At 45.1% G+C, this 576,716-nt stretch overlaps 1 protein-coding gene across 1 annotated transcript; it reads right to left on the bottom strand.

Moving 5' to 3' along the window:
• Positions 1-235,045: 235,045 nt before the first annotated feature.
• On the bottom strand, positions 235,046-519,961 carry LOC146829121 (protocadherin-20-like). The gene is made up of 4 exons (XM_085606656.1): positions 519,868-519,961; positions 478,880-479,085; positions 477,629-477,715; positions 235,046-237,727 (listed from the first exon to the last, which is right to left on the bottom strand). The coding sequence occupies exons 3-4, from the start codon at positions 477,695-477,697 to the stop codon at positions 235,142-235,144; spliced, it is 2,655 nt and encodes an 884-aa protein (XP_085462782.1). The 5' UTR covers positions 477,698-477,715; positions 478,880-479,085; positions 519,868-519,961; the 3' UTR covers positions 235,046-235,141.
• Positions 519,962-576,716: the final 56,755 nt, after the last annotated feature.

Below are 576,716 nucleotides of genomic sequence, written 5' to 3'. Positions count from 1 at the left end.
AGTCATGTAATATCTGACGTTTTAACAGGGAAACTGACAAAGGCTAGGGGGTCAGGAACTCTCTACCCTGCCCCCTTTTCACGTTCGCCACCTTCCTTTTTCACTCTTACACTGAAAACAAACAAAATGGCGGCCGACACTTCCTGATTTCGACCGATTCGAACATTGACTAACATGTAACCACCAATCAGAATTACGATCGCACATGTTAGGGTGCTCGCACGGTGCGCGCACGGTGCGCGCGTATAGATATTGATAAGCTTTTAAATGCTATTTTCTCAGGAAATACTGAACAGATTTACACCAGACCTGCAAAAGGCACTCCCTTGACCTTATGGGGAAAACGTGTTTTGGGACCCCCCCTTTTTCTCGGCCCCCGCTTGATGAATCACCCCGAGACTTTCAGCATACGAGCGGAGCGGAGCGCCCCATTAATTTTGAAAATTTCGTGAGGATTCGTCAACCGGCGCCAAAGTTATTCAAAATAGAATTTTGAGATTTCATATGGAAACTCGGTCCTAACTATAACTATCTACTGGCGACCGCCAGTAGATTATATATATATATATATATATATATATATATATATATATATATTTATATATATATATCAACAGCGTACTTTCCCTGTTAAATCATTAACTGAGCTTCCAGGCATGGACCTCTTTAAATCACCAAAGGAAATCCAGACAACATGAAATATTGCAATGAGCAGTGCAAAGTTTATTTTCCTTTTCCAATTACATCCAGGAATGATCGAGCATAGTGCCCGCCATTTTATATATATATATGTTCACTGAAAAAACCATAGGTTTCAGAGATGTTATAGTTAGAAATGAGCATTTAAAAAAGCTTTGAAATTCACTGAAAAAAACATAGGTTTCAGGGGTGTTATAGTTAGCTGGACATTTCACTCGTACAAAACCATAGAAATTCCTCCGTTATAGTTAGTTCTGCTAACTATAACTCACACGCCCGCAATGCACTGCTGATGATGTCACATATTACATCATTCATGCATGGTCAGTGACATCACTGATGACATCTCAAATGACATCACTGATGACATCATCCAGTGATTGTGGTTTAGTTTGAAATTTAAATATGTGTTATATATATACCAATCTGTATTGAAGATTGAGTGGATATGTAACTGTCTGGATGGAGGATTTAGTAGCTGTCTGACTGTCTGTTTAAGTGAGTAATTAAAAGTGTCTCACTTAATACATGGATTAGTAACTAAACTATGTTAATGTGTGCATCACTGTCTCTGTTGTTGTATAACATGCTGCATCAGTTGGTCACTAACTACATGATTGTGTATATTAGTTATTGATTAGTTGGGTGAGTATTTGTATGGGACACTGAGTTTGTGTGTGGTTGGATGAGGTGTGTGTAACTCTATGCATAGATGTATGAATGGTTGATTGACTAAGTGTATAGGTTTAACAGTGCATGTGGAAACAGTTGTTTGGGTGACTGAGTGTATATATTTGTGTGTTGGTGAGCGAATATATGTTTTAGTTGTACATCTTCAACAAAGCAAACAAATAAAAGGCATTGTATGTGAGAGTTGGTGTATATAAATAAGTATATATAAGAGCCAGTGATTGTGAGAGTAACTATATGAATGAGTGTATAATTGTAATGGTGATTTTAAACATATTAACTATGAGTTACTATGTGTTTGAATAAATGAGGTGTTGTGTGTATAATTGTGTAAGTGAGTAAATGTAAGCGTGATACATTTTTTTCATGAGTGAGTAGGATGACTGCATAACCGACTAAGATAACTGCTGAACTGTCAATGTCTATATATGTGTATAAGTGCATTTGATAGTGTTCTATTAATTAGTGACTGCATGTATAAGTGATTCTGTTGTTGAATAGGTAGTTGTGTGTGTAGACTTAGGAATCAGTGAGGGGGTATGTAGGAACTGGTATTGGTGTGTCAATGGTTTCAAATATGGTACTCGGTATTTTACAGTGAGTGAGGAAAGGTTATACTAGTGTATGATGAGGTGTATCAGATTGTCACATGGATGATGTCATCAGTGATATCATTTGAGATGTCATCAGTGATGTCATCACTGATGTCTCTGACCATGTCATGAAGGATGTAATATGTGACATCATCAGCAGTGCATTGCGGGCACGTGAGTTATAGTTAGCAGAACTAACTATAACGGAGGAATTTCGATGGTTTTGTACGAGTGAAATGTCCAGCTAACTATAACACCCCTGAAACCTATGGTTTTTTCTGTGAATTTCTAAGGTTTTTTAAATGCTAATTTCTAACTATAAAGTCTCTGAAACCTATGGTTTTTTCAGTGAATTTCAAAGGTTTTTTAAATGCAAATTTTTAAGTATAAGAGTAGTTATACCTATTTTTTTTGTTCTGATTTTCTACAGTTTTTTAACTGTTTATTTATAAATATTTGATTCATTAAATAACATTATATATTTTTCTGAAAATTGTAAAAAATATTTTTTTATGAATTAAAACTGAAATATTGTTAAAACTTTTTATTTTTTATTTTAATATATATATATATTATTTTCTTTTTTTAAAAAAATTCCAATTTTTTTCAGAGTCGCGCACCCAAAGCGTACACATCACGGTGGGTGCGTGGATTCTAGCCACCATTTTATAAACGTCGTGAAGGATCCGCGTACAGTGTGCGATGGCTGCATGTTTTTCAGTTACATCATATACATTTAATATTATGTGATGTGTGCGATTTTTATGCGACCAGTCCGCGATTCCTGCTCCCGCGCATTCGCAACACATGCGCATTACGGTACGCAACGCTTGCACGGTGACGGGTCCCGCATGACGTCATACACGTGCTGGGGCACACTGGGTGCGCGACTCCCGCAAAAATGTGTTATGTTCTAAAATGATATGTATGTCTGTTTAATATACATATAAGGGCAAGAGGCTATCTAAGATATTCATAAAAATAATATATTTGTACTTATAATAAACTTATAATTTTTTAAAATATATTTTTGTGAAGTCGCGTCAGGTGCGTGCTTCATTAGCTTAGAGTGCACAGATGCCATGTGACCTAAAAAAAAAGATTTAATTGTTTCATAACATTTCCCACTGTAACTATTGAAGTACCCCACCCATTTTAATCATTCTTGTTGGAGCATCTTTAGAGAGACATCTCTTTTCCTACAAGAACACTTTTTGCTTGTTTTTTTTGGTGTTTTTCAAAAAATATCAAACAAAATGGCATCTGGACAGCAGCAGGAGGAAGTATCTTCTGAAGAAGAATTCTTGCAGGAGGCACCACGTCCATAGAGGCCGGAATCTGTCGTGTGGACATTCTTCACTTTTCCACCTGGAGAGAAGACAGTAAATGCGAGAAAGGTGACGTGCAAAATTTGTGACCGAGTCCTGTCAAGAGGCAGTGAAAAAAATACTCTTGTGGCACTGCTTCTATGTACAAGCATCTCCGTACCACACATCCTCTCAATCTTGCTCAGGAGGAAATGAGGCGAGCTGCTTTGAATCCCTCACCTGCTGTGGCAAGTACATCTGGAGCATCCTCAGGAACATGTGCAATGCACATTAGGCCAGAATTCGCCTTTCTCAAGCAACACTGCGTGAAGTGTAAGAAACGTATATGCTTCGGTGAGCAGTCGGTGAATGCAGTTTGTGCTGTGCAACGCAACCATCGTTGGTAATTTTTTTGTTTTTGGAATGATAAGTAATTCCAAATGTTTCCTGTTTTATGTGTTCTTTTTTTTGTTCACTTGTTGAAATAAAACCAACAAAATACAAAATTGTTCCAAAAAATAAAAAAAATACAAAAGGAAAAAGACAAAAAAAAAGTTCTTGTCAGAACTACCTTATCTGGTTAAAGAAAGAACTATAATTGCAAGGCAATGTGTGAAAGTTTGGTTGAATACATGTATACAGCATGATTGACTGAAAGAATGCATTAGTAGTGTAAGGTGAATTTATTGGTGAAGATTTATGAAGTACTGCAGCGTGACACTGCAAGCTCTTTAGCTGCACTGTACTGTGGCACTTGCAAAGCACAGGGATGTGACATATGTACATGAATATGTTGCAACTCTGTGCTTCCCTCTGCACTGCTGCACAAACTGCAGCCCTGCGGTGACACAGACACCCTTGCACCATGGTGCAAGGATGTCCGTGTCGTGTGGAGATTGTTTTTGTACAGGAAGGGACACCTTCCTGCACAAAAACAATCAGTAAAGGCATTTTCCTCTTTCAATGTATGCTGTGGAATGTAGCATGCATTGAAAGAGGAAAAAATGAGGAGAAATTAAAACAATTCTCCTCGTTGCACTTTGCTACACCAACTCTAGGATGGTGCAGCATTCACACACATCTCTAGTTTTACGATATTTCATAAATCTGGAGATGTGTCTTGTTCTATGGGTGATGCGTGGGAACACCCACAGCAACACCTATGGGACGCCCCTTCAACGCAAAGTTCTGTGTATGAAGGGGTCGTATTTACAAGGAGAGGAAAAACCATGCAGGGTGGCTTTTCCTCTCCTTATAAATATGAAGGAGTGCCTGGCGCCATCACTACGTTACAAAAAGTGACGTACTGGTGGCGCAGGGTGCTTGTAAATCTGCCCCATAAGTGCTTAGGTATTGGCAGACTGATACAATAAAAACATAGTGCTGGATGGGTGATTGAAGAATTGCATGAGACTGACAGGAGGTATCCTACGCTGCATGGGTACTACTTTAGTATTTAATGAAGTGGACCAATAGTATGCATTTGCTCAGAGATTTGTAGGGATTATGCACAGAATATTTTATGTGTACTTGTGTTGGTGCCTAGGTCATTTTATAAGAATACCACTAGTAACTGGAATGATGACAGTGCTGCAAACAGTGAACACTTAATTTATAAGTGCTTACGTATTGGTGGAGTGATAGGATAAGTAGATAGTGGTAGATAAGTGATTAAAGAAGTGCATGGGACAGACTGGACGATTCCTACACTGCATGAGTACTAACTGGGTATTTAGAAGAGTGTATCAATAGTATGTAGCTAGTTAGATGTCTGCTCGGATAGTGCACAAAATATTATAGATGTACTTGTGTTAGTAGCTAGCCATTCCATAAGTTCATGACTAGTAACTAGAATAATTACAGTATTACAAACAGAGTGTATAGTGAATTTATAAGTGATTAGGTATTGGTGGAGTAATAGGATAAGTAGATAGTGCTGGATGGGTGATTGGAGAAATGCATGGGACAGACAGGAGGATTCCAACACTGTGTGGCTGCCTTTCCATATAATGAAAAGGTCATCTATATATCTGAGCCAGAGTTCGATCTTGTCAAGGTTCTTAATGGTATTCACCCCAGAGAATAGTTCTTCTTCCCAGAGGCCCATGAACAGATTCGCAAAACTGGGAGCCAGACATGAACCCATCGCAGTACCGACCAGCTGTTTGTAAAGAGTGCCATTAAATACAAAGATGTTATTCTTGAGACAGAATTCCGTCATTTCAATAATCATGAGATTATGGTCCCAATATTTTATATTTCTCGGTTTGAGAAAATGAGTACAGGCAGCCAAGCCTTGCTGATGGTCAATGATCGTATACAGTGACTGTACATCCAATGTTATAAGTAGACAGCCACTTGCCCAATTAATATCTCGCAATTTACTGAGGAAATCTTTGGAGTCTCTTACGTAGCTCGGGAGTTTGGTGACATATTCCCTAAGAAAGAAATCCACATATTTAGAAATGTGTTCGGCCACACTTCCTATGGAAGACACAATTGGCCGGCCAGGTGGTATTTCCGCATTCTTATGAACCTTGGGTAACAAGTAAAGTACCGGTAACTTCGGGAAATCTTTTTTAAGATAGCAGTACTCCTCCCACTCCAGGATACCCTTGTCTCTCCAAATAGCAAGTTTGTCCCATATGGTGATGATACTGTCATTGTATGGTTCTTTGGTGATCTGCATATAGGATGCACCATCATCCAGTTGTCTAAGGGCCTCTTTAATGTACTGTTCCCTATCTTGGATGACTATGTTACCACCCAATATCGGAGCGCGGCAGCAATGTTCACAGCGCAGCTGCGCTGATTTTAAATGTTTCCGCCCTGTGGGCGTGGGCAGCAGGTGCATGATGGTACCTGGAGTTCTTTTTTAGTAATGTTGCCGTGAATCTCCGTAATTTATTAAAATTCCACAGTGGGTAGTTAATACTGGCACCCCATTCACAGCCCTGAAATTTCCAAGCTCCAACTGGACACGGAGTTCCTGCAACGTCTCTTCTTCTTTTACGTTGCGGACCGGCTCTTCCGCCGCGGGGCACCTCTCGGTCCGAGCAAGACCGATTTATATCCAAAAACAAAGCTGCTCCCAGCATTGAGGCGCCACACACTTCATGTTTGAATATCCTTTATTGGAGCTTTCACAGGGATGGAGCAGCGTGCAGCAAAACTTCTTCTTCAGCCTTTTAATCCATACGCGTTTCGGGAGCCATCTCCCTTGGTCACTGGCACAGGCAATATCGGAGCGCGGCAGCAATGTTCACAGCGCAGCTGCGCTGATTTTAAATGTTTCCGCCCTGTGGGCGTGGGCAGCAGGTGCATGATGGTACCTGGAGTTCTTTTTAAGTAATGTTGCCGTGAATCTCCGTAATTTACCCCATTCACAGCCCTGAAATTTCCAAGCTCCAACTGGACACGGAGTTCCTGCAACGTCTCTTCTTCTTTTACGTTGCGGACCGGCTCTTCCGCCGCGGGGCACCTCTCGGTCCGAGCAAGACCGATTTATATCCAAAAACAAAGCTGCTCCCAGCATTGAGGCGCCATATATATATATATATCACCCAAAGATTGCCCTGCAAATGAGCCCGCACTCCACAACAGGTAAATTGGAACACCAATATTTATTCAAAGCAAAGCAGGCTTTTCAGTCCGAGGCTTTTTCCAGTTCACTGCTAGTCTCTTGCCTGACGTGTTTCAGAGAACATTTCTCCGTTTTCAAAGGCATGTGAAGTTTCAGCATTCAAAGCACCACAGTTACCTTCCTGCTTTTATTCAATTAATGAGCCTCTGGTGTGCTGCTGCCTCCGGTGTGCTTTTTTCTAAGGCATTTTGGTCTCTGTAGTGCTTGCAAAATTGTCACCCTCCAATGGGTTGCTGTATTATTTGTGAATTTTAAACAGGGAAACACAGACTGAAAGTCCTGCTTTCACTTTACTTTTGAATTACCTGCTCGTCGTTTTCTCCTGGCATAATTCCAAGACAAGATCCCTCTCTCTTTTCAGGGAGGTGCGTCGGCCCCACGGCTGGACCTGCCGTGTATAAATCACCCAAAGATTGCCCTGCAAATGAGCCCGCACTCCACAACAGGTAAATTGGAACACCAATATTTATTCAAAGCAAAGCAGGCTTTTCAGTCCGAGGCTTTTTCCAGTTCACTGCTAGTCTCTTGCCTGACGCGTTTCAGAGAAAATTTCTCTGTTTTCAAAGGCATGTGAAGTTTCAGCATTCAAAGCACCACCGTTACCTTCCTGCTTTTAATCAATTAATGAGCCTCTGGTGTGCTGCTGCCTCCGGTGTGCTTTTTTCTAAGGCATTTTGGTCTCTGTAGTGCTTGCAAAATTGTCACCCTCCAATGGGTTGCTGTATTATTTGTAAATTTTAAACAGGGAAACACAGACTGAAAGTCCTGCTTTCACTTTACTTTTGAATTACCTGCTCGTCGTTTTCTCCTGGCATAATTCCAAGACAAGATCCCTCTCTCTTTTCAGGGAGGTGCGTCGGCCCCACGGCTGGACCTGCCGTGTATAAATCACCAAAAGATTGCCCTGCAAATGAGCCCGCACTCCACAACAGGTAAATTGGAACACCAATATTTATTCAAAGCAAAGCAGGCTTTTCAGTCCGAGGCTTTTTCCAGTTCACTGCTAGTCTCTTGCCTGACGCGTTTCAGAGAACATTTCTCCGTTTTCAAAGGCATGTGAAGTTTCAGCATTCAAAGCACCACCGTTACCTTCCTGCTTTTATTCAATTAATGAGCCTCTGGTGTGCTGCTGCCTCCGGTGTGCTTTTTTCTAAGGCATTTTGGTCTCTGTAGTGCTTGCAAAATTGTCACCCTCCAATGGGTTGCTGTATTATTTGTGAATTTTAAACAGGGAAACACAGACTGAAAGTCCTGCTTTCACTTTACTTTTGAATTACCTGCTCGTCGTTTTCTCCTGGCATAATTCCAAGACAAGATCCCTCTCTCTTTTCAGGGAGGTGCGTCGGCCCCACGGCTGGACCTGCCGTGTATAAATCACCCAAAGATTGCCCTGCAAATGAGCCCGCACTCCACAACAGGTAAATTGGAACACCAATATTTATTCAAAGCAAAGCAGGCTTTTCAGTCCGAGGCTTTTTCCAGTTCACTGCTAGTCTCTTGCCTGACGCGTTTCAGAGAACATTTCTCCGTTTTCAAAGGCATGTGAAGTTTCAGCATTCAAAGCACCACAGTTACCTTCCTGCTTTTATTCAATTAATGAGCCTCTGGTGTGCTGCTGCCTCCGGTGTGCTTTTTTCTAAGGCATTTTGGTCTCTGTAGTGCTTGCAAAATTGTCACCCTCCAATGGGTTGCTGTATTATTTGTGAATTTTAAACAGGGAAACACAGACTGAAAGTCCTGCTTTCACTTTACTTTTGAATTACCTGCTCGTCGTTTTCTCCTGGCATAATTCCAAGACAAGATCCCTCTCTCTTTTCAGGGAGGTGCGTCGGCCCCACGGCTGGACCTGCCGTGTATAAATCACCCAAAGATTGCCCTGCAAATGAGCCCGCACTCCACAACAGGTAAATTGGAACACCAATATTTATTCAAAGCAAAGCAGGCTTTTCAGTCCGAGGCTTTTTCCAGTTCACTGCTAGTCTCTTGCCTGACGTGTTTCAGAGAACATTTCTCCGTTTTCAAAGGCATGTGAAGTTTCAGCATTCAAAGCACCACAGTTACCTTCCTGCTTTTATTCAATTAATGAGCCTCTGGTGTGCTGCTGCCTCCGGTGTGCTTTTTTCTAAGGCATTTTGGTCTCTGTAGTGCTTGCAAAATTGTCACCCTCAATGGGTTGCTGTATTATTTGTGAATTTTAAACAGGGAAACACAGACAGCGAAAGAAGTATAAAACCCAAGCCGGATGGCTAAAGCATCTCCTGTGTCGGTGTCCGATTTTATTTTAGATTGCTGGAATAGTGGCAGAACCGACGCGACCTCGATCTGGCGTTTCCCCGATTTTCTGGTGATTTTTGGTGTAGAGTGTTGTGCGACACTACGAGGAAGCCCCCCCAATGCCGTTCCTTTGAATTTGTGACCGGTATGCCGAGTGACGACTACTGATGCTGCGAGCCTCTTTGGAAGCGGAGCACTGAAGTAAGACTCCACGGAAGTAACGGTCAGTAATTACAGGCAGTGGGGAGAGGAGCCAGGGTATCAAAAACCCGGCGGTGTATGCTGAGCAGGCAAAGGGTGTATTCAGCGAGAATATATATGTAAAAAGCAGTCGCTTTTGTGAAAAACAAGTGTTTTGTAATGGATACCTTAATTCAGCAACGTGAAGAGACCGCCAACTCCGTATTCAGTGAAAGGAGTGATACTGCGGCTGATCCAAAACATGGAGTGGATTCAGCAGTGAAGGAGTCAAATGACGATGTACATGCGCTAAAGAGAAAGATTGAGAAATTACACCGCAACGAAATTTCTAAATGGTGGGAAGTGAAGTCACTAAGCAGATACCTGGATGTGGGGAGGGTTCCTCGAGGACTGCGAGTGTTGACTGCCCCCACGTATGAAAATCCTGACCCTGAGATGCTCAAGGAGTGGGCAGCGAACAATGCGCATGCGTCTGAGAACATGATGAAAATCCTGATAAAATATGCTGTAAAAGATCGTGAGAAGATACTGGCAGAAATTACAACATTAGAAGCGGATTTACTAAAGTGCTTGGGAGAGGAGGTGATGAATAAATTCAAGCTGGATCTCAATATCCGCCTCAAGAAATATGAGCAAACAATAACTGAACGAAAAGCCACTAAATTTCAACGCGATAGGCAAGATTATATGCGGGGCCAGATCTATACATTCGCACGCCGTTTTGACACTATCCAAAAACACAGGCTTTTAAAGGTGAGCGGAACAAAAAGCAAACAAGCAATGAGCAGTATGTCCATAAATGACCAAGGCGAAGTATCCGATCTCAGCTCAAGGGCAAGTTCAGATATTGACTCACTTTCAGAAGATGGAACATCGCAACCAATTGCAATAACAAACCCCCCGTCCATAATTGAAGAGTTCGGTTTTTTATATCAGGACCGGACTCAAAATTCACGACCAGCGTTTCAAAATGAAAGAAAAGAAGACTACGGAAACGGAAAAACAGACGGGGCAGGTATGGAATTGCGATCAGGGAAAAAGAAGAAGGAGCAGTATCAGCGCAAGGGTTGGAAGAAGTAGCAGCAACTGTAATGAATTTAACGGATTTGGTCCTAACAGATGAGGGAACAAAAATCTTGTCACTAGGACTCTGTTTTTGCAAGCGCACAAATTTTAACTATACGCAAACACGCATTGACTTTTTCAAATTTATACGGAAACTGAAACTTAAAAAATTCTTTGACATGAAAATCACCAATCAAAAGGAAAACAGAATGGTGATAAGTGAAGATACAGGAAATCTAGAAGTTAGTGATATGCAGGTACTATTTGATTGTCAACAGCTGATGAGAGAGGGTGAAGGCGCCAATGTGGTAGAACATATCAGCCAGACGGATGAGTTATTTTGTTTAGATGTATTTGATAGCTCAGTTACCACGTTTAGATCGAAATCTACCTTTACACCCAACACTCCAAAAGATGCGATAGATATGTTTTCTGATCTGGTGATTAAGGATCTGAAGGAGATATCTTTAACCTCTAGTAAAGATTTTCTGAAAAATGAAACAGCTTTTGGCAAAAAATATCAATCTGTGATGATTAAGGTTCAAAACAGACATGATATAGTAGTAAGGCAGGCAGATAAAGGGGGTAACCTTGTTTTGTGGTCTCTGGAAGCTTATAATTGTGAGGCAGCCGCGCAATTGAGAGACAAAGAGTGTTACTTATTGGTTCCACAAAGTAATTTGGTTGAAATTAAACTCAAATATGAAAAGGACCTTGCAAGATGGCGGGGTCTTGGTCTGATTAACCAATCAGAATATTCTTTTCTGAAAGTGGATAAACCAGTGGTGCCTATACTGTATTTGATACCAAAAATTCACAAGCATAAAGAGCAACCACCAGGGCGGCCTATTATTTCCGCCATAGGTAGTCTCTTTGAACCGACTTCTAGATACCTTGATTCATTTCTACAAATGTATGTGAGAGCTCTACCAGCATATATTCAGGACTCTAGAGATTTTTTAATAAAATAGAAGATGTAAGAGGGGAAGATTCTTATCTCCTCATAACACTTGATGTTGTGAGCCTGTATACAAGCATTGCCCACGAGGATGGGCTGAGGGCAATGAGGCACTTCCTAAATTTGAGACCAATTAACCTATACCAACATACTAATATGCTGTTGGAGATGTGCAGGTTGTGTCTCAACAACAAGAATTTTTTATTTGGAGGTGATACCTACAAACAATTGAAGGGCACGGCGATGGGCACCTGCTTCGCCCCCAGCTATGCTAATTTGCATATGGGCTGGTGGGAGGAGCAGGTGCTCAGAGTCGACTACACTAGTGAATGGAGGGATCATGTTATCAAATGGATCAGATTCATTGATGATCTTTTCATCATATGGAAAGGATCTAGAGAATCAGCTCAGAAGTTCATTGACAGCATTAATGTAAACAATCTTAATTTAAAATTCACTGAGCACATAAGTACAGATAGTGTGACATACCTGGATCTGGAGGTATATATTGCACAAAAATCAATACAAACGCGTACATCCAGGAAACCTACCGCTGGCAACTCAATTTTGCACGCGGCTAGTTTCCATCCAACCAAATTAAAAATGAGTATCCCATATGCGGAAAATCTAAGAATGAAACAAAACTGTAGTGAAGTAGACACTCTGGGTCAAGCCCAGGGTGCTTTCACTCACAGATTTCTACAAAGAGGGTATAATTTGGAAACATTAAATCAAGCAAAATCAAAAGTAGATCGTTTGGAGAGAAGTGCACTATTAAAACCAGATACAAAAAAAGTTGAGGAAAAGAAAAAACACACTCAGGGTGAGATTCGTATGATAACAGGTTTCAGTGCATACCAGACTAAGGTGAGAGATAGCCTGAGTAGACACTGGCACCTTGTTAAACAGAATCCAATATTGCAAGGGACGGTCTCAAGAAGGCCGATGGTGACATTTAATCGGGCCAAATCAATGAAAGATGATTTGTTCAAAACTAATCTAGAAACTAGGAAAGGAGGTGGTTGGCTAAAAGTTAGCCCGGGCTTTTACAAATGTTTTAAATGTAAGGCCTGTAGATATGGCAAGAACACACAACAAGTCACTTCCCCTCTCCTCAGTAGCCCTTGGAAATTAAGAAAACCATTGAATTGCAAAAGTGATTTTGTTGTTTACATTCTGAGATGCTCTTGCCGAAAGATGTATATAGGTAGTACCATTCATATGGTTCACGTACGCATCCTACAACATCTTAGGGCAATTAGTTGTAACGATAAGAACTATGTAGTGGCACGTCACATGAACGAAATACACAAAGGCAATACCAATGAACTAGTATATTTTGCTATTGATCAAATCCCCAAGGATCAAAGAGGGGGTGACAGAGAGAAAAAATTACGCAAACTGGAGTCAAAATATATACTGATGTTTAATACAAAAAGTCCACATGGTTTGAACGTTGAGGAAGACTTACATGTGCATTTGGCATAGTTTGGTATCCATTATGAACATTTTAGCTTTTTTAAGCTTTTTTAATATATTTTAATTCCCAGAAGTCACAAATGAACAGATAGTCTCCTCTATACCTATATTTGAAAAGTCACTGTCGGAATGAGATCCCTTGTCTGTTTTATTAGTGGAGACGTGATAGGTCATAAAAAACAATTTCAATAAACTATTTTAGCTTTTCTAAGATAAAGTACTGTGATGCACTTGCACCTTGTTAGAAATTGCGGTTTTTGCACATAAGAAGGCACTAGCACTTTATTGAGCAATGTTTGCACTTCATGTGTTGTGATTATTGCACTGAATAAAGCACTAGCACTTTATGTTAGCGAGATTTGCACATTGTTAAGCAGGATAAAGATTGACTGTTTTAATAAGCATATGACCTATTAAGATTTTAATACATGTCTCTCCTTTCTGATTTTTTTGACAAGGGTCTAATGGCGGATTGACAGGATATAGTCTCTGTAATGTGCCCGATTGAAACAAAGATAAATAAGTAATTGGACTCGTGAAAGGGGCACTTGCCCAGGAGACTAGTAAGGAAGTACAATTTGTGTGATAAATATAAACATGGAATGTATAAATATTGTATTGCTGTACAAACATTTTTAATGCACTTGTGTTTGAAATAGTGTCTTTTCTCTCTCTCTCTTTTATTATTTTTAGCACCGCTGCGGCAATTAAGCAGACTGTTGGAGCCTGATCACAGACTTCGTGAAAACAGGGAGATGAGTGCCAAACATTTTACTAGCAGAGTAACCGGAGGCTCTGGGAGAGCCGTGAACAGAATTGGTACTCGGCAGAACCCATCAAGGGTAATATTTCAACGCTGAACTACGAGTCCCAGAAGGCTGAGAATATCAGGAGCCCATTGAAGGGGATTAAAAGCAAAGAGGGACTCCACGCCAGCGTATCTGCCAGCATCAACAGACCCGTGACCAAGGAGCATGGGAGCTCCGAAACGCGTAGGGTCTAACAAAAATGAAATGCCTGGAAGCGCTGCTGGTTTGAACAATAAAGAGCCTTGCTGATGAAGCCTGGTCCGCCTGTCTCCGTGTGCGCCTTTGCTGAGGGCAACTTTTTGGATGAATATTTACCGGCCGGTCCCGGTCGGAAAGGCAGCACCGCTGCGGCAATTAAGCAGACTGTTGGAGCCTGATCACAGACTTCGTGAAAACAGGGAGATGAGTGTCAAACATTTTACTAGCAGAGTAACCGGAGGCTCTGGGAGAGCCGTGAACAGAATTGGTACTAGGCAGAACCCATCAAGGGTAATATTTTAACGCTGAACTACGAGTCCCAGAAGGCTGAGAATATCAGGAGCCCATTGAAGGGGATTAAAAGCAAAGAGGGACTCCACGCCAGCGTATCTGCCAGCATCAACCGACCCGTGACCAAGGAGCATGGGAGCTCCGAAATGCGTAGGGTCTAACAAAAATGAAATACCTGGAAGCGCTGCTGGTTTGAACAATAAAGAGCCTTGCTGATGAAGCCTGGTCCGCCTGTCTCCGTGTGCGCCTTTGCTGAGGGCAACTTTTTGGATGAATATATATATATATATATATATATATATATATATATATATATATATATCAAAGCTCACATCCAAAGGACAATCACACTCACGGGGTTAGTGGCATTATTTTGTTTATTGCGAGGACGCATTTTGGCGCTTAGCCTTCTTCCAGCTCGCTTCATGAAAATGTGACACAGCCAACGTTACACTTTTTAAATTGGAAAAGTTTGCCTCATTGAATATGAGGATTGATGGCAAAGAGAGAGAACTGCTGCTATTGGGTGCTGGACCGATGTCCAGCCTCCCCCTGTCCGATGTATCCAAACCTAACTTTAGCACAGCGGGGCACAGCGATGTTTCAATCCCCGTCTGTGTATCAGGCTCTCACACCCGCTGCGGCGTACTCGCCTTCGATGTTCCTTGGATGGGTAAGTCCGTGCAGTTCCCCCTCATAATCCAAAGGTGCCCTTTGCTTCTGGTTGAAGTGTCCCATATTGCCGCCCCTACCCAAACCACGGCAGCTTTCTAATTCCAACCGCAGGAGTCAGTCATATGGTACTGCTCCAACAATTACGATGATTACCGATAATTTTCGACGGTGGGGTTTTCTTTCTGCCGTGGCGGTGCAATTAGCTATTTTAAATTACTGCTCCTCGTTCCACCATCGACTGCTTCTGCACTCTTTTCGGTAGGTGCAATTTGACATGGTGGTGGGTCCATGTAAAATCAAAGCTCACATCCAAAGATAATCACACTCACGGGGTTAGTGGCATAATTTTGTTTATTGCGAGGACGCATTTGGGCACTTAGCCTTCTTCCAGCTCACTTAATTGAAATGTGACTCAGCCAACGTTACACTTTTCAAATTGGAAAAGTTTGCCTCGTTGAATATGAGGATTGATGGCAAAGAGAGGGAACTGCTGCTATTGGGTGCTAGACCGATGTCCAGCCTCCCCCTGTTTGATGTATCCAAACCTAACTTTAGCACAGCGGGGCACAGCAATGTTTCAATCCCCATCTGTGTATCAGTTCTCACACCCGCTGCGGCGTACTCACCTTCGATGTTTCCTGGATGGGTAAGTCTGTACAGTTCCCCCTCATAATCCAAAGATGCCCATTGCTTCTGGTTGAAGTGTCCCATATTGCCGTCCCTTGCCAAACCATGGCAGCTTTCTAACTCCAACTCCAGGGTACATCGAAGGCGAGTACCAAATGACAAATATTCACAATACAGTAATACAAATATGACTTTCAGATGGTAGAAATAGTTCCGGTCAAAGCAAATTGCAGATGCAACACTTTTCTTACAAAGTACCTGGGATGCATCACAAAAAAAAAAAAAATGGGACGCAGGAAAGGTGATGCGTCGGTTCTTTACACTCAGGGAAGATGATGCATCGGTTCCTTGCTCCGGTGGAGGTATTTGTCGATTCCTTACTACAGTGCAGGGGATGTGATGCGTTGGATCATTACCGTAGAAGAGAGGATGTGATGCGCCGGTTTCTTACTGTGTGGGGAGGTGATATGTGTTGGTTTCTTACTGCATCCCCCAATGAGGCGACAACTTGGCCCCTCGATGCAATGTGATGATCCGGAATGATGCATGAACTCTTGCAGCTGCACAGCAGGCCGTGCGTCAAAATCGTTTTGGTGACCTCAGACGTCGGAGATCAATGAACTCGATATATTAGTTTGGCAATTTCTCGAGCAGTTGCAGGCGCTGCAACATTTTTTTGGCAATGCGTCAGAAACAGGTGCGGATGCTTCTCGCTTCTTTGTAGTTGCTTTGATTTTCCAGCTACCAGTGGAAAACAGTTCTCTAGAGGTCCAAAACAACAGCAGGAACCTCTTTGCAGGTCAGAACTCAAAGCAAGGCAGTTCAGGGGAGCAGGTGGTGAAGTCTTTGTGTTCAGACTTCAGAACAGGAAGTGAGCTCAGTTTCAAGCCCTTGGAGAACTTTTCCTCAAGCAGGTGACACAGCAAACAGCAGAGTCCTTTTTTTCTTTCCTTGGCAGCAAGTAGCCGCTGCAGGCCAATCCCAGACAGCAAACAGCACAGGGGCCGTATTCCTCTTCAGCTTCACTGACTCTTCTCCTTGGCAAAGGTTCCTCTTGATTTCCCAGAAGTGATCTAAAAGTCTGGGCCAATCTTTTTATACAGTAAATATCTTTGCTCTCTGTGGCAGCGAATTCTTTGCCCAGTCAAAACCAGTTTTGTCCTCTCTGGTGCAGCTTCCTGGCAGGAGGTGAAGACAGCATTGTCCTTGGCAGACCAGGCCCATTCAGGTGTGAAAGAAATCTCCTCCCCCTACTCTGAATTCAGCCCAGGTTTATTCAGCCCAGGCCTGACTCACCCTGGAAAGGAATGACACATCTAAACCCCCTAAGTGGCTGTCTGAACAGAATGCACATCCCCAGCCCCTGTCACTCCAAAGCCAGACAGTTAATAAACAATCTAGCAAAGACACACAAGAAGGTTAGGCAAGAAAATACCTACTTTCTAAAAGTGGTCTTTTCAAACCCAGAATGTAAAATCACCCTTACTAAATGATGCATCTTTACATTCTGAGTTCAAGCATATCAAACTTTATTTTCCTGTAGTGTTCCCACGGTCAGTTATGCTTATAAGATGTTATAGGCAAACTCCCTATTATATTCTATGGGGACAGATAGCCTTACAATCGTGAACAAGCATTTGCAATGCAATAGGTATCACATTCACACAAGTTTGAGCTATTTGCATTGTGAAGGTGGTGGTGGCGGTATTGGTGGTGGCGGTATTGGTGGTGGTATTGGTGGTGGTGATATTGGTGGTGGTGATGGTATTGGTGGTGGTGTTGGTAGTTGTATTGGTGGTGTTGGTATTAGTGGTGGTGGTGGTATTGGTGGTGGTGGTATTTGTGGCATTGGTGGTGGTATTGGTGGTGGTGGCAATAGTGGCGGTGGTATTAGTGGTGGTATTGGTGATGGTGGTATTGGTGGTGGTGGTATTGGTATTGGTGGTGGTATTGGTATTGGTAGTGGTGGTATTGGTGGTGGTGGTAGTGGTATTGGTGGAGGTGGTATTGGTGGGGGTGGTGGTATTGGAGGAGGTGATATTCATATTCACCAGGTTTTGCCCCGGCCGCTCCTTTACGGAGAGATGAGGTCTGCATTAAACATCTCTGCTTAATGCTGAATACAAGATCGGTAGGGAAGCACGCCTTGGAGATCTTTGATCTCCTTGTTAGAGAGAATCCACTCTGTCTCCTGCTGACAGAAACTTGGTTGGGGGAGACGTCCAATCCGGATATTAGGGCGGCTTTTCCTCCTCATTATACAATCTTTCGTCAGGACAGAGTGAAAGGCAGGGAAGGAGGGGTGGCGGTAGTAGTGAAAAAGTCAGCTACCTGCTCTATCGCTTCTTTGAACACCATTGCAGGAGCGGAATCCCTTGCCTTCACTATCAGATTAACCCCTCATCAAGCTCTGAAAGGGCTACTGGTATATAGATCTCCTGGACCAGTGGGCTCTTTTTTTGATGATCTTCAGGGGGCCGTATCTGGTATGGCATTAAGTACGGAGCATTGTCTTCTGGCAGGAGATTTTAATTTTCATATGGACGATGACAATGATCCGGATGCTAAAAAACTGCTCGATATTACGGCTCCTCTCGGTCTTGTCCCTTTTTTGGTTGGTTCCACACACGACAAGGGTCATACTTTAGATCAGGTTTTCTCCTCGGTTCCTCTTGTTGATGTGGAACTTCTTCCGGTGCTCTGGACCGACCATAGATTGGCCAGATTTGGTGTATTGGGTGGCAAAAAAGTATTCAGCAGCGCCCCCAGACAGCATGGCACTGTTCAAAGGGCTCTGCATAGAGTCACACCCGAGCTGCTGGCTCAGGCTGCTATAGACCATCCCTGCCCTCTTACAGGGGATTTAGAGCAGGATGTGGAGTCCTTGCAGGGACGGCTGTTGGAGAGGCTGAACGATCTGGCCCCCGCAATGGCCCCTCGGGATAGGGCTAAGAGGGTCTCAGCCCCATGGTTCACGAAGGCATTGTGTGCTACTCGTGTGCAGTGTAAGGTCGCCGAGAGGGCATGGCGCCTTCGCTATGACCCGGAAGCTAGATCGGCTTATAGGATAATGATTAAATCCTATCATCAGGATATTCTCCGGGAGAAAAAGGAATATCTGGCCAGGAGGATTGAGACTGCCTCCAACTCTTGTAAAGAGATCTTTACTGTGGTAAGGGAGTTTACGGCGCCTAGATCCTACGTGGCCCACAGTGTTCCATTGGAGCGCTGGGTCTGCGATCTGGCCAAATTTTTCACGGATAAAATAAAATCTATCCAGGACTCTTTCCCAGTGAGGTCTGTGGAGGTGTGTTCCAGTCCGATGGCCGGATTGTCCTTCCCGCCCGCGCAGGGTGCGGTTTTTGCTGAGTTTCCTCCTGTCTCGGCCGATGCTTCTCTTGCTCTACTGGCCAACCTTAAATCGGGCTCACCATTGGATTCTTGTCTTGCCAAATTTTTGGCCAAGATGGCGGCCGTGGTTAACCCACTAGTCAACCCTTTGGTGAATCTTTCCCTGAGGGAGGGGAGGGTTCCAGTGCCATGGAAAAGAGCTATGGTGATCCCCCTCCTCAAAAAGCCTGGGTTGGACTCGGAGGTCTTGGCCAATTATAGGCCGATTTCCCTTTTGCCGGCCTTGGCTAAGATCACAGAGAAGCATGTACATGGTGTTCTCTCCAGCTTTCTCGAATCCAATGATTTGTTCCATCCATCGCAGTCCGGTTTCCGTCCTAATTTAAGCACGGAGACGGCACTGCTGGAAGTGTCGGAAATCATCAGGGAGACACTGGATTCTGGAGGAAGGGTCATGCTCGTCATGCTGGATTTGTCGGCGGCCTTTGACACCGTCCCCCATGAGGTGCTCCTCTCCAGACTTTATGACATCGGTCTGAGGGGGACGGTGTTCAATTGGTTTACATCTTTTCTTGAAGGCCGCCGACAAACGGTCTGGGCCTCTCCGAGCTCCGCCGAGATGTCGCCATTGGGAGTCGGTGTTCCACAGGGTTCTGTGTTGAGCCCGACTCTCTTTAACATCTTTATGACACCTTTGGCGGCACTGGTGGAGTCCTCTGGGGCCCGGATCGTATCCTACGCTGATGACACTCAACTGCTTTTCACGTGTGGGAAAGGCCAGGCTTTTGATGGAGAGAACCTCCGGGGTTGCTTGGAGTTGGTCTTTGGCTGGTTCCAGCAAAACGGCCTTAAGGCAAACTCCAGTAAATCGGAGGTGCTGTTCTTCGGCTGCTCTCTGGACCCTGATTGGCAGGCCTGGTGGCCATTAGGTATGGATTGCCCTGTCCAGGCATCGCTTGTGGCTAAGAATCTGGGAGTGAAGGTTGACAATAATTTGTCACTGAGCTCACATACTTCTGGCCTGGTGGGTACCTGCTTTGGTATGCTTAAGATGCTCCGGAAGTTCCTGCCTTTACTCTCAGAAGAGCACAGAAAGATCACTGTGCAAGCCTTGATAGGCTCGAGATTGGACTATGCGAACGTCCTTTATGTAGGTCTTCCGGAATATCTGGTTCAGCGGCTGCAGGTTGTGCAGAACTCCGTGGCCCGGGCCACCTTTGGCCTTCATAGGCGAGCGAGAGCTTCGGGTCTGGTGCGATCGCTTCATTGGTTACCTATCCGGAAGCGGATTATGTTTAAAGCACTGACCCTGGCGCATAAAGCGCTATTTGGCACCGGAGCGAGGTATCTACAGCAGAGATTGTCTTTCTATCGCCCAGTTAGATCTCTGCGGTCGGAACCTTTGTTTCTCGCGGTGGTTCCTCGGGTGAGGAAGGCCCGCACTGGGGGTCACTCTTTTAGTTTGAGGGCCCCTCAGTTGTGGAACTCTCTGCCTTTGGACCTACGGTCCTCTTCTTCTCTCCTTCTGTTTAGGAAGAGCCTCAAGACGTGGCTTTTTAACCTGTAGGGTGTCTTTGTCTTTTTTAGTCTTTTTTTCTTTAGTCTGTTTTTATGTTTTCGGTTTTACTGAGCTGCCTCGATAAAGCGCCGGGACACTCCACGGAGTAGCCGTGCGCTATAGAAATAAAAGTTTAACATAACATAAGATAACATATTGGTGTTGGTGGTGGTATTGGCGGTAGTGGTGGTGGTGATATTCGTATTGATGGTGGTGATATTGGTGGTGGTGGTATTGTTGTTAATAAAACAGACTTTTGAAAACAACCCATCAGGTGGCTTTAGTACAGATGGCATGTAACAAAGATGTGCTGTTGTCAGCTTCAGCCCATTAGCACAGGATTATGTGCTACCTGGAATTCACATGACTTAATTCGCTAATCATTTCTACATCTATTTTACTTGGGGGGGGGGTTAAAACAGATACAAGATAATGCCGGGTTAAAGTTATTGAAAGCAGGCATCCGTGTTACGTGGGCAGCCGTGCTGCTTTAAAAAACACAAGCGATTTCATCTGAACAGCGCATATCCGGCCTGAAGTAAGAGAAGCTGAATGTAAATAGTGCTTACAGACTAAATAACAGGTCCTGTGTAACAACTGAAGTAAAAGGGCAAATCGCCATGGGAGGGTACAAATGAACACAAGCATTTACAGAGGACAATGACACAAGCGAATGAAAAATATGGGAGAAGAGTGGGCGAAGCTCCTCTCCCATACTCTACTACAGCAGTCTCTCGGAGCGAACAGCGAATGCGTGCTGCCACTAGGCTCTACCTAAAAACTAGATTGGCAATATTTCACTATCAGGACTTGGCAAACATATCCGGGCAAGTCCTTCACATACACTGCACCCTGCCCACAGGGGTACCTTGGACCTACCATAGGGGTGATATAAGAAAGGGGAAGGTTAGGGCCTGGCAAGTGGGTTTCACTTGCCAGGTTGACATGGCAGTACTAGATTGCACACAGGCACCACAATGTCAGAACTGAGACTGTGTTGCAAGACTGCTTGTGTAGGTGGCACAATCAGTGCTGCAAGCCTACTAGCAGCATTTGGTTTACAGGCCCTGGGCATACACAGTGCACTGTACAAGGGACTTAACAGTAAACCAAATAAACCAATCATGGAAACATCAATCCATAACAGCAATTTATAAAGGAAGCACTTTCACTCGGGCACTGAACAGTGGCAAAGTGCCTAAAGCATCTAGACCAGCAAACAAACTCCAACAGAAAGCAAAATAACAGGAGGCAAAGGTAAAAATATAGGGGAAACCCATGCCATTGATGCTAGATCTAACTGTCCCACGCAGGGAGTTTGCGTAGAGGTTTTCTGTGGAAACGCCCCCTTTCTCCACCACTTTTCAAATATGCCTCCTGGCACACTACTAGTTGGCAAATAGAGTCCCCTTGGCTCTTGTGGGTCCTTCAGGGCTAACTACCCCTCCTGTTACCTCCAGTAAGACCCACATAACTGGATTGCTAAGAGGTCATCAGAGGCCACACACCCTTTCTCCACCATTCTGCAAATGTGCCTCCTAGCACACAACTGGCTAGGGGCAGAAGTCCACTTTAGTCCTGAGGCCCTCCAGGGTAATGTAATTCATTCCCCAAACAGCAGTGTGCAAGGATGTGTATTTGCAAAGTGGTGGAGAAAGGGTGTGTGGCCTCAAAGTCCTCTCAGCAATCCTGTTATCTGGGACTTACTGGAGTTAACAGGAGGGCTTTTTGGACCCAAAGACCCGCAACATTCAAGAGGACATCATACCCTGACCACCACTTCACCAGGAGGTGCGTTTGCAGAGTGGTGATGAAGGAGTTGTGGCCTCCGTAGATTTGTCGGAATTTGTATTTTTTATTTGATTTTTTTTGTTAGGGAAGGGGGCTACCTAACCCCTCTTCCCTCTGTTGATTATGACCCCAGGGAACCTCTCAGCTGGTGCACGGCTTTTTTTAAAATATTTGTTTTGTAATTAAGTTAAGGGGGGTGCTTGGCCCCCCTTCCATGTGCTGATTTGGGCCTTGAGGACACATCATTTGGGGCTTGCCTATTTTTTATTTTTTTAACTCAAAAAAAAGGGAAGGAGGGCCTGCGGTCCCCCTCCCGGGCCAAATGCTAACATGACGCTCCCTGTGTGTAAAAGCAATTCTGCTCCACTTCCAGTAAGCAAGAGCATTTTATGCTCTTGCTTACTAAAAGTGAGTAGTGTTTGCTACGGCTTGGTGGGACCAGTGCTCCTGCCAAGCCATAGCGAACTGCAATGTCTGGGGTTGGGCACCCAGGGCAACTCCCGCAATATGTGAAATTAAAGCCTCGGGTAGGTGGCACCCCCCAGGCCTGCGGGGGATTCTGTGTACTGCCCCAGAATTATCTCTGATAAAAGCCCCAAGAGGTGGCAGTCCCCAGGGCTGTGGAGGGTCCGCACTGCCCCCCGTATTATTTCCAAGTCAAGCCTCAGGGAGGCTGTGGTCTCTGGGGCTGGGGGTCCAAGAGCCCCCCCATTTACATAACTATAAGCCCAGGGGAGATGGTGGTCGCCGAGGCAGTGGGGGAGGCCATATGGCATCCCCATCATTTACTTGTATTGAAGCCCGGGGGAGGTGGTGGTCCCTGGGGCAATAACAAGCCCCAAGACGGGGGAGGCATGTGCCCTCCCTCCTATAGCTGCTTAATGCCCCCGGCACCTAGCCCAACCAGGGGCCAATAATGAACAAAGTGCTTTCTCTTTTCTTTTACATTTTTGGACGGATCCGTGGCTCCTGCCAAAATGTTTTTTTCACAAATGCTTTTTTTGGCACTGTGTGGTCCCAGTGGGACTCCCACGCGAGGCCCAGGGGATCAGAGATTTTCTACCCTGCCCCCTTTTCTATTTACACTTTTTGTGGGACTCGGTTCAACTGAGTCCCAAGATGGTTGTCAACACTTCCTGGTTCAAGTGTTGGCAGCCAGTCAAATTTCAGCAGGGTTTCAGTAGGCTGTTGTGCTCCCAGATATCTATATTTTTTTAACTTAAATATCTCTGAAACTACTGAACGAATTTACACCAAATTATAAAAAGCACGTTTTCTGGACTAACATCTAGTTTTCTGTCAAATTTGGTGTCGTTTCGTTCAGCGGGTTGAGCTGTAGTTGTGTTAAAAAAACGAAAAATCCCCATGAACATAGCTTAGGAAAAACATATTTTGAAACTCCCCCTTTTTTCTTGCCCCCCACTTGATGGTTCACTCCAAAACTTTCAACCCAGCAGCAGAACCAAAAAGGGGAAGTTTTTTTTAAATAGTCATGAATATTCGTGCAAGGTTCACCAAAGTTATTGACAAGACAAAAAATGTTTTTTTGCCAGTAGATTTTATGTATATATACATATATATTTCCATCTGTTCTCCTGATTTGAAGATGCACTCAACAATGGACATTTAATCTGATACTTTATTTTCAAACCGACTTTTGAATTCCAATTATTTTCCTGACCTGGCATGTTTCAGAACCCCTGCTTTTTCATCAGAGGCTTGCCAACAGCCAACATTAGCAGCATGTGTGATGCATCCTGCATCACACATAGAAAGAGCAAATCGCCATTATTGATTGTTTATGTACAGGAAGGTGTACCTTACTGCACATAAACAATAGCCCCTGCCGCGCAGGCATCCTTGCAACATGGTGCAAAGGTGCCTGCCCTGGCGCTAGGCAGCATTTTTAGCACCATCACTAGGGGAAACACATGCTTATGCCATATTTGTGTAAATATGATGCATCCCTGCATTTTGAAAATGTCAGAGTGCGGCATTGCCAAATTGGCCGCAACACTGTGCTCCGGCATTTTCTTGTAAATATCACTATTAGTTATATATTGACCCAAGGTATACTGTGGTAACTTTGTGGTATACCGTGGCAAGCCAGTATATCAATGGCTGGACACAGCCAAACTGTGGATAAAACAACATACCTGCCTTTTACTTTTGTAAAGGCAGCCATTATCCAGTCATTTACTGGCTTGCCATGTACCGTGAAATACCGTGGTATTTTTGCGGTATTTCACAAACGTTTGCAGTATTTCACAGCCTCAGATACCAGTAAGTTTAAAGCCCTTATAACTTTAAAATTATTTACCCTACTGAGCAGTACTAACAAAAAGGATAATCTATGCACCATAATCTGCAATTCTGCCACATTTCATGACAATTTATCTAATACAAACGACTATGAAAAATGTTTTGGAAGAAAAACGTATTTTGGGATCCCTCCCTTTTTAGACCGAGCCTACAGCACTTGCACTGTCAGGCGATCTGTGGCATGTACTTTGTGGGGTCTGACTCCTTCCACGGCTTTTGATTGGCTTTTGTCTGTGTAATTAAAAAATGGTAGCTTGCTAATGGTTTTGTCTCAAGTTAACTCCCATGGAGTATTGCCGCTGAAACGAGCAGTGATGCTTGCGTGGCTTATTTTCTAATGTAACCTATTCATCTGACATTGGCTGGCATCAGTGCTGACATTAGGAGCAAAACATATAGGCAAAGCTATCCACACAGTTCTACGCAGCACAATTAAACTCCGAACATTTCAAATTCACACCACATAATTCAACACCAAACCAGATAATTCAACTCGACAACCAAATTGCACAACATACCACATTCATCCTACTGAAACAACAGAACTCCACTTCATGCCACAAAATTCAACAGCACATCATAGAATTAAACTCCACTACATACCACTCCACAACACAAAATACCATTCTGTAGTAAGGAGGTCCACGCAGTAAGGTTGAAGAATAAGTTGATTTATTGAAGATAGTTACATGAAGGAGACATCCAGTACAGCAGGTAGTTAAGTTCTGTAGAGCAGCCCCACCAGGAGAAGCCTGTATGCTGCTCAGCCCATTCTCAACTGTCACTTCTAACCTCTCAGGTACCCAACATTCCAATTGCATCATCACTCCAACATTCCATGAGGACACACACAAACACACTGGCTGAGCAGGAGATGTAAAAGGCACAACAAGAACATGAGTAGGATACTACATATTCCACATAATTATACTCCATAACACACAATCCCACTCCACATACTTTCAGTACACTGAACACCACATATTTCTATCCACATAATTCCGTTGCACACCATGCCACACACTTCCACTGCACAAATCTACTCCACACTACACAATTCAATGCCACACAATTCCACAACTAACAATTCCAATCCAATCCACATAATTCCACTCTATACCACATACACTCCATAAACATAGATAACAGACATTGCCATTTACAATGCCAATAGCTCTAACTTAAACAAATGAGAGACCTATTGCAATTCCAATGCTTGTTTCTTCGTGCCCCCTTGAGAAATCCCCAGACAAACTTTCCATCGTCCTCCAAAGTAGATAAAGATATAGTTCTGGAAAGTTTCGTGGAGATTTGTCAAATGGGGGTAAAGTTATTAGCAAGCAAAAGTCAGAGAATATCCTACCTCTGGGAATGATGATTTCCAGATTTACATGACAACAGAATCAGGCTTTCATTACAGACTCGGAGGCTAACATTATGCACAATCTTTTATTGCCACTCCTGACAGCAGCACCTTCAAAGAATCTTCCAACCAAGCAACAATCCAGAACTGGAATTTTAATTAACACTAAAAGTCTCTAACATGTAACTCTCGGCCTCTTTTAAAAGCAAAACTGCGAAGATATAGATCCTTTCTCCTCCATCCGACATCTCCAAGACTTCTTCACCTTACAATTGAGCATCTGTAATCAAAGAACAAAATGCAACTCTTTGTTCTCAAAAAGACAAAAATCCACACAAAAATTCCTGAAACTTTCAAATGTGATATACTTTTCATCTCTCAAAATCTCCCCCTTTTTCTTATTTATACTCGTTTAAATTATTATTATATATTTTATTTTTTTAATTCAAACTCCTAGGGAGAGACGGAAGGGATAATGTTAGCCTCAGTGTCTTTAGTGAACTCCTGATTCTCTTGTCATGCAAATCTGAGAATTGTCATTTCATTACAAGACCAGAGGCTACCATTATGTATGTTGAAAGCCCTTCAACACTAACTCTGACATGTGCTCAATTGGTCTAAAATAATGTTTTGCAAAAGTATCCATGTTTGACCAATCAGCTGCATTCAAGATGTTTTCTAAACTTACACCAGACCAACAAGCTTCACTTGCCATTGCACCCTGTGAGAGGCTGGCTCAGTATATGATGTACATTTTTATAAGTGGACACCTTGCACTGATCCAGGCAACCCTTATGGTGATTTTAGTTGTCTTAGACAACCTTAGACAGCTCTCTAAGTGGTAGCTGTAGAGAGCAGCCTTCGGGCTTAGTCCAAAAGGAGTGTAAAGCAGCTTGTTTTACCAGAACACAATCTTATAGGTATAGATTAAGTGAAAAGAGAAACACACAGTGTATTTATTAAAATATTCATTATAAGACACTCACTAACACATACAGATATCTCCTTGCTAGAGATATACATAATGCACACAATACTTTGCAATAGAAAAAGGTAAGTAGCATAGAATACGCAATGGTCACCAGGGGGGGACCAAACCATGTACTAAAATAATTGTATGCGAACCACAACTCGAGTCAAGACAATAGTCAGAGGACGTTGAAGTGCTGGGGACCCAAGGAACCACCCAAGGTGAGTATCTAGAAGTCCCACGCAGGTTGTGTGCAGTGTGGGAACACAACCACTTTCTCTGAACAAATCAATGTGTAAGTCACAGTTGCAATTTTAAAGAAGAAGAAGTGGACCCTGAAGAAACCCGGTGCAATAAAGAAGGTTGGAGAGCCACCCCACCTGTGGATACCTTAGGAACTAGGATACTTGCCCAAGGGGAGCCGGGTGCATAGGGGTGAAGTGGCGTTGGAGACCGCAGTCAAACCCATTGGAGGACTTCAGGAATATGCAGCTGCTGGGAAGGTGAAAGTGTTCAGTGGAACACAAAGGTGGATTCAAGATGAAAAGTACCTCAAAGGAGAGGGGACAGAGACTATGCCACTTGGAAGTGACCAGGAGGCCCTGAAGATGAATGCCCACCAATGTCAGGAGTTGTAAGAGAGTTGACGGTGCCCTTGGAACTGCAACTGTGAGGACCAGGCAATGCTGTGGAACACCAGGAACCATTCACAAGCTGTCCCATGTCGGATGCCGGATTTGAGGGGTTGGTGGAGCATCAACAAGTTTCGGCAACTACAAACAATGTAGAAGTAAAAGAAGGTGCAATGTCGCGACCAGCAAGGTCCGGGAGACTAACCATAAGCAGAGAAGTCAGGGCAGATCTGGAGCAATCAGAGAAGCCCAAAGGAATTCAAAGTGACCCTCAAGCGGAACCACAGGCTGAAGGCACTGCAGTCACGGAGGACCTCGAGCAACTCACCAAAGATGCAGGCTCACGGTGCAAGTGACGTGGTGAGGATGAAGATCTTGGTCACTGGAGATGCTTGAGGTTGGGGCTACTTAGAGCCCAAGGATCTTGTTGAAGGAAGCCAATAAGGTTTTTGAAACTGCAAGTCGACTCTGTGCACAGGGTTTCAGTTCCTGCGGCTTTGACGAGGGATACTGGACTCAAACTTGGTGAGGGGACAGGGCAGGCCTCGAGGGATGTGGAGAACCCCCACCTGTGTTGCTGAGCCTTTCGGTGTCTGCCCAAGATCACCAGACTGGTCAGCTTGTTTGCGGTGCCTGCAGATGCAGGGAAGTGACTTCTTCACTTCAAGGGAGATAGGGAGATTCCTTGGGTGTCTTAGATGTTCACAGGCCCTGGATGGGCCCTGGATGGGCCTCTTGAACTGGAAGCTGACTATCCTCTTCCTCTAATACTATTCCTTGCTCAGCCAAACCGTCCTTATTGAAGAGGGAATCCAGAGAATCCCTGAAAACCTCTTTCTGTTCCCCTGTACAAGAAGTTGTATTGGGAGCTTTGAAAACCCCAGCCAGCATATGATCCCCATCTGCTGGCCCTTCCAAAAACTCCTCCAATCACTTTCCTCATATTATTTTGAGCTTTACATAATGCGGTATAAGTGGCCACATGCTTCCCTAAACCTTTCACCATTCCTTCTCCAAAGAGCAACTTTTTCGCATAACTACGCGTCTCCTTGTCTGGCAGCTCACCCAACTTAGGTTTTATTTTCATCAATACAGATTTCCTGTGCTCTGCCAATAACCCTGAATTTGCATTCATTAGAAACACCATTGCCCTTGGGCTCCAACCTCGTAAAAAATTTCCACATCCACCTGCTCCTCATTCAAGTGGGATTACTCCGCCATATCCATTATTTTCGCCAGTGGACCAAATTCATGGTCAAGGTTAGGCATCTAACAAACCTTGGGGCATATTATCAACGTGGCAATAAAAAATTATCGCCGTTTTTGCGTCCGTTTTCGGATGAAAAGCGGCGATAATTTTAACGCCCTATTAGCAAGGACACACTAACGCGTGAATCCATGCTTCTTCGCCTTTTCCCTTTGCATTGCTAATGAGATGCAAAGTGGGCGTTCCTCACAAGAATAACGGGAGAAATGTAGCTAAGCGACATTTCTCCTATTATGAAGCATCACGCTAAGAAGCATAGCGGCAAGAAAAGTAGAGATAACCTCTTTTATCGCTACTTTCTTTACACCTGCTTTACACCTGCTTTGAAACTGACTTAGCCATGATATCCTATGGAAGGTGGATATCATGGCTAAGTATGTGTAGCCCTATCAGCAAGCTATCGCCAACAGTTGTGCGATTCTCGCTGCACTTCCAGCGATAATCGCACAGTTGGCAGCTTGCTCTCTGAATTTTATCGCTTTGGAGATAAGCGTTGCAGATAGCACGCTAACTCCGCGATAAAATTCAGAGGTGGCCGGCGATAATTATCCTTGCGCTAAGTGCGCTTAGCGATAATTATCGCCGGCCCTTGCTGATATGCTCCCTTATTCTCTGTCTGTAGCCTCAAACACTTAGCCTTTAAAACATTTCTAACCTCAATCCATTTCATTATAAACTTGCTAACATGGTCCAATGGCCACTAATCCATGCTTCTTGGGTGCCTCAACTTGTAAGGACTGATCCTCTCTTCTCCTAATAGATCCTTTATGACTGTCTTACTTGACGTTGCTACGTCATGTTCTAAATCATCATTCAATTCGTCATCCTGGTCCACATCATAAATATACTCATCATAGACTTTTCCTGACCCTTCTAAAACTGTGTCCTTGGTTTCCATTAAACAATCTTCATCTATTATATTTTGTGTGCCGCCAAGGATACCTTTTCTCTGCATGCTGCTATGGACACCAACTCTAGTGATGAGGTTAAAACCATCCTTGCTTCTTTTGTCCATGTATTTTTTTTTCCTTTGTTTGGTCCTATTCTACTGAATAGGACCAAAAATCTTCCTTAGATCTACAATCCTTCCTTTTCTTTTCTAAAACAATCTCCAATACTTCTCTGACTGACGCTTTCACCTCACTCTGTATTAGTCTCCTGAAAAAATCTTCACTAACTCTCCCATCAACTGCCTGAGCCTGATTAACACTATCCTCAGTGGATATCTTGTATTTTTCCTTTCCTTCCAAATAAGCTCACAAACCAAAGAAATGCAAAATTATTCTCTACCTTATTATTTGATTAAACCTTATCCAAATCTCTTACTACCAGCAACTCAATCTGATTACAGTTAAACTGATCCCTTCTGATGTAGTTGATTGCCTAGCAACAACGCACTCTTCTTCTTTCCTCTATTACGCCAGCTTGTTTCCCATTTTAAAAAACCTCCCTAAGGCAAGATGGCCGCCGTGATATTGTACGATCATGACGAGCCAATAATGCTATTCCTTCACTCCATTGCACCACGTGTCACTTATTTTATTTATTTTTATAATCTTGACATGCTACCTGATCTAGAACAGAAGCGTGAGCTCTGGGACACGCTCCACTCTACCAAGATCGCGCTGCTTTAGGCGCTTGCCCAACGGTAAGCGATTTTCCCGAATCCTTCCAAAAGGTTTATTAAATTGAAAAACTAACTCCCGTACATTGCCTAAAACAATTAAAGGTTTCATAATAACATTGGGGCAGATTTACAAACCCCTTGCAACACTTTTGCGCCACGTTGCGTCCCTTTTGTGACGCAGCAGCGGCAAAAAAAATTAGGCCAATTTACAACGTGATGCATCTAGAGAGATACGTCACATTGTAAAGCCCTGCATCACATTATACCTGCGTCAGGTATAATATATGCAGGGAGGGCAATCCCACGCAGGAAAGCCTCTTAAAAGTGATGCGGTGAAATCTGTAAGATTTCACTGCGTCACTTCTAGGACGCCACTGCGTGTAAACCTTATGCCTACTTGAAGCAGGCATAAGGAGTGATGCAGTGTAGTGGGAATAGGCCTCAAAATGCATTGCTGGAGTTGCATCGTGCTTGAGATACGACTCCAGCAATGCCTGACTTTTCCCTCAAAATGTTTGACGCACCTGTCAATCCTTGAGCCATGATATGACGTATCCATGGTGGCGCAAGGGTTTCTCAGGGTGACGCAGGGAAAGTGACGCATCTCTACAGATGAGTCACTGTCTTGTAAATCTGACCCTTTCTATTTAAAAATATTCAAACTATGGGGCTCATTATGATGGCGGGCGGTACTGACAGTGGCGGAAAATGGTATTTCCCGCATGCCAGCAGCGGTCCTCATGTCCGCCATATTACAATGGGCAAAGATAGCCCATTTCCAGTCCGCCGAGGTGCGACGTGAACCGTCTTAAAAATGCGCCTGCCACCGCGGTGATGGGAGCCAATAGAGACCCACCAGCATGCGGAATGAGGTCCCAACCGCCGTACAAATCACGATGCCGCAAACAGCTCATCACACCGCAGCAGAGAAACAACCCAACCAGAGACGGCTGAAGCACAACAGCGGAGCGCAAAATCAGAGTGCCATACCCAACCACCCGGTCCCGACCACAATGGATCCAGCATTACACGTTTTTCTGGTGCTGTACCTGATCTACCAGCAAGTAATGCACCGTCATGGACAATGTCGCAGGTACGCAATCACACAACTCCACACACAACCACAACACACAACACACAACACATGGACTGAAATATGGTTCCTGTCCACACCAGACACACTGGTGGGGACAAGAACACATCCTCAAGTGTACCCAGACATGTCCTGCCTGTCATAAAATAACCCCTCCGCATCGAGGTCACCCATCAACCACGAATTCACAGCAATCTCCCAGTCACGTCACCGCAGCGGTGCAGACGCGGGAAAACATGTGCTCAATGTAGTAGGCAGGGCCAGGACCAGGCATGGGCAATCCACAAAGATCATAGAGCCACCCCTCCACCCTTCACACACTAGGCCCCCAACACCAATTAGGGGATATGCTGTGTGTCCTTCCTGTGCCCCCCTGCACAATTAACCAGCCAGGTGTACCCAGCCACTGCACCACACACACCAAACAACCATGGAGCCTGTCTCAGAAGGTGGAGCTGAAGAGGAACACCCTGCACAGAAGCTCAGGGCCAGGGCAACCCTCCTCCCCACACCTACCCTCCACTCAAGTCAAGTAAACTGAGTCCAACCACAAAATGAACACTCACACTGCATACGAACAGCCACTGAACTGTCAACACTAGTGTTAAACACACAGAATGGTGCAAATAATGTCCTGGGAGTACACTGACAAACAATCACACTCCCTGGGTTGCATCCACATCACACACACATTCAGGGATGCCTGGACCAATACAGGCACAAAACCTATAGCCAAACACAAACCTCACAAACAACATACACAGATGTCCAACAAGCCCACATATGGCCAGCCAAACAGTGGAAAGGCAATGGGACCCCAGACAGTACAGGAGTACAAAACATTGTCACTCAGGATCAATGCACAGACACCATACCCCAACACAAACAAGAAGTGCATCACCTCAAAACAATCATGGACACAAACTGGGATCAATGAGACAATAAGCTAACACAGACAGACATACCACACCACCCATCAAGTCAACATGGTGTCATAGTGTACCACATGCATGCACATGCACAATCCTGACAAGTGACAGGACAAAAATAGGAGGACAAACCACCAAGGTGCAATCACAACAACCTCAGGAACAAGAATCGTCCCAACTGCATGTGACAGACACACAAGTAACGCACACTACACTTGCAACACACATCTGAATATATCACAATGCACAAACAACTCACCCCCAATGACATGCAAATAGAACATCACACACAAAGCATCTGCCAGCTGAAAGAGCCATCACAGACCAAACACTGCACACATCCACATCAAATACACAACAGATGCAGATGCCAATCCCTCACAATGCAAACACAGCTGGACATCAGGGGATGCACACCAGGCAAGTACAAGGCAACATACACTCACAGCACTGCATGCACAACAAGCAGTGTGTATACACCAACCAACCCAGTAGCACACATATCTCAATGTCACACCTTGAACCCCCACAACACAAATCAGCATAGCACACAGACAACATCACACTCAGGAAGGGAAGCAGTACCTCAGCAAAAACACATCCAGCTAACCCAACACCCACAGATGCACAACTCGGGGACACCCAGGTGCAAACAACATGACCAGAGGACTGTGCAGCACAAACAGTACACTGTATATGAGCAACATTGACTGCAAACAAGTACAAGAAAATCACACATAACTATTTGGGAAACTGTCCTTAGTGGCACATTGGTCCTGTGCACAGATCAGCATCACAAAGCATAGTGTAAGAAGTTAAGTGGTGGGGAGGCACACACACTGGCAAACCAAGGGGATAGGTGACATAGAGTGAAGTGGTGTGCACGTCAGCAGTGGACAGGTCAGGAGTGTACTATACACAAATACATGGAGGAGTCACTCACAATGGGTAGGGATCAGAAGCAAAGCTGGGGATGGTATGACTCCATATCCCACATACCATACTGGGGCCAAAAGCGGCTTAAGTGACAGCAATGCATGAGAAAACACACCCACTATGACAGTGTGGCTGAGCAGTTCTGCACAGTGAGCACAAACAGTAACAAGGCACATGGCTGATCAACAAAACACAACACAGACTTGCCTGTTACACACTCTGCATACTTACAACTGGCAGCAACAACAAGTAGGTGTACCCCAGGAGTGTGAGAACACACCAACACTAAGGGTGGGTGCAACGCTCCGCTCCGCTCGCTGAGTGTGCATAGTGCTGCCTACTTCGCGCTTAGCAGGCGTAGCAGGGGCAGACTACGCACACGCCGCAGCGGAGCAGAGTTGCCCACCACCGACCTCCCTCCCACCCTCATTTTACAATTACTTAGAACCTTACATATAAAAAAAATTACTTACCTGACCTGCCGCGTCCCGGGGCTCCATCTTCCTACTTCCTGGCTAGCTTCTTCCTCACGAATGCGCATATGCGGGCGCCAGCGCATTTCTCCCGAGACATGCACATGCGTGGGCGCCCGCGCATGCGCATTCATGAGGAAGAAGCTAGCCAGGAGCATACAGACATGAATGACGTGTACAACTTAGCAAACCTGAACATAGAATGATCAGGATAACAGTAGGTCATCACAAACAACCATCATTGCACCCCAAGCCTCAGAGTCAAGAAGAACTGAAGTGCCTGTCACCTCTGCAGAACCCAGAAAACGTGAAACAAGCCATTCCCAATGTTAAAGTGGCATAAAGAGCATGTGTCTCATTAAACCATACCCACACAGATAACCCTTTATTTAGCAAGGACACTGACAAAGCAGACAACAGGAGTAACTGTCTTTATGACATATTACACAGATCGCGTTACAACAAACAAATGATGGACGGAATGCTGACAATGCAGACATTCTCCCCCAGTCAAGAGATCTGGGTTAAATCCATTGTTCTTTTGCCCACTACGCCACCCCAGTTTAGACATGGCCACATGCAAATCAGTCTTGACCCTGTGCCTCATGGGAACAGTCCAGCCCAAACTGCCAAGCCATGTCTTCCCCGGACCGGAATCAAGCATCCTAGGACCGGTTTCTGGCTATCAGCCGTCATCAGCCAGGATAGCTTGACTCCAGTGGCGTAGTGAGCACGGGTCCCACGTCTGGGAATACCCATTCCACTTAGGGCGAAAAGCGTTACAACAAACAAATGATGGACGGAATGCTGACAATGCAGACATTCTCCCCCAGTCAAGAGATCTGGGTTAAATCCATTGTTCTTTTGCCCACTACGCCACCCCAGTTTAGACATGGCCACATGCAAATCAGTCTTGACCCTGTGCCTCATGGGAACAGTCCAGCCCGAACTGCCAAGCCATGTCTTCCCTGGACCGGAATCAAGCATCCTAGGACCGGTTGCTGGCTATCAGCCGACATCAGCCAGGATAGCTTGACTCCAGTGGCGTAGTAAGCACGGGTCCCACGTCTGGGAATACCCATCCCACTTAGGGCGAAAAGCGTTACAACAAACAAATGATGGACGGAATGCAGACAATGCAGACATTCTCCCCCAGTCAAGAGATCTGGGTTAAATCCATGATTCTTTTGCCCACTACGCCACCCCAGTTTAGACATGGCCACATGCAAATCAGTCTTGACCCTGTGCCTCATGGGAACAGTCCAGCCCGAACTGCCAAGCCATGTCTTCCCTGGACCGGAATCAAGCATCCTAGGACCGGTTTCTGGCTATCAGCCGTCATCAGCCAGGATAGCTTGACTCCAGTGGCATAGTGAGCACGGGTCCCACGTCTGGGAACACCCATCCCACTTAGGGCGAAAAGCGTTACAACAAACAAATGATGGACGGAATGCTGACAATGCAGACATTCTCCCCCAGTCAAGAGATCTGGGTTAAATCCATCGTTCTTTTGCCCACTACGCCACCCCAGTTTAGACATGGCCACATGCAAATCAGTCTTGACCCTGTGCCTCATGGGAACAGTCCAGCCGAACTGCCAAGCCATGTCTTCCCTGGAGCAGAATCAAGCATCCTAGGACCGGTTTCTGGCTATCAGCCGTCATCAGCCAGGATAGCTTGACTCCAGTGGCGTAGTGAGCACGGGTCCCACGTCTGGGAATACCCATCCCACTTAGGGCGAAAAGCGTTACAACAAACAAATGATGGACGGAATGCTGACAATGCAGACATTCTCCCCCAGTCAAGAGATCTGGGTTAAATCCATCGTTCTTTTGCCCACTATGCCACCCCAGTTTAGACATGGCCACATGCAAATCAGTCTTGACCCTGTGCCTCATGGGAACAGTCCAGCCCGAACTGCCAAGCCATGTCTTCCCTGGACCGGAATCAAGCATCCTAGGACCGGTTTCTGGCTATCAGCTGTCATCAGCCAGGATAGCTTGACTCCAGTGGCGTAGTGAGCACGGGTCCCACGTCTGGGAATACCCATCCCACTTAGGGCGAAAAGCGTTACAACAAACAAATGATGGACGGAATGCTGACAATGCAGACATTCTCCCACAGTCAAGAGACCTGGGTTAAATCCATCGTTCTTTTGCCCACTACGCCACCCCAGTTTAGACATGGCCACATGCAAATCAGTCTTGACCCTGTGCCTCATGGGAACATTCCAGCCCGAACTGCCAAGCCATGTCTTCCCTGGACCGGAATCAAGCATCCTAGGACCGGTTTCTGGCTATCAGCCGTCATCAGCCAGGATAGCTTGACTCCAGTGGCGTAGTGAGCACGGGTCCCACGTCTGGGAATACCCATCCCACTTAGGGCGAAAAGCGTTACAACAAACAAATGATGGACGGAATGCTGACAATGCAGACATTCTCCCCCGTCAAGAGATCTGGGTTAAATCCATCGTTCTTTTGCCCACTACGCCACCCCAGTTTAGACATGGCCACATGCAAATCAGTCTTGACCCTGTGCCTCATGGGAACAGTCCAGCCCGAACTGCCAAGCCATGTCTTCCCTGGACCGGAATCAAGCATCCTAGGACCGGTTTCTGTCTATCAGCCGTCATCAGCCAGGATAGCTTGACTCCAGTGGCGTAGTGAGCACGGGTCCCACGTCTGGGAATACCCATCCCACTTAGGGCAAAAAGCGTTACAACAAACAAATTATGGACGGAATGCTGACAATGCAGACATTCTCCCCCGTCAAGAGATCTGGGTTAAATCCATCGTTCTTTTGCCCACTATGCCACCCCAGTTTAGACATGGCCACATGCAAATCAGTCTTGACCCTGTGCCTCATGGGAACAGTCCAGCCCGAACTGCCAAGCCATGTCTTCCCTGGACCGGAATCAAGCATCCTAGGACCGGTTTCTGGCTATCAGCTGTCATCAGCCAGGATAGCTTGACTCCAGTGGCGTAGTGAGCACGGGTCCCACGTCTGGGAATACCCATCCCACTTAGGGCGAAAAGCGTTACAACAAACAAATGATGGACGGAATGCTGACAATGCAGACATTCTCCCCCAGTCAAGAGATCTGGGTTAAATCCATCGTTCTTTTGCCCACTATGCCACCCCAGTTTAGACATGGCCACATGCAAATCAGTCTTGACCCTGTGCCTCATGGGAACAGTCCAGCCCGAACTGCCAAGCCATGTCTTCCCTGGACCGGAATCAAGCATCCTAGGACCGGTTTCTGGCTATCAGCTGTCATCAGCCAGGATAGCTTGACTCCAGTGGCGTAGTGAGCACGGGTCCCACGTCTGGGAATACCCATCCCACTTAGGGCGAAAAGCGTTACAACAAACAAATGATGGACGGAATGCTGACAATGCAGACATTCTCCCACAGTCAAGAGACCTGGGTTAAATCCATCGTTCTTTTGCCCACTACGCCACCCCAGTTTAGACATGGCCACATGCAAATCAGTCTTGACCCTGTGCCTCATGGGAACATTCCAGCCCGAACTGCCAAGCCATGTCTTCCCTGGACCGGAATCAAGCATCCTAGGACCGGTTTCTGGCTATCAGCCGTCATCAGCCAGGATAGCTTGACTCCAGTGGCGTAGTGAGCACGGGTCCCACGTCTGGGAATACCCATCCCACTTAGGGCGAAAAGCGTTACAACAAACAAATGATGGACGGAATGCTGACAATGCAGACATTCTCCCCCGTCAAGAGATCTGGGTTAAATCCATCGTTCTTTTGCCCACTACGCCACCCCAGTTTAGACATGGCCACATGCAAATCAGTCTTGACCCTGTGCCTCATGGGAACAGTCCAGCCCGAACTGCCAAGCCATGTCTTCCCTGGACCGGAATCAAGCATCCTAGGACCGGTTTCTGGCTATCAGCCGTCATCAGCCAGGATAGCTTGACTCCAGTGGCGTAGTGAGCACGGGTCCCACGTCTGGGAATACCCATCCCACTTAGGGCGAAAAGCGTTACAACAAACAAATGATGGACGGAATGCTGACAATGCAGACATTCTCCCCCAGTCAAGAGATCTGGGTTAAATCCATCGTTATTTTGCCCACTACGCCACCCCAGTTTAGACATGGCCACATGCAAATCAGTCTTGACCCTGTGCCTCATGGGAACAGTCCAGCCCGAACTGCCAAGCCATGTCTTCCCTGGACCGGAATCAAGCATCCTAGGACCGGTTTCTGTCTATCAGCCGTCATCAGCCAGGATAGCTTGACTCCAGTGGCGTAGTGAGCACGGGTCCCACGTCTGGGAATACCCATCCCACTTAGGGCAAAAAGCGTTACAACAAACAAATTATGGACGGAATGCTGACAATGCAGACATTCTCCCCCGTCAAGAGATCTGGGTTAAATCCATCGTTCTTTTGCCCACTATGCCACCCCAGTTTAGACATGGCCACATGCAAATCAGTCTTGACCCTGTGCCTCATGGGAACAGTCCAGCCCGAACTGCCAAGCCATGTCTTCCCTGGACCGGAATCAAGCATCCTAGGACCGGTTTCTGGCTATCAGCTGTCATCAGCCAGGATAGCTTGACTCCAGTGGCGTAGTGAGCACGGGTCCCACGTCTGGGAATACCCATCCCACTTAGGGCGAAAAGCGTTACAACAAACAAATGATGGACGGAATGCTGACAATGCAGACATTCTCCCACAGTCAAGAGACCTGGGTTAAATCCATCGTTCTTTTGCCCACTACGCCACCCCAGTTTAGACATGGCCACATGCAAATCAGTCTTGACCCTGTGCCTCATGGGAACAGTCCAGCCGAACTGCCAAGCCATGTCTTCCCTGGAGCAGAATCAAGCATCCTAGGACCGGTTTCTGGCTATCAGCCGTCATCAGCCAGGATAGCTTGACTCCAGTGGCGTAGTGAGCACGGGTCCCACGTCTGGGAATACCCATCCCACTTAGGGCGAAAAGCGTTACAACAAACAAATGATGGACGGAATGCTGACAATGCAGACATTCTCCCCCAGTCAAGAGATCTGGGTTAAATCCATCGTTCTTTTGCCCACTATGCCACCCCAGTTTAGACATGGCCACATGCAAATCAGTCTTGACCCTGTGCCTCATGGGAACAGTCCAGCCCGAACTGCCAAGCCATGTCTTCCCTGGACCGGAATCAAGCATCCTAGGACCGGTTTCTGGCTATCAGCTGTCATCAGCCAGGATAGCTTGACTCCAGTGGCGTAGTGAGCACGGGTCCCACGTCTGGGAATACCCATCCCACTTAGGGCGAAAAGCGTTACAACAAACAAATGATGGACGGAATGCTGACAATGCAGACATTCTCCCACAGTCAAGAGACCTGGGTTAAATCCATCGTTCTTTTGCCCACTACGCCACCCCAGTTTAGACATGGCCACATGCAAATCAGTCTTGACCCTGTGCCTCATGGGAACATTCCAGCCCGAACTGCCAAGCCATGTCTTCCCTGGACCGGAATCAAGCATCCTAGGACCGGTTTCTGGCTATCAGCCGTCATCAGCCAGGATAGCTTGACTCCAGTGGCGTAGTGAGCACGGGTCCCACGTCTGGGAATACCCATCCCACTTAGGGCGAAAAGCGTTACAACAAACAAATGATGGACGGAATGCTGACAATGCAGACATTCTCCCCCGTCAAGAGATCTGGGTTAAATCCATCGTTCTTTTGCCCACTACGCCACCCCAGTTTAGACATGGCCACATGCAAATCAGTCTTGACCCTGTGCCTCATGGGAACAGTCCAGCCCGAACTGCCAAGCCATGTCTTCCCTGGACCGGAATCAAGCATCCTAGGACCGGTTTCTGGCTATCAGCCGTCATCAGCCAGGATAGCTTGACTCCAGTGGCGTAGTGAGCACGGGTCCCACGTCTGGGAATACCCATCCCACTTAGGGCGAAAAGCGTTACAACAAACAAATGATGGACGGAATGCTGACAATGCAGACATTCTCCCCCAGTCAAGAGATCTGGGTTAAATCCATTGTTATTTTGCCCACTACGCCACCCCAGTTTAGACATGGCCACATGCAAATCAGTCTTGACCCTGTGCCTCATGGGAACAGTCCAGCCCGAACTGCCAAGCCATGTCTTCCCTGGACCGGAATCAAGCATCCTAGGACCGGTTTCTGTCTATCAGCCGTCATCAGCCAGGATAGCTTGACTCCAGTGGCGTAGTGAGCACGGGTCCCACGTCTGGGAATACCCATCCCACTTAGGGCAAAAAGCGTTACAACAAACAAATTATGGACGGAATGCTGACAATGCAGACATTCTCCCCCGTCAAGAGATCTGGGTTAAATCCATCGTTCTTTTGCCCACTATGCCACCCCAGTTTAGACATGGCCACATGCAAATCAGTCTTGACCCTGTGCCTCATGGGAACAGTCCAGCCCGAACTGCCAAGCCATGTCTTCCCTGGACCGGAATCAAGCATCCTAGGACCGGTTTCTGGCTATCAGCTGTCATCAGCCAGGATAGCTTGACTCCAGTGGCGTAGTGAGCACGGGTCCCACGTCTGGGAATACCCATCCCACTTAGGGCGAAAAGCGTTACAACAAACAGGGCCAATATGAGAGGGCAAACAGTGCCTACACATATGAGTCAGTACACATATTGATGAAAATGGAAGGGTGAAGTTTCAACAGTGCAACAATCTGCTGTGTCATAGGTGAATTACCACCAAGAGTGTCACCCTCTGGCATTTCACTCTTGTGCCTAATGGTGAGATATCCATGCTAGCAATATTAAGTCAGACACACTTCCATCAGCACCCTCTGGACGGAAACTCTTGATAATGTAACAGATGAGCCTGTGAATAACCTCATGGACCCACACATCCATTAGCACAGGCTATTTCTGTCCTGACTCCAGCTTACCAAATATGCTGTGTCACTGTATGGCAGCAACAACAATGCATGTCCCTCCCATCTTGATATATACCCAGGGAGGTGTGTAAAGCCACACTCTCAGGCACATACTGCAGCAGATCAACTTCATGTGTGCAGTCCCTGCACTCTCACTTCCACTCTGAAACACTTACCATGACATCTGGAGCACCATATAGCCTTCCATACTGTGTGAGCACCTCGTCCACCAGGACCTCCAACTCCTCTATGGTGAAGGGATGGGCCCTGATGTTCTCAGTCCTCACCATCACTGGGTCCAGGAGACAGGAGCAGCAGCAGTTGCTGGTGAGGAGTGTCAGGCAGCAGTTTCTGGAGACAGGAGACAGGAGCAGCAGCAGTTGGTGGTGAGGAGTTTCAGGCAGCAGTGTCTGGAGACAGGAGACAGGAGCAGCAGCAGTTGGTGGTGAGGAGTGTCAGGCAGCAGTATCTGGAAGCAGTGGAAATGTGAGGGTCTCTCCCACACATATATAGCCCCCTGAGGTAGTTTCAGTGGTTCTAAGCTGCTGCGATTGGTATTCCAGGTCCGCTTTCTTCAAATGCATCCAATGCCTACAGCGATTTTCAAAAATTCATTTGCTTTCCGCGATTGCGGTTCCCATTGGCTGTAAGGGCATGGGCATTGGGGTTGACACACCGCAGGGGCCAGGCGGTCTCTACCGCGGTAATGCATCTTTCAATTGCATCCAATGCCGGCCCTGTGGTGGTGGAGCACGCCTACCGTGATTTTTTAAAATTGCCTTAGATTTCTGTGATTGTGGTTCCCATTGGCTGTAAGGGCATGGGCATTGGCAGTGACACACCGCAGGGGCCAGGCAGTCGCAACCGCGATATGGCTGCTATACATTGCAGGAAATGGCTGTGATTTGGGTGGCGGAGCATGCCAACTGCCATTTCACAATGTGTATATCACTACCGCCAGTGCCGTGGGCATTGGCGGTAACACGCCGCAGGTGCCAGGCGGTCGCTATCGCGATATGGCTGTTATACATTGCTGACAATGACCGTAATTTGGGTGCCAGAGCACGTTGACAGCATCTATGGACACATCATGCTGTGGCAATGACAATGGCCAATTCTCCACAGTGCACAGTCAACACCTGATTCATGGCACAAGATTGTGCACACAATGCCAATGTGACTTTTAGCCCACTTATGCCCACACATGCCATGTTGGTGCATATGATTGGAAACATTGGTATGTACTCCCTCACATGTCACTTGTGATATTGCTGTGCATGTACACAGATCAGTGTTATGATGGAATCTCCAATGGGTACACATGTCAATGTGTGATGTGGCTAAGCAGAGCACAGTGATGAATATCTGACTGCATATTGTGCATATTTCACTGACTAGTTTCCTTGGCTCATGCACATACTTCATCTTAAGGCACATACTGTGTTCAATTGTTGAATGATGTGTGCCCGGTTCGACTTATGCAAGAAGGTGTGGCTGGTACAGCAGCTAGGTAGGAGCCAGTAGTGTTGCTGTTTCACACATATGCTGTATGAACTACTGTCAGTGCTTGTTCTGCAAGATGTGGACATATACCTTTGGGCATTCACATAGTCAGATTTTAACTGCAGGTATTCACTGTGTGAACAGTGGACAAGTTTACGACTAGTGTAGCTGAAGGTGTCCCTATATGTAAGTTGTGATGTAAGCTGAACAGTGTTGCCGGTCATTGTTAGTGTTGTGTCATTCAAAATGTAAGATGTCAGACACATCTCATAGGGGGATTCAATTGACATTTGTCCCCTTTTATCTCACCTAGGAGTCGACCAAATGTGCATCATCCCTTCACAGTGCTGGTGTACATGGAGGATGAGGACGTCATACAGAAATTCCATCTGGATCGGCCCACCCTACAAGACCTATGTGATCTGTTGGAGCCCCACCTGCGGCCTCGCAGAACGGATCCGACTGCTTTGACACCAACGTGTAAGGTGATGACGGCCCTGCATTTCTTTGCTACTGGTTCATTCCAGTACAGGGTGTCCGCCGCAGGTGGGATGTCACAACCTATGTTCAGCATGGTGCTACATGATGTCCTGTCCGCTATGATGAGCTACAAGGACAGGTATATCCATTTCCCCCGATGCATAAATTGGTGGCTGTGAAGGGTGATTTTTATGCCTTTGGCCACATCCCTAATGTTGCTGGTGCCATTGACTGCACACATGTTGGCCTGGTTCCACCACAGGCACGTGAGTAACCCTGGGCATAGTTCGCGAATTAGCACTTCGCGAAGCTACTCAAAGTGTAGTTCGCACTACGCGAGCTACGCGTAGCACTTCGCGAACTGCGTAGTACCTTGTTCGCACTGTGCCAGATGTCATTTTCAATGATTGCACAGTGCGGACAAGCAACCAGCACTGTGCAATCATTGAAAATGGCATCTTGCACAGTGCGAGCTGTAGTTTTCTGATGCTCGAGTAGATTTTTACTCGAGCGGCAGCTTTCTCAACGCGAACTGGTAGTTTCTCATCGCGAGCCGTCACGAGCATACGCGACCACTCGCAATGAGAAACCTGACCTCCTCGCGTTGGGTATCTCGCCGGGAGGTTTATTTTCCATGCTCGCGATCGCCAACTTGATGTTGCTGATCGCGAACAAGGAAAAAGTCTCGCCGGGATGTCATTTTGCTTGTTCTCGGTCGCCAGCTTGACGTTGAGGACCGCGAGCAAGCAAAAAATGACCGCAACACTACGCAACACTACGCTACGCGTGTTCGCACTGTGCTACGTGCAGTTCGCGTAGTGCGAAGGAGCGCGAACTTCGCAAACTACGCGAGCATAGCGTAGTGCTTTGCCCAGGCTTACACATGAGCACATCTACAGGAACAGGAAATATTTCCATTCCATCAATGTGCAAGTGGTGTGCCAGGTGGATATGATCATCTCACATGTCTGTGCCAAATTTCCTGGCTCGGTTTATGACTCGTGCAACAGCTGATGGCAAATCTGCTTCAGGAGCGTGCATGGATTGTGGGTGAGTACACAGAGTCAAGTAGCGTGCTGTATGTGTGACATGCTGTCCTCTGCCACAGTTATTTTACAAGATCAGTATGTGTATCTCACAACTAGGTGACTCTGCATATCTCAACCGGCCATGGTTGCTGAGCATACTGCGTAATCCCACGACCCAGGCTGAAGTCCGCTACAATGATGCCCGTGGGAGGACACGTTGTATGGTGGAGTGTACTTTTGGACTCCTGAAGTCACGATTTCGCTGCCTGGACAAGACCGGAGGTGCACTGAAGTACTCGCCCAAAAAGGTGTGTCAGATTGTAGTTGCATGCTGCATGCTCCACAGTCTGGCCTTGTGCAAGGAAATCCTCCTGCTCCTGGATGCTGATGAGAAGCCGAGGTCCACACATGTCCAGTGATGAGGATAGTGGAGAAGAGGAAGGTGTCAACCTGCATCAACAGCTCATCAATCGCTACTTCCCTAGAAGGTGAGTGAAAACGTACAACGGGGCCATTGTCTGCTGATGTTGGTGAAAAGGCCTAGGATAGCTTTGTGACTGCTGCTTGTTGTTGGCTCTGTGCTTGCTGCTAATGTTTCTGGGACAGTGTAGTTATGCACAGCTACATGATGTCTATGTCGGTACTGTTGCTCATTGCAATGTGTACAGATTGGAGTACCTTGATGACAAGTGTTGTGTAATGGCAGTAATGCCACCACCTGAAAAGTGAATATTTTTTCCTTTTGTTTTCCTAGGTCACTTCAGCCTCTCATTGCCTGCAAACAATCAGTGCTCCTGGTACATTATAATCATGGTCAACATTGTACATCCTGTGATAAACATGGAGCAGACACGACTACATAGGTGTGTAAGGAGTGTTCATTTACAATGGGTATATGTGACAGGGAAGTGAATATTTACAAAAAGGTGAATAGGGAATCAATGACTTGTCAGTGATGAGACAATCGAGTAGTCACCACATTGATGTGGTGACCCAGTCCAACTGACGCATGCCATTAACATGGCAGTGTGGGGAAGGACAGTCAACAAAGTCAATGCAATGGTGAAGAGGGGTGCCATCATGGTTGGCTCCTTGCCTGGTGTTTGGCAGGTGCTTTGCCACGGGATCCTCCCTTGGATTTCTTTGGACGGCCCCTTGGTCGTTTGGCAGGGGGGCCCTCTGCTGCGGGGCCAGTGGGTTCTGAGGACTCTCTCCTCTCTGTGGCCGCAGGGGAGGATGTGGAAATGTCATCCTGCAGGCCACCAGAGGGAGGTGAAGATGTTGTTTGTGCCACAGGCCTGTCCCCCAGAACCGCCACTAGCTGGAACCGCCACTAGTTGGCCCAAGAGGTCCACGATTTGGCCCATGCGGGTGTCTATGGACCTCAGCAGCAGGCGATGCTCACGGAAATCTTCCTGAACCCGGCCTGTTTGTCCCTGGGCTTGTTCATAGGCCCCAAGGTGATGTTGACCAGGGCTTCGGTCCCAGTGTCCGGTTGTCTTTTACTTCCACTTGCCCTGCTGTCATGGACCTATTGTCTCACCACTGTACACACCAGCCTACTCTCCCTGGCCTCCTCAGTTGGTTGGGTGGGGTGGCCATCCTCTGGGGCAGGGAGAGTGTTGTAGGCAGCACTGGTGGTGGTGGTGGAGGCCGCACAGGTCGTAACAGCAGGAGTCAGCGTTGTTGTTGTTGCTGATGTGGTGGCGGGAGGGACAGTTGGGTCCTGGGACCTGTTGCGCCCTGGCCTGCCAGATAGGCTGGCTTCTTGCTCCGCATCCTCGAAATCCAGGGAGTCATCATCAGAGAGTCCATGTTTAGGGGGAGGAGACTGGCACTGCTGGTTGGTGTTGTCATCCTCTGCAGTCAGTTCTTGGTCACCTGTGGGATAGAGGGTAATTGGTCATTGACGTGCACCCCTCAAGCTTGGTGATCGATGTATCTTATTTACAGGTTATGCACCAATCAGTTCACTAGTTCTCATATTGTATGGCTGCACAGTAGTGTGCTTCATGACATGTTGTGGCGATACATACATTACTTGTCCATGGTGTGACATGTCAATGGATACCATGCGCCACGTACAGATGTTGTGATTACGAGTACATGTTGTCATCTAATGACTAGCGGCACAATGACTTGATGTGAAGCTTCTTTGCTGATTACTCTGCCTGGCAGGCGTTACATCTGAGCATGAACTAGCCATTGTCATATCATGCATACCTTTGTCATGTCATGTGCTTTGGTTTATTTGTTCTACAGACCATGCTTGCTTTGTTTTCATATGGTCCTTCAAGCTCTGCCCCATGGAACTTACAGATAGCATTTGGTGCTGTGCATGATTGTGCCCTGAATTTCTTCAACATGTGATTTTTTGAGTCAAACTTTTATTGCTGTGACAGTTACATACGCTTAGCTGTCTGCACACTGTGAGTGGCTATTGTATCTGTGTCAATTGTGGTGGGATGTGACTGCTGGTGTTGACATATGGCTCCATGCGTTTTGAGAGGAATGTTGGTGTGCATGCACTATCTACTTATCAGTTCTGTTGCCACATTGGGGTGGAATTTCTGACACATCTCTCTGGGTGTGTGTTTGAGTCCTCCATCCTGCTCAGGGGGGCTTGTGGGAGTATTGGTGCTGGCTTCCCAACCCCAAACACCCCTCCCTGTGAAGATGGCTATCTACCTGTAAGTTTGGTTGTTGTAATACAATGGTTGCCACATGCTTCTAGCAGGGGGGGAGTGCTCCATCCTGCTCAGGGGTGGGTACCTGGTGGGAGTTGTGGTGCAGGCCTCCCACCACCAAACAGCCCTCCCTGTGAAGATGGCTACCTACCTGTAAGTTTGGTTGGTGAGATACAGTGGCTTGGCTGCCACATGCTTCTGGCTGGGGGAGTGTTCCATGTTGCTGAACTGTGGGACATGGGGGCCTGTTGGGATTTGTAGTGCTGGCCTCCCACCAACAGACACCCCTCCCTGTTAAGATGGCTACCTACTTGTTAGTTTGATGAGGGTAATTTAATGGCTGCCATATGCTTCAAGGTGGGGTGGGATGGGTGCCCCACCTTGCTGAACTGTGGGACATGGTGCCTGTTGGGAGTTGTGGTGCTGGCTTCCCACCCACAAACACCCCTCCCTCTGAAGATGGCTACCTACCTGAAAGTTTGTTTGTTGTAATACAATGGTTGCCATATGCTTCTGGCTGAGGGGGAGTGTTCCATGTTACTGAACTGTGGGACATGGGGGCCTGTTGGGAGTTGCAGTGTGGGCCTCTCACCCACAGACACCCCTCCCTGTTAAGCTGGCTACCTACCTGTTAGTTTGATGAGGGTAATGTAATGGCTGACACATGCTTCTGGGTGGGGTGGGGTGGGTTCTCCACCTTGCTGAACTGTGGGATATGGGGGCCTGGTGGGAGTTATAGTGCAGGCCTCCCACCCACAGACACCCCTCCCTGTGAAGATGGCTACCTACCTGTAAGTTTGGTTGTTGTAATCCAATGGCTTCCACATGCTTCTGTGGGGGGGGTGTAGTGCTGCATCCTGCTCATGGATGGGACAGGGGGCCTGGCGGAAGTTGTAGTGCAGGTCTCCCATCCACAAACAGCCCTCCCTGTGAAGATGGCTACCTACCTGTAAGTTTGTTTGTTGTAATACAATGGCTGCCACATGCTTCTGAGGGGTGTAGTACTACATCCTGCTCATAGGTGGGACAGGGGGCCTGGTGGTAGTTGTAGTGAAGGCCTCCCACCCCCAAACCCTCCTCTCTGTGAAGATGCCTACCTACCTGTTAGTTTGAAGTGAGCAATGCAGAGTCTGACACATGGTTCTGGGTGGGGGAATGCTCCATCTTACTGAGCGGTGTAACAAGGAGGCCAGGTAGTAGTTGTGGTGCTAGCTGCCCGTACACATTCAACCCTGGGAATGTTGCTGGCTCCCTTTGGGGTGATTCAGATGGAGTGTATGTAACATCTGTGAGACCTGTGTTGGGTATTGTGGTGTTGATGAATGTAATTGGGCCTAGGAGGTGTAGGTTTGTAGTTGTGCAAGTCAGTACATAGCAGTGTAATGGTATACATTTGTTTGTACTTACCAGCCTGCACTCCCCCGGCTATTTCTGTGAGACTCTCTGGATGCAGTATGGCAAGCAAATTCTCCTCTCATTCAGTGAATGTTCTTGGTGGAATGGGAGGGCCACCGCCAGTCATCTGAGCCAGCTGACTGTTCATGTTGTTTTTCGCTTTCACTGTCCACTTCAGGTCATGCCACCGCTTCTAGATTTCCTGCTTGCTGTGCGGGGTGTTTCTTACTGCATTGACCTTGTCGACTATTCTTACCCCCATTTGTGCTCTAGTGGCTAATGGTGTCTGTTGGACCAGGGTACCAAACAATTGTGGTTCTACTCTGATTATCTCATCTGCCATGAATGACAATTCACTCTCAGTGAATTTTGCCATTTTAATTTGTGCCATGGTGTGTGATGTGCAAATGGTTTGAGGTGAAGTTGTGAGGGTGGTGGGGGTGGTGTGTGTGTGTGTTGTTGTGCTGGTGAGATGTGTGGTGTATTGCCTATCCAATGTGCTGCAGGGTTTAGTACCTTCAGGGCTGGAGTCGTGCAAAGGATTCTGGTCAGGGAAGGGGCTGGTTTTATACTCAGCTATGTGGGTGTGTCAAAATGGAGAATTGCTGTCAAGTGTGTTGTGTGGGTTGTCCTGGGATTTGTATTTTTTAAGTTGCTATGGGGGTGTGTCATTGGGGTGTGTTAGGTGTTTTTGGGGGCTGAGCTAGTTTGATGTGGGCACTTGGTGGCCTTGTTGTGTGTTTTTTTTTTGTTGAAAGCCATATTTGTCATGGAGCATCTGCGGCGGTGGCTATGCAACAGCCCTTTCGCCGGCTCACCCATTCATCACTGTTTGCGATCATAGCGGTCAGAAACAGCGGATCGTCCCGCTGTCACCTCAATGGAATCCTAATTTGACGTGTGGTCACTCCGCTGGCCCCATGGCAGTTTTGTGTTTTTCCTCCGCGTATCTGACCGCAGCGGACGGATTTTCACCAGCTCTGCCCACTACCAGCAGTCTTTCGTGGCATCGTTCTGCCGCGATCGGGAATTTTTGGTGAATGATCCTAATCGGACCACGCAGTACCAGCGGACGGTTGATTTCCGATTACATGGCAGTCGGGATGGTTTTCCAACCGCCATCCTAATAGGCCCCTATGTATTCAAGAAGCCCTCCTTCTCCTACTAACATATACTCTGCACATACAAAATATAGTATTCATTCAAAATCACACTGCTTCTGAAAATTAGAAGCTTCCAAACAACTCCAAATAATTTCACATTACCTTATAAAAAGTACCATAGACACAGAACAAAAGGTACTTTTCTGGTCAGGAGCAGCATTTAAAATAGGTTGAGAGTTCCATGCTAGAGAATTTTAAGGGCAGATTTACAAGGACTGGCGCATCCCTGCATATTAGCAGGGATGCGCCAGTAGGATGCAACACGCAGGAATACCCTTGCGCCACCACAGATGCGTTGCATTTAAAATGCGACACACTGTGGCACAAGGATAGTCAGATGCGTGTCACATCTTCTGGATAAGGGCAGCGCATTGCTGGAATCATGTCGCAAGTGCGATGCAACTCCAGCAATGGTCAGGTGTGCCCTATACCTAACATGCTGCGTCACTCCTTGCGCCTGCTTCAAGCAGGCGTAAGGTTTTGACGCAGCATGGACGTAAAAGTGACTCAGTGAAATCTTGTTGATTTCACTGCATCAATTTTACGGGGCTTCCTTGCGACAGAATGCCCACCCTGCATACATTATACCTGACACAGGTATAATGTAGTGCAGGGCTGTATCGCTACTTTCCTTACGCCTGCTTCTGGACTGACTTAGCTATGATATCCTATAGAAGGTGGATATCATGGCTAAGTTTGTGAGGCCCTATCAACAAGCTAACACCACATTTCATGAGATTATCGCTGGGTTTTTATCGCTTTTGAGATAAGCGTTGCTAATAGCACGCTATCTCAGCGATAAAAATCCATGTTAACCGGTGATAATTATCCTAGCGCTAAGTGCGCTTAGCAATAATTATTGCCGGTTGTTGCTGATATGCCCCTATTTGCTGAATATAAATCCTTATATTTTCTATTATTCTCATCTTATTCGTATTTTACTCCAACAGAAGCATTTTGATCAAATAAACGCTACAAGTGAAACTCAGTAGTACATAGTTGCCAGTGCTCTTCATCGACCTAACTGTTCTCTTACCAGCATGTTTACTATAACTGCTCTTGTTCACTTTTTGAGAAACCTAGCAATTATTAATTTGTATTCTGAACACGTTCGCAACTTCAATAGAAGTGAGTCAGCTGGAGAAAAAACGTATTGAACCAAATTCTATCAGAGGGAAACAAGTTAAAATATATATTTTTTCCGATATTGACACTATTCTTTTTCAGAACAAAAAACTATTGTATAGTTCCAAGGGCAAATAAAAACAATTCGAGGGTTTTAGACCCCGTTATAAGATACAGCAGCGAATTATCCCTTTGAATGGAATGGAGATCTCTATTTTGCCTTGTTTCTGCTTGAAAAATATAAGTTCTGGATGGTTCACGGTTATGGCATACTTTGTTACTGCAGGTAGCATGCTGCATGTGCTAATAACAATGTTAGGGAAAGAACAAAATGTGGAAGCTGCAGGGGAGGGACACAAATGCTCAGATAGCAGCATGTGGCAAATAAACATGCAGAAAGATATTTTTCTCTATGCGTCTCATTCGTCTTCTCATGCTCATTTTAATGTTCCAAATAAACTATTCCCAAATGAGGATCAAGATTATTAATCAGTTGAACAACCCCGTGCCCTCGTATTTTATAACTCTGCCACTTCGTCCATTACCAAATACTCAGCAATTTGGAAAAGAGCTGCATTTTTCCTGCATTGCCACAAGATGGGGCCAGAGCAGTATAAATCCAATTAATTCATTATTTCGAGCTTTGCACTGAAAAATAAATCAGTGTTGTCGGTGGGGATTTCTTGATTGCTGTTGATTTAAACCCAAAAAACGGAATATCACATTTTCTATGAACAAACCTGTTGAAAATGACCTTGTTGCATGGTGTACCCCCAGATTTGTGCATTGACTGTTTTCTGCTGGCTGTAGAAAGCTGTGCACCTTACCCCTGCTAACCAGTGATTTATTTATTTAGGAGCTTATAAAGCGCACTAATACCCGAGGGTGTCCTGGCGCTGTCATGCTGAGCATCCCTGGAGAACGAGGGTCTAATCCCTGAACAGCCAAGTCTTCAGCCCCCTCCTAAAAGACATAAGTTCCTCCTCTCTCCTAAGATGTGCTGGAAGGCAATTCCATGCGGAGGCCGAGGCAAATGAAAACATCTTTCCACCCCAGCTAGCCTTTTTTATCCTGGGAACAACCACAAGGTTGTTCTCAGCAGAGCGCAGTGCCCTCCCCGGCACATACCGCCTAAAACAATCCCTCATGAACTCTGGGCCAGTGCATGTCAAGGCCTTGAAAATCGTACAAATGGCCTTAAATTGAGAGCGTCTGTGAATCGGAAGACAATGGAGTTTCCTTATTCCTTCTCGAACTGAAACATACTTAGGAGCACCAGTCAATAGTCTCGCTGCCGCGTTTTGAACCACCTGCAGTCTGTCCAGATGTTTTTTTTTCAGATTAAGGTAGAAACTATTGCAGTAGTCGAGGCGCGACAGGATCAAAGCTGAGACTGCTAACCGGAAACCATCCTTGGGCAGGAATGTTTTTACCTTCCTTAGTATCCTGATAATGTGAAAGCATGAAGAAACCACTCCGCTGACCTGACCTCCAAAGTCCAATTTCTGGTCCATAATGACACCCAGATTCCTAGCTTTTGGGGTAGGCACTGGCTGCTTCCCTAGGGTCTTGGGCCACATGGCTGGCGACCAGGTATTTGGATTATTTCCAAATATCATTACCTTAGTCTTGCCGGCATTCAGTTTGAGGCAATTTGCAGCCATCCAGTTTGCGATATCTTTAAGACAATCATGACACCTAGTTGTCATATCCACTTTAGACTCTCTTTGTATCGATAGCACAATTTGCGTGTCATCTGCGTACGAAGTAAGTTGGAGGCCATGGGATCTAATCAAGGCTCCCAACGGACTAACGTAAATGTTAAAAAGAGTGGGGCTCAGGGAAGACCCTTGCGGAACCCCGCACGGGAGGGCAAATGGTTTGGACACCTCGGCACCCAGCTCTCACCTCCTCCGTCGCCTTAATCAGGGCCAGTTCCGTGCTACGTCCTGCACGAAACCCGAATTGCGTGGAATCCAGGGCCTTCGTTCTCTCCAAGAAAAGGCTAAGTTGCCTATTTATGGCCTTCTCAAATAATTTTGCAGGCAATGGGAGCCGCGAAATTGGTCTATTGCTGGTAGGGTCACTTTTTTCTAGATTTGGTTTTTTAATTAGAGGTAGGATAGAAGCAACTTTCCATCTCCTAGGATAAATACCTGACTCAATGATAGCGTTGAACAGAGGGGTCAACGTGGTGGCAATTACTTCTGGGCAGTTTTTAACCCCTTCGCTGCCAGGCCTTTTCCCCCTCCTGTGCCAAGCCTTTTTTTGGCTATTTGGGGTAGTGCACGCTTAGGCCCCTGTAACTTTTTGACCACATAAGGTATCCACGCCAAATTTGCGTCCTTTTCTTCCAACATCATGGGGATTCTAAAGGTACTCAGGGTTTGTGGATTCTCCTAGAGGGGTCACAGAAATGAGCCAAAATACAGCAAAAGGTTTTTTTTTCGGAAAAATGGGATTAACGGGCTGCAAATGAAAGCATCTGGGTTTTTCCCTGTAAATGTTATCAAAAAAGGGTTTATGGGGTTGAAATCACCATTTTCCCAGCTTTTCGGGGATACCAGACTTTTGTCAGAAACCCAACATTTTTTACACAGTGTTGGCATTTTTCTGGGACATAGCCAATTTTTGCTATTTTTTGTGCTTTTGACCTCTTTCCAGTTAATGGCAGAAATGGGTAGAAAAGCAATAATGGATCCTGGAAAGCTATACATTTTCGAGAAGAAGACAAAATTCTGAATTCAGCAAGGGGTCATTTGTTTAGATCCATCAAGGGTTATTTATAGAAACAAACAGTTAAACATAGGTTAAATTGAAAATTAGTTGAAAAAAACAGCCTTTTGTGTCAACGTTTTCACCTGTAACTTCTTCTAATTATGACAGCTCTTTGAAAGCAATATACCGTTGCATCCGCTGGACATTACTGGTTGTGAGGATATATAGGACTTGTAGGTTCACCAAGAACCCGACGAACCCAGAGCCAAAAACTGAGCAGCAACTTGCAATGGTTTTTTATTATGTACCAGGTATATAGTAATTATTCTGTAAAAATGTGTACATGGAAAAATCGGTATGAAAGACACCTATGTATTTCTGAAATGGGAACAAAATATAGAGTTTAGAAACAGTAGATATTTGCACATTTCTGAAATTCGGAATACTCATTCTAGCATGAGAATTATCAGTCATTTTTTAAAATGACTTATTTTTTACACAATATCTTTCATTTGGAAGGCAGAAATGCATCGAAATTCAATAGATAATAACAGTTCCTTTACAAATCTGAATTACCCTAAGTCTCTCGATAAAAATGGTACCTCACTTGTGGGGGTAGGCATAGTGCCCACGACAGGAAACGGCGCAAAACACAACGTGCTCACAACTAAATATCGCAGTGAAAATTTACCCTTTTTTTGCAAAGTGCCTAGCTCTAGTTTTTGAACCCTAGCTCTGCGGGCACCTTGGTAAACTTAGCAAACCTATACATTTTTGAAAACTAGACACCCAGGGGAATCCAGGATGGGGTGACTTGACTGCCTCCCACCAGGGTCTGTTACCCAGAATCCCTTGCAAACCTAAAAAATTGTCAAAAAAACACATTTTCCCCACATTTCTGTCGTGGAAAGTTCCGGAATGTGCGTGGATCCACAAATTTCCACCCACCCCGCGTTCCTCAAAGTGTTATGAGAAAAACGGTACCTCACTTGTGTGGGTCGGCCTAGTGCCCGCGACAGGAAACGGCGCAAAACGCAACGTGGTCACACCTCAATTTCGCATTGAAAAATTACCCTTTTTTGGCAAAATGACTAGCTGTAGTTTTTTATCTTTAGCTCTGCGGGCACCTTGGGAAACCTAGCTCGTGAGCTGTAAAGCCACGACAAGGCACCAACCTCTTTACAGGCCATTCGTACACCTTTCATACGTGTGAGACATACAAAACCATTCACACCGCCAGCCGCGGGCCCATCACATAACAAAACTCACACCAGCACACAGTGCCATTCAAGGGCCCATCACTTTCACACGCCCACATTCCTGACACAGCAACTACACAAGCTGATGGATTGCGTGGAGTGGCACTCAGCTAGCAGTGTGTGTAGTGACCAGCAGCAAGTCACTACTCACACACAGCCAGCCGAGCGCCAGTCCACGCACACCGCTAGCCGAGCGCCAGTCCACGCACACCGCTAGCTAAACACCAGTCCACGCACACCGCTAGTCAAGCGCCAGTCCAGGCACACCGCCAGCCAATCGCCAGTCCAGGCACACCGGCAGCCGAGTACCAGTCCACGCACACCGCCAACCAAGTGCCAGTCCACAAACACCGCCAACACATTTAGGATTTTTTTTAGACAAAAATAAAAACACAAGCAAATCGCAAATAGATACAAATCTACAAACACAAAATCAGAAACTAAACACATTGCACTAACGCCAACCTTGAAACAGAATCAAATTTTTCAAAGAATACAGACCAGGCAGTTAACTTTACCACTCATGAATGCTCCCAAAAATTATTTTGCGTGTGGTACGCTCTAAAACAAGCAGGGACACACAGACCAGGTTTAGATGGACAGTCGGGGCAGTACATACGAATCTCCTTCCGCGTACCTCTTCGCCAACAGACTCTGCATCTCCTAGTGGGAAAATCTTTTGCCGGTGTGGGAGGGATGAAATCAGGAAAGTGGCGATCTTTCAATCAAACCACATCCTCCACCACTCCAAATCTAGGAACACTTGCCTGTTCCACAACAACAAGGCTAGGTATCACAGAGTGCTGAAACTGAAGAAATGTCAACTTTGACGCAGGAGAACACTCCTTGAACACAATAAAAGCATTGAAAATTGCTAAATCGAAGAAATGGATGGCCAACTTCTTATACCAAACATAAGCCTTCTACTCTGTCAACACCACCCATGTGCTTATTGTAGTCTAGAATGCACACAGGTTTGCGCACTTCAGCAACCTGACCCCAAACAGCCACAGGTGAAGTACTCTCAACATGGATGGTAGTCAGCATGTACACACCCCTCCTGCCCACAAATTTTACAGCTAGTAGTTCATCACTACGCAAGGAACTGCACTGCCCCCTCTGAAGTTTTTTGCAAACAAGCTCTTTCGGATAACCTTTACAGTTAGAGCGGATTGTGCCACATGCAAAAGTGTCCACTTTATACAATTCCTTAAATAATTGCACAGCAGTATAGAAGTTATCAAGGTACAAATGGTGGCCTCTGTTAAACAGTCTTCTAGCAAGATCCCACACAATTTTCTCTGAAACTCCAAAAGTGGACGGACAACCTGGGGGGTCAATAGTAGAATCTCTACCAGTGTACAAACGAAGATTATCAACATATCCTGTGCTACTCTCAGACAACATATACAGCTTAATTCCATAGCGTGCCCTCTGGCTAGGGATGTACTGCCTAAAAACCAAACGGCCCTTGAAGAAGACCAAAGACTCATCAATAGATATTTCTTTCCCTGGAGTATAGATCTCAGAAAATCGATCTACAAAGTGATCAAGAACGGGCCGAATCTTAAAAAGACGGTCACAGTCAGGGTGATCTCGTGGCAACGCCATAGAATTATCAACAAAATGCAGCATACGTAGCAAAAGTAAATACCGATTATGAGTCATAGCTGCAGGAAATATGGCAGTTGCCAACAAGGGGCTAGTAGACCAAAATGAAGCCAAGGTTCGCTTCCTTACCACACCCATCAATAAAGTCAAACCCAAAAACTTCTTAATCTCTTCCAGATATGTGGGAGTCCACGGGTAGCTCTAGACTGGGGCCTAAGTTTGTCGCTGTTGTCCCTCAAAAACTGTTCAGCATACAAATTCGTCTTCTCAACAATCTCACCCAAAAATACATCATCCATAAACAACTGAAAAAACTGTATAGGCAAAAAGTTTTCACAATCCACTGTACACCCTGCATCACCGCTAAAGGCAGGCAACACCGGCTGCACCATGTTTGGATCAACCCAAAGTCCAGCACTTCCAGTAGGAAGCCTAACAGCCTCAGACTGCAATCCAGATGCCTCTTGCACCATCGGCACAGCAGTTTCCTCCTCTAAGACAGGCACTTCATCCGCACTGAGAGTTGCTTCATCCACACCAAGAGTACCTTCATCTGCACTGAGAGTACCTTCATCATCCGATGATTCCATGTTGAGTGAAAACTCACTGCCAGAATCTTCCCCTCCCTCCTCTCCCTCAGACGCACTGTCAGTCTCATAATCATGCTCAGAGGAAGATTCAAGAAGCATACCGACCACCTGTTGAGCAGTCATTCTACGGCTAGCCATATTGCTTACTAATAAAGGTAACTTGTCAAACAAGTCAACAACAACAAACACTTTGTAAAATAAGTAATAAACAAAAAGCACCTTTATCAAAAACTCATATATTCTCCAAAACAATACCACTCACTTGCCAGAGGCAGCTAAACTACTCACCACCACCTACTCTGTACAGACACAGTATGGATCAACAATATCCCACTAAAAAAGAAAGAGAAAAGCAATTACACATAAGACTGCAAAACACATCGCAAAGAATTTCATGCTCAAACCACTAACTAAATATGCCGCCATTATGACATCACTTACAAACAAAATTCATTCAGACATTATAATATTACTCATTTGGAGTAAATACAACAAAAAAAAAATTCTTACCAAAACAATGCTACTACACAAAACTGCAGAACAACCACTGTCGAAAAGCTTTAGACTAGAATGAAAAGGAGAAAAAAACTTTATTGTCACATATGCATATAATGCTCTAGACCATCACGTACTGAGCAAAATGTATTACTAGAACCTCCCACTTTCAAGAAGGAAAGATTGATGGCCCAATCCTTTACAAGCAACGCGGCGAGAATCTGGAACTGAGCCTCAGCTCTGGACCACCCCCTCCCTCTTCCCAGTCCTTCAAAACTGACCTCAAAGTTCTCCTCCTGCAAAGACACTTCCAAACTTAATTCACACCCTCTCTATTGTCTGAAGGAAGTCTTTACATTATAGGAAATTCTGTTCTCCATGCCCGTAGAAGTGCCTTCCCAGTGTGTTCCTGTGTTTTGCGTGTCTGCCATTTATTGCACTTTTATACCTCTACTTGTACTTTGTACTCTTTTGCAACTTGCACACATGTCACTTTTCCTCTTATAACGTATTGTTTGCTACCTCTTGTATTTTGTTTGCTTTTGATACATGCACAATTACCACCATTGCCTCATGTAACATAACGTTTGCTCTTGTTTTCAGAGTGTCTGCCATTTATTGCAGTATTTTACCTCATGTGACATCCATCAGAGAGCTGCGTGAATAATTACCTGGTAATCCCCTCATCACAATGCAAACACCCACCCGAAATAGGTACCCAGTGAGGTCACACCGTTCGCATCGCCCTAACCTGCTCAAGGTTCATGTGACCTCAGTGACAGTCACAGCGACTGGATCACTGTTGCTCTAGGGTGTGCTGCTTCGTAGGCCTGCCCGCAACACTGGAGATGAAATTCAGTATGGATTGTGGTGGACAGGCCTTCAAGGATAACCCACAATTGACACCACTACAGTACACCTGCTTGTGCTAAGACATCAAGCCTTCTAAGGTCTAGTGGGGCCTTCTACGGTCTAGCATGGGAATGTGCTCCCTCAGTACAGTGGTGTGGTGGACTGGTCATGAATGCTGAACCCGGTTCCCCAGTTCCAAATTCGACAGCTCTGGCCATAGTGCCACATCTAGAAATACAAAGGTATGCTGTTCCTCAAAGAGTGATGCAAAAAAAGGCTTATAATGATATTTGAGAAATATGAGTCGGTAAAGTCAGGAGGAGTTACCTCCTTTGGGAAAAAGACTAGCTGTCATGCTTCGTCAACATATAGCCCGGATGTCATGTTTCATCATCAGGTCTGCTCCGAATCGGGGCGGCGCTGCAATCCCCGATCGGCAACCTTTGTGGCGCCTTTTAATGGAGATCTTTATTCCTTAATCTGCCGGTTGGTGTAGTGCGGGTGAGGGACCTAAAGTAAAGTGTGTGTTGAAAAAAGTGTGTTTAAAATAAGTAGTGGAGATCCTAAATAACTAAGTTTAATAGAAGAGGTCCCACTCTTAATTAAAAACAAAAAGGTGCGTAATCCTACAGTAAAGGTGTCTGGTTTACGCTATAATGGTCAATGGTCAACATGTTTCTTGCATAGGCTGATATTAACCGCAATTCATCAGGACCAGGAATAGACAAAAAATGTTCACACACTTATTGGTAGTGGTAGCAACTGTTAAAGCACTTACCACTAATACAGCACCCTAATAAGTGGTTACTTATGTGGATAAGGTTAAAAACGCCTGTAAGAGAAATACAAGGGGACAAACATACAATTCAAAATCATATTACTAATACAATCTTAGTAAACAGCCTTAGTAAACAGTCTTATCTGCTGCAAGGAATTGGTGTCATGCAGCAATCGTAACGTAGTGATAATCAATAGTATGTCGTACGTGTGACACACATACTTGTCAGTGGCTAATAAGAAAATCATCCCCATAGTACAACAAATACCGCTCCAGAAACCACTTGTGTTCTATTATTCAAGGAACATCGTGACTCATAAAACTGGAAAAAAGAACAAGAAAGAAAGAAAGAAAAGGGGTGGGGGGAGAGAGTTGCTCGAGGGTGGCACACGATAAGTACACAGTCGTCATATTGACTCAGTTCACTATTCGACTCACCCTAAAGTGCAATGTTACAGGTTCCAACGAGATGGCGCTGGATTCCGACACTGAATAGTGCAGTGTCCTGTTATGGAGAAATAAGGGGAAGGCAAGTTCACTAGCATTGGTCTCGTGAACAAAAATACGAGGTCGTAAAGGACCGTCAGGTATTAAAACGCAGCAGCTGTCACGAACAGTTTGCCAAAATAAGTTGAGGTCTTAATCCTGTTAATGAAAGAAACATGTTGACCATTGACCATTATAGCGTAAACCAGACACCTTTACTGTAGGATTACGCACCTTTTTGTTTTTAATTAAGAGTGGGACCTCTTCTATTAAACCTAGTTATTTAGGACCTCCACTACTTATTTTAAACACACTTTTTTCAACACACACTTTACTTTAGGGCCCTCACCCGCACTACACCAACCGGCAGATTAAGGAATAAAGATCTCCATTAAAAGGCGCCACAAAGGTCACCGATCGGGGATTGCAGCGCCGCGCCGATTCGGAGCAGACCTGATGATGAAACATGACATCCGGGCTATATGTTGACGAAGCATGACAGCTAGTCTGCTGGATGTTTGAGGGTCTTTTTCCTAAAGGAGGTAACTCCTCCTGACTTTACCGACTCATATTTCTCAAATATCATTATAAGCCTTTTTTTACATCACTCTTTGAGGAACAGCATACCTTTGTATTTCTAGACTTGTGACTGGGCTACGTATGCTGGACCTGTCCAAAATAGCCCTTTGTTCCTTCCTGTTTTGTAACATAGTGCCACATCCCCACTGAATGCCATACTTGCCCACTGAGAGAAACTCGCACTGTCTTCAGCTATAACCTAATTGTGCCCGCTATAAACACTTGGATGTGGCTCAATTCAAATTATGCACTTGATAAGAGTAATAAGCTGCCTAAAAAAAAAAAAAAAAGCAACCACTCATAGGGAATGCAAATCATGTGAAATGTAAGCAGAAACAACATGGTTACCTAAACGATCTCTCCCTAACTATTCAGAAATCAGCGAGTGGTTTCACCTGAAAAGTTATGGACATGACTAGAGGGCCCTGAAGGGAACCGTTTCACTGTCCATTGCTTACATCCTTACAAAACATAAGCAGTATGGTAGACCACATCCATAAACACAGAGCCATGGTGCACATTGTGTTTTCCAATTCACCCATCAACCAGGTATTACAGTACCTCCAGGAATGGTACACTCTCACACCCTGGAAACAACAATGCTGTTCAAAGGAAGACGAGAAAACGAAAGTAGCACTTCACTGGCAAACTCTGTGATTCTGGTGTATTTGGATGTAAAAAAAAACAATCTGGCCACTTTGCAACCCCTCTGTCTTACTTTATTTCGCCCCCCCCGGAACAACAATGCTGTTCAAAGAAAGAAGAGAAAACGAAAGTAGCGCTTCACTGGCAAACTCTGTGATGCTGGTGTATTTGGATGTAAATAAAATCAATCTGGCCACTTTGCAACCCCTCTGTCTTACTTTATTTCGCCCCCCTGGGAACAACAATGCTGTTCAAAGGAAGACGAGAAAACGAAAGTAGCACTTCACTGGCAAACTCTGTGATGCTGGTGTATTTGGATGCAAATAAAATCAATCTGGCCACTTTACAACCCCTCTGTCTTACTTTATTTCGCCCCTCCTGGGAACAACAATGCTGTTCAAAGGAAGACGAGAAAACGAAAGTAGCACTTCACTGGCAAACTCTGTGATGCTGGTGTATTTGGATGCAAATAAAATCAATCTGGCCACTTTGCAACCCCTCTGTCTTACTTTATTTTGCGCCCCACCCCCCCACCTCCCTTTCCCACGCTAGCAGCACCCCTCAGAGAGAAAACGAGAGAAAAAGGGCATCTCTCGAAAGCGTGGGTTTTTTTTGGATCCATTTCACATGCAAGTAACTGCAATTAGGATGAACCAAGCGCACGAACAAAGCGGAGCCTAAAATAAAACATTTCTACTCCCCCCAACATTGTGCCCCCACCCTACCTAACCCACCGAATGCGAAAATCCCCCCTCCCCAGCCCCAAAACTCACCTTTACTCTACGACGCGCAGGAAGCAAATGGCTTCCTGCGCCTAGGAGAACAAAGGGGAAACCTCCAATGACGTCAGCGCGGCTCGCGCACTGACGTCATTGATGACGCGGGGGAGGGGGGTGGGGGGAGGCAGGGGAAGGTCTTCCCCTGCCTTCCCAGTAAAAAAAAAAAAGATCGACCACTCACGGGGGGAGCGCCAGCGCTTCCCCAGTGGGTGGGTGCCATGACGAGCTGGACTCGTCATGGGCACAGCGCGACTGTGCTCCATGACGAGTCCAGCTCGTCATGGGCACAGAACGGGTTAAGGACTGCCACCGGACACGATCACTAGGGGCTCCCGAACGTGCAGCCAGCAACAGACCAGTGACCTCCTCCAATTGTAATGGGCTAAAGCCCCTTAATCTATCCTGCGGCCAAACTGACCCGGCATCCGCCCTTTGTGCTGCAGTTCCACCCTCTCCATAAACTTCAGCAAATGAGGAGAAGATCCTCGCCACTTTAGTCTGGAAAAAGGTGGCCAAGGTCTCACACATATCAGCACTGGTTGCTGAGATCGGTTCTGCTGGAGTCGTAAGTTTGGTTATGGTCTTAAACAAATCTCTAGAGGAAGAACTAGCCCTCTCTATTTGCTCCGTGAAGTAAGTTTTTTTGGCTTCATTTATTAGATTTTTATAAATAGAGAGGCTCCTTTTGTAACTTTCTTTATTAGTTGGACTGTACCCGTTCCGCCATTTTCTCTCCAATTTCTTACAAACCGTTTTGGCAGTCTGCAGAGATTCCAAGAACCACGGCACCGAGGCCAACGCCCTTCTGGGTGTGAAAGCTTTTTCTGGCACAAAAATATCGCAGGCCCTCTCAACTGACTTGGAGTATGAGTCGACCGCTTTATTTACGTCCGACGGGATACAGGGGGCATTGAGCCTTAAGTACTCCCCCATTTCTACCCTATCTATGTTTTTCCAAGGCCGGCTCACAATCTTAACCCTTGGCTTGGAGCTTGACTCTATCTGGGACCCAGAGGAAAGTGTAAAAATTATAGCCGCATGATCGGACCAAGGGAGTGGCAGAATATCTACGATATCCAGGTCAGGATTGTTAGTAAAAATGCCATCCAGATTGTGCCCTGCAGTATGCGAAGGTCCTGCCACCCTCTGTTCCAATCCTCCTGCAGCCATCAATTCCGTAAGTTGCATAGTGTCTGGATCTGACGGTGAACGAGTGGGCACAAAGTCCATCCTCTACCAAAGTACCAAGTGCCTCCAAAAACGTGCATCTGGGACCAGGGGGACGGTAGATCAGAAGTGCTTTAAACGTATTATGGGGATTATGGGGAGAAAGGCGAGCGATGATAGATAGGGCCTCACACGCATTGTTGGAGGCTATGGAAAATAAGAGATCCAGGCTGTTGTGATAGATCACCGCAAGCCCACCCCACCTTCCTGACGGTCGGTCCAACGTGAAGCAGAGGAAATTTACCGGGAGGGCCTTCACAATATCGGGGCCTGAGGAGTTGTTTGTCCAGGCCTCAGTAATAAAGGCAAGTTTGATCTGGTGCTGTTCCATGAACAGACTGCATTCCAGACTATGCTTGACCAGAGACCTAGCATTTACTAACAGGCATTTCCATGGTTGGGCTCTATTCTCTCGAACATGCGGGCCATTCCTCTCTCTACTCCCTAAACAACCCTGGGCTGAAAAGATATCTCGCAGAGGGTACTGACAGCACCTACAATTGGCCCCAGATTCGTTAAGAGTCATCTCAGGACGGAGCCTAGGGTAATCAGACTTTCCACCTTCAGGATTCAAACCTCTGAGTTGGTCAGATGAGTATCTGAGAACCTCTGATGCACCTGACCCAGGATAACGCACCCTGAGCCCTGGCCGAGCGCGGATGGGCGTATACGGGCTTGCCTTTGGCGCGCCGGCAGCGCGCCCACTGTGCGGTCGCGGCATGCTGTGAATTTAGCTCTCCAGCCCGCCCCAGCGCCCAATCAGAGCCCCGTTCCCACCTCCCTGATTCAACCAATGAGCCGCCTCTTACTCGGCGTCACCGGGAACGTCGGGAGAATGAGCCGCTGGCAGCCCAGCAACCGGGTGAGTGTGTGCAAACAATGCCTGAAATAGCAGCCTAAGTTGTGTAAAACCAACGAATAGCAGCAAGGAATGGCACGTTTAAAAAAACATGTAAAAGCAGCAAAAAACGAGTAAAAAAGCATTAGCTAATTTAAAGGAAAGGAGCTTCACCTGGCGGGTATTGAAAACAACCGGAGCTGCAGGGATCAGCCCTGCGCATAGAGTCAGCTGTGAATTTAGCTCTCCAGCCCGCTCCAGCGCCCAATCAGTGTTAAGATGCCTGGACTCCCCTTCTAAACATGATGAAATTCTCATACCCTAACTGGCATATTCAACTTACCTATAAGTCCCTAGTATATATTGTACCCATGGCCACCACTACAGTGACTGTGTAAAAATGCCAGACTGCCTGCTTTGTGTAACCTGGGTATGCAGGTTTAAGTCTTCAAATTTGACTTGTCAAAATACCCCTTTTGACAGGCCTAAAACCTTCTTTTTACATATTAACAAATCACCCTTACATAGGCTCTACAGCCCATAAGGCAAGGAGCAGTGTACTTAAAAAGAAGGACATGTGAAAGTTTAATGTTAGACATGCCCTCACAGTGAAAAGGCCCTAAAAACTATCTTTACCGGAGCATCATTGGCTGTTCCATAGGAAAGCACTGGAATCAAATATTAAATATAAAATTGCTGTCTTCAGCTAGAAACAACAACAAACTTCCTTTCTCGACTTTTTGAAATATTCATTGCAAGCCCAGTCCATTGGTGAAGCTGGATTGGAAAGAAATGTTTTGAAAAAGGTACTTTTAGAAGGGCCATTCGCATGAGCTTCCAACTGTCACATAGAACCTGAATAGCCCCCTTGATGAGGGGTGAACTTTCTCCCAGAGCTGTCACAAAGGCTGTGGATGTAGAGTGGTGTTCTGTTGCTCTGGCAGCATGAACATCTGGGCTGTGTCCATGAACTTAATTATATTCTTAGAGGCATACCCTGTCACAGAAGGGTTTTGGACTGCCCCCTCTTTTATCCTGTTACCCAGACAGGCACCAATCCCAGTTTGAGAGGAGCTGCCCTCAGAAGAGGTTTTGAGTGATCACAGATGAAGGAGTTGCCCACATTCCTAGTCACACTTCTAGGGTGGGCACAGGAGCTCTGGACAGGGGAAGAAAGACTCTGCCATCTTGGTTTAGGTAGAGAGCGGCAGTGTGCGATTGCAGTAGGGCACATAGGAATTGCAGCAAAAGTGCGTAAGGTTACCCCTGGGAACTTTTCCCCTATTGGTTGGTGTGTGAAATCAGGACCTGTTTGCAGTGCCCCCCACTTTGTGCCCCATTTTAACTACTAGGTGCTGGTTTTCTGATTCTGATTGTGCCATGGGCTCTGCTAACCAGACCAAGGCCTGTTCTCTGGTTAAAAGTACATAGTTTGGTATAAATATGATTTGCAATGAGAGACCCCTGTAAGTCCCTTCTATATAATAAAGCAAGGGGGATTCAAACTACCTATACATCCTTAGTATATAATAGAGTGGGGAGGTTTAGAAGCCCAGTAGACTTCCTGCACTAGAGTGTACACATCTGTGTTGCCTGCTGTCATTTTAAAAGCCAGCCCTGTCTTGCAGGCTGCTTTTAAATTGTAATTATATGCAAATTCGACTTTGGGATTAAAGGTACTTCCAAAGTAGTAATCTACTTTTCTTTTACACATAAGTCACCCCTCCCCTAAGTGTCCCAGAGGTAGGGTGCTTTGCACTTATAAGCACAGACATTATACAATATTTTTTATATGCCCTGGTAAGGGAAAAACTGCCAATTCCGTTTTCTCTATTGTAGTGAATGGCTCCATAGGCTAACTTTGAGATACTGTATTTAAGTATACATATTGACAGGAACCATCTAAAATATATGTCAAGGTATCTAATTAATGCTTAAGATAAATCCAACAATTTGCCACTGTTAGATTTATAAAAACTATGACAGAAAATAAGTTATTAAGCTATTGTTACTGTGAACCAAAATCAAGCCTTTTAGTTGCTCTCTCTTGAATGGTCAGCTTCTGCCCAGGCTGATCAGCCTGCACTAATGACGTGAGGAAAACCCTGCTAGAGAGACCATTGGTTTCCTGTGGGCATAGAAGTACATGCTGTAGCGCACATGGCAAAGAAGGGTGTGAGGTGTGGTCAAACTGATCTTCAAAGGAAGAATGTCAATTTGGGACAGCACAGGCTGAACCCACATCCTGCCACCTCTGCCACATCGGAGCCCCTGCAATAGATTAAGGAGAGGGCTGGAAAGAGAGTGTTTAAGAGAATTAACCACACAAGTAGATTGTGTTAGCCTAATCCAGCTCCTCTGGAGAGATTATGCCACAATTTGAAGGAAGTGGTCATATGCCTGGGTAGCACCCTGCATCCCATTGGTAAGGGGTGCCCCCCTGCTTGATGCCCAGTAACACTGGATTAATATGGGACAGCTGTATTGCTCCTTAGATCTGCTGATTAAAACTACAAGGAGTAGAAAGACTTCCCTACTGGAATCTGGATCTGCACCCAAAGGGCTACACTCTGAAGGAGTCCAGTACAACAACCACAAGTACTTTGCCTTGCTTCAAGGATTAAGGAGTGGACTCCCTACAAGCTACAGGATAACAGAGCCACTTGCATCATCTCCACTTATTCTGGAGTGTGTTTAGTGGACTTTTAAGGATTTGGCCAGGTGCATTGTGGGCATTGTAGTCCTGACATCCCAAGGACTATCTAGGAGACTTTAGACCCTTGGATTTGTGTTTTGGACACTTTGAACCTTCAAGAGGAACTTCAGGAAGAAGTTTCAGAAGTTTGGTGAATATTTGGGACTTTTTGTCAAAAAGCTCCATAAGGTGACTGACTCAACATAGAGAGTCAACCCGGCTACCTTCAACCACAACCTGGCCTGGATTTCAGGTTTGTCCCACTGAAAGATCTGGAGCTCCAGTCTTCCAGGATTTGACTGAGGCCTCACAGAGAAGCAATCCAATTATATTGCATCAACACCGGCGAGTAGTCTCTCCCCTGGATCCGACGGCCTTACCGGGGATTTTTATACAGCATACCAAGATATACTTGCCCAAAGCCTGCTCGAGGTATATGCTGAGGCTATAGAGAGCGGCTCCCTGTCACCGACCATGCGAGAGGCCATCATAACATTGTTACTTAAACTGGGTAAGCCCCCCACTCAGTGCCAGTCATATCGACCGTTGTCACTCCTTAACCATGACTATAAAATCCTGGCCAAAAGACTGGCCACCCGTTTAGTGCTGCTCGTTGACACTACGCTATGTCCATATCAGTCGGGGTTCGTACCCAGCCGATCAACTGCACTCAATTTGGGTATGGTGTTTTCAGTGTTGAATCAGATGGAACCGTCATTTCCAGCGGCGCCTGTTTTGCTAAATGCCGAGAAGGCATTCAATTAGTTGGAGTGGTCTTTCTTGTAGGCAGTGATGCACAAACTGGGACTACCCATCGGATATTTATCGTGGATCCAACTGCTCTATTCTCAACCCATTGCCCGACTCCGAGTAAATGGGACAGTCACAACACACTTTCCACTCACCTGAGGCACTCTGCAGGGGTGCCCACTATCCCCCCTATTGTTTATTGTCGAAATGGATCCCCTCGCTTGCCATATTCAGGAGCTTCATCTCCGTAGGGGGTTGCAACTCCACACAGGACCGCTTGCTGCCTCCTTCTATGCAGACGATATCATGCTGTTTGTTTGACACCCGGCTGAGAACTTACCCCCGCTTTTGAGGGAGGTGGTCCACTTTGGGGTACACTCAGGATTGGTCATAAACTGGGCAAAGTCAGAAATATTTCCACTTACCTCTGTCACTACTCATGTGCACATAGAATTCCCACTGAAATGGTGCTCAGACCCTCCGAAATATTTGGGCATCTATCTACATTACAGTGCTGAAGAGGTTATTCACCTTAAGTACGGTCCTGTAATGAACCGGTTAACGGACCAGATTGATAGATGGATCAAACTCCCGGTCTCTATAGCTAGGATTATCACTATCATTAAAATGGTAATTTTACCACGGTTGCTATATTTATTTCTAAAAATTCCAATTGCCTTGACCACGTCTTTTTTTGATACACTTCGCTCCCTGCTGACTCGACTGATTTGGGCGGGTAAACAACCACGTATAGGTCTCGCTACTCTGACATTACCATTTGAACTGGGAGGGTTTGATGTCCCCAACTTTTATTTATACTATCTTGTGGCGCAGACATATTTCACTTACTTTTGGTACCACCCAGACGCCCGTATACAATACCTTAGACCCAAGCGCTCCCAGATATATCCACGCTCACTCCAAACGGTCCTGCCATTAGGCATCCCTTGCCACCCCGGTGAGACAGAAACAATGGCAAGGACATGCTGGGCATGGGCTAAATTGCGACGTTACTTGCGCTGTAACATCCTAAACTCCCCCACGTACCATTAGTTGACAACCTATGGCTACCTCCCACCACTGAGGCACACACCAAAAATGTTGGACAGACATATACTGTGCACTGTTGGGGATTTGTTCTGTGGCTCTCACCCGCGTACGATTGCTGAATTGACATCGGGGGTGGGCACGACATATATGGATAGTTTCCTTCTCCATAGAGTATGAGGTGCCCTATTGAGCACCTTGCCAGAAACGGCTCCTGAACCAGAGGAATATCCTCCTCTCACTTTGGTAATTAACTCCCCAGACTGCACTCAACTGGTTTCACAACTATAGCACTTATCGTGGACATTGAGGCCTGTAGTGGGCCTTAAAGCCAGAGCAGCTTGGAAACAGGATCTGGGGGTTCCACTGACGGATGTAGTTCGGACATATTGCTGCTCACAGACGCGATATATATTGTCCAACTATAGGCACAAACTACTACATTATAAATACCGCCATAGAATATACATCACCCCAAAATTAATATCCAGGATGAACCCCGATACTTCTAGTGCATGTGCCAAATGCGCAATGCTGGATGCTGACTTTGGACATCTAACATGGAATTGGATAAACATTCGGGCATATTGGGGAGAGGTATTTCAACACCTGTCACTCATGGTCAAGCAAGCACTGTCCCCCTCACCGCTTCTGGCATTGTTGGGATATGTCAAACTTATTAAAAGGTGCATCAGACGGTTCACTGCCATAGCCCTGCTCTTAGCTAAGCGTCAAGTTTCCTTGCACTGGGGTAGAGCACACTCTCTGACAATAAAGGCATGGCTTCTAGATCTCATATATTGTAACGCAACAAGCAATGATTATGCCACACTGCTGCCTCTGACCTCTAGGCCTCGGGACATAAGGCAGCCGCTTAAAGATTACCGACAGCTTCATCCATTTGTTGAGACGCCGGAGTGAACCGCATGCAAACTAATGTAAATAACATGCCCGATGTGCTTTCTGTCTTGGACAAATGCTATTATTAGATAGTTCCTGGATGATGTACACTATGCAATGAACATTTATTGCCCTATTGCTGACACTTCACACACTACTTGATCATACATGTACTGTGATTTTTACTGAATGATTAATCTGTTATGCTCCTATGTTGTTGATATTTTGTTACTGGTATGCAACTACTGCTTATTCCAGCAATTGGGCCATTCTTATGCAGCGTGTTTGTCGAATATTGTATTGCAGACACGATTGGTTGTTGGTTATATACAATAAAAATACATTTATTTAAAAAAAATATTGCATCAAAATCACCTAGCTGGACGGGACCGATCAGTGTCAAGAGAAAATGCTCCAGAAACATTTCTAAGCATAAAGGTAAAGTTTTGACCGAGGTCTCCCACTTAGTGCATTCGACCAGGGCCCCATCGTGGTAGGCCTCAAACTTTTCTTTGTCCAGGTCAAGTGCGACCAGATGTCCTAAAGTGGTGCTGTATATGTTTGAGCACTAGCAAGTGTCTATTTTAAAAAAAAAACAATTTTTGTAATTTTTCTGTCTATTTGTTCATAAAAATATTATCAATTTTTGTAAAATTGTAGTTTTATTTTTATTGTGTTGTCTTACTTATTTAATGTGTCAGAATTTTTAAATGCTTTACACACCTGTCGCGTAAGTTACGCCTGCCTGCCTGAGCAACAGAATAATTTATTGAGACCTTGACTGACCCATTTATTGGGGTCAATTCCGATGTCGATCAGAAGAGCTCCAATCGGATTCGGGTCTGCCAGTTCCCAAGTCCGAATGACCAAGCACAGTGCCTGACCAAATCGGTTCCAAAAGGCATTCGGATAGGTTGGGCCTTCCCGGAGCTGATTCGTACAGCTCTACGGACTTGGTTTCCGAACAAGCGAGTACGATGACTGATTCGGCAGCCTTTCCGAATCGGTTTGTCCAGAACAAAAGGGCTGCCAGAATTGGTATCTGGGGGCCCGTAGCACGCCCTCTTCACCTGGGCCCTCCGAATCGGGCCTGTGGGGGTACCCATGGGTCCCCACTTTCCAGCCATGCACAGTGTGGCAGGCACCATTTGGTGCCCGCCACATGATGCAAGGTTTTCCCCATCCACCCCTTTCTTCAATGGGAGCCTGTGTTCACATTCGGACAACAGGCTCCCATTGAAGTCAATAGGAGTCAGACTGAATCATAACCAAATGCATACGGATGGATCGTACAGTTAGGGGGCAGAGAGTCGTCACCCCCATCCACAGGGCTGTGCTGAGAATAAATGTGCCACCACTGGCCACACTCTTCAGAGCACTACTAGACCTGTGGAATAGAGAACAAGGACTGCACCTGCTTTTGAGGTCTAAGATGAAAATGTAAGTGCTGGCCCTGCTCTAACTTTTACTGAGGATATAAAATTGTATCCAAGGGATCAGTTGGCTAATCTCCTTTAAGCCACTGTGATACAAAATTTGCAAGAAGCCCACTTTCCTGGAGGAACCCAGCTAACCAGTTTCAACCGGATTTTCCCTGTACCCTGCTGGTAGATTCTGCGAATTGAGACCTGACCCCCAAGAGCTATTTTCTGAGGTCCTAAAGCCCTTGGCTTGTGTCAGAATGTACTCCTCCTGTCTAAACCTAAAAACCTGAGGCGTAGAAATGTTTTGCTAATGTTTTGCCTGGAGATCTGTCATGGGCCCGGGACCAACCTGGCAGCTGGTCTGTCCAGGGGGCATCACCAGTGGGCCAGCTCTTGCTATGCTCTACTCCACAGCAGTAAACACGATTCAGTGTATCTTACTCCAACCGGCAATCAGCAAAGTTGAAAACTCTTCAGCTACAACCTGCAACCTTGCCTCATTGAAGAAATCCAACTTACAGAAAATCATCTAAGTCTGAGGGTAGAAATCTTCACTGGAACTGATGCTGAGCAGCATCTGATTGACACTGGTAACTTTCTGGGTACACATTGTGGTCTTTCCCACTCTGAGCTTTTCCCACCTTCATCAACGGCTTCAAATAGTGCTTTTCCTTCTTAAACACGGTGTCTATGAGCCCAGCTCCAGATCCAACCTGCAGCTTGCCCTGCTAAGGGCTCTAGCATCTTGAAAATGTTCTAATTATGAACTTAATTTTTTAGCTGGGACCAACATGGTCCTAATATATGACAAGCTCTCCATGGCGGTCGGCCTCAAACTATAGCCTTGTCCAAGTCTAGCGCAACTTACTGCATGCAGTTAAGGCTTTGTACTTTTTGGTGCTATTTTTAATTAAACCTTTAAAAATGTATATCTCCGGTTACCCTTATCGCATTTTTATCACTTTGGTATCATTTTTTAAAATTAAAATATTCTCCATTTTATATATTGGAGTGGGATTTTATTGTGTTGTGTTTTCAACTTTTTACTACTTCTAAAATGCTTTACACACATTATGAAGGTAAGCCTATCTGCTTTGTGCCACACCTACCAGGGGTTTAGTTCAGTTTTTAATTATTAAAACGTTTACTAGACTTAACAAGAATAGTGGCATTATTGTGGGGGATTACTATCCACCTCAACTAAGAATTCACTTTCTAACATGGTTTAGATGTGATTAAGAGATGGAAAGTGCAACGAAGCACTGGTCAGGAAAGAGGCTGACAGTAGCTAAGTATATCTCCCGGATTGTAGCATGTTTAACCTTATCACTCAGTCTCTCCAGATGATTTAGCATTTAAGGGAATCTGCAGAATGTCTGCCAGCTCATGTGTGTGCACAATTTGTAAAATGGAAGCATGATATATATGGAGTTTGCATGTCTCTAAAGTTCCAATAGTAAAACTTGTATTTTATTATGTAGGCCAGGGCATCATTTCTCAGTTGTATAAGTAATTTTTGGGTTCTGTTATACATTAATGAATTGCCTTAAGAAAAGACTAGTGAAATCATCCTCACAGAATTGTCATGGTTATCAAAAATCGAATTCAATTGAGGGCATGCTTTTTGTTAAATATGCCTCAAACATGGGTTTTATAAGAGTTCTAACCTTTGTATGAGCTGTGGATAATACCAGGCTGGTTTTGTCAGACACCCACTACCCACCCCTAGTACAGAAACTAAATTACCCTAGCTCATCTCAGTGTTGTGAAATGGATTCTAACTATGAAACTATTAGGAACAGTTTGCCTACTCACAGATTGCTGGCAAAAAGGCACCAGAAGGCAAATTCCTGGAATATTCACTCATACGTATCTAGAATTGGGAGAGAAGGGGAGAGCAGAGATGACTAAAAGAGGACAAGCAGAAACAAGTTTAGAGTTACCAGGGTAGTTTTGAGCTTGAAAATGACTGTCTACATTGCCAGACAGTCTTCTTTTATGCCAAGAGGTATTCTGGCAACAGAATAGATCTGAAGTGGATTCTTGTTCAGAGGAAGGAGACATTTTATTTTAATAAGCCCTACAAAGAGGGATGATTGTACTGGAAATGGCGCCTCTGGAGTTTTCAATCTTGGAAATGCTCTCAATAATGCCTTCTTTGATGGCTTTGTGAGAAATTAATAAAAGTGGGTGAATATTTTTGTGTAGAATTAGGCACTGTCATACATTACTTTCAGTCTTCCACTCCAGAGACTAACTGGACATGAATAAGAACAAAAGATGAAGAGCATGCTTTTTGTGTCTACTTCAAAAAAGGTGTGAGGCTTTGCAATCTCATTGGTCAAACCTGCTGACTTCTGGGTGGAACATGAGCATAATACACATGAAAAGCACCTCGCCTGTCATGAACCGGATAGCAAGTTATGTGGGAAGGTTGAGAAGCTCAGATATTTATAGTCTTGCTCTACCAAAGGTAAGTGTGACCCCTTCCACTATGCATGATCTGCTTACACATTAAAGCACTGCAGCAGATGGCGCCTTTCATAAAGAGCCCCAGATGGAGAAAATAGCCAGAAAGCAAAAAAGCCTCCAAGTTCACAGCAAGGCTCCAGGTAAGAGTAAAAACCCAAGAACAGGAGGCTGAACTCCAAGGAGCAGGAGATTTCAGGAACTACAGTAATGCCAGGAGCTGTAACTATACGGTGAAGGACCAGGAAATTTTAAAACTCATCAGAGGTGAGGAAACGCACAAACATGGAGCAAAAAGTGTTGCAATGCAATGAATTGCAATTCAGATGGCTTGTATGCATTAAAGAAAGGTAAAATCCATACAGGAAGAGAGCTTAGGTATATTGAATTGAGAATCTCTTCATAACTCCTAGTGGTAAAGTGGTCATCTTGTAAAGGGCAAGACATTTTCCTGAAATATTTGCTAGAGGTTTCTGGGAAAGATAAGGTAAGGCAGTATGGAGACTCTAAAGGCATCTTCCACCAAGGTCTCCCCCAGTAAAAAGAGGACAGGAAATCATAGAAGCGAGTCAACCACGTGTGGCATCCTGCCAGTGGCAACCTGGTCTGAAATGCTCTTGTGAAGTGGCGTGTCCTTCTCACGAAAGGTCAACTCGGGAGCTGTCATCAGGTGGGACATCAGTGCAACATCACCCAAATAAACAGTTGGTTAATGGACCAGAATTGGGCTGTGCTCTGGCTAAGCATGCCTCTCTCTGCTGCCTCGGCCATGATATCATCAAGGCTGTACCTTGGAGCAGGGAGTAACTAGAAGCAAATATCTTTAGCAAAGAAAGAGGTTGGGATATGGAAATTTTAAACCTCCAGAAAACTAGGATGATGTGCAGTGGCCACCTCCACATGATGCAAACTGAGCAGACTAGAGTTCCTGTTTCGTCCCACCGTTATACGGCAAGGTTTGATGCCTCATCAAGAGCATGGACTCCTATCTAGGACCCTTCAGAGCATAGGCCTGTCCCACTGGAAGATTTTAAGTTTTAATTCAATGGCAAAGTCTCAAATATGCCTAAGCAGTCAAAGGCTTCAAAGTTATTGAGTGAAAACTTTAGTCACTAGAAGTTCTAGTTTTGTTCTAGGCAGAGTGTTTGGAATCAAAAGAAAAGTATTCACTAAGTCTGCAAAAAAGATGTAGCAAGCCTCATAGAAATGTTGCTGTCTACATAGTCCCACTTTGCCCCAACCAGGCAATTTGAGCTAGTGAAGTAAGACTCAGTGGACTGGAATAAAGCACACCAGTTTGCAATATTGCTAGGCGAGTACTTGTGAAAATTAGAAATCCTCATCTGCCTGTAGGGGATCACTTTGATGAAAGTCCTTAGTAGGTTACCACTTTCTGTGGCCTCTTGGCATTATATTTTAGATAGAGAACCCCCCGCCAAACTGAATGTGTTATTCTAAAAAGTAAAATACTAATAATCATGATACTCAAGACATTTTCATCCTACGCGATTGTTTGCTTTTAGTGGTACTGGTCCTTTCTTAGACAGAACTGGGTTATTTACAACCTGATAGTCCTGAGGGTGATTTGTCACTGTGTCAAGTGTCAATAGTTTCAGATAGTGAAGCCAGATAAGTCTCTTCCAATAAAATCCCTAGTTGATACATGTTTAAGTATTTCTATTTATGAATCTATTTTTAGTTCAGCAGCTCTGAATTTTATTATATGATATTATAGTATTGCCCTTATTACTTTTCATTGCGGAGATATCATATAGTTTTGTAGGTGCTGTATAGTATTTTATTGAAGTTCTTATTTTTAATATTAGAATGTTTATCTTTACTCATATTGTGTTTTATAGATTAATGGTAGTACCTTTTTGGAACTCTTTTGTGTATGTCATTTATTATCAAAATTCTAATAAAATATTTTGAACATAGAATTTAATAACAAAACTTTTAGTAGAGATGTTTTTTAAATTGTGTGTATGAAAATACCACTTTTAGAAAGTAGGCATTTTCCTGTCAAACCATTCTGTGTGCCTCTGTCTCTTTCTAGATTGACTGCCTGGTTTTAGAGTGACAGGGCCTGGGGATGTGCATTCACTGTAGACAGCCACTGGGAGGGGTTGAGGTATGTCTGGCCCTTCCTGGATGACTCAGAGCTGAAATGAATGGGGCTTGGATGCATTTACAGTAGTGGGAGGAGATTTCCTTGCACCTGAATAGGTCCTGTCTTCCTTGCACAATGCTCTCTTCACCCCCTATGGTCATACTGCACCAATGAGGACAGAACTGGTTTGGACTGGGTGTCAGAGATCCTTGCAAAAAAAGAACAAAGACAAAATTACATTTAAGTAGTAGACTTAAACCCCAGACCTTTAGATCACTTCTGGACTCAAGAGGAACCTTTGCCAAGGAGAAGAGCTGTGAGGAGGAGTACTGCCCCTTTCCTGTGTGCTGGGTGGAGTTGGCCTGCAGTTGCTGTTTCTGCCAAGGAAAGGACAAAGAATGGAACTTTGCTGTGAACCTGCTTGAAGAAAATATTCAAGGGCCTTTGTGTGCTGGCCTCCTGTTCTGAAGTCTCAGAGAGACAAAGACTTCACCCCCAGCTCCCCTGAACTCTATTGCTGAGAGTTCTGACCTGGCAGGAGGGGCCTATTACAGTTTTGGACCTCCATGACGCTGTGCATAGTTATAGACTTCGTTTCCAAGGTACTGTTTGTTTGGGGGTCTTCGTGCCTAATGCCGCACAACTTGCAATGCCACAATAGGCAAAGTGGAGCTATTTGATTTCTACAAGCTATAGTTTTGCAATAACTGTTCTAAAGTCATATTTCATTACCTGTATGTTGGGTTTTTTGTAGTTTTGCTCTTGTTGAGTTTAGATAAAGATACTTTATTTTTCTCAACTGGTGTGGTATCCATTTTTGATGTTATCACTGTATTATTGTGTTTTTTTAGTACAAATACTTTACACATTGCCTTTGGGAAAAGCCTGTATGCTCGTGCCAAGCTACCAAGGGGGTGAGCAGGGGTTATCTAAAGTGATTATCTCCCTTATCCTGACTAGAAGCAAGGGTCCCTATTCGGACAAAGGTACCTATCTCTGCCAATTAGAGACCCCCATTTTTAACAAACTGGGACAAACGTGCAGCAGAACGCACCAATCTTGATGCACACCCCTCCCTCCTTTGCAGTCAATAAGTCCAACACATATTGATGTTGCATCATCATTACGCATAAGGCAATCAGTTCTTCCTTCATCGAATTAAGGCTGAGGTCAGTGCTGGTCATCATGTTGAACATTTCCCACTTGTTTATCGTTAACCAGCGAGTTTTCACTTTCGCTTGCACAGTGAAGATAGGAATGCACCCTACTGCATTGATTTGTGTGTGAGAAAAAAGTTTGAATTTGTCTGGAATGTATTTGTACTGAGCACTGCCAAAATATTAAGCAGTTATTTTCTCTCAAGCCTGATGCAACAGAGTTCTCTTCTTCCTTAGCAGGTGTTGGTGCAACTCCAACAGATATTCCCTGTAAATGACCAGGGTTGGTTGTGTATGGTGATGAGGGAGTTGAGGCCATGCCATCTGGGGATGAGCTGAGTGTAAGCAAACTCACCACACTACCAGTAGGTATCCATCAGCGTTGAGGTGCCCCATTGCATGTCCAGAATGTGCAGCACTGTACCACAGTTCTCATTCATCCCCAGTGAAATGGTTCCTTTTCCTCTGAAACACAACAAATACAGTGTCAGCTTGTAAGCTGCTTTAACGGCAGTGAGTGAGTGGCCAGGTTGTATTTTGCGGCCTCTTCTTTTAGTGGCCAAGGCCCTGAGGAGAGTGCACTTGCAGGCAGTAAGTTCCTTTGTGTGGGTAGGGGCAAATGTTAAAGTAAAGACACACCTTCTCGGGCATTTCCGTTGTCCATTACCCAAGGCCTGTGGAGATCTTCTACATGTTTCTTTCAGTGTCCCAGCAGAGATGTTGTGCTAGGTGGCTTGATGTCCTACTTTTTATCCCCAATCCAGGCTAGATGTTTATCTCCAAGATCCTCTGACCATTTAATTCCACGTTGGACCTTATAAGTCTCTTCCCCAGTTGGTTCCCCAATCGATGATAGTGATAGCGAGTCCTTAGAAACTAATTGCATGATTGCATGCAAGGATCTATGGGCACTTTCGTCTCTGTCATCGACTTTGAAGTCTTGGAGCCTAGATGCCATCACTTCGCTGACGAAGATGTAATCAATGGTGGATTTGTACCTAAAGGTAGGGTTTGAGCGCCAGCAAGCAGAACAAGCTTCTTTAAGAATTTGAGCAAAGGTTTTTGGGTGATTGTGAAAAAGACCGTACAGGGTTGCAACATCGCTTGTCTAGTTGAGGGAGTTCAAAATCATGGCCAATGCCCTTGTATTAAAGTCCCCAACTATGATTACCTGATGGGAGTCATATTCATTCAGCAGCTCATCAATCATATTTACTAAGGAGTCCAGAGCCTCTTTCTTCTGGTACTGAGCGGGGTTGAGGTATCAGTTAATTAGCAGCAGCCGTAGGTCTTGGGAACTTAACTTTAAGCCTTTGATGAGCAGGGCTTGAACAGCGTACAAATTGCTGGGTATTTTCGTGGCCACTATATTTTGGGCGTGCTTGATAAAAATGGAGAGACTGCCAGACAGGCAGACAAATATGTTGTGCTTTGTAGCACTGCGAGGAAATTCATAAAATCCTGTGAGTGGCATGGGTGCTGCGGCCCAATTCTCCTGTAGGCATAATGTTTCTCCATTAAGGAGGTAGTTGAGGGCTTAGTTTTCCTCTGAGAGTTACTTGTGGCCTGCAACATTCCAGGAGATGATTGTCAATTGTTGGCTGAGGCCTTCCTCCCTGGTGAGTTTCCTTTGCATCTGTCTTGAGCTGGGGTTAGGGATGTCAGGTGGAGGAAATTTGGCCTGCTGTAGTGTTTCCAATAGGGGGGGGGGCGGGGGTGCACTGCTCTTTGGTCATTTGTGCATGTTATTTTGAAAGCCTTGAAAATCTTGGGACAGGTTTGGGGACTTCTGTTGTTGGTTGTACCACTCAGGTTGGAATGTGCCGCTTTCCTCAGAGGAGAGGCTGTGTGGATATTTCGCAAAGTGAGGGAGTGTGATGTCTTTTCCCCATTCTGCCAGGTGGGGCACTTCCTTGAGCGCTGCAACTTGCTGTTGTTGGTGTCCGACTCAAATGAGTTAATTCTCCATGGGTGTCCCCAGGGAGATTTTGGAATTTGACCCTGGCAAGGTCTTTTGATTTGATGGGTACCAACAATGGCATGTGTTTAAATAAACAAAGTGTGTTGCCCCTATTTAAGATGTCATACAATCCTTTCATGCAGCATCTGGGAGTTTACACTGCCTCGTGGGATTGCAGATCCTCCTTTATGGCTTTGGGAACTGCTATTTCCAATCTTTGTGCTTGAGTTGAGCTTGGTGGGCTGGAGCCCAACCGCTCTGTTGTGGAATGTTCATTTATGGTGGTGCCCAAGCTTGCAGGGGCGTGGGGCTGAATGCAAGACAGTAGGAGGAAATTTGATGGGGCCCATGCTGTGTGCTTGCTAGGCGCTCTGCTTGTAACATTGGCAGGGGCCAGTGCTGGCATCCACCCTCTTCCTCTTGTTTGATAGTACATGTGTGAACCCAGGGCTGGACTTGCCATGCCTGAGGGCAGGACTTCTGATGAGTTCCTGTAGGAGAGTAGTCTTTGGATCATGTGCTGAATCCTTGGTTGTCATCTTTTTTTTAGCCCAGTTTGGAGGTGAAGATTGGGTATAGTGGTGCTGCGGCGACTCTGCAAATACTCAGAAATATGAGCAGGATTATAGGACCTTGGTGTATAGTAACCATGCCTTCCTACCACCTTAGTGCCCACAAGCCCAGGACCGACTAGCTATAGTGTCTCACTAGCTATCCTACACAGTCACGGAGAAGCAAATGATAAGACACCCCAGAACACAACACTCCCGGATCTCTCAGGAATTGCGTTAACAAGACACACCTTTTCGATCACACTCTCATACCTGTCCACAATAAAATCTGACTGTATAAGAGTATAGTTTAACATGTTTCTTTTAACTATCATGCTCTAACATGCAGTATACATGCCACAACAATTAGAAAAATGCATAACACAAATATGGTTAGCATTGCAGCTGGGCCATACATCATAAAGGGAGGTGTCATCATATAAAGACAATGGAGAAAGGACTATAGTGCCTCACCTCCCTCCCCTTGGTAAAAAGAAGTATTATTATATAATAGAAGATCTCTTGGCTTTGCCAGCAGACCCCATACCTTAGACCATAGATGGTATTTCTACACCGTAGGTGCATGTTGCTCTTCTCCATGTAAAGGTCCATCTCCTAGTGTGTGTCAACTAAACATGTATCCCCGTAATATCAAAGTACGAGCTTCCAGCAGCAGCTGTGTTAGTGTGTTTTGTCTAGGTGCTCGGGCCTGACCGGAACAGAATAACAAGGGGCATTGTTTATCGACCTTGCTCACAATGTTCAGACTAAACTCCAGGAACAGGCACAGTCTTAAAATTAAGATTTTTCTCAGTTTAGTAGTAGTATAGTTAGGACTCCTAACTTTAGGACTCCTAAATGCCTTCTGTGAATACCGAAAGTCTTAAAATTAGGATTTTTCTCAATTTAGTAGTCCTAAGTTTAGGACTCCTAACTTTAGGACTCCTAAATGCCTTCTGTGAATACCGAAAGCCTTGGAATTTTTCTCAATTTAGTAGTCCTAAATTTAGACTTAGGACTACTAAATTGAGAAAAATCCTAATTTTAAGACTTTCGGTATTCACAGAAGGCATTTAGGAGTCCTAAAGTTAGGAGTCCTAACTATACTACTACTAAACTGAGAAAAATCCTAATTTTAAGACTTTCGGTATTCACAGAAGGCATTTAGGAGTCCTAAAGTTAGGACTCCTAACTTCTGTGAATACCGAAATGAGTAAGTGCCTTCTGTGAATACCAAAATGAGTAAGTGCCTTCTGTGAATACCAAAATGGTAGTAAGTTTAGGATTTTGTCTTAAGTTAGTTCTGTGAATCGGGCCCCTGGAGTATTAATATATCATGCCCAGCCAGGTACCCATTCGATCCTAGGGCATTAATGAAACCTTCGCTTCACAGTTGAAGCAGTGGTTAAAATGTAATTTTATTTATTTATTATTAAACAATTAATATTTATGTATCCCTGTGTTAGATTTTTTCCATGTATATGTCATTTTAAAGATAGAAATAGTCTCTATATTTATAAATCAGTGTTGAGTTTTTATTGTGTTGTGTTCTACTTATTTACTGTTTTGGTGCCACCACATTCCAATGCACTACCCTATTTTTCACCCTATACTGCTCTCAATATATCCTCTACCTCCACTATCTGACTCATCCCAAACACCATTCTAATACTGTGACCCCCAAATTGACCCTTTCTAGACTCTTCCCTCTTCTACCCCTCCTTGCATCATCTCAAACCTCTTTTACTATTCAGGTTTCCCAAACAAGCCTTTCTAAACCCTATGACTCTTCCCCCCCACCTACTCTTTACCAGTCACGGTTGGTAGTGGGAGTACCTGCGGGGCGGTGGTGTGGGGAGGGGGAGGGGAAGTGTGGGGGGTAGTAAACTATGGATTACAGAGGGTTACAGGTAAGTAAACATATAAATAGATAAAACGAATTTCGGTGCACGCACTGCATCGCATTTGGGGATGCAGTGCACGCAACAAAATTTGTTTTATTTATTTATATGTTTACTTACCTGTAAACCTCCATAATCAATAGTTTACTACCCCCCCACCCTGCCCCTCCCCCTCCCCACGTCACCGCCCCACTGGTACTCCCACTACCAACCACGGCTGCTCTTTACTCATACAAACATCCTCCCACTGCTGTGTTCTCCAAAACACAGACCCTTCAATCTTCTGTCCCTGCACTATCCTTTTCAATCCAACTAACAGACTCACATGTGCACCGCTCAAATTAATTTCATATTTCCCTATACTTATTCCCCACTAATCCTGTTTGGGTTCCGGAGAAGCATGCTACCCGACCAAAAAGCACTTTGATGCCTTGCTAGGGGTAGTAAGGGCTATATTACAATTAAATACTTTGCACATGCTGGTCTCCTAAGTTAAGCTTGACTGCTTATTTGCCAAGCTTCAGAGGGATGAGCAAGGATTTATTTAGACTTGACTATACCTATAAGTGATTGTGGTATTATTACTAGCTGAAGGTGGATAACCCCACCTACTAATAATCCACTTTCCTATAGTCAGTGTTACCATATACTGCATTTCCCACAATGCATCTGGGTTAATTGTGTGCTGGTATTCCAGGCAGTGTGCTCCCTTTCCCTTTGTGATCACTCCTTGTTGAGTTGTTGGGCTGACAAGTTCTGGCATGCACTTGCGCTTTGGGAGTGGTACAGAAACCTGTAAAGATTGGGAGTAGAGTGCCAGAACTAATTTGTACCTGTTATTCTCTACTGAAGAAGGACCGCACTGACCTGCACCAACAATGGTGAATACTAATGACTTTCAACTAAAGCCATTGTTATCATGCACTTAATTTACTTCCATGCATCTGGATTACTTGCGTGCTGGTATGCCAGGCAGTGTGCTCTTCTGGCACTTTTGCTAATTTAAAAATGCATTGTGCTATTTTTAATTGCATACATAAAGTATAACGTATTTTGTGTTTAGCTAAAGTATATTTTGATACATGAAGTACATTTATTTTCGTAAAGATAGAATAGGAATATGTTATCTTATCCTATGTATTAGCTCTTATATTTTCCACTTGGGAAGACCTTGTAAACCAGTGTAAGCTTCTCTGGTGTAAAATCAGTTTCTTCGTGTTTAGTGTTTGACCCCTGCTTTGGGTTGACGCTTGGCAAAAAGAACTTAACCATTGAATGTGTGCACATATTTGTCATTCTATTGACTACCAGTGCAGTCCTACAGAGAAGCAGGGTAATAAAGTGACAAACAGCAAGGAGATTGAACGAATGTTTTAATTAATATCAGGCAGTCTCATCCAATGACTGGTTTCTGCCCAAAGTGGCAGAGTGGGGGAAAATCGATGGACTGGGATGCTGCATGGGCATTTTCTAACTTCAAGCATTCCATACATTACCTTGTTCGTTGCTGAAGCTGGCAAATAGGCTGATATTGAGAGTTTGTAAGTTAACATTAGCAGTAGATAGTTCTATGCAGCTACGTATTTGTCTAGTCCGTGAATAGTATCAAGCAGAAAGATGTAGGTGTGATCTTGAATGTCACAATGCATGCTGATGGAGGCATGCTGGCCAGTTTCTCCCAGTCGCGCGCTATCATAGTTCCCAGTTCTAACCTGTGATGTGAACCCAGGAGCCTAATGTGGCAAAATGTACATACTGGAGCCGAGGCTGAGGGAGGTGTGAGACCGATACATGCTTCTGGTCTTGGCAGCTGCATCTGACTTCAGTGTGGCGTCCAACAGGCAAAAATTCTATCAGCAGGAACAGATATTAATCACTGACCAGGTACTACTCTTTGGTGCGCAACAATCCCAGCCCTCTGAGGGGTGCCTTCAGAAGTGCACTGGAAGCACAGTGCATGCAGACTCCTTCCCCTAGGTTAAAGAGCTGTTGACATAGGAGCTGATGAGTCTTTCCTAATCCCGTGGGGTCCAGAGCCTGGATTCCTCATTACAAGTGAGCCTCTCCCTTCTGAGCCTACATGAAGAGGAGACAGCTATCCAGGGTGGGCATAAGGGATATTGCCATTCTGGCAAGGCATCCCCAAAGGACAAACCTCATTTGAATACACCTTGCTGTGCCCGCATAGCCTCTGACACACATGGCTATGGACACAGGTGGGCACACGTCCCATTATACACCTTGTAGGTGTTCTGTTCTTTTAAGTTGAAAACACACACCTGGCTTATATGGCCCTTGACCTTGCCACTCTTCTCTATTAGCAGCTACATTCCTGCACTGGATGCCCAACCCACTGCTGCATACCCTCCAGAGGAGACCTCAAAAGCAGAATGTGCATTCAAATCAACACTGGGTGCACTTGGAAATAACCCTATGGTGGTAGTTGTCACCTGCAGTATAGCACGACCCTCAAGGGCATGCCTCACAGCATTACATGAAACCTCACTGCTGATCCAGTCATGGAATGCCCCACCCAATGCTTCTCCTTCTTGAAGTACTGGGTATTTTAGACCCAGCGGTGCAGGGGCACACACCCTATGACTTCTGGGTTCACCCTGTTCCGGACCTACAGAAACACAGAGTCTTCTGGGTGAAGTCAAAGAATCGTTTATTGGCTGCAGACCAATGACAGGTATCCTAGAAGTACAACAGCGTGTATGTTCTCAGGAGACTGCTGCAAATCATAGGAACGGACTTCTCCTTAAGTACAAAATATCATGCTCCAGGCACACATTCCTTGGTTTACGATATGGCCATATAAAGGTATACATTACAAACGAAAAAGCAGAGTCATGATGACCATCCCACATTCCAGTTCGGCCAGCCCACAATGATTTACACAGTAAGGTTCAGATCCCACGTTTGATGTAAAGAGACCCCCCAATAAACATGAGCATCTCCTGTTTTGGGAAACAAGTCATAAAGCAGGAACAAGCAGGTGTAGAAGAGATTAGCCGGGGGATTGTGTAGAATGAAAGGGTTTTATGACGGGTCAAGCCCTGATGCTAATCACAGGTGGACGGAGGAAGGAGAGCTCGTGAGACCGGTTTGACCCAGGGCAGCAGAGCCAGCTGCCCAGGTCACAGAGAAGTCAGAGGGAAAGCCCATGTACTGTGAGGCCCGTATTAACTCCATTATAGCCTATGTGAGGGCAATGACAAGATGGCCACTGCTTCCAAAATGGAACCCGCGTAGTGTAGCAGAATAACGTGTACACAGTGCATTCATAGCTAGAACGGTATATAAAGCACTCGTACATGCCGCATTTACCATTTGCGGTTCGCTAATACCAAGATAGACAGGGGTAGGGCCCTGTCCCCTACGCGGTCCCGAATATTAAAGTACGACAGACCCTCCTTTTGCCCTTACATAGGCAATTACTATATTCATCTTAATCCGAGTCTAGGTCAATGTCCGCAAAGTCATGGAGATGTTGCTGTAGCATCATCCTATTACTTAGCTCGTCCCTCGATACAGGTTTCCTTACACATAAGGTAGCACAGAGGCCACATATCGCAGGAGCACACTGTATGCACAGACAGAACAGGAAAAGAATGGCTAAGATCATTCCAATGACCATCAGAACTTTCCAACCCCAGGCAGATATCAATTCCCAGAACCACCCCACCAGTGACCAATCTCCCTTATCCACGTGTATGGCTTCAGATATTTTATGGAGTTTGGAGATGGCTTGATACACTGTTGGAGCATTATCTGGTATGAAAATGCAGCAACTGGATTGGATGACCTTGCATACCCCACCGCGGTCTGCAAGAATAACGTCTAGAACCATGCGGTTCTGCAGAGTCATAAGGCGATCCGCTTGGAGCTCAGCTGTCAGATTACTAAGGGCACCAGCCGTGACATTGACAGTGGATTCAACCACACGTGTCAGCTGTCTCAGGTTCCTACTATTGACCATAGGTCCCCAAAACGGCAGGAAACCCAAGAAGAAGTCTCCTGCTTCCTGACCGGCAGTATCTTCCTTACTAATCACACCTCTCACAACTCTGGTCTTGTGATAGTCAGAGGCGGCAGTAAATGTCGGCGGTAGCAAGTTCGCAATATAACATGTGCCCGAGAAATCAGGGGGCAGCCATGTATATGCTCGGTCATTACAGATGAAATATGTGCCCTTGGCAGCTAGAAACGCAGGGGAAAACTGTGACGGGAAAGTGTACGTTTCAGTACAGTCACTTCTTCCCAGTTGAGCTCTAGGATTCTGACCATTACCCTGTAAGCAGAACCGACCCATGTGGGGTACGACCCAGATTGGAGATGAGATTTTTCGCTGTCTTTCACCCAGACTAATACTATACCCCGTCGCGTTCCATCCTACATAAGGTCTCAGCTCTTCTTTGGGAATAGATGAGTATGCATTGATATCCCTACTCATATCGGCAACTCCTTTCATCAAAGCCTTATTATTGGTGATAGGTCTGATGGAACGCGGTTGGCGAGGGGAGTATGTATCTAGGGCATAGAGAAACATGGTTTGGAATGCCCATGACGATCCATTGTAACTGTACGGTAGCACCAGGTAGGGAATACCTTTGTTAATGGTATGTGGCATTAACCCACACACCCAGCAATTGGTCGTATTCATTACCAGTTGGTGCTGGTGCAAGAGTTGGATAAACGAGTTATTTACAAACTCTGATCGTCTGGTCTGTTCGTGCTCAGGCAAAGGGTGAAAAGAGTGAGAGGAGGCAGTAGAAAGAGATATAGGCTGTTGAGTGGGTTCAATGGGCTTTTGAGCGGAGAAGAACACAAATCCTACAATAAACATTATGATACTACACAGTGTAAAAAGGCACAAAAAGACAAAACATTTACTTTTCACAATTCTACACATTCTTGCGTTAAAGTTCATTTCCTCAATCGGTCTCTCCATCTTAAAAAACTCCATCCTCTACTCGGGCCGCTCGCGGCGGATGAGTTTCTTCTGCTAAGGAGTACGCCTGTCAGTCCAGGGAAACGCCCTAGACCAACCAGAACCGTCGACCTAGCGTCTTCGGCCTGTACCCCAAAGTCTTGGCACCGCGACCCTGCGGCAGAACCCGGATGGTGGTTCGAAAAACAAAAATCAAGAAAGTCCTTCAGATGGGAGAGCAAAAAATGTCAAAAGGGAAATAGTGAGGAAAATCTTTATTTGTCCATGGGCCTTGGTCTCAAATTATAGCGAAGGCGGCCAGGTGCTGTTTGGTCTTGAAACAAAAGTTCAGGCTCAGTGGTGTGCAGTCGACTTGATGGTGGCACAGCTTCCTGCAGAATATTGTCACTCTCTTGGTCTGAAACTGTGCCTCTTAAGCGTGCGTCACTGAATGGTACAAAGCGAGGTACAATGTCTGTCTCAGAGTCGGCGATACCCTCCTTGACCCACTGGTCATATGGCAGAGGCAAGGGGACTATTTTGCAGTGGGTACCATGGATCCAGTGTTTCCTCCCTTTTACTCGTACCGCTGATCTCGTCGACAGGAGAACAAGATGAGGGCCGATCCAGCGAGGCTCGTCGTTGCCCTTACGCTGGAAATTCCGGACCAGGACCCACGAGCCAGGGTTGATAGGGTGTCCAGGAGGTTCAGAGGCTTGGGGAAGAGTATCATGTACCTGTTGGTGCAAAACACGCAGTTTAACAGTCAAATCATACAGGTAATCGAGCAGTACTGGATGCTCTATTTCGCTAAATTTCGCCGGTCTTGGCACGCCCCATACATTAGCCGGGCGGCCAAAGACGACCTCATAAGGGCTAAGTCCCACTCGTGAGTGTATGGTCATTCTGGTGGACAGGAGTGCTAAGGGCAGAGCGTCAGGCCATTTAAGACCGGTGCTCGCCTGAATTTTGGCCAGCTTGAGCTTTAAGGCTCCATTGTAGCGTTCTACTAATCCAGCTGATTGAGGGTGATTTGCAGCGTGGAACTTCTGCTTTATCCCTAGCCCTTCACATACATTCTTCATCACTTTACCCACAAACTCACTTCCGTTATCACACCACACCATTCTTGGCATCCCAAACCTAGGGAAAAACTCCTTCACAAGGGCTTTGGCTGTGGATAGGGCAGTGTTATCCTTCAGAGGATAAGCCTCTATCCATTTTGAGAAAGCACAAACAACCACCAGTACATATTTCAGGTTGTTGCATCTTTCCATGTGAATAAAGTCCAGCTGCAAAACTTCGAATGGACATGATGGGGGTGCAAAGTGACCAGCTGGAGTTGGGGTTCCCCTACCAGGGTTGTACTTCAAGCATACTATGCAATTCTTGACCACATTCTCTGCACACTTGGGAATCCCAGCATTCTGCCATACTGGAGCCAACAACTTGCATATACCTTTCGTACTGATATGTGCCATTCCATGTGCCATAGTAACCACTGGAGGCACATATGCATCAGGCAACAACCATCGCCTATGTTCTGTCAGATCAGTCCAACAACCATTCTCATCCAACTTACCCATACTTTCTCTCCACTTGCTTAACTCTTCCTCGGTGGCTTCAGCCTGAAGCGACTTCACACTCTCTATTGTGTTCTCACACATCCCAACATTATTAACCCATCTTGCGGGGCCTACAACATACATTCTAGTCTTCACATTCTGTGCCGTTTCTTTCGCAGTCTCATCAGCAAACGCATTCCCACGTCCAACATCATCTGTGACTTTCCTGTGCGCACTGCATTTCATGATCGCAACTTGCAACGGTAGGGTCAGTGACTCAAGGAGATCATTCACCAACTTGCCATTCTGAATTTTAGCTCCATGCGACGTCAGGAACCCACGCTCTTTCCACAAACGCCCAAAATTATGAGCCACGCCAAAGGCGTACTGGCTATCTGTGTATATGTTCACTCTCATTCCTTCAGACAACACACATGCTCTCGTGAGGGCGATTAATTCTGCTGCTTGGGCCGAATTATGTGGTACCCGTGCAGTTTCCACGACCGTGTGCAAAGTCGTGATAGCATATGCAGCAGTTCTGTCACCATTAGGGAGCTTAAAACAGGACCCATCTACCCATAAAGTGCCATCACACTCAGTCAGGGGAGTATCTTTCAGATCTACTCTCCCTTTCGTCTCTTCTTCCGTTCTGAACAGACACTCATGCTGTTCAATCTCATCTGAGTCTGCTGGAATTGGCAACAATGTAGCTGGATTCAGCGTATTGCATCTTTTTATGTGTATGTGATTAGCTAACAATGTAAGTTCATAACCTGATAATCGCGCACTAGTCAAGTGTTGTGTCTTAGTCCTATTTAATAATGTGTCTACAGCATGTGGAACCATAACAATCAATGTATTGTCCATTACCAAACCAGCAGATTGTCGGATAGACATCGCTGCAGCAGCTGTCGCTCTCAGACAGCTTGGCAATGCCCTCGCTACAGGGTCCAAGGTGGATGAAAAATATGCGCATGGGCGCGGTCTGTCGCCAAAAGGCTGTGTTAACACTGATAATGCACATCCATCTTTCTCGTGAACATACAATGTAAAAGGCTTACTGTAGTCAGGGGTACCCAACACAGGTGCTGAACATAATGCATTACGCAATTCCACAAAACTTTTCTGGCACTCTTCAGACCATGGGATAGGATTTGGCGTGTCTTTGCATGTTAAGGCTAATAAAGGTTTTGCCAACAAAGAAAAACTAGGGATCCAATGCCTACAGTATGAAGTGATGCCCAAGAAAGCACGCACTTCTCTCTGTGTCTTTGGCACACTCAACTGTGCAATGGCTTGAATTCTTTCTGGGGTCAGTTTCCTTCCCTCCTTCGATAAGAGATGACCTAAGTAGGTCACTTCTTGTCGACAATATTGCAGCTTAGAGAGAGACACTTTGTGATGGTAAGCGGATAAATGGCGCAACAGTGACAATGTGGCTTCTTTACAGATCTTCTCAGTATCCGCAGCGATCAGTAAATCGTCCACGTACTGAATCAGGATAGCGCCACTGGGTAGAACAAGTGCATCAAGCTGCGCTTTCAAAGCTTGACTGTATATGGATGGACTCTCACAGTAGCCCTGGGGAACGCGTTTGAAGCGGAAGCTTCGGCCTCCCAGACTAAAACCAAAAATGTCTCTGCTCTCTTCTGCAATTGGGATGCTAAAGAAAGCATTCTTTAAATCGATCACTGAAAACCATACAGCAGAGGCTGGAATCATCGTTAACAAGGCAGTTATATCAGGGACAACTGGAAACTGTGGCACAACAATCTTATTAACCTCTCTAAGATCAATCACAAATCTGTAAACAGGTGGCTGTGAAGGATCCGTTCGTTTTAAGACAGGTAAAATCGGACTATTGCAAACGTTGCCTCTTGTCTCTTCAATCACACCTTTATTAATCAGGTCGCTGACAATGTCTAACAATGCTTTCTGGCCTTCATTAGAGATTTTGTACTGGGGAATACGTGGCAGTCTGACATTAGCCTTTAAAGTCACCACATATAGCGGTATCTCCAAGAGGCCCACATCATTGGGACCAGTAGCCCAAAGGGCATCCGGAAGGGATGACAATTCAGGCGGCATTGTATTTTTAGACAAGTACATCGGGGAAATCACTTTCTTGCCTAATGTAAGTTGTACTCCTGAAGGAGAACAATACAGTGTAGCGTGCAATCTTTTCAACAAATCTAATCCCAGCAAATTCTCACCACAACCCTTTGTTAGGATCAGGGGTGCTTTCAGCTTGCAAGGTCCAACAGAAAGTGACATGGGACTAGAAATCGGGTTCCTAACTGGGGCGCCAGAAAAACCTACTGAAACATTTATCTCGCCAGACAAAGGTGCGCCAGGGAGTTTTGAATGCATGATTGAACTCTTTGCAGCACCAGTGTCTAGCAGAAAAGGCTCCGTTACATTTGCTGTAGTCACCTCAACATACGGTCCACTCTGATCCACTGGCACTGAAACAACTCCCTCTCTCTGTCTATGGCTGTCCTAGTAATCATTATTCTCTGCATCACCGTCCTCTGCATAATAATCATTATTATAATACTGGGCCGTATTACTAGTCGCGTTAGCTTGCTGATCAAAACTATTGATGGTATTTTGAGGCGGCAGAGGACGCGCGTTCTGGGGAGCATTTCCACGCCCTCTGCCTCTAGGAGCTTGCTGACCACCCCTACCTCTTGCGCCATACGCATTACCGTTCCGCTGCATTAATTTAGGGCAACTATATTTATAATGACCTTCCTCTTTGCAGTATGAACATTGGTTGGGACCTACAGGGACACGTGGTTGATAATACCCATTCATTTGCTGATTGTTCTGAAACTGTTGGGGTTGGTGATAGACACCTTGGGGTTGCCTATAATTATTCTGACCTCCACGTGGCGGATAGGCCTGCTCTAAAAGGACCTTTGTCTTTAATTCCTTCGTTTTCTTTTCTGTTCTATCTTTCTCGTCCTTATCTCTATTTTCATAATACTGTGCAGTAGCCAGTATTTGCGCTGAAGAAGAAACAGCCCAGGAACTCTCTGAATCTTTTAACTTTTTACACAGGTCAGGAAGTAGATTCTGCACAAACTTATCCACAAATAACCGTTGGCCACCCTCAGTACTCATGTCCTGCCCACTGTGGTCAATAAACGTTTCTTCAAACCTAGTAAAGAAGTCTGACACTGTCTCATCTTTCTTCTGCTTGCATGCAGATAACTTGTCCCAATTTACGCGCATCGCAGGCATTATTGTCTTCATATACGTGATGATTCTACCAGGCAATTCAGCTACTAAAGGTTCTGGTTTCGCACCACCAGTTTGTCTAGCATCAGCAGCAACAATGTTGGCCCATGTATCCCCTAGTTCTGCATTGTGATCTACATTACGAATTGATCCCCATAGAGGCTGTGGAACAACATTACCAAACAACATGTCTATATCGGCCAGATTCATAACGCATGACCCTGCCGTCTGTGACAACTCTTTATAATAACCTGCTGGGTTCTTACGGGGATCAGGCAAGGACTGCTTAAGTGCTAACACCTCAGAGCGCTTCCATGGAACATGCACCCAAACACGCTGGAAATGCGCTGCCACAGCGGGGTTACCACCGACAGCTGCAACCGCTTCCTTCCATACCGGGGGAACTTCTCTCATAGGGTATTGTCGCGCTTTTGCCTTTTTCCCCACAAGGACCTCTTGTTCAAACAATGACTGTTGGCAATCGTCATTCCTAAGTGACAATACAACCGCAACTGCTTTATCTACTTCGCGGTCCACAATTATACCAGTTCCAAAATCGAACCTCACTCTACACAACTCCTGCGGGTTCGGATTTTTACCACTATCCTCCAATTCTTCACAGAGAATTTCGCACATTTTCTCAAACACATATCTCTGTTTAGGGGCATCCCATTGATGGAAAGTGTTGACAACTGATTCCACATCATAAAGTGAAGGAAAAACGATCCATCTACGCGCCATGTGATCTATTACCTTTTTCTCATCGGGGTTAGGCAATTGGCTGCGCAACTGCTTACGCTGTACACCAGGAGTTGCACCAGATGACCCAAAGAGAGGAGACATTAATGTAGTAACCACATTAGCTAAGCGCTGTCGCGCTGAAGGAGAAGCTGAGGCGAGAACAGGGGGAAAAACAGAGGGAAGAAAAGAGGATGTAGAGACAGGTACTGGAGTGGTGGAAGGAAGAGTGTTAGGGGAGGCAGTTACTGGATTAGGCAAAGTCGCAGGAAGTGCGGGGGCAGTTGGAAGCACAACTGGCGGCGCTTGAGAGGGCTGCGCTACAGGAATAGGAACTGGCTGCAAAGCAACTGGCGGTTGCGGCAAGGCTTGCAGTATATGCACTGGAGGCGGCATATTTACAAGCTGGGGAGGCGCCGTGGCAGTTTGAGCATACGGGGGTGGCGAACTCAACAAATGTGACATCAAGGGATCTTTCTCCTTTTCTTCTGACTCATCCTGCTTAGAATGTGGCAAAGCTGGGTAACATTTGTCAATCCCTAACTTACGCTGCCTGTGCAATTGCTCATTCATTTGCTCCTCTTCATTGTCTTTAAATTGTACAGCTGCTTGCATTACTGACATACCTCTCTCTCTTTTATTCTTTTTCGCTAACTTAATTTCCTTCTGTTTGGCTTCCTTTCGCCATAAGCGGAAAGAGTCAAACATCGCCGGCCGGGCTTTCTTCTTAAACAATTTAATTTCCAGATTATCTAAAATATCGGTATCAAAACTACCATTTTGGGGCCATTTTAAAACACCATCTTTCCTGGTGTAGTGGATCCACACTTCGTTATATGCAATGGGGCCTACGCCATGTTTCACATAGAGCTCATAAGTTGGAGTTCCAACCGGAGGAACCGGACATGATTCCTCCAGCTGGAAATCTTTTCCACAACCCAAACAGAATAATCTACCAAATAATCCAGAACCAGGCATCTTCGCTCACTAGTCTAGATCCAAACGTCAAAGGATTATCAATTACGATAGCCTCGTGAATACACGAGTCCTCTGGTTTTGGCGTTTGCAAACTCCAAAGTACCAATTCAAATGATCCCGAAGGATACCAAAACAAATGGGAGACGCTCCACTTATACTTAACTGAATATTGCTGATCAATGGCGTCACCAGAAGACTCTCTCGATTGTTTCGCTCTCTCAAAACTCGTCAAGGGTCCAAAACAGGTCGATTAATCAGGGCAGCAGTCCTTCGTAGCCGTCGGGACGCGGAGAACCTCGCAGAAAAGACTTTCGGACCACGTCGACATGCAGGGGTCGATGAAGTGGCGGCCTTCCTCCGGAATTTCCACACAAAGCTCCTCACGAACCTCTGGCTTGGACTGGTACCGCTGAAATCGTCCCGAGTTGGGCGCCAAACTGAAGTACTGGGTATTTTAGACCCAGCGGTGCAGGGGCACACACCCTATGACTTCTGGGTTCACCCTGTTCCGGACCTACAGAAACACAGAGTCTTCTGGGTGAAGTCAAAGAATCGTTTATTGGCTGCAGACCAATGACAGGTATCCTAGAAGTACAACAGCGTGTATGTTCTCAGGAGACTGCTGCAAATCATAGGAACGGACTTCTCCTTAAGTACAAAATATCATGCTCCAGGCACACATTCCTTGGTTTACGATATGGCCATATAAAGGTATACATTACAAACGAAAAAGCAGAGTCATGATGACCATCCCACATTCCAGTTCGGCCAGCCCACAATGATTTACACAGTAAGGTTCAGATCCCACGTTTGATGTAAAGAGACCCCCCGATAAACATGAGCATCTCCTGTTTTGGGAAACAAGTCATAAAGCAGGAACAAGCAGGTGTAGAAGAGATTAGCCGGGGGATTGTGTAGAATGAAAGGGTTTTATGACGGGTCAAGCCCTGATGCTAATCACAGGTGGACGGAGGAAGGAGAGCTCGTGAGACCGGTTTGACCCAGGGCAGCAGAGCCAGCTGCCCAGGTCACAGAGAAGTCAGAGGGAAAGCCCATGTACTGTGAGGCCCGTATTAACTCCATTATAGCCTATGTGAGGGCAATGACAAGATGGCCACTGCTTCCAAAATGGAACCCGCGTAGTGTAGCAGAATAACGTGTACACAGTGCATTCATAGCTAGAACGGTATATAAAGCACTCGTACATGCCGCATTTACCATTTGCGGTTCGCTAATACCAAGATAGACAGGGGTAGGGCCCTGTCCCCTACGCGGTCCCGAATATTAAAGTACGACATTCTCATCAAGCCATAGATGCCCCATCATGCCAACACTTTTTTCCCTTCTTTGGCTTACTGTCTGGCAGCAATACACAAAGAAGCCAAAAGAGGTACGGTGTTCATGGGTGGCAAGTTGGCCACCTGCTGAGTACTCAGAGTGGTGGTAGGTGGGAAATACCTCCTTTCGGAACTAGGACCCTCACACACCCAGCAAGCTAGGTGTCATGCTTCATCATATGGGTCTGCTCCTCATCGAGCCGGCGCTGCAATGCTCGACGGGCACCCATAAAGGGCTCGTTATCGGAGATCTTTTGTTCCTTGCCATATAGGTGCCGTGGGTGTGAGGGGCCTGGTAAGATGCAGATGTGGTGTGTGGGTTAAAACAGGTAAAGGAATCCTCTATAATTATTTTTATTCTGGAGAGGTTACAACCTGATTAAAAAGTAAAAAGAAGAAGGAGGGCGACTATTTTGTTTTAATCTGACAAAAAAGATGCTCTACCCCTTAGTGATCAACATGTTTCTCGCCTATAAAATGTCTCTAATAGATCAGTTGGCGATTCCTCAGGACCTAGTGACTAAATGAAAACTATCCACAGTGTGTGGTGTGGTTCTACATACCACTTCTTCTCTTGATAGGATGTTCCCCCGGAGAAAAGCAGCCAACCTAGAGTACAAACATAAAGGATCAAAAACCTAATGGAGATATTGGTACATGGTCCTATTAATTCCAGTGGGTGTACTTCACATAACACAACCTCTTTGAATCTATACAAGTGATAAAAACAACGTGATATCATGCATATCACATTCTAAGTGTGCCTTCATTTGTATTCAGAATATAAAAACCTCAGTGTAACCAGTTAGAGTAATTGAACATCATGGTGAGTGTGTATCAGCTCACCTCTTAAGGATTCAAGTACGGCTTCATCAGACTGCAGCGGAGTATATGGACACTCAATGTAGTGTCGTTATTTCTCAGTGTAGCAGGATGATAGCTGCTGTACAGTAGCAAGCTGTTTCTGTCGGTAGGCTTTTTGTATAGGGATGTCGACACTGACAAATAACCTTCCCTTCAGCCAATTTCTAAGAATTAGAAGAAATTGTAGTTCCATAGAGGACTACAAAATTGAAGCAAAGATACTGGCTGACAATCTGTTGAAGGGACAATACCCTAAGAAACAGGTTCATTCTTGCATGAAACGAGCAAGAAACAATAATCGTGAAAGCCTCCTAGAGGTACATGAGAAAGAACCCACTGACATTTTGACCTGTGTGACCACGTACACACCTAGATCCAATCAAATAAAGAAGGCAGTGAACAAACACTGGGCAATTCTGAACACGGGTACACTGTAAATACCCAAACCAAAGTTTGCGTTTAAACGTACCAACAATTTGAAAGATATGTTGGTGCACACTAGACCCAAGAAGAGCAACATCCCTAACCAGAGGCAACTGTGGTATCTCCCACCCATGACAGGACACTATCCCTGCGGCTCTTGTACCGTGTGCCCACAGACCAGACACACCAAACAATTGGTTCTATCATACATATTTACATGGACGCTAATCAAACACACTAACTGTAATACCCCACGTTGTGTGTACATGCTGACCTGCCCTTGTGACAAGAGGTATGTTGGCATGACCATGAGGCCCGTTAAGGTCAGAATCACTGAGCACAAGAGTAAAAATGTTTGCCATAAAACTACCACCAAACTATACACCCACTTCTCTGAACTCGGACACCCCCCAGAGAGTCTACGCTGGGTCATCCTAGAATCCCACCAACAAATAACACAGACTGCTTTGTTCTGGATTGAACAAAGGAGGGTGTTCCATCTTGACTTAGCAAATGACGGCCTGAATGACGCCATACCCTGGAGCACCATTAATTAATCTGATATATACAACCATTGTCAGCAACTTTAACGAATGAGTAAATCAGCTTAGGACTCCACGCTAGTCTCTCACCTCTTAATACATCTCTGCCACATGATATCGACATCAGGCTAGTCAGATATGGAGATTAGGCTATGTTAGGACAATATATCTAATACCTAACAATAGAGTACAATACTACACTCTAAGATTGCCGACATACGAATCACCCAATCGCCAGTCGCCAGCAACTTATGCATGAATTTAGCGCAGTGACACGAGTGCTTTTGCACTGTATATATTCTTGTTCACATTGTTGACAAAACCACGCCACTCAATGCCAAATTTGAAGCCCTTGATGCGCATCCACAGCAAGGTAATAGCCAGAACTATAGACTTTCACCACATTCAAATATGGCCTCCATGGTTACACTGTAGATGATGTCATGCCAACACCATAACACCACACACCAGGTGCGGCTAATTTACCATGCTTAACGGCACCAGGAGAGGGTATTTAAGACAGGAACCGGCAACCTGTCTTTTCCTTCCTGATGCAGCGGAGCGGGTAGGTGAGCCGGACTGCTCTGAGTGGGAGCAGGTGAATATGGATTACGCGTTGAGACTATGCCTGGTCAGAAGCTTTTAAGAGAGTTAAGAGGTGCTGGGAATTGCTGACACGTTACCGCTTGTCTTTGGGAAGGGTACTCTGACTTTGATGTTCTGTAGAGCTCTGCACTAAGACATAGCTTGGGTGTTGTAGGTGCTCTTAACACACCGCACAATTGGCATAATGTCGGAGCGCATGGTGAAGGCGCCAGCAGCTATGCAGGCAGGTGTGGGGCACTTTTGAGTCTGTTGAATAACCTTGTCAATGATACCAATTTCACGACTATGGGCTTACTTTAACCTGAACCATGCCCACTTTCACTTTTAATGCAGTAGAGTCATGGCCTAGCATTGTGCCTACAAGCCCACACCCAACATACTTGTTGTTTGTTTTTTCCTTTTAATAAACAGCGACACTACGTTGAGTGTTCATATACTCCGCTGCAGTCTGATGAAGCCGTACTTGAATCCTTAAGAGGTGAGCTGATACACACTCACCATGATGTTCAACTACTCTAACTGGTTACACAGAGGTTTTTATATTCTAAATACAAATGAAGGCACACTTAGAATGTGATATGCATGAAATCACGTTGTTTTTATCACTTGTATAGATTCAAAGAGGTTGTGTACGGTGAAATACACCCACTGGAATTAATAGGACCATGTACCAATATCTCCATTTGGTTTTTTGATCCTTTATGTTTGTACTCTAGGTTGGCTGCTTTTCTCCGGGGGAACATCCTACCGAGAGAAGAAGTGGTATGTAGAACCACACCACACACTGTAGATAGTTTTCATTTAGTCACTAGGTCCTGAGGAATCGCCAACTGATCTATCAGAGACACTTTATAGGCGAGAAACATGTTGACCACTAAGCGTACTTTTTGTCAGATTAAAAGAAAATAGTCGCCCTCCTTCTTCTTTTTACTTTTTAAGCAGGTTGTGACCTCTCCAGAATAAAACTAATTATAGAGGATTCCCTTACCTGTTTTAACCCACACACCACATCTACATCTTACCAGGCCCCTCACACCCACGGCAACTATACGGCAAGGAACAAAAGATCTCCGATAAAGAGCCCTTTATGGGTGCCCGTCGAGCATTGCAGCGCTGGCTCGACGAGGAGCAGACCCATATGATGAAGCATGCTGGGTGTGTGAGCGTCCTAGTTCCGAAAGGAGGTATTTCCCACCTCCCCACCAATCTGAGTACTCACCAGGTGGCCAACTTGCCACCCAGGAACACCGTACTTCTTTTGTCTTCTAGTTCTACCCAGGGCAAGTACAGTGGACCTTTATCAAGCCCTTATTGTCCCCCTTGTTGTTTACCAAGCAATACACAAAGACCAACTTCTGGCTACACCTACTCATGTGACCCAGGCCACTGGAACCAAATGGCTGGGAAAAAATAATGCCAACTTGCTAAAAATTACATTTTGGGAATTGTAACTTAAAATCCGACTTTACCATTCAATTACAATTCTTGAAACACTAAACTGAATATTCCTACCTGTTCCCAATTAAAAGTTATCACTTAAAAAATGTAATAAGATAACCTGATGCAGTCCTAGAGGAGAGGTAGACCTTACAGTAAGGAAAACGAATTTAGGAGTTTTTCACTACCAAGACATGTAAAACATAAAAGTACATGTCCAACTTTTTAAATGTACTGCGCCCTTCTCTCTGGGCTGTTTAGAGCCTACCCTAGAGGTGATTTATATGTATTATAAATTATGGTTTAGGCCTTACAAAAGGGTTATTTTACCAGGTTGAAGTGACAGTAAACTGCACACACAGGCTGCAGTGGCAGGACAGGGACAGGTTTAAAAAGGCTACTTCGGTGGTTGGCACAAGCAGTGCAGCAGGCCCACTGGCAGCATTAGATTTACAGGCCCTGGGTACTTGAAGTGCCATTTTACTAGGGACTTACATGTAAATTAAATGTGCCAACTGGGTGGGAGCCAGTTTTACCTTGTTTAAAGTAGAAAGCACAAGCACTTTAGCTCTGGTTAGCAGTGATAAAATACACAGAGTCCTAAATGAAACAGGAGGGTGAAGGACAAATGCTTGGGGGTGAGCTGTAAAAAGGGCCAAGATGAACATCCACCTTCTCTGATGGTCAGGTCTGCATTTATTATTATGGGACGGATGCAGACAAATAAGATGCAAAGTTTTCCTGAAAATCGCAAACGTGCCAGAAAGGAAATAGTCTCAATGATTAAAAGGTTCATGTGGGGCTTGGCAAGTTGTGCACAATACATGCAACCACAGCTTATACGGTCTTCAATTACTGCACATCAGACCCTATATCCTGGCTCACTAACTGGCACACTTTGCCGGCTGCTGGACACCTGTCAGAATAAGCACTTTTGTGTTTAGTTGAGAGCTCTTTCCTGATCTCAGGAAACGAGCTAAACTTAATCTATTAAAGTGCACTCAAGAATGCTGAGGATTGTAATTCTATCATACATGCTCGGATGGCACTGGCCCTCACACAAATTACATTTGGCCAATATGTGTTCGAACTAGACCTGCTGGGTAGGTTGTTTTTGACCTCGCACATTATGGGTCATGGATCGCTCCTACTGCTCACCTCCCAGTGATGACCTGTATGATCCTTGCAAGTAGCACTCTCTACATCAATATTCTAGCATGCAACCCAGTTTAAATTAAGTTCCAAACTTATAACTATTTTGAAGCAGGAATGTTTGTTGAAGTTGTTTTTTAATATCTGTTTTATATTTAAAGTTTAATATACAGAAGACGTTTTACCCCATCATGAAAGAATTCACTAACAATGTCTTCTCCTTGACTGAAGAAGAATTTAAACAGCCTATGCTAATAGCCCTGCTCGAACGTATGACAGCGCCCAAGTTCAGAGGGTTCCTGGACAAAGAACAGGCTTAGGAGGAAAATACTTTTTTGGTGTCATTTGACGGAGGAATATGTCGAGATATTCCCCTTTTTCTACCGCTATTCGGAGGAAGCGCTGCATCACTGTGGCTTGAACAGAAGACTTTTTGCCAAATGAAATTGACTTTGCCAATTTAAAATAATGAAGCAGGTACTTTCCTTTCTAACAGGTTTGTGGCTGGACGTCATATTCTTTAGGCTTGCTTGGTTGCTTTCCGAAGTGACTTTAGAAAGTTTCAAAAGGTGTTATAATGATGTCTGGTGTAGACACAGTCTCCAAATATTTAGTAGTCATTATAATTTTCTAGTTTGTCCCACTATGAGCATTTTGACTTGGATGTTTGGGTTTAGCAGATTATTCCGTCAATACCTATTCAAACATCCTGGAGTCCATCTTGGACAAAGCTTCGAAGCAGATAGCGCTGGGTAGGTTTATTTGCTCCATCAACATTACGGATTATTTTTAAATTCGCCAGTTGGCCACTACTGTGCCTGCTCAAATGTCTTAATTCTCGTGAAGTCTATATCAAATTAGCACACAATTGTAGTAATTACTTTATATGACAATAAATGGGTATATAAAACTCTGCTTTCAAGAAAGGTATTGCAGATTATAAATCACCAACATACTATTTGTGAGCACTGTCAATGCAGACATTGTTATGTCTGACAAGTGTGCCACTGTCATCATCATTATCATTATCATCAGAAGAGTGTAGATCCATCCAGACATTCTGGGTAAGCAACATGCATTTAGAAAAAGAGAAAACACGAGAAAGGAAAGAGATACAGGTAAATCAATTGTCTTGGACACCTAGGCTGACATACAAAATGATTTAAATCATAACGTGATATGTTTGGCTTTTATATGCAGACAATTTCATGCGAAATGTGTCAATCTGTCATTGCCGTTCGAGAGATCCTTTGTTGGTTTTGTAGTTTTGGTCATAGCATGTGTATTTGTCATTACTCTCTCCCTTCCAGATACATTTTAGTGTATTTCTTAATCAGTGCTCTTTTTTCTGTTGGCACTGCTGCCTGAAACTTGATGTATAGTAAGTATGGGGAAACAACCTTTACAACGCAGTCATTACATTGCACTACATTTACAACGCATTCATTACATCGCAACATCCTTTACAACGCATGTCACTACAACGCAGCCATTACATTGCATGTCACTACAATGCATGACACTACAACGCATGTCACTACAACGCAGGCATTACATCGCATGTAATTACAACGCATACCATTACAACGCATTTTATCCCTACACTAACCAACACTTACCCTACTATTGCACCCCCTGGAGTTAGAATAGAAAGTTTTACCCCTACACTATCCAACACTAACCCTACTGTTGCACCCCCTGGAGTTAGAATTGTAATTGTTACCCCTACACTATCCAACACTTACCCTACTGTTGCACACCCTGGAGTTAGAATAGTAATTGTTACCCCTACACTATCCAACACTTACCTTAAATGCAATGTAATGGTATGCGTTGTAATGGTATGCATTGTAAAGGAATGATGTGATGTAATGGAATGCGTTGTAAGTGTAGTTTAAAAAAAATTGTTGTAGTGGCATGCGATGTAAATGTGTGCATTGTAAAGGATGTTGCCATGTAAAAACTGTGTTGTAAAGGCATACGTTGTAAATGTATGCATTATAACTAAGGCTCCCGGTTTTCCGTTTTTACAGATTTTTACAGATTAATACAGACATAAAACAATGTGTTTTCTGTCTCCATTTATTTTTAAAAGTGGGTAAATACAGATAATTGGGCTTCTTTTAAGTCACTATGTACTGCCTTTCATGAACTATATGCCAACACCTGAGCAGATGGAGAGCACAGGAAATCAAAAAAAAGATGCAATTTCATTAAATAATGCCATGTGTCAACATACATTGTGGTATAATGCAAATATTTACCAGTGTATGTTTTGTTATATAATATGTGGCAGTTGAAATAGCTAAACAAGACAGACATCAAAGTATGAGTATGCGTCTATCAGTTAAATAAATATGGAAATGTACAGTTTTACCACTTCATTTATCCGCAAAACACAAAAAAAATATGGATAAATACAGATAAAGTGGGCAGAAAATAAATATGAATAAATACAGACGGAAATGCTAAAAAATAAAATACCATATAACCGGGAGCGCTAATTATAACGTAATACATTTGTGAGTATGCACCTTTCATTATTCAAGTCTGTGTAATCAGATAATGCATCACAACAAATGTATGGTCTCTTCTGATTCACTGAATATTTGCAGTATTTGTTTGAAATCTAATTGTGTTTAAAATATCTTTCACTGTGCTGTACTTTAACTACCTTTACAGTGACAATCCAGCGGTTTGATGATTGCTATTGGTAATGTATATTCAGTTCTTTTAGTGACAATTGTGCGCGCCGTGAGGGGAAATTCCGTTTCACTCAGCTGCAATAACAGCTGGCCACTCCTGCTCAGCAACCTACTCTGGCCAGAACACTTCTAGCCGCTGCTTTAAACTTCCTGCGTCTCACTCATCCACTATTCTGGCTACCTAGTCCCACTGAACTATCAAGACAGCACACTGTTTCCTAATGAACAATGCTTCGCACTAGTCTGCCAATCTGCAACCACAGCGGGTATGTCATTGTTATGTAATACACAAATGGATTTCAACAAAACATTATCAAATAAACTCTTTTCATGGCTCTGATTGTATTGACTTAATGATTTGTGAATTGCAGTGTGAAACATCTATCGATCTGTCGTTGTATAATAAAAGTGTGTGCATTTTATTTGGCCTCGCCATTTTGAAAATTGTCAATCAGGTCTCCGCACCGCCCTCTTCATTATGTCTGCACCCTTACCACTGTAACCGCTGCATTCTGCCGGCAGCCATGTGCCGTCTTCTTTTGCTGCTCAGTTGCGTGAGCGGCTCGGGCTCACACCACAGGCACATCCCGAGTCACTCATCACGTATTCGAGGTTTGATTTATAGGCGGAAACGCACCTGCTGGGACAGAAGACATTAATCCTTCATTGTGCACCCAATATTCATGCCCTCATTATTGGTAGTTACCGTGTGATAGATTGCGGCCCTGACACTTGGCGGCGACGTGTTAGAGTCAAGTCTCGCTGAGCTGTGTTCGGGCGATTGTTCTTAAAGGAATGTGCAAATTCATGGACCAATAAACCCACGCGTTCTGGTATTCAGCCCTGTTTGCAATCCGTGTCTGCATATTTATTCTTCCACAAAAGCTTAGTCTCTAGTAAATAATGCCGCGCCTGATGATCGAATTGCTTGTTCAGCACCGAAAAGGGGGTCATTTATCTAAGTTGGCAGTTCTACTGATATGTACAAATAGCAGTTTGTGCCGATCTTCAGATTCCAGGGGGGCTACGCTTTCTATATAGTTAACTTTTCGAACCCTTTAATACTCGATTCTCTCTAAATCTGTTAAAAAGGCTAAGTCGAGCATGCCCTGCTCCCTACATCCAAAACGTCCTTTTCTTAGGTTTTTCATATTAATAGGGATGGGTGGCTGGCCAGAAAAGAGAGGGTGCATGGACAATGTCCACACAATCAATGGCATTGCAAACAGGGACACAGTAGGGGAATTAAAGGACACCAGGATGTGCAGTCACGATGATAGTGCAGAAAGCAAGAAGCCAAGTTCTGGAGCCCGAAAAGAGGTGGACAGATGACTAACTAGAGCAGCAGTCTTCAAACTGGGGGGCAGGACCCCTAAGGGGGACCTTAACTGTAGGGGGGGGGCTCTGGTCAAAAGAAGCATCATGATGATAGCAGTGCTTTGTTTTAAGCTGAAAACAAATGCTTAGCAGTCAGCAAATATGTAATGGGCCATTTTTAAAAGGTTTAACATGACTCTAATGTTTAATATGAACAACTAAGTAAGGCTAACACCGTTATCGGTAGGTGCTCATTTGAATTGAATAGTGAACTTGAAGTGAATCTGAACTGTGTCATTTTAATTCGACCTATGCCCTCATCGCAGCCACTGACGACATCCGAACCCTGCTCGACAACGGGGAAACAGCGGCCCTCATCCTCCTGGACCTCTCCGCAGCGTTCAATACTGTCTGCCACCGCACCCTAGTGCAGCGCCTCAGCAACATCGGAATCCAAGAGAAGGCACTGGAGTGGATCATCTCGTTCCTCACCGGAAGAACCCAGAGAGTCCGCCTCCCCCCGTTCAGGTCCGAGGCCACCGAAGTCATATGCGGCGTACCACAAGGATCATGACTCAGCCCCACTCTCTTCAACATCTACATGAGCCCCCTCGCGGCCATCGCACGCCAACACAACCTCAACATCATCTCCTACGCCGATGACACCCAGCTGATCCTCTCCCTCACCAACGACCCCGCCACCGCCAGAACCAACCTACACGAAGGGATGAAAGACGTAGCCGAGTGGATGATGAACAGCCGCCTAAAACTGAATTCAGACAAGACGGAAGTCCTCATCCTTGGATCATCACCCTCTGCCTGGGACGACTCCTGGTGGCCCCCTGCCCTGGGCAGCGCACCCAAACCAATGGACCACGCACGCAACCTGGGATTCATCCTGGACTCCTCCCTCTCGATGACCAGACAAGTCAACGCCGTCTCATCGTCATGTTTCAACATCCTATGCATGCTCCGAAAGATCTTCCGATGGATCCCCACTGAAACCAGGAAGACAGTCACCCAGGCACTCGTCACCAGCCGACTGGACTACGGAAACACCCTCTACACCGGAACCACAGCCAAACTACAGAAAAGACTCCAACGCATCCAGAACGCCTCCGCATGACTCATCCTGAACATCCCCCGACACAGCCACATCTCCGGACACCTGAGAGACCTGCACTGGCTCCCCGTCAGCAAGAAAATCATGTTCCGACTCCTCACCCATGCACACAAGGCCCTCCACGACCTGGGCCCCAGGTACCTCAATGACCGCCTGACCTTCTACACTCCCACCCGCCAGCTACGATCGACCAGCCACGCCTTCGCCGCCGTTCCACGCATCCGAAGAGCCACCATGGGAGGAAGATCCTTCTCCTACCTGGCAGCCAAGACTTGGAACTCCCTCCCCATCCACCTCCGTCTGACCCAAGACCACCTCTCCTTCAGGAAGCAACTCAAGACCTGGCTGTTCGAGCAGTAGCAGACCCCCCTCCCCCAAGCGCCTTGAGACCCTCCGGGTGAGTAGCGCGCTATACAAATTTCTTGATTGATTGATTGATTGATTGAGGTGGCACTTTTAAATAGTTGTTTTAAAACTGTATTTAGGACTTCAAATCTGAACTGTGTAATTTGAATGTGACCTATGTATTTGAGGGAGCACTTTTAAATAGTTATTTTTAAATCTGTATTTAGTATTTTGGTCATTTTTAATCTAATTTGTTACTGGGGGCTGATAAACAGAGTTAACAGCTCACGCATCACTTTCTGGCCAAGAGCGGCACCCGTATCTCAGCGGAGCCGCCCACACACCCACGGCGTCAATTAGCATCACTCATACGCTAGTTAATAGCAAGCTGGAGCGTACGCATGTGCAGTGGGCGCGCCACCGGTGCGCCAAAGGCAGGCCCGTCTGAGCCCGTCCGCTCCGGACGCACTCAGCACCAGCCATACTGCCAGATCTGGCCACATTCCACAGAATAGACTCTGTTACACGGGCAAGGAATTAATGCTGATTGGTAAGCAACCTACTGTAAGGCTAGATACTACACCTATTGAGATTCGAAAGGATAAACATATCCAAATAATAGATTGACCTGTGGTCTGTTGAATGCTAGATCTCTCACTAAACATGCAGAAGAAATCTATATATTGCTGGATACTGGGAAATTAGATGTATTGTTTATAACAGAAACTTGGTCTATGGAGGACTCTCTCTCTGCCCATGACAGGGCATGTCCAGATGGTTTTTAGAGGATTCCACAAGCCCCGAGTGGGTAAAACAGGGGGTGATTTAGGCATCCTCCACAGAGATAGGTGGGATTTCAACATTTTCCCCACAGACGAAGTAGAGGGGATAGAAACATTAGGATTCCAGTTAAAGGATCAACAAATAAACTTAGCAACAGGGATTCTTTGTTATAGACCGCCCACTACTGTAATTCGACCCATGTCCACCTTTTTAGAGAATATCTCCAATGTATGGATCACGCATAACAACTTCTGACTTTGGCAGAAGAAGGCCTATCAGCAGCATATACGGAACTGCGTAGCACTTGCGAGACAATAGGTCTCCAGCAGCAGGTCCTTGGCCCCACCCACATAGCTGGCCGCACCTTGAACTTTATCTTTTCCCCAGAAAATCTGACTTCGGTAGAGGAAATATCTCCTCTCTCCTGGACTGACCATTTTTTGATCACTTTTCACCTAATTTTGGCTAAGAGCCGTTCCCCTGTCAAACTAGCAGCCCACTCAGCAGTTAGCAGAGGTAGAGCGTGGAATAAGCTCTCCGAAGCTAAAACCAAACCTTTCATCAATAATACATATTTTTCTCCAGCAGACTCTGCGGAGGTGAATTATAACAGATTCGAAAGAGAAATGTAAAAAACTTTAGACTAAATTATACCCCTGACTTCCATAAAGAATCGGAAAAAAGTCTCATCTCCCTGGTACGATCTTACACTGAGAGATGCCAAATTAAAATGCAGGCAATTGGAGAGGAAAAAGAGGCTTCACTATCTTGAAGTAGATAAGCTTCATTTAAAAAACGTGTTACGTGATTATAAAAATAAAAGGAAAAAGGAAAATGAGAGCTAACAACTATTATGAACAAATCATTGCAGCTCCCAACAAAGCAAGGAAAACATTTGAAATTCTTACAGAATTTACTGACCCATCTCGCCTCAGGCGAGAGATTGAACCATCACAGACACTATGTGATAATCTATCAGAATATTTTGAGAATAAAATTAAAACTATTCTGGAGGGAATTGACAAACCTACTGTAGGTAAACATTCTATTACACATTCCCCTAGTCCAGCTCAACTTGGATTGTCTCCTCTTTTAAATCTTTCCCCATCAGATCCACCCTCTGTGACACTCACTAGGCTGGATCCCATCTCTGGCGAGATCTTTAAATCCTTGAATAGGACTATAAAATCAGGGTCACCGATGGACCCTCTGCCACCAAAGCAATGGCAAATATGGAAAGACGAGCTCGCTGGCCCTCTCCTACAACTCTGTAACCACTCTTTAAAAACGGGGAAGGGACCTTACTGTTGGATGAATGCTATAGTTAAACCACTGCTAAAAAAAGCCTTAGTCGACCCTTCTGACTTAGCCAACTTTAGGCCGACTTCTCTTCTTGCCTTTCCTGTAAAAATTCTAGAATGCCACATAAGTGCATTACTCTCACATAATCTAGAGGATGCCGCACAACTTGAAAAAGAGCAATTCGGATTCCATCCTGGTCATGTAACTGAGACAGCCCTAATCTGTGCCACCAATGAAATGCGGAGGACCACAGACAATGGACAATCAGTTGTACTTGTCCTCTTAGATCTATCGGTGGCATTTGATACGGTGGACCATCACGCCCTCCTGCCCAGACTTATGGAAGTGGGTGTGGGGGGACAGATGTTGAACTGGCTAGAATCCTACCTGTCAGGGAGTTGCCAAGCCGTATCTCTTCCCCCTTTTTCATCCAAATTTAGAAAGACAACAAATGGTGTTCCTCAGAGCTTCTCCCTGAGCCCCATCTTGTTCAACATTTATATCAAACCTCTCATATCACTTATAAAAACTCATAATATTAAGTTAATTAACTACGCAGACGACACACAATTGATTCTGTCATTAAATAATAATCAGGAGGACACCATTAGCAATTTTCAAGCTTGTATTCTGGACATCTTTAATTGGATGAACATAAATTCTCTGAAGATGAACGGAAATCAAAAGGAACTCCTCTGCTGCCCTTCTAATGAAATTCCGGAACCTTTACCATCCCTTTTCTGTCCGCTACCGATGGAAACCCCACTGGGTAACCCCATAGCTGTACGAAACCTGGGTGTGATAATTAGGCCTGGGCTAAATTTCCGTTCCGCTCGCGGAAATTGCGATAATTTGACATTTTCGCGTTCCGCGGAGAGCGCGAAAATGTCAAAATTTCCGCATTCCGCAGCTTAGCGATAATTTGGTTCTTGCTCGCGCTGTAAAATAATACATTCTCGCGCGCGCGATCGCCTTACCTGAATCCCCGCGTTCGCCGACAAGTTTTCACGATCCGGTCGCGTTCTCCACGAGATGTTGGATTGTTGGTAGCCATTTGCGCTGTCTCGCGACAGTTCACGCCTGCAGTAACGTCATGCGTCGCGCGATCACGTCTTTCTTCTCGCGATCATGCACCGCGAGAAGAGTGAAAACAAGATGGCCGCGCCCGCAAGCAACCGCATGGGTAAATTGGCGAGCCGCGAACACGCAGAAAATACCGTGAACGGGCGGGAAAAAAACTTCCGCATCTTCGCGATATTTCCACGTGTTTGCGGAGATTTTAAACATTTTCGCAATAATTTGCGAAAGTCGCTTTCGCAATTTCCGCCCACCCCTAGTGATAATCGACCAAGGCCTCACTCTGGAAAATCAAGTCAATGGGCTTACCAGGACCTGTTTTGCACTGATTCGGGCCCTTAGGAAGTTATATCCATTGCTTGATCAACCAGCTAGAGCATTAATCTCGAAAGGGGTAATATTAAGCAGGCTGGACTATTGGAATGCCCTGCTGCTAGGAGCCCCTAACTACCTGTTAAAAAAACTAGAACGTATTCAGACAATCACTGTCAAACTCACGCTGAAAAAACCTCGCTACTCATCTGCTACAGAAGGGGAGCTCCACTGGTTGCCTATCAAACAGAGAATAATCTTCAAATCGCTCTGCGTTGTGCATAAGGCACTACAAAAAAAAGGACCTATACTCCTACAAAAATGTTTAAAAATACACGCCTGGTAGAAATCTCCGATCCACTACAGGCAATTATGTTCATGAACCGAGATTTTAAAAAGTCAGAAAAGGAGGACGCACCTTTATTGTTAACGCAGCCCCTATATGGAAGAAACTACCAGCTCCCCTACGAGCTCACTCCAACTTAATAAAATTTAGGAAGGCACTGAAAACCTGGCTATTCCCTCATTAGCGAACTGCTTCTCAGCTTTTTGATCTGCTGTCTCCTTATTTAGTGGCTCTTAGCGCCAGGATACCATTTCTGGTCAAAGTGCGCTCTACAAATAATAAGTACATACATACAATTACATACAAATAAGTTTAGATATACTTAATAATCGCAAATTAAATAGAATTGTGAAAAATTCTGAGGGGGGCCCAATGATAAATTTTTTTATACTGGGCGATACGTCATTATAACGTTTGAAGACCACAGAACTAGAGAGATCGGAGGCTCTGAATTTATTGTTCTGTCATAAGGAATGCCAGAGGCCATTTGATGTACAGTGTTTGAGAGGGCAGAAGCATTTAAAAACACAAAGAAGCTATGCACTATAGTCAGTCAAGTGATTGTGAAAAAGATTTTTAAATCCTTCAGCTACATACAAAGGTCAAGGTCAAGGAGGTCAGAGGCTCGTATTTGGAAGTGAAGTAACAGAAAAGAAAAGGTGATGTCAGGCCCTCTGACCAATCAAGCCAATCCATTTACCTATTGAGGCATTTAGAAATCCTACTTAGTCTCTCACTTAGAGATAGGGGTGCGAGGGGTCGCACGGGGAGGGGGTCGAGCAGGGAGGGGGTTAATTTAAAAAATGAAACTTACCTTCGCCTTCCGTCCCGCGTAGTGTCACCTCTCTCTGCTTCTCACAGGAAGCAGGCAGCCTCCCTCTCCTCCCCTAAGCCAATCACAATACTGCAATGGCAGTGTTGTGATTGGCTGGGACGCCGACCACACAGGCATCTATGGGGAGGTCGTTTTCTCCATGCAGGCTGCATGCAGCCTACATGGAGAAAGCGTGAGAGTACGTATGACTGTTTTGGTTGGCCTTGGGGCCGACCAAACAGTCAGTGCCCACAATAGTAGGCAAGCCACTCCTGCCCTGCCTGGAGCAGGTCTGCTCACTCTCCCTCCCCCAACCAAACCCTTCTGCTTTCTCGCAGTGCGAGAAGCAGAAACATGCATTGGTATTCATAATACCATTTTATGTTTCTGCTTCTCGTACTGAGAGAAAGCAGTGGGGTGACCTGCTTCTGGCCACGTGGAAGAGCCGCCCCTGGTAGATTTCTTTGAGCGACAGTTTCGAGATCCTTGTGCACTTACTTTGAAGTCACCCCTACATCAAAGGTATTTTTGGGTCTCAGTATTGGGTCTCTGACCACATAAAATCAGACATTTCTGGATCTTGAACTGAACCTCTGTCAGAAGGACTTCTGTGCTGCTTGAAGGACTTAAGTGGACTGCTTTTCTGGAAGGACTGCTTTTCTGCTTGTTGCTCTGTTGTCTGCGGCTCCCTGACTATGGTGAAAGGTGAGTTGGACTATGCGTTCCCACCAAGTGATCTCCAAGGGCTTCTTGGCTTGCCTCCTGTTTTCTGAAATCTCAGGGACACAAAAGACTTCCTGCAATTCTGCTGGTGCTGCTGGACTCTTCCTTCAGTGAGTCCTACACTTAACTTAGGTGCCCTCTCCAAGTTCTGGGCCTGAGAAGTGGTATCTGCAGTTGTTTTCTACAAAACCGATGCATTGTTACCACTGGTCCGACGCATCGCCCTTTGACTCCGACGTAGAGGGTTTTCGATGACAGCGGTTCTGCAGGTTGTGCGACAAAGACGCTCTTCGCAGCTTGACAATGATGCCACCCATTTAGGGTGACAAATGCAAAAAGAACAAATATTGGACAGAATGCTGGTCAATGTCAAACACTCACCCCTAGCAGAGATCTGGGCCTAAATCCATAGGTTTTTTGCTCACCGCGCCATTCCAGTTTGGACCTAGCTACTTGCAAGTCAGTCTTGACCCTGCTCCCCATGGGAACAGTCCCGCCCAAACTGCCAGGCCAGGTCCTCCCTGAACCAGAAACAAGAATCCTAGGACCAAGGGACGCTAGGTGGCGCGCTAGCGCATGGTTGCCTCTGAGTAAGGCTCCTGCAGTCCGGTGTCATTTATCCGCCTGAATTATCTTTTAACGGTGGCTGGGAGGGCTGAAATTGCACACAGCGGTCGCCTGGGAGGTCTGCTGATGGCGGGCGAAGTTTGAAGGAAATCGGTGCATCGCTTGAGTCGGTAGCAGCCCCGGAAGGTCCGACGGACTGAGCAGCTGGGGACTGTGGAGCATATCGCCGGCGGAGAATCCTGGGACAGAGCGTGGCCGCGATAACGGCTGTAGGCCTCAAGAGCGCGGACGGAGAAAGCCAAGCCCGGGGACGAGACGCATGAGTGGCGGACGCTGCGAGCCCACTTGAGCGGAGATACTGCGGGACACGAGAGGCGGAGGAGCCTTCCCCCCCCCCCATCGTGAGGTCTGCGGTGATCGAATCGGCTGGCGCTGCAGCGGAAAGGGTCTTGACTGCCCGGGTGCTGCCGTGCTCTGACTGCTGCTAGGAGAGAGTGCGGGGAGCCACCGGGGGACGTGATGTGGTGAGCTGGAACTTCCCCTAATACCCATTGATTGTGGCCCTGGAGTGGCGCGGTGGGGCCCCTGGGTGCTGGAGACGCGTGGGTGACACCTACATTCGACGGGGGAGCCGGAATCGGACTGGGTTGTGGAGGCACTGGTGGACGGGGGGTTGAGAGACCCAAACGGCACACAAGGGATTGGCGTGGCCCATTCTGGATCCTTGATAGCTGCCGGAGCTGAGTGTAGGGCTGTGCCGGGCAGGGCGCCTGCGGCCTTGGGCCCTGAGCATGCCGATGGGTGCTGAGGACCCGCGGCCAGGTCATTGAAGCCCAGTGGGAACCATACATGGATCCTTCCTATCGGTGGCGCACGCTGGATAACGGGCGCTGTGCATTGGCGGTGAGTGGTTGCTCCTGGTGAATTTGGGCGGCCTTTCCCTGTTGAGCACCAGGCGCGCCTCCTCAGAGGAGTTGGAGGGTAGTGAAAACATACACTGGTTCTGGCAACAACGCTACTGGCTGCACAGGAGGCCTAAGGACTGTCGGTGGGACTGTACTGGCTGGAGCAGTTGGGGTGACGGTGCTTGAAGTGCGGCTGACACTGCTGGCTTGAGTATTGCGGCGCGGTCCCGCAAACGGTGAGAAATATTGCATAGACACCAGACAGCCATGGGTAAGACGGATACGCGACAAGCTAAGCTCACGTTTGAATCTGGAAAGAAGGCCACTAAGACTGGGGAAGTGGGGCACAGCCCGGATGTAACGGAAGGAGGTGCGGGGAATTCGGCGGCTACAGCGGCCAGTCTCCACGAGGTGCTGCAAGAGATGCGCCAAGGGTTTGCGACGATTGCTGACAAAGTGGACCGAATATCGTCGCGTATGGATGCAGTGGTGCATAAATTGGATGCGCATGAGGAGCGCCTTAAAGGGGCGGAACAACGGATATCGGATCCAGAAGACACGGCAACACACCATACTTCGCAGCTCTCTAGAATGGACAACCAGCTGCGAGTGATAGCATCCAAAAACGAGGATTTAGAAGCGAGAAGCCGGCGCAATAATGTCCGCATCGTAGGCATTCCGGAGACGACCAATACAGGCAAAATGGAGGACTATGTGGAAAGGATGCTACTGGCGGCGATTGGGTCGGACGCGTTTTCTCCCCACTTTATCGTAGAACGGGCACATCATGCTCTGGGCCCTAGACCGAAGCCGGGTGCGACCCCCAGGCCCATCATTGCCCGGTTGCTGAACTATCGGGATCGTGATGCGGCTCTCAGAGCGGCGCGCGGCACGCGCTCCTTATGTTAGGAAGGTAATTCCTTCCCAATGTTCCCGGATTTCACGCCAATGGTCCAGGAGGAACGCAGGAAATTTCTAGCTGTGAAGGCCAAACTACGGAACTTGCAATTGGACTATGCATTGCTCTATCCAGCTCGGCTGCGAGTCACGTGACTCACGTACCAGGGCAAACAACAGTTGTTCACGACCCCTCAACAAGTGGAGGATTTCCTCAAGCACTACAGATGAGCTACCAAGTCCGGGGCTGCGGCAGAGGCAGGACAGGCACCACAGCACGAGGAGGGGATGGACGGTGGACAGTGAGTGGGGTTGATAATGATTGTGCACTGGCAACATGGGGATGAACGAACACTTGGTGAGAGCACTTTAATGGGGGAACTTGACAGCCACAGAAGGTACCTTGGTCTAAGCACGATGCATAATCCTTACATGCCGATGCGTAAAGAGACATGGGGAGGAGCGATGAGCAAACTGTGGGGTTGGCTATGGCTCAGTGAGTACGAGAGCTGCTTAGTTTCTATAGGTTATATATGGTGTTGTGTGTTAGTGAAGACTCTCAGTTGCTGCTGGATATAACGCCGGACACCCCCTCTGGGTCATCGAGCCAGACTACAAGTTTCTTGTGAGTCTGGAATAGATGAGGGGGAAATAGTGGTGCCACCTAGACATAATCCCTGAAGGGAAATACCCTAGAGTATATGGGGTGGTTTGGAGGTGCGACTAACCTTTGTTCTTGGGGCGATTGCGGGAGGGGCGGGGGGGATCCTTGGCTGGCAAGTTGGGGTGTGCTTCAGTGGGAGGGGGGAGGATGGGGGGCGTTATGGTGTGGTTGGGGGAGCGGAGTTTGGGGATGGGGGATGGGGTATTGGGATGGGGTTGGGTGTTAGTCTCAAGCAAAAAGTGGGGATTATGGGTTATGGGGCGTTTGTACTGCTTATTCAGGGAGGTCCGAGGCTGTGGTTGCTGAGGCATATATTGATCAATGCGCTGCTGCATATGCAAAGAATAGTGCCGGATGACATATGGTTGCTAGGAGTTAGGGGACTTGATGAGAAATGGCTGAATTGAGGAGGAAGGCAAGGCTCACAGTCCTTTCATGGAATGTTCGTGGATTAAATGATGCTTGAAAATGCAGACAGGTGATGGCTTATTTAGAGCAGCATCAGGTACACATTGCATTATTACAGGAAACACACCTTAGTCCCAGACCACATTACACACCGGCGGGTAAGTGGGCGGCAGTACGCAGCTTTTCGTCGTATTCAGGGTATGCTAGGGGAGTTGCGATTTTATTCAAAAAGACGTGAAGCTGGGGGAACATGCGGATGCTGAGGGGAGATTTGTGGTGTTATGGGGTAGGCTGGGCACCGACACAGTCACTGTAGTAAACTGTTATGGTCCTCATGTGGATTCGCCAGCCTTCTTCACACACTTATGGGGAAAGATACTAGACACTGGCTCCATGCATATCTTATGGGGTGGAGATTTCAATGTAGCGCTGGTCCCCGGAATGGACAGGTCAGACAACAGTCCTCAATATAACAAAAAGGCACGGGATGCTCTAGCGGGTATAGTGGAGGAAGGGGGATTGATAGATAGCTGGAGATTTGTACATGATGGACTTCGAGAAGGTACGCACTATACAGCGTATGCTAACACATGGGCTCGACTGGACTACTGTTTTTTGTCTCGGGTATAGCGTCAGATTTAGGAAGGGTTGCGCACTTGCCGCGGTCATATTCGGATCATTGCCCGGTTCTGGTTCAGATAGCGGTCCCGGGATGCGGGAGCGCTGGTGCACGGTGGAGAATGCAACCCACGGCCCTTTTGGATGCTTTGTTTAAGACAGAGTTGGGAGAGGAGATAGCAGAGTTCTTTCCCCGCAATAAGGGATCGGTAGATAGTGTGGACACCATCTGGGAGGCATTTAAGGTAACGGTTAGGGGATACTACATATCAAAGAGCTTCGGGGTCCTAAAGGACATAAGAGGGACACTAGCTAAGTTAGAAGGAGAACTTAAGGACCTAGAGTCTAGGATGAACAGAGAACCGATGGGCCCCATTCAGAAAGAATTCAGAGAACGGCTCACGCAGTTTGAAAAAGAAGCGGACAGGGAGGCTAACTTCCAGGGTAAATACTGGCAGGCCCGAAGGTATTGTGAGGGTGAGAGGCTGGGACGTGCTTTGGCAGAGGTTACGCGACCGCCACGGTGTATGACGCATATATTGGAACTGCGCACACCGGAAGGGGTCACACAGCGAGATACGACAGGTATTTTGGAACTTTTCACTCAGCACTATACTGAGCTGTATACTGCCCACAATGTGGGGGAGGTTGCATGGGGGGATTTTCTGGATGATGTGGCGCTCTGTTGGCTGAGCGACGACCACAGGCAGTTCCTTGATGCGCCGTTTGAATTAGATGAAATCCGGGAAGCGATTATGTCCCTTGCCAATGGAAAGGCGACGGGCTTGGATGGGCTGCCGGCGGAATTTTACAAATGTTACATTGACATAATGGCCCCAGTACTCAAGGAGGTATATGAGGAGTCTTTGGAGGTGGGCGTGTTGCCGAGATCGATGAGGGAGGTGTTGATTACCTCGCTGTTGAAGCCGGGCAAGGATCCTGCTGACTGTGATGCATATAGGCCGCTCTCTTTAATTAATTGTGACGCTAAGATCTTGGCGAAGGTGCTAGCCAATAGGCTGTCGTTGTTAATGACTAAGATAGCCCTTCCGGACCAGTCCGGGTTTGTGCCTGGGAGATCCACTGCTAACAATCTGCGTACCCTTTTCTCTCTGATGCATACCATAGCGCCGGAAAAGCCAGTGGCTGCTATATTTCTTGATGCCACTAAAGCATTCGACTCGGTTGAGTGGAACTATCTGTTTGCTATCTTGTATAGGATGGGGTTTCCCAAGATATTTGTTGCGTGGGTACGGTTGCTGTATACTGATCCGAAGGCGAAGGTCCTGATCAATGGTGAGATGTCGAGCCTGATTTCATTGAGCAGAGGTACTAGACAGGGTTGCCCATTGTCTCCATTGTTATTTGCTATCGCAATTGAGCCATTGGCATGTCGTATCCGGCAGGTACACAAGCGCAGCGCCTTTCAGTGTATTCAGCGTCAAATAGATGTGTCACTATATGCAGATGATTTAACGTTATACGTGGTGGACCCACAGTCCAATCTTAATCCGCTACTGAGGGACTTTTTGGGTGTTTGGCCGGTTGTCTGGTATACAAATTAATTGGAAGAAGTCGCAGTTCTTCCCTCTGACTCCTGCGGTGACCCGGTTCGCATTGGACTATCCAATTGAATGGTGTGATTCGGACCTTCATTATTTAGGGATCCAGATATCAAAGCTTAAGGAGGAGACGGTGCGACTAAATTACGGAACTCCCATTACCAAATTAACTGATGATGTGACAAGATGGATTTCTCTACCCTTTACTATGGCTGGAAGGGCCTCACTGATTAAAATGGTGGTGCTGCCCCGTTTTCTTTATCTGTTCCAAAATGTCCCGTACTATCCAGGTGCTTATTTTTTCCGGACGCTCCGCTCAGAGTTAATAAGACTGTTCTGGGCCGGGAGGCAGCCTAGACTGGCGTGGTCGATTATAACTCAGCCTTATGGTAGAGGTGGCTTTGATGTCCCCGATTTTTTAACCTATTACTTGAGTGCTCAAGCTCAGTTTGTGTACCACTGGTTTGTGCCAACGCCATTCATGCCACAGGTGGCTGTGGAGGACTGGATAGTTAGACCGCTGCCACTGCGCGGCATTATTCAAGGCCCAGTTAGTGCGATTGAGACGCCAGCTGCTACAGTGACTTGCACGATAGATGCGTGGCAGCGGATTCTTCGTAAGGTAGCACTTCAGTTCTTATATGCACCGACCTTGCCACTAGTTTACTACCCGGGGTTGTCATTATTGCAAGAAGGAGGGTTCCAGGGGATGTGCGCTAGGCGGCGGATCTGCAGCTGGGGCGATTTATTCCTGAATGGGCGGTTCAAAACGAAAGAACAGTGGTTTCAGGGGGGTCAGCCTACTCCGCTAGAGGTCTTTTATTATCTTCGGTTGAGGCAGGGGCTCAGAGCTATCATACCACAGTTCCCAGAGGAACCTGGTGTAGTACAGCCTCTGCGAGTCTTACTTACGTCTGCGGACGGCAGACACCTAGTATCGCACTTGTATCGTAGCATTAGAGAGCAAAGTGGGAGTGGAGCATGCAGAGCGCTTGGGCAGTGGAGTGAGGACCTGGGAAGAGACATAACGGAGGCGCAGTGGGCGTATTGTTGTGATCAGACCTCGCAGATATCGGCCAGCTGCAGACTACGTATTATTCACTATAAGTTTTTGCAGCGTTTATACTGCACACCCGTGCGGAAGTTGCGATTTCGCCTGGCGGATAATGACAGGTGTGAGCGGTGTCGCTCGGAAGGAGCTGGGTTTTTACACCTGGCATGGTTATGTCCGGTTGTGTCTGATTACTGGGCGCAGGTGCACACTGCGCTGGTGGCTATGCTGGGCGCCACGATTGACTGTGATCCACTAGTGATGCTCCTGGGGTACACTATGGGAATAGCCAAGGTACATCGGAAATTTGGGAATATTGCTCTTTTGATGGCGAAAAGGAGGGTGGCATGTAGGTGGGGGAGGGGCCGTGCGCCGAAATTTAAGGAGTAGATAGCGGACTTATTATATTGTCAGGAACAGAACACAATATACGCAGACACACAACCATTGGGTAGTAGAGCCAATGATATATGGGACCCGTTTAGAGCATACTTGGCAGCGCAGGCAGTGACAGAGGGAGACGGAACTCTTGAGGCAAGTGGTGCGGGTTCCACAGCTGCACCGGGCAGTTCGGAACAGTAGGCTGGGGATATGCTGTACTGATATGTGTAACTGGATGATGCTATAGGAAATGGTAAGAGTTGCGGTAATCGCAAGAGGTGTTATAGCCGTGAAAGAGAGAATGAATGAGACTGTTTTTTGCTGGTGTTAGAGGGTTGGGCACTCATTCCACAAGTTTGACTTTGTAGAAGTTGCACACTGTAGCAGCGTGGCAGAGAATGCAGCATAGCTATGGGGACCTTGAACTGATAGGAAACATGCAATGATAATATGTGAAATCGAATGCAATGCATCGCCTCCGGACCTCCGTGTTGTCGGGCAAATGGCTGTGTCTATACATATTGGTAACAAGTAGGTGGGGTAGATGATAGCCGGCCCGAGAGGTTGTAGGCGTGATGGTGTACAATTGTTTTGAGATGGTAATAAAGGTTTTTGAAAAACAAAAAAACAAAACAAAAAAAAAAAAAAAAAAGAATCCTAGGACCAATTTTGAGATATCACCCCTCATCTGCCCAGATAGCTTGAGTCCGGTGGCATGAATGTTTGACATTGTTCAGCATTTCCTCCATCAATTGTTCTTTTGCAGTAGGTTTCCAGAGGCAATCCGTCTAAGAATCATGACTGCAGCTGCAGTGGCAAAGGCACTCATGAGTATTTAAACCCGAGCTTAGTTTCCCTAAGAAAATTGTGTCTGACGGGTGCACAAACGTCAAGGTTGCATATATACAGTCAATGTGGAAGGAGGGTGAAGTTGCTCACACATTCTCTACCCCTAACTGTGAGAAGGTGGCCTGATATATGCTGTCCACTAGTTCTAGTGGGCACCTTGTATCAGTCCAAACAACCCCTTCTGGTGAATGGTTAAAGACAACCTTATTTGAAAGCTATCCTAGTGGTAGCTATGGAGAGCTGCCTTCAGGCTAGGTCTTGAAGGAATATAAAGCACCTTGGTTTACCAGTCTATAATCTCTTGAATGATCACATGAAAGGACAACCACACCAGGTATATATTCAAAATATATGTATTTAGGTTAACACACACCCCTCTAGTTTCTTTATGAGACTGGAGTTCGAAGTACTTTAGTTACAAGTGATCAGGCATCAGTAAAAGCACAAATACACGTTTTGGGCCCTAGGGGCATACCAAACCATATACCACAAAAGTGGTATAAGAACCACGACTGGAATAGGCACTAGACCTATTGCCTCTAGAATCGCCGGGACCCCAAGGAACCACCCAAGGTAGTGACACAGGGGGACCCCTGGGAGCTGTATGCAGTGTGGAAACACAACCGCGGGTTCCCATTATCTTCTATGGGCAATGTCACGGTTGTAAATTTAAAGATTAGGGACACTTCTAATCGAGTCTGGACCAAACCCTTTTGGACTTAAGAAGTTCTAGGGCTAGCACCCATGAGAGCACCAGAGTACTCAAGTTACCTCACCCAGGGAAGCCGGGTGCACAGGTTTCTGGTCGTGTCGTCGATTTCAATGGAAGCCTGCAAAGAACTGCTGCTGCTGGGAAGAGGAGAAGTGTCCAAAGAGATCAAAGCCTGGATCTAGGATGTAAGGGCAGGATGGACCAATGCCCACAGATGTCGGGTGCTTCAGGTAAGTTGATGGGTGTTTTGACTCTTCAGCCACGAGGTCCAGGAGGTGTCAACGAAGTCCACAAGCCGGATTTGAGCTGTCCTACAAAGTCTGTCGAGTGCTGCATTGTCGGCGACCAGAAAGGACCCAACAAGCCTTTGCAACGGCAAGTCACTGGTAATCATAGAAAGGACTGCGGTGCAGACCAGCAAGGTCTGAGGGACTCACCCAGCAAGGGTAAGTCAGGGCACTTCTGGAGCAAACAGGGAAGCCCAATCAGAAAAGGAGTCACCTTCGTGGGGACCTGCTAGCCAATGGGCTAGTGATCGCAAAGGAGCCTCAAGAGTTCGCACTTGAAGCTGGCCCACGGGTCACTCGTGGAGTGGAGGCCAACAATCTTCAGTGCAGGAGGTGCTCAAGGCTGGGGCTACTCGGAGCCCAAAACACGACTTCAAGGAGGACCAGGAAGATAGTGTTGCTGCAAAAGTTCACGGTTTCCAGGGGTCACGGTTCCACATCACCCACGATAGCCACGGGCCTCAGCTTTGCTGTGGACTCATGGTATCCTCAGGGAAGTCTGGAAATCCACCTCTGGGCATGCAGAGAATTTGGGGTCCAGCTGGAGTTTAAGAATTGCAGACCGGTCAGTTGCTTCTTTAGTGCCTGCCAAGCGGGGAAGTCACTCCTTGACCCCAAGGGAGATGTCTTCAGTCTTCTAGTCAGGATAGAACATCGAAGGTCCAGGATGTACATTGCAGAGTTTCGTCCAGGGTAATCTAAAGTCCTAGGGACTGGATTCCTATACTTATACTAAGTTTAGTGGATGGACTAACTCTAAGGCCCCACCTATGGGTGGGCCAGGAAAGAGCGGTGGTTACACCCATTTCCTTTGTCCAGTTTCATGCCAGAGCAGGGGCAGGTAGCCCCTGCAACCGGTTTGAACTGGGGAGTATGTATAGGGACACCAAGTGTGCCCCCAGTGCAGGACTTCAAAGCGCAAGAGAGTGCTCCCCCCAGCTCCAATACACATCAGCCTGTCTGGGGAGGTGGGGACACCTCCCCTCGACAGGAAACCTATTGTCCAGGCCTCCCCTGCTGGAGTTTTGGTCAGCAGCAGGAGGCCAGACCCGTTTCCATTTTGTGATGCCAGGGCTCAGGAAAGTCCTAACGGGTTTATCCAGTGTGAACATGTCTCTCCCTCTAGAAGGGTGGAATGCTACCCCCGCCACCAGAATTGGCGGGGGGGGGGTAGGATTCCAAAGCATTTGACACCAAACACGACATGTTTTGATGCAGCCATCCCAAAGTTATAAGAGTATATGGTATGGCTGTATCACAGAACAGCCATAAGGAAGTATTTCCGAAAGCTGTAGAGGGGCTCAGCTCATGCTTGGGCACCCTCTCACATAAAACCAAGCACTCTGCCTTCAGGATTGTCAAGGCCTGCCATAGGAGTGGCTTATAGGTTTATATGTGTCTGTATAAGGTAGTGATATAGGTAGCCTATACCACAGTAAGGGGTGCGACACACCCGTACCCAGGCTGCAGTAGCAGACCTGTGGTGTCATTTTGGAGTGCTTCCCAGGGGTGGCATAATACATGCTGCAGCCCCTGGTAGGCGTCTGAGGTACCTATGCCCTAGGTACATAGTATACCATATACTAGGGGCTTATAAGGCACACCAGAATCCAATTAGATATGTACCTAATGTACATGGAAACCATTTTAGAGAGGAAGCAGCTAGGCTGTGGTCCTAATTAGCAGGGCCACAGCCAGACTAAGGTCGAAAGACAGTGAAACACTAGCAAAAAGTGGGGGTTCCCATGTGAAGCAGATCCAACTCTCCTACGCTTACCATCCACACAAAAATTGGCTTGTTTAGAGGTTCAACAAGACCATTAAAGGCATGATTAGAAGCCTGCGTACAGCCTTGAGGAAAATTAGGTTATCCTCTTGCCATGCTAGTTGTTTGCCTACATAGAGGTACCACAAAAGGGAGTAGGGTTTAGCTCATATAAACCTCTATTTGGGCACTCTATTAGAGGACCCCTGAGTTTGGTCAAGGAAGGCTGGTAGAAATCTCCTAGGTAATCTCCCCAGAATGTAGTCAGCTACATGCTATCCTTCATGAGCTATATGTCTCAATTGTGAAAGTTAGCCTCCAACAATGAAGAAGCCATCCAAGCTGTCATGAAGGAGTATCATGACAAACATTCTACCACTCTGGATTTCAGGCTAGTCAGAAAGTATAGGTAATGCACCCAGTGGAGCCCAGAGCTTATCAGGACCACTGGACTGGCCCATATTAGGTGATTGTGAGAAAGGCTGCGATCGCCTAAATTGTGGATCTCAAGACCCAGAGGCTACCCTGCCGGGTGCTGCATGTTAATCACCTCAATTCCAACTTTGGGTCTGCGATCACCATGCTGCTGGTGACAAATGGCAAGGGGGAAGAGAAAATTGAACCTCTCCCTGACCTCTTGGCCTGCAAGGAGAAAGATGGGTCTGTGGAGGGGGCAATCCTTTCCCCCACTGTAACGCCTGAACAACAGAGAGACTGCCACCTAGTGTTGGGGCAGTACTCCTCTCAGTTTTCCCTTATCCCTGGGACTACCCACCTGTGTACACATGATGTGGACACAGCTGACAACCTCTCTGTTAAGAATAAGTCTTAGAGGTTGTCAGATAAGGTGATGTCCAGCATTAAGCCTGGAGTGTCCAAAATGCTCAAGTTGGGGGTGATAGAACCCTCCAGTAGTTGGGGTTGATGGAACCCTCCAGTATCCCCTGGTTCAGTCCTGTGGTATGAGTACCAAATGCTGAGGTTCTGTGTGAATTATGGAGGGCAAAGTTCTGTGACTAAGACTGATGCTCACCCCATCCCCAGGCTGATGAGCTGATTGATCGGTTAGGGACTACCCATAACCTTCCATCTTAAATCAGGATACTGGCAGATCACCCTAACAGAGGAAGCAAAGGAAAGGTGAGCCTTCTCCATTCCAGAGGACCACTACCAGTTTAGAGTGATACTGTATGGATTAAAGAAGGCCCCTGCCACCTTCTAGAGGTCAGTGAATCAGGTCCTTACTAGTTTGGAAGCACTCTCTGCTACTTATCTGTATGACATAGCTGTCTTCAGTACAGTTTGAAGGGCATCATCTTTCGCCTCCAGGAAGTGCTTCAGTCTCTGCAACAAGCTGGCCTGACTATCAAGTAAGTGCCAGATAGTGTAAATAAATTAACAGTTTTCATAGGGATCTATGCATATAGTTCCCCATGAAACCTGTTTCTTTATTTATATTGACTTGGCTGTGCACCAGTCTAGTAGGTTGAGCTTGCATCAGGTCTGCAGAATTTGTGTTTATCATTAAGTATCAGGTAGGGCAGGGGTCTGTGGTGTACTTGGGACACCAGGGGTACAAGGGAAAGGTGAAACCCCTTCAGGCCAAGATACAGATCATCATGGTCTGGCTGCCCCACAAAACCCAAACTGAGGTCAGAGGATTTGTGGGCCTCACAGGGGATGAAAGGAGATTTGACATGAGCCATGGCACCATTGTGGCTGAGCTAACTTCCAAAAAGCAACCCAGGAATGTAAATTGGATAGAGGCATGCCAAGTTGCATCTGATTCTCTGAAGCAAACCATGTGCACAGCTCCTGTGCTCAGGGCTCCTGACTTATCCAATGTGTTTATTTTTCAGACAGATGCCTCAGAGCATAGCACAGGGGCAGTATTACCTCAACTTAATTAGGAGGGCCAACCTATCGCCTTCCTCTCCAGGAGGTTACTCCTTAGGGAACAAAGGTGGAGTGCTATAGAAAGAGAAGCTTTTGCTGTGGTTTGGGCACTGAAGATGATGAGGCCATACTTGATTGGCACTCACTTCCTCATTCAGACTGACCACAGACCTCGCAGGTGGCTCACGCAAATGAGGGATGAGAATCCAAAACTGTTCAGGTTGTCCATTTTCCTACAGGGTCTGGACTTCTGGGTGGAACACAGACCAGGGGTAGACCACTCCATTGATGATGGTCTATCCAGGTGTTCCTACCTTCACAAAGAGAACTCCCTATAGACTGGGTAGCTCTTCCCACTTTCAGCAGGGGGGGTTACGTGTTAGAGCTGTAAGCCTTGGTTGGTTTTCCCCATTCTTTTTGCTTTTTCATTTTTGTCTTTCCTAACCGATCCAGTATTGATTTATGAACTAATTGCCAGGGGTGCAGCTTTTATTTATGGGAGTGTAATGCAGCTAAAACAAAATATTAATACTCCAAACACTTGAATTCCTCCACCAGACAACGGACAACCTGTTCCCTCAAGAACTAAACTTCAAGCACAGACATAGCACCATCTTTCATCTCTAAGAGGTAATCCAAAATAATGAACAGAGATTAGCAGAGAACCTCAATGGAAGATTCTGATGAACTCCAAAACCAATACAGATCATGACCACTTTTTCATCGATAATTAGGTGGGTTTTGCTAGCTCCCAAGTTACATGGAAATTCTGCGGACAAGGTTTACATGCTCTAAGAATGTTTGACCCTTGCATCGAGCATCACCTGCTCTGAGAGTGGATTGGTCTATAGAAAGTGAGAGATTCTGAATTTGTCTATCGACTGGTGTCATATTTATGAAACTATGGCACAGCGCAGTGCATCAAGTCATCTTGCTGCACTCTGCCATAGAAAAGGTGCAGGAATACACTGTATGTAAGGGATTATGGTGCAATCCTGCATTTTTCCCTGCACATGTGCAGTTTAGGCAGCATAGCGCCAATAAAGGCACCATTGCACCAGGGTGCAAGGGTGCTTGTGTTGTAGGAATGATTATTTTTGTGTATGAAGGGATACCTTCCTGCACAAAATAGAAAGAGTAATTTCCGAGGAGAAATACAGGAATTTCCCTTCGCTACATCTCCCCTTGTGAAGGCGTACAATTTTGGCACATTCACAGGTTTACAAGTTCTTGTAAATCTGGGAATGCATTAGTATCCATGGAAATTTTTATAGAATCACCCACTGCAATGCCCATGGAATGCCTACCCACGTAGGAGTAACACAAAGCAGCAATTTGCACTGTGTTGTGCTACTACAGATTTATTAAGCCACTCATAGCCACACAAAGTGGCTTTGCATGGCTTCATAAATCTGTCTTAGAGGTTTGTGTCATACAATATGCGCCTGATCTATATTTCATAATCATTTGTATGGCATGCATGTCCTAATTTCAGTAAATAAGAAGATCCAGATCCCACAAGGGTAGAAGATGGTGGTGGCCATGTTGGACAATCAAATATAATGTCCTCATGCTTCCCTGCATTCGTACTTGGCCTGGGCTAAATTTCCATTCCGCTCGCGGAAATTGCGATAATTTGACATTTTCGCGTTCCACGGAGAGCGCGAAAATGTCCAAATTTCCGCATTCCGCAGCTTAGCGATAATTTGTTTCTTGCTCGCGCTGTAAAATAATACATTCTCGCGCGCGCTATTGCCTTACCTGAAACCCCGCGATCGCCGACAAGTATTCCCGATCCGGTCGCGTTCTCCACGAGATGTTGGATTGTTGGTAGCCATTTGCGTTGTCTCGCGACAGTTCGCGCCCGCAGTAATGTCATTGGTCGCGCGATCACGTCTTTCTTCTCGCGATCATGCACCGCGAGAAGAGTGAAAACAAGATGGCCGCGCCCGCGAGCAACCGCATGGGTAAGTTGGCGAGCCGCGACCACGCAGAAAATACCGCGAACGGGCGGGAAAAAAACTTCCGCATCTTCGCGATATTTCCGCGTGTTTGCAGAGATTTTTAACATTTTCGCGATAATTTGCGAAAGTCACTTCCGCAAATTCCGCCCACCCCTAATTCGTACTAGGGAACTGAGCGGTAAAGTTGCTGCAGCCAAGACCTATCTTAATAATTTTTGCATTTGCTGAAAAACATTCTGGGCTTAGGAATCAAAGACTTTAAGACTATTTTCTTTTTTGGGGAACTTTAAACTCTTAGTGAAGTAGCTGACAGAATTCTATCACTGAGGGGTCGATTCTGATCCTGGGTCGGCCAGCTCTCTGAGAGCTGTCCGTAGCCTAACCGTGCGACTGACACGTACCCGTAGCCGGTCCATCCTGTAGAGGAAGTACGATGTGCATAACTGCCAAAAACACAACCGACACGTAGGCTGTGATTCAAGCTCCATTCTCCGTCCGAGCCGTAACTCCTAACGCTGAACTGAGTCGCCCGGAAGCAGTATCTATAGAAATTTCCGGCCTGACAAGTACGATGCGTACTTCCTATGCGCTGGACGGGTCACGCCGTACGGCACGTCACAGCATCCGGAAAACAAGCATATCAGCTACGATTCGCGCCACAACTCAATCCACGGCTACGAGATGGACCAGCTTGCAGTGGGTACAAGGCGGAGCAACAAGCAGCGTGTACGACACAAACACATCATGAATCCCATCGCGCAGGTCATACCAGTACTCTACATCTATGACGGATCAGGAACCGATGCAGACGGCGCAGGCGGTAAGTCAGACACCTACCACACAAACAAACGACACGTACCCGCAAAATGGCACACACAAACAGGGAATCCACATCCTGGCCACTAACAACAGGCCACCATAGGGGTTGTATGGCCAGCAGCACTACCACCCGCACCCATAGGGCTTATGTTCCCCAGCACACCTGCCACCCCCAGCCATAGCGCATATGTTGCCCATCACCCCTGCCACCCCCACTCATAGGGGACCTGGTGCCCATCACCACTGCCACCCTCAGCCATAAGGGACCTGTTGCCCATCACCCCTGCCACCCCCACTCATAGGGGACCTGGTGCCCATCACTACTGCCACACCCAGCCATGGGTGACCTGTTGCCCATCACCCGAGCCACCCCCAGCCATAGGGGACCTGTTGCCCATCACTACTGCGACCCCCACTCATAGGGCTTATGTTTCCCATCACCCCTGCCACCCCCAGCCATAGGGCATATGTTGCCCATCACTAGTGCCACCCCGACCCATAGTGGACCTGTTGCCCATCACCCCTGCCACCCCAACTCATAGGTGACCTGTTGCCCATCACCCCTGCCACCCCCACTCATAGGGGACCTGGTGCCCATCACTACTGCCACCCCCAGCAATAGGGGACCTGTTGCCCATCACCCCTGCAACCCCACTCATAGGTGACCTGTTGCCCATCACCCCTGCCACCCCCACTCATAGGGGACCTGGTGCCCATCACTACTGCCACACCCAGCCATAGGGGACCTGTTGCCCATCACTACTGCCACCCCCACTCATAGGGGACCTGTTTCCCATCACCCCTGCCACCCCCACTCATAGGGGACCTGGTGCCCATCACTACTGCCACTCCCAGCCATAGGGGACCTGTTGCCCAGCACTACTGCCACCCCCACTCATAGGGTTTATGTTGCCCATCACCCCTGCCACCCCCAGCCATAGGGGACATGTTGCCCCTCACTACTGCCAACCCCACTCATAGGGCTTATGTTGCCCATCACCCCTGCCACCCCCAGCCATAGGGCATATGTTGCCCATCACTACTGCCACCCCCACCCATAGGGGACCTGTTGCCCATCACCCCTGCCACCCCCCCTCATCGGGGACCTGGTGCCCATCACTTCTGCCACGCCCAGCCATAGGTGACCTGTTGCTCATCACTACTGCCACCCCCACTCATAGGATGGGTGATGCGCCACACATCCATCATACTCCAAAATTAGGTATGTCAGCAAAATACATCCCCCTAACATCATGACAACAGTGTGTAGTCTGTGACAAATGCCCACAACAGTGATTATGACTTCAAACATACAATGTAACTAACAGCACATGTGTGACCAACAAATGAGTGTGGCCTACACAAGGCAAGCATCACCATAGCACTGTGTCAATGTAAAAAGAACAATCCCTCACTGAGTAGAGCAAAAGTTAAGTGTGGGCTTCCAAACTGCAGCAGATGTTGAGCATTGTGGTGATGGGGTCTAAACCCCCCTTCATCACAGTGACCAAAAGGTAAGTGTCATCATGGTCAAAGCTGCAAATAACAAACAGCATGTATGATCCCTGCTCCCAACGCATTAAACACTTCCGGGGCGAAGTAGTGGTTGTGTACCATTCCCACAGAGATGTGGTGAGGCTAACAGTGCTGTGAAAACATAACACACTCTTGGCCATGTGCAGACAGGCACCACACATGGGGGCTGACAATGCATACAGTGTACAATGACAAAAGAGCAGAAGTGACCATCACAAAGCATACACACATCTCGAAAATAGACACACTAATCAAAACAACCTGTGTAGACTGTAGGTGTCAGCTCACAAACTCCCATTCCGTGCCAGCATTGGCATCTAACAACCAGGATGAATGTGCACAATGATGTGATATGACTCACAGGGACAGCAGGGAAAATCACAGAAACAGCATCTAGACAATGGCCCACAACAGCAATACCAATGCACTGATGCAGATGCACAATCACGAACAGGCAACCTCACACTGCACATCTGATACAACATGTGTGTGTGTGTGTGTGTGTCTCAGTATCCCCAGGCAACTACACAACACATGAGGGGGTTGAACCACAGTGATACAGATATGGACACAGTGCCATACAAAAGTAAACCATCATTGGGACACCCTTAGTGGACAATCAGGCATTGTGAGATGAGAGGGAGCAAAACAGACACATGTGACACAAACTGGAATGAACACCAACTAACACAGCAAGAGACTGACACACAACAGCACTACCCCCAGTGACCAGACATTGGGGTGACACAAATATGCATGACACCTCCACTGTGATGACAAAGGCAGATGTCATACAAACTGGGAAACCCAGACATGTGTCCTGTTCCACAAACGTACATCACACATACACAAACACAAATCACTCAGCATGGCCACTCATCCATGGACAAACGGGAGCTAGGGGACCATCCATGCAAACATTTACATTAGTCCACCCTCAACACCACACACCCTGAACTGCAACAATGTGCATCTGTGAAACCCACATGGACAGGTGACATTGCACATGCACCCATGACAAACACAGGAATGTTGGGAGGAACTAAGGTGCACAGACTCATCACACAAGGACAGTGTACAACCCTGGGGAATAACAGACATACTGCACAATATGCGGTACATGGCCATGATGTCAAAGCTCATGTAACCTTCAGAATACCTGCCACAGTCCCAGGACAATGCAGAAGCCAAGGAGAACCACAAGGCACACATGCTGACACTTGCCAACATTGCAGCCCTGAACCCGACAAGTGGGAGCAATCACACACACATACACATGTCTCAATCACTGAAAGGTACCACCGAGGGACAACTACATGATATTGCAAATAAACAAGTGCCTTGGGGAACCCTGACTGTGTCCCATCTGTGTCTGACAACATCATCACCACTCAGAACTGACAAATCCCAATGATGGGACACCAATTAACAGTAGTGTGTCATGCACCCACACATCTGGTAGCCCATGGCAAAGTAGTGGGATGAACCCAGTACCACTCAGCAAGCATCAACAACAGGAACATATCAAGGGGACATTGCCTGTGTATGAAAAGGGATGTGGACACACACACATGCTCATACAACACACACCATGGGCCCAGGCTATGTCACGGGACAAAACACTTATTTGAGGGGACCCAACTCCTGTGGAAGCCCAGCTGTGCCAAACATATTCACAGCACATCTCACTCATGTCAGCAGAACACTTGGTCAGTCAGCCATCAGTTACAAAACAATGAAGGCTCTGGTCACAACAGCCTGGGTACGTGAGTCTCCACTAAGTCATCTTTACATACTCAATACATATGTACAGCAAGTTGCACAGAGGACCCAGTTGCTCCTATACCAATGATGCCTACACCTGTAGGTCCAGTGGTGATGTGCACAAAGTCTGTGAAATTGACAAATTGGACAATGGGAAATATATCATATGTGCATGGGTGCAAGCCAGATATGTGACCATGCAAATTAAATGTTCACAGAGATGTCCACAAATAGTTGCTCATGACACACCCAGGTAGCTGCAACGGATGACATGGATACCCACCAGAATAGGATACATATCGCATGGACCACATGGAGTATCTCACATCAACACATCAGTATTATACAATGAAAACCAAGCATTACAGGTGCAAGGGCATGTTAAACATCATCAACATAATGTACAGCTAAATCAAGTTCACAGGGATAAAGAAAACAGCTTTATTCAGCATATTAAAAGTTAAACGTCCGTTCAAACAAAAGGCCAATGGCCAGTCCATGTCCAAATGCCAAGGAGTGAACTAGAGTGACAACTGTCACACGTTGCTTGCCTGCACTGCTAAGGACTAGGGTCATCCCCTCGGAGGGGCATACATGGGGGCAGGCCAGGCACCGCAGGGACAGGATCAGGGCACAGCAGAAGGAGGCAGTGAAGAGGTGGTGGATGCAGGCGAGACACTTGCAACTGCAGTGGAGCTGACTGAAGTGGTGGGTGCAGTCACAACTGTGGGGCACTAGTCAGATGGGGTGGGTGCCGGCAAAACTCCAGTGGGCAGGTCAGATGGATTGGATTGGGTCCCCACTGCAGTGCCCAAGTAAGACGGGGTGGTCATGGACTCCACTGCAGTGCCTACATCCATGTGAGCGGAATGGGGTGCAGGTGAGGTCAGCAGGACGGGGGGACACAGTCCCCACATCAATGGCACTAACCGTCTGACCAGGTGTGGAGGAGCAGGGGGTAGGGGGGAGGGCCTCAGCATTTTTGGTATGGTGTATCTGTGGGTGGGGGAACCTGGGGCAGGGAGTGGCAGGGGAACCTCTGCAGTGGTGGCCTGGGGGATGGAGGATGGAAACTATGCCTTGGAGCTGCGTGGTGATGGGGGGTCTTGCTCTTCCGGCTTCACGGGGACTTGCGGGTGGGGATCTCAGTCTGACTGTGCCTGGGGGAGGGTGTCTGGGTGTGAGGGGCACTCCCCTCTGTGTGTGGGGACTTCCTCTTCCCCTTGTAAACAGGATCTGCTGGGTCGGTGGGGAAGAGGCCAAGGTCACAGAGGAAAAGCTTCTGGGGAGATGGGGTTGCAGGTGAGGCAAGGGAAGGGGGCTGGGAGGGAGAGCTTTCGGAGGACTAAGGAGTGGTTGTGGATGACTCTGTGTGTGTCTGCAAACCAGCCCCTGTGAGTGTGGTATCAGTCCCCTGCGCTTGCTTGTGTGCACGTCTAGACCTTGGTTTGGGTGTTTGTGTGCTGCCCGTGTCTGTGGCTCTGTGAGAATGTGCAGGTGTTTGTATGCTTGGGACAGGTAGGCTGCTAGGAATCGCAGGTGGTGCAGGGGTAGGAGGGGTGTGGGACTGTTGGAGGAGGGACATTGCTGTCATCAGGGAGGAGGCCATGGACTGATTGGTCCTCTGTAGGGCAAACATGCCCGATGAAATACCCTCCATGAACGACACCAGTTGTGTCAACAGACTTGTGTGTGCATGGAGAACCTTCAGCATCGACGTCTGCCCTACATGGATCTGTCTAAGTAAGTCCACAGACTCTTCAATCAGGGCAGGAGGAGACACAGGGGCAGGGGGTGCGGTGCCTGGCACAAAGGAGACATGCTTACAAACACGTGAGCCTACACCAACCTCTGGGATGGGAGCCGATGGGAGGGTGGTGATGGCGGGGACAGCCTCACTAGCTGGGGTTTGGTGGCTGCTGACACCCGCCTCCACAAGGGAGTCATCCACAGAGCTGCTGTGGCCCTCAGCTGGGGGATGGTGCTGACGACTCCTCTGTGTGGCTCCACTCGCCCTCTGTGCCACTGGGTCCCCCCCGACTCCTCTCCTTCTGTCCCTGTCAGGCTCTGTAACTCCTCCTGGTCTGTGGAGCTGTCCCCTCCTGTGGCCGTGGATGTTTCTAGATAGGAATAGGAAGTAAGAGAACAACATCAGTCACCTGCTCCGACTGCAAACATCACATCACAGGGCAAGCCCTGGCATCATCAGATGAACACAGCTCAAAGTGCCAACACTGTTTAGAATAAGGCAATTGTCATTCTCAACATCAACCATGGCACACATATCCCTCCTTGACTTGCACACATATGTCTGTTGCATGTTAGATGCTAATACCCCACTATACCGACATGCACCACCCACACATTATTTGGACATGCAAGTGAACATGTAGGAGTACGTCACTATACACACAGAACATCTCTTGCTACTGACTCAGTACAGGTGTCCGGAGGAAGGGATGGGCAGAGACTCATTTCACATGTTTGTGATGCATGCCAGCAACACACACTATGGTGTTCTCATGTCCTGATGGGTAATGCCACAATGGGGTGCATGGTGCACACTTGAACACAATGCAGGATCACTCATAGCAAGTTAAATGGCATGGCACTGGGATGCCCTGAAAGTCAGTCAACACTGTCTCCTGTCACAGTGGCAGGGCATCCAGACAACAACAATATGCACTGACTCACAATCCTAGCTCAGGGGTAAAGCTAACTCTGCAGATGACCGGTGCACTTGCCCATCCCCTGCAAATAACATATACAGGACCCAGAAGGCCCCACATCATGCAAATCAGACATATAAGTCTCTGCAAACACAACTCCCTGTACATTAGCACATCACAGTCTGCCATGCATGTAACCCAGCTGCATGAAGGACACAGTTGCATACACCATTGTGCGCTGTCAGATGATCATACACCTATATGTCACACAGGTCTTGTCTCTCACAGTCACATCTCAGATGTCCTGCTGACCCTCTGAATCATGGACACCCCAGTTGTACGTAACAACAAGCCACACCCTAATGACACAGAGGCAGACACCCGAGGGCACATGTCACTAAGCACAACCTGTAATTTAATACACAGGAGTGGGATTACAGAGTGTTTCTAAATGCCCTTGAGGAGGCATGACTGCCCAGGTCTCCATGAAACAGTGTTTGGCCCTGGACAGTTGTCAGGTGGCTAAGCAAGTGTGACATACTTGATATGCATACTCCTGAGGCTCCAAAGTTGGAGTCCCCTGCTGCATGGGTTTGTTTGGAATACCCCAGCCACATGTGGCGAGTCAGACCAACAATTGGAACACATCTCAAGGGCACACACAGATCACATGTCAGATCTCAGGCATTGGGCAAACAATTGCCCCACCCATGAAACACACAACAGAGTCACGGGAACAGATGCTGTCCGGTAGATGAAGCATAGCTGACTGCAGGGACACAGTGCCCTAGTAACACAAGCAACAGACTGTAGGGGCCACACCTGTGGAACAGATGAGGAGGGTGCATCACAGAACTGAGGGACCTGAGTATTGGACTACAAGACCTACGCAATGTGGAAGTGTGACCAGGCCAAAAGACTGCAATTAGCATGTCAGGCATAGTACACAGATTAGGCATGGACTTACCCCCTTCCTGCTGCTATCTGGCCTTCAGCTGCCTATCCAGGTCTGGGAAGACCACCAGCAGTATATGGAGCATGTGGGGGGTCAGGGTCCGGTGTCCGCCCCTCCTGCGCTGAGGTGACAGCTTCAACTGGACTCTAGCTATCCTCCGGGTCCAGCCCCGAAGGTCCTGCCACCTCTTCTGGCAGTTGCGGATCCGGCGAATGTAGACCCCCACCGAACGAACAGCCCGGGCAATGGTCAGCCATATCTCCTGCTTCTGGTGGGCATCAACCTGTGAGGATGACAAAGTTAAAAGTACATTAACACACATGCCCCAGATTTGTGCTGCACACATTTGGATATACATGTCATCATCACAAAGGGAAATGAGTTACACAGGTAGTGCAACCATGGGGAAGGACAAATCACCTGCATGTCTGACATGTTAACAATGCCTGGATAGTTTAAGCTTGCACTAATGCACTTTAGCAGCAGGACACCTGTTCATTACATGTACCTACACACTTTGGGGGATGAAAGTAGTCAGTGAGAATGCTTGCCACTGGTGTACACACTGCTAGTACTGCTAGTCAGACAACATGCATAATTAGGAAGGCAGTGGACTGCACACTCACCTGCTACCCTGGTTTCCCATAGAGCTTGCTGTACTGTGGAAGGAGCCCGTCCAGCAGGGCCTGGTTCTCCTCCTCAGTGAAGGCTGGCACCCTCTACAGAGTACGTGCCATAGCAGGAGCCAGAGGATGCAGAGACAGCAGCAGTGGTAGCAGGGATGTGGTCTAGTAGCATGTACTGCAGGCAAGTGAGCTCCCTGGGGTCCAGCCAGCCTCATATCTGTGCTGCAGAGGCAGAATCTGTGCCATGTGTCCCAAGTGATAGGTCCAACACGGTTGCATTCTATGAATCTGGCCAATCCATGGAATTGTATGACTCGTACACGCCTTCCACATCACTCAAATTATCACCTTCATGAAACACTTGAAATTGCAACATTGTTTTAGGCATCCAAATGATATTCCAGTGCACAACTCGTACAAGTTTTGAATCCGCATCCTTCTCCATGACAGTCCAGAGCCAATGGGTGCGCCCGGCTCGGTCAACAGACAGTATAACGCGTATTTTGAAAATACACATGCACCCGTCTCCATACGATTCAATGGCCAAGGCGTACGCCTGTCTTGGACCATGCCTGCCCGACGCGTATGCATGGTAGTCACCCGCATCGGTCCTCATTGCAGTCAATGGCAAAGCGTACGCATGACCCGGTCATGACCGTGCAATGCGTACGCATTGTCAGCCGAGTCGGACCTCATTGCATTCAATGGCAAAGCGTACGCACGGCTCGGTCATGAACCGTGCAATGCAAATGCATTGTCACCCGCCTCGGACCTCATTGCATTCAATGGCAAAGCGTGCGCACGGCTCTGTCATGAACCGTGCAATGCGTACGCATTGTCACCCGCGTCGCACCTCATTGCATTCAATGGCAAAGCATACGCACGGCTCGGTCATGAACCGTGCAATGCGTACACATTGTCACCCGCGTCGGACCTCATTGCAGTCAATGGCAAAGCGTACGCACGGCTCGGTCATGAACCGTGCAATGCGTACGCATTGTCACCCGCATCGCACCTCATTGCATTCAATGGCAAAGCATACGCACGGCTCGGTCATGAACCGTGCAATGCGTACACATTGTCACCCGCGTCGGACCTCATTGCAGTCAATGGCAAAGCGTACGCACGGCTCGGTCATGAACCGTGCAATGCGTACGCATTGTCACCCGCGTCAGACCTCATTGCATTCAATGGCAAAGCATATGCACGGCTCGGTCATGAACCGTGCAATGCGTACGCATTGTCACCTGCGTTGGACCGCATTGCAGTCAATGGCAAAGCGTACACACGGCTCAGTCATAAACCGTGCAATGCGTATGCATTGTCACCCACGTCAGACCTCAATGGTATGACTATTCGACGGATTCAACACACAATTACTTGCCAGGGACACCTGTGCACACCTACCACACTACAGCATTGGCCACACAGTGTCCCATGGCATGTAAGTCTGCATTCCCTGGGTGTTTGGGGGGCACATTTGGTTTGTTGGGTGGCACTTTTGTGCAGCCACTCCAAGGCTGTGCACGTGTACATGGGGGCAGAATACTTTGTGTGTCGTGCACATTACCACTGTGGTGTGCAATTGTACAGTAATGGGCATGAGTCACGGACACAGTTTCATGTTGGATATGTTTGGAGCATGTCACATACACCCTGAGTCCAGGGGGTGATGGCATGTAGGTCACAGTGAGACCTGTAGCCACAATACTCATGAGCACCCACAGTCTGTGTGCATGTTGTGTCTCAGATGTGTCTCATCAAATGTGCCCAATGGGTGACAGTCTCCATATCCATGTGGTATATGCATCAACCTTGATGGTGTGTGTGTGCCTAAGAGGCGTACATGTAGGGCCTGTGGGAACAACAGTGGCCATGACCTGTGGGACTTACACTTGCCTTGTTATGTGTACGTTATACGCTATGTCCATGCCAGTGTCGATGTGGTAATACAGGGACCCTGGGTTTCTGCATGGCAAAGATCTGTGATGCCTTGGAGACTTCAGGCCTCACTTGTCACTGTGGTGTGTGTTTGGAACGTCACAGCAGTACATAGGTTGGGTGACACAGCCAGATGATTGGCCATTGCACTACATGGGACTCATGTGGACATGTGGAATTGAGATGTGAGGTGATGGTCATGTAGGTGACATATGTGTCCATGCCCAACATTACACACCTCAGTACATTGTGTAATGTCATGATCTATCATGTGATATTGAGCCTGGTCATGGCCACATGGGTGGATAAACTGACAATCTTCCTTTGTGCATCTCTGTACTGCAGGGCACCAGCTGTCCATAGACCATTCCCAGACCTTGTGACCATGCAGGAACGCGCCTGCATCAGACGGTAACACTTCACTAGGCCACTGATTGAGGAGTTGGTTGAGCAGTTGGCGCCACATCTGCTACCTGGCCGGACATACCCTACAGCACTGACCCCAGAGGTGAAGGTGATGGCAGCCCTGCACTTCTTTGCTACTGGTACCTTCCAGTACACTGTGGCTACTGCTGGTGGTATGTCGCAAACAATGTTTTGTCGGGTGCTGCGCGATGTCTTGGAGGGGATGTTGCATTACCTAGACCTGTACATCAAGTTCCCTAGCCCAGCTGAACTCCCTGAAATAAAGGATGCCTTTTATACACTGGGGAGGATGCCGAACGTCATCGGATCTATTGATGGGACACATGTGGTCCTGTTACCACCACAGGCACATGAGCAGGCATACAGGAACAGGAAGCATTACCACTCCATCAATGCTCTGGTGGTATGTCTTGCTGACATGTCTATCACACATGTGTGTGCACGGTTCCCTGGTTTGGCACACGATGCCTACATAATGAGGAGTAGTCGCATTGCAACGCTGATGTCACAGATGCCAGCTCAGCATGCCTGGCTTGTCAGTGGGCACTGACTGTTTCTCATTGTGTGTGTTTGTCAATGTTGTATTCCGCACTCCTACAAAACTCAGCTACTTGTTCATTTTGTGTAGGTGACTCTGGATACCCCAACATGCCGTGGTTGCTGACACCCCTCCGGAACCCTGTGACACCAGCCGAGATGCGCTACAATGAGGCACATGATCGGAGCAGGAGGGTCATTGAGCAGACATTCGGCCTCCTGAAAAGCCGCTTTCGCTGCCTGGACAAGACCGGAGGGGCCCTCCCATATGAGCCTGCAAAGGTGTGCAAAATAATCCTTGTATGCTGCATGTTACACAACATGGCAGTGCGGAAGGAGGTGCCTCTCATCCAGGATGACTATGACGATGACCAACCTCCGGCACCTGTGGAGGATCCCGGCCTGGGCCAAGATGCCAGTGATGATGAGGATGAGGGTGACGTCCGCTAACAGCTCATCAACAACTTCTTCACCTGAATGTGAATTTCCAGGGTTATGTCAATGTATGGAGGTAGCCTGGAATGTGTTGTGGCTGCTCTGTTGCTGTCTGAGTGTGTCTGTGAGCCACTTGACTGGATGCGTGCAGTGATGTGTCCATTCAGGTGGTGTGTACTCCACAATAGGGTAGTACTGCTAACTTGTTTTTGTGTAGGTTTCTTGTGACATGTTTTGTGCATGTGTATTGCATTTCTCTCCTGTTCTGCTGTGCTGTTGACTGTGTCTTGTCTCTGTCCTTCCCAGGGTACTTTGCCTGTTGTTTGGTCAACACTGACCCCCAACACCCAGAATCCAACACCAGTGTGGAAGTTGTCAATTCCCATCAACTGATGTACCACACATCCCTGGACTTCAATTCTCCAACACTTTGTGAGTGTGTGTCCACTGTTACGTAGAATTACCGTGCAACTATTGTGGAATAAACATGTTGCTGATGTGTAATGAACCTGTGCTATGCTTTGTTATGTGTGTTATCTGTCTTCCCACATCTTACTGACATCTCCTTACCTCACCTGTGGACTTGTTACCACTGACTGGGGTTGGTGTTGTGTCTGTACATGCCAATGTGTTTCAGGTCAATATCATTGTGTGGGATGAGTAACATGGCCATGGTGAGTATGTGTTGTGGTGCTATAGTTGTGTGTCTCCCTCAAATGTATCACATCACCATGACTCATGTTTCATTGGTCACATTGTTGGAAAAGTTGGCATGCACTGTGTTGTGTAGCAGATCGACATCTCCATGACACATGACAAGTTGGAATCACAACGGAGGCAAGTATGGTGTACTGGTGAGATAATTTCATACATGTGTGAGGAAAGTGCACAGGATGGTGGGTGCTGTACAATGGTTTTGGAATCCAAAGTTCACATTAGAGTTGGAAGTGCTGGTAGATGAAATGTCCAGAGTAAAGTCGACAGTCATCCTTTACATTGGCCCAACATGAACCCTCCATGTCATGTGGGTGAGTTGTGTGCGATTGGACAAGGTGAATGGGTTGCGCACAAAGAACATTGTCCAGAACAGGTTTAGAGGCCCTGGGGGATGTGCTGGGACATCTGCCACTCACATGTCCTTCTTCGGATGACCCCTCTTCTTCCTGGGGGGATCCTCAGGTGCAGGCCTCTGCGGTGCAGGGGACTCTCCACCAGAGTCCTCCTCCCTCCCTGTGGCGCTGGCAGATGGTGTTGCAACAGATGGTGTGGCCACACAGGGAGGTGTGGACAGGTTTGTGTTGATCTGGCGGAGGCATTGGAGTATGTCCCGATGCACCGCAGTAAGGGAATCCCACTTGGCCTCCATGCGGGCATGGTGGGTAGCCTGCTCCTGTTGCATGTCCTTGAGGATCCCCACTACCTGGCCAAATCCTCCGGTGCTATCCTGGTACGCATCTATGATGCGTGCCAGGTGGGAGTCATCATGCAGTCCAGACCCCTCTGCAAGGCGTGCCCTCTTCCTCCCACCACTCCAACCACCCCTATCCACACAGACAGGACCAGCGGCAGGACGCACAGGTGACACTGGGACCCCTTGGGTGGTGTTGCTGGTGGTGTTTGCTGTAGCTTCCGGGGGGTTCTGTGTCCCTGTGCTGTGGGTGTTCAGTGGCCTTGGTCTGTCCGTGTTGGCGGGGGTGCCCTGTCGGTTTCCAGATGCTGGAGGCGTGGGTACAGGGTTACAGATGTTGATGCTGCTGATGCTGCATGATGACTCACACCGGAGAGGCCAGGTTGGTTGTCGTCATCCGAAGAGGACAGAGACACAGTCAAACCTTAGAGCTCAGTGTTCTGCCAGAGTCTGGGACTGGGAATCCTCTTCATTTGTTGCCCAGCACCACCTGTGTTTGGAAGAGACACACAATGTGAGTTATGTTTCTACTTGCATCGATGGTTCACACACTTTACGAACAGATGCCTGCCTGTACACTGCTTTTCCCCAGCTTGTCACGGACAGAATTTGATATTGTTGTTGCCCATTTCCCAGCATGGCCTTGTGCTCCCACAACAGAACCCAGTGTCAGACATCCTGTCAGTCTCTTCCCACTCCCTGTGGGGCGAGTATGGTTCAGTTAGAACTTGCTGGGCCATGTGGGTGGGTGTAGATTGTCTGTGACTGCAACTCCCATCATACTCTTGGCTACACCCCCCTTCCCAGCATGCCCATACTTCCTTCCTCTTGACTCTGCTTCCCTGTGAGGGGGTGTGACAGCAATGGCAAGCTGGCTGACTGTGAAATCCTGGTGTTTGTTTGGCTACAAGTCCAAAGAGAGCCCCTGTGCTTCACACAGCAGCACCCAGTGTGGTGTATCTTTTGCTATTATTTCACAGAGGTGTGGGTCAATGCATTCTACCTGGTGAGTTGTTTGGAGTTTGTGTTGAGGGGTGTGTGTGTCTCCACATGCTGGTAAGTATGGTCAGAGCTGTCAGTCCTCCTTCCCACCCGGCCAGACATCCCACCATGAAACGTGCTTCCATTGTGGGACATGCAAGTTGTCTTTCAGGATGTCAGTCAGTGGTGTCCTGCTTCTGATTTGCGCACATGCCCTAGCAGGGCCTTGTGCTCCCCACAGCAGGAGCCAATGTCAGCCATCTTGTCAGTCATTTTCCCCTCCCTGTGATGTGGGCATGTTTCAGAGAGGTCTTGATGGGCCAATCAGGAGGGGGAGCATTATCTGTGACTACAGGCCCCATCATGCTCTTGGATACACTCACTTTACCTGCATCCCCACAATTCCTTCCTGTCAGTCAGCTGCACCGTGAGGTAGTGTGTTTGTGGTGGCAAACTGTCTGGCAGTGTCTATTTAGCTTTGTGCCACTGCCTTGCTCTATTTGTTTGTAGGTTGGTGCATGTCATGACACAGTTCCAAGTCACTATGAGATTGCAGGTATTGTGTTTGTCTGACTGGCATACACATCTTGGGTTGATTATCTAATGGTTACTGTACCTTTGCTTGGGGTGCATGGTTTCACTGTCCCCTTGTCACAAAATCTTGGGTATGTTGTTTGTGTACTCACCAGGCTCTGGTATGTCTGTTAGCCCATGGACTCTCTCTGGCGGTAGGATGTCCCGCACCTTCTCCTCCAAGGTCCTGAAGTTGACCGTTTTGGCAGGAGGGCATGATCTTTTTCGATGAGTTTCTTGACCCTCCTGCACACGTCATACCAACTGTTCTGGATATCGTCCTTTGTGCGCCTTGTTGGTGCTGTAGCATCACCTTGTCCACAATCCTCGCCCACATCTTGGTTTTCTGTGACATGGGGGTCCTTTGAACCAATGTACCAAACAAATGTGGCTCTACTCTGATGATCTCGTCTACCAGCACTTCTAACTCACTATCTGTGAACTCTGGATTCTTCTTTGGGGGCATGGTGATGGGTGGTGGTGGTGAGGGATATGTGTGTGAGGGTGCAAGTGAGGGTGGGTTGGTGTTGGTTTTGCTGGCTGTATGTGTGTGTGCTTTAGGATGAGGTGCTGATGGTGTGTGGGTTGTGTGATGGGTGAGTTGTGAGTGTGTAATGGTGCTGTGCTGTGCTGTGTAATGGTGTTTGCTGATGGCTGTATCTCCTGTTTGCAAGGGATGATGGTAGTGATTGTAGACCTTTATATAGTTGGAGTTGTGGGTGTGTCTTTGTCCCAGTTTTCTTTTATTTGATATTTATTGGCTTTGTCATTACTTGTTTGGTCCTTTTTTTGTCTTTTTTCCTTTGGGTTTTGTAGGCATGAAGGAGACGTTCATCTGACGGAAACGGACGCTGATGTTGTCTCGTACGGGCTTCTCCGCCTCGTTCACGCTGCCTATCTTCTGTGTTTCATACGCTTCGGTCGCAAAGGTCTCTATTGCTTGTGGGCCCGGTTGTCTATGCGTGTTGGTCATGCGGCTTGGTCTCTGTGCGAGTTGGTCTAGTTTTACACGAATTGCATCGTACTGCGCGGATCGGACATCGCGGGCACGGGTCGGTCGGGTTCATTCCGGGTTCGTGTCGGTCGGAGAAATTTGCGTCGGTTTTCCGGTCGGATCACTATTTTTCCTGTGGCTCGGTTGTATGGCTTCTATTCCGTCGGTTGTAATTCACACGTGTTGCATCGTACTGTACGGGTCGTACGGCGCTGGTCCGTGTTGGTCGGTATCCGGTTCAGGTCCGTGTCGGTCGGTTCGTTTTGCGGCCAGGATCGGAATCGGCCCGATAGTATCTATAATTTTGATATGAATATGTGATGAACATTTAAGGTATCAGTACTACAAGGCAGACACAATATATATATGTCAAAATTACACTAAGTAAATGAATGGGAATTAGTTTTCAGTTGCACTACAAACAAATCAGGACTTAAAGCACATCTATATCAGAAGGTGTATACATGTGAAGGTAAAGATAGTTAATGTAAAAGGAGGAGGTGTTGTATGAATTTATTTGATTACTTATGTCTTCAAACATGTAAGTGGTCAGTACAGTCAGCTTCAGATCACAAATGCTGAGAGTTTGTTATTTAGAGTTGGAAAGTCGTACAAAATGAGATTCTGAACATTCGTGATAGGGTATTAAGCATTTGCTATTTATTTTCCAAGGTCAATTTCAAACTACATCTTATGTGGTTAATGTGCTTCGAACCATTGACGTCAATGACCCAAAATGCCAAAGGTAGCTGAAGTGACATTATTCACTCCTTCAACATAATGGCATCAAAGGAAATGACATAAAATTACCTTAAACCCTGAATATTTCCAGGGTGTGATGTCACAGAATGTTAACCATGATAATGTCATATTAATTGACATCGCTGAAGTTCCACAATACATGCATGATGAATCCAGCTAAACAGACACCAGTCTTTTTAGATAATACTTTAATTAATGTGTTGACATAATATGTGCCTTCCGCTGCTGAATTAATTTATTTTTCAAAACTAAAATGTAATGTCCCAATCCTAGTGAAGGCTGTAGAAAGGGAACAGTGCTCATTAAGACACTGTATAGCTTTTGTCCTTGCAATTAGCACTGGTGATATTTAAAAGTGGCATGGGCCTGGGCTCAATTGTTAATTCTGCTGGCAAAATTGGAGAAATTTGGTAATTTTCCATTACTCTTTTATTTTGGAAGTACTGATAAATTCTGCTGCATCACCAGTAGAATTAACAGCTTTAATATGCTGTGGTATCTAAACATAGAGTGATGCCTTCTTGCCGCCATGTTTAGAAACCACTGCATACCCCCCCTGCACTCTTACATACTGTGCAGTGTTTAACCTTTAATGCCGAGGGTTATGCAGAGGATTCTAAACATGGTGGGAAGAGAGAGCAGTCCTCCTATGTTTAGAAATCACAGCATATCACTCAGTGCTCTTACATACTCTGCAGTGATTAAATGTTTTAACTGGTACCCTAATGCCAAGAATTGCCTCGTGTATTCCAGAAGCTGAATTTTGACAATGGTGTCCCCATATACCAACTATTTCCTCTACTATGCCAGGACCAGCATTTTGTCAGTGGTGGCTGCCATGCTAACAATTACCTCAAGTATGATAGCACCAGCATTTTGCCATTGGTGCCTCTATAAGACAAGAATTACTTTTAGTGTGTCAGGGCCAACTGCAGACTTGCATGCATAACACAACATTCTCACTCACATGCACTAACTCTGACTCACTTTAACTCATTCATCCTCATTAACTTGTATTCATTCATTCTCCATTGTTTTCATGCACTCACTCTTACATTCATTCTCGTGCAATCACACTCACTTTCAAATGTACTCTGACTCACTCATACTTTCTCACGTGCTCACGCCACTTGAATATGCAGGTACTGTCAGTCACTCATTCTCACTCACTTTGGCTCTCTCATACTTACTCACATTTACACTCACAGACTGTTGTTCACTGATTTTCACTCACACCTATTATTGCTCTCTAACTCACACTCTTTAACACTCCTTCAGACTCATGCTTACTCTTTATTCTTACTCACTTGCTCACTCTCATTCACTTGCAGTCCCTTTTTCTTATGCTCACTCATTTTTACTCACTCTTACTTATGCTTACAGACACCCAATCTCACTTATTCCCACTCACTACCTGTCACTCACTCTCATTCCCTTTCACTCACATACACACTTGTGTTCACTTTCACTCGACATACACACTTGTGTTCATACATTCAAACAGGCCAATATGCTCATATATAAACACACTGTCGCTCTCATAGTAAACACTCCCACCTGCACGAGTGCACTCAATATACAGTTCAAACATTTATTCTACTTACTTCAGCTGCTAGCGAAGGTATGGATCAGCTCCTGGTGTCCCATATTTTACTATACTAATATTTGTTAATAAATTATTATTTACTATCAGTTTAATAAAATCGGGAAGAAAATATGGAAGGTAGATGGTCCCTTGATGCCCGTAAGGATAAGCCTTACTGGGTTCTTGGGAATGATTTTGCCAACTCTCAGGCTGGAGGTCGCAAAAGCAGTGCCAGTGATCTCCAGTGGCAACCCAGGGATCACAGCTATGTCCCCTGATGACCCCTAAATGATAGTCATGCTGCAGTACAGGCCAGTCTCCGCATATTGGTCACAGGTTTGTATCAACATAATATAACTAATGTTGATTTTTAGAACTATGCATACATTTTCTTTGGAAATATTTTGTCTTATTTCAAGAGCTTGAGAAAATAGACAACTTTATTATATGGATTTTTCTATTATCCAACGGTGAAGTTCTTACCACTGTATGTGGTTTCACGTGGAGTGTTGCTTGGCCTTTTGCAGAAGTTGTAACAGTGTCCAGCGGTACTCCCTTTGGGTTCTGATGCCTACTTTCATCAGCGACTCAACTTTGAAAGATGATTATTGATTCTTGTTTCAAGGCACTCTAGCAAGTATTACATTTTTCAATCCTAACTTCACTTTCTTGAGGAGCAAGAGATTATTATAGGCTGAAGTGTCTGTAAAAAGTACAATCCAAGGGTCTACCTTAAAAATGTAAGGTCACCATCTGCTGGATGTCACACAAAATAAATAAAATAAACGTGTGCCCAATCATGGGTAATGTGTTGAGGAACTTCGATTTTCGATCACGATCAAATCGACCCGCCATTTTGTGGCCCGCCGCCATTTTGTGTTGCCATCACTCAGGCAGCACGGCGAACAAAGTCTATTCTGCCTTTTCTGTAGCCTGGTGTCGAAATACACCTTCGACCTCTATTTGCAAAGCTGGTGTTAGAACTAGCCTAGTACACTAATCCCTGTCTGGCTTTTCTAATCCGCGTCTCAACTATCTGTTGGCTCACACTATTCTTTCCTGACCTTATCTTATCGACTGGCCTTCACTGTCTCCTGCTAGCATTCTCTTGTTTCACAACTGTCCTCCCACACACACAAACGTATCTCGCCACCTGCAAGTTAGTTATGAATCTGTTAATAAATTAGCTTGAGGGAGGGGTGACAAACATAGTTGGAGGAGAGGTCTTCCCGAGTTATCCGACACTTCTGTTTTCAAATCTTTCTTATTGGTTCCACCTTGTTTTCCAACTTTCCTTATTGGCTCCTTCTTGTATGCTCTGGGAGTACCTTTTATTAAAGATTATAACATTGTATGGTATTTAACCTGATGCGCCACAGAGTGAAGTGGCAGTCTCCTGAGAACCTACTTTGTGTACTTCTAGGATAACTGTACTGGCTGCAGCTAAATAAATCTGATTTTCTAACGCCGACAGAGTGTCCCGTGTCTCTGTGTAGCTAAGCAGGAGAACTCAGGAGACTAGGGCGTGCCCTGCGCCGCCAGACCCAAAAGGTTCTGGTTCTTCAACTGGTGCCCAACGTGGAGCGGCTTCAGTGGTACTGGTTCTGCCTGAAGGTCATGAGGAACCCCACAAGAAAATTCCAGAGGGTTCGCGAGCCACATTAAGCGACCCCTGTATGTCGAAAGTGGTCCGAAGGTCTTTTGCAGCGTGGTTACGCCTTCCTGACGGCTACTGACTACCGCTGCCCTGACTGCCGCCCTGCTTTGGCCCTTCCTTTGATGATGTATGGTAAGGCGAGATGATAGACGGGCCTCTGTTGGTGTGAGAAGACGTCCTTAGTTAAGTATCTTCGTGGGTTGCGCCCACAATTTTTGTCCTTTGTTTTCTTAGTATTTGTAGACCTTAGTCTTTGACTGTTGCAACAGCCAAAACTGAGGGTAAGTGCATTTGTGCTGCGTAGACTGAGTTTTACTCCCTTGAAGTTTATGAACAGACAGGAAATATCGTGAGATGCCTGGTCTGACTAAGTTTGGAAGAATTTGTTGTCTTGGTTGTAATAGGGATTCCCGACTTGAGGACTCTTGTCTGATTCCTTCGGTTGGAACTCCCACATATGAGCTCTATTCAAAACATGGTATCGGCCCCATTGCCTTTAATGAGACATGGACCCGATACACGAAGAAAGATGGTGTTCTAAAATGGCCAGAAAATGGTAGCTTTGATCCTGATGTGTTAGATAATTTAGAAGCAGTTTTATTTAAGAGAAAAGCCTGGCCGGCAATGTTTGAATCTTTCCGCCTTTGGCGAAAGGAAGCCAAACAGAAAGAAATTAAACAAGCAAAACGAGATAGGAAGTAGGCCTGGGCTAAATTTCCGTTCCGCTCGCGGAAATGCGATAATTTGACATTTTCGCTTTCCGCGGAGAGCGCGAAAATATCAAAACTTCCGCATTCCGCAGCTTAGCGATAATTTGTTTCTTGATCGCGCTGTAAAATAATACATTCTCGCCACGCGTGATCGCCTTACCTGAATCCCCGCGTTCGCCGACAATTTTTCCCGATCCGGTCGCGTTCTCCACGAGATGTTGGATTGTTGGTAGCCATTTGCGCTGTCTCGCGACAGTTCGCGCCCACAGTAATGTCATTGGTCGCGCCGCGAGAAGAGTGAAAACAAGATGGCCGCGCCCGCGAGCAACCGCATGCGTAAGTTGACGAGCCGCGACCATGCAGAAAATACCACGAACGGGCGGGTAAAAAACTTCCGCATCTTCGCGATATTTCCGCGTGTTTGCGGAGATTTTTAACATTTTCGCGATAATTTGCGAAAGTCACTTTCGCAAATTCCGCCCACCCCTAATAGGAAGGCACAGGGTATGACAATTATACAGGCTGCCCAACAGTTCAAAGACGATGAAATTGATAATGCGATCAGCATCGTATGGTGATAAATAAATGCTATCCGGTGTTGCCTGTTCCTCCTTCTGATAATAAGAAAGATATAGAAGAAGATCCCCTAATGTCCCATTTATTAAGATTGCCTCCGCCTTATGTGCAAAATGCCAATGTACCTCAGCTGTTACAGCCTGTTCAGCCGCCAGTGGTACTTCCACCTGTTCCGGCTCCTCTGCGTTTGCCTCCTCCAGTGCTACCGCCTTTGCCGGTTTTACCGTTAGTCTCAACTTCTTTACCCTCATCTCCTGATCGTAGATCTCCTTTGCCTTCAGCTCCTCCTGCAACTATCGATTCTTCCTCTGTCAGTTTCCCTAATACTTTATCCCCAATTCTTATGTCTCATTCTCCGTCTGTGCGTAAGCGTCTCACAGACACTGTCACTGGTATTCTATCTCCTTTCTTTGGAGCTTTAAGTGTGTCTCCGGCTTTTCCTGGAAGACAGTCTCGTAGTCAGTTCCCAGATTTTGAGGAACGAGAGAAGTTAGACTCTTTGGCACGAAAATGGATTAAGAAGGGTCCACAATACAGTGTGCTTGATATTATGCCTACCTTTTTGCAATGGAATGCGCCTACGCAAAGATATGTTTTCAATGTAATGTGCAACACTCTCATTAAAGAATGGGAAGATGTGAGTTCGAGACCGATCCCACAAGATCTGTTAAATGTTCAGATTGATTTTGAAAAAGGTCTTATTGTGGGTTCCAAGGTTGAGGAAGCTATAAGGACGCTTATCTCTTATAGATCCTTACTGTTTTCTCAAATTTTCCCTGATTCTGATCCGTCGGATAAACTGACGTCGAAAAATTATCCTATGAGAGAGGTTCCTCCCATATGGAAAGAAGAGGTTGCGGCAGCAGGTGCTAATCCACTTATTCCTGCTCATTTTCAGAGTATATGGGAAAGGACAAGAAATTGTATTGCGGACAGGGGCACCAGAAAATCCTACGGAAACATTCGTTAAGCCAGACAAAGGTGCCCCAGGGAGTTTAGAATGAATGATAGAACTTCTCATTGCCCCAGTATCTAAGAGATATCCCTTGGAAAAGATCTGAAGTTTTGGCCCTTCAGCAAACTCTTCCGGATCCCCGTAAGAACCCTGCAGTTTATTATGAAGAACTAACGCAGACAGTTGACGCCTGCATCATGAATCTAGCAGATATTGACATGCTAATGGGAGATGTAGTCCCACAGACAATATGGGCTAAAATTCGAAGAGAGGATCATGCACAGGAACTAGGTGCTACTTGGAATGTTATAACTGATACAGATAGAGACCAAGTGGGTGGCGCAAAGCCTGACGTTCTGATTTCGGAACTCCCTGGTAGGATCATTACGTTAATGAAAACTATGATGCCTGCACTGAGAGTTAATTGGGATAAATTAGCAGCATGCAAGCAAAAGAAAGATGAAAGTGTTTCTGATTTCTTCACTCGTTTCGAAGAGACCTTTATCGACCACAGTGGTCAAGACATGGCTACAGAGGGTGGACAGCGATTATTTGTGGACAAATTCGTATTCAAATTGCTTCCCGAGCTGTCACACAAATTAAAAGATTTTGAAAGTTCATGGGCTGTTTCTTCTTCGGCCCAGATATTGGCTACTGCACAATATTATGAGAATAGAGATAAAGAAGAAAAAGAAAAGCAAGAGAAAAAGACGAAAGCATTAAAAACGAAGATTCTCTTGCAAGAAGCCTATCCGCCACGTTATGTTCAGCCTCAAATTCAGCAGCCCCCACAGTTTCAGAGGTTATATCAAAAACCTGAGCCATACATTCCGCGACCTTTGTAAGGTCCTAATCAATGTGCCTATTGTAGAGAGGAAGGTCATTTTAAGAATAGTTGTCCGGTTTTATTGCATTGCAATGGAGCGTTAACTGCTCCACGAGGTGTGCTGACTCAAGAACAGCGTGCCCTTCCTTCTCCCAATTCTGTGAACTGTTTTGATCAACAGAATGTTAGGTCTACACAATATTATAAAGAAGATTATTATGTTGAAAATGGAAATGAGAGTCTTCATGCCAACCAGGACAGCCATGGACAAAGTAAGGAAGTTGTGCCAATCCCAGTAGATCAAAATGGACCTTATGTTAACGTCACTACAATGGGTGTTTCAGAGCCATTTCTCTTAGATACTGGGGCAATGAGAAGTTCTATCATTCATTCTAAACTCCCTGGGGCACCTTTGTCTGGCTTAACAAATGTTTCCGTAGGATTTTCTGATGCCCCTGTCCGCAATACAATTTCTTGTCCTTTGCCCATTTCAGTTGGTCCCTATGATTTAGAAGCTCCACTTCTGTTAACGAATGGTTGCGGTGAGAATCTGTTGGGTCTAGATCTGTTGAAAAGAATGCATGCTACGATATATTGTTCTCCTTCTGGTGTACATCTTACTTTGGGACAGAAATTGGTCTCCCCAATGTATTTGTCTAAAGATCAATTTCCACCTGAATTACTTTCTCTTCCAACAGCGCTTTGGGCCACGGGTCCGAATGATGTGGGTTGTCTTGAGATTCCGCCTTATGTTGTCACTCTCAAGCCTAATGTTAAATTACCGCGCATCCCACAATATAGAATTTCTGCTGAAGGTGGGAAAGCGCTTTTGGAAATGATTCATGACTTGATTCGGAAGGGTGTGGTTGAAGAAACAAGAGGTAATACATGCAATAGTCCTATTCTTCCTGTTCTCAAACGCACCGATCCTTCTCAGCCTCCTGTGTACCGTTTTGTAATTGATCTGCGGGAGGTAAACAAAATTGTCGTCCCACAATTTCCTGTTGTTCCAGATATCACTGCTTTGTTGACAATGATACCTTCCACAGCGACCTGGTTCTCTGTTATTGATCTGAAGAATGCCTTCTTTAGCATCCCCATTGCAGAAGAGAGTAGGGATATTTTTGGCTTTTCTCTTGGAGGCCGAAGCTTCCGGTTTAAGCGCGCACCCCAAGGCTATTGTGAAAGTCCCTCTATCTACAGCCAAGCTCTAAAATGTCATCTTGATACTTTTCATTTGCCGTCTGGTGCTGCTCTCATCCAGTATATGGATGACCTGTCGGTAGCCGTTGATTCAGAAGAGATTTGTAAAAATGTCACTGTTGCATTGTTACACCACTTGTTTAAACTGAAACACAAGGTTTCACCTTCCAAACTACAGTATGTCTGTCAAGAGGTTACCTATTTGGGTCATCTCCTATCAAAGGAGGGACGACGATTGACACCAGAACGAATTCAGGCGTTTGTGCGAATGTCTGTACCATCCACACAAAGGGAAGTACGTGCCTTTCTGGGTATCACTTCTTATTGTAGACAGTGGATCCCCAACTTCTCTCTAATTGCCAAACCTTTGTTGGCACTCACTCAAAAGGATACGCCTCAGCCCCTTCCATGGACTGATGAGTGCCAAAAGAGTTTCACTGACTTGCGTACCGCTCTGTGTTCTGCTCCTGTATTGGGTACACCCGATTACACTAAGACTTTTATGCTCTATGTTCATGAGAGAGAAGGTTGTGCATTGTCAGTTCTAACACAGCAATTTGGAGACAAACAGCGGCCATGTGCCTATTTTTAGGCTACGTTAGATCCTGTAGCTAAAGCATTGCCCAGTTGTCTCAAAGCGACAGCTGCAGCAGCAATTTCTATCCGGCAGTCTGCTGGAGTAGTGTTGGATAACACTCTTATTGTCATGGTGCCACATGCAGTGGATACCTTACTAAACAGAACTAAAACACAGCATCTTACGAGTGTACGTTTAACGGGATATGAGTTGACGCTGTTGGCTAGTCACATACACATCAAACGATGCAATACCCTAAATCCAGCTACTTTGTTGTCCCTGACAAATGAGGAAAGTGTTCAGGACCAGCATGACTGTTTCTTCCGTACTGAGGAAGAGACAAAAGGAAGAATTGACTTGAGAGACACACCGCTAGAGAATCCGGATGGAACTCTATGGGTAGACGGTTCTTGTTTTAAAATGCCTAATGGAGATACAGTTTCAACCTATGCTGTGACTACTTTGCACACAATTGTGGAAACTGCACGTATTAGACATAATTCAGCACAAGCAGCAGAATTGATAGCTTTAACAAGAGCCTGTGTATTGTCAAAAGGGAAGAGAGTGAAGGTGTACACTGACAGCCAATATGCTTTCAGTGTAGCGTTCAACTTTGGGCGTCTCTGGAGGGAGAGGGGTTTTCTCACCTCACATGGTACCAAAATACAACATGGTCAGTTAGTGACTGATCTCCTCGAATCACTTGCCTTACCCACCCAAATAGCGATCGTGAAGTGTAGTGCACACAATAAGATTACGGCTGATGTTGGTCGAGGAAATGCGTTTGCAGACGAAATAGCAAAGAAAACAGCGAGAGATTCAACAAGTCGAATGTATGTGGCAGATCCTGCAAGTTTGGTTAAAGAAAGAGGAATGTACGAGAATACAATAGAAAGCGTGAAAGAGATTCAGAAAGAGGCTTCAGAGAGGGAGATGAGCAAGTGGAAAGAAAGTACGGGAATGTTAGATGAGATGGGTTGTTGGGTGGAATTATCCGAACATCAACGTTGGCTGTTACCAGATGCCTATGTTCTCCCAGTGGTTACTATGGCACATGGTCCAGCCCACTTAAGTGCAAAAGGCATCTGTAAACTTCTGGCTCCAGTATGGCAAAATGAGAATATCCCAAAATGTGCAGACAATGTGGTGAAGCACCGTCTTGTTTGTTTAATGTACAATCCGGGAAAGGGAACCCCAACTCCGGCAGGTCATTTTGCTCCTCCGACATATCCATTTGAGGTGTTGCAAATCGATTACATTCATATGGAACGATGCAACAACCTCAAATATGTTCTGGTGGTAGTATGCGCCTTTTCAAGATGGAGAGAAGCATACCCTCTAAAGGATAATACTGCCCTATCCACAGCTAAAATCCTTCTGAAAGAATTCTTCCCTAGGTTTTGTTTGCCGCGCATTGTCTAGAGTGACAATGGGAGCGAATTTGTTGGCCAAGTTATGCAGAAAGTTTGTGCAGGTCTTGGTATCAAGCAGAAGTTCCATGCGGCAAATCACCCACAGTCAGCGGGTTTAGTAGAATGCTACAAGGGAACTTTGAAATTGAAATTAGCAAAGGTTCAAGCAAGTACAGGACTCAATTGGCCCGACGCTTTGCCATTAGCTCTGCTATCCACCAGAACTGCTGTACACTCTCGTTTGGGAATTAGCCCATACGAAGTGGTGTTTGGCCGTCCGGCTACCGTATGGGGAATCCCTCGTCTTAAGAAATACTCAGACTTGCCATATCCAATGTTGATTGACTATCTGCATGACCTTACGACTAAATTGCGTGTTCTTCATCAACAGGTTCAGAGTACTCTGCCGGAGGCTTCCACAGATCCAGGTCACTCCATCCGTCCAGGTGACTGGGTCTGCGTGAAGAATTTCCAGAGGTCCAGCAATTTGGAACCCAGATGACGAGAGCCCCGGATGGTCCTATTGACCACGAGGACAGCAGTTAAGGTCGAAGGGAAGAAGAATTGGATTCACGGTGTGCATTGTAAGAAAGTGCCTTTGCCTTTGCCCTACGATCAATGTGTACACAGAGGTGTTGGTGACTGTGAAAGCGAAAGAGTTCCACGATTTTTACCCTTCAGCGATGCACACCTGAGTGGGACACTGTCTGAGAAAGAGGACGACGACATTTTACAGGAAGCAATTCCATCGCATCGTCGCTTGGATACGACTGAACCACGAACATTGTTCCAAGACCAGAAAGTTCCAGGGAAAGAACGTTATTACTTAAGACCTAGATCAAAGAACATTTAAACTCTTTTCTCTTGTGTAGTATTCTGTCCCGGTTGCAGGGTCACGTTAGGAGTCTGAGTCACGACCTGAGTAAGTGGTAATAGGCCTGCAGGATCTTCAGTGTCATAGGACGGTAGTACATCGTGACTTAAGTGATTGAGGAAGATTGCCGTGAGCATCCTTTAGTAAGATGGAAACGACACTAGGTAATAAAGAAAGAAAAGATGAAATGAAGAAAGCATCCTGTAAAATAATGTACAGTCGTTTCAGCATAACTTTATGTGTTACTATGTTATTGTGTATTATTTTGGCGTTTGTTAGTTGGATAATTTATGCTTTGCAACCAAAAAATGTCTCCCCTTCTTCCTCTTTGCCTTCTTCTACTGTCTCTCCACACCTCTTCCATACTCTTCCTTCACATGAACTTGTCAGAAGAACCGAGTATTATAACAATTCTTTTATCCAACTATTACATCAGCACCAATTAGTGGTTAATACAACTGATTGTTGGGTGTGTGGACTTATGCCACACACCACAGAGAAAGGAATGCCATATTTAGTTCTCCCTTTTTCTTATGAGGGTTCTGCCAGGGCTTACTTCGTCATTTTCTCGAATGCTTATCAAAGCAAATTCAGACGATCTGTTAGTTCACATATCAATTATCCGGATTTTAGTCATAGTTCTTTGATTAAAGGTATGGTAGTTATGGCTAAAATCATGGAAAATAGTAAAATCGCCATTGAAGAAAGAAAGGCATACACTAACTGGAATGTCACCCAATATATGTCCAGTCTTAGTGATAAAGTTAAGAAAGGAAAGTCCTCGCCAATTTGGGCCATACCACATCAGGGTAACTTCTGCTTACAAATAAATGATCACTCTCCTGACACTACACCAAGGAATAACTGCTCCTACACGTACGTTTATTCCTTTCAGAACTCGCCTCCTCTAATTCCGTCTCAAGGCACCTATTTCATCTGCTATAATAGAGCTTATACCTGGTTACCCACGGGTTTCTCTGGTACTTGTTACATAGCCTTCCTTCTTCCCCCTACTTACACCGCCTCCGCAAGTTATCACCGAACCAGATACGGCAGAGGGATTATCGACTCAAAGGACACCGCAGGACAAGAGGGAGGATATTTCCTTAAGGGATTTCTTCCCTTCTGGGGTCCAATGGCTAACAGCAGAAATATAAGGCAATTGGTCCGTGTCGTAGAGACTACGATAGACATGACTGAAGGAGCCCTGAGTAACATCACGGCAGAACTACAGGCGGATCGTCTTATGACATTACAAAATCAAGTTGCCTTAGACTTTGTTCTTGCCGACCGTGGTGGAGTATGCAAATTGATCGGGTCAAGTTGCTGTATTTTCATACCTAATGACGCTCCGACAGTATACCAAGCTATCTACAAGTTGCACATAATCTCTGAGTCCATTCATCAGGACGAAGGAGATTGGTCTTTATCGGAATGGTTTCGGGGACTACTGTCTAAATGGGGTTGGAAAGCATTGACGTTTCTTGGTATAATTTTGACCATTATTTTCTCCTGTTGCCTTTGTATGCACTGTGGTCCCGCTATCTGTGATCTCTGTGCTACTATGTGCATCCCAAAACCCAAACCACAAGTAACCGAGAACATCCGAATGATGTTACAGCAACAGCTCGATGACCTCATGGCTATTGACGTGGACTCAGATTAGCATGAGTCTATCTTGCCTAAGTTCTGGCAAAAGGAGGGTCTGAGGAACTTTGATTTTCGATCACGATCGAATCGACCAGCCATTTTGTGGCCCGCCGCCATTTTGTGTTGCCATCACCCAGGCAGCACGGCGAACAAAGTCTATTCTGCCTTTTCTGTAGCCTGGTGTCGAAATACACCTTCGACCTCTATTTGCAAAGCTGGTGTTAGAACTAGCCGAGTACACTAATCCCTGTCTGGCTTTTCTAATCCGCGTCTCAACTATCTGTTGGCTCACACTATTCTTTCCTGACCTTATCTTATCGACTGGCCTTCACTGTCTCCTGCATGCATTCTCTTGTTTCACAACTGTCCTCTCACACACACAAACGTATCTCGCCACCTGCAAGTTAGTTATGAATCTGTTAATAAATTAGCTTGAGGGAGGGGTGACAAACATAGTTGGAGGAGAGGTCTTCCCGAGTTATCCGACACTTCTGTTTTCAAATCTTTCTTATTGGTTCCACCTTGGTTTCCAACTTTCCTTATTGGCTCCTTCTTGTATGCTCTGGGAGTACCTTTTATTAATGATTATAACATTGTATGGTATTTAACCTGATGCGCCACAGAGTGAAGTGGCAGTCTCCTGAGAACCTACTTTGTGTACTTCGAGGATAACTGTACTGGCTGCAGCTAAATAAATCTGATCTTCTAACGCCGACAGAGTGTCCTGTGTCTCTGTGTAGCTAAGCAGGAGAACTCAGGAGACTAGGACGTGCCCTGCGCTGCCAGACCCAAAAGGTTCTGGTTCTTCAGTGTCACAAAGCTTTCAGGCTTAAATCAAAGGCAATGTGTACGGCATTTACTCAATGCACAAAAAGAATTTGTACAGAATTAAAGTGAAAAGGCGTCAAGAAAAATAAAGTGCCCAATGTAAGTCAATGGTCATGATATACTGGGACCAAGGTGCAATTTCAGTCCCACCTTGATGGAGCCTGGGTTAGGGACACCAAGTACACTGGACCCGGTAAAAGTGCGGAAGTCAAAAAGTTAATAAAAGGTATTAAGTCCCACTTCAAAAAGGGACTTTGGCATTTCTTGGAGAAACATTTTGACATTTCGTCTACATCCCAATGCAGAGTGAGACTTTGTCACTTTTTGCGATGAAAATATTTTTACTTACAGGACACCGCTGAAACGTTAGCCCCTTCCATGGAACCGAAGGCGTGATACCTGTAGCAGATTGGTCTTGCTGACAAGTCCTAACACAGAATGGGCCTTACACATTTTTTTGGGGTGCTGCAGAGATCTCTATTCAGGACGATGCTGAAATCAAATCCGTTGCTGTGGGACTGCCGGTCAGATAGTTTTCAAAAGTTTCCAAACATTTTGCTGGTAGCCAAACAACCATTGGAGTAACACATTCTAAGGCCTCTAGGACCCCATGGGAAGGCATTTAGGGATACTTAGGGTGGCAGGCAGACGCCAACACTAAAGTCTGTTTGCCACCGATCCACTGGAATTCTTCATAAGAATGTCCTCTTCAGATTTTTTATGTTCTTGGAACCACCAAGTGGAGCACCCTAATGATCGTAGGAGCTCTTTCTGTTCTTGGATTCCAAGTGAAAGGGAGTCCAGCCCCCTCAGGTCCTTGTCATGAACATAGATAACAAGTGCAGCTTGTTCAGTCTGCCTGGTACCCTTTTACATGTCCAACAGTGTTCTGAGGAAGGAGTGTCTCAGGATGTTCCCTAGGCTGTAGGAGGGGACCACCCTAAGGCCCTGATACTCTCTCTCTGACCAGTGGAGTAAATGTTCCCAGGCCATGGTCTACATACTTTTTCAGTAGATATTGTTTGCCTCTCTGACTACAAGTAAGCCCACAATGCAATGAGAAGGGTCACATCCAGCATGGTGACTATCTTCAGCCACTCTAAACTTGGGCTCGGAGAGCTGGGGGTGTGTAGGTTAGTGTACTATGGGCATTACTAGTGTCACCTCACATCTAACACTAAAATTCAGTTTGAAACAGGCCCTGGACTCACAGCATAATGGCAATGGCGGAAGAACGTTGCCCCACTGCCTAACTTACAGCCGGCAAATGTAAAATATAACTATGCTCTTGCATCCTTTATTTTGCATTTGCCAGTTCTAAGCCAGCTCTATTGGGAGGGACAGGGCCGAGGCATGGGAGGAGGGAGGCAGGGGTGTAACACAGGCCCCCGCAGCCCCCGTGGGGGGGGACCCCAAGCTCGAGGGTGCCCCCTCAGCACAACACTCTTGCCGGAGATCTCCTAATTGAGCCCAGAGGGGGCCCCTTCACGTTCCTTGCAGAGAGGCCCCCTCAATTTTCGTTACACCAGTGGAGGGAGGAGGAGTGCTACATGCACTCCACTCCCTAAGTTTTCATGTGTGTTTGGCCGCCGTCTCTGGCTAACCAAAACACATGTGCGCACTTAGGTTTCTCCAGCCCAGCTGCATTGAGCAGCCGGGCTTTAGAAACCCCCACAGAATCCCTGGTCTGAGCAGGGTTTCTTTCCTGTCTGCTCAGACCAATCCCCGTGCTGCAGATTGGACAGGGAGTCTGTCCCAGGGGCTTCTGTGACCTGGCAGGTGGGGCAGAGGTGGCCATCGAGAAGCAACACTGGAGCCAGCTGGCGGCAAATGGTTCATTTTCTTTAATATTGTATTTTTTACCTCCCCTGTTGGATGGCTCTTGCGTGACCCCACCCACCACCCTTTATTTATGGTGGCCATATAGATGTCCAGTAAGACAAGTCAGAGTCATTCACTAATCAGACCCAGTTAAACAAGAGTAGGATCTAGGTCTGTGTGACCTCTTTCAAAAGCACTAAGTCGCATGTGAGGAGATGGTGGGCAAAAATTATTCCAAGACAGCGTCTGGGACATGTGCATATGTGCAAATGCATGAATACCATATTGGAATGATTTTTTTTAGACTTCAAAACAATTATTTCAGCACATCTACCTATGCATCAACCTTCCCGTGCATGCATTGTCAGTTATCTTGGAACAGGTTTGGCCAAGAACAATGCCGAATAATACTAGCATTGAAATTTCCAAAAGTGCTGTGCCTGCATTTAAAAGGCACAGACATTTTGTTTAGCCAATAACTGTTCTATTTCACCTTACAGAAATCATTATGTGTACTGGAAAGTAGCCCTATAATAATGTAAAGTAGCACTTTAGGCTTCTTTGCACTTCTTTGCATCAACGGAGCAATCCATGGGTGGTGCATGGCCTTCCCAATCAATAACCAATGGATTTTTACCAAAAGCTCTATATACTAAAAAAGGTAGACTTGGGTTGTACCAAAAATGGATGCCTACTCGAAGCAGCCATAATGTTTGAGCGCAGTTGTCCTTCCCAAAACCTTTCTAACGTTGTATGTGTGTTGTCATGTAAAGCACAAGTAAAAAGTTGAAAAAGCTGCCTGGAAAAGTTAACTGAGCATAGTGTTTTTGAGAAGAAGGGTACTCTTCGTACATGAAATCTAAGCTTGACATCTCACACATACCTTTGTACAATGATGGAAAGTTGTGTACATGCCAAGGGCAGTTTAAAATGTTCCAGTGATGTGAACGACAACAGCACTTCCATATATTTGCAGATATGGCTCTGTTCATACTGTCTTCAATTCACAAAATGCATCGCAGCACCTGTGCTTGCTGCGCTGTATTGAATAATTTCTAAGTAAGCCTGGCCTGCAGAATCTGCCTATTTGATTTTGTAGAGATGCACCTCATAATCACTGAAGAAAATCGAAAAATCTAATGTGTTTTAAGGTCATGATTCCCAGGCCTTTTTAACGAGTTAGACAGAGTAGTATCTATGGAGAAAGTACCACGTACCCACTTCGTAGCCCTAATGGTGAAGGAACTCATGTGATAAAACGTATTACTCTACGATGAACATTTTACACCTTCTAAAAACAAGTGAGTAGTGAAGAGCCATGGATCTGGGATCCGCATGCCCGAACAGGCCCAGAAATTCTGGGAATGTCATGATTTCCTGGAGTCTGGCCCGCACGCTTATGATTGTCAATAACTGGGGTTGAGAGGGTCAGGGGGAGAAATTCCACCCAGAATCATTACCTGCATGCCAGGTATCTCTAAGTACCTGGAGCTGTGCATTCATGTCCCTAGATGGTGTTTCTAGTGAAAAGCCCCTCCTAAAGAAGTTAACTAACTGTTGGAACTATGGGGCGTATTTACACTTTTTCCCATATTAAAAGCGACGCACCTGCGGCTCAAAGAGCTTGTAAATAGGCAACTATGTTTGATAGTTGCAAACATTTCATAATACTTTGGGGCATATTTACAAGCCCCTTGCGCCGCTGGTACGTCATTTTTTTCTCACGCTAAAAGTGATACTGGTAGCCAAGGAGCTTGTAAATAATCCTCTTTGTTCTCTCTTTACCAACAGTTTATGCTCATACCAGAACGAAGCATGTGGCGGCTGGGAAGTTAGTGGGAACATATAATGCCCAATTTTGAAGGGTATTTTAGGGAAGGGGAAGCATCGCTTAGGAAAATGTGAATATAAATGAAAAGAGCTGTATTTGTTAAATATCACAAATAATCCACCATCATATCTTTGGAATATTTCAGTGGGAACAAATACCATATGTGAGGAGGAGAGTGACAGGTATATTCCAGCAAAGATGCAACGATTGAAACTATCCCTGCCTGGGCCTGGCACATCTGTGTGTGGTTGAAAGTTCTACTAAAGCAGGCTCTAAAATATCACCCTCGATCTATTCATCACCTCTGCTGATGTGCTGTGCTTTCAATCACTATATCTAACTCAGACGTTGCATTTTTAGATGTGCGTTAAGACAACTTTGTTTGTCTCTCCCAAAGAGTTCAACAGGGGACACAGGGAAGAGTGACACACGTGGAGACATCTTTGACATCTCAGTCACTAGTTGTTGCCTGGCCATAATCAGCAGTGGTTAAAGTTACTTGCATGCCAGAGATATGGAGGTTATCCTGTGTACAGATCCACCATTAGAGTGCTTCCATTACAATGCATGAACATTGAACCTTCCATTATTTAAAGCTAAAAACATTGGTGTTTCTTATGCATATTGATCTTACTTATTTTGGAACATGCATGCCTAAAACTGATGTCAGGTCATGTATACAAGTAGCACTCAGCCTTGAGCTCCTTTGTCACATTCCCTCTCCACCCCAGAACATTTCCTGCACACTCACCCTTCAGTTGCTACATGGAGGCCCATTATGAATGTCAGGAGGACGTAGGGTAGAACTGGGATGTGGAGCATGAAAGGCATGAAGCGATATGGCCTGGTACTCCCCCAAGTCCCCTCTTTACCTTTGGTACCCACAGCCCTTGTCCAGATGAGGTCTCCCTCCCTCCTTCAAGGCAAGTATTGAGACCACACCAATTTTGGATTCTTTGGATTAGGGGGTGTAACCCCCCGGCCGTATTTATTGCAAAATTAAAAAACATTATTTATTAACATTATGTACAATTACGCAGAAAGGCCGAATACATTGTTAGACCGATGATGTCACATGGCTGTCCTTAACTTCTAATACACACAACACTCCTACCGTAAATCTAACAATGCATATATTCACTTTCTGCGTGTCCCCTCTAGAGCCTATGGCACAGTCAATGATTGGCAGCCTCCAGATCCCAGCAAACTAGCAAACTACACGAAATTACTTCGCCGGAGTTGGCTTGCGCAGGGGGTACAGCTTATCAGACGGATACTTTCCCCCGGGCCCCCCCTGCGCCCTGTGCCTTAAACTCCATAACGGGAGCTGCAGAAATTCTGCATACTTGCGCCCTGATGCGCGTGCGGGGGTGACCACAGGCCCACTGGAAAGAATGACTCCCCCGGCCCGCACCCCGACAGCCTACCTACCGGCTGTCACTGGAGTTACACGGTTCTGACCGCTAAGGACCGGAGACTATGCTTACCAGTCATGACCTTACCACCTGACCGGAGACACACACAACTAAATACAACATTATTACGTGAAATCAAATAACATGTACTGACAACTATTTAAACGTTATATTTCAATCACATAACTCTGTATTAACCAATCCTGTACTTGACAAGCTTACAAATAATGACACTTTTATTATTATCAATTCACCAAAACATCATATTTTCCTGAACTACCTCCTGAGATACCTGTAATAAAAGTAAACGAGACAAGCAAATGCATTACTGCCCAACACATTTAAAGTGAACCTAATCATCAATTTACATTAATTCTATCTCCTGAGATACCTGCAATAAAAGTAAACGAACAAAGCAAATACATTACTGACAAACACATTTACAATGTACCAAATCATCAAATTTTCATTACTCCTATCTCCTGCGATACCTGCAATAAAATCAAAAGAACAAAACAAATACATTGCTGATAAACACCATTAAACGTACCCAATCATCAAGTTTGCATTAATGCTATCTCCTGAAATACCTGCAAGGAATTTTTTTTTTAATAGAACAAACCAAAATACATTCCTGACCAACACAATTAAATTGCCTGCCTTAGGGGATGGTGGGTGGGGAAAATACATTACGGGCCACAGGTGGCCCAGGTGCTGTGCCCGTGGGGAGAGCAGAACAAGAGACTATTCTGCTCCCCACACCCCCTTTTAAAGGGTGAGGCACGGGCCAGGCCGGTCTAAACCGGCCGGACCCCCACGCTGGATGCCTGCGTGAACCGGAAGCACTAAAGTGCTTCCGGTTCACACCCCGCAGAAACGCCACCCATTGGACGCATAATGGGGAAGGTGGGAGTGCTCCCACCTCCTCCTTTCCCCTGGGGACCGGTCCGACCGCCATAATGGCGGCGCGCGCTAATTAGCGCTCGGCCTTGTCCATATGGCCTGGTACTCCCCCAAGTCCCCTCTTTACCTTTGGTAACCAGAGCCCTTGTCCAGATGAGGCCTCCCTCCCTCCTTCAAGGCAAGTATTGAGACCACACCAATTTTGGATTCTTTGGATTAGGGGGTGTAACCCTCGGCCGTATTTATTGCAAAATTAAAAAACATTATTTATTAACATTATGTACAATTACGCAGAAAGGCCAAATACATTGTTAGACCGATGATGTCACATGGCTATCCTTAACTTCTAATACACACGACACTCATACCGTAAATCTAACAATGCATATATTCACTTTCTGCGTGTCCCCTCTAGAGTCTACGACACGGTCAATGACTGGCAGCCTCCAGATCCCAGCAAACTAGCAAACTACGCGAAATTACTTAGCTGGAGTCGGCTTGCGCAGGGGGGACAGCTTATCAGATGGATACTTTCCCCCGGGCCCCCCCTGCGCCCTGTGCCTTAAACTCCATAACGGGGGCTGCAGAAATTCTGCATACTTGTGCCCTGATGCGCATGCATGTGCGGTGGTGCCACAGGCCCACTGGAAAGAATGACTCCCCCCGCCCCACACCCCGACAGCCTACCTACCGGCTGTCACTGCCCCTGGAGTTACATGGTTCTGACCGCTAAGGACCGAAGACTATGCTTACCAATCATGACCATACCGCCACAGGACAGCATAGTTGCCCGACTATCTGTCCTCCCCCTCAGCCCACTAGGAAGGTCATGCCCTGTAACTCGCCTGCCCCGAGACTTAACTACAACCCTTCGTCCCAGGCGAGCCGGGTCGTTACCCCCTAGGTGCATGTCCATGTAACTATACTCTTGTTTCCACATTACGCACCATGGCCTCGGGAAACTGCAAGCAAACATAAAAATAGCGCATCCGTCAGTGTACTGCCCTACTGACAAGCTAAAAACGTACACTACTGTGCATGATACTATGTACCAGTGCACTGATGCAAACTTCTCCCTGAGTCACAGGGTAGAGAAGCTTGCAATTCACGTGAAACAGAACCATTGGGCTAACTCTATTCTTGTTCCCAACTTACGCCACATGACCTCATGAAACTGTATGCAAACATGAAAATAGAACATCCGTCCGTGTATTGCCCTACTGCCAGGCTAAACTTACACTACTGTGCATAATACTATGTACCAGTGCACTGATGCAAACTGCTCCCTGAGTCACAGGATAAAAATTGCAATTCATATGAACAGAGCCAATGGGCTACAGCAAATCAGCCGAATCCAACCCGGCGTCGTGGATGGCGAAACTCATGACTCTTGAACTGGAAGATGGTGAGGCATGACCCATCGCCACGTAGCAGAAGTGGCCCTGACAGCTCGCCGTCATTGCGGTGTGGGTCACCTCACAGATGTCAGCCTCATGGATCCACCATACATAAAACACTGATGATTAGTGCTCCTCGCCTTTGGGTAAAAGATGCGGTTTGCATGCCAGGCCCATCGGCTACCCCATAGTATCTAGTGTGAAAAGTGTAGAAAACACAGGGTGCGTTGGTATTGTATGATACGACCTGGGCATTTAATGCCGTAATGTGCCCAAGCATAGGTACCGTGATACAAGCATGGACATCCATTGCATAAGTGTTCGGGCACTAGGGCGCTGAGTTATTGTGTGACACAGTAAATCAATAGTATAAGTGTAGGAGCACAAAAAGGGGGGTGATGAACCCCAGGCATGTAAATCTTGATTGCACAAGCACAAAGGGTGCATAGGTCCCGTGCGACACGGCCATCCCAATGCCTCCGCGTTCAGGCACAAGGGTGCCGAGATTTTTCGTGATACAATACATAACTCATCATAAGTATATGCGCACAAAGGGTGCATAGGTACTGTGTGACAAATCACAGGCCTGTCTTGCGTACATGTACCAGCACACAGGTGCAGAGCTATAGGGTGACATACCAGCTTCCAATGCATACGTGTACCTGTGATGGTTGCATAGATGTTATTTGACAACAGACTCCTAATTCATATTCATATTTGTAACAGCACCCGCTTGCGTATGGGACTCTCGAAGGTGTGACCATGAGGCCTGGGATGTAGTGACATCAAAAGTACTGATAATGTATGTAAATGACCCCACAGAGGCAGGCGCTTCTCGAGACTGACATCAAAAAAGACTTGTAGAATATTGACGTGACATCACCCCGGTTTGAAATGCCTTGATGTAGTGCCCATAGTAAGCAGTCATGCTTCTACCATTTCGTTATCAGGGTGAGCTAACCAAGCCGTCTTCATGCTTTAACAAGCAGGGATATGTTCGCATTCGCAAGGCTTTACTTATGGAACTACAAGAATAACGGGTAATATACTGTATATATACACCTTGCTGGCTGACCTGAAGCAGGGCTTTCAAAATTTTACATTGGCATCAGACTTTCAATTCTGACCGCATTGCATAGCCTCAGTTCCATTACATAAGGAACATAGCATGTGACTTCCAACGGGAGCGCCTAGCATCGCGCCATTTGCATTGAGGGAAGGAAGATTGAAAATCATATTATGATTAAGAGCGCCTAGCATAGCACCAGTTGCATGTACTTGAGGCACATTGAAATCAGACTTTCAATTCTGACCACTTAGCATAGCCTACATAGGGCACATTGCATGTGATTTTTAATGAGAGCGCCTAGCATAGCGCCATCTGCATCAAATGAGGAACATTGAAAATCATATTACCAATTAAAAGCGCCTAGTATAGCCCCAGCTGCATTTACCTGATGAACATTTGAAATCAGACTTTCAAATATGACCGCTTAGCATAGCCTACATAGAGAACATTGCATGTGACTTCCAATGAGAGTGTCTGGCACACCCACTGCACTTTTCTAAGTGTTTTGCCAGTAGATCCCATATGCCACCCATGGTACAACCAATCTCTGTCATCAGGTAGAGAGCTTATTCCCTATCGGCACTGCTCAGTAGTGCCCCTGAATCTCAAGGCCTCTTGCCTCTGCCCATGATGTTGCTTTACATTGAGAACACAGATAGTGAGGCACTGTGGTGTAGAGGAGTACCTTTTACGCACAGTATTATCCCCCCGGCCGTGTTAAATTCAGTTGCTTTCAGTAGAGTTTTGCAGAGCTCACGTTCACCAGAGGGCAACTTGGAGCTGAATCACAGATGTTTATTGTTACCCAACTCAATGGTATTTAGTTTAGCAACTCAGAAGGATAAAGGCTGAATGAACCCACCGAGATTTGAACCTGGGACCATGAGGTCAAACACCGGCCCCTAAAGTGGACACATTAGTCCCTTAAGCCCCCAGGCCCAACTCAATATTGAAGACAGCTTCAGATCATTAATAGTACTTCCAAAATTAGCCTCCGAGACCCCTCCCGTTTCTTTTATATGACGTCCTGATTTTGATCTAAAAGGAACTTTTAAACATTTTTGCAAGAACAACCACATTTCTCTGAAGCATGTTTATACTAGGCTCACAACAGGCACCCACAGGAGATAAAAGGAGCATTGCCTTTAAACCATCAGCCTCGCAGTTATTCACGGACATCGGGGTGAGAGAAAGCAGACCCAACATTAGTCTGCATTAGAAACACATCCGCCTGACTTATATGATATGTGTTATGCATAGATTCAACAATATCTAAAAAAGGGGCTGGTGTATGTGGTGGCCAACAATATCACTGTATGTCCCCTGCCCAAGCACTGTTAGACTATTAATAGGCTGACCTTCTTGCTTGTTGATAAATTTCTTATTTCAAAAATCTCTCCCACCGAGAGTTACACAAAAATTCGCTGACCACCCACTCTGGCCTGTATCGTTGGGCGTGACATAGTTGTCCAAACAATCAGCCATGCGTGTTTTCATAAACCGCTGTATAGTCTGCCTCACCAAAAGGTAGCGCGCTAGCGTGATGGTAAATGGGATGACTCCAATATGCTCTGATTAAAGGGAATAGTTGCGTACTCATGTTATGCACTACGAAGGCAGCCTTCGGTGATTACGGAGAACCCTGCTGTTACGAATGTCATCCATATTTGTATGTGTGTGAAAGCGTGCTGCACTTCTAGACCATACAACCCATATCACACCGCTTGATATGATACCGTGCATGGCGCCTCCCACAAATGCCGAGTGTTACCGGTGTGCATCATTGTTACATCAAGCTACACTTACTGTCCGATGTGAATAGTAACTTCACACACATTCAATTTTTTGAAAAAACTTTCCAATCTATTGCGAAACCCTCTAACAATAAATAACTTCTCAATATTGCTTGTCAAACGCGGACATGCGTAGTTTTAACTGGGCGATATAAAGAGGCTTGACAATTATTCCACGTTTTTTAAAAAACACATGCCCCTTGAAAATCAGAGACTCAAACCCTTCACCATCAGAATAGGAGTCTAGGACCTTAACCAGTGAGCCACACAAGACTCTGAAACACACACGTGGATGCACTGCGCCTCCTGTGCTATATTATGAACATCCTATTGTGGTGCACTAGCTTCACCATCTTGGAGTTTCAAAAGCACTATACATAATGGGTGCTCATATCACCCCACTGTGCTCAATCTACCCACGTGAGAAGGTTTAAAAATTGCCTGAAGACTGCACAAATCGAATCGCTCCTAGAACTGAAGTTTGACGTAGCAATGGAAACGTTGATAAATACTTTCTGGATATTGTTGCCGTAAAAGCCTCACGTGAAACAGCAGCTGCATGCACCAGAAATGACACTGGAGCCCGGTGCTACAAAATCGCTGCACACTGACGGCAAGGCTAGTGCTGTGGTGTTCCCCACAAGCAAAGTGTCACGCATGCAAAGAGCTTCATTCAAGAAGAGGGACACATACAATTAGAGTGTTCCACATGTAAAAATCACATGCAGCATGCAATGGAATATACCCATTACCACCTGAACGTTACGTGATAACCTCCATCTGGAGCCCTTTGTCAGGCGGGATTATATCTCTTTTGATTGGAAGAAATTTAGGCCTGTTCAAATCTGCACAATATACGTTATGGAAGGTACATGTAATTCTCCCGAAAATGATGGGAAATTTCACAAAATATCGATCGAGAATTTAGCTCTTTTTTGGTGCGAACTGCATCCTCGCGGTCATTTTTTGGTGGAGGAGTGCGAATTCCACAAAGAAAATAGTGAAAATTCAGTTTGATGTGAACAAAATCCACAAGCATTCTGTTCATTTACTACTCCTGCGAGGAAGAGTTTTGCTCCAACAGAGAAGAAATTATGCGACGTGGCATGTCGTCTAGCAGGCGTAATGCAAAAAGCCAAAAATTACACAAGATCATGCCGCGTAAATACAATTTTAGTCGTGTCTTGAAATGGTAAAAATGCAGAAGCAGTTTTGCAATAAAAATATCCAGAAAGCGCTCTGTTGTAGATCATAATCAATTCAGGTGTTAAGATGTTAAATAAGCCTAGCTGGGAAAAGGAACTTCATTCGGATAAATGCTTGGATGCCACATTGCATCAGTTAATTCCCACTCCCCCTACATACAAAAGTTACTGGAGAAAAGGTACTGACCGTGCTTTTTGTATGCACTGTATGTGTTTAAACATGCATACAGTTCATTAAACAAAGATTTGCCAGCAACCTGCCAGGCCAGTGTGTACAGAAACACTTGCATTATCCTCTCTCTGCCTGCCATTGCGCTACATGTTTCTGAAAGGTAAGAGAAACCAAACGTGCATTTGCGTTTCAAATGTAAAGAGGATGCTGCGAGCGGGACGAAGGTTACAAACATCCCCAGATCAGGTTACACGCGAAGTGTTTACAAACACAAGCAGCTGCAGTGCTAGGCCAGAAGGTCACACCTCTTTGGTTCCGACTAAAGGGAACAGAGTCTCCTTCCTAAGAATAGTGCCCACTTGTGCCCTGGAATCACCCTGGACTGAATTAACTCCTTCTGATCCGAGAAATACTAATCAGCTCATTTCAAGCGGGGCGAACAGCTTGCAGAGTCCAACAAGCCCCGTTTGCTAAACGCTTAGCACGTTTGTGTAAAAGAACCCAGAGCGCGAGCACCCCACCGCCAGGGTGCGTGTACCCCACTGATCTCGACTTTGTGTCCTCTGCTGCCGAGCACCATCGGGACCTGAAGCTGTCCACGCTCCTCCGCCGATAGCGCAGCCCCTCCGCCGATAGCGCACACCACTCCCGCTGCAGATCCTTCCTCAGCTCGAAGCCGCTTCAAATCTTCCACACTCCTGTTGGTCTCTTCTTCGTGCTCTCTGCCTGCTGGCCTCCGAGCACCATCGAGACATGCAATCGTTCGCCGCCGAGCACCATCGTGACCCGCAACTGCCGCTTCACATCTTCCCGACGACTTCTCAACCTATAACGGGAGAAAAAACTAAAATACATTACGGGCCGCTGGTGGCCCGGGTGCTGTGCCCGTGGGGAGAGCAGAACAAGAGAATGTTCTGCTCCCCACACCCCCTTTTAAAGGGGGGGCACGGGCCAGGCCGGTCTAAACCGTCCGGAGCCCCACGCTGGATGCCCGTGTGAACCGGAAGCTCTAAAGTGCTTCCGGTTCATGCCCCGCAGAAACGCCACCTATTGGACGCATAATGGGGGAGGTGGGAGTGCTCCCACCTCCTCCTTTCCCCCGGGGACTGGTCCGACCGCCATAATGGTGGCGCGCGCTAATTAGCGCTCGGCCTTGTCCAGGGGATGTGTTTAGCTCATACGCTGAAAATTATGAAAAAGCAACGCTATCCTTTCATCTTCCCTCTGTCAGCAACTACTGAGCAGCCTGCGGTGGACTATGTTGTGCTCAGGGATTGGAGGGTACATTGCCTAGAAATAGGACATATGCAGTGTGAAGTTATTGGTAGTTCAGATAGCAGAAACACAGACATTGATATGGCGGTCAATACGCTGTTCAACAAAAAAGTGGATATGCAAGTAAGTGGGTGTACTACACAACACTACTTCATGATTCTTCTGTGTAGTATCACACCATAGCACTTTTTGGCCTCTCGCTGTACTCTACCTGACGGTCACATATAACCAGTAGATCTGCAGTGCAGTGGACGTAAATGATTCGCTCTCTGCACATCAATTCAAATATCTTCTGATGTTTTAATGTTTTGCTCATTACACTATGGAAGAGCTTTCTACATGTCTTGAAGGTTTTATTTTCATTTGTGTGAGGATCAAATACCTGGATCCCTGCTAGGGGAACCCATTCAGTGGGCGATATCCAAGTAGGAATCCACCCACTAGACGCTAAGGATTGGTTTTAGAGAGTATCAGTCCTCATGAGCATCAGGGAATTTGTTGTTTGATTAAAAAAAAGGGACATGAGCAGCTAATCCTGGCATCAGCCTATGCCCTCAGTCAAAAGAAGCGACTACATTTGTGTACATATTGTGGAGGTTTGCCCTCATCTGCCCTCTCTGGGGGAGCAGTAAACAGACAAAACACCAGGTTGGTGAGTTTACTTCTAATACTTCTAATGGCCATCAGTAAGTCCACTAGAATGCTTTTTCAATACTTTTGTGGATCTCCTTGTTTGTCTCACAGAAATGCGAGGAAACTGCTGATTTCAGACACAGTTTAGGTTGGCAGGGCATTTTAGGTAGGGATATGTAGTAGAGTTCATGCAAGTCACAACCTGGACTCCACTGTGTGTCTTATTTTCATAAATGTCTATGTTTAGTTGGATTACCAGGGTGGCAGCTGAGCCATGGTCAAAATACTGAAGGTAAGCACCTCACCAATATAGGTCTATTTTCTTTGCAAAAACCAGATGTCTCCAAGTTGAATTTGCGGGCCTTTCCTGCTGCACAGGATAGATCCAGACATACAAGTGGGATACCGGTTTTATCAAGATAAGTGTGGGATTGATAGGCTAGTCTAAATTTGTAGATCCTGCAGATGTCGGCAGTTTCCCTCACAGAATTATAAGGGAAATGCCAATTTTTTGTCAAAGTTTGATATTTAAACAACATTCTGGGTAGGAAACTTAATGGGATCTACAGAAATGTCTGGATTGAGTCATTTTCCTGGGAGGTGGCCGAGCCAAGGACCAAACATGGTAGCTACCTGCTTCGCCAGCAGGAGTCAGTTTTCAAGGTGAAAACTGAAATTCTCAATGTTGCGTTTTGAGGCCTTTCATGTTGGTTGCGCTAGACCCACACACAAAGGCGGTGCAGTTTTTATTGGATGGAGGATGTGCGAAGTGAATAGCACAGCACTTGTTATTATAAATTGCATTTCTCTCCATTTATTGCTTCCAAACATAAGCCCGAGTACAAGAAAGAACATAGATGTTGGGATTCCTTCTCAATCAGGTAATAGTATAAGTAACCCCAAATTCATACTTGCACAAATAACCACTATCCCTAAAGTGAGTATCAATGGTACATTTAGAAAATGCACAGGCTTCCTTCATACCCATTTTTCTGTCATTAGATTTTACCATATAAATTGATGCATGTTGAATACACAATGAAATATTATTATAGGCTCTATCTCAGTTGTTGATGCTGTGTGCGCCTTATTTGAGGGCAACCAACAAATACTATGTATTCCTGCAACCAGATGAGTCTGACAGATGAAAATGTTGTCACCTATTTCTGCCTTTTCCTGTTGCATTCATTATTTTGTTTCAAAATGTAGTTTCTTTGGGAAAACCATTAGCTATCTGCGCAAATGACCTATTTTTGAATTTGAAATGTTTCTACTAAATGTATGGCTTTTCAGGGATCATCCATGGGTTTCAGATCTCTTTCCACCACAAAATCCAAGTAGATAAAAACAACAAAAAATAAGGAAAATGCAGAAACTTTGGTAAATAAAGTTTTTTTAGAACTCTGCTTTTTCTAAAAGCCAGGAAGATAGTGATCTTAGCACAGCAAGCCTTTTGCTGGTGCCATTAAAAAATATAACTAAACAAGAAAGGTATGCTGTTCCCAAAGGTGGACAATGAGACAAAGGGTAAAAGGAGGGAAGGCCTCCTTGTCGGAACTAAAGTCCTCAGACACCCAGCAAGCTAGGTGTCATGCTTCATCTTATGGACTTGCTCCTCGTCGGGTCGGCGCTGCAATACCCGACGGGCACCCTAAAAGGGGCTGTTTAGCAGAGATCTTTTGTTCCTGCTGTATGATGCATGGGTGTGAGGGCCATAAAAATCAGTGTAGATGTGGTGCAAGTGGGTGATGTTAACAAAGGTTGGATTGTCCGCATAAACTCTTTATTAGGCTGGTAATCCACCTTCTTAAAACAAAGTGAGTGGCTACTCTCTGGCTCTATGGTCCAGTGGAGCTCAGCTCATTTCATGTAATATGGTCGACATGTTTCATGCGTAGCAGTCAATACTGATCCATTGCATTTCCTCAGGACCTAGTGTATTAATACTATCTACACGTGGTGGTCAATGAGGCTCCTACTTACCACACTCCTTGGATGCGAGCGCAAAGTCCCCTATATGTCAGTGGTAACCTACACAGGGAGGATGACATAAAGAGACAGTACACAGTCACTAGATAATGCAGTCCAGATGACTGGTCAAGTAGTCCCCTTAAACCCTCATCTCAGGTGTCCATTCCATGATCAAACCAGGGTCCTAATCTGATCCCTGGTGAAAAGGCATATTTTAAAATGGTGTGATATCTAAAAGAGAAGTTTATATCATAAGGTCACGCACTTTTTTTTAAGAAGGTGGATTACCAGCCTAATATAGAGTTTATGTGGACGATCCAACCTTTTTTAACATCACCCACTTGCACCACATCTACACTGATTTTTATGGCCCTCACTCCCACGAATCATACGGCAGGAACAAAAGATCTCCGCTAAAGGTCCCCTTTTAGGGTGCCCGTCGGGTATTGCAGTGCCGACCCTACGAGGAGCAAGTCCATATGATGAAGCATAACATCTAGCTTGCTGGGTGTGTGAGGACTTTAGTTCCGACAAGGAGGCCTTCCCTCCTTTTAGCCTTTGTCTCGTTGTCCGCCTTTGGGAACAGCATACCTTTCTTGTATGTATTGTTTGGGCACGTATGCTGGACCCTGTACCAAGCCCTTGAGTCCCCCCTTTTTGTTAGAGAGGTTAAAAAAATATATACTTTCTTGCAAAACATTTAAAATATATTTTTTTTAATAATCAAACCTTTGCTATATAGTGGGGAATGCACACAATCTGGCTGCTTCTTAAATCTCTCACATCCCTTACATGTGGGAGAAAAATGATGCAAATGTGGCATAGACACCTTTTGTAGAAAATAAGTTGGGAAGGTGTAAGCACACATACCCTCAAACATGAAAAAAATGTGCCTAACTGGGGATTGTTGGAATGAGAGTTTTGGGGTAAAGCTCAGAGCCTAAGTGGTTAACCCCTTCCATGCCCATGACGGAACGGTTCCGTCATGAGCATCGGTTGCGCTGTGCTCATGACGGAACCGTTCCGTCATGGGCCCGCCCGCGCTCGAACCTTCAGCACCGCGGGAGAATTCCCGCAGCGCTGAAGGGGTTAAACACTTTATCAGTATTTTCATTAACACCAAAGGATGGTTTCCTCATGGGTGTAAAAACAATAGATATCTTACCTAACCATGTAACCTTTTCAGGTGGGGGACACAACGAACATGTCATGTCAAGTCAAGAAAACTTTATTCGATTACTGTCTTAGACAAACATAAAAGCACATAAAAACACAGTACAATACACAATATAATTGAAAATATTAAGTATAAAATGAATTAATTTAAACACTGTCCCTTTTTTCATAGTAGGCTAAATGTTCATATTGCAATGCATTTCCTGCTTCTAAGTACACTCTTTAAAAACATTACTGCCCTCCAAGCTATATCTTAATTTTCCAAAAATTGTAATACAACGAATGCAGGACGACATTGTCTGATACCCAAGGATTTTAAAAATGGTACAATCCACGTTTTCCTAAGTTCACCATAAAATCTACAAAACAAAACAACATGTATGGTGGATTGTTCTGAGTGGTTATCGCAGAGACACAAGTGCATGACTCGTCACCAGTCATTCATTTTTGGGAAACTTATAAGTCTATGAAAATCCCAAGTCTGAATCTGGTCAATAAAAACCTATTGTAGACACCAGTTACCGTTTTTAAATATGGTTGAATACTAAAAGTTGTTAAAATCAATTGGTTTGACAGCACAGTTGGCTTTGTGATCTCTGCCGATAGCCTAAGTGTTTCTAATAACATTAGTCCTTTTTTTTTTACTCTTTTCTTGTGATGGTAGACATCGTACTAGGCTCAGTGTAGTCGTTTAAATGGCTGAGGTCACACATTGTTAGAAATGGGGGTCTTTAGTTGACAGAGGTCGGTACCTATGTCCAAATAGGGACCCTTGCTTCTAGTCAGGGTAAGGGGGATGCACACTCTAGAGAACCCCTGCTCACCCCCTTGGTAGCTTAGCATGAGCAGACAGGCTTACCCCAAAGACAATGTGTAAAATATTTGTACCAACACCTACAGCAACACAGTGAAAACACCACAAAAAGACACCATACCAGTTTAGAAAAATAAAGTATCTTTATCTAAACTAAACAAGACCAAAACTACAAAAATCCAACAAACACAGTTAAAAATATTACTTTTAAAAGGTTACAAGAACTTGTACCAAAGAAAACCATGGATGCGTGAATTTTCACCAAAGTACCTGTAGTTGCGTCAAAGTTCACCAAGCCATACCGCTGCAACGTCAGAAAGAGATGTAACACTCCTGAGACCCTGAGAAGGCGATGGAACAGTCCCGCTGCACGGAGAGGAAGGGTTGCGTCAATTCTGGTCTGTATGGGAAGTGATTCGTCCTTTCTTTGTGCCAGTTCCGGTCCGCAGTTGATGCATCGGGAAAGCATGTCGCACAGGTTCAACACGTGGATCTTCAGGATGCATCAGCAATCGATACGGCAGCGTTGCACAGCACTGCGTCGGTCCTCTTCAGCCCTGATCCTTCGATGAGTCATTTCTTGCAGCGATGACAGGCGCTGCAACAGTTTTCGCAGCGGCGCGGCAATGCGTGGAAATTCTTCTCACGCCATGAAGAAGCATCAGAAAATCAGCCACAAGAAAAGCGATGTGTCGGTTTCTGTAGTTCTTCGAGTTTCTTTTCTCATCCAGCTCCCAAACAGCAGCAACAACCTCCAGAGGCCCAACACTGGCACAGGCACATCTAGGCAGGTCAGAACTCACAACAGCAGAGTTCAGGGGAGCTGTGGGTGAAGTCTTTCTGTCCCTGAGACTCTGAACAAGAGGCCAGCTCACTTCAGGCCCTTGGAGATCTCCTGCAAGCAGGGGACACAACACACAGCAAAGTCCTTCTACTTTCTTTGGCAGAAACAGCAACTTCAGGCCAACCCCAGATACACAGCAAGGGCAGTACTTCTCCTCAGTCTCCCCAGCTATTCTCCTTGGCAAAGGTTCCTCTTGAATTCCAGGAATGATCTAAAGTTTAGGGGTTTCAGGTCTGATACCTATACCTCAAAATGTCTTTGTTCTCTTTGTGCAAGGGGCTCTGAGCCCAGTTCAAACCAGTTCTGGGGGCCCTCTGCCAGTGCACTACAACTTCCTTTGTTAGTGTGGGCCTTGGTCCCAGACACACCACAGGGAGGTGGAGCCAGCATCCTGGATGATGGCCCTGACTTTGGCAGCTACCATGTAAAATTTCTGTTTCACAGGCAGACTTATTCCCAGTGTCCACATCATGGATGCACCAATTGGTGACTCCTGGTGTCAGGGAGAACAGGGAGGCGAACTGTCCCAGCACCTGGCCACTGTCCCTCTGCTGCTCTGGGGTCAGGGTAGGAGAGAGGTCTACCCCATTCACTGACCCATCATGTTCCTTTGCTGACAGGAGGTCAGGAAGAGGCTCACTCTCCACCTCCATCCCATCATCTGTTGCAAGGAGCATAGTTATCTCAGACATCTCAAAGTGTGGTTGGAGGCGGTTCACGTGCAGGACCCTCAAAGGGTTCCTAGGAGTCTGCAAGTCAACCAGATAGATCACCTCACTCTCGTGCTCCACAACCTCATATGGACCAGTCCACTTGTCTTGGAGCGCACAAGGCTCGACTGGTGCCATCACCCACACGTTCTGGCCAGGCTGAAATTCGACCAGAGTGGTCATACCATCTTTTCATTTCTTCCTGGCTAGCTTCCAGGTTTGCCTGAGCGAGTTTCCTGAAGCGTTGAGTCTGGTTTCTAAAGGCCAGCACATAGCTTCACACATCTTGTGGGGTCTTACCAGGAGTTCTCTCACAACCCTCCTTCACCAGACTCAGAGGTTCTCTCACAGGGTGACCGTACAGTAGTTCAAAGAGACTGAACCCTAAGGACTTCTGTGGTACCTCCCTGTATGCAAACAGCAGGCATAGCAAAAAGACGTCCTACTTCCGTATCATGGGTTCTGCAAGACCCCTGATCATGCCCTTCAAGGTTTGGTTCAATCTCTTAACCAACCCATTCCCTTGAGGATGGTAAGGAGTGGTGAACTTGTATGCTACACCGCACTTCTCCCACAAAGATGTCATGTACTTTGAAATGAAGTTCGGTTCATGGTCAGAGACCACCAAAAGATCCCCATCAATGCATGGCCCACCACAGGGGCTGTGATTGTCGGGAGAGGGACAGCTTCCGGGTACCGGGTGGCATGGTCCACCAAGACCAAGATAAACTTGTTGCCTAAGGCTGTCTTGGGTTCCAGAGCATTCAACATTTACACCAAACCGCACTCTGGCCTTAGCATCACTATATAACCGTCCAAGAAAGTGGATAATTTGCTTTTCCACTCCCTGATCCTTGAGGATCTTCCAGAGCTTGCTATGCTTGATGCAGTCAAAGCCCGCTTTGAGATCCAGAAATGCTAAAAACAACCTACCCTTCTTGGCCCGAGTGTACTTCCCTATAATAATGGTTAAATTTAAACTCTGTTCGACGGTTCCTAAGCCCTCACGAAAACCGTACTAAATATCAGAGATAACCTTATTATCCTCGGCCCAGTCCTGTAGTCATTCTAGAATAATTCGGCCTGCCACTTTTGCCAGGGAGTCTAATAAAGATATGGCCTGTAACAGCCAGGATCCTGACAATCCCATTTTTAAAAAATAGGCACTATGATAGATTCCAACCAACTCATTATGGAACGAGAGGAGCAACTTGCAGTGATTACCTGGGTTAATAGTAGTGCCCATAACATCACATTTTACTTATATAAGTCTACGGGACCCCATCAGGCCCAGGAGTCTTACCCCCCAAACTTGCTATGATTGCGCAATTTACTTTGTCCAGAGTAAGCTGGCGATCAGTAGGTTGAATCAGGGGTGCCAGGGCATCATCCTCATAAAGTTGGATGCCTGAAGAATTGATACTCTCTCCGCCATTATACCTTGTGGAGAAGTGCTAGATCCATTGCTCTTCTGTAATAGCTATTCCAATGGTGGACCCATCTCCAGATGTCAAAAAGGGGTTTTAACTGCTTTCCAGAAGGCCAAGCTGTCTTTTGATAGAAAGGCATCATGCAAAGCTAGCCAAGCGTCATTTCTCAGAATTTCTTTATGTTCCTTGAGTGACAGCCTGTAGGCCCCTCTGGCCTGTCTGATATCATTTGAATTTCTTTAGAACTCTGCTTTTTCTAAAAGATAGGAAGATAGTGATCTTAGCACAGCAAGCCTTTTGCTGGTGTCATAAAAAAAATATATGCTTTCTTGCACAACACGTTTTCCCATTTTAAAAAAAATATCAAACCTTTGCTATATTTTGGCTTATTTTCAATGCTATAGTTGGGAATGCACAAACTCTGGGTGCTTTTCGTTACATGTGGGAGTAACAGGATGTAAATGTGGCTTATATACCTTTTGTGGAAAACAAGTTGGGAAGGCGTAAGCACGGATACTCTCAAACATAAAAAATGTGCCTAACTAGGGATTGTTTGAATTGGAGTTTTGGGGTGAAGCTCAGCGCCCAGGGAGTTAAACAATTTATCAGTATTTTCATTAACTCCAAAGGATGGTTTTCTCATGGATGTAAAAACAATAGATATCATAACTAACCATGGAACCTTTTCAGATGGGGGACACAAAGAACATAATAAACAGCACTTCTTGTTGAAGCTTTAAGACCAGTTGCCCCTTCCAATATTCCATCTCATTTGTGGATTGCAGCATCAAACTTTTCACTTTATCTTGTCTTTTAAACAAATAACAGACTCTTCTTTAATAGGACAAATTCTTTACATACAATAATAATTGTTGTGCAAAAAAGAAAAGATATGCCATTGTCAATGAAAACAATGTTTCAAACATTTATATAAGTAACTATAATCATTTTTGCAGATGTCCTCTCAAGAAGGTGAAAATATTTTATTATTTGTAAATATATTCCACTTACAGTGAATAATATTCAGCCAAGGATTTTTGGAACAAATGTTGGTTCAAAAGAACATGAGCACCAATATTTGCATTCTAGAGGATGATTGTTTGTTCCCTAGATAACAAAGTGAAATGAAAGCCTAATATATCTATGCCAGCTTAGCTAATCCGTGAGTTATTAAAGGCTACGCTAATTAAACATTCAGGCTTAGCCCACTATATGACCGGTACTATAATCATAACATTTGAATTTTGAAAATCCTGCATTTAACTGGTATTGATTAGGTGTGCTAGGCGTACTGATTTGAATATACACAGAGTGAGCATTACATCAGCTCCTATAAAACATTAGTTTTGTTTGGATATGGCTCTTTAATTCATTGTCTTAAGGCATTGTTGATTGCATCTTATATCAAGTATTTCTTCATCTCCATCCTGCTATTGATGGATTACAGTGTCATTCATCCTCCCCTCCTGTTGGGTTCTTGCTTTCCAATGTATGACTGACTCTTTTACATGATAAAAGTACTCTCAACCATCACACCTTCATTTTTTTATCTCAAGCATGCATGGAATTCGGACACCATAATATGGCCTCCTAATTCATTTTTGTTTATCACATTGAGTGGCCATGTGGGTGTCATGCCATCTTGAAGTGCTGAGCAACAAGCATTGTTATGCATGTATTAGGGTTACACATATTAATATATGAGCACTTGATCCAAACCGCTAATACTATAGCCCCTGTTGCTGCTCCACACCAGCATCACAGAATTATAGATGGCAATACTACAAATGCTACTAATACCATCACCAATTTCACCGTCAACACCACCAGCACAAAGACAATCTCCAATAAGTGTACAACCAATACCACATAATCTGTAAAAGCAAGGCACAAGATTAATATACACTGCATTGTTTGTCCATCTTACCAAAGCCTTTCTAGAAGATTGTGGTGATCTATTTTATTACGGGCCAAATGTACGTATGAGTAGAATAGAAATTTCCAAGCACTGATTTTTTTAGGAATCCCTACTTGGGAATCTCTTTTCTAAATGTATGAAAGATTTATTTTTAAATTAGCGAATGCTAGTGGGTCATATATCTATCTACCTCATGAATATTAATGAGGTTGGTCGCAATTTGTGACCCGTTGGGAATGACAGCTATCAGAGGGAAAGTGGCCTGCTGGGGTCCGCAGACCACCATGTTTATGATAGCTTTTACATAAGGCATTTAAAAAAAATGCAACCCATTTTCCATAAAGGAAAACAAGATCCATAAAAAAATTACCATTTAACTTTAAATGTTTTTAAGAGCAGAAAGGGGTCTGTGGGACCACTGTCGACTGGTGAAATATTATATTTACATTCTCAAAGAGGAGGGGTCCCTTTTGAATGGTTTCCCATTTGTGAGTGGCTAACCAACTTCTTCAAGGAGGTGGTAAAGTGTTACTGATTTGAGACAGGAATTTGGTCGTAAAGCATTAATACATACCATAAGGAATCGCTGTTGGTAAAGACCTGAAGAAGGAAACAGTAAGCATGGAACTGTGTAGCCAATGTCCACTTACAGAATAGGTTATAGTGTAGCTTTATTTGAATATATCATTTTGAATTTAATTCTGTTCTGTTCTTAGCCATAGCATTAAAACATTTCAATCCTGTAGCTGGAGAGATTAAGGAAATGGAAAAGGAACACTGAATAATTCAATAATTGGTTTTGTGTGACAAACAAAATGATTGAGGACTTTGTGACAGTTCTTATTGAATGTCCCACAAAACGGAAAATGATAGAATACTAACTATTTCTCAGATTCACCCAGATGAAGTAAATGATCACATTGTAAAATACTATGAGGTTTGTTTAAATAATACTGTGTCTAGATACATGGCATCAAAGATATGTAGAGCATAAATGCAACTACACAGTTTGGTTTGACAAATTCCTAAGCAAAACCTTTGAAGGAACGTTGATATATATTTTTCCTAAAAGGTAAGAATAAACAGTATACTGTAGTTCGAATGAAGATCATGGTCTACATGCAGAAAAATTAAGATTAACCAATTTGAGACAAGATAATGGAAGTTAAACTATTTTGTGTTATCATTAAAGGAAAGCAAACCCTTCCAAGTGAATGTATGAATCATATTTATATTTTTTGAAGAGGTTTAAAATAGGAAGTGTCTATTTACCCAGCCACCACCCAAATAGTAAGTCTCTGCTATTTACCCAACAGCTGGCAAAATACTACATAATTTCTGATGTTCAGCAGATAATAGAGTAAACAGTAGAGATGATGTAGAATTTGACCAGTGGCCGGATAAGCCGTGTGAAGGAGGTCTTTATTTAGCCGGTCATAAGGAAATAAGGGACTCGAGGCAATGGTAGTGTGGTGACCATCTTGTAATTGAAATGTAATATGTGTCAAGCATTTGAAAGTAAGTGCGTATACAAATGTTCAATCATTTGTAAGTTAAGCTAGTTACAGAAGAAAAAATTGTAAAACCAGTTGTGAATAAAAACATTTATGTTATTTTAATATTCATATACGATATTTAGAAATCAAGCAGAAGTTTCAGGATGTCGCACACATATATTTCGTGCTTATTTCAGGGAGTATTTGGCTGTGAAAGCGGGTAGGAGCACACTGTCATCACATCTCAGCGTCATTACCTCTGGGCATTTTGGTTGATGTAGTGCATGATTTCAGTACAATGTTCTTAGTAACAATAGGCTAATGCCTTCATTTGTTATTGCGTATCCCTAGACACGTGTTTCAGGATTCCTCCGTCATCAGTAGGGAAAAGGTCATAGGTTGCTGGACATGCTGCCGCTTAATTTTCACAGGCATAATTCCACTCAGGGCATGCAGGCGCTCCCAAGCTCGTCAGCTCAGGTGGCTTGAGGGAGCCTTTTAAACAGTGAAAGAGGGTAGGAGCACACTGTCATCACGTCTCAGCGTCATTACCTCCGGGCATCTTGGTCGAAGTAGTGCATCATTTTCAGTTCAGTACAAAGTTCGTAGTAATAATAGGCTAATGCCTTCATTTGTTATTGCGTATCCCTAAACACGTGTTTCTGGATTCCTCCGTCATCAGTAGGGAAAAGGTCATAGATTGCTGGAATGCTGCCACTTACTTTTCATGGGCATAATTCCACTCATGGCATGCAGGAGCTCCCAAGCTCGTCAGCTCAGGCGGCTTGAGGGAGCCTTTTAAACAGTGAAAGAGGGTAGGAGCACACTGTCATCACGTCTCAGCGTCATTACCTCCGGGCATCTTGGTCGATGTAGTGCATCATTTTCAGTTCAGTACAAAGTTTGTGGTAATAATAGGATAATGCCTTAATTTATTATCGCGTATCCCTAGACACGTGTTTCTGGATTCCTCCGTCATCAGTAGGGAAAAGGTTGTAGGTTGCTGGAATGCTGCTGCTTAATTTTCACGGGCATAATTCCACTCATGGCGTGCAGGCGCTCCCAAGCTCGTCAGCTCAGGAGGCTCGAGGGAGCCTTTTAAACAGTGAAAGAGGTTAGGAGCACACTGTCATCACGTCTCAGCGTCATTAACTCCGGGCATCTTGGTCGATGTAGTGCATCATTTTCAGTTCAGTAGAAAGTTCGTAGTAATAATAGGCTAATGCCTTCATTTGTTATCGCGTATCTTGAGACACATGTTTTTGGATTCCTCCGTCATCAGTAGGGAAAAGGTCGTAGGTTGCTGGACATTCTCCCACTTAATTTTCACTGGCATAATTCCCCTCAGGGCATGCAGGTGCTCCCAAGCTCGTCAGCTCAGGCGCCTTGAGGGAGCCATCTAAACAGTGAATGGGGGTAGGAGCACACTGTCATCAAGTCTCAACTCATTACCTCTGGTCATGTTGGTCGATGTAGTGCATCATTTTCAGTTCAGTACAAAGTTCGTAATAATAATAGGCTAATGCCTTAATTTGTTATCGTGTATCCCTAGACACGTGTTTCTGGATTCCTCTGTCCACAGTAGGGAAAATTTTCACAAGCATGATTCCACTCAGGGCATGCAAGCGCTCCCAAGCACGTCAGCTCAGGCGGCTCGAGGGAGCCTTTTAAACGTTAAAAGGGATAGGAGCACGCTGTCATCACGTCTCAGCGTCATTACCTCTGGGCATCTTGGTCGATGTAGTTCATCATTTTCAGTTCAGTACAAAGTTCATAGTAATAATAGGCTAATAAATTAATTTGTTATAGCGTATCCCTAGACACGTGTTTCTGGATTCCGCCGTCATCAGTAGGGAAAAGGTCGTAGGTTGCTGGACATGCTGCCGCTTAATTTTCACAGGCATAATTCCACTCAGGGCATGCAGGCACTCCCAAGCTCGTCAGCTCAGGCGGCTCGAGGGAGCCTTTTAAACAGTAAAAGGGTGTAGGAGTACACTGTCATCACATCTCAGCGTCATTACCTCTGGGCATCTTGGTCGATGTAGGGCATCATGTTCAGTTCAGTACAAAGTTCGTAGTAATAATAGGCTAATGCCTTCATTTGTTATCGGGTATCTCTAGACACGTGTTTCTGGATTCCTCCGTCATCAGTAGGGAAAAGGTCGTAGGTTGCTGGACATGCTGCTGCTTACTTTTCAGAGGCCTAAATCGACTAAGGGCATGCAGGCGCTCCCAGCTTGTCAGCTCAGGTGGCTTGAGAGAGCCTTTTAAACAGTGAATTGGGTAGGAGCACACTGTCATCACGTCTCAGAGTCATTACCTCTGGGCATCTTGGTCGATGTAGTGCATCATTTTAAGTTCAGTACAAAGTTTGTAGTAATATTAGGCTAATGCCTTAATTTGTTATCGGGTATCCCTAGACACGTGTTTCTGGATTCCTCCGTCATCAGTAGGGAAAAGGTCGTAGGTTGCTGGACATGCTGCCGCTTAATTTTCACAGGCATAATTCCATTGAGGGCATGCAGGCGCTCCCAAGCTCGTCAGCTCAGGCGGCTCGAGGGAGCCTTTTAAACAGTGAAAGGGTGTAGGAGTACACTGTCATCACGTCTCAGCGTCATTACCTCTGGGCATCTTGGTCGATGTAGTGCATCATTTTCCATTCAGTACAAAGTTTGTAGTAATAATAGGCTAATGCCTTCATTTGTTATCGCGTATCCCTAGACACCTGTTTCTGGATTCCTCCGTCATCAGTAGGGAAAAGGTCGTAGGTTGCTGGACATGCTGCCACTTAATTTTCACTGGCATAATTCCCCTCAGGGCATGCAGGTGCTCCCAAGCTCGTCAGCTCAGGCGCCTTGAGGGAGCCATTTAAACAGTGAATGGGGGTAGGAGCACACTGTCATCAAGTCTCAACTCATTACCTCTGGTCATGTTGGTCGATGTAGTGCATCATTTTCAGTTCAGTACAAAGTTCGTAATAATAATAGGCTAATGCCTTAATTTGTTATCGTGTATCCCTAGACACGTGTTTCTGGATTCCTCTGTCCACAGTAGGGAAAATTTTCACAGGCATGATTCCACTCAGGGCATGCAAGCGCTCCCAAGCACGTCAGCTCAGGCGGCTCGAGGGAGCCTTTTAAACGTTAAAAGGGGTAGGAGCACACTGTCATCACGTCTCAGCGTCATTACCTCTGGGCATCTTGGTCGATGTAGTTCATCATTTTCAGTTCAGTACAAAGTTCATAGTAATAATAGGCTAATGCCTTAATTTGTTATCGCGTATCCCTAGACACGTGTTTCTGGATTCCTCCGTCATCAGTAGGGAAAAGGTCGTAGGTTGCTGGACATGCTGCCGCTTAATTTTCACAGGCATAATTCCACTCAGGGCATGCAGGCACTCCCAAGCTCGTCAGCTCAGGCGGCTCGAGGGAGCCTTTTAAACAGTAAAAGTGTGTAGGAGTACACTGTCATCACATCTCAGCGTCATTACCTCTGGGCATCTTGGTCGATGTAGGGCATCATTTTCAGTTCAGTACAAAGTTCGTAGTAATAATAGGCTAATGCCTTCATTTGTTATCGGGTATCTCTAGACATGTGTTTCTGGATTCCTCCGTCATCAGTAGGGAAAAGGTCGTAGGTTGCTGGACATGCTGCTGCTTACTTTTCAGAGGCCTAAATCGACTAAGGGCATGCAGGCGCTCCCAGCTTGTCAGCTCAGGTGGCTTGAGGGAGCCTTTTAAACAGTGAATTGGGTAGGAGCACACTGTCATCACGTCTCAGAGTCATTACCTCTGGGCATCTTGGTCGATGTAGTGCATCATTTTAAGTTCAGTACAAAGTTTGTAGTAATATTAGGCTAATGCCTTAATTTGTTATCGGGTATCCCTAGACACGTGTTTCTGGATTCCTCCGTCATCAGTAGGGAAAAGGTTGTAGGTTGCTGGACATGCTGCCGCTTAATTTTCACAGGCATAATTCCATTGAGGGCATGCAGGCGCTCCAAAGCTATTGAGCTCAGGTGACTTGAGGCAGCCTTTTAAACAGTGAAAGGGGGTAGGGGCACACTGTCATGACGTCTCAGCGTCATTACCTCTGGGCATCTCGGTCGATGTAGTGCATCATTAGTAGGGAAGAGGTCGTAGGTTGCTGAAAATGCTATGTAGGGAAAAGGTCGTAGGTTGCTGGACATTCATAGTAAGGAAAAGGTTGTAGGTTGCTGGACATGCTAGTAGGAAAAAGGTTGTAGGTTGCTGGACATTCTATATTAGGGAAAAGGCCGTAGGTTGCTGGACATGGTATTAGGGAAAAGGTTGTAGGTTGCTGTACATGCTAGTAGGAAAAAGGTCGTAGGTTGCTGGATATGCTAGTAGAGAAAAGGTTGTAGCTTGCTGGACATGTACCATAACAGCAAGGAGAGCTATGAGAGCCTGTGCACACCAACCAGGACCAGAGGGACAAGGACACCAGACCCATGAGTAGCAAATCCAAGTGAACAAGTACCAGGAGAGTAATGGAGAGAAGGGCTAGAAACAGGAAGGCCAAAATCACAGACATCAGATCAAGGAGGGCCAAGGGGCTAAAGGCAAAAGGACTAGGATCAGGAAGACCACAATGAGAAAGGGCCACAGCTAGCAGGACCTGGAGACCCTAGAATGGAAGGACCAGCGGTTTATAAATGATGAGAAAGTCTAGGTTCAGTGGATCCAGGATCAGAAGGTCCAGGAGGTCTGACTCAGGGGGATTCTATACCAGGGTGGCAAAAAATTCATGAGCCAGGGTGACCCACAACATAGAAACTAGGAGGACCAGTGCCAGAGGGAAGAGGAAGACCAGGCCAAATAGAGCCATTACTAAGTGGACCACTCGAGAGAAGCCTGTGGCCAGATTGACATGCACAAGGTAGAATAGGAAAACCGTGAGACCAGGAGACTTGTAGGAGAAGGATAGGGCATGATGGGGCAGAAGTATTGGGGACTAGGAGGACTAGGAAACCAAGGCCAGTAGATCTAGCATCAAAAAACCTATTGGTACATAAGGGGAACAGAAAATGCCCTTCAGCATCGTAAGCTGCTAAAGGCCTACTGATTTTATTGCACGAACGTCGTCACTTTAACATTCACACACATGAAAAATACAAATAATGTTTTAAGTATCTTTTTTCTTTTTCATACATTTTATCCTCATTTTATCTACAATGTAAACAAAATTGCATAGGTTTTATTTAATCATGCAAATAAAGATTACCTATACCGCATACCACTACATGAGGGCCAGACATAGGAGTACCAGAACTAAAACCAGGACTACATTTACCAAGGTGACCAGATTTAGAAGGATTAGGAACATGGAAAAGGGGAGAATAGAAAATCCAGGAGAGACGGACGAGGAGGACTGAGGTCAGGTGTACTTGGGAATGACGAACAGTCAAGCCAAGATCAGGAAGTACAGGGCAAATACGTTCTTACACTGGCATGAACCGGAAGTGAAGGAACATCAAAAGTAGAAAAGGCTAAGATGATCTATGAAAGTATAAGTTATTACAGAGCAATGCGAGAAAGGAGCAGGCAGAAGATGGCCAGAAGGAGCAGGACCAGATTGAAGACGACTAAGAAGATCAGGACCTGAAGGCAACGGCCAGTAGGTCCAGGCTTCTAGAATAGGCAGAACAGGGATCAATCAGAATGTGGGCAGCAGTAGCAAGGGCACACAAAATACCAGAGCAAGAGGACTAGGTAAACTAAAAGAATTATGACCAGGAGGACTTGAACCAGGGCTAAGAGTGTCATAAAGGTCAGGAAATAGGGGACCAGGGCTCAGATTACCAAGTTAGGCCGAGCAAGCATTACAAGTAGCAGGACCAGGCTGAGGCAGATCCGAGGTAAGAGGGCCAACCAGCATCTGGAAGAGCAAGTGGAATGGACAATGGGGGGCAGGAAAACCAAGACCAAACTAACCAGGCTCAGGAGGACCTGAAAAAGGACATCCTGGATCAACAGGACCTGGATCAATGGCTGCTGTACTAGTAGGACTAAATGGACAAGGAACCAATCCAGGAGAAAAAGGACAACCCAAATTAAGGAGTACCAAGGCTAAGAGCACCAGGACACAGGAAGCAAGATGGAGCAGGACGTGTGGTACCAAGGATTGGACCACTAAGATCAGTGCCAGATGGGCCAAGACTGAGGGACCCTGGAAGGGCCATGATGGTCAAAAGGTAACGTTTTATGATAAAAAGCACATTTGGATAAGAAAGACCAGGATGACCTGGACAACCAGGACTAAGGAGACCAAAGCTAAGACATAAGGTGATTCAGGTCCAGGAAAGCCCAAGCTCTATGGAACAGGACCAAGAAGATCAGGGTCAATGAGAACAGAATTTTGAGAAGGACAGGAACAAAGAAAAACAGAAATAGCATGATGTCTTCCAGAAGTGCCAGGTAGCTGAGACAAGGGACACAGCCAGTTAGAGTCAGTAAAAAATGTTCGGAAAGGATCCGGACCTTGAGTACCAGGAGGACCAGGGTGAGGAGGAAAAGGGGATCAGGGACATCAGGACCGGGATGATCACAGCCTGGAAGCCCAGGCCACAAGGCTAGGAACAGGATGACCAGGAGGATGAACAACAGGATGGCTAGGCCCAGGTGGACCAGTTAAAGGAGGACCATCATGAGTTTCTGTAGCAGCACGAGGAAAAGCAGCAAAATGACCATGGGCAAAAGGAACAGGACTAGATTCAGGAAGACAAGATCCAGGCCAATAGGACCAGACCCAAATAAGCAAGGAAGACAAGGTGGTCAGCACCACGATTACCATGTGGACCAGACCAAAGAGGGCCTGGACTAGAACAAGGAAGAATAGCAGGCTCAGCAACAATAGGTCAAGGAATAGGCCAGGGGGACTATAGGACCAGGGCCCACATTACCAAGTGGAGCAGAAAGACCAGGACCTGGTGGTAGCAGGACAAGGGTGAGGAAGATCAATAAGACCAGAACAGCCAGAGCCAGGAAGACTAAGGGGACTGGACCTGCATGTACAAAAGGACAGGACCAGAGAGAGAAGGCTCTGAATGACCAAGACAAAGAGAACCAGGACCAAGAGGGTCAAGAATATTCAATACAGTGCCAAAACGACCATGAGGACAAGGCACAGGGTGAAGAGCACAAGCATGATCCAAAGCAGGAAGAGAAGAGCTAAGAGGGCAAGGCCTAAGAGGACCAGGACAGGACACAAGACGCCAGGTAGGACCAAGAACTAATGTACTGGGAATCATATGAGCAGGGTGAGGTGGATGAGAAGGGACAGATCAAATTGACAAAGGCCAAGAGGATCAGAAAAGAAAAGGAAGAACTTGGAGAAGGGGGCTTGAAAGAACCAGATGGACACTAGGACAAGAACCCATAGGATTAGTCATACAAAGTCCCAAACAAGGAGGACCAGAAACAAACTAATCAAGTCTAGTGGGCAGCAAAACAGGAAGAGAACACAGACTGTGTCCAGGACTTGGAAGACCATTTCAAGGCAAACCAGACTGAGAGTGAGGATGACTGGGAGAACAGGACCTTAAGAATAAAGAGGAGATGGCCAGGCAACCAGAACCAACAGGACAAGAGCTAAGAGGACCTGAACAATGAGGACCAGTGAGATCACAAACAACGGGAACATGGAAATCAATTCACAAAGGCCAACAGTGTCAGGACTTGTCATACCAGGACAAGCAGGGCCAGGATGAGGAGAAAAATGAGGGCAACACAAGGAAGGCCAGGATGGCAGAAGCAATGATGACCAGTTGGGTGGCTAAGAATGGCTAAAAACAGGATGGTCAGAACAAGAGAGATCAGGATAAAAAGTACATGTTAAACAAAGACGACAAAGAGCAGGAAGACCCGGGCCATGGATATCATGACATGTTAGAAGAAGACCCAGAGAGGCAGGTCAGGAGAAGTGGACTAGGGCCATTAACGCAAGGGACCAGATGGGAGCGGGTTAGGTAGACAAGAAGGATCAGAAGAAGCAGGATCAGGAGCATTGCTAGGAAGACCAGAGTGGTCAGAACCAAGGTAGTAGGACCTGAAGTTCCAAGTGGATATCATGCCTTGCCCCCTGCTGCTATGTGAGCTTTCAGCCCTTGCAATTCTGGTTGTTTTCACCTTAGTGTATATTTGCTTATGCTTGTTACATTTACCTATGCTTATTACGTGCATTTACCAATGATTGTTGTTAAGTAACAATGTTCCTTACATTGTGCTTGCATTCACCATTGCTTGTTGCATGCATTCACCTATGCTTGCATATCAGAGACAATGTTCCCTTCATTTGCCTATACCTATTGAACAAGGACTATATTATTTGCATGTGCCTATGCTTAATTCTTTTATGTAAACACCTTTCTAACACAATATGGCCACACTCATTATGGAATAGTTGAGATGCCTAAGGACTCATGGTCCCTGGCGGCCATGTTGGGTGTGGCTCGGGTGTGGCAGGCTATTTAAGCTGCACCTACACTCTAGCCCATGCTTTGCCTCCAGGATTCAGCTACATGACAAACCTTCAGCAACATGTCGGAGCTTGTCAGTGGCCCACTCCACAAGCTGTAGGGACTTCCTTGGGGGCTCAACTCATCTACAGAACTTTAGAGTTTTACATCTTGTCTTGTTAAGCCTTCAATAACAGACAATTCCTGAAAAAGTATGAATTGGTCCAACAAAGAGACTTTACTTTAAACAAGCATTGCCCCAAGCAAATAGAGACTTAGCTTTAAACAAACTTTAGCCCAAGCAAATGTAGACCTACCAAAATGCTTATTAGAGTTAGAAAACCAACACATTAACTAACCTGCTTTTGCGACCAACTAACTCCTAACCCTTCTGGCTCCAGTTAAACTAAGAAACTTGTGCCCATTTTCTGAGGATTAAAAAACAGGGCACTTAATGTTTTACTAGAGGTACAAGTTACTAGGTATGGACCTGATCCCTGTAATCCAATACTGTGAACCTAAGTATTGTTAATGATTGAATGTTGTTCTGGCGGTGTCATTGTCAGCTATTGTTTATCCTCTTCTCCATTCATAGTTTACATATGAATCAGATCCCAAAAAGGAACCTCCAAAACCACACCCAGTGAGAAATATCACCACATTCAGAGAACACCCGGCACACCACTACCAAGAAAACCCTAGTTGAATCACTGGCACTTACCTTAGCACACAACAGACACCAAAAGTTTGAAATGTGACAATATTCTTCTAACTAGAGATCTTATGAGTACTTATTTTGTCGCCTGAAGATACAACAACATGAAAACCACGCCTAACGCAATCCCACAACTAGGATCTTCTCAGTTCAATCTGCCTTCCTTGCAGTTCTTCAAGTGAGTAGGAGGTAGGGTTACAGGGGCTGATTCACATAGTCGTACAGGATAAGAAGACATCTCAAGTTGATCCATCTCATCTCTGCGGGGCCACATCATGAACTATAAGGTAAGTTTGTGCCGCTTGAGAGTGGAGCAGGAGGACAAACAACTTAGGTTTTAGGACCAGACTGGTGAGGATCAAGGGAGCCAGGACAACCATAGCCACAAGGACCAATGGGATCATATCAGGACAAAAATGACCAGACCCAGAACAGGAGGACATGTCAAGGAGGGTCAGGACCAGTGTAGGTAGTATCAGGTGGGCCACAAAGTCCAGTGCAAGAAGAATCAGGATGACCCAAATCAGGAAGACTAGGAGAGCCTGCCCTAGGAGAACCCAGACAGCAGGGTTATCTGGATAAGGACCCAGCAGTGCAGTGCGATCAGGATGAGGATCAGTAGTACCAGGATCAGGAGACCCAGCAAGAACTACTCTAGGGATGATCCAGGAGCAGGGACAGGAAGACCAGGGTCAGGAAGGACTACAACCAGGGCCACCAGATTCAGAAAACCAGTACCAGGTTGACCAGAAGTAGTTACACCAGGATCACGATGTGGATCAGGAGAAACAAAACAACACAGAAAATTAGGCTAGGTACAGGATTAGCAGGAGGACCAATGCCTAAAGACAGAGAAGGACCTACAAGTGAAGAAAGAAACCAAGAGCACGAGGACACCTATGGGAGTCTATGCCACATGTGTTAGGATACCCCTTTTGTAAATTAATCTCGTCATTGAGGATCCCATCAATGAGGCTCGCGATGTGAAGTCCGGTGTCAAGAATAAGGTGGGAGGTTGTGCTGATTCTTAATCAGGGATGCTGTTAATGAGGGATGGAAGGGCATACACCAAGGATGCGTCGCACAATGGCGATTCCGATAAGGTGATGGGCTGGGATGCGATGCAGGTCTTTGTGATGGAACTGATCCACTCAAAAGTGGCGATGCATCGTTTCTGTTCGGGGTTCAGCTGCACAGCAGAAGAAATGAGTTGGTTTCCCTGGATCTACAGAGGCTGGCAGAGCACTTTAGGCTCATTTCCGAGGGTCCAGGACTGGGGTTGCACCACTTGGCAGTGTAAACTCACAGATGGTAGAGTCCAGGTGCAGGATTCACGGCTGTTGGCGCCTGCTTCCCTGAGACTCTATTCAGGAGGCCAGCCAACCAGCTCTTGGAGTCACTTTGGCATCCTGGGTTCAACAGATGCAGGTCCAATTATTCTTGCCGAGGCAAGGGGGTTCAGAAGTGTAGTGAAGGGTTGATTTTCTGAAGTGCAATATTAATACTCAGCTTTCCCTTGAAAGTGGGGAGACGCTTCAAGTGGCATGCCTTTGAAGTGTACAGATGTGCTGTCTTCTCTGCCCTGGCTCAAGACTAAGTACAGGGGGTATGCAGCTCTTGGTGTGGGGCAGGTCTCAAGTGTAAGTAGCGCAGTACCCAGATCATCCCTACCATCCTGCCAATGACAGCCCATCCAGGCACACCTAAGCTACCTATTGTGTGTGAATGTCTGGGACAAATACTAAAAAAGTCAAACTGTCAATTGCACCCAGTCATGTGACCCCAGAGACAGGCTACAAGCCCCAAATGGCTAAGGCAGGAAAATGACAACTTTCTAAAAGTGCCATTATCATATTATTATTGAGCAGCCTGTACGGAACAAACGTACATCGCCCTCACAGAAGAGGCTAAGCAAATTTACTATGTCAATGTAACATGTACAAGCCATTTTACAATCAGAAATGTAATTTGAAATCACAATTCACCATAAGTTAAGATTTTTCATCACAATTCAAAATACAACACACATGATTTGGTTACCTGCTCCCATTTGAAAGTTACAGCATATTAAATCTAATGAAGTCACTCTAATGTTGTCCTGTGGGAGAGGTAGGACTTCTAATAGTGAACAACCATTTTAAGAATTTTTACTATCAGGACATGTCCAAGTTTTTTAATACACTACACCCTGCGCTCTGGGCTAGCCAGAGCCTACCCTAGGGATGACTTACACATATTAAAAACGATGGTTTGGGCCTCATAAAAGGTTTACTTTGCCAGGCCGAAATGGCAGATTAAAAATGCCCACACAGGTTGCAATGGCAGGCCTGGGAAATGTGCTACTTAAGTAGGTGGCACAAACAGTGCTGCAGGCCCACCTTAGTATTTAATTTACATGCCCTGGGCACAGGTAATGCCACCTTACTAGGGACTTAAAAGTACATTTAGTATGCCAATTGGGTAAAAGCCAATCTTGCAATGTTTTTTGGAGAGAGCACATGCACTTTAGCACTGATTAGCAGTAGTAAAGGGCCCAGAGTTCTAAAGCCAGCAAAAATGAAGTCAGCAAACATGAGGGTTGAAGGCAAAAAGGTTATGGGAAAAACTTCGTCAAAAACAGCAAGGATGCCAGCTCTAACAGTATCAATATATTGTATTATTGACAGAAACAAAGTCTTGTCCTGCGCTCTTTTTCTAAATACTTTTTTTTGTTGAATTGAAATTGTGTTGTTAATTAGGTTGTTGATTCCTCTAATGCACAAACAAGGTACCCCTTTTTGAGTGAGTCCCACCTGACTTTCAATTTAGATAATACCTACTGAGTCAATAAGTCAGGCTATAATTTCTGCTTTAAGCAAAATGGTGAAGTAAAGGCAAACTATCAATAACACATTAACCACCATTGTAATTTTTCAAAAGAATGTAAGGACACTTTTAACAGTGTCTGTGCCATGGAGAGATGTCTCTGCAAGTCAATCAACCTAGTCATTGCTCAGCATAAGTAATTTGGGTTGAGCTCAGAATGTAAAATGTTGTTTCTATTTCTAGTAGGACTATCTGGAGTAATGTGCCACATTCTTTTGGTCTTGTTTGGATTACTGAGTCTCCTTCTGTACAACTCTGACACAGTGCCTGCTTTATAAAGCAATCAAGTTCTTCAAATCAGCCAATTTAGTAATACTTTTTGTGAGACGTTTGTGCCATGCTTAATTTATCCACATAACTCATGGTATCCAATTTTTATAAAAATAGAAAAGTGTTCATAGTGCAAGTTGAGTCAGCAGTGAAGGGTGAAGTTCAAATCAAGTTTTGCTTGCAAAACAATGGTAATGTCACTGCAAATACAGGTATAGCAAATTGAAGGTGTATAGAGAGGTAGAAAAGGGTAAGGTTGGTAGAAAGAAACAGAGCAATATGTGATTGATAAATGGAAGAAGATGTGGGAAGCAGGTATACAGAAGGTGTAGATGATATCACAGTTATTCCAGATTGGGAGGTGTATATGCTAAACAGTAGAGAACAATACTACATACCGACAGTGTATGCTACAGACGCTGACTCACTGTTGGAAACAAGTATGCACACATATTTTCTGCCCTTGACTAAACCCGATAAAGATAGGATGATGCAATTACATTGTCATTCGACTAAAAGTTTTATTTGTTACTCAAGTTTATTATTCACTTATAAATAATAACATGTTTAATAATAATAAAAAAGTATATATGTTAGAAACAGGTTAATAGTCAGTGTGAACCTTTAACGTTACTAAATAATTCTGACCTCATTTCCCTGGTAGCTATTGCACCAATAAGACAGGCTTAATTTAGAGGCAATGTGTAAATTAGTTATGCAGACGGAAACAGTAAGTAGAAATGCAAAAACATAAAAATACCCAAACGACTAAGTAAAATGGAGTACAAGTTAATTAGCAAAATGACACCAATATCACAAAAACCTAGCCAGGTGTACTGGAACTATGCATTTTTATAGTAAGAATGACAGTCAATGGTCACAGTACAACAGGATCTATGCGCAATTTGACACTGACCACGATGGAGAACAGGCCAGGTACATGACCAGTTTGGTTCTGGGCAAAAGATTTTAACTTCTTACTTTAACCCTTTATGTCTCAATCCATAAAAGAGTACACTTCTAAAGCCCCCCGATACCTCAGACAAGGCACTTAGAGGCTCATAGGGTGGCAGTCAGAGGCCAACAGGAGTGCCCAGTCCAAGTTCAGTTGCAACTGGTCTACTGGGCAATTAAAGGATAAGGCCTCTTTCAGTGTGGTGTGTCTCTGTAGCATGAATAGAATGTCAGCCTCATGACCCATGGATTCAATTTCTTTGTCCTGGGTACAAGAGGAAGAGTACAGCTAGTCCCAGAGGGCTCTTCTCAGGTCTCAGATAGCATGTTCAGTCCACTTCTGTTCTTTCACAGCTCTAGAAGTATTCTGACGTTCCAAAGTGTAGCCTGGCATATGCTAATGGGTAGAGATGGCCCCTGAGGATGCCATACCAAGGGGGTAAGTAAGGGTTTCTGGGATAACCATACCTACTTTGAGCATTTTAAAGATGGTTTAAGTATTTGACCACACTACACTTGAGCTTGGAGGGCTGGTGGCATGCATGTGGAGTGAACTATGCCAATCCCTGTGTCCTCCAACACCAAACACTAACATTCAGTTTTAAGCAGTCCCGGTTCCCACAAAAACCTCAGGGACAGGAGTCCAGTCAGTCAAAGCTGTGCTTTCAGCAACAAGACAGTGGATACACACAAATTCTTTTGACATTCTGTTTTCCTCCTTTGAATTTCACCCCAAATATAATATGAAAAGCCCCAGCAGACCTGTCAAGCAGGTCTTGGCACTGCAGCAGAATCTGACAATGTGGTATCAAAAAGAGGATCCCGGCGTTGGAGACCAGTCTGGCTAGGGGGGATGCAGGTCTGGGTGGTAGCTACATCTTCTTGTGATAGAGTAGGCCTATTTGAAGTTAAACAGGTCCTTGGGCCTAGCCCAAAGGCCACCCTGCCAAGTACCCAACAACACTTCCACACACCCAACACCTTTGTTCCTGTCCTGGGCGCAAGTACACACTTCATTCACACCAATTGAAATGCTAATTACTGGCTGGCAGAAGGGAGAGAGGAAAAAGGACTACAATAATGTCAAAAGTGACTTTTTAAAAGACATCTTTCCAAAAAATGTATTACAAATCCAACTTTCCCAAGGAACTGGACTTGTAACAAATATTAAGAAAAGTCAAAGATAACAGGGGGAAATAACATTTATTGAACTTAATATTGTACCCTGATGTTTTCCTGTAGAACAGCTAACCGTGTGTTAGTGAAAATGGCTTTCAGAGATTTTTTCATTATAAGGACATGTTTAACTTTAAACATTTGCATGTCCTACTTTTAAATACCATGCACCATCCCTTGCTGGGCTGTAAGGGTTGCTTAAGGGTGACGTATTAATATTTTAAATGAGACTTTAAGCCTCCTAAAAGGTTTTGTTTGGCAGGTTATATTTGCATTTAAAACTCGCAGAGCCAGGCTAGTGGTGACAGGCCTGCAGTCATATTTGCAGTGTCACTGCAATAGGTGGTACAACGAGTGCTGCAGTCTACTGGTGATTCTAAACTTACCAGCCCTGAGTACACTTTGGGCCATGTACTAGGGAATTATAGGTAAGTTAAACATGCCAATTAGGTATACGCCAATTTCATGATGGGGAAGGAGGAGCACGAGCACTTTACCTCTGGTTAACAGGAGTAAAGTACACAGAGTTATATAGCCACAAAACTAGGGTTCAGCAAAAAAAGACAAAAACATCTTGGGTGACCCAGTAGCAAGGGCAATTTTCAAGCAATAAATACACGTGTGTGTGTGTATATATATATTTCACATTGCTCTTCAATGAAAGACCACCACAACGTTTATTCACCACAACATAGCGAACATGTCAGTGGATGCATTTTAGGGCACACCATGCCTTCCTTGTGAACCACAGCTAAAACTGCAGCTCTGTGTTTGACTGCCAATTGTCCCGGACTCATTTTGGTAAGGCTGTGCACTGACTGTGAGCCACTTTCTCAGTGGTGCATATTCAGTTAACTTACCCCTAGCTTTTCTGCCATTGTTCCACGGCTGTAAAATGGAATCCAAATAACGGCATAGAAGCTGCATCAATTGCAAGGCCCCATGCAAGTCACTGACTCCTAACATTATGATCATGGACACATTTTGATGTTACAAATAGAACTTCCCAGGCACCTGTGAAACCTTTTGTAATTCCACTGTTTTGCAATGGCACAAAAAGTAAGCACAATAGTGTGTTGCGCCCCTAAAGCACTTTGTGTAATATAACCACAGCAGCCGTTTAACACTAGTGTCCTTGGGGTGCAATGAGCATGTGAGCCCATTTTGTGCACCCCCAGGGCACTTGGGTAATACAGAGGGACCACTGACACTTGTGTGTCCCCTTTGCAATAATTATAGCATTAGTTATTCGTTTGCATGGTGGTGTGGCATCATGCAAATAATGGAATCTTTTTGCGCCCACAGCATGTTATGAACATGATCGCAAAGGCAAATAAGCCATCAGGATGTGCACTGAATTGTGCCACAGAAAGGTGGCTCATTGTCAGTGTCCCCCCTGAGGGCAGCCCTCTGAAGGGGACAAATGGGGTTTCATGGACCCCCGTACAACCCCCTGCAAGCTGGTGCAGTCACTCGCTGCATCGACCTTCAAGGGAATCTCTGTCTCCGGCCTCTCTAAAGTGCAGACGGATGCCACTTGAAAAGAAAAATATGGAGTGGCTAAATAAAGCAGCTGCTCCATAAGTCACTGAAACCATGAGTTCGTGGCTGCCCTGAAGGCAGCACATTATTTGTAATTTGGCACACTCTTTAACCCGTTCAGCGCGGCGCGGATTTCCGCGCCGCGCTGAAGAGTCCGTGCGCGGGCGGGGCCATGACGGAGCGGTTCCGTCATGCGCACAGCGCAACCGACGCACGTGACGGAACCGCTCCGTCACAAGCGTCGAAGGGGTTAAAGGTGCGCTGTGACACAAACATAAACATTGAGTCTGATTTATAACATGGGCCCAGATGGGCAACTTTTGCACAATTTTGCACTGGCACAAGTGGTAATCTCACATGGTTCAGCCTTTACACAGTTGATCTATAAGTACCTGGTGAAAAGTTTTCTTTACAACTCGAAAAATATCAGTATACAATGATACACTGCACACCCCTATTAGGATAGTTACACAGAGCTCTGAAACATTGATGCATTAAGAAGCTGTAACATTATGAGGCTCCATCAAAAAGATACATATGCAAATAGGGTTTATAATCTCGCAAAATTTTAACAAGCTATAAATGTATACTTTCTAAGCAGGTTTACATCTAATTTAGAAAGCGTGGAAGAGAGAGCGTTATCACGAAAGATTTCGCACATTCTCCAGCACACAGAGACTGATTAGCAGGTTGCAATCAACAATCCATTCTGCAAGAGTACGAAATGTCAAAGATTATGCCCACAACTGTGCCCTGTGCCCTATGATAAATTAGCCCCATTGTTTTCTTGAATAATGTCGTGTACTTTCTGCAGCACAGATATAAATAAACTACGGATTTCAAAAGGATACACTTTTTTTAGAAATGTTCCCAACCCTTGACTGGTTGAAACAGCAATTAGGAAAGAAAAAGCAGGGAACATTTGCATTTGCCATACAGCAAAATACCTCCTTCCGATGAGTCACGCTGGGTAGCCACAGCAGGACTGTAGACAACTTGATAGCATCCTTTAAACAGCGATCCTTCAAACAATCTCACAGCAATTTTGCGCTGGTTTCTTTTTGCACAAAGCAGTCGGAGGCTCACAGCAGGACAAAAGAGCGTATCAAACACCGTAAATGACCACAGAGAATCACGAAATTAAAAAATAGTTTACACGTTAAGAAGCACGTGATTGCGGTTCAAAATTAATGCTATTTCACCCGTTCATTAAATTATACCAACGCTCAGCATTTTAGAATCTACACCGAAACAATCGAAAATCTATTATGTGTGGAACAATATACTGCAGTGTAGTAAGCTAACATTTAGGCAGCACAGCAACTCTCAGATGCTTGTAGGTTACGTGATGGTTTTACTCATTAGATAGGCCCCTGTGCAAGCATGATTAGCAGACCCCACCAGAGGCAGAGGTTTCCGGCAGCTCAGCCCAAGTTTGACTGACGGGTGCAGTCAACATGGAGTCCACTTACATATAACATTCCATGATGTCATTGCAGAGAAGAAAGGCAAGTTACCACGTGTACTCCTTTTAATGTTAAATAAAACAATCAAATTGGCATGGAGCGATTTCATAGTATTATCCCCGATCTGAAATCATTATAGCACATACAAACAAAGGGGCCGATTCACAGAACTAATCTGAGACAAAATCCTAAACTTATTACGGGGCATATTATCAAGAAACGGCGTTAAAATTATCGCCGATTTACTAAAGCGGCTATAATGGGCTTGATAATATGCCCTTGAGAATTCCAATAGAAGCCCATGTTCTGGTGTCAACATGGGCTTCTATTGGAATTATCAAGCCCATTATCGCTGCTTTAGCTGCAGTTTTCTGCCGCTAAAGCGGTGCTAATTTTAACGCCGTAATTGATAATATGCCCCTACTTTTGGTTTTCACAGAAGGCATTTAGTAGTAGTAAAGTTAGGACTACTAACTTTACGACAACTAACTAGAGACAAAATCCTAAACTTACTACTTTTGGGATTTGCAAAAGACATTTAGTAGTAGTAAAAGTAGGACTACTAACTTTACTACTACTAAATGCCTTCTGTGAATACCAAAACTAGCAAGTTTAGGATTTTGTCTCAAGTTAGTAGAAGTAAAGTTAGTAGTCCTAACCTTACTACTACTAAATCCCTTCTGTGAATACCAAAAGTAGTAAGTTTAGGATTTTGTCTCAGATTAAATCTATGAATCGGCCCCATAGTACTAATGTCATTCCTCACATGTTTGAAGGTTCTTGCGGCCAGATAAACATAGCACTAGCCGTAAAATACAGATTCCTAGTGGGTGGCAGTTCTACCTACCTCATGAATATCAATGAGCTAGGCTACAAATTGCAGCTCTCTAAGAATCGCAGTCATCATAAGGGTGGTGTTTTGATTAGGTAACAATGATTTAATATATTAAAGCCTTTTCTCATTAAAGAAAAACGGGAAGTGTAAAGAAAAACAATAAAAAATGTTACTAACAGTTGTTAACCATAGACAGTTTTCCATAAAAACGCTGCCTACACTTAAAAAATATTTTTTTCAACATTCAAAAAGAGAAAAGGGTGACTGGAAGGCCATTCAGTAGTCGGTAAAGTATCAATGTTTTGGACTCTGAATCCGTATTTTGTCGTAATTCCAAATTGTGATTAGGTAACATGTTGCCGAGTTGCAATTTGGGTTACATGCATAATGAAAAAGCCCTTTGCTGTTGCAAACGGGTTTGTGAATGCAAAAGGGCTTCAGGCATCTGGCCTCTAGTGGGTAAATACAATCAGCTCTGCACAGCAATCACAATTATGTTATTTTCTGTTATGTTATTTAATGTTATGCTATGTTAAGTTATGGTATGTTAAATGAACTTGTTGAGCACACGATTACGCGTGGGTGTCTTGCCGCTGGCTACTGTGAATATTAGTGAAACTCTTCATAGATTGAGTAACTATACAGGGTTAAATAACCATGTTTTTAGAGCCTTTCTAAATGATAGAAGATTAATGGACGTTTTAATGTGTAGGGGAAGCCTATTCCAATTAGTGGGGGCACCCAACATGAAGTTGTATCCTCCCCACGATGCACGTTTGTATCTGGGCGCAATTACTGATTTTGTGGAAGAGGATCTCAAATACCTCTTGGGGATATACCAGTTCAGGCTATTCCTCAGCAAAACAGGACCTTAATTATGTAGGTCTTTGTAGGTAATACAAAGCACCTTGAAGATAATTCTAAACCTGATTGGCATCCATTGAAGTTTCCTCAAATGCATTGAGACCGACTGGTGCTTAGGAATGTTAATAAGAAGTTGGGCTGCAGGGTTCTGTAACATTTTCAGCTTATTGATCACATAATGATGGGCGTTAATGATGGGCGTTAAGATACAGTGTGTTGCAATAGTCCAGCCTGGAAATTGCCAAAGCGGTTACTAATGATTTTTGAAAGTGTGGCAGAATGAAAGGTAGGAGCTTTTTTATCATCTTCAGAGTATAGCCCACTGTGGAAGAGACAGCGTTTGCTTGATCTATGTGTGAAAGTTTATTGTTTGTCATGTCATGACACCCAAATTGCAGGCTTAATTGACTGGCTTTGGCAGAGAACCAAGCTCTTTGGGCCAACAAGCCTGAGTCCAAAGCACCAAAGAGCATGACCTCTGTCTCCCTGAATTCAACAGAAGACAGTTGTCAGCCATCCAGTTACTAACAGCCTTCATACATCCAGTGAAGCATGCGCCTTTCTTGAGCCCTACCTTACCAAGGGAGGTGACAATTTGTGTGTGTTTTCTGTGTAGGAGGTAATGTTGAAGTTATGAGATTTAAATAACTCAGCCAAAGGGGTAAAATAAATATTGAACAAAGTAGGGCCGAGCGCTGAGCCCTGCTGGACTACACATGGAAAGGAGAATGATGGAAAAAATTAACTGTCCAGTCAGACTGATTGTTCTTGTGATAATAAGAAGGAACTGAGGAGGTTCCACTCCGCACAAGTTATATTGATTTCTTTCAAACAAAATAGCAATTTTTTTTGATCGAATAAAATCAGAGCTGCTTTGTCTCCGGCATCTGAAGTAATTCTGATGTGCCTTTGATTAGCACAGGCGGCGCATTATTATAAGAGCGGAAGCCGAATTGGGCTTAATCTAATAAGTGTGTAGTTTGAATAAAATCCATAAATTGGCTGTTCATTAGCTTTTCAATAATCTTGGTCGGCAAAGGAAGACAAGATATTGGACGATAATTGTTTGGATTAGCCAGGTCCAAGGAACATTTTCTTTGAAGCGGACAAACTGAGGCCTTCTTCCAACCTGTTGGAAAAGAGCCAGATTCAAATATGAGCTGGAAGATGTTTGTTAGAACTGGAGCAATGGGATCTGCCACAAGGGCAGTGATCCTTGGTGGACAGGGGTCCTCGGGAGATCCGGATCTTGTAGCTTTGATCACCCTTGCAACTGTGTCTGTAGATGGAGAAGTGAAGGTTGTAAAGCTGGAGGCAGGTATTGTCTGATCAGGAGGAATCTGGTCCCTTAGGGCCGTAGGCTGACAAATAGCAAATGTGTTGAAAATGTTGGCAACGTTTGATTTGAAGGATGTCAGAGGACGAGGAGCAAGATGGCGGTCGAGTAGACCATTGTGGAGAGCTGTGGTGATGTGAGCCCAGTGGTCTTTTCATGGTTCAGTGCAAAATAAGCATTTTTGGAGAGTTTGGAGATACATTTTAAGAATTTGCACTGAGCGACGGTTGGCGATCGATACGAATACAGGGATGACGGTTGCTGAAACGCTCGTTAATCCGCGCCCAAACCCAGCGGGTTTAACCCGGCTCTGTTGGCAGCTGGTTACTGCATCAGTTTACCTGGCCGTCCGTGGTCGCTTCCTGTTGCTGGCAGCGCGCCGTATTCCCCGGGATCAAAGGAGAGATCTTATCGGCGCCAGGGATATCAGCCGCCTGGGAACTTCCACAGCTATGGCTAAGTGAACGCAGCGGCAGTAACAGCAAAGACGAGAGCAGCTCGGGGGCCACAGATTGTGGAGATTTCAGAAAATGCCCATTCAGCGACAACACCGAGATGAGGATGCCGAGTGCAGCTGCAGTTGTGTGATCCCGTGGAGAAAGGAGCCGCAGCAGTAGGAGGGGCCCTGAGCAAGACGCGACTGATGGTGGTGGAGCTGCTGCAGGGGGTCGGCGGGCGGGGGGAGAGCTGAGGGCCCCCCGATACAGCAGGATTGTGGTGAGGTGCTAGCACAGGAGCAGAGTTTCTCAGACCTAGGCAACGGATGGGGGGAAAAAACAACAACAGAAGTTGAAATCTGGACTTAAGGCTGGCGTAATGGGGAAGAATATGCCTATAGTAATGACGGGAGAGACAGGGGGGTCCACGAGGAAGAAGTGAACAGTGCTATCTGGAGCGGGCCCCCAATGATGCAGGTAGGGGATAAACAGGGCTTGCCTGGGCCAGAAGTAAACACTGATTTGGGGGGCAGGGCGAAAAAAGGGATTGAACTCAGAACTGTTGATGGCCGGGTTGAGAATATGGAGTCGGAGGTAGGCACAGTGAATTCCTCCATCGCAATTTCTGCCAAGGCAACTGACTGTATGGGGCCCAAAATCATCATTGGCACTCAAAAGGGCTCAAGTAGAGACGGAGCGCCGAGACATGAGGGAGTACCCAGAGCAGAGCAGTAGTGGTCCTACGATAATTGAGGCCATTAGGCCAGATCAGGAGCAGGAGAAAGTGACTAGCAAGATTTTTTTTCCACTGTCAGATGAGGGCGAGTGCTCTGATACTCGCTCAGGTATCTCCTCGATTAGCAACGAGAGTGGCAGCCATAGCTACAGTGAGGATGAAGAGGGTGGGGAAAATCCGTTAAAAACTATAAGGAAGAAAAAGGGGGGACCGGTTGAAAAGGAACTTGCTTGGGATCATAGTCCTCCTGTTCATCTTGCTGGTCCCTATACGCAAGAATCAGCAAATTCTAGATCAAATACGCCTGATGTATCACTATCTCTGGAGACTATACTACAGGCCATTAATACTCATAGGGATGAAACACGGCAAGATGCCAGACGGGCTCAGACTGGCCTGAAGAAGGTACAAGGAGTGGTAAGGAAACAGACGAAAACGTGTAGCTCCTTTGGGGTTCGTATAGCCGAGGTTGAAGCTAGAATTGATCTGGTTGAGTCAAAAGGTACTGCTACTAAGGCCCTTGCACAATCTCATGTGTCTCGCCTGGTTGACATTCAGTGGAAGCTAGAAGAGCAAGAAAACTATCAGAGGCGAAACAATCTGCGGCTGCTGGGTATCCCAGAGGGGGCCGAGGGGTCTGACATCTGGGGGTATGTCGTGACTTTATTTCAAGACACTTTTCCGGAACTAAACAACTGGAACTGGCCCTTGGAGGTGCAACGTGCGCACCGGGTCCCATTTACTCTAAAACAGCCAGCTAGGGAGAAGGGCACTCCCTAGGGCAGTATTAGTTTTCATAGGGAATTTTCTACTTCGACAGAATATCTACGAGAAAGCAAGACCAGAGACTAAGAGAGTGAGGGGGGAGGTCTCCTATTTTGCCCGACCCGATTATTGCCATACCACTGTCGAGAGGCGATGGCGCCTTCGCCAATTGATCAAGCCGTTTCAAGACAATCAGGCACAAGTATATTTGAACAACCCTGCGCGCCTTAAGGTTGTCTTTGGAGGACAGGCCCATTTTTTCACCTCGGAAATTAAAGCGAAGGACTATCTGGACAGCCTGTAGGATTTGCCAGCAATTGTAATGTAATAATGTAGAATTTTTATTTTTTTAGGGCAGGCAGGTGTTTATTTAGTTTATTTTTCTGTATGCTGCTGGGGGGGCGGCGGAAGGGGACTCAAAAACAAAACCCAGGGGGAATGTAAAGAGGCAAAGGTTTCACAGAGGATTGAGTAAAGGGAGAGTGGGTAATAAGCATTTCTATATATTAGTCATTAGTAGAATCAGAGGGGGCTCACACTCACATGCACTCTGCGACCATCAAGCAACAGACTTAGTCTGTGCTCCTATTTTTGGGGATGTTCAGGGAGGGGGAGGGGATGGGGAGGGTGTGGAGGGGGTGTAGGAGGGCAAAGGGGGGTGGGTTGGGAGTAAGAAGGGGAAAAGAGCGCATTCATGTTTTGAGAGATGAGGTTTTAAAAATATTAAACTGAATGTAATGTTGAATGTTTGGGGAAAAGTAATGAAGAGAAATTTGGTTATCTTTAAGTTTTTTAGTCTTATAGTAGGGGATAGAGAGGAAGACAAGAAGAGGATGAAACAAGTAGGGCAGAAACAAATTAATGCTTATGGGTAGGATAAAGATTTGTTCTATTAATGTGGCAGGGTTAAATGACAGGGCTAAAAGAGGACGCTTGGCGAATTACGTAAGATCTAGCGGGTTTGATATAATATGTCTGCAAGAGACGCATATTTCTTGGAGGAAGCGTGGTTTGTTGGATATAACAGGGTACACCACGGTGGTCTGCTCATCCCAGAGTTCTAATACCAGGGGGGTTGCGATATTAGCAAAGAACTCAGTGGGGCAAAGGAAGAGAAGTGCAGCCGATACAAAAAGAAGATGGGCAGTAGTGGAGCTAATGTTAGGAATAACCCTATGCACAATTTACGCTTCTAACCAGGATGATCCTCAGATCTTGGAGGAGCTGGAAATCGAGTTGGCACTTTGGCCTACTTCCTTAATTATATGTGGGGATTTTAATATATCAATAGATCCAATATTGGGGGGGGTACATGAAACATCGAGGACTGGGTACATGGGCAGGAAGCCTAGAATTTTCAGAGCATTACCATCATTACAAGAGAGTCATGGGCTGGTGGATGTTTGGAGATATAAATACCAACAGGATCCTGGCTATACCTATTTTTCATGTCCCTACAGGAAGTATGTGCGTATTGACTACTGCTTTGGGGCTAAGGGGTTGATAATAACCGAGTTAAATATTATGAAACATCCTAAGTTAATATCCGATCACAATCCCTTGGTATTTGGCTTGGAAGTTGAGGGGCTCAGCAGGAGATATAATAGGTGGTCATTTGACAAGCGGCTCCTTGCTAATTCCAACTACATTGAGCATATGAAATCCTGGGCTCAAGAATTTTTTGATTTCAATAGGCACAGCACGGGTAGAAATACTGTCTGGGACTCATTTAAGGAGGCTTTACGGGGGGAAACAGTGAGCTTTGTGGCTAGGGAACGGAAGATGCAAGAGACTAGCAAGAAGGAACTGATGGGGAGGCTGGCTAAGGCCGAGGAGAAGCATGTTGAGCTAATTAAAGAAGGTGGGTATGTTTCCAGCACACTGCAACAAATAATCGCAATTAAAGCCGAAGCCAATAGCTGGTTAGCTAAGGAGGCAGTAGAAAGATTTCAAACTAGGAATGATAAACTATATGAGAATGGGGAGGCAGTAGGCAGAACACTTGCACTGCGTACACAGCAGAAGGCTACCCAAAGTACAATTAGGGTAATAAAACAGGACGATAAACAATATATGGACCCGGTTAGTATCACGGAGGAATTTCAGAAGTACTATCAAAAACTCTATAGGGGTCCAGTTGTGGGTATAATACACTCGATTTGGAGTACCTTCTGACTAAAATATCTAAAGAACACATTGGGGAACCTTTGTACGCGGACGCAAGAACTGAGTTAGAAATAGAAATTACGCTGGAGGAAATTGACCTAGCAGTAAAAGAGCTTGCTGTATGGAAAGCCCCGGTGCCAGATAGGCTGCCAATGGAGATTTATAAACTATTGGATAAAGTCACTACACCAATGATGCTTGACCTGTTCAGGGGTATACAGCATAGTGAAATTCCTCCAGCTACATGGCAGGACACTGACGTAATAGTTTTTGCTAAGAAAGGGAAGCCTGCTGATACCTTGTCCTCATATCGGCCTATATCATTAATAAACTCGGATAATAAGATGTATTCAAAAATTATAGCTAATATGCTCAGGAGGGTTGTAGCTTCATTGGTCTCCCCGTGGCAACATGGGTTTATTCCAGGACGGGATACTACGGATCATATCCGTAGGATAATAAGCCTATTTGACATCATGGCTGTCACGGGGGGACCTATGGCTATGATCCTTCTGGATGCCGAGAAGGCATTTGACAGGGTGTCTTGGGCTTTCCTATGGGGTGTTCTTCAGCTTAAGGGATTCTGCCCAAATATAATTAAGACAATCAGAGCCGTGTATTTTAAACCACAGGCTCGGATTCAAATGATGGGGTCGGAGTCTGGGATTATATCTATCTCTAGAGGAACTAGGCAGGGGTGTCCCTATTCCCCTATACTTTTTGCCCTTTATATAGATCCCCTGTTGTCTCTGATTATGGGGAGTGACAAAATCACCCCAGTCAGGACTAATAGCTTTGAGACTAAAGTTCTCGCGTATGCGGATGATGCAGCCGTAAATACAACAAACCCTGTAGAAGCAATTAAGGATGTTGAGCGCATTGCAGAGGACTACGGGTTCTTATCAGGCTATTTACTAAATAAGGGGAAGACAGTAGTGGTCTGTACGGAAAGCACTGTCTGTACCGATTCCAGGTGAGCTGACTCAGCAGTTTATTTCGGGGTAAGAGTTGCCTCAAATATCGCACTATTAATAAATTAAATTATGATCCTCTATTGGAGTCAATAACAGGAGACCTGCGCCGAGTCAATAATCTTCATCTTACGGTAATAGGGCAGGGTAATTATTTGAAGATGAATGTATTGCCCAAACTGCTATATCTGTTTAGGTCTATTCCTTTGGCAATGGAGGAAGGGTGGAATTTAAGGCCATGTGCACTGCACACAAATTGATGAATGGAGTTGGCCCTATGATCCTCAGCGACCTGGTGACTCCTTATAGGGCCCCCAGATCCCTTCGGTCTGAGTATGAGCGACTGGCCAACATCCCCAAATACAGAAAGACACGGACTGGAGGCCGACGCTTCTCCGTGAAGGCATCTGCCGGATGGAACTCCCTCCCCCGTACCCTTAGACTGGAGCCCAGTTATCTGATCTTCAGAAAAAAACTGAAAACGCTTTTATTCCCAAAATAAAGTCCCTTCTCTTTCTTCCCCTCTCCTCTGGATAATACAATCAATATAGCGCGGGGATGCCTTCGGGTCACCAGGCGCTCTACAAATCGTTAAATAAATAAATAAATAAATAAGTAGCCTTAATCGAGTGGAGTCTATCTTTTCAAGGTTTATGTGGCAATTTGGGAAAGTCAGGCGGTCATTGAAATTACTATCACTCCCTCTAGATAGAGGGGGGCTTCTAGTCCCAAATATTAGGCTGTACTATTATGCCGCACTGCTACAGCAGATGATCCCTCTGTTTGTACCATCTAGACCAGGAGATTTAAAAGAGAGGGTTCCATCTTGCTACAAATTGACCCTGGGTACCGAGGCACTTGGACTTTGCCTTCGGCGAAATGAGAGGGGATACTATAACAAGGTGCGTTTTAAAATTATACAAGATAAATCGTTACACCCCCCTTTGGCGATCGCCATTATTTCCTGCATTAACACTTGACAGAGCTGGAGGCAGATGGGAGCAATGGGGAATAGGAATGTTTGGTGATATTGGTAACGAGGAGGGGGTTCTTTCGTTTAGTGAACTACAATTAGTCTACGGTATGTCTGGTGCGGATTATATGAAATATCTTCAGATTAAGAGCTATATAGCAGGCATAAGGCCTAGATTTAATTGGAACAAGATCCCCATGCTGGAAGTGTTGGGGAGGGTCTCGTCTGGAATAAGAGGGTTTTATGCTCTTTTACTGGAGAAAATCTCTGATGATCTGAAAAAGGTAGAGGCGTCGTGGGCGGACAAACTTGTGGATCCTGAAGTAGACGTGTGTATGAGCCTCTTATTGTTCGATCAGGTTTTCATAAGTACCAATTTGAAAGCCCAGTCATATAAAACCCTATTCAGTTTGTACTATACCCCAGCTAAATTATATAAGTGGGGGATGCGGGTGGATGATCGATGTCCAAGGTGTGGGGAAGGGCCGGCTGATATGAAACACATGTTCTACGAATGCGACAAGCTTGACCCGCTGAAAAATGATATTTTTAGTTTTTTTCAACAATTATTTGGCCCCTGTAGAGATTTTACCCCAACGGTTTTTATTTTGGGTTATGACTGCACTCTGGGTTTGAGTGACAAGCAGGCTTACTGTGTTCTTATAGGTATGGCGGTATACAGGATACTGATAGCCTCACGCTGGAAGGATTTGGAGTCTCCAACATTTCAGATGTGGCTGGCAAGATTGCTTGGCACATATAGCCAGGAAAAGGCTTTGTATGCCTGTAGAGGAGCAGGATCTAAAACGAGAGGAAGGAAAATATGGTGGTATGTTGCAGAGTGGTATGAGGATAAAATTGGGGTAGGATGAAGCCACATGTATGAGGGATAATTTGCATTCCATTATTATATTTTGGGTAAAATGGATATATACATACGGAAGTTGTATTATTTCCTAATTCTAATGTTTGATTTGTGTAATATATATCTCTCTGTGGTTACTAATGGTGGTTCTGTAAAACATTTTTGGATGTGCTAAATAAAAAAAAAAAATGTTGGCAACTTTGTAATTAAAAAATCTGGCAACCGCATTACAAAAGGACTCACTGGAATTGGAGGATTTGGTTAGCAATTGTTAAAAAGAGCTCTTTAAATGAATTCTTTGCTTATTCATTTTTCTAAAGTAAGAAGTCTTTGCTGTTCCTATTAGTTTCATATTTGACTTGCTATTTTTTTGTAAATTAATTTATGATCATGCTTAAAAGGTCTGTTTATAATGTGTGCCGGTTTACCTTTTTTGTTGTAAATAGCGAAAAGCAGGCCGCAATCGGTGAAACAGGTAGTTATCATTGGGGATAAACTTCTCCTGCTCTATTATATCTAGGAACCTTCAATTTTTTTACATGATATGGAGAAGTACCATGTGGAATAGTAAAAGAAAAGCACTATATTACATATGGAGGCAGTGGAGGACAAACAAGCACAATTAACCCAACCAGTACTCGTCTGTATTAGAGAAACAACCAAATGCCCCCCCCCCCATTCTGTAATATAGAATAAAATATAGTAATTCAAGTGCTGATGCATTGGTGATAGGTCAGTTCTACTGGTAAATTATGGGTGCCAGCTGCACCTAATACTTTTCCTTTTTAAGAACATGAATGGAGCTTGGTGCTTCTCACCCTGGGAACAAAGGTGTAGACCACAGAATAGAAGTGTACACAGCTTGGTGTGGTCCAGTTCTGATTTTTTAACACTAAGCCAGTAAAGACTCTTTGATGTGAGCTGCTACTCATTGGAAGTGATCTTAGGAAACTAGTTAGTCAGGAAAATTATCCTTTCATCCAACAGACATGCTTGGAAGTCCCATCATTGACTATTAGTCAGTTGCTCAAAGAACATATTCACTATACCAACTGGCATTGGCTAATTACTCATAGTGCTATGAACCCCAATGTACCCCAATATAGGCCTAGGTAGTTGCACAAAATGTTAAACATTTGTCCTACCTTGCTCTACATAATGGTTCTGGCGTTGACCTTTTACCTAGTTAGGTGCTGAATAAATGTTGTGTGGTTTTCTCCAAAACCTTTCCTCATTTATTATGCATGAGGATTCTCAGTATCACAGCAGGTTTAACATCTTCAGCATAATGACTCTGTATAAGGGTCACCACTATTGTCATCCTTGGCCGACATGCCCACAGTACTATGGCACTTCTAGGTAGAACCCCCTTTGGGTACCTTTCAGGTATAAAAGCACCACATCTTTGCTGGGCAGCCAGAGGAGAAAGACTTCCATACTGACATGCTGACACAAGATGCTGAGGTCCCTGCATGTAGATACTCCAGCACGCAGTTGTCTGGCATCTCTTGCGGGGTGTCCAACTCAAGACCAAGACGGGGTCCTTCACTCTCTCACATCAGGTAATGGGGTTGGCTCTTTCCTAGGGGGATTCTTGGCTATACACCCACATACATGTAAGGTACACTTAGGTACATCTAGTTAGGGTTTGCGCAGTAGGAGTACACATTATTAATGTCATGTATCTATATGCCTGCATATATTCACTGTTTTAGTACTATGGGGGAATTTTACCTTCTATTTACTCTATTGGTGCTTATAACCATATACATCTGTTTCTGTCTAATGGCTGTTGCAGCACACATATTTTATACTAGAACGACGCTGGTTCAATAAATGCTTAATGAAAACATCTCCACCGTTTATTCTGTGTATCTCTCTGAGACAAAGTGAGCACGAGTGACTGAGTGAAAAATACTGTACTATTTTCACGATCCCTGAGGGGTTAGTGTTGTCATGCTCGATAGTTGCCAGAAACTATACACTCCTTGGTAAGAGGAGATCATAGGGGCACTGTGAGCTAGCTGGTTTACTGACTAACATATCCTCTGGGGGTGTCTGGAATCAGTCTGGACACAATCCCTTAGTTTATGTTGTCTAAAAGTGCATATCCTATATAGATTTATAGGAACTACACAACATGGCCTCCAACCTTGGTTTTTTCTAATTTAGCTGTCAAATCTGAGTATTTCAGTTGTTTTTTCTCAGAGACCCCTACTCACATTACCCCAGAGATTTCTGGATTGGGAAGGGAAAAATCTGCCACAGGTGAGTAGGCATACCCTATGTACTGGCTGGAGGTAAATTCAAACCCAAAGGATTTTAGTTCCCAACATTGTGCAAAACCTTTTTCTCTCTTTTCCATAATAACAACATCCTTAAACAATTTCTGTCTAAGATGATGCTACACCTGAATTTAAAGCAAATGCAGGAGAAGCTGAACAGTAAGGTTCAATAAACATTTCAGATAATGTCAGAAATGCACTTACTTTAAAACTAGCAGATTTTGGAGTCCCAGCATTAGGTGGGACTGTTGCCTTTGTTATTGAGGCACAAAAGGCATACAGGACAGAGGTATTCTATTCATGGGTCAAATTCCCACCTGTAGATGCATGTACACATTCATTTCATTCTTATATAGTGGATGAAATACCAGAAGAATGCAATCTATATGAGGATATAGAAATCCCGTTAACGTACCAGGAACATATAAACTGGTTTACAGGTGCCCTCCCACACACCACAGAAAAAGTGAGACTTTTTCCGCTCAGCAGAGACGGAGCGACTTGGCCAGTCTTAGCTGCCTACACACCGCAACCAGAAATTGACACATTGACAATAGAAGACTTACGTTCACTATACAAATAAATAATACAACTTTACAGAAATCTGACACAGTTTGTTATGAGAACACTCACACTTCAACCTACAAGGGTTACTCCAGCAGGTCAATTGCAAGGGACTGCAACTAAAATCACCCAACAAACACTGAACATAGTTATGGGGAGAAGGCCCACTAAATGTGAGCAAATGCCATTCAGGATAGCACAGAAAATAGCACAGCTAGAGGCTGTGTTTCCACACACAGCCCCACAGGAAAAGCACAGAATATTAATAATCTGCTTGCCAATGGGAATAGCTCCCCAGGTAGAGGACTGTACCACTTAGGGCACAGTTTCACTGCCATCTATACCAGGACTCATGGCACCCCTTCAACAGCAGTGATACCAGAGGTATTGAGGCAAATACAGAATGAATACGGGGCAGAACCTCCTTTGAACTTAGGGATGAAATTAATAGGCAATTTTTCAAGGTATCTACTATTATGTTGGCAAACATGAAAGGGGAGGCAGCAGCAGTGGCTATACACCAACACCTGAGGGAATGCACTCCTGAACAACAGGAGCAAGAATTACCAAAAAGTTTCGAAGAAATGTATGCTTCATTTGGTAGAGATAATATGGGAACTAGACCTGTGAAACCACAAGTAATGGGTAGTCCTGAACAAGATAACTCAAAGAAAGCACCTGGTTCTTCTCAAAAGAAATGGGATAATAAACAACATAAAAAGAGAGAGAATAGATCACAATCAGTGGGTGTGTCTCCTCAACAGGAGCCCTCTGACTGGAGGTGTAACCTTCGAAATTGTGACAATATTAAAAAGCCTGACAGGTATCAGGACGTTGATACACGTTTCCTTTGCTACTTTCAGGGTTCATCAAAACACACCAAGAGGGAAGAACGGTCAGAACATAGATCAAAAGAGTGAGCTAAGCTAAGAGATTGACATAGCACTTCAGACTATAATATCAAAAAATAAGATAGAACAAAATCCACACCTCAATTTAAAAAGAAAAAAGTAGCTGCCCTTAAAATTAGAAATGCTCAGTCTACTGAGGACTCAACTTCCGAACAGGGAATGGGCTCTGTCAGTGCTAGACTGCGCAGCAGAAGTAACAATAGCTCACCAGAACCTGATGGAATTTCTGGTGACAGCGGCATTGAATGAGCATATCATGGTGGAAACAGCTGACACTAGGGTAAGTGTAAAACAAGGTGGTATGCCATTCCTACTGAGTATTACAGTTTGTTGTGTGTAAGGAGAGGACTAGAGTGCTTTCTTGAGCTGACCCTCACACACCCAGCCAGCTAGGTGTCTTGCTTCATCATCGGGTCTGCTCCTTATCATGTCGGCGCTGCAATACCCAATCGGCACCCGTGATGGGGCCTTCTTGGCGGAGATCTTTATTCTTATAGCTGTTGGGTGCAGTGCATGTGAGGGCCCTAGTGAGTGTAGATGTATAATAGTGGAAGATTAGGTTGAAACAGGAATTAGTGGTCCACCCAAAACAGTTTTAATGAATGTCGTCACTATCCTGGTTATAAACGATAATGCCCGCCCACCTGCTCTGTGGTTGCAGGGTACGCGCTAGGAAATCAATCATGCCAACATGTTTCTTGTCTATCGTCAAATAGACGACAATTCGTCAGGACCAATGTGTGATCTATCTACACTTTTTGGTAGTGATCTATTGTTAAGAACAATGAGTGACTACCCATACAGCACACTAAAAAGTGGTACCTGTAGATCTACAACATAACCTGTAAAAAAAGGAAGAAAGATCACGATCTCAAATTAGTTTTGTATAACAGTAGCAGTTGAAAAACACATTGCGTGAAGAGCCTGTACTCAAACTCACCCAATTCAAGTCAGCAATATGTAACATTGTGTACCGGCAGGTTATAAGATACTGTAAGGTTCAGTGTCCTAAGGGATGAAGGGGTTAAAAACATGGAGGAAGAGATGAGAGTCAGTATGCAGGTTTGTGGCTGTCTGCAGGCAGTTACTGGTCAACGGATAAAAACAATGGTAAGGGAACCGCAGCACAGAACCCGGTGGGTGTGGGTACCCTTGCAACAACACATAGCCTCGGTTGAGGAACATCTTGTTCCCCGGGTGTCGTTGGTGAGAAAGCCATGCGGGATTCACCGGAAGATCAATAGCTTCAGGAATTGGGTAGATTCTAGAACCCTTATCTAGGTTCTGCAATAATTTCCTCCAACCCCTAGTAAGAGCCACCCCATCGTTCATCAAAGACACTACAACGTCCTACGGCTACGTGAGGGGGTCCAACAACCAGAGGAAATTTAACTCTTGGTGACCGTGGATGTTGAGGCCCTCTATACTACATCCCAAAATAGCTACTCTAGAGGTGATAGAGGATGCACTCAGCCACATGAACTGGGTTTCTCCTACTCCGTGGCATTCATACTCTAGTGAATTTATTTAGCCAGAGACTGGGGCAGAGGAAGAGGGCACAGAAGAGGGCACTAAAAGAGAGTACAGTGGCAGCAACAACCAACACTCTCAGTGGAGATGAGGAGCCAGACAAGAGGGAAGAGAAATTGATTATCAATCTCTCCCCCAGAGTACTGACACCTACTGAAGAGAGTGTGCTACAGAAGGGGTTGGGCTTTGTTCCCACCCCCAAGATTGACAAAGTTTGCGACGCCTGTGAGATCCAAGGTTTTTTCCGTAAAATACGTCTTCCAAGATAAACCTATGACACAAGAGGTTGGCACTGGACTACAAAAACCTTCCACCTTCACACCCAACAGTGCCATGGTACCACCTGAGGTTCTAACATTTGAAAAAGCCATATTGAAAGATCTAAACAGGAACACCACTCCTGCTTCTTTCCAAAACTTATCCTCCAACGAAGTATCAGCCATCAGGGCTCTGGCAGAGCATACCAGCATCACAATTAAACAGGCAGACAAGGGTGGGGCTACTGTCATTATGTCCACTGTGGACTACGATGTAGAATGCCAGCAACAGCTGAGCAAAAGGAGGTACTACACTCCCTTAAGAGAGGACCCCACCCCACGACTCAGTACCACCAATACCTCGATGGTATTCTCAGCTGAGACAGAGGGCTGGGTCACCAAAAAGGAGGCAGACTTCCTCATTACTAAAGACCCAAAGACCCCCTACTTTTACACCTTGCCTAAAATTCACAAGGGGCCACCCCGGTCCCTGGAAGACCAATAGTTTCAGGGATTGGGTCGATTCTAGAACCCTTATCTAGGTTCTGCGATCATTTCCTCCAAACCCTAGTAAGAGCCACTCCATCGTTCTTCAAAGACACTACCGATGTCCTACGGCTACTTTTTATTTTTGTTTAAATCTTTTTATGAACATTTTTGCACATTTTAAACAGGCAATCCGAGCAGAGGTCGGAGATCATGGAACGGCGTCAGTTAGCAGTACAGAGTGGAGCACTTCACAATAGAAGAGGAGCAGATAAATGATGTAATAATGACTACTAGGGGTCCAATGACCGCGTCTATCGAGAGTGGGTACCAGGGCCCAAATGCAGTCTCACTGAGCGGTGCATAGACAGGTCAGGCATGGTGCAAATTGAATCAACTATGAACATAGGTTACAACAAAGGAGGACAACTTAAATCAAGGAAGGGTAAGAGAGTCGCTTGAGATCTGCCACCAGGTGTAATATAGCCGGGGAGGAAGAGTGGGTGGGGGCCCGGGCCCACTGGGCCCAATGACAAAGGGAGTCTCCAAAGGAAGGATCATAGGACCCTGGGGTCCTGCGCTACTCAACACCCATATGAGAGGGGGGGGATCCATGAGTATCAGACCCAAACAGCCTGCCCGAGTCCCTTGTGTTGGTGTCCAGTTCTTGGAGCTTCAACGTCATCATGTCCCACTGAGGCACCAGGGGGAATCTACAGATGCCAAGGAGGTCTTCTCTGTGCCCATCACATGAATGTATTACAAGGTGAAGTGCATGGGTGGCTCTTGGGTAAGTGTACCCCACTTAGACATTAAGGAGGCTATAAGTGCTCCATGCAGCAAAAGTTGCCCAGGGCTCAAGTTTCCTTCCGCTATGAGCTCCTGGTATGGGAGGAGGGAGCCATCCTGGAAGAGATCTCCTATGTCCTGGATGCCTCCAAACCCCACTGTTGTAATTCTACCACAATGGTGTATGCACCCCCACACGGGGTCCCCAGCAACTGGATAGAAGGGGCGTACGGGATGGTGGCTTTAGTGAGAATGAGACTCCTCCAAAACACCGATGGGCAGCGGCAAGTAGCAGTGCGTCTGGAAGCCTGGGCTTGGAGCAAGGATGAAAGATCTGCAAGAGGGCACCCTGCATCAGTGGAGGTAATAGTGAAGCAGTGTCTGGTAAGTGACAAAACGACAATCCCCAAGCAACCCATTGCAGCTGGGAGGCTAAGTAATAATGTTCGAAATTGGGTACCACTCGGCCAGCCAGCTCGGTCGACAGGTATAATTTCCTCATGGACACTCTATGGCGCGAAGCTCCCCATATAAAATTTCTCACCGTCCCCTCCCATTGCTTGAAGAAGGGGGGGAGATAACAAGGGGCAAGGCAACAAAATAGTAGAGGAGGCGGGGGAGGACCACCATTTTGATGAGGGCAATCCTCTCAGAGATTGACAGGGGGAGGGTCTTCCAGAAACCCATCTGGGATCAAATCGCCGTAGTGGCCCGGAGAATATTTGCGTCAGAAAGATCAGCCATAGTGCGGCATATTCAAACCCCCAGATAGCAAAACGTGTCCACCTGCCAAGCTACCGGGGTACCCCCAGAATGTAACCTGGGTCATGCGTCAATTTTAAGACCGGCGAGAGAATTGATTTTGCTGCATTAACCCACAGCCTGAGGCACGTGCAAAGTGGGTGAGGGCCTGGTCAAGTTTGGAGGGAATGTTATGGAGGTCTCGGACATACAGCAATAGATCGTCCGCATAGAGCGAAATGGTGTGTATGCCATCTCCTAATGTGATGCCCATGTCAACGTGGGTGCAGATATGAGCCACCAGCGGTTCCAAAGCCAACGCAAACAAGAGCGGGGAGAGTGGGGAGAGCAGGGAGAGCGGACATCCCTGATGGGTCCCCCGCCTTACCCGAATGGGGTCAGAGACATCGGGCCCTGTCCAAAAACGGACTGATGGATTATGGTAAAGCAGCCGCACCGTACTGAGAAAATATGGTCCCACTCCTCGAAGCGAGTCAGAACGGCGCACAGGAAATTCCAGGCTTAAGAATCAAAGGCCTTCTCGAGGTCCAACACTAGGCAGCCTGAACGGGGCCAGTAGCTAGGAGCATATTCCGTTACCTGAAAGTAGGGATGTATGTTCAAAGCAGTATTGGGTTGGAAGACAAAGCCATTCTGGTCAGAGTGCACTAAATCAGGAACAAGCGGGGCCAGTCGGTTAGCCAAACTTTTTGCCAGGATTTTATAATCCGTTTTCAGGATTGCTATTGGGCGATAGGAGCCAGGGAATGTTGGGTCCTTACCGGGCTTCAACAGCAACACCACGTATGAATAGGTAGAGTAGGTGCAGTACTAAGTAGGTTTAAAAAAATTCCACCGGGAGGCCACCAGGGCCCGGTGTCTTGCCTGAGGACAGGGAGCATAACGCATCTCTCACTTTGTCCTCCGATAACGGGAAGTCCAGGTCAAGAAGCTGATCAATGGTAAGAGTGGGAAGCTCCACTGTATCTAGAAAGGACGCCACATCCTGCGCATTTCCCACTAGTCGGGTCTCATAGAGCTTTGCATAATGTTCAGTCATCAATGCATTGATGTCCTTCTGGGTGCCTCCCTCACAACCCTGGTCATCAATCAGTAGATGTATTGGGCGCTGGGGGTGCTCCTGCCGAATTAAATAAGCTAGAAGTCTCCCAGCTTTCTCCGCTGTAGAGTGGGTGCGGGCTGATTGTGCCAAGTAGTTATGGCACCTCAGTCTCTCCAGCAGTGCCAATCATTTGCTATGGGCAGCATCTAATTGCCCCTGCAGGTCTGGGCAAGCGGTGACCCTCGTTTCAAGGTGAAGCAATTGTCCCTCAATGGTGGAGAGCGAAGCGTCTAGTTGCCTACAGACATTCCAAGTTAGCCCTAGACAGTGGCCCCGAATCACCACCTTAAAGGCTTTCAACTTGGTCAGAGCCGACTCCGTGGAAGCCATGTTGAGTGCAAAGTAGGAGGCCACCGCTGCTTCCAAGGAACCTCGAAAGGCCTCGTCCTCCAAGGCAGCGCTCTGTAACCGCCAGGATGGGGGAGGTCCAGGGAGATGTCCAACACTGCATTAAAATTGCCACCCATGAGCCACGGGGTCTCTTTCCAGCGGAGTAGTGCCACTGAGAGATCATTAAGGAAGGTGCCCTGTGCAGTATTGGGTGCAGATATGTATCCCAGTATGACGGATTGGCCATTTAGCCGGCCCTTCACTAAGACATAGCACCCCAGTGGGTCGGTCAGGACCTCGTCTTCCTCTCATGGAACCCCAGCTTTGACCCATATTACTGCCCCTCGGACCATGGATGAATAGTTGGTACTGTATATCTGACACCTCCAGCATTGGTGAAGGTGGGAGGCCTTCACCGACGTTAGGTGAGTCTCCTGCAGTAGCGCTACACTTGACGTACAGCACTGCAAGTAGGCATATATGGCATACCGCCTGGAGGTTGTATGAATGCCCCTGACACTCCAAGTTACTATATTGAGATTAGTCAAGGAGACAAATGAAACCAGTGGGCCCCACCCGTGTACAGTGCCCCCCAATTGTGGTGAAGTACCCCAAGGGGGAGTGTGTGTGTGTGATGGCGGCGGGTCTGTGGATGTAGCAACTCCTGCCGGGGGAAAAAAGTAATAATAATATGATATAACTGCGGAAGATCAGAAAACAGTATCAGAGCGGATCCCCAACGTGGGGAACTGTACAAACAAGCATGCCATGTCATGACAATTGTACTAACGTCGTTGTATGACCTCGAAGGGATACACTAGTGGGAGAGAAGAACAGATGCAAAGACTACCCCCTATAGTTACCCCAAGAAAACAGGAGATAGAGCATCAGAGAGTATCTAAAAGAGTCATGGCCTAGAGTGACAATGTGTCCCAATAACGGCTAGGTTCAAATCATGCCACCTGCAGTCCGCGAGGTGACGTCCGGGAGCGGGGGGAAGTCCGTATCCATGGACCATTCAGGCGTGTATTCAGTGTCTCCGGATTTAGGCAGGGAGGTAGCAGAGCCGGCCGGGGATGGAGATCTAGTAGACTGGAGAGCCGCCACCGTCTGCAGGGCCCTCTGGCGCTACAGCCTGATTTGGGGCGACCACTTTTGGATTCGTATCTGTGTTCTTTCTCCCGCTTCTGCCTCGGCGGGGGTGCACACGGGGCTGGGAATCATCTGACGATTTGGGTGCTGTCTCTAGTCCCTGTTCTTCGAACCAGTCCCAGCCCTCTGCGGGGGAGTCAAAGTATCAAGTGTTACCGTCCCTGATGACTCGCAAGCGGGCAGGGAATAGCAGGGAATATCGGAGAACCAGATCCCAGAGCTACTTCTTCACTACGTTGAAGGTGGCTCTTCTCCTCTGAACCTGGGCCGTGTAATCTCGGAAGAGGGAGACGGTGACGTTATGCACTGTAGGACCGGGGTGTTTACCAAGTTCCCGCAGGATGGCATCGTTGTCCCTGAAATTCATAATTCGAAACAGGAAGGGGCGGGATCGGGCCCGCAGCAGCGGCCTGCGGGAAGGTATTCTGTGGGCCCGCTCCACCACGAATTGTGGGGAGAACGATCCGGGGGGCATCAGGTCCTTCATCCAGGTCTCTATGAAGGTCTCAGGGTCTTGCCCCTCTGCCCCCTCTCGCAGGCCAACTACACGGACATTATTACAACAGGAACGCCCTTCCGCATCATCCACCTTCTCCTCCAGGGTGCATACTCGGTCCAATCAGATCTTGGAGTGCGGAGGGACAGTTCCAAGACCGGAGTTGAAGGTCTGCATGTGCGCCCTCCACATCACGAACCCTGTCAGAGAGTTTGTGTTGGTCGGCCGGAAGGAGCGTAGAGTCAGAGGTGATGATGTCCATCTGGCCCTCCAGGGAGGTGCGGGTCTGGTCCAAGGCGTTGCCAATCCGTTCAACCCCCACTAGGACAGTGTCAAGCGTGGTTGTGATATCAGGTTGGCTCATTGCCATTGTGGGTCCCGGTGCCACGAGCAGCGCCCCAGTCTGATCCCCGGGGCGCATCGCGGTGGTTATTGGTACGTAGTCGGCCCATGACAATTTGCTGAGCGGGCCGCATAGGGATCGAGGCCAGGCCGTAAGACCTCTGCAGCCTGCCCAAATGGTGGCTCTGTCCGCATACAGGACCGTTGTCTCCGCAGGGTGGTGCTGCTCCAATCTGTGAGGTATCCCTCCGTGGTCACGGCAACCACCCCTTTGGACCTCGGGGACCACAGAAAGTGTGTCCGATGAGGTGAGAAGGGAGGCACCCCATCCCTGCAGATACATGACACAACAGCTAATTCCGGTCCTAGAAGGGATCACTAAGGGCTGTCTGCAACGACCTCAGCTTGGAGACTCTGCGGGCTAACTCACACAAGGCGCACATGTCAACCTGGCAATGTCCCCCGGCCAATATCTCGTGAGCGTGTACAGGTGGGGGGCCCTAGGCCCGACCGACCCCCGTGGCCCCCACCAACTGAGTTGATCCCGCAGCCAGCGCCTCGTGGGCTCTCCGCCGAAGCAGTTACTCCGCTTGGAGCGGGAACCGGAGAGCGCAGGGGTTCTTTGGCAAAATGACGCGCACTCAAGTCCTGCCCCCGCACGGGTCACCAGTCACTTGTCTCTCATTATGGTCGTGTCACAGCCCGCAGTTGGTGCCGTGTCATGGGCCCAGGCCGCAAAGAGGGACCACACTGCAATTAATCCAGTCACCAGGTGGGCAGAGTATGCTGTATTAGCGTTCTACCGCAGCCTCCACATCCACCACAGGAGAGGGGCCCTAGGCACGACCGACCCCCGTGGTCCCCTCTCTCCTGCACAGACATCACGGCCCCAGCACATCTGTGCATCCTCCCAGCTGTCCTGCACTTAGCCAATATATTCCAGGTGGGGGCCCTAAGCCCAACCGACACCCGAGCCCCCAGCAGGGGAGATGGCACTGCCCACGGATGAGTCCACCGCTGCGCAGGACCTGCTTGGAGGATTTCCGGTGCTAGGGCACTACAACAAAATCTCTGTTGAGTGCCTGAGGAGGTGAGACCTTCACATCCCACAGACCGCTGCCTCGTATACTGCACCCCGGTGGGGGCCCAAGGCCTGATCGACCCCCGTGGCCACCCACCACAGAAAGATAGTCAACCCAGCCCCCAGTAGCCGTTCAGCAACCCCCACGCCCTGCCCAGGTCTGGGCACTAGGCCCGATTGGCCCCCGAGGCCCCCAGCCACAGGAGAGATGGCACGGCCCCCAGGCACATCCAGAGCACAGCCACACACAATGTACACACTGGTGGGGACCCTAGGCCCGACCTACCCCTGTGGCCACCCATGGCCGAAAACAGTCACACAGCAACCTCCACTCTGTACCCAGGCGAGGGCCCTAGGCCCGACCGACCCCCGTGGCCCCCGCCGCAGAGAAGACGCTGCAGCCATAGTCCTACCATCACAGACAAGTCTCCTCTGGGTGTCTTTAGGCAGCCGGCGGGAATGGCCTCCACGGCAGCGGCTCAGGCCCTCCTGGCAGTCACCCTTCGCGGTCTGGTCACCAGCAACCCCCGCTGCCTCTCAAGCCACCCACGACAAAGTGCCGCACTCTCCGCAGCTCCGCCGAGTCAGGAATCAACAGCGGGAGGCAGTCCTGGGAGCACCACGGGAACCACCGCAGCAGCTTGGGCCACAACGTCTTCCCCACAAGCTGTTCACTCGGCTAGGATCAGGCTCCCATAGCGCCACAGGCCGCACCGCCCAGGACAGCCATTAAGCATCACCAGGATCCGGGAGACCCACACCAGGTGCCGCAACCCCTTGCCGTCGTGGTAGGTGTGCACTCAGGCCGGAAGAACTACCATTTGAAGGGGATGCCTAGGATAAATAGGGAATTAGGCACGAAGTGTTAGCAAGACGTGTCCACCATCTTCTTCGCCTGGCCACGCCCCCACCAATGTCCTATGTCTACTTGAGGGGGTCCAACATCCAGAGGAAATGAACTCTTGGTGACCGTGGATGTTGAGGTCCTCCATAATAACATCCCACAAAGAGCTACTCTAGAGGTGATAGAGGATGCACTGAGCAACATGAACTGGGTCTCCCCCACTCCGGTGGCATTCATAGTGTGCAACTCTGGCAATCACAGAAACCTTTTTTGAATAAAATAAACAACTGTACCACCAAACACAGGGCACCTCAATGGGCAGCATGTTTGCGCCGAGTTTGGCATGTATGTACATGTCAGCCTTTGAGGAGATGGAGATTCATCATCCTAACAACCCATATCTGGCAAATGTGCTTTTATGGAAGAGGTTTATTAACGATATTTTGATCTTATGGAAAGGAGATCGCTCTACCTGAGATGAATTTTGTATATGGATCAACACCCTAGACCCCTTTTTGAAATTCACAAGCACGATCTCTGAAACCCTTCCTAGATCTCTTGGTGATACTTGAGAATGGTTGTATCACTACTGCACTCTACTGCAAACCAACTGATAAGAACAGTTTGTTGCTTTTCAGTAGTCACCATCCTAGAGCCCTCAAACAGAATCTACCTTTCGGACAGTTCCTCCAGATTAGAAGGAACTGTAGATCATTTACAGACTATTTAAAGGAGTCCGACACATTAGCAAAAGATATACGATAGAGAGATTATCCTCAACAGACTGTGTCACTCTCTCGCAAAAGAGCCAGAAAAACTGCTAGAGAGCAAACAAAAAGAACCTGACACCACAATCACTTGTGTGACCACCTTCACCCCTGACTCCAACCGGGTGAGAAATATCATCAAGAAACATTGAGGTATTCTAACCACAGGGACACTAGCCCTCCCTGTACCTAGGTTCACCTTCAAACCACAAGCAATCTGAAAGATATGCTGATATATACATTACCCAAAACTCAACAAACTAATGTACAAAGTGGACTGTGGGATTTACCACCCGTAGTAGGGCATTACCCCTGTGGGTCTTGCTCTGTTTGCCCCTTCACTAAAACTACGAAAGAGATAACGTTCACGAATGGGGTTAAATGGAATCTCAAAAAGCACACAAATTGCAACACCACTAGCTGTATCTATGTATTAACCTGTCCGTGCGGACTCCTGTATTTAGGGATGACAACGAGACCAGTGAAAACCCTCATTACAGAACATAGGAGCAATTTCAGGTGCCATAAAACTAACACCAAAATGACTACTCATTTTAAGCACCAGAAACACTCACCAGATTTCCTTCGCTGGGTTGTACTTGAAGCACACCCTGGGATGAACAAGAATACGCTGTTCCGTATAGAACAAAGATGGGTTCTGAGGTTATCCACAGACAAGGAGGGACTGAACAAGGACATCCCATGCAGCCTATTAACATGATCATACAAGTATAATGCGGCTGTTAGTCCCTGAGTCTATAACACACTAAAATATGGATAGACTCTACTCCAAAAGGGTTTTTTTCACCTTTTTTCACCTTTCTTCCCTGGTTACTCACCTGACCCTATAAATCAATGATCCACCTACTGTCTCCCTAACTGAGAGGAATAAGCAATACACCCCACTGCCCACACATCCTACCTTTTGCTGGCACACAGGCACCAACCAGCTATTTCAACACATGAATAGGTAGTGTCAACCACGAGACATGAACAACTGACCGGAGTTCGGAATCTGACAAATTGTCACACTGTCTCTTCTCACACTCCTGGTCCTGGACAACATACCCGTACCCACTTATTACTGAGCATTGATTGATGGCCGTGGCGGTAATTCCAACATGGCTCCCGTGGGTTCCGAATTGACGCTCTAGCGTTGTTTTCTCACCTTGGATCTGGAAGTCCCGCCCCCACTACTGACCGACCGGAGGTATATCATTTGGTATTGGATGACAACCAATACCTCTCGGGACCGGCAGAGTGAGAGGTAGGTCTACCGAAGATGGACGGATTCCAAAACATGAGTAACAGGCACATGAATAACTTAACTGGGGTACAGAATCCTTGCTCCACTCCTCCATTGAGAGCACACTAACTCAATGTAGTTTTTAAGTGCACGTCCTACCTGTCAATCGGCAATTCTTTCTGCTCGCATTCTGACCTGGCTTTTGGGTTCGTAGACGACCCCCCAGGGGCAACTCCACCGCTACAACCAAGAGGGGAGCGTGGAATTGCAGCAGGATTGTGTCTTTTGACTGACGGGGACACCCATTCAAACACGCCAATGTTGTGTGTTGTCTTGTACCTGTGTTTGCTGGTTGATGAAAATGACTGGGAAGGAACGGCGGGCACACCCGCATTTGACTTATCATCCCACTAGGGATGCTGAGTGAATGTTGGGGTCACGCTGCGGTGATTCCCGTGTGGCTTTCTCACCAACAACACCAGGGGAACAAGATATTCCTCAACCAAGGATGTGTGTTGGTGCAAGGGGACCCGCACCCACCAGGTTCTGTGTTGCGGTTCCCTTACTATTGTTTTTAACCGTTGACCAGTAACTGCCTGCAAGCAACCACAAACCTGACACTCGTCTCTGCCCCCTGTTTTTAATACCTTCATTCCTTAGGACACTGCACCTTACAGTGTCTCATAACCTGCCGGTACACGATGTTACATATTGCTTACTTGAACTGGGTGAGTTTGAGTACATGCTCTTCACGCAAGGTGTTTTTCGACTGCTATTGTTATACCAAACTAATTTTATATCACCGTACGCATGGGCACAGACAATTGTGTGTGAAGCATGCGTTTTTTGCACATGTTTGAATTTGCAGTGCTCCACTATATTGGTTTAATTGTAGCCTATTTTTGATTGATTCATTAATTATTATGATCTTTCTTTTTTTTACAGATCATGTTGTAGATCTACAGGGACCACTTTTTAGGGTGCTGTATGGGTGGTCACTCATTGTTCTTACCAATAGACCACTACCAAAAAATGTACGAATTACCTTCTACTTGACGATAGGCAAAAAACATGTTGGCCTGATTTTCTAGCGCGTACCCTGCAACCTCAGAGAAGGTGGGCACACATCATCGTTTTTAACCAGGATAGTGAGCACATTCATTAAAATTGTCTTGGGTGGACCACTAATTCCTGTTTTAACCTACACTTCCACTATTATACATCTACACTCACTAGGACCTTTACACGCACTGCACCCAACAGCTATAAGAATAAAGATCTCCGCAAAAAAAGGCCCCATCACGGGTGCCAATCGAGTATTGCATCGCCGACCCGATAAGGAGCAGACCCGATGATGAAGCAAGACACCCAGCTGGCTGGGTGTGTGAGCGTCTTTTTCTGAAAGGAGAAATGATTTTCTCCAGCTCAAGGAAGCACTCTAGTGCTCTCCTTACACACACCAACCTGTAATACTCAGTAGGAACAGCATACCACCTTGTTTTGTACTATTTTGGGCTTATTTGCTGGACCTGAATAATTGGCCCATAGTCCCTCTCTTTTGTAATACTAGGGTAAGTGTCCCACACCAGTTATATAAAATAACACTCCATATGGAGGGGGACATACCCAGGAAAGTGAAAGGTCTCTTTTGAGAGAACCCGACATATGTATGTATGGATACTTGTATGAATGTATGGATACTTGTATAGCGCACGACTACCCGGAGGTCTCTCGGCGCTTGTACGAATACCGCTGTGGAACCCATCCTGGCTTTCCCTGTGAGGCGTCCACTCCTGGGCACCCCCAAGGTGGAGGCCAGGCATCCTTAGCGTTGTGAGGGCCATTGTGGAGATTAAGCAAGCTATTGCCCAGAGTTGCAGAGTGGGACTCCATGATTGGAATGGCACCAAGGCGAGAATTATCAGGTCCGTGGAATTTTTGAGCCCAAGACCCGCCGAGGCAGGGAATTGAACCCTGGTCCCGGGCTAGACCTCTGCATCAGGGTCTGCCGCTCTAATCATTGAGCCACACTTCTCCAACCTTTTTTATGCCAACCTTTTGGCTAAAAAATATTGGCCACGTGAGTTTGTTATGGACTGCCCAAGGGGAGAAACAGTAATTTTACCAGCCTTCTCCTACCTTTTTCCATAATCCTTGAAACATTCATATGCGCAAGAGTGGGCGGTAGCACTAGCTCCTGCATTATACCGCAATCATGTTGGGTGGGATGCTAAATTACCTCACCATGTAATCCCAGTTAAAACTGCTCCAACTCCACAGAGAAAAAGCAAGTCAGGGAGATTTTAGATCTACTTGAAGGTGCACAGACATAATATCGAGTTTTTTATTTTGACCTACATTAATATCGAGTTTAAAATATTGCAGGGACAGATTAATGACATCAAGAATATCGGTGACCAGAATATCAACCTGAAGGTAAGAAATATCGTTTTTGTTAATATCCAAGTTAGTAATATCGATAGTAAAAATATCAATGTTAATGATATCGATGTTTATGTTAGTGGTATGTATTTTAGTATTTTTATATATGTATGTGTTCCACGTGTTTTGTATTTTTTTTAATATATGTTTTATTTATTTACTTGAGTTTTATAAAGCGCTGGCTAGACCCGGAGGTATCAGAGCGCTTTACACAAGGAGAGTTAAATAGGTTACAAGTAACACATTGTTACAGAAGGTACATCAATTACAAGTTACATCCATTGGTCATGGCGTGTAGAAGGGTAAGGGGTAATGTAAAAGGGCGACAGGGAGGGAGATTAGGCAGAGCACATGCACAAAGATAAAAAAAGCAGGCAGGGGGAGAGATTCAGAGGAGAGAGGGAAGGAATAGGGGAGGCAAGCAAAGAATGAAGGAGGGAAGAGGTGGGGAGGGGGTAGGAGACACAGCGAGGAGATGAGGAAGTAACTGTGTCAGATATCCGGCTGGGTCAGAGACGGCTCCCTGCGGTAAAGGGATCATTCCCAGTCTTCCATTATGTGTGATTACCTTGTCACGGTGGACTCTCTCAGCGAGGGCGCTGTGACTCCAGGGCATAGATGCTGGATCTCTCCTCAACAAGGGGAGAGGAGTGCTTTGGTCATGGGCATACTTAGAAGAATGAAGGAGGGAAGAGGAGGGAGAGGGGGTAGAAAACCCATCGTGAACACAGTGTCCGACTTCCGGCAGGGTAGGAGACGGTTCCCAGTGGTAAGGGGAACAATCCCAGTCTTCCACTATGTGTGAATCTCTTGTCACTGTGGACTCTCTCAGAAGGGTCTCTGAGACTCCTGGGCAAAAAAAATCTGGATCCATCCCGAACAATGGGAGTAGGAGTGCTTTGGACATGGGCATACTTATGGGGGACATTTTAGGGAGTCAGGCTGGTAGGGTTACATAGGTTACGAGTTACACATTGTTACAGAAGGTACGTCAATTCCAAGTTACATCCGTGGGTTCATGGCATGTAGAAGGGTAAGGGGGTAATGTAAAAGGGCGACGGGAGGGAGATTAAGCAGAGCATAGGTACAAGGATAAACAAAGGAGGCAGTGGGAGGCCAGCAAAGAATGAAGTAGGGAAGAGGTGGGGGAGGGGGTAGCAGACACAATGAGGAGATGAGGAAGTAATTGTGTCAGAAGTCCGGCTGGGTGGGAGACGGCTAGACCCGGAGGTATCAGACCGCTTTACAAGTTACATCGGTTACAAGAGCATAGTAAGGTACAGTAGACAAAAACAATGTTGTTTGAGTTCGTAGGGAGGGGGCCATAGCAGGGAGACATCATGTCCGGGCCTCTGTAGATCCCAGTGTAAACGTTGATGCCGTAGAAGGTATCGGCCATGATGAAGCCCTGCTCGTGGGAGGCAGCAGACAGCTCGGATCCATGGACGCCGTTTAGATGCCAAGACATGTGATGTAAAAGATGCCGGACATCATCTTTCTCTGGAAGATGAGGCCAAATTATTGTTATAGTCCCTAAAGCGCCAGAGCAATACAGAGCAGGCTGCAGTCGCAATCAAACGCGGGCGCCATCTTGAGGTCAGGCCTCAGTAAGATATAGTCAGTTATACATTGTATTGTATGCCTCAGTAGATGTTTGTGTGCACTGGGATGGCTCCTTGTGGGGGGGGTCAGTGCTCTGTTGTTGACCCCCTTTTGTGGCAGCTTCTTCAGTGGCAGTGTTGATATGTGGATGGAGGGAGAGGGGGTGAGGAGAACAACCAGTCTACTGCAGTCCGTGCTAGCCCAGCGTTCCGCTTCTATGTTTGGTCACTAGCGGTTCTCTCGTTGTGTGGCCGGCCTTTCCACCCAAGATGTAATGCACTCTGGTGCTGTGCCTCAGTGTGTTCCCGCCCTAGAGCCAGCTGCAAAGTCCAGCGGGCGCCATGTTAAGGTCAGGCATCCCGAATAGAGCAGCTCCACCGTGGTGTTTTCATTGAACGTATGGAGATGGCCCCCAGCTCACTAACCTCTGTGCCGTGGTGTTGGGTCGCTCCTTGTGTCTGGATCACTGGGTGACGAGGGACCGGGCAATCGGTTGTCTGAGTGGCATGGATGGAGGAAGGGTCCCCGATCATCAGTCCGACCCTGAGCGCTCCCGCAGGCACTGTAAACTACTCTCTGTCCCTTGTGGGGTGCCAACTTTTGCACTGTCACTCCGGGGGTAGCGCTACACTGTGTTGACTTTGTTGCAGGAACCCCATGGTCAGTCTCAGGCTCAGCCGCTCGGGAGCGGGCTTCGGTGGTTAGCGGTCGCCATCTTGTTTCTGGAGCCACTGCCGATAAAGGTTGTATTCCGCTGGGGAACCGCACCGGATCAGAACTCAACCTCCAGCGCTAGATGCGCCTACCGTTAAGATACATAAACAACTGTTCGCTGTAAGTTTTGCACATTGTGACAGGCAAGTTTCGTGCCCGTTAGCGGAGCCTCAGCAAGGCATGTCCGCCATCGCAGCCGGAAGCTGGAATAGTATTAATTGTTTAGAAGTTAGTCATTTTTTTAAAGTAAATTTTGTATTTTAGTAGCATAGCGGGTTGTGAGTTTATAGGGGAACAGGGTGGGAAGTAATTTAATTATAGTAAATTAATTCATAATTTTTAGAAATTATTTTTAATTACATTTTGCATTTTACTTCTGTAGTGGGTTGTGGGTTTATAGGGTGGGAAGTAATTTAATTGTAATTAAGTAATCATTAATTTTTATTTACTGTTATTGATAATTAATTTATTGTAAATTAATTATTAATTATTAATTATTTTTTATTAATTAACTGATAATTATATTAAGTGTATTAATATTTATTGGAGCGGGTCGTGGGTTTATAGGGGAATAGGGTGGGAAGTGAATAAATTATAATAAATTAATCAATAATTTGTAGTTTTGGTATTGAAAATTAATTTATTGTTTATTAATTGGTAATTATTTTCCATTAATTAATTGATTGATAAATATATTAATTCTGTTAGTTTTGTTTAGGAGCGGGTTGTGTGTTTATAGGGGAATAGGGTGGAAAGTAATTTAATATAATTAAGTAATTATTTATTAATAGTTATTGGTATTTATAATTAGTTTATTGTTAATTAATTATTTTTGATAATTTATTTTCATTAATTATTTATTGGTATTAATAATTAAGTTATTGCTAATTAATTATTGATTGGTAGTTAATGTGTATTAATTCGGATTTATTGGTATTGATAATTAATGTATTGTTAATTATTATTAATTGGTAATTAATTGTTATTAAATGAGTAATTGATAATATTATCAATTGTGTTACATTTTATGCGGAGTGGGTTGTGTGTCTATTGGGGAATAGGGTGGGAAGTATTTTAATGTTATTAAAGTAATTATTAATTTTAATTTATTGGTATTTATAATGAATGTATTGTTAATTTATTAATAAATCATTATTTATTTATTTTTAATGTAATTGATAACTATGTTATTTTTAACCCTACGCTATCCAACACTTTACCTACTGTTGCACTCTTTGGAGTGGGAATAGTAATTTTTACCCCTACGCTATGCAACACTTTCCCTACTGTTGCACTCTCTGGAGCTGGAATAGCAATTTTTACCCCTACTCTAGCCAACTTTTTCCATACTGTTGCACTCACTAGAGTGGGAATAGTAATTTTACCTCTATGCTATACAACACTTTCCCTACTGTTGCACTCTCTGAAGTGGTAATAGTAATTTTTACCCATACACTATACACTTTCCCTACTGTTGCACTCTCTGGAGTTGAAATAATAATGTTTACCCCTAAGCTATCCGACACTTTCCTTACTGTTGCACTCTCTGGAGTGGGAAGAGTAATTTTTACCCCTACGCTATCCAACACTTTCCCTACTATTGCACTCTCTGGAGTGGGAATAGTAATTTTTTACCCCTATGCTATTCAACACTTTCCCTACTGTTGCACTCTTTGGAGTGGGAATAGTAATTTTTTTCACTCGCTATCCAATATTTTTCTGTATTGTTTTATTTAATGTTGTGAATAATTTATTTTAAAAACATTAAAGATATTGTAGTTTTTTAATTTGTTATATATATTTTTTATACTATTTTTGTATGTATATATATCTATGTACATATAAACCCCAATTTACACCTACCCACGGCAGTGAAGACATACCCACAAAGCCTATTCCAACTATAACCCTGTGTTTTACAAGTTTAGAGGTAGAGTCAGTGCTTAACTCAATCTCTAGAGGTAGGGCTCCAGCCCCTGACTGTATTCCCACAGACTTGTTTGTTTTTGATAAAGAACACTGGGTATCCTATATAAAGTTATTGGCCAATGCTATAGTCAGTGATGCCTCTATGACATGTGGTCTGGTGCAGAAATCCTACCCATATATAAAAAGGGTGACCGCTCACTACCAGGCAACTATCGGCCTATCAGCCTTATCGATTCCATCCAGAAGATCGTTGCCAGACTAGTTCTTGGCAGGATCCAAGCCTGGATAGTTGAGGCCGACATCCTGACACCTCTTCAGGCGGGGTTTGGGCCTCACACCAGCACCATTGATCAAGTCTTTAGGTTTCTGCTCATTTATTGGCGGGTGGTTATTATTGGAGGGGGCACAATCTACGTGGCTTTTATTAATTTAAAATCCGTGTTTGATTTAGTTAAGATGTGGAGTGCCTTTGTGGACATGGGGATGCCACCAGAACTGCTGGCTATTTTAATAAAATTGCACGATTCCAATTATGCACAAGTCCGCTGAGGAAAGCAAGGAAATGTTACTGAGAGGTTTCCGGTTTCCAAGGGGGTTCATCAGGGGTGTGTTTTAGCCCCAACCCTGTTTTCTTTGTTCATAAACAGGGTTGTCCAGTACTTTTCTACCCACCCCACTGATGCCCCAGTGTTGGCCGGCATGAAGCTACGACTGCTCATGTTCACGGACGACACCCTGATAATATCTAAGATGCCCCAGGGCCTGCAGGATGCTTTGTCCTGCTTTGAGGTTTTCTGCCACGATCATGATCTAATGGTTAATGTCAATAAAACTAAGTTGATGGTCCTTCACAAGTTTAAAGCCATCTCCGGGAGAGTGTACATGAATACCGTTCTCTTGGAACAGACTGATGTTTTAACCTATCTGGGCATTACGCTAAGCAGGAAACTAAGGTCGAAGCCCCAGATTGACATGTTGACCCTAAAACATGCCCAACTAGCTAGAGCGCTGATTAAAGAGCTGAGGCTTTCTGAAACCAAACCCCTAGCCCCCGCTCTTAAAATATATAACACCAAAATCAGTACCTCAATTTTATATGGAGCTGAACTCTGGGGTTTTGAGAACCTAACTCCGCTAGTACTAGCTCAAAATAAATTTGTTAGAGGACTCACAGGCCTCCCGCAATCCACCCCATTAGTGCCCCTCTATCTTGATCTGGGTTGTCATAGTATTGAGGAATTGGCGCGCTTCAGACCCATAGCATTTTGGAGAAGGCTCTAGATGACACCTGAACTTTCTCTATATGCCAAAGCTCTTCTTGAAGTCTGGGGTCTGGGCCGTTTATACAAGATCACTTGGCTTGATAACATCAAGACTACATTGACTAATATGGGGATTAGTAACTTATGGGAGGACCCAGCTGCTAATTTATTTCCTCCTAAAAAGATTTTTAAGGCAGCGTACTGGAACATGGTCAACACTAAGCAGTTTTCATCTATTTTTAGGTCCACCTTGTCCAGAGAATTTTTGGAGTTCAAGCATGAGTCCAAGTTTGAAACATATTGGGAGCTCATCGCCAGACCTATAGATAGGAAACTGTATCATCAGTTTAGGGTGGGTTCACTCCCCATAAGAGCTCTTACTAGTAGTTGGCACGTTCCAATCGATGATAAATGTATTTCATGCCCAACTCAATCTGAGACATTAGTGCACATTTTTTTCTTATGCCCTGCTTATAAATCACCAAGGGCTAAATGGCTTAAACCCATCTGTACGAATTTGGGCACCAGAGAGGCTATGGAGACTCTAAGGATCCTTAGGACAAATAACGAAGAATCTATAGGGGTTGCAGTGGCTAAATTTCTGAGCTGGATGTGGGCTATCCACTCTAACAAGATGAGTGATTCTTAACAATGTCATTTTACTCCAAAGGGCTGTGGAAATATGGTATGGGCTTTTTCTCTTTTCGGCTACTTAAGATCCGATTAACTGTTGGACATTGTCCAAACTTGGTCCCCATATCATGGACTGACAAAGGAAAACAGTCCGGCTACAGTCTTCTGTTCTTATGCATTTCAATTTTTTTTAAGTTCTTTTAAAATGTGTTTTTATCTTGCATTCTTAAATCTGTTTTCTTTGTAACAATGTGTTTAATTTATAAGCAAATATATTGTGGTCTTTACATACTTATAGGTGACAAAAGTTCATACTTTAAGTCTTTTTAAATTTCTGATATATTTGTCTTTTATGATCTGTAAATCGAAATAAAGACTTTAATGAATGGAATGAATGGAATGTATAGATGTATTTATCATTTATAAAATGTTTTTACCAATTTATAAGTTATTAAAATAATAATATATGAATGTCATTAAGTACGTATATATTATATTTCATATGTATCATTTACATTATTTTTCATTTTTTGTAACATTTTTAAAAAACGATATTTTTACAACAATATTTTTGACATCGATATTTTTTTCTCGATATTTTTGTACTCACCATGATGTAGATAAGATGTCGATATTCTTGACTTCGATATTTTTGTCACAATATTTTTGTGCGTCGATATTGTTGTAGTCAATATTTTGTCAGTGATTCCTACTTGAATACCAAGGGGTAATAGAGAATTGTACCTCTTCCATGAACAATACTTTGGGGTCGATTAGGATGATGAGCGGACAGTCCCGCCCGCCACCCTAGCGGTGCTGGGACCGTCCGCCAGTGGTGTGGCGGTCCCGCACTGCCAATTAGGATGCGACCGCCACCGTGGCAGTCGCATAGCGCATATACAACATTGTGGCGGGCGGTGCTGTGAGCAGCACATGCCACAATGTTGGAATGCATGTCGTGCATTGGCATGCACAATGTGTCAGGCACCACGCGGTGCCTGCCACCTCTTGTATGCAAATGTAGAGGGGTAACATGGGTACCCCCCAAGTGCAGCCCCCCAACATCCCACTCCCCTGGGGCCCATAACGGGCCCCAAAGCGATTCCCACATGCATTTCCATGGCGGAGTCTCTGCCATGGAAAGGCATGAAACCGCCACCACCATATTGTGAGCCTTTTCCGCCCTGTAGGCAATCGTGACAAAGTAGCATACGGTCTTTCCGTCCGCCGTGGTACCCCCAGCCATGCTAATGTGGCGGGGGGTAACAGGCCGTCCGGCGGGGTGTTTTTGCGGGCGGATCGCCACCACAAGTCGGGCAGTGGCGATCCGCCCACCATGCTAATGACCCCCTTTGTTTACCAAAATGAAACCGGACAATTCATATTTTCTAGTTTTGGACTACAGGCATTTAAACACATGCAAAAAAACATTTGCAGTACAGAATTCACACAGTGCAGCATTAATGAATAACATTGAGCGGAAGAAATATAAAACAACATTAGATATCTCAAATGATTATTTCTGCCAAAATATGGCACTTGAAAGCAGATAGTTAACAGTATTTTCAGCCTTAGGCTCTCAGAGTCAATTTTGTAGACTGCCACAAGCATATAAAAATAGTTTCTCAGAAAGAGTATCAGAGTTACTTCAAAATTTTGATGAGGAGGCATTGCCCTATGTAGACGATATTTATCTGATGGATGATCAACTATTGGATCATTTGACCAGGGTGAACAACATCATTTGGGGATTCGCCTCTGAGGGTCATAAATGTAACTTAAAAAAATCTAAAATTGCCCACATCAATGTCCTATCCATAGGGTATGAGCTATCAAGTGAAGGGAAAAGCCTAGCAGCTAATATTTTAGAAAAATGCGCACTGCTTCAATCTCCAAAAAATCCAAATCCACTCTAGGATTCCTAAATTTTGGCAGAACATATATTTTAGATTATGCAGAAAAAGTAAAACCTTTCTACGACTTAATAAGACTGGATTTTTCAGTTCAACATTGGACACAGGAACATCCAGAAATTATCTGTTCTTTACAGGCTGATATGATAGCTTTGAAACGTGTGAAACCACCATGAACTTGATGATCCGTGTAATCGCGGGTCAATCCAGTTACGCTTACCAAACCTTCAACATATCCTCTGGGTGGTCTGGAATCAGTCTGGACACCAATCCCTTAGTTTATGTTGTCTAGACGTGCAGATCCTGTATAGATTTATAGGAACTACACGACAATAGTCAGGCTCTGAACACGCAAGCTAAATATTTTGATCATCGTTCTTTAGCTCAATTCGCCACCCCACTTTAGGCCCAGCCATATACTAGTCAGTCTTGAGATTGGTCCTCGGAAATGCCAGGCCTGATTTGCATATGGCAGTTAAACCCAGATCTGTGAGTGGGGGTGAGTGTCTGAATTGTTTCAGCGCTCCATCCATCCTCTCCTTGTATTTGCTTTGTTTGGCCTAAGTTGGCAGGGTATGGCCAGACATGTTTACCTTGCTCACTTTACCACTGATTTCAAGTGAGCCTGGCTTATGAAGGGTGTTACACGAAACTGGTCCCAGGATGCTTGTTTTCAGTCCAGGGAAGACATGGCTTGGCAGTTCGGGCTGGACTGTTCCCATGAGGAACAGGGTCAAGAGTGATATAGGCTGGGTCTGAACTGGGGTGGCGAAGTGAGCTAAAGATCGACAATGGATTCAACCCGGATCTGTGACTGTGGGTGAATGTCTGAAAGATTTCAGCACTCTGTCCATCATCTCCTTATGTTTGCATTGGCAGAACTGTCAAAAAGTTTCAAAACTGGATTTCTTGCTGTAGTTCAGGTCATAATTGGGGTACACGGCCAGAGCTTTTTGTGAGTATTAGTGCAAGTAAAGCAGGTTATGATAAAGGGCAAGACTGAAATGAATTTACAAATTTGTGGGTGAGTTGACGTGCAGGATTAGCAAACTCATCATGGTGATCTAAAAGACAAGATTGAAGTGCATTTTCAGAGTTTTATGTGAGTCTCAGTGTGGAAATTGTAGAAAGTGCTCTAAAATGGGACTGAAATACCCCAATAGATCTGTGAGTCTCACTACAAGAATAGCAGGGAGTTCTATAGAGAAACATTGAGATATACTGTTGACAGTTGCTGTTGGGTTGTAGGGGAAGGAGGGGCTCATTAGGTCAGAATAGGGATGCAATGACAGTGTTGTGTGTGGGTTTTAGTGCATGACTAGCAAGGCATTTCCCGTAGACATGTCTGATGTCCTGAGGTGCAATGACAGAGCCGTGGATGAGTATGCCAAAATACCAGTGCATCCAGGACTTGTAGCTGCCCCTGTTATCACACCTCTGTCCCAGTTTTCCCTTCTTTGCTCTTTCCTTCCTCCTTTCTTCTTTCATCCTCACCTACCTAATCTGTTCTCCAACATTCCTAATAACCCTTAACCTTGCCCAGCTTGTTTTGCTTCTGCCCTATCCTCAACCACGGCCTTTGCTTTTGTTTTACTCTCTCCTCATGCCTGTCTCCCTCACCCTTCTGCTCATGACAGTCACTTTACCCTGTCAAACACTCCTTTCTATGCTTTATTTCCAGTCTCATTTACTCCTCTCCTCCTGCATACCCCTTCCATCTGCTTCCCATTTCCATGTCTTCCAAACACTTGTCTCTCACTTTTCTTCTAGCACACTTTCCTCTTCCTCACCTCTGTCCCTTAGCCCCGCATGCTCTTCTCTTCTCCCTTCTGTCTGTTCCCCTCTCCTCTTGTACTCCCTTAACTGCCCTTCCTTCTTCTCATCCACTCCTCATCCCTCTGGTCTCCCCTTATGCTGCCACTCTTTTTGTTCCTTTACTGTTCTCCCATGTCATTGTCACTCCCCCCTTCTCCCTCACTTCATCACTCTCCCATCCCCTGACATCATTCTCTTCGACACAACTTACTGCCCTTCCCTTCTGCTCTCACTCCCCTTTGTGTTTACTGCAGTCCTTCTTTACAGAGCACCTGCTCAATGGCTGCAGGCATACAGTAGGGCAGCTCAGTAGCATGTGCTGGGTAATGTTAGGACTACGTGGTCAGAACCCTGTACAAAATCTGTTAGCTCTGTGTAGGAAATGAAATCTAAACCATGACTGGCACTAGGCAGAGACACACTCACACTGACCCTCATCCTAGGCCCTAACTCCTCCTTTTGCTTCAGTATATGTTGGCAGAAAAGAGGATGCAGGACCATGGCTAGCCCCTCTGCCATGGTCCAGACCAATGCATTGCCTGGGCTAGGCTCAATGAACAAGAGTAAGAAGCTTCATGAACTGGACTGGAGGAAGATCCTTTCCCTACCTCACCACCAAAACTTAGAACACCTTTCCTCTCCACCTCAAGCTATCCCTATCGCTGACCCAATTCAGGAAGTATCTCAAGACCTGGCTCTTCAACTGAACCTCAGCGCCCAGCAGGCCCTGCAGTCCCCCCCCCCCTCCACCAGGTCATCACTGATTGATTGATTGACTGATTGATTGATTGATTGATTGATTGATTGATTGATTGATTGATTGATTGATTGATTGATTGATTGATTGATTGATTGATTGATGTGCAGAGTGAGACATTGGCCTGAGCAGGAACTTGAGACAACTATTTTAAGGGGATGACTTGTAAATATGGTCTGGACGGGTTACCACGAGCCCTACATGGTACTCGTTTTGTAGTCCTACAAACAAAAACAAGCAAACTGAGACAAATAGAAACTTCTGTAACTTTAATTTGTTCATCAATGTTCACGGCATGACACAATGATAGTGTGTCACCTGCAATGGCAAGATGAAGAATGGGTCAAAACCTTCTTGAAACAATGCATGATTGAGCAACCCAGATTAAATACCCTCAAGAAAAACAATAGTAATATGCCAATCAGCGTAGGCATCCATTTAAAAAATACAACAAAGTGCTTGGGACTACACATTGACATGAAAAGCTAATGGAATATTTCCTATACATTCTGAAAGGAGACCTAACGAGAGCAACCAGCTAGAGCTTAATTCTTACTGGTTGTATCTCGCAACTGTCTAGAAACTCTCCTTGTCTAGAAGAATGTGTGGTCATGCTGATCTTTCAATGTCTTCCTGCAGCTATTGTTTCTGTTTTTCACTGCTTCCTCCTATAGAGTCTTTCCGAACATGGCATGCATGGAACTACTTTGTACCGGATTATGACCAGCAACAAGATGCTGTCACTATTAGACATTTTTAACTCTCATTTTAGCAACCTTACCTGTTAGTACTCTCTGCTTTTTTACTCAACACTAAAACACATAGTCACATGTTTCTTCATCTATATTTGAGACTGCCAAACAATATATAAGCATGCCCTCTATTGATTTAAACACATACAGAATGTGCTTGTGAGAAACCTATGTCAAATTCCCTGGTGTTAGCAAACTTTTCCTTTAGCAAATGCTTTTCTCTATTTGCCCTTACAGAAGAATGCGTGATTCAGCGAAGGCCATGCCCATGGTTTACTTACCTTTATACCGACGTGCTCCTTTATAGGACAAACATTTAAGACGTCTTGTATGGACTTTAGTATATACTTATATGTGTATGTACTTTGTGGGCTCTGGAGATCAGCCCTAGGACATGTCTGCTTCCGCTTGGGGACTTTTCTTCTGTTCAACTGCTTCTATTTAACTGCTTTGAAAGAAAACGACCAGTAGAGGTCAGTAAAATGCCAGAATTATTTTTTGCAGAGGGACTTTTGTTTTTGGGTCAACTGCCTCTGTTTACCTTTCCTGATAGAAAACGACCAGCAGATGTCGGTAAAATACCAGAATCACTTTAGCAATCTCTAGATTTCAATCCATGGAAATTGTCTTCCACAAGCACCCGTAGGCAATAATATGTTTTTCAAATTTTGTATTTTCAGTGATATGACCACTGAAGGCCCTGATTTTATATTAAAAATAGAGCTTTGGACTATACCTTTTCCAACTGAAAGGCAATATTTCTCTTCATTTGTTCCCATACCTGGTGTGTCATGCAGTTTGATGCTCACTTTCCCTCCATGTTAAAGAATAGTAGAGTAGATGTTTTAGCACCCAGGCTAATGAGCTGCATAGCTAAATACATATAAGTTCCCAAAGGCGAGACCAATTGCATTGCAAATGCTTGTTTCTTTATAATATGCTTTTTCTAAAACCTCCTACAAGGCAACTTTACCCCACAAATCATATGGACCTGAAGATCCCCTCGTGTCCATCATTCCAGGACAGAGGTAGATGTTTCTCAGTGCAGGCCTCTTGCCTCTGGGGCTCTTTACAGTTAGAACTTCCTTTCGCAAACTATTACTCAAAGTTATGTACAATGCTTATAACATGTCTGTTTACGTGGAAAATTCTCGTTATTTACTCTGCAGTTGCTCAGCATTTAACAGCTCATCACCAAGAAATTGGCAATAGTTTTATTTATAAATTGTCATTAACAAAACCTACAATGACGTGATATGACAAAACATGATGAAAATTATAAGATGGAAAGACAGTGGCGTGTTTCTATTGTGGTCCATCTATATGACTTTTGACAAAGTCCTGCGATCTCTCTGGCATGTTCCTTGATTTGCTGCACAATGTCTTGTATGGAGATATAATGCTAGGCTTATGTTTTTTATGCATTTTTAAGCTATTGCTCCCATGTTCCATGTATACACATATGTGTACAATCTGAGCCCTCAAGCTGCAACCTCTACGTAGACTGAGAGATAACTCTGCTGCCTGAGCTCTGCGACTGTCAATTTTATGGCCTATTGCTCTCCTATTTAAAATCTAAGAACTTTGATACCTGTAATCTAAAGAATAGCTCTGCTGTGTGAGCCCCGAGCCTGAACTTATGTGTTTTGCGTATTCCATCAATACTTTTCTTGGTTTTTTCGGGCAATTGATTAATGAAATGTATCCAAACACAAATCAAAATTCACGCTATCACGTATACCATATGTTTGATATCAGGTGGCTCCCTCTAATAATATTTGTTTACCTATGAGACGAAGCTATTCCTTTGAGAGGGGCAGGTGTACCTTTTACATCCTCACTCTCCCTCGCCCTGACACTCGCTCAGTGAAATACTACACATCTCAACAGAACTCGTGTGAATGCAACCTAAGAATAATAGAAGGCTGCTCATGTATGTAATACAAAAAACCCTGCAAAAGACCAACAGAATTTCAGTCCTCATGAATTAGACGAAATAACACAAATGCCCACTTCATTTGTACTTTATGGACTTAGCAGAATTGTGAGATGCTGAATCTCGCCTGCCTGAATTCAAACTGTGAGACGTAGATGTCTGGGCAAGAGAATTAATCTACTTAGATTTTTTTTTCAAAATGTTATATTCTATTTTGAAAGGTAACATGAACAGTACTGTTTTCCGTGTCAAGCTCACTTCCTGCAGATTTTCTCTCTTTTAAAGTATACATTGGACATCCAATTCTCCCAGAAACTCCTTGCACTGCAGAAACTTTCCAACACTTTTCTTTGGTATTCTTGATTTGGGCGACAAGCTATGGATATTAGGGTTATATCTCATTATGGATAGGAAGTGATTAAATACAGTACACTTTTTTTATGAACATATGTCTAACAGTCTGCATCTTTAAATTGCACCTGGTTTACCGCACAAGATACTACTTTTGCCTGTTGAAAATAACATTGTCAGTAAAATGCTATGTGTGATTTCAATGTTCCCTTCCCGACAAGATGGGATGCATGTTTATATGGGCTGTAGGTCTATAATAGGTCAATCAGACAAGTAACAACTTTCCTTATGCTTATTTATTAGTAACCATCTTTTTGTGCATATCATTCATAGAAGATAAATACATCAATCCTTTATCGGGATTGTTCAATCTTAAAAACGAATTATATGTTTAAGAACGTGATAAGTAAATGTCATTGCACCTCATTCCAGTCCTTTGACGGGTATTCGCGGTTTATTCTGAGAGGAAGTTCTACATCCATTTTCTGATTATTCCTCTGCGAATTCTCTTTTCTTGCATGAAAGAACATGAAGACCCCACAGATGCAAAACACGGCAGAAACTGTCGTAACCACAATGGCAGCCGGAACCGTGATAGGCAGGGAGAGAAGTGACGCAGGAGGTCTATGTGGGCACGGGCTCAACAAAAATGGCTGCCCTTTGTCGCTGACGTCAGTTTGAGCCATGATCAGAGACTCGAAATAGCTCATGTTGCTTATGCTGGAATTGAGAATAATGTTGATCTGGACAATGGAATGAAGTGGCTTGGGGTGCCCCTGGTCACTTGCTTTAACAAACAGATGGTAAAGGCCACAATGAATGCTCTGGGATTCTTTCTCTAATATAATGTTGCCTGTGGCTGTTTCGACTCCAAATAGATCTGACGTAGGCACGCCTGAGTCCAGCACACTATAGGACACAACCCCGTTCGGACCATCGTCATAATCAATAGCATGGACTTTGGCAATGACCGAACCTCTGGAAGCGTTTGGAAGCACCAACACGTAGGAAAAGTTCGATTCTGGAAATACAATTATTGGGAAGTTGTCATTCATATCTAAAATGAAAACAGTCACTTTTGCTGTTGACGATTGAGGAGGATAACCCCGATCACTCGCCTGAACCCTAAATATATGAGTCTGCCCCTTCTCGTAGTCTACAGAGGCGTTTTGATTCAAGATAACACGCGTGCCATTCATCATAAACATCGTCGTGGCATTCAAAATAGCAATCAGAATTTCACCATTCTGACCCGCGTCGGCATCAGTAACGTTAATGACGCCAACTTCTCCCGAGCCAGGAAAGTTTTCTGGAATGAAAAAAGTTATGTCTGTCGGAAATAGAGGTGCATTATCATTTTCATCTAAGACATTAATAACTACTGTGCATGTGCTGCTCCTCGGAGGAACCCCCCGGTCCCCGGCTACCACTAAAAATGTATAACGTGCGTCTCTTTCCCTGTCAAGGTCAGCGCGCGCGGTGAGGATCCCGGAGGAGCTATCAAGCGCAAACACAGATGGAGCGCGCTCTCCAAGGTGATAGCTGATTCCTCCGCTCTGCCCGCAGTCTGCATCCGCTGCAGAAACTTTAATGACAAATGCTCCGGGCTCATTATTTTCCCGGATGGATGTTTCGAACAAGCTCTGTGTGAACCGGGGGTCGTTGTCATTAACATCTTCAATATTGACTCGCAGGGTGATTTCGTGAAGTAGATTTCGAACAAAACCATCCCTCGCAATTATGGTCACGTTGTAGTACTTCTCTCGTTCGTAGTCGAGGTGTGTCGCTACCGCCACCCCATAAATATTCTGTGACTTGTCATACGGCTTTAGGTGGAAAGGGGTCTCTTCAGCAATATAGCAAGGTTCAGTTACAGTGTGGTCTGGGTCTTTAACTTCTAATATCGCAAAGACGGCATTCAGAGGGTAATCTTCTCTTAAATAAACCGCTTCATCCTTGTGTTCAGCTATAAATCTGAGCTCCAGTTTGGGTGCCCTGGTTACTCCCTCGTAGACGTTTACAGTGATGAAAACCACTGCCGGGGCACAACCAGGCCCGGTGGCTAAAACGGTAAGTTTGTGTTGCAGAGTTTCTTCATCATTTATTAGTGAAGACAATGTAATAATTCCTGTTTCACTGCTCAAGTGGAAAAGTTTTTTCGATTTTTCCAAAACTCTGTTGCTGTAAGTGTATTGTATTTCAGCATTTTCTCCGTAGTCTTCATCCGTTGCCAAAACCTGGACTACAATGCTGTTCAAAGAGGCGTTTTTAGGAAGGTTCACTACTATTTCCTGGGACGCGAATGCAGGGCAATGCTCGTTGACGTCATCGATATAAACAGTCAACCCAGCGCTTCCAGACAAAGGGGGCATCCCGCCATCTGTAGCTACCAGCATCATTTGATAGCTACTTTGCAACTCGCGATCCACAGAGTTCTCTAGAACAACAAAGAGAGTTGCACTCCCTTGATCCAAACTGAACATACCACCACTGTTTTCCAAATGGTAGTGTAGGGCGCCATTTTCTTGGATATCCGGATCGGTGGCAGTATGATCAACAACAAACCGCGTGCCCTCCACAGTGTCTTCAGGCACATGAATAATGATGTCTTTCTCCGGGAAATAAGGTGCATTATCATTGACATCCAGAATCAATATTTTAATTTTGACAATTTCTGAGTAGTGGTCTGACGAGATGATGGCATCCACGTGCATTGTGCACACATCTAAGGTTTCGTGTGGGCACAGTGCTTCCCTGTTAAGGCGGCCCATTGTTGTGTAGAGATCACCATTGTCTAGGTCGAGGCTGAAATAATCCTCTCCATTCAGAAGTATGTAGGATGGTGTAGCTCCATGTGAGTGTCCTACATTGATTTGGGTTCCTATGTTGCCAACCAACACACTTCGCTGCCGCTCTTCCTCAACAGAGAAATTAACTTCTATGACTGGCTCGGAAAAGCCGATGGAGGAAAGTATGGCAAACAGGAACACAGGAGTATTCTGAAAAACAAAACAATTTTTATTCAACATTAGATTAATATTCCAAATAAGTACAGTCATACACATTAACTGTGAAGTATTGTGACACTTAGCCAGGTGGATAAAACCACTTTGTGGTCGCAAAGCCTGCTTGTCCCTAAATCACAGGGTTTGAGATGGCTAAATGGCTTTTTAGTGTGTGCTAAGCTACTGAATCACAAAATGGGTCTAGAAAGACCTATCCAATCCCTATTTGAAAGGGCGAGTTCAGGGCATCTCTTCTAAATATCTATTTGTTTTGGTATGCATCAATGTTTTATGACCAACATCTGTCAGTAAATCATTGAAAAGTTACTGACTCCTGAGTTGTAGTTGTAAAGCCTGCATAAAAGAGAAAACCCTTTGTGAATATATATAAAAGTTTGTTGGTGATGCAGCTAAAAAGCTGTCAGAACCCTTGCTTTACACATACACCGATTATGAGATGTTTTGAGTAAACTATGAACAAACGTGCCCTAACCTCAATTTAAAGAAACATGAGAAATAAATGTAAGAGAACTTAGTTACTTCATTGTAAAAACATGCAGTTAATTGTATAATAGATGAAATTATATTCATTTGAATAATATAGGTTGATATTTTCATTAACCAGCTTTAGCACGTTATTTCAATGTGTATTAAAAAGGTAGTGATGTACTCACGTGTTATGAATTTCCAAATTATCTTCGTTGAAATAGTAATGTGTGCAAAGAATTAATGAAACCTAACATAAGCTAGATATTTTTCCAGTGATAATGAAGGGTTTCATTCTGAATCTCATCATTTGCATATATGAAATTGTGCACCAAATGAGAAAACTAAGGCTGCAAATACATATGTAGTGCAAATGTCCTGAAACCGTCAGACAATAATCTTCCTATATGGATTAATTAAAACCATTTGAAATTATATTAGTATTTTATGATTTGAAATAACTTTATATGTTAGTATTTTGAAACTGCAGTAATGTGTCATAGTTACACGTGATCTTTGCAATCCAACAAATGACATATTTAGAGTGCCTAAAAGTTGGAAAGATTTGTGGAATATTGATTTCCCCTATGAAATGCATATTTCTGTTACTTTATATTCTGCATATTTTAAATTAAATTTATTATATGCCTGTATTTTTTCTACTCTGCTTTGTCTTACACTCGTGAGATATTTTCCTAAACTTTCATTGTGAAGCAAAACTGTGTCTTACTAGAAGAGTTCTAATTTGCTTAAAAGGACTGTTTGCAACAAAAGTTGATACTTTGGGAACATCTGCTATGGAAAACTGTCCTCTTGAACTCACTCATTTGCCTGCTGCTAAAGGATCATTGTTTGGAAGTTTGTGTATACCGGATGATCTTGCAATTTACGTGATCAGTACCACCTCTTTCTATAATGTGTCTTCCTTTATGCTGCATGACCATCATCCTATTCGATCTGTCCAATGGACTGAGTGGTTTGACACAATGAGGTGACCGAAAAGGTGTCATCCTGGAACTAGAGGATATATTATACATTGATGGACGACGGTTCTCTGACGGACCCTAGAAATTGCTCTTTAATTTCATTTGCATCTTTCTGTTGGGAACCTTTGCAGACTCTACTTGCTCTTTTACTGGCTGTGGCATATGCTGTGTGTGCCCATCTTGGACACTTTCTCGATGGGACCCTACACATGAGCTGCCATGGCTCATGTCCTTGCTGAACTTTTTAAAGATTCTTTTTCACTCTCTGGCAAGCCCAAACTAATAGACTGTCCTGCACTCTTTAGATCTTAAATGTTTATTAATGATATATTGCCCTTTTTGGATATCTTTTATAAATTTACCCTCAACTAACTATAGACTGTTTTATCATGACTTGTCTCCTTAAATTGATTGTGCATTCCAATTGATTTATTAATGACAGGGAGAGATCAGCATAGTGAAATTTCCGATCAATGGTACTAATGTTATTGTTTTGTACTGCTTTAACCCCTTCTGTGCCCATGACGAGATGGTCTCGTCATGGAGCACAGTCGCGCTGTGCCCATGACGAGACCATCTCGTCATTAGGCATTCCCTAGGGAATCCCTCTGGTGCGGGCACCAGAGGGATTCCCTTCCTACCAAAATAGCCTCGGGAGCTGGGGAAGAGCTTCCCCAGCTCCCGAGGCCCCCCCCTTCACTGTAATGACGATCGGCGCGCACGTCACGCCGACGTCATTACAGTGAAAGTGAAACTGAAATGAGCCAAGAGGCTCATTTCAGGTTTCACTTTGTACGTGCTCAGGGGGCTATCTCAGCCCCCTGAGCACGTAGAAAGACGGGAAAGGTATCGTTGGAAAGGGGAGAATCTCCCACTATACACCAGGGAGGGGGGAGCGGCCCCTAGGGCAAGGGCCTTTGCTCCCCCATGTAAATTTGGCACAATTTAGTCTTTTTGCCCCCCTGGGGGGCAGATGGGGGCATTAGCCCCCAATCTGCCCCCCCGGGGGGACAAAAAGCCCACTAGACTCCAGGGAATTTTTTTTTTATCCATAAAAATAGGGGTGGGGCTGCCCAAAAAGGGCAGGCCCATGCCCCAATCCCCCCAATTACTACAGTCTTTCTGCCCCCCCTGAGGGGCAGATGGGGCATTGGCCCCTAATCTGCCCCTTCGGGGGGGCAGAAAGCCCACTATACACCAGGGATTCCTTTTTACTTTTTTTTTAGGGTGGGGGCTGCCCGCAACGGGCACGCCAATGGCCCCACCCACCCGCCATTACAGCCTTTCTGCCCACCTGGGGGGCAGTTGGGGCATCGGCCGCCAATCTGCCCCCCAGGGGGGCAAAAAGACCACTAGACACCAGGGATTTATAAAAAAAATAAAATAGGGGTGGGGGCTACCCAAAATGGGCAGGCCCATGCCCCCACCCCACCCCCCAATTATCACACTCTTTCTGCCCCCCCGGGGGGCAGATGGGGCATTGGCCCCTAATCTGCCCCTTCGGGGGGGGGGGCAGAAAGCCCACTAAACACCAGGGTTTTTTTTTGCGCAATTGTTTTTAGGGTGGTGGCTGCCCGAAACGGGCACGCCAATGCCCCCACTCTTCCCCCCACAAAAATGACAGTCTTTCTGCCCCCCAGGAGGCAGATGGTAGCTGTAGCCCCCAATCTGGCCCCCCTGGGGGCGCAGAATGCCCACTAGAAACCATAGATTTTTTTGTTTTATTAGTGTAGGGGTAGGGGCTCCCCAAAATGGGCATGAAAATACCCCACTCCGCCCCCAGAGAAATTCCAGTCTCTCTGCCCCCCCCCGGGAGGGCAGATGGTGGCAGGGGCCCCTGATCTGCCCCCTGGGGGGGCAGAAAGCCCAGTAGGCGCCAGCGAGTATGCAGGCTTTTTTTATGCGTGGGGGCTGCCCAAAATGGTCATACCAATGCCCCCACCCCCCACAAAAAATAGCCACAGTCTTTCTGCCCCTTTAGGGGCATATCAGGATGAAACCCCCTTCCCCGATTCCCCCCCAGGGCGGCAGAAAGCCCACTGGGCTCCGATTTTTTTTAGCAATGTGCATACCTGTGGATTCTGGGCCCTAGCACAGTTGGCACGTAGGCAAACCTAGCAAACCTGTAAATTCTTTAAAACTAGACACCGAGGGGAATCCTGGATGGGGTGACTTCACTGGCTCTCGCCAGGTTCTGTTACCCAGAATCCATTGCAAACCTAAAAATGTGTTCAAAATAACACATTTTCCTCACAGTTCTTTGCCGGAAAGTTCTGGAATCAGCATGGGTCCACAAAATTCCACGCACCCTGCGTTCCCCAAAGTCTTCAGAGAAAAATGGTACCTCACTTGCGTGGGTAGGCCTAGTGCCCGCGTCAGGCAAGGGCCCAAAACCTATTGAGGAGACATCAAAATTACCTATCACAAAACAACCTGGTTTTGCAAAGGCCACCTAGGGAAACCTACCAAACCCACACATTTCTGAAAACTAGACACCCGGGGGATTTCAGGGAGGTATGGCTTGCGTGCATCCCCCAACATTTCCTTACCCAGAATGCCCTGCAAACCTCAAACCTCAGTGAGGCGCACTACGTTTAGGACCCTTGCCTGTTGAGGCGCACTACGTTTTGGGGCCTTGCCTGTCGCGGGTACTTGGGCCTCCCACACGAGTGAGGCACCGTTTTTATCGGGTGCCCCGGGGGAACGCTGGGTGGTAGGAAATTTGTGTCAGCCCGGTGATGCCTCAACTTTCCCACACAAAAATATGTGAAAAAGGTGATTTTTTCAGCTAAATTTGAGGTTTGCAGGGCATTCTGGGTAAGGAAACTTTGGGGGATCCACGCAAGCCATACCTCCCTGGAATCCCCCGGGTGTCTAGTTTTCAGAAATGTGTGGGTTTGGTAGGTTCCCCTAGGTGGCCGCCGAGCACCGGGCCAAAAACCCAGGTGACCCCCCTTGCAAAACCAGGTCGTTTTGAGGTAGGCAATTTTCATGTCGCCTCAATACGTTTTGGGGCCTTGCCTGTCGCGGGTACTTGGGCCTCCCACACGAGTGAGGCACCGTTTTTATCGGGAGACCCGGGGGAACGCTGGGTGGTAGGAAATTTGTGTCAGCCCGGTGATGCCACAACTTTCCCACACAAAAATGTGTGAAAAAGGTGATTTTTTCAGCTAAATTTGAGGTTTGCAGGGCATTCTGGATAAGGAAACGTTGGGGGATCCACGCAAGCCATACCTCCCTGGAATCCCCCGGGTGTCTAGTTTTCAGAAATGTGTGGGTTTGGTAGGTTCCCTGTTAGAAGGCGACCTCAGAGGTGCCCGGAGGGGGCCCTGACTATCCTGAGACCAACCCTCGAGGTATCGTAGCCGGGCACTGGCGGGAGACTCCTCAGGGGAGGAATCTCGTATCTAGGATCGTACACTCGGCACCACACGACAAAGAGACGCCACACCATGAGTTCTTAAGAACAAATCTTTATCAAATCGGAGTCGTAGGGTCTTTATGATCAGCAAGGCAAATATATACAAGTAGAGCCTGGGCTCACAGAGTCTCGGAGGGGGGTAGGAGGTAGCGGGACAGTCTTTGGGGATATGGATCAAATGCAGGGGCGTACCCGGCGCACAGCTCACAATCCTCGAGCTGGGGGATACGCTTGTCGCCGTCGGGGTCCGGCGGGACCAGGAGAGTCTGTGGGAGCCGCGAGTCACTCAGCAGTGCTCAAGCACAAGTTTGGAGGTCTTACGATCTTTCGGGGAGCCGCGAGTCACTCAGCAGGGCTCAAGCACAAGTTCGGAGGTCTTACGATCTTCAGGGAGCCGCGAGTCACTCAGCAGGGCTCAAGCACAAGTTCGGAGGTCTTACGATCTTCAAGGAGCCGCGAGTCACTGAGCAGGGCTCAGGTGTTTCCAAAGGCGAATCTGCCGGATAGTCCCCGAGCACCCCTTGTTATAGGTCGACTCTTCTTTGATGTCCGTAGTCTGTGCAGGCAGGGGTCTTGTCACCTGGGGTCGCTTGTCGGGGTTTCCTGCCATTTAATTTTGATCCTTTCAGGGCCGGGTCGGAAGGAGTCCCAGACACCCAGCAGGCGTGGAGCCAGCCCTCGGGGAGGCCGGAGGGCCGATCGAAACCCACCTTCCCAGGGGAGCTCAGAGGTGCGATGAAAACTGCTCCTCCCTCTCTCATCCCAATGGGAGCGCGATGTCCTCCAGCCGGAGTGGCGCCTCTAGGCCAGGGTCGCGCTGGGGCCGGGCGGCCATCATGGTGCATGAAGTGGGCACGCGGGTCTGGTGTGGCCGAAAGGAGGAAGGCCACGGACGGGGAAGTCCGGGTCAGGTGTGTGTGTGTTCTGGTGGGAAGGATCGGCTAGGCCGTGTGCTCGGGGGCTGCATGAGGTGCATGGGTCAGGATATGTGGTGCAGGGACAGGGATGGCCATGCCACGAGGCCGGGTCTAACATTCCCCTAGGTGGCCGCCGAGCACCGGGCCAAAAACCCAGGTGACCCCCCTTGCAAAACCAGGTCGTTTTGAGGATGGCAATTTTCATGTCGCCTCAATACGTTTTGGGGCCTTGCCTGTCGCGGGTACTTGGGCCTCCCACACGAGTGAGGCACCATTTTTATCGGGAGACCCGGGGGAACGCTGGGTGGTAGGAAATTTGTGTCAGCCTGGTGATGCCTCAACTTTCCCACACAAAAATGTGTGAAAAAGGGGATTTTTTCAGCTAAATTTGAGGTTTGCAGGGCATTCTGGGTAAGGAAACATTGGGGGATCCACGGAAGCCATACCTCCCTGGAATCCCCCGGGTGTCTAGTTTTCAGAAATGTGTGGGTTTGGTAGGTTCCCCTAGGTGGCCGCCGAGCTCTGGGCCAAAAACCCAGGTGACCCCCCTTGCAAAACCAGGTCGTATTGAGGCAGGCAATTTGTCGCCTCAATACGTTTTGGGGCCTTGCCTGTCGCGGGTACTTGGGCCTCCCACACGAGTGAGGCACCGTTTTTATTGGGAGACCCGGGGGAACGCTGGGTGGTAGGAAATTTGTGTCAGCCCGGTGATGCCACAACTTTCCCACACAAAAATGTGTGAAAAAGGTGATTTTTTCAGCTAAATTTGAGGTTTGCAGGGCATTCTGGGAAAGGAAACGTTGGGGGATCCATAAAAGCCATACCTCCCTGGAATCCCCCGGGTGTCTAGTTTTCAGAAATGTGTGGGTTTGGTAGGTTTCCCTAGGTGGTCGCCGAGCACCGGGCCAAAAACCCAAGTGACCCCCCTTTCAAAACCAGGTCGTTTGGAGATAGGCAATTTTCATGTCGCCTCACTACGTTTTGGGCCCTTGCTTGTCGCGGGTACTTGGGCCTCCCACACGAGTGAGGCACCGTTTTTATCGGGAGACACGGGGGAACGCTGGGTGGTAGGAAATTTGTGTCAGCCCGGTGATGCCACAACTTTCACCCACAATAATGTGTGAAAAAGGTGATTTTTTCAGCTAAATTTGAGGTTTGCAGGGCATTCTGGGTAAGGAAAAGTTGGGGGATCCACGCAAGCCATACCTCCCTAGAATTCCCCGGGTGTCTAGTTTTCAGAAATGTGTGGGTTTGGTAGGTTTCCCTTAGGTGGCCGCCGAGCACCGGGCCAAAAACCCAAGTGACCCCCCTTGCAAAACCAGGTCGTTTGGAGATAGGCAATTTTCATGTCGCCTCACTACGTTTTGGGCCCTTGCCTGTCGCAGGTACTTGGGCCTCCCACACAAGTGAGGCACCGTTTTTATCGGGAGACCCGGGGGAACGCTGGGTGGTAGGAAATTTTTGTCAGCCCGGTGATGCCACAACTTTCCCCCACAATAATGTGTGAAAAAGGTGATTTTTTCAGCTAAATTTGAGGTTTGAAGGGCATTCTGGGTAATGAAAGTTGGGGGACCCACGCAAGCCATACCTCCCTAGAATCCCCAGGGTGTCTAGTTTTCAGAAATGTGTGGGTTTGGTAGGTTTCCCTAGGTGGCCGCCGAGCACCGGGTCAAAAACCCAAGTGACCCCCCTTGCAAAACCAGGTCGTTTGGAGATAGGCAATTCTCATGTCGCCTCACTATGTTTTGGGCCCTTGCCTGTCGCGGTTACTTGGGCCTCCCACACGAGTGAGGCACCGTTTTTATCGGAAGACCCGGGGGAACGCTGGGTGGTAGGAAATTTGTGTCAGCCCAGTGATGCCACAACTTTCCCACACAAAAATGTGTGAAAAATATGATTTTTTCAGCTAAATTTGAGGTTTGCAGGGCATTCTGGGTAAGGAAACGTTGGGGGATCCACACAAGCCATACCTCCCTGGAATCCCCCGGGTGTCTAGTTTTCAAAATTGTGTGGGTTTGGTAGGTTTCCCTAGGTGGCCGCCGAGCACCGGGCCAAAAACCCAAGTGACCCCCCTTGCAAAACCAGGTCGTTTGGAGATAGGCAATTTTCATGTCGCCTCACTACGTTAGGGCCCTTGCCTGTCGCGGGTACTTGGGCCTCCCACACGAGTGAGGCACCGTTTGTATCGGGAGACCGGGGGAACGCTGGGTGGTAGGAAATTTGTGTCAGCCTGGTGATGCCACAACTTTCCCACCCAAAAATGTGTGAAAAATGTGATTTTTTCAGCTAAATTTGAGGTTTGTAGGGCATTCTGGGTAAGGAAACGTTGGGGGATCCACGCAAGCCATACCTCCCTGGAATCCCCAGGGGGTCTAGTTTTCAGAAATGTGTGGGTTTAGTAGGTTTACCTAGGTGCCGGCAGAGCTAGGGTTCAAAAACTACAGCTAGGCACTTTGCCAAAAAAGGGTCATTTTTCACAGCGAAATTGAGGCGTGTCCACGATGCGTTTTGCGCCGTTTCCTGTCGCGGGCACTAGGCCGACCCACACAAGTGAGGTACCGTTTTTCTCGTAAGACTTTGGGGAATGCGGGGTGGGTGGAAATTTGTGGATCCACGCAGATTCCGGAACTTTCCACCACAGAAATGTGGGGAAAATGTGTTTCTTTTCACAATTTTTTAGGTTTGCAAGGGATTCTGGGTAACAGACCCTGGTGGGAGGCAGTCAAGTCACCCCATCCTGGATTCCCCTGGGTGTCTAGTTTTCAAAAATGTATAGGTTTGCTGGGTTTCCCAAGGTGCCCGCAGAGCTAGGGTTCAAAAACTAGAGCTAGGCACTTTGCCAAAAAAGGGTAATTATCTATTGACTTTCGAAGCATTTCTGCCTTCCAAATGAAAGATATTGTGTAAAAAAGAAGTCATTCTAAAAAATGACTGATAATTCTCATGCTAGTATGAGTATTCCCAATTTCAGAAATGTGCAAATATCTACTGTTTCTAAACTCCATATTTTGTTCCCATTTCAGAAATACATAGGTGTCTTTCATACCGATTTTTCCATGTACACATTTTACAGAATTATTACTATATACCCGGTACATAATAAAAAACCATTGCAAGTTGCTGCTCAGTTTTTGGCTCTGGGTTCGTCGGGTTCTTGGTGAACCTACAAGTCCTATATATCCCCACAACCAGTAATGCCCAGCGGATGTAATGGTATATTGCTTTCAAAGAGCTGTCATAATTAGACGAAGTTACAGGTGAAAACGTTGACTCAAAATGCTGTTTTTTTCAACTAATTTTCAATTTATCCTATATTTAACTGTTAGTTTCTATAAAAAAAACCTTGATGGATCTACACAAGTGACCCCTTGCTGAATTCAGAATTTTGTTTTCTTTTTGAAAATGTATAGCTTTTCAGGATCCATTATTGCTTTTGTACCCATTTCTGCCATTAACTGGAAGGAGGTCAAAAGCACAAAAAATAGCAAAAATAGGCTATGTCCCAGAAAAATGCCAAAACTGTGTAAAAAATGTTGGGTTTCTGACAAAAGTCTGGTATCTCCGAAAAGCTGGGAAAATGGTGATTTCAACCCCACAAACCCTTTTTTGATAACATTTGCAGGGAAAAACCCAGATGCTTTCATTTACAGCCCGTTTTTCCCATTTTTCCGAAAAAAACCAAAATGTTGCTGTATTTTGGCTCATTTCTGTAACCCCTCTAGGAGAATCCACAAACCCTGAGTACCTTTAGAATCCCCATGATGTTGGAAGAAAAGGACGCAAATTTGGTGTGGATTCCTTATGTGGTCAAAAAGTTACAGGGGCCTCAGCGCTCACTACCCGAGATAGCCAAAAAAGGGCGTGGCACAGGAGGGGAAAAGGCCTGGCAGCGAAGGGGTTAATAGAATTATTGGTTTGCATAATTTTTATCTGGCTAAATGTCTTCAAAATGTTAAGATTAGCAGTAATAATTCTTTATTGATATAATCGGGTGTTGAGGGTCATAAACATGAATCTAATTACAAATTTGTGAATCAGTTATCCAATTCCTCACCCTCATTGGATATCCGGATGTAGATGTCCTTCATCCAACCCCTCAGAGGCACAATACAAGATCCACCAGCGGATCAACGGAGTTTCAGTGAGTTAAGTCATATGGAAGAGACAATAGTAATGAGAAACAAAAGTTATCAAAAAGGGTCCCAGTATCCGCTGTATCATTGGTTTGTCGAGGAGTAGGCTGTGGTCTATGGGACCACTGGCAACTCTCAAACAGAACTATATTAAAAAAAAATCTTTTAAAATACAGTCCCAGTTTCTGTAAGGAAAACAGACTGCATTAAAAAAAAAGATTACTTTAATTAAATGTAATCAAACACATGGTGGTATGCTGACTCCAGGACGTCAAAATTTCTGTGACAGCACCCTATTGTACTGAGTAGCAATTGGCGAACTGATGAGGTAAATTCACCAGTGACCACTGCAATTCAAATTTTGTGAACCAGTCAGAGGCATTGTGAACACCCCCCCTCTAGCAGCTACAGTGAGGGTGAGGGTGGTATTTTTTGGGTTTCTTCTGCCTGCAACTCGGCAGACGAAAGCTCATCATTAACGCTGGAATACAGCATCAACAGAAGAGCAAGCAGGAGAAAGGAAAGATTACACAGAATAAATAGTACAGGGAAAGAAAGAGGGAATGTTGGAAGGAAGGGTGAAAAGAAGGATGTATGGATGAACGGGTGGATGAATGAGAATATGAATGACTGAGTGAAAGGATGAGTGATGATAGATGGATGGACAGGTGGAAGGATGGCAAAGTAAATGAATGGTGGATGGATGAGTGAGTGAATTGATAGGTGGATGGACAGGTAAAAAGCTGACAGAGTGAAGGGATGCATGGATGTATGCATGAATGAATGGATAGGTAATGAACAGGTAAAATTATTCCAGAGAAAAGGGATGGATGTGATGGATGGCAGAGTGGATGGATATATGGGAGAGTTGACGAGTGGATGGCTGTATGCATGAGTGGATAGGAGAGTGGACAGATGGAAGGCTGAACGATGGATGAATGGCAGAGTAGAGTGATGGGTGGCAGATTGGATGAATGGATGGATTGACCGATATATGGATGGATGATGGATGGATGGATGAATGACAGAGTGTATAAATGGATTGATGGCAAAATAGATTGTCAGATGGATGACAGAGTGTAGGGATGGATGAATTGCAGAGTGTCTCGATGGATGGATGAGAGAGTAGGTAGGTGGATGGATGGCAGAGTAGATGGATGGATGGCAAAGTGAATAGACAGATGGATGGCAGAGTGGATGGATGGGGAAGATTAGATGGATGGATCACAGACTGGATGGATCGATGGGTGGCAGAGCGGATGGATGGATGGTAGAGTAGATGGATTGCAGATTGTATACATGGATGGGTGAATGGATAGATGGATGACGGATAGCAGATTTGATGGGTGGATGAAAGGATGAATGGGTGGATGGATAGAATGGGAAAAGTTTGATTTATGGATGAAAGAACAAACACGCGGAAATATCGCGAAGATGCAGAAGTTTTTTTCCCGCCCGTTCGCGGTATTTTCTGCATGGTCGCGGCTCGCCATTTTACCTATGCGGTTGCTCGCAGGTGCGGCCATCTTTTTTTCACTTGTCTCGCGGTGCATGATCGCGAGAAGAAAGACGTGATCGCGCGACGAATGACGTTACTGCGGGCGCGAACTGTCACGAGACAGCGCAAATGGCTACCAACAATCCAACATCTCGTGGAGAATGCGACCGGATCGGAAAAACTTCTCGGTGAACGTGGGGATTCAGGTAAGGAGATCGCGCGCACGCGAGAATGTATTATTTTACAGCGAGAGCAAGCAAAACATTTCTGGTAAAATGCGGATTGCGGAAATTTTGACATTTTCGCGCTCTCCGCGGAACGTGAAAATGTCAAATTATCGCAATTTTAGCCCAGGCCTATATATTACGCAATTTATATCTGTACATATATATATATATTCACTAAAATAACATAGGTTTCAGGGGCGTTATAGTTAGCTGGACATTTCCCTCGTACGAAACCCTAGAAATTCCCCTGTTATAGTTAGTTCAGCTAACTATAACTCGCGCCCCCGCAATGCACTGATGATGACGTCACATATTACATCACTCATGACATGGTCAGTGACATCACTCATGACATCACTGATGACATCTCAAATGACATCACTGATGACATCACTGATGATGTCATCCAGTGACTGTGTGTTTCTGTAAAGTTTAAATATGTTTTATATATTTATAGTGAAAGGCCTATGGAAGAATGAGTGGGTGTATAAGTGTGTGAATGGGTGATTTTCTAGGTGCGTAACTGACTCTGTAAGTGAGTCATTAAATGTATCTTACTGCAGACTAGTGACTAAACTGTGTGAATGTCTGTATGTGTCTGTGTGTTGGTGTATAAGCGGCTGCATGGTTTTGTGAATAGCTATATGAGTGTCTATATGGGTTATTGATTGGTTGTCTGAGTATCTGTATGGGTGCCTGAGTGTTTGTGTGGGTAGGGTGTGTGTGACTCTGTGCATAGATGTGTGAGTGGATGAATCAGTGGGTGCATGGTTTTAAGAGTGCATCTGTGATGGACTGTATGGTTGGATGACTGTATGTAAGGGTGTGTTAGTGATTGACTGTATATCTCAGTTGTACATGTGTCAGTAACTACATATGTGAAACGCAGTGTATATGTGTGTAAGAGTATATAACTATCTATATGTGAGAGTGTGTGATTTTGAGATTGGCTGTATGGATGAGTGTGTGCTTGCATCAGTAATTGTATAAGAGCGTCCGAATTTGTTAGTATTTTTATGAGTAAGTGAACTTAAGTGTGTTTAACTGTATAGGTGAGTAAATTGGACTGTGATTATTTGCATGACTGACTAGATGTGTAAGTACCTCAATGGATGATTGGCGGTGTGTGAGCGTCTATATAGGTGTATAAATGCATATGACAGTCCTGTACAGAGTGACTGTAAGTATGAGTGACTGTACAGGTGAGTGAGTGGAGATGTATGTAGACCTAAGAGTCAATGAGTGGGTGTGTAGTTATTGGTATTGGAGTATCTATGGTTTTCAAAATGGCCGTCTGAAATTTTGAGTCGGTGTATCAAAGGTTATATTAGGGTGTGAGAAGATGCACAAATTTATCACATGGATGACGTCATCAGTGATGTCATCAGTGATGTCATTTGAGATGTCATCAGTGATGTCATCAGTGATGTCACTGACCATGTCATGAGTGATGTAATATGTGACATCATCAGCAGTGCATTGCGGGGGCGTGAGTTATAGTTAGCTGAACTAACTATAACAGGGGAATTTCTAGGGTTTTGTACGAGGGAAATGTCCAGCTAACTATAACGCCCCTGAAACCTATGTTTTTTTTAGTGAATTTCTAAGGTTTTTAAATGCCAATTCCTAACTATAACGCCCCTAAAACCTATGTTTTTTTTAGTGAATTTCAAAGGTTTTTTAAATGCTAATTCCTAACTATAACTTATCTCTAAAGATATCATGTTTAATGATTTTGATTGGATTTCTATATTTTTCAAATTCAGGGTGTCAATTTCATTGATTATGTTTTATCACCATTTTTTAAAATTATTTTTTCAATTAATTCTTTTAAAAATTAAAAAATATATTTGAATTTAATGGGTTTTTCAAACATATTTTTGATATTTTTCAAAATACTTTTTTAACTATATGTTCAAAACTTTATTTTATATATATATTTTCCATGTTTTTGGATCCGTGCACCCTATGCGCACCGTTCTCGATCCCTACGCGATAGCATCCGCGCATGGTATGCGTTGGGTATGTGTTTTGTGCGCGATCGCAATGCGACCAGTACGCGACTCCCAGCCTATACGCGACACGTTCGATGTACGTAATGCAATGTTTACGCGCCTCCGCGATGCATCATCTGCGTCTATGACACGGTAGGTGCACGGATCCCGCGAAATATTTAACATTTAAAAAAACATATATATGTATTTCATGTGAATATTAATTGAAGACAAACTCTGAACTAGTCCTAAAAGTAATATATTTGTACATCTAATCCTATATTTCTTTTTAATTCAATTTCGCGGATGCGCGCTGGGTGCGTGCTGCGTATGCGCAGGGTGCGCGGATCCCATGTGACCTGCAAAAAAAGAGATTTGATTGGTTCATTACACTTCCTTTTCTAACTATTGAAAGACCCCACCCAATTCAATCATTCTTCTTTGACCTTCTTTGGAGGAGCATCTCTTTGCAGAGAAGAAGATTTTCTTAGACTAAGTTTACACTTAGCTCTAACTTTTTTCTACCAAAAATGGCTTCAGGGCAGCAGGCATCACCTGCATCTCCTCATACATCTGAGGATGAATTTTTGGAGGAGACACCACGCACACCCCGTTTTTCTTCAGTGGTGTGGAATTTTTTTACTTTTCCCGAGGGGCAAACAAAGACCAATGCCACCTTGGTCACGTGCAAGATTTGCAAAAGAGTGCTGTCGCGAGGAGATCCTAACAAGAAATTCTCGTGCGGCACGGCGAGTATGATGAAGCACCTAAGGACCCTTCATCAGAACAATCTTGCACGAGAAGAGTGCAAACGGATGAGAAACACTCCTGCTCCTGCGCCTTCCACCTCATCGCAGCCGAGCACTTCAAGAGTGCATCCATCAGCCAAAAACTTGGACATCCATCCTCAATTTCAATATTTAAAAGTGCTCTGCACTGAGTGCAATGCGACTTTGTGTTACGGTGAGCAGTCGATCGATCTGATCTGCCGCCGGCAAGAAAGTCACATTTGCTATTTTTTATTTTTTATTGTTCCCTGAAGTTCATGGTTTGGTTCCTCCTGTTTTGTTTTTTGTTTTTTTTTTTGCAGAAAAAACATTTTTTTTTAATTGTTCAGAAACCCCCTAAAAAAAAAAATGATGAAAGAAGAAAAAAAAAACTTCTTGTAAGAACTAACTTTCCTGGTTTAAAATAAGAGCTAAATTTCTTTGTTAGTGTGTGAAAGTTTAGATGAATGTATGTGTAGTACGTAATTGAGTGAATGAATGCATTAGTAGCGTATGGTGAATGTATAAGTGCAGAAATATGAGGAAGTGCTGCAGCATCACACAGTAACCTCTTTAACTACAGTGTGCTGTAGTACTCCCGAAGCACAGGGATGCAACATATGTACATAAATATGTTGCAAATCTATGCTTCTCTCTGCACAACTGCTTAAACTGCAGCCATGTGGTGACACAGGCACCCTTGCACCATAGTGCAAGGATATCTGTGTCATGAGCTGTTTGTTTTTGTGCAGGAAGACACACCTTCCTGCACAAAAACAATCAGTAAAGGCATTTTTCTCCTTCAATTTATGCTGAGCATTTTAGCATGCATTTAAGATGTAAAAATGTGGAGAAATTAAAACAATTCTCCTTGTTGTGCTTCCTACACCAATTTTAGAATGGTGCAGCCTTCACACACAAATCGAGTTTTATGATTTCTGACAAATCTAGACATGTGTCTTGTTCTATGGGTATTCAGTGCAATCATGCACAACAACACTTATAGAACACCCTTTCAACGCAAACTGGTGTGCATGATGAGGTTGTATTTACATGGAGTATAAAAAGTGCACAGAGTGCCTTTTCCTCTCTTTGTAAATATGAAAGAGTGTCTTGCTCAATAACTATGTTACAAAAAGTGACATATTTCCAGTTTAAAAATTCCTTGCGAATGATAGAAGGTAAGCACAGAGTTTTGTCTGCACAGATGTTCAAATAAGAATGATTGAAATAATTGCGGCCCTTCAATAACTACAATGGGAAATATTATGAACCCCTCAAATCTCTTTTTTTGCAGGTCACATGATATCTGATTATGGTCAGATTTCAAAACTACATAGGTATAAACAGAGTGTTTTTAGAAACGTGTTTCAACTTTGTAGCTTCTTGCAGACCTCCTCATTCTGCATATTGAGACTTAGTTAAACTTACCTTCACAATAATAGCAATAAAAAATGGTATACATTGTTTTCAGATTTTCATTGCAATCTAAATTCATATAAATTGCTTATTTTTAAATTTGGATCTGTGAAAGAAAAGGAAAAAAAAATTATAACATGTAATATTAAATTTTATTACAACACAGCATAATTTCCACAAAGTAATTTGTTTGCCTTTTTTGCTGTTCTCAGAATATATTAAATTTCACTAAAAATAGTGATTTTAATCGTACTCATCACTTAACAGTGGGCAAAAAAAACAATCAAAAAGATTGTTAAAAAAACAACAACATGCTATTCTCAACAAAGTACCACAAGATACAAATCACAGATATATAAAATGCTTACAGCTAACAAAATTTTATAAGTTTAACTTACAAAAACTGTAAATGTTGTCGCTTAAAAATATTCACCGAATCGAAGGATGAATTTTTGGAGGACGCACCACGCCCACTACGTTTTCCTTCAGTGGTGTGGAAATGTTTTACTTTTCCCGAGGGGCAAACAAAGATCAATGCCACCTTGGTCACGTGCAAGATTTGCAAAAGAGTTCTGTTGCAAGGGGATCCTAACAAGAAATACTCGTACGGCACGGCAAGTATGATGAAACACCGAAGGACCCTTCATCCAAACAATCTTGCACGAGAAGAGTGCAAATGGATGAGAAACACTCCTGTTCTGTATCTGTAACAAAGAGTCACAAATAAATGTATATTAATAACTTTCAAATTTATACTATTTCATTACTGTACAAACACATTTTATATAAAAACTTACTAAGAAACTATAGCCCTGAACCACAAGTGTGACGATGGTTAAAACACTACATGCCTAGTGCATACTACTTTGAAGCAGTTCATGCCCTAAAGCCTACCTCACTAAAAGACTACATGCTAACTGACTGAATGATTACAGTACTATAAGGAGACACACTGGGTGAGTGACAGGGTGTTTGCTAGAAGTTTATGAATACTGACTGGGGAATTGAATGTGTGAAAGACAACTGTGTAGGTGGTTAGAGGCCTGCATGCATAGTGAATAGGCATTTGAAGCAGTCTATGTGCTAAGGCCTGGCTCACTGCATGAGTACTTGGGAACTGACGGAATGATTAGAGTACAGCAAGGAGAGTGCCTGGGTGAATTTATAAGTGGTTGGTTTTTGACACAGTGAATGGATTAGTACTTGGTACTGAATGGTTCACTAGAGGAGTGCAAAGGGAGTGACAGGATGTTAGCTGGACTGTATGGATACTGACTAGGGAATTGAAGATGTGAAAGACAAGTGTATAGTATGTTAGAAGACTGCATGCATATTGCACAGACATTTGAAGCAGTCTATGTGGTAATGTATGCTTCACAACATGAGTACTTGGAAACTGACTAAATCATCTGACTACTGCTAGGACAGTGCCTGGGTAAAACTTTTAAATTTTCAGTTCTGGAACAGTGAAGAGAAGAGTACATGATACTGCACTTTAGTGTCAAACCCTGACTCATTTTATCAATGCATAAGCAAAGACTAGCTTCTAATGCTACTAACACTTGACAACATGACCGATTTAAAAACAGTTATCTGTCAGCAAATACACGATGTTATCAAACACTTCTATCACAATCCTTACCCAAATGTACACAGACTCACAGTGTGATTTTAGACAAGCAACACTATCCCTAGCAGTTTACCAAAACTCATTCACTTGTCTAGAAGAGGTAAGGGTACTGCACACAATCTACATATTTAAGTACAGCACATTAGTGTCAAAGCATGACTCATTTAATCAACGCATAAGCAAAGACTGGCTTCTAATGCTACTAAAACTTGACAACATGACAGGTTTTAAAAGAGTTATCTGCCAGAAAATACACGATGTTACCAAATGCCTCTCTCACAGTGGTTCCCAAATGCACACAGACCCACAGTGTGATTCTAGACAACAACCACTATACCTAGGAGTTTACCAAAAATCATTCACGACTGTGGAAGTGATAAGGGAACTGCACACAATCTACATATGTCATGACTGCACTTTTGTGTCAAAGCCTTACTCATTTAATCAAAGCATAAGCAAAAACTGGCTTCTAATGCTACTAAAACTTGACAACAAGACAGGTTTTAAAACAATTATCTGTCAGCAAATACGAGATGTTACCAAAGCTTCTCTCACAGTGGTTCCCAAATGCACACAGACTCACAGTGTAATTCTAGACAAGCAACACTATCCCTAGCAGCTTACCAAAACTCATTCACTACTGTGCAAGGGGTAATGAGACTGCACACAATCTACATATTAAAGTACAGCACATTAGTGTCAAAGCATGAATCATTTTATCAATGCATAACCAAAGACTGGCTTCTAATGCTACTAAAACTTGACAACATGACAGGTTTTAAAAAAAAGTTATCTGTCAGAAAATACACGATGTTACCAAATGCTTCTCTCACAGTGGTTCCCAAATGCACACTAACTCAAAGTGTGATTCTAGACAAGCACCACTATCCCTAGAAGTTTACCAAAACTCATTCACAACAGTGGAAGTGGTAAGGAAAATGCACACAATCTACATATTTCAGGACTGCACTTTTGTGTCAAAGCCTGACTCATTTAATCACAGCATAAGCAAAAACTGCCTTCTAATGCTACTAAAACTTGACAACAAGACAGGTTATTTGTCAGCAAATACACAATGTTACCACATACTTCTCTCACAGTGGTTCCCAAATGCACACAGACTCACAGTGTCATTCTAGACAAGCAACACTATCCCTAGCAGCTTACCAAAACTCATTCACTGCTGTGCAGGGGGTAAGGAGACTACACACAATCTACACATTAAAGTACAGCACATTAGTGTTAAAGCATGACTTATTTTATCAATGCATAAGCAAAGACTGGCTTTTAATGCTACTAAAACTTGACAACATGACACGTTTTAAAACAGTTATCTGTCAGCAAATACACAATGTTACCAAATGCTTCTCTCACAGTGGTTCCCAAATGCACACATACTCACTGTGTAATTCTAGACAAACAACACTATCCCTTGCACTATACCAAAACAAATTTCTTCATCTAGAAGGAGTACTACATTTTAATATAGAAACATAACTCATTTCACAAATTCATAAATAATGACTGGTTTCTAATTCTACCAAAATGTAAAAACAGCACAGTTATCTGTCTGCAAACACATGAACAACACAAATGCTTATCACAGAATGGTTTCTACATGCACACACACTGTCAATAAGATTGTAGAGAAAAAAAGAACTCCCTACACTTTAGCAGGAGAAATACATTAGTCTGATTAAAATCAAAATAGTCTACATACATCCCTTCACAATTAAATAACTCACCTTTCAAGTTGTTTTGTAGATTAAGAAGTATATCAGTCACACACCAGATTTTCTTTTACAGAATCTCTGCACTGTGCACCTCTCAGCCAAAACAAAGAATGGAAACGTTTCCTTTTCATTTCCCACACATATACATGTAAACATCAAATCACAATCCTTCACACATAAATTTAAAAGCAAACACACATTTCTATTGGTTAAACATTTCAACCCTTTCCAAATGAAATACATTTCAATCCTTCCCCCAATCTGCCTTCTGCCTGTTACCATAGAAACAGGTCATGGAACACTGCACTGAGCACTCAGGTCCCAAATTCAGCACACATGTTGCTAAACAAGACAGCATGTGTGCTTGACTTTTCAACATATCAGCTTATCATATATAATGTTCCTTACAATCAGTTTTTGTTAACCAATAAGAATCATGAATGCTGCAATATGTGACATCATCAGCAGTGCATTGCGGGCGCCTGAGTTATAGTTAGCAGAACTAACTATAACGGAGGAATTTCTATGGTTTTGTATGAGTGAAATTGTCAGCTAACTATGAGACCCCTGAAACCTATGTTTTTTTCTGTGAATTTCTAAGGTTTTTTAAATGCTAATTTCTAACTATAACGTCTCTGAAACCTATGTTTTTTTTCAGGGAATTTCAAAGGTTTTTTTAATGCTAACTTTTAAGTGTGATAGTAGTTATATCTATTTTTTTGTACAGATTTTCTACAGTTTTTTAACTCTTTATTTATAAATATTTTATTCATTATATACCATTATATATTTTTCTGAAAGTTGCAAAAAAATACATTTTTTTAATTAAAACTGAAATATTGATTAATTTTCTTGTTTTCATTTTTATTTTAATATATTTATATTATTTTCTTTAAAAAAATCAAAATTTTTTCGGAGTCGCGCACTCAAAGTGTGCACATCACGGTGGGTGCGCACATTCTAGCCGCCATTTTAGAAAAGTCATGAAGGATCCGCGTATGGTGTGCGACAGCTGCGTGTTTTTCTGTTACATCATATACATTTAATATCAAGTGATATTCGCGATTGGTATGCGACCAGTCTGCGACTCCTGCTCCCGCGCATTCGCGACACATGCGTATTACGGTACGAGATGTTTGCGCGGTTGCGGGTCCCGCGTGACATCATATACGTGCTGGGGCGCGCTGGGTGCGCGACTCCCGCAAAAAAAAATTATGTTCCAAAATGATATGTATGTGTCTTTAATATACAAATTAAGGTAAGAGATTATGTAAGATATTCATCAAAATAATATATTTGTACTTATAATAAACTTATATTATTTTTAAATATATTTTCGCGAATTCGGGTGCGTGCATCGTGAGTGCAGAAAACCAGGTCAGCAGAGCTGCTGTAGAGCCAGAGAACCAGGTCAGCAGAGCTGCTCTAGAGCCTAAGAACTAGGTAAGCAGAGCTGCTCTAGAGCCAGAGAACCAGGTCAGCAGAGCTGCTGTAGAGCCAGAGAAACCAGGTCAGCAGAGCTGCTTTAGAGGGAGAGAACCAGGTCAGCAGAGCTGCTTTAGAGCCAGAGAGCCAGGCCAGCAGAGCTGCTTTAGAGCCAGAGAACCAGGTTAGCAGAGCTGCTTTAGAGCCAGAGAACCAGGTCAGCAGAGCTACTCTAGAGCCAGAGAACCAAATCAGCAGAGCTGCTTTAGAGCCATAGAACCAGGTCAGCAGAGCTGCTTTAGAGCAAGAGAACCAGGTCAGTAGAGCTGCTCTAGAGCCTAAGAACCAGGTCAACAGAGCTGCTCTAGAGCCAGAGAACCAGGTCTGCAGAGCTGCTGCAGAGCCAGAGAAACCAGGTCAGTAGAGCTGCTTTAGAGGGAGAGAACCAGGTCAGCAGAGCTGCTCTAGAGCCAGAGAACCATGTCAGCAGAACTGCTTCAGAGCCATAGAACTGGGTCAGCGGAGCTGCTTTAGAGCCAGAGAACCAGGTCAGCAGAGCTGTTGTAGAGCCAGAAAACTAGATCAGCAGAGCTGCTCTGTAGCATAAGAACTAGGTCAGCAGATCTGCTCTAGAGCCAGAGAACCAGGTCAGCAGACCTGCTGTAGAGCCAGAGAAACCAGGTCAGCAGAGCTGCTTTAGAGAGAGAGAACCAGGCCAGCAGAGCTGCTTTAGTGCCAGAGAACCAGGTTAGCAGAGCTGCGTTAGAGCCAGAGAACCAGGTCAGCAGAGCTACTCTAGAGCCAGAGAACCAAATCAGCAGAGCTGCTTTAGAGCCATAGAACCAGGTCAGCAGAGCTGCTTTAGAGCCAGAGAACCAGGTCAGTAGAGCTGCTCTAGAGCCTAAGAACCAGGTCAACAGAGCTGCTCTAGAGCCAGAGAACCAGGTCTGCAGAGCTGCTGCAGAGCCAGAGAAACCAGGACAGTAAAGCTGCTTTAGAGGGAGAGAACCAGGTCAGCAGAGCTGCTCTAGAGCCAGAGAACCATGTCAGCAGAACTGCTTCAGAGCCATAGAACTGGGTCAGCGGAGCTGCTTTAGAGCCAGAGAACCAGGTCAGCAGAGCTGTTGTAGAGCCAGAGAACTAGATCAGCAGAGCTGCTCTGTAGCATAAGAACTAGGTCAGCAGAGCTGCTCTAGAGCCAGAGAACCAGGTCAGCAGACCTGCTGTAGAGCCAGAGAAACCAGGTCAGCAGAGCTGCTTTAGAGCGAGAGAACCAGGCCAGCAGAGCTGGTTTAGAGCCAGAGAACCAGGTCAGCAGAGCTGCTCTAGCTGACACTGACTGACTGAAACAGACTGACTGACACTGACTGATTGACACTGACTGACACAGATTGACCGACACTGACACTGACTGACACTGATTGACTGACACTGACTGACTGACTGACTGACACTGACTGACACTGATTGACACTGACTGACACTGATTGACTGACACTGACTGACTGACACTGATTGACATACACTGACTGACACTGATTGACTGACACTGACTGACTGACTGACACTGACTGACTGACACTGACTGACACTGACTGAATACTCTCTACTACTCTACTACTGACTCTCTACTACTCACTCTCTACTACTCTCTACTACTCACTCTCTACTACTCTACTACTCTCTACTACTCACTTTCTACTACTCACTCTCAACTACTCACTCTCTACTACTCTACTACTCACTCTCTACTACTCACTCGCTACTACTCTCTACTACTCACTCTCTACTACTCACTCTCTACTACTCACGCTCTACTACTCTCTGCTACTCACTGTCTACTACCACTCTCTCTACTACTCACTCTCTACTACTCTCTACTATTCACTCCCTACTACTCACTCTCTACTACTCACTCTACTACTTTCTACTACTTTCTACCACTCACTCTCTACTACTCTACTACTCACTCTCTACTACTCTCTACTACTCACTCGCTACTACTCTCTACTACTCACTCTCTACTACACACTCTACTACTCTCTCTCTCTACTACTCTCTACTACTACACTCTACTATTCACTCTCTACTACTCACTCTCTACTACTCTGTACTTCTCACTCTACTACTCTCTGCTGCTCTCTACTACTCACTCTCTACTACTCACTCTGTACTACTCTACTACTCTCTACTACTCTCTCTCTACTACTCACTCTCAAATACTCACTCTCTACTACTCTACTACTCACTCTCTACTACTCACTCGCTACTACTCTCTACTACTCACTCTCTACTACTCACTCTCTACTACTCACGCTCTACTACTCTCTGCTACTCACTGTCTACTACCACTCTCTCTACTACTCACTCTCTACTACTCTCTACTATTCACTCTCTACTACTCACTCTCTACTACTCACTCTACTACTTTCTACTACTTTCTACCACTCACTCTCTACTACTCTACTACTCACTCTCTACTACTCTCTACTACTCACTCGCTACTACTCTCTACTACTCACTCTCTACTACACTCTCTACTACTCTCTCTCGCTACTACTCTCTACTACTACACTCTACTATTCACTCTCTACTACTCACTCTCTACTACTCTGTACTTCTCACTCTACTACTCTCTGCTGCTCTCTACTACTCACTCTCTACTACTCACTCTACTACTTTCTACTACTTTCTACCACTCACTCTCTACTACTCACTCTCTACTACTCTCTACTACTCACTCGCTACTACTCACTCTCTACTACTCTCTCTCTACTACTCTCTACTACTCACTCTCTACTACTCACTCTACTACTCTCTACTACTCACTCTCTTCTACTCTCTCTACTACTCACTCTCTAATATTCACTCTCTACTACTCACTCTCTACTACTCGCTCTCTACTACTGACTCTCCACTACTCACTCTCTACTACTCGCTCTCTACTACTCTCTACTACTCACTCTCTACTACTCACTCTCTACTTCTCACTCGCTACTACTCTCTCTCTACTACTCACTCTCTACTACTCTCTACTACTCACTCTCTACTACTCACTCTCTACTACTCACTCTCTACTACTCTACTAATCTCTAGTTCTTGCTCCACTACTCACTCTCTACTATTCTCTACTACTCACTCTACTACTCTCTCCTACTCTCTACCACTCACTCTCTACTACTCTACTACTCACTCTCTACTACTCTCTCTCTACTACTCACTCTCTACTACTCACTCTACTACTCTCTACTACTCACTCTCTACTACTCTCTACTACTCACTCTGTACTACTCACTCTCTACTACTCACTCTCTACTACTCTCTACTGCTCACTCTCCACTACTCATTCTCTACTACTCGCTCTCAACTACTCTCTACTACTCACTCTACTACTCACTCTCTACTACTCTACTACTCTCTCTACTTCTCACTCTCTACTACTCTCTCTCTACTACTCACTCTCTACTACTCTCTACTACTCACTCTCTACTACACACTCTCTACTACTTGCTCTCTGCTACTCGCTTTCTACTACTCTCTAGTGCTCACTCTACTACTCACTCTCTACTACTCTCTACTACTCTCTCTGCTACTCACTCTCTACTTCTCACTCTCTACTACTCTACTACTCTCTAGTACTCGCTCCACTACTCACGCTCTACTATTCTCTACTACTCACTCTACTACTCTCTCCTACTCTCCACCACTCACTCTCTACTACTCTACTACTCACTCTCTACTACTCTCTCTCTACTACTCACTCTCTACTACTCACTCTACTACTCTCTACTACTCACTCTCTACTACTCTCTACTACTCACTCTGTACTACTCACTCTCTACTACTCACTCTCTACTACTCTCTACTGCTCACTCGCCACTACTCATTCTCTACTACTCGCTCTCAACTACTCTCTACTACTCTTCTACTCTCTCTACTTCTCACTCTCTACTACTCTCTCTCTACTACTCACTCTCTACTACTCTCTACTACTCACTCTCTACTACACACTCTCTACTACTTGCTCTCTGCTACTCGCTTTCTACTACTCTCTAGTACTCACTCTACTACTCACTCTCTACTACTCTCTACTACTCCACTACTCTCTACTACTCACTCTCCACTACTTACTCTCTACTACTCTACTACTCTCTACTACTCTCTCTCTACTACTCACTCTCTACTACTCACTCTCTACTACTCCCTACTACTCACTCTCTACTACTCTCTACTACTCCCTCTCTACTACTCGCTACTACTCACTCTCTACTACTCACTCTCTACTACTCTCTCTCTACTACCCTCTACTACTCACTCTGCTACTCACTCTCTACTACTCTCTAATACTCTCTCTCTAATACTCACTCTCTACTACTCTCTACTACTCACTCTCTACTACTCACTTTCTACTACTCTTTACTACTCACTCTCTACTACTCTCTACTACTCACTCTACAACTCACTCGCTACTACTCTCTACTACTCACTCTCTAATACTCACTCTCTACTACTCACTCTCTACTACTCACTCTACTACTCTCTACTACTCACTCTCTGATACTTTCTCTACTACTCTCTACATCCTCTCTACTACTCACTCTCTTCTCTCTATTACTCGCTCTCTACTCTCTACCTCTCTACCTCTCACTCTACTACTCTCTACCTCTCTACCTCTACCTCTCTACCTCTACACCTCTACCTATACACACCTCTACCTCTCTACCTCTCTGTACATGCACACATATGCACATATATATATGCATACATATGCATTTATATATATGTATGTGTATATATATATATACATATATAAACATATACATATAATCTGCATATCTATAGAAATATAAATGCATGCAAACCTTTTCATATACGTATATGCATACATATGCATGGTATGTACATGAATTTTTGAAAAACTCTAATAAAAGCAAAGCTAAAAAGCCACCTAATTACAAACAGAATTGCTTTAACTTAAACGAGGGCGAGACCTATTGCATTTTCAATGCTTGTTTACTTTGATTCCACCAAGAAGGCATTCAGATGTGTCACACATTTTCCATAAATTCTGAATGGTAGCACTCTAGTTGCTCACTGTAGTAACGCTACTGCTCACCAGGGAAGTCTGCTGCTGGTATTCAAAGTATATGTTTCAGTCTGCATGTCTGATTTTTTTAATGAAATGGAAGAGGATTTGAGAATTCAAAATTTGCCCTAATCTTTCTATCTGCAGCACTAATCATAATTTCTATGGCAAAATGAACCCCCTCATTTTGTTCCTTTGCAAATTTAATGTTTTAAGTGTTACCACTTTATTCCAGTCAAGATGGCATCAGGTGTGCCATACTTTTGTCATAAGTAAGACTGTTAGCGCTCTAGTTTTTCTTTAAAACACTCTAGGACATTCCGTCATTGGGCTATTTTTGGGCTACATCTCTGTGATATTTGTGCTACATTTGGGCTCTTTTGTCTCTGGTGGCCATCTTGGGAGACTTATTTCTTTTAAAGTTTCCTAATTTCCTCATTTAAGACAGTCTCCTCAGTAGGAAATACTTTCAGGTTTTTTACTTTCATTCCATCAAGAAGGCATTCAGATGTGTCACACATCTGCCATAAATTCGGAATGTTAGCACTCTAGTTGCTTATTAGATCACTGTAGTAAAGCTACTGCTCACCAGGGAAGTCTGCTGCTGGTATTGAAAGTGCATGTTTCAGTCTGCATGTCAGAATTTTTTAATGAAATAGAAGACGATTTGAGAAGTCACTCAAAATGTGCCCTAATTTTCTTTTTTCCGCACTAATCATAATTTCGATGGCAAAATGAACCTCCTCATTGTGTTCCTTTTAAATTAAACTACTCACTCTCTACTACTTATTCGCTACTACTTTCTACTACTCACTCTCTACTACTCTCTCTCTACTACTCTCTACTACTCACTCTCTACTACTCTACTACTCACTCTCTACTACTCTCTACTACTCTCTCTCTACTACTCCCTCTCTACTACTCACTCTACTACTCTATACTACTCACTCTCTACTACTCTACTACTCTCTACTACTCTCTACTACTCACTCTCTACTACTCACTCTCAACTACACACTCTCTACTACTCTCTCTACTACTCATTCTCTACTACTCTCTACTACTCACTCTACTACTCTCTACTACTCTCTGCCACTCACTCTCTACTACTATACTACTCACTCTCTACTACTCACTCTACTACTCTCTACTACTCTCTCTCTACTACTCACTCTCTACTACTCACTCTCTACTACTCTACTACTCACTCTCCACTACTCACTCTCTACTACTCACTCTCTACTACTCTCTACTACTCACTCTACTACTCACTCTCTCCTACACTACTACTCTCTACAACTCTCTCTGCTACTCACTCTCTACTACTCACTCTCTACTATTCACTCTCTACTACTCTCTACTACTCTCTCTACTACTCACTCTCTACTACTCACTCTCTACTACTCTCTACTACTCTCTCTCTACTATACACTCTCTACTACTTGCTCTCTACTACTCACTCTACTACTCACTCTCTACTACTCCCTACTACTCACTCTACTATTCACTCTCTACTACTCTCTACTACTCACTCTCTACTACTCCACTACTCTCTACTAATCACTCTCTACTACTCACTCTGTACTACTCTCTACTAATCACTCTCTACTACTCTCTACTACTCACTCTCTACTACTCTCGCTCTACTACTCACTCTCTACTACTCACTCTCTACTACTCTCTACTACTCACTCTCTACTACTTTCTCTCTACTACTCTCTACTACTCACTCTCTACTACTCTCTACTACTCACTCTCTACTACACTCTCTCTGCTACTCTCTACTACTCACTCTACTACTCATTCTCTACTACTCTCTCTCTGCTACTCAGTCTCCACTACTCAATCTCTACTACTCTCTACTACTCACTCTCTACTACTCACTCTCTACTACTCTCTACTACTCACTCTCTACTATTCTCTACTACTCACTCTACTACTCACTCTTTACTACTCTCTACTACTCTCTACTTCTCCCTCTCTACTACTCTCTACTACCCACTCTCTGCTCCTCACTCTACTACTCTCTCCTACTCACTCTCTGCTACTCTCTCTACTACTCTCTACTACTCTCTCTCTACTCTCTACTCTCTATTACTCATCTTCTACTCTCTACCTCTCTCTCTACTACTCTCTACCTCTCTACCTCTACCTCTCTACCTCTACGTCTCTACCTCTACACCTCTACCTCTCTACCTCTCTCTACCTCTGCACATATATGCATATGCATTTATATATATGTATGTATATATGTATGTGTATATATATACATACATATATAAACATATATATAATCTGCATATCTATATAAATACAAATATAAATGCATGCATACATATACATATATGCATGTTATGTACATGAAATTTTAAAAACACTAATAAAAGCGAAGCTAAAAAACCACCTAATTACAAACAGAATTGCTTTAACTTAAACGAGGGTGAGACCTATTGCATTTTCAATGCTTGTTTACTTTGGTTCTATCAAGAAGGCATTCAGATGTGACACATTTGCCATGAATTTGAATGGTAGCACTCTAGTTCCTCATTAGATCACTGTAGTAAAGCTACTGCTCAACAGGGAAGTCTGCTGCTGGTATTCAAAGTGCATGTTTCAGTCTGCATGTCAGAACTTTTTAATGAAATAGAAGAGGATTTGAGAAGTCGCCAGTAGATAGTTATAGTTAGGACCTATTTTCCATAGGAAATCTGCAACATTCTATTCCCAATAAGTCTGGCGCCGGTTGACGAATCTTCGCAAAATTTTCCAAACTTTTGGCCAGCTCCGCTCTGCTCCTACCCTGAAAGTTTTGTGGTGATTTGTCAAGCAGGGGCCGAGAAAAAAGGGGGGTCCCAAAACACGTTTTCCCCATGCAATTTCCCATAGGATCTGTTGTCGCAGATACAGCCCGAACCGCTGAATGGAATTACACCAAATTTGGCAAAGAGGTAGTCCTCAGTTCAGACTCATGCCTTTTGCATAAATGGTGTGAATCCGTTCAGTAGTTCCTGAGAAAATTAGAGTTAAAAGTACATATATATCTATGGCCGGGGAGGATCCGCGGACCCTACCCGCACCGTAAGCGCACCTTCCCCGAACCAAGCGCGCACCCTCCCGATCATGCGCTGAATGCTAATTGGCTGTCAAGTGTCTACATTCGAAACCAGGAACTGTTGGCAGCCATTTTCTGCCTCGGTAGAAGCGAGGCTGAAGAAGCAAGGGGAATAAGTGTGTAAAACATATAAAGGGGGAGAGTGGAAATACTCTGACCCTGTAGAGGTGCTTAGGGGGTCCCAGAAGGACCCCCTGGGGCCCCCTTTAAAAAAAAATTAACGGCGGAATGCGCGCACTGTGCGCGCATTCAATCGCATTTGGTGCACGGATCCTTTCGCGTTGGGTGCGCTGATCCAAGGAAAAAAAAGTGAAAAAAGACAAGAAATCATTGGTTGTATGACAACTTTCTACACTGAAAGGTAGGGTGTATATTTCTGTTTTTTAAAGGCAGGATTCTTATTGGTTAACAAAAACTGATTGTAAGGGACATTATATATGATAAGCTGATATGTTGAAAAGTCAAGCACACTTGCTGTCTTGTTTAGCAACATTGTGCTGAACTTGTGACCTGTGTGCTCATTGCAGTGTTCCATGACCTGTTTCTATGGTAACAGGCAGAAGGCAGATTGGGGGAAGGGTTGAAATGTATTTCATTTGGAAAGGGTTGAAATGTTTAACCAATAGAAATGTGTGTTTGCTTTTGAATTTATGTGTGAAGGATTGTGATTTGATGTTTACATGTATATGTGTGGAAAATGAAAGGGAATCTTTTCCATTCTTTGTTTTTGCTGAGAGGTGCACAGTGCAGAGATTCTGTAAAAGAAAATCTGGTGTGTGACTGATATACTTCTTAATCTACAAAACAACTTGAAATGTGAGTTATTTATTTGTGAGGGGATGTATGTAGACTATTTTGATTTTAATCAGACTAATGTATTTCTCCTGCTAAAGTGTAGGGAGTACTTTTTTTCTCTACAATCTTATTGGCAGTGTGTGTGCATGTAGAAACCATTCTGTGATAAGCATTTGTGTTTTTCATGTGTTTGCAGACATATAACTGTGCTGTTTTTATATTTTGGTAGAATTAGAAACCAGTCATTGTTTATGAATTTGTGAAATGAGTTATGTTTCTATATTAAAATGTAGTACTCCTTCTAGATGAAGAAATGTGTTTTGGTATAGTGGAAGGGATAGTGTTGTTTGTCTAGAATCACACAGTGAGTATGTGTGCATTTGGGAACCACTGTGAGAGAAGCATTTGGTAAAATCATGTATTTGCTGACAGACAATTGTTTTAGACCAGTCATGTTGTCAAGTTTTAGTAGCATTACAAGGCAGTTGTTGCTTATGCTTTGATTAAATGAGTCAGGCTTTGACACAAAAGTGCAGACCTGAAATATGTAGATTGTGTGCAGTTCCCTTACCAATTCCACTGTAGTGAATGCATTTTGGTAAACTCCTAGGGATAGTGATGCTTGTCTAGATTCACACTGTGAGTCTGTGTGCATTTCGGAACCACTGTGAGAGAAGCATTTGGTAACATCGTGTATTTTCTGACAGATAACTGTTTTAAAACCTGTCATGTTGTCAAGTTTTAGTAGCATTAGAAGCCAGTCTTTGCTTATGTGTTGATTAAATGAGTTAGGCTTTGACACAAAAGTGCAGTCCTGAAATATGTAGATTGTGTGAAGTTCCCTTACCACTTCCACAGTAGTGAATGATTTTTGGTAAACTCCTAACGATAGTGGTTGTTGTCTAGAATCACACTGTGAGTCTGTGTGCATTTGAGAACCACTGTGAGAGAAGCATTTGGTAACATTGTGTATTTGGTGACAGATAACTCTTTTAAAACCTGTCATGTTGTCAAGTTTTAGTAGCATTAGAAGCCAGTCTTTGCTTATGCGTTGATTAAATGAGTTAGGCTTTGACACAAAAGTGCAGTCCTGAAATATGTAGATTGTGTGCAGCTCCCTTACCACTTCCACAGTAGTGAATGATTTTTGGTAAACTCCTAGGGATAGTGGATGTTGTCTAGAATCACACTGTGAGTCTGTGTGCATTTGGGAACCACTAGGAGAGAAGCATTTGGTAACATCGTGTATTCGGTGACAGATAACTCTTTTAAAACCTGTCATGTTGTCAAGTTTTAGTAGCATTAGAAGCCAGTCTTTGCTTATGCATAGATAAAATGATTCATGCTTTGACACTAATGTGCTGCACTTTAATATGTAGATTGTGTGTAGTCTCCTTACCCCTTGCACAGTAGTGAATGAGTTTTGGTAAGCTGCTAGGGATAGTGTTGCTTGTCTAGAATCACACTGTGAGTCTGTCTGCATTTGGTAACCACGGTGAGAGAAGCATTTGGTAACATTGTGTATTTGCTGATGGATAATTGTTTTAAAACCTGTCTTGTTGTCAAGTTTTAGTAAAATTAGAAGCCAGTTTTTGCATATGCTTTGATTAAATGAGTCAGGCTTTGACACAATAGGGCAGTCCTGAAATATGTAGATTGTGTGCAGTTCCCTTATCACTTTCACAGTAGTGAATGATTTTTGGTAAACTCCTAGGTATAGTGGTTGTTGTCTAGAAGCACACTGTGAATCTATGTGCATTTGGAAACCACTGTGAGAGAAGCATTTGGTAACATCGTGTATTTTCTGGCAGATAACTCTTTTAAAACCTGTTATGTTGTCAAGTTTTAGTAGCATTAGAAGCCAGTCTTTGCTTATGCGTTGATTAAATGAGTCATGCTTTGAAACTAATGTGCTGTACTTAAATATGTAGATTGTGTGCAGTACCCTTATCTCTTCTAGATTAGTGAATGAGTTTTGGTAAACTGCTAGGGATAGTGTTGCTTGTCTAAAATCACACTGTGAGTCTGTGTACATTTGGGTAAGGATTGTGATAGAAGTGTTTGATAACATCGTGTATTTGCTGACAGATAACTGTTTTTAAATCGGTCATGTTGTCAAGTGTTAGTAGCATTAGAAGCTAGTCTTTGCTTATGCATTGATAAAATGAGTCAGGGTTTGACACTAAAGTGCAGTATCATGTACTCTTCTCTTCACTGTTCCAGAACTGAAAATTTAAAAGTTTTACCCAGGCACTGTCCTAGCAGTAGTCAGATGATTTAGTCAGTTTCCAAGTACTCATGTTGTGAAGCATACATTACCACATAGACTGCTTCAAATGTCTGTGCAATATGCATGCAGTCTTCTAACATACTATACACTTGTCTTTCACATCTTCAATTCCCTAGTCAGTATCCATACAGTCCAGCTAACATCCTGTCACTCCCTTTGCACTCCTCTAGTGAACCATTCAGTACCAAGTACTAATCCATTCACTGTTTCAAAAACCAACCACTTATAAATTCACCCAGGCACTCTCCTTGCTGTACTCTAATCATTCCGTCAGTTCCCAAGTACTCATGCAGTGAGCCAGGCCTTAGCACATAGACTGCTTCAAATGCCTATTCGCTATGCATGCAGGCCTCTAACCACCTACACAGTTGTCTTTCACACATTCAATTCCCCAGTCAGTATTCATACACTTCTAGCAAACACCCTGTCACTCACCCAGTGTGTCTCCTTATAGTACTGTAATCATTCAGTCAGTTAGCATGTAGTCTTTTAGTGAGGTAGGCTTTAGGGCATGAACTGCTTCAAAGTAGTATGCACTAGGCATGTAGTGTTTTAACCATCATCACACTTGTGGTTCAGGGCTATAGTTTCTTAGTAAGTTTTTATATAAAATGTGTTTGTACAGTAATGAAATAGTATAAATTTGAAAGTTATTAATATACATTTATTTGTGACTCTTTGTTACAGATACAGAACAGGAGTGTTTCTCATCTGTTTGCACTCTTCTTGTGCAAGATTGTTTGGATGAAGGGTCCTTCGGTGTTTCATCATACTTGATGTGCTGTACGAGTATTTCTTGTTAGGATCCCCTTGCAACAGAACTCTTTTGCATATCTTGCACGTGACCAAGGTGGCATTGATCTTTGTTTGCCCTTAGGGCAAAAAAAAAAATTCCACACCACTGAAGGAAAACGGTGTGGGTGTGGTGCGTCCTCCAAAAATTCATCAACGACATCACACCCTCACAGGACCTCTGCGACTCACTCGCCTCATTCTTCCACCGCAAGATTGCTGACATACACAACAGCTTCAGCGCACAGACCACGCACCCAACCACCGAACCAACGCCCCCCACCACCACCCTCTGCAACTGGACCCCGGTCAGCACCGAAGACACCACCCGCACGATGAGCACCATCCACTCCGGATCTCCTACCGATCCCTGCCCCCACCACGTCTTCAACAAGGCCAACTACATCATCGCACCCCAACTCCAGGACATCATCAACATCTCCTTCACCACCGCCACCTTCCCAGAGAGCTGGAAGCATGCCGAGCTCAGCGCCCTCCTGAAGAAACCAACAGCGGACCCCACCGACCTCAAGAACTTCCGCCCCATCTCGCTCCTCCCTTTCCCTGCCAAAGTCATCGAGAAGACCGTCAACAAACAGCTCGCCACCTTCCTCGAGACGAACGGATCCCTCGACCCCTCACAGTCCGGTTTCCGAGCCAACCACAGCACCGAGACCGCCCTCATCGCAGCCACTGACGACATCAGATCCCTGCTCGACAACGGGGAAACAGCTGCCCTCATCCTCCTGGACCTCTCTGCAGCGTTCAACACAGTTTGCCACTGCACACTAACACAGCGCCTCAGCAACACCGGAATCCAAGAGAAGGTACTGGAGTGGATCATCTCGTTCCTCGCCGGAAGAACCCAGAGAGTCCGCCTCCCCCTGTTCCAGTCCGCGGCCTCCGAAGTCACCTGTGGCGTACCTCAAGGATCTTCGCTCAGCCTCACCCTCTTCAACGTCTACATGAGCCCCCTCGCGGCCATCGCACACCAACACAACCTTAACATCATTTCCTACGCCGACGACACCCAGCTGATCCTCTCCCTCACCAACGACCCTGCCACTGCCAGAGCCAGCCTACACGAAGGAATGAAAGACGTCGCCGAGTGGATGAAGAACAGCCGTCTGAAAATGAACTCAGACAAGACGGAAGTCCTCATCCTCGGATCATCCCCCTCTGCCTGGGATGACTCCTGGTGGCCCCCTGCCCTGGGCACCACCCCCAAGCCAACGGACCACGCACGAAACCTGGGCTTCATCCTGGACTCCTCCCTCTCGATGACCAAACAAGTCAATGCCATCTTGTCATCCTGTTTCAACACCCTGCGCATGCTCCGAAAGATCTTTCGATGGATCCCCACCGAAACCAGGAAGACAGTCACCCAGGCACTCGTCACCAGCCGACTGGACTATGGGAACACCCTCTACGCGGGAACCACAGCCAAACTACAGAAAAGACTCCAGCGCATGCAGAACGCCTCCGCACGACTGGTCCTGGATATCCCCCACCACAACCACATCTCCGCCCACCTGAGAGACCTGCACTGGCTCCCCGTCAGCAAGAGGATCACGTTCAGACTCCTCACCCACGCACACAAGGCCCTCCATGACCTGGGCCCCAAGTACCTCAACACCCGCCTCACTTTCTACACGCCCACCTGCCAGCCTCGATCGACCAGCCTCGCCCTCGCCACCGTACCACGCATTCGCAGAGCCACCGCCGGAGGAAGATCCTTCTCCTACCTGGCAGCCAAGACATGGAACTCCCTCCCCATCCACCTATGGCTGACCCAGGACCATCTCTCCTTCAGGAAGCAACTCAAGACCTGGCTTTTCGAGCAGTAACAGACCCCCCCCCCAGCGCCTTGAGACCCTAGCGGGTGAGCAGCTCGCTATATAAATTGATTGATTGATTGATTGATCCTTAGATTCTGTGAATATTTTAAAGCGACAACATTTACAGTTTTTGTAAGTTAAACTTATAAAATTGTGTTAGTTGTAAGCATTTTATATATCTGTGATTTGCATCTTGTGGTATTTTGTTGAGAATAACATGTTGTTGTTTTTTTAACAATCTTTTTTTTTTTTTTTTTTTTGCCCGCTGTTAAGTGATGAGTACGATTGAAATCACTATTTTTAGTGAAATTTAATATATTCTGAGAACAGCAAAAAAGGCAAACAAATTACTTTGTGGAAATTATGCTGTGTTGTAAAAAATGTATTATTACATGTTATAATTTTTTTTTTCTTTTCTATCACAGATCCAAATTTAAAAATAAGCAATTTATATGAATTGAGATTGCAATGAAAATCTGAAAAAAATGTATACCATTTTTTATTGCTATTACTGTGAAGGTAAGTTCAACTAAGTCTCAATATGCAGAATGAGGAGGTCTGGAAGAAGCTACAAAGTTGAAACACGTTTTTAAAAATACTCTGTTTATACCTATGTAGTTTTGAAATCTGACCATAATCAGATATCATGTGACCTGCAAAAAAAGAGATTTGAGGGGTTCATAATATTTCCCATTGTAGCTATTGAAGGACCGCAATTATTTCAATCATTCTTCTTTGAACATCTTTGCAGACAAAACTCTGTGCTTACCTTCTATCATTCGCAAGGAATTTTTAAACTGGAAATATGTCACTTTTTGTAACATAGTTATTGAGCAAGACACTCTTTCATATTTACAAAGAGAGGAAAAGGCACTCTGTGCACTTTTTATACTCCATGTAAATACAACCTCATCATGCACACCAGTTTGCGTTGAAAGGGTGTTCTATAAGTGTTGTTGTGCATGATTGCACTGAATACCCATAGAACAAGACACATGTCTAGATTTGTCAGAAATCATAAAACTCGATTTGTGTGTGAAGGCTGCACCATTCTAAAATTGGTGTAGGAAGCACAACAAGGAGAATTGTTTTAATTTCTCCACATTTTTACTACTTCAATGCATGCTAAAATGCTCAGCATAAATTGAAGGAGAAAAATGCCTTTAATGATTGTTTTTGTGCAGGAAGGTGTGTCTTCCTGCACAAAAACAAACAGCAAATGACACAGATATCCTTGCAGTATGGTGCAAGGGTGCCTGTGTCACCACATGGCTGCAGTGTAAGCAGCCGTGCAGAGAGAAGCATAGATTTGCAACATATTTATGTACATATGTTGCATCCCTGTGTTTCGGAACTACTACAGCTCACTGTAGTTAATGAGGTTACTGTGTGATGCTGTAGCAGTTCCTCATAGTTCTGCACTCATACATTCACCATACGCTACTAATGCATTCGTTCAGTCAATTACGTACTACACATACATTTATCTAAACTTTCACAGACAAACAAACAAATATAGCTCTTTTTTTAAACCAGGAAAGTTAGTCCTTAGAAGAACTTTTTTTTTTCTTCTTTTTTGTTTTTTAATTTTTTTGTACTTTTTGGAACAATTTTGTTATTTTTTGTTTTTTTTCAAAAGAAAAAAGACAACAGGAGGAACAAAAAAGTCAACTTCTGCAAAAAAAAAAATAAATACACGTTTAGCACTTGTGGTTTTGCTGCGCTCGGCAGATTAGGTCAATTGACTGCTCGCTGTAACATAGTAGTTTGCTGCATTTAATGCAACTAATTTTTAGTTTTCCAAATTCTGGACGTATGTCCGGGTGAGTGCTCGATGGTGATGCTGCAGAAGTGCTTGCCACTGCTGGCTGAGGCTGCTGTCGGAGTCTTCTGCATTCCTGCTTGGCCAGGTTTACGGGATGCAGAGTCTTCAGGTGTTTTAACATACTCTCAGTCCCACAAGAGTTTTTTTTTTATGGATCTCCTCTGAAAAGCACTGTTTGACATATTTTACAAGTCACTTTAGTTGAATTAGTTTTATTTTGTCCTTCTGGGAAGGTAAAAAATTTCCACACCACAGAAGTGTATCTTTCTGTGCGTGGAGGTTCCACAACAAATTCCTCATCGGACGAATGGTCTGATTCTGATGGTGGCTGCTGTGCAGAAGCCATTGTCTTCAGAAAAATACCAGCTGTGGAAATCTTCCCCAAAAAGCTTCTTCTAGTTCTAAGATGTGAGATGTTCCGCCAAAGAAGCTCAAAGAAGAATGATTGAAATGGGTGGGGTCTTTCAATAGTTAGATTAGGAAGTGTAATGAACAAATCAAATCTCTTTTTTTGCAGGTCACATGGATCCGCGCACCCTGCGCTTACGCATCACGCACCCAGCGCGCATCCGCGAAATTCAATTAAAAAGAAATATAGGATTAGATGTAAAAATATATTACTTTTAAGGCTAGTTTAGAGTTTGTCTTCAATCAATATTCACATGAAATACATATATATATGTTTTTTTAAATGTTAAATATTTCGCCGGATCCACGCACCCATCGCGTCATACACGCATATGACGCACCGCGAAAGCGTGCATGCGTCGCGTTACGTACATCGTACGTGTCGCGTATAGACTTGGAGTCGTGTACCGGTCACATTGGAAACACGTACCCAACGCATACCGTGCGTGGATGCTTTCGTGTAGGGATCGAGAACGGTGCGCATAGGGTGCGCAAATCCCCAAAAAATGGAAAAAAATAAATAAAACATAAAGTTTTAAAAATATAGTTTAAAAATATTTTTAGAAATATAAAAAAATATTTTTAAAAAACCCAATAAAAACAAATAATATTTTTTATTTTTTAAAAGAATTAATTGAAAAAATAAGTTAAAAAAATGGTGATAAAATAGTATTTTAAAAAAACATAATTAATGAAATTGACACACTGAAATTGAAAAATATAGAAATCCAATGAAAATCATTAAACATGATATCTTTAGAGATAAGTTATAGATAGGAATTAGCATTTACAAAACCTTTGAAATTCACTGAAAAAACCATAGGTTTCAGGGGCGTTATAGTTAGGTTTTGGCATTTAAAAAACCTTAGAAATTCACTGAAAAAACCATAGGTTTAAGGGGCGTTATAGTTAGCTGGACATTTCCCTCGTACAAAACCCTAGAAATTCCCCCGTTATAGTTAGTTCAGCTAACTATAACTCGCGCCCCCGCAATGCACTGCTGATGACGTCACATATTACATCACTCATGACATGGTCAGTGACATCACTGATGACATCACTGATGACATCTCAAAAGACATCACTGATGACATCACTGATGACATCATCCATGTGATAAATTAGTGCATCTTCTCACACCCTAATATAACCTTTGATACACCAACTCAAAATTTCAGACGGCCATTTTGAAACCCATAGATACTCCAATACCAATAACTACATACCCACTCATTAACTCTTAGGTCTACATACACCTCCACTCACTCACCTGTACAGTCACTCATACTTACAGTCACTCCGTACAAGACTATCATATGCATTATTACACCTGTATAGACACTCACACACCGCCAATCATCCAGTCGTGCAAGTAATTAAACACTGTCCAATTTACTCATCTATACAGTTAAACACACTCAATTTCACTTACTCATAAAAATAGTACCACATTCTTATGCTCTTATACAATCATTGATACAAGCACACACTCATCCAAACAGCCACTCTCACAATCACACACTCTCACATCTACCCACTTATATACTCTTACACGCATATATACTGGCTTTCACATATGTAGTTAGTCACACATGTACCACTGAGATATCCATTCAATCCCTAACACACCCATACATACACTCACCCAACCATACAGTCCTTCACAGATGTACTCTTAAAACCATGCACCCATAGAATCACCCACTCACACATCTATGCATAGAGTCACACACACCCTACCCACAGAAACACTCAGGCACCCATAGAGATACTCAGACAACCAATCACTAACCCATATAGACACTCATATAGCTATTCACAAAACCATGCAGCCATTTATACACCTACACACAGACACATACAGACATTCACACAGTTTAGTCACTAGTCTGCAGTAAGATACATTTAATGACTCACTTATAGAGTCAGTTACGCACCTAGAAAATCATCCATTCACAAACTTATATACCCACTCATTCTTCAACAGACCTTTCCCTATATATATTAAACATATTAAAACTGTACAGAAACACATACTCACTGGATGATGTCTTCAGTGATGTCATCAGTGATGTCATTTGAGATGTCATCAGTGATGTCATCATTGATGTCACTGACCATGTCATGAGTGATGTAAGCATCAGCAGTGCATTGCGGGGGCGCGAGTTATAGTTAGCTGAACTAACTATAACGGGGGGATTTCTAGGGTTTTGTATGAGGGAAATGTCCAGCTAACTATAACGCCCCTAAAACCTATGGTTATATATACATATATATATATATATATATATATTATCTACTGGCGGTCGCCAGTAGATAGTTATAGTTGGGACCGTGTTTCCATAGGAAATCCGCAACATTCTATTTGGAATAACTTTGGCGCCGGTTGACGAATCCTCGCGAAATTTTCAAAATAGGTGGGGCGCCCCGCTCCGCTCCTACCCCGAAAGTCTTGGGGGGATTTGTCAAGCGGGGGCTGAGAAAAAAGGGGGTCCCAAAACGCGTTTTCCCCATGCAATTTTCCATAGGGACCTTTAGTCCAAGGTACAGCCCGAACGGCTGAACATAATTACTTGAAATTTGGCAAAGAGGTAGTCCTCAGCTCAGGGAAGTGCCTTTTGCAGGTCTGGTGTCAATCTGTTCAGTAGTTCCTGAGAAAATCAAAAGTAAAATCATATATATATGTGGGCGGAGCCTAACCACACATCTCATCCTGAGATCTGATTGGCTGTCAGCACTTCATCCAAGAAGTGTTGGCAGCCATCTTGGGACCAATATACATGATAGCACCTCATTAAAAAGCATTGCAGTTAATAGAAGGTTTTAAGATTTTAGTTACATTATAAATCATTTGTTGATGGTACCATACTCATTTTAGGAATTGTGGTATGTTCTAAGGTGTATTCACCATGTGAAAAAGCCTTCTGCTGGGATATCATGATTGAGAGAAAAATATTTTCTCATGCTTTTCCCACAGAGGTTTGGAAGGTGATCTATAAGCTAAACTGAGAGCTTATTTTCTGTAAATTCACATTATCTTTCTCAGTCATGTGAGAATGAAGTCTGACATTCTCAGTAAAACATGTACATCCAACAAGGGCAGAGACTGTCAGTTGATTCCTTTGTGTTCTACTGCAGCTTCCCAGAGTGTTCCAAAGAACAACTAGAGCGCTAACAGTCCTACTTATGATAAACGTATGGCACATCTGAAGCCATCTTGCTTGGATTAAAGTGGTAACTCTTAAAACATTTAATTTAAAAAGGAACAAAATGAGGGGGTTCATTTTTCCATAACAAGTATGATTAGTGCTGCAGAAAGAAAAACTAGGGCACATTTTGACTTCTGAAATCCTCTTTTATTTCATTAAAAAATTCTGACATGCAGACTGAAACATGCACTTTCAATACCAGCAGCAGTTTTCCCTGGTGAGCAGTAGCTTTACTACAGTGATCTAATGAGCAAAAAGAGTGCTAACATTCTGAATTTATGGCAAATGTGTGACACATCTGAATGCCTTCTTGATGGAATCAAAGTAAACAACTGAAAGTATTTCCTACTGAGGAGACTGCAGTAAATGAGGAAATTAGGAAACTTCATAACAAATAAGTCTCCCAAGATGGCCACCAGAGACAAAAGAGCCCAAATGTAGCCCAAATATCACCCAGATGTAGCCCAAGTATAGCCCAATGACAGAATGTCCCAGAGTGTCCTTAAAAACAACTAGAGCGCTTACTGTCTTCATTATGACAAAAGTATGGCACACCTGAAGCCATCTTGATTGGAATAAACTGGTAACACTTAAAACATTTAATTTAAAAAGGAACACAATGAGGGGGTTCATTTTGCCATAGAAATTATGATTAATGCTGAAGAAAGAAAATGAGGGCACATTTTGAGTGACTTCTCAAATCCTCTTCTATTTCATTAAAAAATTCTGATATGCAGACTGAAACATGCACTTTTAATACCAGGAGCAGACTTCCATGGTGAACAGTAGTTTTACTGAGGAGACTGCAGTACATGAGGAAATTAGGAAACTTCATAACAAATAAATCTCCCAAGATGGCCACCGGAGACAAAAGAGCCCAAATGTAGCCCAAAATCACCCAGATGTAGCCCAAATATAGCCCAATGACAGAAGTGTGCAAAACACTTATTATTTTGTGTTTTTGCAGTGTTATATAGTGCAGACTTGTCAGGTATTGGAGTGCTTTACATGAGCATTGGTTACATCACACAAGAACAAATTCATTTTGGTTGTAGACATGGGGAGACTAAGTGATTTGACCAGAATCACAGAATGTCGAGCTGAAGCAGAAACTCCAACCTGGCTCCCCAGTTGCAAAGTCTGCAGTTCCGGAAGTAACACCACATCTTCTCCCCTAAGTGCAACATTTAATCAAGTGGTCAACTGGATAAAAAAACATAAAGATAACAAATAATTTAAAAGTGCTTTGTCGCTATTTGAAAACTCAGAACATATGTCCTTATTTTAGTCTTTTAGAGCACTAACCATAATATTGATGCCAATAAGACTCTCTCATATATGTAATTTCTAAAGGAAATGCTCTAGGTATTACAGTTTTGATTACATCAAGATGACGTCAGGCGTTCCACACTTTTGTAATAAATATAGAGTGTTAGCAATCTAGTTGTTCATTAGGATACTGTTGAGAGGCAGAGGCCAGGGGCACGGACTCTGAAAATTGAAGGCAGGTAGGAGGGTGCAAAGGCAACAATTTAACCACACTGAGCAGGCAGGAAGGACCGTGGCAGCACAACAGACTATGGAGGGCAGTGGAAAGGGGGGCAGGGGCAACAAACCAACAATACAGGACTTGCAAGAGAGGCTGTGGCAATGTAATAGACCATTGTGGGCAGAAGGAAGAGGCAATGGTAGTACAACCATGCATGCCAACAGACCCGATTCAGCCAGGAAACGTCCTATGTTTTTAAGCTCAAATGGGCTTTATTTGATCTGTCTCCTGTCTACAATCTCCTCTTTTTCAATGTAACTCAAAGGGGAAAATCAATACCCCAGTTTTTTTTCAAAATCTCCCTCTGCCACGTTCAAAATGTTCGCAAGTATGGTACATTGGATCATGGAAGGAAATGGGGTAGGGACATGGACTTGGATAACAGAGGACAGGAGGGAAATGGAGAGGTGCACCAAACTGACCCTGCACGACAGGCATCAGGGTTTGCAGCAGCACAATACACCACACAGGGCATGCGGGACGGGATTGCAGCACAGCAATCCATAGAAAGCAAGAGGGAGGGGACAGGACCATGCACATGGACAACAGAGGGGCAAGAGGCAATGGTAGCTAGCTGACCATAATGGACAGACAGGAGAGAAAGCTGCAGCATAACAGAGCATAAAGGGCTGGAGGGACGGATCAGGGGCATTACAATGGAACAGACAAGCCAGGAGGGAGGGAGTAGGGGTCTGCACATGTAAACAGAGGGCTGGGGGCAAGGGGGCAGGGCAGGAGCAGCAAGATAGCCATGGAGGTCAGGCAGGATGGGCACTAGAAGCAAGACACACCATGAAGAGCAACAGTGAGACTGTGATGGCATACACACAGACCATGGAGGGAAGGTGGGAGGGGGTCAGGGGCAGCTAACTGACCACACAGGGAAGGTGGGAGGGGCCATGGCAGCACAGAAGACCATGCATGGCAAGTGGGAGGGTTAGTGGCAGCACAATTGCTATGAAGGGCAAGAAGGAGGGTGCAGGGGCATGCACAAAGGACGATGGAGGATAGAAGGGAGGGTCAGGACCTGTGCACAGACAATAAAGTTCAGGGGAAGGGGCCTCACAACAGACCGCACGGGGCAGGCAGGAGGAGCAGTTGCAGCACAACAGACCAGGGAGGGCAGAAGGGTGTGGCAGTACAATTGACCATGTAGGACAGGAGGAAGAGGATAGGGGCATGGCATGTGGACAGGCAGGGTGGAGGTGGCAGGGACAGGTTACAGTCATCTGACAATGCTAGGCAGGTGGGAGGGGAGTGGCAGCTCAACAGAACACTCAGAGTAGATAGGAGTGGCAGGTCCATGGAACATGGTGGGCAAAAAGGATGGAGCAGGGGCATGCACAAAGACATCGGAGGGCAGGGGGAAGGAGAATAGGGGCAGCAAGCTAAGCACAGAGTTTAAGCAGGAGGTCAATGATGGGGCATAGAATTGGGCAATGTAGGGCAGGAGGAGGGGACTGGTACATCATACTAAATTGAGGGCAGTGGCAGCACATCAGACCATGCATGGCAGGAGGGAGGAGGCTAGTCCATGGATTCACACAACAGAGGATAGGGAGGAGAGGGATGGGGCAGCAAGCTAACTGTTCAGAGAAGGCGGGTATTAGGAACTTTATTGTTTTTAAAACGTGTGTCTGTGCAAACTAGTTAAAATATGAACAAGTATGCAGCATAATCTCACTTTTATTCAGGAAGAAGAGGATGTTTGTGACTGTGACTCCGGGCTCACTTGGCAGAAACACCCCCTGACCCTCCACCCCCTATCGCAAAATGTATTGCCCGTGAAAAGGGTAGGTGAACACAGTGTTATATAGAACATAGTCCTGAGAGCACGATTGAAAATGAAAACTAGATATAGTGTATGGTATAAACTATGCACCAAAAAGTGTGATATAAGATGAACCGGGCGTGAAATATAATATGCAATACATTGTGCGCAATGACAGATTCATTGGAGAGCGCGAAATAGCACAGGCACTAGCGCGTGCTATGCGATGTGCGCCTTGGAGTGTAATATGCACAGGGCAGTGTTGTGTAACCTAACTAGTCTCTAAAGTTGTAATATAAAATATGTGCTGGGGAGTGTAACGTTGCATATGCGCTGTGACAAAGATATGGATCCCAGATTGTAATATGTATGGCATAGCACTGTGCGTTATAACATAGGCATCGAGGAAGGCACGTTAGATGGGGCAATATAACCCGTGCGAAGACAAGTGTGGCATGACATATTCACGGGGTGGTGTTACAGTGCACATGGGCTAGAGAGTGTCATAGCATATGCACTAGCTGGTGGAATACAACACAGAGGTGTGTGGCACTCGGCAGGCAATGGTGGGTGTAACACAGCATTGGGCTCTGCCAGGAGCGCGCTGTGACTCTCAAGTGATGTTCGTCCCCTTTCCAGAGAGTAAAATAAAAAGTATTACACATTCGGCAGTGGATGTGTGTTTTATTAACCGTGAGGAGGGTTTCTTACATAGTTTTGGTCTAATTTTTGTCGAATCCCCTTTGAATGGCTTGGTGTGCATGTGTATTAAATGTGCCCGTCAATAGCTACCCATGTTTGTATAAATTAACGACAAGGGTGTCTACCGGGATTAGGCACGGTAGGGCATCAGACATGTCAGAGCTTCACTAGTGGTGTAAATACATTCCACGCGGATTCATTGTATGCATAGTCGCCTTTTAATGAATATCACTCAAATCGTCATGGTGATAGGTACGTACGGTTTGTCCAGCATGTCCTAGGTGTGTCTATAAATATATATTTTTTTAAAATAATAAAAAACAGTGGCCGGCCCTGGGGATTGGGGTCAAAAAAATATAATTAGGAGACAGGCCCTGAGGGATGGGGTCATCAGGGCCAATAAATTAGAATAAGAAGGGGAACCACACAGCCCCCCTTCTTAAAAAATTTAAATAAATAAAAGACTGGCATCGTGCCGGAGGCCACGCCCCCTCCTTGCAGCACTCTGTAAACACGCCCCCTGGCGAGTTGTAAGTTGGGGAATTAATTCCTCTTCAATACTGAGGGTCCCTGAGGGCCAACTAGCCCAACAGGCATCTCCAGTATGCGCCAGGGAGCTGCGCTGCAGACAGGTGTTCTGAGGCCAAGCCCCTTTTTACACCTCTCTGCAATGCAGCTCTGTGGCGCTTACTGGAGGTACCTAGTGGTCTAGTATGACCCTAGGGACCCTTAGGATTCAAGGGGACTTAATCTCTCAACTTAGAACAGCCACAGGGCGCGTTTACTCAGTGCTGAAGGGAGGGGACGGGGCCTGAGGTGACGTGTGCAAACACGCACTATGGCACGTTTTAAATTGGGGATATAATTTCCCTTCAATACTGAGGGCCCCTGGGGGCTAACTAGCCCTCCAAGTGCTTCCAGTAAGCGCCGCTGTGCTGCATTGCAGAGAGGTGGTCCAGGCTGTGCCACTTTTTACACCTCTCTGCAACGCAGCTCTGTGGCACTTACTGAAGGTACCTAGTGGGCTAGTTGGACCCTAGGGACCCTCAGGATTCAAATGAACTTAATCTCCCAACTAAAAACGGACACAGGGCGTGTTTACACAGTGGTGAAGGGAGGGGACGGGGCCTGAGTTAACGTGTGCAAAAACGCCCTGTGGCCTGTTTTAAGAGGTAGTTTTAATCCCCCTGCCCTATTATATACTAGGGGCTTACAGAGGAGGTCATGCTAATCACAGGGGGACACAAACGCATAATGTTCCCTAGTGTATGTAGGTGTTTTCACTGTATTCTAAGTGTCTTTTAACATAGCACTGGCTCTAGGACTGGTTAGTCAGACTCAGTTACCACCAGTATCCGTCTGAAAAAGTTGGGGGTACAGAATGATTTTGCAACAAGGATTCTTTCTGCTCTTCTTTTTGTTCTTTCTGCACGTTATCCTTCTTCCTGCACTTTTCTTCGTCTTTGAGGACTTCTGTTGCTTCTTTCTGCACTTCTTTTTTTTCTTTCTGTGCATTTTTTCTTCTTTCTTCACATGTCCTATCTCTGTAGGCATAGTTAGAAATTAGCATTTAAAAAACCTTTGAAATTCACAGAAAAAACCATAGGTTTCAGGCACGTTATAGTTAGGAATTAGCATTTAAAAAACCTCAGAAAATCACTGAAAAAACCAAAGGTTTCAGGGGTGTTATAGTTAGCTGGACTTTTCACTTGTACAAAACCATTGAAATTCCCCCGTTATAGTTAGTGCAGCTAACTATAAATCGCGCGTCCGCAATGCACTGCTGATGACGTCACATATTACATCACGCATGACATGGTCAGTGACATCACTCATGACATCACTGATGACATCTCAAATGACATCACTGATGACATCACTGATTACATCATCCTTGTGATAGAGTGGCAGACCTCCTCTCACCCTAATATAACCTTTGATACACACATTCAAAAATAGAGACTAAAATTTTCAAAACAATGGACATACCAATACCAGTTACAACAACCTCTTCAGTAATTCTAAGATCCACATACACATCCACTCATTCACCAACAGTCCTATACAGTCACTCATACATGTACTCACTCATCATATGTACTCATACACCTATACATCCTGTTACACAATGCCACTCATCCATAGAGTTACTCACACACATAGTCACTCATGCTAATAAAGAATCAAACATACATTTACTTGCATATACAGTTATACACACACCACCACACTTACTTCTACGGAAATTTACATATACTTAGTCTTTTAAACAATCACTTATAGAAACACATACTTATTCATACAGGAACACTTTCAATCTCTCACTCTCACATATACTCACTTATATACACCAATAGTCACATATACTAGTTTAAAACATATGTAGTTACTCATAAAGACACTATTGAGACAGTCATTCACTCACTAACACACCCATACACACACTCATCCACCCATACAGTCCTGCACACATGCTGTCTTCAACACATACAAACAGTGAGTCACTCATTCATGCACCTATGCACTATGTAATACCCCCCACCGAACCATGCAGACACTCAGACTGATACTCAAAAAACCAACTAATAACCTATATAGACACCCATGTAGCTACTCACCAACCCATGCAGCCACTTATACACAAAGTGAGAGACTGATACAGATATTTACATATTTAAACATTACTCACTAAGCCATGTATTCACCATGATACACTTAATCAGTCAGTTACACAATCAATTTTTCAAAAACAAATCATCCATTTAGACACTTATATACCCATTTATTCTTCCATCGACCTTGAGATATACATATATAAAACATATTTAATTTTCAGAAAAACAGACATTCACTGGATGATGTCATCAGTGATGTCATCAGTGATGTCATTTGAGATGTCATGAGTGATGTCACTGACCATGTCATGAGTGATGTAATATGTGACGTCATCAGCAGTGCATTGCGGGCGCGCGAGTTATATTTAGCTGCACTAACTATAACGGGGGAATTTCAATGGTTTTGTACAAGTGAAAAGTCCAGCTAACTATAACACCCCTGAAACCTATGGTTTTTTCAGTGAATATATATATATATATATATATATATATTTCACTTTTTGCTGCCACTCACCACAGCTTACAACATGGGGCTTTTGTTTTCAACATTTAGTTATTTTCAAGACAAAGTGTCAGAAAAATTAAAATCAAGATAATATAACAGCAGTAATAAAATGAAAATTCATAGTAACACATTTAAACAATCAAACATTATAAGAGGACCTTTTCTGAATAACCTATAAATATCATGCTAACATGACCCCACTATCTGTTTATTTTCTCTGAAAGAGAAGAGTTAGGGAATCTGGTTGATTGCTTACCTTATATATTAAAATGATTACAGATAATATTAACCTATGGCTCCCAATACTAACTCCCATCACTGACTATAATCTAGCGGCGCAGAGTAACCTGTACTAATGGACTCTACTCTAAGATCTTTATCTACTCTAATAGTGAGGTCCTCCTTTTCTCCCAAGACATCTTACGTCCATGAATTTAGATACCCAGAGATCTATATCCTGCCTGTATACTTGAAACCAGTAAACTTGAATGAAAGCAGTGTTTGGACCCACAGATCGGAAGACTCTCTATGTCCTTTTACTGCTATGAAGATGAAAACCTATAAGTGAGCTCTTTCCTACTATGTCTGTTCCTCCCTGCCCTCATCCACTCACTATAACTACTCACTTGTATCTTTGGGTCCAGCCTCTCTATCAGACATGGATCCTGTTTTGCTACACCCACTCCACACCAACCTGGAATTGGATAAACTCAATGCCTACAAAATAAAAAACCCAAACAATCTAACAAAATAGGGCTCCAAGATCTTCAAACATAGACTTCTCAGTGCGCACCCAGAAACCGTCATCTCTGACCCTTACTTCTACGCATCAAAAGGATCCTTAATAAATGATCCTATCTTCTACACAAAAAGAAGAGCTCAATGGAGAAAAGCCCTCTACTCAATGATCCTGATCATAAAAGCCACGAATACTTCACACGGTCTTAGACTATGCGTAGCTCCCTCACCCACTTTCAATGCAACAGTAACCATCTCCATTTATAACAATGGGATTATCCTTGTCCAGTCATCAGACCACTACCTCAATATATTCAACAAATTCTTCCCTATCATCAAGCATGTAGTATCTAGTAAGGACTCAGCACCCTCTCAGGTATACACTAGCTCTGCACTGCTTTCCCACATTAAGCAATCCACCCTTGTCCACACCTCACTCCAACATAACGATCAGCTCACGCAGTAACAACTCTTCCACACCCTTCAAGGGGGATGAGTCACCCCCACCGAACCACCAAACAAACCGGCACCCACATGTCACTGCTATAATAAGGATCACAGAGATGCATAGCAATGGAGACATCTCTACTACCCCGACCATACCCTTGATCTCAGTTTTCACCCCTTTGATAATCTTATCTTGCCGATTACCCATTTGACGCCACTACCTCTTCCCGAAACGTTCCAGATCTCTACTTCTTCACACCACAAGCGAAACACCATTTCCATCCTAACCTCCTCCTCAAACTCACTCAGACCAGCACCATTCCAACAACACTACCCAAACCACCCCCCTCCTCCCACCCCACTGTCACAAACCACAACAACCTACTCCCATGCCTCAATAGAATCCAGACTAGACAAAATTACACAAGACCTACATTAACTCAAGTCTTAAATACAAAGACTAATATATGTTATATCTGAGATGGCCTACACCAGATGCCCCAGAAGGACTCTAGGAAATATGTGATTCACCCACCCACGAAACACCACCCATGACTGCCAATATTGCCACAGAAACATGGCTCAATGACTCCTGTGCTCCAATCTTTGACTTGCTAGTCCCTCCTAGCTATGACATTATAAGATTAGACAGGCCAATCCAACTGGGTGGAGGGATTGCCTGTATTTACAGCAGTAACCTTGCTGTGAATCAGTCTCTAACTGCCAAGCTATCCCCTTGTGATTGTGTGAATACCTATGCCTAAACATTACAAGAAACAACAGACCCCTATGCAAACTGCAACTGATATACCACCCGCCAGGTGACAACCTATCATTCATCGAACTAATTATGGAAACCATCTCTACCAATGGAGGACATCACTGCACCCAGATCTTCCTTTGTAATTTCAACCTACAATGGAATGATCTGAATGGCCCATCAGTTGACTGTCATAAAACCTTCCTAGCAGACCTCAACCTGAACCAGATCTGGGATAGCCCTACTCACAACCTGGATGCAACCTTGGATCTAATCATTGCCAATGCAAACTCTATTCAACTTGAATCTATCATCCCATGCAACTGAACTGACCCGCATCACCTTCTTCATCAATGAATCAGTGAGAACACATTAACCTCAACTTAAAAAAACCCAGGCACTGAAAAGAAATGCCCAGGACATACACCCCATTGATCTGATATCCCTCAGCAATAACATCCTGCCTCCTCAGATGGTCATTTCAGATGTTCATTACCCTACAAACCACTACAACAACTCCACAACGATCATTCATGACACAGTTGTGCCCATACAACTAAAACGGCTCTCCTCTAAACACTACAAACCATGGTACAACGAGAGCCTAAATGAAGAAAGACGTAATCTGAGACTAGCAGATCACATGTGGAGATCCTCACTGTCCCTAGAACACATTAAGCACCTGAGATCTCTGAGGAGAACCTATAACAAACGTAAAAGAAACTCAAAAGCGAATTTCTTTAGAACTCAACTACACATGGCCAGAAATCACCCCAAAAAACAGTTTGAAATTGTCAAACAACAATCCATTAAAAAACAGTGATCTCCAGATGGCGATTGAGCACCTCCTGATGATACCTACAAATAGCCCGTGCCCGCCTCTGATCGCTCAGACCACAGACCTCACAGAAGAAAATGCCATTCCTAATATCTAGACAACACTCATACCTTCAGACCACCTCTGCGACTCAGTACCTACTAACTTCTTCAAGGAGATTAAAACACCTTTACTTCCACTCTGGACCAAGATATTGAATGTCTCACTAATTCAAGGGGTTATATCAGACTTCTTAAAATCAGTACAAGTAACCCCATTCTAAAAAATGTATTGATTTGTTGGGTAATTTGTGTTGATAAAAGGATGAGGTTTCTGTTGCAAGCCAACAGATGTAGTAAATTATAAGTCTCTTATTTGCTAGGTACTACCTATTATTTGATCTGCTGATTTCAGTGATTCATTCTTTTAGTATTCACTTTTTGCAAGCAATTGAAGACACTTCTACCTCAGGATTATTTTCCCAGCTACACTGCTTACTTATAACATCTGTTAGTTAAAAAGTTGCACATCTTTTGCTAGCAATTATCAATTTACATGCAATTTAAAACACCTATTTATCATCTTTAAAATGTCTCAAGGCATGGATCAATCTCAGGCTTGGTAATTTGGCAATGAGATTACATGACAAAAGACTCAATTTGAACCTCTGAGCTTGGATTTTTATGCTCGAAGGAAGTGAGAATTATTTTTTAAGCAACAACTTTCAGTACCCAGCTAATCAACTTTAGGGTTGATTACTAACACTTCTGCCTCATAAATACATGGGGTATTAATTTATTCCTGAGAGCTTTCTTGAGTCGTTCATTTGAAAACTTTCTGTTGGAAATGTGGTTATTGATTGAGGGGGTGAAACTCTGTTGAAGCAGCAACCACAATCTCTGTATGGGTGATGTTTACAAGCAAACCCCAAAATTACCTGTGCTGACCCCTCTGGTAGTGTGGAGCAAGCAACCAGGCTTCATTTATAGGTAAGATGTAAAGTATTTATGTAGCAGTCCAAATAATAATAAAGGGAAAACACAACTAGAAAAATCCCTCACCAATTTAGAAAAATAGAGTAACATTTATTACAATATTTAAGGTCACAACAACAAGAATCCAATCAGTAGAACCATAGATCTGCAATTTTAAGGATTTCAGGCAAGTAAAGCAACTAAAAGCACACAGTGCCACCATGGTTATCTAGTCATGAAAGACCGGGTGAATGTCACGAATCAGCTTTGGTATCCGTTTTGAGCGACCTTCGTTCGCGTGCCGATCATGGTCAGGCAGCCTTTTTAGTGCTGCTTGACATGTCGGCAGCGTTCGACACGGTCAATCATGCCATCTTGACCAGGAGGTTAGAGGAGGCTGGGGTGATGGGCCTGGCCCGAGACTGGCTTGTTTCATACTTGACCAATAGACATCAGGTGATTGCCCTCCCTCCCTTCAAGTCTTCCATCAGAAGGGTAGGGCAGGGCGTACCCCAGGGTTCAGCCATCAGCCCTATTCTTTTTAATCTTTACCTCCGTCCCCTGGTCCAATTAATTAAATCTTTTGGCATAACGGTCACCAATTATGCTGATGACACCCAACTCGTCTTCTCCTTTGAGGGGGAGAAAGCGGTGTCATTGGAGGCCTTCCATCACTGTATGGTCTCCACGGCAACATGGCTAAGTAACAACTCGTTGCAATTTAACAGCTCCAAGACGGAGGTGTTGCATTGCTCAGTGGATCGGGTTTCACGTCCTCTACCGCAAGACTTCTGGCCCCCTTCTGTTCAAGGCACAGTAGCAGCAGCAAGCTCGGTTCGCAATCTGGGTGTGACCATGGAACCCAATCTTCAACTTGAGGGTTTCATTGACAAAACAGTGTCTTCCTGTATGGGGCTTCTACGTACCCTACGGAAGATTCTTCCTCTGCTCCCTGCCCATGCCAGACCAGAAGTAGTGCGTAGTATCATTCTTAGTAGACTTGATTACTGCAACGCACTACTTCTGGGGGCTCCCATCACGGCACTGGGCAAACTGCAACGGGTCCAGAATTTTGCTGCCAAGCTAGCACTCTCTCGCCGACGGTTTGACTCATCATCTGCAGCCCTCAAAGATTTGCATTGGTTGCCTATTGCTCAGCGGGTCGAATATAAAGCTCTGTGTTTGGTCTTTCGGGCCTTACATGGTTTGGGACCACTCCCTTTACAGGAGTTGTTCACTTGGTACAGCCCTGCCAGACTTCTCCGCTCTGCGTCAGCCAGCTTGGTAACGGTCCCCAAAATCCGGAGGAAGCGGATGGGGGGACGCTCGTTTGTCTACATGGCATCTAAGCTGTGGAACAATCTCCCATTGTCGCTTAGATGTGCTGGAGACTTTCTACCTTTCAAAAAACAATTAAAAACTCATCTGTTTCCTAGGATAGAGTAGCCTGTCGCTGTTTATACAGGTTTAGTTGGATTATAGCGCCAGGATGCCCGTTGGGTGATTGGAGCGCTTTACAAATATGTTATACATACATACATACATACACAAGTTGAGGTCAACCGTGATGAAGCTTGGGCGAGATAGAGGAGCGAGGTTAGTCCCGCTGAAAGAGTTACCTTGAAAGTTGAGCACGAAGAGTTTAGTTTGAAGTGGTAGAGGCCACAAAGAGCATTGAGAGCATCACAGATGGTTCTTGGTGTAATGCAAAGGGTAGGGCGCTGTAGCATGAAGATCCTATTGGGCCTTGTGGCCAGTCGCCGATGGAGCTTTGCTTTAGCAGTCATCGCAAGCTGTCAATGCTGTGGCATGAAGTGCAGTTTGCATGTTGCCAGGCAGGTTGGAAGTTGCTTTAGCGCGATGAGTCAAATTCAGCAGAGCTTTGCGTTGCCATGTGGTGTAGATGGCAGGATCTTTGTGTGAATGAGTCTGTTTGTGAAGAGACAAAAGCTTCAGGTTTCCCCTTTTTTTGAGGAGAAAGCTCAACTGATGCCACACCAAGGGTCCAGGGCCTGATGTGACTGTGTAAACTGAGAGTGGAACGTGCATTCCACCTCTCATGATGGCAGACCTTTAATAGTGGAAACTGCAAGGGTGGAGCTTGCCTGGCTCGAAGATGGCCGCCATTTAGGCGAGCTCATTCAGCTGCGGCTTCATCCTGCAGCTTTCTGGTGCCACATAGCCTGCCTTTGCCACCTTGCCCACCAGTGATGCTGGAACCAGCATAGTGACTGAAAATCTGAAATTTAGATCGGTTACTGATCTGCAGTCGTGTGGCCTTTATCATGTGAGGGGCGCTGGCTGTTCACCGCAGCACATAGACTGGGCCAATATGGGCCTTCGTCATCTCAGGCCCCCACTGACTATGTGGGGGCCCATGTCATTGCTGCACTCTGTCTGGGTGTGGGGAGCACTCTGCATGCCACAGCTGGCTGGGACAGCCTCTGCCACCTGGGCCTCTTCTGAGTATCTGTGCCGGGGCTGTGCAAATGAGCGACTTTTGTGCACCTGGCTACTTGCTGCTGCCTACTGTATTGATGAGGTCAGCGCTGAGCCACGGGGACTCCAGGAAGAAATCGGAGCCAGGCGGGTGCTGCATACCACTACCCAGCACCCGCTGGTCACAAGGAGGCCCCAGTATGCTGACCTACTGTGCCTGTTGTCGTGCCCTGCTGGGGTCCTTGAGAGGGCACTGGAACCTCTTGCACAGAGGGACTAACTATCGACCTCCTGGTGGACATTGGATCATTGAGGGTGGCATGGGGCTCTGCTCGCTGCAGCCTCCAGGGACTTGCTGTGGTAACAATTGGCAGTCATGGGCCTCCCAGCCTCCCAGCCAGCTGCTATATACACAAGGAAAGGTGTTGATGGTCGTGTGCCCCTGAAGAACTTTGTCATCTGATTTTGCTTTGCTTGGGGTGCAGTGTGTGGAGTGCGGATTACCTGGTTTGGCAGATCTCTTGATGAACAACTAACCTTTCTCTAGCACTCCTGGAGACTCCTGGCTAGGCCATGGTGGATACATGGCAGCACAGACAGGGATTAGAGAGGAATATTTGTGAGGGTGGGGTCCCTGTACCACTTCAAGCTGAGCAGTGAAGACTACAGCAGTTCCACTCTCTGCTTTGACCAGGCCATTCTCCCAACAAATGGCCCATGGTGCTGCTTGCTCACCCCTGGTTGGCTCTACTTAGGGCCTGCTTTCCCGGTGTCACTTTCCATTGTGTACTATAGGCCGGCTTTGCACAATGGGGAAAACAGACAAAACACAACCCAAGCTGCAATTTGAGTTGTGGAAAACCCAGAGGCATTGTGATGAGAGCGCGACGGTGCAGGAGTCCAGCCAGGATGCTAAAGGGCTGGAAGTGGGCAATCAGCTGCACAAAATCCTGACATGTAGCACATTCTCACTACAGGCCATATGTATCAAAAAAGAGTTCTGCGATTCTCAAATTGCGACTTTTAGCTAATCGCAATTAGAGAATTACAAAATCCAATGTATGTATTTGCGAATCCTACATATTCCTTATTTGCAAATCACAAATTGAGATTCCCACATATGGAATACCTTCCCATTCATTCCTATGGGCTAGGAGGCCCATAGGAATGAATGGGAAGCCATTCTCAAATTGCGATTACCAATTAGAGAATCTCAAATTGAGAATGCAATTTCAAGGTTGCAAGGATGCCAAAAGGACACCCTGTTGCACCCCTGAAATATGCATGTGTGCACATTTTGCGCACATACATGCCCTTATGCGATTGAACAGGTGGCGGATTGTTTCGTGGATTGTTTCGCTATTACTCTGCAGATCTGTACAGCCCACGTCTCATGCATAAAGGGAATGCCACAGCAGATTAACTTGCCAACATCCGAGATTGTGGCACTGTTGAAAGATATGCCAGGTGGGAAGGTGCCGGGCATGGATGAACTGACGGTGATCATCTATAAGGTCTATCTGGATAAGCTTGCTCTTGTCCTAGTCACACTCTTAAAGGAAATGTTGAAGGAGGGCCGCATGCCTCCCATGGCTCTGCAGACCTTTACAGCTCACGTCTCATGCTTAAAGGAAATGCCACAGCAGATTAACTTGCCAACATCCGAGACTGTGGCACTGTTGAAAGATATGCCAGGTGGGAAGGTGCCGGGCATGGATGAACTGACGGTGATCATCTATAAGGTCTATCTGGATAAGTTTGCTCCTGTCCTAGTCACACTCCTAAAGGAAATGTTGAAGGAGGGCCGCATGCCTCCCATGAGGCATTGCCAGTCACCCTGTTGAAACAGGGCAAGCTGGCTGACTGCTGTACGTCCTATCGCCCATTGTCATTATTGAAAACTGACATAACAATATTCATGAAAATCTTGGCAAATCACTTGCCCACCCTGCTCACAGGCCTTGTGGGCCCGGAGCAAGCTGGGTATATACCAGTGCATATAATCTTTTGCCCCTCTCCAGAGCAATCTCTCATATTGATCCTGATTTGCAAACCGTTGCTGTATTTTTGGATGCTGAAAATGCATCCGACTCAGTCGAGTAAGGGTTTATGTTTTCTGTTTTGCGGAGTGTGGGGGTGGGAGAAGTCTTTTTGCAATTGGTTCAGGTACTATAAGATGAGCCAACAGCCCGAGGCCGTGTCAATTGGATGGTCTTGGACCCTATAGTCATCACTAGAAGCACACAGCAGGGCTGTCTCCTGTCGCCACTTCTGTATGCCTCGATGGCAGAGACTCTGATTTGCACATTACTTAAATATTATGCCCACTGGGATATATGATTTCCACATTATAACTTAATTTTGTCCACCTTTGCAGACAATATGCTGCTTTATAAATGGAACCTAGAGTGCAACATGTCCCCGGTGCTCAGACAGGTCGCGTCATTCGGTGGGGATTTAGGACTGCATCAATTGGGATAAATCTCATGTATTCCACCTTTCTGTGGCCACAAAACAAGTACATCTGCAGTATCCACTACAGTGGAAAACTAATTTGGCATGGTATCTGACATTCAGGTGCACACAGATCTGAAAGCTGTCATTCAGGACAATTATGGTAGAGCCGTACATCACCTTACCAAAGCAATTAAGTGCTGGATTCACTTATCCTTGTCACTCTGTGGCCCTATTGCCTTTATGAAGCTGGTAGTGTTACTGTGTTTTTGTTCTTGGTTGCCAACATATCGATTCTACTACCCAGCACAGTTTCTGAAACCTTGCGGACTTTGATGGTCCAATTGGCCAGGGCAAAGAAACAGCCGTTCGCTAGTTGGAAGTTGGAAGACGCTGGCTACTCGGCCCTTTTTACCCCATCTTTCACTGGAACATAATGCCGCATTTCCACTGGCATTCAGGGCCGGCTTTAGCGCTTGTGGCGCCCGGTGCAACAATAATTGTTGGCGCCCCCAAGTCCCATGACCACCTTCTCAGATTCTCTCGCTCCCACCTGCAAAAGCGCCCCTCATCTCTCCTATCATAATATATTACTAAACACAGCGTCCCCTGAGGTCCCAGCGGCCCCTCAATAGGTCAGCACCCTGTGCGGCTGCACCAGTCGCACTGCCCTAAACCGGCCCTGCTGCCATTCCTAAGGTGTTGTTTCACAGGTCGATGCAGCGCTACCATACTGTGAACCTCCTAGGTAGCATACAATAGTCTCGAAAATGATTAGCAGACCAGCAGGTTGGTCCACTACTTTACTCGCCACAGATACCACTGGAGTGGTGCATGTGGTTTCCCCTTGAACAGAAAAAAGCAATGGTGAGCAAACTGCATAAGCTAGAGCTGAAACACATAGGCGATTTTTTTGCGGATGGATTTCTTCACAGTTAGGAACAGGTGAGTTTCACTATTAAAAGACGCAAAAAAAATTAAAAGGTGCTTATCACCACCTAATGCCACTTCACAGGAGCCCAAAATATATTTGGGGGCCTTACCATATGTTTATTGCGAGACAGGACGATGCTGCGATTTTCGGGAGGTCAATGTAGAGTCATAGATAGCGACATCGACCTCTCACCGGATGCTTGTGTTGGATAGCTTTGGAAATGCTGTGTCATGTGCTGCTGCCACCGAGTCTCTGTGGGATTGTTCACCTGTTTCCTATTCCCCCAAGGTGCTTGGAGAGTTCTGCTGTTATGTCCCTTGGTTGGAAGGAGTGTTTAATCAGATGACTATACTGGGAGTGCTACCACCATTTATAGTATGAGACACCATGTACTTACAGAGCTTACCCTGTCTCTTGAAAACTGTGAAAACTGTAGAAAGGGAATTAACAAATTACTAAGCTATCTTTCTTTAAACATTTTACATGTTTTATCTTCTGTATTACCACTATACCTGTGCTATTTTCTACAAATACTGGGCATGGGTTACGTACTAGCTTGGCTTTCAACAAAAGACTATGATGGCTCTAATCCAGAGGTATATAGTGTGCTTCCTCTTCAGAGAGGATAAGGGAAACTTCGAATCATATAACAGTTCTCTCTATCTGGTTTGTTGTTTCCTAAGGCAGATCCTTTCTGGTAAAGTTTGGAGGGGTTCACAGGACACCTGTCCATTTTTAACTCTCTAAATGGTAAGTACATGCACTCACTGCCTGGGGGACAAGTGAATTCTACCAGTGATCAATATGGATTTGGCTACACAACACTCCCATTCAATTTTGGTGTAGCTCATTCCATTAACAAGGTTCTTTTATCAACCAAATCAATCATTTGCTTCTGTCTACTCTTTTGTCATATTGAACACTTAAAAATGAATTTAGTTTAGAATAAAGCACAATGGGGACGCTCTATAAGTAAAGTGACTCAGTACTCAGTGTGTGCTGCAAGCCATTTTGCTGCGATGAACTTAGTCACTTTCAAAGCACAGGGATACAACATATTTACAACAAACTGTCACATCTCTGTGCTTCCCCCTGTGCTAGACGCACGAAGTGCTACCATGAGCCAGCGCAGGCCCCCTTGCACCATGGTGCAAAGATGCCTGCGTCATGGGGAGATTGTTTATGTGCAGGAAGGGACACTTTCCTGTACATAAACAATCACCATAGGTGATTTCCTCTTTCTATGTGTGCTGCAGAATGAAGCAAACGTAGAAAGAGGAAAAAAAAGAGGAGAAATGAATACATTTCTCCTCGTTGCGCCTCCCTACACCTCCCCTGGGGAGGCGTAGCATCCAGAAGCATTTCTAGATTTACAATTTCTCATAAATCTGGAAATGTGTCTGGGTACATGGGTGTTGCATGGGAACACCCACAGCAACACCAAAGGAACACCCCTTTCACGCAGAGTGCTGTGTGCAAAGGGGCCATGTTTACAAGGACAGGAAAAGTCACGCTGGGTTGCTTTTCCTGTCCTTATAAATATGTGGTAGTAAAATGCGCCTCCAGTGCATCACAAAAAATGATGCACCGGTGGTGCAAGGGGCTTGTAAATCTGCCGCTGTATGAGCAATCAACATGACAACATGTCTCTTGTTGGTCTGTTTGTGTAACAGCTCGTCGAGGGGTCTATGTGCATCGGTGCCTTTCGGCTGGATGGTGCCTGCAAGGTTGGAGCAATGGGAGATGACTATGCTTGGAAGCGGGTTGAACCTGGAAGGGGGTTCATCCTGTGTCCTGAGCTGGAGTAGAGACTTGGAAGCCTTCGTCCACGGCACCCCACTCTCCCTCAGGCCACACCCTGCCTTGGAAGGTTCAGTGAGCACCCAATTGGAGTCTTGAACCTGTCATTAAGCTTAAGTAGGGCAATCAAAATTGACCAAAACCCTCCCAAAATTAGGATATTACATAAAAATGGAAGTAGGATTACAGAGGGATGCAGAATGCCTGGATGACGGTGCTTGTCAATGGAGCCGACACAAACCCTTAGATGCTATGGGACATAGATCAACTATGGGCTCTAGCTTTGTGGGCCTTCCCAACACTTTGAAAATTCTGCTGGGATAAATTACCAAAAAGCAAAACCAGGACTGTTAGGGCAAAACTGAGACATCTGGTCACCCTATACTGAGGCCTCTAGGCTTATTGATTCCTGCTTGTAAGGGGGACATTTGGAGATTTACGATGTTACCATCCCAGGCAGGAGAAGAGCAATGATTCCTATCGCCAAGGATGGTTTTGTTCATAACGGAGAGAGAGGCCTCCATTGCATCAGAGGCCTTTGGAGAAATTTGGGGGCACTGTTGAAACTGCACACCAGGAAGGAAACATATATGAAGAAAACATATAGGAAACCAAAGTAAAAAGTGGACTGACTACTTATACAAACATATAAACACCCACATTCAAAATTCCTTTTTTATTCAATCTAGTATTTTATATTTAAAAGAAAGGGGAAGTAGGTTATACATTCATTAATAAGATCAAAGATTCCATATCATTCTCTTGCTGGGGCAATTGTCAATTGAAACAGTTACCTATATAAAGTACAGTCATTGATCTGTACAGACATAATCTTTTCAATCAAATGTACATATTCATATTGCACATTACCATGAATGTAAAAAAGAGGGGAAGGGGGAGGTTTTAATTCATATTCATATATCTCTCATGGCTAATAATATATTCTACGCGGGTTTCGGCCTTGTGCCTTCATCAGGTAGTCATGTAATTATGAAACCTTATACAAGGATCATAAAGTCTTCGTACTGAGATTGCTAGCTGATGATGTCAGCTAAGAGCAGTAACTTGAGGGCAGGATCACGAATGAAAGCCTCCGTCTCCATCAATCAAGTGCGGCATTTAACCATGGCATAGGATTGCCGTGCGGTCAACACTCGCGAATGTGGAAGGAAACATCAAGCTTCGGCGTGATACCTGAGGAAATGGGGAGCTGTTGTCCTTGTGATTGAAGTATGTCCCATTACACTTTGGCTGTGGGAGCTGATTGACTGCTCTTTTAATCAATGTATTTTTGTTTCTTCTCAGCCTCCTCATCAGACTGCCTCTGGGGGGCGGCCAGTCAATCCCTCCCTGGGAGATCAGCAGCAGAGTGGGGCCTGTTTTCTCTAAGTGCTTTAGGCAACATGAATATTCTGTGTTCTCATGGCCTGTTTATTGATACAGGACGTAATGTGGACACCTGATGACACAGCTACAGTAGCCCTGAATTCCTGGAAGAAAGTAAAAATGTTTTGAGCCTACAGTGCTGTTTGGAGTCCTTTCTGTTCTGGAAAAGGAGGCAGGGGGTTGCTGTTTGTCTTTACTATTGGAGGCGAACTAGTGGGGCTTAGGTAATTGGTACTATTATTATTTCCTGTTTTTATTTGCTGTGGGGGTCTATTTTACTGTGCATTTTGGCTCTGTGATTGCGTAAAGGCACTATGTCACTATGTCCCTACATTTTCATCCCTCCCTGCTGGGGTTGTGGCCCCAGTCCCTGTTCCACTCAGTTCCCTGTTTGTTAATGCTGCTGCTTTGTACTTCCCCAATTGCTACATAACTGCTGCCGTTGTGCAGCGACCATTGACCTCCCTCTGGCTGAGCATATGGCAAGTTCTGATTAACTTGTGCTTGGTAATGAGGGGGGCATTTGTGGGGTTTGTGGTGGCTGGCCCTAGTTCACTGACCTCTGCTGCTTCTGCTGATCATTGTATGCCTTTATCCAGTACCTCTCTGCCAGGTGAACCCGCCTATGGCAATAATAGCCCTCTCAAGGTTCTGGTTGCGACCAGCCTTTCTGGCCTCCACTACCACATCATGGTTGAGCTCCTAGACTAAAAACCAAAGGAAATGATGGACGGAGTGTTGAACATTGCAAGCACTCACCCCCAGTCAACTGATCTGGGTTTAATCCATCACCGTTCTTTAGCCCACTCTGCCACCCCAGTTCAGACATGGCCATATGCAAATCAGTCTGACCCTGTGCCTCATGGGAACAGTCCAGCCTGAACTGCCATGCCATGTCTTTCCTGGACCGGAAACAAGCTTCCTAGGACCGGTTTCTGGCATTTCAGCCGTCTTCAGCCAGGCTTGCTTGAATCCAGTGGCAAAGTGAGCAAGGGACTCACGTCTGAGCATTCCCTGCCAACTTATGGTGAACAAAGCAAAAACCAAAGGAAATGATGGACGGAGTGTTGAACATTGCAAGCACTCACCCCCAGTCAACTGATCTGGGTTTAATCCATCACCGTTCTTTAGCCCACTCTGCCACCCCAGTTCAGACATGGCCATATGCAAATCAGTCTGACCCTGTGCCTCATGGGAACAGTCCAGCCTGAACTGCCAAGCCATGTCTTCCCTGGACCGGAAACAAGCTTCCTAGGACCGGTTTCTGGCATTTCAGCCGTCTTCAGCCAGGCTTGCTTGAATCCAGTGGCAAAGTGAGCAAGGGACTCACGTCTGAGCATACCCTGCCAACTTATGGCAAACAAAGCAAAAACCAAAGGAAATGATGGACGGAGTGTTGAACATTGCAAGCACTCACCCCCAGTCAACTGATCTGGGTTTAATCCATCACCGTTCTTTAGCCCACTCTGCCACCCCAGTTCAGACATGGCCATGCAAATCAGTCTGACCCTGTGCCTCATGGGAACAGTCCAGCCTGAACTGCCAAGCCATGTCTTCCCTGGACCGGAAACAAGCTTCCTAGGACCGGTTTCTAGCATTTCAGCCGTCTTCATCCAGGCTTGCTTGCATCCAGTGGCAAAGTGAGCAAGGGACTCACGTCTGAGCATACCCTGCCAACTTATGGCGAACAAAGCAAAAACCAAAGGAAATGATGGACGGAGTGTTGAACATTGCAAGCACTCACCCCCAGTCAACTGATCTGGGTTTAATCCATTACCGTTCTTTAGCCCACTCTGCCACCCCAGTTCAGACATGGCCATTTGCAAATCAGTCTGACCCTGTGCCTCATGGGAACAGTCCAGCCTGAACTGCCAAGCCATGTCTTCCCTGGACCGGAAACAAGCTTCCTAGGACCGGTTTCTGGCATTTCAGCCGTCTTCAGCCAGGCTTGCTTGAATCCAGTGGCAAAGTGAGCAAGGGACTCACGTCTGAGCATACCCTGCCAACTTATGGCGAACAAAGCAAAAACCAAAGGAAATGATGGACGGAGTGTTGAACATTGCAAGCACTCACCCCCAGTCAACTGATCTGGGTTTAATCCATCACCGTTCTTTAGCCCACTCTGCCACCCCAGTTCAGACATGGCCATATGCAAATCAGTCTGACCCTGTGCCTCATGGGAACAGTCCAGCCTGAACTGCCAAGCCATGTCTTCCCTGGACCGGAAACAAGCTTCCTAGGACCGGTTTCTGGCATTTCAGCCGTCTTCAGCCAGGCTTGCTTGAATCCAGTGGCAAAGTGAGCAAGGGACTCACGTCTGAGCATACCCTGCCAACTTATGGCGAACAAAGCAAAAACCAAAGGAAATGATGGACGGAGTGTTGAACATTGCAAGCACTCACCCCCAGTCAACTGATCTGGGTTTAATCCATCACCGTTCTTTAGCCCACTCTGCCACCCCAGTTCAGACATGGCCATATGCAAATCAGTCTGACCCTGTGCCTCATGGGAACAGTCCAGCCTGAACTGCCAAGCCATGTCTTCCCTGGACCGGAAACAAGCTTCCTAGGACCGGTTTCTGGCATTTCAGCCGTCTTCAGCCAGGCTTGCCTGAATCCAGTGGCAAAGTGAGCAAGGGACTCACGTCTGAGAATGCCCTGCCAACTTATGGCGAACAAAGCAAAAACCAAAGGAAATGATGGACAGAGTGTTGAACATTGCAAGCACTCACCCCCAGTCAACTGATCTGGGTTTAATCCATCACCGTTCTTTAGCCCACTCTGCCACCCCAGTTCAGACATGGCCATATGCAAATCAGTCTGACCCTGTGCCTCATGGGAACAGTCCAGCCTGAACTGCCAAGCCATGCCTTCCCTGGACCGGAAACAAGCTTCCTAGGACCGGTTTCTGGCATTTCAGCCGTCTTCAGCCAGGCTTGCTTGAATCCAGTGGCAAAGTGAGCAAGGGACTCACGTCTGAGCATACCCTGCCAACTTATGGCGAACAAAGCAAAAACCAAAGGAAATGATGGACGGAGTGTTGAACAGTGCAAGCACTCACCCCCAGTCAACTGATCTGGGTTTAATCCATCACCGTTCTTTAGCCCACTCTGCCACCCCAGTGCAGACATGGCCATATGCAAATCAGTCTGACCCTGTGCCTCGTGGAAACAGTCCAGCCTGAACTGCCAAGCAATGTCTTCCCTGGACCGGAAACAAGCTTCCTAAGGAACGGTGATGGTTTAAACCCAGATCAGTTGACTGGGGGTGAGTGCTTGCAATGTTCAACACTCTATCCATCAATTCCTTTGGTTTTTGCTGAGCTCCTAGACTGCCTGTGTGGTACCCTCTAAAGTTTTGTGGTGGAGCCCCCACAGTAACTTGTGCCATCTGCATGGTGGCAGCTATTGCTGCCCCCTCAAGGGTAGTCTTTTTCAACTTGTTTAGAACAAGTGTTGCTGTGTCTCTTCAGGCCTGCTCCTGCTTCTCTCTATCCTTCTATTGCTTTTTCTTATGCTAATGGAGTATATGAGATTGTATCTCCCGCCAAGGTTTGGTATCTAAACCAACTATGCTGTCCAGCCCGCTATATATCTAGGGGGGTGAGCCTTTCTTAAGAATATTATAGAAAAATGTGAATTGTGAGGCCCGTATTGTTCTACGGCTGTCCAGTTTCTTGTCTCCATCTTTCTCTCATTCTACTTAGGAAATCATTTATGCTTTCTAGTGACTTCATGGTCTCTGCCACTAGCCCTCCTTCATCTGGAGGGTCACGGGAATATTTCTCTCAGGGTGGTCCAGATCCAGTGCCTGTACATATTAAATGAGACCCGTCATGCTGGGAATGCAAGCTCGGGCGAACTCCGTGTTCATCTGCTCCCCATTTAGGCTGCTTTGCAGACTCCTAATGTCTTCTATAGCTATCCTGATACCTGCTGTGTTTTTTGCAAAGCATGTAACTCACTTCCCTGCCCCATCCAGCAGCGGTGTCAACTTGGTTTTCATCTCATTTTATCCATCTGGGCCCAGGACATGTATACAATTCCCACCGCACCCTTCTTTAATCACGGGCACAATCTCATGCTAGGTGACTCTATGAGGTTTTCTTCAAGATAGGGTTCCCATCACGCGAGGCATCTTTGCATGTAAAGGAAGTCCCACTTAGGTTTTCCTCTTTCATGCCTGATGCAGTCCTCCGTTACTGCCATGTCGTGTGGCTCAAACATTTCTTCACATGTCCAAGACCTATCATATTGGTCTGTCTCCTCAGTCCAATCTGCTAATAGGTTACAAATGGGTATACAAATGCCTTACCTTCCCTTTTAGTTATTAACTCCCTCTGGGTTTGTCTATCTTTGTCATGCACCCAGGAGGAGCAAAGTATATCCTCATCGCTGCTTTCCACGTGTGCACGCACTGATGTCATTTTGTTCTGCCTGAGTTGCAGGTGGGTAAGTACCAGACTACTTTGCTCTTTTATCTCTTGGTCGGCCCCTCTTCTATGTCTACCAAACAAGTATTTCTAAGCCCTGCTAGTAGCCTATCTTTGACCTCCAACTCTTGCCAGCACTGCTCCAGGTACCTGGCTTTTCTTTCCTCGAGAGGAGAGAGCGGTGTTCTATATTTTGTTTCTAACTCCCAGTTGTGCACTCTTTCTCTCTCTCTCTGGCCTCCATTCAGGCCTCTCTTCTTTGCACCATCTGGCTTGACCCTTTTGCTCAGAGCTACGCACTGCTTTAGTTAGCCTGGCTTCACCCTCAAACTCACTTTCCTCGTCGGCTACCTGGACAATCTCTATAGCCCCACACTCATCATTGGTTACCAGGAGACTGGAGCCCCCTTCAGCTCCTGAGATCACTGATTCGCTATTGAGTACCACTACACATTTACCTGACACACATTTGCGCTCACCTGACCCAGAAGGAATATGTATTTTACCAGCCTTTAAGGTATCAGGAGTCGAGTGTGGTTGGCTGGGAGTCAAGCTTTTGTGAACCTTCCTTAGAAACGTGGGCTGCACTAATAGCATCTGCACTTGTTTGCTTTTAGATTTCTCCGGCTTAGACATGACTGACCTTCTTTCGGTGGAGGGCTTGTTGGCTTCTACTGTTATTGAGTTTGAATATCCTAATGCAGGGGAAGCTGATGTGAGTACATCCATCCCTTCATATGGTTCAGGGAGAGGCCGATGGCTCACATGCTGTCGGCATCGTGGAACTGTCAGGTTGAACGTCTTCAAAAATAGCCCACAGCTCTAACATTGCCTGCCTTTTGTCTCTCTTCTGTTCTGTATATCTGTTTTTATTATGTATTTATAGGTCCTCAATTTTATTTGTTTCAAATGTTCCCTCCATAGGCCAGGGGAATGGGTGTGCCTTCGTGTAAAAATTCCACTTTTGGCAATACTTAAGTCTTTTTATCTATTTGGGGAACCTAGTCTCCATATACTTTAGTGGGTAATCCATGACAATTTTAATAATTTGGATAATACAACTTAAATGACATTATCCTAGTTTTGTTTGTCAAACTGTAAGGGGAATCCGTATGTGGTGCACTCTTACAATTTACGTATTATGAGCTCAGCACTAACACTTTTTATATCAAACAGTTCAAAAGAACATTGCAATAAAACAAGATAAGGCTGCATATGTAGTATTGTAAAAGAGGGTGAATATGCAAACCTGCACAAATTCAGAATTTTGTACAATACAGTTTTCAAAGGCCATTGATATAATATCCTCACATGCAAGAATACATTTGACTAATGGTTGACAGAAAAAAATTACTTTGTCAAAAAAAAGTGGTACGTTCATCACATATTCTCTAGTAAGAGAAGACTAGCATGGGACATGTTCCTAAGTCAGCCGGACAGCCTGCCACTTTCTGCCCCTAGACAAAGGGGTAATCATAGACAGTGTTTAAAAATAACTCTGGAATCCCTGGCCCCTCTTGGCCGCACATGAGTTACGGTCCAGTTTCCTTGATGCAAGTTGTGAGAAGTTGTCCTAGTAAATGCTGTCCACTAGATATAGGGGGCACCTTGCACCAGTCCAAACAACCCCTTATTGATGATAGCTTAAAGACAACCTTTATTGAAAGCTATCCTAGTGGTAGCTAGAGAGAGCAGCCTTCAGGCTAAGTCTTGAAGTAATGTAAAGCAGCTTGTTTTACCAATCTATAATCTCTTGAGTGGCTAAATGAAAGGAGACCACACCAGGTAAATATATAAAATATATGTATTTATTACTAAACACACCCCTCTAGTCCTTTATGAGGTGAGAGGCAAAAGCACATAAGTTACCCTTCAAATAGACAGTAAAGTAGCACAAAATATACGTTCGGCCCTAGGGGCGAGCGAAACCATATACTAAAATAGTGGTATAAGAACCACGACTTAACTAGACACAAGACCTAGAGCCTGTAGAATCGCTGGGACCCCAAGGAACCACCCAAGGTAGTGACACAGGGGACCCACAGGGGCCATGTGCAGTGTGAGAACACAGCCGCAAGCTCCCATTAGCTTCTATGGGGAAAGTCGGTTAGATTTTTAAAGATAAAGGACACTTAGAAATGGACTAGGACCAAACCCTTTTGGACTTAGACAGTTCTAGGGTCAACACCCATGGCAGCACTGTAGGACTTGAGTTACCTCACCCAGGCAAGCCAGGTGCATAGGTGTCAAATGGTGTCGGGTTGCATCGTCGTTTTCAATGGAAGCTGGTGAAGAAGTGCTGCTGCCGGAAAGATGCGAAGTGTCCGAAGAGATCCAAGCCTGGATCAAAGATGTGAAGAACCTGAAAACAGAGGGGACAGTGCCTGGGTCACTTGCCAGTGACCAGGGGCACGATAGACGAATTCCCACCGATGTCGGGTGTTTCAGGGGAAGAAGGTGAAGCTTGACTCTTCAGCCACGAAGACCAGGAGGCGTCGAGGACAACCAGGAGATGGATTCGGCTGTCCCACAAAGGGTCTCGAGTGCTGCAGCATCGGTGCCCGGATTGGACACAACAAGCCTTGGCAACAGCAACCCACGCAGAAAGGAGAAAGATGCTTCGGTGTGGACCAGCAAGGTTCGAGGGACACCACCAGCAAGGAGGAGTGAGGGCCACATCTGGAGTAACCAGGGAAGCCCAAAGAAAGTCATAGTTACCTTCACAGGGACCCACCAGTTGTCAGACCAGGGATCGCGAAGGGACCTTGAGAGGAATCACAAAATGGCAGCCCACGGGTCACTCGGAGTGGGTAGGCTGACAATCTTCAATGGTTTCTCTGCTCGGGGTCTGGGCTATAAGTAGCCCAATGCATAGCCTCAGGAGACGTAGAGAATCTGATGCACTTGCAAATGTACACGGTGTCCAGGGGTTCCGGTTCCACGGTACCCACGAGGGCTACAGGTCTCAGCTTTGCTGGGGACTCTGTTCGGCCTCTGGGAAGTCTGGAAGTCCACCACTGGTGTTGCAAAGTCTTCGGCATCCTGCGGGAGCTTCGGCGATGCAGACCGGACAGATGCATCTTTGGTGCCTACCAAGCAGGGGAGTAACTCCTTTACTCCAAGGGAGATTCTTCAGTCATCTGGCGTTGAACAGATCATCGAAGTTCCAGGATTCAGTTTCAGAGTTTCGTCCAGGGATATCTACAATCCTGTTGCCAGGGGTTCCTATCCTATACCCAAGGAAGGGGTTGGACTAACTCAGGGGACCCACCTATGGGAGGGTTTGGAAAGAGGGGTGGCTACACCCATTTCCTTCGTCCAGTTTCATGCCAGAGCAGGGGCTTGTAGTCCCTGAACTGGTTTGAGCTGGACTATGCACAGGGACACACCAAATGTGCCCCCAGGGCAGGACTTCAAAGCACTTTCAGAGTGCACCCACCCAGCCCTAATACACTAAAGCCTGTCTGGGAGGTGGTGACACCTCCCTGTGACAGGAAACCTATTGTCCAGGTCTCCCCTGCTGGAGTTTCGGTCAGCAGCAGGAGGCAAGACTCCTGTCTGTGGCTGCAGCATCCATTTTGTTATGCCAGGGCTATTTTAAGTTGGTACCGGGTATACCGGTGCTGTCATGTCTCTCCCTCTAGAAGGGTGGGATCATACTCCCACACCAGTTACTGGTGTGGGAGTATGATTCCAAGGTGTTTGACACCAAACACAACATGTTTCCGTGCAGCCAGTCCAAAGTAAGCATTTACCGTTGGGTTATAATGCACTTAAGAGTATATGGTCAGGCTGCATCACAGACAACCCCGGAGAAGAGATTCCGAAGGCTGTAGAGGCGCTCTGCTCATGCATGGGCACCCTCTCACACAAAACCAAGCACCCTGCCTTTAGGATTGATAAGGACTACCCAGGGGTGGCATAATACATGCTTCAGCCCCAGGTAAGCCTCTGGGGTACCTATGCCCTGGGTACATAGTATACCATATACTAGGGACTTATAAGGACACCCCAGAATCCAATGTGTGGTGTAGCTAAGATACTAGGAATCAATTTAGAGAGGAAGCAGCTAAGCTGGGGGCCCCAGCCAGACTAAAGTTAAAAAACAGTGTCACAGCAGCAAAAAAGTGAGGGTAACCATAAGAAGCAGATCCTACTCTCCTACACAAGTTTTCACTAGACAAATTCTGCCATGGGTCAAGCTAACTGTACCTCCCACACTTCGGCCAGATAATACGGGTGTTGAGAAACCACTTTAGCACTGAGAAACTGTTGAACTAAAAACTTGAGACTGAGGTGTCAACTCCGCCCAATCAGAATATCTATTTCACAAAAATCAGCGTACTGCAAGTTATCAAGGGCTATACGTATTATTACACTGTATTCACCTCAGCTATCGAACAAAGGTGACTTTTGCGGGAACGCCTCTGAGGCCGCCTCACAACTAATACAGTTATGACATATAAAATACGAAATATGCCAGACCCTGTCAGTGGTAGGGCTCTCCTGTTATCTTTTATGCTTCTCCCTAGTTTACCATACGCTTTTGCTTTAGACTATGTTTTAGGTTTGGATATAGTCTCCTACTCTATGTGATGGCTGCTTCAGGGCAGACCTCTGGCCTGTGATTTCAGCAGAACTTCCAATCAATTGTGGTGTCTGCCCTCCTTTCTTGTTGCGCAACATGAATCCGTCTGAGCAGGATCACCTTCCTTCGACTGAAATCAGGTACGAGGTGCCGATCCTCCTATCTGGCGCACCAAAATGATGCTTGAATCAGATTTTTTTTTAAAACAGAAGACAAGAGGCCTTTGGGAAAACATGAACAGTTTGTTTAACTAAACAGTTCAGCCGGGAGAATAGTTACAGGCACTAACGTCTGAGGACTGTCTCAATTTACGTCAAGTTTATGCTCTCTTTATATACAATATTACAACAAGCAATAAAAGGTTTAAAGCATCCCATATATGGTGATAAATGTTGGTTGCTGCACTTAGAGTCCTAAATTAATTTTCAATTGTTACTTCAGGTGGGTCTTGACCTGCGTGGACACAGTGTGGCCAATGGTGAATGTGTCCAGATATCTGACATGGGGAGCATGTGATCATTACGTGTGCTAGGCCCTGATTGACTGTGTGTTTCTAACTCATGTGGCATCTGACTTTATGGTGTTTTAGGAGCATGTGTACCCCCTTTGGGCATGTGTTCTTTACTGGGGCATTTATTGTAATGTTGCTTTGCCAGTCTGTGGAATTGATCAAGAATTTCCTGCCCAAGTGTTTGTCTGCCAGCTATTCACCGTCCCACCTATGACCCATCAATCAGTAGTCCCGGACCTAGGTCTAAGGGCCTGCCTGACTACATAATTGTGTTTCAAGTTACATATAGAGTACAGAACGGGCAATTCCATTAATAAGGATAGTTCATTTTTATCGTTATATGTATCAATATCAATATTAACACGATCACACAGAAATTATGTGTCAGGTGATTGAAGTGCCCTTCACCCTTACTCATTAAAAATGTCTCTCTTGGATTCAGCAATGTATACCATATTCAAACTATGGTGTAGATGTACCAAGATTTTGTGCTGGCACTAAGTTTCACAAATATTAGAAGGTTATTACTTTTGTGTTGGATATTTGCCATTCTCTGCACAAATAGTGCTTAGCGCCACATTGCATCAAGTGAGTTTAACATTGGCAGATCAGTGCAAGCAGCCATTGTTTCTGACACAAAACAAGATCTACTTAGACAGAATGGGCTTTGGGTCAAACAATAATGCCTCCTTTAAGCAGGTACACGCTTGGAGAGATGTTTTCATTTCTTCAAACATTCCATATACTGCATGTGTGCTGCACTGTACAAAAAACATTTCATTTGTGTTATTTTTCTATGCATAGGATTTTCTACAGTAAGTAGAAATCCTGTGATAGACATCATATACACACCTTAGCACCAGAAAAACAGGTATGAGGTCTGTTTATAGCTGGTCAGAGTCACTGTTCTCCCCCTGCGCAGCTCCACATTAAGGCTCTGCCCTTAGCGCCAGCATGAGCTCTTTGCCAGGTAGATGTTCGAGGCCCTCCTCTACCTGCAGGCTCTCCCCTGCGCAGCTGCACTGTTAAGGCTCTGCCCTTAGTGCCAGCTTGAGTTCCTTCCAGGTTTTTCTTCTTTTGGCTCTTTTTATTTCTTTCTATTTTTCCTTTTCTCCTATTTTAGTCTGTGTTCCATTTGCCTATGTTGCCTCTTGTTTTCTGTTTTGATTTCTTTCCTCTTCTTTTGCCTCTTTTTATTTCTTCCCATTTTGCCTTTTTGCCTATTTTGCCTCTTTTCCATTTTCTTACTCCCTGCTTTTCACTTCTCTCCCTCCCTGCTCCCTCTTCCCCCACTCCCCACCGATGCTGCCCCCGCGGCCCATTGCCCTAGCATGTCACTCCCGCTCCCACCACCTGTCTTCCAGCTGATTGCCCTTCCCAACCCCTACTTAATGGTGGCCGCTGCGCGGCAAGAAGAGTAAGACCTCTGATCTCCTGGTCAGAGTCACAGCTCTCCCCCACGCAGCTCCACCATTAATGCTCTGCCCCTAGTGCCAGCTTGAGCTCTTGCCAGGCAGGTGTTCGAGGCCCTCCTCCACCTGCAGGCTCCTGCCTGAGCCTCATCCCTGGTGGTCTAGTGGAAGAGCACACTGCTCTTCTGCTATTCCACTCTGTTCTGTGTCTTTTGTCTCTCTGCCTTTTTTTCTTCTTTTGCCTTACTTTATTTCTTTCTATTTTGCCTTTTCGCCTCTGTTCCATTTGCCTATTTTGCCTCGTTGCCTCTTTTTATTTCTTTTCTTTTCGACATTTTGCCTTTTTGCCTATTTTCCTTTTTTTACCGCTCCCCTTGCACTTTTTTCCCTCCCCACTTCCTCTTCCCGCGCTCCCTACCTCCGCTGCCCCAGCGACTCCTCCCCCAGAGTGTCGCTCCTGCTCCCGCCACCCACCTCACAGCTGATTGCCCTCCCCCTGACCCCTACTTAATGGAGGCCGCTGGCGTGCGGAAGACACGTGTAGGCACGCCAAATGCAAGCCTGTCTGCGCCAGTCCACAACCCGACCGTGGCCAGCGCCAGGGACCCAGGCCCCACGACCCCATCACCACTATGACTCCAGCACTCTCCACACTCTCAACCCCGGGCGCTACAACAACTGCCAACTCTCAATGCAAAGCAACACCCAAGGCCCTATCTCCTGCCAACACTGCCACCGCATTCTCACCCACCTCTGGACCCTGACACGTACCCCCAACCCACCGTATGCCACCGCTAACAATCCAATGAGCTGCATCCTCCTCAACATACGATCCCTGCACAGATACCCCGTAGAAATCTGGGATCTCCTCAACACTCACAAAGACCAATGCCAGCTCCGAACCCGACATCGCAAATGATATCCCCGACGGATACAAGGTCCTGAGAAAAGACCGCCCCAACCACCCAGGAGGACGCCTCACCATTGTCCACAAAAGCTCCCTCCGATTGACAACCACCAACTCGGACAATGGCTCACCCTCCATGGAACACATCCACTTCCAGATCCAGCCCAACCCCAGAATGACGCTCCGCGGAATAATCGTCTAATTGCCTAATGGACCCCACACCCCCTTCACCAACGTCATCGCTGACCACATCGCACCCCATGCCCTCTCCTCTACAGACTACATACTACTCAGAGACCTGAAATTCCACCTGCACAACCACATCGACCCCAACACCACTGCTCTCCTGGAGAACCACACCAACATATGACTGAATCAACATGTCTCCACCCCCACTCAGGCAGCAGGACACACACTCGACCCCATCTTCGCCGAAGGAAACAACATTCAATTCAGCCACACTACATAACTGCTCTGGACCAACCACCACTGCATCCATTTCTTCTTTACGAAACCCACTGTACACAAGCACAAGCACTGCCTCCTGTGCAGAAGCTGGAACAAAGTTTCTGAACAACACCTAACCTCTGCCGTCACCTGTACTCCACCCCCAATTATGACAGACATCAACACAGCAACAAGAAACCTCCACCAGTTGATTGCCAACTGCGCCAACACTCACGCCCCCCCTTACCCCCTCCAGAACACCACAAGACAAAACAATAAGAAGGCCAACTGGTGCACCACAGATCTCTGAGAATCCAAGTGCTCCTGCCGATGACTGGAGAAGATGTGGAGAAACAAGCAACATCCTAGAAGCATGCTCCACCTGCAAAAGACACACCACTAACCCATCAAATCAACAAAGAAAATCTTCATCTAAGACAGAATCCACTCCAACGTCCACAACTCAAAAGAACTCTTCGCTGTCATACAGGACTTTGCCGAACCCAACAGTGAAACAACTGACTTCCCTCCCTCCCAAGACCTCTGCAACAAACTCATCTCCTTCTTTCACCTCAACATCAAGACGCTCTATAAAAACTTTGATGACCAAGACCACTGCACAGCCCCAAGCCCCAGCCACAATGATGCCACTCAACAGACCCTTCTCACCTGGACCCCTCTCACCATAGAAGACACCTTAAAGACTCTGAAGAACCTCCATTCCAGGGCAGCTTCTGACCCATGCCCGCTGCACATCTTCCTCAGGGCCACCAGTGCCAGCGCACCTGAACTATGCCAAACTATCAACTGCTCCCTTGAGACACCCACATTAACCGACAACTGGAAGCACGCCAAAGTCAACCGCATCCTAAAGAAGCCCTCTGCAGACCCAACGGACCTCAAGAACTTCAGACCCATCTCACTGCTTCCTTTTGCTGCCAAAGTCATCGATCAGGCCGTCAACACCCAGCTAGCACACTTCATAGAAACTAACAACATCCCAGCCACCCCTCAATATGGATTCTGTACCAACCACTTCACCGAGACCGCCCCCCTAGCTGCCACCGACGACATCTGTGCCCTCCTCGACCAATGCCATACAGCAGCACTCATCCACCTCGATCTATCAGCAGCCTTAAACACCGTCTCGCACAACGCCAGCATCCAAGGAAGGCCTTAGTCTAGATATGATCTTTCCTCTCAGGAAGAACTCAGAGAATAAGACTCTTGCCCTTCCATTCAGAACCGACAGAGAACAGATGCGGATTACCCCAAACCCCTACCAACCAGAGTCAGAAACAAAAGGTTCAACATTGTCTCATACGTCAATGACACCCAGCTCATCCTCTCTGTCACCATGGAACCCAACATCACCAGGCGCAACTTCCAAGAAGGGATGAAAGCCGTTGTGACCTGGATGAGAAACAGCTGTCCGAAGCTCAACTCAGAGAAAACTGAAGTCCTTTTTCTCAGCTCTACCCCCTCTGCATGGGATGACAACTGGTGCCCCCCGCCCTAGGACACTCACCCACCCCAAGACCATGCATGCAACCTCATCATCATACTTGACTCATCACTCACCATAAATTGCGAGATGAACGCAATATCCTCTGAATGCTTCAACACCCTGGGCATACTTCGCAAGACGTTCAAGTGGATCCCCTCTGACTCCAGGGAAGCCATCTTTCACGCACTCATCAGCAGCAGATTGGACTATGGTAATGCCCTCTATGCTGGAATCAACAAAAAACTCCTCCGCAAACTCCAGACCATCCAGAACACCACAGCCAGACTTATCCTTGATATCCCTCTGCAGAACCACATCACCCAACACCTTTGTGAACTCCACTGGCTCCCCATCAAAAAGAGAATAACCTTCAAGCTGCTCACACATGCCTAAAAAGCCCTCCACAACACAGTACCACAATTCCTCAATGACCATATATCCTTCCACGCCCCCAAGAGAAACCTCTGCTGAGCCGACCTTTCCCTAGCCACCGTCCCACATTTTCACAGGACCAGAACAGCTGGTAGATCCTTCTCCTACCTCACAACCAAGACCTGGAACAAACTCCCCCTTCACCTTCACCTCCGACGAATATATTCCAGAAGATATTTGGCACACTTAAACACCCATCCTCTCTGGTCAGGGCTGCTAGGAGTGTCAGTTCCAACATATTCCAAATGCAAAACACGTCCAAATCCTTTCAGTGACATGAAATCAGCCCACCAGCCAGTCCATAAGTAACAGATTTAAATTTCTGGCACAGCAAACAGCATAACGCATTTCCACTTCCAACAAGTCTTAATCATATGCTCATACATGAGTGGTCCCTTGCTAGGTTTTTAAAACATAATGCATCAACACAGAGAAAGAACAACAAGCATGGTGAAGTACCTTCAATTTCACAAACAAACTTTTAATATAGGGTATTTTGAGAGATTTCAAATGAAGACAGTGAATATTTGAACAACTTGATGCACTGTTCAATCAGTTCACAGTTATTCTATTTTGCATCTACATTCTTTTAGTCACTGTTCTTAAGTTTGTCATTAAAGGGGACCACATTGCCCATAATGGACTGTTTTTATCTGTGTAAAACGTGTCCTTATAAAGTTCCTGGATATTTTCAAAATGTTACCTTCAGTGCATGCAGTAAAATCAATACTTCCTTTGTGCCTTTAACGGATTCAGTTCCATGTATGGCAGGTTTGTATATCATTATTGCAATTTCCGAGGTTGCACCACTCCATTGTTGTAACCTGAGTCACTTCAATTCCTTTGTGCTGTGCCTCTTTTAGTTATTTCAGATCTGGCGCGCAAGGGAAAGAAAAGGTTCCTCCGCAAACTCTGGCTATTCAAACAGATTAATGTCATTCCAGGCGTGCTTTGCATTTGGAATACTCCTCCCTTCAGAGGAGGGAGGACTCGCAGTGTCAGATATTGAGCTCTATTATTTCTCTGTACAATTGCAATGGGAAGCCTTGAGGCACAATAAGCATTGGAGTCATGGCACCAGGGGGCAACAACTTTCCCCCTCATGAACCACACTGGCATCCTTACTCCACACACCATGAACCCAACCCTGAGCAGGAACTGAGGGACCTGTGGTGGTCCTCCCTTCATTTTCCATTAACACAGGAGCTACAGTACACTAACATGAAACTTTCCTATCCTAAGGACCTACCCTGTCGGTGTTGCTTCACCTCCTGAGCACGGGGGACTAGACCGGACTTCACGACGGAGCTCATGGGCATGACAGACACTTGGGGCTGGTTTTCGAATGGTCAATTACGTGACTCCCAGAATCTAGTGTCCAGGATTTATATTCTCCCACATCAGTTCCTTGTATATGGCATGATGGTAGCTGCTAATAGATGGACATAAAGTGCACCGGCATTAGAACCCTCAACATTCTTGCCTTTGCAGTATTTGTAACACCTGGTGTCACCTGGTGTCCCCTGGTGCCACCACTCCAATGCATATTGTGTCATATGCTTCCCATTTCAATTGTGTAGCAAGATAATAAAGCTCAATATCTGGCACTGTGAGTCCCCCCTCATCCGAAGGGAGGTGTAATTTGCCCAGGACTATGCACCAGCGCTCTTTACCCCAGACAAGCTGAGTTAGCAGGCTGTCTACTTAAGTGAAGAGGGACCCGGGGAGGTGAACTGGTAAAGTTATAAAGTAGCAGAGGAGCCAGGGAAGGAATATCATCTTCCATAAGGTGATAAGGGGAGGGTGAGCCAGAACTTTATGGAGTGACATAGGGAGGCAAGAGACACCCTAATGTTACCCTCAGTCAAATCTGTCTGAATGTGGTAAAACCTGTATCTTGAGGTACTAGAAAATAATCGGTTCCCAGAGGAGGGTTATACCTATTTCACGAGAGGGGTCAAACGATTAGGGCAAATAATGTGAAGGCATTTGATTTGCCTCAGTTAACCATCAGGCAAGAGTGGCCCTAAAATTCTGCTAGCACAGCGATTGCTTCCTCTACATCATTGAGCTTACATAAAAAGAGCGTGGAGTCCCCTACTTGTAACCCATAATACTAGTGGCCACTGAGGAGTGTAAGAGAGAGTGGCTCTATTGCCAAGGCAAATAGTAGTGGTGAGAGGTGATACCCTTGGTGAGTACCACTCTTAATTGCGTATGGTGATGAGATAAAGGAGCCAGTCTTTACCTGGGCAAGTGGGTTTGTATTAAGAAGGTGTGTCAAGCTGAGGAATCCGCTACCCAATCTCATACTGGTCATAGTGGCATACAGGTAAACCGAGTTATGGGACTCAAATGCTTTCTCGATGTCAACCGCTATGGCAAGGGCTTTTGGGTATTCACTCAGTGTAGAGTGCATGACCTGTATTTATTGGTTGATATCATTCGTAGTACACCAGGTAGGGATCAATGCTGATTGATCCTAATTAATAGACCTAGTATGTGGGGGAGCACTCTGAACACTAGAACTTTTCTCAGCATTTTATAATAGACATTTAGGATGGACAGGGGTCTGCAGGCAGTGACCATCTCCCCAGGCTTACCCTTCTTAAGAAGGAGGACTAACAGAGTCTCATGAAGTTTCGGAAGGCGGGAGTCAACGTCCATGGCTGTATTAAACAGTTTGGTCAGCACAGGTGTAAGGGCATCAATGTATGTAGAGCAAAATTCTGTGCCAGGAACTTTACCTAGAACCAATGTTTTAATGTCCCCTCATACCTCTTGGACCAGAATCTTCCCTCCCAGCAAGGTTGCCACTCCAGCAGGGATTCTGTGTGTTCATAGACTGGAGGTAAGCCTTAAACCCTCAGATATAGAGCTAGGTGTAGTACTCAACGAAAACCCCATTGATTTCAGTCTGGGTATATACCGCACTTGCTTTAAATGTGTGTAGATGATGGATCTGAGAGGTTCGTCAGACAGGGCTTGCTAGCCAAGACAACAGTCATCCTGTCTTGCTGCGCTTGTAATGGGGTCTGGAGATGTAGACCCTCAGGTGTTCAATTAACACCAGGAGTCTTTGCCGTTCTGTTACTAGTTGGTCTGCAGGGGCAGGGTTACTGAAACGGGACAATTGCGGGTCTAATAGGAGATCCTCTTGCTGCATGATCTCTATGTGCAGCAAAATTCTGATCCCAAATATATTGGCTAAGCTGTGCACCCTTATGGCCAATGTGTATGCTTTCCACTCTGCAAGGGGAGAGGAGGCTGTGCCCTTGTTTTCTTTGAAATAATCATGAATCGCTTCACCTAGACCTGCCTAGAAAGTGGGGTCATCCATGGATAGGGTGTTCAGGGATTTGGTGGGCCCCAGGTGTAAGTCACTAGTAAAGGTTTGTGATCAGAATGAGTTTTGCAAAGTGTTCAGACAATGTAGACTGGCTTTGTAAAGAGGTAGAGAATAGGAATGTGTCAAGATGGGCAGGTATGTCATGTAAATCATAATAATGGGAACAGGAAGTGCCCTGGGGTGTCAGGTCTCTCAGGAAAGAAAGCAAGGCTTTTCAGGAATGGCATTCACAATGCTAAGAATTGACCCACCTCCAGGTACCACTTGGTTCCCGTTTGAAACTAACACAGGACCCCTGAGATGCCAGGTGAAGGGAAGGAGGAAGGTAAAGAACAGCTGGGAAGGAGGTCCGAGATGACAAATGTGAAAAAAATTTGCATAGTATATGTATGTCTCAAATTCAACAATCATATAAAATGTATGCAGTATTATACTACTGGTACCTTCAATGAATGTCTTGAAAATCTATATTTTCAAAGCGAATAGGCTTTCCTGAAATAATATGCTTATTTGCTTTTCAGGGAAACTTAGAGAGATAAAAGCCTTGATAAATAGAAGCCTTTCCACAGTGTTTCTCTCATAAAACAAATTACAAATAGCTTGCACCTTCTGGCTATGATTATGTCTTGTGGTTGTCTTCTCACAATTGAGTAAGCTTTCTTCAACGTTATCAAATACTTATGCCTTGTAGTAAGGACTCCCTTAATACGTACATACATTGTTAAGTTAGCATAACCACGTTAGATGTTAGAAAGCCATCTTGCTGCATTTGCACACGACACTGCGTCTACATGTTATTGTTTAAACAAACTGCTGACTCGCGCTTTGCCTCACACAAAAGCAATCTGTTGTTACCATCCCGAGCTCTGCGCAGCGACCTTGGTCTGTACATGGTGTAACAAACAGTCTGGGTTGTTAGACAATGCATGTTTTCCACTCTAGGTTGATCGACCCACTATTTGGCCATAACACACGGGCAGCTGCGAATACCTGAAAGTTGGTGCTTTTAATATTGCAGACATCATGTTTAATATTCAGACCGAAGACGAGCCTTCTTGCGAGAAGACTCCTGATGCTCCTGTGATGTGATTTCACTAAGCTGATCTTTGAGGTATGGGGTCCCCCATTCAAGCCTAAGAGACCTTCTATTAGCATAATAATAATATTAGCTTCTTAGTAAAGGGAAGGTGGTAGTATCCACTGTCATTTATAACATGATCACTCCTTTTATATTCTATGGTATTGTAACGATGCTGATGTTTTTGATTATAATCATTTGTCTGCTTGTATTAGCCAAAGTACTGCATCTTAGGACACGTGGTCTATAAAAATAAACTCTTTTAATTTCACCGTGTCTCATTTGATTCTTGTTGTGGACTGATGTGAGAATAATATACAAACAGGTATTTCCGATTCCCACCATTCCTGAGAGTACACTGAGTAGCTTGTTCTGGGTTGTCTTTTCATTGGGATCGCCGAGCCAAATCTCGGATAACGAATGGGACACTTATGCTAGCCGGATACTGGGTTCTGGGTTCTGAGGTGAGTTTCTGGTACACCACAATTCACTGAGGTCCTGGGGTTCTACGCATAGTTCTGTGTATAAGCAGAATCCCTGCAACATGGCGCACCTAACGTTTGGTCTATGAGTTGAAACGCCTTAGTAGTGCTGATATTAGTCCACAACACCCTCATTCTTGTTTCCGGATAACAAGTCTGACGGATTTAAACCTACCTATTTCTGTTGATATAGGTTTCTTCAAGCTTGATCATTAAAAAGGTTATTGAACCCTTGTGCTACTGATTACTTCGAGTGTAGCTTGTCCTTATGGCGGTAGAAATAGCGGCGCATAGCCGTGCAGCTCTGCAACGTCATTTGACGCAGTATGGGGTGCCGGACACTGGTATGAACGTCATCTTTGTGGTAGGAGCCGATGCGGCTCATCCCTATGAGTTGTTCTACTCTTGGGTGACGCTTCCGGCAGTGAGTGAGGATGATAACTCCTTTCATTCTTACACTGCCACTGCCGTGCCAGCGAACTATACACCGTATAGGACACAGGAAATACCAATATCTGCTTGGCAGCATCTTATTTGGTTTAATGGCGCCCTTCCCCATGCGGTTATACCGCCGAGAATGGGCCCCTTATCAATTGCAGGGGCCACTTGGCCGGTACTAGCCGGATTTACGCCTCATCCCCGTTACCTCACGGTGACGGTGGCTGAATTGCGTGTACTACACACTGCCCTTATTAAAGTATATAGGGCTTTAGTGCAGTACGTGTCACGCAATGTGCAGGCGGGGGCACCTGCTGTTGCTGGACAGCCTACTGACCACCACGCGGTGGTCATTAGTCCTGTTATGGTTAATTCTGTTATGGACAAGCGCCCCCAAACTAGGGATGATTTCCCTTTTTGGCTTGCTGAAAAGTTTGACCAAATAGAAGCGGTATACCCGAATACATCTCCTGTGGAAAAACACAGGATCCTTACCATTAGTTTGCCTAAAGACTTGGTCCCCGACATTGATGATTGTGTAAACTGGGGCAAGGTCTTTGCAGCGACGTACTCGCAGTGCTTTGGCACTCCGTCTATGTCGGTACTGCCCTCCGTTATTAAGCGTGTTCAAGATAATCATGGTGCGGAGTCTGCGATAGAATTAGGCTTGTGGCTCCTCGGACAGTTTGATCTGGTGGCTACCATGATAATGTGTAACCTTAAGGGTGATGCTATGCAGTTCCAAGTTCGTAATGAACTGAAGAAAGTTGCTGATGAGGATAAGCCGCGGGAGTTTGCGAAAATAATCTCGTCAGCGTACAGAGATTTGGGTCGTACCTCTTTAGGAGTTAAACCTGTGATCAAAACTCCCGAAATTAAGCAGCAGGGTAAGGCGGAAGCCTCTGGTAAGGATGACCGTCCAAACTTTCCGAAACAGAATTGGCGGTCAAAACAACAGGGAAAGCAGCAGCAGAAGCAGGGCTCTCGGCCTGCCTCTCCCGTTCTGTCAGGTAGTGAACGCACTTATGATCTGCGTGATCGTGCTACTATTAAGTCTCCTGATAGATTTCAGGTTTCTGAACAACGTTCTCCTCGTTCTTCACAGGAAACATCGGCTTCACAGTCCGGTGGCGGAGGCGGTGGCAAAGGTCGGGGTGCTCCACAAACACGTGACCAGCCCCGACAGACTGAGGGTAAAGGCAAGCAGGACGAATTTGCACGACAAAGACCCCCGTTTCAGAAGAAGAAAGTGGCTGCTTTGACGGCAAGGTATGCCTCAGATAGTGCGGACACAGCTTCGGAACCGGACATGGGCGCTGACGCTACTGGACAGCGCAGCGGAAATTACCATAGTCCGTCAAGCTCTGCGTCCATTTCTGGCGGCGACAGCAACTGATATTTTGGTTACTGTTGAAACAGCTGACACCAGAGTGGCTCCCCCTGATAGACTTTACGAAATAGTCTTACTGATTGAGGGTGACATACAACGTACAATAAAAGGGATTTTTTGGGATAATCTGACTACCACCTATGATATCCTCCTAGCAGAGGCTGATTGGCCCCCAGCTTTCATTTTAGAAGCTCCTAGAGGGGAGGAGGTAATCCTCCCGTCCTTTGCGCGCACAGTGCCTAAGGACCAGGCTGAAGTGTACGCTGAGGAGTGGGCACTGGCGCTTGCACCGGCGGTGTATCGTACTCAGGTGGGATGGGACCGGTTGTCCCCCTGCCATGAGATTCCATTGCGGTCTATGCCCCAGCCTCAACCCCAATATCATATGCGTCGTGAAGCTAGACCGCACGTCGCGGCAATCCTTGAACAATTGGAATATCAGGGTGTTATTGAAACTTGTGTGTCCCCTATGAATAACCCTTTATTTACTGTGACGAAGCCCGACGGGTCGTACCGTTTAGTTTTGGATTACCGGCACTTAAACTCACATTGCCGGACCTACGCGGTACAGAATACTCACAGCTCGGCTCTTGTCGACAGTCTCGTGCGTAAGAGATTTAAAACGACACTTGACATCTCCAATGGCTTTTTTAGCCATAATCTGTCCACACTGAGTAGCCAGTGGACGGCGTTTACTTCGGGCGGCAAACAAAAACAGTTCACAAGATTAGCCATGGGCTATAAAAACAGCCCTGGCGTCTTTTCCGCTCGCGTGGTCTCTCTCTTAGAGAGAATAGACCCCGACGCATACTTCTATGTTGACGATATCTACCTCACGGATGATGAGCTGATGCCACATCTGTCTCGAGTCGACAATATTATAGTCAGTTTTGTGGACTATGGCTACAAGTTTAATTTTGCGAAGTCTCACATCGCGGAATATACAGTGTTGTTTTTGGGCTACGAGCTCAACAATGAGGGTAAGGGATTGGCTCCTCACTTTCTGGAGAAGTGCGCGTGCTTGCGTGCTCCTACAACACTGAAAAAATTACAATCTCTGCCGGGCTTTCTGAATTTCGGACGTACGTATATTCCTGATTATGCCCAGCGTATCAAGCCGCTTTACGCCTTGGCACAACCTTCTTTTTCGAAGACTAGCTGGCAGCTAGAACATTCTGCTATTCTACAGTCTTTACAGGCTGATCTTCTTGCTTCACAATACTTATTGACACGTGATAACCGCACTAACCTGGTAATAAGAATAGTACCGGGCGCGGTGGGTTTCACGTATTTGACGTTCAATGAGGGCGATACAGTCCCCATTGCGTATAAATCACACTTGTACACCTCTGCTGAATTACGTTTTTCCACTGTCGAGAAAGTTCTGACGGCAGTACAGATGGCGATCCTTAAAGAACGAGCACTGTCGCATGGAAAACAGATTCTGGTTGTAACCCCATATCCTGCCCTAGAGGCAGTGACTAAAGCAAGTGTACCAAATTCTAAAGCTTTGCATCCACGGTGGATACAATGGGCCACAACTCTGACATCACCAGATGTCACTTATATCTTTGACGCCTCTTTACAGACTCAGGAGTACTTGCAGTATGAATTCGTTCACCCGGCTCCTCTGTCTTTGCACCCGCTCGAAGAATACCATTGTGTCATATACACTGACGGCTCGGCGCAGCCGGCGATTGGATCAAAGCATGCCTATTCTGCGTCTTGCGCAATTGTCGTGGGTACATTCGTAAATGGTGAATTCCAATCTGATGCAGTGCATACGCAGTCATTGGGTGATTGTACCGTGCAATTGGCGGAGCTCCGGGCTCTGGTGCTTGCACTGGAGTTTGCTGATCCCCGAGTTACTACTCTTATAATAAGTGACTCCTTTTATTGTGTCCAGTCCTACAATGACAACTTACACTTCTGGTCTCAAAACGATTATCGAGATACCAAAGGTAGCACAATTAAGCATAAACTGCTTTGGGTTCGGGTGGCAGACTTTAAAGAACGTCTCCCTCTCGTGAATGTTATTCACACACTTGGTCATCAACGACTTGGTGTCCATGCTGTCGGTAACAGCTTGGCTGACGAGGCAGCAAAAACCACAGTGACTACATACTTAGTGGCAGCAGTTACAAGATCCAAAAGTAAGATTGATGATGACATCTTGGCAGCTATTGCTGCTACAGAGAAGGGAAGTGATTACCCGAAGGGTTTTCCTTCTCGTTATTTTTATCACTTAAGTCCTGATAACGTCCCGTTAGTGAGGATTAACGACGTTGGTGACAGAATTATTCCCAACGCGGACTGCAGACCAGCTCTGATACTAGCAGCGCACGAGGGGTTGGTGTCAGCCCACGCCGGCGTGTCCTCTACTATATCTCTGTTACAACAACGTTACTGGTGGTTTGGTTTATATAAACAAGCGCGCGCTTATGTTCTTGATTGTGACATTTGCCAACGGGGAACAACCTTTACAACGCAACTTTTACAATGTACTACACTTACAACGCAATTTTTACAACGCAACATCCACTACAACGCATTCCATTACATCGCATGACACTACAACGCATTTTTAAAAAACTACCTTTACAACGCATTCCATTACATCGCATACTACCTTTACAACGCATACCATTACAACGCATAATATTACACTACACTATCCAACACTTACCCTACTGTTGCACCCCCTGGAGTTAGAATAGTAATTTTTACCCCTATACTATCCAACACTTACCCTACTGTTGCACCCCCTGGAGTTAGAATAGTAATTTTTACCCCTATACTATCCAACACTTACCCTACTGTTGCACCCCCTGGAGTTAGAATAGTAATTTTTACCCCTATACTATCCAACACTTACCCTACTGTTGCACCCCCTGGAGTTAGAATAGTAATTTTTACCCCTATACTATCCAACACTTTCCCTACTGTTGCACCCCCTGGAGTTAGAATAGCAATTTTTACCCCTATACTATCCACTACTTACCTTAAATGCAATGTAATATTATGCGTTGTAATGGTATACGTTGTAAAGGTAGTATGCGATGTAATGGAATGCGTTGTAAAGGTAGTTTTTAAAATTGCGTTGTAGTGTCATGCGATGTAATGGAATGCGTTGTAGTGGATGTTGCGTTGTATAAATTGTGTTGTAAGTGCATGCGTTGTAAAAGTATGCGTTGTAACGTCATACGTCCTTTGCCAACAGATTAAACCTTCCACTGTTGCGCGCCCACCACAAACACAGTTGTACATATCCAATAAACCATTTGGTTGTGTTTATCTAGATCACTGCGGTCCTTTTTCTTCTGATACTGCGTACAAGTATATCTTGGTTGCAGTGGATTCGTGTACACGTTTTCTCTGGGTATGGCCACAAAGGAGTGCTGACTCGCGGACTGTCATCAGGGATTTGCGTGTCTTTGTGGGAACTTTTGCGTGTGGTACCTTCCATTCTGATCAGGGCCCTGCGTTCGCCTCTAAGGCTTACAAGGAGGCTATGAGAAATTTGGGGGTCCAAGTCAAATTTTCGTCCCCCTACCGACCTGAGGGTGATAGTGTGGTGGAGCGAATGAACCGTGACTTAAAGCAATCTTTGACAGCACGTGTTTTAGGCACAGGCCGGAACTGGCTAGCCCATTTGAATAACGTCCAACGTGCACTTAATAATCTCCCTAGAAGGTCTCTGGGTGGGCGGACCCCGTACATGATGCTCTTCGGAATCAGAATGTTTGTCCCAGACCTTGATGGTCTAGACATGGCGGCGTCGACCGCACCCTTTGACGTAGATGATCACTGTGCTGTTTTGCAGACCCTACAAGAAGCCAGAGACACTCTTTCGAAGGAACACTTGCCCTCCACGTCTGAAGCTGAGGTTCAGATTCCGGTAGTCGGCTGGCTACCCCGAGTTGGAGACCTGGTCCGTGAGAAGGTGGAGAACAAGAAGGAGTTCGGCCCTTCTTATCGTGCACCAGTTCCAGTGCTTGGAGTGCGGGGTACAAGAACAGTCATTTTACCTCCACTTCCTGGTCGCAAAGAAAACAGGTACATCTCTATTGACAATGTCAAACTTCAGCGAGTGGCCGATACTTCTTAGTCTAACTCCAGCAGTTTCCTGCCAGACAATGCGAAGAAATTCAGTGTTGGTTCCCGCTTCTACCACCTTGTCTGATGTTGCCATCGAGATGCAGTCAGTTACTGATCCCTTGTTAATACCGCCGGCTGGTGGTCTGCCCGAAGAGACTGAGTATGCTTATCCTACAAATGGTCACTCGCCTGTTTTACAATCTACGGCGGTTGACCAGTCACGTTTCTCCTTTGACACTAACTCATTGCCTCATACTTCCCCTTCGAACATTGCTATTTTTGCTAGCTGGTTCAAAAGACATTTTTTGATTCCCCCGTGGACATATATCTGGCTGATGCTTATAAGTATTTTTTTGTTTATGTCCATTGGATTTGTAATAGTATTTTTCCGTCTGGTGAATGGACACTATCTTAAAGAGAGATCTACAATTAGACTTATCAATGGAACTTTGGCCCCCTACTCATCGTCCCACATCATGAGAAGGGACCAGACTTTTGTGAATATTACTGCCTGGCCCGTTTTGGATGGAATTGCGTGGGATGCTGTTAAATTCCAAATTCATGGTCCTACAGAGGTCCTCAATGTACCTAATGTATTTCGTGTTTCTATGGGTGATGTGGTTAAGCAGAACATTCGTTCTGAAGATTGGGATGTTCATGCCATTGAAGCACTGTTTTCTGATTTGAAATATTATGCCGCTTTTGAAGCAGAAGATTTATATGAGAATGCGGCTAACTATGCAGAACAGTATTGTTTTCAGCATTATGGCAATCACTTCCTGCATAAAGCGAACACTTTTCGTAATTTTGTAAATTTTACACAATGGGAACACTGTCCCACCCCCTCTTTCGGCAGTTCACCTACATTAGATGATAAGTATACTTATTTTACTGATTTCAGTGTTTCCGACCCGGCATCCTTTTATTTTAAAGTTATGCCTGAGTCTGACTCGAAGGTTAGACTGACACACACCAAATTGCTCTATTCTAAGTCCTTTATGGATGAGTTGTCAATCAAAGGTTACGATTTGTGGAAGGCTACTATTGATCTTAAATCGGTTTGGGGTTCCAAACCGTGGCAGGTTCAGGGAACTGAAGCTTTACATCGTGCCTGTCTTGTACCGAATCATATGTTGTTTTTGAATTCAACCATCTTCCAGACCACCTGTTTCGGATTGGCCACTTCTAAAAAACTAAATTCCCCTTCTGTTCCAGATCTGGGTGCTTACCCAAATTGGGATAACCACACAGATCTGTCCCTTCCTGCTTTGCAGTCATTGGTTTCTAATACATCTTTCAATATTTCGAAATTTAGTAGTGAAGGATGGTTAATTTGGCAAAGCAGTTCCGATACCTGTCAACGTCGTTTTCTAGGTCTGAAACCGGGGTATACGCAGCATCGCGTAGACCCTCGGTTTGAGTCATCTCATACAGTAACTACCTACTCTGTAGGGAAATTATGTCAGTCCTGGCTGCGACATTCCACCTTGGCATCTGTCAAAGTTCATTTATCAAGATTACATGACAAAATAGATTTGAATGATTTTGTTAAAGGTCCTGTGGGTGGCAGATCCAAAAGGTGGGCGTATGCTATTTACAACGAAGTATGGAAATTGTCGCAAATTGAGGCGGCTTCCAGATTGAGGGCTATTGATCAAGCGAATATGGAAAAGGTATTAGCAGTTATAGATAACAGCATTAACACTCTTTCTTCCAGAATTTATACATTAGTGTTAGAGTCGGGGGTCTCTGGTTGGCGCAAGGTTGCCCTTGTGTCAAGCAGGAACCCTCTCCTCCACGTCAGGGCGCAGGATAACCCCTCGCGAATGACCCTTGCTCACCCTCTAGGTGCGTGGCGTGAGCAGCCAAGGCGATCCCTCAGGCGTTGTTGGTTGAGCACTTACAATCATACACACAGTAAATACATCAATCCCCCCAGAAACGGACACCAGACTTGGATATATAGAAAAATACGCTTCTTTATGTAAAAATAAGGATATATATCTCAGCAGAATTATCACAAGACCAATAACGTTTTCGCTATGCCACCAGGTTGTAAAGCAGGCAAATGTTCGTAGCTTCAAATGGATACTTGGTAGTCTCTTGCAAATGTTACTCGTGGTTCCAGTACTCACAGAGATCGGCTCCTGCGAACGGGGAAATAAGGCGATGCGGGCCCCGAGCCCGATACTGGAACTTCTTTCGTGATGTGGAGAGTCGGCACAGGACGGTGCGACTCTCAGCTTGGGAAGTGTTCTTGGGTCCTCAATCAGCAGGTGTGGGCAAGTAGGCAGGCGCGGCCAGCGACCCTTTAGCACGGCGGTGCTGGAGGGTCTCCACAGCGGGGGCGGCGCGGCCTGAGAGGTCCGGGGATAGCGAAGCGGGGTCGCAGGGCACGGTCAGTGCAGCTGGATGACCCGGCGTAGATCACAGTCGTCGGACGGTTTCCGGCGGGAGGGGTGATAGCGCGGTCAGCGCGCTCCAGTAGCAGGCGGTGACAGGGATGCAGGCGGCCTGGCCTGGGGACAGAGAGCGGCTCTGGACGGAGCGGGGCTCTCACGGGTTTGAGGCAGGCAAGCTTCTGAGTGTCACGGCCCTAGGAGGGGCGATGAGGGGCGCAGTCTCTTTCCAGCGGGATGCACACACGGCTCGAATTGGAGGACGAGCAAAAGCACAGAGAACCCACTGGTCCTGGGGTTCAGTTCAGGGGGCAAGCTCAGATCAAGCCCTTGGAGAATGTTCAAGCACAAAGTAGCAAAGTCTTTTCAGTAAGTCTCTTCCTCTCCTTTCTCAGCAAGGCAAGCAGCAGGCCAGCTCCCCCAGCGTCTTCTTCTCCTTCTAGTCGGGCAGAGGTTCTTTGTGGTAAACAGGATTCTGCTTTCTTAGGAGCCAGGCTCCTACTTTTATACCATGATTCTTTTGTTCTTTAGCGCCAGGGGGCCTAGGCCTGGCTCAGTCCAGTTCTGGAGCACTTTGTTATGGGGACTCTGCTCTTTCCTTTCAGCAGCAGGGCAGAGACATCAGCCGCCCCACAGGGGGCGGCGCCGGCTTTGTGGTGGCAGAGCACAGGGCTATTCAAGAGTCAAGGTGTACTCCTCCCACCCATCCAGGTGTCACCTCTCTACCCACCACCTGGCAGCCAACCTGTCTCTGGGGATCCCCCCACCCTGCTCCTTACTGTTGCCAGGCAGAACACACACACACAGCAGAGGCGGACTGAGATGGTCAGGTCAGTAAATACTAACTTTCTAAAAGTAGCATTTACAAACCCAGGATACTAAAATAAACTTGACTACAAGAAGTATTTTATTATCCTGAGTTCAGGCATACTAAACTTGACACTTCTACCATGCTCCCTGAGTCCACTGGGGTCACAGCGTGTAGTGACTCCAGCAGCCCATTCTGGCCTATGGAGAGCAGGTAGCCTTCAATAGTGAAGAACGAAAATGGCTGTAATTCACTACTAAGACATGCCACACACATCAGGGCATGTCCTACCTTATGCCTACAATGCACCCTGCCCGTGGGCCTACCAGAGGGGTGGCTAATATGTAGGTAAGGGAAGGTTTAGGGACTGGCAAGTGGGGGCACTTGCGCAGTCAGCGCGACGGTCCCAGACCGCGCACAGGATCTGCGGTGGCAGACCCTAGGCACATTTTACACGGCCGCTTTCTGTGGGTGGCGCAACCAGCGCTGCAAGCCCACCAGCAGCATTGGCATTCACAAGCCCTGGCACCCCTGGTGCACTTTACTGGGGACTGACAGTGAATCCAACAAACCAATCATGAACATCAATTACAGGTACACTTTACTTAGGGAGCACTTGCACTGCGGCACGGATTAGCCGTGGCGCAGTGCCCTGAGCGGACAACACCAGCAAAACAATCGAGGCACACCATCAAAAAGTGGAAGGGAAACTCACGCCAAGGTGCCAGGTCTAACACGTGTCCCCTCCAGCTGAAATGTGGGGAGAACTACCCTTGCCCAGGGGGTTCCTCGTCACTAAGGCGGAAATACCTGGACAGACCGTCAGCGTTGGCGTGATCTGTACCAGGACGGTGTTCCACCGTAAAGTCCATACCCTGTAGGGAGATGGACCACCTCAACAGCTTCGGGTTCTCACCCCTCATTTGCATCAACCATCTGAGGGGCCTGTGGTCCGTCTGAACCCGGAAGTGAGACCCAAACAAGTAGGGTCTTAGCTTCTTCAGCGCCCAGACCACAGCAAATGCTTCTCGCTCAATTGCACTCCACCTACTTTCCCGTGGAAGTAACCTCCTACTGATGAAGGCTACGGGTTGGTCCCAGCCCTCCTCAGTCATCTGTGAGAGAACAGCCCCTACACCATGCTCTGAAGCGTCTGTCTGCACAAGGAATTCCCTGGAGAAGTCAGGGGCCAAGAGCACGGGCGCCGTGCACATGGCAGTCTTCAGGGTGTCGAAAGCTTTCTGACAGGTGTCAGTCCAAATCACGTTCCTGGGCTGCTTCTTGGAAGTCAGCTCTGTCAAGGGGGCAACGATCGTTTCATAGCCCTTGACAAACCTCCTGTAGTACCCAGTGAGCCCCAGGAAGGCCCTCACTGCGGTCTGCGTCTTGGGGGGTTCCCAAGCCAGGATGGTCTCGATTTTGGGTTGCAAGGGTGCCACCTTGCCACTCCCCACTTGGTGTCCCAAGTACACCACGGAACCCTGCCCAATCTGGCACTTGCTTGCCTTGATCGTGAGGCCTGCTCGGCGCAGAGCCATCAACACTTCCCAGAGGTGGCGCAGGTGTTCGGGCCAGGTGGCACTGAACACTGCGATGTCATCCAGGTAGGCGGCACTGAACGCATCCAGCCCAACCAGTACCTGGTTGACCAACCTCTGAAAGGTGGCAGGGGCATTCTTCATCCCAAATGGCATGACTCGGAACTGGAAGTGCCCATCTGGTGTAGAGAATGCTGACCTCTCTTTGGCCCCTTCGGTCAAGGCGATCTGCCAGTACCCAGACGTTAAATCAAACGTGCTGAGGAACCGGGCAGCCCCCAGCCGATCAATGAGCTCATCAGCTCTGGGGATGGGGTGCGCGTCAGTCTTCGTTACTGAATTGAGTCCTCTGTAGTCCACACAGAACCGGAGTTCAGGTGTGGCTCCCGGCGCAGCAGCTTTGGGGACCAAGACCACGGGGCTGGACCAAGGACTGCTGGAGGACTCAACCACCCCTAGCGCAAGCATTTTGGAGACCTCCTCCTTAATGCAAGCTCTGACCCTGTCAGTTACCCTGTAAGCCTTGTGCTTTACAGGTAAGCTGTCTCCTGTGTCCACATCATGGACGCACCAATCTGTGACACCAGGAACCAGGGAGAATCGGTCGGAAAACTGTCCCAGCAAGTGGCGGCAATCTTCCTGTTGTTCGGGCGTCAGGGTGGGTGAGAGGGTAACTCCATCCACTGACCCATCTTTCTCAGAGGCCACTAAGAGGTCAGGAAGAGGCTCGGTCTCCTCTTCCATTCCATCATCAGTGGCCAGCAGCATGCCTACTTCGGTCCTCTCTAAGTGGAGCTTAAGGCGGTTAACATGTAGGACCCTCAAAGGGTTCCTGGGAGTCTGCATGTCCACCAAGTAGGTGATAGGACTTTTGCGCTCCACAACCTCAAATGGACCTGTCCACTTATCCTGAAGTGCACAAGGCTCCACTGGGGCCAAGACCCACACCTTTTGTCCAGGTTGAAGCTCTACCAGAGTGGCATTCCGGTCGTACCACCGCTTCATCTCCTCCTGGCTGGCTTCCAGATTTGCCTCAGCAAGTTGCCTGAAACGCCGAGTCTGGTTTCGGAAGGCCAGCATGTAACTATATACATTCTGGGGAGGTTTCCTGGGAGATTGCTCCCAGCCTTCCTTTACCAAACTCAGAGGTCCTCTTACCGGGTGACCATACAGAAGCTCAAAGGGGCTGAACCCTAGAGACTTCTGCGGCACCTCTCGGTAAGCGAAGAGCAGGCATGGCAAGAGGACGTCCCACTTACGCCTCATTGGACCGTCCAGGCCCATGATCATACCTTTGAGTGTTCGGTTGAATCTCTCAACCAACCCATTTCCTTGGGGGTGGTAAGGAGTGGTGAACTTGTAAGTTACCCCACACTCCTTCCACAGGGATTTCATATATGTGGATATGAAGTTGGTCCCCCTGTCGCTCACCACCTCTAGAGGGAATCCCACTCGGGAGAAAATTCCCATCAGTGCCCGTCCCACCACGGGGGCCGTCACTGTCCTCAGAGGGATGGCTTCAGGGTACCGGGTGGCATGGTCCACCAAGACCAGGATGAACCTGTTGCCCAGGGCTGTCTTGGGGTCCAGAGGCCCCACAATATCAATACCCACTCGTTGGAATGGCGTACCGACCACAGGGAAAGGTTGCAGAGGAGCCTTGTGCTTCCCTCCGCTCTTACCACTTGCCTGGCAAGTCTGACAGGTTCTGCAGTAGGAATCTGAATTCTTGTGCATTTGGGGCCAGTAAAAGTGGGTGACAAGCCTGTCATAGGTCTTGTCCATCCCCAAATGTCCTGCTAAAGGCACATCGTGAGCCAGCCCCAGTAGGAAGGTTCTGAACTTCTGGGGTACCACCAGCACACGGGCTGACCCAGGTTCAGCAGCCTTAGGCTCGGAATACAGGAGGTCACTCTCCCAGTATACGTAGTGTGTTTTGGCCTGAACACCGTTGGCCTGGTCTGCAGCCTGCTGCCGCATACCTACGAGAGAAGGGCATTCTTTCTGCTCCCTGCAGAATTCCTCCCTGGAGGGACCTCCTTCTTGCTGCCAATGGGTCAGCTCAGGCAGATCTCCCAGTTCGGCAATCTGTTCCCCGGTAGGCTCCAGAGCATCCCCCTCAGGGTCTACTTCCTCCTGGGCCGTGGGAACTTCGGGGGCCGGTTTCCCGCGCCTCCTGCGCCTTCTCCCTAAGGCCGGTTCCTGGACCTCTCCCTCAGGCTCCAGGACCCTCTCAACACCCCTACTGGCTGCCATGGACCGGGTGGTCACGCACGCCCAGTCGGGTAGACCCACCATCCTCAGATGCGTGGTCTTCTCCACCTTTTCCCAAGGGGAACTCTCCAGGTCGTTCCCTAGCAGACAGTCTACAGGCATGTCAGTTCTCACAGCGACTTGTAGAGTACCAGAGACCTCCCCCCACTCAAAGGGAACTTGAGCCATTGGACAACGACTCTCTACGTTGTCAGCATTGACAACCCTACAGTAGGCATTGGGTACAATTTGCTCTTGAGACACCAGGTGTTGCCTCACCGAGGTCACGCTGGCTCCTGTATCTCTAAGAGCCTCAACCTTCTTTCCATTGATGGTCACCACTTGCCCATATTTCTTAGTGTTCGAGGGCAGGTAGGTTACAGGGACCATCTCACTGTCTCCTAGCGAGACTAGGGTCATCTGCCCGGGACCCCCACCCTCCTGGACTGCTACCTCCTCCCCAAAGTTAACACTAGCTACTTGCCGGGGTGGAGCACCAGTGGGTGCGGTCTTACCAAACAGGTGACACTTAGGATCAGAGGCAATGTGACCCGGGTCACCACACCTATAACAATTGAAGGGCCCCTTTGGAACAGGTCTACCTGTCGAGGCCCCGTTCTGCTGCGGGGGTGGGGGAGGCTGAGAACCCTTCTGCTGGTTCCCTTGGGAATTACTTTGGGGGCCTTTTTGGAACCCCTTCTGTTTACCCCTGTCCCCCCCACTCTTCTGCTGGGGACCCTGCCCACCTTTGGCGGAGTCTCCCACTTGACCCTTGTGGACCCTGGTGCTGAGCCAGCGGTCCGCCTCCTCAGCAAGCTTCCTCGGGTTGGACAGCTTGCTATCAATTAGGTGCTGGCGTAGCTCAGGAAAACATTGACTGGACAAGTGCTCCCATGCAATTAAATCAAGCAGCCCTTGATAATCATTCACTTTGCTACCCTTCACCCAACCATCCAGCGCTCGGCAGAAAAAGGTCACATACTCCACATACGTACTCTCAGGGATCTTCTTGGTCTCCCTGAACCTCTGTCTATATAGCTCAGGAGTTAACCCATACCTTGTCATTAAAGCTTCCTTCATATGGGGGTATGAGGCTTGGAGATCTAAGGGCAAATCTAACAGTGTGTCACGCCCTTCAGCAAGGAACCTTCCCCACAACCCCGCTCCCCAGTCTTTCTCAGGGACCCGGTGTGAAGACATGGCCACCTCATAGGCTCTAAACCACTGCCCTATGTCATCCTTTCTAAAATACTCCTTTACTACATCTTTGGGGATGTACACCTTGGACTCTACCTGCACTGGTGGAGTGCTGCCACCAGAAGGAGCGGTGTCCAAACTTTTCGCCTTCAGCTCCAACTCCTTCAATCTTATATCATGATCCATTTGGCGTTGTTGTGCCTCCAGGGCCAACTTCTGCTTTTCCATTTCCATTTGTCCGGCCAACTTTGCCATCTCCATTGCATGCGCCCTGTCGGCTGCCCTGTCTGCCAGCTCATCTGGCGACCGGACTCTGCTGGGCTCCTCAAGGTTGTCGGGTGGAACGATGTCCCCCGCATTCCGTGGGTCTCGTGACTCCCTCCAGGCTCTTAGCGCCTTGGCGTACTGGGTTCTCCTCTTGAATCCAGCATGGGGAACTCGGAATTTTACACTGTAGCCTTTCAATTGCTCTATCTTGTAGCCTTCCAGTCTCTCCCAATCCACCTCATCTATTCCAGAAATCACGGAGAGCGCTCTTCCAGCAGAGAGTGAGCCAGGCATGGTTGCAGTAATGGCAGATGTCTCAACAAAGTTCAACAACTAAAAACCTGTGGCTGCGTTATTTGGTCTGCTCTCACTATCTGGTGATTAATAATTCACCGTATGCAAACTACAAGTGCAAATCCGTAATCCCACCGCTGCCACCAATGTTAGAGTCGGGGGTCTCTGGTTGGCGCAAGGTTGCCCTTGTGTCAAGCAGGAACCCTCTCCTCCACGTCAGGGCGCAGGATAACCCCTCGCGAATGACCCTTGCTCACCCTCTAGGTGCGTGGCGTGAGCAGCCAAGGCGATCCCTCAGGCGTTGTTGGTTGAGCACTTACAATCATACACACAGTAAATACATCAATCCCCCCAGAAACGGACACCAGACTTGGATATATAGAAAAATACGCTTCTTTATGTAAAAATAAGGATATATATCTGAGCAGAATTATCACAAGACCAATAACGTTTTCGCTATGCCACCAGGTTGTAAAGCAGGCAAATGTTCGTAGCTTCAAATGGATACTTGGTAGTCTCTTGCAAATGTTACTCGTGGTTCCAGTACTCACAGAGATCGGCTCCTGCGAACGGGGAAATAAGGCGATGCGGGCCCCGAGCCCGATACTGGAACTTCTTTCGTGATGTGGAGAGTCGGCACAGGTCGGTGCGACTCTCAGCTTGGGAAGTGTTCTTGGGTCCTCAATCAGCAGGTGTGGGCAAGTAGGCAGGCGCGGCCAGCGACCCTTTAGCACGGCGGTGCCGGAGGGTCTCCACAGCGGGGGCGGCGCGGCCTGAGAGGTCCGGGGATAGCGAAGCGGGGTCGCAGGGCACGGTCAGTGCAGCTGGATGACCCGGCGTAGATCACTGTCGTCGGACGGTTTCCGGCGGGAGGGGTGATAGCGCGGTCAGCGCGCTCCAGTAGCTGGCGGTGACAGGGATGCAGGCGGCCTGGCCCGGGGACAGAGAGCGGCTCTGGACGGAGCGGGGCTCTCACGGGTTTGAGGCAGGCAAGCTTCTGAGTGTCACGACCCTAGGAGGGGCGAAGAGGGGTGCAGTCTCTTTCCCGCGGGATGCACACACGGCTCGAATTGGAGGACGAGCAAAAGCACAGAGAACCCACTGGTCCTGGGGTTCAGTTCAGGGGACAAGCTCAGATCAAGCCCTTGGAGAATGTTCAAGCACAAAGTAGCAAAGTCTTTTCAGTAAGTCTCCTCCTCTCCTTTCTCAGCAAGGCAAGCAGCAGGCCAGCTCCCCCAGCGTCTTCTTCTCCTTCTAGTCGGGCAGAGGTTCTTTGTGGTAAACAGGATTCTGCTGTCTTAGGAGCCAGGCTCCTACTTTTATACCATGATTCTTTTGTTCTTTAGCGCCAGGGGGCCTAGGCCTGGCTCAGTCCAGTTCTGGAGCACTTTGTTATGGGGACTCTGCTCTTTCCTTTCAGCAGCAGGGCAGAGACATCAGCCGCCCCACAGGGGGCGGCGCCGGCTTTGTGGTGGCAGAGCACAGGGCTATTCAAGAGTCAAGGTGTACTCCTCCCACCCATCCAGGTGTCACCTCTCTACCCACCACCTGGCAGCCAACCTGTCTCTGGGGATCCCCCCACCCTGCTCCTTACTGTTGCCAGGCAGAACACACACACACAGCAGAGGTGGACTGAGATGGTCAGGTCAGTAAATACTAACTTTCTAAAAGTAGCATTTACAAACCCAGGATACTAAAATAAACTTGACTACAAGAAGTATTTTATTATCCTGAGTTCAGGCATACTAAACTTGACACTTCTACCATGCTCCCTGAGTCCACTGGGGTCACAGCGTGTAGTGACTCCAGCAGCCCATTCTGGCCTATGGAGAGCAGGTAGCCTTCAATAGTGAAGAACGAAAATGGCTGTAATTCACTACTAAGACATGCCACACACATCAGGGCATGTCCTACCTTATGCCTACAATGCACCCTGCCCGTGGGCCTACCAGAGGGGTGGCTAATATGTAGGTAAGGGAAGGTTTAGGGACTGGTAAGTGGGGGCACTTGCGCAGTCAGCGCGACGGTCCCAGACCGCGCACAGGATCTGCGGTGGCAGACCCTAGGCACATTTTACACGGCCGCTTTCTGTGGGTGGCGCAACCAGCGCTGCAAGCCCACCAGCAGCATTGGCATTCACAAGCCCTGGCACCCCTGGTGCACTTTACTGGGGACTGACAGTGAATCCAACAAACCAATCATGAACATCAATTACAGGTACACTTTACTTAGGGAGCACTTGCACTGCGGCACGGATTAGCCGTGGCGCAGTGCCCTGAGCGGACAACACCAGCAAAACAATCGAGGCACACCATCAAAAAGTGGAAGGGAAACTCACGCCAAGGTGCCAGGTCTAACAATTAGACAATATTGTTTCTTCAGTTGTTGATATTGTTCATGATGATATGTCTGTATTGTACCATGGTCAAAACCAGTTACGTTCTGTTATGCAGTTTGCATGGACTTTACAGATGTTAAAGGCAGGAAAGGTCCCCTGGGACTATCTGAATACGACATCGTTATTCCTTCCCTTTAACCTTACTGTAAAGCAACAGTTCATGTCCATGAAAGATGCTACGTATTCATTGTTACACATTGAAAAGTTGGAGCCGTTGCCTTTCTCTGTGGCGGAATTGAATTCTGCCGTGTGGTTAGTACATGAGTTAATCACGCTCCCTTTCACGCTTTTTAAGTTTACGTCCTGTATGAAACACTATGCTCTTGGTAGATATGAACAGCTGGGTACCGCTTTCATACATGAGGTTTGGTCCCTCCCTTTTATGTATAGATGTACAAGAGACGGTACTGAGGTTTATCTTTAAGGTGAGGAATGTACCACGACACCTGATCATTCTGTAGTATGTAGGCACATTCAGTTACACGGTGCCTGCAATGTACACGCCCCGAATTTGGCCTGCGTCCTCAAAGGTATCCCAGTGCCAGTGATTACACCATCTTTCACGCTGCTTGCAAACGGAAGTTATTTGATTTTGAATAATGAAGCTTGCTGCGGGATGTTAGAGGGGATCCCATATATAGTAACTGTATCGCAGAGAGTAGTCTGCTGCAATAATGTTCTATTTCCTCCCCCGCATGGGCGGCTGGATGTTTCCATCTGGCCTTCGATTCCGACCTTGAAAGCAGAGTTCAACAAGATGAGCAGAATAAGGGCTCTATTGTCCCAAAAGGAGGTGCCATTAACTTCCTCCCGAGAAACATTTGTCCTTCACGTAGCAAATACGCGCACTGAGGTACAGGCGCTTTTGAATACTGACCTCCCCCTGCATTTTGGAGCTTTGATCCAAACAATTTTCAATGCCTCGTCCACAACTGGCCTGGCTCATTTTTTTAAACTTGTGGGCTCAGGCCTCGTAACCTCCTTCCAAACTATTTTTGGTGTGATTCCGGCATTTTTTCATTCTATTTTCTCGAGCGTCTTTGGCGGTGTCCCGCTGATTCTGGCGCTGGTGGCAGGTGTGCTACTTTTACTTTTCATACTAAGAAATGGCTGCTCTTTTTTTGCCACACGACAACCTGTCCCGTCTGCATCTTCTTCGTGACAGGATGCTTGAATATTATGGTACGCTGCCATTGGCGACTTTGAGCCTGGCGTATGGATTATCCTTCCGGTATTCCTACTTCACCTGCGTGCAATCTGTCTTTCACTGCCTAGATTGTCCTTTTGAATGGCCTCTGGATTTGTGCTTATCCAACACGGTGTCGCCGGTGCCGGATTATGATCGACTGATGAGGCCCTTAGTGTCTCACGAGTTTGCCTGTTCTGGTGTTCGGATTATGGCCTGTGGTGCGGCGCATGGTATCCTGGGTAATTGGGACATCGCAAGGGCTGCCTATGACTTCTTGAATATGAGCTATCTGGAGGAACACGTCGGTTGCCCTCTGATCGTGCTAGAGGCTCCGCTTATTGAAGAACATGTATGTTCCTTTTCTTTGCTTAACTGGATGGCTGAAACTTTTGGTGGCTCTGCAAACGATTTCCTGTTGGAAGCCGTTGCCACGTATGCTGCATACACGTTCATGGATTGAGTGTACCGTGATCGACTGTCTTTTTCCTGCCCTGTGCTGAACATTACCGATGACTTTGGATTGCTGGCAAACACAGCGGTTTTTTCATTTTTTTTCCTTTCCTTTTTGAGGTTTTCTTTTTTTCCTTTTCTCCGGTTTTCTTTTTCCTTTCGAACTTTGTCTGAACCGATATTTGGTTTTAAATTGAATACGCCTTGTTCTGCTCTGTCGAAACTGAACTCTGCATTCTCTCATTTCTTCCCTTACTGGTTAGTGCTTCGATCAAGGGGGCATGTAGTAAGGACTCCCTTAATACGTACATACATTGTTAAGTTAGCATAACCACGTTAGATGTTAGAAAGCCATCTTGCTGCTTTTGCACACGACACTGCGTCTACATGTTATTGTTTAAACAAACTGCTGACTTGCGCTTTGCCTCACACGAAAGCAATCTGTTGTTACCATCCCGAGTTCTGCGCAGCGACCTTGGTCTGTACATGGTGTAACAAACAGTCTGGGTTGTTAGACAATGCATGTTTTCCACTCCAGGTTGATTGACCCACTATTTAGCCATAACACACGGGCAGCTGCGAATACCTGAAAGTTGGTGCTTTTAATATTGCAGACATCATGTTTAATATTCAGACCGAAGACGAGCCTTCCTGCGAGAAGACTCCTGATGCTCCTGTGATGTGATTTCACTAAGCTGATCTTTGAGGTATGGGGTCCCCCATTCAAGCCTAAGAGACCTTCTATTAGCATAATAATAATATTAGCTTCTTAGTAAAGGGAAGGTGGTAGTATCCACTGTCATTTATAACATGATCACTCCTTTTATATTCTATGGTATTGTAACGATGCTGATGTTTTTGATTATAATCATTTGTCTGCTTGTATTAGCCAAAGTACTGCATCTTAGGACACGTGGTCTATAAAAATAAACTCTTTTTATTTTCACCGTGTCTCATTTGATTCTTGTTGTGGACTGATGTGAGAATAATATACGAACAGGTATTTCCGATTCCCACCATTCCTGAGAGTACACTGAGTAGCTTGTTCTGGGTTGTCTTTTCATTGGGATCGCCGAGCCAAATCTTGGATAACGAATGGGACACTTATGCTAGCCGGATACTGGGTTCTGAGGTGAGTTTCTGGTACACCACAATTCACTGAGGTCCTGGGGTTCTACGCATAGTTCTGTGTATAAGCAGAATCCCTGCAACAGCCTTAAGTTCTTCTTACGATTGCTCTTACATCTGTGCTTGAATTCATTGTGTCTTTGAAACTCGAAACAATACTTTTCCTCAGTGCTAGATGCTTCATTAATACAGTTATAGTTTATCTTGATTGTACTTACAACAGTGCATGTTTAGTAATGTCAATGGTACTTTGATCTTAGTTTGTCTTTGCCAATGAAACTGAATTACTTAAGGAGATCACCTTAGTTAAATAATTAATCCTTGCACTTTACTGGAGATTCAGGACAAGCAAGTCTTATTTTCTCTAAAGAGTCAATTGTTGTTGCAAAGTCTTTTAAACATGTGGAACTGAAAACACTTAATAGGGTTCACTGTCTGAGCTTCTTGATAAACACGGTGAAACTTGTTTTTTTAAGAAGAGTTAATTTAAAAGGAAAAGTCTTTTAGCTTTTGAAATTGAATGCAATTAACAGCCAATGAACTTTCCTCCAGTTTTTTTTTATAACAAAGTGAGCCTTATTTTTCTATGAAGAGTTAGTTGTTCGTACAAATTCTTTTAGCTTTTAAATTTAATGCAGATAACATCGTTCACTGCCAAGAGAGACAAATGCATTCCTGCCCTACTAAAACAGAAAACCGAAACAGATATTTCTGAGATGAAATTTTGATGTTTCCAAAACAAACGCGCTTTCACAGTGCTACTTACCGCTCATCACAAAGGTGTAACAGAGGCCAAAACCTCTCAGCAGATTTATGAGTAACTAAGCTCCAGGAGGATTCTGAATACTGCGAGCTTACATACTCTCCTTCGAAGGTTCTACACATATGACAACTTCAAGTTAGAGAAAGAACACTCCTCCTCTCTGTCCAGTGATGTAGAATTTGAATAGTAAGCATTGATAACTGGGTGTAGCTACCTTGAATACAGGAGACATCCATCCAGGTGGGGGCAAAGGATCACGGTACTCAGTATTGCAAAATCAAGGTTTTCATTTCCTTGTTTATTAGCCTGTCCATGGGACTAAACATAAAACGATCATCTCATTCCTGATAATGACATGGGGATTATGAGCTCCCCAGGTGTTGACATGACCCCAATCCGCTTTCAAAGTTTGAAAGAGCTGAGCGATATTGTGAACTGGAGAGGTGGAAAATAAGAGTTTGAGATCTTTCGAGGGCGATATCTGATATACAAATAAAGTTGCCTCCCATCAAGATTGGGAATTGCAATACCTTGGTGAAATATGGTGCTTTAGTAGAGCAAAAAGTGGGCTGGTCTTTGCTTGGGCCATATGGATTTATAAAAGCGATGTTGTTATAACCTGCCCCTTACACAATGAAGCAACTTTGTGAGTCAATGATTTCCACCTGGGAGAGAAAGGGGGTTCTGGGTGATACCCATAGCAGCACCCCACTCATAAAAGAAGAGTAGGTAGTGGCTTAGCTCTTTCTTCTCCAGTGATTCTGCAACAGATGGCATTCTGCCTTTGTAATGTGGGTCTTTTAGAGGAATGCCACCTGAATGCCTTGGACCTTGAGGTATAATTGAACACTTTGATGCTTTGGTGGAGAGTTCAGGCCCTAGACATTCCAAGTGAGTACTTTGAGGGTGGAAATTACTCAAGGTCATGAGGAAGGACACAAACCCTGGGCCAGGGAGAGCCAACTATCCCAGCCCAACTATCCCTGTATAGTATGAAAGCATTGAGCATCAAGTAGTAGAGAGAACAAACAGCCCTCAGAAGGGTTAAAACAACAAGAAAGCTCACCAAGGGAACCCCCCTAGGACAGTCACATTGTAGTGCTCTGCTCAAACTGTTTGGACTCACTGCTGGTGGGGTTGATGTAGACTAACCTCACCAGGGCAGTGAGTGGGGGGAAGAGAACACTCAATAGCAGAGAACACCTCCGCTCCCATTAGGATGGCAGGTGTCAGTAAAGAAGCAGTCAATTGTCTGGGCCAGCAGTATTAATAGGAAAATAGCAGTTCTAGTAATCAATGTGCTCCCCAGTATCACCCAGGGTAGTGGGGCACGTCTAGATAATGTCATCAGCAGTGCCAGGGTTGATCTGAGGAAGGACAGTGCTGGAATCAGATCCAGGACAATGCGGTGTCCCTCTCAAATGGTGTTAGGCTCCACTAACGCCACGTCGGCAAGAGCCCAGTTTCTTCCATCACTTGCCTGGAATGGTGTGGGACATGATCGTCCATGCCTCCACAAATTTGGTTGTTTTCATCTGTGTTAGAAATGGGATTTCTGGTTGGCTAGGGCTTGCGCCAAAGCCAGGCAGAAACCACCACTCTAGTCAGGGCTGGGGAGTTACACGCCAAAGATAACCCCTGCTCACCCTCTTGGTAGCTTGGCACGAGCAGTCAGGCTTATCCCGGAGGCAATGTGTAAAGCGTTTGCGCGCGCACCCAGCAACAACACCCAAGGCCCACCACAAAAGAAACTCCACACAAGGTATTATATAAAAATAACCTTTGTATTACCAAAACACATTAGATAAAGACACACACACTTTACAATGTGCCAACAGGCACGGGCAGAATTTACAAGGGATTATATGTACAGGGAACAGGGCCACATGGACCACTGTCAGGAATTAGCACTTTGTAGAAATTAGCACTTAGAACATAGGAATAATACTGTAGTACAAAATAGCAAATGTAGTACACAACCAGTAACTACTGGTAACAGGTAAGTACCACCTACGCAACCCTAACCACCTTAGGAAAATATCGCGCAGGGAACCAGGACCTCACTAGCACCACCTGCACTAGGAGAAAACAACCACCTAAGTATCACAATACCTGTAGGGGTCTAAGCACATTACACATGATGCATCACAACACATTCAGAGGTGTAGGGAAGGAAAACACATGATGCATAAAAAACATTCAGCGGTGTAAGGAAGGAAAACACATGATGCATAAAAATACATTCAGCGGTGTAAGGAAGGAAAACACATGATGCATAAAAATACATTCAGAGGTACAGATTAGGAACCTTAGCGAGAAACTCACATAAGCCACCACCTGTGGAAGTCCCTAGGCCAACTGGCCTTGTCGGGGCCAGGACACCCTGGGCCCGATTCACAGAACTAACTTAAGACAAAATCCTAAACTTACTACCATTTTGGTATTCACAGAAGGCACTTACTCATTTTGGTATTCACAGAAGGCACTTACTCATTTCGGTATTCACAGAAGTTAGGAGTCCTAACTTCAGGACTCCTAAATGCCTTCTGTGAATACCGAAAGTCTTAAAATTAGGATTTTACTCCGTTTAGTAGTAGTATAGTTAGGACTCCTAACTTTAGGACCCCTAAATGCCTTCTATGAATACCGAAAGTCTTAAAATTAGGTTTTTTCTCAATTTAGTAGTCCTAAGTCTAAATTTAGGACTACTAAATTGAGAAAAATCCTAATTTTAAGACTTTCGGTATTCACAGAAGGCATTTAGGAGTCCTAAAGTTAGGAGTCCTAACTATACTACTACTAAACTGAGAAAAATCCTAATTTTCAGACTTTCGGTATTCACAGAAGGCATTTAGGAGTCCTAAAGTTAGGACTCCTAAACTTAGGACTACTAAATTGAGAAAAATCCTAATTTTAAGACTTTTGGTATTCACAGAAGGCATTTAGGAGTCCTAAAGTTAGGAGTCCTAACTATACTACTACTAAACTGAGAAAAATCCTAATTTTAAGACTTTCGGTATTCACAGAAGGCATTTAGGAGTCCTAAAATTAGGACTCCTAACTTCTGTGAATACCGAAATGAGTAAGTGCCTTCTGTGAATACCAAAATGAGTAAGTGCCTTCTGTGAATACCAAAATGGTAGTAAGTTTAGGATTTTATCTTAAGTTAGTTCTGTGAATCGGGCCCCCTGTGTCCAGCAAAGTCAGGGCGCGCCTGCGCAGACTGCGCAAACCAGGGCGCACAAGGCACAACCTACACGTTGCAGCTGCCCACTAAGTGCTGGGCAGCTGTGGAACTGAACTGGGGCACCACTGTGCCTTCAAAACGAATATGGCCTAGGTTGAAGCCTCTCTGGGCTCACACCCAACAATGCGCGCCTCGTTGGAGCCTGAGGGGCTCGTGAAACAATGCCCCCAACCGTTGGAGTCCCACTCGGGGGACTCGTGAGCCTTGCAGGCTCTAACCAATAATGTGCCCCTTGAGCCTCGCAGGCTCTAAACAATGATATGCCCCGTTCACGTTGGAGCCCTCTCTCGGCTCGAGAGCAAGTCAGCCAAGCACTTGGAGCCTCACGGGGCTCAGACAAAGATCGCCCTCCTCGTTGGAGTCCCGCTCGGGGGACTCGTGGCCAGCAATTCGCCCCGCGGCTGGAGCCTCTCTAGGCCCAAGAAGCACGGCCCCCTTCGCGGGAGCGTCCGCACTCTGACAACCCCAATGCTGCCCCCACTCACCGGGACTTTGGTGGCTGTGCTTGCGGGGCTCCCTTGATGGACTCTCTGCGCGTCTCCTCCGGCTGGGCTAAGTTTCCGGCCCGCGAGCCAGACAACGGACTTCCCTCGTTCCAAGCCAGGCCCCGCCCACGTCTCGGCGTGGGTTGCCTGGCTTCTTGGATGTCCCGGGCAGCGGCGGTGATTCTTACAGCGGTAACGAGGGGTAGGCTCCCTCACGATCGGAAATATACGGCGGGGTGGGCACCCGCCGTGAGATTTAAGACAAATAAGCGGGGTGGCACCCGCCAACGGCCACGGCAATGTCCCTGGCAGGGTGGGCACCTGCCAGGGGACGTCAGAATCGGCAAAGACGGGGCAAACGCCGGGTGGGCACCGGCTTTCAGAAACAAAGCGCTCCTGAGCGCTAAAGGCGAATAAAAGCGCTCCCAGGCACTTAGGGACACAAATAAAGCGCTCCCAGCGCTTTGGGGGAGAAGAACCACCAAGTCCAGCAAAGGTCTCCCCTGCACACAGCCAGGCAGGGGTGGGGGGCAAGGCTGGACCCAGAGCCAGCTCACTGGGCCTCCAGGCAGGGAGGTAGTCCAAGTGGCGGTCCTCTGGTCCAGCAGTAGCAGCCCCCCTCAGGTAGGATCCTGGAAGAGAACAGTTTCTGTGGGGACACAGCCCCATTTTTATACAGTAAAACCCTTTGTCTCAAGGTGCAGGGAAGGGGCGAACCAGTTACAACTGGTTCCTGAGCACTTTGTTTTGCTCAGCCCCTCTCCCTATTCACTGGCAGGGCTAGGGTCATCAGCCGCACCACAGGGGGCGGAGCCAGCATTGTGTGGGAAAAACCCAGCCCTATTCAGGACCCAGGTGTACTCCTCCCACCCATCTAGCTGCTGATCTCCCCATTCACCACTGGGTGACTCATCCTGACTCTGGGGATTCCCTAACCCGTCACATGACCTCAACCAGCCAATCGCCAGACAAGGTACACATTTCATACTGCACACAGAAGTGCCCACTTCTAGAAGTGGCACTTCCACACTAGGTACATGCACGCCGCACACATCATCGCGCAGCATTCAATCACACGAGTCCGCACATACCAAACTCGAGCCTGCACACCCCATGCATCAGGAACTACCAGGGACACATACATTCCCCATGCATTCCTATGGGAGGGCAGGCCTATCTCACCACATGCACTCAGAATGCGCACGCACTTTACTCTGGGACACAGGAAAAGTGCGCAGAAACCAAAAATCACTAACACAAGTCACCAGTAAAAGCTTAAAGTTTCGGGGGTGAACCTGCCAGAAGGGCCAAGTCCAACACAACCCCCTTCCAGCCAAAACGCAGGGTAGACCAATCACCACCGTGATGGTCTTCCCTGCTTTGGGCGATAAAACACGGACGCAGGCCCGCAACGGCAGGGACACTCTCCGGTTTTACGCCACTCTGAACCCACGTGGTTCCCTCTGAAAGAACTCGACGGACCAACTGGGCTACCCCACCGGTACTCCTCAGCTGTCCGCGGCCAGGACCAGGCCCTAGGCCATCTAGGCGCCACTGGTCCTTGCCTAACCACAGAGTGGGGGGTAGTAACTCCTGGCACATAGTGACCATTTTCCACTCTTCCCCTCATCAGGGCGGTTCTAAACATCCACTGATCCTCCAGCCCAGGGTCTGAACCCTCAAGCTGACCAACAGTCACGGGCGAGGCTCTCCTCCCCCTACCTCTTCTTCTAGGGTTCCGTCTTCTCTTCCTCTGAGGGGCGACCCCATAACTCAACTCACCTACCAGCTCAGGACCCCTCCCTGAGAACTGGTCTCCCAACCTAGGGTTTAACCCCTCAGGTTGCACCGGGGTCAGAGGTGGGCTCTCCCACCCTCTGCACCCCCTTCCAGAGTCCTGCTCCCCACCAACTGGGGCGGTACCTCCGGAAGAAGAACCGGTCAGGACACTGGTTACAGTCGTCCTACCCTTCAGGTCAGGCTGATCCTGAACCTGGCCTCCCAACCTCTGGTCTAGAACCTTTGGTGGAATAATTGCCTGGCACTCCAGGACTTCTGGGGACTCACACAGTATCCCCCCGAGGGTAACATATGCCTCATATGTTGCGTGACAGTCTGCCTGGCGCAGATCTCCCGCCCCCTGTCCACCTGACAGTGCGCGAAGATCCCCCAGGACAGACGTGTAGTCACCATGGTCACCTCTAGGAGACCCAGCCCTCCCGGCTGGTCCCTGACCCACTGGCTCCTCCACCGGGGAACACAGCCCCATGCCACCCCTCTCGCTGGACTTCTGTACCCCCCCCTACTGGAGCGGTACTGCCTGACACCAGAACCACTGGAGCTCTACTTACTGAGGCTCCAGGTTCTCTATACCCTAGGCGAGCCTCCTCAAATGGCCTAACAGGACAGCCTAGGCCCCCAACCTGGTGTTCCCTGAAGAAACCATCCAGGCTCTGAGACTGGGTTTCGGGCCTCTGGGGACTCGCAGTCACCCACTCACTCCTACTCCACTGAGATAGGCCGTGAGCCCCTACACCCCTCTCACTACGCTGGGACCTAGCTGGGCTACTCTGAGCCTCCACCCCCATCCAGGACGGGAAGATACCTGAGCCACTGCTGTTGGAAGTACTCTCCCATACCTCATCAGAACCTTGGGCACTTTCCCAACGGTCTGCTTCCTCTGCAAGGTCCCACGGACAAAAACAGTCACACCTCAACAGGTGTTGGCGCAACCCTGGAAAACAACAACTGAGCATCTGCTCTTTGATAACCAGATTGAACAGTCCTTCAAAATCCTGTTTCGTGTTAACCCTTATCCAATCAACCAGTGCATCATTACATTCATCCGCAAACTCCCCCCAAGTCTGGTGAGACAGTTTCTTACTACCCCTGAATTTCAACCTATACTCCTCTTCTTGGGAAACGGGTACCAGACTGGGTGAACTGGGAATGGGACGCTCTGCACTGGACTCTATTTTGCTGCCACCACTGGACTCTACCCTCCCTGGGGAGCCCAGAAAATTAAAACTGCGCGCAGGGGATAGTCTACCCTCCAGAGCTACTTTGCCCCTGGTGGAGGCCCTCTCAGCCTCCTCTATCCTCTCCAGCGCAAAGACCCTCTCAGTCTCCAGCTTTTTCTCCTCCACACCCAGCTGCGCCATCTCCTTGGCAAGCTGATGCTCCCTTTTCTCCCTCCTATCTATCCACTCCTCTGTGGACAGGGAAAGGGAGGGGGTGCTGCTCCTGACACTGGACCCAGCAAGGGACTCCCTATCTATGGGGTCCTCACTATCTACTGGCGTCCCTGTCAGGTCACTTTCTTCCTCCTCTTCAGATTCCTCAGGGCTCCCCTCAGACCCACCACCCTCTTGGCGTGCGGCCCGGGCCCTATCCTCCTCACTGCGCTCACGTTCCCATTCATCCTTCTGCCAATTGATCAAGTTTTCCCTGAGTTTTGAATGGGAGTCTGACACACTCACTGCTATGTCTCTCTCCTCACAAAACTCAACCAACTCCCCCATACTGTATCTAAACAGACCACAGAAATTAAAAGCAGGCTCCATTTTGGCGGACGTTCTCGAGAAGAGTTTAACACAGGGAACCTGGGTGTCTGAGCTAACACAGGAGTACATAATTCACAAAGGACACCTTTAGGAGAGGAAATAATGGAACTCAAAAACAATAATCCCCAAAATGTGATTATCTAATGCAGAGTTTTGTAGTGCAGCCAGTTGCTGCTGCGGTACAGCGCAAACGCAAGTCCAAATCCCACCGCTGATCACCAATGTTAGAAATGGGATTTCTGGTTGGCTAGGGCTTGCGCCAAAGCCAGGCAGAAACCACCACTCTAGTCAGGGCTGGGGAGTTACACGCCAAAGATAACCCCTGCTCACCCCCTTGGTAGCTTGGCACGAGCAGTCAGGCTTATCCCGGAGGCAATGTGTAAAGCGTTTGCACGCGCACCCAGCAACAACACCCAAGGCCCACCACAAAAGAAACTCCACACAAGGTATTATATAAAAATAACCTTTGTATTACCAAAACACATTAGATAAAGACACACACACTTTACAATGTGCCAACAGGCACGGGCAGAATTTACAAGGGATTATATGTACAGGGGACAGGGCCACATGGACCACTGTCATGAATTAGCACTTTGTAGAAATTAGCACTTAGAACATAGGAATAATACTGTAGTACAAAATAGCAAATGTAGTACACAACCAGTAACTACTGGTAACAGGTAAGTACCACCTACGCAACCCTAACCACCTTAGGAAAATATCGTGCAGGGAACCAGGACCTCACTAGCACCACCTGCACTAGGAGAAAACAACCACCTAAGTATCACAATACCTGTAGGGGTCTAAGCACATTACACATGATGCATCACAACACATTCAGAGGTGTAGGGAAGGAAAACACATGATGCATAAAGTACATTCAGCGGTGTAAGGAAGGAAAACACATGATGCATAAAAATACATTCAGCGGTGTAAGGAAGGAAAACACATGATGCATATAAATACATTTAGAGGTGCAGATTAGGAACCTTAGCGAGAAACTCACATAAGCGACCACCTGTGGCAGTCCCTAGGCCAACTGGCCTTGTCGGGGCCTAGACACCCTGTGTCCAGCAAAGTCAGGGCGCGCCTGCGCAGACGGCGCAAACCAGGGCGCACAAGGCACAACCTACACGTTGCAGCTGTGGAACTGAACTGGGGCACCACTGTGCCTTCAAAACGAATATAGCCTAGGTTGAAGCCTCTCTGGGCTCACACCCAACAATGCACGCCTCGTTGGAGCCTCAGGGGCTCGTGAAACAATGCCCCCAACCGTTGGAGTCCCACTCGGGGGACTCGTGAGCCTCGCAGGCTCTAACCAATAATGTGCCCCTTGAGCCTCGCAGGCTCTAAACAATGATATGCCCCGTTCACGTTGGAGCCCTCTCGGGGCTCGAGAGCAAGTCAGCCAAGCACTTGGAGCCTCACGGGGCTCAGACAAAGATCGCCCTCCTCGTTGGAGTCCCGCTCGGGGGACTCGTGGCCAGCAATTCGCCCCGCGGCTGGAGCCTCTCTAGGCCCAAGAAGCACGGCCCCCTTCGGGGGAGCGTCAGCACTCTGACAACCCCAATGCTGCCCCAACTCACCGGGACTCTGGTGGCTGTGCTTGCGGGGCTCCCTTGATGGACTCTCTGCGCGTCTCCTCCGGCTGGGCTCAGTTTCCGGCCCGCGAGCCAGACAACGGGCTTCCCTCGTTCCAAGCCAGGCCCCGCCCACGTCTCGGCGTGGGTTGCCTTGCTTCCTGGATGTCCCGGGCGACGGCGGTGATTCTTACAGCGGTAACGAGGGGTAGGCTCCCTCGCGATCAGAAATATATGGCGGGGTGGGAACCCGCTGTGAGATTTAAGACAAATAAGCGGGGTGGCACCCGCCAACGGCCACGGCAATGTCCCTGGCAGGGTGGGCACCTGCCAGGGGACGTCAGAATCGGCAAAGACGGGGCAAACGCCGGGTGGGCACCGGCTTGCAGAAACTAAGCGCTCCTGAGCGCTAAAGGCGAATAAAAGCGCTCCCAGGCACTTAGGGACACAAATAAAGCGCTCCCAGTTCTTTGGGGGAGAAGAACCACCAAGTCCAGCAAAGGTCTCCCCTGCACACAGCCATGCAGGGGTGGGGGGCAAGGCTGGACGCAGAGCCAGCTCACTGGGCCTCCAGGCAGGGAGGTAGTCCAAGTGGCGGTCCTCTGGTCCAGCGGCAGCAGCCCCCCTCAGGTAGGATCCTGGAAGAGAACAGTTTCTGTGGGGACACAGCCCCATTTTTATACAGTAAAACCCTTTGTCTCAAGGTGCAGGGAAGGGGCAAACCAGTTACAACTGGTTCCTGAGCACTTTGTTTTGCTCAGCCCCTCTCCCTATTCACTGGCAGGGCTAGGGTCATCAGTCGCACCACAGGGGGCGGAGCCAGGATTGTGTGGGGAAAACCCAGCCCTATTCAGGACCCAGGTGTACTCCTCCCACCCATCTAGCTGCTGATCTCCCCATTCACCACTGGGTGACTCATCCTGACTCTGGGGATTCCCTAACCCGTCACATGACCTCAACCAACCAATCGCCAGACAAGGTACACATTTCATACTGCACACAGAAGTGCCCACTTCTAGAAGTGGCACTTCCACACTAGGTACATGCACGCCGCACACATCATCGCGCAGCATTCAATCACACGAGTCCGCACATACCAAACTCGAGCCTGCACACCCCATGCATCAGGAACTACCAGGGACACATACATTCCCCATGCATCCCTATGGGAGGGCAGGCCTATCTCACCACATGCACTCAGAATGCGCACGCACTTTACTCTGGGACACAGGGAAAGTGCGCAGAAACCAAAAATCACTAACACAAGTCACCAGTAAAAGCAAAAAGTTTCGGGGGTGAACCTGCCAGAAGGGCCAAGTCCAACAATCTGGCAGTCTTGTGAGGAGCTGCTTGGTGCACAGGGCAAGAGTGGCAGGCAGGAACTCCTTGCAGTCATTCAAGTGCATACAATTTTGAAAGACCTTCAGGGTTGACCACCTTCTGGAGCCAATCCTCAAGAAACGTAACCAGTGATTTTCCCTTGATGTTCTCAGGAAGCCCAATCACTTGGATGTTTTTACATTTGGCTCTGCGCTCTTAATCCTCAATCCTGCCTTCAAGCGTTTTCACGTGTCTCACCATGCTGATAAGTTGAGATGTGTGGTCCTTCGTGGTAGGTCTTAGTTCAGCCATGGCAGGCTCAACTGTGAGGGACTGGTCGGTCAATGTAGGATGGTCGCCTCTCAGGAGACTAAGATCCACCACCAGTGAGTCTATTTTAATTCCAGGGCTTCTCTTGTTGAGCTGATGGCTGCCAGGATAACCTCAAGCTTGTCTCCAGCAAATGTGTTTGTTCTCCAAGAGGTACCAGAGGTTTGTGGGTGAGTCAAATTGCTCTCGGGTGTAGTCAGTGGTGTGGAGTCCTCTTCCACACAGTGTGAGCTTCATGGTGGCATGTGGGAAACAGTGGGCATTTGCTGCAGGGGGAGCAGACCAGGAGAGGTGGCCCACTAGAGCAGTCATTCCAGGTGCCCTTGTGGGGGTATTGAGGTCCATTGTGGCAAGCAGCAGCAGTGGAAAAGCTATGGGACAGCAGTTTACTGAAGATGCCCCAGCAAGGAAGGATGGTTTTGCTATCAAAGGTCCTGAGCTCTCCCACACTGCAGGCCGAAGCAGGTGCACCCAGTGTCACCCTTCAGGTAATGGATTAATGACCAGGAATCACCTGGGCGGGGGGCACGTCTTCAGTATATCATGAATCTTGCTCTTCTCTGTAACTTTATGGGAGCCCTGCCCAGTGGTCAGGGTGATGAGAGGTGGTGGAGGGCAAAGGGGACAGTTCAGTGGGTGGTGCATCACCCCCCAAGTTACTGCAGCAGTGTGGTGAGCAAAGATGAGAGATAGGAGCCAAGTGTCTGCTCTGCCCTCTATTGTGCCCCTAAATTAGCTACAGGTTTTGGGTAGGGGTTGGTTCACTGATGTGGCCCCATGTCCAGGTAAGGGGGTAGCCTGGATAATTGGGGCAGGGCAGTATGTGGTGGCATTGAACTGTGGGGTATCCCTTTTTTCAAGCCCCTGGAGCAGCACTGTGACAAATCCACTAGTGCAGGGTACAAGGGGTCAATCTGCCCTTGTAGTACGTAGCACATTTATGGATCATAGGCAGAGGATAGGGTATGAGTGCCAAGGTGTCTGATGTGCGGGATAGTTCCTCAGCAGTTTGTTCCAGAAAAACCATAACTAGAAGGCAGTAGGCTTTCCATGTGCCCCTCTGCCAGCCCCCCGATCCCCACTGGGGCCACACCACAGTTGGTCTCCCTCAGTGAATCAGAGTGGGGGGCAGTTCCACCACATGGAACCCCAGTGACTGGCAGACCCACTATGCCCCATTGCCCTACTACACAACTGCAATGCCACATTGCAAAATGTTAAAACGTTTGCCTACTGCAGAATTGGGAAATTTCACATATTTTACTGATGTAAATAACATTTTGTCCAAGCCTAAAATATTCATGTGTTCTAATGGCATGGATGATTAGGTAATGGGCATTTCGATTTTCTAGGATACACTGTAATGACCATTCTTGATAGATAACTTCAGTTTATTTTACCAATTAATTTTATATTCTCATTATCAAGGGCAGTGCAGTCACTCAGATTATACATAAGTAATATCTCATTTAGATGGACTTTGTAACTTAAAAATGAAATTGTCTCAACCATCCCCACAAGGTATAACAAGTAAAGCAGCAACACCGCAGAATTTTTTAAGGTATCTGAAAGACAATTTTCTGAGTAGCTGTTAAATGTGACCAACACCTTCTGCAAATTGAGAATTAAAAAAAATATATATCATATTCTGAACTAAAGTCTCACATGAAGCCTTACATTGATGCCCAGTGGATCACACAACATGATATTACTGACTAGGTGCATTCTGAGATATGTAATGTAAAAACAGAAGCAACGGTAGGAAGCTTGCAAATGGCACCAAAAACATGCTATCAGACATCTGCCTAATGTCAAATCTAAGCGTGACTCCAGCCAACCAAGGAGAAGACTCTAAGGGAATAAAACTGGCTCACAATGCTTATGCTTCGTAAAGCTCCAGTAACAATACTATTCAAATTATTTGGCAAGGTGGTTAGCACCCTCAAAATTATGAGGGGGGGGGCAACTCAGGAATGGAAATTAGCACTAAGGCTAGGGCTAGCAAGACCAAGGAAAATTTTCTTTTCACTCTCAGTGCTGTTATAAACTCTTTCCTTTTCCAGGTTTTTATAGTGGGACTCTTTAGCAACCCTGTCTTGGTTTCTCCTTTGTCCCCTGCCCCCCCCCCTTCCTTTTCCCACCTCTTGGTACATTCCTTTTGTTAAGTCAGAGGCTGCCTTGGAATGTTGGCAAGAGCAGCCTGACTAGAGTTCGTTGGTTGCTGTACCCTGTGCTCTACGTGCTGGTAGTGGCAGAGTGGAGGCCGTAATAAAGGAATTTTTAACTTACCGGTTTCCAGTCTACTTTATAACAAATGCTATAATCTGAACAATCAGAAAGCAGTGACTCTGAGAATTTAGAAACAGATTCTAAATCCCACAAGGGTATTGTCAGGCCAGACAATTGGAAGCAAACTGTATATAAAAGTGAGAAGCGACTTATTAAACTGCTTAAAATAAATAGCTCCACAGCCTTTAAGTGGGGCTACCCAGCTACATTTTATAAAAGATGAGTTCCGATCTATCGGTAATTAAGATAAGATCAGAGAGGAAAGGCGCTATCCATTATGGAAATGACCTATATTGGAATTATGGCCCCAATAGAGAAGATACAACAGCACAAAGAACCAGCACTGCTACACAGAATATTCAAGATACTATGCGAAAAAGACATACGTTTGTGCGGACATAGCTGAGCATGAAAAGGAACTTGAGGAGTGGGCTCAAGAGTCTGACAATCAATTAGACACACAAATGCCCTGTCAAGATGCGGAAATAGTGGAAACTCGAGGGTTTTAGAAAATGATAGAAGTAGGATAACCTCTGGGTTGTGGCCATTTTACAAGGAGAGTAAGGCAACAATGCTCGGAATTTTATAGTAGGATTATTCAAACATTCATTCCTGTATTTGCACAGCTAGGATTGGCACTGACAAACAAAACAAGCTTGTCACTTTCCACTTAAACCCAATCAATCAAATGGTGAAATGAATTGGCGGAGAGTACCTGGGTCATAGTGTGATTTTGTCAATTTTTTATTCAGATGGAGGGTTTTTGAACTGGGTTAGTCAGAAGCTAGTAATCTAGATTGGTGATCATACATTTTCGTATGACCAGATTTCTGCTGTAGCAAGAAGAAGGAAACTTACAAAATGATAAACTCTTTTCAATCGTAGTATTGTCAAGCTATTCTGCTTGCTCCTCCTATCTGTCTCAAAGTCGTGAAAGATACAAAGGTTTAAAGATTCAGTAAAAAGATTAAAGCACAAGCATTTTGGATACTTTAGGATAAGATTGCCGAGTACTATGGTCAAGATTCACAAGTCTGCTAGATTTCTGGCTTGGGGGTAGTCAGGAGACAGACACAAAGCACATACATCTTAGTCCAGCAATGTATTTCTGCAGGATATTTTTCCCCCTAAGGGTTGAATCCTTTTACAGAACGGCAAAGGGGTATAGGGGAGGGCTAAAGGATGGGGTGTTGTTTGAGGAGGTCAGGTGTTTAGCAAAAAATATGGTGGTTGGAACCGATTAAAAAATAAATACCTGTAATTCGTGTACAGATTTCAATAGTGCAGCTGAAGTTGGCAAGGGAACTGATAAACAACAGCATTTTGTAACTTGAGAGTTCACCCCTAGAATATCTGGGGGCTTAATGTTAGAAAGAATAGGGAAATATTCTCACAAGAACTTAGGAGTTTTAACAGTTTTTTATTTATTTTTGTGCAGTAAACTCATATAGCTTATGCAAATAAAAAGTGGCTCAGTTTTTCAGGCTATCAACTTGTGATTTTTATGGCTCAACGATCTTTCTAGAAAAAAGATTGTGTTGATTGTATAAAGAAGGCAGGTTCTCGGTTTGAAAGTTGGGTGATTGCTGATAATTTAATGCAGCCACTTTTCTCACTTAAGGTGTCTTTTACAGTTTATGGGGCCTGTTATGATGCGGCCCATAAAGGCTCCGATTGATGGTTGGAGTCTTTAGGGGCGCATCGTAATGGACCGCTCCGTTTCCTTTCCAACCGCCTCATTATGACGGAGATGGTCGAAAAGGAAACCAGCAGGTCCTTCCAGCTGGGTTATGACAGGCTCGGAGAGCCCATCCACTAGTCGGAAGCTGGCAAGTAATCTCAAGGGCGGGTCTTTCCAACTTTCAGATTTCGATCATGGTTTCCAACATGGTTTCCATGCTGGTCGGCCTGACATTGAAACCATGTTGGGAAGTTAGTTTTGGGGCCCCCAGCAGGTCCCCCTGAGGGGTCACCTATGGTGCCCCCCTGTTGATTCCTGCATCTTGTGCAAGGCACCTTGAGGTTGCAGGGAGGAACTGCATCTCCCTTTCCTCAATGGAAGCTTGTGTTATGGGCAAGTTTACGGCCGTAACACAAGCTCCCATTGAGGGAAGGGACCATCACTTTGAAATTAGCCAGTCAGGACCGCCAACCGGGTGTCGGTCGGTCCCATGACTGAGTTAGTGTCGGGTGGAAGTGATTCCGCCCGACACCATAGTAAGCCTATAAATCGGGAAGCCCCTGAGGTATACGAGTATTTCAATTTGAAATTATTGCAATGGCTGCTCTGCTAATCATGTGTAGGGATATTAATCATAATATGGATAAAATAAACACCACACAGAGTTATCAAAGGAGAAAAAGCCTCAGAAATTCTATAAATATGATTATATCCACTCTTGGTTTAGAAGATATCCCTCAGGATCCAAAAAGGATCTGATTGAACAACAGCTACAACATCAGATTCTTGTTCTGATATCTAATGTAACTTCCATTTCAAGAAACTTGCAAAGAAATATTTACCTATTAAATCCCGGAATTATTAATATAGTCAGCATACTGGAAAAGTGCTCACAATAAAGACACAAAAATCGCCATTATAAATAGAATTGAGGTTTTGTGCTAAAATATGGCAATACCATTTATGATTCAGGTGATATAGCACAGACGTTACAACTTACTATCACAATCTTTAATTTGAAGATGTGCATCTATTTTTTTGATCGGATAAAAGCTTATTTGTCTGGGGGATGTTTGTCATTTTTAAGCACCACTAACAAGGAGATCCTTATGGATTGCATAATTCTGTGAGAGTCCAGATGAATTTCCTCTTAAGTTTTATCAACTTTCCACTGTATCAATGTTTCCACTTCCCATACTGAGAGATTTAAAGCTGGAGTTTTATGTACTACTATCTTGGACAGAAACTAACATTATCATATATCTAAAGAAAGACAAGGATCCTGCTACTTCAGTGTCCCATAGAACAGCAACTTGAATTTTTATTCTAAAATTATGGGTAACAGTCTAGCTAGAATCATTGCCAGGGAAGTCTTACCCAGGAAAAATGGCTTTGTCACTTATCGAGTAACTATAAATACTATACATTGGGCAACTTCCCTTATAAACTTAGCGGACTGTCACATTTCTTCCATGGCCTTGATACAACATGACACAGAAAAGGCCTTTGATCATGTTACATATATACCTATGAAAAGTAATGAAAGCAAAGGCGCTTGGGTTACAGTTTATCAAAGCATTACAGATTATATTCACAAGTGCTGTAGCTGAACTGAAAATAATGCACAAACTAACTGCCCATATAAAAGTCATGCCCCTGAACCGACAAGGGTGCCCATATTTTCCCCTCCTATTTGCTACATATTTAGCAAATAGATATACTGGCACACAAGATTTAAAGAAAATACCCAAAGTATCATAACTGTGAGCAGGTCTCATGGCCGATCTTTTTATAAATATATGTGCAAAAAAGGTAAGCATGGAACACAGGGTAGTTCCCAAAATTAGGTGGAGAGCAATTCCATTTATTCACAGCACCATAGAACACTAGTAACCCTCTGAATCTGCTCACCTCAAATGTCTGTCTTTCTAGCAGAGTTAATAAGCCTAGGATTAGCACAGTGCCACCCATGGCGAACTAGAAAGTGACAAAGCCATTTGCCATTTTTACAGTAAAGTCTGCAGGAATAGGATTGTCACAGTGCCATCCATACCAAGCTGAAAAATGACAAAAACCCTAAGGTAACTCTAACTTGCTCCCTCATCATGCATTGCTAATTACCACACATATTATATCACTCATGATGTGTTGAATGACATCATTGATAACATCTCTGCAACAATTGAAAAAACATAATTGATTGCAAAATTGGGCATGGCAGGAGTGTGAGGTATAGTTTCCTTAATGCATGAAAATATACTTACAAGTGATAACTATAACTGATGAATTTCAGTGTTTTATTTAGTTTAAAATGGTACATTGTCACTGAAATTTTGCTTTAACTACAATGTTACATTAACCTTTGTTTTTTTAGTGAACATCTATATATATATATAATATATATATAATATATATATATAATATATATTACCTACTGGCGATCGCCAGCAGGTAGTTATAGTTAGGACCTATTTTCCATAGGAAATCCGCAACATTCTATTTAGAATAACGTTGGCGCCCTTTGACGAATCTTCACAAAAGTTTCAAAACTTTTGGCTAGCTCCGGTCCGCTCCAATCCTGAAAGTCTCGGGATGATTCATGTAGCAGGGGCTGAGAAAAAAGGGGGGGTCCCAAAACCTGTTTTCCCCATGCCATTTCCCATAGGACATTTAGCCGCAGCTACAGCCCGAACTGCTGAACGGAATTACACCAAATTTGGCAGAAAGGTAGACCTTGGTTCAGAGTCGTGCCTTTTGCTTAAATGGAGTAAATCCGTTCAGAAGTTCCTGAGAAAATAAAAATAAAAATCACATATATATCTGTGCGGAGCCTAACCACACATCTCATCGTGAGATCTGATTGGCTGTCAGTAATTCATCCAAGAAGTGTTGACAGCCATCTTGGGACCAATATACATGATAGCACCTCATTAAAAAGCATTGCTGTTAATAGGTTTTAAGACTTTAGTTACATTATAAATCATTTGTTGATGGTACCATACTCATTTTAGGAATTGTGGTGTGTTCTAAGGTGATTTTACCATGTGAAAAAGCCTTCTGCTGTGATATCATGAATCATGTTTGCGAGAAAACTATATTCTCATGCTTTTCCCACAGAGTTTTGGAAGGTGATCTATAAGCTAAACTGAGAGCATATTTTCTGTAAATTCACATTATCTTTCTCAGTCTTGTGAGAATGAAATCTGGCATTCTCAGTAAAACATGTACATCCAACAAGGGCAGAGACTGTCAGTTGATTCCTTTGTGTTCTACTGCAGCTTCCCAGAGTGTTCTAAAGAACAACTAGAGCGCTAACAGTCTTACTTATGACAAAGGTATGGCACACCTGAAGCCATCTTGATTGGAATAAAGTGCTACCACTTAAAACATTCAGTTTGCAAAGGAACAAAATGAGGGGGTTCATTTTGGCATTGAAATTATGATGGGTGCTGCAGAAAGAAAAATTAGGGCACATTTTGACTTCTCAAATCCTCTTCTATTTCATAAAAGAATTCTGACATGCAGACTGAAACATTCACTTTGAATACCAGCAGCAAACTTCCCTGGTGAGCAGTAGCTTTACTACAGTGATCTAATGAGCAACTAGAGTGCTAACATTCAGAATTTATGGCAAATGTGTGACACATCTGAATGCCTTCTTGATGGAACCAAAGTAAAACACTGAAAGTATTCCCTACTGAGGAGACTGCAGTAAATGAGGAAATTAGGAAACTTCATAACAAATAAATCTCCCAAGCTGGCCACCAGAGACAAAAGAGCACAAATGTAGCCCAAATATCATCCAGATGTAGCCCAAGTATAACCCAATGACAGAATGTCCCAGAGTGTTCTTTAGAACAACTAGAGAGCTTACTGTCTTACTTATGACAAACGTATGGCACACCTGAAGCCTCCTTGATTGGAATAAACTGGTAACACTTAAAACATTTAATTTAAAAAGGTACACAATGAGGGGGTTCATTTTGCCATAGAAATTATGATTAGTGCTGAAGAAAGAAAAATTCGGGCACATTTTGAGTGACTTCTCAAATCCTCTTCGATTTCATTAAAAAATTCTGACAAGCAGACTGAAACATGCACTTTTAATACCAGCAGCAGACTTCTGTGGTGAGCAGTAGCTTTACTACAGTGATCTAATGAGCAACTAGAGTGCTAAAATCCTGAATTTATGGCAAATGTGTGACATATCTGAATACCTTCTTGATGGAATCAAAGTGAAAAACTGAAAGCATTTCCTACTGAAGAGACTGCAGTAAATAAGGAAATTAGGAAGCTTCACAACAAATAAATCTCCCAAGATGGCCACCAGAGACAAAAGAGCCCAAATGCAGCACAAATATCACCCAGATGTAGCCCACATGTAGCCCAATGACAGAAGTGTGCAAAACACTTATTTTTTGTGTTTTTGCAGTTTTATATAGTGCAGACTTGTCAGTTATTGGAGTGCTTTGCATGAGCATTGGTTACATCACAGAAGATCAAATTCATTTTGGTTGTAGACATGGGGAGATTAAGTGATTTGACCAGAATCACAGAATGTTGAGCTGAAGCAGAAACTCCAACCTGGTTCCCCAGTTGCAAAGTCTGCAGCTCTGGAAGTAACACCACATCCTCTCCCCTAAGTGCAAAATTTAATCAAGCGGTCAACTGGATAAAACAACATAAAGATAACAAATAATTTAAAAGTGCTTTGTCGCTATTTGAAAACTCAGAAAATATGTCCTTATTTTAGTTTTTTAGATCACTAACCATAATTTTGATGCAAATAAGACCCTCTCATATATGTAATTTCTAAAGGAAATGCTCTAGGTATTACAGTTTTGATTACATTAAGATGACGTCAGGCCTTCCACACTTTTGTAAGAAATATAGAATGTTCGCAATCTAGTTGTTAATTAGGATACTGTTGAGAGGCAGTGGCCAGGGGCACGGACTCTGAAAATTGAAGGCAGGTAGGAAGGTGCAGAGGCAACAACTTGACCACACTGGGCAGGCAGGAAGGGCAGTGGCAAGACAACAGACTATGGATGGCAGTGGAAAGGGGGGAAGGGTAAGGGTCAACAAACCAACAATACAGAACTGGCAAGAGAGGCTGTGGCAATATAATAGACCATTGTGGGCAGAAGGAAGAGGTAGTACAACCATACATGCCAACAGACCCGATTCAGCCAGGAAAAGTCCAATGTTTTTAAGCTCAAATTGGCTTTATTTGATCTGTCTCCTGTCTACAATCTCCTCTTTTTCAATGTAACTCAAAGGGGAAAATGAATACCCCAGTTTTTTTTCAAAATCTCCCTCTTACCAAGTTCAAAATGTTCGCAAGTATGGTACATTTGATCATGGAAGGCAGGAGGTATTGGGGTAGGGACATGGACTTGGATAACAGAGGACAGGAGGGACATGGAGAGGTGCACCAAACTGACCCTGCAGGGCAGGCATCAGGGTTTGCAGCAGCACAATACACCACACAGGGCATGCGGGACGGGAGTGCAGCACAACAATCCATAGAAAGCAATAGGGAGGGGACAGGACCCTGCACATGGACAACAGAGAACAGAGGGGAAAGAGGCAATGGTAGCTAGCTGACCATAATGGACAGAGAGGAGAGAAAGCTGCAGCATAACAGACCATAAAGGGCAGGAGGGACGGATCAGGGGCATTACAATGGAACAGACAAGCCAGGAGGGAGGGAATACGGGCCTGCACATGGAAACAGAGGGCTGGCGGCAAGGGGGCAGGGCAGGAGCAGCAAGATGACCATGGAGGTCAGGCAGGATGGTCACTAGAAACAACACACACCATGGAGAGCAACAGTGAGGCTATGATGGCAAACACACAGACCATGGAGGAAAGGTGGGAGGGGGTCAGGGGCAGCTAGCTGACCACACAGGGAAGGTGGGAGGGGCCATGGCAGCACAGAAGACCATGCATGGAAAGCGGGAGGGTTAGTGGCAACACAATGGCTATCATGGGCAAGAAGTAGGGTGCGGGGGCATGCACAAAGGACCATGGAGGATAAAAGGGAGGGTCAGGACCTGGGCACAGACAAGAGAGTTCAGGGGAAGGGGCCTCACAACAGACCATGTGGGGTAGGCAGGAGGAGCAGTTGCAGCACAACAGACCAGGGAGGGCAGAAGGGTGTGGTAGTAAAATGGACCATGGAGGACAGGAGGAAGGGGATATGGGCATGGCATGTGGACAAGCAGGGTGGAGGTCGCAGAGACAGCTAACAGTCATCTGACAATGCTAGGCAGGTGGGAGGGGAGTGGCAACTCAACAGAACACTCAGAGTAGATAGTAGTGGCAGGTCCATGGAACATGGTGGGCAAAAAGAATGGAGCAGGGGCATGCACTAAGACATCGGAGGGCAGGGGAAAGGCGAATAGGGGCAGCAAGCGAAGTACAGAGGCTAAGCAGGAGGTCAATGATGGGGCATAGAATTGGGCAATGGAGAGCAGGAGGAGTGGACTGGTACATCATGCTAAATGGAGGGCAGTAGCAGCACATCAGACCATGCATGGCAGGAGGGAGGAGGCTAGTCCATGGATTCAGACAACAGAGGATAGGGAGGAGGTGGATGGGGCAGCAAGCTAACTGTTCAAAGAAGGTGGGTATTAGGAACTTTATTGTTTTTAAAATTTGTGTCTGTGCGAACTACTTAAAATATGAACAATTATGCAGCATAATCTCACTTTTATTCAGGAAGAAGTGGACGTTTGTTACTGTGACTCCGGGCTCACTTGGCAGAAACACCCCCTGACCCTCCACCCCCCATCGCAAAATGTAATGCCCGTGAAAAGGGTAGGTGAACGCAGTGTTATATAGAACATAGTCCTGAGAGCACAATTGAAAATGAAAACTAGATATAGTGTATGGTATAAACTATGCACCAAAAAGTGTGATATAAGATGAACCGGGGCGTGAAATATAATATGCAATACATTGTGCGCAATGACAGATTCATTGGAGAGCGCGAGATAGCACAGGCACTAGCGCGTACTATGCGATATGCGCCTTGGAGTTTAATATGCACAGGGCAGTGTTGTGTAACCTAACTAGTCTCTAAAGTTGTAATATAAAATATGTGCTGGGGAGTGTAACGTTGCATATGCGCTGTGACAAAGATATGGATCCCATATTGTAATATGTATGGCATAGCGCTGTGCGTTATAACATAGGCATCGAGGAAGGCACGTTAGATGGGGCAATATAACCCGTGCGAAGGCAAGTGTGGCATGACATATTCACGGGGTGGTGTTACAGTGCCCATGGGCTAGAGGGTGTCATAGCATACGCACTAGCTGGTGGAATACATCACAGAGGTGTGTGGCACTCGGCAGGCACTGGTGGGTGTAACACAGCATTGGGCTCAGCCAGGAGCACGCTGTGACTCTCAAGTGAGGTTTGTCTCCTTTCCAGAGAGTAAAATAAAAATTATTACACATCCGGCGGTGGATGTGTGTTTTATTAACCGTGAGGTGGTTTTCTTACATAGTTTTGGTCGCATTTTTGTCGAATCCCCTTTGAATGGATTGGTGTGCGTGTGTATTAAATGTGCCCGTCAATAGCTACCCAGGTTTTTATAAATAAACAACAAGGGTGTCTACTTGGAGAGTACCCACCGGTGGGGGCGCCAGGATTAGGCACAGTAGGGTGTCAGACACGTCAGAGCTTCACTAGCGGTGTAAATACATTCCACGTGTATTCATTGTATGCATAGTCGCCTTTTAATGAATAGCACGCAAATCGTCATGGTGATAGGTACATACGGTTTGTCCAGCATGTCCTAGGTGTTTCTATAAATGTAATTTAAAAAATAATAATAAAAAACAAAGGCCGGCCCTAGGGGATGGGGTCCCCAGGCACATAAGTGGCCTGAGGAGGGGGGCAACGCAGCCAACCTCCTAAAGAATTAAAAAAAAAAAAAAGGCCATGCCCAGGGGGTTGGGATCCCCGGGGCCGATTAAGGCTTTGGGAGGGGGGCCACACGGCCCCCTTCCAAATAAATTTTTTTCAAAAGAAAAAATTAGGGGGCAGGCCCTTGGGGATGGGGTCCCCAGGGCCAATAAATTAGAAAAAGAAGGGGGGCCACACAGCCCTCCTTCTTAAAAAAATAAAATTAATAAAAGACCGGCATTGCGCCGGACGACACGCCCCCTCCTTGCAGCACTCTGCAATGCGCCCCCTGGCCAGTTGTAAGTTGGGAAATCAATTCCCCTTCTATACTGAGGGTCCCTGAGGGCCAACTAGCCCAACAGGTATCTCCAGTATGCGCCAGGGAGCTGCGTTGCAGACAGGTGTTCTGAGGCCATGCCCCTTTTTACACCTCTCTGCAATGCAGCTCTGTGGCACTTACTGGAGGTACCTAGTGGGCTAGTTTGACCCTAGGGACCCTTAGGATTCAAGAGGACTTAATCTCTCAACTTAGAACGGCCACAGGGCGCATTTACACAGTGGTGAAGGGAGGGGACGGGGCCTTAGGTGACGTGTGCAAACACGCCCTGTGGCGTGTTTTAAGTTGGGGAAATAATTCTCTTTCAATCCTGAGGGACCCTGGGGGCCAACTAGCCCACTAGGTGCTTCCAGTAAGTGCCACTGCTCTGCGTTGCAGAGAGATGGTGCAGGCCGTGCCCCTTTTCACACCTCTTTGCAATGGCACTTACTGGACGTACCTGGTGGGCTATTATGCCCCTAGGTACCCTCAGGATTCAAGAGGACTTAATCTCCCAACTTAAAAAGGCCACAGGGCGTGTTTACACAGTGGGGAAGGGAGGGGACGGGGCCTGAGGTGACGTGTGCAAATACGCCCTATGGCGCGTTTTAAGTTGGGGAAATAATTCCCCTTCAATCCTGAAGGCCCCTGGGGGCTAACTAGCCCACCGGGTGCTTCCAGTAAGTACCACTGAGCTGCGTTGCAGAGAGGTGGTCCAGGCCGTGCCACTTTTTACACCTCTCTGCAACGCAGCTCTGTGGCGCTTACTGGAGGTACCTAGTGGGCTAGTTGGACCCTAGGGACCATCAGGATTCAAATGAACTTAATCTCCCAACTAAAAACGGCCACAGGGCGTGTTTACACAGTGGTGAAGGAAGGGGACGGGGCCTGAGTTAACGTGTGCAAACACGCCCTGTGGTGCATTTTAAGTTGGGGAAATAATTCACCTTCAATCCTGAGGGACCCTGGGGACCAACTAGTCCACCAGGTGCTTCCAGTAAGCGCCGCGGCGCTGCGTTGCAGAGAGGTGGTCTAGGCCGTGCCCCTTTTTACATCTCTCTGCAATGCAGCTCTGTGGCACTTACTGGAGGTACCTAGTGGTCTAGTTGGACCATAGGGACCCTCAGGATTCAAGGGGACTTAATCTCCCAACTTAAAACGGCCACAGGGTGTGTTTACACAGTGGTTAAGGGAGGGGTCGGGCCTGAGGTGACGTGTGCAAACACGCCCTGTGGCGGGTTTTAAGAGGTAGTTTTAATCCCCCTGCCCTATTATATACTAGGAGCTTACAGAGGAGGTCTTGCTAATCACAGGGGGACCCCAACGCATAGTGTTCCCTAGTGTATGTAGGTGTTTTCACTGTATTCTGAGTGTCTTTTAACATAGCACTGTCTCTAGGACTGGTTAGTCAGACTCAGTTACCACCAGTATCCGTCTGAAAAAGTTGAGGGTACAGGATGATTTTGCAACAAGGCTTCTTTCTGCTCTTCTGTTTGTTCTTTCTGCACATTATCCTTCTTCCTGCACTTTTCTTCGTCTTTGAGGAATTCTGTTGCTTCTTTCTGCATTTCTTTTTTTTCTTTCTGTGCGTTTTTTCTTCTTTCTTCACATGTCCTATCTCTGTAGGCATAGTTAGAAATTAGCATTAAAAAAACCTTTGAAATTCAGTGAAAAAACCATAGGTTTCAGGGGCGTTATAGTTAGCTGGACTTTTCACTCGTACAAAACCATTGAAATTTCCCCGTTATAGTTAGTTCAGATAACTATAACTCGCGCGCCCGCAATGCACTGCTGAAGATGTCACATATTACCTCACTCATGACATGGTGAGTGACATCACTCATGACATCACTGATAACATCTCATATGACATCACTGATGACATCACGGATGACATCATCCTTGTGATAGAGTGGCAGACCTCCTCTCACCCTAATATAACCTTTGATACACACATTCAAAAAGAGAAACTCAAATTTTCAAAACAATGGACGTACCAATACCAGTTACAACAACCTATTCAGTAATTCTAAGATCCACATACACATCCACTCATTCCCCAACAGTCCTATACAGTCACTCATACATGTACTCACTCATCATATGTACTCATATACCTATACAGCCTGTTACACAATGCCACTCATCCATAGAGTTACTCACACACATAGTCACTCATGCTAATAAAGAATCAAACATCCATTTGCTTGCATATACAGTTATACACACACCACCACACTTACTTCTACAGAAACTTACACATACTTAGTCTTTTAAACAATCACTTATAGAAACACATACTTATTCATACAGGAACTCTTCCAATCTCTCACTCTCACATATACTCACTAATATACACCAATAGTCACATATACTAGTTTAAAACATATGTAGTTACTCATAAAGACACTATTGAGACATTCATTCACTCATTAACACACAACCATGCACACACTCATCCACCCATACAGTCTTGCACACATGCTGTCTTCAACACATACAAACAGTGAGTCACTCATGCATGCACCTATGCACTACGTAATACCCACCACCGAACAATACAGACACTCAGACACTCATACTGATACGCAAAAAACCAATGAATAACCTATATAGACACTCATGTAGCTACTCACCAACCCATGCAGCCACTTATACACAAAGTGAGAGACTAATACAGATATTTACATATTTAAACATTACTCACTAAGCCATGTATTCACTAAGATACACTTAATCAGTTAGTTATACAATCAATTTTTCAAAAACAAATCAGCCATTTAGACACTTATATACCCATTTATTCTTCCATCGACCTTGAGATATACATATATAAAACATATTTAATTTTCAGAAAAACACACATTCACTGGATGATGTCATCAGTGATTTCATCAGTGATGTCATTTGAGATGTCATCAGTGATGTCATGAGTGATGTCACTGACCATGTCATGAGTGATGTAATATGTGACGTCATCAGCAGTGCATTGCGGGCGCGTGAGTTATAGTTAGCTGAACTAACTATAACGGGGGAATTTCAATGGTTTTGTATGAGTGAAAAGTCCAGCTAACTATAACGCCCCTGAAACCTATGGTTTTTTCATGGAATTGCTAAGGTTTTTTAAATGCTAATTTCTAACTATAACGTGCCTGAAACCTATGGTTTTTTCAGTAAATTTCAAATGTTTTTAAAATCCGAATTTCGAACTATAACGTGCCTGAAACCTATGTTTTTTTCAGTGAATTTCAAAGGTTTTTTAAATGCAAGTTTCTAACTATGCCTACAGAGGTAGGACATGTGAAGAAAGAAGAAAAATGCACAGAAAGAAGCAAAAGAAATGCAGAAAGAAGCAACAGAAGTCCACAGAGACTAACAAAAGTGAAGGAAGAAGCAAGAGGAGCAGAAAGAGGCCTTGTTGCAAAATCCTCCTGTGCCCACAACTTTTTCAGACCGGTACTGGTGGTAACTAACTCTGACTAACCAGGCCTAGAGCCAGTGCTATGCTAAAAGACACTTAGAATACAGTGAAAACACCTACAAACACTAGGGAACACAATGCATTGGGGTACCCCTGTGATTAGCATGATCTCCTCTGTAAGGCCCTAGTACATAATTGGGAAGGGGGATTAAACCTACCTCTAAGTCAGAGGTGCAGACATATGCTACTTTAATTAGTAGTCGCGTTTGCAGAGTGGTGGAGAAAGCGTGCTGTGTGTCCAACCAACGCTCAGGAATTCTGCTGCGTAGGACTTACAGGAGGTACCAGGAGGGATTCTTGGCCCCCAAACTCCCTCAGGACTAAATTGTGCTTCATCCCCCATCCCGTAGTCTGCCACGGGGCACGTTTGCAGAGAGGTAGAAAGAGGGGGCCATGGCCTCCAAAGACCAATGTGTGGGACTTACTGGAGGTAACAAAAGGGGTAGTTGGGCCCCAAAGACATAGTTGGGGGCGAACTTCCCAAACTTTTACCTCCAGTCAGTCCCATACAGCAGCTACTACAAGTACTCGTACCAGGCCACGCCTACTTTGCCCACCAGTTAAAAAACATGCTCCCTGGCATTCGTTTGGATGGGGATTGAAGTCCCCTTCACTGCTGGGGTCCTTTAGGGGACAACGGGAGCAAGATCCTTCTCCTACCTGGCCGCCAAGATGTGGAACTCCCTCCCCACCCACCTCCGCCTGACCCAAGACCACCTCGCCTTCAGGAAGCAACTCAAGACCTGGCTGTTCGAGCAGTAGCGGACCCCCCCTCCCCAAGCGCCTTGAGACCCTCCGGGTGAGTAGCGCGCTATACAAATGCCTTGATTGATTGAACTAGCCTACCTTTTACCTCCAGTAAGCCCCACGCAATGGGATTGGACAAAGGGTATGCCCCCTTTCTCTACCACTCTGCAAACACACCCCGTGGCATATTTTAAGTTTGGGGATTAAGTCCCCTTGAATCCTGAGGGTCGCTGGGGTCCAACTGGCCCCCAGGTACCTCCAGTAAGCACCACAGAGCTATGTTGCATAGAAGTGTAGAAAGGGGCATGGCCTGGGCCACCTCTCTGCAACGCAGACTTCTGGCACTTACTGGAGATACCTGGTGGGCTAGTTGGCCCCCAGGGGCCCTCAGGATTGAAGGGGAGTTAATTCCTCAATTTAAAACGTGCCACAGGGCGTGTTTGCACACATGTCACCTCAGGCCCCGCCCCTCCCTTTACCACTGTGCAAACACGCCCCGTGGCACGTTTTAAGTTGGGGGATGAAGTCCCCTTGAATCCTGAGGGTCCCTGGGGGCCAACTAGCCCACTAGGTGCCTCCAGTAAGCGCCACAGAGCTGAGTTGCAGAGAGGTGTAAAAAGGGGCATGGCCTGGACCACCTCTCTGCAACGCAGGCCTCTGGCGCTTACTGGAGGTACCTGGTGGGCTAGTTGGCCCCCAGGGACCCTCAGGATTGAAGAGGAATTAATTCCCCAACTTAAAATGCGCCACAGGGTGTGTTTGCCTACATGTCACCTCAGGCCCCGCCCCCTCCCTTCACCACTGTGCAAAAGCATCCCGTGGCACGTTTTAAGTAGGGGGATTAAGTTCCCTTCAATCCTGAGGGTCCCTGGGGTCCAACTAGCCCACCAGGTACCTCCAGTTAGCGCCACAGGGCTGCGATGCAGAGTCGTGGCCACGCCCCTTTTTACACCTCTCTGCAACACAGCCCTGTGGTGCTTACTAGCAGGACCTGGTGGACTAGTTGGCCCCCTGGTACCCTCAGGATTGAAGGGGAATTAATTCCCCAACTTAAAATGCGCCACAGGGTCTGTTTGCACACATGTCACATCAGGCCCCGCCCCCTCCCTTTGCCACTGTTCAAACATGCCCGTGGCACGTTTTAAGTTGGGGGATGAAGTCCCCTTGAATCCTGAGGGTCCCTGGGGGCCAACTAGCCCACTAGGTGCCTCCAGTAAGCGCCACAGAGCTGAGTTGCAGAGAGGTGTAAAAAGGGGCATGGCCTGGACCACCTCTCTGCAACGCAGGCCTCTGGCGCTTACTGGAGGTACCTGGTGGGCTAGTTGGCCCCCCGGGACCCTCAGGATTGCAGAGGAATTAATTCCCCAACTTAAAATGCGCCACAGGGTGTGTTTGCCTACATGTCACCTCAGGCCCCGCCCCCTCCCTTCACCACTGTGCAAAAGCATCCCGTGGCACGTTTTAAGTAGGGGGATTAAGTTCCCTTCAATCCTGAGGGTGCCTGGGGTCCAACTAGCCCACCAGGTACCTCCAGTTAGCGCCACAGGGCTGCGATGCAGAGTCGTGGCCACGCCCCTTTTTACACCTCTCTGCAACACAGCCCTGTGGTGCTTACTAGCAGGACCTGGTGGACTAGTTGGCCCCCTGGGACCCTCAGGATTGAAGGGGAATTAATTCCCCAACTTAAAATGCGCCACAGGGTCTGTTTGCACACATGTCACATCAGGCCCCGCCCCCTCCCTTTGCCACTGTTCAAACATGCCCGTGGCGCATTTTAAGTTGGGGGATTAAGTCCCCTTCAATCCTGAGGGTCCCGGGGTCCAAATGCGCCCTGTGGCGCGTTTTAAGTTGGGGAATTAATTACCCTACAATAATGAGGGTCCCTGGGGGCCAACTAGCCCACCAGGTACCTTCAGTAAGCCCCACAGAGCTGCGTTGTAGTGAGGTGTAAAAAGGGGCGTTCCCTCAAACCACCCCTCTGCAACGCATCCCCGTGGCGCTAACTGGAGGTACCTGATGGACTAGTTGGCCCCCAGGGACCCTCATTATTGTAGGGGAATTAATTCCCCAACTTAAAACGCGCCACAGGGCGCATTTGCATAGTGTTGCTGGGAGGGGGCGGGGCCTCCAGTGTGTTTTTTTTATTTTGTTTTCTAGAAGGGGGGCTGTGTGGCCCCCCTTCCTTTCCTATATTTTGGGCCCTGGGGACCCCATCCCCCAGGGCCCCACCCCTAATTAGATTTTGTTTCTTTTTTTTAGATGGAAGGGGGCCATTTGACTGCATTACGCACAGCTCTTGAGGCACAGATCTCATTGCTTCATTCTTGGCCAACCGCCCTCAGACAGTCAAGATGGGTAATTTCACCTCCCAGACCTTTTCCCTCCCATGCGGAGTCCCACAGGGCTCCTCGCTAAGTCCGACGCTTTTTAATATCTATGTATCTGACTTGGCGAGGGTGATAAAATCGCATTGAATTGCCCTTACAACGTACGCCGATGATACTCAACTAGTATTATCGGTGCACAATAATGGAACATCGGTCGCAGCCAACTTCCAAGAGGGAATGAAGGCGATAAGCTCCTGGATGTCATCTAATTGCCTCAAATTAAACTCTGACAAAACTGAGGTGATGACATTCGGGAGCTTGCAGCCGGCATGGTCCCCGCAGTGGTGGCCAACTCAGCTGGGTCCCCCCCCCCAACCGGTAGTCAAGGTCCGCAATTTGGGAGTCATTTTTGACAATAAGTTGACTTTCCTCCATCACGCCAACGCTGTGGTATCAGCTGCCTTTTATACCCTAAAAATAATAAAAAAACTACTTCCTTACTTACCACAGTCCGCGGCCAAAACACTTATCAGCACCTTAGTGTTCTCAAGAACCGACTATTGTAACTCCCTTTTTCTGAACGCTCAGGAAAGGGTACTCAATAAACTCCAGACGGTGCAAAACGCCACGGCCAGAACCCTACTACACATCCCTAAATTCACCTCCACGTCTCCTTACATCAAAGAGCTACACTGGCTCCCTATTAGAAGCCGAATTAAATTTAAGGCTCTGTGTATAGCCTACAAAACTCTGAACAACCCCGGACCACAGTTCCTAAAAAAAGCCCTCTGCCCAGCGGAACAACCTTGGACCTTACGATCGTCCTCAGCCTACTTGTTGAAAGTCCCACGGACAAGAAAGGCCTGCTGGGGAGATAAATGTTTTACTACCGCTACTGCCAAGCTGTGGAATACACTACCACTCCACATCAAAATGGCCCCTACGCTGCTCAAGTTCAGAAAGAGCCTTAAAACATGGCTGTTCTCTGCCTAATTCCCTCCTCATCGCAAGAAGTGTGTTCTGTAATCGATAGCGCCGAGACACCCTTACGGGTAGTTGCGCGCTTTAAAAATTGCATAAAATAAATAAATAAATAAAATTTGTGGCCCAGAGGACATCATCCCCGGGGCATGACCACTATATTGATCTTTTTTTAATATTTAGAAAGAAGGGGGCTGCGTGGCCCCCCTTCTGAGGCTTGTGTTAGCCCTGGGGACACCATCCACTGGGGCTCTGCCTCATTTTATTTTATTTTTTATTTTTGGGTAGGGGACTTGGCCTCCCTTCCCGGGCCACTTCTGGCCCCGGGGACCTCATCCCACGGGCCGGCCCTCTCCTTTGGGGACTGTGGGGGGAGCCCCAATGCCCCCACGGTCCCTGCTGGCTCCCCGCCTCCTGCGGGAGCTGGCATTGCTTTTCCACATGGGCAGCTGCTAACATGCAGCTCCCCTTGTGGAAAAGCAATCTGCTTTGCTTCATTGAAGCGAGAGCAGGTTTCCCTGTTCTCCCTTCAATGAAGCAAGGCAGTTTGCAAACAGCAGTGTCCCAGGGGTGGGCATCCCGGGACATTGCAGGAGCTGGCCCTTGGGGGTGGCGGTCCCCAGGGCCATCACTGGCTCCAGGAGGGGGGCCATACGGCCCCCATCCCACCTATTGCACAGCCCAGGGGAGGTGGCGTTCCCCGGGGCGAGTGGGGGGTCGAGCTCCCTCACACAGGTAAATTTAAAAAAAAATAAAAGCCCCGGGGGTGGTGGTCCACAGGGGAGCAGGGAAGCAGCGTGCCCCCATGATTATAAATAATAAAAGCCCCGTGGTGGCGGCTCCCGGGGTTTGGGGGGCCTTGGAGGCCACCCACCCATTAAAAAAGAAGCCCCGCGGGCCCCTGCATACATTTTTAGCAAATGCCCCCGGGACCTGGCCCATCTGGGGCCGTCAATTTTATGAAGCGCTTCATTTTTTAAAAACATTTTGGACGGGATTTACGTAAAATGCTTTTCTTGGCCCTGGGGGTCCTTGTGGGACCCCCTGAGCAGGCCTAGGGGGTCAGGATGTTTCTACCCTGTCCCTTTTTCTTGTTTCAAGTATTAGTCTTTCTGTTTTCTTGTACCTCGGTTCTACTGATTTACAAGATGGCTGCCAACACTTCCTGGTTTGGAGTGTTGACAGCCAATTAGAATAAAGCTCGCGGTCGGGAGGGTGCGCAGATCCACCGCGCCTCTATATATTGAAACTTTTATTTTTTGATTTTCCCAGCAATTACTGAACGGATTTACACCATTTAAGAAAAAGGAGTTCTTTCTGAACCAAGCACTACCTTTTTGCCAAATTTGGTGTAATTCTGTACAGCAGTTCAAGCTGTAGCCATATCTAAAGTTTCCTATGGGAAATAACATGGAGAAAACATGTTTTGGGACCCCCTTTTTTCTCAGCCCCCGCTTGGCGATTCACCCCGAACCTTTCAAGATAGGAGCTGATCGGAGCAGGCCATAAGTTTTGAAAATGTTGCGAAGATTCGTCAACCGGCGCCAAAGTTATTGGGAAAACAAAAAATGAGTTTCCTATGGAAACTAGGTCCTAACTATAACTACCTACTGGCGACCGCCAGTAGATAATATATATATATATGCGCGCTCATTCCTTCTTCCCTTTCTCGATCTGGAAAAGCACTCACAGGGGTCTTTAGTTTGACAGAGTTTTTAATTCATGCAGTCCATAAATAACATGACGCGTTTCGGCTACTGCCTTTTTCCAATGTTACAAAATCAAGCGCCAAACAACAACATTTTAAAATCATCAATATCCGGTCACATGATGCAAGTCAAAGCAACATCAAAATTGACATAGGACCATTCTCTTTCTGTTCTAATACAGACGCCATCTTGGAACATACATAAGGTGGTTAAATCTGAATGTCGAACGCTAAATAAGCCTTCTAATGCAAGTACTATATATTACTTTCAATGATTTTCATTAGACATATTGTATAATGGAATCCAGACATTCTCATGATTTAACAGATTGCGCTAATTACAATTCAGCCGTGTATCGGCATCCATACGCAAACATCACCTATAATCACAAGATCAGGGCGTATCTGTAATACCATCATGCCGTGTATCGGCAAAGTCCCTTCTATGCTTACTTGATTAAATGCATCAGAGGACCATCAAATCAATAAATCACATGGCATGTTTACAAGACGTACCTACACAGATTAAAATTGAAATCAAAGATGTCTTTCTTCCGAATCTCACTCAAAAACCTTGAAATTCCTAATAGCGTATTGGTCTCAGATTTAATCACCCAAATGTACAGCTAATTCTTCCCCTATATTCATTCCCTTAGGGGTCTTGGTTTCTAGGTCGATAATATACCTGGATTCAAGTCTACGTAACTTTCTAATCCTGTCCCCACCTCTGGTATCAGCGGCAATCATATCTAAACCATAGTAACGCAACAGATCCCTGTTACTATTGTGTTTATCTGCATAATGCCTATATATTCACAGAAAAAAAACATTTTACAGACGTTATAGTTAGGAATTTGCATTTAAAAAACCTTAGCAATTCACTGAAAAAAACATAGGTTTCAGGGACGTTATAGTTAGAAATTAGCATTTAGAAAGCCTTAGAAATTCACTGAAAAACCATAGGTTTCAGAGACGTTATAGTTAGTTGGACATTTGACTCATATAAAACCGGAAAAATTCACCTATTATAGATAGTTGAGCTAACTATAACTCGCGTGCTCGCAATGCACTGCTGATGACGTCACATATTACATCACTCAGGACATGGTTAGTGACATCACTCATGACATCACTGATGACATCTCAAATGACATCATTGATGACATCATCCAGTGAATGTGTTTTTCTATAAACTGTAAATATTTTTCTTATATATCTATGCCAAGGTCTATTGAATAATGAGTCAATGTATAAGTGCCTGAATAGATTATTTAGTAGATGCATGACTGACTCTATAAGTCACTGATTGAATGTATGTTACTGAATGAATGGATTAGTGACTAAACTGTGTGAATGTCTCTATTAGTCTCTCAGTTGGTGTGTAAGCAGGTGCATGGGTTGTTGAGTAATTACATCAGTGTCTATATGGGTTATTTATTGTTTGTATGAGTATCTATATGGGTGTCTGAGTGTCTATCTGGGTGGGTGAGGGGTGTCTAACTGTGCATACATGTCTGAATAGCTGTTTCACTGGTTCTATACATTCAAAACTGCATCTCGGAAGGGCTGTATTGGTAGCTAACTGTGTGTACAGGTGTGTTGATTAGTGAATTGATGTCTCAGTTGTATATATGTGAGTAACTATATATGTTTTTAGACAGTATATGTAAGTGTTGGGGTGTATATTTGACTATACGTGAGAGAGAGTGATTGCAAGAGTGTCTCCATACACGAATGTGTACTTGTATTAGTGATTGTATAAGAGAGTAAGTATGTGATAGTGTCTTTATGAATAAGGGAAGTGGTGTGTGTATAAATAAGTCAGGTGGTGTGTATATATCCGCATAGGTGAGTACATGGGTGTGTGATTGATTTTTGGCATGACTAAGTAGATGTGTGAGTAACTCTATGGATCAGTAGCACTGTGTGAATGTATGTATAGGTGTATGAGTGGATATTATACTGATGTAATGATGAGGGACAGCATGTATGAGTGACTGTATCAGTGTATGTCTGGCTCACAGTATATAGATAGGAATCAGTGGATGGGTATCTAGTATCTGGTATTGGTTTGACTATGGTTTTGAAAATGGTAGTCTGTATTTTAGAGTGGGTGTCTTAAAGGTTATATTAGAGTGTGAAGAGGTATGTCAGACTATCACATGGACAATGTTATCGGCGATGTCATTTGAGATGTCATGAGTGATGTCATGAGTGATGTCACTGACCATGTAATGAGTGATGTAATAAATGATGTCATCAGTAGGCCTGGGCTAAAATTTCGTTCCGTTCGCGGAAATTCTGATAATTTGACATTTTCGCGTTCCGCGGAAAGCGCGAAAATGTCAAAATTTCCGCATTCCGCAGCTTGCCGATAATTTGTTTCTTGCTCGCGCTGTAAAATAATACATTCTCGCGCGCGCAAGATCACCTTACCTGAATCCCTGCGTTCGCCGACAAGTTTTCTTGATCCGGTCGCGTTCTCCATGAGATGTTGGATTGTTTTTAGCCATTTGCGCTGTCTCGCGACAGTTCACGCCCGCAGTGACATCATGCGTGGCGCGATCACGTCTTTCTTCTCGCGATCATGCACCGCGAGACAACTGAAAACAAGATGGCTGCGCCCGCGAGCAACCACATGGGTAAGTTGGCGAGCCGCAACCATGCAGAAAATCTCGCGAACATGCGGGAAAAAAACGTCCGCATCTTCGCGATATTTCCGCGTGTTTGAGATCATTTTTAACATTTTCGCGATAATTTGCGAAGGTGGATTTCGCAAATTCCGCCCACCCCTAGTCATCAGCAGTGCATTGCGAGCGCGCGAGTTATAGTTAGCTCAAATAACTATAACAGGCGAATTTCTTTGGTTTTATATGAGTCAAATGTCCAACTAACTATAACGTCTCTGAATCCTATGGTTTTTTCAGTGAATTTCTAAAGTTTTTTAAATGCTAATTTTTTACTATAACGTCCCTGAAACCTATGTTTTTTTCAGTGAATTTCTAAGATTTTTTAAATGCAAATTCCTAACTATAACGTATGTATAACCTATGTTTTTTTCAGTGAATTTCAAAGGTTTTTTAAAATATCAAACTACTATTGTGCTATTTGTCATTACTACTGTTTTTTCTTACCTTTCAACTACGTAAAATAAACTGCAAAGCTACTATGTAATGTAATAAATTTCACAAATTACAGTGAGTTTTTAAATGATACAAATTAATTTAGCATTCAGAAAACAATTTTTCTCCCTTTTTTGCAGTCATCAGCTACTACTTAACTTCACTATTCACAGTAATATCAGAGTAGTTTCATCATAAACAGCAGGGGAAAAAAACTGTCAACTAGATTGTTAAAAAAAAAAACAAATCCCTAATTCTCACAAATATAATACAAAATCAACACAAATAACAGATCCAATACTATTTCCAATCTTCAAATCTTACCTTTACTTCGTAGTTTCTGTGAACATTTTCCCAATACACCAAATAATGTATCAAAAATTTCGCCTTGTAAGCATCCAGTATGAATCCCTTAAAGTATCTTTACACCTTCCCACAAAGCCAAATGGTGTATCTAAATTCTTTGTTTCAGAAATATCAAGTATGAGTTGGGTAATTCATAAGGCAATCTCGGTTTCATTTCCAAGTGCGTATCGTTGCAGTGACTCCAACCATTATTACACTTTAAATAAACTGTATAATGTCCACTTGTGGTAGTACTTCCAGCATGGAAAACAATAGCAACTGTTGCAAAAGTTCTTCCAGAAATAGATACTTGACTAGCAACAAAAAAATTATTTTGGTTTCCACTTTACTTCCATTTGGTCTACAGCGTTATAGCATTATGATCAAATATTTTCAATATCTTTGTAGGCATAATGTAGATAGCATTGTTGATTTACAACGAGAACAGATCATCTTGTGATCTGCTTCTTTTAGTAATTTGGAAAATGGTACAGATTTGCAGTCAGGTATTGTCAAATATAGAAATCGTTCTCAACTATAGTGCTTGAAGTTAACGAAGGTTGTTCACATTTATGTTCCCATTTCTGAATCCAAATAAACTCTCAATCTGAATTCCTTCATCTTCTAGTACTCCAAGCATAACCATCAGAAATTCTTGTGCATCTTGTTGTATATTAGCACTGAACATTAAAGATCCAGTACATGTATCCAACAGTTGGCGAATACCAAAAGCAGAATGGATCTTACTTCTATCAGTTCTCAATTCCTGAAATAAAGGATAAAGTGCCGAACATAATCTTTTTTCCTGACTTTCCATAATTTCACCATAAACATCTTCAAGATAAAATATAATGTTTAGAATGACATTATCATAGCAGTTGACACCAGAAACATTTTCTAATTGGAATCCGACAACATCACTTGTTGTGTATTTTCTGCTTCTTTACATCTTTTCTTTTCTCTTGATTTTGTTTCTGCTTTCCAACCATAGTTGATTCTTCACCATGTTTGCGTTTTGAACACATAACACGTTTCTCATAAATAGGATATTCACCTAAACTTGGAGCATAAAGCCTTCTCAAACGATTATATTCTCTTACACAATTAACATCAGCACTAACCTTGTTCTCATCAAAATCAATAAAATACAAACCAGACAACGTTCTAACTCAAGATAATGCAACATATACCATTCCCTCTTTAAACACAGTTCTTCCTACATTTATCAAAGTATTATCTACACTTAAACCTTGAGATTTATAAATAGTTATTGCACATGTTAAATAGAAGGGAAACTGTTTTCTACGAACAGACAAGTCTTTTACAAGCAAAAAACGTACAGCACATTGCGCAACCTATCTTACCTCTGTAATCTGATCAAATTTAACTTTCAAGAATTCAGTTCCATTTCTATTTTGATATTTCACAAAATCAACAACTTTCCCCATTGCTCCATTCATTAAACCTTCTTCTACATTCAGATTCTGCCTCAAAATTACCCGACAGTTTAAACATACATCTACATTTTTTTCTAAACCAGCAGTTTTTGATACAGACTTTTCCAAAGATTCCAATTTAGTCTGTAATTTTTCTGAAAGAAGAATTGTTATTCCTTGACTCTCGATTTTATCAATAGCTTCAATGTGAACTATTTCTTCATTTTCCAATTTCATGAGCTCTCTATTAAATGAATAACACTCTTCTACTGTAGTCATTAAGCAAACTATAGACTTTTTTCTTTCATTTTCTTGTACATAATTTCTGCTGGTGTGTTTTCATTTGCAAAGAAGTCCTTTAGTAGATGACTTTCAAAAGCTTCTTTACCATGTTTGCTTAGAACACCAATTCTTACATCTTTTAGAATATTTCCATAATCTTCAGCTCTTGCTTGTCGCATATTCTGAGTGAGTTCTTTATATTCAATCTGTAACCACAGATTCACATTTCAAATACTTCCCAGAGATTTCTTTGCGTCTTCATGTAGAAGAGTTTTAAACACTAGTTCTCCTTTTACAGGTGTTAGTTGATCTCCAAATACAATTAAATGTTTTCCTCCAAAGAGAACGTCATAATCTGTTTTTAATACCTGTTGCAATCTTAAGTGTACAAAAGCAAGCATTAAGTCTGAGACCATGTTCACCTCATCAATAATTAATAGTTTCATTTTCTTCAGCACTCTTGACACTTCATGAGAAGCTTCTCCAGACAACTTCTGATATTGTAATTTACTATCATGCTCAACTGGTAACATCAGTAATCTATGCTAAGTAACTCCTTTAACATTGTGTGCAGCTAATCCAGTTGGAGCTGTTACCACAGAACGAAAATGTGAACCAGTAGTTTTTTGAAGATAACTATCAAAACTTTAATTAATAATTTTTTACCTGTCCCAGCTTGGCCACTGATGTACATCAGAAGAGGTTTAAAAGATGAACACACACATTCTTTTTTTAATGCAACAAACCATGTTCTCTCTGTTCTCTCACTTGTACATACATTTCTTTGTTCAACATTTGGTTGTTCTTCTAACTTTTCCAATGTAAAATTCTCCTTGTGTGCTTGTTGCATTGCAATTTTACCTTCATGCATAGCAATCGCTGCTTGATTTTCCAGTATTGGTTGTTCAAGAGGATCTTGACTACATTTACCACTACTTTGACTTTCTTGAGAATTTTCAGTAGCTATTTCAGCTGTAATAGTCTTTTCCTGTTCAACTTCATCATTCAAGATTTTTAAATATGTAGGGAAAATTGTGCATGCAATGCTATCTTTACATGCATTAAAAGAATCTTCATAGCAGTCAAAGTCTCCAAGTAATTCACTTTCGCTACACCATGGTTTAAACAGTTGGAGAAATGCTAAATAGTAAAATTCTCGCTTATCTGGAGTTTCACAACTGAGTTTCTTGTGGTTTATAAGATTACCCTTTGCATGTTTTACTAAACAACCATGACAACCAACTACTGTATATTTTCCTTCCTTTAAATTCTGTTTAACATTTCTTTTGAAGCTGTAAGGTTGAAGTACTTCATACAGACATAGCTGTTCCAGATGTCGACTCCTTTTCAGATAGTATGTGGGCAACATATTAGTTTTAAGAATGTCTGTCCTGTCTGCTTCATTTGCTCCTAAGTATTCAATTTCTTCTAATGATTTCAATACTCTATTCCATGAGCAGGCAAGACCTAAACTTACCCAAATGATTCCTCGAGACTTTGAATATAAACTTGAAGAGCACAAGCGGTCTGAACATTCATAGGATCCAATTTCTTGGTGGGAAAGCATTTTCAAAGTAAAGCTGTACAATTGTTTGCTAACGCTTTTCTCTTGGGCAGTTTCTTCCCACATTTGTTTCATCTCTGTTTTTTCTGATTTTGTTATGTACGATGTAACATAACGGGCAACAGCACTTGAGTTATCTGTAACATACTGGATGTCTATGTTCGCATTCCACATTTTTAAAATGACTGGATTGTATTCATTGATATACTTTGACACTTCTGTTCTTTTTAAGTTGTAGGTATTCTTGGGAGATTTCCGAGTTATTGCATGCCTTACAGAAATAAAACAAGAATTTACTCTTGCTTTACAAATGACTGGACGTGGAAAACCAAACCGACATTTGGTGTAAAATTTTCCTTTAGACTTGTATTTTCTTCTGCAGTACTTTCCATAACGGTGACTTTGGAAAAGTAAAACTTGCTGTCTCAAGCTTCTATCTCCATCTTCTCTCAGAATCTCACATGTCACATACTGTTCAATGAAAGACAATACTGTTTCCTCAGAATCAGTTCCAAATTTAGGTGCATCCTTGACCCATAGTAGCTTATGTATATGAGGTGCACCTCTTGCTTGGTACTCCTTTCTCCAAAAGAAATAAGTAACTTCTCCAAGAGGTGGATTCTTTTTATTGCAGATAAAAGACATCATAGCTTGAAACCTATGATTAAAATATCTGCACACATTTACAGGATCCAATGAACACAGTTTACCAGGAGTCTTTATTTCCACATTTTTAATATTGGAATTCACACTTCTCTTAGAAACTCAAGCAAATCTTCCCATGCATACTCTGCACAGCTAAGTGTGACAAACCATGTTGGTGTACCTAAGTTCCGTAACATACACTTGAGTTCTCCATGACGACGATATCAATACTCATTTGTTCCACGTTGACATGCCATCAAATTGATTAACTGTGCTTCTAAAATTTCATCTGTTTTTTTAACTTTCTCCACAAATTCTTTCGCATAAAGAAGTGATTGATGAACTCCAGTTTTAAGTATGTGGTTCACTGCATATGACAGAGAAGAAAAAACACATTCAAACAAAAGGTGAAATATGTATGGTATGCACTGTCGAAATCTAGGATCTTCAGAATATAAACTTGTTGACCGATATTCTGAAGCTGGAATACGTACAGGTCGGTCATCATATCGTCCACCTGCTCCAGTAGGAAACAGCTGTGGAAAACAACAAGCTTTCAAGCTCTTCTCCCAAACACTCATTGGAGTTCCCTCTGCTTTTTTCATTTGAAATAACTTAATGCTGCTTCCTATTACTTCTTTTGAATGCAAAGGACATAGTGTGTAATGTTCATAAATATCTTCAGTCCTTGACTTGTCCACTTTCTCTATATGACCACTTGAAATTTCACATTCATCTTCTAAACTTATTACCTGTTCATCCACACTTACAGTTTTGTAATAAATATTGTTCTCTATAAGATATAAGGTAGCCTTTCCAACGTTATTAACATCCACATATTCTTGCCATATTTTCCGACTCTTTGTTGGTACACCATTTACTAGAATGACAACTGCCTCATTTTCCTCTTTCTCTCCAGTAATAGATTCAATATTTTTCTTAAAATCCAAAGGTAAGTACACCACTCTTCCTTTCAGCCCTCTTTGCAAGTCTGTTGGTGGCAGTTTACCTGTTTTAGGCTCTATCCGAATTATAGTTTTAAAAGGATGAACAGATTGAATTAGAACCGACTCATATGTATACAATTCTTCCAGTTCCTCCAGAATAGCTACTAATTCTAAGTTATTATGTTCTGCTCTAGTAGGCATTTTGTTTTCTTCTAATTTGTTGTAACAATATTTACATATACGTTGATCACTACCTAACTATAATCGACCTTCCACCAACAAGTAAGCTGCAAATTCTTCCCACTTACTGTAGTTCTCCTTTTCACTTTTCAAATACAAATCAACATTCCTAGTTTGACTTTTATAATGAGTACGTCGACAAGAAACACAAACATAGTTTGGTATTTCAGAGCACAGTATATTAAACCTTCCAATTTCTTCTTCAAACTGATCAGTGCTAATCACTTTCCCATCTCCTTCAACATCTGTAATTGTCAAACTTTTACTTTCTATGGACTGCTCTTCTGAACCAAAATATCACATTTCAATATCATCACACTTTTTTTGAACATCTGATAAAGAACCATGTAAAAGAGCTGTATTCAGTTCACTTAAACATAATGCAGGACTAATTACATAGTACTGTTTCCTTACAAACTTCCACATTTTTGAATGGTGTACTACTAACATCGCAAAACCAAAGGAAATGATGGACGGAGTGTTGAACATTGCAAGCACTCACCCCCAGTCAACTGATCTGGGTTTAATCCATCACCGTTCTTTAGCCCACTTTGCCACCCCAGTTCAGACATGGCCATATGCAAATCAGTCTGACCCTGTGCCTCATGGGAACAGTCCAGCCCGAACTGCCAAGCCATGTCTTCCCTGGACCGGAAAAAAGCTTCCTAGGACCGGTTTCTGGCGTTTCAGCCGTCTTCAGCCAGGCTTGCTTGAATCCAGTGGCAAAGTGAGCAAGGGACTCACGTCTGAGCATACCCTGCCAACTTATGGCGAACAAAGCAAAACCAAAGGAAATGATGGACGGAGTGTTGAACATTGCAAGCACTCACCCCCAGTCAACTGATCTGGGTTTAATCCATCACCGTTCTTTAGCCCACTCTGCCACCCCAGTTCAGACATGGCCATATGCAAATCAGTCTGACCCTGTGCCTCATGGGAACAGTCCAGCCCGAACTGCCAAGCCATGTCTTCCCTGGACCGGAAACAAGCTTCCTAGGACCGGTTTCTGGCGTTTCAGCCGTCTTCAGCCAGGCTTGCTTGAATCCAGTGGCAAAGTGAGCAAGGGACTCACGTCTGAGCATACCCTGCCAACTTATGGCGAACAAAGCAAAACCAAAGGAAATGATGGACGGAGTGTTGAACATTGCAAGCACTCACCCCCAGTCAACTGATCTGGGTTTAATCCATCACCGTTCTTTAGCCCACTCTGCCACCCCAGTTCAGACATGGCCATATGCAAATCAGTCTGACCCTGTGCCTCATGGGAACAGTCCAGCCCGAACTGCCAAGCCATGTCTTCCCTGGACCGGAAACAAGCTTCCTAGGACCGGTTTCTGGCGTTTCAGCCGTCTTCAGCCAGGCTTGCTTGAATCCAGTGGCAAAGTGAGCAAGGGACTCACGTCTGAGCATACCCTGCCAACTTATGGCGAACAAAGCAAAACCAAAGGAAATGATGGACGGAGTGTTGAACATTGCAAGCACTCACCCCCAGTCAACTGATCTGGGTTTAATCCATCACCGTTCTTTAGCCTACTCTACCACCCCAGTTCAGACATGGCCATATGCAAATCAGTCTGACCCTGTGCCTCTTGGGAACAGTCCAGCCCGAACTGCCAAGCCATGTCTTCCCTGGACCGGAAACAAGCTTCCTAGGACCGGTTTCTGGCGTTTCAGCCGTCTTCAGCCAGGCTTGCTTGAATCCAGTGGCAAAGTGAGCAAGGGACTCACGTCTGAGCATACCCTGCCAACTTATGGCGAACAAAGCAAAACCAAAGGAAATGATGGACGGAGTGTTGAACATTGCAAGCACTCACCCCCAGTCAACTGATCTGGGTTTAATCCATCACCGTTCTTTAGCCCACTCTGCCACCCCAGTTCAGACATGGCCATATGCAAATCAGTCTGACCCTGTGCCTCATGGGAACAGTCCAGCCCGAACTGCCAAGCCATGTCTTCCCTGGACCGGAAACAAGCTTCCTAGGACCGGTTTTTGGCGTTTCAGCCGTCTTCAGCCAGGCTTGCTTGAATCCAGTGGCAAAGTGAGCAAGGGACTCACGTCTGAGCATACCCTGCCAACTTATGGCGAACAAAGCAAAACCAAAGGAAATGATGGATTAAACCCAGATCAGTTGACTGGGGGTGAGTGCTTGCAATCTTCAACACTCCGTCCATCATTTCCTTTGGTTGGTACTACTAACATCATCAGGTGATGAAAAACACTTTTACACACTTTTCCTGAAAGACAAGCCAGAGAATGCCCATGTTTCTCAGTATATTTTCTTTCATTACATGGATCTAGTCCTTGCAACAACGTAATCTTCTGTTTAATACTTTTCTGTGTATATTCTCCTAGCAAATTTCGCATTGTATCAATAGATTCCTGTTGAATACTACAAATACTGCTACAACCTCACTTATACACAGGAGCTTGTGTACGTTTCCCTTGCACTTCTTCAACTATTAAGTCTTCTGCACTTTTACCAACCAATTCCTCTTTTGGAAAGGGCAACCATCAAGAACTTCGTAGCAACGACCTCCAGTATCAACTGCAAATGGTAAACTATTTTCCTGGAAGTAACTTTCCTCATTAAAAAAAGGCTCACTACTAGAAGTATGTTTCCAATGTCCTCTAAAGACTTTGCAAAAGTTGTTTCTGTTCACAAGTCTTTTTCTTCTACTTTTCTCTATCAACACTTTGATTACTTTATCTAATACTTTGATTCTCTTCGAAATCACAAAGAATAACTTCTGTTTTAAAGTAAAAGCAGTATCCACTATACTTTCGATACGCTGCTTCTGTTTGAATTGTAGCACTTTCTTTTTATATTTGCAGCATGTTCTCATTAAATTCTGAATCACTATAGTTCGAAAAATTCTCTGACGAATTTCTTGAAATTGTTTTTGTCTCTGGGTAACAGATACTGTTTCTTTATCATGTTTTCATTTCCTTTGTGTGATGTTATTTTCATTAAATGTTCGTAATAATTTTTTTCAGAAATTGTCTAGTGTTTTTACCAGAAGAAACTGTTTGTGTAGTGCTTTCATTTTTTTGTAATTCAAAATCTTTTATTTTCTGCAAATATAAATTCTTCTTTTCTTGTCTTTTTTACTCAGTTCTTCTAGGCATTTTTAAATTTTTATCCAAACGAAATAATTTTCAGAAAAAAAAAGTGATTACTTTTTACATCAGTTCAATATATTACAATAATAACATACAATTACATAAATCCTACTGATGGCTTCCAGAGGCAGTGTTGCAATGCGATAGAGCACAGCAGGGGAGCATTAGAATGACGGGTAGTGCCATAGAACATACAGCAAGTATTTATTTAATTATTTACATACACCTTTACAATTTACATGTAACTGCACTACCTCGTACTTTTCACCTCTCCACCTCACCCCACCACCCCACACACTCCCTCTGCAACCCACCGCAGACAACTTTATAGATAATATGTTTAAAAATTATAATCTATATACTTAGGATGATATTATCAACCAATCGGCACACAGAAAAATTACCATTATTAGCCTAACAATTTTATCTACAACTTCGCAAACATAACACTGGACCCAAAGCTTTAATTGGAGGGGAGGGAGTCTGAGCACCGGCAGTTTATTTTTGGGAGCCTCGAAACGATAAGGGGCTCTATTTTCGTGCCTCGCAAAGGTAGTACGTTGTTTTTTTAATTTTATTGGACTGTATTGAGACAGTGAGACCATGCACATTGCTCACTACTAAAAAGTGGAGACATCATGCCAGGTGAGTCGCGTTGTAGGAGAAAAGAAATCCTTTAAAGAGAGCCATTTTCTCTCACGATTTCCCTTCTCTTTTTGCAGTGCAGGAGCAACATCATCCTGGCCTGATTAGCACAGAGACCACCAGGCGTATAACGCCCATTGCCCCGGACTCCCTGAGACTGCTTCCCAATAGCACACACAGAGCCGCACCTGAGTACTTCACAGGTCTTCATAAGACCATTTGCTTGTAAATGATGCTCTGTTTTTTCCACCCCTTTTTAGAGTCCCTACATCCCCACTCTGCCTATTGCTGAAAGAACTAGCCTCCCCTGAAATTTCGCTCTGGTTGCGCCTTTGGAGATGACCACACGCAGCCAACTCCGACACAACCCTGCTCTCACCTTTCATAGGGTGTTGTTGTAGTGCTACGAAAACACACACTTTGCCTGGCTCACTTAGGGGCATATTATCAAGAACGGCATTAAAATTATCGCCGCTTTAGCATCAGGAAACTGCCGCTAAAGCGGAGATAATGAGCTTGATAATATGCCCTTGTGAATTCCCATAGAAGCCCAGCTTCACACCACAACCTGGCCGGCTTTGGGAATTGACAAGGGCATATAATCAAGCCCATTATCGCCGCTTTAGCGTCAGTTTCCTGCCGCTAAAGCGGTAACGATTTTAATGCCGTTCTTGATAATATGCCCTGTTATCTTTCTAAATTAACGTCTTACACTGAAAAGCTGCTTTACATTTCTTTCCCTACATCAACCTTCATTTAAAACACCACCAGAGAAGGGTGGTGAACTCTGGTGCACAAAGAGCAACTCAAAGCTTTCTTGTTCTTTATCAGAAACTTCATCTGCCTCTCAATGATTATCGCCAGCCTTTTCGGCCCCTTAAGAGGTTGGGTGGATGAGTATAATACGCAGTATTTAGGATCGGCGGCGGAGAGTGCATGAAAATAAGGAAGGATAGTTGAATAGAGGGTGACTGGATGGATGGCCAGATGGATGAAAGGATAGCTAGATGGATGGATGAATAGATATATGGATGAATGGAAGGATAAATGGATGCATGGACCAGTACTTAGGATATAGGGGTGGGCTGATAGATGCGTAGGATTGGTTCTCGGACAGATGTATGTATGAATATATGGGCGTATGACTGTATGGATGGCACAGTGCTTACCGTAGGCGAGTGGGCTGATAGATACTTAGAATAACTGCAGGGACAGATGTATGTATGTATGTAGGTAGGAATGTCTGAATGAATTGAAAGATGGTTGGATGGCGCAGTGCTTAGGATGATTGGCTGCAGGGCTTTAAGTGGGCCGGCTCTGAGCACCGGCAGTTATTTTCAGAAAAACTCTAAACGTGTCTCTATCGGGCTCTATTTTTGGCCCTCGCAAAGGTAGTCAAGTTTTCTTCTTTTTTATTGGACTGCAGTCAAAGCATGCACATCGATGTGTGCATGCTCATTTTGCTCACTACTGAGAAGTGGAGACATCATGCTACGTGAGCAACGTTGTAAGAGGAAGGGCAATTCTTTAAAGAGCGTGTTTCCCGAACGTAGGATAATTCAAGGGGATTTTCTTAAGCACACAATGCTAGTTATCTTCATGTAGACAACGCCCCTACTTGGATAGGCCACACCCCTTTAACAGGTTTGCCCTGCCCCTTTTGGAGCACCCCCAGATTTTTTCCCACTTAAAGCCCTCACTGCACCATAGTAACAAAGAAATGGTCCAAGCTTCCATTTAAATGTACAATGGCACCAAGTTTCATAATTTGCCATCAACGCTGGCAGCCTTCTACCACAGTGCAAGAGTGTCTATCAGCACGAAGATTTGTTATCCACAGAAATGTTGTGTGATTTGCGTAGCTGTCTGATGGAACACTCATCACCAAAAGGTATTAAAACATGCAAATTTGGGAGAAAAACGTGTACCATACCATAAACCGTTTCATAAATGGGCCCAGTGCCATTACACCACCCTCATCCCCATCCTTGCTTAACCTTACAAAATCAAAGAAAGACCCCAGCAAACCTGATACAGCCACTATAGCAAAACAGGGACCTAATTTGAACAAGTCTCTGCCGGAACACCCAGCAGCAAAAGGTATTCAAACATGCAAATTTGCGGGTAAAACATATACCATGCCATAGGGCACTTTATAAGTGCTCCCAGTGGTACTACATCACCTTTAGTAGCTAAACATCTGCACGTTACTAAAGTCGGTGTTTTAATCCCCAACATATCCACCTCCCCCACCCCCAACATTGCTTAACCGTATGAAATCAAGGAGAAACCGCCACCATTCCTGGTAGTGCCACTATACCCATACTCGGGCTTAATTTTTAAAGGTGTCTTCCGTAACGCTTATCACCCAAAAGTATTCAAACATGCAAATTGGCAGGTAAAACATAAACCATCCAATAGCACAGTTTATAAATGGACCCAGTGGCAGTACACCACCTTTACTAGCTATACATCTGTATGTTAATAAAGTTTTTTAAACACTCTGTAGAGTGTATAGCAGAGGATGGGGAGAGTAAACAAAGTTGTAATTCCCAAACTTTTGATATACCGTCCCTTTACTGTATGTATATTAAGGACATTAAATTGAATGAAAAAAATGACGAGTGTCCCAAAAGAGATAGTGAAACTGTGCACCGGTAAAACCCGTACCACTTAAACACATACGTGTATTGAGCACAGAAACACAGCCTGACAATTACTATAACTTGTACTTTACAAATATCAAGAAAGTCATACGGAAAATATACCGAACATTTTCATTTCTTTTTTATCTCTCACACATTTATAAAACATCTCTTCTAAACAAACACTCCCCAACCACTTCTATTTCATAAGAATAGACAATAATTAATACGTTTACTACCATATATTTTAGTATATCTACCTTTTTATTATTCACTAGTCACAAACTACTAAAACTATTAACTATACCCAAATGCAAACCAGAAACCATGTTCATATTATATCTCAACCTATATTCAAATGATTCAAACTATGCATACATATAAACGGAATGTATAACTTTTACTATCTCCATCTCCTCTCCATGTAATCTGCAAACACTGTAGACGGCCTCACAGAACAACAACCTGCTCTGGGGCATATTATCAAGCACGGCGTTAAAATTATCGCCACTTTAGCGGCAGGAATCTGGCGCTAAAGCGGCGATAATGTGCTTGATAATATGCCGCAGAGAATTCCAATAGAAGCCTTTGTTCACACCAGAACATGGGCTTCTATTGGAATTCTCAGCGGTATATTATCAAGTCCATTATCGCTGCTTTTAAAGCGGCGATACTTTTAACAGCGTCCTTGATAATATGCCCCCTAGACTTATATTCAAATCTACCTCTCACTGTCAAAAATGAGACCACAACCTGTCCACATAACATTTCTGGGTTTGGTTTTATCGCTTTTAACTTAATAACACATACATATCCTACCCCCTCTTCCCCACTACATCCACAAAAAGTATAATTTGCAAACGTGGGACATTTGGTTTATCTCGCCTGAGTACATTAACAAACCCAAATTAACGCTATACCTCATTTTCAAAACCATACAGTCCTTTATAGATGACAACTACATTTCTTCTTTGTGAAACATTCCTAAACATATATAAAGTACTTATATAACAACAGGTCAAACTTTATGCATATTTTATAACCAATATGAAAAACCACACTTTACTAACAGGACATTATTTTGAAATAAAAAATACTTTCAAACTTAAAAATATCACCTCAAATGCTTAATCACTACTACAGAACACATAACCCACCTTGTTCATTTCTACCTCACCTTTGTAGTTGGTATGCATATTTCAAATGTCACACACGCGTGCAATTCTTTCTTTCTGACACAGTACATGTAATGCACCACTTTCATCTAGAATGAAAATAGTAGTGGCACAATTTCTCTGTCGCTCCACATATAAATACATGTAAACAACAAATCAGAATACTTCATTCCATCAACGACATTCCAAAACTTAACTCCATTGTTTATTTATGAATTTTGCATCTGAAAAGCTACTTAATATTCCGCGCCACACACAGGTCAGAAGTGCAACCTATTTTATAACCACACTTTCTGGAACATTCTACGACACCTGCAGGTTTAAAGTTCATGATTTTTTTAAACGTAACCTTTTCTTTTTCAGCAAATTCTCGAACATTTAACACCACCTGCGGGTTAAAAGTTCACCATTATTTTAAGGTACAAATGTACCTTCCAAATGCAAGTAGCACGTCTGGTTGAGCTTTGCACATTTCATCCTATCGTATGTACTCCACGTTTAGAGTGCTCTTTATTAACCAATGACAAACATTCATTTTCACGCAACTAATATGCACCCTAGTTTTTTGTACCCAATGCTTTTTATCTTCCAATCAATTATCATTTTCTGTGTAGTTTGCACTTTACAAATACCGTATTGATTTACCTTCACACTCACTGTATAACACCACCTAAGCACCATATACAAATTACCGTGTTCCAAACAAAACTTCCTCCTACTACGTATAAATTATTACTGACACTACTTAGACAGTGGTGGCACAGTGGCCAGGGCACATGACTTCACACCATAAGACACACAGTTTAGGGTCACGCTTTCATCCCCGACTCCAACACCAGCTCACCTTAGCAGCATCAGACTCTACGCAATACCTCACTTAATTTCCATACCCAGCACTTTCAGACCGGTAGCTATGAGTAGTTCGCTTCGCACCCCCTTTGTAGCACACCCTAAACACCCCTACAAAGGTTACAGTGCTCCTACCATCCTCTTTCCTACTTTTTTCGCCCTCTTTTCCCCTTACTCGCTTCAACAGAATCACAGAATGGTGGCCAACACTTCCTAGTTGCAACCGCTCGCAGCGCTCCCAACCAATAAGCAGCAAGCTCGTGCTCGTAACGCCTCAGCCAATCAGATGGCAGAATTCCCAAATTTCTCAAAAACTACTGAACGGATTTACACCAAATAAAGAAAATCATGCTTTCTAGACCAAGACCCTTCTCCCTGCCAAATTTGGGGTAATTCCGTTCACCCGTTTGAACTGTAGCCTTGTCTAAAGTTTCCTATGGAAATTAACATGGAGAAAACACGTATTGGGGGCCCCTTTTTTCTCATCCCCCTTGACAAATCACCCCCAAAGTTCCCACATAGCAGCTGATATGAACAAAGAATTAGATTGGAAAATTTCATGAAGATTCATGAAACGACGCCAAAGTTATAAGCAAAACAAAAAATGCTCTTCCTATGGAAACTTGGTCCTAATTATAACTACCTACTGGCAGCCGCCAGTAGGTAATATATATATTTATATATATACATAAATATAAATATATATATATATATATATATATATATATATATATATATATATATATATATATATATATATAATGTATCCTGGCTGGCCCAGGGTAGACGTCGGCGCTCTCGAGTTACGGGGTGGTGCGTTCTTGACGGGCAGAGCCACGCCGGTAAATCTAAATAGTTTATCACTATACAGTGAAAGTAAAGAACGCACTCTCTCGATTATGAAGTGAATGCCGGTTTATTAAATAGCTGCCATGCCCCAACGCGTTTCGGTCCTATCACTTGGACCTTGTTCACGGGTAAATTTTACACGGGGACCGGGCGTCATTTATTTCTATTGCCACACAGTTACTTCCTGTTTTTGCTATGCATAGTGGTTAACGTAGTTTTACAAAATATAAAGTGCTAAATGCATTCAATAAAGAAAAAATTCTTTTTGTGCCCAGTGCTCAGTGTGTGAATTATAATAACACATTACACTTCATGTATGTATATATGGCAAGTCTCAGTATTAGTCAGATTATTTACAATGATAGTTTGTTTTTGCTCACTAGTGAGCCTATTTGTTGGTATATATATATATATATTCCCAGTGTGTGACCAAATCCAAAGGTCACCAATTGAGGCGCACACTGACACCGTAAGTTTTTCAAAACGTATTTAAGTTACTCAAATAAATGGACAGACGCCTTTCGGCTACGCCTTCCTCAATGTCACAAAATTCATTTGAAAGAGATGTAACTTTATAACGGAAATGCATTCACAAAATCATAAAAATCAAGAGAGGACTCGTAATTCATAGAATGGGCAACACAAAAGTGGGACTATGTTTAACAAAACATAGCGGCTATATTGGAAGGTCTCTTAAATTTATCATCATTTAACAATTTGATGACATGATGCTAATCAATTGTAAAAGTAAAATGTATACACATCAACTTATACTCAATTCACTTACACCATGAATGAATATTACGGTCAAAACATATATAATCTATGTTATTTGATTATTACAGATTCTTTAATCAATTTCCATATATAGGCAGCAGCATCATGTAAGGCCTATGACGGTCGCTCTTTCAATTATGCCCTGAATGGGCTTATTTAATCATATTTTAATTCTCTTACTCTTTTTCTTTTTTTGTTTGTTACCTGGGAACTTATATACTTATCGTCTAGTTCTATTAATATTGGTCCAGGGATATAGTACAATTTATCATCACTATTCGCTGTGGACCCAAAGCTCCTCATCGTTGTTCAGACCCCGTGGAGCTTTGGTTTGCATTTCAATAATGTACCGGGATTCAAGTTTTCGCAATGCTCTAACTCTGTCGCCTCCTCTTTCTTTTTTGGTGACCTGGTCTAGACAAAACAATTTAAGCAGATTGGCATTCGATTTGTGTTGTTCTTCATAATGCCTTGCCACAGGATATGCTGCATCATGATGTTTTATGGCACGCATATGTGCCAGTATCCTTTTTTTTTGTGGGATGGATGGTACTTCCCACACATTTCCTATTACAGGGGCATGTAAGACAATAAACTGTATGGTCTGAATTGCAGTTCAACAATTTATTGATCTTATGCATTTTCTTCCTCCCTGGTACTGGAATTTCTTTCACCTTACTACTATTCCTGCATGCCTTACAAGACATGCAGGGATAGAAACCTGTAATCATGTCTTTCTTCTTTGCTGACTTGGAAAATTGACTTCTCACCAGCTGGTCTTTTAATGCTGGACCTCTCCTGTAGGTGATAAGAGGGGATTGTGAAATTAATGAGCCTATGACATGATCTGCTTTTAAAACTTTCCAATTCCTTCGGAATATTTGGAACAACTCAGTGGACCCTGTGGAGTATTCCGTTATCATTCTTACTTGTCCTGTCACTTCAATTTGTTTTTTGTTATCATCATCTGTTGTGGATATAAGATTTTCCCTCACTATCTGTTTAATTTTTTCTCTGGCTTTTATAAGAGTATCTTGTAGCCTCTTTGTGTAAAACGTTCAGGCGCTTTTTCATTTTTTGTTTTGAAATCTTCATCACGCGAACAGTTTCGTCTTAGTCTGATTAATTCCCCATAAGGGATTCCATTGATCACACTTTTTGGGTGGAAACTATTCACATGTAATATACTATTTCCCGCTGTGGGCTTTCTGTATAGTGTGGTTTCAATCCTATTGTTCTTTATGAATACCATTAGGTCTAGATAGGGCACATTACTTTTACTTAGACATTCAGTAAATTTCAAGTTGACCTCATTATTATTCAGCTCTGTTATGTACTCTCTGGCCTCCTCCATTGACCCTCTCCATATAATGAAGAGGCCGTCAATGTATCTTGACCATAGGATCACTTTATCTAACCACATTTCATTTCTCCCCGCCCAGGCCACGTGCTTCTCCCACCAGCCAATGAACAAGTTCGCATAACTGGGGGCGAAGCACGTGCCCATCGCGGTACCCTGACGTTGTTGAAAAAGTTCACCTGCAAATAAAAAAATATTATTTTCCAGGCAGTATGTAAACAGTTCAATTAACATAACATTGTGTTCAAAATATTTGAGCTCTCTCTTTTTTAGAAAAAACTCCACAGGCTCTACACCTTTATGATGGTCTATACTCGTATAGAGGCTCGTTATGTCCAGGGTCAATAATAACATATCTGGTTCCCACTCTATGTTAGCAATTATTCTCAAAAAATCTTTAGTGTCCTTAACATAAGAGCAGAGGTCAATCACTAGTGGCTTTAAAAAACAATCAATGTAAATAGATGTATTTTCAAGTAAGCTGTTCTTGGATGATACAATTGGCCTTCCCGGTGGGTTCGAAGCATTCTTGTGTACTTTAGGGAGATGATAAAAGGTGGGTAGTTCTGGGGACTCACAGTATATAAACTTAAAATCATCCTCCTTTAGTATTCCTTTATCTCTCCATTTCTTTGCCAGTTTATGAAACTCCTGGAAACTTTTTTCATAGTTATCTTTAGTGGTTACAGTATAGCACTGGTTATCTGCTAATTGTCTCCGTGCCTCTTTCAAGTAAGTCAGTTTGTTCATAATGACAATGTTTCCTCCTTTATCAGAAGCTTTTATTACAAGATTGTCATCATCGCCCGGGTCCTTCAAAATTTTCTTTTGTTGAGTTCAAAGTCAAGTCAAAAGATACTTTATTTCGAATTTAGTATATAAATTCATAAAAAGTCACATACATACAAGGTAGAAGTACACCGGGCAAATTTTTAAAAAAAGGTAAAGTTCCTTTGACAAATTTAACAATCCATATCCGCTCTTGATTTCAACATAGATTTTAAAAAACGGACAATAAAATATATACAATCCATATGCAAAAGTTGTAAAAACATTAAAGCAGGTTTAATTTGGGTATAGTTCATTTTCTTTAAGATTGGTATCAGGTAGGTTTTCCTTGGGACTAAGTAAAATTTGCAAAAAAACATAAAATGTTCTAGGTTTTGTGGTGAGTAACCATCACAACCACATACCGGTAACATCTGTCCCACATATCCCACTTTCGGTCTGGCCACTAAAAGGTGGTATGTGTTGCATCTAAACCTAGTTAATAAAAAATTTTCGTGGGATGTGAGAGTAGACATTAAATAAGGCTCAGCAGTAGGGGAAGTTATTAAGGTGAGATATGACCGGAAACTGGGTTTAGTAAGCTCAATCCCTTCTATTTCTTGCATCCTATAGTTCAAGAAAAGGGTTTTGACCAATGGGATATCCTTTTTAAGGATCTCTTCAGGCTTGGTAAATAGAGAACCCCTACCAATTAGTTCAAATCCCCTTTTGATGTGGGTGGTCCAAGGGATTCGTGCCTTGTTCTCTAGAGCCAGGCAGTCCCTAAGTATATCTTGTGTCAAGGGTATGTCCGGGTTGAGCCAGCACTGTAGCCAAAACGTCATGGGGCTCATCGCTATCTGGTCGGCTATGTAAGGTACTCCCAGTTCTTCATGAGCCACCAAGTTAGGAGTACTCTGTGGGACACATAGAAGTCTTTTTAAGAAGTTATTTTCCTCGACCTGTAATGATTTTGTCACACCACGTCCCCACAGCTCACTACCATAAGATGCTATGGCAATACTTTTTGCTCTATAGACCTGAAGCATAGCCCCAGTCGGTTTCTTCCCTATTTTGGAAGCAAAATTAAAGATTGCAGAGTTTACCCGAGCCATTTCCCCCCTTTTTTTGTGTATCGCGGCATCCCACTTAAGTTTGTCATCAAATAAAACTCCTAAATAAGAGAACACCTTGGTGCTGGGGATTAAATCTCCCCCTGTTTTGAATAAAAATATCCTACTAGAGCGTTTGCCCAAGCTCATAGTATATGACTTTGTGCTATTGATTTTTAAATCTAGCTTAGACATAAATCCATAAAAGGAATTTAACAAAGTCTGAAGCCCAATTTCAGTTCTAGCCAATAGTACAGCATCATCCGCGTATAGCAGAACGGAATACCCCGTCCAGCTATACGCGGGAAATCTGCACCGGTCTCTAACAGGGTCCTCTCAAGGTCATTGATGTAAAAATTTAATAAAAACGGAGCCATGATGCATCCCTGCCTAACACCTTTCTTGATAAAAAAGTCATTTGTGACTTTCAGATCTTTACCATATCTAACGTTTGCTCGGGTTGAAGAATGTAAATCCCGTAGGAAGTTGATCAACCCCACATCTACCCCACTCACCTCCATGGCCTGCCAGAGCTTTGACCTGTTGACACAATTAAAAGCTGATGAGAGGTCCATGAAGGCGAGATGAATTGAGCCAGATTGCACCACGGTGTATTTGTTGAGCAGTAGGTACAGGTTAAGGCACTGTGTGATGGTGGAACGCCCTGCATGGAAACCATACTGACAATCTGTCAAAATCTTATTATCAACTGCCCATTCCTTCAGCCTATTTAAAATAGCCCGCCCCATTACCTTCACGACCGAATCAATAAGTGATATTGGTCTATAGCAGCTAGTGTAGATTCTATTGCCTTTCTTGAAGACCGGCACTATAGTTGACAGTGCCCAGCTATTCAAACAACCTTCTGTGGCAGCTGCATTAAAAGCCGAACAAAGAATGGGTGCCGAAAATTGGGGGTCTGACTTAAAAAGATCTGGGGGAATCCCATCGGGTCCCGGGGCTTTATTGCTTGTCAGACCCTTGATTCCGTCTAAAATCTCCAGTTCAGTAAAGGTTATAGCTGGAACATCTCTACGACTCACTATACTGATATTAGATTCGAGCGGGCTATCGAACATTGCTTTAAAATGATGGACCCAATTATCTTCACCAATGTAAGCCACCAAGCCATCACCTCCCACCTGCTGGAATAAGGGACCGTTGACAACTTTCCAAAACCTAGCACTATCTTTTAGGGTGCTGCTGTCAACTAATTCTTCCCAGGCTTCTTCTTTTAGAGAAGCCTTACGGAAGGCTAAAGCGTCCTTATATGACCTGTTTTTTTTTACCAGTGCTTCTCTTAGCAGTTTGGCCACTTTTGAACATTTATTATCGAACCATTTGGGGCCCTGATTGACAGTATGTCCTGAGTTTGTTAACAATAGTTCAGATATTTTCACGGTTAAATTGGAAAAAGCGTCCAAGACGCATTTTGCATTTAGTCCAGCGGTTGTACAGGTGACTATTTCTCCCACACAATGGGTCTTTACATTTTTATTAAAAGCACTGGGTGATATTTGGGTCCCCCTTAGCCTCCTTTTCCCATCGGTAGTTCTTAAAACTCCTGAGACTGGTTTGTTACAGATGGGATCGGACAGTATACCTCCAAGATAAACCGACAGCGGATTATGGTCGCTAAATTAATTTGTTAAAATAGAGAAGTCCCCTAAAAGGGGTACTAAGGATGATGAAATAAAAATATAATCAATAAAAGTACCATTCCCTTTTCCTATGAAAGTAGGGATAGGAAACAATGTGGACGAACTCATATAGGACATGACTGACCCCATATCATTTTCGCACAGGAAATCATTAAGTTCCTCTCCATTCAATGTGTGTTCGAAGTGTAAACCCGATATTAGCAGGCAACCTAAGTTTGCTTGACAGGTGGTAGAAGGATTACCACATGGGTGGATATTAAAATCCCCTGTAATTATCAAGCTATGCAAGTTATTGGCCATATGTTTTTTTATGAATGTAGCCAAGGACTTAATATTACCTTCTTCTGCCAGAATAGATGGGGAGTTATAAAAAATTATTATCCCCCATTCAGCTTGCCCCTTCCTAAGTGTAATTGCTAGAATTCCAGGGTAGTTATGAGTGATCAAACGCACATCGCATTGGATATCCAGTGAGACATATGTTACAAGGCCTCCCTTAGGCCTGCCACTGGCCGAAGGGGAGGCCGGAACAAAGAAGGCCCTATAACCATCTAAATGATAGTTATTATCCATGTCCCACGTTTCCTGAAGGCTTATGATCATGTACTGATTGACAAACGCAATCCAACGTGGGTCGCTACTTTTCCTGGCCAACCCTGCGATATTCCAAGATAGAATGTTATTTCTAGGGGTCAATGGGTTATCCGTAACACTATCTTTACTGGGATCCTGTATGGGAATTTGAGAACCTATTTCACTTGATACCTGGGGGGTTAGTCAGTCACACTCATAAATATCTGATCATGGCAAAAATCTGTTCCTTAATTCCAATCCTAAAGGGAGAGGACGATTAACCATATTCCTCGGGGGTTGAAAACGAGTAGGTGGTCAGTGACAAAGGTTCTGTCTCATAGTGTCCCTTGGATGCATATGATCTGTGCTGCTGGTGTCAATTCTATACAGCCAAGGTTCTTGGGAATAAAAGTAACTAAAGGACAGAATAACTATGTTAGAACCAGAGCCCGGGTAACCCTTATGAAACTCCTGTAGAATTTTCGTAGCAGTGTGTGGGTTATCAAAATTCACAACAATACAGTCACCATTATATGATTTGGTCCTTTTTCCAATCCATTTAGTTCTACGGGCCATTATTATGAATCTATTAACATCCTGTCCCCTATATAAATTATTAGTAAACCATTGATTCAATTTATTTTTGAGTTGACCAAAGTCCTCTGTAACCCCGTCCTTCAGTTGGGGGACATTACTCAGAATTACAGTATAAGGTGTGGACTCCAATGGGAGATCAATCTAGTGGGTTTCCTGAAGGTGTTGATCAGAGGGAATCCATTCCCGATTGATCGTTGGTCTATCATTAGTACTATTGGGTTTTTTAGATTCCTGTGGCCCCTGGGTAAGTATTGTTTCAGTTAGTGGGAGGGGCTGAACGACTATATTGGCCGAGGCCTCTCTTCTCAATGTTGTATCATCTATATGTGCCTTAGAAATCCCACTTGACGAAGTTTCTACTGTATTGTGTTGTGATGTGACTAATCTGGTGTCAGATTTCCACCCACTATTCCTTTCTATTAGTGCTAATCTATCTTCTATACTTGTGAGCTTTTTTATGATCGGATCCAAGAGCTTTATTAGTAAAATTTCGAACTTATCTAAGTTACACTCATGTACCTGGCCCTCAGCTAAAGCACTCTTAAATACCTGTCTCGCCCTAGTGCTATTAACACTATCAGTAGTATCTGGATTTTGGGCATTAACTGTTATCCCAACCTCGCTTTCTTGTACACCTACTAGCTTACAATCCCTTTTTCCCTTCTTTCTAGGATTTGTGACCTTAGCTGTTTTGTTTTTACCCTGTTTCCCCCTAGTAATCATCCCTTTATCCACAGCCATTGGTTTCTCAACAGTAGGAGTAGTCATCTCCTCAGGGAGCTGAGAAGATGATATGTTAATGGGAGAACCTTCAGTGACGCCTGGTTCTGGTAATGAGAAAAATTCCGGTGTTACTGATAGCCTATTCCTAGAATTTTGGGGATCCAGAGAAAGTCTGCGTTCAGTGTCCAGTATCTCTTGGGTTAGTACAGAGTTGGCCCTCGTTAAAAAAGCATCCAAGGTACCCACCACCCTATTACCCAAATTACCCTTGACCTTGATTGATTGATTGATTGTGAAACTTATATAGCGCAGCTATCGCCCTACGGGCATCTTGGCACTTTAGACTGAGAGGAGAGCATCAGAGATGACAGAGGAGGACCGAATAAACATGCCAAGATTAAGCTTCAGGAAATAACCAGGTCTTAAGTCCCTTACGGAATTCGAGTAGGGAGTTGCACTGTCGCAGGTTCGCAGGGAGTTTATTCCACTCTCCAGGGGCTACCGTGCTGAAGGCTCTTCCGCCTACCCTCATACGCTTAAATCTCGGGACCGTCAGTAGTCCAGCTGTAGAGGAGCGTAGTTGTCTGCTTGGAAGGAAGCGAGCAAACCTGTTCTGTAAAGGGACTGGACCTAGTCCGTGCACTGCTCTAAAAGTCAGACACAAGGACTTGAAGAGGATCCTTTCTCTCTCCGGCAGCCAGTGTAAGTCCCTTAGTGCTCTGGTTGATGAAGAGCGGCGTTGCCTATCGAGCACCAATTTGGCTGCGGCTGACTGAATCCTCTGCAATCCTTGATGGACATACTGCGGAGCCCCCAGATACAGGGAGTTGCAATAATCAAGTCTGCTTAATACCGTGCTGCGCACCACTGTAGCTCGCGACTCCCTAGGGAGCAGAGGTAGAATACTTCGGAGCAGTCGCAGCAGGGCAAAGCAGACGTTTGCAGTTTTACTGGCTTGGGAAACCATCTGGAGATCGTCGTCAATGATTATCCCAAGATTGCGGACCTTTCTGACTGGTGTAAGGGGTCCTTCCTCCGGTGTAAGACGGAATTCAAGAGGAAGATGTTTGGGAATCCTGAATGGTGAGCAGAATACCACCTCAGTTTTACCGCTGTTAAATTGAAGAGAGTTCCGTCTGAGCCAGTCCATGGTCTGGTTCATGCATTGATGGAAGCGATCCATGGCCAATGCATCCTCCCCTTCCAAAGAGAAAGCCAGCTGCGCATCGTCAGCGTAGTTCACCAAGCTGACTCCGAAAGATTTCATTAACGGAAACAGGGGCCGCAGGTAGATGTTAAAGAGGACCTTGTTCATTATCCACAGATTAAGGGAGTTATTTCAATAACCAGGGCTTCCTAAGTGCACAAACACACCGGATGTTGACCAAAGGTTACAGCAAGTCTGGTAACAGTACCTTAGCTCTTGTAAGTCCGCTTCGCTGTCCCTAGAAAAGGAAGACACCAGCCAAATAACGTGGCCCAGCCCAGCCTACTCCGGGCTATGACGGGCAAGGACGGGCACGCCCTTGGCCCGGGCTTTGCCAGGGCGCTGCCCATGCACGTCCCGCGCTGCGGAGCGCCTGTGGGGCTTTTGTGCAAGCCAGGCGCTGCCGATTGACGTCAGCTGCGTGCGCCCAGCACCGAGGATTCTGGGGATTGTAGTCCTGGCCGTTGCCCTCACGGCGTTGTCAGAGCTATTAGCCAGCTTGATTGACCCCCGCGATGGCCGTTCCCCTCAGGGCGTCGTCAGAGCTATTAGCCAGCTGGATTGACCCCCGCGATGGCCGTTCCCTGCACGGCAGGCGACGAAAGCAGGATAACAGGTAATTTCTCAGGTAGTGCGTCCCGGGCTGCGGAGCGCCTGTGGGGCTTTTGTGCGAGCCAGGCGCTGCTGATTGACGTCAGCTGCGTGCGCCCAGCACCGAGGATTCTGGGGATTGTAGTCCTGGCCGTTCCCCTCACGGCGTCGTCGGAGCTATTAGACAGCTTGATTGACCCCCGCGATGGCCGTTCCCCTCACGGCGTCGTCGGAGCTATTAGCCAGCTGGATTGACCCCCGCGATGGCCGTTCCCTTCACGGCAGGCGACGAAAGCAGGATAACAGGTAATTTCTCAGGTAGTGCGTCCCGCGCTGCGGAGCGCCTTTGGGGCTTTTGTGCGAGCCAGGCGCTGCTGATTGACGTCAGCTGCGTGCGCCCAGCACCGAGGATTCTGGGGATTGTAGTCTTGGTCGTTCCCCTCACGGCATCGTCGGAGCTATTAGCCAGCTTGATTGACCCCCGCGATGGCCGTTCCCCTCACAGCGTCGTCGGAGCTATTAGCCAGCTGGATTGACCCCCGCGATGGCCGTTCCCTTCACGGCAGGCGAGGAAAGCAGGATAACAGGTAATTTCTCAGGTAGTGCGTCCCCTTTTGTTGAGTTGTCAAATCTTCTTTTTGTCAAATATGGGCCTTTCGCCTGCATTTTTCTAAGGTCCTCTATGACCAGATCTTGAAACATATCAATGGCATCATGTGCCGTCGCTGGGATAAAGCGGGAACGTTTTTTTAAAGTGCTGGTTTCCCCCTTGTGAGTAATTCCCATTTCTTCTAAGAGGTCAATTGTCCCTGTTGGGTCATTTTGGCTGCTACTCAATTCCAATTCCAATTATCTCATTGCTCGTAGAGCATGCAGTTCTGTACGAAATTATGCGCTACTTTCCTCCATATTAATGATGTTAACTTCCTCGTGATTTTTTTGGATACATTGTGTGTATTTTAAGCAGCTTCAGTTTTCGGGTGAATCTATTGAGATCTATTCGAGCCTGTGTATAGTTGAATTGTGTGGTCGGACAGAAAGTAAGGCCCAGCTCCAGGACCTTAATCTCTTCAGATGAAATAGGTCTACTAGAGAGATTAATTACAGTTTTTTTCTTTCTCTCTATTCCATCTTCTAATTCCATTTTCCACCCCATTTGCTCCTTGTTCAACGTCCTATTGGTGACGAATCCTTTCCCCTTCCTTCCCCATCGTGTTTTTCGCTTCTTCTTTCCGGGGGATGTGTCCTTGTTGCTGGGCGCTGCTGCACCTCCCTTAGCAGTTGGTACTCGTGAAGAAAAGTTGTAGTTGTAACTTTCACACCTTGTGTGTTTTTCTCCTTTCTTCTCCCAATTTGTTCTCCCTCTGATAATTCCACTTCAGATTCCGACGTGTCACGTCATGATGTATCCGCTGGTTTTTGGAGAATCAACTGCTTGCTTGGCATGTCATATTTTTTGGCAAACTTTACAATCTGGCCTGACTCATAGTCTTCTTCATCGCGTAAAAACTTTGTTTGCTTTCTATGTTTTATTACGCCCTCATAATCCACTAGTCTCTTTTTCATACGTTGTTGTAAATCTTCTCTTAACTTCCTGTCTTTATCCAAAGCTATCAGAGCTTCAATTTCTTTGATCTCCTCCAGTAATTTCTGCCTATCGCTCCAGGCGTACTTTATGAGGATCTTAACCATTCCTTTAGCTGACTCCACTGTATATTCTTCCCATTCTTGTAACAGTAGGGGGTCAGGATGCTCTTAGGAGGGTGTAGTATAGATGTGCAAGCCCCTTGAAATATGGTCGCAGTCAATATACCTTTGTAATGAGGTTGCCTCCACCACTTCCTTGTTTCCTTTTCATATGTTTTCTCCAATTTATTAATGAGGGCTTTTAGGTTATTCTCCGTAGATGAACTCCCAGAAGTTCCCTTTGGTTCAGTGTTTTTGGTCCGTTTGCTTTTAACAAATAGCCCCTCCGCTGCCTCCTCTCTTTCCCGATCAGTAAACATCACTTGGTATCTCTGTCAAACGAGTAACTCTTGGTATTTTTATACTGTGTGTCTACGTGCCTGCCGCTTCATGCGCGATGATTTACAAGGATACCTTATTGGGCATGTACTCACCAGCGGTGCTCTGTCGGTCGCTCCGCGTCCTTCGACCGTAGCTCCGGCGTCCTCCTGCGGTTCGTACAGCCCGTCTGCTTCCCTTGTCGTTACTTCACTCCCACTGGCGTTCGAAATTGCATACGAACTTGGCGTGCGGCGGGGCAGACTGGAATAATTGCTTCCTGCTTGTTCACCTTCCGTCGCTTCACAAGGCACAGGTTCTTCTTCCTCCATGTTGGTGAGACGCGAATTTCATTCCAAGCGTGTGACCAAATCCAAAGGTCACAAATTGAGGCGTACACTGACACCGTAAGTTTTGCAAAATATATTTAAGTTACTCGAATAAATGGACAGACGCGTTTCGGCTACGCCTTCCTCAATGTCACAAAAAATATATATATATTTATAACATTTTGCATCTGTTTTATAACAGTGTTGCCATGTGCATACATAATGCGATTGCTTGTATTTTGCACTATTATTGCGTATTTTGCACTATTGCAGTTTTGCACTATGAATGTACATTTTGCAAATGAATGCTATTACAAACTGCACTGTAACTTGCGTATTTGCACAATTAGCATTTGCACTTTAAAACAAGTTCGTTTATGTCATTTTTGTACATCTTTATAAATTTAGGATGGCAAGAGAAAGATATAACTTACAGCCCATATTTAAGATTCTTGTTTTAAAATTTACGGCGTAATAATTACAAGTATATTTGTATATCTTGTATAAACACTACTTACCATGTATTTTTTCTATGTCTTCTATCACAAACATCACATGATTATAGAGTGCTAAGTATATAAGGGAAACAATAATGGCGGTTACCTTATGTGATCAAGGCCACCTTGTGGCCGAAACGCATAATGGCGTGCTGTGTGGGTGCTGACGTTCATTAAAACCCTTTGAAGCACGATTTGGCGTCCGTGTGCTTTCTTCTTCGCCCGACTGAAAGTGGGAGATCGCGTTTGGTGTTCATATATATATATATATACATATATATATATATACTCTGAAAAATCCATAGGTTTCAGGGACGTTATATTTAGTTGGACATTTCACTCGTACAAAACCATAGAAATTCCGAAATTCCACCGTTATAGTTAGTTCAGCTAACTATAACTCGCGCCCCCGCAATGCACTGCCAATGACGTCATGTATTACATCATTCATGACATGGTCTGTGCCATCACTGATGACATCTCAAATGATGTTACTGACCATGTCATGAATGATGTAATATGTGATGTCGACTATTAACACTGGGGGAGCGATTCAGTTATGGAAGTCAGAGGCTGGAATCATTTACTAGTTTTGAAAACAAACAAATGCCTCAGACACCATGGATTGTGTTTATCTTTTTTCACTCAGAAGTCTTTTTAATTGACTCTGGATTCACTATTTGTATTCATCTCTTTTTTATACATTTTTTACATTAAGGGTTCCTGTCTCAAATTGTTTGAACATCCCCTCACTGTTTTCTTAAGGCAAAGCAATATTTACAACATTTATATATATAGACATTCACAATACAAAAAGCACATTTTTCTTAAACAAACAATCAAAAACACGGTACATATAAATTCACTTTATCGGTCAAATGTTGTTTTCGCTTAGTGGTCCTACTTGTTTAAACTGATATTGGGAAACTATATTTTAATTTCCTCAATATACATTATTCTTTGGGTCCAAGGGGGGTCAGAGACTAATCACACATTTCTAACTTGAGTTTAACTTTTCTAGCACAAGATGCCTAACATTTGGCATAGTTTTGTTATTGTGTACTCTTGACCTCCTTATATATAATTGCCAACGTGTTTCGACCTTCGTGGTGTTTGGACAGGAACGTTATGTAGGTGAAGGTCTTCCTCAGGGCGGGGCTGTTTTCAGGTAGGACATCTAGTACCTGTGTTGAATGGGAATATTTCGACTGTAAGACTTTGCTTTTTATGTATTTTTTAGTCAAATAATGTGCTAAGCTCCTCACGTACCTTTTCACTGTACCTTCTCTCTGTAGTACAGTCTTTCACATCGTGTATTAATAAAGTTTTTTTTATTAGCGATGCTAATCGTATTACTTCCACTTTGTATAATCTTTTTGTTTATATGTCTCACAACCTACCAGGTCTTGGTAGAAAGAGTGGAGGTTCCTGGTGTTGTTGGATGTTTTTTGGCACCTCCTCTATGTTTCATTCCTATTTGTTTCTTTCAGTTTCTACAATCTGTGGAGAAACAAGTGTTATCAGTGAAATGAGGGAGCCATTGGAGAACATTGCTCTATTTTTTATTGCACTAATGTGTGCTAACTGATTTTTGGGGATGTGTTTTGTTATCCCGTACTTGTGTTGTTTTTATGGGCGTTTATACTCTACGTGCTTCCCTCATTTTTATTTCATACAAGTGCCTTGTTATTGTGTGGCAGTCTTTTTCGGTGCACCTCGTTATCCTGGAACCCAGTGTGTTTATTTATTTCACTATGGTTAAGTGCGCCATTTTTGCTGTTTACACACATGCTCGTGTACCCCTGGATTACCCGTCCGGTGCTTTGCATACCTTTTTATTCTTCTTGCTTCTCTCTCCATCTGCGGGTCTTTTTTGTTCTCTGGAATGCTCGTCTCCCCTGGATCATGCGTGTACCGAACTCCGCACTTTGCCGGTTTTGACTTCCTAGTTCTGCGTTGGTTTACGCATCCTTCCGACATCTGTTTGCGTCTGACAACATCATTCATGCCGGGATGTTTTGTCCTCTACATTTTGCCTGAATTCCTGCTTTTGCTTTTTTCGGTTTGCAGTTGTCATGGCAGTAACATTTGTAATGCTTGGGTGCATTTTAACTAGGACTGGGCCCGTGTTTTTATGTGTTTTCGGAGTATTTGCGTTTATTCACGTAATATATCACTCAAGTTTGTGGCATCTGTGTTGTTGATTAGGAGTGCTCTGGTGAGTACTAACTAATGTTTTTTGGTTGGCAGATTGAGTTGCTGATATGTTCATAGTCCCGCCTCCATGCTCGTTCCAGCCTTTTACAGTTTTTCCGAATTGAGGCCAAGTTGCCATTATACCCCGGGCTGGGCTGGGTATTACGGCTCTGGGACCATCTGGTGGAAATGAGAGAGTCGAGGGAGTGTGTCAACCACGTCCGAGTTGGTAGGGAGGTTGGGCATTTGACTCAGGAGGAGAGTATGGGTCTGTTCGGGATTGAGTTTATGCCAGGGGCTCCTGAGAATCGATTTACGTACTGTACCCTGAAGAGGGCCCACTCCCAATAATGATATGGTTACAAGGTGATGGTCAGACCACCTCATGGGGATAGGTGGATTGACTATGAGGGAGGACAAGTTAGAAAAGACTGGGTCCAGTAAGTTTCCCGCAGCATGAGTGCATCCCGGGATGCGCTGGACCAGTTGCAAGGCAGGAAGATCCGCTAGAAAGTTGCTGATCTCACAGTCATGGCTGGCATTCAAGTGGAAATTGAGGTCACTAATAATGCTGAAATTAGCGAGAGTCCTGGAGGTTGTGATAAGCGCATCTCTGAACTCCTTAGATTTCCTCGGAGGGAGATAATTCAGGAACCTAGACAGCATAAAATTGGCATTGAGGAGAATCCTAAACCATGCACACTCACAACCCACCAGTGCCTCTTTGATTAGGGTGCAGGTGTATCCTGTTTTGAAGATGATTGCGATACCACCACCACGTGACCCTCTGTTGAGGGTTACAATGTTTTAACCTTGAGGCATGGCTAGGCCAGGTTCTGCCTCCGTATTGTCGGTGAGCCATGTCTCAGTAAGAAAGAGAATATCCGGTGCCCTATCGTATAGTAAATCAAATATTTCAGCGAAGTGTTATACTAGGGAGCGACAATTCAAACTGAAATGTTTGATGGAGTGCAGGGAGGGAGGGAGATGCCGGCGTTAGTTACACAGCAGAAACCCCACTGAATGCAGCAGAAAGGGCCTTCCAGCGGGGTACAAAGATGGGGAGCACATGGGCTTACCGCCTTACTAGGCAAGTAGGTCATTACAGGAGTAGATATTTTTAGCGGAGCTCAGACTAGCAGCATGTCTGGCATCGTCCAGGCATGGACAGGTGCAGATGGGCCAGCGGCGTGTCCGCGCCTCGGCAGGCATTAAATGGCCAATCAGAGTTCTGCCTGTCCGTGGATGTGGAAGAGGGAAAATGCGGCAGAACACAAGGAAAAACACAACCTCTAACCCACAACCCGGAGCTAAAACAGTGAAGTGAGTTAAAATTTATAAAAGAAGGAGCCACATCACGTATTCGATTGCGTAAAATTGCGTAAAATTGATAAAACATAAATCATTAAAAAAATATATATAATAAACACACACCTAATTCAGGTAATTGCTGGTGGAAATTTAGGGAGAAAAGTCAGTTACTGATATTAATTTTGCCCTTAACCCCTTCAGTGCCCATGACGAGCTGGACTCGTCATGGGCTGCGGTGGCGCTGTGCCCATGACGAGTCCAGCTCGTCATGAACTCCGCCCGCTAATGGAAGGCGCGGCACTGGGCGGGGAAAGGGGCGGGCATGCAAGGGGTTAACCAGGCAGTGGTGCAGTGCCCTATAATTAGGTCAATACCCCAAGAGCACAATTTAAACCACTGCTTTACCCTTTTCAACATGGCACTGTGATCAAATAATATAGTTAATTTTACTCTGATTTTTAGAGCATTATTTGCCAAAATGTTAAATGTACAATATTATTCAGGGTTGAAAAATCCTGCAGAAATTACATTTCTATTAGATCCAGGGGATTTGATTAACTTACTCAAGGATCCTGTTTGATCAGTAGAAGTTTAGCATAGATTCTGCCTTCTGCAAAAAGAAACACCAATATTCTACCATTTTAGGGTCTTCAGTGGTTAAATTCTTGTTCATTGGTTAAAGGGTGGTATATTTGCATTTTTGCGAATTATTTCTCAATAGACAAAGCTTCTATAAAGTGGGTGGGAACTATTTATTAAAGCTGCAATAAAACTCCTATTGTCAGACCGATATATGGGCTACTCAGGCAGTAATTTAAAGATGTTGATCTCATGTAAGTGGTAAAGGGGAGAAATGTTATTTTTATATTCATCTACTCTATGATAGTCTAGTGATACTTCCTTCATGTCTGTTCAGTTTGGTAGAAGGGAACAAAGCTTCTGATTGATTCTGCCATTTTAACTAGGAGTCCTCAAGACTTTGGTTGCTAATCCTAGAATCTCCTATTTGTATTTGCATGTTGGCTTCCATTAGGGGGCAGCTCTGTGCTCGTGAATGGTATGCTTTAGCAAATGGAAGAAGCTCTTTCATAAATTGTAATTAAAAATATTTTTTTACATTGTTTAGTCGTGTTCAATAAACAAAGGATTATTGTTTTATATTTTTAGAATTGTTTGATCTAGCTCTAGTAAGTGTACAAAGGCACTGATAGCTAGCAAATATCAGCTTCAAAATACATACCCCAAAATCATACAACAAACTCAGGACTAGTGCATGTGAATACAGCAATGACTAGAAAGTGACAATAATATCACATTTAGGGGCCGATTCCGACCGAGCCGTATCCGGAGTGTTTTCCGACTGCAGTCCGACCAAGCGAGTACGATGCGGCCGTATGCTGCCGGACTCGGTTCGGTCGGACTCCCATAGAAGTCAATGGGAGTCGGTCGTCCGACGCTTACATGGGCTCCCATTGACTGAATGGGTATGTCTCGCACAAGGGTGCCCCCTACAGTGGGTACGCGTCGGTGCCATCGGCACCATACATGCCTGTGTTGGGGAAACCCTTGGGTCTCCCCCTGTGTCCGAGTCGTAAGGCTGCGGGTGACGGGCGGTCCGACGCAGACCCCCAAGGTCCGTTTCCCAGACTTTTGCGAGCTGGAGGCTCCAACTTGATCCGGCTGCCCGAATTGAACATCGTGCTGGCTCGGTCGTGAAACGTCTCCATTGCGCGGTATGATTCATGTCCGTACGGGTCTGACGGAGCAGTTCGGAACTGGATACGTGTCGGTCGGCGCTTATGCGTTCATTCGCATCGTACTTGGACGTCCGGACCTGTGTACGACTCGGTCGGAAAATAAGCCTCTGAATCGGATACGCTACTGCCGAACCCGATTTGGTGTCCTTTCCGACCGAGATCAGAATCGGCCCCTCAGTGAGAAAGAACTGTTCAAAATAAAGTTCAATTTTAGCTAGCACGATTGTGAATGGTGATCACCCTTCATCCTGCTGAATGGGTATTTGTTTTTTATCCTGGGCACCCTGAAGTTGGCTGTTGAAAACCAAATCTGAGAGACAATGTTGAAGACATATGGGTAGCAGTAACCTATGGGGATGTTTTTCACCTTGGGTTTGAGTGAAATAGACAAAAAGAGTGAAGCTCAAGTTATCTATGATTTCACTCAGAATTCCAGGATAAAAAAAACCTCCCTGTAATTCAATTTGTAACCATCTATAATTTTATGTTATATATGACCCCCAAATTCATCTTTCCCTGCTTTCAAATGCTACATAGGGAAGAGGAATAACTTGTTCAAATGTAAAAAACATTCTGGTCTCCTACCACTCACCCCCACTAATCTTTGTGCCTTCCCTCCCGTATAGTACAGAAGCTGTGCTCCCTGCTTTCCAGTGCTGCTCTGACAGACTCTGTGAGAGACCTCCCAAGGCTTGACCCTGTGCCTCATGGAAACAGTACAGCCCGAACTGCCAAGCCAGGTCTTCCCTGGACTGGAATCAAGAATCATAGGACCGGTTTCAGGATCACATCCCTCATCAGCCAGGCTAGCTTGAATCCAGTGGAAAAGTAAGCAAGGGACCCATGTCTGAGCATACCTTGCCATCTTAGGGTGGACAAAGCAAACAGAAGTAGATGAATGAAGGAGTGCTGAAACTTTTCAGACACTCACCCCCATTCACAGATCTGGGTTGAATCCTTCATCATTCTTTAGCTCACTTTGCCACCACAGTTCAGACCCAGCTATATGGAAATCAGTCTTTACCCTGTGCCTCATGGGAACAGTCCAGCCTGAACTGCCAAGCCAGGACTTCCCTGGACCAGAAACAAGCATCCTGTGACTGGTTTTGGGGTAACACCCCTCATCAGCCAGGCTGGCTTGAGTCCAGTAGCAAAGTGAGCAAGGGACCCACATCTGGGCATACCCTGATAACTTATGGCGAACAAAGCAAACACAAGGAGATGATGGAAAGAGCGCTGAAAATTTCCAGACACTCACCTCCAGTCACAGATCTGGGTTGAATCCATCATCATCCTTTAGCTCACCCTGCCACCCCAGTTCAGTCCCAGCTATATGCAAATCAGTCTTAACCCTGTGCCTCATCGTTTTTTCCCATGAGGCACAGGGTCAAGACTGATTTACAAGAACACAATTACTTTTAGTAGGCATGTTGAGCCAACAAGGAGACTCAAACCAGGATTCCCAGCTCCAAAGTCAGCAGCCTCAGCCATTCAGCCACATCCTCTACCCAAGTCTTATCTTTATTTCCATATAATTTGTACTTGTTTCGTGAGTGCTAATGATCAGAGGTAGGGGCGGTCTTAACTAATAATCTCGGACTGAATTCTAGGTCAGTGCCATCGTGCATCAAAAACGAGCAGGACCTTTATGTAATTAACAAGGTAATCTCATTAATACTCCAGATGATAGCAAATATTTTGCTTGACTTTACAATGGCCCTGGCAAGGACTATGCCCAATTTGTGCACCATGACGTCTGCCTGACTATCAGATGGAAAAGTTTATATTTAAAAGCAGATATGTGCGAGATGGCAAGCGCTTCAAAGAAGCATGAAAAATACATAGTATGCAAACTGTAGCTCAGTAAAGATGAGGTGAGTTTGCTCTGTGCCAAAAAAGAATCTAACTAAATCAATAACATCTGTTTATTATTAGCTGCCTGGCTCTAAAACGTCCTTGGTTTTTTGATCTCCCTTCCTTTACCCCCTCCCCTAGAGGCGTGGCTAATTTGTGTACTTCCTTCCATAGTGCTCCATGACTGCTGCATGTGAAGCTATGCAAAGAAGAGGCCCTGTCTGTTGCTCATTGTCTTATGCAACACATCCTATACATTGATTTACACACTTATATAATTTATTGTCAATGTACAATGTGTATATATGATGTAAAGTGCTCTGATATCCCCACATTTGTATAAATACTGGGACAGGCAAACACATCTGACATTCTTACAGTGCACACATATCTCTTATGCCTGATACTTGTGATGTGATAATATGCTGTGTGCTTTGGTTTCTGCACTTCAAGATGGCCGCACACAAAATGTTATAGTGCAGTTGCCTTGTTTTTTTCTTCAGACTGGCTCCAGCTTTACCTGTCATGGCAACCCCCTCCACCGATCCCACAACACTTCTTGCCCACCCCCATCACTCCGAGGTCGTTGCTTGTTTTAACATACAGTTGTAAATCGCAAAGTAGGTATCAGAGTGCTTTACATGAACAGAAGTTACATTACACAAGGTCATATTTATTTTGTACGCACAGGGAGATGAAGTACTTTTTTTCTGTGAGGTGGCTCACTTTGGTGTCATGTCGTACTGTACATTCGCATCATCTAAAACATTGTATGAGTCTGCCTGAAATTATCAGTGATATTGGCTTCCGCCTTGCTGGCATTCTTTTAGGGAAGGCCGTTGCTTGTTCGTAACACATGTTCAGTGTTTTGATTTATGCCTGTGCTCCTATCTGTGGTGCTGCATATTAGCATGGCACCAATTCCAAATTAGGGAAACCCATCTACCTTATGTAACCTGCCCCAGTCCCTATGCTTACCTTCTTTCATTCCAGGAATATATTCGACTATTTCTATTAAGCAGAGTTATACCAGTTGCAAATTGCAGCTTTTAACGTCTGCTCCTATCCCAATGCTACCATAAGTTAGAAATCTATGCAACTGCTTTTTTCACAATGTTTCTTTTTTGATATAGTGTGCACTTGTTTTCTAAATGAATACTCCAGTGCAAAAAAAATTGCCATATAAAACACCACTATCTCTAACTTTAACAAATGTAAGACCTATTGCATTGCAAATGCTTGTTTTAAATTGCTATGGCTTTCACTCTAGTAGGTAACTGTCTGGGCGAAGGTCCCCTGCAGATTTGAACAAAGTACGTGTATGGAAAGTAGAAATGAATGATTTAGGGCTCCACATACTACTAAAACACAATCAGTTTAGATGCTTGTCCTGATGTAAATGGCTGAATAAAATATAATGATATCTTCATTCAACATTTGATAGAAAAGTGCTAAGAAAACAACTTTCTCAGCAGGGAGGACACCTGGGAGGAATTGGCCAGAGCAAATGACATTTCTGTTACCTATTACCTTTGTAAACGTTTTATGACGTGCTCAGCTGAAGTATATTCCAAATGACCTGACTACACCAATGTATACTCAGCATGAGAGGATCTACTTCAGACGAAGGGTCACAAAACGCCCATTGCCAGATAGGGGAAGCTCCCAAAACCACCATGAGGGTCATATGTGTTTTGGTAGATTCTGTTAACACCTTTCTAATGCTCAACACAAAACATTAGCCAATTGTTGTTTCCTTCTAGAGGTGTGGTTTGCAGTCATAGAAGAGCTCCACAAAACATGCATTTTGGATTCAAGTAATTGACAGTTTACGTTGTATTCACAAAACATACACAGAAAGGTGTAACTGTATACCTGTGTTGATAAATGGGATATTGAAGCCTTGGGATTTGATTGATATTCTCCAGGCCTTTCCTGAAAAGTTTTATTATTTGAAATCGCTTATATTTCTCTGCTTTAAATCTTGAAGGAGAGAACCTGCAAACATTTGAAAAGAAGAAAATACATCCCTGACTGCACTGGTGTATTTCTGATTACCTGCCAGTGTATTACTGAGAGGTCTTTCAAGCAAGGACTGTCCCAGGACTAATGGTGCCTGGTTTAAATGAGGTGTAGGTCCTGTGTGAGACTAGACATAGATGACTGCAGGTCTTTCCCTCCAGGGTTAGAGGTTCCAAATATCCTGAGAAAGAAGACACATTAGTTTGTCTGGAGGAATTTCGGTGGACAATTTTGGAGCTCAATATTCCTTAATATTCCAAGCTAATTTGTTTGAATCCATCTAAATCTGGGAAAAGTGAGTTAAATTCTGAGGAGCCTGATCTAAAGATTTAAGGACATTTCATAAAGTGCTACCAAATCTTATGCAGAAGGTTTGGACATCGTACAAAGAACACCTGAAAAAGGATGCAGCCTGTGGGCCTAATTCACAATGGTAAAGTTACATGTTTGTATAAATTAGAATTGTTTATTATTAACTGCATTTTAGTAGCAGTCTCTTTACAACTGCGGACCCTCAACAAATAAAAATAGAGGACAGTTTTTTTTATTGTTATTTGAGATGTCATAAGAGATACCATAAATGATATCATAGAACATGTCATGAGTAATGTTAAATGTGAGATAACAAGCAATGCATGGCAGGGATGCCAGCTATGATGTAAAGAAAAAGGGGTCCCCCTGCTATTAATAGAGTTCCTAAGGCAGAGCCGGGTGAATATAATCAGTATTTAAGAATCTTAGGCAACTTGACATTCAACAATCAAGTCTAACACTATAGTTGATAACCAAAACAAGTTATGTTAGAACTACTAACTATAACCTCTGAATGTCTATTTTATTTAATGTTCAAAATGGTAACATTGATACTGAAAAATGTACCTAACTTTAACATTACTTTAACCTTTGTTTTTTGTAGTGATTTTCTGAAGTTTTTTTAAAAAAATCGAAAGAGCATATTTTTTTACACATAAAAAATAACATTACTTTGGCCTTAGTCTCTTTTGGTAAATTTTTAGGTTTTTAAAATAAATAACAATATATTTAGAAATATATAGAAACTAACTACACCAACATGTTTGCGCTGAGAATGTTCAACTTCTTAGGGGCCGATTCCGATTCCGGACCTGTGCAGTACTCGTGCAGTACGATGCAACACGTATGAATTACAACCAACACGTACGGAATACAAGCCGTACGACCGAGCCGTAGGGAAACCAGTGATTCACCCGGAAACGGGACGCGATTCGCACCGACCGACGCGCACCAGGAATGAACCCGACCAGCGCAGTACGATGTAATGCGTGTAAAGCCAGACCGACTCACACGGAGCCCAAGCCGCATGACCGACACGCACAGAAAACAGGGACCTGAAGCAAGAGAGATCTCCGCGACCGACGCGTATGAAACACAGAAGAAAGTCAGCGTGAAAGACCCGGAGAAGCCCGCATGAGCCAACATCAGCATCCGTCTCGGTCAGAAGAACGTCTCTTTCATGCCTAAAAAACCCAAAGGAAAAAATACAAAAAAGGACCAAACAAGCAATGACAAAGTCAATAAATATAAAAAAAAGAACTTGGAACAAAGACACACCCACAACTCCACCAATATAAAGGCCACAAATCACTACCATGATACTTTGCAAATTCAAGAGAACAGCCGGCAGAGAACACCATCAGACAGCAACCACAGACACACTCACAACTCACCCATCACACAACCTTCACACCATTAGTACCACTCCAAAAGCACTCACACATGCACCTAGCAAAACTGACACTCACAACCCTCACTTGCACCCTCACACACACATCACTCACCACCGCCACAACCCATCACCATGCCCCCAAAGAAGTATCCAAAGTTCACAGATAGTGAGTTAGAAGTCCTGGTAGATGAAATCATCAGAGTAGAGCCACATTTGTTTGGTACATTGGTCCAAAGGACACCCATGTCACAGAAAACAAAGATGTGGGCGGGGATTGTGGACAAGGTCAATGCACAAGCACCAATGTTGCGCACAAAGGATGACATCCAGAACAGGTGGTATGCTGTGCGCAGGAGGGCCAAGAAGCTCATCGAGAAGGATCACGCCTTGAGTCAGCACACTGGTGGTGGCCCTCCTGCCAAACCAGTATACTTCAGGTCCTGGGAGGAGAAGGTACGGGACATCCTACCACCAGAGAGCATCCATGGTCTATCAGACATACCAGAGCCTGGTGAGTACACAACTAATATACTCAATATTGTGTGGCAATACACACACATCACTGTCAAGGGGACAGTGAAACCATGCACCGTTAGCAAAGCCACAGTAAACAATAGATAATCATCGCAAGATGTGTATGCTAGTCAGAAAAACACAATACCTGCCATCTCATAATGACTTGTAACTGTGTCTTGACATGTACAAACCTACCAACAAATAGAGCAAGGCAGTGGCGAAAATCTAAATAAACACTTCAGAGATTTTGCCACCACAAACACACTACCTCACAGTGCAGCTGACTGAGAGGAAGGAATAGTGGGTATGTTGGTGAAGTGAGTGTATCCAAAAGCATGATGGGGTTTGTAGTCACAGATAATGCTCCCCCCCCCCCCCAATTGGCCCATCAAGACCTCTCTGAACCATGCTCACATTACAGGGAGTGGAAAATAACTGACAAGATGGCTGACACTTGTTCCTGCTGTGGGGAGCACAAGGCCCTGGTAGAGGTTGTGCTCAAATCAGAAGCAGGACAACACTGCCTGACATCCTGAAAGCCAACGTGCACGCCCTGCAATGTAAGCATGTTTCATAGTGGGATGTCTGGCCGGGTGGGAAGGAAGACTGACAGCTCTGTCCATACTTACTAGCATGTTTAGACATACACACCCCTCAACACAAACTCCACACAACTCACCTGGAATAATGCATTGACTCACACTGTAGTGAAATATCTCCCAAAGATACACCACACTGGGTTCTGCTGTGTGAAGCACAGGAGCTCTCTTTGGAATTGTAGCCAAACAAACACCAGGACTGCACAGTCAGCCATCTTGCCATTGCTGTCATACTCCCTCACATAGAAGCAGAGTCAAAAGGAAGGAAGTATGGGCATGCTGGGAAGGGGGGTGTAGCCAAGAGCATGATGGGAGTTGCAATCACCGACAATCCTCACCCACCTACATGGCCCAGCAAGCTCACACTGAACCATGCTCACCTCACAGGGAGTGGACATGCACTGACAAGATGTCTGACACTGGGCTCTGTTGTGGGGAGCACAAGGCCCTGCTGGGAACTGGCCACCAACAAACAGGACTGCACAGTCAGCCATCTTGCCATTGCTGTCACACTCCCTCAGAGGGAAGCAGAGTCAAAAGGAAGGAAGTATGGGCATGCTGGGAAGGGAGGTGTAGCCAAGAGCATGATGGGAGTTTCAGTTACAGACAATCCCCACCCAACTACATGGCCCAGCAAGATCACACTGAACCATGCTCACCTCACAGGCAGTGGAAATGGACTGACAAGATGTCTGACACTGAGCTCTGTTTTGGGGAGCACAAAGCCATGCTGGGAACTGGGCACCAACAAACAACAGGACTGCACTGACTGACATCCTGAAAGTTAACCTGCACCCACTGCAATGGTGGCACGCTTCATGATGGGATAACTGGCCTGGGGGAGAAGGAGGTCCTGACTTGAAAACAAATAACACCGATGCTTGCCATACACACACCTTCTCTCCTAAAACACATTGCACATGTAGTACCAGTCACTCACAAAGAAAATGCCTGGTAAAGATGGCTGACATATGGGCCTGATAAATGGTGTGGCTGCAAATCACACATATGCACTGGCCAACCCAAACACGTTCGCACACACAGCAATTGCAACCATATGTTCAAACTCACTGTCTGGGGATGCAGTGTCCAGGGATGCCCCCTGGCCTGGCTGTGGAGGTGTGTCTTGCAGATGACAAGTGTGGAGATCCATATATAGTACATTGCACAAAACACACAGGAACTCACATATACATCATTGACAGGGGATATTTGACAGTGAATGGAATGAGCACACCAATGTAGCTGACACCGTAGCATGGTCCCATTCACACTAGGTGCTGTTGTGAGCTGCATTCCGCTCCTACATCGTTCTGAAACATATGCATCCTTCACACACCACACCACTCACTGTCATAGACACTGTAGACACAAGGTCTAACCTGGAATGCATTGGAGGAGACATGCTGCTCACAGCAGCAAAACCGCAACACACACAACACTGGCTATCACTGTCATGAGCATGGAAAAGCCAGAGAGCTGCCTTGCTCAATCCATATCACCATGGAGAACATTGACAAGTCAAATCACATATGCACTTATAAAACTCAACACCAGACTCATTAGCTACATTGACATCATCACTTGTATGAAATGAGATGGGAACTAGGAACACAGGCAAAAACACTTTATCCCAAGAGATTACAGGCATACCGGACTGTGACCATGTCGTACCAACACACCAATGTGACGCACAAAGACTAGCAAAAACTGCTACCACACATGCCCCAATCTTGCAATATATCCTTAGTGGAATTGCACATATGTCCTCATTAAAGGTCAAATGTGGACAGGGATGACACACCTGTGTCAGTCACGAGATGGCCCTTGAGTAGTAATGGCCATGTACAGTCAAATCTATATATGTGCTGGTCATGCACACACTTTGCCATGCACATTGAAATGCTTCATGTTGGCTGGACAATGTGCTACAACAATATCAATCTCTGTCCGTGACAACTATCCTGAAGTACAGTTGCAAATGTAATGTATGTGAACCATTGATGCCTGTAGAAACATAACTTACATTGTGTGTCTCTTCCAAACACAGGTGGTGCTGGGGACACAGCAAAAAATGAAGAGGAGTCCCAGTCCCAGACTCTGGAGGACACTCAGCTCTCTGGTGTGGATCAGTCTCTGTCCTCTTCAGATGACGAAGAACAACCTGGCACCTCCGGTGTGAGTCATCATGTAGCACCAGCAGTACAAACATCTGCACCCCTGCACCCACACCTCCAACATCTGCCAACAGACAGAGCACCCCCACCAACACAGACAGACCAAGGACACAGAATTCCGATAGCTCAGGGACACAGGCCACCCAGGTAGCTACGGACAACACCACCAGTAACAACACCCAAGGGGGCCCAGGGTCACCTGTGTGTCCCACTGCAGATCCAGCCTGTGTGGCTAGGGGTGGTGGGAGGGGTGGTAGGCAGAGGTCACAACTTGCAGAGGGGTCTTGACTGCATGATGACCCCCAACTGGCACGCATCATAGATTCGTACCAGAATAGCACCGGAGGATTCGGCCAGGTAGTGGGGATCCTCAAGGACATTCAACAGGAGCAGGCTGCCCATCATGCTGGCATGGAGTCCAAGTGGGATGCACTTACTGCGGTGCATAGGGACATACTGACATGCCTCCGTCAGATAAGCACCAACTTGTCCACACCTCCGTGTGTGCCCACAACATCTGTTGCCGCTAGATCTGCTAATGCCACAGGGATGGGGGATGACTCTGGTGGAGAGTCCCCTGCACCGCAGACGCCTGCACCTGAGGATACCCCCCCCGAAGAAGAAGAGGGGTCGTCCGAAGAAGGACAAGTGAGACACAGATGTCCATGCACATCCCCCAGGGACACAAAACCTGTTCTGGAAAGTGTTCATTGTGTGCAAACCGTTCACCTTGTCGTATATAACCCAACTCGCCAAAATGACATGGAGGGTTTATGTTGGTCTAATGTAGCAGATGACTGTGGACTTTACTCTGGACATTTCAGCTACCAACTCTTCAAACTCTTCTGTGAACTTTGGATTCAAAACCCAATGTACAGCACCCACCATCCTGCGCACTATCCTCACACATGTTTGTAAATAAACTCACCATTACACTATACTTGCCTCTGTTGTTATTCCAACTTGGTATGTGTCATGGAGATGATGATCTGCTAAAGATCACAGTGCATGCCAACTACTACAGCAATGTGATCACCGTTATGTGAGTCATGGTGATGTGACACATGTGAGGGAGACACCACTAGAGCACCACAACACATACTCACCATGGCCATGTATCTCATCTCATACAATGATGTTGACCGGAAATACAGTGGAATGCACAGACACCGAACCTATCCGCAGTCAGTGGTAACAAGCCCACAGATGAGGTAAGCAAATGCCAGTCAGATGTGGGAAGACAGACAACACACATAACAAAGAGTAGCACAGGTTCATTACACATCAGCAACATGTTTAGTCCACAACAGTTGTAAGGTAATTCTACGTGACAGTGGACACACGGTCACCAAGTGTCGAAGAATTGAAGTCCAGGGGTGTGTGGTACATCGCTTGATGGGAATCGACAACTTCCACCCTGGGATTGGAATCTGGGTGTTGGGGGTCAGAGTTGACCAAACAACAGGCAAAGTACTCAGGGAAGGACAGACATAAGACACAGTCAAAAGCACAGCAGAACAGGATAGAAATGCAATACACATGCACAAAATATGTCAGAAGAAACCTAAACAGAAACAAGTTAGCATGTCAACACTATCGTTGAGTACAGTCTACCTGAAAGGACACATCACTGCATGCATCCAGTCAAGTAGCACACAGACACACTCAAACAGCAACAGAGCAGCCCCAACACATTTCAGGCTAACTCAAAACATTGACATAACAACCCTGTAAACTCACATTCAGGTGAAGAAGTTGTTGATGAGCTGTGTGCGGACATCACCATCATCATCACTGGCATTGTGGCCCAGGCCTGGATCCTCCACTGGTGGTGAATGTAGGTCATCATCATCCTGGATGAGAGGCAACTTCTTCTGCACTGCCATGTTGTGTAGCATGCAGCATACAAGGATAATTTTTCACACCTTTGCAGGGTCATATGGTAGGGCCCCTCCGGTCTTGTCCAGGCAGCGGAAGCGGCTTTTCAGGAGACCAAATGTCTGCTCAATCACACTCCTGGTCCGACCATGTGCCTCATTGTAGTGCATCTCGGCTGGTGTCACAGGGTTCCTGAGGGGTGTCAGCAACCACGGCATGTTGGGGTATCCGGAGTCACCTACATACAAACAATTGAACAATTAGCTGAGTTTTGAAATAGGGTGGAATACAACATTGCCAAACACACACAATGGTAACAGTCAGTACACACCGACAAGCCAGGCACGCTGGTTTGGCATCTGTGACATCATCGTTGCAATGCGACTACTCCTCATGATGTAGGCATCGTGCGCAGAACCGGGGAAACGTGCAAACACATGTGTTTCCTGTTCCGGTATGTCTGCTCATGTGCACGTGGTGGTACCAGGGCCACATGTGTACCATCAATAGATCCAATGACGTTCAGCATCCTCCCCAGTGTATAAAAAGCAGCCTTTATATCAGTGAGTTGACCTGGGCTAGGAAACTTGATGTACAGGTCAAGGAAATGCAATATCCCCTCCAAGACATCGCGTAGCACACGACTGAACATAGTTTGCGACATACCACCAGCAGTAGCCACAGTGTACTGGTAGGTACCGGTAGCAAAGAAGTGCAGGACTGCCATCACCTTCACCTCTGGGGTCAGTGTTGTAGGGTATGTCCGGTCAGGTAGCAGATGTGGCGCCAACTGCTCCGCCAACTCCTCAATCAGTGGCCTGGTGAAGCGGTATTGTCTGATGCAGTCGCGTTCCTGCATGGTTTCAAGTTCTGGGAACAGTCTATGGACAGCTGGTGCCCTGAAGTACAGAGATGAACAAAGGAAGATTGTCGATTCATCCACTCATGTGGCTATGACCAAGCAAAATATCACATGATACATCATGACAATACACAATGTACTGAGGTGTGTGCTGTTGGGTATGTACACATATGTCACCTACATGCCCAACATCTCACATCTCAAGTCCAAACACACAACACAGTGACAAGTGAGGACTGATGTCTCCCAGGCATCACAGTTCTTTGACAGGCAGATACCCAGGGTCCCTGTAGTGCCACATGGACACTGGCATGACATTGCGTATCATGTACACGCCACAAAACAACCATGAGACCCACAGGTAGTGGCCCCTTTTGTCTCTGCAGGCCATGCATGGACGTCTCTGACACACACACACAACATCAATGTTGATGCACAAACCACATGGATGTGGAAGACTGTCTCCCATTGGGCACATGGGATCAGACACATCTGAGACACAACATGCACACAGACTGTGGGTGTACATCAGAATTGTGGCTATGGGTCTCACTATGACGTACATACCATCCCACCCAGGACTCAGGGTGTATGTGACATGTCCTAAACATATCCAACCTGCAACTGTGTCCATGACTCATGCCCATAACTGTACAGTTGCACATCACAGTGGTAATGTGCACAACACACAAAGGATTCTGTCTAGGCCTGGGCTAAATTTCCGTTCCGCTCGCGGAAATTGCGATAATTTGACATTTTCGCGTTCCGCGGAGAGCGCGAAAATGTCAAAACTTCCACATTCCGCAGTTTAGCGATAATTTGGTTCTTGCTCGCGCTGTAAAATAATACATTCTCGCACGCGCGCGATCGCCTTACCTGAATCCCCACGTTCGCCGACAAGTTTTCCCGATCCGGTCGCGTTCTCCACAAGATGTTGGATTGTTGGTAGCCATTTGCACTGTCTTGCGACAGTTCGCGCCCGCAGTAACGTCATGCATCGCGCGATCACGTCTTTCTTCTCGCGATCATGCACCGCGAGAAGAGTGAAAACAAGATGGCCGCGCCCGCAAGCAACCGCATGGGTAAGTTGGCGAGCCGCGAACACGCAGAAAATACCGCGAACGGGCGGGAAAAAACTTCTGCATCTTCGCGATATTTCCGCGTGTTTGCGGAGATTTTAAACATTTTCGTGATAATTTGCGAAAGTCGCTTTCGCAAATTCCGCCCACCCCTAATTCTGTCCCCATGAACACGTGCAAAGCCTGGGAGTGGCTGCACCAAAGTGCCACACAACAAACCAAATGTTGCCCCCCTACACACACACAGGTAATGCCGCCTTACATGCCATGGTATACAGTGTGGCACATGCTGTAGTGTGGTAGGTGTGCAGCTGAGTCCCTGGCAAGTAATTATGTGTGGAATCCGTTAACAAGTCACACCAATGTCAACTGACGCGGGTGACTTCTACAGAGACGCACTGCACAGTTCTGGACCGAGCCGTGCGCACGCCTTGGACATTGACTGCAATGTGAACCGATGCGGGTGACTTTTATGCATACGCATCATGCAGGCATGGACCGAGCCGTGCGCACGCCTTGGCCATTGACTGCAATGTGAACCGATGCGGGTGACTATTTCATACGCGTCGTGCAGGCATGGACCAAGCCGTGTGCGTGCCTTGGCCATTGACTGTAATGTGAACCGATGCGGGTGACTATTATGCTTAAGCGTCGTGCAGGCATGGACCGAACCGTACGCATGCATAGCCCGTTGAATCGTATGGAGACGGGTGCGTGTCGATTTTCAAACTACGTGTTGTACAGTTAGTTGACTGAGCCGTGCGCACTCATTGGCTATGGACTGTCATGGAGACGGACGCAGATTAAAAATTTGTACGAGTCTTGTGCTCGAAATTCAGTTGGCTGCCTACAACAATGTTGCAATTTCTAGGGTGTCATGAAGGTGAAAATTTGAACGATGCGGAAGACGTGTACGTGTCGTACAATTCCATGGTTTGGCCAGATTCATAGGATGCAACCTTGTTGGACCTATCACTTAGGACACATGGCAAAGATTCTGCCTCTGCAGCACAGATATAAGGCTGGCTGGCCCCCAGGGAGCTCACTTGCCTGCACTACATGCTACTGGACCACATCTTTGCTACCACTGCTGCTGTCTCTGCATCCTCTGGCTACTGCTATGGCATGTACTCTGGAGAGAGCCCCAGCCTTCACTGAGGAGAACCAGGCCCTGCTGGATGGGCTCCTTCCACAGTACAGAAAGCTGTCTGGGAAACCAGAGGAGCAGGTGAGTGTGCAGTCCACTGCTTTCCTAATTGTGCATGTTGTCTGACTAGCAGTACTAGCAGTGTGTACACCAGTAGCAAGCGTACTCACTGAGTACTTTCAACCTCCAAAGTGTGTAGGTACATGTGATGAACAGGTGTTCTGCAGCAAAAGTGCATTTGTGCAAGCTTTAACTTCCCAGGCAATGTTAACATGTCAGACATGCAGGGCAATTGTCCATTTCCATGGGTGCACTACCTGTGTACCTCATTTACCTTTGTGATGACGACATGAATATCCAACTGTGTGCAGCACAAATAGGTATCATGTGTGGTAATGACCTTTTCACTTTGTCATCCTCACATGTTGATGCTCACCAGAAGCACGATATCTGGCTGACCATCGCCCAGGCAGTTAGATCAGTGGGGGTCTACAAGCGCTGGATCCGCAACTGCCAGAAGAGGTGGCAGGACCTTCGGGGCTGGACCCGGAGGATCACAAGGGTCCAGCTGTCGCCTCCTTGCATGTGGGCGGACACCGGACCCTGACCCCCCACATGCTCAGGATTCTGGTGGTAGTCCTGCCGGACCTGGATGGGCAGCTGAAGGCCAGACAGCAGCAAGGAGGGGGTAAGTCCATGCCTAATCTGTGAACTATGTCTGACATGCTATTTGCAGTCTTTTGTCCTGGTCACACTTCCACATTACGTCAGTCTTGTAGTCCAGGACTCATGTCCCTCAATTGTGTAATGCACCCTCCTCATCTGATCCACAGGTGTGGCCCATACAGTCTGTGGCTTGTTTCACTAGGGCACTGTGTCCCTGCAGTCAGCTATGCTTAAGGTTCCGGACAGCATCTGTTACCGGGACTCTGTTGTGTGTTTCGTGGGTGGGTCAATTGTTAACACAATGCCTGAGATCTGACATTTGATCTGTGTGTGCCCTTGATATGTGTTCCAATTGCTGGACTGACTTGTCACATGTGCCTGGGGTATTTCAAACACACCTATGAAGCAGGTGACTCCAAATTTTGAGCCTCAGGAGAATGTATATCAAGTGTGACACACTTGCATAGCCACCTGCCTACTGTCCAGGACTATACAGTGTTTCACATAGACCTGGGCAGTCTTGCCTACTCCAGGGCATTTAAAAACACTCTGTACTCCCACTCCCGTGTATCAACTTACAGATTGTGATTAGTGACATGTGCCTTCAGGTGTCTACCTCTGTGTCATTGTGGTGTGGCTTCCTTCCCAGGACAACTGGGGTGTTCATGAGTTTGAGGGTCAGCAGGACATCTGAGATGTGACTGTAGGAGATGAGACCTGCGTGACATATAGGTGTGTGATCACTTGTCAGTGCACAATGATGTATGCAACTGTGAAGTTCAGGCAGCTGTGTTTCATGCACAGCAGACTGTGAGGTGCTCATGTTTAGGGAGTTGTGTTCACAGTCACTCATATATCTGATTTGTATGATGTGGGGTCATCTGAGTCCGGGATATATTGTTTGCGGGGGATGGACAAGTGCACTTGTCAGCTGCAGAGTTTGCTTTACCCATGACCTATGATTGTGACACAATGCATACTTTTGTTGTCTGGATGCCCTGCCCCTGTGACAGGAGACAGTGATGACTGACTTTCCAGGCATGCCTGCGCAATGGCATTTAACTTGCTATGAGGGATCCTGCATTGGAGTCAAATGTGCTCCATGCACCCCATTGTGGCACTGACTATCTGGACATGAGAACATCATAGTGTGTGTTGCTGGTATGTATCACAAGCATGTGAAATGAGACTCTGGCCATCCCTTCTTCCTGACACCTGAACTGAGTCAGTGGCAAGCGATGTGATGTGTGTATAGTGACAAACTTCTACATGTTCACTTGCATGTCCAACACCTGTGTAGGTGGTGCATGTCTGCACATTGGGGTATTAGCATCCAACATGCAACAGACATATGGGTGCAAGTCCAGGAGCGATTTGAGTGCCATGGTTGATGGTCAGACTGACAATTAGCTTATTCAAAACAGTATGAGCACTTTGAGCAGTGTTCAGATGATGATGCCAGGGCTTGCCCTGTGATGTGCTGTACTCACTGGTGTGTGCGGTCAGTGCAGGTGAATGATGTTGTTCTGTTTTTCCTAATTCTATCCAGATACATCCACGGCCACAGGAGGGGACAGCGCCATGGACCAGGAGGAGCTGCAGAGCCAGACTGGGACAGATAGCGAGGAGTTGGAGGGACCCAGTGGCAAGGAGGGTGAGTGGAGCCACCCCGAGGAGTCCTCAGCACCATCCACCCCAGTTGAGGACCACAGAAGCTCGGAGGATGACTCCCTTGTGGAGGCGGGTGTCAGCAGCCAACAAACCCAAGCTAGTGAGGCTGTCCTCGCCACCACCACCACCCTCCCATCGGCTCCCATCCCAGAGGTCCGTGGAGGCTCCCGTGTTCGGGAGCATGTCTTCTTTGTGCCAGGCACTGCACCCCCTGCCCCTGCATCCTCTGCTGCCCTGAGGGTGGAGTATGTGGGCTTGCTTCAACTGATCCATGTAGGGTAGACATCAGTGCTGAGTGTCCTCCATGCACACACCAGTCTGTTGACACAAATGGTGTCGTTCATGGAGGGCATGTCATTGGGCATGTCTGCCCTACAGAGGCCCAATCAGTCCATGGCCTCCTCCCTGATAGCAGCAGTGTCCCTCCTCCAACAGTCCCTCACCCCTGCTAACCCTGCCCCATCCACAATTCCTAGCACCCTACCTGTCCCAAGCACACACACACCAGCACATTCACCCAAACCCACAGACACAGGCAGCACACAAACACCCAAACCAATGTCTAGACGTGCACACAAGCAACCTCAGGGGACTGACACCACACTCACAGGGGATGGTTTGCAAACACACACACAGGCATCCACAACCACTCCGCAGTCCTCCGATAACTCTCCCTCCAAGACTCCTTCCCTTGCCTCACCTGCAACCTCATCTCCCAAGAAGCTCTTCCTCTGTGACCTTGGCTTCTTCCCCACTGATACAGCAGATCCAGCGTACAAGGGAAAGAGGAAGTCCCCACACACAGAGGGGAGTGCCCCTCACACCCGGACACCCTCCCCAGGCACAGGCAGACTAAGGCCCCCACCCGCAAGTCCCCCCAGACCTGAAAGATCAAGACCCCACCCTCTCCCCGCAGCTCCACGACACAGTCTCCATCCTCCATCCCCCAGGCCACCACTCCACAGGTTCCCCCACCACACCCTGCCCCAGGTACCCCCACCCACAGATACACCATCCCCAAAATCCTCAGGCCCTCTCCACTACCACTTGCACTTCCACCCCCACCCCCCCAGCCAGCCTTTTTGTGCCACTGGTGTGGGGACCGTGGCCCCCCTCTGTCCTGCCAACCTCACCTGAACCCCATTCCGCTCACATGGAGTTGGGCACTGCAGTGGACTCCACAACCACCCCATCTGACTTGGGGACTGCAGTGGGGACCCAGTCCACTCCATCTGACCTGCCCACTGCAGTTGTGCCGGCACCCACATCATCTGACTTGTGCCCCACAGTTGTGACTGCACCCACTATGTCATACACCTCCACTGCAGTTGCCAGTGACTCTCTTGCACCCACCACTCCCTCACTGCCTCCTTCTGCTGAGCCCTGATCCTGTCCCTGTGGTGCCTGGCCTGCCCCCATGCATGCCCCTCCGAGTGGATGTCCCCTGTCCTTAGCAGTGCAGGCACGCAACGTGTGACAGTTGTCACTCACACCCTATTTTGACTTTAGATATGGACTGGCAATTGGCCTTTGTTTTGCATGGACTTTGCATTTGAATTTCTAATTTGCTGAATAAAGCATTTGTAGTTATCCTTGTGAATTTGATTTAGCTGTACATTATGTTGAGGATGTTTATCATGACCTTGCTGTTATAATGCTGAATTTTCAAAGTTGAATACTGAGGTGTTGATGTGATGTACTCCGTGAAATATGTGTCCTATTCTGGTCGGTATCCATGTCATCCTTTGCAGCAAACTGGGTGTGTCATGATTACCAATTTGTGCACATTTCCGTAAACATTTCATTTACATGGTCACATCTGTGGCTTGCACCCATGCACATATGATGTGCTTCCCATTGTCCAATTTGTCTATTTCCCTGACTCTGGGCACATCTCCACTGGACATGCAGGTGTGGGCATCATTGGTGTAGGAGCAACTGGGTCCTCTGTGCAACTTGCTAGACATATGTATTCAGTATGTGCAGATGACTTAAGGGACACTCCCGTACCCAGGTTGATGTGACCAGAGCCTTCATTGGGTGGTAACTGATGGCTGACTGACCAAGTGTTCTGCTGACATGACTGAGACTTGCTGTGACTATGTTTGGCACAGCTGAGCTTCCACAGGAGTTGAGTCCCCTCAAGTAAGTGTGTTGTTCCGTGACATTGCCTGGGCCCATGGGTTGTGTTGTGTGAGCATGTGTGTGTGTGTCCACATCCCTTTTTCTACACAGGCTGTGTTCCCATGATATGTTCCTGTTGTTGATGCTTGCTGAGTTGTCCTGTGTTCATCCCACATCTTTGTCCTGGGCTACCTTATATGTGTGTGCATGACACACTACTGTTCATTGGTGTGTCATCATTGGGATTTGTCAGTTCTGAGAGGTGATGTTGTGGTCAGACGCAGATGGGACACAGTCAGGGGTCCCCATGGCACTTGTTTGTTCGCAATATCATCTAGTTGTCCCTAGGTGGTACCTTTCGGTGATTGAGACATGTGTATGTGTGTATGACTGCTTCCACTCATCAGGTTCAGAGCTGCAATGTTGGCAGGTGTCAGCATGTGGGCCTTGTGGTTCTCCTTGGCTTCTGCATTGTCCTGCGACTGTGGCAGGGATTCCGAAGGTTAAGGGAGCTTTGACGTCATGGCCATGTACCGCATACTGTGCAGTATGTCTGTCATTCACCAGGGTTGTAGACTGTCCTTATGTGATGAGTCTATGCACCTTAGACCCTCCCAACATTACCGTGTTTGTCATGGGTGCATGTGCAATGTCACATGTCCATGTGGTTTTCACTGATGCACATTGGTGCAGTTCAGGGTGTGTGGTGTTGAGGGTGGACAGATGTGAATGTTTGCATGACTCGGCCCCTACCTCACGTTTGTCCCTTGATGACGGGCCATGCTGAGTGATTTGTGTTTGTGTAGGTGTGATGTATGTTGGTGGCACAGGACACATGTCTGAGTTTCACAGTTTGTACAACATCTACCTTTTTCATCACAGTGGACGTATCATGCATGCTTGTGTCACCCCAATATATGGTCCCTGGGGGTAGTGCTGTTGTGCGTCAGTCTCTTGCTGTTTTAGTTGCTGTTCATTCCAGCTTGTGTCACATGTGTCTGTTGTGCTCCCTCTCATCTCACAATGCCTGATTGCCCATTAAGGGGTGTCCAATTGATGGGTTACTTTTGTATGGCACTGTGTCCACATCTTTATCATTGTGGTTCAGAGCCCCTCATGTGTTGTGTAGTTGCCTGGGGATACTGAGACACACACACAAATGTTGTGTCAGATGTGCAGTGTGAGTTTGCCTGTTTGTGTTTGTGCATCTGCACCAGTGCATTGGTATTGCTGTTGTGGGCCATTGGCTGGATGTTGTTTGGGTGATTTTCCCTGCTGTCCCTGTGAGTCTTATCTCTAACCTTGGGCGTACTTCGCGAAGTAGCGCTACGCGTAGCTACGCAAAGTGCACTTCGCACTACGCGAGCTACGCGTAGCACTTCGCGAACTGCGTAGTACCCTGTTCTCACTGTGCAAGATGTCGTTTTCAATGATTGCACAGTGCGGACAAGCAACCGGCACTGTGCAATCATTGAAAACGGCATCTTGCACAGTGCAAGCTGTAGTTTTCTGCCGCTCGAGTAGATTTTTACTCGAGCTGCAGCTTTCTCAACGTGAACTGGTAGTTTCTCATCGCGAGCGGTCGTGAGCATGCGCGACCAATCGCAATGAGAAACCTGACCTCCTCGCGTTGAGAATCTCGCCGGGAGGTTTATTTTCCTCGCTCGCGATCGCCAACTTGATGTTGCTGATCGCGAGCGAGGAAAAAGTGTCGCCGGGATGTCATTTTGTTTGCTCGCGGTCGCCAACTTGACGTTGAGGACCGCGAGCAAGCAAAAAATGACCGCTGCACTACGCAACACTACGCTACGCGTGTTTGCACTGTGCTACGTGCAATTCGCGTAGTGCGAAGTAGCACAAACTTCACAAACTACGCGTGCGTAGCGTAGTGCTTTGCCCAGGCTTACATATCTCATCATTCTGGACATTCATCCTGGTTGTTAGGTCCCATTGCTGCCATGGAATGGGATTTTGTGACCTGACACCTACAGTCTACACAGGATGTATTGATTTGTGTGCCTATTTTCGAGATGTGTGTATGCATCATGATGGTCACTTCTGCTTTTATGTCATTGTACACTGTATGCAATGTCAGGTTACTTTTTCTCCCCAGGGAAATGTCCCAGGGGTTCAATCAGCGGTAGGTAGCATTGTACCTAGCCACTTTCAGATAGATAGTTTTTATTTCACACATTCCTTTTTTTTGGGTTTTTTTATTTTATTTAATTTGCCAGTACAAAAAAAAAAAAAAGGAAAAGATTACAATATGTATTACAAAATGGCACCCATCCCCCACCCCACAAAAAGAGAAAAAAAAACTTGCGTATGATTATGAGAAAAGAAAGAACACAGAGAACAGGAAGAGAAAAAGAAAAGAAAAGAAAAAAAAGAAAGAAAAAAAAAAGAAAACAGGAGACGAGGAAAAGTGCATACATTATTCTGACTGTACAAGCCAAAGACTCATTTTTTCCCAAAGCTCTAGTCCCTTCTTCCGTCCCCTTCTTCCTTTCTTTGCATATATAGCGATTTCTAAGTAGTATGTGGCAATAAAACAGGCTAACCAATGTGAGAATGCTGGGGGCTCCGGATCTAACCAGGAGGAAGCCACACACAGCCTCCAGACAGCCATGGCAATAAAAATTAAGCCATCTCTTTTCAGCTGGGAGGTCTCGATCTGTGTTCCTAGCAAGATAATGGTAGGATTCAAAATTATGGGCTGAGTTGTAACTTCCCTTAAGAATTCCTGTATTCTGTTTAAAGTGATGGAAAGTTTTAAACATGTAGCGAAGATATGGATAGAGTTGGCCCCGTATTCCGCACATCTTGGACAGAGGGTGCCTTGGCCAGTGCCCCACTTCGCGATCTTACTAGGGGTGAGATATAGAAAAAAAATAGTTTTAAAATGTTGCGACTGTCGTTTAGCTGAAATTAGAATGTTCTGTGAAAGGGAGAGTGAATTAAAAAAAGTGGTATTAGAAGTGTCAATTTTGCTGGACCATTTATCAGCTATGTTCTGTAGGTCGTCGGGGGTCTGTCTATTTATTATGTTATATAATAGACCAATTCGTGGCGAGACTGGCTTACGTATGATGTTAAGTATGTCAATTTCCCTGAAGGCAGAAGGCCCACCTGCCTTCCTAGACAAAAAGTCAGATACACAGTAATATTTAAAAGCGTCTTCATATTTGAGTTTAAACCTAGTCAGTAGCTCCGAAAAAGGGACCATCCCTTCACAGGTAACAAGGTCTCCTAATTTCAGTATGCCGGCCTTGTGCCAGTCTGAAAAGTAATACGTCTTATTCTGGAAGGATAGGTGTGAGCAAGATGGAAACGAGCTGAGCTGAGCTCACGCTGCTCGGCTGCTCACGCTGGACGCATAACGCTTGGCTAGCTGCCCTGCGCCGCCACTCGAGATGCCAGAACGTAGCGTTTTCGGCTCTGCAACGCATACACTAAAATTGCTCCTCTTGGAAAGGGGACTCGTATTGGAAATTTCATCCTGGCCGAGGGACAGTCGGTCCGTTTTCACCCGTTACAAGAAGCTCGTGAAAAAAGCATTTGTTACGCTGTACATCGCTAGAGACTCGATTTTGTGCTCTTCCCCCCTGTAACTTTCTGCAGCTAATACCGGTGCTGACGATCTCCAAGACCCCTGGACTGCTCCTTACAGAGATCCTTGCGAGGCGAATCTACTGAAACACAGCAGGCGTATTATGAGCACACGTGGGGCCCGGAGAGGCTCCAAACAAAAGACTCCCGTTATTACACCGGACCTTAAAGATGCAAAAGCCGCCAAAGATGTCACCGTCGCCGCTACTGAGGGAGCCACAAAACCTAAAAACGAGGTCAGTGGGGATAAGAAACCGCAGGGGAAACATGGGGGCAAGCCAGGGGGGCGTGCTGTGCCTCGAGACAAAAATGCTGAGACCTCTCTCCCCCCCCCTGCAAAAATCTTTCTGGGACTTAAAAAAAACATCTTAAACCCCAGTACGAAACCTCTATTCTCCCTCACTACCCACCTACCAGTAGATAACGCAAAGGTTGGGACACTCCAAACAGGGAATGGAGCTGACCCCGCTGCTCTATCCACTCTGCCAGAAAACGACTTGACTGAAATAAGAGAGCCCACAGGGATTCAGGATGGGTCTTCCCCTGTCCCAGCGCCGCCACGACTACTCATAGACAATAAAATTTCTCTGCCACAGCCCTCCCAACAGACACAGGAATCTGGAAATGTACTCAGCAAGAACAACCCAGAGACCTCTCGGCTTATTTCTGATCCCGACCTCGGAGTAGGGATTTACAAAGTAATTAAAAACCTGTCGGTACCCCCTGGTTCCCAGACCCCTGGACTCCTGAAGCAGGAGGGGAAGACTTCTACTCCGTATCAGACAGCACTCCAAACTCTTCTAACGAAGATGTCTCTGGAGAAGCTAGTGAAGAGGACAGTGAGACCTCACTTCAAACCACAGGCACAGTACAGCGCCAGAAAAAGTCCGCCAGCAAAAACAGGCGTCGTAGTCATCTAAAATGGGACTACTCCGACTCTAAGGTATCATATCCCCTAGATGAAGACGATCTAAACTCTACTCAGTGGGGCAGTTCCAAGAGCCTACATGCTGAAATGGCTGAACCTTCTTTAGCATCTATCTTGACTTCCATTAAGGAGTTTCACGAAGAAGTTCGGGCGGACAATCGAATCACCAAAAATGCTGCTAAAAAATTGCAGGGTGGGCTAAGGCGTCTGAACAAAACCTGTGTAGACATTAGCGAGCGGGTTTCTATGGCAGAAACACGAATTGATCATCTGGAAACTGATACTGCGATCACCAAAGAGCAGGGAGCGTCTAACACCGCTTGTTTGATGGACTTGATGACAAAGGTGGAGGACCAGGAAAATCGTCAGCGCCGGAACAACCTCCGCCTTCTTGGCATTCCAGAGGGGAAGGAGGGGGATGACCCCCGGCGCTTTATAGTTCAACTACTTAAAGACTCCTTTCCAGATCATCCAGGCTGGGATTGGGACTATGAAGTCCAGAGGGCACACCGTTTCCCCATCTATCAAAAGCGACAACATAGCGGTGCCAACTCGTCAGGAGGGCAGCCTAGAGTGTTCCTCGTTTACTTTGGAAACTTTCGTCTTAGGCAGATGATCTATGACCAGGCCCGCTTTAACTCCAAGAAGGGAGCAAATGGTGTGACATTTTTTGCCAAACCAGACTTCTGCCACCAGACTGTTGAACGAAGATGGCGTATGAGGCAACTAATCTCCCCTTTTCAACAACTGGGGGCAGAAGTGTTTCTCATGGTCCCCTCAAGGCTTAAAGTAATACTAAACTGGAGCACTAAGGTTTTTCTCTCTGAGATTAAGGCAGGGGAATACTTGGAGGAATTGAAAGTCAAGAATAAATGACACATGCTCAATAGGGCTTAAGAACGAAGTCAGACTTAAAATTAACTTCTTTATTTTTTGTTCCTGGCATTATTTCTTTTTCTCTCTGCTACCCTATTTGCTATTTCGTCGTATTCTTCATTGTATGTTTTTTTTTCTTTAGGCTGTTACTATATCGCTTCCCTTTATTACGTTACTATTGAAGATAGCTAAGAGCTAAGAGAAAAGGGCATGCGGCTGAACCTATAAAACCTAGAGTCATAGATTATATCAGTCCGGGGTAGCCAGCAGTTGGAGCTCAAGCTGATTTCCATCATTCAGGCACTGCCTGATTGCTCGAAGAAGGGGGGGGCGGGGGGTGGGGTGGGAAAGGCACAACAAGAGAAAAGTTCTACACAGATAAATTCACCATGTGTTTTTTTTTATTCTTCTTTTGTATATACACATGCATACCTAAGATGTACATGCTATGGCATAAGACAAGACACCAGGAATTTATAGCGCTATTATCATTTGCTGGCCTCCTTTTTTTTTTTTTTTTAAGAAATGGCTAAGTCAAACCCTCTAAGAATTGTCTCCGTTAACATTTGTGGGCTAAACGACCGCTTAAAAAGACAGAATGTTGTGCTGGGGCTTAGCTCTTTGGGGGGGATATCAATTGTATTCAGGAAACTCATATCGAGGGCTCTCAGAGATATTTATTAGATTCGATGGGCTTTCAAGTCTTAGGGGCCACTACGCAGGGTTAAAAAAACAAGGGAGTGGGTATTTTGGCTGAAAGTAAACTCTCTATTTTCTCATCCAGGGCCAAGGCTGATCCCTTAGGCAGATGGGTGATCTCTGAGTGCCATGTCTCAAATAACCCCCCCTTTACACTGTGCTCAATTTATGGGAGCAACTTAGACGATCCAGGAGTCATAAATTCGGTCTCCGGGGAATTGGCACACTGGCCCATCCCTATTGTCCTTTGTGGCGATTTGAACTTGCATCTTCCCTCCAACTGGGACAGTGTTAGTCACTGGAAATTCAAGGGTAGGAAACCACAGGTATATCAGGCATTGATAGACCTCGCACAGGTACATGGTCTCAGAGATTGTTGGGCAAGCTTAAACCCTTCCTTGCCTGGGCATACTTTTTACTCTGCTCCGCACCACACCCTAGTTAGACTAGATTATTTTTTCCTTTCTTCCTCGATTATTAATAATTGTACTATTGAATTGGCCCCGCGTTTTATGTCCGATCATAATCCCCTTATCATCAATATTACAGGCCTAGGGAAAGCCAAAGCGGTCTCTCCTTGGACCTTTGAAAAAGCTCTACTCCAGGATCAGTTGTACAAAACAAATATGCAAGGGTGGATAGAGGAATTTCTGGAATTCAATGTTGGCTCGGCCCCTCTTATGATAGTTTGGGAAGCATTAAAAGCTGGGGTCAGAGGCGAAACCCTGGGTTTCTCAATACGCAAAAACAAAAAAGAGAAAGCGGTGATAAATAACTTACAAGGAAAGCTCAGGGAGGCTGAAACTCAGCTGACTCACCACATTCAGACCGGACAAAACATCGAGAAGGAGGTAGTGTTGGCCAGAGCCGAAATTGGGGCAATTTTTGCAGAAAAGGTCGCCTCAAAATGGGCAAGTACCCGGGAGAAAAACTATGAGTGTAGTGACAACATTGGACACCATTTGGCTGTCAGGACTAGGCAACAGGTCTCCTATAACGAGATTCGTACGATCAAACTCACATCAGGGGTTGAGACTAACAACTCAGATCATATTCGAAACGGATTTCAGGATTTTTATTCCAAGCTTTATACTGAAGAGATCTGTGGCCCTAGCGACCTAATCGCCCTTGAGACCACCAATTACCTTAGTGAGGTCAACCTCAGATCTCTTCCTTTAGAAGACATGAATAGACTAGATACAACTCCCACATGGGATGAGATATTGGAGTCTCTTAACAGTTTGCCAGACGGGAAAGCCACTGGGCCAGATGGCATTCCAGTAGAATTTTATAAGTCCTTTGCTCCACAGATTAAGACTATCTTTACAGAAGTAATAACTTCTACATTTAATGGAACTTCACCACCAACATCCTGGTCCATGGCTAGAATAGCTATCTTCCCAAAGAATGACAAATCTCCAATAGAGATGAGCTTATATCGACCGTTAACGCTCATTAACTGCGACTCAAAAATCTTTTCCAAAATATTAGCTAATGGAATCTCTTCTGTGGTTGAATCGCTGGTCTCAGAGTGGCAGCACGTGTTTATTTCGAAAAAAGGGACAACCGAACATGTTAGAAGGGCTATTACTCTTTTTGACGCCGCACAGGCTTCCGGAGTCCCGATGTCTCTTACACTCTTGGATGCTGAGAAAGCCTTCGATCGGGTCTCCTGGCGATTTCTGTGGGCAGTCATAAAGCGAATGGGATTCGGACCTAAGATCACGCAGGCAGTACAAGCTCTCTATGTTAAGCCAACAGCCTGGGTCTCAGTTAACGGGCAACTAACCGGACAGTTTAAGATCTCCCGGGGTACTAGGCAAGGCTGTCCATGCTCCCCACTGCTGTTTGCCCTTTACCTTGACCCCTTCATCAAACAAATAGAGAGGAATAACGAGATCCTTCCAGTCAACCTCCAAGGAAGCTGTATTAAGATCATGGCTTATGCCGATGACCTGGCTATCACTTCACCTGACCCCTCAAACACCATAGTGGCCCTGGAAAATGAGGCGAAAAAATTTGGGAGGCTTTCTGGCTATGCTCTGAACCAAAACAAAACCCAAATTATAATAAACAGCCAAGTTTTATGGACTGACTTTCGAGTTGTCTCTAAAGCCAAATACTTGGGAGTCTTTATTTCATCAAACTTAGATGAAATTGTTACAGACAACCTAGCCCCTATGGCACTACACACAAAAAGGCCCTGAAACAAATTAACAATTTGCATCTAACCCTTGTAGGCAGATGTAATGTCATAAAAATGACATATTTTCCCAAACTCTTGTATTTCTTCCGTACAATACCCTTGGAGTTCAGTAAATCCAATTTGTTAAAATTTCAACAAATTTTCACACAGTTCATTTGGGCTTACTCCCAACCCAGGAGGGCACTAAGGCAGCTTTGTCTACCAAAGGAGCGAGGGGGTTGGTCCTTTCCCAATATTACACTCTACTATTGGGCCTCGGTCCTACAATACAGCACAGAACTGCTAAAAGAGGCTCCAACCCTCCAGACTATAGGCCTCCCCACGCCTTTTCAGCTATTGCTGGGTGAACAGACCTGGGGCTGCCTACTTCGGGAGACCACCTACGGATACTACAAAAGGGTGAGGTTTAAGACGTTACTAAACTCATTTAAAACCTTTCGCAGCATCCGTAAACTTTTTGGGCTGGGTAGACTTAACTTTTACACTTCTACACTAAACAATGTCAACCAACCTGCTATATTCGGTAGGGCTTACTATTTCACACATTCCTGAAGAATCGCCAATGATCACTCCATGAAAACATAGGGCGAGAAACATGTTGACCATCTGGGAGGTGAGTACATTCTTTGTTACATTATAAACAAAGGAGTCACCCCTCCCTTTTGATTTTTAATCAGGCTGGGTCCCTCGCAGGATAAATTAAACACAGAGGATTCCCTTACCTGTTCTACCATCACTTTACACATCTACATTCACTTAGGCCCCTCACACCCACTGCACCATCACGGCAAGGAACAAAAGATCTCAGAAAAAGAGCCCCTTTAAGGGTGCCCGTCGGGCATTGCAGCACCGGCCTAACGAGGAGCAGGCCCATATGATGAAGCATGACACCTAGCTTGCTGAGTGTGTGAGGACCTTTGTTCCGAAAGGAGGGATCCCCCTCCTCACAACCTGTAGTTCTTTCCTTTTTAAACCCCTACTCTTGAGTGTTAATTACATTACTTAGGAACTACGTACCCTCTTTCTTGGTAATAATGTTGATATTGATATTGATAGTCACAAGCCCCCTATGAGTGGAGGTGGCAGTAGTGATAGGCAACATACCCCCTATGAGTGGAGGTGGCGGTAGTGATGGGCATCAGGTCCCCTATGAGTGGGGGTGGCAGTAGTGATGGGCAACATACCCCCTATGATTGGAGGTGGCAGCAGTGATAGGCTACAAGTCCCCTATGAGTGGGGGTGGCAGTAGTGATGGGCAACAGGTCCCCTATGAGTGGAGGTGGCAGTAGTGATAGGCAACAAGTCCCCTATGAGTAGAGGTGGCAGTAGTGATGGGCAACAGGTCCCCTATGAGTGGGGGTGGCAGTAGTGATAGGCAACAAGTCTCCTATGAGTAGTGGTGGCAGTAGTGATGGGCAACAGGTCCCCTATGATTGGGGGTGGCAGTAGTGATAGGCTACAAGTCCCCTATGAGTGGGGGTGGCAGTAGTGATGGGCAACATACCCCTATGAGTGGAGGTGGCAGTAGTGATAGGCAACATACCCCTTATGAGTGGAGGTGGCAGTAGTGATAGGCAACATACCCCCTATGAGTGGGTGTGGCAGTAGTGATGGGCAACAAGTCCCCTATGCGTGGGGGTGGCAGTAGTGATGGGCAACAGGTCCCCTATGAGTGGGGGTGGCAGTAGTGATAGGCAACAAGTCTCCTATGAGTAGGGGTGGCAGTAGTGATAGGCTACAAGTCCCTTATGAGTGGGGGTGGCAGTAGTGATGGGCAACATACCCTCTATGAGTGGAGGTGGCAGTAGTGATGGGCAACATACCCTCTATGAGTGGAGGTGGCAGTAGTGATAGGCAACATACCCCCTATGAGTGGAGGTGGCAGTAGTGATAGGCAACAGGTCCCCTATGAGTGGAGGTGGCAGTAGTGATAGGCAACAAGTCCCCTATGAGTGGAGGTGGCAGTAGTGATGGGCAACAGGTCCCCTATGAGTGGGGGTGGCAGTAGTGATAGGCAACAAGTCTCCTATGAGTAGTGGTGGCAGTAGTGATGGGCAACAGGTCCCCTATGAGTGGGGGTGGCAGTAGTGATAGGCTACAAGTCCCCTATGAGTGGGGGTGGCAGTAGTGATGGGCAACATACCCCTATGAGTGGAGGTGGCAGTAGTGATAGGCAACATACCCCTTATGAGTGGAGGTGGCAGTAGTGATAGGCAACATACCCCCTATGAGTGGGTGTGGCAGTAGTGATGGGCAACAAGTCCCCTATGCGTGGGGGTGGCAGTAGTGATGGGCAACAGGTCCCCTATGAGTGGGGGTGGCAGTAGTGATAGGCAACAAGTCTCCTATGAGTAGGGGTGGCAGTAGTGATAGGCTACAAGTCCCCTATGAGTGGGGGTGGCAGTAGTGATGGGCAACATACCCTCTATGAGTGGAGGTGGCAGTAGTGATAGGCAACATACCCCCTATGAGTGGAGGTGGCAGTAGTGATAGGCAACAGGTCCCCTATGAGTGGAGGTGGCAGTAGTGATAGGCTACAAGTCACCTATGAGTGGGGGAGGCGGTAGTGATGGAAAACAAAAGTCCCCTATGAGTGGGGGTGGCAGTAGTGATGGGCAACATACCCCCTATGAGTGGAGGTGGCAGTAGTGATAGGCAACATACCCCCTATGAGTGGAGGTGGCAGTAGTGATGGGCAACAGGTCCCCTATGAATGGAGGTGGCAGTAGTGATAGGCAACATATCCCTTATGAGTAGAGGTGGCAGTAGTGATAGGCTACAAGTCACCTATGAGTGGGGGAGGCAGTAGTGATGGACAACAAAACCCCTATGAGTGGGGATGGCAGTAGTGATGGGCAACATACCCCAGATGAGTGAAGGTGGCAGTAGTGATAGGCAACATACCCCCTATGAGTGGAGGTGGCAGTAGTGATGGGCAACAGGTCCCCTATGAGTGGAGGTAGCAGTAGTGATAGGCAACATACCCCCTATGAGTGGAGGTGGCAGTAGTGTTAGGCTACAAGCCCCCTATGAGTGAGGGTGGCAGTAGTGATAGGCAACATAACCCCTATGAGTGGAGGTGGCAGTAGTGATGGGCATCAGGTCCCCTATGAGTGGGGGTGGCAGTAGAGATGGGTAACATACCCCCTATCAGTGGAGGTGGCAGTATTCAATGGCAACTGGTCCCCTATGAGTGGGGGTGGCAGTAGTGATGGGCAACAATTCCCCTATGAGTGGAGGTGGCAGTAGTGATGGGCAACAGGTCCCCTATGAGTGGGGGTGGCAGTAGTGATAGGCAACAAGTCTCCTATGAGTAGGGGTGACAGTAGTGATGGGAAACATACCCCTATGAGTGGAGGTGGCAGTATTCATGGGCAACAGGTTCCCTATGAGTGGGGGTGCCAGTAGTGATGGGCAACAATTCCCCTATGAGTGGGGGTGACAGTAGTGATGAGCAACAGGTCCCCTATGAGTGGGGTTGGCAGTAGTGATAGGCAACAAATCTCCTATGAGTAGGGGTGGCAGTAGTGATGGGCAACATACCCCTATGAGTGGAGGTGAAGGTATTCATGGGCAACAGGTCCCCGATGAGTGGGGGTGCAGGTAGTGATGGGCAACAATTCCACTATGAGTGGGGGTGGCAGTAGTGATGGGCAACAGGTCCCCTATGAGTGGGGGTGGCAGTAGTGATAGGCAACAAGTCTCCTATGAGTAGGGGTGGCAGTAGTGATGGGCAACATACCCCTATGAGTGGAGGTGGCAGTATTCATGGGCAACAGGTTCCCTATGAGTGGGGGTGCCAGTACTGATGGGCAACAATTCCCCTATGAGTGGGGGTGACAGTAGTGATGGGCAACAGGTCCACTATGAGTGGGGTTGGCAGTAGTGATAGGCAACAAATCTCCTATGAGTAGGGGTGGCAGTAGTGATGGGCAACATACCCCTATGAGTGGAGGTGGCAGTATTCATGGGCAACAGGTCCCCTATGCGTGGGGGTGCAGGTAGTGATGGGCAACAAGTCCCCTATGAGGGGGGTAGCAGTAGTGATGGGCAACAAGTCCCCTATGAGTGGGGGTGGCAGTAGCGATAGGCTACATGTCCCCTATGAGTAGGGGTGGCGGTAGTGATGGGCAACATACCTCTTATGAGTAGAGGTGACAGTAGTGATAGGCAACATACCCCCTATGAGTGGAGGTGGCAGTAGTGATGGGCAACAGGTCCCCTATGAGTGGAGGTGGCAGTAGTGATAGGCAACATACCCCCTATGAGTGGAGGTGGCAGTAGTGATAGGCTACAAGTCCCCTATGAGTGGAGGTGGCAGTTGTGATGGGCAACAAGTCCCCTATGAGTGGGGGTGGCAGTAGTGATAGGCTACAAGTCCCCTATGAGTGGGGGTGGCAGTAGTGATGGGCAACATACCCCAGATGAGTGAAGGTGGCAGTAGTGATAGGCAACATACCCCCTATGAGTGGAGGTGGCAGTAGTGATGGGCAACAGTTCCCCTATGAGTGGAGGTAGCAGTAGTGATAGGCAACATACCCCCTATTAGTGGAGGTGGCAGTAGTAATAGGCTACAAGTCCCCTATGAGTGGGGGTGGCAGTAGTTATAGGCAACATACCCCCTATGAGTGGAGGTGGCAGTAGTGATGGGCATCAGGTCCCCTATGAGTGGGGGTGGCAGTAGTGATAGGCTACAAGTCCCCTATGAGTCGGGGTGGCAGTTGTGATGGGCAACAAGGCCCCTATGAGTGGAGGTGGCAGTAGTGATAGGCAACATACCCCCTATGATTGTAGGTGGCAGTAGTGATGGGCAACAGGTCCACTATGAGTGGGGGTGGCAAAAGTGATAGCCATGCAACCCCTATGGTGGCCTGTTGCTAGTGGACAGGATATGGATCCCCTGGGTGTGTGTGACATTTGGCAGGTACGTGTCGTTTGTTTGTGTGGTGGGTGTCTGACTTATCATCTTTGCCGTCCTTGTCTTTTCCTGATCTGGTCATAGACGTACAGTACTGATATGGCCAGCGCGATGGGATTCATGATGTGTTCATCTCGTACACACTACTTGTTGCTCCATCTCGTACCCGTTGCTAGCTGGTCCGTCTCATAGCCGTGGATTGTGTTCTGTCGCGAATCGTACCTGATATGCTGCTTTCCCGGATGCTTTGACGTGCTGTACGTGGCGACCCGTCCGGCGCGTATGATTTGCGCATCATACTTGTCCGGCCGGAAACTGCTGTGGGAACTGCTTCCGGGCGACTCGAATCAGCGATCGGAGGTACAGCTCATACCGAAAATGCTGCAGGAATCGCAGCCTACGTGTCAGTCGAAATTGTGTCAGTTATGCGAATCGTACTTCATTGCCCGGATGCACCGGCTCCCGGAAAGTGTCGGTCGCAAGGTAAGGCTACAAACAGCTCTCGGAGAGCTGTCTGACCCGGATCGAAATCAACCCCTTAGTCTTTGTAACTCAAATATACAAAAATATTCTCATCATAGTGTTCATTCTTTATCTTTACATACACATTAAATGTATATTTCAAAAAGTCACTGATCAGTATTTCCTATAATATAAATGTTAGACCTGGGGTTTCTGGTTGTCAGAGTATACACCATGTACAAGCAGAAACCACAACTCTAGTTAGGGTAAGCTAAATACACACTTAAAGATAGCCTGTGCTCAACCTTTGCAATCTGGCACAGAGCAGTAAGGCTTATCCAAAGGGTCAATGTATAAAGTATTTGTGCAAGACACACACACAGCTTATATTTATAGAGTAAAACATGACCAAACTAACAAAAATCCAAAAAATAGAACTGGAGTCATGAATTTATAATAATACATCAAAAAGTGCTTGGAAGCAAATAGAGCATAGAGGTTACCTCAGGTCACACTGAACCAGGGTAAATCAAAAGTTCAGGCTAACTGCGATGGAGGGCATGCAAGTTACAGGACTTATACAGGTCCCGCTGAAAAAGTACCTTGGAAGGGGCAAGCATCAACGTGAAAGACTCAGGGGCATATTTACAAGCCCGTATCATCACAGAAACATCTCTTTTAGAGATGTTCCTGTGGCAATGAACCCTTCTCCTTATTTACAAGGCGGCGTTAAGCCCCTTAACGTAACTTAATGGCACCTTTTAAATAATGCCCCCTTTCATGCTAGACTTCCGAACTCGGTCGGAAGGGCTTTGGATTGAATTTGGCTTCCCCTAAACCGATCCACACTCCTTGTTTCCGACCGACTCATTCCCAATTCCGAATGCCCAAGTATGATGCCTGGAAACCCTTAGCACTGACCGAATCAGTTCTGAAAGGCATCCAGAGAGATAGAGCTCTATGGACTTGGATTCTGAGCGAGCAAGTACGATGAATGATTTGGGCATTCTTTCTGACTTGGTTTACCTGGAACGAAAAAGCTGCCGGAATCGTTCTTTGGGGGCCCGTACTAGGCCCCCCTTTACCCAGGCCATCCGATTCGGGCCTGTGGGGTACCCATGGTTCGCCTCTTTACAACCATGTACAGTGTTGCAGGCACCTTGGGGTGCCCACCACAGGGTGCACGATTATCCCCAACCACCGCTTTTGTCAATAGGAGCCTCTGTTGTCGTTCTGAACACATGCTCCCATTGAAGCCTACGGGAGCCAGACCGAATGGTATCCGGATGCCTACAAATGCCTTATACTCATTCGGTCAGACTCTTCTGATCCGAGTCGCATGGAAAGCATTCTGGAACTGATTCGGTAGGAATGATTTCCAAACAAGATCGAAATTGGGTCTTTAGAGTGAAAGGGGTGTGCAATTGGTGTTCTGGTGGGTGTTCCACCACAATATCCATTGATTTTGACACTGCCCCCTATTTACAAGGGTGGCGTTAGCAGGAGGCAGCTCCAAAATTAAGACCACGGAAAACATGGTGAAACGAGCACAAATGTTTTTTTTCTCCTTGTTTTTGCAGTTTCTATGTGCGCTCTATTATGCAGCACACATAGAAACAGCAAATTGCCATGAATTATTGTTTATGTGCTGGAAGGTTTCCCTTCCTGCACATGAACAATCATTAAAAAATTACGATTCGCAACTTCTATGTGTGCTGCACAATGCAGCACACATAGAAGTTACAAATCGCTATTTTGGATTGTTTATGTGCAGGAAAGGACACCTAAAGTGATGGAGTGCGATTTTAGCAATTGTGGAGCTAACTCATGCTCTGCCACTTTCTTATTCAAATGCCCTGCAATGTGTTGGTTCCAATCCACAAAGGCAATGAAAGCGTTGTTGATGAGCCCCTTTACGATGTACATACTGCATCATCATCAACCCGCACTGACCATCATCTTCGAGCTGTGAAGTTTGTCAAAGTGATGTCTATCAGCTCCTTTATCAGCGTTGAAGGGCAATGCGTCGGATCCGATCGGCAAAAAGTCAGCAAAGTCTCGATTTTGATGGTTCTGTGTAGCAACAGTCACCTTTCAAGGGATCAGAACTGTATTGGCGCCATTTGGCAGGGCAGGACTCACAAATGGCAGAATCCAGGTGCTGTTGTAAGGTTGAAGGAAGACTCTGATGACCCTGAGGCTTCAGAACAGAGGGCAAGCCAGCAAGCCCCTGGAGTCACTCTGGGTTCAAATAAGATGGGTCCAGTGCTTTGTCCTCAGCAGGACAGAGATCTGCAGGTGGAAGGGCAGCACAGCAATGCAGAAAAACAGTTCTTCCAGAGCAGCTGACAAATAGAGTGGCAATCCTTGTAGCACAGCAGTCTTCACTCCTGGCAGAGTTCCCCATAGGCCCAGTAGTGTACTGTCTTGGTAGGGTCAGAGACACAGTACTTATACCCAGTTGTGCCTTTGATATGGGATAACTTAGAAGCGGGCCCTTGAACTGTACAGGTCCCCTTTTCTTCCAAGTCCATGCTCCAGACTATTAGTAGGGGTAATCAGTCCTTTGTTGTTGGGAATAGGACAATGCCTATTTAGGTATAGGTATCAACTCTCCCTGTTTTTTCCTAGGAAGAGCTATCTGTATGTAGATGAATACAGATTAATTCTCTGTCATACCCACCCTTCTTGTGTTTGTGGCTGTCTAGAGGGAATGAACAAAGTGCAGCTTTCACCCACTCCAGGTGTGTTTTGGAGGTAGGCTGGAAGGCACACAGACCAGTAAGAAAAGTCCACTTTCTAAAAGTGACACTTTCAAAATAGTAATGCCAAATCCAACTTTACCAGTATAGAGTATTTATCAATAGTATTTTGAAGATAAGAGACATGATGCAGCTACTCCTTTCTAATCAGGAATTACAACTTAAAAGTATATTTTGGAATCCCCAATGCAAGCCTTTGAGGCATCACAGTAGTGAAAAACAAATATAGCTGTTTGTCACTACCAGGACATGTGAAACATAAAAGTAGAAGTTCTACCTTTTAGTTGCACTGCACCCTGCCCTTACGACTACCCAAGAGCTACCTTAGGGCTGACCTATGTGCAACAAAAGGGGAGTTTAAGGCTTGGCAAGTGGTTGTAAATGCCAAGTCGAAGTGGCAGAAAACTTCCTACACAGACCATGTAATGGCAGGCCTGAGACAGGTTTGAAAGGCCACTTGTGTGGGTGGCACAAACCATGCTACAGGCCCATTAGTATCATTTATTTTACAGGCCCTAGGTACATGATATACCACTTTACCAGGGACTTACAAGTAAACTAAATATGTCAATTGGGTATAAACAAATGTCACCATGTGTAAGGGAGAAGCACATTCATTTTAGCACAGGTCAGCAGTGGAAAACCGCTCAGAGTACTAAGGCCAGCAAAAAGATAGAGCAAAAAGGGGAGGCAAGCAGACAAAACATTTGGGGGAAGAACACTCCAAGGAGGACAGGTTGAACAGTACACTATGGGCACGATTCCGATCCGGTTAGGAAAGCATTCCCACCTAGGGCTCGATTATGATGAGGTTTAGCAAGGCCTCCTAACGGCATTTGCTCCTTCCAAATTGGATCGGGATCGTGTCTTCCTGACCCAGGGCCACATTACGATGCGGTTAGGAACATAGGCTCCCATAGAAGTCAATGGGAGTCCATCCAAATCGTATTTGAAAGCATCCGGATGTATCATACTCGGTCGGTCGGACTCTCCCGATCCGAGTCAGTCTGGAACCATTTCCAAACCGATTAGATCGGAAAGATTTCCTAACCGCATCAGAATCAGGCCCTATGTGTTTTCAATAGATAATGAGATATTTAATTATCATTATTTAATTGATACTTAGTAGTGTTGATTGTGGTTTTAATTCTTTCTAGTAAATTTTATGTGTGGGTTGTGGGGCTTATAGGGGTAAAGGGTGGGAGTTTTTTTTAATTAATTATTCAATTAGTTGTTATTTAATATCAAATGATTAAATAATAATTCACAAAGGTAATTGTTTTATTTTTTCTGAGGTGACGGTTGTGGGGTGAATAGAGGCAAAGTGTGGGAAGTAATTAATGTTTAAATAATTAATGATTAGTTGATAATTATGTTAATTGTTTAATTACATTTTTTGGGGGTGTGGGTTTAGTGTTTATAGGGGAAAAGGGTGGGGAGTAAATTAATTTTACTTAATTTATAATTAGTTGCTAAATACTATTAGTTATTTTATTGAAAATTAATTTTAATTATGTAATTAATGTTTTGAAAGTTAAATTTTAGGTGCAGGTTGTGGGGATGAATTATAATTTGTTTTTTAATTAATAATATTTCTTTAATTGATAATTAATTATGTTAATTGTGCAATTTCTTTTTGTATTTTAGATGTGGGTTCTGGGTTTTGTAGGGGCATGGGGTGGGAAGTAAATCAATTTTAAGCAATCAATAATTTTATTAATCTAAACATTATAATATAGATGGTGGTGCCCGCTAGGCTCGCCACCATATATGAGCGCCAGCTCCACCCGGCCGACGACTGGCGGAAAAGGGGCAGACTTTCCATCCGCCGCGATACTCACCGCCATTGTAATATGGCAGTGGGTAATTCATATAATGATGGCGTGACGATCGCAACCGCCATGCCGGCGGTGGTGATCGTTTTGTCATCATAATCAGCCCCAAAGTGTCTTTCAAATATGTAATTTGTAACATATACAAAAAAGAGTTTACCAGCCAAATAAAGCAATATTCAATGAGTACCATTGGGATGTGGCAGAATTTGAGGGCTATGAACCCTCAATGCATTGCTCAGGCTGAATAAGCATATGCTGCAGAACTTGACTTCGTAGGGATTAAATATACCATTCCTACTCCAGTCTGTGCAGCAGTACTAAAAGCAGTGGACTTCGGAGGCCTAAGATTTACCATTCTGTTCTATACTATTAGATGTTAAGGTTCAACAGAACATGAGTAATGCAGAACCTGGGTCATTTTGGAGTCAACTGAAGGCCATGATGTCCAATGATTATGCCTCTTGGTCAGTTCTTTTGATGTATGATGCTCGGCGATACCTAGCTGACACATTGACTGGAAATGGACCTCAATATAAGTATGGGGGTAAACGGATCAGGTAGGTGCTTATTTACTCAAGGTGATATGAGGACAAAAAAAAGCTTTAGTATTCCCACTCCACTCTGTGCATATTAGGGAAAGAGTTGGGCTTTCCAGGTGTTATATTTACTATTTCCACTGCAGTCTGTGCAACAGTAGGGAAAGCTCTAACTATGAACATTATTATTTAACCCCAAAAAATGATATATAAATAAAAAATAAAAAACTATCAAACAACTTACATGATTATTAAACAATCTAAACATTAATGATCAATAAAAAAAATGTAAATGTATTTATTACTTATCTTTCCACACAATGCCCCCATAAACCTAGCAACCCACACTTGAAATATAACTAAAATAAAAAGTAAAATACAATTTGAATGATCTTGATTAATTACCTAACAATTAATAATTATTTGTTAATTAATTAGTACCTAATAATACAAGATGTACATAATCAAATATCATTTAAATAAGTAATGACAAATAAATAATTGATTATTACTTAACTAACTTCTCACATTATACCCTATTAACCCAACAACCCACACCCAAAATATAACAAATCTGTAAGATGTTAACATCATTTGAATAATTAATAATCAAATAAATAATTAATATTACATGGATAATTAATTTTCTAACTAATTAATACTTAACTTCAGGCCCATTTCCCCCACAAACCCAGAACCCTGCACCTACATATAGCTAACAAATATAAATGTACATAATTAATTAATTGTGAATTTACTATTACTTAATTACCGTACCACCCCATACCCCTACAAATCTAGCAAACCTTTATGATATTATGAATTACTATCAGCAATTAAATCAAAATGTATAATTCACTAAAAATTACAAAGAATATTTAAAATTGTATTAACAATTATACAAATAATAATACCACATACTTTTTATATATGATAGATAGTTAAAATATATTTTTAACAACAATGTTATTGAAAACGATATTATCAGCAACGATATTCTTATCAATGTTATTTATGATTTCCTCAACATGCCTGCTTTACCTCAAAAAGACATTAAGAGGAACTGGACGCCCCGTTTACTGTTCAGTAGCATCATCCAATTCCATACAATATTTGCTGCCACTGAAATAGGGTCAGAAGACCAGCCTGAACTATTAGCCTACCTTACACATCTTCTATAACAGACGAAAAAGGCCAGTCTCTTTTTAAAATGGTTTAAACCACCCTGATTGCAACCCCTGACATCCGAACCCCCCTCAACTAAGGAAAAACAGCAGCTTTGATCCTCCTCACCCTCTCGGCAGCCTTCAACACCGTATCCCACCACACACTGATCGAAAGACTCCACCACATCGGCATCCAAGCGGATGCACTCAGAAGAACCCAGAGGATCCACCTCCCGAATTTCACCTCTGAACCCAAGGAGATCTCCTGCGGTGTCCCCCATGGCTCTTTCCTCAGCCCGCACTCTTCACTGCACATATGACTCTGCTGGCCAATATCATCAGATCCCAAGGTCTCAGCATTATTTCCTATGCAGACAACACCCAACTCATCCTCTCACTCACTGACAATCCCACCATCACCAGATCGAACTTCCACAGATGCATGCCAAACGATGCCCACTGAATGAAGAACAACTGCCTGCAGCTGAACACAGACAAGATGGAAGTGCTGATCTTTGGCAACAGCAGCAACACATGGTGCAACTCCTGGTGGCCATCACCCACGCCAGAAACATCATTGACAAAAAGCTCAGCATGAAATCACAGATCAATGCCATATCTTCTGCCGGCTTCCGAACTCTACACATACTACATAGAATCTTCAAGTGGCTACCCCTACAAAAGAGAGGCACAGTGACACAAGCCCTCAGCGACAACCAAATGGACTATGGCAACACCCGTCTACAGAGACTTCAGACCATACAGAATGCTGCATCCAGACTCAACCTCGGCCTACCCCGATGAACCCACATCACGCCCGACTTCAAGAAACTCCACTGGCTCCCCATACAGAAGACATGACAAATCAATCTGCTGACCCATGCACACAAGGTTCTACAAAACCAAGGACCCGCCTACATCAACCATCACCTGAACTTCCGCCATCAAGAAGACTATGCTGCACCTCCCTTTCACTAGCTCATACTCCCCGCATCTTCCAAAGCAGAAGTGGAGGATGCTCCTTCTCCCACATTGCTGAAAAGCCCCCTGGAACAGCCTCCCCATGGACCGCCAGAAAATCCCCTCAATTCCGGAATTCCGAATGGCCCTCAAGACCTGTCTGTTCAAATAAGTCTATGGGGCCTGCAAGTGCCTATCGGGTGATTAGCTTCCCTTTATATATCCTGACTGATTGATTCATTGATGAAAGAAAAGTGTTACTTTTCCAATGACCCACCTCCTTAATACGGGAAATATTTAACATGTATGGGCTATTCAGGTAAGTACTGGGTCCAATTCAAGGTCACACTCTTCTTTTTCCTACTGTCAGCTCCACATTCTCTGCAAAAGTAGTCCATATAGTGAGTTCTGAATATGAGTTTAGACTATTTCAAGAGTTCAGTTTTTTTCTTCTGGACAACTGAAACAGTTTCTATTTGTGACCACAAGCAGATTCTGAAACAATCACAATTAACTCAACTTAGCAGCAATTTTTGTAATACATATTTCACGTTACACTCTCACGTTACACTTTTTCACTACTGCATGGTGGGTGTCATAAATAGTGCTCTGCATGAGGAAGAAAGATAATGCCAGCCGAAGGACAGAAGGATTACAGCCTGGACACAGACTGGTGTTACCCTGCCCTGACACCACTCTGATGCCACTTTCCACCTTACTCTGTAAGACACTCAGTGGGGCTGAAATTGTGGTTTAGGACACGGCTCCCCTTGGAGGCAGTTCACAGAGGAGACAAACAATCCAGAGATAAGGACCCACTGACACCTCCACTAATGAAAGCTAAATTGAGAGTTGTGGCAGGGGAGTCCAATTTCTCTCTCCCCTCACTTCCCCCTCCTTACCAACTCTGGAAAAAGGAAAACTTGGAGCCTCATTACCCTCTTATAATCTGCTTGGTTCAGGGGCTGAACACTATCTGTTCCTCCCAGCTACCTCCTCTCCTGCCAAAATGGGGAAGAACGGTGTACCAAACCAGATCATCATTGAGTTAGGTACCCGTAGTTCTACACATGACAAAAACCTTTCTTAATTTTCCTTAGCAGAATGGATGCTCCTCCTTTTATCTGTCTCAAAAGAGCAGGAACCAATCCTCAGACTCTGGGAAATGGATGCAAGATACTCAAAGAAGAAGATGACTGACAGGCAAATAATACGGCCAGTGCTAGGTTTTTGTTCTTCCTTTCCATTGTAAATACATAAATCAGAAATTATCAAGCAGTAGGTAGGCTTTGATTACAAGAGTGAAAAATATGAAATAGGAGATCTGTGAGACACTTGTAATTTATATTCCAAATAGCAATATATTGAAGTCAACAATTGCCATGGTTCTTGACCCTATTTCCCCCTAGTTGGATCACCTTGCCACTAGTAAATAATGTAGAATCAAATGGGATGTATTACTCCAACTCTTGGAGCTACACATATTTGTCAATGAAGACCCACAGACTGCACCACCAAAGGAATATAGTTCTGCAGTAGGCAGAATCAATCCTGCTGATTCATACACTGTGGTAAGAGCCATTTAAACCTAAAAAGGGGGTAAAGGGAAGATGGAAAGGATATTGGGAAGGAATACCCTGATCTGGCACATTATTATGTCTAGTAGCTTGTTTGGACATTACTGATGACATGGCCCTGTTCTCAGCTGCTATTTGCTGCCCCCATCATAGTAAAACAAATGTATCAGCAGTGGCAACCAGCACTAACTGAGGGTGGAGGGTAAGGGGGTGTAAAAAAGAATTGTTAAAAATGTACCTGCTTGCCATGTCTCGCCTCCGCCTCCTTCGTCGTCTCTCCCGGCCAGAAAAGGAAGGAGGAAGCACTAGTCTCCCCATAGCCAATCACAGTGCTGCAATGCAGTGTTGTGATTGGGTCTTCAACGCCAATCACAACACTGCAATCCAGTATTGCAAGTGGTCTGAGCACCGTGGTTCGTAGACAGACATTGGGATTCTGGACATGTTCTCCAACCGGACTCTAATGCAGCCTTGGTGGAGAACATACAAAGGGCGCATGAATGTTTGGCTAGCCTGAGATTGCTGGCCAAACATTCAAGTGCACTTGGAGTGGGCAAACTCTCACCCACAAATCTGCCACAGCAGGAGAACATGAAATGATAATAATATTGCGTTATTAGCATTTTATGTTTCCTTTATTTCATTGCTGAATCACAGTGGGCGATGCTCTTCCACCTTAGTGGAGGAGCTGCCACCATTTCTGAGATGCCTGTACCTCACTCCTGTGCATTAAATGAAATGGAACCTAAGGTTTGTCATCCTGAGGCAAACTACAGAAGTACCCCACTATGATTTGTAAGTGCAAATGAACCCATATGCAGCAGAAAAACGGAGTTCTATATTATGCCTACCATAGCCATGAAACAGTACCCATGGTAGATATCAATCAGTCTTATATGTTTATTTCGGGCTGCATCCTTATAAAACACGTACAAATACATTTTACACAGTATTTTTAATAACATTAGGCACAAAAAAATTGTTTTTTCAATTCAATTAATATGTAGGACATATTCGAAGTTATATACATTTTATAAACCAATCACCAAATACCTCCACCTGATACATACATAACACAAGAATGTGTTTAAGCAGAACACTATAAAAGATGAAGCATTCATTTTCAGATCAGTTCCATGATAATCTATTATCAAAATTAAAATTCAAATAATCGAATCTGGAAACTTTTTTAATTCACATTTCCCCAATCTCAATCCACCGCTGATGGACTTATGTGGGTTGATAGCCATTTATTTTGCCTTTTGGATGTTAATGTATAGGCCCTTTGTATCACAAAAAAATTCATTTAAAAGAATTGTATATTTCTGTGTGGAACACCTCATTTGCTACTACACTTGGTCACTGAATGGCCTTGCGGCTCTTCCCAACCAAGAGCTCCACCTGGGAATTGTTATTAGTGCCCATATTCTTGGTTCAATTTAAAGATCTATCATTTCATCCCACAGTGCTATATCCAGTAAAAAGTAATTACTATACCTATAAGTCCCACTTTTAATAGTATGTAATCTATTGGATCAGATTTGGAATGGTTATTGCATGCCATTGGGTGGTATTAAAGAGTTAACAAAGCAAGTTGAATGGCTCCCACTGTACAAACATTTACTGGATTGCCATCAAGAGAGAGAATGCCCATAACTTCATCCTCATCATCTGTGGCTGAAAGTATGCATTCTAAATGCTCTAAGGTGGCATTGACATCTTAAACTATCATAAGGAGGATCTCTCACAATGGCTGGTCAAGTGTACATCTGATATAGTTATAGTGGGTGACTCTTTGATCTGAGGAAAGGTACGGTTGTAGATACACAAATTCACAGAAAGCCTCTTACTCCTTCTAAGGTGCAAACCAAGTAAATCAGGCGAGTCAATATCAAATCGTTTAACTGAACAATTTAGTAATATTTCAACCCAAGTAATGAGTCCCATAGAGTCCAGTTAGATGGAAGTTCTGGAACAAAAAAGGTTAGACATCCCACCTTGTTAGGAGGTTCTGTCAACCAAGGTTCAAGGAACATGCAAAACTGATATTCACCCAAAATCCAACCATTCCAGAATTAAAAGCTTCCTCTGCAATACTGCCACGTTTAAGGACACAAAATGTTAAATTCCATTATTCAATAGGCACCAAAGGGTTAGCTGCATATACTACTTTGCCCCTTCCACCAGACTAGGCTACTAGTCTGACTGTTGGCGTCAGGGGTAGGTATACAAATAAGGTAGACAATAATTACAACCTTGTTTATTCCACACTGCAATTCACTCACCCCTTCTCGATAGCGCCAAAAGCCTGATTCAGCCCCATTCAAAATTACATTAGGTTAGTCCAATTTTTCAATCTGCCTCTAAATTAAAGATCTATATGGGGCCTCAACTTAGAGCATTGAACTGGACAAAGTCCTCGCGGCAATAGAACATTCAAGAGTCACCATGGAAAATAAGTTCGGGACTGGCCATAGCCCTCAACCTACTCCGGGACGACCACAGGAAGTTGGCAGATAAAGTTAAACAAGGGGAGAAAACGCTGCACACCCTAGAACCACAAGCCACCTTAAAAGACCTGCAATCATGGGTGAAGATCCTGGAAAATAAAAACGATGATTTAGAAGGACGCTCCCGCAGAAGCAACATCCGCATCCTAAATCTGTCAGAAGGAGTGGAAGGGCCTAACCCTCTCAAATATATCGCAACGTGAATCACAACATTCACACCGGCAGGGGATCTGACCCCCTTCTTTTCCATAGAAAGGGCACACTGGGTCCCGGCCCACAAGCCACCACCAGGATCACCACCCCGACCATTCCTCTCAAAACTGCTTCATTACCAATATAGAGACACTATTCTCCGAGCAGCAAGACAACAGGGAACACTTTGTGTGCAGGACAAACAAGTCATGCTTTTTCCAGACAACTCACAAGCTGTTCAACAACAGAGAGCCACCTTCCTAGCAGTTAAAAGCATCCTGCACCAAAAAAATGTACAATATGCACTGCTGTTTCCAGCCAGTCTCAAAATTATTCATGACGGAAACACCCACTTTTTCTCAGACCCCGCTGAGGCTAGTACCTGGGTAGAACAACGGCCATCAAACCTGGACAATCCCAGGAGAGTGCAGGCCTATCGACCGTCAGGTCGCCAGAGACAAAAACACAAAAAAGTCACCCTTACACAGCTAAGACCACAATCAGACTCAACTAATAAGAACTCTCCAGATCTCGAACAAATCATAGCGAAACCCCGGAGGGCACTACATGCGGCCTCTGAGATGAGACAAACGGAGGAAAGTTCAGATGGAGAGAGAGGCCCACACCTATTCACCTCAGAGGAAGAAGACAGCAATACCATCACTCCCCGTGATGGCTCGATAATACCCCCAATAGTAACCCCCCAAACGGCAGACACATTGATTTGATATTAGCAATGGGGAACGACAAACATCAAAGAAGATATTGTCCAAGACCTCAACACCCCCCAAAACAGGTGACATTACTCAGCACCTAAGGGGCACTCATGTAAAAGGGCTCAAACAAGGCACGCTTGAAGACTGACTACAGATTTGAACTGTAGCAGGTCAAAGAGGAAGGAACAGACATCTTTAGGCACCACAATCACACAGTCAACGGGCGGGCAGCCGCAGCAGCAACGGCTGGCGGAGATGGATGACCACTAACCCCAAGTAACGAAGTAAAGTTAGCACATGAAGTGCAGTTTGGATGTATCGCCTCGAGCGATAGGTCCCCTAAGCTGGGAATGTTTCCCATTGGTTTACCTTACTTCCCCCCTCGTTCACATTCCCCCAGTACTCCCAGGGGAGCATCTGCACGGAAATGGGAAATATAGTACACCTACAAGTGGCATGTAGTCTGGCAGGAGAGGGGCACGAGACACGAGGCACTAAACCAGGAGAAGCACCACCTAGACACTAGAACAAATGGCAACCAAGATCCCTAACAAAGATTTAAAAGTCATTACACTAAATGTCAGGGGCATGCACAGAGCAAACAAACAATACGCGATCTACGCATACATTAAAAGGCAGCAAGCACAGATAGCTCTCCTTCAGGAGACACACCTGACAGCGATAGAAGTGGATCGCCTACATAAAAAATGGCGGGGTATTATTTGTGCCACGGCGTACTCCGCATTTGCCGGGGATGCCCTGATTTGGATTAGACATGGGATCCCCTTCAGGGAGCAATCACGAGTAGTAGACAAAGAAGGCCGATACTCCCTGATAGCAGGATTACTAGAGGGTAGATCAATACTTCTCGGAAGAATATATGCCCCTAATGTGGAGCAGGATCAATATTGGACCCGCCTTACTGGAGTGATAGCACAATACACATCGATACCATGGCTGGTAGGGGGGGACTATAACTGTACCCTAGACACCTGCCTGGAGAGGTCTCGCCCCCCCTTCGGCGCAGTCACCCACACCGAAACAGACAGAGCAATTTCGAAATTGGGTGAACCACTGGACACTGGTAGATGCCTGGCGAGAGAAGAATCCGAACATTAAAATATACTACTTTTACTCCACCCCACATAATCTACGGGTGAGGCTAGATAGATTCCTCTGCTCAACAACACTACTCCCCCAAATACAACACACTGAATACTTGGGTAGAGTCTTGTCAGACCATGATGCACATACAGTGATCCTCAGGTGGAGACCACCCCACCCCCTGTACCCACTTGGAAGTTGCCACGGGAATGCCTCACCGATCAGGCGTTCTGTCACACACATGGCGACCACATTCAGGAATACTTTGCACTAAATACTAGCACAGCCACATCTAGATTGATAGAATGGGACACGTTTAAGGTCGAAGCCAGGGGACACTGCATCCAACAAATAGTAGGCATGCGAAAAACACTAGAGGAATCACTGTAAAATGTGGAAACAAGATTAGCGGGCTTAACAAAAAGCATGGATAAAGGGGAGGCTACCCCAGAACAAGTGGAGGAAGCTAAACATTTCATGCTGAGACAATGAGAGACCTTTGCAAATATAACTTCAGGGTTTATGCCGCCAAGGTGCATCGTGAGGGAAATAGGGTGGGAACACTCCTAGCCTGGCTTGCTAAACAAGACACGGACATGAAACCAATCACCAATTGTATGGATTGCTTCCCCCTCGAATACTATAACACCTTCTCAATCCAATTGACCCCGCGGCTTGTATCCATGTACGAGGACGCGCTGCAAAGAGATGAACTCCCGGGCTCGCTGAGGGAATCTACAGTGGTGACATTCCTCAAGCCACATAGAGACCCCACGCTCCCGTCCTCATATAGACCAATAACCTTGATCAATGCGGACTGTAAACTTTAAGCAAAATTTTGGCGGATCGGTATTTCCAAGTTCTCGCACAGCTAATCCACCCAAACCAAAGCAGTTTTCTCCCCGAGCGTAACGTATCACAGAATATACGCAGGTTATTCCATATACAGGATGGAGCAAAAGATCACTTCTCACGCGCAGCATGCCTGATTCTGGACCTTGAAAAGGCTTTTGATACACTACTGTGGCCATACCTCTTCGCTGTCCTCCATAAAATACGCGTCGGACCGACTCTACTGTCATACACACAGCTCCTCTACAGGGGCATCACTCTAGGGTGAGAATAGGGAAGTACACCTCAGCACTATTTCCAGTGGAATGAGGGACAAGGCAGGGGTGCCCCTATCCCCCCTCCTGTTTGCCCTGGCAGTGGAGCCCCTGGCCATACGCTTGTGTCAGGGGGGCGGGACATGGGGTATCCCAATAGCAGACACAGTACACTGCGTATCGCTGTATGCAGATGACCTTCTGATCCATATACGGGACGTCACAAGCGACCTTACACCGATTTGGACAATATTACAAGACTTTGCGGAAGCCTCCGGACTCAAAGTCAATTGGGACAAATCTATGATCTTTCCACTAAGTCCTCACCTAGCTCCCTCAGACATGTCAATAGAAACCCAGAAACTCATTTGGAGTGCAACGGCACCCCAGTATCTAGGGGTGAGACTATATCACTCACCCGAGGACCTCTATGAGGGGAACCATCGCAAGAGCTACGCGCGGTGGTCGCCTTCTGGAAAACCTTACCCTTGGCCCCCATAGGGTGGATAGCCCTAGCAAAGATGATTATGGTTCCCAGCCTACTTTACTCCTTCACCAATCTCCCTGTAATACCACTACGCTCCTTTTTTCAGGAACTAGATACATTACTCACAACATTAATATGTGGGGTTGTTAGAAACAGGGTAGCCCTAAATACATTGTACTTTCCCACAACACAAGGGGGACTGGGAGCTCCTTCCTTCGAAGCCTACTTCTTGGCAGCTCAACTTCAGTGGTTATCTCATTGGGCAACTGAATGCCACATAGAGGAGACGTTCTCTGACGACGGCAGTGTGCCTCTTCTGGCCCTCCGGAGAATACTAATGCCGGGTACCAAACCTATACGCATACATCCCCTACAGGTATTAATAGCCCGCAAGTGCATGATGCGTATACATCGTATGTCAAAAGGAAAGTGCCTATACTCCCCGGTAATCTCATTAGTAGGATTCCCCCACCGGGAGAAATATTATACCTCCGGGGCCCTCCAGATATGGACCGATCACGCAGTGACAGAGATCGAGTCCCAATTTGAGGATGGGCAGCTGAGAACATATATCCAAATGAGGGAATGCTATGATCTTCCACCGGGACAATTCCTGATGCATAGACAATTATTAGATAGCGTCAAGCACTGCTGGGATCTTAATGCGGGGGAACCACTGATGCACCCGGTACTGCACACTATTCTACGCATAGGTACGGGGAGATACTTAGTCACCAGGCACTACAAAGCAATCCAGAAACTGATCACCGCTCCCTTACATGTATTACGACAGAAATGGGAGGACGAGAAAGGATGGGTGTTCCATGACAGATAATGGGAAAAGGCATTGAGTATCCAAAAAAGGTTTCTAGTAACGCACGCTTCAAAAACATTCAGTTCAATATCTTGCATCGTGCATACCTAACACCACACCGGCTCCACCGTTTTTATCCTGATACAAGTTTCGCATGCCCCAGATGCCAGACTCCCGAGGCAAACTCCCATATGTTTTGGGACTGTCCCACAATCCAACAGTATTGGAATAGGGTACAGCAGACACTCCGTGCGACGGTCAACCTCATGGCCATATCTACATGGGAGGCGCATGCCATGGGAATCTTTCGCAGGTGAAAGACAGAAAAGGTACAGAGCCAGTTTGTATCCTTAGCCATTCTCTTGGCAAAATGAGGGATAGCCATGCATTGGAGGGCCCCAACAGGACCCCCAGAAGCAGCCTGGGTAGGCGCTATGAAAAAATGGGGGGCGGCAGAGGAAGAAACAATGAGGGACGAGAAAGTGAAAGGGATACGTAAACATCCCATATCTATGAAATGGGCACAACTATTATTATAATTTATACAGGAGGCAACACCGGAGGAATCACCCATGGCCACACAATCACAATCCCAAACTCCACCCCTATCCCCCATTGACCGCACAATAACCAACACGAGGCAGCCATGTGACACATAAAACTAACAATATGCTTGGGCACTACCAGACAAGTGCCACCCCCATAGTCCCTCTCTCCCCCGCTACAGACACCACAGCACACTAAAAGCAAACCAGAATCAGCCACACAACAGACAGTTACGAAGATACAATCCGACGGCTCACCAACCCCCACGATCGACCCCCACAGTTAACAGTTCTATGTGTTTTCCCCCGACATCAGCCTACCCAAATTGGGAACACAATCATGGACACTACGCAGAAAGGTTCACGGGGATAGAGATGGGGTCTAAACACCAACCCACACCTCTGGGAAATCACATAAGCAGTCTCCAAGAAACATACAAATATAAGTAAATTCCAACTGAAGGTTAATCCCCATTTCATCTCTCTGTTTCTCACCCGTGATGCATGATATATGATGGGATGGTAGTTCCATACTGCAATGGGATCACCCAAATGCCTGCAATCGCCTGTCAACATTTGTTAATAATGATGTGTAACTCAGTACCACGAAATGTAAAAATCCCAATAAACAAATTTAAACAAAAAAAAAACGTAATGCATTGAATCAGTCAGTCAATCAACATGGTGAAGGGTCGGAGCTGCAAGATGTAACCATAAGAACAACCTACGTAATTCAAAATAAAGGGAGCGGTCTGATGTCTAGTTAGTTTGGAACTGGATAAAGTAACCATTTGTATCAATCGTATAAGCATCGAAGGCACCAACCAATCTACATATTTAGAATCAATGGGAGTCAGCTTAACCACATCAAATGGTTCTGCATTCAGTAAGAGGCTTTTGGCACACACAAGTTTGGACCAAATGAAAGAATAGCAGAGTTGTTAATGCCTAATCCCCTAAATAACCTTATTGATCAGCGCATCAGAATCCTCCCTTGTGCGTCCTTTGAGCTTTGGAACATTGATCATGAAGACTATTGATCCCTCATGACTGCTACCCTCCTGCCAGGTCTTACATTATTTCACCGTTGTCAGCATGGATAACATTGTTATTTGCTAGCCTGATGTTCCATAGCAAACCCCTATACATCCTCTGTTCTCTACCACATGCAGCAAAAGAGGCACTAGTGGACAAATCTTAAAAGGAACTTACCTTTCTGCTCACCCCATGTTGGTTATGCAGATCAATGTTTCTCGCAGAGCCACGTCTGAGGCTAGGGTTTGTTGGTGGTTTATTACAACAAACAGCTGCTAAGGTCTGGAAGGGTGCATTTCTAGACACTGCAACATAAGTATCTTGGGGCAGGGTTTATCCTCTGTGAACTTAGGACTGTCTCCTTCTCCCAGGCACGATGTCAGCACCTGCTCCTGGCATCCATAAGATGGATGAGGATTGAGGTCCTAATGCAGCTAGTGGTTTCCCAGGGTGTTTTTAATATCAGCACATACTAGTCTGGTACACTACCATGTAAGCAGATTTGCCAGATAATTCTCAAAAGGAATTATGCCATTTTAATGTAAAAACAGACTATGGCTAGATTTAGAATTATATCCAGGTCTGTCTATAGTAGCTACAAAGAATAGCAGCCTACTTGTTAAAAACAGAAAGCAGGGGGTTCTTTAAATAGAATGTAGTAATTGCCTGACTGTAACATGGCAATACATTTAAACTTAGTAAGGACTTTGACAAGGCTGGGAAAAATGTAGTGTTTTAAAGAAACACTTCTGGCATGGAGTGGTCTGAAATTCTTCCATGAACTGAAGACTTTTAAAGTGAATAGCAAATTGCAACATCACATGATGTTTGGTGCTGTAATGACAATTATGTTTTCAATTTCTCTTTCTGTCCTTGCCTTTCCACTGTGTCATGCCATTCTGAACAAGCCAGAATGAAATGTGCAGCTGTGACATACAATACAATGTAAATGCATATCATTCTGCCTTTCTCAGCAAAATATGTACCCATTGGAAGTGTTTATGCATAGTTAAGAATAGTATGTAATTCCCTTAGTTTTTGATACACATCCTTTTTTTGCCATTTAGACAATTTATATATACTCACACGTTTAAAATCTAAGGGGCATATTATCAAGCCAGGCGATAAAATTATCGCCGCTTTAGCGGCAGAAAACTACAGCTAAAACGGCGATAATGGGCTTGATAATATGCTCTATGGAATTCCAATTGAAGCCCATGTTAAATGTGAAGGACGTCTATTTTTCCTCAAATGCAAAAAGCAAAAGGCAACACGGTCATTCCTGAAGAAGCATATCACCCACATATCACATCTACTCTGTCTCAAGCAATAGCCTTAATCAACTAATCTTTGTTTTGGAAAACCAACCTTTCTGACACAGTATGTTTCCTAAGGTCTTCTAACCAGCTATGATTCATTAAGAGAATACAATTATTTCGAAATGATTCTCTTCCAAGGAACAATTGCTCTTAAATCAAATGTGTGGAAATCTGAGATTAGAGGATTGAAGCTACACTAACCTCTAGTCTATTTAAAACTATAAGACAACTGAATGTGTTCTTGTGTCATATAAGTATAATTTGTTATTAAAAATGTGTTCCTTTTAATTGCCCCATCAAGAATACCCCTCTTGATACTCTTTCGAGGTATGTGATGCAAAAGAATACATTATTTATAACTGGATTATTGCCATTCGGAATTCCAACAATACATCAGTGGCGGCCCCTCGAGGGAGTGCTGCAGGGCGGTGGGCGGGTGGGGGCGGGTCAGGGTAGGGGGTAGTAAACTCTGGCATATGGCCGAATGGAGTTAAGTAAATAAATGTAAAAACAAAATTTACATTGCGCGCGCTGCATCGCTGATTTGGCATTGCAGAGAGTGCAATGTAAATTGTTTATTTATTTATTTACTTAACTCCGTTCGGCCGTATGCCAGAGTATACTACCACCCACCCTGCCCCTCCCCTGCCCCGCAGCACTCCCTCGAGGAGCCGCCACCGCAAACATTTCTTTATGGATCTTGCTATTATACCCAAGGTTTCTTTCGCTTTCGAATACAGTTCCATCTTCCATCTTTCTTACAATTTAAAACAAACAACAGATGATAACGGAACGAAGATGCAAACGTTGAATCCAAACAGTAGGATACAAGAAGCTCAAGTGTTGTGAAAATATCTACCACTCAATTTACATTGGAAATGCAAAGAATTCCTTATAAATCATAATCAGGTTGATGATCCAATTGTATGATACCAAATGTATACATCCCAGGAGCCAACACATATGGGGCTGTGATAAACCAGCAATCAATTTCCGCTCTGAAATATTTGAATTCATTGTTTCTTCTATTTCAATTTGATTATTCTGAGATCTAAAAAATATAGGAAGTGTTAGAAAACCCCACTCCCACACCGGAAGGGTGGTGGTGGGTTCTCCCGACATGCACTGTGGTAGCTTGGCTCGAGTGGTCAGGGATCAGGCACCGTGCTAAGCATACGTCATACCCACACAATAACCATGCGTGCATCCGTTCCAAAAACGACACTACACCTTAAAAATTATACTGAAAATATATCTCTTTATCTTCTTTTCTCTTAGTTGCTGATTAAATAAATAATAATACAATCACAGTACACAAGGCTTTTTCTTAAAAAGTGCAGGTCAAATAAATAATAACACTTTACAGGTGCAATAAATAGGATCAGGTCAAATAAATACTGTGAGGCAATAAATACTGTACAGGAATAAGTTAGCTCAGGACAATAAATACATCACAGGAATAACTTAGATAAATACAATAAATACAGTACCCTCAATAAATAATATCAGCCAACAATGACATTTGTAAAATCAGATCACATTTAAAATACTATGGGCTGATTTGGCCCAGTCACAGCTTGTGGTTAGGTGGATGGCCTGAGGGGTATACTCCCTGGCTTGGACAAGGCTGAGGACTAAACTGAGGTAGGTCAAGGGGGAATCTCGAGATCTGGCTCTCCCACACTACACAACCCCTCTGTATTAGTCTCAGCTCACCCCTGGCACAATCAAGCTGGTTCCAGCACCTCTCTAGCCTCTAGGATGGTCTCTTAGGGCGTCACAGGGCCTTAGGCGCCCTCTACTCCACTTACTGCCCTTTTTATGAACCGCTGGAGTCGTGTCGATGCCGTGAGGCGGTTCCGGTTCGATGTCGGCGGCCTCGGCTCAATGACAGTTCTTGTCGACGCCGGTATGCGGTTCTGGTTCGATGTCGGCGGCCTCGGTTTGATGTCGGCTCTGGTTCAATGACGTCGGGCAGTCTTGGCTCGATGTCGACTTCAGGCGGCTCCGGTTCGATGACGTCGGGCAGCCTTGGCTCGATGTCGACTTCCGGCGGCTCCGGAGTGCGATCTCCACTCCCGACCTCCGGTGCTCCTCCGGTGCTCCTTCCTTTAGGTTCCGGCGACTCCGGAGTGCGACCTCCACTCCCGACCTCCGGCACGATTCTCTTCAGGTTCCGGCGACTCCGGAGTGCGATCTCCACTCCCGACCTCCGGCACGCTTCACCTCGGTCTCCGGCGACTCCGGAGGGCGGACTTCACTCCCCCGTCGACGCCGCACACTCGACCTCGGGTGACTTCCTCCTCGACCTCTGGTACTCTCCACGACCTCCGTCGGCTCCTGGTACGACGTCTGCTTTCCAGTCAGCGCCGCTTCTCCACCTCGGGCTCCAGGTCTCTAGGCTTCTCGACGTCGAACTTCAGGTAGTTACCAGTAACCAGGTCAGGTACTTGCTGTTCTTTACTTTTAAGGCCTGTTCCTGCTGTCCAGGTCCTTAAGATGGTTTTTCTTGCTTTCTCCCACACAGGGCTCCAGGCTGGGCTCAGTCAGTAGGGACTAGTATCAAGGGTGGGTTTATGGACCCCACTCCAGGCACAAGTTTCCACCCCTGCTGCCTCACTCCTTCCTCCTTCAGGTTTCTGCTGCTCTCTCTTCACCAGTCAGGTGCCAACTGCCAGCTCCAACTGTCAACTCTGGCTTAGCTTCCCAACATTCCAAACCGCCTCCAACTGTCACAGGGTTCCAGAATGTTGCAGAAGGTTCTAGTAGGTTCCAGTGATGTCACAGGTGACAATGGGTGGCCACCATTTTGTGCTCCAGGCCCTCAGACAGAAGTTCCAGGGGTAGATAAAATGGCTCCCTGAATCTGCATCAATACTAAAAAGTCTGGTGGTTCCCAAAAAGGAAAAAATACTAACAGGGTTTGAGACAAAAGTGGGACAAAATAAATAATGATGAGGAGGGACCACCCAAAGGGCTGACAGGTCTAACACGCGTCCCCCCCAGCTGAAAGTGGGGAGAGCTACCCAACCCCTTGGGAGTTCTCATCACTAAGGCGGAAATACCTTGAGAGACCGTCTGCATTGGCGTGGTCCACTCCAGGCCGATGTTCCACCTGAAAGTCCATTCCCTGTAGGGAAATAGACCACCTCAACAACTTGGGATTCTCCCCCTTCATCTGCATCAGCCAACGAAGGGGTCTGTGGTCGGTCTGAACCAGGAAGTGCGAGCCAAACAGGTATGGCCGCAACTTCTTCAGAGCCCATACCACTGCAAAGGCTTCACGCTCTATTGCACTCCACTTCTGTTCCCTGGGAAGTAGTCTCCGGGATAGGAAGACCACGGGTTGATCCAGACCCTCTTCATTGAGTTGCGATAACACTGCCCCAATGCCATGTTCTGATGCATCTGTCTGGACAATGAACTCCTTGGAAAAGTCTGGGGCCCTTAAGACCGGGGCCTCGCACATGGCTTGCTTCAGCTTCACGAAGGCCTGTTGACAAGCCTCCGTCCAGACTACCCGTCGAGGTTGTTTCTTGGACGTAAGCTCCGTGAGGGGGGCTACAATGGTTCCGTACCCCTTCACGAAGCGGCGGTAGTATCCCGTGAGGCCCAGAAAAGCTCGGACCTCAGTCTGTGTCTTGGGGGGTTCCCGGGCCATGATGGCCTTGATCTTCGCCTGGAGGGGTTGCACCGCTCCCCTACCCACCAAGTGTCCAAGGTACACTACCGACCCCTGCCCGATCTGGCACTTGCTGGCCTTGATCGTTAACCCAGCTTGTCTCAGGGCCTGGAGAACAGCTTGCAGGTGACGCAAGTGATCCTCCCAGCTGTTACTGAAGATTGCTATGTCATCCAGATAAGCAGCAGAGAAACTCTCCATTCCGGTGAGGATCTGGTTTACCAGGCGCTGAAACGTGGCAGGTGCGTTCTTGAGCCCAAAGGGCATCACACAGAACTGGTAGTGGCCATTGGGCGTGGAGAAGGCTGACCTTTCCCTTGCTCCATCAGTCAAAGAGATCTGCCAGTATCCAGAAGTAAGGTCAAAGGTACTTAGATATTGGGCAGCTCCCAGCCGGTCAATCAATTCATCCGCCCTAGGGATCGGATGAGCATCAGTTTTAGTTACTGAATTCAGTCCCCGGTAGTCCACACAGAACCTCAGTTCCGGTTGGGCACCCGGTGGTGCAGCTTTTGGTACTAGTACCACCGGACTGGACCAGGGGCTGCTAGAAGGTTCGATCACTCCTAGCTCCAGCATCTTAGTGACTTCACTGTGAATGCTGACCTTCACCTTGTCTGACATCCGGTAGATCTTGGACTTCACAGGTGGGCTGTCTCCTGTGTCCACATCATGGACGCACAGGTGAGTCCTACCCGGAACAAGGGAGAACAACGAAGAGTACTGTCCCAGGACCTGGCGGCAGTCCTCCTGCTGTTCAGGAGTTAGAGATGGGGAGAGAATCACTCCCTCCACCGACCCATCCTTCTCTTGAGACGCAAACAAATCGGGGAGAGGCTCGCTTTCCGCGTCCTCTGCTCCGTCAGTCACCATCATCAAAATGACTTCGGGCCTCTCGTGGTGGGGTTTGAGGCGGTTGGCATGCAGCACCCGTAGGGGCTGACGAGGGGTTTTAAGATACACCAAGTAGGTAGCCTTACCCTTCTTCTCCAACACCTCAAAGGGTCCTGATCAGCAATCCTGGAGAGCGCTAAGCTCTCCCGGTTCGATCACCCACACCTTCTGGCCAGGCTCCAACTCCACCGGGTGAGCGTTGTGGTCATACCACGCCTTCATTACTGCTTGGCTGGCCTCCAAGTTGTCAGAAGCTTGCTTCCACAACTTAGCCATTTGGCTCCGGAAGGCCAGCATGTAGCTCACCACGTCCTGGGGAAGCTTTCTGGGAGTTCTTTCCCATCCGTCTCTCACCAGGTTGAGAGGTCCACGTACAGGGTGCCCATACAAAAGCTCGAAGGGGCTGAAGCCCACTCCCTTCTGTGGCACTTCCCTGTAAGAAAAGAGTAGACAGGGTAGGAGGACGTCCCATTTCCTCCGCAGGCTTTCAGGCAGACTTCTGATCATGCCTTTCAAGGTTTTGTTAAACCTCTCCACCAGACCATTGGTCTGGGGGTGGTAAGGAGTTGTGAACCGGTAGGTCACTCCACACTCCTTCCACATGGCCCGCATGTACGCTGACATGAAGTTGGTCCCCCTGTCGGACACAACTTCCTTGGGAAAACCCACTCGGGTAAAGATTCCCATCAGGGCCCTAGCCACAACAGGTGCTGTAATGGTCCTCAGAGGTATTGCCTCTGGGTACCGTGTGGCATGATCCACCAGAACCAGGATAAACCTGTGACCAGCTGTAGTAGGTGGATCTAACGGACCCACAATGTCGATGCCCACCCTTTCAAAGGGGGTGCTAACGACAGGAAGTGGTTCCAGGGGAGCTTTCAGCTTCACCCCTGTTTTCCCACTGGCTTGGCAAGACACACATGTCCGGCAGTAGGTATCGGACGACACTTTCATTTGAGGCCAATAAAAGTGTGGGACAAGACGGGCGAAGGTCTTGTCTTGCCCCAGGTGTCCTGCCAAGGGGATCTCGTGAGCCAACTCCAGAAGGAAGGCTCGATAACGTTGTGGGACTACCAAGGCTCGTGACGATCCATGTAGGGGTGCCTTGGGTTCACTGTAGAGGAGGCCATCCTCCCAGTAAACACTGTAGTTCCCTTCAACGTTCCCTGCTGCCTGGGCTTCGGCCTGTCGCCTCAGTCCCTCAAGGGTAGGGCACTCCTTCTGGCCCTGACAGAATTCCTCCCTGGACGGGCCTCCCTCCACGTGCCACTCGGCCGGGATGGGTAGGTCCTCCAGTTCAGTGACATCCCCCACCGCAGACTCCTGGTCCACCATCTCCGGTGGCCTATCCGTCCTACGGGGTGCGGACGCCGAGGCAGGCTCCTCCTGTCCTCGGTTCTTCCCTTGACTGGCAGCTGGCTGGGCCTTTGTTCCAGGCTCCAGCTGAAACGAACTCCCTCTCCGGGTAGTCGCGGACCCAGTGCTCACACAGGCCCAGTCAGGTGTACCCAGCATCTCAGTATGAGTCCGGTATTCCACCTCCTTCCAAGCATTGTGCTCCATGTCATTCCCCAGTAGACAATCGACTGGCACGGCAGGGCTTACGGCAACTCGAAGTGAACCTGCAACCCCCTCCCATTCAAAGGGAACCTCGGCCACCGGATAGTGGCCTGTTCTGCCGTCAGCCATCGCGGCTGGGTGGAGTACATCGGGAATTACCTGCTCTGGAGACACCAGTTGGCTACGCACCATAGTCATACTGGCTCCTGTGTCTCTCAGAGCCTCCCCTCTTTGGCCGTTGATGGTGACCCACTGCCCATACTTTACGGTATTTGCGGGCACCTGGATCTTAGGAACCATCTCCCGTTCTCCCAGGGACACTAAAGTGACACCCGCCCACTCCCTTCCCTTAGTTAAGGGCATCTCCTCCCCGAGCACTGCACTAGCTACTCCGGGGGTCTTTCCTCCAATGGGAGGGGGTGGTCGTTTCGGGCACTTCGCATCTCCTTTATAGTGTCCAACGCCACCGCACTCGAAGCAATGGACAACCCTTGGCTGCTGACTCTGGCCAGGATTAGGGTTTCTGGGTGGGTTAGCCCTAGGGGTGAATCCTGTTCCCTTTCCTTGGAAATTATTTTGGGGGCCTTTGGAGAACTCCTTTTTCTTTTCCCCTCTCTCTTTCTTCTGGGGGGCGCCCTGTCCGGCCTTTTGAGTATCCCCTCCAGTCCCCCTTGTGGACACCCGGGTACTAGCCCAAATGTCCGCCTCCTCAGCAAGCTTCCGGGGATTGGTCAGCTTGCTATCCACCAGGTGTTGACACAGTTCAGGGAAACATTTTTCGAGCAGGTGTTCCTTCAGTACTAAATCAAACAACCCCTCGTAGTTCCTCACTTCACTGCCCTGAATCCAACCCTCTAGTGCCTTCTTTGCATAGTCCAGGAAGTCCACCCAATTCTGTGTGCCCAGTTTGTGACTACCCCGGAACTTCTGTCTGTACTTTTCGGGTGTTAGTCCAAACTTTCTTATGAGCGCCACCTTCATGGTGGGGTAGTGGGTCTGCTCATCCTCCTCTAGGGCCAATAATGCATCCCTACCAGCTGGAGGCATGTACTTGTACAATCCCCCTCCCCAGTACTTCTCTGGAACCCCATGGGCCCTTAACGAGACCTCATAGGCCGCTAGCCACTTGGCGATATCGTCACCCGCCCCATAGCTAGCTACTATGTCCTTTGGCATGTAGGGTTTGGGTTCCCTGGTGATTTCTTGGTCTTTGCTGCCACCACTAGGAACAGGGTGTGCCCTAGCTCTTAGGATCTGAAGATCTATCTCTTTCAGCCTTAACTCGTGAGCCATCCTCTGTCCCTCCTTTTCTTTCTCCAGCTCCGCTAACTTCCATGTGAGCTGTCTTTTCTCCCTCCGGTCAGTTAACTCTACTTCAGATAAGCCACCGCTAGAGACAGTGCTGCCCTTCCTGGAAATGGTTCTGGGCCCCGCTACTAGGTTCCCCACCTCAGGTTGGTACATCCCAGCCCCCTCGCTGTCAGGCTCTCCATCCCTGTCTTCCTGCTCAGCCTTACTCTCTCGTCGTGCCTCCCACCAAGCCCTCAAGCTGGTCTGGAGTTCAGCCTTCTTGGCACCTGGGGGACAGTACACCCCCTCTCTCTGACAGAACTCTCTGAGTTGGGCCACAGTATAGGTTTCCACATTTTCTAAGACAAATTCCATTTTGCACACTCAGAACAGAAGACAGGTTTTTACAGAAGCAATGCAGGGGGGTACCTTTTATAATACCTCCTCCCACCACCAGAGTAAATTTGGAAAAACAAAAACTCACAATTAGGAAGGCCGCTTTGAGAAAACTCCAGGTGTAGGCCTATGGACTACCCACAGTTATTGTCGAGTATACGTAGGCACAGCTCAATCCCACCGCTGAACACCAATTATGTTAGAAAACCCCACTCCCACACCGGAAGGGTGGTGGTGGGTTCTCCCGACATGCACTGTGGTAGCTTGGCTCGAGTGGTCAGGGAATAGGCACCGTGCTAAGCATACGTCATACCCACACAATAACCATGCGTGCATCCGTTCCAAAAACGACACTACACCTTAAAAATTATACTGAAAATATATCTCTTTATCTTCTTTTCTCTTAGTTGCTGATTAAATAAATAATAATACAATCACAGTACACAAGGCTTTTTCTTAAAAAGTGCAGGTCAAATAAATAATAACACTTTACAGGTGCAATAAATAGGATCAGGTCAAATAAATACTGTGAGGCAATAAATACTGTGCAGGAATAAGTTAGCTCAGGACAATAAATACATCACAGGAATAACTTAGATAAATACAATAAATACAGTACCCTCAATAAATAATATCAGCCAACAATGACATTTGTAAAATCAGATCACATTTAAAATACTATGGGCTGATTTGGCCCAGTCACAGCTTGTGGTTAGGTGGATGGCCTGAGGGGTATACTCCCTGGCTTGGACAAGGCTGAGGCCTAAACTGAGGTAGGTCAAGGGGGAATCTCGAGATCTGGCTCTCCCACACTACACAACCCCTCTGTATTAGTCTCAGCTCACCCCTGGCACAATCAAGCTGGTTCCAGCACCTCTCTAGCCTCTAGGATGGTCTCTTAGGGCTTCACAGGGCCTTAGGCGCCCTCTATTCCACTTACTGCCCTTTTTATGAAGTTCCGACGCCGCTGGAGTCGTGTCGACGCCGTGAGGCGGTTCCGGTTCGATGTCGGCGGCCTCGGCTCAATGACAGTTCTTGTCGACGCCGGTATGCGGTTCCGGTTCGATGTCGGCGGCCTCGGTTCGATGTCGGCTCCGGTTCAATGACGTCGGGCAGTCTTGGCTCGATGTCGACTTCGGGCGGCTCCGGTTCGATGACGTCGGGCGGCCTTGGCTCGATGTCGAATTCCGGCGGCTCCGGAGTGCGATCTCCACTCCCGACCTCCGGTGCTCCTTCCTTCAGGTTCCGGCGACTCCGGAGTGCGACCTCCACTCCCGACCTCCGGCACGATTCTCTTCAGGTTCCGGCGACTCCGGAGTGCGATCTCCACTCCCGACCTCCGGCACGCTTCACCTCGGTCTCCGGCGACTCCGGAGGGCGGACTTCACTCCCCCGTCGATGCCGCACACTCGACCTCGGGTGACTTCCTCCTCGACCTCTGGTACTCTCCACGACCTCCGTCGGCGCCCTCTCTCGACCTCTGGCGGCTCCGGGTACGACGTCTGCTTTCCAGTCAGCGCCGCTTCTCCACCTCGGGCTCCAGGTCTCTAGGCTTCTCGACGTCGGACTTCAGGTAGTTACCAGTAACCAGGTCAGGTACTTGCTGTTCTTTACTTTTAAGGCCTGTTCCTGCTGTCCAGGTCCTTAAGATGGTTTTTCTTGCTTTCTCCCACACAGGGCTCCAGGCTGGGCTCAGTCAGTAGGGACTAGTATCAAGGGTGGGTTTATGGACCCCACTCCGGGCACAAGTTTCCACCCCTGCTGCCTCACTCCTTCCTCCTTCAGGTTTCTGCTGCTCTCTCTTCACCAGTCAGGTGCCAACTGCCAGCTCCAACTGTCAACTCTGGCTTAGCTTCCCAACATTCCAAACCGCCTCCAACTGTCACAGGGTTCCAGAATGTTGCAGAAGGTTCTAGTAGGTTCCAGTGATGTCACTGGTGACAATGGGTGGCCACCATTTTGTGCTCCAGGCCCTCAGACAGAAGTTCCAGGGGTAGATAAAATGGCTCCCTGAATCTGCATCAATACTAAAAAGTCTGGTGGTTCCCAAAAAGGAAAAAATACTAACAGGGTTTGAGGCAAAAATGGGACAAAATAAATAATGATGAGGAGGGACCACCCAAAGGGCTGACAGGTCTAACAGGAAGTGTCTACATTTAACTTTTCTCTTTTCACTGTAATTCCTTTCTGGTACAAACATCGGTCTATCGAAAAAATATACTGCTTTACAATGGTTATATTTTGTAGTAGGGCCAAGTCTCCACATTCTGCAGTATAAGCGCTTAATACCATACTGGGTAAATAAAAGGTGATACTACTGAATGTGCTCCAAAAAGTACTATTAGGCATTTATAGTCAACTTTATTATTTATCTCACCATTCGTAGCTTGGCAAAGTACAAAACAATAACTCAAATGAAAGCCTGGTATAGCAGCACTCCCAACAACAAATACAGTTGAAGAAATAAAAAACATATAGATTCAAACCTACTGGTACTAAAAAAATAAAAAAAAGATAACAATGAAGCAAATATATCAAGAGTGAAATTTCAAAGAGTGGTAGAAAATTGCACACCCAATTTTGTGAATCCAATTTGATTTTGCAACCTGAACTGTGTACAAATAAATAGCGAGATTTGCAAAATAAGGAATCTCATTAGGTCACAGAACAACCTCCTCAATTGATATCTATGAGGCAGGCCACAATTTGCTACCCATTTCCGTTTGGCCACGGTTATAGGGCTGCAAGCCTGGAAGTGGCAGCTGACCACTATTCCTGTGACTGCATAACACTTTTTTCTAAAATAAGCTCAATGTCTTTGTCCTCTGAACCACTAAGTACTTCCCCTTTCCCATTCAAATCATTTACCACTTTAAATTGGCAGTCCCTAACTGCAATAAACAAATACATTTCCAACTCGCAATTTGGAAGGAACACCGAAAAAGGATCGTTCCTAATTGCTATTCAGTAGGGGGTGCAAGCATCATTTTATGATTCGGTAAACCTTTTTCTGAATTTCAAATGGGGTGTACACATTGGGGAAAAGCAAACTTATAGTGGCACACCTTGTGACATTGCTAATCGCAGGGTTGACAGTCACTTTGGGCTACATGTATCAACATTAGCAAACATTAGCAATAGCGATTACCTAATTGCGATTTTCTGCAAATTGCAAATAGGTAGTCGCTATTCCTAATGTATGAAACTGTATGAACATGTATGAAACTCCAAGAGTTTCATTAAGTGATTCCTAGGGGTGTGCAAATCGACATACCGTATAAATGAGGTAGGTCCCAATTTGCGACCCATAGGAATCACTAAAATGACAGGGATTGTGACCTGCTAGGGTGAGCAGACCTATAACACAAAGAACCCTGAGGTCTGAAGTCGCCAAAAAAGAAAAACGAGAAGGTGGTGTATAGATGACAAACAAAAAGGCCCAATTCAAGTAATGAAAGGGCAATCCCTTTTAAGGACGTAATCCCTCACTCACCCTGGGTGACATGCTTCATCATATGGGATTCTCCTCCCAGAGAAAAATCCTAGTTTCTCTGGGGGCTACGACCCCCTCTATGAGAGGGAGGAGCTCAGGGATGTTTTAATTGTGCACTAAAGGATAGACTAAATCCACATATGATGAGCTACGTATGAGTGAGGGGTGCAGTGCTGACCAAATGATAGTGCAGTGAAAGTGTATTAAAACTAGTCACGGGACGGCAAGGAAGATTCTCTTGACACAACCGTGCCGAAGCTAGATTAAAAACGTGAACACCACTAGTCGTATGTAAACCATGGTGTTTAACAATGAAAAAAGGTCGACATGTTTCAGCCTAAACGCCTAAGTGGGCTCGGCTTTCATCAGGACCAAAAGCTACTGCAAAATGAAAAACTGTGTGCTAACTACACAGAAAAAGGATACTGTGGACACCCAATAGTTGCTAGATGGGTGTACGTCGCTTAGTCATCTCAAACATCACCTAAACAAAGAGAACTCAGTTTAAGAACAAGTTGGTTCGAAATGCAAAGTTAAACAAACATAAAAAATGAGAAATGATAACTAATTGCATGAACCACTCACCCGTGAACACTGGGTGCGACTCTAACCTCCACCTGGCATCCGCTCAGGAAGGGAACACCGCTCTGAAAAGTGATGTAAGAAGCTCAGAATATGGTACCTACATCTCAGGAGCGAATGTTCAAAAAAAGTGGACTGATAAACTAAAAACAAGGGAGACCGATATCTTCACTGAGTTTAAAAAATGCTGTCTGCATGAAGAACCAAAGACAATACCAGGTTCTCCAAAATGTATGCGCTATAGACAAGTCTCGCTGTATTGAATACTTAATTAGAACACATCCAAAGAGAAAACAATGTAAATCTAAGTTCAAACGATGAATGAACTCAATGTACAAGCACTCGAGTGCATTGTGCATAAAAACGAATGACCACAAATGCTTGAAAGGTCAAAAAGCCGCCAGATAGACGACTAAGTGTGAACCAACACAAGAAATGAAGAAAGTGCAGTGTGTTAAAAAATAACGAAGAGCTAATTCAAACGCTTACCTATCCGTCGGGGGACCGCGGCTGAAATGAGCCTGAAGCCGGAGGTCCCGCGGGACGGGCAAACGTGTAATATGAAGCGTCAATGTCTTCGATCAGGGACCAATGAAAAAGCTCGTTCTAGAATAAGCACAAAATAAAGAAACCAATCGAAGCCGTTCTACCGCGCTGTGCTCGTAGTCTGGGCAACGGAAAATGCAGCCATAGAAGTGGTTTCGTCTTAAAGGTACTGTGCACAATGAACATAAAACAAAAAACACGGGTACTGGCTTGTGTACCTAGACTCAGGACTAAAGTAAATACCTAAAACCGAGAGACCCTAGTTAAAAAAACACAGGCTCCGATTAGGAATGCAACAAAGAAAAAGCTAAGGCATATGCTCATCCTATTGAGCTTAACGTCAGCTCATGCGGCGGACACGGGGTAAATACAATTAGTAAAAGCATTCGCTCCGTGATTATCGCGCGGACACTCGTCATTAAACTAAGATACATACCGCCAAGAAGGATATGCGAAGCATAAGAAAAACCAATCAAAAACGTGCTATTGTGCATGACAGAAACAGCGAGACACTGAAAATAGACAATTAACCCAAAGTGTCAGACTTAGTGGTTCCAAAAGGGGCAAGCACTAGATAGCACTAGCCAGAACCAGGGTAGATGACATGGTAAATGAAAAACCCAAAGTAAATCAAACCTGCTCATAGCTGGCTCACTTCACTAATCCCATCTGCTAGATGTGTAGTAATACCGGAATAGGAAAGGACAGAATTTATGAATGTCATAGTGACAACCAGGGAATGTCGTCGTTCAGTCCTTTGACATGCGTGTTGAGTGTGTAAACCCACCGCTGTTCTCGTTTGAATAGAAAGGAAGAGCAGTCTGTCAGATGGGAAGGTATGAAAGGTTTGTCCAGGACCGTCCAGTGTAAGTCATTTGGAGCATGATTAAATGCTAGGAAGTGGTTGGTGAGTTAGTTGCAGAACGGCCACACCGTATGGTACTTTTGTGTTCCAAAATACGGGTTTTTACACGGCGGGTGGTCATTCCAACATATCGTAACCCACACGGACATGTAATTAAGTAAATCAAGTTGGAGCTGTTACAGTTACTGTGACTTTTAAGGGTCCACGGCCTGCCAGTGCCAATATCGATCTCTTTAGTCACAGAAGTATGGCAACAAGCCACGCAGGAGCCACATGGGTAGTGTCCTACGACTGGTGGTAAACCCCACAGGGTATGTTGAGTGCCTGTTTGATGAGTCCGTGGGCGGGTGTGTACCAATTGGTCCCTGATGTTGCTGCTGCGTTTGAAAGCAAAAAGAGGTCTCGGCAACTTGACCTCTCCTATGTTCAAAATTTTCCAGTTCGTCAAGATGATTTTTTTGATTTGATTGGAAAACTTGCAGTAAGTATGTACACAGGTGAGCCTGTTCTCAGTGGATTTGGGGACCTTAGGTTCCAGTAGAGCCTCACGATTGTTATTTGCTGCGCGTTTAGAAGCTCTACGGATCAGTTGCTTGGGATATTGTCTGGCCAGTAATTGTTTAGATAAGTTGCTCGCAGGTTCTTTATACTTAACAACTGAGGAGCAATTTCTTTTTAAGCGCAAAAACTGACCAAAAGGCAGATTATCCCGCAATGCCCGTGGGTGAAAACTGTCATATTTCAAAAGGGCATTCACCGCCATGGGTTTTCTGTACAATTCGGTACTCAAACCACCCTCAGAGGGGGTTATCAAAATGTCCAAAAAAGGAAGTTGGGTCTTGGAGTACTCGCAGGTGAATTTTAGGAAGGTATCACAATTGTTAAGCCAGTTCTTAAAAGCCAACAATGAAGTCAGTGTACCGTGCCATAGTACGAACACGTCATCTATGTACCTCTTGGGTGTCCACAGTATCCTTTTTCTGTGTAGTTAGCACACAGTTTTTCATTTTGCAGTAGCTTTTGGTCCTGATGAAAGCCGAGCCCACTTAGGCGTTTAGGCTGAAACATGTCGACCTTTTTTCATTGTTAAACACCATGGTTTACATACGACTAGTGGTGTTCACGTTTTTAATCTAGCTTCGGCACGGTTGTGTCAAGAGAATCTTCCTTGCCGTCCCGTGACTAGTTTTAATACACTTTCACTGCACTATCATTTGGTCAGCACTGCACCCCTCACTCATACGTAGCTCATCATATGTGGATTTAGTCTATCCTTTAGTGCACAATTAAAACATCCCTGAGCTCCTCCCTCTCATAGAGGAGGTCGTAGCCCCCAGAGAAACTAGGATTTTTCTCTGGGAGGAGAATCCCATATGATGAAGCATGTCACCCAGGGTGAGTGAGGGATTACGTCCTTAAAAGGGATTGCCCTTTCATTACTTGAATTGGGCCTTTTTGTTTGTCATCTATACACCACCTTCTCGTTTTTCTTTTTTTGGCGACTTCAGACCTCAGGGTTCTTTGTGTTATAGATACTTCAATTGGGGATCTAACCCTGTGTGGTCTTAAAACTTGTTCCCTTTGACCCTCCGGTCTTTGAACCGTTTTTGTATGTGGAGGGTGAGCAGACCACCATGTCTGTGATTACTTTTCAATAAAGCACTTTTTTTTTTTTAGATGCGGACCATTTTCCTTTAATAAAAACGGGTTGCATTTAAAAGGAAGAATCAAAGTTTACTTTTCATTTTTTAAGAGCAGGCAGTGGTCCATGGGACCACTGCCTGCTCTTAAAAAGAGTTTTCCCCCCATTCCCAAAGGGGAAGGGGTCCCTTGGGGACCCCTTTCAATTTGCGAATGGGATACTACCAGCTTGAAGCTGGTGGTAAAATCCAAATGTTTTGTGACTGCATTCACAGTTACAAAACCTTTCTACATACGGCTGCCATTCAGTATTTGGAAGGGAAGCCCTAAACATACCCTTTCCAAATACCGAATTGCAAACCCATTTTGCGATTCAGTAAACGGTTACAGAAACACAAAACAGGGCTTCATACACAAGAAAAGCATTTTTGCATTTGCAAAGGGGCCGATTCTGTGAATCGGCTTACTTGTGATCGCAAAATAGGTTTATATACGTGGCCCAAATTTCCTTAGTACATCTAGCCCCAAATTATTTAAAGAAGAAGAATGTTGGACAAAGTTTTAATTTAAGTGAAAAGGAATCAATTAAAGAAGAACAAAGTCATGTAATGGTACTGTAATATTTGCAATAACTTCTGTTGCCTCACATATACAAATTATCAGTTGTGTGTGATAAAATCCTCATTCCACCAACAAATTACAGCAGGTTTCCCCTGATAAACATCATTGGGAATATGCCCAGACAATTCCAGGAAGGTAAGCACCAAATTCCACATGTTATGCTCTATATTTAAAGTCACAGCTTGTAATAAACAATAATTATCAGTGGAGTCAAGAACATATTCCAGGGGATGTTGGTGTGTAAAAGACAGCTATTCCAATCTATATGGCAGAGAGACTTACTGTTTGTATAAGCAAGAATTTATTATGTTGTATGATTTTGGGGAATTATATACTCATTGTTAGCACTGGTTCTGGCACTGAAATGATGTGCAATGCTTGTCCAACTTGTTGCTAACCAGTGCTTGTATGAATGGTTGTAAAAGAGGATAGTCGCAGTGTGATTGAATTTGTAATCATTATGCATTGTAAATGACTGCCTGAGTTCTCTTGTAATGTTGCTGAAAAATTGTCCTTTGTGTAGTCTTGCGTATACCGCACAGCAGTGTAACCTAATAGATGTGTGCTGTATTAAAACATGTCTCCACTGAATCGGTACATGGGGATTTGGTCTTCCTTTAACATACCCTTCATAATAATTCTGTTGATGCTTCCAAAGGCATTTTCCCTTTTACATAAACACCCATGCAAGTTGTCTGGTCCAGAGGTTGATAATTATACGTTCTGCGTTTAATTTGTGATCCTGCCTCGCAGACAGCTTTGAAACCTTCAATGTGTGAAGATCTGCCCTACATGTGAATTGCCTGATGTTTTTTATCAGATAGGCTTTATGTAAATGCATATGCCTACAAAAAGGTAGTTACTGTACAACATGCCGAGCTTCCACACACAAAGCAGACACCCACGGCCGTTGCAGGTAAGAGCGGTGGGGGGTATTTCGACGGTCGATGACAAGGGAAAATGAAATAAAAAATGAATTTTCCCTCCTCATCGTCCGCTGCTGAACGTAGTGCTTAATGGTAAAATGCAAAGGTTCTTCATAATCTTTGTGTAGCTTTATATATAGTCAAATTAGAATGGGAAAGGGATGAAATCTAACACACATTGTTATTGCGTGGTTAAATTTTTCAGGTTTTATTAAGTTTACCTACATGGTTAAAAATGCTAAACATAAATTCAATAGTGGAGTAGAAAGTTTCTTCAACTGTTTGGAGGAGCTTGACAGGCCTAGCCACTTACAGCAACTAACAATAACTTTCCACTTTTTTGCTGTTCATTATTTCTGAGTATAACCTCACTAACTATACACTTTTTTGCTATTTATTATTTCTGAGTTCAAAGTTACTCCCAGGTGCAGACATACATGTCTCCACTCCCTGGTGGAGCCTTCTACACCACAAATAACTCAGTTATTGTAACTTGTAACTTTTCACCCATAGGTGGTGCACCGGCTACCATAGCGAAGTTATCCCTATACAAAAGTATTAAGTAAACTGATAATACATTTTATTAATCTTTAAATATAAAATATGAATGTTATATAATTGTTCATATTTATTTTAAAGCTAGAATTACTAAACATTATTCAAATAAATGAACTCAAATGTTTATTAGGTGAATTAAAACAGATGCATTTAATTATTATATAATATTTACTAAAGAATATTTTATTAAAATCCCACCTACATTTTACTGTTAATTTTTTGCAGTATGCATTTATATTCATAAAAAATGATGCATATAACAAATTTAACTGAATTTTTTCACAATAGTTTAAAAGTTTAGTTTACTTTTAATATTAAATTAGGTGTATTAATAAATGTTATAGTATAACAATCATTAATTGATTTATTGCTAACATATATTTTTACATTAAACAAAATATACTTTTTTTTAAAAGTCAAAATAATTGGAACAATTTAACTGAATTTACTATATGGTGCTATTTTAAATTCTGTCTCTGTTGATTTCCATGGGAGAGTGCTGTGATGTCTTTGAGTGGAACTGTGTGTGGTGCTGGATTTACATTAAACTATAGTTTTGGGACAGTTTAGGCCGTAATAACATTAGAAGCTGGAATTCCTAAACATTACTAAAATAAATTAACTTAAATGTTTATTAAATTAATTAAAACAGATGCATTTAAGTATTATATAACATTTCCTAAAGAATAATTTTTCAAATCCTACCTACAGTAAAATGTTTAGCTTTGTGTAAAATGCATTCATATTCATTAACACGTATGCATTTAGCCAATCTAAATTATTTTTCAAACTTTTAAAAGTTTAATTTACTTTTAATATTAAATTAGGTGTATTAATAAATATTATAGCATAGCAATCATGTATTGTTTACATACATTTTAACATTAAACAAAAGATACGTTTGTTTCAGAGGGAAAATAATTGTAACAATTTAACCTAATATTAATAGGGTGTTATTTTAAGTCCTATCTCCATTGATTTCCATTGGAGCGTGCTGTGATGTCTTTGAGTAGAAATGTGTGTGGTGCTGGACTTACTCTAAGGGTGAGCTAGAATACATTTCCTACTGATCTGGGACAGTTTAGGGTGTAGTAACATTAAAAGTGCACTTTATGATTAGAAAATGTGCTTACTCTTTTATGGGTGAGTGTTTGTATTTGCATGCCACTCTCGAAAATCCTAATTTCATATTTCTAAAGCCCTCCCATTTAGCTGTAAGTATTTCCCATTTTCCAGCTACTTATCCGGTCCCTCCCACAATTATTGCTAAAATGTAGACCTTAACACTTATGGCAGTCTCTACAGAATAAAAACAGGAGTAGCAGAAGCAGATGTCTCCAAATGTATGTTAGTGAATACTGTTTTTTAGTAAGCAGAAATACTTCATGTAGTTTGTGAATAGGCCCTTTAGGGATTACGTGGGGTGAGAATTGGCCTGTGATAGGGAGTGTTAGTACTATGATTGGCAAGAAGAACTAATAGGCCTTTGAAATATGTCAAAGCTCAACAAAATGGCTCACACACAAGCCCATAGGGTACTTTGTTTTTAGATATATTTCATATTTCTGATTGGGAACTCATAAGATAGTGGCCAATGTTTGTAAAATCATGAAATATTTTAATGTGCTTTTGAAAGGGAGTAGCTGTGTTGAGTGCAGCAGGATGTTTCAAAGGCCTGGTCCTCCATTTCCTTTCACAAAGGTGAGGAGCTAAATAATTGCAAAGAGAATGCTGAAGCCTGAGTGTAAGAGAGGGTAGAAGTCCTTGAATATTTCATGAAGGTCAAAACTTTCCCAACTGGTAGAAAAAAACGTTTCACAATTGCATTGGTAAAATGCTGGGATTGACTATGTGAGTAAAACTAAAGTTCAGTTATTGAATTCTGAACAACTAAAGTGAGAGGAAGGAGAATGAGTATATTCATAGAATATTTCAGAAGATTCTAATGAAGAGAATTGTGTTCAGTAGTGCCACATTGAGAGCTCATCAGAAGTCTCTTCTACAAAAGGGAGTCATTTGGTGGACACTTAGCTAGTGCTCCCAATGGTCAGATGTGTTACCTCTTCAGAAGTAGATATTGACCACCAGGTTTCTAAACCAGTCCCTCTAAGCTGTTCCACTCAAGTTATAAAAGCCTATGAAAAAGACAATATAATTTCCACCCTCTTAAAACTGCAAAACAAGTCCCTTCTGGTCAGCATATTCTGAAACAACTGCTGCATCACCTACAAGATAGGATTTGATACCTCAATCAATACCATTAAACCTCCTTTTAGCTTCTGCATCAGATCTGACCGCCAGCGCTGGGAAGCCCCTGGGCAGCTATGTGCTTTATAAATCCCTAAACATAAACATAGGATTAAGAAAACCCAGCCAAGTGGAACATCCTTAGGGACACCTTCCCTTTGAGAATCACTTAACATCTCCTTTAAGTTATCAGTAACTGATCAATGGTTTCTGACCACAGCAGCAGTCCAAATCATTGATGCATGCCATTGTGACTTGTAGTTAGGACAAGATACCCATATTGTTCCACATCCTAATTGATTTTTGGAATGGATTTTAAAAGCCATTATGCAAGTCGGAAACACTTTCACAACTCACAAAATGGATTTAGTGTAAGAAAATGGCCATTTTGTGCAGTCACTCCCACTTAGGCTTGATTTTATGCTGGTTTATGGACTTTGACCATGAGGGCACTGCTGTCCAGCACTCAGTGTGTGTGCTCTGACCACCAAAATCATGTAGAATTTGCTAAGACCAGATTGGCATATTTAACTTACCTATAAGTTCCTGGTATATGGAACTCTGTGTACCTATGGCCTGTAAGTTATTTGTTACTAGTGGACTGCAGCACCTATAGCACCCCCACTAAAGTAACAATGTAAAGCATGTTTCCATGTCTGCCTCTGCAGCTTTGAATGTGTCATTTCAAAACTGCAAATTCAACCTATGAAACTAAACCTTTTGCTAGGAGTAGACGTTCTTTTCTGAAGCTTAAAAGTCGTCCGTAAGGTAGACCCTAACTTTCAATAAGGCATGGACCTTATAACGCATAACTTCATTTTGGAAACAGCTTAAACATTTATTCATGGACTCAAACTAATCGTAATTTAAAATCCAATCAAATGGTCAAATCGAATTTTAAATTGGTATTATGGAAAAACCACTTTTACAAAGTGTGCATTTTCCTTCGTAAACCCTATAGTGGCCTTACCCAGGTGGACGGTGTCAACGCTCCACAACATTTCTGACACAAAAACACACAGGGTACATTTCTTAAAAGATATTTTGATACTTTTGATTCGGAACCCAGACAATAGTGGACAATATGTGTGAAATCATGAAAAGATTTAACGTGCGTTTGAAAGGGAGAAGCTATGTTGAGTTATTACGCAGCTGACAACCTGCTGGCCCACTGCAAGGAGGTGTTAGAAGCTCCCTGGAAAGGTAAATAAGGGCCTTGGCTGAAAGGAGGTGTGACCCTAACTGACAGGATGGCCTGGGGGTTTACTCAACAACTGCTCAAGCTCCAAAGGGGCAGCCCCTGTCACTGGTAGATGTAACTTACATGTACACCTACTCCTGCCCTTTTCCAAGCAATCTGAGTGGCACCAATCCCAGTAAAGGAAAACCTATTTCAAAACTGGTTTGTAGTGGAGCTTCTCTAATTTTCTTAGACACATCCTAGGGTGTGCTCAGAGTTCTGCACAAGGGAAATAAGATTCTGCCATATTAGTTTTAGGTAGAGAGGGGCACTGTGGGATCTTTTGCATTAAAATACACAGGAAGTGCTGCAAACTTGAACTGCTGTTGACCTTGTGGAGAGAAACCTCAAGGTCTGGACTTTCTGCCCATTTGTACCAAGGACAGAAGTGTGGATTTCAAAGCTAGTTGGCTTGCCTACTGTTCAGCTCCAGGAACACAAAAGCTGCAAGAAGCTCAAATCAGCTGACCAATTCCAACAAGATTTGCCTTGGGCGCTGGTGGTGGATTCTGAGAGATGGAATCTTAACCCCCAAATGGTGGCCAAAATGTTGTGGACCTTTAGCTAGTGTTAGTCTGAACTTTAAAAAAAATAACTGGAGGCTACCACTGGACTGGCAATGCTGAACTGCCAGTTGGACTCAACTTGCTGGTTTGCCCCACTGAGAAGATTCTGACTTCCAGAAACTTTTTTAAGTCTGGAGAGTAGAGGGTTTTACTAGGATCAATGCTGATAAACACCCTGATGAAGACAACACATTCATGGGCCCTGAGATCGTACTATTTGTAGTTTTCCTGCCATTGACACTGAGATTCTCGAACTTCCTGCCAGAGCTGAGGCTCCCACTGAAGTCCTTCTCTTGAGCCAGCCACTGTTGTCAATCCACTCTTAAGATTCAGCTGACACCAATAGATGAGACCTTTTCTTCAGGAAAATAACTAAGTCAGAGTAAACTTCTACCAGGAAGAACCTGACCCTTGTATCAACTCATGCTCCATCATGGGAAGATTTGTATTGTTTTGGTGTCTAGTTGTTCATTAAACTTTTCTCTATTTATTTAAATTGGAGGATTTTTACTGTGTTGTGTTTTCTACTTTTTAACTGTTTTGGTACTGATAAATACTTTACACATTTTCCTTAATTTAAGCCTGTCTGCTTTGTGCTACAGGTACCAAGGGTTCAGCTCAGGTTTAAAATTTTGAGATATATGTGTTAACTCGTTGAGTGCTCAGTGGAGCTGTGCTCATGACGAGCTGAGCTCGTTATAACGTCTGCGGCCCGCCCACACACGATTAATTCCCTGCCTTTGTGGGAGAATTAATCAGTGGGCGGGGTCGTGACGAGCTCAGCTCGCATGAGCACAGCTCAACTGTGAGTCATGATGAGCTGAGCTTGTCACGAGCACAGCGGCACCGCGACCCCCACCCCCCCGCACCGCAGGGGATTTACCCCCAAAGGGAAGGGGTTAAGAACTACTATCCGCTTTAACTAATAATCCACTTTCTTACATTTAGTATATAGAAAGAATCTAATTGATGGTCACAAGTTAAGTAGCATTTGTGAACACAAAAGACCTTTGATAATCTGGCCTAATGTGTCTGGATGGACACATCACATATTACCATGACTGAGGCAAATATTCAAGGTTGACGTTTCAAATCAGATAAGTAAAGCTGATTCTTAACAGTGTGTAGGAGAATTACAATATTATTCCATCACCAAACATGAGAGGATTAGGCTAGTAAGTACTCACCCCAAGTGTCAGCATTGTGAAATGGCATTCATAAGTTCTTCTTAATTGTACATTTTTATCCGGAACCATCAATCATATGAAACAAACCTTGGCAAAAATAGAAAAAATTAGATCGACTGTATATTGCCAATTGCAAGTGGACAAAGGCAATGGAGCACAAATTGAATGAAACATTGTGAGATGACTTGAAAGTAGAAGAAGGGAAGAAGAAAGTCTTCATTGTTGAATTGTTAAACTTAAAGTTAAGAGTTATTTTGAAGAGTGAAGAGCAGTACAGTGGTGGCTTGCTGAGGGAGTGCTGCAGGGCGGTGGGGTGGGGTGGGGCAGGAGTGTAGTGGAGTTCAACATACGACAGGCAGGAGTAAGGTAAGTAATTAAATAAATGAAACAATTTACCTTGTGCGCACTGCATCGCCGAGTTGGCGATGCAGTGAGCGCAAGGTAAATAGTTTTATTTATGTAATTACTTACCTTACTCCTGTCCGTCGTATGTCGGACTCCACTACCCGCCCAGCCTGCCCCTCCCCCGCCACGCAGCACTCCCTCGGCGAGCCGCCACTGGTGAAAAGAAACAATAACATTTAGACAATTGGAAATTTTCGCTACTTGAGAAGAGGAGCATCTTGCTTGCATTGAATAATCTGGCAGAAAAACGTGAGAAATGGATATAAAAAGATATTCTAGAATTTAGTGTAAAGAAAGGCAGACTCAAGAGAGGAACAACTACACTTTGCAAGTATTGTTCGTCACCCAATAAAAAAAAACAAGAGCAACTATAAAAAAAAGAGCAACAATAAAAAACAAGAGCACCAATATAGAGTCTACAAAATGAAGTATCCAAGCAATGCATTCATTTTCATAAAGAACAAATTAAAACTTAATACGGAAGGAAATAGGAAATTTAAAAAAACATTCTAAACACCCCTAATTCATCTTGTCTGCGATGAAAGGAGAAATTACTATTCAACACACACAAGTGACTAGAAATTCGTGAATCAAGATTCCCGAAGAACTGCATGTCGCTGAATAATAAACTGATATCACTTTATAAACGGGATGGCTGAAGCTGAAAGCCCTCAAAAATGGCAGAAATATGGAGTGCAGTCCAATGGTGAAATATGTTATTTTTATTTATTGACACGAATTGAGAAAATTAAGTTCCCCTAGTATTAAATAACGAGTCTATGATTCTCCTAGACAATGCCTTCTTTCCAGTGTAGTGCCACCGAAAATGTAAAGAAAAAGAATTACCTCACATCCAGAGGATTCAGGAGCATGTCCAAAGCCAAGCACGTCTCGGGGTGAAGAGGGGTTTTCGTGCAGCAGCCAGACTGGCAGCAGTTGTCAGCTTCATGGCGTCGGGAAACAAACAATGGCTCCCCAATGCTCTTCATCCGTTCCAGGAAATCATTTAAAGTTCAAAGCAACTGCAAAACTGTCTTGACAAGACACTTGTCCTAAACAACAAAGAAGCACCATTACCACATCCATGCCTAAAAATAGTTGGTTCATATACAAAGTAGTTAGTTCCGTAGAGGCTCCAGCTGTTGCAACTCTGCCATTCAAATGAGTTGATGACGATGCTATGGAAAAGGAAGTCATTTCACATTCTAAGAAAAAGAATTCCACTGTGCAGTCAAGACCGCGCTCGATCCGAGAAATGCATTTACAGAGAGTACGTTCCAAACGCTTTTAAAATGCTATAGGACGCTTTCAAAATGCTATAGGAAGGTGCACACCAGACATAGCGTCCGGAACACTCGTCCATCTGAGCGTTCACTAAAATAGGATTAGCAAAACTCTATTGGCCGAGAACAATGGCGCACACTCAAAGCGAGCTTTATTCTATTGGAAGTTAACGGGAAACAGCTGGAAAGAGTGAGGTACCTATGCGTTTCTCGTGTTTCTTAAGAAGGGATATACATTAAATGATGTGTACACAGCTCAAAGACTGGATTTCGAAAGCTCATCTTCTCGAGCATGTCAAAAACCTTCGAAATGCAATTTAAGCGAGCAGAACAATGGGCCACCAATAGCCAAAGGAAGAAAAGTGAGATGTGCAAAACTCAAACACCATAGAAACCGCTTTGATTGAATGAAGTGTGTGTTAGGAAAACTGAACAACTGGGGCATTGATGCCAAACCGGTTAACACATTCTCATATTGTCGGTAGATGCGTGGAGTTGATGGTGTCCTGTTCTACCCCTCTAATTTAATATCATAAGATTGGCCAGTAGAATTACATATCATCCTTGAAACATGTATTTTTGAATAACAAGAAAACTCCCTTTGTACAGTTCAGGTTCTCATAATACGCACGATAGGGGTCATTTAAATTATGGCAGCTGGGCTCAAATAGGGGTGGTGGTGTTTTTTGCCCATGCACTACCACTATATTCTAGCTGGTGATATTTTACCTCATAAAATATGAAAAATATACAAATACCTAAGAAACACGCATGCAAAAAGCATTTGCAATTGTATAACTTTTACACCACCTGACGAAGCGTTGAAGTGATTTGCTGCGAGTAGCACGATCGAGGTAATTAGGTAGTAGGTTAGTTATATATGTTTCCTTTTCCTTGTACGATTAGTTGTGTCAACCATGTGCTCTTGGGATTTCAGGTATTTAAGTGTTTTCAAGCGGGATAGAATATTTGGCATGGGGGGGCGTGGCTAGGCGCCCGAGGAGAATGGCGACGCCGGAGTAGAGCTCCGTCCGAGCCAAGGTTCACCGGCGGTTTCGCGCGTCACACGCGACCATTGCAGGGAAGCCTCGGCAGTTTCAAGGTGACGGGCATGTCCTGAGCCCTCTTCTGCCGCCGTGATGGTCTTCCTGCTGACTCTGCTGTCCCTTTTGGTCCCGGTGGCGGCTCTGTAACGGCCGCGACCGCCATTTTGTTTCCTGCATGCCTGAAATCCCCTCAGCAGCGCGTCTAACGCGCTTTGAAGTCCTGGATGTTTCTACAGACCTGCATTGATCACAGCACTATGGGTGACACAGATGCCACAGCCAAGTATTTCCAGGTGACTTTTTCTTGATTTGCACGGCTTTTTTATGACGTAATGGGCATTTCTTCTTCTCCTCAAACCCGGCAGCCATTTTTAGACTTTAATCTGCTTCTCCTGGCTCTTGGTATTTTTGTTCTTTCTGGCCTGGCATATTTTTTCGCCAACTCTTTTTAGCTGCCTCTCTTTTATTTTTATTTTATTTTTCACGCTCTTTTGCTCCCGCAAGGTGCCTGTTTCGTTTCCAGTCTTCCGGTGTGTCCCCGGTGAACCTTCACTTCAGAGACGAATCGATGGCTGATTGTTCCAGCAAGGTCCATAAGCGCAATTATATTAAGAACTCCAGGCTTTTCACGGAATTGGCCCATTTAGAAGCCTCCCAGTCTCTACCTCCCAGTGAGATGACGTCACATATGGAAGCCTCTTCACAGTCTTCAGCAAAAACGATGCCTAAGAGGTTGAAAAAAGATCCACCTTCGCCTCCCAAGTCCTCTTCGACCATCTCGATGGAGTTACTCCTTGAAGAGATACGGGCCTTGCGCCCTTTTATGGAAGAAACCAAAGCTAAGTTGCAGGTCCTTACTGACAACTGGGCTTCAATGGATGAAAGAGTGTCGTCAGTGGAGCGTGATGTCTCTTCTCTTCAGGATTCTGCAGCCAAAGTCACCCATCTGCATGCGCAAGTCTCCTCTCTCCAGAAGCAGATGGAGGACTTGGAAAATCGAAACAGGCGCAACAATCTTCGCCTTTACGGCCTGGTGGAAGGATGCGAGGGGAGTGACCCCATCAATTTTTTCAAGTCATTTCTTCCCAAGCTTTTACACTTACCCGAAGACCCACCGCTCAATATCCAGCGCGCCCACAGGCTTGGAAGAGCTTCCTCCTCTCTATCCACACCAACGAAGCCCAGGGGTGTAATAATGTATTTTCTGGAGTATACAGATCTGCTGAAAGTTCTTTCAGCAGCCAGAGCCTCTCCTCGTCTCACATGGTCGGGTTCCAATCTGTTCTTTGCGCAGGATTATGCCAGAGCCACTGCGAACCGACGTAAGGCCTTTTTGGACATGAGACCTGACCTTCGCTCCATTGGTGCCCGATACGGTCTCTTCCACCCTTGCTTATTTAAAGTCACCTACAATAATAAAAACACGACATATGAGGAGCCTACGCGACTTCGAAGTTTCCTGAACTCTTGCAGCCAGTCTGACATGGAGCTCTCTGGGCCTTCCTCTTCTCTCCCACCGTGACTCTTTCCGAAGTTGTACTATGCTGTTCCAGTTTTCAGTTGTTGCTGATTTTTCTAACTCAAATGTTCTTTGACTTATGTGTGTTCTTGATGAGTTTATACTTTTTACAGAAATGTTTGTTATTTACGTCACAGTTTCTTGGTCCGCCCTATCCTTTGCTTGTCTAATGTCTCTGTCGTTTGCCGTTGCCTAACCTTGTTATTTTTCTTCCCTCGCAGCTCAATGTTCAGCGTTTCACCTTGTTCCTCTGGTCGGATGTCTCGCTGACCCCGAGTGTCCTGCCTTCTCCAGTTGGTCCTACCTCCCTCCCCTCGTCTCCACGTACGTTTTTGCATGTTCCTGTTCCTGACCGTACCTCTCCTAATTTACCCCTTGTAAGTATTCCTCATATCCTTTATGATATGTCTGTTTTTGTTCTATTTCTATTGACCTCGATTTTTCCCTTCATGTCTTCAGGTTTATTGGTGTCATTACCTTTTTTGCGACCTTTTTCCTCTTCTCTCTCTCTTGCCCCTTTTCTCCTCACCTTTCATTGGCTCCCTCGGTCATGCTTCATTCTCATTATACACTTCATTCCCTTGTCACTTCACCTCTCCTATGACTTATATTTACTTTCCTTTCCTTTTGGCCGTTCTCTCTCTCATCTTGTTTTTTCATTGGTCTCTTTGCGCATGTTCTGTTTTCTCTTTCATTGGACCTTTATTATCACTATCTCCGGACTTTACCTTGTCGTTTCACTGATCTTAGTAACACTTTGGTTTTCCTCTATCTTTATGGTATTTCTCAGTCTTCTCTTCCTCTTCCTGCTTCTGTCCATTTCATTTCTTCTCTATTCTTTTTCTTTCTTTCTTTTTCCTACGTCATTTATTTTTCACGAGGCTTTCTCTCAATGTTTTATTCCCTCTTTGTATTATTCTTTTAATAATCTTTAATGTCAGTGCGTATTGTATCCTGGAATGTTAAAGGTCTTCATTCTCCCATTAAGAGGCAAAAAATTATTTCTCATCTAGCCAAATTGAATGTAGACATTGCCTTCTTGCAAGAAACACATTTGTCTGATGTTGAAGCTGCTAAGCTCAAGAGGGGTTGGGTTGGTGATGTTTTCTCTGCCCCTGGGGATGGTTAAAGAAATGGTGTGGCTGTGTTAGTTCGCAAATCTCTCTCTCACTCTCTCTTGTCTTCTGAGTCAGATCCCGAGGGCAGATGGTTGTATGTCAAACTTTCCTCGAAGGGTATTCCCATCTCCCTTCTCAACATTTACGCACCTACTGGTGGTGACCCCACCTTTTGGCGCACAATGGCTTCCCGTATTTCTGAATACATTGACGATAATTTCATTATGGCAGGAGATTGCAACTTACCCCATGACCCCTTTTTGGATAGGCATTCCAAAGCATCCTATGTCCCTAATAAGTCTCACAAATTGTTTGTTCAGGCAGTCTCCCAGCACAAACTCGTTGATGCCTGGCGTCTATGCAATCCTACTACCAAAGAGTTTACTTTTTACTCCCCATCCCATCAATCCCAGTCCCGCATTGATTATATTTTTCTTTCCCATCATATCTCTCAGTCCCTCACTCACGCCGATATTGGCCCCGTTTTGTTCTCTGATCATGCCCCTGTTTTGGTTAACATTGATGTTTTACCCAAGGCCACTGGGCCAAAGCGATGGCGCTTTAATAACACTCTCCTTCTTGATCCCAAATTTACTACCTCCTTTGTTGAATTTACCACAGAATTTTTTGCCATCAATGATACGCCCGATGTGCCCAAGCATGTTATTTGGGACGCTTACAAAGCTGCAGCCAGGGGTTTCATCATTGATTTTGTGGCTAAAAAGCGTAAAACCGCTCGCAAGCGTACTAGTGATCTCCTCCTTACGATTAAAAAACTGGAGCACTCCTGTTATACCTCCCATTCGCAGGAAGGTTTGACTACTCTTATTGAAGCTAAGATGCAATTTAACAAACAATCCACTGATGATGCTTCGTTATATCTGTTAAAATCTAGTTCAAAATGTTATTGACGGTAAGAACAGAGCGGGGAAGGTTTTAGCCAATTATTTAAAAGTTAATCAACACAAACTGAATATTGAGTCTGTTTTTGATGCTAATTCTGTTTTAAGACACACAGATGCCGATATTTTAGAAGAATTTTCCCGCTTTTATGCTACGCTTTACTCTTCTGAAACTCACCCTACTCCCCAATCCCTTGCTAACTTCTTCTCCAGCATTCAGGCTCCCCCCAATTTTCCTGTTGACTTATCCACTCTTGAAACGCCCATCTCCAGTTCCGACCTACCCACTGCGCTTCAGTCACTTAAGAAGGATAAGGCTCCGGGTCCAGATGGATTTACCGTTGAATTTTATTTGCAATTCTCTAAATTACTACTACCCAGATTACACTCTCTTATTGATTCTTTTGTCCTTAGTGGTACTTCCTCTGGCACTTTCTCAGACGCCCACATATGCATAATACCCAAAGAAGGAAAAGATACCCAGTATTGCAAGAATTATAGACCAATCTCTTTAGTCAATATTGATTACAAGATATACGCTAAATCCCTTGCCATAAGACTAGACCCCTTTCTTCCTGATTTATTGGGCCCAGAGCAGTCGGGATTTGTTAAAGGTCGTTTCATCACAGACAATACCAGACTTCTTTTTAATGTCCTGTCCAAATCCTCACGATTCCAAGATTCGTTAGCAGCAATTGCTTTGGACGCAGAAAAAGCGTTTGACAGAGTAGAGTGGACTTTTCTTTTTTCCGCCCTCAGATGGTTCGGGTTTGGTCCTAATTTTATTTCCTCTGTTTCTGTCCTTTATTCCAATCCCAGAGCGGCGGTTTGTGCTAATGGCCTAATCTCTTCTTTCTTCATCTTAGGTAGAGGAGTCCGTCAGGGCTGTCCCCTTTCCCCTTTCCTTTTTAATCTGGCTTTAGAACCCTTCCTCTCAAAACTTTGCCAAAATCCTAATCTGCACGGTTTCCACTGTTCTCAAACAAACATTAAACTTGCTGCCTATGCAGATGACATCCTTCTCTTTATTTCCAACCCTGCCATCTCCATTCCTGCATTTCTAACTGAAGTCCATGAGTACTCCCAAATTTCCGGTTATAAGTTGAATAATGACAAATGTGAAATTTTACCCCTCACAAAATTCACCTTCAAACCTGATTTCTTTACGTCCAATTTCACTTGGAATGCCTCGCATATCAAATATCTTGGTTTGCATATTACCCCCTCCCTTTCAGACACTGTCTCACTATGCCTTAGCAAATGTACCCAGAGACTGTCTGACCTTACTTCCAGGTGGCACCCACTTTACCTTTCCTGGTGGGGTCGCCTCGACACGATTAAAATGATGCTCTCCCCAATAGTTCTTTACACTATTTCCAACATTCCAATTCCTATTCCAGCTAGATTTTTTAGGAAAATCAACACTATTCTTTCTTCTTTCCTCTGGTCAGGCAAAAAAGCGCGTATGTCCTTGTACAGACTACGACTCCCCAAATCAGAAGGTGGGGTCAATTTTCCAGATTTTCCCACTTACCACAAAGCTTTCCTTCTACGACAAGCTTCCCTTTGGTTGCGAGAGCCTGTTGATTCTCCCCCTTTATGGCTTGTTATTGAGCGTCTTTCTCTATCCCCCTTTACTTTCGCTGAATATCTCTCATTTTCTCGTAAACCCCAGCTCATTTCCACTCCCATCCAGAAATTCACCACCAAGCTTCTTCTTTCCACTTCCCCAAGCCCTCCTTCTTCTGTAGCCGATTTTCTCAATACCACCATTTGGTATAACAATAGCATCCTCATTAATCACAAGCCCTTTTATTGGAAATCTTGGAGGCAAATAGGACTGATCTGGGTATCCCACCTCTTTTGTGGCTCTGATTTCTTACCTTTCTCTGTTCTTTGCCATCATTTCAACCTTCCCTCCTCCTTTGCCCGTAAGTACCTCACGCTCAAGAATGCAGTAATGTCCACCTATATCCAACTTTCCAACTCTCCCGCCCAGCCCGATCCGTCCAACCCCGCTCTACGCCTTCACTCCTTGCTTCGCACTTATAATACTGCCTCATTAATTTACCGCTCATTTCACAAGACTCTCACCCCCAGGCCAAAATCCACGGTAGAGGAACAATGGGAATCTGATCTTGATATCTCTTGGCCCACCTCTCTTTGGGATAAAGTGTGGACCAAACTTCGCAAATCATCCAGGGCTGCCTCCCTTACGCAAACCCTTTTTTAAATTTATAACAGACTTCTTTTTTCACCCCATATGTTGAATAAGAGGTTTCCTTTAATCCCTGACCATTGTTGGTCCTGCTCGACTCCCAAGGCTACTCTTTTTCACATGCTTTTTTCATGTACTGCTGTGAACAATTTTTGGAAACAAGTTTGGGCCCAGATTAATGCCATATTTCACACTACATTTCCCTTTTCCTTTGTCAATGTTTTTTTAGGAAGTCTCTCTTCCTGCTGGACAGATGTTGATTTTAATGTGCAGATTGTTGACTTGTTGCTAGCTGTTGCATTCCAGCAAATTACTGTAAATTGGAAACATTTTGCTAATATCTCTTTTAGAGCATGGTGGTACAATGTATGCCATAATCACAGGCTAGATACCGTTCTTATCTATCCCCTTAGTCTGGCTAAAAAACGACATGACCTTTGGCTACCTGTGACTTTGTACCTTGACATTTGCGCTAAGCGCTCGTCTCATTTGCCTCCCTTTCAGCAGGAGGTCCCCAAGCCTCCCTGATTGACCTTTTTTGTTCCTTTTTTGTTCCTTTGCATTTTCCATAATTTTTTTTATTGCATATTATTTCCAGTACTGATTTCTGTTATATAGCCTCAATTATTTGTTATCTCTTAGTTTCATGTTTATTTCCACAGTCATGTTTATTCTACTTATTACATTGCTGTTATGCTTTAGTTTTTCTTATGTATTGACACCTTTACTTCTCTAATAAAGATCTTTTGAACTTAAAAAAGAATATTTGGCATGGATTACTAAAAGGAAGAAGGAGATGTTATTGGGAGGGGTTGTCATGTGAGCCTCTTACTTGGATGAATTAGATAGAAAAGAAGAAAGAGTCTTATATATATTATATATATATATGTATTATATATATATAATTAATATATAAATGTATAGAAACATAAACACACCTACATCTAAGTATATACATGTATGTATAGAAATATGTAGACACAAATATGCACATAATACTTAGTCATATCTCTATACAAGGCAACACACACACACACACACACACACACACACACACACACACACATAAATATGTACAAATGTGATAATATATACATTGTCAGACTTAGATATGTATGTTGTGCCTACATATAGGCTGTTAATTATTCATTTCTCTGTATATGTATGTCCTTATAAACTGAAGCATAAACCCATACACATACACGCATTTATATAGACAGCCTCTTCCACATAACGAGACAGGCATATTTTACCATGTTTAAATATTCGTACATTTTTTAAATTTAATTTAATTTTGTATATAATAAATATATTTTATACCCTTAAGGAAATCACGAAAACAATATGCATAGGCACAAGTAGCTACCATGTAATCATATTTGCACACGCTGGAATCATACAAGGAAGCATAAAATTCATATACAGACACTCATATGCATATATGTTATCAACATCCTATAGCAATAAATCTATATTTAATGTTTGAACATACATGTATTGTCCTAGCAATAGCAGATTGTAAGTATTATTTTTCTCTATATATAATTCTTATATCCTTAGACAATGTATAAACGCAAGTACCAGATATTCTATGTGCTTGTAACCATATTAACATAGCCAGTCGTAGGTGTCCACTTAAAATGTACTTATTTTTTCAATGTTTCGTTCATACTATTGCTGTACGTTATTGCATTGTGAGTATTTATCTAGGGAAGAGCCTTGAGAAGTATTCTGAACCTGTGAAGGTTGTCAGTGGATCTCATGTTTGGGAGTAACAAATTCCCTAGTTTAGTTGCTTGCACAGAGAAAGATGTTCCACCCATGTTTTATTTTCTGCAAGCTGGGATTTTTAGATGGGGTGCCAGTCAAGATCATAGGTTTCTTAGTTGGATGTACTTTGTGATTTTCTTCCTCTTGAAAGATGGTCCATAGACATGTCTTACATAGTGGGTAATAAAAAGCAGATTGAAGGTGAATATTCTGGCAACTTGTATCCAGTGGAGGGCCCTTAAGGCAGTGGAGATATGGGCTTGTGGCTTTACATTTAGTAGCAGTCTGGCAGAAGAGTTCCGAATTCTCAGTAATGCTCTTATGGTTGATGATGGTGAGCCATGATATAGACCATTAGCGTAGTCTAGTTTTGATGAGACCTGAGAGATTGTCACATGGACCTTGTGGGGGGTTCCTAGGTGTGGGAACATGCGTTGGAGCATTTGTATGCTTTGAAAGCTTGATATAGATAGCTTATCCACTTGAGCATTCATGGACGGCTTAGAGTCCATGATAAATCCAAGGTTTCTTACCTTCTTGTATTTTTCCAGTAGTGATCCTAGATGATAAGGCCAGGATCAGAGAGGTGCAAAAACAACAATTGATGGACAGAATGCAGAACAATGTCATACATTCACCCCAGTACAGAGATCTGGGCCTAAATCCATCGTTTTTTTGCTCACCATGCCATTCCAGTTTGAACCCAGCCATATGCAAATCAGTCTTGACCCTGTGCACCATGGGAACAGTCCAGCCCGAACTGCCAAGCCAGGTCCTCCCTGGACTGGAAACAAGCATCCTAGGACCGGTATCGGGCTTTCAGCCCTCGTCAGCCAGGATAGCTTGATTCCAGTGGCATGGAGAGCAAGGGACTCACGTCTGAGCATACCCTTCCCACTCGGGGTGACAAATGCAAAAACAACAATTGATGGACAGAATACAGAACAATGTCATACATTCACCCCAGTACAGAGATCTGGGCCTAAATCCATCGTTTTTTTGCTCACCATGCCATTCCAGTTTGAACCCAGCCATATGCAAATCAGTCTTGACCCTGTGCACCATGGGAACAGTCCAGCCCGAACTGCCAAGCCAGGTCCTCCCTGGACTGGAAACAAGCATCCTAGGACCGGTTTCGGGCTTTCAGCCCTCGTCAGCCAGGATAGCTTGATTCCAGTGGCATGGAGAGCAAGGGACTCACGTCTGAGCATACCCTTCCCACTCGGGGTGACAAATGCAAAAACAACAATTGATGGACAGAATGCAGAACAATGTCATACATTCACCCCAGTACAGAGATCTGGGCCTAAATCCATCGTTTTTTTGCTCACCATGCCATTCCAGTTTGAACCCAGCCATATGCAAATCAGTCTTGACCCTGTGCACCATGGGAACAGTCCAGCCCGAACTGCCAAGCCAGGTCCTCCCTGGACTGGAAACAAGCATCCTAGGACCGGTTCCGGGCTTTCAGCCCTCGTCAGCCAGGATAGCTTGATTCCAGTGGCATGGAGAGCAAGGGACTCACGTCTGAGCATACCCTTCCCACTCGGGGTGACAAATGCAAAAACAACAATTGATGGACAGAATGCAGAACAATGTCATACATTCACCCCAGTACAGAGATCTGGGCCTAAATCCATCGTTTTTTTGCTCACCATGCCATTCCAGTTTGAACCCAGCCATATGCAAATCAGTCTTGACCCTGTGCACCATGGGAACAGTCCAGCCCGAACTGCCAAGCCAGGTCCTCCCTGGACTGGAAACAAGCATCCTAGGACCGGTTTCGGGCTTTCAGCCCTCGTCAGCCAGGATAGCTTGATTCCAGTGGCATGGAGAGCAAGGGACTCACGTCTGAGCATACCCTTCCCACTCGGGGTGACAAATGCAAAAACAACAATTGATGGACAGAATGCAGAACAATGTCATACATTCACCCCAGTACAGAGATCTGGGCCTAAATCCATCGTTTTTTTGCTCACCATGCCATTCCAGTTTGAACCCAGCCATATGCAAATCAGTCTTGACCCTGTGCACCATGGGAACAGTCCAGCCCGAACTGCCAAGCCAGGTCCTCCCTGGACTGGAAACAAGCATCCTAGGACCGGTTTCGGGCTTTCAGCCCTCGTCAGCCAGGATAGCTTGATTCCAGTGGCATGGAGAGCAAGGGACTCACGTCTGAGCATACCCTTCCCACTCGGGGTGACAAATGCAAAAACAACAATTGATGGACAGAATGCAGAACAATGTCATACATTCACCCCAGTACAGAGATCTGGGCCTAAATCCATCGTTTTTTTGCTCACCATGCCATTCCAGTTTGAACCCAGCCATATGCAAATCAGTCTTGACCCTGTGCACCATGGGAACAGTCCAGCCCGAACTGCCAAGCCAGGTCCTCCCTGGACTGGAAACAAGCATCCTAGGACCGGTTTCGGGCTTTCAGCCCTCATCAGCCAGGATAGCTTGATTCCAGTGGCATGGAGAGCAAGGGACTCACGTCTGAGCATACCCTTCCCACTCGGGGTGACAAATGCAAAAACAACAATTGATGGACAGAATGCAGAACAATGTCATACATTCACCCCAGTACAGAGATCTGGGCCTAAATCCATCGTTTTTTTGCTCACCATGCCATTCCAGTTTGAACCCAGCCATATGCAAATCAGTCTTGACCCTGTGCACCATGGGAACAGTCCAGCCCGAACTGCCAAGCCAGGTCCTCCCTGGACTGGAAACAAGCATCCTAGGACCGGTTCCGGGCTTTCAGCCCTCGTCAGCCAGGATAGCTTGATTCCAGTGGCATGGAGAGCAAGGGACTCACGTCTGAGCATACCCTTCCCACTCGGGGTGACAAATGCAAAAACAACAATTGATGGACAGAATGCAGAACAATGTCATACATTCACCCCAGTACAGAGATCTGGGCCTAAATCCATCGTTTTTTTGCTCACCATGCCATTCCAGTTTGAACCCAGCCATATGCAAATCAGTCTTGACCCTGTGCACCATGGGAACAGTCCAGCCCGAACTGCCAAGCCAGGTCCTCCCTGGACTGGAAACAAGCATCCTAGGACCGGTTTCGGGCTTTCAGCCCTCGTCAGCCAGGATAGCTTGATTCCAGTGGCATGGAGAGCAAGGGACTCACGTCTGAGCATACCCTTCCCACTCGGGGTGACAAATGCAAAAACAACAATTGATGGACAGAATGCAGAACAATGTCATACATTCACCCCAGTACAGAGATCTGGGCCTAAATCCATCGTTTTTTTGCTCACCATGCCATTCCAGTTTGAACCCAGCCATATGCAAATCAGTCTTGACCCTGTGCACCATGGGAACAGTCCAGCCCGAACTGCCAAGCCAGGTCCTCCCTGGACTGGAAACAAGCATCCTAGGACCGGTTTCGGGCTTTCAGCCCTCGTCAGCCAGGATAGCTTGATTCCAGTGGCATGGAGAGCAAGGGACTCACGTCTGAGCATACCCTTCCCACTCGGGGTGACAAATGCAAAAACAACAATTGATGGACAGAATGCAGAACAATGTCATACATTCACCCCAGTACAGAGATCTGGGCCTAAATCCATCGTTTTTTTGCTCACCATGCCATTCCAGTTTGAACCCAGCCATATGCAAATCAGTCTTGACCCTGTGCACCATGGGAACAGTCCAGCCCGAACTGCCAAGCCAGGTCCTCCCTGGACTGGAAACAAGCATCCTAGGACCGGTTTCGGGCTTTCAGCCCTCATCAGCCAGGATAGCTTGATTCCAGTGGCATGGAGAGCAAGGGACTCACGTCTGAGCATACCCTTCCCACTCGGGGTGACAAATGCAAAAACAACAATTGATGGACAGAATGCAGAACAATGTCATACATTCACCCCAGTACAGAGATCTGGGCCTAAATCCATCGTTTTTTTGCTCACCATGCCATTCCAGTTTGAACCCAGCCATATGCAAATCAGTCTTGACCCTGTGCACCATGGGAACAGTCCAGCCCGAACTGCCAAGCCAGGTCCTCCCTGGACTGGAAACAAGCATCCTAGGACCGGTATCGGGCTTGATTCCGGTCCAGGGAAGACATGGCTTGGCAGTTCGGGCTGGACTGTTCCCATGAGGCACAGGGTCAAGACTGATTTGCATATGGCCATGTCTAAACTGGGGTGGTGTAGTGGGCAAAAGAACAATGGATTTAACCCAGATCTCTTGACTGGGGGAGAATGTCTGCATTGTCAGCATTCCGTCCATCATTTGTTTGTTGTAACGCTTTTCGCCCTAAGTGGGATGGGTATTCACAGACGTGGGACCCGTGCTCACTACGCCACTGGAGTCAAGCTATCCTGGCTGATGACGGCTGATAGCCAGAAACCGGTCCTAGGATGCTTGATTCCGGTCCAGGGAAGACATGGCTTGGCAGTTCGGGCTGGACTGTTCCCATGAGGCACAGGGTCAAGACTGATTTGCATATGGCCATGTCTAAACTGGGGTGGTGTAGTGGGCAAAAGAACGATGGATTTAACCCAGATCTCTTGACTGGGGGAGAATGTCTGCATTGTCAGCATTCCGTCCATCATTTGTTTGTTGTAACGCTTTTCGCCCTAAGTGGGATGGGTATTCCCAGACGTGGGACCCGTGCTCACTACGCCACTGGAGTCAAGCTATCCTGGCTGATGACGGCTGATAGCCAGAAACCGGTCCTAGGATGCTTGATTCCGGTCCAGGGAAGACATGGCTTGGCAGTTCGGGCTGGACTGTTCCCATGAGGCACAGGGTCAAGACTGATTTGCATATGGCCATGTCTAAACTGGGGTGGTGTAGTGGGCAAAAGAACGATGGATTTAACCCAGATCTCTTGACTGGGGGAGAATGTCTGCATTGTCAGCATTCCGTCCATCATTTGTTTGTTGTAACGCTTTTCGCCCTAAGTGGGATGGGTATTCCCAGACGTGGGACCCGTGCTCACTACGCCACTGGAGTCAAGCTATCCTGGCTGATGACGGCTGATAGCCAGAAACCGGTCCTAGGATGCTTGATTCCGGTCCAGGGAAGACATGGCTTGGCAGTTCGGGCTGGACTGTTCCCATGAGGCACAGGGTCAAGACTGATTTGCATATGGCCATGTCTAAACTGGGGTGGTGTAGTGGGCAAAAGAACGATGGATTTAACCCAGATCTCTTGACTGGGGGAGAATGTCTGCATTGTCAGCATTCCGTCCATCATTTGTTTGTTGTAACGCTTTTCGCCCTAAGTGGGATGGGTATTCCCAGACGTGGGACCCGTGCTCACTACGCCACTGGAGTCAAGCTATCCTGGCTGATGACGGCTGATAGCCAGAAACCGGTCCTAGGATGCTTGATTCCGGTCCAGGGAAGACATGGCTTGGCAGTTCGGGCTGGACTGTTCCCATGAGGCACAGGGTCAAGACTGATTTGCATATGGCCATGTCTAAACTGGGGTGGTGTAGTGGGCAAAAGAACGATGGATTTAACCCAGATCTCTTGACTGGGGGAGAATGTCTGCATTGTCAGCATTCCGTCCATCATTTGTTTGTTGTAACGCTTTTCGCCCTAAGTGGGATGGGTATTCCCAGACGTGGGACCCGTGCTCACTACGCCACTGGAGTCAAGCTATCCTGGCTGATGACGGCTGATAGCCAGAAACCGGTCCTAGGATGCTTGATTCCGGTCCAGGGAAGACATGGCTTGGCAGTTCGGGCTGGACTGTTCCCATGAGGCACAGGGTCAAGACTGATTTGCATATGGCCATGTCTAAACTGGGGTGGTGTAGTGGGCAAAAGAACGATGGATTTAACCCAGATCTCTTGACTGGGGGAGAATGTCTGCATTGTCAGCATTCCGTCCATCATTTGTTTGTTGTAACGCTTTTCGCCCTAAGTGGGATGGGTATTCCCAGACGTGGGACCCGTGCTCACTACGCCACTGGAGTCAAGCTATCCTGGCTGATGACGGCTGATAGCCAGAAACCGGTCCTAGGATGCTTGATTCCGGTCCAGGGAAGACATGGCTTGGCAGTTCGGGCTGGACTGTTCCCATGAGGCACAGGGTCAAGACTGATTTGCATATGGCCATGTCTAAACTGGGGTGGTGTAGTGGGCAAAAGAACGATGGATTTAACCCAGATCTCTTGACTGGGGGAGAATGTCTGCATTGTCAGCATTCCGTCCATCATTTGTTTGTTGTAACGCTTTTCGCCCTAAGTGGGATGGGTATTCCCAGACGTGGGACCCGTGCTCACTACGCCACTGGAGTCAAGCTATCCTGGCTGATGACGGCTGATAGCCAGAAACCGGTCCTAGGATGCTTGATTCCGGTCCAGGGAAGACATGGCTTGGCAGTTCGGGCTGGACTGTTCCCATGAGGCACAGGGTCAAGACTGATTTGCATATGGCCATGTCTAAACTGGGGTGGTGTAGTGGGCAAAAGAACAATGGATTTAACCCAGATCTCTTGACTGGGGGAGAATGTCTGCATTGTCAGCATTCTGTCCATCATTTGTTTGTTGTAACGCTTTTCGCCCTAAGTGGGATGGGTATTCCCAGACGTGGGACCCGTGCTCACTACGCCACTGGAGTCAAGCTATCCTGGCTGATGACGGCTGATAGCCAGAAACCGGTCCTAGGATGCTTGATTCCGGTCCAGGGAAGACATGGCTTGGCAGTTCGGGCTGGACTGTTCCCATGAGGCACAGGGTCAAGACTGATTTGAATATGGCCATGTCTAAACTGGGGTGGTGTAGTGGGCAAAAGAACGATGGATTTAACCCAGATCTCTTGACTGGGGGAGAATGTCTGCATTGTCAGCATTCCGTCCATCATTTGTTTGTTGTAACGCTTTTCGCCCTAAGTGGGATGGGTATTCCCAGACGTGGGACCCGTGCTCACTACGCCACTGGAGTCAAGCTATCCTGGCTGATGACGGCTGATAGCCAGAAACCGGTCCTAGGATGCTTGATTCCGGTCCAGGGAAGACATGGCTTGGCAGTTCGGGCTGGACTGTTCCCATGAGGCACAGGGTCAAGACTGATTTGCATATGGCCATGTCTAAACTGGGGTGGTGTAGTGGGCAAAAGAACGATGGATTTAACCCAGATCTCTTGACTGGGGGAGAATGTCTGCATTGTCAGCATTCCGTCCATCATTTGTTTGTTGTAACGCTTTTCGCCCTAAGTGGGATGGGTATTCCCAGACGTGGGACCCGTGCTCACTACGCCACTGGAGTCAAGCTATCCTGGCTGATGACGGCTGATAGCCAGAAACCGGTCCTAGGATGCTTGATTCCGGTCCAGGGAAGACATGGCTTGGCAGTTCGGGCTGGACTGTTCCCATGAGGCACAGGGTCAAGACTGATTTGCATATGGCCATGTCTAAACTGGGGTGGTGTAGTGGGCAAAAGAACGATGGATTTAACCCAGATCTCTTGACTGGGGGAGAATGTCTGCATTGTCAGCATTCCCTCCATCATTTGTTTGTTGTAACGCAGGATCAGAGAGGGACATACGTTTTTCAGTTGGCATAGGTAAGCATTTCAGTTTTTGAGGCGTTCATTTTGGGTGGCTTCATGTCACTCATGGTGAACTGCCCAGAAGCAACAAAAGATTTTGAAGTTTCCAATGTCCTTGTTCCTTTCCAATTTAAAAAGTGTTTGTGTTCTGTCTGCCCAGTTGTGGCAGGTGAATTTTAAAAACATTGATCATTTCAGGTAAGTATTTCACGTAGATGTTGAAATGCAGGGTGAGATCACTGAGCTTTGAAGAACTCTTTATTTTAGGCAGTAGGATTTTGTAGTGAAAGCAACAGTATAGATCACATTTGTTCTTTTTTGTAGGTAAGGTGCGATCCAAGTGAGAGCTGTACCCTTTATGCTGGCTTCCCTGAGTCTTTGGATTAATGTGTTATGATTCATTGTGTCAAAGGCAGCTGGAAGGTTCAAGAGAAGTAGTGTAGCAACCTTATTCCGGAGTTATGGGATTATCGAGGTCATGGTAGATGGAGATTAAGGCTTATTCAGTGTCTCTTTCTGGATGGAAACCTGTTTAGTAGTCAGAAAGTTGGGAGCTTTCCTAAATTAAATCACACATCTGGGGAAAAGCTGCTCTTTCCATAAATGTGCCCAGTGATTGTTTGTGTGCCATAGGTCTAAATTTGTTAGGTTCTTGAGGGTCCAGCTTTATTTAATAATTGGCGTAAGTATGCCTCTTTAATTCTTCTAGAAAATGAGTTGCTGATCAGTGTTCTGAGTGGAATGACTGCTGAAGTTGTTAGGGGAATGTTTTTGAAGAATTATGGGGGATAAGGATCAGAGAAGCAACCGGCTGGCATGCTTGCTTTGACAAGATCCAGAAATTCCATTGGTGATAGTTCTTTGAAGGAGGGCAGAGACAATGTAAACCTTCCCCTGAAGGGGTTTGCTAAAAAAGGGTTAGCACTTGTATTTTCTTTTAGCGTGTTAAGTATGAATACAAAGTGGTTGCTTTGAATGTGTAATGAGTTGTCATTTTGTGACAAAATTCCTGAGAAATGGGATTTGTTCCTTTGGTGTATTTGGGGTTGCAACATTCTGTGAGTATTTAAAAAATTCTTTATTGCGCTGTGGATTCTGCTTGAATAGTAGCTTTTTTATTGTTGACTTGCAGATTCTGTGATGTAATAAATAATAGCATTCGTAAAGCATGACAGCTACCTCAAGCAGAGGTGTCCGGTGCTTTGCGGTCACAACAGGTGAGATACAACATAGGTGCTAACTTTAACTGAAAATTCAAGTCTTCAAGGTCTTCCTGAACTGACTTTCAGACTTGATCAAGCGCATATGGGAAGGCAGGGAGTTCCACAGTCTGGCCGTCCCCACTGTGAAGGACCTGCCTCCTAATTGGGACATGACTTAGCCTAGCGAGGCACAAAGAGCAGGTGCTGGGAGTTTGATCTGAGAGTGTTTTTTTGTTGATATAGGCGAAGCATACGTCTGAGATATCCCGGGCCACTGTCTTGCAATGCATGAAAGGCCAGAGTCAGGGACTTGAACTCTGTCCTTTTGGCCACAGGCAGCCAGTGAGGTTGTCTGATGTGGAGAGAGATTTGGTGACAGAACGGGACTCGACTAATTAATCTGACTGCCGCATTCTGTACCATCTGTAATCTATTGATCAGATAGTGGGGCAGCCCCAGGTAGAGACAGTTTGCGTAGTTCAGCCTAAAAGTCACTGTAGCGTGGACTAAGACCCTTTGACTATTCTGTGGCAAAAGATGCAAGATTTTCCTTAAACTTCTCAGCTCAAAGCCTTCTTAAAGCATGAGGCTGAACCATGATGAACTTGGGCAGAGAAGGAGTGGTCTGTTTCCCTTCTGATGTCCAAGTATTTTTCCGCATTTGCTGGTAAAGGTGACAATCCCTTTTGACCTGCCCACCAAAGTCAAGGGGGGGAAGGAGACCTTCGTCTTGTCCGCATTAAGTTTTAAGCTGTTATTGTTCATCCAGCTCGAAATGTCCTTCAGACACCCCTTATATCTGGTGAAAGAATCAGGAGAGGTATCCTGAAAAAAGAACACCATCTGCGTTATGTCCGCATACGAGACTGCCTTCACTTCCCAAAAAGCAATGAGAGTTAAAAGTGGCACAAGATAGGTGTTGAAGAGCAATGGACCCAAATGGAGCCCTGAGGCATCCCGCACTATAGTGGCTTAGATTCCTAGTGATGAGGTTGGAGAAAGACCCTTTGAGAGCGTTCTTCAAGGTAAGACTGGATCCAGGAGAATAAAACCCCCCACAACCCCAGCTGTTTGAGTCTGGCCGGTAGGATTGGTTGCGCAACTATGTTGAATGCTGCAGACAGACCAGCATTGCTGATGCTCCTGCAACTACAGTTATTCTTACAGAATCCGCCACCTCCACAAGTGCAGTCTCAGTGCTAAATCCCGGCCGAAATACGGATTTAGTGTCAAGCAGGATGTCATGAGATTCTATGTAATTGGCGAGATGGTGTTGCACCAGTTTTTCCAGCATTTTGCAGGTGCTGGCAGTATTGAGATCGGGCAGTAGTTGCTGAGCTCCGTAGGGTCAGCGTTCAGCTTTTTTAATAGGGGCAGTAGCAGAGCATGTATTCAAATATCAGAGAAAATGTCAGTGGAAAGCAAGGTATTCCAAATCTGATTTCAAATAGGGTTAATCAAGTGAACCAAAGTCTTCAACAGCTTCGGGGGACATGGATCCTCCGGAGAGCCGGACTTGCATCTCAGGATTTCATCCAATGATTCCTGCCAGGAGATAGGGAGAAAATCTGAGAGGGTGCCCTTGGCATTGAGGATTCCCTGTAATTATGGCTCTATCATTTCAGCCTGTGTCATAAATGAGGCATATACCATCTGTATTTTTTACTCAAAGTAATCCGATAACTTTATTCTCAGGGAGGGGGAACTCTGTATATTACCCTCCATCGCAGAATGATTGGTAAAGGATCTAACTATCCTGAAGATTTCTTTACCACAATTCTCCATGCTATCAATGCACTTCACAAATTATTCCCTTCTAGTCTCCCTCATCAGTTTGCAAAGCTTTTTTAAGGCTTTCTTGTAGCGGTCAGCCGAGAACCAGGGGGCAGATGGGGATTCTCTTGGGTCCTAACTGATCTCATAGGTGCCACTGTCTACAGGGTAGTAGATATCCACATGCTAAATGCGGATGAATCGTCATTGAGATTCCTAGTTAACTGTGGTCATCTCACTGATCACGCTGAACCAAGGTTATCAGCGGTTAGCTTTTTCCAGCTCCTTTTTAAGATAGTGCAAATACCTCCTCTTGGTAGTGTTTTCTCCAGGCTATTTTCTCCAGGCTTAATGAGAAAAGGACCATGCAGTGGTCAGCCTAAACCAAGCACTGGGAGCCGCAGCTGCCATGGATGGAATGTTTGAAAAAATTAGATCTAGAAAATGATCTGCTCTGTGGGTAGGAGCATTCATCTGCTGCATAAGGTTAGCTACGTTGAGTGACATTGTTAGCTGAGAGGCCTGGAGGCAGCTGGGATCATTCATGTGAAGGTTGAAATCTCCTACGGCCATAAAGTTGGCATATTGCAATGATCTCTGAGTGATGAGATTGCATGGTTCTGGGGTAAAACTATGAGGACAGTCAGGTAAATTATTTATCAATAACCCCACGAAGCAGAGAGTTGGAGAGATCTTTATGCAGAAATTTAGGCCTTCCATATTGCCCATATTTCTCAATTCCGTTGTGGAGATCTCCCACAATTTCTTCAGAATAATGGCAAACTCGCCCCCTCTTTTAGCCCAGTTCTTTTTAGCACAGACGATGCAAAAGCCAAGGGGGATATCCAGGGTCAGGGCCTGAATAGAATCCTCCTTAAGCTACGTTTCTGTCAGGAACATCACATCCCAGGTGTTATCCGACAGCGATAGACAGATATCGTCAACATGTTTAGGCAGTGATCTACAATTAATCAGACAGGCTCTAATCCTGCAACCTGTGAGAGCAGGGGGTCGTGCCGTATCTACAGGTTGTCCCTCCTGGTGCCTCTAAAATAAAATTGCAAGCCTTGCAGTGGTATGGGAGGACAGTACTCAATAGGTTAGCATCCTGGTCCCCTAAACACTGGTTCCCCCTTAAGGCCAGGAGGGAATCACGAGGCCAGGTAATGAAATTACAGCTACCCAGTTGAGCGGCATGGCTAGCACTGGCCGTGACCCGGACGCGGACGGGCTTGTCTTTGGTGTGCCTATGGCGCGCCAGCGGCACGCTCGCTGCACGCACCTGCTGCACATCCGCTGTGTGGTGTCCATCAACTAGGCACCAGGGGAGGTAGACACTAAAGCTAGTCTGCTCACCTTTCAAAATGGCGCCTATTTGTAAGCGTATTTCATCTTGAGGTTTGTTTTGAATCATATGTTTCAGGTTTTGACATCTGTTGTTTTATAGTTATTTAAAATCTGCATTCACCCAAGGGGCTTTTTTACTTTTGATATGTTTTGATGTTTTTTGTGGGATTATTATTTCAAAGCTGCTTCATGGAAAAACTATAGAGGTTTTTATTTGAGTTTATTTTATTGTGTCCAGATCTATGTTGGAATTTACCCGGGCGGGTTTCCAGGTCCTCCAAATTCAGATTGTTCCAAGGTTAATCTCTAGAGTGAATTGTCTTTTGTTGGAAGGTTATATCAAAACCAAAAAAGGGGGGAGGAAGAAGAAGCTGCAATCCATTTGGCTTCCTTGTAGTAATTTCTTATCAATGGGGAACAGATCACTTTTACCTGCGTAATCAGGGTAAGGTATTCTTGCCGTCATTCACGAACGAAGGCCGTAAGGTGGTATATCTTGATTCTCCGCGTAAATAAAACATGACAGCATCATCATTGGGTTTCCTTGATATGCTATCCTCTACCTGGAGGAAGAACCACTGGTCATAGCAGTAGTGATCAGTGACAAAAAGTGGAGGTGCTTAAGTGAGGTAAGTTAAAAATCCTTGCATTGGCTGAACTGTAACTTTATTCAGCTTGGAATGGAGGAAAGTAAAAACAGTGTTGTGCGTGTATAGACAAGTTGCTGGTCTAACGCACTTAATTGTCCATGTAAGCGGTTGACATGTTTCAGCCCCATACAATTGCCCAGACAGGTCGGGGGCCTTCTTCAGGACCTAGAGTTGTGAAGGCTGAGTAGTATCACAGCCTAGGTGAGTATCTCATTGGCTCACCAAATTTTATAAGTCATTGGTCAGTGAGTACCTAGAGCTTAACGTCCCTGATTGCGGGCTTCCTCGGGGCACCGGCAGACATAGTGACCTGCTGGCACTGCTGGTGATCGCGACTTGTGCTCGCTCTCCTTGGAAGGCCCCGGGCTTATAAAATTTGGTGACTTTTTGTCACTTATTACTACTGCCATAACCAGTGGTTCTTCCTCTGGGTGGAGGATAGCATATCAAAGAAACCCAATGATGATGCTGTCACGTTTTATTTAGGCGGAGAATCAAGATGTACCGCCTTTCTGCCTTTGTACGTGAATGAGGATTTTTTAAGAAAGACGGCAAGAATACCTTACCCTGAATACACAGGTACAAGTGATCCATTCCCTATTAATAAGAGATTTTGTTGGAATGCACCATGTGGTGGTCTGACCATGTGACCAGAATGTCTCTTTGGAATGTGACTAGGCCGGTAATGTGAACAATAACATCTAATGTGTGTCCTGCAATGTTTGTGGTTTTGGGAATGAGCTGTTGTAGGTTGAGTGTGTCCAGACCAGTGAGGATTGTTCTGGAGTGGAGCATATTAGGCTTGTCAAACCATGTGTTAAGGTCACAAACGATTCATAGGTTTGAGTATTTGGTAAGTAGGTTTGAAACTCTATTTTGAAAGTTTCCATTGCTAAGTGGTGGTCTGTAAAGAAGGAGAAACTTACAGGAAAAAGTTTGAGTAGGGTTGCCTCTGACAAGGAGGACCTCACAATCTTATAATAAAACATCCTCAACTTTGGAGAGGCTATGCCACCACTTTTTTGCCTATGCAAATTTGTGTGCCATTGGAAAACCAGGAGGGAAAGGCAAGAGTCCCCTCCAACCTTTTCCTGTCATTTACACACACTTTGAAAGTGTGGGCATTGACACTGTTGAGCCTCTGGACTCCAACACAGCCATGGGCAAAAAGTTAATTGTGTTCTTGGTGGACCATGCCACCCGGTACCCAGAGGCTATCCCTCTGAGAACAGTAACTGCATCAGCAGTGGCCAGGGATCTGATAGGGATCTTTACTCATGTGGGATTCCCCAAGGAGGTGGTTTCAGACCGTGATACATACTTCATGTCAGAGTAAATGAAGGCAATGTGGAAGGAATGTGGGGTAACCTACAGGTTTTTTACTCCTTTCACCCTCAAACTAATGGTCTTGTTAAACAAGACCCTTAAAGGCATGATCATGGACCTGTCGGCGCCATTGAGGTGGAAGTAGGACATCCTCCTGCCAAGTCTTTTATTTGCCTACAGAGAGATACCACAGAAAGGGGTTGGCTTCAGCATCTTTGAGCTTCTGAATGGGCACGCTGTGAGAGGAAGTCTCAGACTGGTCACTGACGGGTGGGAGAAAGCTCCGAGGAAGGCCCCCAGGATGTGGTCAGCTATATGCTGGCACTCTGGACCCAGACCCTTCTGGAAGCAAGCTAAGGTGAACCTAGAAGCCAGTCAGAAAGTTATCAAATAGTGGTATGATCAGAAGGCCACTCTGGTCATGTTTAAGCCTGCCCAAAAAGTATGGATGATGGAGCCTGTGGAGCCCAGGGCCCTGCAAGACTGCTGGTCTGAGCGCTATGAGGTAAAGGAGAGCAAGAATGATGTAATCTACCTGATTGACCTCAAGATTTCCTCAAGACTCCCGGGAATCCTTCAAGAGGTCTAAGTTAACCATCCTCCTTGTTACAGATGATGAGAGTACAGCGAACCTCTCCCTAACCTCCTTTAATTCAATGAGCAAGATGAGTCACTGGAAAGTGTCAGCCTCTCCCCTACACTGACCCTAAACCATTAGAGAGACTAGCCAGTTGTCGGGGCAGTTTGCCTCTTTATTCTCCCTTACCACAGGACTCTTTACATGGTGTACCCAATGATATTGACAATGGGGACAGCACACCTGTGAAGAGCAAAATTTACAGGTTGTATGATAAGAGAGCCAGCATCAAGAAGGAGCTCTCCAAGATGCCAGAGATAGGGGTTATTGAGCCCTTAAACAGCCCTTGGTCTAGCCCCGTGGTCATGGTCCCCTAGGCTGCCCCTCCAAATGGAATTCCAGAACTTAGCTTATGTGTGGAGTACCATGGGCTCAATGTGGTCATAAAGACTGATGCATACCTCATCACCAGAGCTGATGAGGTCATTGATTGGCTAGAAGCAGCCAAGTTCCTCAGCATGCTTGATTTAACACCTGGGTGCTGGAAGATTGGCTTGATTAAAGGAGCCAAAGAGAGGTAGTCGTCCTCTACCCCAGAAGGGGACTCCCAGTTCTGGGTAATGCCATTCAGGTTGAAGAACGGCTCTGTCACCACGTAGAGGTTAGTCAACAAGATTCTGGCTGGGTTGGAGAACCTTAGTGCTGCCTATCTAGATGATATTGTGGTCTTCAGTTCCAGCTTGGAGGCCCATTAGTGCGACCTTAGAGAAGTTCTTCATGCCCTGCTGAGGGCAGGCCTGACTATCAAGGCCAGTACGTTCCAAACAGGGCAGGGTTCAGTGGTTTACTTCAGTCACAAAGTGGAAGGAGGCAAGATGCAGCCCCTCAGGGTCATAATTGAAACCATTCTGGCTTGGGAACCCCCCAACACCCAGATGGAAGTGAGAACCTTCCTAGGCCTCACTCGTTATTACAGTGGATTGTTCAGGGGGAATGGCACAGTTTGCAGAAAGCAGACTTCAATAAGCAGCCACATCAGGTGATCTGGACAGTGGAGTGCCAGAACGCATTTGACACCTGGAAGGAGGCCATGTGCAGAGCACCCATGATCAATTACCCTGACTTCTTCCAAGAATTCATTGAGCAGACAGACGCCTCAGAGCATGGCATAGGGGCTGTGCTCTCACAGCTAAACAAAGAGGGCCTGGATCAACCTGTAGCCTTCATCAGTAGGATGTTACTTGGGAACAGAGATGGAGTGCAATAGAAAGGTAAGCCTTTGCAGTGGTCTGGGCACTGAACAAGCTAAGGTTATACCGGTTTGGTGCTCACTTCTGGGTTCAGACAGACCACAGCCCCCTCTGATGATTAATGCAGATGAGGTGTGAGAATCCCAAACTATTGAGGTGGTCCATCTTCCTACAGGGAAGGGAATTTGTGGTGGAGCACCATCCTGGAACAGACTACACCAATGCTGATGGTCTCTCCAGGTTCTTCCCCTTAGTGAAGAGAACTCCAGAATGGTTGGGTAGGCTTCCCCACTTATAGATGGGGGACACCCATTAGATCTGGCATCCTTGGCGTTGTTTCCCCCAACATTTTGCCTTTTTGCCTTCAAGCCTCCTGTTTTTCTGATTTCATTTGTGCTGGTCTTAGGACTCTGCATACTTTACTACTGCTAACCAGTGTTAAATTGCTTGTGCTTTTCCCCTGAAACAGGGTAACACTGGCTTATACTCAATTAGCATATTTAATTTACTTGTAAGTATCTAGTAAAGTGCACTAAGTGTGCCAAGGGCTTGTAAATTAAATGCCACCAGCGGGCCTGCAGCACTGGTTGTGTGACTCACTTAAGTAGCACTTTCATACATGCCTCAGGTCTACCATTGCATAACCTGTGTGTTCAGTTTAAACTGTCATTTCAATCTAGCAAAGTAAAGCTTTTGCCAGACACAAACCTTCCCTTTTAATATATGTATGTCACCCCAAAGGAAGGCCCTGGACAACCCCAAGTGCAGGGTGCAATGTATTTGGAAATTTAGACATATATATTTAAGTTTTCATGTCTTAGTTGTAAAAATATCTTAAATTCGTTTTTCACTACTGTAACACCTGGACATCAGACACCAACTCTTCCGAACACTTATGGACCTGTGGATACTCTGCCAGGAAGAAGGACAGCTGTACTGCCACTCTGCTGAACTGCTGCTCTTAAGGAACTGTTGCCCTGTTGCCTGCTGTCCTCCTGCCTGGGTGAGAAGGACTGGGCCTGCATCTCTTGAATCCAGAACCCAGAGTGACACAAAGGGCTAGTTGGCTGGCCTCCTGATCTGAAGCCTCAGAGACATAACAGGCTTCCACTTTGCATCTGCTTTTCAGACCTGCTGCCTTGCTCTGACTGTGCAATGCATTCTTGGTGCTGGGCCCCCGCATCCCCCATCAACTGCAGCCTTGACTCTGATGCTGGACTCTACATCACAGCTCTTAGGAACTGATGCATCACTTCACTGTGCGCTGCCTCCTTGATGCCCGATTTTGCATTGCAAGCCCCATTGATGGGATTCTTAATGACGATACAGGCCCTTGCATTGCAGCCTCATCTCATCTTGGAACAAACGCATCGCTTCGGCTGCATGATGTATCTCTGACGCTGGTCCACACAATGCTCCGCTAACCAGGATTTAAGGAACTTTGTTAAACGGACCTAAATGAGACCCATTAGCCGACCTGCGCTCTATTGTGGTCGGCGTGAACTTGTGATTTTGTCCTGGTGTGGCTTGACCAGATATCCACAGTCGGAGCTCTGTGCTTTTTGGAACTATTTTTACTTAAATCTTTTTAAATTGAATATCTTTGGTTCTACTGATAGGATTTTTGTCATTTTTGTCAACTTGTATTTATTAAAGAAAGTTCTATTTCTCAAACTTGGTGTTGGATCCTTTTTGTGTGGTGTTTTCAATATTTTACAGTTTAAGTGCTGCACTAATACTTCACACATGGACTCTAAGTTATGCCTCACTCCTCTGTACAAGCTACCAGAAGGTTGAACACAGGTTAATTTAGGGTTGGCTTGGGCTTCACTCTGAGAAGTATTGTTGTTGCTGCTTGACCATGCCTCACATCCCAGTCAACCAGCAACCCAGTTTTTCACAATCTTTGTGATTGAGAGCTCTATCAAAGTCAATACCATTAATATTAAGATTTACACTTTGAACTTTCAAGAATACAAATATACAGGCAATGGTACCTGACTTAAGTAACAGAGGAAAGTAAAGAACATTTCAAGTTTTCACTAGAGAGTTATAATTAGGATTGCGTTTACATAGGAAATGCATTTTTTGGTTTGCTTAAATCTTTGTTGTTGTTTCACAAATCTTCACAAAACTTGCCCCCAAAAAGTTTTTCCACCTGAGCTCCTTCCTGGAGAGTTTCGGAAGGGATGCATCAAGCATTGGAGGAGAGGGATATCTGTGAAGCAAGCTGAGAAAAAGGGCTGGTGCCAAAACACATTTTCCAAATCATTTTTCCATAAGAACATTCGACACAGCTATAGCTTAAACGGCAGAACAGATCTACTCAAAATTTGGTAAAAAGCTAGATCATGGTCAAGAAAGCGTGCTTCTTGTAATGTAATGTAATGTAAATTAATGTAATGTAATGGACTTTTTTTTGCATTATGCACAATTACTCAAGGGTGTCTTAGCGCTAGCAGTTGTTCATCAGATAGTAAGTAAAGAGAGTGCAGGTCACTAAGATTAACTAAGTGATTCAGAAAAAAGCCAGGGTTTTAGCTGCTACCAATAACTACAGCAGGTTGGATTGGGATCGCAAAGTTAGAGGCGAAGAGTTTCAAAATTTACTAGCACAGAAGGGGAAAGTCCTGTCACCCCATCTAGCTTTGTTTATCCTGGGGACGGTTACCATTCTGGCTTCACTAGCTCTAAGGTTCTGACTGGAAGAATACCAGGAGAAAATTTTCTGAAAATATTCTGGTCCTGTCCAGTGAAGAGCCTTATGGACACAGTGCCTTAAAATTGATCCTGTTCCTAACTGGAAGCCAGTGGAGACCCTGCAACGATTGAGAGAAAGGGAAAACTTAGGGAATTTCAGAAGCAAACTAGTAGCTACATTTTGTAGGGATTCAAGTTTTTTTTCGCCAGTTGCTTATGAGTGCCCAGGTACAAGGCATTGCAGAAGTCTACCTTTGAGATGACGATTGCCACTAACACTGTTTTTTGTAGTTCCAGAGGAATGAACAGGAAGACCTTCTTTAACGTCCTGAGCAAAAAAATCACGAAGAGGGGATTTGGTTAATTTGCTCTGAGAAGAACAGTTTGGCATCAAAGATAACTCACAAATTTCTAGCATTTTGAGCAGGAGAATGAAGGGGGCCAAGATCAGATGGCCACAATGATGAGTTCCAAAAGGTGGAGTAATTCCCCAAAAAGTAAGACCTCAGTTTTATCTAAGTTTAGGTACCAGCAGCTACATTGCATCCGCTTTGCAATATGAGACATGCAGCTACAGAAATGTTTTGCCTCCTCTTTGACATCAGATGATATAGACACCACATATCGTGTGAGTTGTTGTAAATCCGTTCAGTAGTTTTTGAGCAATTAATGCTCAAAAACTTTGTTTATTTCATGCTGAAGAGGATCTGCGGGTCCTTCAGATCTCCTGCTAAGATCCGATTGCAGGGCCGGACAGACATTAGCGGGCACTCGGCGTTTTGCAGGTGGGCCTCCAGGGTGGGAGTCTGATTGTCTGCCACCACATCAACAGGCATCTTAGAACTCAGGACTCAGTCCAGAATCCTTAAACATGTTTTAAAAAAGCATCGGGGGAAGGGTAGGGATACATTTTACCATGAATTCGAGGAGGATTCACAAATCAGTGGCAACATTTTTTTCTTTAAAGCACTGGGTCCTGTGCATCTTTTACAAAACTCTACCGCGGTGACCCAGAATGTTTATTTTGGGAGAGGAGGCATGGGCCTCAGTGAGGCAGTGGAGACCTTGTTCCCTAGGGCTGTGGCACAAAATGAAGGGAGGAAGGTGCTCTGGCCCCTTCCTGGATCCTGAATGGGCCCCAGGCACCCATACCCCAGGGCCAAAATGCGTCATTGAATGTGTTGAGGGTGTGCTGCCCTCTCCCCAAGCCTTAAAAGGCGCCAGTGTCCCCATCCCTGGGGTTTCAGTAAACTAAAAGGGAGGGAGGCCATGCAGCCCCCTTCCTGAGCCTGTTCCCTGAGGCCGGCTCAATTACTCGGTCCCTGGGAGTCCACCCCTAGGACAGAATAGTTTTCCTACCCACATCATTGCAGGCAGGGAAACATATTTTTGTTACGGCCAAGTGGGAGCAAACATTCCTTCCCTGCCTGCAAGGCGTAGTAAACAAATGCATCATAAGAACCACACACTCATATTACTTGTTTTCCACCATGCCAACATTGAGTGTATGTTTGTTAAGTCAAATGATTGTGTTATTGAGCTTTGTTCTTATTTGAATTGTGATTAGTCACTTCAAACAAAAGATAATATAACTATTGAATATAGACTTCACATTACTGCATAGACCTGAGAAACAGCAAATATGTCAAATTCAGGCATTGTGGATTGCACCCCAGCAAAAATGTCATTGCAACACAACTATTTACTTTGCATAGCAAACCCGATAAAAATTACTTGTTTTATCATGAGCATAGAAACATTTGATTGCTAGAGTGAGGGGAAAAGTAAGATTTTGGTTTTCTAACCTATTATGAGGTAAGCCATGACTGTGGTTAATTGGACCATGGTCAATTATGTCATCCATGAACATATTAAATACAGGTCCTCTCCTTTCGACTCCCACTGTCCAGTGAATCACAGGGCGAACCAAAGAAAAAGACACTGGCTATGTTACGTGAGGGTGCTACTGCTTGACATTTTTAGTACTGATTTAGGAATCAGTCCTCAGGACACAAGTGGACTTCATCCCCCGAGCAGCAGTGCGCCAAGAGGCACGTTTGCAGAGTGGTGTAAAAAGGGGGTGTGGCCTCGGACCACTCTCTGTAATCCAGCTGTGTGGCGCTTACGGAAGGTGCCTGGTGGGCTAGTTGGCCCCCAGGGATCCACAGTATTCAATGAGACTTTATTCCCCAATTTAGAAGACGCCAGGGAGCGTGTTTGCTGGGAGGGGGCTGGGCCTCCGGCGAGTTGCTGGTTTCTTTTTTCTTTTCTTTTAATTTGTTATTTTATGGTGGGGGCCGCGTGACCCCGCTTCCCTGGGCCACTTTTGGCCCTGGGGACCCCATTGCCCGGGGCCTGGCCAGCCTTCTTTTTTTCTAATTTTTTTGGGAGGGGAGCCACGTGGCCCACCTCTTAAAGCCAAATATGTCCCCGGGGACCCCATCCCCCAGGGCCTGCCTTCCCATTTAAAAAATAAAATAAATTAATTAGAGGGGAGGGTGGCCATCTAACCCCTCTCCTGGGCCACTTCTGGCCCCGGGTACCCCATCCCCTGGGGCCTGGCCACTCCACTGGGGACCGTGAGTGGAGCCACAATGTCCCCACGGTCCTAGCCAGCTCCTCGCCTCCTGCGGAAGCCGGCATTGCTTTTTGCACAAGGGGGGCTGCTAACATGCAGCTCCCCTTGTGCAAAAGAAATCTGCTTTGCTTTTTGGAAGTGAGAGCAGATTTACTGCTCTTGCTTCCAAAAAGCAAAGCAGGGTTTGCTATGGCAGGGCGGGAGCCGCACAGCTCCTTCCCTGCTATAGTAAACAGCAATGTCCCGGGGGTGGGCACCCTGCGACATTGCAGGAGCCAGCCCTGGGGGTTGTGGTCCCCAGGGCCTTCAAGGGCTCCAGGAGACGGGCCGTGGGCCCTCTCCCTTCATTTGCATAACCCCAGTGAGGTGGTGGTCTCTGGGGATGGGGGGGTCCGTGAGGCCCCCCTCATTATTTAAAGAAGCCCAGGGGAGGTGGTGGTCCCTTGGGCCTGCGTGCCCCCCTCATTATTCAAAGAAGCCCCAGGGAGGTGGTGGTCTCCAGGGCTTGGGGAGGCCCACGAGGCCCCCCACACAATTCAAAGAAGCCCCGGGGAGGTTGTGGTCCCTGGGGCTTGGCAGGGCCTGCGAGGACCCCCACTAACTATATAGCCCTGGGAAGGTGGCAGTCCCTGGGGCTGCAGGGGCACCTGCCGGCCCCACATACATTATGAATATTGCCCCAGGGACCTGGCCCACCCGGCAGCCTAAGGATTACGAAGCGCGAGAGTCTGCGCTTCGTGTTTCTTTAATTTTCTCGGCTGGAATTGTGCACCCAGCCGAAATTCAGCCGATTGTTTTTTAAAAAAATGCTTTTTTTGGGCTTTGGGGTCCTTGTGGGACCCCGTGAGCAGGCCTAGGGGATCAGGGTGTTTATACCCTACCCTCTTTTCTTGTTTTTTTCCTTTTTTTCACCTTTTTCTTGTGACTCGGTTACCGAGTCACAAGATGGCTGCCAACACCTCCTGGTTTGGAGTGTTGGCAGCCAATCAGAAGTAGGCTCATGCTCAGGAGGAGTCGCGACTCCTCCTCTGTGCTCAGATATCGATATTGTTCTTTTTTTAATTTCTCAGGAACTACTGAACGGATTTAGACCATTTTTTTAAAAAGCACGCTTTCTAGACCAAGACCTACCTTTCTGCCAAATTTGGTGTAGTTCCATTCAGCAGTTCAGGCTGTAACAAGTTTCAACATTCCTATGGAAATTAACATGTGGAAAACGCATTTTACGACCCCCCTTTTCTCTCTGCCCCCGCTTGATGACTCACCCCAAAACTTTCAAGACAGGAGCTGACTGGTCCACCCCATTAGTTTTGAATATTTGGTGAAGATTCGTCAAGACGGCGCCAAAGATATTGGCAAACCAAAAAACGCTTTTCCTATGAAAAGTAGGTCCTAACTATAACTACCTACTGGCGACCGCCAGCCCATCAAGAGGCATGTCATGTAGCAGTGATTCAATGAGGGGAAGTGACCGGAACTGCACAAACTTTTTGTCAAGCCTCTGATGAAGAAAGCATTTAAAATGCATAAAGCACGATGGAAAAGCAGTTTGAAGTTTTCAGCATGACGGACACCGTCCATACCTCAGATAAAGGCTTGCACCTTCACACTGCTGTCTGAGTGCTCCTTACATGTCGGGCAAATCTTGGAGCAGTTTCTATAGGCGGCACCCTAGCCGCCAAGAGTGCACCAATCCGTCATTCCAGGGGGCCACTAGGAATGGTATTTACTGACCTCATTGTGGGGCAACTGTGTTTAGATTAAGGACGGATTTGCCTACTGAGGCCATTCAGGGCTTACAAATGGATTTTACAGCTAAGACAGTGCATCCATCTGTGGATTTTAATTCCCGGTACTACATCTCCCATATTGCAGTTCACAGCCAACTCATTTGAGCAGCACTTCACACTGCTGTCTGAGTGCTTCTTACACATCGGGCAACCTTGGAGCAGTATATATATATGTATATATATATTAGCTGCTGGCGGTTGCCAGTAGGTAGTTATATTTAGGACCTTGTTTCTGATCAAAAAGTGTTTTTTCTTTTGCCAATATCTTTGGCGCCGGTTGACGAATCTTCGTGAAATTTGCAAACCTAGTGGTTCACTCAGGTCAGCTCCTGTCCTGAAAGTTTCGGGGTGATTCGTCAAGCGGGGGCTGATAAAAAAAAGGGAGGTCACAAAATGCATTTTCTTAATGTTATTCCTATAGGAATTTTGGACAGGCTACAGCTTGAACTGCTGAACGGGATTACACCAAATTTGGCCAAAAGGTAGCTCTTGGTTCAGAAAGCGTCCTTTTATTAAATGGTGTAAATCCCTTTAGTAGTTGCTGATAAATTCAAAAAAATATAATGTATATATCTGAGCACCGAGGAGGATTTTCAAGCCCTCCCAAGCATGAGCTTCATTTTGATTGGCTGCCAACACTCCAAACTAGGAAGTGATGGCAGCCATCTTATGACTCGGTAACCAAGTCACAAGAAAACAGTACAAAAATGGTGAAAAACAAGAAAAGGGGCAGGGTAGAAACACCCTGACCCCCTAGGCCTGCTCAGGGGGCCCCACAAGGATCCACAGGGCCCAAAAAAGCATTAAAAAAAAATCATCTGAATTTCAGCTGGGTTTACGAATCCGTCCGAGAAAAAAATAAGAAAAGGCACGGCCTCCGTGCTTCATTTTCTATAAGCCCCTGGGTGGGCCCCCGCAGCCCTTGGAACCACCAGCTCCTTGGGGCTTAGAAAAAAATGCATGGGGGGCTCTTGCCGCGCCCAGGCCGCCCCGGAGACCACCACTTCCCCGGGGCATTGTTCATTATATGCGTGGGGCCTCGTGGGCCCCCGAAGACCTCCACCTCCCCGGGGTTTAAATTAAAAACATGAAGAGCCCCTTACACAGTCCCGGGACCACCACCTCCCAGGGGCACTAATAATTTAAATGCAGGGGTCTGTTGCAGACCCCCAGGCCCCTGGGACCACCTCATCCCCAGGACTTTGATACATTGGGATGGGGGCCATGCAGCCCACCTTCTGCAGCCCTCAAAGGCCCTGGGGACAGCCACACCCCAGGGTCGGCTCCTGCACTGTCCCGGGGTGCCCATCCCCAGGACATTGACATTTGCTATGGCAGGGCGGGAGCATGGATCCCGCCCTGCCATAGCAAACACTGCTTTGATTCTTGGAAGCAAGTGCAAGAAACCTGCTCTCCCTTCTAAGAGGCATAGCAGTCCCCGGGAACAGATGTGGCCAGGGGGGTGGGGGGCATGCAGCCCCCCTCCCTAATTAAAAATGAAAAAAAAAAAAAAAAAAAAAAGATCGAAGCACAGCCCCGGGGGATGGGGTCACTGGGGCCAATAATGGCCTCAGGAGGGCCCCCTCCTTATTTTTATTTTTTAAAGAATAAATATGTGGCCATGACCCGGGGATGTGGTCCCCGAAGCCGAAATTGGCCGTGGGAGGGGGGCCGCATGGCCCTCCTCCCGTTTAAAAAAAAAATACAAAATTCTCAGGCCCTGAGGTATGGGGTCCCTCATGGCCCATACATAATAAGGGGAAGGGGACCACACAGCCCCCTACCAAAAAAACAAAATTAAAGAAAAGCTGGCATATTTCCGAGGCCCCGCCCCTCCCTGCAGCACTCTGGAAACGTGCTCCCTGGCACGTTCTAAGTTGGGGGATTAAGTCCCCTTCATTCCTGAGGGTCCCTGGGGACCAACTAGCCCACCAGGTACCTCAAGTAAGCCCACGCTGTGGGATTTTTGAAAGGTGGTCGGAGGCCATGCCCCTTTTTACATCACTCAGCAAACACGCCTCTTGGCACACTGTTGGTGGGGCGATGAGGTCCGCTTGTGTCCTGAGAACCTCAGGACACAAGTGGACTTCATCCTCCAAGCAGCAGTGAGCCAGGAGGCGCGTTTGCAGAGTGGTGTAAAAAGGGGCGTGGCCTTGGACCACTCTCAGTAATACAGCTGTGTGGGGCTTACTGGAGATACCTGGTGGGCTAGTTGGCCCGCAGGGACCCTCATGAGGAAAGGGGACTTCATCCCGCAACCAAGAGAGCACCCGGAAGTGCATTTGCAGAGAGCTGGAGAAAGGGGGCATGGTCTGTGTCTACCTCTTAGTAATCCCACTGTTTGGGGCTTACTGGAGGTAAGAGTTAGGCTAGTTGGCCCCAATGGACCCCCAGCAGCAAAGGGCACTTCAATCCCCATCCAAGAGTGTGCCAGGGAACGCATTTGCAGAGTGGTGGGCAAGGGGGGCATATCCTGTGATGAGAACTTACATTCCTGCTATCTGGTACTTACTGGAGGTAATAGGAGGGGAAGTTGGCCCGCAAGGATATCCTTGGGGACAATGACCCCTCTTGTTACCTCCAGTGAGTCCCACACAGTAGGATTGCTAAGATATCTTAGGAGGCCATGCCCCCTTTCTCAACCATTCTGCAAACGCGCCTCCTAGCAGACTACGGGATGGGGGATGAAATCCACCTTACTCCTGAGTGACTATGGGGGCCAAGAAGCTCTCCTGGTACCTCCTGTAAGTCCTACACAGCGGAATTCTTGAGCGCTGTTCAGAGGCCCAGCACCCTTTCTCTACCACTCTGAAAAAGTGCGACTACTAGTTAAAGAAGCATCTTTCTGCACCTCTGACATAGAGGTAGTTTTAATCCCCCTACCCTATTATGTACTAGGGCCTTACATATGAGTCATGCCAATCATCTTCTTCCCTATTTGTGTACCTCTCTTGCCTCTTTCTGCACATCTCTTGCCTCTTTCTGTAGTTCTCTTGCCTCTTTCTGCACCTCTTTTGCTTCTTTCAGCACTTCTCTTGTCACTTTCTTCACCTTTCTTGCCTCTTTCTGCTCTTCTCTTGCCTATTTCTGTACCTCACTTGCTTCTTTATGCACCTCCCTTGCTTCTTTCAGCACCTCTCTTGCTTCTAACTGCATCAATCTTCCCTCTTTATGCCCCCTTCTTGCCTCTTTCTGCACCCCTGTTCCCTCTTTCTGCACATCTCTAGCCTCTTTCTGAGCCTCACTTACTTCTTTCTGCACTTCTCTTGCTTCTTTCTGCATCTTTCTTCCTTCTTTCTGCACTTCTTTTGCCTCTTTCTGCACCTCTGTTGCTTCATTCTGCACTACTCCTGCTTCTTTCTGTACCTCTCTTGCTTCTTTCTGCACCCCTCTTCCCTTTTTTTGCACCCATCTTCCTTCTTTCTGCACCTCTGTTGCCTGTTTCTGCACCTCTGTTGCCTGTTTTTGCACCTCTCATGCCTCTTTTTGCACTGCACTTGACTCTGCATTTCAGTTGCTTCTTTCTGCACTTATTTAGCCTCTTTCTGCACCCCACTTGCCTCTTTCTGCACCTCTGTTGCTTCTTTCTGCACTTCCCTTGCTTCTTTGTGCATCTCTATTGATTCTTTCTTCACCTCTATTGTTTCTTTGTGTACTCCTCTTGCTTCTTTTTGCACCCCATCCCTCTTTCTGCACCCCTATTGCCTCTTTCAGTACCTCACTTGTTATTTCTGCACCCCATTGCCTTTTTCTGTGCCCCTCTTCCCTCTTTCTGTATCTCTCTTGCCTCTTTCTGCACCCCTCTTGCTTCTTTCTGCACCCCCTTCCCTCTTTCTGTACCCCCTTCCCTCTTTCTGCACCTCTGTTGCCTGTTTCTGCACCTCTGTTGCCTGTTTCTGTACCTCTCTTGCCTCTTTCTGCACTTCTCTTGCCTCTTTCTGCAGATCTCTTACCTCTGTCTGCATTTCAGTTGCTTCTTTCTCACTTACTTTGCCTCTTTCTGTACCCCTCTTGCCTCTTTCTGCACCTCTGTTGCTTCTTTCTGCATTTCTATTGCTTCTTTTCTGCACCTCTATTGCTTCTTTCTGCACCTCTATTGCTTCTTCGTGCACCCCTCTTGCTTCTTTATGCACCCCTCTTCCCTCTTTCCTCACCTCTCTTGCCTCTTTCTGCACCTCTCTTGCCTCTTTTGCGAATTCCCTTGCCTCGTTTTGCACCTCTGTTGCTTCTTTCTGTACTTATGTTGCCTCTTTCTGCCCCCTCTTGCCTCTTTCTGCACCTCTGTTGGTTCTCTCTGCAATTCCCTCACCTTTTTCTGCATCTCTCCTGCTTCTTTCTGCAACTCTCTTGCCTCTTTCTGCACCTCTCTTTCGTCTTTCTGTACCTCTCTCTCCTCTTTCTGCAACTCTCTTGCCTCTTTCTGTAGTTCTCTTGCCTCCTTCTGCTTCTCTGAGAAATTCACTAAAAATAAAAGAGGTTTCAGGAATGTTATACTTAGTATTAGAATTTAAAAAGCCTTAGAAATTCACTGAAAAAACAGAGGTTTCAGGGACGTTATAGTTTCGGAATTAGCATTTAAAAAACCTTAGATAGTCACTGAAGAAGCCAAAGGTTTCAGGGATGTTATAGTTAGGCTGGCATTTCAGTTGTACAAAACCAGAGAAATTCAGCTGTTATAGTTAGCTGAGCTAACTATCAATCAATCAATCAGGGAATTGTAAGCGCACCACTCCCCGTGAGGGTCTCAAGATGCTGATGGGGGGGGGGGGGTACGCAGATCTGATTCAGCCAAAGAGCCAGGTCTTGAGGGTCCTCCTGAAGGTGTTCAGGGAGGGGGTGCATCTATACCTCTATAACTATACCTCTTTAACTATAACTATATGGTTATAACGCGTGGCCCTGCAATGCACTGCTCATGACAACACATATTACTTCACTCATGATATGGTTAGTGACATCACTGATGACATCACTGATAACATCTCAAATGACATCACTGATGACATCACTGATGACATCATCCACTTAATATCTGATGCACCTCCTCACACCTTAATATACCCTTTTATACACCCACTCTAAAATACAGACTACCATTCTCGAAACCATAGACACACCAATACCAGTTAGTACATACCCACTCACTGATTCATAGGTCTACACACACATCCACTCTCTAACTCATACAGTTACTCATACATGCAGTCACTCATCAACACAGCCCCTGATTCAGACACTCACACACCACTACTGACCCATAGAGTTACTCACACCCCTAGTCAGTCATGCGAAGAATCGATCACACTGCCATTTACTCACCTACACAGTTATATAAACACCACCTCCCTTATTCATGCAGATACTAGCACATACTTACTCACTTTTACAATCACTGACACAATCACACACTCATCCATACGGCCACTCTCACCATCACTCACTCTCACATATATCGGCCTCGTATCTGGGGAACCTTTTGGCATGACATTAATCACGGCGCCTCCAGGCCGTGGAGGCTACGCACCGCCCTGAAGTGGGTCTGCACGAGGTAAATTGAGATGCTCTCGTGACGGCAGAGCAGGTGCCTTAATTAGAGTGGCAGAATCTGATCCCAGCTCACAGGAGAGCTTTTTAAACTGGTCCGTGAAATAAGTATTTTGAGCACTTAAACCCACTGAAGGGTAAACCCACTGAAGGGTATTTAATGCATAAATCGACTGCAGGTCCCAGCATGCACCTCCAAACAGGGGATATTTAACGTGCACACCGGAAGCAGTACACCGGAGGCAGTTAATTCTTGTGCGTGGGACAGTGCTGTACATGCAATCCTTAAGCTGCTCAACTTGGCCTCTGAAGAAAGGGAAAGCATTCCCTGAAATGCGTCAGGCTGGGACAAAAGAAATGAAGGGATGAGAAGCTGCCTGATTTGAAAAATAAAGGATGTTTCCCACCTGCTTTTGGAGTGCGGCCTCGTATCTGGGGAACCTTTTGGCATGATATATATATATATATATATATATATATATATATATATATATATATCTCTTCCTTGAAGTGATCTCCTGTGCATGTTTTCACGCGTTGGCCAGTTACGCGTGTCAGAGGACCCGTCTTACAAAGAGGCTTGCGAACAACATTGGCATCGTGGCATATTTTTCCAAGGGATTGGATTTTGCAAGCCCACCTCAGATACAGAACAAGCAGGCGACCGCTGCAACCAGCAGTCCGTGACTGCACGGGGACTCGTGATCACTGCATCTACGCGTCACGGCCCGGTTTGTTACCTGGATTTGGGGTTGAGGCGTTGGGGACTTGAGGCAATCTTGGACACTTGTATTATGGGACTCACTCAGCAGCCATAAAGCCCTCTCCCCCCTTTGCCAGGCACAACAGCGCTCACAGTGGCACAACGTGGTTCCGATTTTCCCACTCACCGGAAAGATGTATGCTGGGATATGCAGTCACTACCAGAGGGCTGCAGCTGCATTCAATAATGGGCGGAACCAGCTACACTCCAGCCAATGGGAGGGCCTTTGAAGATTCAAAGGAGGGAGCGAGTGTTACCCAGTGTGAAAGGCATCTGAGGAAGGCACACGCCGAAATGCATTATGCCTTGCAACAGTGAATAAAGGGTCGCTGCAAAATTCCCCGCTGTGTCCTCTGGTCTCTTCCTTGAAGTGATCTCCTGTGCATATATATATATATATATATATATAGATATAGCATTCTTAAACTTTTTAGAAACACTCAGTCACTGGATGATGTCATTTGCTGGTAGCCAGATCAGGTTTCTAGTTACAGGGCTACTATCCACCGCTTCACAATGCACAAAGACAGGTTAGTGTTCTTCTAACTTCTCATAGCTGGCCCCCTGTCATGGAAGGGTGGCACTGTAATGGACAGTTTCAAGGGCAACCTGCCTCCAAATGGCTCTTTCTCCAGAGCATAAGGATACTGAACTATTTGTGAGGTGGTGGGTGCAGCAGGGAGAGTCACCAAACAGACAGTAAGTACCGCTGGGCTACTTCGCCCCCAGGTGCTCTGGACTTAGTAACTTCAGGGACACTAGTAGAGATTGGTATCCTGTCTGCAAGTTCTCAGGTTCCCCTTCGTTGAGTATCATGCTTGGAAATGCACAGAGGAGACAAGCAAGGCTCACTGTGGCAATCAGCCACTCCAAATAAGCTCTGCCATATTGGGGTGAGGCCCAGACACACTTAGAAAACATCGATCTGAGGTCTTTAAATTCAGGCGACCCTATAGTTGCCTAACACCACCCACAGGCTCACACATACATTTACCACCAGTCTACAGAATCCCCTGGAATTGGAAAGGCAGAACAATCCACCCCACACAGCAAATCCCCATGTAATGGGGTTCAGCTCGTAATTGCACAGTGGTGGGGCAAATTTAACAGACATAACAGTAAAGTCACACAGAATTTCAAAACAAATGTTTCAGCGAGAGAGAAAATACATTTATCTGCTAATTACTATAAAATTATAATTGCTTTCAAACTATAGCAGTTTATAAGCACTTGTTTTGTGTTCAAAGCAGTATGTTACGAAGTTTTGGATTTTCTGTCGAATACATCAACTCACAGCTAGTGTCACATTCTTGGAACGACACAAGTGTCGATGCATGTTTACTGGGAGCCCAATGTCCATTTAGGTGAATGCAGCGTATTTCATATCCTTATGTTTAGCTTTTTCTAGTTCCATAGATAGAACTTCAGTTGTTGTTATTAGAAGTCCGAACGATCCATGCATATGTTTAGAAACAATTCTACTAAGAAAATTCCTCAAAATGTACCTTTTAAATTCTGATTAAAGATCAAAGCACAGAAACCAATGGGTTTTGTCTGGTCACTAGGCAGGGGCAAAGCAATCCTTAGTGTATTAAAAGCCCTGGTGTCTAAGGGTTCCACTGCACCATCACCATGCCTCTCTTTTACTACCCAATAAAAATAAACAGAGAACATTACATTGAAAAGAGTATATTGAAGTTATACAGTTTAAAAAAACTCCAACCCTGGATTTGAAGTAATTGTAATCCATGGAATTATTTGGATTTCTTATTCAAATCTTTGAAGATTTCGATTGTCATATTGTGGATTTTAGATGATTCAAAAGTGGTACGTCAAAAGCATTGTTGGCTGCTCTTACAAGATTAAACATAGCCCTCTTTTCAACTTTTATATTTTAAAAAAGTATCTGAATATTCGGTACCGCATGGACGCCTAGATGTTATATTAAATGATGCTATTGTCTATGTAGTTTCACATTGTGTGTTAATTTAAACTTGTCTGTGCATCTGAAGGCGTTTCTAATGTTCTTCCATCCATCGCGGAACAAAAGTCACTGAAGTGCATTCTGATTCGCTGTCTCTTTGTCTCAAAAACAAATAGAGAGGGTGTTTTCGTTCCTTTTTGCTTTGTGAGGTAGACGGCTTTCAGCCTGAAGCTGCAGCTTAAACCAGATCATTTTAATCCTTCTTTAAATGCAGTGTCTAACTTTCAATAGCTCTGCAAAGCATGTTTACATAATGGTTCCTATAATGGACGTCACTTTGCTGGAGTACCTTACACTATTTTCCAACATTTGTTTTAAAAAGGTGGAATTACGTTATTTACAATTAAGCCTAGATTGTGTATTCAAATGTCAAAGGTAGGAAGATGTGTTTCTCTATGAAAAAATTATAAAGTCTTTCCAAGACTTGTTTAGGTGCAAATAATGTTTGCTCTGTCAGTTTTACACAAGCAGTAAAACTGATGCAAAAGTATTTAACCTCCTCTTTCTGTGGTATTGCACAAGAAAACGTACACGTAACTATATATCGAATTTTAGCTCGTCCTCTAAAAATAAAATCTTATCAATACCAAGATAATAATTGTAACTGGAGCCGGATCTTCGTGTAGTAAAAATCAGCGTTATATCATACTGTCATGCAATGTTCTAAGAAGAGCTCAATAGCAAATCGGAATGACATGACCGAAGGTTTTATTTTGATGTTTAGTTCATCTTAAACTACCCTTTATGATATATAACAACGTTGACTGACAAACGAAATTACTGAAAAAGTAAATTAGAAAACAGCACACAGTTTAAATTGGCTTTTTTAATTGAAAATAAGGTTCGATTAAGAAACACTTTCTTAACCCCTTCTGCACTACTTCCTTCAAAGGGATGAACATGCATTCTGAAGGGTATACTCATTAAAGCAATTACACATTTACTGTATTAAGCACCTTCAATTTCAAATCACACACCTCTAGTGGTCGGAATCTGAAGATTAAATCCAATTCGCAAAGAATTTGCAGTGAGGCAGGACGACTCATAGTATGCCTGATTTTCTCCTCGAACTCAGATGTGAGCCAGAAATACTGGAAGAGAAAGTCATTGTAAAAGTAATTATGAATAGAGTTCAATCCATCCGGAACGTTTATTTAATGTTAAGTTCATCATAGATTTAATTTAATTTACTCACCTGCATTTCTTCTTTTGACACAGAAACACATCAACTTTTCAAAGTGTGCCTGATCTAAATATCTCTTTATCTATGTTTCTTTCACAAATTTGACAACATCTGTGTACTATGATTTATATGCATTCTTTGTTGATCATCTATTTCTCTCAAAATACGGTCATTATCACTTTTCCCTAATATTTTATCCGTGTTATATGTGCTCGTTCAATTCATTTCAATTCTTTATTCAGCCATTATCAGGCAATAAAATACATAGACAAGACATAAAAGCATAGTATGTTCAATCCATAATATTAAATAGTCATAAAAACACAGGTAAAAAGAGAGTATTAAAATCATCATTGTAGGATGGTGCATTCTCTTTACATGGTCATCCCCACTTTTTGCCTGCCAAATGATGTGATTTCCACTGGAAGTACACTGGGCTCCTGCTAACCGGTCCCCAATGCCAATCTCTTTACTAAAAACTGTAAAAAAAATTGCCCAGTTGGCAATACATTTGGCACACTTTAAAAGTCGCTAGTACATGGTAACCCTAAGTCCTAGGGCCTGAGGTACTGAGGAGGGTCCTCAAGTGCTGCAGCATGATTTGTGCCACCCTAAGGGACCCCTCACCAAACTCATGTAGCACTGCCATAGCAGACTGCGTCTTTTGGTGCAGACACAAGTGAAAACATGACATGACACTCATCCCTGTGTGCCATGCCCCCTAACACTGCATTCAATAATTGTAAGTCAACCCTACAGCAGGTCTTACAGCCCTAAGGCAGTGTGCTCCTATATGACATGTGAGGACATATCTGCAGGAACAGATATGTCCCTATGGTGGTCAGTTCCATTTCTGCTAGTACAAGTGAACAGGGAAGCCTTTTTAACACATGTGCTGGACACTGCTACAAACGAGTTCCCCTTCTACATCATGTCTTCACTGAAAATAGGGATGTTTGGTATCAAACATTTCGTATTCACAAACCCACCCTGATTCCAGTAGTGGTTTTGTAAATACACCCAAGATAAGTTTCTGACCTCCCAGGGGGAGCGTCTTAGCTTTCAGGAGGACAGAAACAAAGCCTGACAGGAAGAGGGTGTTCACACCCTTGCCCACAGGATGGCCTGCTGATTAGCATTCAAAGAGTTGAGCTTCAAATAAACTGCCCCCTGTGAAATGCAAATCTGGCTCTCCTCACAGGCCAGGTAGCTGATTCCCTTCATCCAAAGGCCCTTGACATCTGGGCAGGTGGGAAAATTAGCTATTTAGATAGGTGTACCCACCCCCAGGTTAGTGCCACCTCTAAGGTGGCCTAACCTCATGTGAACACAACTTTTCAGAGTTTGCCATCTTGGTGATGGCAAACGTATGCCTTCTGCAAATGGGTTCAGACCACTTCCCAACAAAAGTGGACATATTCGAGGCGTAAGGACCTCAGGGGTCAGTCTTCAATTGGGTACCTCCCTACACTTCTCTAACACCCATAAAAACAGCATATAGGGGAGCCCCTGGCACCAGAAAATAAGATCATGCCAACCTGAAAGTAGAAGACAGACTTGAAGAGTTGCAAAGTGCAAGAACTGAAGACCCAGCAACTGACTTGGCCTGCCTGCTGACTTAGAAAAGTGCGCCAAAAGACAACTTTGCCTGCTGACTTAGAAAAGTGCGCCAAAAGACAACTTCTCCTGCAGATGCTGTGTCTCCATAGTCTGCTAGACCTGCCAGCACTTCACCCAGAAACCAAGAAGTCCTGTCTAGCAGTAGAGCCTATCCCTGAAGCCAAGCAAAGAGACCAAAGAGGATTCCAAGACCATGAAAACGCTATGCCTAAGGACACCACTGCACCTGTTGCTCCAAACCCAAGCTGAAGTGGACAGACAGTGCCAGCATGGTCCCCCAGCCCTTCAGAGAGTTTCTTACATCAACTGCAGCCTATGTTCATAGGCCTCATCTATCGCGACTTCTCCTGCTAAAGAAAACCCAATGCCTAAAGACACCTCTGCATCCATCGCCCCTGGTCCATGGAGAAGAGGGCCAAAGGTGTGCCTATGTCCCCCGAGCATTTTAAGGCCTAAGCACCCCTGTTGGTTCAGTCCCACTGGCCTCCTACTCTGAGCCTGCAGCCTCTCTACACAAAAAACTATCTCCATAGACATACATTGGACAACCACATTGGACACCCAACGCTGTTTTGCACCCCTGCACCCAGCTGCCCTAGTGCTGCTGGTGGTGTCTTGCTGGTGCTGCCTTGGACCTTGACCACCACTCACCTCAACTCCTGGAGATTGGTCCTGTAAGTCAATGTACTGTACCTAAATGCTGAATTGTTATTCCTCCCATTGAATAATATTGCAGCTTCTGAAATTTGCACTGTCGACTTTTTAAATGCCAAAACATACTTACCTGGATGAATTGCTTCTGCTGCCTAAATATATATATAAGGAGATGTATTATTTTTATTATTTGATTTGGATCTACTTACTGAGTCATGTGCATCATTTATTGAACATTGTGTGTATTTGCAGCTGTCTAACGCTCCTCTCTGATAACTCTAAGGCTGTTCGACCACACTATTCCCTAGAAGAGCACCTTGGCATAGCTAGATTAAGTACCTATCCACTAATAAGGGAAACCCAGGAGTCTTTGTACGATATCTTTTATTTTGATATATCACATAAAGAGTCAGCTTCATACAATTATGGATCAATAATATAGAAATGCAGCTAAATAGAGCATCTTCAGTTCATCATAGAACATCCTATAAAGGTTAAACTGTATCACAGCAAGCTGACTGATTAACAACTAAGCCGGAAGTCTTAGTCCAGATCGAGGTACCGATGGACAGAGCGGGGCCTCATTCCATGAGCGGATGCCATGTGAAGTGAGGTGCACACCCGTACAAATACGGGTATGAGTCAATTTTTCCTGTTATTTACTACATTTGGGATTCACAGGATTGGGCAGGTTGTATTGAACCTGCTGCTTTAGATTGAGATTTTATGCACACTTTTTGTTGATTCTCTATGTTGCAGTAGCATTATTCATCTCTATAGGTCCTGAGGAAAGCCCCGATCAATTGATCCTAGGGCTGAAACATGTAGACCTTTTCCTTTTGGACTTACTACAGTTATTCTTTTAAACTGTATTTGCACGGTTTTAAGTTTTGGCATCAGGGTAGCATTAATTAAAGTTGGTCAGTATCCTGTTAGCCAATTTTAACATCACCTGTTTTCTCACGTTATTACATTACAAGCACGGCAACCAGCACCTTTCGCAATATTCTTATGAGCTCCTCATTTTTTGATATCGCATTGATGGAAACTTTTTTCTAAACTCCCTTCTACCTTTGAGAAGTCTGCAGCCTCTTGATCTAATAAGGGCATGCAGTGGAGTGGATATCCCAAATGATGAAGCAAGCCACTTCGGTGGGTAATGGGATTCCGTTGTTTCCTTGAAAACTTTTTTCATTTTACTGAGTATTTGCTAGCTGACTTAGATATTTGCTTTAGAGACTGTAGTTTTCTTCTTTTTGTTTGATAAGTTTGGTAGGGGAACAGAATACTATCTGGTCTATAAATACCTTTCCCTGAGACCCCCTTTTTGAATACCTATTTGTACATATTTGTTTTCTGATCAATTGTAATTTAAAAACTGTCTGTAATGGTAAAGACTGATTTTACGTCACAGTTCTTAAATTGCCACTTTTTGAAAGTTGGCATTTTCTTGCCCTGACCATTTGGTGCCTGCAGACAGTTCCTGGGTCATATGACTAGGTATAGTTAGCAGTTGGTCTTTATCCATTACTTCCAGACAGACACGATAAAGGGATGGGCGTTGGCAGGATGGGCTATCCTGATGTGTTGAGGGGGCCAAAGTTGTCATGCATCACACTTACATTTCGAAGACACAGTCTCAGCTTATACACAAAGGACTTCACACTTGCGTATTATGCCTGTAGACATACTTGGACTAGAGTAGGTGAGCAGGGAATTCCAGACACCTCTGTAGGGGGAAGGCACCAGAAGTGTCTTCTACTTCAAAGCTGGTAACAGGTATAAAAAGGGGACCCTCTGACCCACTCTTCAATACACTCCTGGACTTGTGGAGACTACACAAGAAGGACTGCCCAGCTGCTTGAAGCCTGCCCTCCTATCTGAGAAGGACGACTGGACCTGCTCTCTTCATCTTAAGCTACATCAGTGACTCCAAGGGCTAGGTAGCTGGCCTCCTGGTCTGAGCTACAGCGACTCAACAAGCTCCAGAGGCCTCTCTACAACTGTCCAGCTGGTCTGTTGCAGTGGTCCTGCCTGGACCTGCAACTGGACCTACTTGAGCTTTGCTGGCCTCTGCTGAAGTGAGTTCCTGATTCCCAAGAGGTGCCTCCCAGACCCTTGATGTGGCATCAGTTGATATAATCGCAGAAGAAAAGGAGAAATCTTGAGGTTTTGGGCTCTCCATATCAGCAAACAGGCTTCTTTATGTCAATATTCTGCTGCCTTTGCTGACTACCTATGCAAAGCTCCACTGAACCCGACTCTTCATGCTACTGCAACGACTGGCAATGCGAGATCTGCACTTCACGCTACAGCATCGCCGTCCCGTACTGGAAATTAAAAGGTAACTTTTTCAGTGGAATTGACCTGGTCCTCGTATCTGCCAATTGCTCCATTTAAATCGGCCGAAATTTGTGACTTTCACCCGGTCTCACAAGACCAGATAACCGCAAGTGGCATTGCTCTGCTTTGGTACTTCCCTTAAATCTTCGAAATTGCATAACTCCAACTCTACTGATTGCATTTTTGTCATTTATGTGTCAAATAATTTACTAAATGTTATTCTATTTTCCTAAATTGGTGTGAGATTCTTTATTGTGTTTTGACTTCATTTTTGTTTCTCTGCTGCGTAGATGCTTTACACATTGCATCTAAGTTAAACCTGACTGCTTTTGTGCCTAGCTACCAGATTGTTAAGCGCAGGTTAATTTAGTGAATTTTTGTGGCTCACAAGGATTGTGGCTATCGCCTGCATGGGTTTTCTCCTCCCTTGACTAATAACCCAATTCCTCACAATGATAACTTAAGATCTAGGAGGGTATTAGATCTATTTGCAGTTATAATTGAGCACAGCAAGATGGGGAGACAGCCGTTATTGATGCAGTCCTTAACGATTTGGATGAAATGTAATCTCCCAAAGGCGCAAAACAGACCACACAGCCCCTGGGTTGCAGAGGTTCCATTTACCCTTCAAAGGCCCCAATCCTTTAGGAGGACTCAATTCAATGCAAAGACAATGAATATCTGTGACATACAGGAGACGTAGGGTGCCCTCAAGACATTTTGCAGAGGCGGAATTTCCCTTCTACCTATGCTGTGCCAATCACTGATTCCACTTTGCCTCCTCTCATCAAAGCACAACTAGTTGAATGTGTCACAACCAATAGACACCAAGGAGGCAGACAATTTCATTACAAATGTTACTGGTAACTCTTTAAAAGCCCGACAGAGTCCCACTGTTGCTACAACTAATCATGGTGTTTCACCTCTCTTAAATGTTTCAAAATAGGAGGCTTTGTCCTACATGGAATTGGTGTCACTAATCGCACAAACATTAAAGGAATTTCTAAGGCAGGACAATCAGTGGAAGACACCTTAATCCATCACTGTTTAGAAGAGTTGTGTAGATATGTGGTCCCTACTTCACTTCTAAATCAACTCATGGCTCTCTTGAAGCATGTAGATGCAACACATTCTGCCATCTTTCCTCTGAAAAATAAATAGGCCCCTCATATTGGAAGATGGCATACTAGGTAAATCAACAAGTGACCAGATGTCACTAACTGAATGTATGAAAGTGAATAATTAATTGAAGTGAATATTACTCTACCACATGAAATAAAGTGATTAAGCTGTCAGCTCCTGGCCAAGGTTTCAATAATTTAAATCTGAGTTCTTTCCCTGATAGCTATGCCACAGAGCAGACAGGCTTAGTTTTGAAAGTGTTGTAAAGCATTTAGAAGTTCCAACGCAGTTAAAAAGTGAAGAACACAACACAATACAAATCTTACTTCTGTGTATAGAAATAGAGCAAAATGTAATAAACAAAATGAAGCAAAATTACAAAATCCAATATGGGCAACATATGAATTTTTCAGCCGCAGTCCGTGCAGGTAACAGCAGTTTGGCGGTGGGGCTGTGTGGGGGGTAATTCTAGGGACAATGCAGAGGGAGAACTAATTATTTATTTAATTTTCCCTAGGCATCATCCCTCGAAATACCCCCCAAGCGGCCCCGCTGCCCCACCGCTGTTACTTGCATGGACCACAGCTGGAATTTCTGGATATTTAAGGCAAAAAGCACCAAGAAAAAGTAAGGGGACAGTAGTCACTGTTCATAGGTGATTGGGACCTAGGTATGATTTCTGGTTGACTATCATGATGCACAGGTTGGTATATGCTCAGCAGGTTATCCTGGTCAAAGATTTTACCTCTGACTTAAGCTCTGAAAGTGAAGTCAAAATTCTCCAGTGCAGGATTGGAGAGGGCATGCAAAGGACAGCGTCGCAAAGCAGGAGAGCCTTTGGCTGAGGTCCAGCTGAAGCTGTTGGTTTTGGCAGGGAAAACCTTTAGTGGGAACTTACAAAGCCTACAAATGAGTGACTTATTAATATTTAAAAGGAAGGTTCTTCTCCTATGAAAGGGTTACTTTGGAAGGTGGGCTGCAGCAGTCAGACTACACTGGTAGGCCTAATATCATGTTTTCCTGTGTCAAATTAGTGGATAGGACAATAAGTGTTGCAGTCCAAAGAAGACATTCTTTTCTTTATTTATTAATTATGATTTATTGCAGTACAATAAACAGGTACTGTATAGAAAAATTTAGAGAAAGTTTTCAACTCACAATATGTGACATATATGACTAACATCTCAATAGAGCTGGACAAGTCAACAGTAACTTTCCATGCAAAGATGCGAACCAATGGAGGTCCCTTGCATTGAATAATTGTGCAGCATATTTTGTAAAAAAAAGAAAGAAATAAGTGTGATCCTGAACAGTATAGTAGAACAAATAGGGACAGATTGGCACCAAGAGAAGAGAGAGCAACCAGAGGCACTAATGTGAGGAAATTCTTTCATGTATACTGTACTAGTTTTAAACGAATATCACATTTTAATGAATTATATGAGGTCACAAGTTATAAGGCAGTATACAACAGGTAAAGTGTCATTCGCACAAGAGAGTACCACAAATACAGATTTTGAGACATATTCACCACTCCGATCACGTCTAAATTAAAATTTCATATATATTATTGTGACTAGGCATGTAAAATTGTCACGAGCGTATCAGCAACACAGCACACCAAGGTGTATCTGATAAGTTGTGACAGCTGTTTATCCACACAACCCTACAAACGCTCACCACAACATGAGTATGCTGGGGTTATCTGACTCCTTGGGCATTCACCATATGCCTGTGAGAAGCTCAAGATGCACTTTTTCTCCGATCATCTGGCCAAGGACAGTCCAATAAATATTCTATACCTGTCCTGCTTAGGTGATATATTGTCTTGGTGTAACAATGCCACAGAATGCTTTATAGGTCTATAAGTATTTTCATTGGACTATTCAGAGTGCAATAGGGAAATATAATTATTACTGTCTTTTTCCATGTAATGTGTATCTATCTTATTATATCGCTATCTCTCAGCAGCCCAGCTATGTATGGTGAGTTGTCACTCACATGAGTCCTGTAGGAATTTCCCCCATACTTCCAGAATTTGTTTTATTGATCATTTAGCCTTTATATAACAGTTCAAATTCTTCTATTGGATACATTTCTCTGATCAATTCCTCAACTGCTGGGGGTATGTCTGTTTTCCACAGATGGACTACACATAATTTTGCTCCCATCAATTTTGTGAACCATCTGCATCTAAATTCAGTGATTTTTGTATAAAGTGATGCATCGTAGAGTAGTACTGCACACCTGTTAAATGTGGCAGCAATTTTATAGTGCAGATTATTCCAGACCAAGCAGCATTCCAATAAATCTTTAAGACAGAATAGTCCTATAGTAAGTGGGCAATGTGACTGGCAGTGGTAAGACATGTTCAGTATTTGGAATCACCAGCCAGGCCTGATCTGCGAAGTCTGGTTGGTGTCCAGTGCCATCTATGTAGTATCTTAAAGTAACTGAATTCAAATCTAATTTCCAGTAAGTGTTTGTAATGGTTCTGTTGGAATTTTTCCCAGTCTGTGTCTGAAAACATGCGCCTCTCCACCCACCTTGTTCATAAGTCTACTAGCAAATGGTAAGAGAACATGAAATCTAATATGGTTTTATATATTGCAGATATCACTCAGTACCCTATATGTCTAAATATCGTAGTATGGGTGAGTCTGAGTTACGATTCCAAGCCTAAGACCTACTGGAGAAGGTGTTGCAATCTTTGATGGCTCCAGAACTGCTTAGGGTGGAGGCTGTATTCAGTTTGTACAAAAAGTTTATCCCATTAAAGGTGATGATTCATGGAACTGAGTCCTTATGTCATAAACTCCATCCAGTGTTACTCGTCACCTCCCATATGAGCTTTCCGTTGCCTCGAACTGTCATCTATGTGCGCAAGGATCCATGTGTGAAGCGGCTTGTGCACTCTATGCATGCACATGTTGTGGCATGTAGTATAGGACTAATTCTCTCTGTCTGTCTCCCGGTCTTAGTGCAAACTATGTCTAGGTCTTTGTCACGTTTCAGTATTTCATTTTCTATTGCTTCCTAAACTGGGATTTCAAGTGGTGTTTGGACAAAGAACATACTCTGCACTATTTGTGAAGCTCACCAATTTAATTATACATGGGGCAGTTGGAGACCTACTAACTCTGTACCTTTGTGCAATTTGGCAAGTTACAGTCTGGGTTTTCTGCAACACCACACACCATTATCTGCAGGTTATGCAGAATTTGGAGAGGGAGCATTGCAAAATAATAGTTTAGACATGGTGTGACATTCTTTTTAACCATTTGGACATTACCCAAAGAGTCACACTTAGGTGAGCAAAATGAGATATATCACTTTATATTTTATGTGGTAAGTGGCATATATTAAAGATTCCTCTTTTTATAAATGTTCCTATTTGTTTAAGACCATGAGTAGGTCAGTCAAATTGAGGGGTTCTTAGGGAGTCCTGGCTGTGACTGAGGTAAGAGGGAGGTCTTCAAAACTGTCCCCATATACAAAACTGTCCCCATATAGAATGTGGAAACCTCTGATACTATGGTGATCAGCTTTGGGATGGACATATAGGTGTCTGATAATGTGAGTAGGATATCATCTACATAGTTGAAAGCTTTATGCTCCCCTCCTGGGATTTGTATGCTTTTGATCTGGGGTCCATGCATATCATCTTTATAAGTGGCTCCAACACCAATACAAAAGCGAGGAGGAAAAGGAGCAGCTTTGCTTGGTTTCTCCACCAATGCTGATCACCTGTGAAGCTGAAGCTATTACCTGATACTGCAGCGAGCGGGTTTGTATACAACTATGAAGTTTAGTGAGAAATCATTCTCCCATTCCAAATCTCTCTAGTACTCACAACAAGTAACCATATTCCACAATATCAAATTGTTTCTAATCATCCAAAGATACAGCTACCATTTTATTTTAACCTGTCACCCTTGCTAGAGGTTACCCCACTGAATAGTAGGAAAGTGACCATAACTGGAATGCAGAGGAGTAGTGATGAAAATAGCCCATTGGACTGTGGTGTATCAATGTCGGCAGTAACTTTGCTAGGCAAGTGACAAATACTTTGGTGAGAATCTTAACACCAACATTGATTATTGATATTGGCTTATATTAAGGTAATGAAGGTTATGTTGAGTTCTGGGAGAGGCTATGTTCTGCAGGAAATGTGCAAAAACACTTTTGTAGCAGAAGGATGATCTATACTTTTTTCATTTTGCACTGTTCGTTGGAGTAATAATCTGGGCCTGGCGCATGTCTTCTAGTCTCGTGCTATTTCCTCAGTCATATTCCACACTTAATACTTCAAGCATTCGGGCCACAGAAGGGGGAAGGGTTCACAAAGTAATGAGGTAAAAGAACCAGTGTTCCTGATCAAGGGCAACATACTTCTATGCCATGCATAGCAAATGCTAGAACTTGTTTTTGGCTTCAAGAATGTCTGCTTAATCTGTCAATAGACTGTCCTGTGTGTTACAGATTGTATGAATGGCTTGTTGAGCTTTTCTCTGCGTGAGATCTCAGGCTAATAGGTGGCCTGCATTTTCGCCTCTCCCATAGTTGCGCAGTCAGGTATGAAATAGCGCCTTTTCTGCATGCGATGTTAGTAGAAATGAAAGTTCTTGTTTTGCTTTAAGGAGGGATTGTAGTGTCCTGTGTATGGGTTTATGTTTATATTCATCACTAAGGTGTTGCATTTTCTCTACTAGTATGGTTTGCTGTGGAATAGCTTGCTTCATGCGGTGTGTTGAATCCCTTATGAGGTCAACCATGCTGCTGAACTCCAAACCCGCCAGCAACATTTGTGTGGAGAGAACTATATCTTTGTTGTTATCTAGGTAAAAAGTTAGATAAGATTGGAGATGTTTGATATTGTTTTGTGATTTATAGTATGATATTTAAAGTCTCCAGTTCCCTCTGGGTGGTTTTAGTTATCCTAGGTCAATGTGTGTTGTTATCGTGTAATGGCCAGATATACTATATGGCACAATGCAGTGAGTTACCTTTGGTTAAAGTGACACCAAAAATGAGCTAGTTCTGGTAAATGTGCCATGGGCATATAAGCCTTATTGTTAGGGTGCAGTAGCTATCATGTTCGTGAGTGGGAAGTCATATATCAAGTGATGTAGAAAATGTGAGTCTTTCAGGTTATGAAGAGAATGTCTCTGAGGAGGTTAGTTATTAGTTGCAATGTATGATAGTCACGGACACCAAGCCACTATTCCTTTTAAGTCCAGTAAAGGCTGCAGTCATTTTGACCTGAGCTCAACCACTGGCAGCTATGGCACAGAACAGACAGCCTTAACTTAGGAAAGTAACAGCATTAGAAGTCCCAAGACAGTTAAAACGTAGATGAAAACACAGCACAATATAAATTTCACTCCAATTAATAAAAGTAGAAAATATTTTAATGAACAGAATTTTAAAAAATCAATACGTGGAATTGGAGATGTGAATTTAAAAAATGTGAATTAAATTTTAGGGATAAAAAGCACTAAACGGCAACCATGGGAAACTGCTTCTTCTAGACCAGGTCAAAATTAGAAGTTAAGGCCGACTGTAATGGAGTGGGGATTGAATACAGAGACTAGGTTGTACCCAGTCAAACATTTTACCTTCTGACTTCGTCTCCGAAAAGGATGTCAAAAATCCTCTACGGGATAAGGCAGCAGCCTACAGCTGAGATGGATTCCATAAGATCAGTTAGCCATCATGAGGAAATACGAATTTTATGATCAGTTATGTCCCCTATCTTAGACCCCAACGACTCGATGTACATGCTACAAGTACATGTATGTTCCCTCCAGTTCCAGCTATGAAGACGCAAATACATGTGCGTCCAACGCCAACATATCCTCTTTCAGATCCGCCATGAATGGGTCGAATATTCCATTCCTAAGTATGATTGGCCACCGACTGTATATGGTTCACTTTTCTAGTTTTACAGTTCAGGCGAGTAGGCCCTGAATTCTGTCATCAAGCCTTTGCCTGCTTCTGCCTCTGTAATGCTCCAGCCTGGACCTGCATCCGTGTCCATGAACTTTGTCTTACTCCCTGCGCGGCTAGCGGTGCCTGACGCGGCCTGTTGCCTGCCAAAAACTGTATTCAGCCTTCAAGTTATCTGCTCCGCTCCTCATCCAATGCATTCCTGTCTAGTAGTTTAGGTAAACATCCTTCTAGCTACCGAGCAAGGGGCCCGGCCTCGCTGTCTTTATGCAAGTAATTCATAGGCCCTGTTACCATGGAAGATTCCTGCCCCCTCGCATCTCATGTAGACACATAGACGCTTGTACACGCACTAACAGTCAGTATAGAATAGGATCTGTCCGAGAAGACCTCCCTTCCAGATAATATAGTTCCTTAAACACAAGATATTAGATATGATTTAGGACTAGGTTGTCCTGACACCCCAGACTTCTGTCTCCATATGTAGAGCTAAATGTCAATTCCCCTTCACCCTCTAGTTGCACGTCAATCACACGTCATGCGGCTGCGCGCGCATCTCTGCCAAATATTTCTGCTGACACTGCAGGATTCTCTTATGGATCCACCCACTTGTGACATCATTTTAAATGACGTTTCTAGTATACGCCTGTATTACGCCTATTTTCATTACGTATGTGTATTCTTATCTGTATTATCAGCTGTTACGCCTCCTGCATCTGTCTTAATGCAATGCTTTTCATATATATATTGTTACTTGTCAATAATGTATTGCTGATCCCTTCCTGAACCTTCGTGGTGATGAAATATGATTGCCTGGTTCGAACTATAATTCCTTTGTAAGGAATAAAGCCCTTTTCAGAACCTCTAATACCACGGATTCTGCCTCTTATTTTGACTGAGTTATTCTTACTAGACTTTACTGCATAAAAAATAGTACAGGTAATTTAAATATTTACCACATAAATTGGCGCCCGAACAGGGACACTTTCTCATCTCACGCGCCGGAGGTGCGTTGCAGGCCCGGTCCCCTGCCACAGCTGAACGGACAAAAACGCGTACCCGCAGGATTTCCTGTATCTCCCTCCGGCCAAGCGGGGGTGACTGAGGCTGCGATCAACACCCAGACGAGGTGGTGAGAAGTGTGAAGTATCCCGACCAGAGCCTAGCTGAGAGAGCAAGATCCAAGGTATACAGAGGCCCACCAGGTTCCGAAGTTCCGAGTCCAGTCGAGTCCAGTCCGGTCCAGTTCAGTTCAGTTCCGAGGCCTTCCATTCCGTGCTACCCGGTGAGTACCGTTGCTGGGGAGGCAGTTAGACGTGCACATTAATTTGTGCCGGTCCTGACGGGTTTGGGTACACAGATCCGGTCTGCACTGTTTTAGCAGTGTATCTGTACTGTTTAGCAGTATATCCAGTATGTTCATGTATATAATTCAGTATTATCTAGTATTAGTATTATGTCAGTAACTAGTTTTCTTCTAATTATCATTGTTCGTTAAAAGTTAAATGTTAAATGTTAAATGTTTTACTGTGTTCAAAAATTGTGGTATGAATGAGTGTTCATTATTGTGTTTATCGTATTAATTGTGTTCAAGTCCAGTTCGAGTAAGAACCAAGTAGCAAGGTTTAAAGATGCCGTTCTTTTCGAAATTAAGACAGATCAAAACTAGAAAAGGAGTACTCGAAGAAGCTGTTCCCATTCCACCTAGGGACACTCCAGGGTATTTTATGTATCATAAACATGGCCTAGATGCCGTATTATATCTTGACTTATGGGTGGACTACACCAAGGATCTAGCAGAAAGTCAGAGGTGGCCCGCAGCTGGGACATGGGATGCAGATTGCATCATGAGAGTAGAAGAAGAATTATGGAAAAAGAAAGCCAGACAGTCACAGAAAGATGCCATTGAACTATGGCGTAAAGAATCGCATAGGCGCACAGAGAAAGCGCTCAGACAGGAAGAGAAAAGTAGGGAGAACTCAAATAAAGCCCGAGAAAACGTATTAGTTGAGGAAGGTATTCGAGTAAAAACAGAACAAGTAGACAGACAACGAAACACTCTTATGAATGGTATGTATCCTCTTTTGGCCGAAGGTTTACCCAAGGCCACCCCGGAAATACCGAAAGATTTGCCACCCCCATTACTCCCGACTAAAGCACATCCCAAGACCGCAAAAGATATTTTCCTTTCCTCCTATTTAGACGATGTAGCTCCCGAATATGTTAATGATCCACCACACACGCCACCTGTCGATGGAGCTCAACACCGAGATCATCTGCCCCCACCTCCGCAACAACAAACTCCTCCGCACAATCCAACAGGTTCATCTGTTTCCACCGCTTTTCCTGCATCCACAGTTTCTACCTTACATCCCACAAATCCTTTCGTGCCTAGCACCTCAGAAGGTGCGACAGCAATTTTTGCCACGCCACCATCACGAAGTAAATCGTCTCTTAGAGATTTAGCCAACCAACGTACACCCCAAATAGCAACGTCCGACATGTTTAAGGAACATCTTGTAGATTGTAGATATGATCCAGTGCCCGGTAAAAATGATAGAATGCTGCTATCATCACTACGTATACGACGAGCTTCACTATATTTAACGACGCTACCAGGAATGATTAAACATTTAGACAATATATATCGCTTTGTCCAAACAGGGCAAGGCCCTGAAAGTATTGACGAAGCCATGGAATACCAGAAAGCGGATATACAGAGACAACTGTTACGTTTCTTCATAAACTGCTTGATCAGAGACAGAGATGGGTCCGAGGTAGACCAGGATGAAATACAAGTACTTACCCGATGGGGTCAGAATATATCGGAGGGAAAACATGATAAACAGACGTGTATAGTAGTTATGTGCCGAAAGATCCGCAAAGAAGTAGAACGAATACATAAAGCCAGATTAGAGGCAGACAAAACTGAATCAGAGGGAGAGGAGGAGGAAGAATCAGAAATGCCCACAGGACAATTAGAAACGATAGCTTATGTAGGTAGGGGAAGACCTTGTAACAATACCAGATACTTTAATGACCCGATACGTCCGATACGTCCAGAATGTAACAGACATTTTCAAGCCCTTATGCTAAATACGAAGTCCCCTGAACACTTATTCCAGGCTGCTGATAAATTACTCCGAGACCGAAGGGGGTATCATATGCTCGATTCTATGGATGAACAAGAATTAGCCAGGTCAGCAGTACAATGGGCTGACAGTTCTGAAAAATACAGTGATGATGCGTTGGCACACACGTTTTTGAATCTTACCCCAGACGAACAGCGTTTAGCTGGTATATACATGATACAACACCTCGTTATATTATATAGAAGCCAACACTCCGATCCCGGTCCCCTGCCTGATATATTGATAGAATTACTCACGAACAAATGGAGAGGTTCAGGTACTGATTTAATTAAAGAAATTCTAGAATATCGACACCAGTACATTGTCTTCATATGCCCAGAACATGTTTCAGTTCCCCCCAAGTTGGAAAGAAAAACGTATTACATAGACAGACAGAATCCCTTACGCGAAGTACACCCAATAAGAGGTGAGGACAATATTTTTAAACGCGTGTTTGTGTACGCGCCCATAACTAAAATTGAATTATTAGAGATGAAGAAAGTAGTACCTAGCCATGACAAAGACCCAGCAGGTTTCCACCGTGAGATAAAAGACATGTTACTGATGGGAGAGTATACTTACCCGGACATTATGAAAATATTAAAAGTCCTATTACCCGCCGGTATTTACGAGAAACTCAAAGAAAAGGAATGGGAGGTGGGAGACCAAAAGATAGATTGGACAGCATTAGAAAACGAAGAAAAGGCCCGAGCTGCAGGTTCAGGGCTTGGGGAAAGGACTACAGCATTACCAGGATTATTAGTGCAGGTACTACCACGTTTATTAACTACGAAAAAGGAAGACTGGGGTGCAATTTCAGCCTGTAAACAAAAACAAGATGAAGACACTAGTGATTTCTATTCCCGATTTGAAAAATGTTTTGGTATTAATAGTGGCATAAAAGCAAGTAGTGAGTCGTATCCACATCTGTGTGTGACAAAATTAGTTGAGAATTCCCTGCCACAAGTTAAGAGTAGAGTATTAAAATTCGAGAGTACTTGGCAAGGTAACACACCGTCACAGATGTTACAAATGTTACAATATCATCACAATAGAATCAGAGAAGAACAAGAACATGAACAAAGACGTATGAAAGACACGAAAATGAAAATGCTAGTGGCCCAGTCAGTTCCAGCTGACGGTCATAAAAAGGGTACAACACAGTCCAATGATTCAACGGGTCCCGTTAGAGGGACATGCAACTATTGTAAACAGCCAGGTCATTATATACACGATTGCGCAGTTTTAAAACATAATATCTCTACGGGTATAACGAAAGAGAGACCACGTCCGCCTAGACAGGATCAGATCCAACCACAAGTACCTCAGAATATACAGCCTATACCAGCTGTACAGCAGACCGTACCACAACAACAACAACAACAACAGCCACAGCCTATTGCTGCAACACAAAACACGACACAACAGATGTACCAGTATGCACAAAACGACTATCCAGAGTATCAGCGCTACACATGAAATAGCCTAGAGAGGGAAGTTGGCCTACCCCTTATTGAGGTTCCCGTAGATCAAGAGGGTCCTTATGTACAGAGTCAAGTATTAGGAAAAGACAGAAAGTTTCTACTCGATACAGGGGCAAGCAGAACCACTATCAGTCATAGCGAAGTTCCAGGGGCACCCCTCTCAGGCTCACAAAATATTTCCCTTGGTTTTTCAGGAAAACCCACTATTAACGAAGTATCGCAACCACTTGCATTCACAGTTGGTCCATTGACACGGACTACAGATCTATTGCTTACGAAATCATGTCCAGAAAACTTGTTAGGTATAAAAACATTGAAAGCTCTAGGAGCTGTAATATGTTGTTCTCCGGAAGGAGTACGACTATTTTTGCGTGACTTTAAAGGTCACTACGTGTCTAGAGACATGGATCACCGGTTACAGAATCTACCTGCACATTTATGGGCACAAGGCCCCACTGATGTAGGTTGTATGCACATTACACCATATCGAGTCACAATCAAAACAGGAGTGGTACTACCACGAATACGACAATACAAGTTACCCCCAGATGCTGTAGTGGCTTTACTGCAAATCATTGACGAGCTCATTGCACAAGGAGTGGTTGTGGAAACCGACTCCAATGTATGTAATTCCCCGATAATTCCGATTCTTAAACGAACTGATCCAAAAGCACCACCAGTATATCGATTAGTTATTGATCTGCGAGAATTAAATAAATGCATTGTACCACAATACCCCGTGGTCCCAGATATCTCTTCATTGCTAACAGCCATTGATTCAGAAGCAACGTTCTTTACTGTAATTGATCTCAAGAACGCTTTCTTTAGCGTCCCAATCGATCCGGAAAGCCAATATTTGTTCGGATTCAGTTTAAATGGACGAAGTTTTAAATTCACACGCGCACCTCAAGGATTCACAGAAAGCCCCAGCATCTATAGCCAAGCACTGAAAAGAGAACTTGACAGTATCCACATGCCAGCTAACACTGCCCTGCTTCAATACGTCGATGATCTGCTGATCACCGCCCGAAGCGAACCTGAATGTGAAAAAGCATCACTGACGGTTTTACATTTCCTAGCCGACAAGGGGCACAAAGTGTCCCCTTCAAAGCTGCAATTCTGTGTCCAGCAAGTTTTGTACCTTGGGCACTTGCTGTCCAAGGGGGGAAGACAGCTTACACCCGACCGTATCCAGTTAATTGTTAACATGCCGCCACCTAAGACACAAAAGGAGGTACGGGCATTCATAGGCCTCACTTCGTATTCTCTTATGGATCCACCCACTTGTGACATCATTTTAAATGACGTTTCTAGTATACGCCTGTATTACGCCTATTTTCATTACGTATGTGTATTCTTATCTGTATTATCAGCTGTTACGCCTCCTGCATCTGTCTTAATGCAATGCTTTTCATATATATATTGTTACTTGTCAATAATGTATTGCTGATCCCTTCCTGAACCTTCGTGGTGATGGAATATGATTGCCTGGTTCGAACTATAATTCCTTTTTAAGGAATAAAGCCCTTTTCAGAACCTCTAATACCACGGATTCTTCCTCTTATTTTGACTGAGTTATTCTTACTAGACTTTACCGCATAAAAAATAGTACAGGTAATTTAAATATTTACCACAATCAAACAAAGGTCTGGTGAAATTGTTGACTTTTGGCTAAAAAAACTCAGAGCAGGAGAAGTTCAAAATCTTCACCCATGGAAGGTCTCTAGCCGGCCTGATACTTTTGAAGGGAAAAACTCCAAGAAGGAGAATTTCAAAACTTTGCACGCATGGAAGGTCTCTCTCTGGCCAGATACTTTTGGCATTTTTGCCTTCACGCTTGAACTCCTCCAGCGGGGTAAGGCTGCAAGCTGTAATAGAAAAAGACTCTACAAGGCCGGATAGATTCTCTGCAACATCCTGCTAAAACGGATTGTCTGTTGTGAAAAAACTCTGAGCAGCAGTAACCTGAATCTTTGGTCCAGCCACAATGCACCTTTGTTGTATTGGCTTAGCAGGTAGGACATGACCTTCTGTCAGTTCTCCACGCAAACATTCTTGAAAAAGTTTTTAAGCCTCAATACTTAGAGCCCCGAGACCTTATGGACACTAATTAGGGGTCAGGACTCACTCCAGTAGAAGTTACCAGTAGGTTCCAGGGCAGGTCCAGTTGGGACTGGTCAATGGATCTCTTCAGGAAAGTGGGCTTCTTGCAGCTTTGTGTCCCTGTACCTTAACAGGATGTCATCCACAGGCCTGAGGTATTCTGAAAGGGTACTGGGGTGCCACATTTATGCCTAGTGCCAGCCTGTGGGTGGGTAAAACTCATTGCCACTCCCTAACCAATGAGACAAACATTCTCAGGTGTAAATCTACCCACTTTTGCAGCACTTGCTGTGTAGTTTACTTTAAGCTATCTCACAGTGAATGAATGAATTCTTTATGTGTGTGGTGAATAAAAACCAGTACAAAAACAACCAATATATAAATTAAAAAAAGAATAAAAATGAATAAATATATGTACATGACATATTCATAAAACCTCCTTTGCTGTTATTAGTTTAAAACAGTGGAAATAATAACAGTCTTTTAGGCACAACAAGTCAGTCTTTTAGTGGTGGCCAAACTGGGTAGGCCTCTCACCCGGATGATTGCCATGGACATCCAATATAGACTTATCCATAAGAGCTGTGCGGGTGTGATAAATAAACTTATCAAAGTTGGTCATGTGCTTCACAGTGTCCAATACATGTAACTGTTGGACTGCCTTGGTTGCCAATTGAAAGAGTATGAGTTTAAGGTGGATTTGGCAAACTAGCCGCAAGGTGGGACAGCAAAGTAGGATATGAGCCAGTGACTCTCGTTTATAGTTGCAGAGGCGACCCTCCGTGATGACTGGTCTTACTTTCACCATTAGGTACAGTTCTTTTAGGGGAAGAGGATGTAATCTGACTGCAAGAATCCTATTTAGGGCTAGTATTCCCACTAGCAGTGTAAGGTGTGGTTTAAGGCCAAGTAATGTGTGGGGGGACTTTGAGTCTCGTGAAAGCCTCTGGCTGCCAGAGCTTCAATGTCCAACATACGAGAGCATGATCCTACTTGCTTTTTTATTGCTATTTTGATGGTAGTATACTTAATTATTTTGGAGTCCAAATTCTCTGTGGCTAGTTTCAAGAGTTCTTTGGCTGAGGTGAGGCCAGTAGACCAGGGATTGCCAGGTTGTTGAAAGATATAGTTTATAACAGCCTTCATCGTGTGTTCTGGTGCCGCAGTTGTTAAATAAAAGTATTTCGCTAGAGCCGCTAATTCTTCCAAAGTTTGTAGGTTGAGATTGAATTCCAGATGAATTAAAGTATTCCTGGTGCAGGCAGGTAGATGAAATACCTTTTTGGAAGCTGCACAATGTATCTTTTCCAGGTCCTGAGCGAATTTACTTGGAAATGCCTGTCACGCATAGTTGAGGGAAGGTAGTAATTTTGCCCTCAAGACTCTTTGAATAGCTGTTGTTGTTGGGCTTTCTAAGACGGCATGGAGTTTGCAGATAGCGTAGGTAACCATTTTCCCTTTCTGCTGGAGCTTGTGGCGGTCGACCCATGAGCGGCCAGTTTCACATATCCATTCCTCAAGATAGTTATACAATTGTGCACAATTCAGGATTAATGGGTCCAGCCTCCACTTTGCCACTTTTTTTCGGATAGTAGCCAAAGATCACTATCTTGGATTTAGCTGGGTTGGCGACCAGCTTGTTTTTGGCATTGTACTCTGAGAGTGCTATCAATGCTTTTTGGGGACCAATCTTGGTATGATCCAATAGGACCAGGTCATCAGCATATTACATCAGCTGGATCTTATTTTGCCCGATCCTGGGGGTCGCTAGAGTGGCTCCGTACAGAGCACTGCCCATATCCGCTGCGTATATATTAAACGGGGCGAGGACGCGACCCTGCTTTAGCCCGTGATCTGTGGTGATTTTTTCTGTAGCGGAGTCACATGAGAGTTTAACTCTCACCCAGGTTCGCAAATACAGGTATCTAATGGCTTGTAGCAGCGACAGGCTGGTGTTCCAATGTGCCAATGTCTGCATTAGGATGTTGTGGTCTACCCCATCAAATGCTGCTGTATAATCGATAAAACAAGCAAAAAGCGGCGGGGTTCCGTGAGCCGCCGTTTGGTGTACTAGGTATGATAGGGCAATGATGTTATCTATGGTGGAACCTCCTGATCGGAACCCGATCTGGTAGAAGGGGAGGAGACCTTCCCTGCGGACCCAATCCGCTACTTCTGACAAAAGAGTGCTTGCATAAGCCTTGCCCTCAATGTCCAAAAAGGCAATCATACGATAATTCCTTGGGTCAGTGCTTGGCCTTTTTTTGTATATTGGATGCAGCAGTGACCCCCTCCAGGAGTCTGGAACGTCCTCCAGAAACCTGCACTCAGCATACAGCTGCGCCAAATTGTCAGCCCAGAAGTTGTTGTCCTCCCTGAAGAGGGTGCCAGGCAGACCGTTAGGGCCGGGTGCTCCATTATGACGTATTTTTTTCAAGATGTTTTGGATTGCTTGTTTGTCTGGGTAAGTAGAATCGACCAGTGGTTCCGAAGGATTTGTTGTGATGTTGCCAGATTTCCTCCCTAGTGCTGTGGTTCTATCTGATAGATTTACATTCGAGACATCGGTGTAAAGGGTTTTCATGTGGGCTATCCCGGTGCTTGCGCCTAATGGGTTCTCTCTATTTGAAGTCCCATGAATTATCTTGTTTATGTATTGCCAAAATTCTTGGGATTTGCTTGGTGCCAGCAGCTCGAAAACCTTCAGCCCTTTTGCCTCTGTAAGTTCACGTTTTGCCTGCCAAACCAATAATGAGTGGCTCTTGGCCGCTAGTTTAAGTTTCTTTTTGCCAGACTCGGACCCGGTTGCCCGATAGGCCTTGCGTTTGGAGATTAGTTTTTTGGAGCATTCCTTGATTGCTTGTTGATATCCCATTGTGTGTGCAGGATTTACGTTGGTTCTGTGTATAATGCTCCCCAGAGCAGAGATGCAAAATCATAGGCAAGTGTGCCCCATTCCCCTATGAGGCCCTTGTTTTTGGGACCGGTCTGCCAGCCTTCCCATGTTAATTTCCATGAAGCAAATTTATGACTTGGGAGCGGCCCCTATTTGATTCTTCTAAGGTGTCTGTGCACTACCTCACCCTTTGTTGCCTGGATGCAGCGAACAGTGTAACAAGTTTTCGCTGTGATGGATAATTGCAGGGATAGAGCGGCATGGTCACTTTCATTTCGTGGTTGAACTGCATGATTTGATATATGTTTTTGTAGTCTCTCACTCAGTAAGATATAGTCCATTGTGGTCCGGTTGTTGTGAGTAGGTGCTATGAATGCCCCTGAATTGACTTTTATGGTTAGAGAGAAGTTGTTGCCAGATTATATGCCCGCATAAGGGCGTTGAAACTTCCGGTGCTCCTGTTGGGGTGTCTATCAAGAATGTTCAGCCCTATGTCGTGCATGTTAAAGTCCCCAGGGATGATGGAGTCCATGCCTTTAACCTGCAGGATTTCGATCTCATTTATTAACCGAATAAGTTTGTCCTTCGGACCCGGCCCATGGGGGTTATAATAAACATTGATTAAAAGTATTGATATTGGGCCATCTGTCATATTCAAACCTTTTAGAGTGCCTGCCAAAAACATATCTGAGGGGTTCTTTATCACTGTGAAAAGTACTTTCAGAGCATGCGTGATAGAGATACTCCCCAACGGTCTCCCGAAAATATTGCACTTTATTGTGGGTTTGAAATATTCCGCGTAGCCCCCTATTGGTGTAGATGAAGATGTCCATGTTTCTTGGGCACAGATTATATCTGCACCTGCAAGGAATGTAGTTGCAGATGGTCTTTGCAAAACCTAGTCAATCCCTGCGATGTTCCAAGTCATGATGTTGATCGTTTGGTTGTTATCTGGGGGGCTTCTATGATGGATGAGGCCGTTGTTTGAGACTGATCTAACCTTTGGCGACATAAACTGATTGCTTGATAAGGGCCTGATATTAAGAGCTAGAATTTAAGGCCAGTGGGAGCCAGGACCAATCTTTAATACTGTTCCCTTTAGTCGAACAGGAGCAGTTGCCCCCTTCTAAGTGTGCAGTGATATATTGGACCATTGCTCCGCAAATTCATTTTTAGGCCGCCTATGGAGCCATGTAAAATGGTTCCAGTAGCTGGTTGGGTTGAATGTTTGCTGTTCATCCTTTTCTGGCCAATCAATTCTTGTACTCCCTGCTGTGCACTTGGCACGTTGTTTCGCAGGACCATTGGATATTTAGTAGCAAGCGGGGGCTTGATTTTTGTGCCCCAATTGTTCAGTTGTGTTTTGTATCCTCTCAGGGCGTCCGCCATGACCGGGTTGGAGAAAGTTATCTTTGTTGTTTTGTTTGCTTCATTTGGCCCTGGGCCATAGATAGCCACTGTCTCAATATCAGTTGTTTTTATATTTTCTAAACCCGGAATGTTTTCGCAAAGCTTCATAAGGTTTCCTCTGTTGAGGATGTCCCAATTCCCCTGCGAGGTATATTTGGGGTATAGCAGTACTTTGAGATTTTCTCGATCTATGGCGTGGTATTTGAAAGGCTGAATGTGTTTTAAAATTGCCTTTGGTGCATCCAAGGGCTCTGTAGGATTACAAGTTGAATTCCCACAATGGACTGAGCTTCCCCGGTCCAGTTTTTACTTAGGGCCCATGGTTGCGAGTCACTCCTGGGGTTAGGGATGCGAAAAAGGGGAGGATAGTTTTTGTCTCCCTTTGATTGTTAGCTGTGTATACAAATTGGGGCTCCTTGTGGACTATTGGCTGTGCAAGGACTGATTTATTTGTATCATGAGGTTTGGGTGTTCCTTGTTGGGTGCTGCTGGTGCTGGCGTTATCTACTTTAATTGCTTGGGACCATACTGTATTAAGGTACGGGTGTTCCTTCTGGTCTTGGCGTGGCTCTTCAGCCTCTGGGCCTTGTGTATTGACAAAAAGGCTGCTGAGACCAGGGACTGTAATGCTCGGGCTTCTAATCGGTTTCTCCGTTAAGTTCCCTGGGGGGCACTGAGCCGATACGTCGTTAGTAATTGTGCTATCCATTTGTGTATCTGTGTTTTGATCATTACCAGTTGGCTTTTGGAGGAAGCCAAAGTTATCCTGGTTCACCTTGTTGTGCGCTCTGTTTTCCTGTTTTTCTGACGCAAGCCAATTTGTTATTGTACCCTTATGATAACTGTTACTATTTTTTGTTTTGTTTAACTTTTTCAATTTTTTCTTGTTTTTCTTGGATAGGATTTGACATTCTATAATTGGCAGTTTTAGATCATCTGACTTTCCAGAGCCTTTATCAGAATTAAAGTCGAGTTGTGGTTCAGACTGCAAATTGAATTTAAAGATCAAGTCATAGTCGCTAGATGCGCTTTTGAAGCTGTTACTATCGTGCCTGGAGGTTTCCTGCATTTTTTCTGGTCCAACCTGATTGACCTGTGGCCTTAGCTGTGAAGCAGATGTTGGCTGCATGTCTTCTGTCCTTATTCTGTTTATTTGATCTCCCATGGGCCCTAATGACTCGTGTAAGACTTTATTCACGTTTGTTTGTGAGCCCTTCCTACTTGCGCTCTCAGTTGGATTTGGTTGGGGAGAGCGGTATATGTTGTTTGTCCGCCTGTTGACCTCACACTTAAGGTCCGTGACTAAAGTGCTCATTATTTGTGGGAGCTTTTCCAAATTCTGCAGAATTGGGCTGCACCCACAGCCATCTTGTTTTACCTTTACATCCGTGTTTGCCTGAGCTCTGCAAATCAGTGAGTTTAAAAGTTCCAATTTCAAATCCAATCCTGAGATCAAGCTGACAACTGTTTGCAGTATGTTTATTTGTGTGTCCAACTTATCTGTGTGCATTATGGCCGCATTTGCCACTGAGATCAGAGCTTCATTGATCAATGAGAGATGATTCTCTATTTTATGAGGCAACGAGACAGTTTCCATTTCAGTTTTTGGAGAGCCGGAGGAACATGGCGTGTTTGTACATAGAAGGAGGCTTGGGTTTGATGAGTTGGGACACACTTTAGATGGAGCACTCTCACTTCTGGACTTGGCAGGCCATGGCTCGTTCACACATAAAAGGAGGCTTGGGTTTGATAAGTTAGAACACCCTTTAGATGGAGAGCTCTCACTTCTGAGATCGGCGGGCACCGCAGACATGATGGAGGAGGCGGAAGGGTCCAGCTGAGGCTTCAAAGCAGTGGTGCAATTGCCCATAATGTGCCTTGTTAAGAAAGGAAACTCCTCACTTGCCTCTAAGAGTGTAGTGGGGTAAGCTTCAATGAGTCCGCTGTCTGGATTTGCGGACACAGGTGTGCAGTTTGCTAAGTTGTTGGGGCAAAACGGGCTTTGATCAATTGAAAACTCTTGTACGTGAACGCTGTTGCCCTCAACTATAATAATTTCCGGGGAAAGTGGAGGGGCAGGTGGGAATCTTTGTCATAAAGTCTTGTATATATTGGCACATGCTGATGTGCTAGCGATGGTTTTGATGCATGTCTCAAAGCGCGATGCGTCGGCTATTTTTCCAAGATTGGCAGCGTGGCCTGATTTGCCGTTTTTGCTTGTTTGTTGAAAATAGGCTCTAATGTCACTATTGCCATTTGGACTGTTCCTATTGCTGTTTGCAGTGAGTTCACTTAAATTTGAATTTGAATTCAAATTCATAGTCTTCGCACTTAAAGTTGGAGAAGAGTTAGTTGGCATTACAGCAAACAAATGATGGACGGAATGCTGAAAATGCAAACATTCTCCCCCAGTCAAAAGATCTGGGTTAAATCCATTGTTCTTTTGCCCACTATGCCACCCCAGTTTGGACCCAGCCATATGCAAATCAGTCTGACCCTGTGCTCCATGGGAACAGTCCAGACCAAACTTCCAGGCCCGGTCCTCTCTGGACCGGAAACAAGCATCCTGGGACTGGTTTCAGGGTATGTCACCCTTCTGCAGCTAGGAAAGCTTAAGTTAGTTGGCTGCTCATCCAATTGTTGCCCCTCCCAGGGGGTCGAACAAGATCTTACACATCCTTTACCTGGAGGGTACAAAATCTTAGGCTTTTGGCGTCTTGCGGATTTATGTGGGAGATAGTTAGCTTGAAGCTAGACCAACCCCACATTTCTTGTCCGCATGATTGTTCTATGATCTGAGCTCTGAGATCTAAAATTCCGGGTGGGTCCAGTTACCCCTGTCCATCAGTACTGACGGTCTTGGTGGTCCTGGTAGACCTGGTTGCCTGGTTGCCTGGTGATCGAAGCTGGTAATGGCCTGGTGATTAGATCAGGTGAGTCTATCCGTGAGAATCTATCCGGCAAGTACCCCGTCCCGGGGAAAAGAAGGCAGGAAGCTTTTGGAGGTTTTTAGGGTTAAGCGGTGCCGGAGCCTGGGCGGAGAGCAGGGCACACTGATGGACTCCAAGCTGCACCCAACCTAGCTGGGTCGCTTCCGCTGTCTTGCTGGGCTCTTCACTCTGCAGCCGCCAGTTGGGTTGCTGAGCTCTCTATGCTTTCTGCTCTTTACTTTCCAGGCCCCGCGTCTCACGCTCCCTCCGTTTGCCTCTGGTTGCCTCTGGTTCCCATGGGTGGTTGAGAGTAGGGGAAATTTGGGGAGAGTAAGTGCACCTCACTCCACGTACCTCGTGTCTCGTCCCCGGTGGCTTGCTCAGTGCGAGCTTGGTGTGAACTCTCCCCCACTACAAGTCTTGGTTCTTAATCCTGAGCTCCAAGCTCTAAGCTCCGAGCTCCGAACTCTGAGCTCTATTGTGATGCAGTGCTGTACAGGGCTGTGGCCAGATAGAGAGGGGGGACCCTGAGCGGTGCAATCAACAAGGCTGGGAGGGTGGCTGGAGCGTTTTTCTTTTGGCATTTCTTCGGCATCCCCCGCTCCCGCTCTGCTTTTCTGGCTGCTGCTGGCTCTGGTCCGATTGGAATCTCACAGTGCCCCTGTCTACTTAAGACCAATACAGCAAAACCTTTTCCCCTGTGCAAAGCTCCATGCGCCAACCCAGAGGTGTGGCTATTATAATGGGCAAACCCTTCCTTGTGGTCACTCAAAACCAGGTTCAGGAGAACCAATAACAGGTGACATTGAACACTGGTAGAGAGTCACATTTTGTACAGGCAGGAAAATTAAAAAATTTTTAAAACTGACTATTTCTTGAATAGTAATTTAAAAGCCAACTTTGTTTTGATTTTACATTACTATTAAAATGAGTCCTGTTACTTTTCTGGCTATTCCCAGAACCGAAGTAATTCAGTATAAGGTGTTAAAATGTAACCAAGTTTTTTTCCATGGGAGAGCCGAATTTACAGGGGGGGAACCACTTTGCAGATTTTCACTGGCAGGGGATGTAAAACAAATGTACACATACTCTACCTTTTAAATATCATGCATCCTACCCCATGGACAAGTAGGCCCTACTTAATGGGTGACTTACAAGTAATAAAATGGAAGGCTTATGTCTGGAAAAAGGTTTATTTTCCTTGGGCAAATTGGCAGTTTTAAAACTGCCTACCTAAGCTGCAGGGTCAGGCCTGGAATCAACTAAACAACTTCATTGGTTATACAATATGTGCTGCTGTCTACTAGTGATATTTAACTTACAGGCCCTCTGTACGATTTGGTACTATATACTAGGGACATATAGGTTAGGAATTGTTTCCAATCAGGAGTGTAGCCAATTTCAACATGTTTGAGGGGTAGAGTAGGAGCATATGCATTGGGGCCTGAGTAGTAATACCCCAGTGCGCAGAACCCTAAAAAGAGCAGCATGAGTCCAGAAAAATTAGGTGATCATACAAAAAAGGGTTGTTTCCTACAACAGCGTTGGGGAATTGTCTAAGCACAGATCAAGTACCAGATTTTAGTGCCCACTCACTGATAGCTTTTTGCATGGTGGAAAGAGGAACAATCGTGTTACTTGCATATATTGACCCCTCTGTTAGTGTTTGTTGGTGGACATGTAATTTTGGGAAGATATAGAGACCATTTGGGTTCTTCCTTGTCTGCATTATTTGCTCCTGGAGGCCTTTACAAATTAGACTTTCCTGTTTATCCCCGATATCAATTCAGAGGTGTTGTGTGGGGTGCATTAGTGCTTAGAAAAAGAAGCTCATAAAGAAGGATCATCTATAGATTCTCAGAAAGTACACTTTTTTGTCATGGACCACCATGCATTGTAGGCCTTCTACCTTGAAACCAGTTCTTGAATCCTCCACATTACCAGATTTGGTAGCACATGAAGATCCAGTATGTATCTTTGTAATACTTTGATACTGGCTTCATGGTAAATAATATAGGCCAGATTATGAGTTTGGTGGTCCATTAAACCGCTGAACCAGTGGTGGAGGTGTGGCAGCAGTCGAGGACACCGCACCAGTGGTCCAACTGCGGTATTATGAGTACAGCAGTCAGACCATGAGTGAAGTGCTGCAGCCACTAGGGATTCGCAATCCCTTGCTGTTGAAACAGCAATCTTGTAGCAGCAATATACTTGGCGGTGCTGCTGTTTTCTCACTGTGACCTTAACCACAACAGTGAGACCACATTTGTTAGGATGGTGGTGAGGAAGGACCCCCTGATGCCACATGGCCCAGGAAATACATGCAGGGCGGCACATGGTGTACGCCACCAGTAAGCATGCACCTTATTTTTGAAGTCATTGAAGGTGCAGGGTTTTTAAAAGTAGGACATGTAACAGTGTAATGCTTAAAATGTCACCAAAATATATCTTAGCATGTAGCAAGGTTGGCTGTTTCATAGGCAAATACTGGTTACACTATTACATTTAATGCAAATTTTGGTTAGAGTACAACAAGAAATGTAATTCAATGTTTAGGAATATTAAAAATCATATTTATTAGTAAAATCTGATATTTAATAATTATTAAAGAAAGGATACATTTAGAAAGTTGAATTTTCACTGCCTAAAGCCTCTGGAAGCCTGTTTGCATGAGTTCATACTGTCACCCAGCAGCTGAATAGCCTCCTTTTTGAGGTGTGCAAATTACTCCCAGAGCTGAGACAAATGCCTTGGGAGTGGGGAGGTGTTGTCGCTGCTGTGACAGGATGACCAGTGGGCTAGGCCCAGGAACTTGATTAACTGAAAAGAGACCTACCCTATCACAAGCAAATGCTAGTTGACACCTGGACTAGTCCCTTACTTTATTTGCCTAGTCAGGATGCCACCAATCCCAGTGGGAGTACAACTGCTTCTATAGCTGGATTAGAGTGATCACCAAGAATGGGCTGCTCATTACCCTGGCCACACCTCCTGGATAGCCACACAGACTCTGCACAGTGAAAGAAAGGCTTTAATAACTTGTATTATTTGCAGTAGGAGAAACAGGAAATACTGCAAAACTGGGTAGGAAAATAGCTGCTAAAGAAAAGAAGAAAGCAGCAGAGTTGGCATTAACCCTGACATTGGAGGAAAATAACCCCCTACAGGCCCATGAGGGAAGCCAGTGAGAGCTAGATCTGAGATGCCAAGAGGTCTTTGGAGCCCTGTGATGGTGGTGGCAGTGACAGTGAAGAGCCTAGAAGAGGTAAAGGAGTCCACATCCCCAAAGTCTTGGTGCTTAACTATGCGGTGGTGATGACATAGACAAGTGGTGTGCAACATATAAGATGGCCCTGCATATTTATGGAGATGAAGAGGAGGATTTAGGGGCTAGTCCTTTGTGAGGAGGTATACTTTATTGGTCCTTGGAGTAGCTGACCAAATGAAGAATGTCCCCAAGAGGAAAGCCCTTATTTCTAAGTTTAGTCTGACACCAGTCATGGTTAGATCTTGTGTATTCTTTCAGTAAGGCACTGAGGGCTAGATGTACGACCCTTTAATTTACGCCTCGCAATTTGTGACACATTGTGAGTCACAAATTCTGAGGCACTAAATGAAATGTACAACAGTGTGTTTACACTGTTTTGTGATTCCCAATGGGGTCGCAAATTGCGAGGCTCATTAATATTAATGAGCCTCTTGAAATTTGCAAGCCCATTGTGAATTCCAGCCTCCCAGGGATGGTGGGCTGCTGGACTCAGCAGACCACCATGCCTGGGACTGCTCTTTAATAAGCAGCTTTTTTAGGTCTCGCCTGAGACAGCGCTTTAGCGCTGCTCTCGCAAGAGCTTTTGTAAATGGGGGATCTGGAAGTGCAAACGAGTGCTTTCAGGCCTCCAAATACAGTGCATGTGTGCCGTGCGCGCGCACCATTTGGCAGCCTGCGTGTACATTTCGCGGGCGCTTTGATGTTCTCAGTGAGCCACGCGGCCACTGCGAACATCAAAGCGCCCACGAAATGTACACGCCATTTGCCACCCCCTCCCTTATCCCACTTCCTGCGTGTTCTTCAACGAGCCCGTGTACGTCTAACGCAGCCATGGCTCTGGCAAAAGGCAAGAGGGTGTTCGTCGTGGGAGTTGGAATGACAAAGGTACCTTTTCATCCACGCATAGCTACCAAGTTTTCACTTTGCTAACGTGTGACGTTTACATGTTTTCAGGGTACTAATGTGTGGCACTTAAATGCATAACACAAGACGCTTTGAGTGAGAATTTCACGTAATGATATAAATATCGGAAATGACCCCCTTTACCAATTTTTCAGAGGCAACTTGGATACGATTGTAATGTTCCTGAAGTGTTTATGGCAGGCCTTTTACATGCATTTTTTATCATGCTTTCGGCAGTTTCGGTACTAAAATGTACTTCCATCTGTGTATTCTAGCACTGACCGAGTTAATGATTTCGGACCAGTAATGTGAGTGACATATCCTGTCCAAAATAAACATACACACACTCAGCAAATGACTGCCCATCATAATGGGCCCTGACATTTGCACATGTACAGCATTCCCATGGAACTTTCAATTGCTCAGAGTATCTTAGGTTCCACAGGTTTACAAAAAACGTTAAGGAAGTAAAGGAGTCTTGTTTTGTCTCTGGATGTGGCAGGCCTAGGATTTGATTTAGAACTGGAAAAAACGACCGCTTTTGATTGTAGTGCCAAAACCGGAGGAGAATGCACCATTGGCTCACATCCTCCCATACTATCCTTAGATAAAGAATTTTCAACAGGTATCCCTTCCATCATCGCAGACTGAGCACCTCAGCTACGAACTGTAGGATTACCTCCTCCAGCCCCAGCTTCAAACAAGTCCCCAGATTGCAGGACCACAGCAGCACTTAGACAACGTGCTGAAGTGACAAATGTAACATCTCTGGGATCGATACATCTCTGTAAAAATGAATTGACTAATTTGTATGTGAGGCCATATCCGCCCTCTTCCTGTTATTGCAGACCAGGGAACTCCTGACACCTTCTGTCCAGCTTTTCTTCATACTTTATGAACTTATCTCCTCCTTTTGTTTCCCACTTTCCTCTCTTTAAACACTCCCTCTCCCTTTCTGCTTCTTCTTCCCCTGCACTCACTACGTTTTCACTCATCAGTCTTTTCACTGTTGTGTTTTCTTCGCCCCTTCATTACTCCATCTCTCGGCTTCTTTATATCTCTTCTCCCCATCTTATCTTTTCAGCTCTCTCCTTGAATTCTTTCCCACTTATCACTTTGCAACGTTCTCTGTCCTGATTTTGTATTTCTTTATCTCTCCCTCACCATTTGTCTTTTTTCTCTCTTCTCTCTTTTTTTTCTTCATACTTCCAGCTCACCATACTCTCCCCCCTTTATCTCTCCACCTCAATGTTCCCAATGTTCAATTTTAGTTTTTTGAACATAAATACATTTACATTTACATTTACATTTACATTACCAATTGCTTAAACTTGTGTAAATGCGAGACCTATTGCATTGCAAATGCTTGTTTTAAATGCAGCCCGTTATCCTTAAAGGAAAAAGGGATGCACTAAAAAAAAAATAGAAACTTTTTCGTTTAATTTTTTAAGGGCAGGCAGTGGTTCCTGGGACCACTGCCTGCCCTTTAAAAAATATTTTGCATGCATTTGCAGAGGGGAAGGGGTCCCACTGGGACCCCTTCCCATTTGCAAATGAATTACCACCGACTTGAAGTAGGTGGTAATTGCGAGTGTTTTGTGACCGCAATTGCGGTCACAAAACATTAGTACATTGTTTTGAGACTCGCTATTTGGAAGGGAATGCCTCTACCAAATAGCGAGTCACCAAACCTCTTTAGAGAGTCACTAAAAAATTGCAACTCGCTAAATAGGCTATGAACATGGCCCAATATGTTTTTGCATGTGCAAACGGGTTCGCAAACCCGTTTGTGGATGCAAAAACGGGTCGTACATCTGGCCCTGAATGCCTGGGTGAATGGCAGCATGGTAAATAACTATGATCAGCTGTAAAATTTGATGACAAATAAGCATATTTTAAGTAATTGTTGTACTCAGTTGCACCAGCACCTGATTGAAGGATGCTGATCACTGGATCAGCATCAGAGTATCAAAGAAGGTTTCTGAGGAGGGTCCATACCAGCAAAAGTGAAGGATGGTTGGAATAAAGATAACCAAAAGTTGTTATATGAAGGACCCCAAAAGAATTTCCAGTGAGGGAGTCACGTTCCTCTTCTGATCATAAGAGGGGGGATTTAGTGGGAAGAGGCCCATGGGGCCTTATCAGCCCTGGTGCTATGTATGTCTCCAATTCAGTCACAAGCAAGGCAATGTCATATGTCCCATGAAGAAACCCCCGCCCCCCAACTGGTGGACCCACAGCAGGTATTGCTATTGTAGTGCTAGGGCAGGAGATTGTACCATTTAGTTTTGGGAACAGTGCAGAGATTACCCTAGCGTTCTCAGTGATAAAGAGATGGTACCCATGTGCAATTCCGGAGTCCCAGTCCCGCACTACTGTCACCAAATGCGAGACCCGGGACTCCTCACTCAACGTTAGGCCAACTAAGGACACCGTTTGAGATGGCTCTGCTCACCCCCTCAGTAGCTTGGCACGAGCAGCAAGGCCTATCTCCAAGGCATGAGTGTACAGTATGTGCAACTACACTCCCAGCAACCCACTGGTGACACCACAAATGGACTCCACACGAGTTTGATATACCGAGTATATACTTTATATAAAAAGATATACGATCAGACCACACAATACAAAAGCCAGCATATAGTAAAGAGTAATATTCGTTCCAGCTGGCTAGTAGTTTCAAATCCCAACCACCGCTTTCAAAATGCTATGCTGGTCGCAATGCTAGATACAAACACGTTGCAATGGACAAATAATAGTGCGCTGTGTAACAATACAGTCCTGTGCTTGGCAAAGGATAAATAATACAATGCGTAACGATACACCCCGGTACCTTGCAATGGGAGAAATAATGCAATGCGTAGCTACAATCATGTACTTTGCAATGAAGAAATAATGCAATGCGGGCCGCTAAACTCCTGTACTTTGCAATGGAGAAATAATGCAATGCGTAGCGCTACAATCGTGTACTTCGTTATGCAGAAATAATGTCAGGCGTCATAAGACAGTCCGGCAGTTCATTAGCAGCAATATGGGCAATGTGTATTACAACAGTCAGCCTCTTCGATAACAGTTGCCCCCCACACGTATCAACTATGACATAAGGTACAGCTTCTCACTATTGACCCAGTACTGCCACTCCTTTGGTCAGTATGGGCCCCAATCTGAGCTGAAGCAAGGGCTCACGTCACCAGAAGGACTGAGAGGCCGAAAGAGTGTCCCTCCGAGCCCACACCCCGCCAAGGCAGTGATCCATGTTACCTGGGGGCGATTCCCTACTCTCATCTCCTCCTTCAGCGAACTGGGCCGTCCGTGCAGAACTTTCTCAATGAGCCTCAGTGGCTCGGCCTGGCTGCTCAGCTCCTTTGGGTCTGATGGTCTGGGCCACGACTGTTAGGAAGGTCTCAATTGGCCGCAGGGCACACTTACCCCAGGCCTCTGAGATTACATTACTCCGGGTGCACACTCACCACAGCATCCTCCGGGTCTCCTCTGGCACAAAGCCACACACACAACGCTGATGGGACTTCACATCGACTCCGAGTGCATGTTAACCAGGCACTCCTTCCTGCGGTCTCAGCTGGAACGGCGCTGCAGAAACTCACTTTCTTTCTGTGCACATGATGATCAGCCGATCACCTCCACAGTCCCAGGTTGCACCAAAGCATGCAAACTGCTTCACTGAGACTTACTCCATCTCCGGTGCCCGGATATCCAGGTGCTCTTCACCAACGCCTTCGGCCGCACCCCAACACGCTCACCGTGTCTTAACCTTGCTTATCCGCCGGTGTACTCGATGACCAGGTGCTCTTCACCAGTGCCTCCGGAGCACCCCGACACGCACCCTGCACGTCCGAGACTCACTCCACTTCCGATGCACACGTTGACCAGGCGCTCCTCACCAATGCCTCCTGTGCACCGCGTCACGCACCCTTCGCGTCCGAGACTCCCTTCAACTCCGATACACATGCTGACCAGGCGCTCTTCACCAATGCCTGCGGTGCACCACAACACGCACACAGCACGTCCGAGACTCACTTCACCTTCCATGCACATGTTGACCAGGCGCTCTTCACCAACACCTGCGGTGCACCACAACACACACCCAGCGTGTCTGAGACTCAGTTCACCTTCGATGCACATGTTGACCAGGCACTCTCCACCAACGCCTCCTGTGCACCACGACACGCACCCTGCACGTCCGAGACTCACTTCACCACCAATGCACATGCTGACCAGGTGCTCTTCACCAACGCCTGTGGAGCACCGCGATACGCACCCAGTGCGTCCGAGACTCACTTCATCTTCCATGTACACGTTGACCGGGTGCTCTTCTCCAACGCCTCCTGTGCACCACGACACGCACCCAGCGCGTCTGAGTCTCACTTCTCCTCCTTGTGTCCAAGATCACAGGGCACACCTTCCGAGGGTCTCAAGCTGCCACAACACATGCGCACCGCGTCACTTAAAACTTCTCCAGAAACTTTTATGTTCCTGTGTTTCCAAACAGGGAGCCAGCTCACCTCAGGCCCTTGGGGTAACAAGACAGACCACAAAGCACAGTCTTATTCAAGCGGGGGACCCAGCGCACAAAGCACAGTCCCAACAGCCTCTTCCTTGGATAAAACAGCAAACTGTAGACCAGCCCCAGATCACGAAGCAAAGGTCGGTCCTTCCCAGCAGTCTTTTCAGCTGTTCCTTCCTTAGCAGAGGTTCCTCTTGACCATGAAATGGGTCCAAGCCTTTTCAGTCTCAATCCATTTCTATTCCCACGTTCAGGGGTCTCAGCTTTCATAGATATACCCCCAAAATGTCTTTGAAGTTCGTTGTGCTCAGGGGTCCCTGACTCCTGCCTAAATCAGTTCTGGGTGTCTCCCTCCCAGTATCACCTTTCTCTCTTTGATACTGGGGGTCTGGATCCTTAATCACAAAGCAGGAGATGGGTCAATTGTTTTATAGCCACAACCCAGGCCTCTTCATTTCCCGGGGCTTCTCCTCCACCTACTCTCCAGATGCAGGTCAGTCTTGTCCCATCTCAACCCCTTCCTGGGTCAAGACCTTCCCCAGCTCCTCTCACCTCTCAGATCCAGACAGTCAATCCACATTCAGCAGAGACACACAAAAATGCTTAAAGCACAAAACTCAGCCACTTTCTAAAAGAGTGGTTTCTGAACACACAGTGACAAAACCACTTTCATAGAAAGATGTGTTATGACACTGTGAGTTCATACATACTAAACTCCACCTCTCCATTCTAAACTTATGGGAAACTAGGCTAACAAACACAATGCCCAGCCTCCACCATTCTGTCCTATAGGCAGGAAGGCCTTTCACCAGTGAAAAACGAAATGGAGTGTGTTTCACTGTCAGGACATAGCACACACCTCAGTATATGTCCTGCCTCTTACTTACACTGCACCCTGCCTAGGGGTTACCCGGGACCTACCACAGGGGGTGCTCACTGTGTACACAAAAGGGAAAGTAATGCCTGACAAGTGGTTGCACTTGTAAGGACAACATGCTAACTTAGCAAACTGCGTGCAGGCCCTACACTGCAAGCCTGAGTTCCCTTCTCTGCCCACCTTTGCATTACTAGCCCTGGCACACACAGTGCACATCACTAGGGACTTTACCAGTAAGGCAAACATACCAATCATGGCCAACCAATTACCATTGCACTTTACACAGGGAACACTTGTACTTTGACACTGATCAGCAGTGGCAAAGTACCCAAAGCATCTAAATTGGCAACTCTATGTCAGGAAAACGGTCTAGGGGGAAAGCAAAAAGTTTAGGGTACTTTAGCCAAAAAGACCAAGTCCTACAACCCAGATTTCACATTTCTGATAAAACTAAAAAAATACAGGTGGTGGCTTACCATCAATAGGCAGAGGGTCTAGGCTCTGAGAGACACAGGAACCAGTATGACAACTGTCTGTTATCATATGGTGTCTGTAAAATATGTTATCCCTGATGTAGTACAAGTTGTTGCAGCTGACTACCAGATTAGCCACTATCCAATGGCAGTGATTCCCCTGGAATAGGCTGTACTCTCTGGTTCACAGATGGTAGCTATTAGAACAGCTATGCCTGCAGCCTATCTGCTGTGAAATGATCCAGAGCACACCATCTGAAAGGAGGTGGAGCTCAGGCCACATTTTGAAATGTTGTGATTTCTTGAGTAGGTGATCATGACCTCACGGTACATGGCAACCTGTCAAATGAGTCAGATGGACATGGGCAATGGCCCAGGTACCTGCCGGAATGGGAAAGGTGTGGAGGCATGAAAAACCAACCTCAGAACCACCCCCACCCCAAAGTCCAGGAGAAGGCTGACGTGATGGGGAGGTCACAGTACCCACAGGGAAGGGTATACCTGCCCTGCGAGACTTGCCTGTGCAGGCTGGGTGGCAAGCGGGCAGAGTTCTGCAAGGCACTGGGGAGCATCCCCCTCTTGAGGGCCCACAGTGACATGCTAAGACCCAGAAAAATATCATCTTTATAGTGACCCTAAGGAGCCTAAGCTTCGGTCAACCAAAGTGCTGATGGTCCTTCAGTGATATAGGGCCTTCTTACTGGAGCTGGTTTACTGCATTCCTATGCAGGACATCTGAGGCAGAGCAAAAAATGTGCCTGTCTGGTCATCCACTTTCCGTTGTCCAGTGGCAAATCAAGGGTGGAAACGCAAGAGAACACTCCAGAAGTTTCGTATAGTGGAAACACCCTTTGAGAGGGTGGGTGTAGGCATTGTTGGGCATTTGGATCCTTAGACTGCTCTAGGGAGCAGGTTAATCATGGTATTTGTGGATTATTTCACCTAGTATCATGAGCCCATATCTCTCAGGAATGTGACTGCACCTGTGATGGCCAATGCCATCTGGAATGAGTGTTGGATTACTTATAGGTTCTCCACACTATACTATACCCAGAGCAGTGGGCTTCTTGAATGGTTTCCAGGACACTATGACGCATTATCAAGGGCCTATCTGGCTGTGAGATATAAGTGGGATGTCATGTCTTTGGTTTGCATACAGGGAGGTGCCACAGAAGGGAGTGTGCTTCAGTCCTTTTGCGGTTCTGTTGGGTTACCCTGTGAGAGGGCCCCTCAGTCTAGCAAAGTAGAGGTGAGAGCAGGCTCCCAAGAAGTCCCAACTAGATGTTGTCAGTTATATGATAGTCTTCATAGCCAAGATGGGGCACTACAAGACAAAAGCCCCTGAAAGCCAATCAAAAAATGATCAAGCAGTGGTACAACTAGAAGGCCATTCATGTGGCATACCAACCTGGCCAGTTATTTTGGGTCATGTAGGACTTGGAGCCCATGCCCTCCAGGACCTCTGGAGCAAGTCATATGAAGTAAAAGAGAGGAAGGGGCAGTCTTCTACCTGCTGTCCATGTAGTCCCCTAGAAACCTCTTGAGGGTCATCCTTCTGAACAGGTTAAACCCACACTTTGGGAGGTAAGAAGTAGCAATGCTCATTGTGACAGATGGTGGTGACGAGAAGGAAAGGGAATCCATCTCAGACATCATGTCATACAGTGTATATCAGTAGAGGGAGTGCCCACACTTTGTCGCAGTCAGACTCACAACGCACATAGGGCCAGGTCTACCATGAACAATTGACCTCAGTTGGTGCTTAATGTGTTTTAGTGCTAGTTTTTCTTTAAGCATTAACATTAATGTCTCTGGACCACTAATTGGATTCTTGTCATTTTAGTGTGATTTTATTGTGTACTCTAGTTTTATAAATTGATTTGGAATTTTCTTGCATTGTTGTTTGACTTTATTACTGTTTTGGAATTGCATAAATACTTTACGCATTGCTCCTAAGTTAAGCTTCTCTTTTGTGTGCCATAGTTACCCAGGTGCTGTTCTGTGTCATTGATACATGGTGGTTCAGCACAGTGCAATTTACTGACTCTAGTGGTTCACACTGACAGACTGTAATTATTATTTGAGGTTGTAGCTACCCCCTCAACTAATGCTCCAATTTCTTACAGTCACCTTTCCATATTCTCTGTATATCCTACATAATTACCCCTTTGAAATATCACCAAAATTGTTTCAGAACATTTACAAATACTCTAGAGCTTTTCTCCAGAAGCATATGACACTAAGAGGGGCATAGAGCAATTGCTTTCAATCACAGTATGATGGAGGGTTCTCCATGGTGGATATGTAACTTTACTACTATTTGGCTAAAGTACCAATGCTTAATGACTGACTGCTTGGACCATGAATTTATCTCTAGTAGGTTCCTGAGGGAGGCTCAAGTGTGTGAATAGAGTAAACAATCACTAGCTGCAGGACTGTGGTCCTTCAGAGGAGGGACTCTCTCTCACCTGGTGTTGCCATTGGCAGGGCATGGCAAACAGGCACACATGATTTTTCACACCGCTCTTAGAGAAGGTGTCATGGAAGCTGCCTAAGGCTAATGAGGAGACCGATACTGAATATGATGCCCATCTTGAGGCAGTAATTTCCTCATAGCATCTCACCACCTCTTCTGTAATAAAGGCGCTTTAATGTTCTGTGAAATGTTCTGATATATTTTACATTATATTACCATTATAAAAATAAAGGTGTGATGAGATACACTGAGGACATTACTGTACCAGGATGGCCATCACATTCACAAGTAGGAAATAACATTTACTAAGACGAACAACAAAGTCTTAGCAAGTGCAGCGCCATAGACTTCAATGCCTGGCTGCCATATGGAATCTAAGGCAGCAGTGACCGTAAGTTGATCTATTGAGGATGTTGTATCACACTGGGGTAGCAGGCATATATGTGAGACCGGCATAAAGGCAGGCAGGCTATTCTCATTTGGCCAATCGGCATATATTCCATTGGCTGAGATTCCAAAGAAAGAATAATTTTCCTTATAGATTCCTACACAGTGGTGTCTGCCACAGGTAAGAGCTGTGGGCCGGGGAAGGGTGGGAGGGAAGTCGACAGACGATGGATTAGGTAAAATTAAATAAAAATTATATAAAACCTCTTACCTTGAGCTCGTTGCATCACTGACTCAATTCCACACCCCACTGCGACCCGCCAAACCATGCCTCACCACCCCACTGCTCTTACCTGTGTCGTCCGGCCCTTGTCCTACATTGAAATAATTAGATGTCCTACATCATAAACTAACTGTACAATGGCTGCAGTGTCAGCTGACCCAAATTATTAGCAGTACGTATAACGAGTAATGATGTTGGGACATAATGCACCTCTCTTTATTTATTATTATTAATGTACTATTAATTATTTATTTGAAAGGATCTGACAGACAGCAAACTTTTTTTCTCACAGAATCAATATAGCTGTAAACTCCAACAGGTAGCTTTCAGCAAAATGGTGCTCACAGTTTTAGAGACCCAATGCAGTCCAATGTTGGATGTTTTTCTCTACCCAATCATAGGATTTAGGGACTGTTTTACTTGATTGCATTAGGGTCAAAGGAACCGTCGAATTGTGACTGTATGAACTCTTTGGCAATAAATGTAATCGAAAAATTCAAGCAGCAGTAGGGTACCTTGATGTTGAGAAATCATTGTTTATTTACGTTACATGCATTTACATTCTACTCCCTGATCTAACTCAGATGCCTCGTAGTATATTTTTTTAACCCCAGAAACCACTTAGCAATGAAGTGGTATTTGGTCTATGACTGGCTAGGTATGAAGTTTCATCATCTCACCTTCTCCAAGTAAAGTTGTTGCATGTGCAATCCTAAATGAATCAGTCCACTTTTGTGTCATATGCTACCTTTAAAATGTAATAAGTTATGAACATGTTTTATTACTAAAACACAAATGCTAAGCTTTTGTTGAAATAGGTACAGAATTAAAATCATATTGTACTTGGTCCACTACATTTATTATTTCTTTCTTGAATTGCTTTATTTATGTGTTTGTTCTCTTGAAGTGTTCTTAAGGCACTTTACATTTATGACATTTTGGAATTTTTTGGCTCATAAGAAAACTATGTACACATTAACTTTAATTAAATAAAGCTTTTATTTAACAAATAAAACACAAATGTTACAGGTCAACGTGTTTTTAATGATTTAGCTTACTTTAACAAGAAGTATAAGTAATAGTTTGCAAAGTTACAGCATCCGACTCCTAACTTCCCTACGCCACAAATATTATAAACAAGCTTTTAATTAGAGTGAAAAGCACCTCAGTAGTCTGATATCATGTGCATTTAATATGAAGCATATAATAAAATGAATTTGCTTCGAAAGCTTATGCTATTGTTACAGGACAGTATGTGACACCTGACTGAGATACTATTACATGGCACACAATATTATAATATGTATAGGCACGACAAGGCACAATATTCATCCTTGAACTATGCAATATTTCCATGCATTTTATCATACAATTAAGACCCACTAGTTGTTTAGAGTTCAATGGAAGACAAATGCACACTGGACACTACATATCAATCAAGTTATTTGTCACCACTGTATTAACAGAATTGATTGGATTTACATCTTATGCAAGAGCAAGCTGTCATTGAAACAGCAAAATTGGGAGGTCGGGGCCAAGCTTAAGAGTTTGCAGCTATCATGTTGACATCGCATGTTAAAATAAATTATATGAGAAACCCAGCATGAGCGGGTCTTAAGGGTTAGTGGAAAAGTGGGGATTGTAAGGGGTGCTTGAAACTTATTATTAAGCAAAATAGTCAACATTTTTTAAGATCTGCAAAACAGAGACAAGAGTCTGTGTACTTTTGTCTGTGTGTGTATGCAAAAATCCCAGTTGAAATCTGACAGACATGATACCACATACGACTGAAAGCACCTGTATCCAACTATTCATTTGACAATACGTTTTGTAGAGGGGTGTAACATCTCAAACACCCAACTGAAACTACACCCTTGCTTAACCGTACAATTAGTGAAGCTTTGTAAATTACCAATAAACATTTACAGGAGGTTTTCAGATGCAAGATTGTCCGTTCAATGAGATAATAACTCTGTTTCCTTCTTGCATTTTAGTGCGGGTTAAATATTGTTTCTTGAATGTTACATAAGAGCTTCTGCTAATAGATTGTACGTTTTTAAATATAGATTTGCTTATTAGAAAGGTACATATGACAACACTACACGTTTAGCTTAGGTACTACCTGTATAAGCAATGAATTTGGAAAAGTCTACTACTTAACCAGAAAATGCTGATTTGAAATGAGCATGCATTCTATTCTAATTTGTAAAACAATTTAAAATATATGACTGTAAAAAGTGCTCTACATCCCAACAAAATAGGAGCATATCACAGAAAACGGACGCAAAGAAAAGTCTATTTGCACTCTTTTGTAGTTTGTGATGTAAGGAAGGGTGAAAAATATTCTGCCTCATCCAGCTTATGAAACAAAGAAGTTTTACAACAGGACAAAATGCCGAAAAAAATGATGGAGAAACACAAATATTGCTTGTAATTCATGAAGAGTTTAACAAATAAATGTAGAACCTAATAACTCCTTGATAAGCTGATTTTTTGCAACTTATCCATTAAAATAAAAACTGAAAGCCTCGTTTCGTTTCAAGCATAGATTCATATTCGAACAGTAAAAATGTGTGAACTACGTTTGCTGCATGTTTCGCTTTGTGAAGTTACCATTTGCTCCATCTTATATATTGTAAAGGTGCCTAAAATGCTTTAAATACATTTTCTGGGATTTTTTTTAACAGTGGTAAGTTGCTGTATTGGGGCTTTGATGATACAAAAACTGAGTTGGAAAAACATTTTCTTATGCAGCACGCGTATTTGCGCTGTATAAATTGCCAAACTGGTAATTCGAGTTAGAGGTGCATTGAAGAAACGCGAATAATTGAAATATTAAATCTGACTTACAAAATTGATAATATACACACACACAGAAATACCTATAATATCTAATTACATGACTACGTTTCTGCTTTGGAAATGATTTGCATAGATAGGTTTAGAAACAAGGAATTGAACAGAGAGCTTTAAAACAAAGGATATGAAAATAGCCTACCTGAGTTTTAGTCGTTGTTTAAACACTTGAAAAATAAACCCTTCTATCCACCGGCAAAAGGTCACAAGTCTGAATCCACTGATGCACAGCCGTACAGCTGCATGCTGAGGAACAACGCACTATACAAACATATTTCAGTGTAGGAGTGGGTGTGGCTATTTCATTGATTTTTCATCTCTCTCACTCTCACTCTCTCTCTCTCTCTCTCTCTCTCTCTCTCTCGCTCTCTCTCTGTCAACAGGTATAACTCAATGAATTCTTTTACTTGGGCTTTTGCGTTTGTGCTTTTAGACACATCATACATTATTGTCAAGTTGCATCGCTTGCGAAACAAAAACGCAGAAAAGTAAGAATAGCTGTCAGCTAGTTGCAAGGCTAAAGACGTAATAACTCATGTGCGAACCGAATGCACTTCCAGTGAATCCTTAAATGCCTGCTAACATATGAAACTCAAAGTCTTGTTCGTAAAGCATTACTGGAACGAGTTAAATTACATTACGTAAATATGTAATCTGGCATTATGTGATATGTTGAGAAATATTGATTTGAAACCCACTGGAAAAAAAGGAATGTGTTTACTCACATGAGAAAATTACTAAGCATGATTCTTAAAAAAAACAGTGCAAGACAGCACAGCAACCAAAGTTGGGGTACTGAGTTGCGCTAGGGGAGAGATCAACACAAATCCTTATCCACTAAGATATGCTACAGCTGCTCTCTTTCACAGGAACAGCCCACAAGCAAACTGCCTAGTGCCAGAGATACACATTTTCAGTTTGCACCAAGATGCAAAGGATGTGTGAGTGTTGTGTAGCACAGTTTTTGTACACGTAGTGTACCCTGCAGTACAAAAAGCTATTCCTAGAACAATATTACAACTTTTCCCACTATGGGTGTGTATTTTACAAAGGCTCACACTAGCAGTGTGTGAAATCAATACATTTTTTCCAACTTAATGCCTGCCCCAAAGAGGCATTATTTTTTTGGTTCAAAGTCATGACTAACAACTTTAGAAGATATACATTTTTGGATAGTAGTTTGGTAAACCCCAAGGACCACCGATAGAATATTTGCTTGACACAAAAAAGCTGAAAGAATTGCAAAGCTGCACACACTGTAATTTGAGCTACTTAAGTCTACCTTTCAGCTAAAAGAAATGTGTTGTAAATAAATACTTTATCAAGACAGCACTGGATGGCATCACATCAACACAAAGGGGCCGATTATGATGTTATGCAGAAACTTTCTGCCCGACTCCTTGTCGGATTTGGTTCTGACCGACTCACGATTGGTGGTTCCACACGACCGATTACGATGTTTGCAAAGACCGTTTGGAAGGACTTGGGAGCCTGTGTTCCGACCAACAACACAAGCCCCTATGGAGAAAATGTGTTTCTGCGGGAAACCTTGCACCCTGTCGCAGGCACCCCATGGTGCCTGCCACCCAGTGCATGGTTTTTAAGGGGTCCCTTGGGTACCCCTACAGCCCCCAACCAGAGGGCACAGGATGATAGGGAGCCTACTAGGGGCCTCCAAAGGCATTTTCGGACAGCCTTTTCATATCGGACAGACCAAGTCAGAAAGGCTGTCAGAATCTGACTTCGTAATCGGTCAGTCAGAAACCCTGTCCATAGAACTGTACAAATTGGCTCCGACCGACTCGGATTCTCCGAGTGCCAAAGGAACGGATTTGGAATGACCAAACAGTTTCTCTTTTGACCCCGAGCATCATAATTGGTCGGTCGGAATTGTTTCCAACGGACTCGGGCAGATGGGTTCCAACATGGTCTAGGGGAATGTGACTTTTGGTCGGAGGCTTTCCGCATGATATTGTAATCAGCCCCAAAGTATTGATACATTTATGGGTAAACCTATAAAACAATAAACACTGCAACATCTATTCAAGGAGCACTATGGTTATAATGTGAAACATGTAAACCACTGAAATTCATCAGTTATGGTGAGTTTATATTTTTATGACATACTGTCAAATGTCAGTAGTAACATTGTATATGACCCAATCATTGAAATAATCAATTATGCTACTAAGGCTGCAAATGTTTTGGTGAAGCAGATGCTCTTTATCTACCTCCTACAAATGGTTACACTTACCCTACAGCTTGCAGAAAGGTCACCTTGAACTGGGGCATTGGGCATAAAAAGAAGCATGCATTTTCAGTGTTTGAAAATAGATATGGAAATATATGCTTGTTGTCAGCTTCAGTGATTTCAAAGAGGTAAAAGGAAGAAATACCACTTTTAACAAATATGTGCCCCAGTAATATATGTAAGTTTATGCAAAGCTATTTCTCTATGTCATCAAAAGGTTTTGGGGGACAGTGACATTTACTTTTTTCCTGACTGTGAAAGTTTAAGCACCAGCAGAAATGTTCCTACTTTTCTAATTGAAGTAACAATTATCTGATCCTTTTCCCATTATTATGTCTGCAGGGGAGGGGCTAGCTACTGTTTAATGACTGTGAAGGGGTGGAGTTCTGCCTTCATGACTATGCCATTTCACCTAAGTCCCTTAAGAAATGTAAGGCTCATATTTGAAAATCCTTTTATGACTTGCAAGCCACTTCATTTAGCCTGCGTGATATGCCCCTTCTTGTCTGCTTGCCCTGTGTAGCAAATACACCATTTCTGTATGGTCACCCAAGATCTTTTGCCATTTGTTCAGCAATAGCTTAACTGGCTTTAGAATTCTGTGCCCTTTAACCCTGTTAACCAGGAGTAAAATGCCTGTACTCCCCCCTACAAACATGGTTAAATTGGGTTATTTTTGACTGACACGTTAATCTTGCCTGTTGTTCCTTAGTAGGAGATGTAGAAAGCGCACCCAAGACCTGGACCTTAAATGTCACTTGTGGACTGCAGCACTTATTGTGACATCACTACAGTTGCTGTGCAAATATGGCTATAGCCTACCCATTGTAGCCTCACTGCTGCAGTGTAAAAACTGCAATGCACTTGTCAAAATAATCAATTTTGACAGATAAAGACCTCCTTTTTAAATATTAGAAATTCAACTCTATGTAGGCTAAGCAGGGTACATGATACTTGAAAGTGGGACAGGTGGAAAATTAATATTACCATGTTTCTTCAGTGACAAGGTCCGACAAGCTACTTTCACTGTAGTAAGTCTAGTAGATTAAAATACTAATACTGCTAACTGTGGGAAAGTACCAGTTAGAAAACAATTAAACCTCTATTTTCAATACGGATTACAAATCCAATTTAATAGTGAAGTTGATTTTTTAATAAATATTAAGGAAAATAAGCTTTTAGTAAGTTACCTTTTACCTTCTCAAGCTTTCACAAGGCCAAGTAGCATTAGCCTCTCCAAAATCTCATCCTGTGATAAGCTTTGAATGAGGTGTAAATGGTTTATGAAATTGCTCCCAAGAGCAACACAATAGGTTGACCTCTAGGGGCAGGGATGTTCCCTTAATGACAGCCTATAAGCCTCTAGTTTATCAGTGGACCATAAATTGTGCCAATACAGTATGGGTCTCAATTTCAGATTGCAATTAATCGGAAACAGGCCAACATCCAAAAACTAGGGAAGGTGAGGTGCAATCTGCGGGAGATGTAAAAGTCTCCTAATAATCCTATTATCAACTATAGCAAGCCCATTAACCTTCACTTAGCCTCATAACTTAGCACCTTAAAGGGCCTCTGCTTTAACTATGGCATTATACATTTTTAAAGCTATGGAGAATGTTCTTGATTTTTTTTTTTGCTAGCTTGAAAACAGGCCCAGATTAGTGCTGTAGATTTAGGACACTCTTACTGATTTGAAAGGACAAGTTGAGTTTATTAGACAATCTAATTCCCAAGTAAACAAAATATTGTACTTGTTTAAGAGGTACTGTAATACACATTATTTTGGCATTTTAATGATTAAATGACAAGAACTTGGTCTTGGTGATATTTAGTTCAAGCCCTCTATTGTTGCAAAAGATTAAGAATTGGGTAACTATGGCCTATAATCCTGCAGGGGGTTTGGAAATAAGGAGCGTGTTGTTTCACAAACAGGAGCATGGGGATTTTTTCAGGACCCGATTTTGGGCCATCATTATCTGTGAAATCTAAAAATTGGACAAAATCATGTATTTATAATGTAATAACAGACTGTGCCAAAACACAACCCTGCCAGACACCCTTCTCAATCCTGAAGGAGTCAGATAGCTAACCCGTGTTCCCAGACATGACTCAAGCATATTTATTTTAGGGGAGGCTTATTAGAACCGGTAGAATGCTATCAGGGACCCCCCCACATGGCCTAGTACACCCCATAATTTATGTTGAGTCAAAATCCGATTTCAGGTCAACAAAGACCACATACAGATGATACCTCTCCAAGACCACCGTTTGCAATAGATAGCAGTGGCGGCTCCTCGAGGGAGTGCTGCGGAGCAGTGGGCGGGGCGGGGGAGGGGCAGGGTGGGGTGTAGTAAACTCGGAATACTGCCGAACGGAGTTGAGTAAACAAATCAATAAATAAAATTAATTACATTGCCCGCGCTGCAATGCCAAATTGCCACCCTGCCCCTCCCCCTCCCCCACCACCCCGCAGCCCTCCCTCAAGGAGCCGCCACTGGTACATAGTACAAAAACTGAATATTTGGTCAATTGGGCTTGTTTTGTGGCAAAAGCCTGCCTGAAAATATGACAGAATACAATTTCTGAAGCCCACTCAGCCAGTTTCCTCAATAATTGCAAACTAAAAAAAAGCTTCTGCAGACCATCAAGCAGACTAACTGGTCTATAATTAGATGGATCTTCCCAATGACTCTTCTTATATGCAAGACAATCTCTGTGCTCCACCATGATTTGGGTATAGGCCCCCCTTCCAGGATGGACCGGGTTTTTAGCTTTGATAGACTAATCAAGTTTGCCTTGGCAAACCTACACTGGCTGTTAAGCCATAGGTGTTGGGACCGTTTCCTGTTGTAACGTTTGCATTCCATGTATGCAATTTGCGCAATCTAAATAGGTTTATTTATTTAATTACATGCGGTTTTTGAAGAACTTGGCCAGAGCCCTAGGGGCAGTGGATGTTTTACCTAAAACATTTAGATGCACTGAAATGTTTTTACAACAGTTTAACAACTTACCATAATTATATATTTTATTATCTATGGCAATAATTGTAAAATGACCTATCTAATAGGTAGGGAAAACTGCGGTAGAAAGTGCCTAAATATGTGTGTTTATAGATTTGCATGAATTTTCAAGAGAATTGGTATTGCTGTTATGGTTCAATTAAAAGATTCCATAGTCTGGGGGTTAGCCAACAGAAGGTCTGTTTAGTGGGTCTTGGCCTTCTTCATTTTGAGGACCACCTAATTAATATTGCTTTACTTCTTGCTGGCATATGTCTACCTGTTGTATGCAGCTTTCTTGAGGTAGCCTAGAATCTCTGAGTGTATTGCCTTGTATGTTATGCAGATGATCTTGAAATTGATGCAAGTTGCTAATGGCAGGCAATGCATGTTCTTTAGGAACAGGATTATATGATCCAATTGTCATGTGTTTGCCACTAACCTTTTCTTCATGCAGTAATTTAGGGTTGGGTAGGGGCAGCGTTGGTTTGTAAGACAGGATACTGGCAGTGACAATGGATGGTATGAGCTGAAATTAGAATGGATGGTGTGCATGTGGTTTTTTGGTCTGTGGCGGTTGACACAATGGAGGAAGTTCCTATCAAGAGGTTTGGGCAATGATACCAGTTGATTCAGCATTTGACCCTGGACCATGTTATGACTATGGCCCTGCTGGGGCATGGGTCACTCAAGTGTTCATGCTGCAGGTTTTATCACTGCATTGTGATCTACGAGATCACTCACACTCCAGGAGTGCTTGTTAGCTCTAAGCCTTATTGCACTCTACTCTCTGACTTCTGTCTCATCTGCAGATCACCATGCCCTCACCTCTATACATATCTATAAGTAGAGGTGATTTATATCTGGGTTTGACATGCTCTCACCTTCCTTCAGTGTGCTGGGCTCGAGGAACTTAAGATACCACTCCTCCCCATGAGGGTTTCATTAGCTCACCTAGACCTTGTTTGATCCATTGCTGTATCCTATCAGTATAGCTGTTTAATGATTCTTCTCAACCACCATCCTCTTTGATGTACCCACGAGCTCCCACTTCACTCGATTCATCTCGGTCACTCTCCTCTTTGACAGACCCATGTGCTTTCCTCACTCTCAGGTGAAGGGATTTGTTCACAAAGGAAGAATATGTTTAAAACAAAAATATCCTCAATCTCCTGCATCAGCTCAGGACCAGATGCAGCAGATATGTTTTAATGTGAGCATGCAGCGCCAGCTATTTATAAGGTTTGGTACCCTCAAGCACACATTGAGGGGGTGGGCTGGGGCTGGTCAGGGTGGATTATGTTGAATCTTGCTTACGGGAAGTACATTGAAGACTTCAGAGGGGGGAGGTGCCGAAGGAACACCATTGGAGTAATCAGAGACATAATGGGGAGGAGGAATTTGGAGAACTACGAGTCCTTCTCTGCCCCTTGGAACCCAAATGGAAGCTGATGTGAGTGGGGGCTCAACATCTAGTACTTCTTTCATAATCTCTTTTTTCCCCATGCCATGGCATACTTTGTATATGTTTGTGCATTTCCCCAAAGATAGGTCTGCGTGGATATTGAGAAAGTCTATAGGGCATCAGCTCTCTCACTAACACCACACATGGGATGACATTATGTCATTCGAAGTGATGCCTTATTCATAACAATTGTTATTGTAGCTAGGTTGTGATGATTCGAAAACTGATCTAGATCTATAATGCTGTTCTTTATTCACTTGCCATGCTTAGCTCGCTTCTCTCTTACTGGCTGACTGCCCACCCTTCAGGAGGCAATATTCTTATTGCACCTGCATATGCAGCAGCCTGGTTCAGAGAGTAGGGTTTTTTTATACACATACCAACCAAACCTAAGACTCACCTCTCTCCTCGATCACTACATTATAGAAAACGATTATTGCAAGTATAGAGCATACCTCTATTGTCCATATGTGGGCTTCCACTGGACATCCACAAGGAATGTGTACTCAACTACATCACTGCAAACCATCGTTCTAAGTCTCACCTGTAAATGGTCATACTTCTTAGATTCTATGTACATTTCACCAGAGTCGTATCCTCAGCAGAGCGCAGACATACCAGCATAGCCGCCATGCACCACAGAAAGACACAGGGAAGGAACACAGATACAACTATCAGAAAGTTAGCATACCTTGAAGCTCACACCATGCATTACCGAAAGAGGTTTTTTTCATAAGTAGACAACACTATGATCTGACCGAGCAGTGGACAATTGACATCCCCTATCAAGAGAAAATGGCCAGCACACCCATCCATCAACACATATAAATCACCTCAAAGATAAAAAGAATCAAACACGTTTTTAGTTTCACACTAACCATCACATTTCGGAAATTAACACTGACAGAACACTCAAACAAAACACTTAAACAAACATTTGCAAAGCAGCATACACTATCAAGCGTGGCCTCCTCCATTTCGATTGATGGCTTTTATAGATCTGCACGAAAGTATGCCTAGATAGAGCAAGTGCTACAATTCCATAACCAACATGGTTGGCACAGCACTTCCAACAATAAATACCTTAAGCATGCACTGGAGTGGATATATTAAATATATATTTTAAATCATCGGCTGCTAATAAATCCTTTTTTTTTAAATGTGTGTTCAAAAAGGCTCGATTGGAGCTTCCCATTGTCAATTGATTGGTGGGGTTTATGCGTACAACGTATATACCTCGACTTCCGTCACATTTACAGACGCTTTAAAAAAACACCAAATACTCATGAAAGGAAGCATGGAGAACACAAGGCACAGCCCACAACAGGTGGATCTCATACTGATCTCTCTGAAGAGGCTATGCTTTTATTCTGTATTCAAATAGGACCTTGTACATTATTGAATGCTTTATGCGCAAACAAATACCACATCACAACGTTTCATTCAGGGAACGGTTTGCATTATTCTTTGTGAATAGGCTGTGAAAGTAAATATAGGGTTTAATGTGTTTGTCAAGGCTATTAGTGAACTTGTAGTTCAACCCGTCAATACATGTTCTCTCCTTCTTACAAGTTGTTCTGACATCAAGGCAGATGAAAGATACAACATGCCTTTGTCTTTTAAGAAAGCAACGAAAAGCAATGCCAGTAAAGCTACATTTGAAAGATATGCATTCTTTCCTCTCCATATATAATGTTAAATGTCAACGCCACAGTAAGGCAGACTTCGTGTTCTGTAACCTGCCTCTTTGTAAGATTGCATGCTGTGTAGAAGTGAGTGCTGCATGACGCATTGGATGTCAAGAGAAGATATGGCGACCTTCGCGAGCTTGTCAGCTGTTAAAACTAGGGGTGGGCGGAATTTGCGAAAGCGACTTTCGCAAATTATCGCGAAAATGTTAAAAATCTCCGCAAACAAGCGGAAATATCGCGAAGATGCGGAAGTTTTTTTCCCGCCCGTTAGCGATATTTTTTGCATGGTTGCGGGTCGCTAACTTACCCCTGCGGTTGCTCGCGGGCGCGGCCATCTTGTTTTCAGTTGTCTCACGGTGCATGATCGCGAGAAAAAATACGTGATCGCGCGATGCATGACGTCACTGCGGACGCGAACTGTCGCGAGACAGCGCAAATGGCTAAAACAATACAATATCTCATGGAGAACGCGAGCGGATCGGGAAAACTTATCGGCGAACGCGGGGATTCAGGTAAAGCGATCGCGCGCGAGAATGTATTATTTAACAGCGCGAGCAAGAACCAAATTATCGCAAAGCTAAGGAATGCGGAAATTTTGACATTACCGCGCTCTCCGCGGAACGCGGAAATGCCAAATTATCGCAAATTCCGCGAACGGAACGGAAATTTTGCCCAGGCCTAGTTAAAAATAGCATCAAGACAGAATTTAAACATTTGTCAAGACCAGCTCCTCTTACATAGAGGCTGGACGTAGAATTTGTCAAGTAAATCAATGTGCGATTTCTCTGATTTTTATCTCTGTATAATTTGGTGTGTATAAGCAAAGTATATTGTATATAGGATGCTATGAGACAGTACGTGTGTATTTGGTAAGTGCAGATGAAAAATGTAGGTCGAATGTAACATTACATTATAGACTAAACATACTCTTCAAATGCAGCCTTATTAAGACTATTACATTAAATCTTTTAAAACATTGAGTAATAAAGATTTGGTGCCACATTTCTTCATCTGCGCCACCAAGCCAATATGTTGTTCAAAACCGAAGATATTCTGAAATTAAGATAAACTAAAGTAATCAGGGGCATATCAGCAACAACCGGCGATAATTATCACTAAGCGCACTTACCGCTAGGATAATTATCACCGGCTATCGCCGAATTTCATCGCTGAGACGCTTATCTCAAAAGCGATAAAATTCCAGGCACAGGCTGCCATTGTGCGATTATCGCTGGAAATACAGCGATAATCGCACATTGTTTGGCGATAGCTTACTGATAGGGCAGGGCAGACTCAGCCATGATATCCACCTTCCCTTGGCTATCATGGCTCAGTCAAACTAAAAGCAGGCATAAGGAAAGTAGCGATAACCAAGGTTAGCGCTACTTTTTCGCTATGCTTGTTAGCGTGCCCATTGATAATTGGAGAAATGTCGGTTAGCGACATTCTCCAGTTATTTTGAGCTGGAACGCCCACTTTGCATCTCCTTGGAGATGCAATGGTGGGTGTTATGGGAAAGGGCGCTAGGACAAGGATTCACGCAATAGCGTGGCCTTGCTGATATAGCGATAAAATTATCGCCGCTTTTGCCTCCGTTTTTGCCGCCTTGTAGATATGTGCCCCTCATTTTGTTTAGTGGCGTAAGAGATTCATCAGGTAAAGTGTTGAGTGTTAAGGGGCATGATAAAATATGTAAGATTACTAACTTGTTGCGAACCTAGGGCCATATTATCAAGGAACAGCGATAACATTATCGCCGCTTTAGCAGCAGGAAACTGCCGCTAAAGTGGCGATAATGGGCTTGATAATATGCCCTTGTGAATTCTCATAGAGGCCCAGTTTTACACCAGAACCTAGGCTTCTATGGGAATTCACAAGGGCATATTATCAAGCCCATTATCGCCGCTTTAGCGGCAGTTTCCTGCCGCTAAAGCGGCGATAATGTTATCGCCGTTCCTTGATAATACGGTCCCTAATTTTTTGTTCATTTAGATGAAAACAAATGCATGCAAACATCTTCGCTCCTATCACACTTCCCACTTTCTCTCAAAGCAAATGTGATTCCTGCCCCTAATCGGCCCTATTGTCACATTTTAAACCAGTGGAACAGTGGCTGAACCAATGCCCAATTGGATAGTTCTTCTTTCCTATGGAGATTAGTGTCTTCTAGTTGGGTTTTTATGTGCACTCTTGCAAAGGCAATAATGAACCTCACTCCTCAGACGTATACTGATCAGAATGAACCTCTTTTATTGGGAACTTGGACGACAACCTCGAAAACTAAGGTATAGCAAATCATATTACCAATAACCAGGCATTAGTAATGTCAGGTAAGGGAATATTGCATTGGTATTCGTAGCCCACCCCTACTGGAGTGCTTTGTGCCATTCTGTGATTAAGGCAGAGTATTCATTAAGGAATGTGACTACAGCCACACTTGTAATCAGCCGCGGTCGGTAGTAGGAGTAACTGCAGGGCGGTGACGTGCGGAGGGGGAGTGGCAGGGTGGGGGGTAGTAAACTATGGATTCCGGAGGTTTACAGGTAAGTTAACATATATATTAATAAAACGAATTTCGTTGCGTGCACTGCATCCCCAAATGCGATGCAGTGCACGCAACGAAATTCGTTTTATTAATTTATATGTTAACTTACCTGTAAACTTCCATAATCCATAGTTTACTACCTCCCACCCTTGCCCCTCCCCTCCCCACGTCACCACCCTGCAGTTACTCCTACTACCGACCGCGGCTGCTTGTAATAAAAGTGAATCCAGTAAATAATAACACCAGCAGCCGCGGTCGGTAGTAGGAGTAACTGCAGGGCAGTGACGTGCGGAGGGGGAGTGTCAGGGTGGGGGGTAGTAAACTATGGATTCCGGAGGTTTACAGGTAAGTTAACATATATATTAATAAAACGAATTTCGTTGCGTGCATGGCATCCCCAAATGCGATGCAGTGCACGCAACGAAATTTATATGTTAACTTACCTGTAAACCTCCATAATCCAAAGTTTACTACCTCCCACCCTTGCCCCTCCCCTCCCCACGTCACCGCCCTGCAGTTACTCCTACTACCGACCGCGGCTGAACACCAGCACCTGCAACATTTAGGGGGTGCTCTATTTAAGCATTAGACTAATTGAAACTACTCAGAAAGAGTGATCAAGCAGTTATGCCCGCATGTTTTATTCTGTTCTGAGGTGTGCATAGTTGGAATAGGAATGTTTGGTGTAAATTGGACAAATTGCACCTGGTTTGTCTTGGTGAAAACCATGTAGTCAACATTCCAGTGGTACCTCGATTCTGAACCAAGCATAATTCTGAATGAGGTGCACACTTTCATTTGCACCTGAATTGGGATTTGCTGGGCTACTTATAATAATGCCCTATGTCCGGTTTTCTAGCAAAATACTTTTAAAAAGTTTGAATTGGGACGTTATTGTGAATTATTTGTTTTTGTAAGTCTGGCGTGGTCAATGATCCCAGTGTCTGTCTGCTACTATGGCTTGCATATATTCCAATGGATGAGACACTGTACTTTTCGCTTCTACTCGAATAATAGTTTTCTGTGATCTTCATAAAGCGGTTGTGAGACTTTCTAAAACACCGCATGGCAAAATACCCCCACAGAGCCCTTTTTTCTAAGCATATATTTAGCAGCAAATCTTGACAACTGTCATTATTCTATTATGTATGGGTTGCAGTTCTTTTCTGCTGTGTCACTTGTTATTCTACTCCTAGTCAATAGGTGACTGCCCTCAGGAATCCTTATATTTTCCACCATATATGAGCATTCCCCAGTGGGTGTTCCCTTTGTTTTGAATCAGTTTCTTGAAAAGTAATTTTTCCTAATTTGCTTCCTGTGTTTCTGCTTTTTCTCAATGGATCAGGGCGCTGAGTGTTATTGTTTCTCTTTTCCTTTTTTTTTTTAACATTTGCTGTAGAAGCAGATCTAGGTCTTATATTTTTCATAATGCAAGTCCTTATGATCGTTTTGAATATTTTTGTTGTTACTTGTGTGTGTAGCTCTAGTGTTATGTGTGAGAAAGAGCCTCTTTTGGTTGGTCACCTAAATATTTTGCAGACTGGTATTGTTGGTTTTTGAACTCTGCACACTTGGGCCCTGTTGTCAAGGCCCCGCGGGGTGCATGTGCTCCGGCCCTTTAAACACAATAAATTTGCTAATCCCCATTTCAAATATATTTAAGTTTACAGTAAGTCTCATACTATCTGGTGAAGAAAATAACACCAGTAGCATTGAAAGAGAAGTGTTAACTCTGGTCCACAGCACCTATTGTGCCATCACTAGGTTGACAATGAAAACATATATTCAGGGATACATGGGTTGCCTGATTGCTGTAGTTTTTAAACCTGCAGGTTACCAAGTCAAAATGTCACTTTTTTGACAGAGAAGAACCATACTTGATAATAAAGGTAAACCCTGGTTAGGACGTGTATCCCACAAAGTAGGGGTCCTGAACCTCCAGTAGACTAATTAGCACTACCCTACCAGTAGCTGAACTTCCAGCACTCCCACTTATTGAGTTTGGGGACTGCTCATAGAGCAGAAACATTGGCTTAGGCCTTTTGGAAGGAAGATGCTTGTGTGAGGGTTAAGGCTCCTATCAGCTCAGGAAGTGCTGCTGGTAACGGAAAATCTCTTACTTTAAAGGGACCAGTGTGAGGCCTGCCCATCCACAGGTGTGACACCAGACATTGCCTGCATTTAGAGTAGCGGGAGGAGTTTTCTTTGCACCAGAATAAAGCCTGTCCCCTTGCACGATGCTGTCTCCATTCTTTGTGATCATACTGCACCAGTGAGGACAGAACTGGTTTGGACTGGGCTCAGAGACCCTTGCACAAAGAAGAATAAAGACAACATTGGGCATAAGTAGTGGACCTTAAACGCCAGAACTTTATACACTTCTGGACTCAAGAGGAACTTTTGCCAAGGAGAAGAGCTGGAGAGCTGTACGGAGGAGTACTGCCACTTGCCGTGTGATGTGTGGGGTTGGCCTGCAGTTTCTTTTTCTGCCAAAGAAAGGACAAAGACTGGAACTTTGCTGAGAACCTACTTGAAGAAGAATCTCCAAGAGCTTGTGTGTGCTGGCCTCCTGTTCTGAAGTCTCAGGGACAAAAAGACTTCACCCCAGTTCCCCTGAACTCTACTGCTGAGAGTTCTGACCTGCCAGGAGGTGCCTGATTCAGTTTTGGGCCTCTGGAGGTATTTACTGCTTTTGGGAGCTGGAAGAAACTGAACAAACTAGGAAAATCAATACATGTCCTTCATGCGGCTGTTTTCCTAATGCAGCATCGCCGTGCAGGAAGAATCTTCACGCACCGCTGTCATGCCACTTCAGAGACGAGCCAGCACTTGCAAGTGCAAGAACCAACACATTGTGGGATTGTGGCTGACGAAACCGATGCAGTGCCACTTGCTGCCACTGCATCGATCGCAAACGCATCTCTGGTTCCCACGCATTGCACCTGTGCGGCAAGGTTTCCCAATGCATCACCTGCAAACCAGAACTGTCTTGTATTCTAAACATAACTTCTCACTACAGTCCCTATTCGACGGATCACTTCTCCTGCGTGCAGCTGAACTGTCGCATTGCCTCCCCAAGGACTCAGGAATTAACACATTCCTGTTTTTCGACAGCTAGTTGCTGGGAGGTAGGGCTGGACACGCTGAGAGAAAGCGCATAAATTGAAACAGTCCATATACGCGCTAGCGTACGCGTTTGCGGACGCGCCTTATAGCGCCAAAGGAGCGCCTAAGGAAAGCCCGTCTGTGCCAGGCCGGACTAGGACGGGGTACAGGGCCATACTAATGGAACCCCCACATCCTAATACTCTTGTTTATAATGCTGACCTGTTAATGGCTCTTAGTGGTGTTGTAAGGCCCACTTGTCCGATAGAGGCCTTACCAGAGGACATAATTTCCTTCTGTCCCTATTGCAAGCCTTTTAAGCCAGGAAAAGCTAATAATACCCGCTTTACATTCACCCTGTTAAATTGTAGATCTCTCCCGAGGCACGCCTTGGAGATCCACTTGATCCTAGAGGAACGTGGCCCTGACATACTCTTTTTAACTGAGACGTGGCTGACCGAGTCATCGGACCCGGATATAGTCCAGGCGCTCCCGTCCAATTATTCGATCATCAGACAGGATCGCCTGATAGGGAGGGGAGGAGTTGTGGCAATTATCCATAAGAACTCCTTTAGATGTAGAACCTATGAGAGTCCACTTATAGAGTGTGAGAGTCTTGGCTTCTCCATATCCTTCTCGCCCACATGTACCTTTTCAGGGATTTTGGTGTACAGACCTCCGGGTGATTACCGTGACTTCTGTAATAACCTTCTAGATAAGATCTCTCTCTCCATTAGCAGTACCCCCAACTTTTCCATCTTGGGCGACCTCAACATTCACCTTGATGAAGGCGATGCAGCTGCATCGCAATGTTTGCTCGATACCTTGGGTCTAGTACACCTGGAACAAATTGTGACAAGCCCCACGCATGTAGCCGGGCACCTACTAGATCAT

Source organism: Triturus cristatus, chromosome 5_2 (genome assembly GCF_964204655.1).
Source record: "Triturus cristatus chromosome 5_2, aTriCri1.1, whole genome shotgun sequence".
NCBI classification, from domain to species: Eukaryota; Metazoa; Chordata; class Amphibia; order Caudata; family Salamandridae; genus Triturus; species Triturus cristatus.
This window is presented reverse-complemented; position numbering and strand designations above follow the sequence as displayed.

What these genes read in the sequence shown, in the direction of transcription:
- LOC146829121 (XM_085606656.1), bottom strand. Translation starts at nt 477,697, where the DNA reads ATGGTTCCGGATAAAAATGTACAATTAAGAAGAACTTATGAATGCCAT. An exon ending in TCACAATGCTGACACTTGGG is followed by an intron (nt 237,728 to 477,628) that starts GTGAGTACTTAC and finishes TTTGTTTTTCAG; the next exon opens with AATACTCCTGTGTTCCTGTT.